Genomic DNA, 576,716 nt, shown 5'->3' on the forward strand with positions numbered 1-576,716 from the left:
GGATTATCTCCTGCTGGGTCACCAGGGTTTTAAACCTAGCTCAACCAGAAACCAGGCTACCTTTAATGGTCCCACAAAACCCCTGTTCTGAAGGAATCTAACACTCTCCTCTGGCCTCTCTAGGTATCAGACACATACACTACATAGACCTTCATGTAGGCAAAATACTCATACACATCAAATAAGATAAAAAGGATAAAAAAAACAACAATGGGCTCTAACCAGATGTAACTTCCAGAGAATGCTCCAATGAGCTACTTCCTTCAACAAGGCCCTGTCACTTAAAGTTTCCGATTTTCTCAAAACAGCAACAAACTGGGTGCCACACATTCAATGCATGAGCCTATGGAGAACTGCTCACAGTCCAACCATAACGAATGTCTTTCACAAAGATGAAGCTATCATAGCCTCGTCTCCACCTGAAGCCCCAACTCCTAATACCAACGTGAATCATAACAAGAATAACCATTCAAAGTTCAATACTCAGCCTTCAGCCATGCTCTAGTTCACTGCATATATGCCAAACACCCCAGCAAAAGCAGTTTATAAAAGAAATAGTTTATTTGGCCTCATTATTCCAGAAGGTGAGTCCACCATGGCAGAGAAGCTTGGTAGCTTCTAGATGTCTAGAGCAGACAGCTAAAAGCTCACAACTTTATAGAAAGCACAAAGCAGAGAGAGTAACTTGGAAGGGGCAACATGATTTTTCAGAGCCCTTCCCCTCTACCTACTTTCTATAGCAAGGACATACCTCCTAAACCTCCAAAACAGCACTACCAACTTGGGACCAAGTACTAAAATAACAGTAAGAGACATTTTTATTTAAGCCACTATACTAATTGAGTCATGTGTTTTATCTGTGTCTGTGTACATGTGTGTGTGTGTATACATGTGTGTGTATGTGTGTGTGCATGTATATGTGCATATTCCTGTGCATACAATGCATGCATGCATGTGAAGAACCAACCACCATGTGAGTATTGATCCTCAGCTTCTATCGTGTTTGAGATGTGTAGCATGTAGTTTTTGCTACCTTGATTTATGCTCTGGGCAGACTGCACAACCAGCTCCTACCCAGAGAATACTGGACCCACAGATGAAAACCACAGACACATACATTGCTCAATTTCAACCTGCCTTATTGGCTCGATTTCTGAGCTCCTCTAAGCCTCCTCAGCTATCTGTGCCTTTCTTTCCCCCTCAGCTCAGCCCCCTAAATCTGCCCTCAGCTTAGTTATGTTTCCAATATCCCACCTGCTGCCCCAGGCGCAGTCAGGGAAATGGCCAATGACCACTACGCTTTAGAACTCACATAGTCACCTTTTCTCCCTCCAAAGTATGGTGAAATCTCCCTTCCTCTCCTGCATCTTTTAGCCTGCCTATGGGAACCAACAAGTCCCGCCTTTTTCCTTCTACCCAGCATTTGGCCCTGGAATCTTTGCTGATTGATCAATAACCATTTGGGGAACAGTACCTTAGCATCACCACCACCACCACCCCAGAGATAAGATTGCTTTGTTTTTCACTGCTGTGCATGCCACCAAACTAGCCCATGAACCAACTAGGTATCTCTTGTCTTCACCTCTTTTCTCACCATAGGAGCATTAAAATTACAGACACATGCTACCAAGCTCAGTCTTTGGAATTTGAATTTAGGTATTTTACCCAGTGAGCCATCTTCCCAAGCCTCATCTACCTTCTCTATGATATCCTCTAGCATAGTCTTCACAGAGTTCTTGTCCTCTTAGTCCAGCAGCTAAGTTGCCTGTTGTATACTTCCATGTCTTCTACTAGGTAAAGATAAAGTGTACCTCTCCTTAAAGGAAGCCGTTTTGGTTTTTGGGTTTGGTGGTGGTGGTGGTGGTGGTTCTTTGTTTGTTTGGTTTTAGATGGCTTGGTTTGGTTTAGGTCTTTTTTGATACTACTGGGTTGGAAGTCAGAGCCTTGAACATATTAGACAAGTTCCCTCCCTTCCTTTGAGCTACACTCCCAAGCCACAAGGTACAATACTGGAAGCAAAGAAAGGTCCTTGGCAGCCACCACTCCTACAAGTAACCTGATCGTTGACTTCCCAGTCTCCAGAACTATGAGGAAACCATTTACTTTACTTATAAATTACCCGATCTATGGTACTTTGTTATATCTATACAAATGGGCTAAGATAACCTGCAATGCTTAGAAGTACCTTCGTCTTTCATGGATCCATCTTCCCCCATACAAAAATAACTCTAAAGAGACTGTTCCCTTCCTTTGCTACTTCAGAGTCCAGGATGATGTCTAGCACATAGTAGGCTCATTAAATAGTAGATCTGAATGAATACTGAGTTCAACAAGTATGTCAGATGATTAACTAAGTGACCCAAATCTTATGCACTAGTCTTTAAACAATTCCTTATGAAGCCATAAAGTTTTTCTTTTTACATAAAAACACTTCAATGCAGACTTTATTTAGCTATAGTGTTCCTGTAACTTCAAATCTTCTTGTTCCTTCATAGGTTTTAATACTCGTTCTTAATGCAACATGTTCACCAGATTTCCCTTCTCTCTCCCCCGTGATGCTTTGAAGTAAAGCGTGATTGAATAACTGCAGTTTGAGCTTTGACAAAGTTTGCAGTAAATGGATTACAGATAATTTCCTTTAAATGTGCTCTTCAATGCTGGAGATACACAAACTCTTCAGAAGAAGTTTACCAAAGGACAGGAGATTCAACTGTCTAGTTCACATAAAATACCAGCACATTTTGTTGAATCTAATATACCACTGATCTTTAAATGCATCATTATATACTATAGAAAGAAAGAAAGAAAGAAAGAGAGAGAGAGAGAGAGAGAGAGAGAGAGAGAGAGAGAAAGAAAGAAAGAAAGAAAGAAAGAAAGAAAGAAAGAAAGAAAGAAAGAGGAGAAAGAAAGAAAGAAAGAAGAGAAAGGAGGGAGGGAGGGAAGGAGGGATAGAGGAGAGGAGAAGAGAGGAGAGGAGAGGAGAGGAGAGGAGAGGAGAGGAGAGGAGAGGAGAGGAGAGGAGAGGAGAGAGAAAGAGCAAGGAAGAAAGGGGAGTAGGAGAAGGAGAGAGAAGGGGGAGAAGGAGAAAGAGAGGGGAGGGAGAGGAAAAGAGAGGGAGAGAGGGAAGGGAGAGAGAGAAAAGGCATACTAGGTAAATTCTGATACATAATTTTCATATCACTTAGAGTCACTCACAAGTTTGTTGTTGTTTGTTTTCTGGTATATGTTTGTTTGTGACAGGGTCTCTCTGTGTAGCACTGGCTGGCCTGGAACTCACTCTGTGGACTGGGCTTGACCTCATGGAGATCCATTTGCCTCTGCCTCTGCAGTGCTGGGATTAAAGGTGGTACACTTGGTTTTTCTTTTTGAGACTGTCTCACTATGTAGCCCAAGCTGGGCTGGGACAAAAAAGGAGGAGGAGGAGGAGGAGAAGGAGGAAGAGAAGAAGGAAAAGGAGGAGGGGGAAATAAATCACTTGTCAACACTATGTTAGATATTTTCCATTTACCAACTGCTTGAGATAATGCTGAGAACTGAAGAACAATCTAATGGGTCCCTCACTAGAGAAACTAATCAATCACAAGAGTGCCTGCAAATGTGCACTAGGCAGTGCACCACTACTTCTGCTTTATGCAGTGCTAGTAGGGACCAGATCAAATGTTCTATGTGTCCTAGGAAAGCATTCTCCCAACCGAGCTTCATCCCCAGCCCTGAGGAAGACGTATTAACCTAACCACTTAATATGGTTTAGACTCTTACAGATGTAACCTAACAAAATTGACTTTTTAAAGGCATATTTTTACACCTCAGTTGTGCCCAGGGATCTGGGAATGTCAAGTTTTAGATGTCATTGCACTTGACCCTTTTGGAGATCACTTAAAACAACATGTAAAGCAGTCAGGCTATGGAAGCCAGAGGTAACGCAGACACCAGAAAGAGAAATAATGCCACGTGAACCTTAGCATGACATGGATGACTGTTTGCACGTAAGGATGGGCTTTCCAGTGACTGCACCATGCACAGATTAAGGAAGAGCTGTGTCTCAATCAATGCAGATGGAAATATAAAATGGTCTGAGAAATACACTACTCCAGAACGCCCCAGGTTAGTGTTTGAGAAAATAAGAGTTTGATCTCTCTCACCTTCTACTCTTCTTCTAAGCCACAAAACCTCCATCTTCCCTGTAGAAGAAAGGAAAGGAGTGCAGTTATCTCTGAGGACACACACAAATACACACAGAGGCTCACAAAGACACACACACAATCATCCATCACACACACATCACACACCAGACAGAAATACACACATGCACACTCACAACACACACAGGTACACCACACACACTCACACATATCACACACATATACACAGACACACAGGTGCACACACAATGACATGTACACCACATCACACAGATAGTATAGACAGATACACATAATCATATATCACACACATACAGCACACACCACACAGAAAGACAGACAGACACACACACACAAGCATACCACAGACACATATACACACATCACACGCAAACATGTACACAGGCACACGTGCATACACAAAGACACACACTCACCATACCACACAGATAGAGTAGACAGGTACACAGAGACACACACACAGCACATACTCAGACACACACACAGCACACCAAACACACACACACAATCTGAACTAAGTCTCTCATGCTTTATTTATTAGATTAGACCTTTTTTCTCTACTCACACCTTTTCAAATATAATTTTTTTCTTGCTTCTTTTTATTTTTACATGGAGTTTTTCGGTTGAGGGAGAAGGGGGTATGTGCACATGCCATGGTATGGAGGTCAGTTCTCTCCTTCTGCTGTGTGGGTTCTAGAGCTGGAACTCAGGCTTGCAGGCTTGGTGGCAAGCTCCTTTATCCACTGAGCCATCTCGCTGATTAGGTAAAGGTGGAAGAGGAAAAGGTCTCCACAGAGAGCAGTGTTGTGGATGTTTCTTTGGATTTTCACTTCTGAGGGCTTCTGTATTATGATTATGGTTTTTGATTGTTTGTTTTTGTTTTAAGTTGCTTTTTTTTCTTGTTAACCTGCTATTTGATACCAGTGTCTCAGTCAGAAGCCTTGAAACTGATGAAGAACAGATACTAATTTCTCTCCCCTGTAATTATGAAAGACAGGTATGCTCAAACTGTAGATGAATATGAATTAAAGATTTCTTACCAAGCATAGAGAAACACACCTTTAATCTCAGCACTTAGGGCAGAAGCAGGCAGATCTCTGTAAGTATAAAGCCAGCCTGTTTTACAGAGAGAGTTCCAAGACAACCAGAGCTACATAGAGACCCTGTCTCAAAAACAAAACAAATAGCTGGACAGTGGTGGCACCCACCTTTCATCCCAAAGGCCAGCTGGTGAGTGAATTCCAGGACAGCCAGAGCTACACAGAGAAACCCTGTCTTGAAAAAAAAAAAAAAAACACCAAAAAACAAAACCATAAAATTTCTTACCATATTTTTAAAAGTAATATATTTTATATTTGTCACTAATATTGACTTTAAATATACAATTAAATTATGTGTAGATACTGGGGGTTTTCCTTTAAACCTATAGAACTTTTGAATCACTAATAAGGGTACTTTCCACTGAGGGAAAACTATTTTCTTTTAGTCTAAAGCATAGACTACACCCCAGGCCTGAAGGGAGCCCTAACTTCTTATACATAAGTTAATAGAGGCCAATCAGTGGATCAGTTGACTAGGAGACCACTGTTCAGAAAGGCAAATCCATCTACTGCTGTGCTGAAGAGGTGGGAGGAATAATTATTCCTCTGATAACATATGTGCTTTTCCTTTCCAGGAAGTGCAAACCTGGAACAGGGCTTTGCCACAAAGTTCTGTAATGTCTTCCTAACTTAATTCTTTTACTATGGAGTGTAAGAACCCTAGGAGGTGATGGACTTCTCAACAATTTATGGCGCCCAATGGGCAGATCCCTAAAACTTCCAGTAACACAAGCTGACAAAACACAGCTTTTTGTAAGAGGAAAGTAGAAAATTTTCCCACTGTTGTCTTATCTTTGAATCTGTATAACTTCTATTTGGAATTAACTGGGAAATTTCCCTACGTTCTCTACTTTACTTGGCCTTGTTCAACACCACAGTCTATAGTCAGACAAGACAACTTGGCAGTTAAGCAAGAGCGCTTGCTGCTCTTGTGGACCCAAATTCCTTCCCCAGCACCTGTGTCGGACCACTCACAACTCCTAGGGATCTGACATCTTCTGACCTCCTCAGACACCAGCACACACACAACATTCACTCATACAGACACACAAACATGCACACACACACACAGATAATAAAAATAAAATATTTTGCCGGGCAGTGGTGGCACATGCCTTTAATCCCAGCACTCGGGAGGCAGAGGCTGGTGAATTTCTGAGTTCGAGGCCAGCCTGGTCTACAGAGTGAGTTCCAGGACAGCCAGGGCTACATAGAGAAACCCTGTCTCGAAAAACCAAAAAACAAAACAAAACAAAACAAAAAAATATTTTAAAATGACAACAGAGACAATAAGCAGGAAACAAGGATGTGGAAAATTAAATTGGTTATAGTGAAAGCTACATCAGTTTATAATGGCACCTAGGAATTTGACTGATGAGAGATCTTACCATATCCAGCGTAGCCTGGAAATCTCTCTTTCCACCAGAATAAACAAGTACCTGGCCTACTGCTCAGAAACCAGGACAAAGTTTCTATCTAGATGCTACACACATCATAGTGAAGGAGAACAACTAACCCCCTCCCCCGTGGGGGACAAGGAGGTTAACTAGGCCCACTATGAATTATTAGATTTCCATGCCAGTATGAACATGTCAGGCATTTTCCCCCAGGTGTGGCAGAAACCATGAACAAAGCAGAAAACACTGTGGGTAGCAGAGGCTCGGAGGCTGTGTCTGTAACCCAACACAGTCGATGCTGAGTGATCCAGGAGCCAGAGAGCATGGCCAGAGATAACAGAGCAATGTTCATTATTTGTGGCTGTAAGGACGGCACCAGACCCACCTGCTCCACGATCGTGGAGAGTTTGCTGGGAAGCCCCTCTATAGCAATCTAGAAAAATACTTTCTGGAGAGGATACTTTCCTGAGCATGCTTAGTTCAAGAAGGAAAAGTGGCAGACACAATTTGGAGCAGGGTCAACCCAAGGTCAAAAGGCTGAAAGAGCAACCACAAACTCTTCTTTCTGGCCATCCATGCTCATTTTAATATTATAATGAGCCACCTTTACTTTAGGGGCCTAAAAGAATGAGTTAGGTGGCTCAGAAGATCCTGGTTGGTTCTCCAAAAACGTTAGCTGCAACAGGGAGAGAGAATGACACCAGACATAAGTTGTCTTAGGTATCTGCTGTTAACAGACACCATGGCCAAGGCAGCTCTTATAAGGACAACATTTAATTGGGGCTGGCTTACAGGTTCAGAGGTTCAGTCCATTATCTTCAAAGGTGGGAGCATAGCAGCCGCCAGGCAGGCATGCTGCAGGAGGAGCTGAGAGTTCTACATTCATCTGAAGACTGGCTTCTAGGCAGCTATGACCAGGGTCTTAAAATCCACTCCCTCAGTGACACACTACCTCCAATAAGGCCATACCTCTAAATAGTGCCACTCTCTGGACCAAGCACATTCAAATGGCCATGTAAGTTAATACAGGAGTTTGTCCCAAAGTTGCCTGTCCTTCTTGGTGGCTGAAGGAGTTGTAGGATACTCAGAGGTCTCCTGTTTGAAAGTGGAAATATCCAAGGAGAAGCTCTCCCTGATCTGCAGCAGTGTAGAGCCCAAGGGAACTCCCCACCCCACCCCACCCCTGCACCCTGAAGGTTCCAACAGCAAGTCAATGTAGTTGAAAGAGAAGTAAAGGGCACAGGTCCACGATTTGCACTGGATGAGGAAGTTAGAAGCCGGTGTTCCCCTTTCGTGGGAAGTAAGCATGACTGAGTAGGGGCAGTGTTAGAGGAGATGTCAGACTCAGAGTCAGGAAGTCTTCTAGGACAATGTTTGCTTTGGGTTCACTGGCATCTTCCTTCTTGCCATACGCATCAATTTCCCTAGTTGGTGAGATAGCTAAATAGTGGAAAATAAATTCACATTGTCGTAATATCTTCTGGAAGTTTCAGTCTTGAAGGTGAAGAGGAAAAGCCCTGTCCTTGGAACTCTCGGTTTAAAGTCCAAAGTGGCACCAGGCATGGTGGCACATGCCTTCACTCTCAGTACTGGGAAAGTAGAGGCAGGTGGATCTCTGTGAGTTCAAGCTAGCCTGGTTTACACGGTGGGTTTGAGGTCATTAAGGCTACATGGTGAGACTCTGTCTGAAAACACAAAACAAAAGATCTAGAGTGGCGTAGCTCAGAATATGGTTTGCTGAGAGTCAGCCCTCACCAGGCACTTAGCTGCATGCATTGAGACAGGCGGGCCTAACATTCTTGAGTCACTGCGCTAGGACTATGATACTCGAGCTCTCCACAGAGCCTGCTTGCGCATGGGCTGTTCAATTAGCAGCAGAGAAAAGAAAGGGCCCCCGATAAGCAGAAGCGACATAGCAGTGCAGACATGTGCAGGATAAGGGTGACATGGGACACTCTGAAAGGTCAGCAGATAAAACACAAGACGGGCCTGACAAAGGAGGAGAGTAGGCGCACTGCGGAGACCCTTCCCCTAGGCACACACGGCTAAAGGTTTCGCTCAGTCCCCAACAGAGACGAACAATAAGTTCAGAGCGGAACCATACTGGAAGGGATTCGGACTCCTTCTGTATAAAGTAGCGTTCACATTCAGCTCAGCAAAAATCCGATCTAGGTCTCTTTCCACGCCTGCGTTTTGTCATTCTTAATTAACACCGTTTTTATCGCTATGCAGTTCCAAGCTAATGAAAGCCTGAAGGTGTTCTTAAAGCTGTGTTCAGAGAAGAGCCAGCTCTAACCATGAGAGTCCAGGGCCCAGTGCTTGCCTGTGTAAGCAGGGTAAACAGTGTCCTTCGCGCCACAGACCACTCTCTTAATAAGCCCTGGGTCACAATGACTTAGAAATACTTTCCAGTTCGTGCTCTAGAAGGAAAAGAAGGTGGGTTAAATCAAAGGCTTTTCAGGCTACCAACTGCTAAGGAGCAATCTGTCATTTTCTGGAGGGAGGGGGCGGGGAGGGAGGATATAGTCTGGGGACAATTATTTTGGTGGTCTCTCTTTGTATTCCTGTTTCTGCTTTACATAACACTTCTCACACACCCCAGTGGCCTTTAGAGAACATACCAACTTCTCTGACAGGACCCTTCTCTCCAGTCCCCTATTCTCATGCAAATTCGCCCTATAAGTCCACTGCTTTCTCATTCCGTTCCCATTTTGAAACATAAAAAGAAGAAAGCCCCCAGAAGCCCCTTGGTTGCACCAGAAGGGGTGCAGGCTAGATAACCTTTGTCCCTTTTCCATCACTTAACTCCTGATCCGAGCCCACCGTGCTCCCACTGCTGTGGCTGTGGCTTTGTCAGTGTCCTTTTGGAGACCCACAACAATTCACATTCACAAAAAGTAAGATTAAAAGTGTGTGGCTGTTGGCCTGAACTCCCGAGTCCCACTTCTGTTCCTACTAATGATTTCTTCTCAAGGGCAGATTTTTATCTTAGGAAGGAGAACAAGGCTTCCCCAGCTGGGAGAGCAGAGGAGAAATCACCCCCAGATCTCTACTGAAACCTAAGAAATTGAGGAATTTACTAAATGAAACGCAAGGCAGAAGACAGCAAGAGAGAGCTGGGGTGTAGGGAACTTGCCTGCCTACCATGCACAAAGCCAGGGGTACAAGCACACAATCACAGACCTGAACCTCCTGTGGGTGAGGGGAGGAAGGACTAAAGAAACATTTATCATTATACATATATTGTACTCTATGGGAAATATACACATATATCTAGACCCTGTGCTCATGAAACTTGGAGCCGCATAAAGAAGATAAACCAAGAGGGGCATTCTTGTTTGTTTGTTTGTTTGCTTGCTTGCTTGCTTTGTTTTATTTTGAAGTATGAGTGCTTAAAGGCCTTCAGATGTGGAAAAGAATGTAAACTTTCTGCCCTGTGTGGTACCATATGCCTGGAATCCCATCACTCACGAAGGGGACTAAAGAGACAAGGACACCCTGAACTATGAGGACCTGTCTCAAGCTAAATGAATAAAAAAGCAAATGATGATCAAATGATTTTTTTGTTTTGTTTTGTTTTTTTTGTTTTTCAAGACAGGGTTTCTCTGTGTAGCCCTGGCTGTCCTGGCACTCACTCTGTAGACCAGGCTGGCCTCGAACTCAGAAATCTGCCTGCCTCTGCCTCCCAAGGGCTGAGATTAAAGGCATTCGCCACCACCGCCAGGCTTAATCAAACAACTTTTAATGCCATTTGATCAGTTATATGGAGGCTCAAGTGACCTATATTTAATACAAAGTGATTCAATAACCATCAAAATCAAAAGACATTTTAAAAACCATTTGTTATGGAGGCTACGGTGTCACGATGAGCAAAAGAGCAGGGTGGTTCATGAGCACCATTCCTGTGTCCATTCTTAACCCTGTGTGTGCCTTGTATGACCCAATTGCACAACAGATGCAGAAAATGAACAAATTCCAGAATCAAAGCACAGACAGGAGCAGCACATGGCAAGACCTCGGCAGGGGGAGCGCGGGCAAACCTCTGTTGCACAAGTAAAGAGGGTTTGGACAGACTGAGTGATTTACCCAAAAAAGAGCAGTACAAGAATTTCTGCCGGGCGTGGTGGCACACGCCTTTAATCCCAGCACTTGGGAGGCAGACGCAAGTGGATTTCTGAGTTCGAGGCCAGCCTGGTCTACAGAGTGAGTTCCAGGACAGCCAGGGCTACACAGAGAAACCCTGTCTCGAAAAACCAAAAAATAAAAAAAAAATAAAAAAAAATTTTTTCTAAATATCCAGGTTTTTATGTCTGAATATTTATTACTGTATATACTACCTCCTATTTTTTACATCAAGTTGTATCAATTAAAAAAATTTCAATATTCAAGAGGTCACAAATTAAAATAATAAAAGGCATTTGATTTACATAATATGAGTGAAAGTTTTTAAAAAGTGTGACTCAGCAGGAAGCTGGAATTTGGGCTTTTTTTTAAGATTTATTTATATGTAAGTACACTGTAGCTGTCTTCAGACACACCAGAAGAGGGCATCAGATCTCATTACGGATGGATGTGGTTGCTGAGATTTGAACTCATGACCTTTGGAAGAGCAGTCAGTGCCCTTAACCGCTGAGCCATCTCTCCAGCCCTTGGGCTTTATCATTCTTTTCCTTTAGATTTATTTTATTTCATATATATATGAGCACTTGACCCTCATGTATGAATATGTGCACCATGTGCGTGACGAGTGCAGGTGAGGCCAGAAGAGGGCATCAGATGTTTTGGACCTGGAATCACAGAGCCTTGTAATATACCACAGGGATGCTGGGAATGGAATAGGCTCTTATGTAAGAGGAGAAAGTGCTCTTAACCACTGGGCCACCTGTTATTCACCATCTTAATGGGAGAAGAAAGGGCAGGAGAGCAGCTCTGGGAACACAGATGGTCTCTTAGAAGGTGTGGGGTAAAGGCACGCAGAAAACATAGACGATGCCTTGGAAAGAGAAATGGACCCTGGGAAACGCACAGGAGCTAGGAGAGCTTGTGTAAGACTCTGCGGAGCCTTACCTTACCGGGGACCCCCTGACTGAACCACGTGGAGCCGGAATCGATGCAAAAGCAAGAGGAATTTTATTTAATCCATCATGCTGGGGTCACCCTGCATGTAGGGAGAGAGTGACCGCGCAGCCCATCCAGCGAGCCTTTATACTGATTGGTCTATAGGGAATGAAGTGGGTGGCCAATGGTCTCTCGGAACTTGTGGTCGGTCCCTCCACCCTGTGGTCTGAGGGATGTAATTAGCCCCTCCCTTCCGGAGGCGAGGGGTGCTTATGTTCTTTATGACCTTGCACTTCCAGGAGGGGAACGAGTCCGGTGGAATTTTCTAATGCTGAGCTGACTTCTTCACTTGCTGGCGGTAGATATCCTTTGAGAAGGCAGAACTAAAGCGGCTTCCAGGGACAGGATCCATGACAAGTGAGCGCTGGGTGAGACAGGGAAAGTATTCCAGCAACTCAAAGGCTTCAACTTCAGTTGCTTTTTGTTTGTTTGTTTGGTTGGTTGGTTGGTTGTTTGGTTGGTTGGTTGGTTTTTCTTGTTTTTCTATGCCAATGTAACATATTTTGGGGTAGTGTATCCTGATTCTTGTCAATGTTTAAGAACACAAACACAAATGACAGTGACATAACTGAAGACATGTTATGTTATAAAGATGTTCTGAGGTTTCAGAGGTTCTCTCTGGTAAGACTAGAAAGCAGGAAACCAAGCACAGGAGGGTTCCGCAGCCCAGGCTGGGAGAACTCAAGCACAGGCCCTACAGTCTAGTCTTGCTGAAAAAAAAAGGAAGAAGTATTTTTTTTTTCAATACGTTAAAATTTTCATGTGGTCTTTGCAGAAATTTCTCAGCTCCCTGCTTGTTCCAGACGGAAGCTGAGTGGAGGTCTGTCATTATTCATAGCTTTTCAGGAAGTGTAGTGGCACACACTCAAGAAGCAGCAGCAAAAAGATTGATTCCAAAGCCAGCCTGGGCTACGTAGTTAGACTGTGTCTCAGTAAAACAAAACAAGGCAAGACATAGCTCAGTTAGCAGGGTGATTGCCTGGCCTGCATCACATAGCACCAGTTCTAATGGACACACCTATGACCACAGACAGGGGGATGAGAGGTTCAAGGTCAGCCTTAGCTACACAGTCAGTTTAAGACCAGCTCAGGATATAGGAGAGCCTGTCAGTCACCAGAATGGAAGAAGGAGAGGATAGGGGACAGTGACTAGGGAAGGGAGGAGAAAAAGAACAGATTAGAGGAAGGGAAGAGAAAAGGGAGGGAATGGGATAGAAAAGGAAGAAGGAAGAACAACAAAGACTTCCCTGTTAGATGATAAAAATCCCATACTACAAAACTGGATTGCTCCAGTTTTCCTGGTCTAGTGGGAGCAAAGTGCCCCACAAGAAGCCCAATTTAAACTGGGCAGTGGTAGCGCACGCCTTTAATCCCAGTACTTGGGAGGCAGAGGCAGGCGGATCTCTGAGTTCGAGGCCATCCTGGTCTACAGAGTGAGTTCCAGGAAAAACCCTGCCTCAAAAAACCAAAACCAAAAAAAAAAAAAAAAAAAAAAAAAAACCAGAGGGAGGAAGGGTGTAGGGTTAAGTTCACTGACCATCTTCTTTTAGTGCTCGCTTGCTCTGGTGTCTGGGGAAGGTAGGACTTGCAGCTCGGAGGCTGGCTGTCTTCTGTCAGCAGCAGGAAGTGTGATGTGTACTGTCCTCCTGTGTCACTGTGGCACAGTCCCCCCCACCCCACCCTTTGTTCGCAGTAGCAGCAATCTTGTCCCCCCCACACATAAGCTGTGAAGAAAGCTCAGCAAACTACGGTAGGGCAAAGGGCTCAAAAGGACACTGGTTACTGTCGGCAGTCATCTCAAGTGAGTTTGAGAACATGCCTGGCATCCAAAGCTCTCAGAAACACTTGGGGTGTCTCTGGGTGGCAGAGAGTTATTGATGGTTGTTGTTGTTGTTGTTGTTGTGGGTGTGAATTTTTTTCTTTTCTTTCTTTGAGACAGTTTCTCTACTTAGCCCTGGCTGTCCGGAACTCACCTCACAGACCAGGCTGGCCTCACACTCACAAGAGATCCACCTGCCTTAGCCTTCCAAGTACTGAGATTAAAGACAGGCATCCCTATACCTGGCTTGTGTATGTGTGTGATTTTCATTTCCACTCAAGGACTCAAAAATCTAAAACACCCACACAAAAGGCCAGGACCGGCCCTATGATTCAGGAAGATTCAACGCATCCATCTGGTAGATCCTCCCTGTCTAAGAGCTACTGGATTTGGCTAGAAACAAGTGATCTGTCACCTCCTGTGGTGATTTGAATGAGAAATGCCCCCATCCGCTCACGAGTTTGAGCACTTGCCCCCCAAGTTGGTGGTACTACCTGGAATGGTTATGGAGCTTTCAAGAGATGGAACCTTATTGAAGGCAGTAAGCCACCTGGAGGATTCATAGCCTTGACATATCCTGTTGGATCTCTCTGTTTCTTGTGTGTGGCTAGAAATGTGACCATCCGGTTAGCTGTCTTGACACTGTATTTTTCTGGCCTGTTTTCATGCCTTCTCAGCCGTGTTAGACTCTCTCCCTCTGGAAACCTAAGCCAAAATAACCCCCTTTCTCCCCTACATTGTTTTTAGACATTTTTTTTTATTGTTGCTGTTTCATTTGTTACTTCTTGGTTTATCATTTTATGTCTGTGGGTGTTTTGCCTGAATATCTGACTGTGAGCCATGTGCCTACTGTGTCCTGGGAGGCTGGAAGACAGTGCTGGAAGCCCTGGACTGCTCTGTGGTTACAGATGGTTATGAGCCACCGTGAGGATACTAAGGCTCCACTCCCAGGCCGCTGGAAGAGCAGCCAGTGTTCTTAACCTCTGAGAAGCCAAGATCCATCGTTCCAGCCCCTTAGGCATTTTTTTTTTCAATCTCAGCAACAGAAAAGTAACTGAGATACCTATCTTCATTCTAATTGTGTAAAGTTATTAAATTAATGAATCACTCAGATAAGAAGTCAAGACATAGGAATGATAACAGCTCACAAATGTGCCTTTGGGGAGTGGGGATGCTTGGGATGGAAGTCAAGGCCTCACACATCCTGGGCACATGCATGCTTTAATACTGACCTACAAACCTACCTCTTTTCTTTGTTTTTGTCTGTGTTTTTTAATAGCATGAGACTATGCCTAGCTAAATAAGAGGGTGGTCATAGCTGCCATCATAAATCGCACTGACTTTTCCCAGGTGGTTTGAACCAGCATAGAGTCCAGCCAGCCAACACACCAAGGATGGCTCTCTATTCTACCCTGCATAAAAAGAGCCCAAGGTACCTTTGCAAGAACAGCTTGTTTGTACAGTGCCAGAGTCAAGGGGGAGGGTGTGTGGGGGGGGGGGACCATAGGCTTGAAAGATGCAAACGCAGCCTGTGTTTGGATTCCACCATTTAAAAATATGCCTTCCCAGCCCGCTAGCCACCCTACTTGGAAGGAAACCCTTAATTTATTTCTAAGAAGCGCCAGCATTCATTAGAGTCACAGTCTCCTCCAACCTCATGCTTCGAAAATGGCCTCTGGGCACTTGCCTAAAATAACTTTCTAGAGCCTGTGCTCCAATAAAGAGTCCTTTGCTGAAACTTAGGTCAGCTGCTCATTTATTACCCCCCTCTTAATCAATTAAGAAACATATCATAAAAGCACATTCCTTGTAAGAGGACAAACATAGGAGTTATTCTCCTTGCTGGGCTCATAGCTTGATTTTTCTAGAATGAAAAGAAAGCACACATGAGCACTGAGTTGGGGGCTGTGGGGAGGATGTGTTTGCATCCTGGGGTTGCTCAATGAAATGGTATTATTTTATCAGTCCCTGACAGACCTATGGGAAGCAGCTAATAACTTCCCATTGCCAGAGTCAGCTCTGAATGGGGCAGGGTGTTCACTGCACTAGAAAAAGACTGGAAAATCAAGTTTCTTCTTCTTCTTCTTCTTTTTTAAACTACATGTTTTCTGGTTAAAGCAAATGTTGGTTTTTAGTATTGAGCTCAATGAAAAGGTGCTGGTGGTTTACTGCTAAATCCCTTCTTGAGAAAGAAAATATTTACATAAAAGATCAAAGCCTGGGAGCCTATTCTTCTTAGCATATGGAGATTTTGAACCCAGTCAGTTACCAAATACAGGCTTCGAGACACATGATGTCATAGTCTAGGAGACACATTCTCCCTCCCCACACTGCACACATGCGTATACTTAGAAAGCATAGAAACATGTCTTAACAAATGCATTTTGCATGTGTGTGAAGTCTGATTTCCCAGCAGGCCATTCTGGAAGGGTGGGTTGTCACTCTCTGGGCATCAGGACCCTGGTTCTACCATCTCCTACCTGTGACCCAGCCCACCTCTGTACCGCCTTCGCACAGTCCTGTCGCTAGGAGCTGCGCCTGGTGGGCACTGGTGGTCTTTGTGTTGTCTGCCCTCCTACCAACCTTCTGAGAGTCCTGCAGACCTCCCTGCCAAGTTCTACTGGAGGTGGTGCTGCAGGGGAGTGGCAAGCGGTAGCATTAGCCATCTGGGCTCCGCCCCTGAGAGGGCTGCTCCCTGGCCCTTTCATAAACTGCCCACCACTTCTGTCCTCATCTCTGTCTCTGAACTGGGAATAGAGGCCCACAATGCCTGTGTAAAGCCTTCCCAGTCCCTTAGCTTTGCTGTAGACTCCAACGAGGTTCACCCCCAGCCCCCTTGTCCAGGTGCACACCTGCCCTGGCCCATGTTGCCCGTGCCTTTAACCTGCAGGCAACCTACACCTATTGCGGCCCAAGAGCTGGGGCAGGTGGGGCAAGGACTGGCTAGTGGGGGGTAAGAGGCCCCCATCCCAGGATCCATAGCACAAAGCCACCGGCTCCATAATACTCCTCCGGTTTCATCGCTTCTCAGCCTTGCTTCTCCCTGGGCACCATGAGGAACAGGAAGTGCTGGGGTCCTGATGGGACGCACACCCGCAGGGGGCAGTGACTGAGGCCGCGTCTTACCTCACAGGGCTGGTTTTCAGGGATTCTTTAGGGAAGCAGTTTAAAATCTTGCCACAGTTGAGAAATTGGCAAAAAAAAAAACCCCAAAAAACAAAAAACAAAACTTCCATTCTGTACATGGTATGTTTCTCTCTCTCTCCCTCCCTCCCTCCCTCCTCCCCCCCTCTTCTCATTTTTAAAAAGAAAACCCAGAAACATGGATCAGAGTGTAAATGAGGGTATACCAGAGGGTGGCCAGTTTTGCTTTAAGATCTTATGAAGGAAAGTTTGTGACCCTACATATATATATATATGCACACACACACACACACACACACACACACACACACACACACATATATATCCCGAGCCAGCAACGGGACTTTGTTTATATTGCAAATAAATATTATTTTTTCTTTAAAAAGAAACATGTCTTAAAGTCACAGAGTGACCCGTGCTTTGGAGGGTTGTGGGGTGGCAACTCCAGAAGTGAAGGAGGCCTTTGGGTGGCAGATAAAAAGATGTAACAGCACAGAACTTTAATCTATTTGATTTCTTAGTCTCTAAAAGCAATGAACATTGGGCTAGGGGATATTGACTATAGTTTGAAATCTTTTCTTATTTTTTGTAAGAAAAAAAAAAGCAAGTCTTGGACTGGAGAGTTAATGGCTCAGTAGTTAAAGGCTAGGTTCACAACCAAAAATATAAGAAAAACGGGTGTTCTGAAGTGTTAAATCTCCAACCCTTCTAAAACAGCAATGTTTTGATACGCTACCCTTAAAATGACTGTGCCTCTCAAATAAGGACAATATCAATGAAGACATCATTCTGAAAGGTATGTACCTGACTCCTACTACAGCTGGGGTGGGGGTCACCAGAGCTTCTAGGCACAGAAGGTGTGTCAGTCTAGTCAGGCTTCCATAATATCATAGGCAGGGCATCCTACATCCTGTTAGCATTTTGTCTAAGCTCTGCCCCACAGTTATCTGGCAACAGCCTGACCCACTATAAAAGGGGCTGCTTGCCCCCTCTGCTCTCTTGCTCTTGCCTTCTTGCTCCTGCTCTGTCCTCTCGTCCCTTCCCCCCTCTCCTCATTCCTCTCCCCCTCTCTCCTCATTCCCCTCCCACTCTCTCCTCATCCCTCTCCCCCTCTCTCCTCATTCCCCTCCCCCTCTCTCCTCATCCCCCTCCCCCTCTCTCCTCATTCCCCTCCCCCTCTCTCCTCATTTCCCCTCCCCCGGCCTGCAGAGATACTCCCCTTCCCCCACACCTGACTCCACCTCCACCAAAACATACTCTCTCTCTTTATCCTTTTATAAACACAGCACATCCAATAGAAACTAATTACGCTGGAGACCGGGAATTCTGAGATCCGGCATTAGGTGAGAGCACACTTCCTGGTCGGTCCCTGGGATGTGTCTCTTTGCCGTGTCCTTATGTAATGGTAAAGAATGATGCTGCTCTCTGGGGCATAACTTATAAGGCACAACACCATTTGTGAGGGTTCCACCCAATGATGTAACCACCTCCTGAAGGCCTACCCTCTAACGCTATCACCTTGGGGGTTAAGATTTCAACTTGGGAGTTTGAGCGGAGCATACACTGCACTAGAAAAAAAGTATAAAGAGTGTGCAGGATGCCGGGCAGTGGTGGCACACACCTTTAATCCCAGCACTTGGGAGGCAGAGGCAGGCGAATTTCTGAATTCGAGGCCAGCCTGGTCTACAGAGTGAGTTCCAGGACAGCCAGGGCTACACAGTGAAACTCTGTCTCGAAAAACAAAAACCAAAAACAAACAAACAATGAAAGATTTGCTTATTTATTATGTACAGTGTTCTGTCTGCATATGTGCCTACATGCCAGAAGAGGGCGCCAGACCTCATTATAAATGGTCATAAGCTATCATGTAATTGCTGGGAATTGAACTTAGGACCTAGAGAAGAACAGTCAGTGTTCTCAACCTCTGAGCCATCTTTCCAGCCCACGTTTTGCTTTTTGTGTTTGTCAGTCTTCAAACAATGACAAAAATCTTTAGGAAATAAAATGCATACTGAGAGATTTCAGTCCATGTTCTCTTGGGCCCATTATTTCTAATCCTGTGTCTAGGCAAAAGTCAGGACAACCAGTGTAAAGATGCTCACCTTGTGGAAGCAAAGAGGGAGAGATTGATCCCTTGACGTCAACTTTCAGTACCAGGCCCCGCCCCCATGGCGTAGTTCCTTCTACTGGGCCCCACTTCCTAAAGGTTCCACACCCCAGTGGTAGCACAGGCCCTTGAGCTAGCTTCTAGGATATGAGGCTTTAAAAAAACATTTAAGATCCAAACCATGAGTGCCTGTCACATACCCTAAAAGGAACAATTGCACAGTTTCATTCTATTTTACATATGACCAGGATTTGACCTTAATGCTACCTACCCTTTATGAGTTCTGCTGTGGCCTGAATATTCATGTTCCTCTCAAATTCTTATGTTAAAATCTTAAACCCCAAAGCAACAGTATTAGAATCTTAGGGCTTTGGGAAATGATGTCAAAAGAATCTAGGAAGAAACTTTTTTGGGGGTGGGGTGGTGTTCGAGACAGGGTTTCTCTGTATAGCCCTGGCTGTCCTGGAACTCACTCTGTAGACCAGGCTGGCCTCGAACTCAGAAATCTGCCTGCCTCTGCCTCCCGAGTGCTGGGATTAAAGGCATGCGCCACCCTTTTTTAAATGAAGAGGAGATAACGATTATACTCTCTAGAAAGTAAAGATCGGTGGTTTGAAGTGTGTGCTGCTCCTGCAGAGGACTCGGGTTCACCTTGGACCATGCATGTCAGCTCCAGCGGACCACACGCCTCTGTTCTCCACAGACATCCATAATCACGTGTAGACTGTCCCACGCCACACACGAAAGCATAGATAAGGCCTTAGGCTCAATCCCAGTACAAAGACCATAAAATGAGGCCGGGAGTGTCTTACACACCTTTGATCACAGTACTCAGCAGAAAGGCAGGAGGATCTCTGTGAGTTTGAGGCCAGGCTGGTCTGCAGAGCTGGTTCCAGGACAGCCAGGGCTACACAAACAAGCTATGTCTCAAAACCAAAAGAGAAAAAAAATTTGAAGAATACTAAACCATCCTGATTTCTTGATTTTGACTTTTATTCCTCCCTGCCCCCCCCTCCCTGCCACTCCCCCCCTCCCCCCCAACACCCTCCCGGGTCTTTGAGCTGTAGTCTAAATCTGACATTTTACCTCTCTGGTCTCCTCCTGCTTTCCCCATTCTAGTATTGCATTCTACCACTGAGCTAGATCCATCAGCTCTTGTTAATGCCTTTATGATTAAATCATTTTCTTGTATTAAAATCAGATAAAGATATAAAACAAGTTCACTTTGTTCTACTTTTACATTAATTTTTTTATTATACTGTTACATCTGGATTTTGTTTTATATTGTCTAGAATTTTTCTGAAATTATTAACTGGTTTTAATAGCAGTATTAAATAAGTTTAGACTTAAATCATTTAGATGTCTTTCATCATCACTTATTAAATATTGTTATATAATTGGGTCTATCCTTCTTGTTCTATTAACCCATTAAAGTCAGTTTGTCTTTTTAATGACTGTTTTGATTAACATTATATAAGTTGTTGATGCTAGTGTAATACAAACACACTGAGTTTTAGGACACCCAGGGCTTCCCAGAGAACCTTAAAGCAGAAAAAATAAACAGGTAGGTAAATAGATAGATAGATAGATAGATAGATAGATAGATAGATAGATAGATAGACTATTCAAACAAACAACCAATTCTCTGGCTTCTTTTAACTGTCAAAGCTGGATGTGGTGACTCATATCTAATCCTAACACTCAGGAAAGTGAGATAGGGAGATGGATGAGTGTTCCAAGATAGCCTGGGCTACAGTGTGAGTGAGATAGGGAGATGGATGAGTGTTCCAAGATAGCCTGGGCTACAGTGTGAGACAATGAGACCCCGTTTGGAAGAAAGAGATGTTTGAAGGGAGGGAAGAAAGAAGGGATGAAGAGAGAATTGAATGGATATTATTACACCAAAATCTCCAAGATGCTCAGTCCAGTGAGCACAGGGATACACCTGCCTTATTTACTGTGGGCATTTCTGTTGGCCAGTCCATTAGAGTTTGTAGAGCTCCCAGTTTGATTAAACTGGGACAATTCCCAAACTATGGATAGCTTGGTTCTCAGAACTGCAGTAACTTCCCTTCTAGATCCTTGCCCTCCTCACCCTAGAAGGGAAGTATTTCAGTGTTCACTGAAGTCATGAAAAGGCTTCTTGAAGCCACACATGAGGATGTGTGCCTCTAACCTCAGCACTCAGAGGGAGACTGGGGCACTACCACAAGTTCAAAGCCAGCCTGTGCTACACAGCAAAATTGTGTTGCAAAACAAAACAAAACAAAAACCAGTTTCATGAAGGAGAGAGTATGGCATAGAAGACTCTAACTGAGCAGAAAGCCTACTAGGAAGAAAAGTGGCTTGAGTAACCCAGGCAACAAAGCCAGCCAACTGAAAGGAGAAAATGTGGATTATAGCTTAGTCCAGATGCATCCACTACGCACAAGCACAGAGACCAAGGCAGACTTCACACCAGGGAGACATTGTTGGATCATATGTGGAAAAGTGTGGAGACTGAGAACAGCTTCAGACCAAGAAGACATTGTTCACTTATAGTGCACAGGATGCCTGGCCTTCTCGTCAGCTTTTCTCTCTGGTGAGTACTTAGACAGAAATCACCCCGTGCTAGCTACCTGCTAGAACTTTCCACCTACTCTGTGCCAGACTGAAAGAATTCTAACTAAAGCCAAACTAGGAGAATAAAAAAAAAAAAAGACATATTTTACCTCCCCCACATCTATTTCCTGTCTCAGAGACTGTAAGCGTGTGCCTACTAAAATACTAAATCAAAAGCTGCAAGGCAGCCAGAAACTCTCCGCCAGAAGACTTGGGACAAAAAGGGAGGCTTGCGAACTAGGGTTCATGACATCTTCACGAGCATACATTCCCCATGTAAGTTCTACAGGAAGTCTGCCCTTTGCTTCACTGTGATGATACCATTAACCTGACAGGACTAGTAACTCCCATCATGCATTTCATGCCACCACACATCCAAAGCCTTACGTGAGGAAGAAAGGGGCCCTATTCCAGAAAACTACTCCATTCCTGTAATCCTTTACCTCTTCAAACTTATAAGCAATCCATTCAAGAGAGCTATGCAAAACTCTAGAAGCCTATATTGCCCCCCAAACGGGTTGCTTTCTGTAAGAAAACTTGCTTCCACTTCCTGACTGTTCCCTCCAAATCCTTCCTCCAACAGTAACAAGAACAGAGCAGCAAGAGCTCATGGTGGACTCTGCCTCCGGGGAACTCCCCTGACTTCCGCTCCAGCAGCAAGACCTTCGTTCACGGAGGATTCTCCTTGTACTCACAAGACAAAACTAAGGACGCTGGAACGCGAAGCAGAAGCTAAACCAGTAGCCAAGTGTCTCGTGCCCCAGTTTCTTGGCGTCAGAGCATACTGCTGATACGAGAAACCGGGTTTCTTTCAGAATGAAGGAGACTTTCACAGGGAGGTAGGGTTCTGGGAACTACATGGCCATCAAAGCCACGGCCAGCCTATTGTTTTTGAGGTCTTGTCCTGTGAATTTGAAGGAGGAAATTCATGGGCCACATCAGATGAATTTTAGAGAGAAGTTTATTATAGATGCATAGATGGGAGAATTTTAAAACAATTTCCTTTTTGTTTATTTATTTTTATTTTATGAGAATTGCTGTTTTGCCTGCATGGAAGTCTGTTCGAGAGCGTCGGATCCCCTGGAACTGGAGTTAGACAGTGTGAGCTGTCATGTGGATGCTGGGAGTTGAATCCTCTTCCTCTAGAAGAGGAGCCAGTACCCGTGACCACAGAACCACCTCTCCAGCCCAGGTGGAAACTTAAACGTGGGAAGTGGGGGTGGGGGACTGTGGTGGTTCCTGAATACTAGGAGGAGTCTTGGGGAATAGAGTACAGCCCTGAGCTTTGACACCTCCGAGTTATTTGGGCTTTACTGGATAGAGGAACCCAGGGATGAAATGCTCAGTCCCGTTCACACTTCAGAAAATTAGGGACCTTGCAGTTTCAATCTTTAATATGGTCTCTAGGAAATGGATATTCCTTCAAGGGAAAAGAGATAAGAAAAGGCCAGGTACACACACACACCCTGCCCCCTGCCCTCCCTGCCCCCTGTCCCCTGAGTCCTACCCTTCTGGTATTTCCAGTTTCTGACGGGGCAGAATCAGAGATAGTTTGGGTTAAACATGTCTGGCATCTCTAGCCTCTGGCAAGGAGGAGGCTCTTTCTAGTCTTCTTGGTGACCACTGTTCACTCTCTACCAAACCTAAGTATAAAAAGACACAGTGTTCTTTCTTGGTGTCATATGTATCCCTGTGTCATGTAAGACTTATGCTAAATTTTAATACTTTTGTTAGTCTGTCTTTTGTTATACGGGTCTCAGCTATGAACCTTGCAATGGGTTAGGGACAGATATTAGTTTGGTTTCTGGCCTCCAATTGCTTTTCTTCCCCTACAAGGGTGAGTCAGAAGGAGAAGTAATCGAGGTAGCTGTCCAATACATGGACAGCAATATATGATAGCAATGCAATATATGATGAAGGCTCTGTCATCCCTGGTACTTATAGTTCAGTTGGGAATTACAGATGTTGCTTCAAAGTATTTAGAATAGAAGATAGGAAGGCTTCATGCTTAGATAGTACAAGAGGAACCTTTGGTGAACTGATTTAAAACATGGGTAGGAAGCTGAGCCCACAGCTCTGTGCCTAGCTGTGGATACAAAGCGAAGCACATAGTGAGTACAGCCAAAAGCCATTAATACTCTGGTCTGATAGAAATCACCAAAAAAATTAATAAATCTTCTTTTGTTTGAAGTTCAGAAAAGAGAGGAGGGAGAAAAATTAAGGTCTGCAAAATCACAGTCAGGCAAAGAAATGGAAGATTGGAAAAAAAAAATGCCCAAAAAGTTCACAAGAAAAACTTTAACTAAAAGTGGTTCTATGTAGGATCTGGGGATGGGAAGAGATTAGGGAAACATTTTTTAACGTTAATATAGTGAAAGGGCAAGAATGCACAGAATCAATTGGTGAGAGTAATAAATACCGTGAGGGGAAAACAGGTTGAAAAGAAGGCAGGGGTTTTCCTTAGAAGATCTAATATTCTCTGCTTGCAGTAAATACATAAATTTTTTTAAATAGAAGCAAAAGAAGAGGAGGGCTTGGCTGCAAGCTTACAGGGTGATTTATAGACCATGGGATAGAAAAGAGCCAGTTCTCAGAACAGACCAGAGAGTAGCTGTAGGGAATGAAGGCCGTGCTTCCTCTGAGGTCTGTCTCACTTCCCCACCAATAATGGGTGTGATTAATATCCTTCATTTCTGTCACAGTGATGGGAAAAGCAGTAGTACCTCATTCTAATGTGAGTTTTTTGATTATTAATGAAGTCAAATATGTTTTTATGTTTATCAATATTTCCATTCAGCCTGCTCTGAAGAATGAGATGAAAGACTGTGGGGGAGGGGGTGGAAAACAAATAAAGGCTGTTGACTTATTCCATTTCTGCAAGAAAAGAAAAAAGAAAAAGGAAAAATGAAGAGTGGTTTATATTGAACACATATTTCAAATAAATTCTGAAGTTCATCAGGTTTCTATTAAGGAAGAGCAATGTGTACACAGACCAAGACTATTTCTGATGATGAAACTCCAACCAAGCAAATAAGTGCTTCATAGCTGATGTGATAAAGATCTATCATTTGGCCCCAAACCAAACCGAGGAAACGGGTAGGGAAGGAACCCCAAAAGAAATGTCCTGAGCATGGCCATCTTTCCTTGACTCTTTCTGCTGGGTTCTTATGGAATTCTATTTCCTGCAGGAAAAGAATGTGTCTATGTTTATTTAACTCTAATCAGAAAGTACCTCCCTCATGTTTGAGACAGAGTCTCACCATGTTCCTCAGACTGGCTTCAGTTTCTTTTTTTTTTTTTAATTTTTATTGGGTATTTATTTCATTTACATTTCCAATGCTATCCCAAAAGTCCCCCATACCCTCCCACAGCCACTCCCCCACCCACCCACTCCCACTTCTCGGCCCTGGCGTTCCCCTGTACTGAGGGGAAAAAAAGTCTGCACGACCAATGGACCTCTCTTTCCACTGATGGCCAACCAGGCCATCTTCTGATACATATGCAGCTAGAGACACGAGCTGGGGGTTGGGGGGGTACTGGTTAGTTCATATTGTTGTTCCACCTATAGGGTTGCAGATCCCCCCAGCTCCCTGGGTACTTCCTCCAGCTCCTCTAGCTTCAGTTTCTAAACTCAAAGGAGACTTCTGCAACCTAAATGGTTGATTTATCACATTTATCTCCTAAATGGTTGTGACTACAAGTTTGTGCCACCATGCCTGCCCTCCCAAATTTTAATCCAGCAAAATTGAAAAAAGGAAAAAGAAACACCTGGCAAATGTTATCCAAATTTTTCAGGGAGATGAAGGGGAGGGAGGTCTGCTTTTCCACTGAGAGATTGGTCAGTATAAAAGAGACAAGTGCCTTTTCAAGGTTAGCACCTCAGTGAGCACAAGAAAGAATAAATCAAGCCAGGCATGATGGCTCACACCTTTAATCCCAATACTCAGGAGACAGGGCCAGGGGGACCTCTGCTCCAGGCCATCCTGGTCTACAAGTGAGTTCCAGGACAGCCAGGGCTAAAAGTGAGACCCTGTCTCAAAAACAAACAAATACACAAAGAGTAAATCAAGTTCTGCTGACTGAATCTTCAAGGGGGGGGGGTCCTCAAATTTGGCTGTATGTTTCTGGGGATGGAACCCAGGGCTTTAGGCATAAACAAACCATAGCCTAATCTCAACAGAGCTCTGCTAGGGCTCCCAGCACCTAGAAGGAAGAGTATAATTCCTACTGGGCCAAAAGACCTATCTTGAGTAGTCAAGTACCATTAATATTTCCAAATACCTGACAATATCTAATTGTCTCTTTAATTATAATCAGAGAGAAATAATCTCTAAGTCACGGGCTTGAGCATTCTACCTCCTGCTGAAGAGTCTAGTTTACAAACACTTCATCTGACTTCTCTATGTCCTAAAGCCTTCCCTTTTCCCCAGCTTCAGTTTCTAAACCCTCCCGTAGAGAAATACAGACAATGTAAGTGTCACTTTGATGACTAATCTTAGCTGTCAACTTGGCACACCTGGAAAGAAGGAATCTCAATTAAGGGACTACCTCTCTCAGATGGGTCTACAGACATGTCTGTGGGGCATTTTCTTGATTGTTGATTGATAAAGAAGAGCCTAGCCCACTGTGAATGGTGCCATCCCTGGACAGGAGGTCCTGGGTTATATAAGGAATCTAGCTAAGCAGGAGTTAAGCCAGTAAGCAATGTTCCCGAGATCTCTGCTTCAGTTCCTACATTCAGCTGCCTGCCTGCCTGCCTGCCTCCTTGCCTGCCTGCCTGCCTCCCTGCCTCCCTGCCTCCCTGCCTCCCTGCCTGCCTGCCTGCCTCCCTGCCTGCCTGCCTGCCTCCCTGCCTGCCTGCCTGCCTGCCTGCCTCCCTGCCTCCCTGCCTCCCTGCCTCCCTGCCTCCCTGCCTCCCTGCCTCCCTGCCTCCCTGCCTCCCTGCCTCCCTGCCTCCCTGCCTGCCTGCCTGCCTGCCTGCCTGCCTGCCTGCCTTCTATCCTGCCTCCCTCCCTCCCTGCCTGCCTCCCTGCCTGCCTGCCTCCCTGCCTGCCTGCCTGCCTGCCTGCCTGCCTGCCTGCCTGCCTTGGCTTCCCTAGAATACCAGCTATTCCCAGTAAGATGCAGTAAACTCTTTGCTCCCCAGTTTGCTTTTGATCAGTTTTTTTTTTTTTTTTTTTTTTTTTTTATCACAGCAACAGAGAGGCAAACCAGGAAAGTCACAAAAGACTTCTGCCACCAAGCCCTCACAGGCCACTTAATAGGACCCTTAGAGATATGGAGATATGTAGTAAGTCTCATCAACAGTAAAAAGGATTTAGAAGAAACAATAATTTCCTGACCACAGAAAAGAGAAGCAGCATTATCCTATTTTTTTTTTTTTCTTATGCCATCCATACAGCAGTAACAGAAACCAAATGGAATCCCCATGTGTGCTTCCTGCCCCGAGCCTGGGAGGCACCGAGCCTGGGAGGCTGTGCCAGGACCACATCACCACTCCGTTTCTGATTTAGAAACCCTGGATGTATAAGCTTAAGAGATTGAGAATCCATCAATGTGTAATGAACTCTCTCCTACTTATTCTCAGACCAGGGACGCTTCTGTCATCTGTGTCACATTTAAAGGGGAAATGACTGTTAAAGAGAAGATAAGCACAAGAAAACCATTTTTCACAAATAAAAATCCTCCTGCTCTAAAAACTTGAAACAGGTGGAAATTCTGCTGGCCAGAAAGATCTGAATGATTCTCTCTGCACAGCAGACCAGCCACACCAGCACTGTTTGCTAAAGGATGCCTCCATCATTGCAGTGCCTGCCAGAACTCTCTGGATTCCCTAGAAGCAGCCTCTCACGTGTTCCTGGGGAATGCAGGGAACGATGGGAATTGCTTCCCTGTGCAGGTCATCCTCCATTTTGCACTATAGAAGCTAGGTGGTTCTTTCTTCCCGCCCCATGCTCCCAGAAATAAGACTCAGACTCAAAATATAATTACAAATACCTTGGCCATATAACTAGACTCTTCTCTGACTAGATCATAACTTAAAATAACCCATTTATTCTAATCTACATTTTGCCCCATGGCTGGTTACCAGTGAGCTCAAGTACCATGTGTCTATTTCATCAAATCTTCCTGAGTAAATCTCCCATGCCTGGGCACTACCCCAGAATCCTTTCTGCCTCCCGGATGTCCTATCTCCCACTTCTTGCCTAAGCTATAGGCCATCAAATTTATTATTGACAGGTGCCACATCCACACAGACACAAGTTATTCTTCTCACTCTGACCACACTTTGGCCTGTGGTTGTACAGGAGTCACATACTTGTGTGCCCTGAGCACAGTACTCTTTGAGGTAGAAGCCAGGTCTCTGACCTTCTGTCCCCCTTGTGCTAGCTGCTTTCATGTCAGTGTGAAGGGAGTCCCTGACAGAAATAACTCTTGGTTCTAAGAGATGACTCTTAGACTCTTGGTTCTAAGAGATGACAGTGTGAAAGGCAGAGTGAAGTGGCCCTCCCTGTCTGCGGTGACAGGCATGCATGGTCAGCATGGGATGCCAGCTGTCACATGGTCCTTGCCCAGGAAGCAAGAAGAGCAGGCAAACAACTATGGTGGGGAGGGACAATCCTCCAAGGTCTGTCCCTAATGATCCACGTCCCCAAACCAGTTCCTGCTTCCTGAAGGCTCCGAGGCCTTCAAAAATAGCTCCATAAGACGGGAAGTGAGACCTGTGCGGGTGAGCCTGTGGGGTGTTTCAGATTCAGAGTCTAGCTCCTGCCTCCCCAGCACCCTGATTCTACTCTGTCCTGAAATGACAGAAAAGCTTGTTTTGTTTTTCTGTCTGACTAGGGGAAGTTTCCTACCCAAAAGAAATGCAACTATTTTTGAAATCTCATTAATGAATAAGCATGGAGAGCCCAGAGAAGTCTGAAAACCGGACACCACCCCTCAACTCCAGAGACGCTTTGTCTACTCTTCCAGCAGTTCACCAGGCCAATACATCATTTTCTATCCCTCTAAAATTGCCTTCAGCCCCCATTTCCCTCTTATCTCTGAAGCAAGTGTTTAAACCTCAACCATATGTCCTTTCTTTAAACTTTATATTTTGAATGGCTCTCATACCCATGTGCACATTAAATAAACTCAGATGCCTTTTCCTCCTGGTAATCTATGGCCAATTTATTTCAGCAGAATTGAACAGACTGTGGGGGAATAGTTCCTGCACCTTCAAGTTCCTTAAAGAAAAGGGCAGTGCTTAGAGGAAATTCCCTCCTTGCTTCCAGGACACGTAGGAGCACCTGGAAGGTAATCTCCCTTCAGAGACTGCTCTCTGGGTGACAGATAAGACAGTTGAGTACACGAGTGAACCTGTAGTAAAATAAAACCTTCTTTTCCCTCTTCCCACCCCCATACTTCTGTTTGGGGGTCCTACAAAATAAATTAACAAAAGATTAGCAAAAGGGGAAAGTAGATTTTATGACATACATAGATATGCATAGGAGTTCATAAATAAATACAAATAAGGAGCAGAATTAGAGATATATACCATGCAACATTGTGTTTGTTTTGTTTTTTGAGACAGGGTTTCTCTGGGTGGCTCTGGCTGTCATGGAACATACCCTACAGAGGAGAGTGACGTCAAATTCAGAGTTGTGCCTGTTTCTGCTTCCCAACTCCTTCCTAACTGCTGGGATTAAAGGTATGTACTGCCAGTGCCTAGCTATATCTTTTTTAAAAAATATTTATTTGTTTTATTTATGAGTACACTGTGGCTGTCTTCAGACACACCAGAAGAGGATATTGGATCCCATTATAGATGACTGTGATCTACCATGTGGTTGCTAGGAATTGAACTCAGGACCTCTGGAAGCGTAGTCACTGCTCTTAGCTGCTGAGCCATCTCTCCAGGCCCCTGGCTATATCTTAGTAGGGAAAGATACACACTTATGTGTGGAGAGCTTTGGGGGCCACTTCTAGGAATTTGGCAGGAATTTGACTTTGGGATAGGACAAGGAAGTAGGCTCAAGATGATTATAGCTGAGGAATGTGTTCTTTGTATCTAGTCGGGTCTTATTAAGACCCTATACAGTAATCATGGGACCTTTGTCTATGCTTTGTTTGTTCTTTACTGTTTATGCCTTGGTTGTTCCTTGACTAGTTTATGCCTTAGGACTGACCATATTCTTGTATGTACCTAGAATGATATAAAAGCAGACTGGAAAAAATAAACTTGCTTCTGCTTCAACCCTGGCTGGAGTTCTGCTATAGTGTTGTCTGGTTGTCTTTTCTTTCTTTAATCCTCACTCCCTCCCTTGAGAACCTGTTCACTTACTGAGCTGGCTTCATCATTTATGAATGTGACCTTTTTTGTTTTGTTTTGTTTTTGTTTTTTGTTTTTTTGTTTTTCGAGACAGGTTTTCTCTGTGTAGCCCTGACTGTCCTGGAACTCACTTTGTAGACCAGGTTGGCCTTGAACTCAGAAATCCACCTGCCTCTGCCTCCCAAGTGCTGGGATTAAAGGCGTGTGCCACCACTGCCCGGCATGAATGTGACTTTAAAAAAGAAAAAAGAATGTACAGAACCAGAAGCCATGGGTAGACCTCCTCCCTTTTTTGGCCATTACTAGATATGCAGCTGCCAAAATCAACCTCAAACCCTTTGCGACTTCTGACCGGGCAAATGGCACTTCAAATGCACATTCTCACACTCGGAGGGATCATGCCTTCTCCTCTTTTCAAGAGCTGAGACTGAAGTATAACAACCCATTTATGCCTACTCAAAAGGATCGTGAAGTTCAGGTTGGCAAGGACACTACAAAGGCCAGCAGACTGGGAAAACGGTCTAGGTGTACAAGCAGAAATTCCCCATCTACATTAAAGGACAGCAGTGGGAAGAGGCTGTCCAGTGGGCGCCATCTCAGCAAGGTGGCTATCATCAGGCTAAAGCTGAACAAAGACCCCAAAAAATCCTGGAAAGGAAAGCCAAGTCTTGACAAGCAGGAAAGGAGAAAAGCAAATACAAGAGACAAGGCTGGAAAGACACAGACAGGTTAAGTCCTTCATGGGCTCAACTTTGGGCTCATAAGTAATCTTCAATTGTGGAGAGGCAAGGACTCTCACTACATCCTCTTTATCAAAGACCAGTCTCATTTATGCACCCCACCCCAGTTGACCTAATACTTTCCAAAGATCTTGGAAAAGTATAACGTAAAAACAAAATTCTAGGCCTTTAGGCCCAGGTTTGAGAATGTGACCTTTGTGACTCAATGCTCCAAGGCATGCTAATGATAAAACAGATAGTGACATTCCTCCACCCACCCACCTCCTCAGTTCAGGGAGTGTTCATTCAAAAAAAGTCACCCTGACCCACCCTGACTGTTGCTGGAACCCGCTATGCAAAGGTTTCCACTTCCTCGTGACTCTTAACTGGTATTTTTGGTATTTTCCAACAATGCCCTCCCCACCTCCTTGAGTTGTGGTTTCTTCCTTTAAATATCCCCTTACCCAGCTACTCAGGGTGCTACCCCTGCGTGGTGTATGACTGTGGGCCCGAGAGCACTCTTGAAATAAAAGTCCTCTTGCAGTTTGCAGCAAGACCGTTTCTCGTGAGTTATTTGAGGTGTCGCCTCTCCTGAGTCAGAACGTGGGGGAGTCCTCACGTTGTGGGTTTTTCAATCTCATCTCAAATCACCCTCACATCAGAGGTTAGGTTGCAGCGTATGAATTTCAGCTATCATAGACATTCAGAATGAAGTAAGTCTTATGTCAAGAGTGTGGGAAATCTGTGCGGGTACTGGGTATTGACCTTTCCCCATCACCCCTCAGGAGAGCTGGCCCCGAAGTCATGAGAATGGGAGAACCAGCCCTGACCCTCACCAGCTGTAGCACTCTGGAGAGCTGACCCTGATGGTGAAGTTATAGGTGAGCCGGTCCCAAGGATATAGGAACAGGAGAGCTGGCCTGCAGCACTTGGGAGAGTGAGCCTTGACTGGGCAGCACAGAGAAGCTGGCTTTGGAGGCCTGGGTGTTGGTGAGCTGGCCTGAGGGCATGAGAGCAGAGGAGCTGATCCTGTCTTCTTCTGACAGCAATATTGGGTTCTTTGGAACAACTCTCATCTGTGTTGTCTAGAAATCAGAAGTTCAGCTCACAGGTCAGCAGGCAGCAGCAGCTTAATCCACTCAAAAACACCTCACAGATACAACAGCAGTCCCATTTGGTAGGGTCAGATTAGCAACAACGGTGGTGACACAACCTAGCAGAGATAGCCAGGTCTCAGCTTTGACACAAGTCAGCAGGAGGAACCAGCAGGAGCACCAGGAGTCTCAGCTGTGCTTCTCTCAGAGACGTGAAGATCAGCACAGATGTGAGACCCACAAGCGTTGCTCAGCTAGCTGTACCGGCACGCCAAGCTCTGTCGCCGTCACTCTGTGGAGTCCTTTTTATACCCTCCAAACGTCACATGTCCCCCACGGGCCTTGCCTCAGCACATGCATCCAATCAGCCCAAGTCCTCGGAGTCTCAACAAATGCAGCTCAACTACGCAAAGTAAGGAGGACCAATGCACGTGTGTTGATAGAGAAGAATCCTTCATCACATGTCCTTTCACACTTTTGCTTTAGCAGAACATCCTCTCGCCTGTGTTTGCTTCAGTGAAACATTCCATCTGCCTTAGTCTTTCACCTGTGTCCACTTCCGGAAAACACTCCTTATGTGTTTGCCCCAGCAAAACATCATCCAATACAACTGACTTTCCAAAGAGCCCTTAAGTTTCCACTTCAGGGTTGGCCTAGCTGGAGCAGTTCTGCAGAGCTGCCCTGGAGGTGCAGATAAGGGAAAGCCAGTGGGCTGACCGCTACTCCCCAGGCCCAGATCCAGAGCTCTGAATTGGCCCATCCCAAAATCTCCATCATCTGTGAATAGTTGGGATGCATAAAAGGGCCAGTCCTGCTGATCGAAAGCTGTAGGATTTACATGTCACAGGGCAACCACAGGATAACTGGGAGGAAGCCTGGTGAAGATTTAATTTTGATATTGTCACAGAAGCCAGGCTGGGTTTTGTTGGGAGCCATTAAGACAACACAATTGTCCTGATCTCTGAATTGGGCCTCTCCCCCCGAGAAGAAAAGGGGGTCAAAAGCGGGCCACCGACACACAGATTCCGAGAACAACCACAGAATGTTCCAGCCCTAAGTCATCACTGATGTCCTGACCACACCCTGATACCACCAAGTTCCTGCTTCCCCGTGTAGCTGCCAAAAGAAAAAATTTCTATTGCCCCCCCCACACTGATAAGTACTTCCCCTTTTGCTTGTGCATTTAAACCTTGGGCCTGGCTAATACATTGGGACCTTGATGGTACTCAGACTGTTTCCATGTCGTTATTCGCACAAGGTTCTCGTCTCTCTCTACCCCCCATTTGGTTCTTAGGAGGAGGTCCCCTCGAGACCCTCGAATAACTAGACCTGCTGGACGAGTCAGGGTTTCTTTGGGAAGGCTTCACTTTTACAAAGGTAAGCCCAGAAAAGCTCCTTCTGAAGCTGTGGATCCCCAAATTGCTTCTGTTCCAATTAACCTTCGGGCTACTAAGGCATATTCTGCATACCTTCAATGAATGAATGAATGAATGAATGAATGAATGAATGAAGAGAATGCCCGTAATCCTGTACCCCACACTAGAGGAAATCAATGGGAGCACCTTGGGGTGACAACCTTAGGGTTTCATTTCCTGCTAAGTACTATTAATTGTTTCCACATAAATATGGAGGCATCAGAGCAATGGAATGGAATATATTGGATGAAGTATCTGAACTAAGAAACTTGAGCTGTAAGAGGAAGAAAAAGAACCAGTGTGTGCTTTGAGCGCCAGCAAAGTAGTGGTACTAGAGAGAAAGAGGGAAACGGCTGCAATATAGCTCAGAGAGTCTAGTGCTTGCCTAGCATGCATGAAGCCTGGGTTCAAACCTACTGCCTGGTGATGTGCACCTATGATCTCAGCAATTGGACTATAGAGAAAGAAATCCAAGGTATTCCTCAACTACACAATAAGTTCAAGACTCTGCTGGGCTACAGCCCCATCTCAGAGAAGGGGGAAATCGGGAAAGAGAAGTGAGCAAGAAAAGGAGTTTCAAGGGAGATTCACTGCAAAGATTAAATGATCTTTATTTTATTGTACCAGAGTGGAAAATTATCTTTATCTCTTTCATCTTTGGCCCATGGCTAACACTTCATAACAAAAGACAAATTAACAAGAGAAAACCACATAGTCCTTATTTATTACATAATTTTATGTGAGTGGCTCAGGAGATAAAGATCCAAAGAAACTGTAAACCAAGTGGTTTTGTTAGTTTCTGTTTGGGAAGCTAGGGATTGATTGACCCAGAGCCTTGCATATCCTGCCAAGTGCCCCACTCCTGAACTATATAGCTCTGATCCTGAAGAGTTTTTATGGCAGGTTTGATTTTTAAAAAAGTGGATAATCCTAGAGAAACATGATAGAGCCAAAGTGCGTACTTCAACAGTAAAAAATCAGGGGATTCAGTAATGCCTGTGCCTTCAGTCTTCTCCATGTCGCTGTGTCTTCAGAGATGGGAATATTTCTTCCCTACGACCATAGGGAAGGAACACTGTGCCTCACACAAGCACGTGCACATGTGCAAAAATTTAAATAGATCTAAAAACAAAAGAAATATCCAGTAGGTCAAACAGCAGACTTTAGGTTTTACACATGTGGGTATCACTGCCTGTCAGGTTGGGGCCACCATTATGGTTTAGATATAAAATGGTCCCCAAACACATGTTTGACATGGAAACAGTCTGAGTAGCATCAAGGTCCCAAGGTACCTGATGCAATGGTGTTCAGAGGCAGGCTTCTTACAAGTGATTGGACCACAACAACCACATTAAAGGATGCACAGCCTAACCGGCTATTACAGGTGTTGGAGACTTAGCCAAGAGGCCTACTTAGCGGAAGTAGGTTGGTCTCGGGAGGCCTGTTTTGTTCCTGGCCTCTTCCTCTCTGGCTCTCCTTTGGCGCTCTGCCCAGCATGAGTAAAGTTTTCTGTTGCTATATCTTTCCAACATGATGTCTCACCTCAACAGACCCAGAGACAGCTGAAGCCACTGACTAAAACCTCTCAACTGTAAGCCAAATAAACCTTTTCTCTTGTGAGTTGAGCCTTCCCAGGGGTTTGTTTTGGGCTAATCCAGCCTCCAAAACAGTAGCCAGCTCTATGACTACAGGTATTAGGACTACAGTTTGTGTGCTTCAAGAGAGGAAACAAAATACATCGCAGAGGAGAGTAAAGGAGAGAAGCCGCAACAGGAAGACACTCTCATGATTTCCCAGCGACACTTTGGTTATTTATATGCATACATGTGATTAAAGATTTGAGCTGAGGCCTCGTATAGCTAGCTGTCTGTGCACGTGTGTCCATGTATGTGTTTATGGAAGCATGTGTATGCAAAGTATGGGTAACTGAGAGATCCCAAAAAGGAGCCCAGTCACAAAACTGTGGTCTCCCAAGTGAGACAGATTGAAACAATCTATAAAAAGAATAAGAAACAGAAAGGAAGTAGAGTCAGGAGAGGGAAAAGGCCAGCATCTCATGGAAGAGTCATAAGCATCAGAAACTGCAAACAGATGTGCACCATCTTTTCTAACGCTTACCACACTGCTGTGATGTTTAATAAGGACCAGTTCTGTAATATGCTTTGAAACTGTGTTTATCAACAGGGAATGGGGTTTAGATGGTCACCATTCACATCTGAAAAGATTATTTTGAGAAAATAACTTCCTGAAGAACATAGTTTGGTTTATTGACATAATTTGTAATTTTTTTATGCTTTATTACTAAAGTTTGTTCTTCGACAAACTCATAGATGTCTGTAATACAGTCTGGTTCCTCACCACCCACTGCCTCTTAATTCCCCTCTTCCACTGCCGGCCTCCCCTTACAAAGCTCTTCCACAGATTCCTAATTTTGTATTGTGTCCCAATGAGTTTAACCTGGCCATGTGACCATGGGTTCAGAACTCTCCACTGGAGCCTGGAATCTGTTACTTGTCAATAGATCAGCAGTAAGTGGTAGGGTCCATGAGCCTCTCCTCTACCCATGACTATGAGGTCATGGTTGCCATGGTTACAGCATGCTCAACCCCATTTTCCAGCCCTTGCATTCTTTCCTCCCCTCTTCTGCAGTGTTTTCTGAGCCTTGGACAAGGTGACATAATGTGTCCTTGGGGACTGAGCTCTCAACTGTCAGCTATCCTCAGAAGCTTGTGTGACCATGTATCTCAGCATGCAACTTTGTTCACAGCAAAGAAAATAACTTCTCAAAAAACACAATCACTTTCTAGTTTATTGACAATGGTCCATTACGTTTTAATTATCCTACACTGTTACAAAAAAAAAAAAAAACAGTGCCTCACACTCTAGAAAGAAGTCAAATCCTGGGGAAAGAATGAATGGCGTGTCATTTCTTTCTTTTTTTTTTTTTTAATTTTAAAAAATTTTTTAATTAGGTATTTTCTTCATTTACATTTCAAATGCTATCCCAAAAGCCCCCCACACCCACCCACTCCCACTTCTTGGCCCTGGCGTTACCCTGTACTGAGGCATATAAAGTTTGTAGGACCAAGGGGCCTCTCTTCCCAATGTTAGCCGACTAGGCCATCTTCTGATACATATGCAGCTAGAGACATGAGCTCCGGGGGAAGGTATTGGTTAGTTCATATTGTTGTTCCACCTATAGGGTTGCAGACCCCTTCAGCTCCTTGGGTACTTTCTCTAGCTCCTCCATTGGGGGCCCTGTGATCCATCCAACAGCTGACTGTGAACATCCACTTCTGTATTTGCCAGGCACCGGCATAGCCTCACAAGAGACAGGTATATCAAGGTCCTTCCAGCAAAATCTTGCTGGCGTATGCAATGGTGTCAGCGTTTGGAGGCTGATTATGGGATGGATCACTGGGTGTGGCAGTCTCTAGATGGTCCATCCTTTCGTCTCAGCTCCAAACTTTTATCTCTGTAACTCCTTCCATGGGTGTTTTGTTCCCCATTCTAAGAAGGGGCAAAATGTCCACACTTTAGTCTTCGTTCTTCTTGAATTTCATGTGTTTTGCAAATTGTATCTTGTATCTTGGGTATTCTAAGTTTCTGGGCTAATATCCACTTATCGGTGACTACATATCATGTGAGTTCTTTTGTGATTGGGTTACCTTACTCAGGATGATGCCCTCTAGGTCCATCCATTTGCCTGTATCATTTCTTGTTAATAGAAATGTTAATTTACTTTCTGATAAAAAAATTACTGAAATATTTTTATTTTGATTGACTTTCCCAGTGGAAAAATGAAGAAATGAAAGAAACTGCTTTAAATCTTACAGACCAGTGGTTCTCAATGTTCCTAATGCTAAGACCCTTGAACACTTCATGTTGTGGTGACCCCCAACCATAAAATTACTTCACTGCTACTTCATAACTGTGATTTTGTTACTGTTATGAATCAAAATATAAAGATCTGATATGCAGGATATTTAATATGCAACCCCCAAAGGTGTCTTGACCCACAGGTTCAAAATCACTGCTTTGGGTTTTTTTTCTGGGGGGGGGGGGGTTGGGGGCGGTTCGAGACAGGGTTTCTCTGTATAGCCCTGGCTGTCCTGGAACTCACTTTGTAGACAAGGCTGGCCTCGAACTCAGAAATCCGCCTGCCTCTGCCTCCCGAGTGCTGGGATTAAAGGCGTGTGCCACCACACCCAGCTCACTGCTTTGGTTTTATGAGACAGAGTTTCTCTATGTAGTCCTAGTTGCTCTGGAACTCACCCTATTAAACCAAACTGGCCTCAAAGTTCAAGACCCACTTGCCTTCTGAGTGCTGGGATTAAAGGCATGCCCCACTCTAGGCATAATTTTTTGCACCCTACTTTTAATAAGGGTTCAACCTCTCTTCTAGCCTACCACCCAGCAGAAGTAGTGAAATAAAAATGTTATTAGGATATGGGGGAAATGGACCTGTTCAGCAAAAGTTTTTTAGGAGCTAGTTTGATCTTCTTTGGCAGCAGTTCAGTCCTGTAGCAAACATCAAATATGATTGAGCAACTGCAGACCAGTCCTCTAGGCAGGCAGACACCAGGCATGAACCAGCAGCTACTGACCAGTCCTCTAGGCAGGCAGACACCAAGCATGAACCAGCAGCTACTGACCAGTCCTCTAGGCAGGCAGACACCAGGCATGAACCAGCAGCTACTGACCAGTCCTCTAGGCAGGCAGACACCAGGCATGAACCAGCAGCTACTGACCAGTCCTCTAGGCAGGCAGACACCAGGCATGAACCAGCAGCTGTAGACTAGTTCTCTAGTCAGGCAGACACCAGGCATGAACCAGCAGCTGCTGACCAGTCCTCTAGGCAGGCAGACACCAGACATGAACCAGCAGCTGTAGACTAGTCCTCTAGTCAGGCAGACACCAGGCATGAACCAGCAGCTGCTGACCAGTCCTCTAGGCAGGCAGACACCAGATATGAACCAGCAGCTACTGACCAGTCCTCTAGGCAGTCAGACACCAGGCATGAACCAGCAGCTGTAGACTAGTCCTCTAGTCAGACAGACACCGGTATGAACCAGCAGCTATAGTCCAGTCCTCTAGGCAGGCAGACACCAGGCATGAACCAGCAGCTGTTGTCCAGTCCTTTCAGCAAGCAGACACCAGGCAATGTACTTCAATCCCAAAGAAACTGCCAGGTCCACCAACTGGTCTAAGGCAAGGCCACAAAGGTGGCAAACTTCAACAGGAACCTCACAAGCAGTTCTTGGGAGAGTTTCTCTCAATGACTATGTTACCACAAGTTGAACTCAACAATGCTATATAAGGTGAATCAATACACGCATGTTGTCAGCAAACAACAGGGAGGCAGCACAAACCAAACCAACACTCAGTGTTCCTCTCCCATTGTCTGTAGGGTCATATTCATCTCAGGTCCTTTCACATGTTTGCTATATTAAAACATCCTTTCACCTGTGTCTGCTTCAGGAAAACATTCTTTCATGTGTTTGCCTTAGCAAGACATTATTTTATCTGTTTGCCCTAGCAATACATCATTTCATGTAACTAACTTTCCAAATAAACTAGAAATGTCCACTTCCCCCGACCACTGTTTTAGAATGAAATGTCCCAAAAATATGGAAAAGATATATACATCTTAGCTATTCCCCTAGAATCTGTTTTCTTGAAGGTTTGGGTATTTTGCAAAGCTCCTGGGTTTGTATAATAGCTCAGTTTTCTTCAAAGGCTTTTACACTTCTGATCCTGTTGATCCTCAAGGCAACTTAGTGCCATGTTTGAGAATTAAGTGTGAAGAAACGTGAGCTACAGAGAAGTTTCCTGGCCTGTTTGTGTCATAGTGACAGTCACGTCATGATAAGTCGGTTATTCCTGGTTATGTTCCTCTAGTCATTAATGTCTCCCCAAAATATGACAAGAAATGGTGTCCACATGCCCCATTCTGAGTATGGAGACCCCTATTGCATTATGTTACAGTGAGGACATAGGGTTAAAGATGGCAGTAGTGTATGTTATAGTGAGGTCATAGGTCTTAAGATGGCGGTAATGTGTGTTACAGTTAGGTCATAGGGCTAATGGTGGTAGTGTGTTATAGTGAGGTCATAGGGCTAAAGATGGAGGTAGTGTGCTTGCCTAACACGTACAAGAACCTGGGTAATTAGCTAGGACTTGAACTTGATAGCAATGCTTGGGCTTCTGAGCAGTGTGAACCTGCCGTTCCACTGACTCACTGATAGGCAAACTCTTACTCTCTCTGAATTCAGATTCCTTGATTATTCATTAAAGAGAGCTTTACTAAACCCTCTCCACTCCATATAGTGAATATAGGAATTGAAGAAAAACATTACGGTTTGTGAGTGTGTACGTGTGAATATGTTTATGAATGTGTGTGTGTGTGTTGAGTGTGCTTATGAGTGTGTGAGTCTGTGTGTGTTTATAAGTATGTACATGCATATGAAAATGTGTGTTTGTATTTGTGTATGAGTGTTACTGTGTGAGTGTGAGTTTGTGTGTCTGTGTATGAGTTTGTGTGAGAGTGTATGTGTTTGGGGTCCTGATGCAGGACCTCATTCCAGCCTCTTTCCTTCGTATAAAACTGGTGTGAATCATCTTAGTTTCTTTTACTTTACACTTAAGGAATGTCCTCATCATGTTACAGAGAGAGTTATAAAATCAGAGCCTCACATTAAATTTTACTGGATAATAAATCCATTAAAAATGATATGACTCAGAGCTGTCTCCCCATTAATCCCAGCACTGGGGAGGCAGGAGCAGGCTAGAGTTTGTGAGTTCAAGGACAGCCTGGTCTACATAGTGAGTTTGAAACCAGCCGGAGATCTTAAGGAGAAGAAAAAAAAAAAAAGGCGGGGGGAAAGAAAACCTTAAATTCTTCTATAAAACTCAGTTTTTTATTATGAAGCACACAAAAGTTACACTGTAATTCAACAGGTTGTTTACCCACTTTTGTTGCTTTGTTCCAGGGAGGACAAAATTGCTCCAAAGTGTTAGCACCTGGTATTTCTTTTTGAAGGTTTATTTTATGTTTATGAGTGTTTGTGTACATGCCTCATATGCATGAGGTGCTCTTGAAGGCTAGAAGAGGAACCAGAGCCCCTTGAGCTGCAGTTATGCAAATTCTTCCTGCTCCTGGTCTTAGGAGGGAAGGCAGCTCTGGTCTATCTGGTGATTTTTTTTTTTAACTCTTTTTTTTTTTTTAAAGATTTATTTATTTATTGTATATAAGTACACTGTAGCTGTTTTCAGACACCAGAAGAGGACATCAGATCTTGTTACAGATGGTTGTGAGCCACCGTGTGGTTGCTGGGATTTGAACTCAGGACCTTTGGAAGAGCAGTCGGCGCTCCTAACCGCTGAGCCATCTCACCAGCCCTATCTGGTGATTTTTATTAATGCACAACAATTATTTTACTTCAGTGACATAATCTGAGGTGATAGTTCATCAATAGATTAAGAAAACACTGCAATCTAACACATTCCAGTAAATAATCAGGACAAGATTAATGGTGATGTCCAATGAAAGCCATCTGTGAAACCAGCTTGCTCGCTGTCTTCATTTCAGAGTCCAATAAATTGTGACTGCCTTAAAGCATGTGTGTGAGTCAGACTGAGCCAGTACCATTCTCGGGGCAGAACATTTGCCTCTCTCAGAGCGCTAATACCCACATGGTGTGGTTGGGAGAGGGAGAGCATGGTCACCTGGAAGGCTATTTAGCTGACTTCATGGCTATCGGTAGTCTGTATTTCTTATCCTCTTGCCTCAGATGCACTGTGGCATGTTTTCTTCGTCAGTCTATATCACAGAGGGACGGAACTCAGATAATTTGATGGTTGGAAGATCATATTTTATCCTCTTCCGCAGTGTGATGAGGGCAAACACCATAAAAATTATGTAATTGTCTAAAAGGAAATGGAGTTTCTCCCTTGTTGACTTTTAACATAGTAATTGGAATAAAATTCAGGTTGGAAGAAAAGGAAAAGTATAAGTCCCCCCCTCCCCCAACCCCTCCCCATACTGGAGAATGGAACCTGGGCCTCATGGACACTAGGCAAGCCCAGTGCTGCCCTGGCCCCGCCCCCAGCCCCCGGCCCCGGCCCCAGCCAACACTCTGTCTTTTTAGGACCCTCCTCAAAGTGAATGTGTGTACTTAGAAGTCTAAACCATACTTAACATGTCTCTCTTTGGAGATGTTAAGAGGTTTATTTATTTATTTATTTATTTTGAACAGGCCTCTTTGAATTTTCAAAATGTTCTTTATGATCACTTACAATCAACCATCTCATAATGAAAAATGTCTATCATTTAACTACTCAATTAGTTATTTCCAGGTTCATATTTTGGTGGGACTTTTAAACATAGGATAGTAAATGAAATTGAGATTACTATCACTTTATCTTGTGGTTCGTCACATTTTCTCTGCTCTAAGTAAGGCCATAAAAGGTTTTCCTAAGGTGGCACACTTCCTATAGTTGCGCTAGTGTAACTAGTGTACCTCCCTCATCTCTACAATCAAGAGGCAAAATCTTGACAAACAGTGCCTTGGACAAGCTCCCAGAAGCAGCGGCCAGGAATCAGGCTCATGGTGCCTTAGGAAAGGGTAGGTTGGGGTCCCCTCATCAACCACACCCTGATGAAGGAAGAAGAAAATCTGAATTGAAACTGGAGAATCTTGGCGCTGGTGAGACTCTGGGTCAGCAGGGTGCTCAGCATGGAGAAAGTCCCAGGTTTAATGCCCAAAACCAAAAGCAGCCCCTCCAAAATAGAGCCAGTTTATAGTTTTTAATCCCCCCAAAATATAAATAAAAATGGGGCTTTATTTACATTCATTTGTTTGTCTTTGTTGTTTTGATTTTTTGGGAGACAGGGTCTTACAGTATAGACTAGGTTGGTGTGAAACCCACAGAGATCTGCCTGCATTTGGCATTTGCTTTCCACATGCTAGGATTATACGGATATGCAACCATGGCAGGCTAATTGTGATGTGGTGATAATGTGAATTTGAATAGAAATACTGGGGGCTGGAGAGATGGCTTAGCGGTTAAGAGCGCCGACTGCTCTTCCAAAGGCCCTGAGTTCAAATCCCAGCAACCACATGGTGGCTCGCAACCATCCATAACAAAAAATCTGATGCCCTCTTCTGGAGTGTCTGAATAGAAATACTGACTGAGGTATAAAGGTTCAGCTCTGTGATAGAACAATTCCTTACCATGCACAAGGCTCAAGGTTCAGCTCTCATTTTATAGAGATAGAGATAGATAGAGAGAGATAGAGATAGAGATAGAATTATAGGTGCTTATAGAGTACCTGATGTTGGTGCTGGGACTTGAACTCAGGTCTTCTGAAAGAACAGTATGCACTCTTAACCACTGAGCCATCTCTCTGGCCCCTTCTTTTGCTTCCTTCTATTTGATCTTTTTAATTTGCACAGATCTGTAACCAGAAATCCAGATTTCCATTGCCCACATGGTGGCTTGTACTTTAATTTTTTTTCAAGATCTTGTTTTAATGATGGTTCTTAAATGCTTAAACCTCCCTTCTAGCCCATTACCCACCAGGGGTAGTGGAAAAGAAAGATACGGGGGAAGTGAACCTGTTTAGAAATGGTTCTTTGGAACAAACCCCATCTGTGTTGTCAGACATAGGTCAGCAGCAGCAGCTTGATCCTCTACAGGACATTTTACAGATACACTAGCAGTCCAGTTCAGTAATATCTGGATAGCAAACACAAATCAGCAGTGGTGGCACCACCTAGAAGGGACAACCAGGCTTCAGCCTCCAGCACAAGGCAGCAGGAGGGATCAACAGAGATAGCAGGAGAAGTTCTCAGCTGTGAGTCTCTCAGCAAAGTGAAGCTCGGCAAAGACACAAGACTAACAAGAAATGCACAGCTTGCTCTATAAGCAAGCCTAGTTAAGCCTCTGTCAAGTCCTATTGATACCCTCCAAACATGTGTTCTCCACAGGTCTTGCCTCAGCACATGTGTCTGTCTCAGCTGGCATTACTCTGCCAAGCAGTCCGAGTCCTTGAAAGCAGCAAGAAACTATAGCACACCACTAGAAGTTTCTTGGTGCATTTCTCTCTATGGAGTTCCAACAATATGCAGGTCAGCTATGCAATGTAAGGTAGACAAATAAATGCATGTCAGTGAAGAATCCTGCATCATGTCCTTTCACATGCATGCTTTAGAAGAACATCCGTTCACTTGTCTGCCTCAGTTGGTCTTCATCCTTTCACGAGTGTGTCTTAGCTTTTCACCTGTGTCTACTTCAGTTAAATGTTCATTCACGTTTGCCCCTGTAAAACACCATCCAACCGGCTTTCCAAAGCACCCTTAAGTTTCCACTTCAATGGCTCACAATCATCTGTGAACGAAGTTCCAGAGAATATGATGCCCTTTTCCAGCCTGAGCCAGTGCACAGATTTACATGTAGGTCAAACTCCACAGACATTAAAAATATAAATAATAACCTTTTCTCTAAAACTTAGTGTAGGGTTATATGTTGCAGCAACAGAATGTTTTGTGTTATGTCCCAATTGTCTATATAATAACTCTTGAGTCTCAGACCCTGGAACAAATGGCTAAGGTGTCTATTTACTCTATCAAAGTGGACTTGGCTGACAGGTTTTCCCATTTAACATATCAAAGTGGACTTAAACCTTGATCAACACGTTCTCCCGGCATTTCTCAGTCCCCGTGTGTCTTAGTCAGGGTTTTTACTGACACAATGACCAAGGCAAGTCTTATAAAAACAACATTTAATTGGGGCTGGCTTACAGGTTCAGAGGTTCAGTCCATTATCATCAAGGTGGGAGCATGGCAGTATCCAGGCAGGCATGGCACAGGCAGAGCTGAGAGTTCTACATCTTCATCCAAAGGCTGCTAGTGGAAGACTGACTTCCAGGTAACTAGGGTGAGAGTCTTAAGCCCACACCCACAGTGACACACCCATTCCAACCAGGTCACACCTATTCCAACAAGGCCACACCTTCAGATGGTGCCACTCCCTGGTCTAAGAATATACAAACCATCACACCATGTATTACAGTATATGGCTGGCATTCCTGCTTCCAACTCCACCACCACCCTCTACCAGGAACACTCCAGTCCAGAGGCTGGGCTGCCCTTCCGCATGAGGCTCTTCCCTGTATAGTCCAGTCATTTTGGTTACCTACCCTTTTACCTGTGCCCTCTTGGCTGCACCTGGTTTTTCTCTCCTTTCTCCCTTCCCCTCTCCCATTTCCTCACGAGGCCCAGTTCAGCGTCTTGTCCACTCTGGACTCTCCCAGATGACCCTGCCTCAGGCTATGTTCTCCCTTTTATCTACAATAAACTGTGTCCACTATACATAGGATCAGTCATGTCCTTCCTTTTTGTTCCTTTTTTTCATCCAATAACCAATCCCTCTGAACATATTTGCTCTCAGCACATTCAAGGAAAGAACACAGGAGACCTCACACAATAAAACCTCACAGTAACAAACCCTTGTGAACTGATATAATGTAATTGATAATTGCTCCATGGAATAGAATCATTCGAAATGCTCTCATCTTTGCAGTCAGGTATAGACACAACTGTTAGCATTCTAAGCTCCGCCCCACAGTTACCTGGCAACAGCCAGGTATCCTCTGCCACACAATTGCCTGGCAACAGCCAGGTAAGCCTGACTCACTATAAAAGGGGCTGCTAGCCCCCTCATCTCTCTCTTGTTCTCTTGCTTTCTCTTGTTCTTGCTTTCCCTTCCCCCTCTCTCCCCACTCCCTCCCCCCTCCCTGCATGTGCTTATGGCCAGACTCTACTCTTCTTCTCTTCTCTTCTCTTCTCTTCTCTTCTCTTCTCTTCTCTTCTCTTCTCTTCTCTTCTCTTCTCTCTTCTTTCTCCTCCTCCTTCTTCTTCTTCTTCTTCTTCTCTCTCTCTCTCTCTCTCTCTCTCTGCCTCTACTACCTTCTTAACTCCCCTCCCCATGCCCTTAATAAACTCTATTCTATATTATACCCTTATGTGGCTGGTCCCTCAGGAAGAAGGAATGCCTCAGCATGGGCCCACTTCCCACACCCTACTTCCGGCATACCTCACCACACCTCCATAGGACATATCCCCCCTCTCTTTATCTTTTTATAACACGAAATTGGTGCCAAAACCCAGGACTTATAAAGTGAGGGCTAGCCTCGCCACGAGCCTTAAGTAGTGTCCCGTATCCCAACAACATTCACGCTAGCCCTCACTTTATAAGTCCCGGTCAGAGAGAGAGCAAATGAGGGAGGGAGAAGGGGGAAGCCTATGCTATGGGTCACTAGCAAGAAAGTTCCAGTTTAGTGGCCAAGTAGAGATAATGTTTTCTGCTTAACTGTGAATTAGACCAAGACATCCCAGTAAATAGGGACAAGGCAGTGAAGACTGGCCCATGGGTAAGAGAATGGGGTTATTAACTGCCCCTACCAGCATCCTGAGGGCATCATAAACAACTAAAGAGATTCTAGCACAGGCTAGACCACCAGGTCATCACGTGATGGACTGGGGCTACACCTGGGGATTCCTCAGCAACGAGAAAGAAACTATCTCAAAGGAGAGAGGAAAGTCTCACCCAAGGGAAAGAGTCCTAGAACAAGGAGCAGTGAAAAGACAGAAATGTCTCCATCCTCAAGGGCAGCACAGCAGCAGCTCTGAGCTCTGCCTGGGGACTGGTGAGATGGCTCAGCAGGTAAGAGCACCCGACTGCTCTTCCGAAGGTCCTGAGTTCAAATCCCAGCAACCACATGGTGGCTCACAACCATCTGTAACAAAATCTGACTCCCTCTTCTGGTGTGTCTGAAGACAACTACAGTGTACTTACATATAATAAATAAATAAATCTTTAAAAAAAAAAAAAAAGAGCTCTGCCTGCAACCATATACACATTTCCTCTGACCTGTAGAGGGGAGGGGGCTTACCAGTTCTCCAAAGTTTAGGCTAGTGAGCATTGGACCTCCTTGTGATAGCAGGGGTCATGCAAACCTGCATAGTTTCTAAATCCCAGATTTTGGCACCAGTGTTGTGTTGGGATCCTGGCTTGAGTCCAAACAGACCACACCAGGCCAATGGTAGTGGTTTAGTGTGTGTGTGGTGGGGGTGGGGGTGGTGAGGGGAGGGGGTTGACAGAGACAAAAGGGAAAAGAGAGAAAGAAGAAAAAATGGGGCAAAGGTCAGGAAGGGTCTGACTTAACTGCTCACAGCTAAGGGAGGGAAGTGGACTCTGGGAATGTATGCAACTGCCATGGCAACAGATGTGTGGGCCCCTGTCACTATGGGTGACATCACTGAGTTAGAGCTGATCTGCCAAGCTAGTTCCTGATACCAACAACACCAATCACCAATCACTGCTTCCAAATGCTTGGGACCACAAGCACTTCATCTTTTAGAACTTTTCAAATTTTGGAATTATTCACATTCACACACATTTTTAACCTGTTGAATAAATATCCTTAATCCATAAATTCAAAATCCAAAACCTTACAAAACTCTCTAATCTGGCCAGGCATGGTGGTGCATGCCTTTAGTCCCAGAACACAGGGAGTCAGGGGCTGGTGGATCTCTGTAAATTTGAGGCCAGCCAAGTCTACAGAGTAAGTTCTAGGATAGCTTGGGCTAAATAGAGAGGGGAGGGGGGAGGGAAGGAGAGGAAAGAAGAGATTGCATTGTTCTGACACCTGAGGGAGCAGGAAGCAGGCCAGCTGTTCCAGCTGTGGGGAAGTAGGATTAGACGCATCCTGACCCCAGCAAAGAGTGCAAGGGTTCAGTGGTTTGCTTCTTTATCTGTCTATTTAAGACAGTAAGGACAGATTTTATTTAAGGGGGATTTACTACAATAGTTTTTATAAGGGAGGAACCCCTGAGCTCAATTCCTCAGACAATCTTTGTGGGAGAGGTTGGCATGTGGTAATGTGCTTTCGCGTGCGTGCGTGCGTGTGTGTGTGTGTGTGTGTGTGTGTGTGTGTCTGTGTGTGTCTGTGTCTGTGTGTTTGTGTGTACATGTACGCCTGCACAGAAGCTGTTGATGTAAGGTGTCTTGATCTGTTGCTTTGCACCTTACTTTTTTAGACAAGGTCCCTCTTTGAGCTCAGCGATTCAGCTAGACTGGCTGACTGGTAAACTACAAGAATAGTCCTGTGTCTGCCTCCCTGGCATTAAGAACCTGTGCCACTGTAGTGTGTGTGCAAGAGTGTGTGTGTGTGTGTGTGTGTGTGTGTGTGTGTGTGTGTGTGTATGTGTGTGTGTGTGTGTGTTTGTTGTTTTTCACACTGGTGCTGTGGGCCAGAATTCAGGCCTCGTGCTTCCTTGGCAATCACTCTTTCCAGTCCTAAATGTATCTTTGGGTTTTTATATTTAAATGAGGTAAATGTTGCTTATGTAAATAGCAGTTGTTCAACCAGTGATTTGTCAGGAGCCTGGACCGAGAGATCAGGACTGCATCTTTGCATGCCAGGTGTGTGACCTTGAGCAAGTTACTTAACCTTCCCGGCCCTCAAATTCTTCTCTACTAAAGGGGATGGTAAAAACATAACGAGTCTCTGCTCTTCCAATCTGTGCAGCAACTGCTCCTTTGAGGATTCGCTCTGTCCTTAAACTACGTATCAGCTCAGTAAATGCTGATTTTTATTGGTATCATTTTAGTAGCCATACAGGGCATAACTTACATCTCTGCAAAAGAGATCTGCGGTGCCGTGGTAAATGCAGCCATTGCCATGTGTTCCCACAAAATGCTTTCTGTTTTGCTATCACATAGATGTTAGAGCAGATGAGTTAACAATGCCCTGGCACCTGGCAAGGCCCAGGAAATACCCTTTACATGGATGGCCATAGGCACACCTAGAAGACTAACAACAAACTAACTCTGACTTTCTTTCCGGCCGCAAAAGTGTTCTTTTTGCCCTTCCCTCTCCTCAGGCATTTCTGGGACCATCCTGCAGCCCTCACTAACTAGTAGCCCCTGTTGTGAAACTGATCATATCACACGTAATGGCAGAGCTGACCCCAGAGATTACGGGATAATGTGGGTGATGGGCACAGTTTAGCCAAAGTCTATCTAAATATCAATTACTACCTGCAGCTCTACCCTGCACAGAGCTTTGTCCAAAGCCAGACTCCACCACTTCCCTTTGCCAGAAACAGTATGGACCGAACCTATAATCTTCCTTCATCTTCTTCACTCCTTGTTTTTTATTTCCATTCTTCTCTTTCTATCTGAAATAATCACACCTCCAATGCTGGCTGGTGACTCAAAGGACATTAACTATCTGGGGAGATCACTTATCTCCTGTCAACACCATTGGCTTCCACCTTCCCCTACCCAGGGGGGGAAAAAAAAAAAGAAAGGGGTAGGAGGTGTATTGCAGGCATGAAATCTCACTGGTTGGGAGGTAGAGGTAGGAGGATTAGGAGTTCAAGGCCAGCCTGGGCATAGCAAATATAAGGTCAATTTGACCTTCACGAGCCCTCCTTTGGGTACCAAAAGGAAACAAACCAAAAAAGCTGGCAAGATGGCTCAATGGGTAAAGGCTTCAATGGCCGAGGACCTAAAACTTGATCCCTGGTGGGACCCACATGGTAGAAACCACTTCCTACCATTGTCCTCTGATCTGCACACACACACACACACACACACACACACACACACACACACACACACACAAATTAAACATTTAAAAAGCTGGAATCACACAGAAGTATGGGAAAAATTTTAAGCCAATGTACCTATGGTTCAGATATACATAAAACTCACTGAAGTTTTTTTTATAGAGGATGTCAGTGGGTTTGTTTGTTTGTTTGTTTGTTTGGAGACAAGGTCTTGCTAAGCAGGCCTGGCCATCCAGGAACTCACTATGTAGCTTAGGCTGACCTTGACCTTGCTGCGCTCTGCTTCAGCTTTCCAAGTGCTGGGTTTACCACCAGAACTTTTTTCAAGACTATTTCCCACTTTCCATGTGAGAAGAGTTTTGCTAACTATGAGGCCCCATAAGTTCAGAGACAAAAATGGGCCAGAGGGACCCGCTCCTAGATTGCTTTGACTTTCCCAGATTTCACTCTCTGGTAAGAGGGCTCTGTCCACTGTTCTCCTCCGCTAAAGCAGCTAAGTCCTGACCATTCTGCTGCCTTGTGTCAAAAATAAGATAAAGTAACAGACCGGGATGTAGCTCAGCTGGTAGAACTCGTACCTAGAATGCAGCAAATACTAGATCCCAGCATCCTGTAACAAGCTGTAGTGCCACGTGCTTGCTAACCCAGCTCTTGGGAGGTAGAGGAAACAGAGTCGGGAGTTCAAGGCTATCCTCTGACTTACCTCAAAATAAGGAGCTTGGTTTCCTAGTGCTCAGAAAACAGAAATAGACTGAGCTCTGTAGTACAAAGCCAGCCTGATCTACATTTCCAAGGCTACACAAGGAGAGCCTGTCTCAAAGATAAATTGGTAGGCATAAAAATAAAATACATTAACAACAAAAATAGTGCTGTAGTAGGTTATTGAATTGTAGTTATGCAGTCTCATGAAAGTATTCCTAAGAACTCTTTAGATGCTGGAACTATCTTGAGGAATTCTGGTTTCTGGACCAGCCCCAAATTCCTAAGGTAAACTGATCTCTGGACCAGCCCTAAATTCCTTTTTTTTTTTTCTTTTTTATAAAAAATTTTTATTAGATATTTTCTTCATTAACATTTCAAATGCTATCCCATAAGTCCACTATACACTCCCCCCACCCTGCTCCCCAGCCCTAAATTCCTATACGACTTGACCCAGAGCTAAAGGTTAACAGCTGGACCATTTAACTGTTATCTCTGCTCTTCCATAAACAATGCTTGCTTTCCATATAGATCTCACTGAACTGGAGCAGGGCACACAACAATAAGCCTTGAGTGTTGACCAGAGCAAAGGGAGTCTACCAGCTTTCTCTACTGCAGGATAAAGGATGCAACCCCACCCCACTCTCTCCAGCTAGCTCTTCCTGCCCACCCCCAACACAACCCTCCCTCCAGTCTTTTTTAATAGCCTCCTAAGCCCTGCTGCTGCTTTCTGTATGCCTGTGTTTGTGGAATCAGTAATGAAGCAAGAGCAGCCCACCAATGACCACCATCCCCTAGACCGACTTTCTCTCCCTCAGAAGCCATCTGCTGCCATTCAGCCTTAGCTGGAAGAGGGGTGCTGAGAGCCTCTCTCCACTCCATGCTGTGACTTTTGACTTTCCTGACCTTAGAAAGGTCTTATAACCTTGACTTTCATGAGTTCCTGTGTGTAAAAATGTTAAAAAAACAAAAACACTCTTGGCCAAAGTAACCTGTTTTGTATATTCAGAAAATAATTTTAGGGTCTGCAGAGATGGCTCCTTGGTTAAAGCACTTGTCACTCTTGCAGAGAGCCCAAGTTCAGTTCCCAGTATATACAGCATGCCTCACAAACATGTATAATTCCAAGGGATCTGACACCCTCTTCTGACCAATGATGGCTCTTTCCAGAGTACCTAAAATCAGTTCTGGGCATGAAGGTCTAGAGGCTTACATGTAACTCCAGCTCTGGGGGATCCAAAGATCCTTCTTACCTCTGCCAGCACCAGCACACATGTAGCAGACATTCACACACTCAAAAGTAAATCTTTTATCCAGGAGTAGTAGTGCATGCCTTTGATCCCAGAACTTGGGAGGAAGAGGTGGGTGGATCTCTGAGGCCAGCCTGGTCTAGAGTGAATTCCAGGACAACCAGTGTTACACAAAGAAACCTCAACTACATATAAAGATTTGCAGATCTCTAAATATTATTTCAAACATTATTTTGAGGAGGGGGAGCTAAAGAGATGATTTAGTGGTTAAGAGCACTGACTGCTGTTCCAGAGGACCTGGGTTGAATTTCTGCTCTCCACATGACAGATCACATTCAATCCTAGCCTACTTAAGCAGTGAGAGGCACTGTCTCACAGAAAGTAACAGCTGGCCTGAGGAACAAAATCTGAGCTTATCTTTTGGTCTACACATGAACACACACACTCATAAACAGCACCACCATCTATCCCTCTACCCTTGTTCCTACCTTAGATTATGAGCAAACCATGAATTAAAAAACAAAAAGAACTGACTTCTGGATATATACGGCTGAGCAAGTCTAGTGACTCCTAAAATCATGTAAAAACAACTACAACGTGATAGAGGGGTGTGTGTGTGTGTGTGTGTGTGTGTGTGTGTGTTAGGGGAACAAAAAGCCAGAGGACAATCTGAAGGATTCTCTCCTTCTACCCTGAGGTCCAGGGATGAAGCATAGATTATCAGACACAACCACAGACACTTTTACCAGCAGAGCCATCTCACCAGTCCATGATAGGGATTGTCAATCCAATAAAAAGAACATTTTATTAACATAAATTGGCAAAATATATAGGCATTAATATTACGAGTCGGTTTCAAAATGACACTCTAGAGCAGCAGATAACAGAATCCCCAAACATCTGGAGCCTATTTTGAAAACCCAAGGCTACACTTTGTAATGAGTTTTCCCTTTTCATCTCTGGGAAACTAGAGGACAGGAACAAGAGCTGATGGCATAGAAATCACCAGATCTGGGCCTCAGTCCTGGCCTTTCTGGCTGCACAACCCTGAGCTAGTCTCTTCCCTCCAGGTCTGGCTCTACACTGTGTGTAAAGAGCTTTTTTTTTTTTTCACATTTCTGCCAACAGGAGTGAGAGTGATTCTGGCTCTGATACTAAAAATCTCAGACAAAATCAAGTGAAACGCTAAACCCAGACTTTACTGAGCCAAATAGAAGCAACCCAGTCCACTCCAATGGTTTAAAAGAATAAACAAACCCAGAAGGACGTGGAAAATCAAGACAAAACGAGGTGCCAAGGTTTGGACAGCAGACAGTTGAGTGATAAATGATTTAGCATCCTGAGAAACTAAATCCTAATCTGACAGTAAAGAAAGTCAAGAACTGACTAGGCTCTGAGCAGCAGACAGTCAGAAGTCAAGAACGGATGCATCAGCACTTCTGGAAGTGGTGTTGATATGGGGTCAGCAGGGCATGGGGTAAGAGAGCAAAAACAAAGGAACTCTTTGGAAGTCTGGAATCAAGTCCTCAACTCCTTGGACAACAGCCAACAGAGAAGCTACTGCTTCATCCCAACATGGCAGTCTTCAAGGACAATGCAAAAGATCTCAGAACGTCAGCACCCAGGAGTCATGGGAAGCAAGAGAAGACTTCAGGGTGTGAAATTGCTGCCCTTCTGTATCCTCTCAGCATATAGGACATAAACAAGACTACCTACCTTAAACAAAAAACTTTCTGTCTTTATTTTCCCACAGAATCTGACAAAGAACCTAGTTGGAACATCATTACTGAACAATCAGCCTACTGTGAGATCAGCTAATAAGTGCCACACAGCCCACAATCATGATTCTGCAGTAGTTGACAACCAAAGATCAGTAGTTATCCAGGGAGACACTCTATCATGAGAAATAGATACTACAAAGTCAGAGGGAAGAGTCCACAAGTCACCCTTAATTTTACCCCAGCAAATTCAAGGCTCCAAAGATTATCTCAGGTTAAAGGATTTGTTAAAAGGACTCATAAGGACTTAGTGGAAGCCTGGCTGTGGTGGTGTAGGCCTTGAATCCCAGCACTCTGGAGGCAGAGGCAGACAGATCTCTGAAGTCAAGGCCAGTATGGTCTACAGACTGAGTTCCAGGACAGCCAGGACTATGTAGAGAAACTCTATCTCAAAAAATAAATAAATAAATAATCAAACCAAAGACAAGACAAAACAAAAACAAACAAACAAAAACTTACTAGAAGCCACTCACAGCTATAGTTTATTTGCTACGGCTAAGGATACAGGTTAACACCCATCAAGGAAACTCCAACAAGGAAGGACACATGGGCAAAAGCCAGAAGAGTTTCAAGGAGGAGTTTCCAGTTGTCGGCCCCCTATGGCATCATGGGTACCATTCATTCTTCCCAGTAATGATGTCTGTAACTCTATGGACAATGTGTTATCCAAAGAGGAAACTCCTCAAACTTTGATGTACATGATTTTATTGGGGTGACTGGCTTCCCAAATGGCTCATCTCAGTCACCAGTCCTTCAGGAACACAAATTGATCCAACACAACCCAAGGCCCTCACATTAAATCCCATTTTGGTATAGTCCAAAGATTTCAGGCAAGCAAAACTCTGTACCTGACAGAATATTCCAAGGTCCTAAGTCAAAGGTTAGAACGTGCCACGGGCAAAGTCCATCAGAATTCTGGTACTCAGGTGGGCAAGGAGTCAGCAAGTGACAAACAGACTCAAACAAAAGAGAGTGCTGAATCTGAGTGTAATTTTTCAAAGCGAGCATCAGGCTTATATAGTCATTACAGAAGAAAACAAGGAAGTTAGGTAATACATCAGCCAAGATACATTAAGGTCATGCATTATGACTCTTTAAACAAAACAAAAAAAAATACATACATGAAAACTGGCAGGAACCAGGCAGTGTTTACAACTGAGATAAAATCAGCCCTATCTAAAATCAGATTATTATTAGAAGCCAAGGACAAGGGGTTCAAGCCCTAGCCATAGTTCCAATTCTAGTCTATTGTATAACCCACCTTCTTCTTAGGCCATTGTAAATTCCTGTATATGGGAGTGACTCAGCTGTTATTCTAAGTATTTACTCTAGTTCCTTCTTAAACCACAACCCACATTCTTTCTTCTATTATGTAATGTAGTCTGCCAACATGACAGTGATGAGTATTCTAAGATTATTTAGTTGAACTTGTCCTGAGATTTCTTTCTTTTTTGGGGGGGGGGGGGGGGTATTTGAGACAGGGTTTCTCTGTATAGCCCTGGCTGTCCTAGAACTCACTTTGTAGACCAGGCTGGCCTCAAACTCAGAAATCCGCCTGCTTCTGCCTCTCTGCCTCTCTGCCTCTCTGCCTCTCTGCCTCTCTGCCTCTCTGCCTCTCTGCCTCTCTGCCTCTCTGCCTCTCTGCCTCTCTGCCTCGTGCTGGGATTAAAGGCATGCCACCATGCCCGGCTGCCCTGAGATTTCTAACTCTTTTTTTTTGTTTGTTTGTTTTTCGAGACAGGTTTTCTCTGTATAGCCTTGGCTGTCCTGGAACTCACTTTGTAGACCAGGCTGGCCTGGAACTCAAAAATCCACCTGCCTCTGCCTCCTGAGTGCTGGGATTAAAGGCGTGCGCCACCACGCCCAGCTGAGATTTCTAACTCTTTCCAGTAAACAGCAACGCCTGTTTTCTTTCACTATCTCTCTATCAACACTGGAGGCATTTCGTCTGAATAAGTAACATTCTTACGAAATTCAAAGCCCAAGGTCAGCTCAACCATTGACTAGGAGGTTGGGACAAGGGTGGAGGCCAGGAAGCAATGTTCAATCTAACTTGACTATTCCTCAAATCATTCCTTGGGGGCACTTATAATAAAACAATACTGAAAGAAAGTGTGCGAAACCCTCTACAGACTATATCAAGGACAAATCTGGACCACATCCCTGTTACGGAACCTCCTGGAGACCAGTTTCCATGAACCTTTTGGTTTGGTTTGTTTTTTTTGTTTTTTTTTTCTTTGTTTTTTTGTTTTTCGGTGTAGTCCTGGCTGTCCTGGAACTCACTCTGTAGACCAGGCTGGCCTCAAACTCAGAAATCCGCCTGCTTCTGCCTCCCAAGTGCTGAGATTAAAGGCATGTGCAACCACGCCCAGCTGGCAGATGGATTTCTGAGTTCGACTCAGGACTGAGGCCAAGCTTTTGGACTTGTCATACAGAATACACTGGAGTGGGTGTGGCAAGAACTCTTTTGGACAAGTTCAGTTCTTTACTATACTTGTTTTTGTTTTCTTTTTGTTTCTTTTTTTTTAATTTATTTATCATATTTAAGTACACTGTAGCTGTCTTCAGACATTCCAGAAAAGGTCGTCAGATCTCATTACGGATGGTTGTGAGCCATCATGTAGTTGCTGGGATTTGAATTCAGGACCTTTGTAAGAGCAGTCAGTACTCTTACCCGCTGAGCCATCTCGCCAGCCCCTTGTTTTCTTTTTATATTTATTATTTTTTGCTAGTTTCCTATGTAGATATAATTGTAGCTGGCTTAGTTACTTTGTATTTTCTTCTTTCTCCCACCCTTTAACCCCACCCCCCCCCCACTCCTTATCACTTAGATGGGAGAGAAAGAAGGATAGAGTAGAAAGGGAGAAATCTCTGAATCTAATTTCTTTCCTCTTGTTTCTTCTTTGCTTGTAGCTGGTCTTTGCTACTTTCTGGGTTCTTCTTTTTCCCGTCCTTTATATCCTCACCACCAACCATTTCAACCTCTAACACTAAATAAAAGAGAAACAAGGATAGAGGGGAGAGAGAAATTAGAAAAATCCCTGTATCTAATTCTTTACTTTTGTTTTTTCCTTGACTATGGCTTCTAACAAACCTCAACCAACATGCCCCTCCCTTCCCTACCCCCACACCCAGCTCCACGAGAAGACACAAACACACACACACACACACACACACACTCAAGGATCAACAACCCCCCTCCCTATAAAACCACACCTCTGCTAGAGCATGCAGCAAATCATAGTCAGCTGCAGCAAGCAGTCTAAAGTAGCCCTGTGTTTTTACACTTGGGATTAAAACAAAGGCACATTTGTATAATATTTCTATGTTTTTAAAGAAATTGAAATTCTGGAATTTTCACTACATAGAATACATTCTGGATATTTTCATCCCTTCTTATACTCTCTCATCCCCTCCCACTCCTGCTGAACCCCGTTTTGCCTTCCCAACAATTTCCCTCCTACACTTATATTGTTTTGTTTTGTTTTGTTTTGTTTTGTTTTGTTTTGTTTTGTTTTTCCAGACAGGGTTTCTCAGTATAGCTCTGGCTGTCCTGGAACTCACTTTGTAGACCAGGCTGGCCTCGAACTCAGAAATCTGCCTGCCCCTGCCTCCCAAGGGCTGAGATTAAAGGCATGTGCCACCACCACCGCCCGGCTCATGTCTTTTTTTGTTGACTTTGCTTTGTATTTTTTTTATGACCCATTAATTAGGATTGCTTGCATTAATGTGGGGGCTGGTATAGACTAATGTGTGGGAAACTTACCAGTGGCTCAAAAAAGGACCCCCCCCCAGCTGCTATTAATTGCCTATAGCTCCTCAGAGATGGATGGGGCCTGATAAGCCCCTTCTCAGCTATATGAGAATGTTAACAAGCCCTGTCACGCCAAGTCTTGCGCAGGTAACCACAGATGCTGTGCGTACCTAAGTGTAACAGCCCTGTCCTGTTTAGAAGACATTTCATGGCACTCTTCCTCACCCCCTGGCTCCTACATCCTGTCTGTCTCTGTTCTGATTTGTGCCCGGAGCCATGGAGGGAGTGATACAGATGTCCTATTTAGAGCAGTGCACTCAGTAGTCATTCATTCTCTGTACTTTAACCTCTACTGCAAAGAGAAGTTTCTCTGACCAAAGATGACAGCAGCTTTGTACTTCTGGAGTACAAGAAGCCGGGCGGTGGTGGCACATGCCTTTAATTCCAGCACTTGGGAGGCAGAGGCAGGCTGATTTCTGAGTTAGAGGCCAGCCTGGTCTACAGAGTGAGTTCCAGGACAGCAAGGGCTACACAGAGAAACCCTGTCTCAAAAAAAACAAAAGCAAAACAAAACAAAACAAAACAAAACAAAAAACTGAACAAACAAAAAATAAAAACCTTGAGTACAAGAGCAGTGGAGAAGGCCATTGGACACCGTGTCAGCTCTTGGTTTTAATTAGAGAGCTGCTCCAATTGTTTCTTCATAATTGTGGTTTTAAGGATATTTTCTAGACTTTAGGGATAGAGACAATTTTTTTTTTTTTTTTTTTTCGAGACAGGGTTTCTCTGTGTCGCTCTGGCTGTCCTGGAACTCACTCTGTAGACCAGGCTGGCCTCGAACTCAGAAATCCGCCTGCCTCTGCCTCCCGAGTGCTGGGATTAAAGGCGTGCGCCACCACGCCCGGCTGATAGAGACAATTTTAACTGGTCTCCTGTAGTGGACTGGGGAAGATGACATAAACCAACCATTCCAGCCCTCATGAGGCCAAACCAGGAGCCCTGTAGGGCAGCCTGGACGACACAGAAGATGGCATAGCTTCAGAAATAAAAAATGCAAATTTTAGGAGACCAGAGCAATGGCTCAGTGGTTAAGAACACTGGTTACTTTTCCAGAGGACTTTGATTCAATTCGCAGCACCCATGTGGCAACTCACATGGCTGAACTCCAGCTGCAGGGGTTCTGACATCCTTACACACATACATAAAGGCAAAAACACTAATTCGCATACAATAAAATTAAATAAATCTTTAAAAAAAAAAAAACAAATCCAACATCTTCCAATAGTAAGCTAGTCATCTCTCAAAATTAAGAATTTTCCGATCTATAGATTTCAGGAGTCTGGGTCAACAAGGTGACTCATCCAGTAGAGGCCATTGGTAGAAGTCACTGATTCAAGTGCCAGAAGATCCTGGATCCCACAAAGTAACAAGAGGGAATTGAGTCTCTAGGTTTCTCCTCTGTCCTGTACATACAAGATATAGTATGTGTGCACATGCATTCACAAACACACACAAAAATAAATAAATATGTATATACTTGTGTATATATAGATCAAGCTGGCTTCAAATTTACAGTGATCATATACCTCTACCTTCAATGCTTGGATTACACGTGTAGACCACCATGTCCAGCACACCAGGTATTATATATTGTTTCAATTTGGTGACCGATATGAGTGTGGACAGCCTCACTGGTTTCTATTTGCATGATCAATCAATATTAGCTGAAGGATAGACTGATGCAGCTTCTGTCTTTACAGTACTGAGTGTAGAAAAAGTATTATTCAGACCTGGTATCCATCCTGATAATGTATTCAGGTGAGGAAGACATAAGCACATCATGGGGAATGAGGTCTTTCCTGGTGTCCACCTAAATGTGAGCTTTGATGTATGCCCACGTTCTCCAACCTACATCTATTGCATTAAGATTTCAACAACTTTTTTAGTCTTTGATATTACTAGTATATATGAGCCCTGATAGTTTTTGAAGATTGGGATGTTGGCAAATCAATAGTTAATTACACAAACAATAAATCATCAATATCCAAAGATGAGACAACATCCATCTTCTGACACTGGATTACAAAAGAAAAAACAAACAAACATACAAAAAAAAAACTAACATCCCACTCATGAGAACAGGAGGATCCCAAACTCAATGTCAGCCTGGGTAACATAGCAAGGCCCACCTCAGGGAGGAATCCAAAAGGTGTCTTCTATGCAGGACAGGACTACTGCACTCATGAACCCATGGCAGCTGCACAAGTTCTGCATAAGATCCAGCCAGTCAAAGTCCTAGCACGGGAAGTCCTAACATGAAAGGGTTAGAGATTCATAAGTCTCTATCCCCTCTAGCTGATAGCTTGGTAGGAAGAGTTAGTTTTCTTAGAGGGTTGTAGCTGTCCAGCAGCCATGGATAAATTGGATCACCTGAAAAGGGGGTTGGAAATGAGAAGGGACAGGTGAAAGAGAAAGATGAAGCCAAGACAAAAAATTCTGGTCAAAGCTCAAAGTTTAATATTTAGCACTGTATTTATATAGGGAGAGTCCACAGACCCATCCTTTGTTTCAGCTGGATTATGTTGCAAAGCAAGCTCAGCAGGCAGTCTACTCTTGTAGGAAATTGCAGGTGCTGCAAGGCAGAAAACTCCACCTAGGTCATTAAGGTCCAACTGTGGCAAAAGCTTAAGGTCTATTTAGCATTAGACTTGGTATGTTATTTGAAAGAGAGAGACAGAGAGACAGAGAGAACCTGAAGTTTCAAGGGCATGGGGAGGGGCAGGGGTTGGGACTGGAAGAAGTGAGAGGAGAAGCAGGAAGTCAATGCAAAGAAAAGGGTAGTGGTAGCCCACGCCTTTGATCCCAGCACTTGGGAGGCAGAGGCAGGCAGATTTCTGAGTTTGAGGCCAGCCTGGTCTACAAAGTGAGTTTCAGGACAGTCAGGGGTACACAGAGAAACCCTGTCTCGAAAAACCAAACCAGGGGGCCAGGCGGGTGGAAAAAAAAAAAAGAAAAGAAAAAGAAAAACCAAACCAAAACAAAAAAAAACCCCAAAAACAGAAATTACATTGTATAGAATTCTCAAAGACGTAATTGAAATATTATATTAAAAAGCATCATCCATAGCTGGACGTGGTGGTGCATGCCTTTATTCTGAGAACTCAGGAGGCAGAGGCAGTTGGATCTCTGAGTTCAAGGTCAGCCTGGTCTGCAGAGCAAATTCTAGGCATGCACAGAGAAACCCTGTCTCCACAAACAAAAACTTCTACAATAAATACCAATATAAATAATAAGTTACCTTTTTAAAAAATTTTGGAGTGTTTGTTTGTTTACGGGTATTTTGCCTGTATGTATGTCTGTCTACCTCGTGCCTGCTTTGTGTCTTTAGAGGCCAGAAGGTGTTGGATACCCTGGAAATGGAGTTACAGGTGGTTATGAGGCACCATATAGGTGCTGGGAACTGAACCTGGGTCTTCTGTAAGCACAATTAATGTTCTTAACTACTGAGCTACCTCTCCATCCCTAAATCTTAGTTTATAATGATCTAATGTGGTTATTAGAGACCATGTTAAGATTTCTGATTATGGCCGGGCGTGGTGGTGCACGCCTTCAATCCCAGCACTCAGGAGGCAGAGGCAGGCGGATTTCTGAGTTCAAGGCCAACCTGGTCTACAAAGTGAGTTCCAGGTCAGCCAGGGCTACACAGAGAAACCCTGTCTCGAAAAAAAAAAAAAAAAAAAAAAAGATTTCTGATTATGGCTATCATGGTACAGGGTCAGAAAAAAAGCACAGGACTTTTCATGATTGGCTTTGCATATGCTGTATAACTTAAATCAAAATCTCTTTGTGAAGCTAAGAATTTTCAATTAGGGTATTACCAAGTTTTTTAAAAACCAGACCTGTTGACTGCTTAAATACAAGAGTTAAGAAAAGAACTTTATGTAAATTGATGGTAGACAAAGACTTTTTTTTTTCTTTTTCTACAAAGCCAAAGAGGACCAAGATGGCATACATGTTCTTTCCCCTCTAAGTCTTCTCTTGGAGCTCCAGCTGGGCACTCACCTAATCTATAAAAGCCCACTGTGATTTTTTACCTCTGATTTCCTGTTACACTTACAGTTCCTAACACATTGCTTAGCCCTTAATCATGGAGTCTTTGATCCTTCCCCAATTATTGCCTTGGCTCCCCAGCCGGGTTGTCAGTTCTTGGAGAACAGAGCTGGTCCCTCCACCATGCTCTCCAGTGCTGACTGTTTGGTGTCATGATAACTAAGGCAGCTCAGGACACTCAGTAAATATCTACTAGGAACGTTTGTGGATCTTCTGTCTCCCAACTCAGTAATCTTTCTGGCAGATCATTCTAGTAACTGATGCATATTTTGGGTCCCCAAAGATAAATCTCTAGGAATACTGAAACTTACAAATATGTTAAAGATAGCCACTTTAATTCAGACAGTCTCTAAATAAGCAAGCACTTGAGGGTTTCCCCTTCCATCAGCTAGAAACCTAAGCTCCCCAAAGCCCCATTTTCCCTATTTTTTGCCAAATGACAGCTGCAGTGACTTCCAGAGTTCAGGCCAGGACACAAATCATACACAGTCCCATGGAAAGCCACAGTCTGTGTATTTGGTGAGCTCATTACACAATGAAACTTGAGGTCAGAGATTAAATTCTGATTCACAGCAAACAAAAATCATCTTGACAACATGCAACCAATAGTCTGTTTAATACAGCACTTTCAGATGGCAAGTTTTGCTTCTGTTGCAAACATTTTCATATTTTTAACACTTGACTCCAAAACTAACAGAAATAAAAATCCTTAGGCTGCACAGAAGCAGTAAGTGTTCTTTTCTTGCTCTGCTGACAATGAAAGAACCTAGTGGGGAAACCCCCACTCAACTCCCGATTCGGCGTGCACCCAAGAATCACAAACAGAACAGAACGCCTTGATGTAAAAACATGAGGTAGTTTAATGGCGGAGCTCTGGGTCAAAACGTATCTCATGCAAGAGACAGTGGATTCGATCACGAGGCTTGGAAGATAGGGGTTTTTATAGAAAAGGTGCTGGGGCTGGGGGAGGAATTGGCGCAGTTTCACATGATTGGTCCATTTAAACATCAGCAGACTGTACATGCAGATAACATTTAACTTAGGTCAGAAGGGCGGGAGATAGGGAGGTGCCGGTCCAGTCTGGTCATATCATTCTCTTTATCTTTATGGCCAAGCAGCCTCAGGAATGTCTTAACAATGGGCCTGCCCGGGGAATGTCCTGGCCTGTTCTATGTTCTCAGCCCCAGGTTTCAAAGCTCACAAATAACTCTTTGGGCTATTTGACATAAATTACATGAATCACAGGTCTTGTTTTATTTTCTTTCAACATGAACTTAAAACGGACAAACATGAAACTGGTTCACTCACTTTTAGTATTGGCAATTTTTCCAGTGTAATTTTTTTATTTTAAATTTATTAGTTGTGTGTGAGTATGAGTCTGAGTGAGTGTGTGTGTGTGTGTGTGTGTGTGTGTGTGTGTGCCTGAGCACATGTGTGAGCTCATCACAGCCTGTGTGTGGAAGTCAGAGGACAACTTTGTGAAATTAGTTACCTTCTGCCACCTTTACGTGGGTCCCAGGAATTGAACTCACATTACCACATTTACTCGGCAAATACCTTTCTTTACCCATTAAGTCATCTCACTGGCCCACCAATAATTTTTATTAAAAAATTAATCTTTTTAAGTTACTTGATTAACTATGCTATTTATGCTATGTGTTTTGCCTGCGTGTCTGTGTGAAGGAGTCAAATCCCTTGAAACAGGAGTTACAGACAGTTGTAAGCTGCCATGTGGGTGCTGGGAATTGAACTCTGATCCTCTGGGAGAGTTTTCAGTGTTCTTAACACCTGAGCCAGAAAACAATTTTTTTTTGTTTTGTTTTGTTTTTGTTTTTCGAGACAGGGTTTCTCTGTGTAGCCCTGGCTGACCTGGAACTCACTTTGTAGACCAGGGTGTCTTGGAACTCAGAAATCCACCTGCCTCTGCCTCCGGAGTACTGGGATTAAAGGCGTATGCCACCACGGCTGGCTAAAACAATTCATCTTTAATTTCTTTCTTTTCCCCTTTCATTTCTTCTTTCTTTCCATAAATAATTAAGGCTTGTGATACATACATTTAAAAACCTCGAGAAATCGAAGAGTGAAAAAACAAGTTATCCTAGGCTTTTAAGAAATTTTATGCTGGGCAGTGGTGATGCACGCTTTTAATCCCAGCACTTGGGAGGCAGAGGCAGGCAGATTTCTGAGTTCAAGGCCAGCCTGGTCTACAGAATGAGTTCCAGGACAGCCAGAGAGAAACCCTATCTTGAAAAATAAAAAGAACGAAAGTTTATTATTTGAGAATTTCATACATGTATGCAATGTGTTATAATCATATCTGCCTATTTTCCTCCTTCGACTCCCCTCCCAACTCCCCTGAACACATCTCGCTACTGCCTTTATGTCTTCTTCTCCTCCTCCTCCTTCCCCTCTCTCTCTCTCTCTCTCTCTCTCTCTCTACCTCATCACAGCCAATTATGACTGCAGTGCTGCACCTTTGCACACGGGGTAGGGCTGGCCATTAGAGCATGGGCCACCTAGCAGTGGCCACACCCCCAATGAACATTACTCTCCCTTCCCCAGACACCTTCAACTGCAATATCTCTTCAGCTAGGAGCAGGGCCTCTTAGTCTCCTCCCCTGTTGAGGCTGGCACTGTTGACTGGCTTGATCTTTCACAGTTAACCACTGCTGTTGTGAGTTCACCAGTGGAAAAGTCCTGCTGTGTCTCTAAAACTACATTTTACATCACTCTTCCTCACCCTGTGGCTGTTACATTCTTTCTGCTCTTTCCTCCTCCATGATCCCTGAGCCTTAGGGGAGAAGGGTATAGGCATACTGTGTCTGTGTCTGTGTCTGTGTCTGTGTCTGTGTCTGTGTCTGTGTCTGTGTCTGTGTGTGTGTGTGTGTGTGTGTGTGTGTGTGTATCTGCATTTGTGTTTGTGCACATGCGAGTTCAAGTGGATTCCCTGGGGGTGGAATTATAGGAGTTTGTGAGCTGCCCAACTGTCCTCCTGACAGAGCAGGTGTAGGCCTAGCCACTGAGACATTCCTTCAAATCATTTAAAAGAAACACTTTTAGCATCAAACTAAACAGCATAATTGGAAGGAATTGCAGAGGAAAAAAAAAAATAGCTCACAGGAACTGACTGAAAATTAAGGAACATTGTCAACACTGATTGAGAAAAAAAACCTGTGAAACAGGAAAGCATGCAATTCAAAGATAGCTGAAAGGTAACATACAGTTTGAAAGTGTTGCCAGAAAAAAAAAAAAAAAAAAAAAAACTAGCCAGACAGTGGTGGCACACACCTTTAATCCCAGCAGTTGGGAGGCAGATTTCTGAGTTCGAGGCCAGCCTGGTCTACAGAGTGAGTTCCAGGACAGCCAGGGCTACACAGAGAAACCCTGTCTCAAAGAGAGAGAGAGAGAGAGAGAGAGAGAGAGAGAGAGAGAGAGAGAGAGAGAGAGAGAGAGAAGAGAAGAGAAGAGAAGAGAAGAGAAGAGAAGAGAAGAGAAGAGAAGAGAAGAGAAGAGAAGAGAAGAGAAGAGAAGAGTTGCCGATGACTCAGTCTCATATACCCTTGGCTAGTTCAGTCCATCATGCCCAGCCTATGTGATGCTGGCTCAGACTCCTGCATACTAAGCAATCCATGGAGATATGTCCTCAGACCCATTTGTATTTGATTACTGTTCTAGATTGCTTTTTGCTGTGGTTGTTGTTGCTGCTGCTGGGATTAAAATCTATGACCAAAAGCAACTTGAGGAGGTAAGGCATACAGGTTATGGTCCATCATCCAAGAAGTTAGAGCCCAGGATCTCTGGACAAGATGTGGGGACTAATAATGCTTTCAATGAGTGTAACCTGAGCCAGGCATATCCAGACTTCTGGTGTCAGCACTTTCCTGCCACATTGGAGAGACTTCCTGTTCTCTTCAATCATCTGGTAGCATCCTCTATCCAAACCCATCAAATTCCATCCAGGAGTTTGAGAGAAAGTCTTAGGGAAGAGAGAGAAATCTCTTTGAGATGATCAAACATTGGTGAAGTATGAATTCAGAACACACCTAAGTTCTGATGATCCCAACTGTAATGTTTTTAGATTTTCTTTGTTTGTTTGATTGATTGGTTGATTGATTGATTGCTGGGAACTCCCAGAGGCATGTGTTATGCTACTGAGCCCCATCTTTTTGTTTTGTGTTTTTGTGACTATTTAAATTCTTTATTGTACTATCCATTCAAAGTTTTCCACCTCATCCAACATGCCAATTTAGAATCAGGAAGAACTTTGATGAGATTTCACTGCTACTATCCACTCTATTCCTTTATATGTGGAGGAGGGCAGCAGGGGATACTTAAAAAGCATTCTGTCACCAACATAAAACCCCAAAAATTTAACTTATTTTGAGACTAGGTCTGGCTAAGTTAACTAGGCTGGCCTTGAACTTGATATTTTTTTGCCCCATCTTTCCAAAGAGCTAGGATTGCAGGTCTGTGGCACCAGGCAAAACAACCATCTACTCAAATTCAAAGCAAATGTTAAGTATGACATCATTCTTTCATTGGAGTAATCAATAAAAAGATACATAGATGCATAAGTCCTTTAATTGTTACTATTATACAAAAGCGGAATGGCAGAAATCTAAATATTCAGAGATATGGGGAGATTGGTTTGTTTGTTTGAGACATGGTTTCATTCTTCAACCTTGACTGGCCTCAAACTTGGGGTCTTTTTGCCCCACCTCAGGAGTACAGGCCCAACATACTAGGGCTACCACACCATACACAGCAGTTTCCAGTTTTCTGAAATCCATAGCAATAGGTTCAGTTTAGCATCATAAGACTGCAGCCAGGGCCACAAAAGCATCCTTAGGAGTGTCACCGCCAACCCTCCATAACAAAAGATGGCTAGAGTTTCACCCACTGGCCTGGGAAAATCCCATTCTACAGGAAGTCTGTTCATTGTTATGCGTATATCAATGAAGGTTGATCAGTCGCAGAAAGGGAGTGGAAAGAGGGTGAGCTAATGAAAGGGGACACTCAAGCAAGGTCATTCATCCAGTTTCCTTTTTTTTTTTTTTTTTTTTTTGAACCTAAGACCCATCAATGGTCAGACAAGGTGTTTCTGGAAACTGCTGTTCAGTGAGCTCTTCTGCAGGAAGAGAAGGGTAGCCAGACAAGGTAGCCCAGACCTGTACTCCTAGCATTTAAGCATTTAGGAGGCTGAAGTGAGGCAAGACAACCTGGTGTTCAAGCCTAACCTAGGCTTCATAGTGAGACTCTCTCTCTCTCTCTCTCTCTCTCTCTCTCTCTCTCTCTCTCTCACACACACACACACACACACACACACACACACACACCACACAAAAAGGGGGAATCTGAGAGAAATATATTTCTACACTTTATGGTTGCTTTGAGGAAGAAGCCATGAAAAGAGGAAATGAGCAGTTCAAGAGTCTTGGTTCAGAACCCTTTCCTTCATCTAAACTATTCAACATGCCAAAAGCCCTGTTTGTGAAGGGGTGGGGGTGGGGGCTAATGTTCTGATCCCTAACAATAAATCCAAATGAAAAAAATTAAAAAGGAAGGACATGACTACTCCTAGGTATGGTGGAAGACATTTATTGTAGATAAAAGGGAGAGCTTAGCTAGAGACAGGGGCATCTGGGAGAGTCCAAACGAACATGATCCATGTGAGGAGGGGTTGGGAGAGGGGAGATCCAGGAGAGTAAAAGGTAGGCAAAGGGCCAGGTAGCCAAAATGGCTGGATTATACAGGGAAGGACAACTGGGGGAGGAGCAGCCCAGGCTTTGGGCTGAAGAAATTTAGGACAGGGAGCTGGGTATACAATCATACCCTATAACAGGTAGGGACGGAGGATGCTGGGAGGACTTGGAGACCAGGTCCAGTTAAATAGACCCCTCAGTTAAGCATTTGTCACCAGCTTGAGACCTAACATGTCAGTATGGCATACTAACCTTACAGGATTCACACTGAAAAAGATAAGTTCACTGCTATTCCTTTATTTAGAGGAACTTGCTTTGCAATGACTGCTTTCAGTAGTACATGATTATCTCATGGTAAATGATTGGATGAAAAGGTTTAATGTTTAAGTTCTGAGGGTCAAAGACTGTGTAAATGCAAGTTGTAAATGTCTAAGGAAGTAGTTTAAGGTATATAAAAATGAACAATATTTCAGCTGGGTGGTGGTGGTGCACGCCTTTAATCCCAGCACTTGGGAGGCAGAGACAGGTGGATTTCTGAGTTCGAGGGCAGCCTGGTCTACAAAGTGAGTTCCAGGACAGCCAGGGCTATACAGAGAAACCCTGTCTCGGAAAAAAAGAAAAAAGAAAAAAGAAAAGAACAATATTTCAAAAAAATTTCCCTCTCTATGCTATTGTTATGTTAAATTTTCAAAAGCTCGGAGTTTTAATGCTTCTCAACCAAGTTCTGATAAGATATTAATCTGGGCCACTACTGCTATTATTATCATAGCCATTAAACTCAAAATTGTTAATTTCCATTGGTTGTTGTCTTAGTTAGGGTTCTACTGCTGTGAAGAGACCATGACCAATGCAACTCTAACAAAGGAAAACATTTCACTGGAGCTGGCTTACAGTTACAGAGGTTTAATTCATTATCATCATGGTGGGAAACATGGCAGAGTGCAGGCAGCCATGGTGCTGGAGAGGAGCTGAGTATTACAAGTCTTGATCCAAAGGTATCAAGGAGGAACTGGAATTCCACGGTGGGCAGAACTTAAGCATAGGATACTGCAAAGCCACCCCCACAGTGACACACTTCCTCCAACAAGGCCACATCAACTCAAACAAGGCCACACCTCCTATAGGCCACGCTTCCAAACACATGAGGCTATGGGGGCCAAACTTATTCAAACTATCACAGTTGTCTTTTAAGTATAGACTTAAAAATATCTTTATTTAAACCTTATATCCAACCCTCTGGATATATAGGGAAAATGTTCATGCTTTTAACCCAGAGTCATTTTTGGATCCCCAAGCTTTTTCTATAGAAAAAAGCATGAGACTCCAGTCTTTTCTACAATATGGATTTCAGTATAGATTACAGACAGTGGTAATGCTAATATATCTAAAACTTTTGTCTCTTTTTATAAACTTAAATTTTTCAAAGTAAGTTTCAGGGAATCAATTTTGATTCACTTCTCACAGGCCAAATGGACTCCGGATAAGTCCTTCTGTCAATCACTAGCCTGAGCTCCATGTCTATTACTATTTCTAAGGATGGGATCTCTCTCTCTCTCCCCTGGTCATGGGACTCTCCCACCTAACTACCAGAACTATGGGCATGGAAGTTTCAAGTGTACACTCAAGATAAAGATTTTCCCCAGACTCCTGAACTTCACCTTTTGTCCCTAGTCTATATTTGTCCCAACAGGTTTTCAATCAACTGCAGACTGCTCCAAACCCCAGCCCTAAATGCTTCTGAAGGAATTCCCCAGTCAGCCTGAGCCTCTGCATTCTGGCACAACCTGTGCAGGGAGAGAAGAAGATGTTACTCAGCTTGCGCTCCTCTCTCCCTCTCCATCCTTTGACCATCATTTCAGCCTTCCTGCCCCCTACACAACAGTGTCCCAGTTTCAGCAGGAAGTAGTTATATCACCCCTTATCTACAAAATGGCTGAAATAGTAGGTTTCAAAGAAACCATGTCACTCAGTCCCTGTGGCTCCTCCTAGCACTTCTCACCCTGTCCCTGCCCTAAACCTTTCACTTCCAGGGCCTGAGCTTCCCCCACATACACCCCCAAGCCTTATTCCTATTTAGCTCAGTTGTTTTGGACACACCATCTCTTGGCTTCTTGGCTCTCAACTGGCTCTGCTTCTAGGCTGCTCTTAGTTTATATGCTCCAATCTCTTCTCTCTTGATCTCCCCTCCTGGTTTTCTTGTTGCATGGCCTGGCTCAGTTTACTAGCCATATTCAGTCTGGATTCTTCCAGATGCTTCTGGGTGTTTAGTCCCTCAAATCTACTATAAACCTTATCTTCAACCATCCCCAGGAGCAGCCATGTCCTCCTTTGTTTCATTCAGTGACTCTCCTCTTACCTCCCCTTCAGACCTCCTCCCCTCCTTGTACTGTCATGTCATGGTTTGGTTTGGTTTTCTTTTTAAAGATTGCACACGAGAGAAAAATATGTATCACTTGTCTTCCAGTTTGGCAGAACAATTCCCAGTTCCATCCATTCTCCTAGAGGGATATGGCTTTCATTCTTCTTTAGGGTAGAATAACCCACAGTGTATACATTCTGAACTTTCTTTTACCGTTCATCTGTTGACTGATCCATAAGCTGGTTCTGTATCTTGGCTGTTGAGAACACTGTTGTAATAAAACATAGATGTACATGTAACTCTGTGGTACATTGGCCTGAATCCTTTAGGAAAGTGTCAGAAGAGCTAGAGCTATGTGGTAGATCTATTTTTAGTTTATTAAAGGTTCTTCCTGTTGATTTCCATAGTGACTGGACTAACACACGCTCCCACTAACAGTTGAATGAATGCATCTTTGTTTCCATTTCTTATTTTTTTTCTTAACAGCATTTCTTTTTCAGGGGAGAAGATTGTTAATTATTGTAGGGTGTTGGGTTGGTTGGTTGGTTGGTTTTTGGTTTTTGGTTGTTTGTTTGTTTGTTAGCAGGGGGTTGTTTTTCAAGACAGGGTTTCTCTGTGTAGTACTGGATGTCCTAGAACTCACTATGTAGACCAGTCAAACTCAGAGATCCACCTCTACCTCCTGAGTGGGAGATTAAAGTCTTGCATTCGCTCCCTCTAGTCTTAATTGTTGCAGTTTGTGTGCTTTGGAGTTTTTCTACTTTGTTTTGTGTTGTGGTAATTATTCATCTCAGATAGGGGGTTTCTACCCTGACTTTGATCATTTGGTTCCCAAATAAAAGACACACAACTATTATATTTATGAGAGCTGGGCAGATATCTACCCTCTAAACTATTAGAATCTACTACCCCAACAGTAACCCCAAATTATAATTTGCCATGTTCCATCTGGGCTGCTCTTGACTCCAATTGGCCAACCCCTCATGGCCATGTTTTCATAACTCTTCTATTCCATGGTGTCTCTCCTCTCTTCACCTTCTGTCCTCCTCCTCTTCATGGTCTCCTCCCTCCAACCCCAAGCCTGGGGAAACCCCACCTACCTCTCTCCTGCCCAGTTATAGGTTGAAGGCATCTTTATTCACAAATCAGGGATTTCTTGGAAGGCAAGGTTACATAGCATCATTTGGGTCTAGTGTGGATTCTCTGGTCCCAGAGGGGCAACCAAGCACTGGGGGCCAGTATTTAGCATTGCAATATAGCAAAAGCACCAGTTTTGTTGTATTTTTTGTTTTTGAGACATAGTTTCACTAAGTAGCTATGTAGCCTAGACTGACTTCAAATTCAAGATCTTCCCATGTTAGCCTCTAGAGTACTAGAAATACATGCATATACATATACATATGTGTATGTATGTGTGTACTCTTTTTTTTTAAAGATTTATTTATTTATTTATTACATGTAAGTACACTGTAGCTGTCTTCAGACCTTCCAGAAGAGGGAGTCAGATTTCATTACGGATGGTTGTGAGCCACCATATGGTTGCTGGGATTTGAACTTCGAAAGAGCAGTCAGGTGCTCTTACCCACTGAGCCATCTCACCAGCCCATGTGTGTACTCTTAACCACTGAGCGCTCTCTCTCTCTCTCTCTCTCTCTCTCTCTCTCTCTCTCCAATGCCAGCTGACACTATTTCTGAGGCTTATAATTTTATTAGAGAGGAGATACTCTAGTCTGGCCTCTTTGGGCACCTGAACACTTATGGCATGCATACACAGAGAGACAAACAGACAGACACATATACACGAAGAAAGATAGAGACAGACACACTGTCAAACAGACACACACATACACATATGCACACACGCACACACACCAGTGAATAAAAATCATTTTAAGAAAGAGAAAAAGCAAATGACTTAGATGGTCACTAGCTGAACTAGTGCTGGCACCACCCAGTCTGCCCTCCTGACCCTGTGATAATGTTCCTCTTCTTGTGAAAAAAGAAAAATTAAATTTTGTTTGAAACTTGTTCTTTCATGAGCATCTTTTTGTGTTTAAGTGGTTACCTTTCAGGTAAAAGAGAATGGTTATTTACTAAATAAAATATATTAAGGATATCTCCTACTTCAATGTCAATAAAAATAATGATAATAACAAGCATCCACCCCCACTTTGGTTTCTTGAGACGAGGTCATCATATATCCCAGGCTGGCCTTGAACTTATCACCTCCAGTCTCTGCACTTCAGCCTCCTGAGTGCTGGGATGACAGGCTACACCACTGTGCCCAATTAATAACTGCTTGTGAATTTCACAGAAAGCCCACATAAAAAGAAAGGCCCTAATTGTGTTCCAAATTTCCCCCTGCACTGGGTTAAAACACTAAGCTCTTTCTTGTGCACACCAGTTGTTCAAGGGCCAAAGGGATGGCTCAAGTACGTTGGTACATCAGGAATAAATGGTACCCTTCTGACCTGCAAGAGTTAATAGAAAGTCCTTCGCCCATATTTATTACTAGAGAAGATCTTTGAAGTATCACTCAGCCCAGGAAAGAAAAGACCCATTTGTTCCCAAGGTTTTTCACTTTAAAAGTCCAGCAGAGCCCACCCACTCACCCCCTTTTCTGTCTCCAACCTCTACTGCTGCCTACTCTTCAGAAAAAAACCCACATTTTGTAAACCAAAATTTTTAAAACTCCAAGACTGGTTTCTCTCGTGAGGCAAAGGAAAAGCGTCCATGATTAATGAATGCTTCAGCTAAAAGCATAGACTGCAGAAAGGAGGGATTATTTATAGTCCTTCTCTTTGGGAGTTAATAGAGTAGATGTTAGCCTAAAAGGCTAGAAATTCTACAGTGGGGTTTTTTCTCCCCCAACTGATAAAAGTGACCCTGGAAGGCAGGATAAATGCTGTCTACAGCAAGCCATAAGCACTAACAATTTCGCTGTAAGTGCTCAGTCAACGGGAGATGAACATGTTAAATGTTATTTAAAAATGGATGACATATTAGCTGGGAAGTCACAGTGAAATTGTAGCCAAGTGACAACACTGTTGGCAATGTCCTGCTTTAAGATGGGCCAATGGCTGGGGGATTTACAGGCCATTGTGTTATAGAGTCAAATCACATTCAGTATCTCAAATGCAACACGGATTGAGTTTTCTTTTCTTTTTTTTTTTTTTCTATTTTGCATATTTTTATTATTTTTTAATCTTTTTTTTTACAGACCAGTCGTTATCCCCCTCTCGGACTGCCCTCTGACTGTTTCTCATCCTATACCTCCTCTCCTGTCTCCAAGTAGATGTCCCTACTACTCCTTGGGGCTCCAAGTCTCTCAAGGGTTAGGTGCATCTTCTCTCACTGAGTCCAGACTAGGCAGTCCTCTGCTATATGTGTGTTGGGGCCATGCTGTCTGGTTGGTGGCTCAGTATCTGAGAGATCTCAGGGTTCCAGTTAGTTGAGCCTGCTGGTCTTCCCATGGCGTCTTCTTCCAGCTTTTCTCTCCTGTTGTCACCATCATTGCTCAGTGCTCAGAGAAGGCTCCTGACCCTTGAACCTAATGCCAACATTATGCCACACACGGTCTCCCCCACCCCACAGTCATCATCTTCTAACCTGAGACCTAACCTCCAAGGAAGCCTTTCCTACCACAGTCCATGTCTTCATCCACCCATCTCCAGTTAGCATCTCATTGGGAATCCAATGTTCTTGGGAAGCTGAAGCCAAATTCTTGGCCTTCCAAGGCCTTGTGGGCTCACAGACTACCAGGTTAGCTTCTCTGCCCTCTACCTTAGCCAAATCTTCCCACTGCCACCGGGTCAAAAGTGCCTACACATCACCACCTCCTCCCACCAAGACTACTGCCCACGTGGTCCCTATTAGAAATTTTCTCTGGAAATCAAGTTCCCCACATTAATGACAGCTTCAAACCCACCATCACCCTCCCGAGTGGTTCATAGCAACCTCTAGCTCAAAATAAAGAAACAAAAGGAGCCAGGATCAATGGGTTCGATGTAAATGCTTTAATAGCATGTTTGATTAGCTCCCCCAGCTAGTAGGACATTGGAGCTGGGTAAGGCTGAAAGTGCGGTGAACCTCCAGACTCGAGACCCAGGCATCATCAGTTGTCATCAGGTTCTGGTGGCTCAAACACTGATGTGCCACCTTGTTTGAAGAGTTGGTGGAGCTGTTCGTTGTTCTGTACCACACGGCACACATGCTCTGGAGCTATGCGCTTCCTGCCAGTGGTGTGGGCCACCTCACCAGCCAGTTCAAGGATGTTAGATGTTAAGTACTCGAGCACACCCGCGAGGAATACAGGAGCAGAAGAGCTCAGGCGTCTAGAATAGTTTCCCTCTCGTAGGAAACGATCCACACGGCTAACAGGAAATTGAAGCTCAGCTCTCTGGGAGCGGGTCACTTTCCGTCTTCTTCGCCTTTGCCTTTTCCTGGCCATGATGCTTGTGTGGTGGTTTTTGCTCAGCTGACCCTCTGTGGTTGGTACCAGGCTCTCCAAATAACCAGCCTTCTCACCCACCTATGAAGTTATCCTTGAGAGGACTTTGTTACAACATACTTTATGATATCACTGGTAGCCAGTGCAGAAATGCCCATATTAGGAAACAGTTCACCTTACTGAATATGTCCTTTTAATCTTTTCTCATTTTCATGTGTGTGAGTGAATGTTTGCATGTGTTCCTGTGTGGCCACAAACATAAAGGCCTGAAGTTGATATCTAGACTCACCCTTGATCAGTCTTCTATCTTATTTACTAAGATGAGATCTCTCAATCCAAGCCAGAGCTCAACAATATAGTCTTACTAGCCACCTTGCTCTGGAGATTCTGTCTTAGCCTCCCACAACTGGAATTGTAGGCAGGCCACCAAGCACACCTGGTTATATCCTCCTCTTATGGGAACTCTTTCTCTTTGATTTTTACAATCTGACAAGATATATGTGTTCATGGTTTCTTCTTGATATGATGAAATTTTTCTAGATTTTAGAATCTAATAGGATAGGTAACATCATGGCACAACACTGTATTAAAACTTGAATTTGTTCTATGAATTAGACTGTACTTAGAAAGAAGGAAGGAAGGAAGGAAGGAAGGAAGGAAGGGAGGGAGGGAGGGAGGGAGGGAGGGAGGGAGGGAGGGAGGGAGGAAGGGAGGGAAGGAGGGAAGGAGGGAAGGAGGGAGGGAAGAAAGAAAATATGAACTTTCCAGTTAAAATGTACCAGGCTCCCATGATTCCTAAGTCAAAGTCACAAAAGATGACAGTTTCACACTTGCAAGCAGTACCATGCTATAAGGAAGTCTAAACTCTTTCCACACAGAAAAGAGGTCCAAAAACATGTCAGTAAATCAGTCTTCAATGATTTAAAGCGCCCACATATTTGAGCCCCCTCAGCTGGTCTACACTAGAGTAAGTGAACCTTTCCTTTTTAGCTCTGGGCAAAAATACAGATTTATAAACCCTCCTCACCCCCAAAAAAGCATTATTATTTTAATTCACTGGGATTTTAGGTTAGCAAAAGGAACACAGACTCAGAACAAATGCACATATAAACTGACTTTACCTGAATAAAAACTGTTTTGCTTCTCAGTTGAACCCTAAATGTAAGCAGAATTTTTTTAACAAAAAACAAAAAAACATGCATACATACATCTTCCAGGTGGGGCGTGGTGGCACACACCTTTAATCCCAGCACTTGGGAGGCAGAGGCAGGCAGATTTCTGAGTTCTAGGCCAGCCTGGTCTACAGAGTGAGTTCCAGGACAGCCAGGGCTACACAGAGAAACCCTGTCTCGAAAAACAAACAAACAAACAAAACAAAACAAAAAACATACATCTTCCAGGAGTGATGTTCTGCTCCAACACAGTTATATACAGTTGTAGGGTTAGTTGTGGGGCAGAGCCTAGGAAAGCCTGAATCACTGATGCCCGGCTGAATGCAGAACGGTGGGTAAACAGCTTGCCTTCTGCCTGGCCAACCTCTTTCTCGACCTCCTCTGAAAGGCCATTTTTGGCATCTGGCAGTCATTTCTTAGTGATGCTCACATAAGGTTCTTCATTCTGGTCGGACTGACAGTAGATGCAAAAGACTTCACAACACAGTCTGCAGTCCAATTCCCAACAATGGTTCAGTAGTAGCTGTGAATGGAAGTCCAAGGATCTAGCTGTTGTTCAGTCCCACATGGCAAGCAGGCAAAAGAGCGAGAGCCACGATTGACTTTTCAATCTCTAGTTACATTTTCCCTCAAAGCTGTTATACTCCCCCATCCCACCTCCCACCCCCAATAGTTCATTCTTCTTAGGTTAATTCTGTTTGAAAGGCCTGCCCTGATAGTTATCCAGGATGGGCAGATGAACCCACAACTTGATTTCACTTTTGAAAATTGTGTTTTGTTTTGTTTCTAACATAAGGCCGTGCTAATGAACCATTTTTGTATGCTTGTTCCTTTTTGGATGTGTGTGTGTGTGTGTGTGTGTGTGTGTGTGTGTGTGTGTGAATCTGGGGTCTCACACAAGCTAGGCAAGTGCTCTACCACTGAGCTACATCCAGGCCTCTTTTTGTTCACTTTTTGAAAACCAAAAAAAAAAAAAAAAAAAAAAAAATATCCTATATTGCATTCTTGGGGATGTGGGGAAGGGAAAGGGCCAGTTATATAATGGCACACACACATGTTATCCCAGTACTTAGGAAGGAGGCTGAGGTTGGAAAATCACAAGTCTGAGGCCAACCTGGGATACCTAGTAAGACCCTGTCTCAAGTAAAAAAGAACTGGATTCCGGGAAGTTTCTGAGAATAAATAAATAGCAATTTGAAGACAGAATGCCTGAAGTATAATGCTATGACAAACATATTGACCCTATATAACAAAGGATTTCCATGCACTAATATGTTGTCCATAAAGCAATGATTTGGTTACTGGTTACCTTCCACATGCATCTACATGCCTGGAAATGACTGCTGCTAAGCCATTCATGAATGACATCAGTCAAAGTGATTAATTGCAGCACCATCCTCATGATACCTACAGAAGAGACCACCCCCACAAGGATGGGAGACAGCAGGAGCAGGCAGACAGGAGAAAGTGCTCTAAACCAGGCATCCTGACCGTGTTCAGACTGTGGTGTCAACATGGTTACTGTCATGAATATGGGCTGAGAGCATAGCTCAGAGGCACATGCACAGGAGAGCCAGCACTGAGAAAGGAGAAGGAAAATCCTGGAGCACATGAGGCATGCATTGATGTAGTCCTAGGGCTTGGGATATAATTCAGCGGGAGAGATTCTTAACTAACAAGAATAGGGCCCTGGGTACAGTTCACAGTATTATAAAAGAAAAGCAAACAAAAACAAAATAATTTTTCAGAACCAAATAAACTATAATACTAAACTAGTCAATTCCAAAATGAAACACATGCTATTCAACCTGGAGAATTCAGTGTCCTTACATGAAGGAATTATTTATGACAGTTTACCTGAGTGGTCATAAGTAGTTATCAGGGCTTACACTGTGGCATATGTGTGTGGACAAGCATGCTGTCCAGTTTAGACAGCATGCTCTTCGCTTCATTACATGGGTCTCAGGGATCAAACTCAGGTCATTCATCCTGGTGGAACGCTTCTTTATCACCTGAGCAATCCCACAAGCCTTCTGTCGGTTCCTTTTGAGAACTGTAGATTATTTTCCCAGGAACTTTTATTGTCTTCCTTCTGTGTTCAGCTGTCTCTGTGTCTAAGCTTACTCTTTTTGTAAGGACATTCACTGTATTAGGTAGTCTTGCCTCACTGAAATCAGCATAGCTGACAAAAACAACCTAGAGAGAGGGATTTATCAGGATTTCAGAGGTTTCACTCACTTAGCTCCAGGTTTCTGGGTCCATTGAGGGAAACCATCATGGCACTGGAGCGTGCGGAAGAGGGGGAGGCTGTTCACCTTGAGGCAAACAAAAAGATGAGAATGGTAAGAGCAGACCAGGGGCAATATACCCACAAGTACCCAGCAGTGGTGATACACGCCTTTAATAACAGCGCTCGGGAAATAGAGGCAGGCAGATCTGAGTTCGAGGCCAGCCTGGTGTACATGAGTTCTAGGACAGCCAGGACTACACAGAGAAACCCTGTCTCGACACACAGATATATATCCTCAAGTATCCACCCCCAGTGATACTTCCTGTTCCTCTAGCTGAGCCCCCACCCCACCCCCCGTATTAAGCTTTTCAGAGCCTCCCAAAATAGACAGTGCCACCAGCTTGTGGGGACCAATACCTCAATAGCACTAGCCATAATGAATCAGAATCCACCTCCTTGCTTTCCTTTTAACTTAATATAAAAACATTTTCTCTGCCTCTCACTCAGTCCCAGCACTGCAACTTTTATAATTAGCATCCCTAAGGGTTAGAGAGTAGCTCAGCTGTTAAGAGCATTTCTTGCTCTTCCAGGGGACCCTGGTTTGATTCTGGCAACCACATGGCAGCCCACAACTGTCTGTAACCTGAATCCCAAAGTATCAGGTACCTCTTCTGGTATCTATGGGCAGTGTGTGTGTGTGTGTGTGTGTGTGTGTGTGTGTGTGTGTGTGTGTGTTTTACACTCATACACATAAAATAATCAATTGCCAATAATAATTAATTAAAACCTAGTATCTCCTTCCAAATATGACCACATTATGAGATACTGAGAGTTGGAACTTGAACCACTTGTGGAAGGGAGCCAGTGATAGAGGGTGCAGAAGCCTGGACTGCATCATCTGGAATATGCTTGGCCTGGAACTAACCATAGCAGAGAGGAGCACTCTTTACACTCCAGGATGGCAGATAAATGTAGAACCACATAGAATCAAACCAACAAAGACAATGAGTCGAATGACTTACCTTTTGAACAGGAGTCTAACATTCAGAAGCAATGTTAGAGGGACTAAGGAATTATATACTAATTAGTTATATCCTTCCATTGCTGTCACAAGGTATCTGAAAGAGACTATTAAAGAAAGATTGATTTGGACTTGTGATTTCAGGGGGGTTGGTCCTTGGCTGGCTGGCCCCATTCCAGCAGTTTGCAGTGAGAACACAGTGAAGCATGCTGCTTCCCTCCTAGCAGCCAGAAAGCAGAAAGACAGGAAGAGGCCGGGCGGGAATAAGGTACACTCTCCAAAGCCCTTTCTCAGTCACCTGCACCTTCCATCCAGGCCTTACATTTAGTTTCCAACACTTCTCAACTGTGCTATCTACCAGCGGTAAACAGTGACTATCTACAGCTGAGGGCCACTCAACAAAGGGACATCATTGGGGGCTGGAGAAATGGCTCCCCGGTTACAGTGCCTGCTACACAAGCCTGGGGGCCAGAGTCTGAATCCCCAGAACCCACATTAGGGCCAGATGGGCCTGGTGGCCTTCCTGTAGAGACAGAGATCCCCAGAGCAAGTTGACTAGCAAGACGAGCTGTATCTTCTAGCTCTTGAGTTTGACTGAGAGAACCCGCCTAAATTAATAAGGTGAATGGGGGACTGAAGATGGTTACCGGTTGTCACCCCCAGGTGCCCATATACATGCATACACACCACACACAGGAAGTGACAAAGACTTGGAGATGAGGACATGCTTCATATCTGTCCCAGTTTAGGTTTTATTGCTGTGAAGAGACACCATGACCAAGGCAACCCCCCTTTTCTTTTTTTAAAAGATTTTATTTATTATTATAAATAAACACACCAGAAGAAGGTATCAGATTTTATTACGGATGGTGGTAAGCCAACACGTAATTGCTGGGATTTGAACTCAGGACCTTCAGGAGAGCAATTGGTGCTCTTAACCTCTGAGCCTTCTCTCTAGCCCCCAAGGCAACTCTTATAAAGCAAACCATTTCACTGGGACTGCCTCAGTTTCAGAGGCTTAGCCCATCATCATTATGGTGAAAAGCAGGGCAATGTGCAGGCAGACGTGGAGCTGGGGGAGCTACACCTTGAAAAACAAGCAACAAGGAGATTACAATTTCAAGCTGGGTGGAGCTTGAGCATAGGAGACCTCAAAGCCCACCCCCACAGAGAAACACTGCCTCCAGCAAGGCCACACCCACTCCAACAAGGCCACACTTCCTAACAGTGCCATCACCTATGGGCCAAGCACTCAAACACCTAAACCTAGGGACCAAACCTATTCAAACCACCATAATATCCAAGCCATAACATGTATTCTCTGCATTCTAAATACAACTCATATAAAAACTTATTTGAGGGCTGGTGAGATGGCTCAGCGGTTAAGAGCGCTGTCTGCTCTTCCAAAGGTCCTGAGTTCAAATCCCAGCAACCACATGGTGGCTCACAACCATCTGTAATGAGATCTGACTCCTCCTTCTGGAGTGTCTGAAGACAGCTACGTGTACTTACATATAATAAATAAATAAATATCTTTAAAAAAAAAAACGTATTTGAAGCCAGGCATGGTGGCGCACGCCTCTAATCCCAGCGCTTGGGAGGCAGAGGCAGGCGAATTTCTGAGTTTGAGGCCAGCCTGGTCTACAGAGTGAGTTCTAGGACAGTCAGGGCTACACAGAAAAATCCTATCTCAAAAGACCAAAAAGAAAAAGAAAGAAAGAAAGAAAGAAAGAAAGAAAGAAAGAAAGAAAGAAAGAAAGAAAGAGAGAAAGGAAAAAAGAAAGAAAGAAAGAAAGAAAGAAAGAAAGAAAGAAAGAAAGAAAGAAAGAAAGAAAGAAAGAAAGAAAACTTATTTGAGCCTTTATTTTTGATCTTATGTGTTTTGCTTGCATATGTGTATATGCACATGTGTACATTGTTCATGGAAGCCAAAACAGGACATTAGAACCCCTGAAACTGAAGTTACAGGAGGTTGTTAGCCTCCATGTGGATGCTGGGATGGAACCCAGGACCACTGCTGTGCTCTTAAGCACTGAGCCATCTCTCCAGCCCCACAGTGATTTTTTTTTTAATCCCTCCAGAAATCAACAGTCTTTGTTTAGGACATGTGATGGTTTGAATATTCTCAGCCCAGGAAGTGGCACTATTAGAAGGTATGGTCCTGTTGGAGTAGGTGTGTCACTGTGGTTGTGAGCTCTAAGACCCTCATCCTACCTGCCTGGAAGCCAGTATTCTGCTAGCAGCCTTCAGATGAAGATGTAGAACTCTCAGCTCCTCCTGCACCATGCCTGCCTGGATGCTGCCATGCTCCCTACTTGATGATAATGGACTGAACCTCTGAACCTGTAAGCCAGCCCCAATTAAATGTTGTTCTTTATAAGACTTGCCTTGGTCATGGTGTTTATTCACAGCAGTAAAACCCTAACTAAGATAGGACACTAAGAAGAATATGAGTAAAATCTCTCATGGAGGTGGTAAAAAAAGATGGCTTAATGGTTAAAGGGACATACTCTTGCAAAAGACATGATTCAGATCCCAGCATCCACATGGCAGCTCACAGCCATCAGTGACTACAGTCACTGATGGGATCCAACACCCTCTTTTGGTCTCCACAAGCAGCAGGCACACACATGATGCACTTACAGATATGTAGGCAAAATAATCATAGAATAAAAATAAATCTCTTTGAAGAATTTTATATGGAGCTTCTCAAACCCCCTGTGCCATGGGGCGCCAGAACACTTAGCTTCCTATGATGAAATGTGGGCAGAACCGAGCTCATTTCCTGGGTGTCAACACTAGAAAGCATTCTAGCTGACCTCTGAAATGTCATAGTAAGATTTCAGTTTTTATACCGTTCAACAAATGTAAAGTTTTAACGTCAGTATGAAAGTTACAGCCTAAATTCCTTGTATCTTAGTAACAACTATGACATGGTAAATAAGGTTTAAATTAAAAAAAAAAAAAAGAAAGAAAGAAAAGGTATCTACACATATGGTATGAAAGTCTCCTATCAATTTCCATCAGCAGACGAAGAGTAACATACCAAGCATGTGCAAGCATGTAACATTAGAGCTATCCAGCTCAAAAAGTACTAAACTTCGTCTCAAGCTAATGACCATGGTATTCCTCAGAGAGCTGTGAATATGTAGAGTTTGAAGGTTTTATGTCTAACTATTCTGAAAGCTATTTGAGGGCAAAGAAAGGTCACCCAGATTTTTAAAAAATATTTTTTTATAGAAAAACAGCTGAACTGGCGTGCTCTAACACACACTAACTACGAAATCCACCCTGTTGAAACTGCAGCCAGTTCTTCAGATGAGAGCAAGCTGAGTTTGGAGTTGGAATGCTTCCTTCATGCTGTCAAATGCTGTATGCTAAAGCTGCTGCAATTCCTAAAAACACTGCTTTTCATAAAAATTTATGAAAACTTTCTTTAAAGCTCGTTGTTTATTTACTTTTTGCCAAGATTTAGATTATAGTAGGTACAAGAGAAAAATACGAATTGAGAACCTTAGAACCAGGCTGAGGAATGGCTCAGTGGGTAAAGTATGTGCTGCACAAACAGAAGGTGCAGAGTTTGAATCCCCTGAACTCATGGAAAAGTTGGGTAGGCATGGAGGCCTCCCTGTAATCCCAACACTCAGTAGGCAGAGACTGGAATCTCTAGCGCAAGCTAGCTAGTTTGAATAGGTTTAGCAAGAGACTCGGTCGGCCTCAATATATAAAGTAGAAAGGCATGGAAGAACATACCAGACATCAACTTTAGGCATCTGTATGAAAGTACACACACGTGCACACACACTCGAGATTGTATGGCCTTCTGGGAAAATCAGAATAGTCTCTTTAAATTATTTAGCATTAAAAGTCAAGGTAGGAACAGAACACTAACATAATTTAGGAATGGCTGCGCACGCAGCTCAGTTGTTGAGTTGGCCTGGAATGTGTGCTAGCTCTGGGTTTCCTGTAAAGCTCTGAAAAACAAACAAGCACTGGTAGAAGGAGTTGGAGAACTTGAGAAATTAACAAGCTCTTCCCTCAGCAGGTGGGCGAGGAAGGGAGATGATTCAGAACAGCCTCACTCTCAAGCAAGGGCTGGGGGGCGGGGCGCTGGGGGGGTGGAGCTGACTCAGAGGAAAGAATGGGAAAAACACACAGCCCCGAGGAAAGATGCATTTCCAGATGCGTCAGGACGTCATGCTAAATCACTCAAGTTTTATTCTGGAGGTGACATCCAAGCTGAGAGATAGGATTTGTATTTTGAAAAGATAACTCTTTCAATGAGATGAAGAACGGATTATAAAAAGAAACCTGAGCCTGGAAGGCCCTCACACATCGGATAACAAAGCAGTCACTGCTCTTGCTTATGTTTCCCAGTTAAAGCTTTCAAAAGTATTAGGGAGTGGAGTTGCGTTGTTCTTAGGGGTATGTGTGAGTGCACATCAATACAGATGCACTTGTGTGTATGCAGTTGTGTATGTGTTGGTGGAGGCCAGGCAGCAATATCAGACGTTTTCCTCCACGGATCTCCACCTTAATTTTTGAGACAGGGTCTCTGACTAAACCTAGAGCTCCCTGATTTGGCAAGACTATCTGGCCAATGATTCTAAACATCTTTTTGTTTCCACTTCATCCAAGCCCCAGACCACAACACGGAGGTTACAGATGTGACACCCAAGTTTTCATCTGTTGGCTTATTTTGGCTTTGTATGTAGGTGCTGAGACCAAACTCAGGTCTTCATGTTCCCATGACAGACAATTTACCATAAAGGAGTTAGTTGTCCATTCCATCCTTCTTTTTGTTTCAAGACAGGGTTTCTCTGTGTGTAGCCCTGGCTGTCCTGGAACTTACTCGGTAGACCAGATTGCCCTCGAACTCACAGAAATCCACTGCCTCTGCCTCTCAAGTGCTAAGGTTCAAAGGGTGACCACCACTGCCTGGCTATGGAATTATGACTCTTAACCCTCTAATACAAAGCCCAGACATCGGATATTGACAAGGACAGCTCCTGCTTGAGCCTGACCCCTGGTGATCACGTCACCGTCACCATCTTGTGTGAACAGAATATTCCTCTTGCTTTCCCTCTCATGCACAAAAACTTACTTCTATCCCCATCATGGAAGAACTTTTCTCCAGTGGAGAAATTGGATGTGTCTGTCTATGAAACAGAATATAAATGGGACAAAGAGGATTTGGGCTTGTAGCCGAAGAGCCAATGGGAAAGCATGGAGCTTTAGAAAAATCTAACTGCTCAGTGAAATATAAAATATAAAAATATACAAATGAGGTAGGAAAGGGACCTCAGGGTCAGACAGACACAGAACTAGCAGAAGAAAGGAGTGAAAAGCACCCTAAGTCCTCTCATACCACCTGCTGTGATCAACAATGACACCCAGATATGAAAGGTCCCATTCCAATAGGTTATTCGTACATAATCCAAAATTCATCTGTTTGCCAGTGCCGCTTTCTTTGATCATCTCGTGTCAACCTATCCTTTAAGATTAAAAATCTCAGTATGACTACTCTAACCCAGGCACTTGGGAGGCTGAGATGGGAAATCAAGAGTTTGAGCCCCTCTCCCTCTCCCTCGAGTTCCAGGTTTAATATATGCATGTTGTGATTTTTCAAAGACACTTTGAACCCGGGCATAACGGCAACTTGTTTGCACATTATAGCGAGTGTCTCAGGGAAGGCATCAGCATTGAAGGGCCAAGAGTAAACAGAGTTTATAACACATACACACACACACACACACACACACACACACACACACACACACACGCACGCACGCACACTCACACTCACAGACAGGTGGTAAATGTGCTCCTGGACTTGATGTCTTAAATTCTGGGCATATGGATTATATTAATTTAACAGTTCAAGGACTTGCTGTTTTCTGAAGCTACCGTGCTTTGAACTCCATAATGGTATCCACGAAGTATAAAATATAACTAACTCACTTGTGATTTTTAAGATTTATTTTCTTTTTATTTTGTGGGTATGAGTGTTTTGCCTGAATATATGTATTCACACCCCATGTTCACGTCCATGAAGGCCAGAGGAGGACATCAAATCCACTGGAACTGGAGTTATAGGTGGTTGTGGGCCACCATATGGATGCTGGGAACCAAACTCAGGGCCTCTGCAAGGGAATCAGGTGCTCTAACCACTAAGCCATCTTTTCAGCACCCTCATGGACTTGCATTTTGAGAAGCTTTCCTCATATCCAGTGAGGGCACAATCAATCTGGGTGTAAAGGTTTGGAAAGAATGATGGCCTCTGGGGTCGTAAAGGACTTCTGCTGGTCATTTCTTTGCTAGGCCACAAAAGAGTGAACATAAAAGCATGGCTGTGATTTCTGGGCCCCTCACAAGTAGGCCCTGCTCTGAAACCATCTGCTTCTCTTCTACTTCGTTTTATAGGTAGAAGCTTTCAAGATGGCCAAAGACACCTTTCTCTAGCATTGGAAAAAAAGGCCAGGGATTATTTGTGTGGAATGTTGACCACTCCCATCAGTCCATGACATTTCTAACATCTGATGTCACTCTCAGCAGCTCTGGAAAACTCAAGAGAATCTTGGGATGTGAATGTCTACACACTAAGGAGGGGACAGGAACTCTACATGAGAAACCATTCTCACCAGGCTACTTCTCTAACTCCTGGGCCTTGGGAACTACATAGGGATGGGATGCTGGCTAATTTTAAGTCAACTTGACAGAGACTAGAATCATCTCAGAGGATGGAACCCCAATTGAGAAAATGCCTCCATAAGATTGGTTATAGGCAAGCTTTTAGATCATTTTCTTAATTAATGATTCATGTTAAAAGGCCCAGCCCACCACTTGTTATGTTAGATTCTATAAAATGTTGGGTTGCACAAGACAGTAAGTAGCGCCCCTCCATGGCCTCCTCATTAGTTCTAGCCTCTAGGTTCCTGTGCTGTTTGAATTCCCATCCTATGGACTATTGTCTTAGTCAGGGTTTCTATTCCCGCACAAACATCATGACCCAGAAGCAAGTTGGGGAGGAAAGGGTTTATTCAGCTTACACTTCCATACTGCTGTTCATCACCAAGGAAGTCAGGACTGGAACTTAAGCAGGTCAGGAAGCAGGAGCTGATGCAGAGGCCATGGAGGGATGTTCTTTACTGGCTTGCTTCCCCTGGCTTGCTCAGCCTGCTCTCTTATAGAACCAAGACTACCAGCCCAGGGATGAGGAAGCTGAATAAGGAAGAAGAGGCAGAGGGGCTCTATCGGATGTTTTTTCTTGTACTGGGGTAGACTATGTGTGCACACTAAGCATGCTCTTTACCACAGAGCTACACTCTCTACCCCAAAGCTTTTGATTTTTTTTATTGATGTTTGTTTGTTTGAGAAATGGTCTTACTACGTAGTCCTAGCTGGCTTGTGCAGTGGGTAGTTTTGGCTGGCTGCTTTGTGTTTCTGACTGGTCTGACACTCGAGCTGGCCCAGGAGCTATCTCAGATCCTTGAATAGAAAACACACACACACACACACACACACACACACACACTCCCGCCAGTTAATCTTGAAATGCCTTGGCTAACTCAACGACGGGGCAGTCCTAGTCCTTCCCCAGGCAAGTTGGGGAGGTGGCCTGAGGCCACTTACCCAAAAACTCACATTGCTGGTTGGCTCTTCTCCTACTGCTACTGGGTTTCATTCTTCTCCTCCATCCTCTCATTCTCTCTCTGTGACAAACCTGGGCAACTCTCAGTGTCCCATCCTGTGCTCAGCCATTGGCTACTGGCATCCTTACTGATAGATCAAAATCCAACTGGGGGCAAGACTTCAGCATCAATAAACACAGATTTCCCATCAAAGCATCAGATCCACCTCTGCAGGCTTGAAAAATCACTATATGGGCTAGGTTGACTTTGAACTCATAGAGATCTGCCTCTACTGAAATTAAAGGTTTGCATCATCAACCTGGGCCAAAGCACACCACACATAGTTCAAGAGGTAAAAACTCTTCATGGGAAAGGGCTGAGGTAAGTGATGTCCAGGGAAGAAAGCCCTTGAGACTGAAAAGAGAAATTGGAGATTTAGCAGAGTGCTTGTCTAGCAGGCATGAAGCTCTGGGTTCGATTTCCAGCACCACATAAGTTGGGCCCAAGAACACACTTCTGTAATACCAGAACAGAGAAGGTACATGCAAGAGGATTAGCAATTCAAAGTCACCCTCGGTCTTATAACAAGTTCAAGGCCAACAGGAGCTACAGGAGACCCTGTCTCAAGGAGGGTAGGGAAGGACCTCACAACAGAACTTGAAGTTTATGCACTATACAGATCAAGGCAGACTTTTAGCACTAAGAGCAGTAGATGTAGAGTGTAGAGAGAATCTCTTAAAGGCATCACCTGTCAACAAAAAAGACGAAGCTCATGGCCAATGAAGTAAGGCAGGAGATAGGAGGTGGGATATCCAGCAGGGACAGAGAGAATTCTGGGAAATAGAGAGAGGTGAGAGAGAGATTTGCCCTGGAGCACTGAGGAGACAGACATAAACCAGCTGGTACTAGTAACTGAACTCAGAAGATAATAAAGGGGAGATCCACCCCAGGAACTGAGGAGACAAGGGGAGGAAACCGGCCATGTAGCTGAATCCAGGTTAGAATGAAAGGGATAAGTCAAGAGCAAGTCCGAGAACAAGGCAAAGTTTATGGCCAAGGCATTTATTAATCAATAATCATTCTCAGGTCATCATTTGGGAGCGAGGGCTGGGAGGGAACACTGGTCTTATCTTTACAGTGAGGACTAGTCAAGGGTTCCAAACAAGAGGATAAGATGTGATGTTCATATTTGTGCCTCTGTGATGCAGTTCTGAATCCTCCCTTTTTAATAGGGGGTCTTCGCTCGTGCCTGAAGATGTTTCTTGTCCCAGGTTTCAGCACCATCTGTGAGTGCCAGCAAAGAAGACACCACAACAGGATCCTTCTGCAACATGTTTATTGGGAGAGCATTTACTGCGTAGGCAAGAAGACCCCCCGAGCCCAGGACTGGTGCTGCTTATATAGGCCTAGGAAAGGAGTGTCTCACACCTGGATTGGTTATGCATTCTACCTCATTTGCATGTTCCTCATCTGATTGGTGATTCTCTCTCAGTACCTCACTGAGCCTCATTATCATACCTCATTTGCATGTTCCTCATCTGATTGGTGATTCTCTCTCAGTACTTTACTGAGCCTCATTATCATGCCCGGGGCCAGGCAGTGACTTGGTGAAAAACTTTACTGCATATGTACACATTGGTTGTTTACCCAGACGTATGTGTGGTGGCCAGTGGTAGCCAGCACCACCTTGTAATGGCATATGTGGCTTCCCACACCTCTGAAAGATCATTCTGGCTGCATTGTAGAGAACAGACTGGAAGGAAGTAAGACCAAAAGCAGACAAGCCAATTCGGAAATTGTTGCAATAATCTAGAAAAGAAATGCTGTGAGAAGGCTGTTGCCATGGGTATGCGGTGCAGAGGGCTTTCAGGAAGAATCAGGATTGCCAGGTGTGGTGGCACTTAACTGTCGTTCCATCATTCAGAAATGCAAGTTCAGCCTGAGCGGCACACACACACACACACACACACACACACACTTTAAACAACATAGAGCTGAGAGTGTCGTTCACTAGTAAGAGTTCACCTAGCAGCCGGGCGTGGTGGTGCACACCTTGAATCCCAGCACTTGGGAGGCAGAGGCAGGCAGATATCTAAATTCGAGGCTAGCCTGGTCTACAAAGTGAGTTCCAGGACAGCCAGGGCTATACAGAGAAACCCTGTCTCGAAAAAAAAAAACAAAAAACAAACAAAAAAAGAGTTCACCTAGCATGTGTGAGGCTCTGGGTATGGTTCCCAGCATGGGGGGGGGGAGGAGGGGAGGGAGGGAGGAGAGAGAGAGAGGGAGGGAGGAGAGAGAGGGAGGGAGGGAAGGAAAGAGGGAGAGAGAAAGAGAACAAATTTCAGGATTGAACGAGGGTGAGAGAGAGGGTGGTGATGGTGACAGTACTGAGAGAGAAATAAAAAAAGAAAGAGCAGTTTTAAGGAGAAGTATGATTGGCTGTGGAACAGCCAAGTGAAGCCAGAAGGAATTTGAAAAACTGGGCCTAAAGACAGCTCTTCCCTGGAGAGAAAAGACGTGAGAGTACAGAGAAGAGCCTGGAACTGTGGATTATGCAGGGTGAGTGTGAAGAGCAAGCATAGAAGCAGCGATATTTGGGTGTCTCGCTTCCATCTCTCCAGCTACGAGAGGCCTAATTTGTAGCATTTGCTGGTGTCTGTAGTATAAACACCCGCACCAGTTTCAAGCTACCAACTTGTCATCACTGAATGTGGAGTTGCGAAGAGACATACCCATTTGGTTCTCATGAGCTTCTGTGAGCTGGCTCCAGTACACCACCAAATACAAGAAAGCTTCAAACACAATTCTACCCTCAGTCCTTAAAGGATAGACAGAACAAAAGAAGTGAAAGAAGACTCCGACGTAGGAACGGCAGACAGAAAGGATATGAGAGGTTCAGTAGGTGGCTCAGTGTGTAAAAAGGTTGGTGTGAAATCAAGAGGACCTGAGTTCAAATCTCCAGCAGCCAGGTAAAATCTATGCATGTCATAACCCCAGCACTGGGTTAAAGATACACAGACAGCTGAAACATTGAGCTTCAAGTTCAGCAGGAAAATCTATCTTTAAGAGAGAGAGAGAGAGAGAACAACAGAGAAAGACAACCAACATCTTCTAGTCTCTCTAGGCATATGCACAGGCCCATACACACACTACACAAAACACTACACACACACACATGCGCGTGCACACACACACACACACACACACACAGGTGCACAGGTGGAGGGGAGGAAGAATATAATTCTTCTCTTTCCTTCACAGATAAAATGTTTTTTAAGGTGTATTGGATTTAGTATCTAAGAGGCCATTCACATCCTTGACCATTTCAATGAGATGGCAAGGATACACGACACAGGATATTGGAGTAGATTTAAATGTGAAATCATATGTTGAAAACTCCGGGTGTAGAATAGGAGACCTGACTCCTATTTCCCAACAGGAAATCAATTGTATGAATCGCCTTTATTTGGTATTTTATTTATATACTTATTCACTTATTGTGTGCACCATGGTACATGTGTGGAGGTTAGAGGACAACTTGCAGAAGTCCCTTCTCTTCTTCCACATATGGGTCCCAGGGACTGAACTCTGGTCATCAAGTTTGGCAGGAAACACCTTCACCCACTCACTGACCCAAATCATGCCAATTTACGGAACTGGCATACCAACCACTCTTCTTTTATCCTCTCCCCCACATACACATAAACGCATGGCTTCTGTTCTTCTGGGCTACCGCTTCCCCAGGAGCCAAGGAGAAGAGCATGAATTGAGAGATGGATTATGCTTTGTCAACTCAGTTAACTACAGGTCCCAGAATGCCTGTCCCTCTAGGTTTCACGTTAGAATTTATCTTTTAAAAAAAGTGATATCCATGGTGGCTCACAACCATCTGTAATGAGATCTGACATCCTCTACTTGATGTGTCTAAAGACAGCTGCAGTGTACTTATATATAATAAATAAATAAATCTTTAAAAAAAGTGATATCAACTGGAATCTGAAAGGTGGACACAAATCAGCAGTAATGACCATTAGTGGTCTAAAGTCAGAGGACACTCTCAGATGCTTGGGAGCCCAGCCAATCAGCATTGCCTTTCACTTTACGCTGCATCCAGAGCCTCTTCCCAGCTACAGATAACAGATACAGGCAAGCCACCAGGAGCCACAGAGAAGCACCACAGAGGCAACAGCATTGGAAAGAACTTTCAGTGGTGTCTTCCTTTGGAATTCCACTGCAGGCCTGAGTGGTACAAGTGCATCAAGAATTTCTCTGCAGCGACACCTAGTCTACCCATCCCAGAGCCTCGTGAGACTGGATGGTCTACAGAGTTCTAGGATGGCCAGAGCTACCCAATGAAACTCTGTCTCAGAACAAAACAAAACAAAACAAAACAAAACAAAACAAAACAAAACAAAACAAAACAAAACAAAACAAAAGAGCCCAGCACTTTGGAGACTCAGCTAGGCTGATCTCTGGAAATTCCAGACCATCCTGGTCTACACAGTGAGTTCCAGGACAGCCAGAGCTACATAGTAAGACCCTGTCTCAAAACACAAAAACCAAACAATTTTTTAAAAATAAAAGTAAATAATAATAAATAAGTAAAATTAGCCAAGGCCAAAGGCCAGAAAGTGAAAGTCTTACTGTAATCTGAAAATGAATGTTTGCATTCTACAACTCAGAAACGGGTAGAGAATGTCATGGACAGTGGTGTGGAGAAGAGTGAACACATCTCATGGACTTTTGGACTGAGCTACAGTGATTTCCAAGTAAAACACTGAAAGCAAGAAGAGCGTGTTGATGAATGCTGAAATGTCAGCTATTTGGGAGAGTAAGGCAGAGCCCACCTGGGTTATATAAAAGAGTTTAAACCCAGTTACTTCTCTGTTGCTGTGAAAAAGACCATGACCAAAAGCGACGTGAGAAGTCAGGGTTTTTCATCTTACAGCCTATAGTCCATCATGAAGTGAAGTCAGGGCTTGCTTCTGTTGCTTTCCTCTACACCTGTCCAGGGTCAGGACTTACTGCAGTGGGCTGGGTTCTTCCACATCCATCATCTGTCAAGAAAAGATGCTACAGGCTGGCCTACAGGCCAATCTGATGGAAAGAGGTTTTCAACTGAGGTTCTCTCTTCTCAGATGACCCTAGCTTGTGTCAAACTGATAAAAACAAAAACAAAACAAGCAAACAAACAAAAACCTAACTAAGCAACTTAGGTTGGCCCTGTATTGAAATAAAAATTAAAAATGTAAGCTACTGTTTGCTTAGTATCCACAAGGCCCTGGTGTCACTTCCCAGTCACTAACGGAGCACACATATGCACACATGCACATGCTCGCACATGCACTCATGCACACATGCACGTGCACAGGCACATACTTGAAGGCACCCTTTGGCTAGTCTAGGTGAACTGATAAAGGACTAGGAGAAAGACTGAAGAAGGAACCATAATTATCAAGCAGAACTTAGAGGAACCTGTTAGACAAGAGGAGTCAGTTCAAGAGATCTATCGTAGGACACAGTGAGAATAGCTAATAACAGTGTACCATTGAAAGTCACTGACCTTGATTTTAAGCATTCTCAGAAGTCTGGTATCAAGGCACAGAGGTCTATGCCTGTAATCTAAGCACTTGGAAAGTAGAGGCAGGAGAACCATGGTAAAGTCAACACTGTGAGGTCCAGCCCTACTAGAGTTATATAACAAGACTCTGTCTCAAAAAAGGAAAAGAAAAAAAACAGAGTATCTAAGATAATGCATGCGAAGTTATCTCAATGTACTATCTCCACAATCTATAATCATTTCAAAACCTGGGAAGATGAGATGGCTCAGCAGGTGAGAGCTTGCCTCTAAGCCCCAGAACCCCAGTTCCACCCACAGGACACACAGAGAAGAAGAGAACGACCCTTTCGGGTTGTCCTCTGACCTCCATAAGTGCACCATGGCACACAAAGTAAATGAAATAAAATACTGGAAAAGAAATCTTAAATATCTTACCTTATAGTCTATACTACTTTTACTCAGGTTTCCTCCTCCTCCTCTGCTTTAGACAATTAGATAAAAAATTCCAAATAAAAAACTGGCAAAGCAGAGCGTGGCTTTTAGTCACAGCAGAGTGTGGGGCATCTCGGAGTTCTTAGGCCAACCTGGCCCACATATCTAGTTCCAGGATAGCCAGGGTTGCACAATGAGATCTTGTTTGTTCCCATCACCTATGTTAGACAACTCACAACCACTAGTAGCTCCAGTTACAGAGGATCTGACACCCAGTTCCAGTTTTCCTTGGCATCTGCATGCATGTGGTACACATAAAACTCATGAAGACATATGCACATACACATAATAAAATCATTGTTTTTCAAAGAAAAAATGCTTGATAGTCTTTTTTCTTGCTATTTCAGAAACAAAAAACTTTGAAAACCCTACTTACAATGCATTTATGTTTCATTAGTTATGACATGTAATCTAAAGATGATTTAAATACATCATTGTATAGGGAGAGCGTGAACACCTGCAGATTTTGGTATCTATCTATTTGGATCCTGGAACCAACATAATGAACATCAAGTGGCAACTGCATATAATTTTTACTTGTCAAATTATAAAAAGAATATATGAAACAAAATTCAGGATTTGCTTATGATAGACACAAACCTCTGACACACGCACCTGCAGATGCAGCCAGCAGAATTTTCTCAGAAACAGTGGCCTGGGGGTGGGGAGAGTCCAGAGTTAGGCTCGAATGTCCTGCAGATGAGACTCTGGAAACCTTTAAACCCAGAGCCTAGAAATTTCTCAGTTAAACAAAAGGACTTCTAGGAAACAAAGGACTTGGTCCCAAAGAGAACTGACTTCCACATAACTGTGAATACATCTAAGGAATGGGTCTAGCTCAAAAACAATCGTGGGTGTGTGGCTGGAGAGCTGGCTTAGCAGTTAAGAACATTTGCTGTCCTTCCAAAGGACCTGAGTTTAATTTCCAGCACCCATGTCAGGTCATAATCCCTTGTAAATCCAGCTGCAGGGGATCTGACACCACTGCTGGTTTCCACAGGAACCCACACTTGTGCCATACATCCCCACATGCAAATAGACATGAAAATAACCTTTGTTTTCATCTTTAAAAAAAGAAAGAAAAGAAGAGAAGAGAAGAGAAGGGAAGGGAAGGGAAGGGAAGGGAAGGGAAGGGAAGGGAAGGGAAGGGAAGGGAAGGGAAGGAAAGGAAAGGAAAGGAAAGGAAAGGAAAGGAAAGGAAAAGAAAGGAAAAGAAAGGAAAAGAAAAGAAAAGAAAAGAAAAGAGAAGAAAAGAGAAGAAAAGAAAAGTTGTCTGTCTAGTTAAGTAGATCCTAACTCTCAGACATAGGAACTATTCCCCATTTTGTAGCTGCCGAGGATAAAAATTACTGAGACTGTCCACATAGCTCTCTAGGCCCGCTCTGGATCTCTTATTGAAGGCAAGCTGAAGAATATGCTCAGCCACAGCCACAGCTCTTTTTAATGAAGAGGGCAAGAGCCCAAAGAGTAATGAAATAAGAAGGCACTTCCGGTAGGCATCACATCAGGCTCTGACTGACTATCATGGAGAAATAAAATCTCAGCAAGGTCCAGGCTACTGAGACACATGTCAGCCAAGTCGGATTCCAGGATTGCATAGAGCCAGCATGAACCTGGCTTCTTTTCTTCCATGGTTGAATTTTTGTTTGGTTTCAGTTTGTTTGTTTGTTTGTTTGTTTGTTTGTTTGTTGGGGTGATGGGTGGTGAGACAGAGAAGGAAAGGAGATGGGGGGTTACTATTTAGTCTAGATTGGGCATGAACTCACTATGTAGTGCAGGTGGGCCTCAAAGCCATCCTCCTTGGTGGCCTCAGGCATGTTGAGATGATGGTTTTGAGTCACCACACCCAGCTTCTTCCTCTTTTTTTTTTTTCCTTTTATGCCCCCTCCCACCTTTTCATCTCTTTCTTTAATTGGGTGGCAGCGTTCACTGTATGTTGGGTGGGTAACAGCAGACTACATGCATTTCCAATGCAGTTTTTTATTGTTTTATTTTTTTAATTTAGAGCAAATAAACTGACTTTGAGGGGGGATTTTTTCTGAGACCTCCAGCCTACTTCCCTTTTTGATAATACTTTCCTGTTTGTTTGTTTGTTTGTTTTGAGACAGGGTATCCTCTCTATGTAGCCATGGCCATCCTGAAACTCTCTCTGTAGACCAGGCTAGCCTTGAACCCACAGAGATCTGCCTGCCTCTGCCTCCTGGATGCTGCTGTTAAAGACACATGTCACTATATCTTGCTACTTTCTTTTTGTTTGTTGTTATTTTTCAAGACAGGGTCTCTCTGTGTAGACCAGGTTGTCCTTGAACTCAGAGGTCAGCCTGCCTCTGCCTCTTGAGTGCTAGGATTAAAGGTATGAGCCACCACTACCCAGCAATAAACTATTTCAGTGACCCTGATGCAGACTCTTGCTCCAGGACACAAAGGCAGGGATCTACAGCCTTAACTCAGATCCGAGGCTTAGCACTCTTAAGCACAATTTCCCTAGCACTCTGGCTTTCTCACTTCCTCTGACCTCTATGACTAACTTAGTAGGAATCACTCTTTCTCCATCTCCCCTCCTTACAGCTGCCAGGATTTTCAGCCTACCTGTACTGCTGGTTTTTCTCTCCAATCCTAATAAAATTGTCCTCAAGCTTAAAAGGAGCGGGGCGTGGTGGCGCATGGCTTTACTCCCAGCACTCGGGAGGCAGAGGCAGGCAGATTTCTGAGTTCGAGGCCAGCCTGGTCTACAAAGTGTGTTTCAGGACAGCCAGGGCTATACAGAGAAACCCTGTCTTGAAAAAACAAAAAAAAAACAAAAAAAAAACAAAAAAAAAAAAACAAAAAAGAATAAAAGGTAAAAAGGAGCTGGGGACTGGAGAGATGGCCCAGCTTGCTGCTCTTGCAGAAGAATCTGAGGTTGGTTTCCAGCACCAACATGGCAGCTGTCACTCCAATTCCAGGGAATCTGACACCTTCATCTGATGTCCTAGTACGACATGCAATGCACATATTAAATATTAAAGAAGAGATAGAAGGCCCAGCCCCAGGGTCGGTAAGATGGCACCCCTGGTAAAGGCTCCGTGAAAGCCTTGTGACCAGAGTTCAATCCCTGGACTTCACAGTAAGTTGGAAGGACAGAATAGACATGAAAAGTTGGCCTCTAACCCTCATGCTTGTACCCTGGTGAATGCATACCCAGTAAATATATACATTTTTTTTTTAATGAATAGGAACCAAACTGGGTCTGCAAGATGGTTCAGTTAGTAAAAAGCATTACTGCCAAGTTTGGCCACCTGAGTTTAATTCCCCAGCCCACATGGTGAAAGGACAGAAATGACTCTGAAAGAGTAAACTCAGTGCTCCAAGGTATGCTAATCATAAAACAGATAGCGACATTCCTCCACCCACCCGCTTCCTGGGTTCAAGGAGTGTTCATTCAAAGAAAGTCACCCTGACCCACCCTGACCATTGCTGGAACCAGCTATGCAAAGGTGCTATTGTTAGGGGCTCATAGAAACTGTCTTGAGAAATAACCCTCACAATTACCAGGTATTCCTTGTGACACCTGTCACTTTGTACTTCCTTGTGACTCTTAACTGGTATTTTTAGTATTTTCCAACAACGCCCTCCCCACTTCCTTGAGTTGTGGTTTCTTCCTTTAAATACCCCCTTATCCAGCTACTCGGGGCGCCACGGTCCTCTACCCCTGCGTGGTGTATGACCGTGGGCCCTAGAGCGCTCTTGAATAAAAATCCTCTTGCAGTTTGCAGCAAGACCGTTTCTTGTGGGTGATTTTGGGGTGTCGCCTCTCCTGAGTCAGAACGTGGGGGAGTCCTCACATTGTGGGTCTTTCAACTCCAGAAATTACTCCTCTTACTTTCATATGCAAGCCATGATGCACATGTGGGTACACACACACACACACATACAAAATAATTATAATAGTAATAGTAATAATAATTCCTGAAAATGATAATTTCATATAATATACATTTTTTCTATTATAGAAAGACCAAACTGGACTAATGTGAGGTTAATGATATAATTATTTTCCCACATATTCCTTTTTGCTTTTTTGTTTTGTTTTGAGGGGATCTCTAAAAATACACGATGACTACACTATATAGAGGAAATGAGCTTGACCTTCTGATCTTCTCCATCTTTCAGAATGCTGGCATAATAGGCAACTCTGTAATTCCAATTTTAAAACCAGAAACCATCAGTTGGGAAGCCCAAGGCAGTAATATGGTTTAGAACCAGAAGTTTGAGCCCAGGAATTCAAATGTCAAGTTAGGCAACATAGCCAGACTCTGACTCAAAACAAAAGGACAAGAGAGATGACTCAGCAGTTTTGAAAAGGACCCAGGTTTGGTTCCCAGGACTACATGATGTCCCACAACTCTCCTCAATGAGCTCCCACACTAACTCTGGGTGACAGGCACACGTGTAGTGCACACACATACTTGCAGGCAAAACACTCCTATATCTAAAATGAATAAATCTTAAAAGAAAGGCACTCACAAGAACTGTGAGAATGTGGCTCAGTACTAGAGTACTTACCTGGCATGCCCTGGTAGAAGTCTCAAGCAAACAATAATAGTAGGAGTAATAGGATAGTTGTAGTTCTGATTTCTTTTTTTTTTTTTAAAGATTTATTTATTTATTATATGTAAGTACACTGTAGCTGTCTTCAGACACTCCAGAAGAGGGAGTGTCAGATCTTGTTACAGATGGTTGTGAGCCACCATGTGGTTGCTGGGATTTGAACTCCGGACCTTCGGAAGAGCAGTCGGGTGCTCTTACCCACTGAGCCATCTCACCAGCCCCCGTAGTTCTGATTTCTAAGACATGAAGAAAAACAATACACAAATAAAGCTATTTGAAAATTATAAGATTATTATCAAAAAATATGAACCTGATGTTTTGTGATTATAATCAGGATAGTATAAGCTTAAAGGCAGCCTGGCTTACATACACACTGAGTTCAAGGTCAGCCTAGGCAATTAACTGAGACTGTCACCAAAGTAAACACTACAGCTCAGTGACAAGCCAGTTGCCTAGCATGCATAAGAACCTAGGTGCAACCTCTAGTACAAAGGCTTTAGAAAAATCTACATGCAAGTGGTTATACACACACTCACACACCACACACACACACACACACACACACACACACACCTGATTTTTTGCTTTCTAATTCTTTTTAATGAGTTGCTCCCTTTCCCTTCTTTAGCTGGCCATGGCAATGCCTGTTCAGTTTTGCAGGCCAGCAGTTAACTGAGTTTCCTACTTACACTGGCCACTTGCCAGCTAAGACCCCTGAGACATGGTGTCAAAGACAGTGTTCCTGCAGTTGCCCATGGCACCACCACCACCACCCCTTCTTGGAAAGAACAAAGCACTTTCAATAGATGTAGGGGAAACATGGGAAGAGGTGGACTATGATGATCAACTTCTGATACAATCTATACAGCTACTTTTAAGAAGTCAGGTAAGCCTTAACTGTAATGAAAATATTGGAATGTTGATTTCTTTTAAAAACACAGAAATATTGTAAGAAAGTGTTTCTGTTTTAATGCCAGGTGTGGGAGAAGGGGCTGCTTCAGATTGTCCACAGTAGCTGACTACTGCTCTAGCAGAGGCATGGTTTTGCCAGCTGCAGATAGTTTTTGTGATTGCATGACTTCTGGGAACTTTTCAGAGGATATATAAATCCTAAAGCCTCAAGAGACAGGGTGGGTGATTATTACTTGTTTCCGGGAGTTGGCTGAGATTTGTTAGTAGCCATGGTCAAATTAGTTTTGTGGATTTTCCTAATTCCTTCTCTCCTTCCTTCTCTCCTATCTAGTGTTAGGGAGTAAAATGGAGGTTGAAAGGTTACATAAAGGAAGGGAAAAAGAACCCACAAAGTAGTAATGGCTAGCTACATTTAACTTTAATTGTTGTTTTTTCTTTTCTTTTTATTTTTATTTATCTAATATATTTTATTTATGCATTAGTGGCTTTTGTTGTTGTTGTTGTGTTTTGTTTTGTTTTGGAGGGGGCGAGCTGAGACAGGGTTTCTCCCTGTAACAAGCTCTTGTTGCTCTGGACTTGCTTTGTAGACCAGGCTGACCGCAAATTCAAGTTGTCTGCCTGCCTCTGCCTCCTGAGTGCCGTGATTAAAGATGTGTGCCACCATGCTCAGCTATGCATGAGTGTTCTGTCTGCATAAATATCCATGTACCACTACCACGGCAGTTGTCACTGATGTTGTTACTCAGTAATTTTTTTCTGGAGCCATTTTATATTTGTATAAACAACAGTAATAGAAAAGGAAGACTTGGAGCTAAAGAGATGGCTCATCAATTACGCCATCTTAACTGGCTGCTCTTCCAGAGAACCTGGATTCAATTCTCAGCACCCACATGGTGGCTCACAACCATCTGTAGCTCTAGTTCAGGTGATCCCAAACCCTCCTCTGAGCCTACCATCTGTACTGCACACATATGTACATAGATATACACTCAGGCACACATACAAAATTTAAAAAAAAAAAAAAAAAAAAAAAAAAAAGAAGCCGGGTGGTGCCTTTAATCCCAGCACTTGGGAGGCAGAGGCAGGCAGATTTCTGAGTTCGAGGCCAGCCTGGTCTACAGAGTGAGTTCCAGGACAGCCAGGGCTGCACAGAGAAACCCTGTCTCGAAAACAAAACAAAAACAAAAAAAGTTTAAAAAAAAAAAAAAGACTTTACGTATTTTGAGGCATGTTTCTCAATTTCATTTAGGAAAAAAAAAAAAAAAGCAAACTGCTTCCTTCACCTAGTTTTAACTATTTTTCTTAAAATAGGCCCAATTTGGGTCCTGAATTACAAATGTATTGAAGACACCATAAATTTTTCCTCATACTGAAAATACTGGTATCTGCTATTGTAAAAGAAGTTAAAAATCTAGTGCAGGCCAGGCATAATGGTGCATATGCTATTTGAGCACTGGGGAGGCAGAGGCAATCAGATCTCTGAGAGTTTGAGCCAGCCTGGCCTACAAAGCAAGCTCCAGGACAGCCCTGGACCAAGCTCCAGACAGAGAAATCCTGTATCCAAAAAAAAAAAAAGCAAAAGCTGGGGATGTAGCTCAGTTGGTAGGATGCTTGGCTAGTACTCAAAAGGCCCTGGGTTTGATACCCAGGACTACACACACACACACACACACACACACACACACACACACATACACACACACAGAGTAAGCTTCCAGTACTTCTAAATTTGCATTCTATCTATTATCAAATGTTACCTATGAGATTTTCTTAAAACAAACAAGATTTACTGTTTTATTTAGTTTTTGGTCTGCATGTATGTATGTATGTGTGCATGTGTATATATGCACGTATGTATGTGTGTATGTATGCATACATGTATGCATGTATGTGTGTATGTATGCATGTATGTATGTATGCATGTATGTGTGTGTATGCATGCATGCATGCATGTATGTATGTATGTATGTATGTATACCACCTACATGCTTGCTGCTCAGGGAAGTAAAAGAAAGATCATGGGATCTTCCGGAACTGGATTGCAAATGGCTGTAAGCTGCCACATGGATGCTAGAAATTGAACCGGAATCTCCTACAAAGGCAAAAAATACTCACTCGTAACTCCCAAGCCGTCTCTCCAGCCCTACCTGTGAGATTCTATCGTTCATGTTTGGTACTATTAACTTAGTAGTATTTGCTCAGAAGGAAATAAACAAACCACATAAAATGAGAAACTGATGTAGAAAAAGCAAGTTTACCAATGTTCTGCTCAAAAGAATAGGAAATAAATTTGAATGAAAAATTAAAAAGAACTTAAAGTTGTGCCACTTTCTTATTGAGTTGAATATCATTTCTCATTAGTAATGTTGATATTTTTATAATACTTATTTCTATCAAAAGCTATCAAATATTTTCATAATGGGAATATACCAAGGTTCCTAACCAATGTATTTTATTTGTGAAAAATAGGTTCAGTTCATAAGCCTCCAGGTAAAATATAAACACTTCTCCCTTTGTATATCCTAGGCTGGCCTCAAATTCACTATCACATTTGCCTCCCCTTTGGGGTGGGAAGCTGGGGATTGCAGACATACACCACCATGCATTTGTGTAGTGCTGGGACAGCCCCCAGAGTCCCTGTATGCCAGACAAGCACTCCACCAAGTGAGCTCCACCTCCAGCCCCTGAAGTACGAACTTTTTAGATGGCATGCTTTGTTTTTCACTCCTCTTAATAGACTGGGCACACTTACTCACCTCAGACCAAACTGGCTTGTTTGTTCCTTTCTTTCCTGCAGCTATTGTTTAGATTTTTGTTTATCTAGTCAGATACTAACTTCTAAGCCTTTGGATAGTATATCTGTCAGATATATTACTTCTTCCAGGAGTTTCCCCAGAGAGCTATAAATCTGCAATGAGAAGGAAGTAGAAATATAGGTAAGTGAGAAAAAAAATGTTAAGGAAAGAGTCCCTGTGAAAGAGAGTACACAATGGAATATTTCATATTCTAAGTTATTCCAAATATCATGTGCCCTCTAAGTGGTCCTTCCTTAAGGCTTTGCCCACACCGATGACCTTAATTAAACTTGGTCCAGATTTATGAAGAATATCAAATTAAGAAACTTTAATTTAGAAAACAATCCAACCTCCCTGGATGGTTTCCCAGAGCGCACCCAGCATTACTTAAGACACGTTACTGGTGCAGCTAGTTGGAGAGAGCGCAGTCACAGCGCCAGTCAGGTCTCCAGGAGTTCTGTGACTGATGCCTAATGGAACCAATTTTCACTCTGGCAGAACAAATTCAAGTTCAATACTAACTTGAATTCGTTGCCTTCGGATGCTAGGAATCAGATCTTTGGAGAGGAAATTGTATCAACGCCTGTGCCTATTAAGTGATATTCCATTTATTTCATCTAAATAGCTAGCAGGAACAATTGACGGGAGCGAAATCTAAAACAGAAAACAAATCTTTTTTAATTATGGCATCTGCTCTATTCTTTTTTGAGCCTTCTTTCTTGCATCTCCTTCAGGGTCTCCATTTTCTACAAACTCCCCACCTCAACTGTGGACCACTGATCTTTCTTAAACAAGAGCAAATGCTCTGCTCCATGGCTCACCTACACTAACAAGCATATTACAGTCACAGGCCATTGACTGCCACTCACATTTTTATTACCCCGAGTTTGATGAACATTGATACACTTGCATGTCTCCCTCTGCACCGGAAAGAAAAGTAATAATTTAGATAGAATTCTAAAAGTTAGCATGTTTTGTCAATAGCTCCATTGTTCCTCAGGTTCGTTCATCACAGCTTGCCTGCTGTTGAAATCCTTCCTTCCTGACATTATTAAAGTCAGTCATTATTAAAGTCATTTCAAAAAGAGATACATGGGCCACTTCTAAGATATTGTCAAGCTGGAATCACATTTTCGGTACTTTATAGTGTATTGTATTTTCAGGCGTCTGAAGCAAATATAATATTCTTGCATATTTCCTCTGATAGAATCTCTAGTAGACAAAGAAGAGATAGGAAAAGTGATGCTTATCACATGATTTTGGCACCGTTCCTTCGATAAACTAAGATGCCCTGAGAAAACCAACATTGGTTTTCCTATTATGGGACAAATTAAAGGACCTAAGCTGGAGTTCTTCTATGTCTCATATTTGTGAGAGAGAAAAAAAAAATCTTTGAAGAGAAAGCACTTAATTGCATCTATATTAATCAAGTTTCACTAAAATGTTACTTGGTGATATAATTTTATAAATAATCACATTGTTCTAAAGACCACTTAATGGATTCTTGAATTTTGTCTATCACCAACCCTACCCCCACAAGCAAAAATTAAATTTAATTAAAACTTTATAAAAGACACCAAAACTGCACAGTTACTAATTTTCCAAACCTTTTTTTTTCTATAGGCATTACTTAAGTAATTTAAACCAGATAGTTTTAAGTTGATGGTGGGATACAGCAAAATGAATAAGCCTATCCTTATGGAATACACATACTGATTAGTCATTTTTAATTACTATGATGTAACTTTATCAAAATATGATTACAAGTGGGAAGCCGTCCTTCTGAACATTTGGAACGACTGTGACATATCTTTCGATATCTTTTTGATTCAAAAACATGACTTTGAACAGTTCAGTAATGTTGTTTCCCTTTTAGTTGCAAAGATATAAATTCAGAGCAAAGTAGGCTATTTTATTTGTTAACAGGTGATCTTTAATAAAGTGCATACAAGCAAAAACAAGGTAGGTCTCCAACTTGAGTGAAAACAAACACAGGCCTAGAAGACAAATCAGTACTGGTCTGTGCCGGCTCGCTCACGTGTGAGAAAGCAAACACGTGGGAGAGAAGGTGGGGTCACAAACGCTGAAGTTATCTCATTTAATTTTTTTTTTTATTTCTTGTCCCAGAAATAGACCCCAGGGCTATAAAGTTCTATACACATTGTCTGTTGATGAAGTTTTGACCCCAATTTTGCTCTACATCAAAATTAGTTGAGCTTCTCACAGAGACTGAGAAAGACTTCATTCAATCCAGCAACCTTTCAAAATGAATTAATGAGCAGTACCTCTCAATTGTACAAACATTTTACAAGACTTTCTGCTCCTCCAACACCTTGGAGTTTTAAAGTGTTCTATGTTTCAAAAACCAAAAAGAAGTAAAAAAGCTGCCTCCATCCGTCCTGCCTCCTACCCCCACCCCCAACACTATTTCAACGAGTAAGTTATCTTAGTTTTACTTTTTAAATAAAGGCTTTCTTTTGTCTGCCTTCCCTTTCTATCGCCACTAGCACATATTTGGGTGGTGGGAGAGAGTTCTTAAATAGGACCCTTACGCGAGGAACATAGGAATAAGGGAACCACTATTCTGGAACTTGCCCACTTGACCCTCAGCGTTCCCCATCCGACCCCTTCCTGCTCTCTTCCTTCCTCTGGCTGTTCTTCCAGGAGCCTGAGCACCTCAGGTCCGCACGCAGTAAACTGAGTTTTGTTAGAGGCTTCGGTAGGTTTCCCCATGGAAAGCTTTGAGTGTTTCTTCTGGTTCGCTTGTGTGTAGAAGCTCGGTCGGGGCAACCCAATCCCCTATCCTTTCGGTAGATCCACCGACCGAGCAGGCGCTCTCTCAAGGAATGCCGACACTCAAATGATGCACGCTGGCGTTCATTCACAGCGAAAAAACAGTGGATGGGGCTTGCCTGAAGCACGTGGCCTCCGGTGATTCGTAGTAGAGAGGAGGCACGCGGGTGAGAAGCCAGGGAAGAAGTTGGCAGGCAGGGATACAGCATGTGCCTGAATCCCCGCCGGGCTCCCTGCTTGCCCAAGTCTCCCCCTGCAATCCAAAGCGCAGATCAATTTCCCTCTTTACCAGTAGGACAGCTTTTTCGTTGAAAAGTGGGGGGAGGAGGGGCACGACAAGGAAAAAAGAAAAGGAAGTGTGCTCGCATGTTAACTTGGTTTTCCCCCCTCCATGTGCTTCCAAATTAAAAAGTGGCCTCTTAGGCGACAAGCCTGCGGTTTTCACAGTGTAAAACGGATTAGTGGGCAAGCTCCTGCCCTTCTCGACTTTCGCTTGCGGTTTGCAACCCCCATGGCGGGTCTGACCCGGAGGCACCTGCCCAAGCGAGCTTTGCCCGCAGCTGCCTAGCGTGTGGACTCCGCTTCTCAGGCGCTAACACCTACCCCAGGGACCATCGGCCATCCACCCGCGGGGCGGTTCCCAGGCCCAGTGCCCAGGGGGAGGGGAGTTCCCACGGTGTGAATTATCCGCACACTCAATGCCAGCAGCCGGCCTTCAAGCCCTGTGCGTTCCAGTCCCGGCTCTCCTCCGCCGCTCCCGGGTCATGGGTGTGCCATAGTCCAGGGACAGTCTGCAGCCCCATGCTCCCAGGCGCCAACCGAGAGGGAATAGACTGAGACCTCGCGGAACTCTACTTGCTCATTCATAGGGTTTCCTCCAAGAAGCTGAAGTTCGTGGAGGACACTTTCAAGAGTTTTCATGTTTATCAGTCGGTTCAAGAAAGAAAGAAGAAAAAAGAAGTATAGGATAACACCGAGCAGAGGTCGCTGAAGATGCGAGACGTAGATCCCACACAGGCTGGACGCGTGGTCCAGTCCTATAGTACGTGCACCTGTCCACGAATTTGCTGGGAGTGAGAAGATTCCGAGATTGGCCAATCTCATCCCATGCTCACAGTCACTTACGTATAATAAAGAAAAGTAAAAGTTTGCTTTCCAGTTATAGAAAGGCCTTGAAGCAAGATTTAGGCATCCTCTTACACTGCTGGGAAATATCAGTGTGACTTGTCGATCCATAGTGGGACATCCAAAGAAGAGGTTCTGCAGATGGTGAGGCCAAGGGTCCAGAAAATAACATCAGTGAGGGACAGACTCCGGGATTCTGGTCCGTCAGGCCCGTTTCGCTTGGGGGACCCTTGCGCACGAGGGTGAGGCGAGAACTACCAACCTCCACCCACATTCACTAGCGTGATAGATTATCAGGCAGTTCCACCTTAAGAGTCCCGGAGCGCCCGGCTGCGGAGATCCCTGGCACCTGCAGGGGGCGCTGGTGCCTCGCGGTTCCTCCCGCGCCAGGGCACAGCAGGCTCTGCAGCTTCCAGGCCTTAGTCCCCGGAGGGGGTGGGGACCCTAGGGAAGGAAGGGCGCGGGTGCGGCCGCTAGGTAAGGAACCCGAGCCCTCCAGGATTGAAAAACAGCCTCAACGAGGCGCTAGCACCATGGAGCTTTCCGTCATTCGGGCCAGAGAGGAAGTGCAAGCAGGCGCCCTTCCCTGCCCCCACCGCCTGCCTTCCTGCGTCCCTCCACCTCCGCTCTCCGACCCCGGCCGTGCTTCCCAGACCCTTTGTTCTCCAGGTTGGGAGCAGCTGGATGGGTTCCCCGGGGAGGAGGTGTCCCCGCTGCACGTGGAGGGGAAAGGATTGTCCCCAGGCTTCCGACCCTCAGTTCTCGCCTTTAGAGTCCCCTGAGCCCCACCGCCCTCTACTTGGGCAGCTCCGTGCGGGCTTTCCCGCCTCTCTTTCCACGTCGCGGCCTCCCGGGTCTCCAGGAAGAGGAAGGGTAAAGACTGACGCCAGGGGCTAGAGAGACCACGTCTACTTCCAGGCGCTGAGAAACTCCTGGGACTCGTTTGGGCCTGAACCCACACGCCCGCCGCAGGTCGCAGAGGACATCCTCGGACCTTGGGCGCATGGTCCCGGCACAGCCTCTCTTCGTGAGGACCCCAGAGCCCTAGAAGGGAGAATGGGACATTGTATGTCGCGCCCAGGAGTCTGATTGCAAACGAACGCCCTCTCCACCCCACCCTAGGCGGCACCACCCGCGTCGCCCCTCTGCTGCGCGTGACCCCAAGGGCTTGGGCGATTGTGTCTCCCTGAGTACAGTTACAATTGTGTTCGGCTTAATTTCTTACTTGTTTGAAGGCGTCGCGGAGTAAAGCGAGGGGAGCAGGATGTGGGGTGGGGGAGGGGAGCTAGAGCGCGAAACTGCGGGGGAGGGGAGGGCAATTGCACAGTGAAGGGTCCCGTGTCCGAGGTGACCAGGCAGCACTGCTTATCCAGGCCCAGAATCTGGGCCCAGGAGCCGTAGCCCGGCGGAGCTCTCCCCAGCCTCCGCCCTGTGCACCAATCTCCGCAGACTGCAGTCCTCATTCCTCGCACTCCAGCACGTTTGCTCTCGGCCGGGTTGGGGGAGGGTTCCGTACCAGCAGGGTGTCACCAAGTAGGTGCAGCGGCTGGAGTAGCTGCTCGGCCTGTGGATGTAGGCTCCAGGCTTACGGGAGCCCCCCTCCCGCCTCTTGGCTTGACCCAGGTCCTCACTGGCTGGTCTAAAGGCGCGCTAGCTCTTCTCTCCGCAGCGGGTTCCGGGGGACACACCCCGTCCCCACCCCTGAGAGCTGGCGGCCAGCTCGGTATGCCAGGCGGCCAGACGGGCGCCCTGCCAAATTCCGCGTTCCTCTCCAGGAGACGGGGAATTGCGTCCCAGGCTCGGGAAAGCCGGTAGTTCGGGCTTGGGACTGGCTTGCAAAGCCTCCCCCCCGCACCCCCAAGGCGCCAGGGACGCCTCTGCAGGTTGGATTCCTGCTCCGTATCACTTCAATTTTAATTAATCTTTTAAAACACCGCTGTCACGTCGCTTGCAGAAAATTAATCAAACTTGAATCCTTGTTGCATAGCAAGAATTTCGATCCAAGTCTTTTAAAAAGGACTTGACTTTGCAAAGTCACGTCTTTTACAGTTCCTTCATTCCCCCTTTAGCAAGGGAAATACTGCAAAAGTCAGGACATGTTTGCTTCTTTCTGCCTTTAAAATGAAACTCTGCTTATTTCTGATCTTTATTTTCCTGTCTTTGAACAAAAAAAAAAAAGTTAAGCGATAAATTGCCTACCCCTGTTAATTCAAAATATAATTAGTTTGAATGATCTTTGTTTAAGAGCCCAGATAAACTAAGATAATCTTAATTTTAGTGTGACACGACCCCTATTTTTCCTTGTGAATAATGAGAATAAAGAAGTCATTAATTAATACCAAGGTATCTTCATAAAAGATGGTATCTAGTGGTGCTGGGACACTGAAACACTGGTTGTATTAGTAATTGATACTGTATAATTGAACATGAAGATAGTCATCTGTTTTTAACCTCAAAGCTCGGAGTTTATTTCGTGATTACTGAGCTTCTAATAATTAATTTTAGTCCCTTCTTGATGCAAAAATAATTCTTAAGAGTCCCAGTTTCCCATGCAACAGAGGCTGCTTGTTAAAGCCCACCCCTCAGAATGGCTGCGAAGCTATGCCATGCAGCAACTCTTCCTGTTCCATTATTAGAGGTGAATTTGCACCTCTGCCTTCATGTCTAATCACATTTCCCTTTGCTGTGACTTGCTAAAATACAAGAACATACGTATCTTTGTATTGCTGCTTTGTCTCCTTGCTGTAGTCAATTGACGCAGCTTAATACATGATTCCTAAGACTTTCGATATTTTACGTTTCTAAGATTTGAAGACGAATTCCATTAAAGAATCAAAATTTTTGTAGAGTGGTTGCCACACACCAGACTCTGATCAAACCCACAACCTGCATTAGCTTACACCTTTCTGTTATTAAAACTGCAAAACACATTCCCCCTTTCTAACATGAACTGAAAAACAGCTACTGCAGTTTTCTGGACTAAATTTAGTGTTAGTACAACTTTTGGCCTTAATATAAAATCCTCTCCACAGTAATAAGGTCTTCCAAATAACAATGGATATTTAGACTCTAACTGTAAAGTGTCTAGTTATTTCTCACCATGAATTTGCTAATGGCCCTGCCTTTTGACCAATCTAAAAGGCCATATGATGTTTTTCTCATATGTACAAAGTTAGGAAAACCTTGTGATATCTCTCTCCAAACACGTGTCACCCCAAGTAAGTATGAAGTATTTTATACCACATCAATATTCTTAGAATCTACTCTGCTCCATCCATCTGAGCATCCTGCTTAATTATCAGCACTAGTCCTGAAACTGTTGGAAAGTACTTCAGCTTCACTCTTTAATTCTCCTTTACTACAATTAAAACTTTCGGTCAGTCTATGCTGGTGTAATACTCTTTTCTTGGATCTTATATTTTCCCACTATAATTTAGGCTGAAATGGGATTAAAACAGGATCTAGAGTTCTAATCTCGGTTGGTGTTTTGGGGTATTCACAGTAATGAGTCCTATTCCCTGCGGTCATGAAGCTCCCAAATGTCAATCAAGCAAACTGATTCAGAAATGCCATTGTTCGGCTCCCACGTCACTCGCCTTCCTCTCATTTTATTGAACAATACCGGAGTTCTCTGATCAGTCATTCGGAATATGAGGCATTATCTGGGGAAAATTCACAAAGTGTCTTGATCTTTCTTTGGGAGATACTGTTAAGGGGCTTCCGCAAGGCAGAGAGCTTGTTTATATTTCTATCTTTGGACAGCACTGTGGATAGGACAAAAAAAAAAAAAAAAAAAAAAAAGAGGCAAGGAATACCTCCTGAAAGAAAATCATGCCGTAAATCCGTCAAAAATTAATTCGTCCAGTCGAATGTTACATTTCTATTTTCGTGTGGTAAGAGTACTTATTTGTCATCTAAGAAAGTATTACGGGGCGGGGTTCAGTTGACATGCCCCCACATCCAACCGGGTTTCACCCATCTAATAATACTGATGTGTTTACACTAGTTAACTAAGAATTTATTGGGGAACTGGGAAGAGCTAAGCTTCACTAGGAAGCTTTCTCCCCTGCCCACTCAGGGAGCCTCTACCCAGAACTCACTCGCTTTTCCCAGTCACAATTCTGGGTCATTCGTGCTTGTGTCCCTGCCCTGAGACAATTCCCAAAGCTGAAGGCGTCTATAGTGTTACCAGCTCCAAACAGCCCAAATTAATAATCAACTTAATTCATGGAGGACTTGAGCCTTTATCCTCAGTTCCCTGAAGGCAGCGGGTATGGAGCCCGGCTCCTACGAGCATTTCCTTACAGGGAGGCAGGCGTGCAGGGACAGATGTCAGGGGAAAAGCGATCGATGGAGACTTTCACCTACAGGGTTATGGGTAAGGAAGCAGGAATCAACCCTCTAACTATGGGTTCTCAGATCGGGATTCATGCAAACGCGACAGCCTCGCAGGCTCGGGCTACTTGCAACACCCTTTTGCCACACGCACACGGCCCGCGCGTCTTCCGCGCACGAGCAGAGGTGACAAGTGAAGGCCGCAGAGGTGGGGACAGAAGGTGGAGTCACTCTCGGGAGGGTCGTGATCGATCAATTTAAAGTAAAAGATTTAAAAAAAAAAAAAATCCAGGCTCCCCTTCGGAGGAGAGAGGGAAAGCTTCCCGCGGCCTGCTTGTCCTCGCTACCCGGGGCTTCTGAGCAGCGGCATGGAGGTCTCGGAGCCTGTTAACCCTACCCGGGACCCCAGGCTGCAGCCCGCTCCGCAGGGAGGCTGAGCATCTCCGGGAGGATCCGGTTTCCCCGGCGCTGATGCCCGCGCCGCACGCGCTTTTCCCTTTCTCAGCAAGCGGGAAAGGCCTGATCTCTCAGGGAGCTGAAAGCCGGCGGCCTGGAGGCACCAGAGGCTTGCAGGAAACCCGAGCTCCCTGCGACCAGCTCTGCGAGAAGGGGCGGGGGAGAGCCCAGCAAGCCGCCCCGGAGGCTGGCTGTGCGAATTCCAGAGGAAAAGCCCCTCTGGAAGAAGCCAGACTTCTGCCCCTCCCCCGTCCTTCCTTCTAGTTGTCTCCGCTCCACCCTGCCCTGCTCTCACCTGCGACCTGGCTGAGGGCTTAGCCCCTCACCCCACCCAACCCTATCCTTCAGTTCCATCTCCTCCTTGACCTTTCTGAGGCCTGGGCCAGGGTAGCCAGGGTGTTGCAGAGGAAATGAAATTGTTCTGGAGATTACAGTGGGGCTTTTGGCTAGGCTCCCTACCCACCCACCCCTCTTTCTCCTGCTTCCACGTTAAGTACCAACTTGTATCTCCTTTCACAAGAATAGACACATTTTCTCGCTGATTTGCAGTTTTGCTAAGTTCGACACACAGACCAGTGAACCTTAAGCGCCCTTGTGCGGACACACATTGTAGAGGTTTGTCAAGAACTCTGGGCAGCGATTATAATGACAGGTGAATCCAGCAGCCCCAGGGGGAACATGACCAAAGTCTAAGACTTACAATAGGTTAGGGACCCAAAGACTCCTCAGACACTTCAAGCAACAGGTACCTATACCAAGCAGGCTTTGGAGAGTCCAGTCCAGAGCCTTGGCCCTGGACTCAGTAGGTGTACCACAGTGACCAGAGACTAAAGGCCCCCACCACGTGTCTTCCCCTGGGAGATGCCTTCTCTCCAGATTACTCCAGAGTCACATAACACCATAAATCTCAGAATTCTCCTGTCTGCTTAGGCACAGGCAGGCCCTGGTTTTGTACATATTCTTACATGATTCAAAATAGAGAGGAAGATGGTGAAGAAGAGAGGCTGAAGCAAGCAGAAAAGGACCAGCGTAGAAAAATAAAAGATGGGATTCACAACAGGGCACAAGCTCTTTCTTACCCAAATGTCCCCCAATTCAGTCTTCCCCACGTTCAGGAAGAGATACCCGGCCTCAGTAACGACCTCCTCGAGGTCACTTCCCTGAGTGACATTTCACACCCGAACCTGGTTGAACACAACCTTAAGAGAGGAAGGAGCCATGTAGCTTAAGAGAGATAAACAGCTTTATAGGGCATAATAGCCTCCCTGTAGCTGCTCTGCTCTTCACAGAAAGCCTGGGAGATTCAAGCTGCAGGAACCTAAGTGCTCTGTTACACAACCAGTCTCAGCTTTAACCCACCATGTTCAGCCCGAATTAGATGAAAGAACTGAGGAAGCTTAGGGTTTCTTCCTTCTCCTGCCTGGTCTGCTCCATCATGAGGAGATGCGCTCACAGAAACACAGCCGGTCCTTAGGGCCATGCTTGCAAGTGAGAGCTAGTCATCACTGTGATGAATACAAGACTAGACCACTTATGATGTAGAATTTGTGTGTGTAGAGGGGAGCAGGGTGTCAGAGAGGTTTGCTTCTGCCCAATGCAGAAATTCAGCTTTATTCGGACCTTCTAATAGATGTCTGTGTCTGGGTTATCAAGGAATGCTAGTGTGTTTGTTTGTGTGTGTGTGTGTGTGTGTGTGTGTGTGTGTGTGTGGCATTTCCAATGCCCAGTTATCACATAAAGAACTACGTAAAGAGAAAGCGTCTTATAGGGAAGGAGACGCTGGAGCATCCCCAGCGCACCATCTGAGGAACTCTTCCTCATTAAAGAAATCCTTTGTATAGTGCTGTGTTTTTTTCCTAGATTTGTAGCCCGGCCACACTGAAGGAGGAGGCAGCTGCTATCGATGCTGCTGCTGCTACTGCTGCTGCTGCTGCTGCTACCTGCAGGCATCCAGCAATGTGTCCTTAGCAGCAGACTTGCTGTCCCCAGTGTGTAAGGCCCAGGCTTTGCCCATTAGTCTGTGACTGAAAACAATCCCCCTGCTCCAAGCAGCCTCCACAATGACTACCCCAAATCCCTAAGCAGATTCCTGGACTTGGAGAGAGAACAGCTCAGGGCATGAGGATCTAAATGCAAGAGTCCTACTCAATTTGAAAACCAGTAATAAAATCGTGTGTGGTAGCAGGTATCTGTGCCTATGTGTATGACAATTTCATACTTTTCTTCCTAGAATGACACTGAAAATATTTTTCTCCTACATAGCAGGAAATGCGGTTTTCACATCTTGGTATGGTAGGCCAACCTTCTGTAAACCGTATTGTGTATTTTCCCCCCTTCGATTTTAATGAAAGAAGAATTGTACAAGCCACTGCTTTGTCCCAGAGCTGAAACAAAGACTAACTCACAGGGAAAGCTCTCCAAAATGCCCTCTTCTCTGATTTGGGAGGAAAGCTCAGGGAGTCACCAGCCCATAATTGTGGCTGCTATTTAATCCTCCTTGGTACACAGCTCATCTTTCCACTATGCAGAAGTACCATCGAGATATGACTAACCTTTAGGGTTATATCCCAAACTGGGAGTCTGGGGCTTACATTTGGATTGTCTGGGCCTCTTCTAACCTGAACAAAAAGGATTTGAAGAAAATCACATTTTTCCCTCGCAACAAAGCATTCCTAATCACTTCAGCTTGTTGGTGAATTTTTATTCCCGTGTCCACTTGGGGTATTGAAATCGATCGCTGCAATATTTAATATATTACACTCCTAGGGTCATTGCTCTCCTAAGACGGAATTCTCTCCCTCTTGCCCTCACCTCAGCCTGGCTCCTACCCTCCCACTCCCATCTGTCCGAGGCCCTCTGTTTATCTGTCCACATAACGTCTTTAATTCGAAGCCCACCCAGACAACTTCAGCATGTTTATTCTGTTTTCTTCTAGTATGGACAATTCTGAAAGCTCTGGGCAACAGCACACTTAAGGGAAAATGAGGAGCTTAGTAGATTGGAGAAAATTAACCTGCCACAAACAACCTCATTAAAGAACTGCCTACCAAGAGTTAAGAATTAATAGCAAAATGGATGGGAAAAAAAACCCCTTGAGTGAAGAGACCTTCAACCCCCTTTCCTGAAAGGTGCATAATTTACAGACCAAACCTAACATTGAGTTTTATTTCCCGTTCCTAGTGACCTGTCCCATAACCCTGTAATCCACTGTGGGGGTGTTTTCCCTTTGGTGCCTTTGGGCTTTTTTTTTTTTTTTTTTTTTTTTTTTTTAATGAAACCATAGGTTCTCAGATCCAAATGCTTTCTAATATGTACATGTATATATGATATATGTATATATAATTCCATTCACATACAAATATATGTATTTGGTCAAAAATGCACTTACATTGTTTGGGGCCCTTTAATTTAGAAAGGCAGTTTAAGAGACTCCTGGGTTCCCTTTGGGAATTGCTAGATGATTTGAAGAGTGCCCTTAAAAGAATTGTGTTTGGATAGGAGAGGGGGTCGGGGAGTCATGCAGAAAGAAGCATGAAAATCCAGATCTAGGGCATGGTGTAGATTTAGTGTTCTGATGGGGCTCTGGTTTATTTTGTATATGAAGTTCAAATTTAAGTAAAGCCCATGTCTATGGGCTGTAAGTTGCTCTTCTAATGTTTTATTGGGCAGTGTATTCTATATTGGCATTTTATATGCATAATCTCATTTCAGTGCAGAGCTGCATACTAAATCCTGGAGCAAGCAGATGAGAATGCTGTATGGATATTACACTCAATTTCATTGGCTTCAATGAGACTTTGCACATTGCGATTTCCATTGTAATGGCTTATCTTTGGCTAGAATTTTACACATTGACATGCTATTCCTTTGGCCAGGATCCTGAATGAAGAAACCATGTCAACGGCTCAGTCAGCTATAATGATTCCTTCCATTCACATTATAGAAGGTAACTGGACTCAATGGTCCTAACAGTATTTATTAAAAGGTTCCTCATTTTCTTTTCCTTAACAAAAAAATTTTTGCACTTTTCTTCCCATTGAAGACCACATTTAAGACCAGTCTTGAAGTATACACTAAAGTTCAGCTCAGAGAGTTGTGGGAAGTTCACAATCAGGGTGCTTCCAACTCATCTGGAAATCCTTCTGTTGTGTCAGATCTCAACCAGGTCAGACCAACAAGAGATTAATGCAAGTGACAAGATTTTAGAATCCCGGTTACCCACCTGCAAAATAAGTAATATTTTCTCCCCATGTAAGTTTCACAAAATGAGTTATGCTTCCGTTGTATTTTACTATAATCTCATATTACAACTACAAACACAGGTTGAAATGTTTAAGATAATATGAAATGCTGATAGTTTAGGTAAAGTGGACATTTCATAGATAATTTTTATCAAGAAGATGGTAAGAGTATATGACTAATTTCCTAGCTTACTTTTTAAAATTCACAATCCATTAAAAATGTAAAAGGATTTTTAAAGGATTTAAATGTTCTTATTATTTTCTTAAACGCATGTGAACAGCAGAACCACTGGACAGTTCTAACGTTAACCAAACTCTTCCATTAAAAAAAACAAAAAACAAAAAAACCTTCCTTATTTAAAAAAAAGTGTATTAGTCTTCTTTTTAAAATCAGATAAGAAACACTTGAGCCATAAAGATGTACACTCTTAATTCTCAATCACATACTTTAAGCTTGTTTAAGAAGTCTTTTATTATTAACAGAAAAAAATAAAATTGGCTTTCTGAAGGCCAATTTGCCACATGATGTGTAACACTTGGAACAAAATTAAAAGCACCTCTGTACATTTGCATCTGGCAATGCACTCTGTGTCGGACCCATAGCCGTGTGCATGGGTGTGTATGGAATGGAGCTCTTTGGGTGTGGTGTACATGCTATTTGCCACACTCAAAGCAGAGCATCTCAGCATTTGAGGGCCAAGAGGTTGGGATGCTCTGACCCTTCATCCCAGCAAGAAAGTGCAGTAGTGACCACAGCTTCCATACTGCCTCTCTCAACTCTGCTGTAAGTCTAGCTCTTCCTTTCTTTCCACTCCAGGAGAAAGGCTTCCACCTGAGTGTGAGGGTTAGGTAGGGGGAAGAATGGGGGGAGCTAAGAGGGTGGAAAAAGAAAAAAGGGAAGACAGACAGGAAAAGGGTGAATAAGCCTGTCTATGGCAATTTCTACTATAACATACAGTTTTTAATTCAAATAGGTGTAGTGATGAAAAAATCTGAAAGCTTAGCCTTCCTTGGGACTGCATCTTTGGACCCAACGCAGAGGAAGCAAACTACCCTTTGACATTTTCCCTGCTGATGATCAGGGGATCAGGGTATTCATCTGCAAGGAGGGAAAACAGGGAACTTGAGGAGGATGAGTGTGAGTCATGCTTTTCTTCCTGGCAGATCCAGGAGTCCAGGCCCTTCCAGGGTGTTTCAGAGATTGAGGAGTTTGCCCTTTCAGCCCCTGAGCAAGCTGTAGCCTATGCATTTGTGTGACATCCAACTTTCACAGGAGAGGGGCAAGGTGGCTGCTAAGTTTGGCACAGTCCCTCTGTGCCTCACCACAGACCATCACTTACCACAGCATTGTGTTTTTTCCTGGAGCTAACCCAAAGGAGGCAAGCACTAAGGATGGAAATTCTCTTCCAGCCTTCCAGTGTCTCTGAATGCTTCTTCAGTAACTTTCCAAGAGAGTTCTGTTGAAATGGTTGGTTTGTCATCTTAGTCAAGAGGATGGTAGCCACACAAATGGCGTTTCCCTCTCTCTTCCTCCCCAGCTTCCGGCCTGGGAAGGCTTTGACAGATCTGTGAGCTCCTTGCTAAGCTGCTACTATTTTAGGGTCTAAGTCTACTGACTAAGTCTTTATCCAATAGGGTTAAACACAGACATATTGATAGCCCTGATTAGAAGAGTGGCTCCTTCTGGAGAACCTCAAAGCTTTTCTTGACTCCCAGTTCCTCCCGGGACAGAACAAGAGTCTTTTGTCTTCTTCCAGACACCTAACCTGAAGGAAGACTCAGACATGAGCTTCAAAACTGGGATATTCTAATGCACTATAAACCTAGTTTCTTTGGTGGTTTTTCTTAGGGACTTCTTTCAGACTACCTGTTTGTACACACACACACACACACACAGAGAGAGAGAGAGAGAGAGAGAGAGAGAGTCTTAATGGGCTGCAAGCTCTTCTAATTCTTGTTCAGAAGCCAATCATGTCTCTGGTCAAACTCACTGTCCTTTGCAACAGAGGACAACTGCTGTCCATCTCCCCTAGTTAGACACCAGTCTATGTGGCTAAGATCCAGGCCATAAAAACCAACCAACCATCATCCAACAAAGTATTGCTTGGCATGTATTGTAACTCTAATATCACACAGATCTAGAAATCCTGGGAGCCAAGTGTTGGCTGCTCCCTCACGAGTGAAATATTAAGTTGGGCAAAGGTTTGTGGAGCATCCACTAGCCCACTTCTAAGTGCTACTGTTAGGTCTTAGAAAAATAAGGTGAGGAGATCAGCATGAAGGGTGGTGACAGGGTTTGGCTCCACTAATTTGGGGGTCGTGTTTTTCAAAGCAACCAAGTGATCTTTAGGTAAAGCCAAATACACAGGAGGAAAGCATCCTGTTTTGAGAGAGGCAGGAAGTGTAGATGCACAGCTATAACCTGTGAGTGTGTTAATTACTCAGGAAAAGGGCTTGGGAGCCCAAGGCTTGAATTTGGTGAATTCATGCAATTTGGAGCATTCCGACTTAGTATTGATCCCTAAACTCAATTTTGAAAGCAGCCTCCACCGCAGATGTGTGGGTTGTGTTATCCCAGTATTTGTGCGCATCGATTGACTAAAATAAAATGCATCATACTCTCCGCAAAGAAGGAAGAATCAGGGACAGTCACAAGAGGAATAGCAGAAAGTGCATAGTTAATATGGGTTGTACGCCAATCCGCGAAACAAGTGCTCTAAACCCAGGGGGATTTCATGGACTAGCTAATTTGGTGAGAGCGAGAGTGCGGAAGGAAGCAGGGCCATCTAAGAAGGGAAAGGAAGATAGCTAAACACAGGGTTTCTCCCTCACTGGAATTAACATTTCCCTGTGATTTGCATCAGCTAATGTCCAAACCCTCACAGTCCACCCAAGCCAGGTTTTCTGACACCAGTGGAGGCTCAAGAAGAAATCTGCTTTTTTCTAGCTGCAGTGTCAGAGGGAAAGGTTGCAAGGCAGGCGTCAGGCTGCTTTTCCCTTGGACCCACCAGGTCCTAAGACCCTGGAAAGGCCGCGGGACCCAGCCCTGGAGGAGGCACTGTCTGCCTGCCCCTCAGCCCTCTCAGGGCCAGGAGGACCCGTGGAATTCTGTCCTCAAAAGTTCTAGAAATGAATCCAGCGCCTGCCTGGTTTTGGCCATTCAGGTCCTTGGTCCTAACTGGCTGGACGGGGACTGGGAGGTGACCGAAAAATGAGATAGGAACATTTCATCTTAGATTAAAGAAATTATTTTTCCATGTTAAACAAATAGAACCAAACTTCTCCCTCATTTCTCTCATTTTCTGAATCCCTTGCAGGTTTCTAATGAAGAGACTGTGTGTGTCACCGCTCATAAGAGAGAAAAAGAGGGAGGGAAGGAGAGAGCTCTTTAAACAAAAGACAAGGAGGCCCAAGTAGGGGCCTGGAGCCGTCCCCGGAGCCTGCTCAGCCTGAAGACCCTCCAGTTCCCCGGCTGGGCAGGCATTTCGGAGAGGGTCTGCCACCGAGGCGGAACGGGCCGGCGCTCGCGCTTCCCGCGGCTGGAGAAGAACTAGAGACAAAGCCGGGATCCAAGGCCTTCCAGCGAGGCTCCAATCAGCGCCCGCCCGGAGCTCGCTCGCCGCCGGGCGAGGCGCGACCCCCTGCGGGCTGTGACTAGGGAGGGGAGCCCAGGCCCGGACTCGGCCTTCCAGCCGCCCTGGCTAGCCCTGGCTAGCCACGTTCCCCCGGTCGCACTCAGCCAGCTGCTCTCGGGTGCTCGCGAGTTCAAAACACACTCTCTCATTAATTAAAAGCTGGGTAGTCTTGTCACTTTCTTTCCTAGCCAAGGAAGCGCCTCGAGAAGTCCCCGCAGTCCTCTTGGCCCTCGCGTGAGGCTTTGGAGGTCGAGCGGCCATTTACTGCCCTCTGATTGCGCCGAGGCCCAGGTTAGCTCATAAAGGCTTTCACACTCAACAATGGGGCTTTTCTCAACAATTAACAAGAAACAACATAATAAAGCCATTTACAAAGACCTTGCTATTTACTATAAATTAGGCACTCTTTAAGAGACCAGTGCGTAATTTCACACACTTTACAACTGGGGCTGCATTTTAAACACCAGGGAAAACAAGCTTGTTGCACTTTCCTGTGACCTATGCGCGGAGCACCTCTGTTTCCCTCTTCCCCAGGAGCAGCTTTGTTTGCATTGCTGCACTCCAACCTCCCAGCCCAGGGTGGTTTTCCAGGTCACTGTCTCACGTTTCCCGTTTCCAGGTCATCATTCCACTTGCAGATGCACTGAGAGAAGTTCCAAGGGATGGGAACCACGGAGCCAAAGCGGGCAGGCTTGGCCCCAGGTTACTCCCACGTTAGGAGCTGCCCCAGGCCTGGCTAGCGTGCTCCCTCCCCACACGCTGGGCCTTTGCTCCTGAGCCTCTTCCCAAGAGGAGATCGCAGCCATGTTGGCCCAGTCCCTTTGCCACTTGCCTCTCACAAGCGCATTTTGGAGGCCTCAAAATCCGCAAAGCGATGCAAAGATCTGGGTCCCTTTTGCCTGGAGAGGAGGAATGAGAGCAGGCAAGAAGGTGAGAAATATAGGACTGCAAGTGCAGGGATGGCGATGACTTCAGGACACACAAAAGAAGTGCAAACTGGGGGGTAAGCAGGCCAGTTTCTGATGGGCTGGGGACAAGGCCCTAGGTGGCCGACGCGCCTAGCTGTCCTCTGCTCACGGCCTTATGGCCGCTTGGACTGGAAGCTGCGCAGGACGAGCTGGGGTGCAGGCTCTTCTGCCTGGAGGAGCGAAATCGTCACACGATCAGAGGAGAGCAAGATCTAGGCGGGAAAAAAGTCACAAAGAAATATGTTTGCCACCATGCAAAATGGCGGCACTTAAACATCTTTTTTGGTGATGATGGTGGCCCTGGTCGAAGAACCCAGGGATGCTCTGGGTCAGTAAAGTGCCCAGAGCTCGGTAGCTGCGGAAAGCAACCCTGGAAACCCCGTCAGCCCTTTGCCTGCAGCCTTTGGCCGGCTCCAGAGTCCCTGGTCTCTCCTTTCAGGCACATAGGCCTGAAGCCCGCGCCAGCAGCCCCTGGCCACTGACCCCTGTTTACAAACACAGCCTGGGGGCGGGGTGGGGCCGGCCTGAGCGCGGGCTTGAGGGCTGGAAGGGAGGCTGTGTGCTGCGGAGGACGCCACCAGCAGAGAGGAACCAGGAGTTGGTGCGGGAGAGCGGACCCGGCAGCTGGAAAGGACTGAAGGCCTTGTTTTTGAAACTGTCAATTCCCTCAACCCCTATTGTGAGGGCTTCATGCAAAACATCTCAGGCCTTTTAAAGTAGGAGCTTGTGAGGCCTCCACTGTTTGAAAAGGAGCTAGAGTAGCAGGGGCCTAGGGCATGGGCAAAGACTGATAGCTGGCTCCCCCCTTCCTCTTTTCCATTTTTTAATGCAAAAGAGGGCCTGCTAAACAGGTAAAATGCAGCCCTTCTCCACCTCCTGGATACGCCTTACATACCCAACCCCTAGGCTGGTTTGCAGAATGCCCCTTGGCCTAGGGAGCAGACCATAGCCCAAAGCAGAGGGAAGGTAGTTTTTCCTCACAGGGAAAAGGAGACTCCTGGGGATAACAGGGGTGACAGGGTGGATTCCTGAAAGTAGGTGCTCTGTTTTCTCCTTGCCAATTTACTGAGTTTAGCTGGTGGGGAGCCTTGAATTTTTGTTTTCTCCTTCCTATTTTGGTCCTGGGAAATCCCATTCTCCACATGTACTTTTCAACAGGAAGATGTTTTCAAGGTGAAGCAAAAGTCACATCTCTTTCTTTCATAGGTGCTGTTTTATTGTTTTGTTTTGTTTTTTTTTTAAGGAAAATTTCACCGTGGAGTATTTTTGTTTCCTTTGAAAGAAAAACAATGTTTTCGAGGAATTACTTTACCTACATCTTTTCCTGTGTGCAAACAAAACTCCCATTCGCATATCAGTAGAAATTTCCAGCCTAATACTTGTTAGTTAAGAACTTTGAGGAATTTCTAGACCATGGAAAGTCATCCAGATACAAATAAGATAAAACCCCACACATCAGCCCATCTAGTTTGTGTTATTGCTGTTTAGTGGGGGCTCCTTGTTGTTGGTTTTCAAATAAACAACCATTACTGAGATTACTCCACTGTGATCAAGCAAGGCAAGAGCAAGGAACACCCATTCTAAAAAGTAAACAGTTAGGGGGTGGGGGAAAACTGTGCTTTTCTATAAGGCAGATAACCTGACTGAGAAGGAAAGTACACACATCTCTTTAAAAAATAATTAAATCTTCACTTCACAGGCTTATCAGGAAATTTCCAGGAATAAGTTTGCTTCACCAAAAACTCAGAGAAAAGGATTTCTCTTACAGTTTCCCCATGTCTGTTAAGCTAATGTAGCCACAGAAATCAGTGGCCCTAGAGCCTTACAGGACTTAAAGGAACAAACCTATTCCCTGAAAACACTCAGATGTACAAATTCAACCTGTCAATGGAGGGAACTTTTGTTTTTCTCTCAGTAAGGCTTAACTTTTGAACAAATGTGACATTTATAGCAGCTGAGAAAGACCTAGAAATTGTCTTTAATCACAAAACAACCCAAATAAAATAAACTGTTCTGGGACTAATTCCCACAGCAGGATGGGAAACCAGTTGAGGGCTACTAGGAATTGAAAGACTACCTTCTATTTGCCCACTAAGACCTACTATGTGGTACACTTTACTGACAGAAACCCCCAACTCAGGGTTTACTGTGGCTCATGTCTTACAGGAACACCGTGGGATAAAATTTATGTTGACTACTCAACATCTTCCCTCTTGATCACTCTGGTATGCCACAGCCCCCATTCTGCTCATTATCAGCTCCTAGAAGCTGAATCTACTGATTCTCTGAGGACTGGGGACCAAGTGTCCAAGCTGCAGCCTCATATTTTGCCCAAAATTCTATGGAATATTTGTCTTAATTTTGTGTTTATCCCATCTTACAATCTTCCACACTCAAGATCTGTAGACTTAAAATAGATTCTCAGTTTATAATTTGGTAACAGTCTGTAGCCACCATGGAAAGTCCTCGTCCAAATGCAGCAGTTTCTGCACTTGAACTTTCTTGTCTTGTCACTAATTAAAGAATGGAAATTACAGACTTCCCCTGTGTGGGTGTCATACTTTTTACAGACTGCTTTGCTTTTGTTTTTTGTTTTGTTTTTCTTTATAAAGACAACTCACTGTCCCTAAATTCTTCATTGCCTTCCAAAGAGGAATGGATTCGAGCTCAGAAGCCAGTTTGGATTTCTGGCACTTTTAACTGAGACTATGGACTAGCGTTTGGAAATATATACAAACATGAATTCAAGAATAACATCCCCCAATGTTGCTTTGACCATATCTGTGATTCAAAAAAAAAAAAAAAAAATTCCAGTGAGCCTACATCTGGCAACATTCAAGAAGAAAAGGAAGGAAGGCAGTTCAAAGCATCTGTTCACTCTATCCAAATGTATTTGGATGCAGGTATTCTCAGCCTCTGTCCTTTACAACAGGAGGAAAACCACAGATAATACACAGCAATTAGGTCTGAGACCATCCAGAACTATCTGAAACATTTATAGTCAAGGGGAAAATTTCAAAGGGGGGTAGGAATTAAAAGGTTAAGGAAAATAAATAGCTGAATTTCCATGAGAAATAATGCTTTAAATTCACACAGTAAACATCTTAGTGGTGTTTTGTTTTGCTTTGTGATTTATGGTCTGTAGATGCAACTTCTTAGACTAAAGATAACCAGGATCTAAGATACATAATTTGGTGACCCAAAAATTACTAGATACAACTTTCGTTAAAATAACAACTGATTTATGCTTCACTTTCTTAGATATGAAACTTTTTAATAGTTGGCCTATAACAAGTTTGAAAAGTTTTTCTGTTATTTGAGAGGAAGTTTGCCAGTGTTGTGCCCAGAACCTGATTGGTCTCATCACAAAGTATTACCACAAAACACTGCACCCAATAAATGCATTTCTTTCAGGCAAAAACATTACAAGTGAAAATGTCAACAAAGCCATTCATTCTTGTTAACCCTTCTTCAATCTGGAATAAGTAGAAATGTATGGAACCAGGAATTTTAAACAGTGTTTTTAATTGAAAATAAAGCTAAAGCATGCTTTTCAACAGTGCAAATTTCCATAATTTTGATTTACTGCTCTCATCTTTACAACACAGTCCACCAGCATGGCCTCACCAAGGGCTAGACCACTTGCCTGTGGAACTACTTTGATTTTAAGTGCAAATATAGATAGTCACCTCTGATTGTCACTTGCAGTAGAAACTCTCCTGTTCTATACACAGGATGGCCTGAAACAGAAGTTTAGAGAGATGCAGAAAAAAAAAAGCATAAGGTAATAAAATCCAAGTGCCTGAGTTCTAATACCAAAAAGCCCTGAAATCAGTTATTTTTCACTTGGGGTGTTATGACTCTTTTTCTTGGTTGTATTTACTGCTTGGACACTAGGATGAGTTAGACCATTAAACATCCTGCTATTAAGAGAAATGTTTTAATTGTTTTGAAAGCTTGAAGAGTTATCTTCAGATCAGAAGACAAGCAGGAGCACAGCAAGAGTCATCCTATTTTAAATGTTTGGGTGAGAGCGCAGAAGGGGCTTTTCCAGTTGCAAGGAGTGACTGTAAAGGTTAAAAAAAAAAAAGTATTTTTTTACTTCTCACACAATGGGCAGCTTTTAAATCAGCATCCAATCAGGACTCAGACCCCCAATCTTTCCATTAAAAAACAAAACAAAACAAAACAAAAAAACAGTTAAGTGCAACTACTATTGGAAAGGGAATCTGGGTTTAGAAAAAAAATAAAAAAGACACCCCACAAATAAGAGCTCCAGAAAATTACATTTGGGCTCACAGAAACTTCTTGCTACCTCATTGTGTAACCATGTAACCTAACAAACTTTCACTGAATACCAGTTACACTTTCAGGTCTGAAATCTAGTGCATAAACTTAATGGCTCATTGTGATATTTATTATTCAACCTTTTGACATTTATTTGTAGCAGTTGAATTGAGGTACCGGTGCATTATTACCATTGAAACAGTAAAGTGTTCCAGCTCTACCATAATAACTGAGTGTTACTTGAGTCTTTAGCCTGAAGTAGTCTGTGGTATGTAAACCAACCCTTCTCCCACCCCTCCCCCACCATAAAAAAAAAAAAAAAACAACCCGCAATGGGAAAAAAAAGTAATCCGATTTTTGTCTTCAAAATGCGATAAACCAGGACTCCAAAAGGGGTGTAACACCATTAATGGACTTGGTACAAGCCATCCTGTGCAGTTTACAACAAAAGGAAGGTAATATGGTTCGAGAAAATATCTTCCAAAACATTTTTTTATGAATTAAATTTCCTGAATTTGTGACTAGGTGGAAGAGGTATTGCAGAACCGCCCAGCTGCCATTTCCATATAGGATGGGCCTTGTGAGGAGGTTGGGAATCCTTAGTGGTGTTTAAGGAATACGCTGGCCACAAATCCCCATCCTTCCCAATAATGAGTGAAGGTGGACAAGGAAAATTTGCCATGAAATTAAATGGCCTTTTCACTGCTGATGCTACATTGCTGGCTACCTTTTTGCGTCTGTTTAAAACTGTAAAGTCATCCAGTGTTCCTTCATGTGTCTCAGTTTTACCTGTAGGACGAGGGCTTCTAGCTGATTTCAAATTTGGTTTGACTGGAGGTGTCTGAAGGACTGGTCGTTTGCCCAGTACTAGTGTCCGGTAATTTTTTCTCACCCTGGCACCAAATTTATATTCCCCATCCTCAGGTTTTGGAGATCCTAAAGTGCATGAGAGGCCCTGACTCTGAGCCAGTGGATTTAAGGAAGGCGTTTCTTTCTCAGGGCATGCAAAACCTTCCTTGGCTGTGGGTACCAAGGCGTCCTCCTCCTTCTTCTCAGTCATATTGTAAAACTCACCCTCGGCATCATTGCACTCCCACTTTAGCTTATTTGTAATAAGCTCAGGTTCATATTCTTCATTAGCACTACTGTCTTCTACTTTGATTTTAATATTGTGCAGAAATGGCAATGTCTTGTCACCTGTACCAGTGCAGAGACTCTCAGCTTTAGTTGCTGCTGCTGCTGCTGCTGCTGCTGTTGCTGTATCCACTCTGGGATCACTTTGAAGAGAGGGTAAATCCGTAGCAAATTCAGGACAATGAGGGATTTTGGAATCTTTTCCTGAATTTGCTGTTGTTCCACACGAATCATTATTTAAGAACCTAGCAGCTATTGTGCTGTTTTCTGCACAGTGTGTAGTAGGAGTTGCTTGTAGGCATTTCCTAGCCTCTCGGAGTATTCTTTGTTGTGGAAATACATTGTTTGTCTTTGGGCTAGGTGAAGAGGCCCCCTCTGCATGGCAGTTAATTGTCAGGTCAGTTCTCTTTACAGTACTGGATATTTCAGAGTGTGGGAATGTAATCTCAGATACCCTATCGTTTCTTATCTCTGGGAAACAACTCCCCAAGCTGGCCGGGCAGTACACCGGAGTCCCTTTGGGAGCCCAGCTCTGCAGACTCCACTCCTCTGGTGACTCGGCTTTGACACTACTCTTGAGGTCGGGAAGTCGGCCGGCATCCTCGAAAGCAGCGGGTTTGGTTGCAGCGGCGGCGGAGGCCAGATGGTACAAGAAGTTGGCCTGCGCCTGCACGCTGGGAGGCTTGCAGAAGCTGGTGCGCCTGAAACGGATGCTCTGCACTGACACTTGGCTGGACCCGGAGCTGGAGTCTGACTCGGTGGAAGAATCCTCCTCCTCCGAGCTGATTTCACTGGAATCCGAGGCCCCGCTGCCCCCCTCTTCCTCCTCCTCCTCTTCCTCCTCCTCCTCTCCTTCCTCCTCCTCTTCCTCTGAGGACACCGAGTTGCTGGAGCTGGACAAACTGGAGCCAAAATCCGAGTCATTGGCTGCATGGTCGGAGTAGGAGCTGGACTCGGAGTCGCTGCTACAACTCTCGGGAAAGCTTCCTAGATGGGGTTGCGGCCGGTGGTGATGAGAGGGGTGGTGACTCGGCGTTGGCTGCTGGGCTCGGTGGTGATGGTGATGATGATGGTGGTGATGGTGATGGTGGTGGTGGGGAGGCGGGCAGAAGCTGTTGACCAGATGAAACCTCTCCAAGCAAGTGGCCCCGGCCGCCGCCGCCGCAGCAGCAGCCGCCGCTGCTGCCGCCGCCGCCGCCTTGGCTTTGTAGGATCTGGGCAGCAGCAGCAGGCGCCGGGCTCCGGCGTGAGGCGGGAGCAGGCAGTTCTTGGCGCCCCCGCGCTTGCGCTTGCAGCGGTAAGTCAGGCTCACTGGGCCTCCCGCGCCGGTCGCCGCCTTGGGCTGAGGCCCGGCAGTCTGGTAGTAGGCGGCGGCGGCGGCGGCAGCAGCAGCGGCGGCGGCGGCGGCGGCGGCTGCAGCCGGGTGCTTGCTGCACAGCAGGCTCCGAAAATAAGCGGGGTCCGAGTGGAAGGCGACGTAGTTTCCCTGGAGCTGGGCAGTTTCATAGTTTAAAGAGGATTTGCAAGGCGAGCGAACGATCTCCGGGTAGTGGGAGCCCGGGTATTTGCTAAAAATCTGAGGTAGATGGGCGGCGGGGCGCGCGGCGGCGGCGCCCGGACGCTGGGACTGCGCGCTGATTGGCAGGGGCCGCGCGGCTCCGCTCAGGCCCCGCCAAAGTTGGTGCTTGTCCTTCCAAAAAGCCGGGCGGGGGCTGGCGGCGGCGGCGCGCTCTGGCGGCGGCGCCTTTGTGGCCAGGGCCCGACCGACTCTCCTTCGCTTGGTCTTGAGCACACGCTCGGTTTTGCAGGATGTGTAGAGCGCTTCTACGTCTTCCCGGGAGATGAGCGTGCATTTGGCCGCGTGGAAGGCGATACTGTTGATTGCTTTGAGTTTCCGCAACTCCTCCAGATCGCAGTGGTGCTTTTTCACTTTCAGATGATCCATGCGCTTGTGCACGGTCGTCCTCGGGATGTTTTTCAGCAGATCTGTGAAGACTTGGGAGAGAGCAAACATTTGCTTCCCTTTAATGATGAGGTAGCCGAGCCTCACGCCATCCACCTCTTCGAAACCTGACTTCAGGTCTCCCATCTCGGGCACTAAATGATCCCCACCATTTGCAGTAAATATATACGTGACGCATACATACACATGTATGTATGTTAATCCTCCGCCAGATGCTGCGTGTGTCTCAAGGCATCCTGCTAATAAAATAACAAAGACTGTTATTCCCGGCGAAGGGAGTGCCAAACTCTAGGCGAATTACTGGGGGGTTGGGGGGGGGGAAGAAAAACCCCAAGAAATTACACTGACTTGATTCTCGCTTTTTTTTTTTTTTTTTTTTTTTTTGGTTTTCGTTTTTTTAAAAAAGAGGGAAAAGACCATCCGGTTTCAGCTCTGCCAGTGTGTTGGTCTGAGTCCTCGATGCGGATCAGTACCTGGGCCCCGCTACTCCTTCCTTCTCCATTGGAGCACTATGATAATGGAATGTGAAGGGAGAAAGAGAAAAGAAATGCAGCTGCTATTCCCGCCGCTGCTTTAGCTACAAATAAAATGACAGAGTGAAGTGAGCTCGTCCGGAGACACCTTCATCAATTAATTCCCCTAAAGCCAACGCTGATTGGACACTCCTGACAGGTGATGCAATAAAAATTGATATTCCACCCCTTCCCCCCAAAATCTCCTACTAATTAGCATACCCTTATACTGCCACCTCCCCTCCCAAAGTAAATAATACAGCCGGTATATAAATCTTTCCATTAAACTATCGGAGCTCAGAAACAGCCTGACTCACAGACTTCATCAGAAGCAGTGTATGTACGAGAGAGAGAGAGAGAGAGAGAGAGAGAGAGAGAGAGAGAGAGAGAGAGAGAGAGAGAGAGAACCGTATATTCCCCTTTAAAGAAATACTGCCTATTTTTGCTTTATTTGCATTTTACCGATACAGCTATTATCGTTTCAAAGGAAAGCATTTAAAAAACATTATCAAGCTCAAATAGATATACCCCACCCTTCTTTTCTTTGGAAAATGAAGCTTAAGGGAAAACGTGCAGAATAGCCTGGTATTTCCCTTCTGGGAGTGGAGGAGACTGGCTGGGAGCTCTAAAGTTAAACCCTGAGGTGACCCAGCCCAGTACAGACTTACGTTGGCAATTTCTCTCGAGTCCCCCCACCCCCCATGCCTTTTACAACCAGAAACAAAGTTATTTGACCAAGAAAGCAGTTCGAGGCTCCACCTCAGGAACATGTAACAATTCAATTGGATTTCGCTTCTTTGCTGAGGAGTGGGGCAGGGGGAAGGTAGTTTCTCGTCAGGCCCATAACAAAGCACAGATAAGCCAGAGATGAGTACACTTTTCACCATTAACTAGCCTGGAGTAGAGGTGAGGTCATTCTAGAGTGCCCAGCACCGGCCTGAGCTGGAAGCTTGTCCACAGGTCCGAATTCCAGGGAGCAGATACTTCCTTCTGCAGCAAAGGGAAGGAAAGGGACGGCTCCCCAAGGTGATCCCAGAAGTTTTACATAAAAACAATGAAAAGAAAGTGCTGCTCTATGGCGCAGCGGACCATTTCAGTGGTTGGTGATGGTTTGACTGGAGGGTTAGAGGACTCTTCCACGGCTCCCATGTTTCCCCTGTGAAAGCCAGACATTTGTCTTAAGAAAAATCACTTTGGATGAAGATCAGTCTGCTTTAACCTCTTCTTAGTCACTAGCATGGTTTGCTGTCGTTTTCAAGGATATCCAAAATATTGCCAAGTGAGAGGAAGGGTCTTTCCACTTGCATTTGTAGGATCTCAGATGGGTGGTTGGCTGCTTTGCAAAATTCAGCAAAATCTTCTGCATTTGTAACTCCAGCATAAATGCAGCCCAGGCACCTACATGTTTCCTCCTTCTCCCAAAATAGACACATCTGTGAGGTTAAAGAGTGAACGGATATTTCTGAACCTGTAAGAAAAAAAAAGCACAATAATTTCTTTCTTCATATTCAAAAGTTCCAGTTTCCCCTGCTGTGATCTGGCCAGCAGGAGCAGGTATGACTAAAAAAAAGAAAAGGAAAAGAAAAAAAGAAAAAAAGTCTTAAGAAAAACAAACAAATAAACAAACAGAAATCAGACATACAAAAAGGTAGTTAGCTTGACAAGATGAAGTCTCTCGGCCATGGCTCCCCACCCCCACCCTCATCTTCCTTGTAATTTTCCCAGGAATTTTGAAGAGATTGGGAATTTTAAGAAGTACATCCGGAAATTAAGGAAGTCTATTTAAGAGGGTCTGTAACTCAGGAGGTTGGGATTTGAAAAGTCAGCCCTGGACTACTGTAGCTCTCAGCACAGATGTAATCGCCGCTCTTCAACTTAATCAATGTGTGTACAAACCGCGATGTCTAGTTCTTGCCTTTGAAATCTAAGGCTAGCATTTCCATCCAAGAAATCAGAGCTACAGTAAATTACATTTTTGTCCCTTGAATGAGGGAAGGACCATTGAATGGATCTCGTGATATTTCAGGCTTTAAACGTAACCGAGAGGCAGCAATGAACAATGCCTCGTCACAGCTAATACCATCCACCGACTTGGCTTTCTTTGCATCTGGTTCTACCACACTGAGTTTTTCTCTTTCACTTTCACAGGAGGCCAAATGCACAAGCTTTAAGCAGAAATCTAAGTTTCCAGGCAAAGCAAATGCTGGTGTTTGTTGTTTTAAAGTCGAATGGCCAGAGCCTTTCTATTGCCAACAACAGTGTTTTAAAATTCCTCCTGATGGACTTATATAGTGCCAGCCCTCTCCATCCCACCACCCCCGCCCATTCCCCTCCTCCAGCTATAAGACTGAGATTAAAGAGCCAAACAGCTAAGAAATAGTAAACTAAAAAAAAAAAAAAAAAAAAAAAGAAAGAAAGAAAGAAAGAAAAAAAGTATGTGTGGGGGCTCTAAGACGACATTTAAAAAGGTTGGCTACAGCATCTTTTTTGAGGGGGAGGGGAGAGGTACTTTGAGTTGTTCCTGATTCTTGTTTAGATCCACCCCCCTCTCTTAGTTCCCCTGCACATGGGAGCATGCTTTAGTAAACATTTCAAATTTATCTTTCTATCTTTTCTCTCTACCTTTTAAAACTGAGAATATAGGTGCTTTTGGAAACGAGTACAATATTGAGCATTATTTGTAAACTGAAGGTCTAATCTGAGGGATCAGTTAGAAATAAGGCAAGAAACAAGGGGCTTGGGGACCTATCTCTGTGCGACTTAGAAAGTGTCTGTATGCACAAAGAGATGACCCTTTACATTTATACATCTTAAACACGCATATTACACATCTGTCTTTTTGTCTAATACATTCTTTTGTTCCTGTAACTTCTCTATCCTAGTGTGTGTTAAGGCTCCAGCACCGGGTGTACACACACACACACACACACACACACATACACACTCACACACACACACTCACAGAATGTGACAGACAGCTTTCTTATGGACATCAGCACACGTTGCATATCCGGGGTCTTCTCCAGGCACATTGGGGGTCGATCCGATAAAAAGACCCAGCAGAGGCCCCTGAGCGCTTGCACATGAAAGGCAGGGGACTTTAAGATGGATTTGCATGCACACCGGGGATTTCGATCAATAGCTACCAACATTTATGGCTTAGATTATTAATGCGAAAGCTGGCCAAAAGAATAGGGATGAAAAATTAAAGGTATCTGTTATCAATTATGCTTAAAGTTATGCAATAATTTACTTAGTTTGCCTGGATGTGCAGATCCAGATGTATGAAGTACTATTCTTCAAAAGCCAGGGGGTTTCTTTGATAAATTTGTTGACCATGTCAGCTGCCTCTGCAATCAAAGATGAACCCAATTCAGATGATGGACTGTATTCAAATTCTTTTTAAAAGAGGATATATCAACTTCTATGTTTCTCAAACATATATACATATGTAGGGGGATATGCTCAAATGAACATGTACATATATGTGTGTGTGTGTAAGGCTAGGGGATAATTGTGAATTTATCACAATGTGCATGTGATGTCCATTGAGTGTGTTAATGAGATGTGGCCATTTACTCAGGTTGGAATACAAATTCTACAGTATCTTGAAAAGTATTCTTGCTTTGAAAACAAGGCTGCTTGCTAAAGGAAAATCCTCTGTAGCAAATACAGTTTCAAGTGTATTCTTAATGTTCACTTATTTCTACATTTATTGTTAAAAAAAAAAGCAGCACTTTCAGTTTTTAAAGTGATAGACTGTGATGATCTGAACATATTTGTCTTTACTTATCCCATATGAGTGTGCTAAATCCACCTTCCGATGCTCTATTTTGATTTATTTTCACTGTATTTTATGTTTAAATACCATAGCAATTCAGTCTGACCTCTTTCCTCTGGAGCGAAGTAATGCACAAGGCATTCACAGTCTTTTAAAGGGTTAGCTGGGAAATGCAACAGCAAGTTTACTAATGGGGAAAGTTCTTTTGAAAATCTAAAGGAAAACCTAAGAGTACTTTTGCATTTCTACACTACAACTGTTATATAATTAAAGTATTGAAGGGCATTAAAATAATCCTTTTTCATCCAGGCTCTCCCCCATACATACATAATTTAAATGAGGATCACACACACCACGACCACCACCGGCTAACTCTTCACCATATACATTTGTTTTAGTGATTGCTGGGTACATTTTGTTCAAAGTGAATTCAGACAGAAAAGAGGGAGGAATATCACAAAGGGCCCAACAATGTAGGCACAGTGGTTAGAAGAATAAGAGACATCTCTTAAACTGTTAACTAAAGTCTAATAATAATGATAATAATAATATAAGTTTAAAATAATAGTCTCATATGGCTGAATAGGTTGAAGAGTTAGGACAAAACAGACTAAACAGCTCTTTAGCTAAACTTTTCTGACATACTGTCTTCTCTCCTTTTTTGGAGGTGAAAATGGTAAGAGGAGAAGAATAATTAGCTAAAATGAGGAATAAACTATAACTTAGCATATTTTCTTTAAACTCCTTTTTCTTCTTTTTTAAAAAATCTCATTCAAATATATCAGGGCAAGTCTTCCAATAGGTCCATCCTTCTGTTCTTAGACGTTTAAAAAAAATCCTGTCTTTAACAGAACTTTGGGACACAGAGTATATGCCATGTTGTCTATTGACCCATAATCAGAATGCAGTGACCTTCTACCCTTTTTTTGCCCCCTGACCCATCTAGAATTCAATGCAGCCTTTATAAATTTGCAAATCCTTGGAGGTAAAGGGGTTTTGTGAGGCTTTGTTCTGAAGAAGCCCTAAGAGTGTGCTTTCTAAATGAGACAAAGGTAAAGCTGGGGACCTTAGTGGATGAGATTTTATGCAGGTGAGCACTAGGCAACTCTTCAGATATGAATACTGAATATTGCAAGCTAAACATTTGTAAGCACAGGAGAGAAGGTTACAGATTGCATTAAATTGGAGTGTGGTACAAATCACTTCCATGATGTAAGAAATGGCCAGGCCACAGTCTTCCTGCTTTTCTCATCTCAAGGGCTGTGGGGACCCTAGTGACCAAGGAAAGAATGGGGGGGGTACACAAGAGGAGGGAAGAAAGGTGGGGGAGGAGTAAGACTTGATTTGAATCTGCAGCCACATTCCCTTATCTTTCCTGCTATCAGCCAGTTTAAAGGACACCATAATTATGGTAGTGATAAAACAATGCCTGCTTATGTGTGCTGAATAAATAAAGAATGCTTCAGCTTAAGAATCTTTTAATTCCAATTAAATGCTATCAGAGAAAAGCCACTTTTCCTACTGCAACTGCCTTTCCCCCCAATTATCTTATTTTGTTGCAATATTTTCCTATGAGACACATGGACCTTTCACAAGTGATCCTGAACACAGGGGACAAACTCACAGAATGCAGAGTTCATCTTCTCCTATCAAATAATACACAGATCACAGGAACCAACATTTAGTGGGATTACCCAAGTTTTTTGTTTATTTTACACGGAGGCCAAATTTGGAGAAACAAGTGATTATACTGAGTGTTGAGGCCTAGCTAGGGTCTGCTGAAGATACAGTAAAATCCTGAGCACCCAGAGTAAGAGGGAGATGACACAGAAGCAGTGGGATGGTCCCTGGAAAGGGACTCCTCTGGTTCCGTTCCCTTGGCTTCAGCCCAAATCCTCCTCCTTGGAACCCTGGAGCCAATCACTGTCTTCCACTTTCAGCTACTGGGAACACCCAAAAAAAGAGGGAGACTAAAAAAAAAAAAAAATCACAAGTTTGATTTTTATGGATGTGTATCATTTCATATTCATGACATCAGCAAATCACATCATGATCAGATTTAAACGTGGTCAGGAACGCTCATCCCCATCAGCATGATCACGAAACACCAGTAAGAAAATTTGGCTTTTAATTTTGTGATTATAGAGTAAAAATAAAGTCTGCTAACTTAGGAAACCTTAGTTTTCAAATCCAGACAACAATTCCATACTAGTAATTTCCACATAAATGCTTTGGCTAAAGTTGTTCTACAACATTTCGATTCAAACTTCTGTCTCCTTTTCTCTGTGGTTGTGTTTTGTTTGTTTTTAAAAACACGTGGCAAAGGACATATTATGGAAAATGCACTCATTCCGTCAAATGCCTATACAAATCTGCCCTTTACTTGGACTAAGTAATGATTTGCTGAGCAGAAGCCGAACAACAATATAATATACTTTCCTTGAAGAAAGATTTTGTTTTTATTTCAAAGCAAACTATTTGGTGAGGTGGTACAAAAATCAAATGTTAAAACAACAACAACAACAACAAAAAAAAAAAAAACCAAAAAAACCCCCTTCAGGGTATTTCTAAGTTTTCTGGAGAGTTGCAGGCCCCTTCCCTTTTGAAAGTTTAGAGATCCAATACCCTCAATTCTACTGGCAGAATTAGGTGGACTTAGAAGGTCCTAAACGTGACCGATTCACTAAGGCGGGGGCTACAGCATGCAGCAACGTGCTCCGCAACCTAATCCTACGCTAAAAGAGGGCAGAGAGCGAAAAAAGAATGGAATATAAGCTCTCCCGACGTTCCTAGTTACTTTCAAGGTGGATTGTGTATTTTAAGGCTGATGGGAGCGTCTGGTTTTTGGAGGAAAAAGAAGAGAAGGTAAGTGTTTGTCCTTGTATCCACCAGTTCCTAGAGAAACAATGAAAGAACAAAGGGAACCACTTCCCCCATCTGAACATTTTGTTTCTCTCTGGATTTCAAGGGAAAAGCTTGCAATGGGATTCACTTTACTGTTTCTTAACTGGTAGATTGCTGGGGTTGTTGAACTAAGAATGAGAGCAAAGTTGAGATGCAATGTAAATAGGCTAAATAATAAAGGCTGTGGTGACGAATCTGCAGTGCGCCTGGCTCGGCAACTTGCAGAAGTTGGAAAAAGCATGAAGACCCAGCCCAGGAAATAACCTTTGCATACAAGGTCTCGAACTCATTTTTAAACCAACCTTTCTTGTTGTTTAAAGAAGTCTCTGCGCACAGACCGTGTAGTAGGTACTGTTCCATGGGAAGAGAGTGGTGTTCGATTTAGGTCTAAAGTTGATCTCTATCGCTATCCTAAAATGAGTATTTTAAAAGAGGATTTGATTATTATGCTACTGCTTGCTAATAGAAGAAATGGCAGCGGTGGCCGAGGAAGGAGAGGGATGGTATTTAAATATATTTGCTTTGGGGGTACTCTGTTTATTGGCAAGTCTGCTTTTGTGGATTTGTGTGACTAAGTGACTGAGCGCTCTCTTCATTCTATATAAATGGATCCGCGTTGGGGGGGGGGGCAGCAAAGACGTCGAGCACGTGAAACTTTTTTTTAACCATCCCCCAAGAGGCGACCAAGCCCCCCACCCCACCTCGAAATGCGTATATTACCTGCCCTGTTACAGTGACACATGTTTATGTTTATAGTCCTGGTTTGTAGTAGTGTCAAGAGCCGCGGCGAGGGGGAGGGGGACGAGAGGGAGGAGTAAATGCAACCACCCCCACTTGTTGTTAAAGCAAATTTACTGCGTTCTTGCCAGCCCCATGCGGGGGGCTGGGATGAGTTGAGGGGAAGGGGAGAGTTGGGCTGCCTGTTGGCGGCGGAGGGGGTGGGGTAGGCTGAGCAGAGTCGCAACTCAGCTCGTCTCCAGCAGCCCAGTCAATAGGGGAGCACGCTGGCGCGGTGGAAAACAAAAAGGTTCCTCCCGCTCGCTGCGTTCCCGTGGTGGTGGTGGTGGTGGGGGGCCTGCGCGCCGGACTCCAGGGCCCTGACCTCTGACCTCGGCTCCTCTCGGCTCTCCCGGTGCGGCGCGGCCACTTTTTACCCAGGATGCCCCGCGCGGGCCGCGCTCTTGTGGAGCCGGAGCCCTTCCTGCTCCTCCAAGCCCGGCTCGCGGCCCCTCCCCCTGCGCCGCCAGCCCCTCCCCCTGCGCCGAGCCCCGCGGGAGGATTCTCCGCCGGGGAACCCCCGCCCCGCCCCGCCCCGCCCCGCCCCCACGCGGGCCCGGGCTGCGGAGACTGCGGCCGGCCAGGCCGGCCGGGCGGGGTGCTGGGCGCTGCGGGGCCGCGGGGGCGGGGAGGGCCCGGGGCGGCGGGAGGCCGGGCCCGCGGCCCAGCCTAGGCCTGGACCTGTTGACTGCCATTGGCCCGCTCGTCCCGCGCCCTCTCCTTGGCCGCGCCGCCCCAACCCTTCCGCAGAATCCGGGGGAGGAAACGGGGTGGCTCCTCTCCCCGCCTCCCTTCAACTTTTTTTTCCCTCTGGGGGTGGGGGGACGAGGGTGAGGCCGACCTGCAAACTCCTCGGCAGCCCCAGCCTTCCTCGGAAAGTATCGTCACGCGCGGGCCCGCCGCCCCCTTCAGCCCTCGCTATTTAAGTCCTTCGCCTCTGGCGGCCCGACTCGCGGCCGCCGGCCCGAGGGCCTGCGCCGCCGCCCGGCCGCCCGCTCGCCTCCCCTTCCAGTCGGGCTGCTTTGTGCCCTGGAAGCTCCCCGTCCTGCTACTTTCTCCCCAGCCCCAGGAGGCTTAAGATAAAAACCCTGCTTTCTGCGTCGGCCTGGGCACATCTTCTCCACCGAAGGCATTCGTTGGAGAGTTTAAAACAACTGAATTGAGAGGAGGAAATAGGAGTTGGTTGTTCGCTGGTTAGGACGAGCGACGCGCTTCGGATTTTATTTCTAACACGGCACAGTGTAGTTATAGTTAAACAAAGGTGGTGCTGTATTTCCTTCTAGATTTGGATTTCTGGGGGAAGTCTTTTTTTCCCCCCGGAAGGAGACAGCAACTCAGCCTAACGCTGGCAAAGAGACGTGAAGACCACTTCTGGAGACCAAGGGAGAGATAGGAAAAAATACGTTTATAACATAGGAGGGAGGCAACTGTTAAAGCTGGGATCACCAAATGAAGCGCCACATGTAGCAGGCGGGAAAGGGCCGGGCCAAGGAGGTGGCGGCGGTCGGGAGGCCGGAGCTGGGCGGCAAGCGAGAAATCCCTGGGGCCGAGGCTCCTGGGTGCTCCCATTGTTCCGCGCCGTAGCCGAAGCGTGTGGCGTGTTTTTGCCTGGGGAGGTGTGTGTGTGTGTGGATCTGCGACTCCTCCACTTCCGCCTGCGGCCCACGGAGCTCCTAAAGACTCGCCCTGCCGGGTTTATGACGCTCCGTGGGCCTGCAAGGAGGGGGTTCCCTGCCGCTGACCTCGTAGAAAGGCGTCTTCACAACGTACTGCTGAATGGAGCCTGCTGCTCACGTTAGAAGGGAAAGCCACATTGATACGTTTTAAAAATCACCACTAGATAAACGACAAATGTTCCTCCCCCGCTCCGTACCGGAATTAGAGCAGATTATATATTTAAAACATCTATAATGTATAGATTCGCAAATGAATGTTAGGGTTCGAAGGAGTTCGGAAAATCACGTTTTTCTGTCCGTATTTGTTACTACTCAGCTCTTTGTTGTGTACAAGAAGTCTGATTTTAAAAGGAAGGGTCCTAACAAAAAGGGGCCTGGTAAGGTGACACGCATTTCCAGAATAACAGGGAATTTCAAAAGGGAAAAACATCCATTATTACTGTAAACCACGGTTTGGAAGTAAAATAAATTTGCAACCCATCCTAAGAAACTGTTTTTCTTTGTGAAGCATGTGAGAAAAGTATTTTTGGCAAACGTCAGTTTTTTAAAAATAAAGATTTCCAACAAGTGATTCTGGTCATGTAGACAAGACCAAAGACATCGTGCATGAGGCTCGTGAAGCAATAATTCCAGCCTGTGGCCCAAAGCACACTAGGAAAAAGTAATTTGGATTTAGGATTTATAATAGACTTTGCGGGAAATTCCTCTAAAACACTAATTATGAATCTGTGTATTATGCAGCACTGTTTCCCAAGGTGGATTTTAAAAAAACAATTAGAATTGATCTCTGATGGAATATTATATTTACACGTCATCATGAAGACATCATTTGGCAAGAGTTTTGAATTAGAAAAAGAAGTTAACAGCTGATGGGTAAACAGCATGTTGAAAAGACCCCGTAAGAGTCAGTTAAGGGTAGTGGACGGTGTGATTTTGCTTTTGAAAAGTAGTTTGCGTCTGAACACTTTGATTTTACAGGTCTTCTCTCTAAAGCTGCAGTTCCTCATGGAAAACACTCATTTTAAGGCTCGGGGAGAAATTTTATGTCAGAGAAGTCATTTAAAGTATAATTATGAGAAGTATAACTATTTAAAGTATAACTATGGAAGAGGAGAAGATTGAGGTAGAAGATGAAGTAGTTTCAGTCTGTTGAGTGTTTCACACTTCACCCCTCTTCAGTTTACATTTTTTATTGATAAGCCTTTGACTATTTAGAATAGCTTTGCAGGTTTATCTGTTTGGGAGTTGATAGCAGAAGATGAATCTTCTTTATGTCTGTCTTTTACACGCTTAGGTGTTTTTGTCTCCTTTAAAGGGAAAAAATTAACTCAGAATATACGTGTGAGAAAACCAGCAAATGGTCAGGAAAGAAGAGTGGGGTGGGGACAGAGAGGGACAAGCAGCATTCCTGGCCAGTCTTTGTAAAACCTTTCTTTAATATTATGTCATATTTCCCTTCTCTGCTTAGGCCAAAGATGACTGCTTTTTTAATTGTGCTAAAGTGCCACCACATAAAAATTCCCTACATTCTGGCTCTCAATTGCACAGTAAAGTAAGACTGACAAAAAGATCTGAGGCTTGTGGGTTTAATTCACCAGGAATGTTAGGCTTCCTAAGAGTCCACTATGGGGTCATGTTGGTCCTTGGCACTACTACTGTACAATGCCAAATATACACATTATTGATTTTAAAAATCTTAGGTGGCTAGACAAACAGTTTATTAATTGAAGGAATAAAAATGAATTTGTCAAACTCATTCTTTCTGGGACACAATGCACTTAATTATATTCTTGGGCTTGTTTCTGGATTTGGGAAGGAGTGGCCCCTTTCATAGAGGAAAACATTTAAATCTTAAAAAGTGACCTTCTTTGGTCCAAATACTATTTAGCAATTAAGCTTAATTTGTTCTTTTCTTCTCTTTCTTTTCTTTTCTCTTTTTTTTCAGTTGCAGATATGTCTCATTTCTTTAAGGACTCTTCCATTTCCAAAACTGATTTTCCTCTTATCATGTTGAAAATCGTCACTTACATAATCTTATTGTGTCCTAAAAACTGACAGCAGAATGTCACTTTAATCACTTTAATTATAACAGAGATGCAAATGTTCAATGTCAGTAAAAAATGGAAAATGGACTCTACATTATATTGATGACTCCCTTTAAAGCCAGTTTTAAGTGTTGTTGCATCACAGGAAAAAACACAGCTCTGCATGTCTAAGGGTTATGTAACATCCACAAGCTCTAAAGGCATCCTAGACAGAAATTCTCCCTATTGGAAATTATTTGGCGCTTTATCTCCCAAAATGTAAAAATGTAAGGGTATTACATTTTTTGTTAATATTTATTTTATAGTAAAAGAAACAGCTCTGAAGCCAAACTCAAAGTTAAGTAATGCAAACTCTTAGAGAAGAAGCTTTGGTTTTGGTCTTTGAAAATATTTTAGATTTAGATAACTAGATTTAAATTTGAGAATCATCTCTCTTTCCAAAAGTTACATGCATCTAAAAATAATATTAATTATAATTGATTCTAAGAGGCTTTTGCAAATACAGTTGTAGACTTTTACATGAAAAGGTGGATATTCAAATGTACATAGTTCTAAGTCATTTGGTAAAAACAGACTCTAACAGGCTAAGAAAGAGAAAAAGTGCATCTTTTCCTTCATATTCTGAATCTAGATTAAAAAACAAGAAGGACAGGAAAACAGAAGGGGGCATTTGGTAAGAGGAAGATGACCAAGGGAGGGGGCGGGGCAGAGGGGACTAGAGAAGGGTGATGGGGAGTAAGTATGGTGAAGCCAGTACATGCAATAGATGCATGAATAGACCATAATGGAACTCATTAGCTTGTGCAATATATACTAAGAAACATTTTAAAATGCTTATCTTTCATGTCTAGTGTATTGATTTTGACTATCAGAAATCTTTGAAGATACTGACTTGGAAAAATTTTGTTAATCATTAGAAATTTACCTTTGATTGTATATGCAAAGTAAAGACTTGCTTTACTCTGAAGAAAAAATTTCAGACTTCACTCATCTTTTTCAATGTTGAATGTTAAACAAGTGTTTCTGTCGTCTTACTATTTCCAGGGTACTTGCTAGGCACTTGGTGAGGACTAAGATGAGAAAAAAAAATTATCAAGGAAGACTACCATGGCTCATTAAGTGGAACCTTGCAAAACCCATTAACAGAATTACAACTGAAAACATAATTGAAAAGAATACCCTTTAATAAAATTTGAATATATTATAATATGGGTGCCATGTCTAGGATATGCATCTATAGACACAGAAGCTACTGACTGTAAGTAACAAAACCAGTTTCAAAACTTATTTTAGTTAAAATAGTATACACGTGTATATATACATACATACAAATATATACATATATACACATGTATATATGTGATAAAACTTTTCACAAGAAAGGTAAAAGTATAGGTATCAAATGAATGAAGCAACTTTTTACTCAAACTTCATCTGAAAGTGTATGTGGATCATAAGAAATTGTATTACTACTACTACTACTACTACTACTACTACTATGACTATTGTTATTTTTAGTTGTCCAGCTAATTTATTTGTAAGGGCAATATAGTAAAGTCAGGAAGCTAGCTAAGGAAAGTATATAGTGTTACTACTATAGAAATATTCCCAATGATATAGAAACATATCTTAGTTTTTATGCCTTATAAAACAATCTTAGAATAATAGTTATAATAGAAGGTGATAAAACCGTAGTTTAAAAAGGACACAAATATGAATAAGGATAACCAAGGCACCAAACACAACTTTAAATATTTCTTTCATAGAATCTACTTAGGTAAATGATTATTAAAAAGAAAATTTAAAAAGTTTGTGTCCAGGTTCAAGACTAAAGAAAATTGTAAGAAGATATATTACCATGGAGTGAAAATACATTTTCCCATTATAGTAGGGTTAGAGGTTACATCATAAAATACTTTACTTGAGTTTTTTGTGGTTTGGCTCAGATGATTAGTTTAGAGAAAATAGATGAGCCAGTACCATGTTAGACACTATTATGTGAGGGATATTCCACACAATAGGCTTTTCATTCTTTCCTACAGGTATAAGATATATGTGCATATTTGGGGAATAAGGAACTGGATTTAAATGATAACATTAATATTGAAGTTCTTTTCTAGAAAGATACACTATCAGTCACATGGCAATTTAATTTTTGCATCACTATTTTTTAAAAATGTACTTGAACTTTAGCAATTATAAGTTTTACCCATTCTGAGACCTGATGATTAACATATGTGGCTAAATGTTTTTATTATATGTGTGTGCAGTAGGATACACTACATATCTTGTAAAGGACCAACACAGTTTTCTTTTTGTTATATTCCAGGAGTTTTTGGTACACAATGAATGTTCAGTAAATATTTGCTGAGTGAATAATTCACTGCATATTTGAGCTGCTTTATTCTGTCTACGATTCTTCCTTTGCACTCGATGTATTATAGAAATATATCAAATATTGTACACACAGCAACACATTTAGTGTCTGATGCTTGAGTAAAAATGAAATGCCCTGTTTTTTCCCAGTGTTTTCCCTGATTTTCATGTCTCTCTAGTATAGAATGTTAAAAACCAGTTTTAAAATAATTGGACTTCCAGTGTGTCAACCTGTATGCATGTATGCTTTCACAAAATTTCTGCTTCAGATACTATTATTTATATATAAGCGTGGCATAAACTGTGCATCTTTCCTGTTTTTTTCTAAACACATTTTCCCTTTTTTTTTTTTGTAAATGTCAAAACTTCATATAAATGACAGTTTTGTTTTTGTCTTGAAAAGAGCAAGTGTTTACCTACATTTATTAGGTGTTACAGAATGAGGTAAGATTCTTACCCTTTTTTTTCATACAAATTAGTTCCATCTCAAGAACTAAGCTCCAATGTATTAAAAATAAAATGAAATGTATTTTTAAATTATTTAGTGCATAGGCTTGACTTCAGTGTTTGGGAAGTTCCACATTGATTTGCACCAAAATTAGTCTATATTATGAGGCAAAACAGGATTTAGACAATGAACTGACTTCCTTTGTATAAGGGTAAAGGTAAAATATTTGGTACAGTTAAAACAGTAAACTTCTGTTTGAAAGTTGCCCTAGCTTTGTACAAGTCATAGTTATGTTAAGAGCATCATTAGAGGTCCAGAAATTTATTACCATATCCTCCTAAAAATGTCATTTTACTAATCTGTAGTCACCATTTCTAAATGTATTAATATTAAAACAGAATCCTTAGTTTTGTGTCCCTTTGGACATATTGTCTTCCTATCACAAGCTTTGGTAAATCCCCCATTAGTTTGGATTTCACATAGCTTTTGAATATATCTGACCACAGATGCTTACATTGTGCTGTATCGATCACTATTCTTACAACTTTAGCAATTATTTTGAAATAGGAAAAGAACAGCCACATTACCCTTTTTGAACATTTTAAAACTTAATATATTTTCTGTGGAGTGCTTAGAACTTGGGGTGTTTTAGCATCATGTAAGTGTATTTTCCAGACCATATTATATTGTTAGTTTCTAATAAGCCCTTTGTACTTGTAATTAACCAAAAACCATGAAGTTGCCTTGGAACTGTTTGTCATTTAAATAGCCTATTCATAATTCCCATTTCATGCTAAAGTTTAATGAACGAACACTTTTTGCTTAAAATCAATATTGGGTGTACATGGAGAAAGGATTAGGGAAACATTTTTTTGGTAGCTTAAAAACTACTCAATATCTAGCTAATTAATCTGCTAACATTGGTCTAATCTAATCTATATTTTATTTGTGTATTGGGAGGAAGCTCTCATATTTCTCCAATTTAAATGACATCACATTTGAAAAGGTAAATTTGGAGAATCGAGCTAAGATTAGAGGAATCCTCAATCTAAACTGGGCACCACACTCTCAATGCTGTTAACCTTTGGTGACAGGCTAGAACGTGGGTTCCTTCCTCCTTTAGCTGCATTTTTCCAGATCAGACTATTACGTTGCTAACGCGACCAACCACTTGTATACCTACCAAGCTATAATGCAGTCTTGGGGCTCCCGCTCAGAATATAGCCCAAACACAGGCTTTTTGCCTGTCTGTGATGCACTTTCATTTGCCACGGGGGCCAAGAAGGTGCGTAAGTGGGCGGTAGATCTGGTAACACTTCCACTGGGTGAACTTTGGGAAGAATCCAGGACGTGAATTTAATGGGTGGCGAAGCTGCGACAGTACTGTGAAGTTAGCGCGGCCAACTGCAGGAAGCCATGCTTCATTACACCCTTCATGGAAGCTGGCACCCTCTCCCAACCATTGTTACCCGCGGGCCAGTTCTCGAGGCACAGGCCTTCAGGTAGGTTCCCGGCGCCACGAGACGCCCCCGGGGGCGCCTCTCAGCGACCCCGGCCCCCACCGCACCCCGCCCCGCCGCGGCCTCTTCCTCATGCGCGCCCGGGGCCCGCGAGGCGACGGCCGCCCAACGTCCCGGCCCTCGTGCGCCCCAGAGCCCTCCGGTAGACTCACTCCGGCCGCGCTGAGCAGCCGACTCCGCTCGTCCCCCACCTCCGCACACCTCGGCGCCGCCGAGCGGTGCGGGGGAGGGGAAAGCCTGGAGGTAGGCAGGGGCCAGGGGACGCGGCGGCGCGCACGCAGGCCTCGCCTCTCTGGGCCGCCTCCCTCACGCCGGCCGCAGGGCGGGCCGACGCGTACGCCGGGTGACGCTCGGAGGAGGAAGCGCAGCCCCTTCCCCTCCCTCGCCGCCCCGGGCCCAGCGGGAGCCCCCCAGTGCGCCTGTGCGGAGGCCTGCTTGATTATGTGTGCCCTCCTCGGGCGGCGGCGTTAGCGGCCGGGTGGAGGTGGGGAGGGAGGACGCCGCGGAGGAGGAGGAGGAGGAGGAGACGGTGGCGGGGAGGTGGGGGGAGTCAGCAAGGACATGGCTCCTGACTCCTGTGCGGAACGTGAGTGACTGAGCGGCAAAGCCCGAGTGAGCGAGCGGCCGAGCGGGCGGGAGGGAGGGCGGGCGGGCTGGCGGAGACCGGGCCGGGGTCGGTCGGTCGATCGGGCTGGCGGGAGGGCGGGCGCGAAGGGCTGCGTGTGGGGAGCTCTCGGTGGCTTGCTTGTGTTTGTTAATGGTCCCCCCCAACTCCCTCTTAGATGGTCTCTAGCGACCGGCCCGTGTCACTGGAGGACGAGGTCTCCCATAGTATGAAGGAAATGATTGGAGGCTGTTGCGTTTGCTCAGACGAGAGAGGCTGGGCCGAGAACCCGCTGGTTTATTGCGACGGGCACGGCTGCAGCGTCGCGGTGCATCAAGGTAAACACCCAACCGCCCGCCGGGCCGAACCGGCCCGCTCCCAACCGTCACGGCTCCCCTCCCCCGCCCGGCGGCAACTGCCACCGCCGCCCCTCCCCCGGCCCGCCCGCCGCCGCCGCCGCTCCGCCCCCGCCGCCGCCTCGCCCCGCCCCCCGCCCCGCCCGGCGCGCAGCCCGCGGGAGCCCGGCGTGGTCGCCGCGGGCTCGGGCTGTGCCCCGGCCTGTGGGAGAAAGTGCGTGTGGCCCGGGCTATCACGTGACTCCGCGCTCACTCAAGTGTCATTAGGTGGCCGCCGGCGTCGGGCCGCGTCCTGCGCAGGGTAGGGTGGGAGCGCGAGACCCGCGCTGGAGTCACGGTGACGGCGCGTGGTGGCTTTGGGAACCGGAGGCCTCCTCCCCCTCCCCTGCCTGCTCCCGGTCTGCCGCAGCGTTGTCAGGAGACTTCCTGTGGCCTGGGACAACCTGCCTCTGAGTAGAGGGAGAGAGAGAGAAGGTGGGCCCTGCCCGCTGCACCCAGAGCTCTCTGGCATGGACCCTGCTGTTGGGGGCCACTGGGTGCTTCTGCGAAGACACTGGAAGGTGTCCCTGAGGGAGTGTCTGGGCTGAGCCGACCTGGTCATGGACCCCAAGAAGTAGTGCTGGTGGTGCCCCAAGAGCCTTTGGAGGTTGAGTCTATTTTTAGATGTTCTCATGGGGTGAATGTTTTGGGTACCCCCTTAATCGCCCCTTCCCTCCCACTCCCCCACGGGGAACTCTTTAGCATGTTTTTCTGCTTATTGAAGACTGTCCCTTTCAAGTCGTTAGGGGATTGGGGGTTCAGGACGAAAGACTAGATAATGTTTTTTTGGGTGACTCACTGTGTAGTCTTAAACAGATCCACCCTTCCTATTCCTGAAGTTAAAACTGAGTGTTGGAAGGTTTTAATTTTTACTTTTTATTTTTTAAATGAGACAGGGTTTTCTCTGTAGCCTTCACTGTCCTGGAACTTGGCTCTATAGCCCATAAATGGCCTCAAAATTAAAGATCCTCCTGCCTCTGCCTCTGGAGTGTGTCCTACCTGGGAAGTTTTTGTTTTTTACATAGGAGCTTGCTGTGTAGCCCAGGCAGGGTGCAGACAAGCAACAATTCTGCCCCTCAAGTATGGGAAATGAAGGTGTGAGCCTAAAGGTTTTGCTTTTTTTGGGGGGGGGTAATGTAATGGGAGGGTCTTCCCAAAGGGGAGAGAGGTAAATGAAAACATTTTTGCTTTAATTTTAGTTTTCATTTTCTTGAGTCAGGGTATCATCAGCTCTTGCTGATCTCTCAATTATGTGTATCAGGCTGGACCTAGATTCAGAGATCTGACTGCTTCTACCTCCAGGGTGATAGGATAAGAGGCATGTACTCTCTATCATGTCTGGAATTTTTGAGAGAGTTTCACTTAGCCCTGGCTGACCTTGAACTCCCAGTACTAGAACTTGAGGCATGCACAGTATTCCTGGGTTATACTGTGCTGAGGATGATAAGCAAGCACTCTGCCATCTAACTGAGTCAAATCCTGTCCTCCAAAATTCATGCTTTAAAGAATTCAGTGGTCCAGTTGGGTGGGGGACATTTAGATAAGTGATGATAATATTGAGACTGTAACTTAATGGGAACATTTGGCTATTCCTGGTATCTTTCAAAGGAGAAAGTTACATATTATTCTTGATACTGATTCCTAGTCTTGGCTAAATGCAAAAAGGAGGGAAAAATGTATGTCAATACATTTACATAGTTTCTTTTAGTTTGAATTGTGTGTGTGTGTTATAGTTTTTAGTTGGGATACCAAATAATGGTTATTATGACATTCTCATACATATATCCAGTTATACTTTGTTTAAATATATTTTCCCAGTACCTTTTCCCTTCTGCTTTTCTGTCTCGGGACAAGGCCTACCTAGCTCATGAATTGGATGGTAATTCATTTTTGTTATGTAATGTTTTCTTGTCACTACAGAAAATGTACATCTAAATACTAACTTTTGCCTTGTAGAGGTGCTTCCAAATAAAAGTGTGTTTGGACTCTGTGATGTTTCTTTTCCTTTTCTTCTTCTCCTTTTCCTTTTGGATACAGGGTCTCATCTAGCCCAAAGTGAAAGTTGGGCATATTGATGAGGCAGGCCTTGAACTCCAGATCTTTCTGCCTCTACCTCCCAAGAGGATTGCAGATGTGTGTTACTACCCCTCCTCCCAAGTCAATGACACTGTTTTTTGACTGGTAGGACAAACTTATACAGACTTATACAGGTTTATTCAGTAGACAGATTTATACAGGTTTAAAAGAGATTAGGCATGGTGGCTTAGGCCTGTAATTACAACTCTTGGGCCAGGCAGGAGTATTCTTTTGAGTTTGAGGCTAGCCTGGACTACAATTCAAGTCCATTAAGTATATAGTTCAAATGAAACAGGTTGGTAGCACACACAAAGCCCTGCGTTTATACTTTATCCTGCAGTAAACCTAGCATGATGGCACATGCCTGTAATCACAGTATTGTGTAGGGTAAAAACCTCAAGTCTCTTCCAGGGGTTGAATAGCAAGTTTGAGGGCAACCTGTGCTATGTGACACTCTTGACTCATGGGCAATGGTGGCGCACGCCTTTAATCCCAGTACTTGGGAGGCAGAGGCAGGCGGATTTCTGAGTTCGAGGCCAGCCTGGTCTACAGAGTGAGTTCCAGGAAAGCCAGGGCTATACAGAGAAACCCTGTCTTGAAACAAAACAAAACAAACAACCCCCCTCCAAAAAAACAAAAAAAAAAACAAAAAAAAAAAAACCCCAAAGTTTTGCTTTGGGTATTTAAGAGTTCTATTGATTTTATGACATGAAAGTTGAATGTGCTTATAAATTCTCAAAAAAATGAAAATCTTAGCAAATTAAACATGAACATTAAAACCAACTTTTGAAGCTAGTGAGGTGGCTAAGTGGATAGATGCCTGACCACTTGGATTGCCAAGACTCATGGTGGAAAGAGGGAACTGTGGAAAGTTGTCCTCTGACCTCTGCTGCTCACTCACCTGGCACATAGTCACCCCACAGTATACACAGGAGGCATGGTACAGGCTGGTGAGGCAGGGTTTCTCTGTGCAGCTCTGGCTGTCCTGGCCGCCTGCTTCTGCCTTGAGAGTGCTGGGATTAAAGGTTATTGTCACCACTGCCCAGCTAAAACTTTTTTTTTTTGAAGTTGCTGAACAAAAATCAGACCTTCCTTTTCTTCATGTCTTATGCTGAGATCAAACTCAGGACTTTGTGCATGTTAGACAAGTATTTAATTTACCATTAAGCTGCTGCAGTAGCCCCATCCCTCAGATTTTATAGAGGGGATCTCACTGTAACCCAGCCTGGCCTCCTGGCCTGTTTCAACTTCTTTTTTTTTTTTTTTTTTTTTGGTTTTTAGAGACAGAGTTTTTCTGTATAGCCCTGACTGTCCTGGAACTCACTTAGTAGACCAGGCTGGCCTCGGAACTCAGAAATCCGTCTGCCTCTGCCCCGCAAGTGCTGGGATTAAAGGTGTGTGCCACCACACTGGCCTGTTTCAATTTCCTAAGTGCTGGATTACATTGTGTGCTACCATACCCAGCTTAAAAAGACAAAACAAGGAGGCTGGGCCAGTGAGATAGTTAAGTTGCTATTGCCAAGCTTAATAGCTTGAGATCAGGTGTTGGAACTACATAGCGAAGGGAAGAGATTCCTGAGTTGCTTTCCACATGTGTATGTGGTAGAAATTCATACACAATAATGTAATACAATAATTTTGTTAAAAATGAGACTGTGGGCTGGAGAGATGGCTTGGTGGTTAAGAGCACTGACTACTCTTCCAGAGGTCCTGAATTCAAATCCCAGCAACCACATGGTGGCTCACAGCCATCTGTAATGAGATCTTATGCCCTCTTCTGGTGTGTCTGAAAACAGCTACAGTGTACTTATATATAATAAATAAATCTTTAAAAAACAATGAGGCTGTGAATTAGGTATATGAGACTGAGAATAGTTGTTGCGTATGCACATTTTATAGTTCCTTTTTAGTAGCTGTATTAAGATAGAATTACATACTGTGTAGTTCACCTGTTTGGAGTATATAACCGAGTGGTTTCTGGTATTGTCAGAGTTGTGCAAACACTATCACAGTCTGTTTTAGATCCTTTTCATCACCCTAATAAAAACCTTGGGTCCATTATAGGTCAATTCCTGTTTCTCCCTGGTTCTTGCGTATCTAGGTAACCACAACTTTGTCTGTTAATTTGCCTTTTTGGATATTTCTTTTTTTTTTTTTTTTTTTTTTTTGGTGGGGATTAGATTGGATCCAAACAGCTTGTTCAAGCATTCGGTGATCTGTCATAAACTGTCACTTTATTATCTTGATACAGTATCAAGTAGCCTGGGCTGGCTTTGAATTGCTATGTGGTAGCATTGACCTTCAACTTGTGATCCTTCTGCCTCCATTTCCTGAGTGCTGGCATTACAGGTTTGCTCCAACAAGTCTGGGTTTATGAGGTGTTGGAGATGACCCAAGGCTTCATGCATGCTATGTATGCTATATTCTATCTGTTAAGCTATACCCTAGCAACCCATAAAATATTTGACTTCAGCATATTTTGTTTTGTCTGTTGATCATCTTATTTTTGTTTTTGTTTTCATTTGTGTTTGTAGTCTCAGCACTTTAAGAGGCTAAGGCAGGATATAGTCAGTGGTATCCTATTTCAAAGCAACAGAAACAATTGGTACTTAGCCTATAGGGAAAGGAATGAATTAATGGTTTTCTGATTTATTCTGTATATAACTTGTGTAAAGTTTTACATAATCACCTATAAAAAATAACCCAATGTGAAGAAAAAAGCCCACTGTAACATTTATAGCGCTTTGACTTATTTGAAGACAGAGTTTGTATGCAGTTCATAGTGACTTAAAACTCATGGGCATTTTGCTTTAGTGTGTAGCGCTTTATGGCTATGTGCTACCACACTAAACACTTTTGGATTTTAGTGGAAATATCCCAAAAGGTTGAATTTTATTTTTATTTGTTTGATTTTGAGACAGGGTTTTTTTGTATCCTTGGCTGTCCTGGAACTCACTCTGTAAATATGGCTGGCATCAAACTCCAAGACATCCACCTGCCTCTGCCTTCCAAGTGCTGGGAAAGTTGAATTTTAAAATTTTATATTATAATTTTACTTTTTATTAAATAACCACTAAACACTATATAAATAATTTCTTTTTATTTTTCCTTTTTTGTTTTTGTTTGTTTGTTTGTTTGTTTTTGGTTTTTTTGAGACAGGGTTTCTCTGTGCAGTCCTGGCCGTCCTGGAACTCACTCTGTAGACCAGGCTGGCCTCGAACTCAGAAATCCGCTTGCCTCTGCCTCCCAAATGCTGGGATCAAAGGCGTGCGCCACCACTGCTCGCTATAAAATAATTATTTTTTTTTTGTTTTTTTGTTTTTTTTTTTTTTTTTTTGAGACAGGGTTTCTCTGTATAGCCCTGGCTGTCCTGAAACTCACTTTGTAGACTAGGCTGGCCTTGAACTCAGAAATCCGCCTACCTCTGACTCCCGAGTGCTGGATTAAAGGCATGTGCCACCATGCCCGGCTCTAAAATAATTTCTTAAGGCAAATTGTTGAAAAGTGTGAAGGGGGCTGGAGAGATGGTTCAGTGGTTAAGAGTGACTGCTCTTCCAAGGGTCCTGAGTTCAATTCCCAGCAGTCAGATGGTGTCTCACAACCATCTGTAATGGGATCTGATTGCCCTCTTCTGATGTGTCTGAAGAAAGCTACAGTATACTCATATAAATAAAAGAAAAGTGTGAGGGGTAGTTGATAGGTTTATAAAGATTGTTTTGCTGTAGTTTTCAAATATAAATATTTTCAAATTTAAACTTTTTTTTTCTTTTTTTTTTTTTCTTTTTGTTTCCTAACAGCTTGCTATGGCATTGTTCAAGTACCTACTGGACCGTGGTTTTGTAGGAAATGTGAATCTCAGGAGAGAGCAGCCAGAGTGGTAAGGACTGTTTATCAAAAAATACTAAAATACTTAAGTAGTTTAGGATGCCAAGTATTAAATACTGACTTCAAGTTTTAAACTGATTTTGTAAAATTTGGAAAACAAGTGTGTGTGTTTGTGTATGTGTGTATGTATGTGTGTGTGTATGTGTGTGTGGGAGGGGTTCTTGGAAAACTAGACATAGGAAATTGTATTCAATTTTTGTTTATTTAATTTTGGAGCTAAGGGTTGAGCTTAGGCCCTTGTGCATACTAGGCAAATACTATTCCACTGAATGATGTCCTCAGCAATGTACCCAGGATCTCTTTACTGGAGCTGGGTTGCTGGTATTTCTGCTAGGTTTAATAAGTGTGTGTGTGTGTGTGTGTGTGTGTGTGTGTAAAACCTTAGGGGTATAGATACTATCATTTTTATTATTTTGTGCTTTGGTTTGAGTATTCTTCTTTTTCAAATGTCTTAACGTTTTTGACAAAGCAACAGGAAACTTTTAACTCAACTGGTCACCTTAATTAGCACTTTGGTGACTTTTTGTGAAATGAAGGAGGCTCATTTTTGGTTCCAAGAGGTTCATCCCCTTACAAATTAAGCTTAGTGGAAATACCAGTAAAAAGATGCAGTTTCTATTAGTTATACAAAAGAATAGCCAATCTTGATATGATGGTTTCTTTCAGTGTTGACTAGAGTTTGACCTGAAAGCAGAAAATATACATTTATCTTCCTAGGCAAATATCAAAAGTAGAAGTTTTATTTTTGCCGTCAGTGATTCTGGGTGTATAGACATATGGCTTATATAGTGACTCTTAGTCAATTGTGTGTGAGAATCCACTGTAGCAGAATTATAGTTCATTATTGCAGTGTTAACTAACCAATGGAGGATGAAGTCAATCATGCAGGTCTCAAGACTTGAGGATTGTGGTTTAGTTGGTATAATGCTTGCTTACTGTGCGTGCAGGTCATAGGTTCCACCCCAATAGTGCTTTAAAATGGGTCAGAAGTTCAAAGTCTTTCTTGGCTACATAGTGAATTCTAGTTTATACTTAACCTGGGCTTCAAGAGAGACTCTCTGGGGAAGAAAAGTTGTTTTTAAGACTTGAAATATGGAAAGCCTACTTTTTGACTTTGTTCTCATTGGTAGGATATTATTTTTATTTTTATTTAGGATATTATTTTTTATTTTTCTAAGCAAATGAAACTATGCTTGAATTACCAGTAGACACTGTAGTGGAGTGAGAAGGCCAAGGTAGGACAGGTGCAGTGTGTTAAAGATGAGAAGAGCTACGGCAGACAGTACAGCAAGGCAGGAATGCAGTAAGGGAATCCCTGGGGCATGTGGTGGGCATCTCCAATGCCACTTGTTTGGTTCCATTCTTTTATTTTATGAGAATGATCAAATGTTAAGGTAAATATAGTAGTTATATTGGGAACATGTCTTATTTTAATTTATTTAAATTGGTGGGATGTGGGAATCCATTTAAAAAAAAGCATAGTCTCCTCTAAATTCCTGTAGTGACAGTGATGAGACTGAAGCTGGATTCTAAGCTTGTATAATGGAAGTAGAGCATTTTATTGTAGGATACAGAATCAAGACCTTGAATTTGGTCAGGAACTTGAACTGGTCCTGCTATTTCTCTGTAGTGCCTGCTTCAAAATTTTCTCTGCTACAGAGTGGTTTGTAGTTAACTTCTCCAAGTGTTTAACTGTGTACCAGATACTATACTAAATGTTTTACACCAGTTACTCTATTTGTCAAATTCCCGAGGTAGTTTTCATTTTGTAGATTTGGAAACTATAGCTTTAAGGGAAAAACGTTTTTAGAATTGCAATCTGGACAGCCATTAAGCTGCTTTTCCCCTTCTTACATCTCCTCCTGTGGAGAGAGATGACTGACTGTATCTCAGCTCCTCTTTTCATTTTTCTGGCCTCCGAGTCTCTGTTTTTGAGATAGGTCCTACTGTGGAGTCCTTGCTTCAAACTCTTGGCTCAAACTGTTGAGATTGGTGAGGGCTACGATACCTAGGGTAGCATGTGGCTTTAAAACAACAACAACAAAAATCTTATGGATATTCTATAAAACAGGCGTGTGTGTAAGAGAGAGCGGGTAGGAAGGGAGGTGTGAATAAATATGTGTGTGTGTAAAAGAGTGTGGTTTTGAGGACAGCTATTGGATGTCAGTCTTCTTTAAGGCAGGTTCTTGGCAGAGCATGGTGGCACATGACTTTAATCCCAGCACTCAGGAGCAGCTGGATGGACCTCTGTGAGGCCAGCCTGGTAATATAGCATATTATAGGATTGTCAGGACTGCATAGACCCTGTCTCAAAATCCTAAAAATAAAAGAAAAAAGAGAAGGAGACTTAGAGTCTGTTGATTCTGCATAAGCAAGCTAGCTGGCCTGTGAGTGGATTCCCAGCTCTAGCTCTCTATCTCTGTAGAGGGTTGCTAGGCATACAGGTGCTTGCACTACTGAGTCTGCCTTTTATGTAGGTTCTGGGCATCTGAACGTAGGTGATCAGGGTTGATGTGTGGTACTGCTGGCAAGTTCTTTTTTTTTTTTTTTTTTTTTTTTTTTGGTTTTTCGAGACAGGGTTTCTCTGTGGAGCCCTGGCTGTCCTGGAACTCACTTTGTAGACCAGGCTGGCCTCGAACTCAGAAATCCACCTGCCTCTGCCTCCCGAGTGTTGGGATTAAAGGCGTGTGCCACCATGCCCAGCTTTTTTTTTTTTTTTTTTTTTTTTGGCAAGTTCTTTTATATACTTGAGTTGTCTTTCCAGCCTGTACCTCCTGACCCAAGAGCCTGAAATCTCATTCTGAATTTTATACCCTTGTGGCTAATATTGACTCAAATTCGTTTAACTTAGATGAGGTGCCCTTTAAGGTCAGGTTGCTCAGATGTAGTTAGGGCACTCTGGATTAGAGATGCTTCACTTGTCAGAAAAGGAAGAGTTGAGGTGGCTGTAAGTATATTGATAGTTACCGAATAATAATGATCCAGAAAGAAAGCAACATGTTCAGAAAATTGTTTTTGTTAGTATGTACAATGCATTTTAAAGATGGCATTAGAAATGAAAAGATAAATGATAGTATCATTTGTAGGACTTTAAAAGAAGGGCACAGGGATCCACAGAGAGCATCTTAAAAGAAAGAATAATAGGTGACTCAGTGATTTCAACAATTACTCTGGAATGGTTTTGCCATCAATAATAAGGCAGGGACTGTAGCTCTGTGTTGTAGAATGTGCTTCACTAGTGTAAGGCCTATGTTTAATTCCAGAAAACCCCACAAAGTTAGTACTTTAGATAAATAGAATAGAATAGTAGAAGAAGAGTAAGTAGAAGAGAGCAAATGAAAACTAAATTCAGGGCCTGTCAGATGGCTCAGTGGGTAAGCAGGCTTGTTACCAGACCTGGTAACCTAAGTTATCCAACCGGGGAAGGCACACGTTGGGAGGAGGGGACAGGATGTTCTCTGACGTTCCTGCTCACACCAACTCATGCCTACAAACACACAGAGAAAAAACAGTAAGAAATAAGAAGAAATGTAAAATAGGAAGGAAAAAAGACCTGGTATTTTTATCATGGTGAAAATTGATTTGATTTTGTAGAATGTTCCCGAGTTCTAGAGGTAGGGGGAGGATTTTGAATTGGAAGGTGGCTTGGGCAGATGCAGATGTTTCAAAAAGAAAAAAGGAAAAACAGACATGGTGGCTTATGCCTGTAATCCCCACACTGGGGATGGGGAATTGCTACGAGTTTGAGACAGCCTGGTCTCTGTAGAGTGAGACTCCATTACAAGACACCAAAAATCAAACAAAACCCACCAAGCAACAACAACAAAAACCCTAAAAGACCCAAATCAGACAATAGAATCCAAACAAAACTCCCTCTCCATGTAACTGAGAATGACCTTAAGTTTCTTTAATATTTCTTAAGAAATATTAAAGTTTTATAAAATATATGTGTCATCTTCGCAGAGGCCTAGGGATGGAGTTACAGGTATTCGAGCTACATGACGTGGGTGCTGGGAAGTGAACATATAAGAACACGTATGTGTTATTAACCAGCACTGTTCCTGTTGGTGACTCAAGCACCTCCCCAGCTACCTAAAGAGACAAGGCCTCACATAGCCTAGGTTGACTGAAAACTCATTGTACAGCTGAGGAGGAGGCCCTCATTCTACCTCCAAAGTGTTGGTATGACAGGCCTGTACCTGTTAATGTACATTAGTTAATAGATTTATTTTATATTTTCTTCTTATTCTTTTTGTTTTTCGAGACAGGGTTTCTCTGTGTAGCCCTGGCTGTCCTGGAACTCACTCTGTAGACTAGGCTGGCCTTGAACTCAGAAATCCACCTGCCTCTGCCTCCCGAGTGCTGGGATTAAAGGCGTGCGCCACCATGCCTGGCTTATATTTTCATTTTTATTATATGTTTATGACCTCTGTGGATTTTAACATTGAGTAGCTGGTACCAACAGACGCTAGTGGTGCTGGATTCTCTGGGGCTAAGTTACAACAGGTAATAAGCCTGCTGTGGATGCTGAGAACCAGACTCTGGTCCTTCATAGGAGCATGACAGCCTTTAAGCCGTCTCTTAAGACCTTAACATAGGTTATTAATAGGCAAGCTTCTTTTCTTTTTCTTTTTCTTTCTTTCTTTCTTTTTTTTTTTTTGTTTTTTTTTCAAGACAGAGTTTCTCTATAGCCCTGGCTGACCTGGAACTCACTCTGTAGACTAGGCTGGCCTTGAACTCAGAAATCCGCCTTCAGTGCTGGGATTAAAGGTGTGTGCCACCATGCCTGGCTGCCAGTTTATTTTCTACACTGAATTATTGAGACCCTGTTTTAGGCATCCTCCAAAGTGGGGGTAGGGGTGGGGAATCAAAAGTGTAAGAATTTTCTTTCTTTTTTCTTCCTTGAGACAAGGTTTCCTTTCTGTAGCCCTGGCTGTCCTAGAACGAACCAGCTCTGCAGACCAGGCTGGCCTCAGACTCACAGAGATCCTCCTGCTTTTGCCTCCCAAGAGCTGGAATTAAAGGCATGTACCTCCACTGCCTGCTTACGTTGTATTAACTTACTCTCTTTTAGCTTATCTATGTTCAGTATTTGCATTATCATATATATGTATATGTATGTGTGTGTATGTGTATACATATGTATATTTATACACACATACATACACACACATATATATACACATACATATATATATACATATATATATGTACATATATATGTACACACACATATACATTGATGGGTATATGTATAATTTGTATTATTTTACAGGAATAGTATATGCCTGTGTATTTGATTTAAAGAAAAATGCTGGTGATTAAACTGAAGGCCACTGACATAGTAAGCAAACCCTTTCCCAGTGAGCTCTAGGTGCAGCGTTGCCCATGTGAGGCTTGACCTCCTGAGTACCTGTGATGCACAGGGATGCTGTAGTCTTTTTTACTCTTTTCTTCCTGCTGTGCTGGGGACTGAACCCAGGTCCTCACTGTCTGACCTTTTAGCTGTACTCCTAGCTTGCTTTCCTTTAATTTGAAGTTAATTTAATTAAGTTTAATTTGGTGTGTGTGTGTGTGTTTAGGTTATTGTAATAAGGCTCTATTAGTGTGTTTGTATTTAAGCATTTCATTATTTTGTTTTGTGTATTAGTTTGGATTCTAGGATAGTAGCTGTTTAGCTGGAGGTAAGGTTTCACTTGAGTTTGTCTTCAGTGGCAGCCTGTTTTTTTCAAGGTTTGGCCTTCCTTTTTCAGTTGAGGGGAGCATGATTTCAGAGGTGATCGATGGCTGATATCTGTAATCTCAGCCCTCTGGAGGCTGAGGCAGGTGTGTTGAGGTCTAGTGGCACTGCATAGGGAGTTCCTTGGGTTACAGAGTGAGACCCTGAATTCAAAAAGGAAAAGAAAAGTTCTATCTTTTCCCCCCCCCAATTTTTTATTAAGCATTTACTTCATTTACATTTCAAGTGCTATCCTGAAAGTCCCCTATACCCACCCACCCCCAACCCCCTACCCACCCACTCCCCCTTTTTGGCCCTGGCGTTCCCCTGTACTGGGGCATATAAAGTTTGCGTGTCCAATGGGCCTCTCTTTCCAGTGATGGCCGACTAGGCCATCTTTTGATACATATGCAGCTAGAGTCAAGAGCTCCGGGGTACTGGTTAGTTCATAATGTTGTTCCGCCTATAGGGTTGCAGATCCCTTTAGCTCCTTGGCTACTTTCTCTAGCTCCTCCATTGGGAGCCCTGTGATCCATCCATTAGCTGACTGTGAGCATCCACTTCTGTGTTTGCTAGGCCCCGGCATAGTCTCACAAGAGACAGCTACATCTGGGTCCTTTCGATAAAATCTTACTAGTGTATGCAATGGTGTCAGCGTTTGGATGCTGATTATGGGGTGGATCCCTGGATATGGAAGTCTCTACATGGACCATCCTTTCATCTCAGCTCCAAACTTTGTCTCTAAGTTTTATCTTTTTTATGTTTTCAAATATTGTTACCTCATTACATTTTTTTTTTCTGTAACTGATTTAGGTGTATGAGACTTTAATTTTTCATGTCTTTTATTTTTTAACACTTTTTCATTCATACTTTTGAGAAGATGGATTTTTGTAGTTTTCAGTATGTAATTTCTTTTATAGTATCTTCTTATTGTTGTAGGAATAGTAAAAGTTTCTCAGGTTATTTATTTATTTATTTATTTTAAAAATTTATTTATTTATTATATGTAGTACACTGTAGCTGTCTTTACACACTCCAGAAGAGGGTGTCAGATCTCATTATAGATGGTTGTGAGCCACCATGTGGTTGCTGGGATTTGAATTCAGGACCTTCGGAAGAGCAGTCGGGTACTCTTCTCTGCTGAGCCATCTCACCGGCCCCCTCTCAGGTTATTTTTAACTTTTATTTTTTTTGTTTTGTTTTGTGAGACAGGGTCTCACTGTATCCTTGGCTGGTCTAGCACTTGTATTAACTGTGAACTTACAGCCTTGGCCTCCTGAGTGCGGTGATTAAAGCATGCATCACCACATCTGATTTTTTTTCTTTTTTCTTTAAAAAGACTTATTTTGTGTGTGAAAAATCTGAGTGCATTTATATCTGTGTACCATGTATGTAAAGTGCCCATGGAGGCCAGAAGATAGCATTGTGTCCTCTGGAACTGTAGTTTCAGACTGTTGTGAACTGTCATGTGGGTGTGCCCCCCACCCCTCTCCATGTTGGCTACAGGAGACCGAGTCTCAGAAAACAAAGTTGTTTTGGGGTTGGAGAGGTGATTTAGTGGTTAAGAGTGTATTTTGTTTTTGTAGAGGTCTTGGGCTTTGTTCCCAGCATCCACAATAACCCGTGATTCCAGTTTGAGGATATCTGACCCTCTCATAGCCTCCATAGGCATTGGTAGGCACACAGGTGGCTTGTGAAGGAGTGGTGGCTCATGTCAGTAATAAGTTCAGGACACCCCAAGTTGCTAAAGTAATCCTCTCTGAAACAAACCGAAAATAACAAAGTTTTAAGGAAAAAGGAACCACTGGTAAGGTACTAATGTGGGACGTGTCCCAAGTAAGGTATATCCTTTTAAGTGCTGCTCGCTTTCCTCCACATACTGTGCTAGCCTTTAATATGCTGCCTATTAGTAAGCCTCCAGATTGGACTCTTCAAGTTGAGCCCATTTGATGAGTTGAATAAAACCAGGGTTCTGTTAGTAGAAAGGAGGCAATGGATTTGGGGTTGCAATAAGGCTGTCACATTTTGCCTGAAGGGATTTATTGTTTTGGGTCAGTGTTTTTTTTTTTTTTGTTTTTTTTTTTGTTTTTTTTGTTTTTAAGAGTTTTAGTGTTTGTGTGTGTTTGCATTAGTTCATATGATATACCACGTGTGTGCAGGTCAGAAGAAAGCAGATCTTCCCCTGAAACTGGAGTTACAGGCTGTTATGAGCTGCCACGTGGGTGCTGGGAAGTGAACCTAGGTCCTCTGCAAGAGCAGTCAGTGCTCTTAACTGCTTGGCCATCTCTCCAGCTCCTTTTAGGCCAGCTTTTTTACAATTTAATAAAAAATTATTTTCGAGCTGGAGAGATGGCTCAGTGGTTAAGAGCACTGACTGCTCTTCCAGAGGTCCTGAGTTCAATTCCCAGCAACCGCATGGTGGCTCACAGCCATCTGTGATGAGATCTGATGCTCTCTTCTGGTGTGTCTGAAGTCAGCTATAGTGTATTTACATAAAATAAATAAATCTTAAAAAAATTTTTTTCCAACTCCTTTTTTTTTTAAAGATTTATTTTATATATGTGAGTACACTATTGCTGATTTCAGACACACCAGAAGAGGGCGTCGGATCCCATTACAGATGGTTGTGAGCCATCATGTGGTTACTGGGAAATTGAACTCAGGACCTCTGGAAGAGCAGCCAGTGTTCCTAACCACTTGTTGAGCCATCTCTCTAGCCCTCAACTCCATGCTTACAAAGCCCTTTTTATGCTGGTCCCTGCTGGTCCCTGCATTCAAACTCAGGTCATCAGGATTGCTAGCAAGCACCATTGTTCTCAGAGCCATTTCTATAACCCTAAATTTAAAAAAAATAAGAGATTCCCTTTAAAAACCCAAGGCTAAATCTTTTTATATCTTTTAGTTGCTTCCTCTTATGATTCCGTACAGTTTGCCTAGGTGTGGTGGCCCACATTTCAATCCTAGCAGAGGAAGCAGAGACAGGAGGAACTTGATGAGCTCCAGGACAGCCAGGACACATATAGAGACCATTTCTCAAAGACAAAACAAAAATTCTACAGGGTCATTCTACATGGTAGTCTATGGATTGAGTTTTGTTTTTAACGTTTTCTTTTTTCTCTCCTTTCTATTGTTCTGGTCTGCCCTTTGTATGTGTGTGTTACTGGAGAGTGAACCCCAGGACCTTATGCATATTAAACCCATGCTTTGCCACTGAATGTGTTCTTTTTCATTTATTTCTCTTCCCTCTCTGTCCCATTCCTCTTTTCTTCCTCTCTTCCTTTTCTCTTTCTCCTTTCTCTTGCTCTCACCTTCTTCCTTCCCTTTGACCCTGCCACTTTTTGTCTCATCCTGTAGCCCATGTTCACTTGGAACTCACCATATCACTTAGACTGGCCTTGTATTTGGAGGCCATCTTGCCTCCATTCTCTCTCAAGTGCTGTTATTATAGTCATGCACCACTTCCCCTGAGTGTTAGAGAGAGGCTGAGCTCAGGGTCTCCCTCCTTTTAGGAATGTTCTCTACCACTGGGTCACATATCCAGACAGGACTTCAATATTTTTTTCTTACCCAGGTTCCTTTTGATACTTTACTTTTTTTTTAGTGATTATTTGAGACAGGATGTTTTTATATAGGTAGCCCTGGCTGTCATGGACCTCCTGTACACCAGGCTGGCCTCCATCTACCTGGCTCTGCCTCCCAGATGGTTTCAAGCGTACCACTGCTCTCCTGGCTGGGATTAAAGGTGTTGACCAGTGCTTGCCTGCCTGGCACACACTCAAGTTGATGACTCTCATTAGGAAATCTGAATTGAGGTCAGAGAAAATGTTTTTGGATCATTTCTTTAGTAATTTGCTCATTTTTATAGTCATTGTTTGATTTTTTTTTTTTTTTTTTGTATGCTTTTGCGTTTGGGCCTTGGGCTTCCCTATATTTATTTAGTGTTTTGTATTTTGCTTTCATTTTTTTTTCTTTTGTTATTTCCAAGTGATAACTTACTTTAATTCTTCCATTTGTAGTTGAAATTCTGTTGAGGTTTTGATTTGTTTTGGTTTTCTGAAATAACTGTTTTTGTTCCTAGGAATCTTTCCTTTTGTAGTGTCTATTTTGTAGTTTTACAGAAATTATTTATAATTTTGACTCAAAGCCAGCATTTCAAATTCAAGATTTATTTCTCAGTGAGTCTGTTGAAGCCAGGTGCTGCTGAAATTGGGCTGTGCAGGATTAGACATTGCATTTAGCTCTTCATTTTTAATGTGCTCTCACTATCCCTTAATATGTTTTCACTATCCCGTCTCAGCTGGCTTTAGTGTTCTAGATTTATCTTCCTTTTCTTTTTTAAAAGACAGGTTCTTGCAGTATATAGTACTTGCTGGCTTTAAGTTGTTATATAGATAAGGCTGGTCTTGAACTGTGTCTGTTTTGCCAGCTGGTATTATAGGTGTATGCCACCATGCCTGGTACCTGCCTACATTTCTTTTGGTTTACTATCTCCAGACAATTCATCATTGCAATTTCTCAGGACAGGAGAGAGATAGTTACCTGGTATCATGTCGTGGAGAGATGGATTGATTTGGTTGCTTTTAGAAAACACTATCCTATATTCATGGCCTATTGCTGTACACATGAATCACTCCATCTTGTTGTGTTGGTTGGCATCTAGATTATCTCCTATTTTCCAAACTATGCAATACATGGTGAATTAGTTTAGGACTTAGGTACCCTTTGTGCAGTCTGTGGTTTTTCTTGTTTTGGTGATAGTCAAGCCCAGTGCCTGCTGCATGCTAAAGCATGCTCTGAGCTACAGAGACACAGCAATCTCCTTTGCAGTCCTTTACTACCTGGCTGTCTTTCCCTTGTAATGTCCATTAAGTTTTATAGTTGCGGCTTCATGCCCTTTTTAATCTCACTATCATTCAGGCTTTTCTTGTAATCTCTCCCTTTAGAATTTAGTAACTGATGGTGTCTATCTTCTGTTTGTCCTTTTCTACTTGATTTTTTTCTGTTCCACTAATAAATGATTTGGAATCTTTCCTCTGGTTTTACTTTCTTTCACATGTTCACCATTGATCTTTCCCTCTTCATTGGTAAACTTCATAGAAGAATAAACAGTAGTTGATATGAATACTTTGCCATATTCTCTTAGCTTAGTGGTTGAGAAATAACTACTTGTCATTACAAATGATAGCATTTGAAATCTGCTTTTGCTGTTCACACTTTTTATCGTGGGCACTCTCCACTAACCCTATTGTCTGTCCTTTGGTGACTATTACATAAAATTCCCTGAATAATAAATTTTTGGTTGCTTAGCAGCAGGAAAACAAAACAAACAACAACAACAACAAAAAACGGATCACCAATGGGGATTTGGGAAATTTTCCTCCTTTTAGATACATGAATCACTTCGTTTTTTCTTTTGTCCTAGCTACTATGTAGCCCAGAGTAAAATCTGGTCTTTAGTTACATCAGCCAAATAAATCTTACTGTTAGTATATTTGTTTTCTCTTCCTCCTTCCATTGGGGTTAGGACTTCACCTCTTATCTCTTTCTCTGCATGTTGATTTCATTCTCTTATACTACAGACTCTCTACTACATGAGGCTGGAACCATGACTGCTGGCAGCTCTTGGCTTTCATCTTCCCAGCCCCTTCTACCAGGAAAAGGGGCTCTTTTGAAGAATCCTGAGAAGGACTCTGATTGACCTGTCTTGGATCATGTACCCATCATCCCTCTGGCTGGAGTGGGGAGGGCTCTATGAATTGCAACCCTCACTAGAACTACATAGTTGGAGTCAGGGGTAAGAGCAGTTCCCTGATGCAGGTGGGTGGGCCCTGTTTGAAGAAAGTGAAAACTGAACAGATAAAAAGTAGACTTCTATCATTCTGGCTTTTAATACATTATATATAGATCCGTCACTGTGTACTGGCTTACGTACTTATCTGAAAACATTAAGCCTAAACATAGAGTATAATAGACATGTTCATTTACCCTTCAAACTATTCTATCTGGCTTGAATCTTGCACAGGTAATTTTGCTGTTATTTCAGTGACTAGATCTAATTTTTTTCTCCCTCTTTTGATTCTATTTTTGACATTTAAACCATTGTGCCAAGCTAGGTGTGGTGCTGTACATTAATAATCCTAGCATTTGGGAGGTGGAAGCAGGAAGATTAGAAGATTAAGCCCAGCCTCCATGATACATGAGACCTGATCTCAAAAATATCCCCCAAAACCAAACCAACCAACAAAACCCCACATAACAAAAATGTAGTCTTAAAGATCATTCAAGTTTCTTCATGATTTCCTCAGGTTGCTGTTTTGTTTTTACCTCAGGTGTTTCAATTGCCCCTTTGGATTCCTTTTGGGATTATTTTCTTACTACAAAGGTTAAGCCACAAGATTGCTTTTCTTATTGTTTGCTTATCTCATTCACAGGGAATTTAAGATTGTTAGTTTTTCTACTTCTGCTGTCACTGTTGTGAGGATCTAAGCCTTGATGCTTTTTCTTGGTCTAGCTTATTGCAATAGCTTTATTTAGTTACATAGTTTACATTTTGTATGTTGGAATGTGTATCTGACTGTGAATGCAGGTGTCCATGGAGTTCAGCTCGTGGAACTGGAGGCACAGGCAGTATGACCTATTTGATATGGGTGCTGGGAAGGGAATATGGATCTGCAGGGGCAGCATGTGCTAGTAACTGAAGAGCCATCTCACTTAGTTACCCCCGTCTAAAGTTTTATATCTTTGTAGTGTGACATTGTCTAAAAAAATTAAACAGACAAAAATGGGTCTTTAAGGTCTAGGGATATGGTTCAGTGGTAGTGTTTCCTTATCATTACATGTGTGAATTCCTGGATTCAGTTCTCAGTACCCTAACTAAACCTTAGAATTGTGGATATACTTCTTTCTTCTCTATCCAGCTTATTTCTCAATATTCTGCTCCTAAGAAAAGCACAGTTTTGGCTGTTGATTCCTCTCCTGACCCCGTGTGTAGACTAAGCTAGCCTCCAACTTGCATCAGTACTTACTGTGACCCAGCTCCGCACTGTTCATTATATGTGTACATGCCATACACTTTGCCACTCTTGACGTTATTGCTCTCATCCTAGCATCTTCTTTGCCCCTCAATCTTATCTCCTAGGAAGAAACAGGATTGCTATTCCTGTCCCTAAAATACCACTTGTTTCCCATTGTTAAGTATTAGTGTAGGGCAAAAATATTTTTTCTACTTTTGTGCATTTTCACTAAAAGTAAAGGAGAGCCAGGGACACAGCTCAGCCATAGACTGCTTGCTTGTGTAGGTAGTATGAGGCCCTGGTATTGACTCCAGCACCCCTTCTTCCCCCAAAGAAAAGAAAAAAGGAAGCTAATGGTACTTTTTTTTTTTTTTTTTCCCTGAGATGGGGCCTCTCTATGTGCCCCTCTCTGTCAGGCCTGGATCTTCTTGTGCACATCATCTGCCTCTGTCTCCTGAGTGCTGGGATTACTGTAAAATGCCATCTCAGGGAAAATTACCCTTTAGAAGGTACTCACAAAGATGGTGTCTAGGGGCTGGAGATTGCTTAGCAGTTAAGAGCACTTGTTCTTACACGGAACCTGGTTTCAATTCCCTGACATTCTTTTCTGACCTCTGTGGGTACCAGGGATACAAGTGTGTAGCTGGACTTTGATACACAAGGGTGAGTTCTTCTTTTTTCCACTCTTTATTCCCCTGGTTTCACCCCTTATCACTAGATAAGAGAGAAAAAAGGATAGAGGGGGGAGAGAGAGAGAGATAGATATCGATCTATAATTAATTGTTTTTCTTGTTTCTTCTTTGAGCACGGCTACAAACTTCAACCTACCCTCCTGAAATGACCACCAACTACCAAATCTGCCTCTCAGGGCCTTAGCATCTGAAAAATTTCCAGATTTTCAAATACCACACAGTTCAGTTTCAGAAACTATTTGCAGCTGGTAAAAGCAGGCCTCTGCTAGAGCGCTAGGTAAATCATAGTCAGCTTCTGTGAAGCAGCCTTATAACTCCACACCTGGGATTAAGATGAAAACATTCTTATCATATTTCTCTGTGTGTGTTTTTTAAAGAAACCAAAGTTCCAGAATTCTCATTACACAAGTGCTACACATATGAGCACGTAGGTAAAATACCTGAAAAATAAATTTAAAAAAAGTTTCTGTTTTCTTTTAGTTATTTCCTAAAGCCTCAGGTTAGAGTTTTAGTTCCATATTGAACCCAAGTCCTTGTGCACAATAAGCAGTGTGTACTGAGCTACCCTACCTAGTTCCTTATAGTAAAAATTTAAAAGAGCTCTTATTTCATTAATAGTATAGGGTTATTACTTTTGGGATATCATGGGAAGGTAACCTGTATTTCAACCTATTGGAGTCAGTGAAATAGATATATTATTGTCAGGTTTCTTAGTGTTGCCTAAGCCTCATTTCCTTACCTGCAAAATAGTACAGCACTCATCTAGGTGCTATGTCAGTGAGTGCGTTGTTTCAGTCTTTTTTACATTTTATTTTGATTTAATAAAAGTTTTTATTATTAATTTATTTTGTGTGTATGTATGTTTTGCCTGCATGTATGTCTTTGCACCACCTGTAATGCCTGGTGTCTGAAGAAGTGGTGAACATCCGTGTGGGTGCTGGGAATTCAACCCTAGTCCTTGGCAAGAGTAACAAGTGTTCTGAATCTCTAAGCCAGCTCTTCACTCCCATATTTTAACAGGACTGGACTGACCATGAGATACACAGGCACTGTTTGTTTGTTTGTTTGTTTATTTATTTATTTACGCATACACATTGGGCGTCTTTTAAAATAGTTACATTATTGCTTTGTGTGTTTACAAGTGTTTTGCCTGCATGTATGTCTGCATTCTGTATGTGTCTGGTGCCCATAGAAGTCAGAGGAGAGTATTATATTTTGGGTGTTAGCAATGGAGCTCATATCCTGTACAAAAACAAGAGTAACAAGTGCTCCTAACTGCCAAACCAGCTCTTCTATTGAGCATCTTAAGCCTTGTTTTATGCCTTCCCTTCCCTTCCTCCCCCTCTCTCCCTCTTTCTGAGAATTAGTATCCCTGGCTGTGTAGCCCAGGCTCATGGATTTCTCAAATGCTGAAATGCTGGGGTATAGATATGTGCCATCACTCTCACTTTTCCTGTAGTGCCTCTTTTTTTTCTTTTTGAGACAGGGTTTCTCTGTGTAGTCCTGGCTGTCCTGGAACTCACTCTGTAGACCATGCTGGCCTTGAACTCAGAAATCCGCCTGCCTCTGCCTCCCAAGTGCTGGAACTAAAGGCGTGCGCCACCACACCCGGCTTTTTTTTTTTTTTTTTTCTTTTTAATTGAAGAGGAAATGTGAGAGAAATAAATAGTAATTTGTTCAGGTTCACGTGGAAAATGAAAGTTGGGTATTTTAAAAGTTTGGTGATCTTAAATATGCTGTTATATTCTTTAGGTTCTCTCTCTTTCCCCCTCCCTCCCTCCTTCCCTCCCTCCCTCCTTCTTTCTCATTTTCTGTGTGTGTGTGTGTGTGTGTGTGTGTGTGTGCACTGAGATTTAAACCAGTGGTCTCACACATATAAACATATGCTCTATCACCTACCTCTTTCTAGCCCATGCCCAGGAAAGTTAATAATACATATGCATATATGTTACCTGCCTTCAACTTGACAATGTTTTAGAATAAAGATAGAGTGGCATAGCATCTGTGTAGGAAGGTTGTAGGTGTGTCATTTATTAGAATACTGCTCTTTCATGGCTGGATCTTCTAATTTTTGTCATTGTTTAAGTTCCAAAATCCATATTTTGCTCCCTTTATCTTGAAAGCTAGGATGAGAAAATTTATAAACATGAATTTTTTTCTTCTGGTAACTTTTTTGGGGGTGTGAATGGTGCTTCCCCACCCTCTTTCCCCCCTTCTTACAAATATATTCTTGCTCTGTCTTTCCTCCTCTTTTTTTTTTTTTTTTTAAGATTTATTTATTTTATACGCATGAGTATCCTGACTTCATGAACATCAGAAGAGGGCATTAGATTCCATTATAGATGGTTTGTGAGCCATCATGTGGTTGCTGGAACTGAACTCACTCTGTCTGAAGCCCATTTGCTTGTCCTTGGCCAATGTCAGACTCCTGCCAAGTGGTACCTCACCAGACCTCTCACTTTAAATCCCAGTGTTACTCTTTTATCACCCCTTCAGGCAGGTCTGGAACAGGCCTCAGAACGAGGCGAAGATATACAAGGATATGCTTTGAAGCAAGGATGGAGAGGGAATGCAGTTAGATACCATACTCCCATTCCTTTTAAGCAACTGCCTGTGCTCAGTATGGACCTACTGCTCCATTCACCGTGGCTACATTAGATGGCCTGTCTCCCGAGGCTGTTCCACCCGCAGATTGGAAACAATTAGCTTATGCATGTTTGGGGGGAATTAGCTCAGTCGGTAGGCATGAGACTCTTAATCTCAGGGTCGTGGGTTCGAGCCCCACGTTAGGCACTACCTGACCAAGCCCGCTCAGTCAGTCAAGGGGTCCTCCAGCACAGGAGTGAGGATTGAGAAGAAAGAAACAATTAGACAATGCTTCAGGGTGACCCCAGTCAATTCTGAGACTGAAGGCAAATTTAATTTTCCAATCCACTTTTTATACCATTTTAATTACATGCAAGTATTTTGGGCAAGCGGTATAATAGTGAATTAATGAACTAACAAAGCAGCAAGCGAAATCCCATGACAGTCATTTAAAAGGGCTTGTCATAATGACCTAAATACTTGAGCCCACTTCCTTGTCCAAGCCCAAAATCTTGCCTGAAGCCTACTTCTTTTGTTTCACCCTAAGACTAAAATTCCTGCCTTACCCTACTTCCCTATTACAGCCTGAAGTTAGATTCTTGCCAAAACTTCCTTCCTTATTATGCCCTAAGGTCAGACTCCTGCCTGAGCTTACTTCCTTGTCATGGCCAAGGTCAGATTCCTGCCAAGCGGTACCTCAGAAGGCTTTCCACATCACTCTGTAGATGAGGCTGGCCTCGAACTCAGAAATCCACCTGCCTCTGCCTCCCAAGTGCTGGGATCAAAGGCTTGTGCCACCACTGTCCGGCTTGAGCTAGCTCTTGACAGGTCTTCTAGACTGGCTCTGAAGTCATGAGCCTTTTATTTAGCATTCAGAATGTTGGGAATATGGAGCTGAGACACTTACTTTGACTTTTTTTTTTAATTTGGATAAATATTTAAAACTTTTTTTGAATGCTGGAGGATTTTTTTTTTTAAAGATTTATTTATTATTATATGTAAGTACACTATAGCTGTCTTCAGACACACCAGAAGAGGGAGTCAGATCTTGTTAGGGATGGTTGTGAGCCACCATGTGGTTGCTGGGATTTGAACTCTGGGCCTTCAGAAGAGCAGTCGGGTGCTCTTACCCACTGAGCCATCTCACCAGCCCGATTTTTTTTAATATTATTAAAAAGTTCATTCATTCATACATTTATTTGGTAGTGCCTAGGGATTGAATCCCAAGGTCTCAGGGAAGTGTTTAGCCAATGAGTTAAATCCTTGTTTGAAGATAACCCCAAAGGTTTCTCTGTGTAGCTCTGGCTGTTCTGGGATTCACTCTGTGGCCTGAGGATTTGCCTGCCTCTGCCTCATGAGTGCTGGGATTAAAGCCTAACCCCTGATCCAATCTTCATTATCATCATAATCATTATTTCTATTATTAGCTATTTTTTGAGACAGAGTCTTATTTTGAAGTCTTCATTGTTTAGAACTCCTTCAGTTGACTTCATTAGGTTAACCCTGAATTTGTGGCAGTATTCTTGACTGCCATCTGAGTGATGATAACAGGTGTGTGTTGCAATGCCTGCCTGGTTTAATATTTGTTTGAACCTTTTTGGCTTTCAAGATACGGTTTCTTTGTGAAGTCTTTACAATCCTGAAACTTGTTCTTTATATCAGAATAGTCTTGAACTTAGAGCTTTGCTGGCCTCTGCTTCACCAGTGCTGGGATTATAGCTGTGCACCACCACTGATAGAGGTCAGTGGAGGCTTGCTGCTTACTGGCTTGTTCCTCATGGTTGCTTTCTGATAGAGCTCAGGAACACCGGCCCAGGGTGGTACTAACCATGGTGGTCCTCACCTTCCTCTCTCAATTACTAATTAAGAAAATGTTCTTTGTGTATGGCGAGCTCAATATGAAAAGCCTGTACATTCTAGGCATATGCCCTAACACTGAGCAGCTGTCCATCTCCAGCCCTCACTTTCTGAGCCTCCAAGGTGCTAGGATGTCTGCCTCCAGCGATCTGGGATTACAGTATGCCCCAGCATGCCTAGTCAAGATAAAGCTCGTCAAATACATTTTCCATTCAACTATGGTGTAAGTGTAGTGAGAAGTTGGGAATTTTGGTTTCTTTAAAATATACAGAAATCTTAGATGAAAGTGGTTTTGTTTTAATCCCAGGTGTGGGGTGTGGGGCGCATTGCACCGACCACAGCCTACTACTCTAGCAGAGGCATGTTTTTGCCAGCATCAGACAGTTGTGACAGCAATTGTGTGACTTGTATATGTGTGTGTGTTGTTTACAGAGGTTGGTTATGATATGTTAGTAGCCATGGTCAAAGAAGAAATGGAAAGAAATTAGACTCAGGGATTTTTCTAATTCCTTTCTCCCCTTTCTTCTTGTTTCTCTCCTGTCTAGTGTAAGGGGGTGAAATTGGAGAAGGGAGCAATAAAGGTTGGGAAAAAGAAGAACCCACAAAGTAGCAAAGACCAGTGACATATAAGTGCCTTGAAAGTAGTGTATATTTTGATTATGATTTATAAAGTTTTTAAAATCATGTTCTATATTCCTGTCATTTTGTTTTTGTCTTTTGTTTTTGTTTGTTTGTTTGTTTGTTTGTTTCTCTTTTTAAAGACAGGTTTCTCTGGTAGCCCGGCTGTTCTGGAACTCTGGGAACTTGTTCTTGAACTTGTTCTTGAACTCAAACAATCCTGCCCCTGCTTCCTGAGTCCTGACATGAAAGGCCTGTGCCGCTACTGCCTGGTTTTACCTTTTCTGATTCTGGAAGTTGATGTTTATTAGGGTACATTTCTGTGTATATTTATAATATTTTTCTTAAGATTTATTTTTAGTTTTTACTATGTGGATGTATGGGTGTTGGCCATGTGCATGCAGGTATTTGGAGACTAGAGGACACTGGATGCTCTGGAGCTAGAGTTACGGGTGCTGCGCTATACTCTGCTGTTCTGATGCTGTTCCAGGCGCTCTGGAAGATAAAGTGATCTCTCCGTGCAGTCCTGGCGGGGCTGGAACCTTCTATAGAAACCACACTGGCCTCAAACTTGGAGTGGCTGTCCTGATTCTGCCTGCCTGGTGCTAGCATTATAGATGGGAGCTCACATGCCTCTGGGGTATACCTGAGGTGATTTGTTTTTCCAGACAGGGTCTCCATATGTCCACATGTGATTTATGGTTATAACTTTAATCAGCTTTTCAGTATTACTTCCTTTGTGGCTCTAATTATACATTTGGCCTTTTGACATCATTGTAAAGCTAACTGAAATTTACTTTTTTAAAGTTCATTCTACTTTGTTTTACTTTGTTCCATGAGGATAGGGGAGATGGGTCAGCAGCTAAGTGCTTGTTATGTAAGCATAAGGGTCTGAGTTTTGGATTCACAGAACTCAGGAGAAAGCCAGGAATGCTGATCCCAGCACTGAACGGAACCATTAGGTTTTCTAGTCAGATAGTCTAACTACTTGGTGAGCTCAAGATACAGCAAGAGACCCTAGCTAGAAAAATAAGATGGGGGGCGGGCCATAGAAGAAAACATCTGATGCCAGTCTCTGGCTTTCATGCTGACATGGATGGGATGCTCAGTTCTCCACCCCTACTTGCAAACACATGCATACACCACACTACATATAATAAACAAACGTTACTACTAGGCTTTAGATGCTGTGAATCAGTTTTTTCTGTTAAGCCTTGTAATATTCATGTTTATAATTTCAAATTTTTGTTTATTTTTTAAGTATGTGTATTTTATGTATGTATGTATGTATGTATGTATGTATGTATGTATGTATGTGTACTGTTGCTCTCTTCAGACATACCAGAAGAGAGCATCAGTTCCTGTTACAGGTGGTTGTAAACCACCGTGTGGTTGTTGGGAATTGAACTCAGGACCTTTGGAAGAGCAGTTGGTGTTCTTAACTGCCTGAACCATCTTTCTAGCCCCTTGTTTACTTACTTTAAAACAAGGTCTCAAGTAGTCTAGGCTGGCCTTGAATTCCAGATATTCCTGTCCCTTCATCTCAAGTGCATATAGGCATCGTCTTAGAGTTTTACTGCTGTGAACAGACATCCTGACCAAGACAACTCTTATAAGGACAACATTTAATAGGGGCTAGCTTACAGGTTCGGACGTTCGGTCCATTCTCATGGGAGCATGGCAGCATCCAAGCAGGCATGGTGCAGGAATTGCTGAGAGGTTGCTAGTAGAAGACTGACTTCCAGGTAGTTAGGATAGGATCTTAAAGCCCACACCTATAGAGACACTGCAACAAAGCCATGCCTCTAAATAGTGCCACTCTCTGGACCAAGTGTATTCAAACCATGACAGCCATATAGCACTGTGGTTGAAAATTTTAAAACTTTAATTACTTGTTTGCTTCCTCTTGTTTTCTGCTTATATAAAATTTAGTTATTATAACTGTTTTAATGAGCTTATCTAATAGTTACCTGCATTTTAATACTGGTTTGATTAATTTTTATTTCATTACAGGTAGAATTTCCTGCCTTTGTATTATTAGTCTTAAAAAAATTTCCCTGGAGGGAGGGGTGGTGGTGGTGGTGGTGGTGGTGGTGGTGGGTGTATGTGTGTGTCTGGCGCTCTGTACATGGGGATGTACACGCCACAGTGAGTATTTGGAGGAAAGAGGACAACTGTTTAACTTTTGGGTCAACTCTGTCCTTCCACATGGGTCCCGAGTATTCAACTCAGGTTATTAGTATTGCCTACGAGCCATCTTTCCAGCCTACTGGTGTTTGTTTTCTTACCCTCGGATGGGATGCTCTGGCTTTTGGGAGTATGTATCAGTCACTTTGTGTTACGTTGCACCTTGTTCCCTCTGATTCTTCTGGCCTTGGGCAGCCCTCATATGTAAGTGCTGATTTGGTGTTCAACTAAAAGTTCTGGAATGAGCCTTTGTAGATTTCTTCATTTCTCTCTCTCTCTCCAGCTCTCTACTCAGTGCTGGTCTCCCTTGTGAGCTCTAGCCACCTTGGCTTCCTTGGACTCCCAGCTCCATTTCCTCAACTTGGGGAGACCACAGGCCCTGTCTGGGTTCCTCCTCCTTGTTCCTCGGCCTGAAAACTCTCCCAAGGCAGTAAGCTGGGCACTTTTGTGGCTGTGTCATGTTTCTTGTCTCTCAGGTATCATTGTGTTGTTTCTTGTCTAGTACCTTCAGTACTGTTGTTTTATTCATTTTGTTAGGTTTTTATTATTTCACATAAGAAAGCCGAATGAAGCGCCTTTTATTCACTGCATCTTGATTGGAAGTCATGTCATTGTGATACTTTGGGTGTCATCGTGAGCAGTTGAGCATTTTGAGCATGTTGTGGTTTGTGTGTTGACCTCAGTTCTAAGTCCACTCAGAGCTTTAGCTTCTTTAATTTCTCTATCTAGTTTAATTTGTATAAGGTTTTTATGTGTTGGAGATAGTGGTCTTTGTTAGAGAAATGTTTTAATACTTTCTCAAATCTGTGTAGTTTCACCAATTTATTTTCATAATTGTACCCTTAAGCAGAAATATTTAAATCCGATGAAGTCTAATTTGTCAGTGTTTTCTTTTATAGTTGTTGCTTACTGTGAGCTAAGACACTTTGCCTAACCCTGAAGTCATGAAGGTAATTTCCTTTAAATTTTTTATTTTTGCTAATTTATATTTAGGTCTGTGATACATTTCACATTATATTTTTTGTAGGTTTCAATTTTTGTGGATGGCTATGCAGTTACTTTGAATGAAACCTTTCTTCACTGCATTGCTTTTTGTACATCATGTTGTATAATTGGGGCCCTCTTTCAGAACTTCACCTTCAATTGGTCTGTTCACCTAGCCTTAGTTTTATCATGCTGTTCCAAATTTTGTAACTTTAGTAAATTTTAAAGTTAAAATTTCAAGTCTTTTAATCTTTTTCTCTTCAAGAGTGTATATAGTCTAAATTCACATTCTGTATACATACTAGGTTTTCTATTTCCTCCAAAAGGTCAATGAGATGATATTTGCTTTGGTCTGTAGATCAGTGTTAGAATTGACATATTAACAGTTTGAATCCTTGTATTTGTGTGTGTGTATGTGTGTGTGTATGTGTGTGTGTATGTATGTATGTATGTATGTATGTATGTATGTGTGTGTATGGTGGTCAGAGGACAATTTGTGGGAGTCTGTTTTGTTTCTCTTCACTCTGGAGGTCTTGGGGATCAAGCTCAGGCCTTTAGTTTTGTCAGCAAGCACCTTTACCTGCTGAGTCTTTTTACCAGCCTTGGCCCTATTTTAAAAAATATTTTTATGATCACATTGTAGCTGTCTTCAGACACACCAGTAGAGGGCATCAGATCTAATTACAGATAGTTGTGAGTCACCATGTGGTTGCTAGGAATTGAACTCAGGACCTCTGAAAGAGCTTTTAACTGCTTGAGCCATCTCTCTAGCTCCCTCCTCCCCTTTTATTTTTATTTTTTAAATAACTCATGCTGGCCTTGAACTTATATTCCTTCAGTACTAGGATTATTGGCTACAGTTTTTGCGGTTCTTGACTGTTGAGATATATATACATACTGATGTGTATATATACCGTTATGCTTGGCTAAAAGTGGAATTTTAATTTTTCTTAGAATTGAATTTTTTTTTTGAGAGATAATCTTTCTTTTTATCCCTTGCAGGACTGCAACTCATTATGTAGAACAGGTTAGCCTCAAACTTGAAGGCCTCTGTCTCCAGAGTCCAAAGATTAAAGGCACATGACACCAAGCCCAGCATGCTGTTGGCTTTTTATTAATGTCATTTTCAAATATAGATTTTATTATTTGAAATGTGTCAACAGATCAGGACCTACTGCCAATTAGAAGTGTTTTGCAATTCACTAGTCACTAGAAGGGAGAGGTAGGCCATGTCACAAAATGTTCTCTTTAGTGGTGCTGGCTGGGGTTGGCCATGTGGCAGAGGGATAAAAGGGGAACGTAAAGGAATGATGGGAGAAATGGGAGAATAAAGGTGAACAATTTAGGGTTGCTTTGTTGTACTTCCTTTTAGGGCTCTTTAGTTGGTCTATACTTGTTTCTGGGATGCCTCAGGTAGGGGAATACAACGTAAAGTTAGTAAAGTTAACGTAGGCTAAGAAAGTTAAGGCTATGGGGCTCTTGGTTTGCACATGAAAATTGTTTGTTGTCTCTTAAGAATTAGCTAGCTCTGGGAAAGAAAGTATTTTCAGAGTCAGAGGATTAAAAATGCAGGTTCTGGTGCAGAGCATATGCCTTGGATTTGACCTCTAGGGAGGACTGAAAACAAAAGCAAACCCAGCATGAAAACATAGCTAGGTGTAGTAGTTTCTATTTTGAAAGTCAGCACTTGGGAGGCTAGGCCTCTGAGGCATGCAGTGAGTGAGTAGTATACTTGAGAGTCTGCATCTCCAATGGCTGTTGAGTTTTGTTAAATACTGTTTTGGTATTGAGATGCTATATTTAAAATATTTGGTAAATTTCAAGGTTTTTTTTTTAATGTTATATTAATCTTGTATTTATGGGGTACATGTTTGTAATGTATTAATCTCTATTGTTGGATTCAGATTATTAATGTCAAATCTTTTTGAATTTAGGTACAACAGGAATTTTATAATTTTTTTGTAGTTATTGATATTATTGTTTTTTGTTTTATTAAAGTTTGAATTTTGTCCTTTTGGGACAGAGTGTCATTTAGCTCATGCTGACCTGGAAGTACTTTTTTTTTTTTCTTTTTTTTTCTTAAGATTTGCTTTAATTGCCGGGCATAGTGGCACATGCTTTTAATCCCAGCACTTGGAAGGCAGGTGGATTTCTGAGTTCGGGGCCAGCCTGGTCTACAAAGTGAGTTCCAGCACAGCCAGGGCTACACAGAGAAACCCTGTCTGGTGGGGGGTAGGGGGGCGGAAAGATTTGCTTTAATTTATGCGTATGTGTGTTTTATTTGCCTCTATGTCTGTGCACCACTTGCGTGCAGAGGTTCAGATGGTTGTTAGTCACCAAGTCCAGGGAACCTAACTCTGGTCCTCTGGAAGAAGCGCTGTGTGCTCTTCTTAACTGCTGGGCCGACTCTTCAAGCCTTTCCCTCTTTCCCTCTCAGTTTACAGGGGTTGATCACCACCAGAATTACTAATTATTTTGTCGCTTTTTACTTTTATTTTTAGGTTAGGAGGGCAGAGACAGACTTGGGAGGGGAACTGAGATTAATTAAGATGATTTGTTTAAGCATGGGCATGGAATTGTTTACCAGATGTCTCCCATCTCTTGCTGGTATTTTGATAATAAAGTTAGCTTTAAAGAACTCTATAGATTTTGTTTCATTTTAAGAAGTTATGTTTTTTAAGCATAAGGTGTTACATTTTTAACTTCTGGTTTCTCTGGTAATAATTTTTTTTATTTCCAATATTGATAAGTTATGTCTCCCATATGTCCTTGTACTATTATTGTTGTCTCAAACAAGATTTTACTATGAAGGCCAAGCTGGCCTTGAACTTGTGATTTTCCATATCTTTCCCAAGTGGTGGAATTACAGTTTTGTATATCATGTTCATTTTATCTCTTAAAAATCCAGGCTTACAATTTTTAGCTCCATTATTAACAAATGATCAACTTGGTTTTTAATCTTCTCCAATTCTTTTCTCTTTCCCCCACTTTGTTACTTTTCTTTTAGTGTCCCCCACCCCAACTTAAAAAAGATCTTTTTTTTTTGTCTCTCTGCTTATTTTTGTGTGTGTGGAGGTCAGAGAACAACGTATGGGGAGTTGGTTCTCCACCATGTGGGTTCTGAAAGTGAAACTTGAGTAGGCTTGGGGCCAAGCACCTCTCCTCTTGTTAGTCCTAGGCTGTTCTTTCAGTCTTCTGTTCTTTAGGCTGGACCTTACATCATTAACTTTATATTGCTTTTCCAATGTGGTAACAGAACGTATTCAGTGGTTTAAATTATTTTCATTTACTGTGTCTTGAGCAGGAGGTGATGGTATATATCTGTATGTAATGCTAACATTCTGAATGAAGAGACAGGAAAATTACTCTCAGCTTCCAGCCCAGATAGCCCCTTCTAGGCTAACCAGAGCTACATCACGAGACCCTACCTCAAATCAATTTTGTTTTAAAATTATATCTTAAATGGACTTATTTAAGGTCTTTAGTGAATGTGTCATGTATACTTAAGAAGTACATGTATTATACAGTGGCTGGGATTATCTGTCTCTTCGTTGTATGTGTGTTCATGTACATATGGAAACCAGAGATCCACATTCTCTGTGTCTGCCTCCTTGTTTTTGGATATGGAGTGTCTTGCTAATCCTTTTTTGCCAGCCTACTTGGTTGGCTAGTACAGCTCCAGGGATCTCAACCTTGTCAGTGTGGGAATTACAGGTGTGAGCCATTGTTTACATGTAGTTTAGACTTAGAAGTAATTTAAATATATTTTAGGATTACTTTTCTTTTTAGAGTTACTTTAATAATATACAATTAATGTACTATACAGTTCAAACATTTGAAGTGTGTAAATTTTTAGTTTTACAAAAAATTTCTTTTGTATTATGTGTGTGCATGAGCTGGCAAGGCTTGATGTCAGGCATCTTAAGCACACTTCCTCTTCCTCTCGCTGCCCCTCTCCCTGTCCCTGTCTCTCTGAGAAGGTCTCACTATGTAGCTCTGTCTGTTCTGGAACTCAGTATGTAGACCAAGCTTGGAATGGAGAGATCTGGCTGCCGCTGCCTCCTGCGTGTCGGGACTAAAGGTGTGCTGCACACCCATCATGTTTCACAGGGATACTGGGGATCTGAACTCAGATCCTTCCACTTGCAATGCAACCATTTTACTGACGAATCTTCTAGACTCTTTGTTTTGTTTTTGCTTTTTTCTTTTTCAAAACAGGGTTTCTCTGTGTAGCCCTGGATGTCCTGGAACTCACTTTGTAGACCAGGCTGGCCTCGAACTCAGAAATCCGCCTGCCTCTGCCTCCCGAGTGCTGGGATTAAAGGCGTGCGCCACCACACCAGGCTGGGAGTCAGTTCTCTTAGCAACGTGGGGCTAATGGTTGGCTTGATTTTTTTTCAGGTTGTGAAGTTTGGTGACAGGTACCTTTACTCATGAGCTGTCTTGAATGGCTCACTTTGTTTATTGTTGTCATCACCGTCATTATTACTTACTATTTGTGTGTTGGACACATATGGTGGGGATGCCACAGCAAGCATGTAGAAGCCAGAGGACAATTTATGGAGTTCTATCTTTTCATATTTACATGGTTTCCAGAGATAGGATCTCAGCTCACCAGCCTTGCTGAACCATCTTGCCAGTCTTTCCCTTTTACTTTTACAAAGTATGTTTGCTGCTGTTGAATTCTGCTTACTATTTTAATGTTAACTATTTGTTTGTGAGATAAAAATTGAATAATCCATTTCACCCAGACCTGCAGTTACCTAGTGTTTGAGAATCTTCACCTCACAGATCCTGCCATAGCTGTGCTAGAGTCTTCTGGATGCTTAACCATCACAATTGGTTATTTGCAGATATAGAGTACATATATAAATATATAATTTTGTATTGACAGTGAGTGCTTTATTTTATCACATTTATTATTTGGGTTTTGGTCAGGTCTGTGTCTGTATCTGTCTCTGCTCCCCCAACCCCCTCTTTCTGTTTTACTGTTTTTTTTTTTTTTTTTTTTTTGGTTTTTCGAGACAGGGTTTCTCTGTGTAGCCCTGGCTGTCCTGGAACTCACTTTGTAGACCAGGCTGGCCTCAAACTCAGAAATCCGCCTGCCTCTGCCTCCCCAGTGCTGGGATTAAAGGCGTGCGCCACTACGCCCGGCTTGTTTTACTGTTTTTGAGAGAGGGTTTTCTTGCGTAGCCCTTGCTGCCCTGGAGTGTGCTTTGTAGAGTAGACTGGTCTTGAATTTTGTGCAGTCCTCTTGTTTTTCTTTATAGTGTGGAAAGTACAGGTATGTACCACTGTGTCCTCGAGCCTCCTTTCTGTTTGGTTTTGAGTTCTCTGAACATTTCTTTTTCTGCATAGTGTAGTTGTCTCTCTCCCTTCCTTCCATCTCTTCTAGTTATTCTGCAGTGCTGGTTTTTACAGTGCTAAACAATTAACTCAGAACCTTCCACATGTTAGGGAGCTCTCCACAATCCAATTATATCATGTCTAGCTTTGTTTTATTTTTGAGACAGGATCTCCATATAGTACAGGCTAGCCTGAACTTGCAACAGTCCTCCTGATTTTGTGTCCTCTGTGCTACTGGACCAGGCTTGATTTGTAATGGTTTTTGCTTTTTTCTTCAACCTTGTAAATGCCTCTAAGCTACATCTCTACATCTTTAGTTCTATTCTGTTAATAACTTTTCCTTTGTTGATATTTCCCATTTTATTTATTCCAGGTACATATTCTATTTCATGTGTATTTTATTTATTTAATTTGTTTAGTTTCACTGTGTATCTCTGGCTATCCTGGAACTCAACATGTAGACCAGGTTGGTCTCAAATCTGCTACCTCCAAAGTCTGGGTAAATTTGGAGTTGACTTTGATTTCCTTTTGTTTTGACAATGATTAGCCTTTTTGTCTAGTTCTTTACAGGTCAAGTAATGTAGATCATCTCACAAACTCTTTTATTTGTTGAAAAGGACGTGTTCTATTGTATTCCTCTGAAGGAGCAAATTTTTGGGGAGGTGGGAATGTAGTTTAGTAGTCATTATCTAGTCATTACCTCAGAAGCCAAGCCTGATGAGTGTATGGAACACGCTTATCATGCTAGCACTAGAAAGTAGACAGGAGGACCAGACTTTCAAGATATGCCAAATAGGCATTTGCACAAGACCCTGTCTCAAAAAATAAAAACATTCTCTGTGTATAGAAGTTGAGGCACATGCATGCCAACGGTGAATGTTAGTTCCGTGGGTCCTCAGTATTCAGCTTGACATCCACTTTACCCACTGAGATGTCTCCTAGCCCTGAAATGGACATTTTTTAAAAAAAATCAGAGTTGGTTGATTCTTTGGATTCAAACCATCTTGTATGTATTCTGAATACTTCTTTTAAACTTCTCAGCTTGAGCTGGGCCAGTGGATTGCGTTGTATATGTATGATAGAAGGTTAACAAAAGATTTGGGTTGATTATTTAAAAGTAGGGTTCTTCCTCCTCAGTTTACCCCATTTGGGATTCAGATCTTATGTTACAGATACGGAAGATCTTCTGAACCCTCAGTTGTGGTTCTTTGGTATTATGACTACAGGAGTCTCTAAGGGTTGGCTTTGTCCTGTCTTCAGGGTAACATTAAAAAAAAAAAATCTAAACTCTGATGGTGGTTCTTCTCAAGTTTTCACTTAGTATAGATTCTAGATGCTTTTTATTTTTATCTGCCATGCATCTCATTCAGTTAGCAATTACTTGTGTTCTTCAGAGGTTATAGTTTTTATCTGTATTATTACAGGTTGGTCCTCTCATAAACCACTCTTAGAAGTTTAAATTCATCTACTATTGATTTTAAAGTATGTATGATATAGTTCAGCTGATTGTAATTACATTTCTTCTTAAATTTTGAGATAGGACTTTATGTAACATAGCCAGGCTGACCTCAGATTTATTATGTAGCTGAGGATAATCTTGAATTCCTCTTGCCTCTACCTTTCAAGTGTTGGTATTACAGTTGAGGTCCACCAAAACTGGTCCAGAACCTTTAAAGACCTTTTCCCCTTCTGGCCCACTGTGTAGCAGTGGCTGGCTGGCCTGGAACTTGCTATGTTGATCAAGCTGGGGTTGAATTCAGGACATTCATTTCTCTCCGCCTCCCACGTATACATTACCGTGCTCAGCAAGCTGAGTCTTTATTCAAAGAAAAAAATGGATTTTTTTTTGTTTTGTTTTGTTTTGTTTTTTGAGACAGGGTTTCTCTGTGTAGCCGTGTTTGTCCTGGAACTCACTTTGTAGACCAGGCTGGCCTCGAACTCAGAAATCTGCTTGCCTTTGCCTCCTGAGTGCTGAGATTAGAGGCGTGTGACATCACGCCCAGCTAAAAATGGATTTTTAAGATTTACTTTTATTTATGTATAGCTGTGTATATGCCATTTTTGTGTGTGTATGAGTGTGCATGTATATGTGTGTGTCCACGTGTGCATGTGCCTGTAGAGACCAGAAGAAAATGTCACATCCCCTAGAGCCAGGAGTTACGAGACACTGGTGAGCCACCTGATGTGGGTGATTGGAACCTAACTTGGATTCTCTGGAAGAGCAGTGTTCTGTACTGCTGAGCCATCTCTCCCACCCTTGATTCTTGGTGGTAGTAGAAACCAAGACTACTTTTCTACAGTAATTCAAGCCTGTATTAGAGATGATAGTGATCTTCATAAATGTCAAAACCTTGTATCTGGCCTGTGTTAAAAGGGCTTTTAGATGGTTTCTCATAGTACCTCATACTAGCCTTGAGCATGGCAATCCTTTCAGCCTCCTGAGTGACGAGATGCTGGTACATACTACCATACCCCTTTTTCCGCTCTCTCCAAGTATGTCTTGCATGTTTTCTGGAATGGTCTCAAACTCTTAGACCATTGATATTTGTGCTACAACATCCCAAGAATTTTTTTACTCTGCTACCACATTTGACTTTGGTTTTACTAATAGGAAAATTTGGTACTTTGCTTGTTTGTGTGGACCAAATGGCTTCAATTCATGGAGGTACTACTGGCTAAATTTCCCAAGTATTGGGATGGCAGGCATGGGCCACTATGTCTGATTTTAATGTAAACTTTTTTTTTCTAACAGTTTTTAATGCATAAGTAAATTATTTAGTATTAAAAGAAAAATAAGATATTTTAAACAATGAAGAGATGGCTTAGTAGTTCTTAAAAGCACATGTTGTTTTTCCAGAGGACCTGGGTTAGGTTTTCAGCAGTCACATGATAGATCACAGCCATCCGTAGAGTACCAGAGAGGGGATCTGCTGCCCTCTTCTGGCTTCGATGGATACCTTTAAACATGTGGTATGCATGCATGCCTACCTGTACATACATGGAAAACATTCAAACAAAATAAAAAGGAATCTTTTAAAAACAAATAATTTGGGGTTAACAGTTATTTTGTGAACAGTGTTCTGGAATTCTCTTGGTGGCAATGAATAGAAATGGTATTCTATTCTTGTTAGTTTCAAAGTTATAGGAAAGATGTGGTTTTGGTGATCTGAAAAACTTCATTGCCTTTTCCTTTTCCTTTTTTTTTTTTTTTTTTTTACTTTACTTTTAATTTTCTTTAAATAGAGATGTGAGCTGTGTCCCCATAAAGATGGAGCTTTAAAAAGAACAGATAATGGGGGTAAGTACAGTCTTTGAAAAAATACTGAAAACTGGAATGGAATAGCATTTCAAACTATTTGGTAGTTAATATTATTTTATTAAACATTGTTTGCTGAATTGTTAATAATGTAATTAATTAATTAATTGGAGACAAGGTTTCATTATGTGATCCAGGCTAACCTGAACTCACCATCTTCTTGCTTCATTGTTTCATGTTCAGGGATTGTAGATGTGCACATGTATGTGTAGTTTAAATAATTTTCTGAATTCACAGTTTGTCTTTATTGTGTGCAAACTGAAGTATTGGCTATTTTATGTTTTGAGACAGGGTGTCACTATATAGTCCTGGAACTCACTATATAAACCAGGCTAGCCTCCAAACTCAGAGAGATCTTTCTCTTCTTCCTGAGTGAGTGCTGGAATTAAGGTGTGAGCCACCATACCTGCTTTGATTTTGTTGTTGCTTTTTTGAGATAGGGCCCCACTAGGTGCTAGGGTTACAGGACCAACCTTACCTGGCAACGGATCCTTACTACTATGTTCCTCCTAAGTGCTAGCTTACAGTACCAACTATACTTGGCAGGGTCTGTTCTTTCCTGAGGATTCTGAGCATTTCCTCTTCTGAAAATCCTGAATCTGAAATATTAACACCTAACACCTTTGGAACACTAGTTTCAGATTTTGAGTTTTTGGATTAGTGATGCTTAGATGGTAAAGTCACTGTAAATGTTCAGAAAAACATCTTCTTGTTCCAATCATTTTAGATGAGGATTGCCCCATTTTTAGTTTTCATCTTCACTTTGAGTTATCTTTCCTTGATAAATGTATCTATTTCTCTCTCCCCTGCCTTTCTTCTGTCTGTTTTTGTTTTGGTCCTTTCCTCTCTAGTCCTTTCTTTCTTTTCTTGTGTATAGCTCAGGGCTTAGCATTTTCTATGTAGCGCAGCCTGGCCTAAATGGGTGTCAGTTTCCTATCACTGCCTAATGAGTTGTAGGATTACAGCACTGTTAATCCATGGCTGGACTCAGGTGCTTACCTTTACTTACCCTTTGTATGTCAGTATCATTCCTACCATATAGGCATGAGCTTGTTAAACTATACAACTTAAGTGCCTGATAAGGTAGCAAGAAAGAGAGATTCCCTCCCTCCCTCCCTCCTGTTAAGATGGTCATAAAGTATTTCTTATTTTGTTGGGAATCACACTGGTTTATTTTTGAAAGTAAAATTAGCCTCTTTTCCTAAAATAATGAGATTCATTTTGTTAACATTTTGTTGAAGATACTGATTTCTGCAGGATAAATGAATAAAGAAATTGGCACCCGTTCATAAGGGATTAAAACAGCGACTTCCCTTTTTATATTGTTTTTAGCTTTTGGCATTAGTGTTATGTTGGCATTTTAACAAATTGGGAAATACTCTTTTTTCTGGCGGTATTTCGGTAAAACTGGAATTTCATAATCTTTAAATACTTGGTAGGAATAACAAATACATCCTGAATTTCTTTTCTTTTTTCTTTTTTTAAAGATTTATTTATTTACTTATTATATGTGAGTACACTGTAGCTGTTTTCAGACACCCCAGAAGTGGGTGTCAGATCTTATTACAGATGGTTGTGAGCCACCATGTGCTTGCTGGGATTTGAACTCAGGACCTTTGGGAGAGCAATTGATGCTCTTAACCACTGAGCCATCTCTCCAGCCCCCATCTTGAATTTCTTAAGGTTATCAATTTGAATAATTGATTTTAGTGATTAAATAATTTAAACATTTCTATTGTTTGTTAGTTTGTTTCATTTGTAACCTTTGGCCATTTATTGATTTCCCTAGCTTTAAAACTATTGGTAAAAGTTGATTATTTAACTGTTTACATGTGGTCATAAACTGCTTAAATTCTGAGAAATGTGTCATTGGTGCTTTTCTTATTGAGTAAACATCATAGAGCGAGTGTATTTACACAAATCTAGACACATGCTCTACTGCATACATAAATTATATGATGTAGCTTATTGCCTCTAGGTTACAAATACACATCATATTGCTATACTACTGGATAATGTAAATACAACATAGTGGTAAGTTGTTAAAAATCTAAGGCAAGAAAAGATATAACAACTGTCAGTACAGGGTACTTGGTGAAGTTTGGCAGACTTGAAGTTGTCTTTGGTGAGTAACTGAAGTCAGTGGTGGGAGTGTGAAGATCTAAGACAGGAAGAAGGTAGTCTGGTTCTGGTTTTTCATGACAGGGCTGGTTTCTCTGTGCAGCCCTGGCTGTCCTGGAACTCCTTCTGTAGGCCAGCTGGCCCTGAGCTCAGAGATCTGCCTGCCTGCCTTTGCCTCCCAAGTGATGGCTTTAAAGGTACTTGCCACTACCACCACCAGGGTAAAAGGTCTTTTTTGTGTCTTACTATATATCCCTGGTTGACCTGGAATTCTGTATATACCAGGTTTACCTAAAACTGAGAGATCCTCCTGCCTCATTCTAAGTGCTAGCATTGAAGTTCTGTGGCACCTCCTATCCTATCCTCTTCTCTTTCTCTTTCTTAAACCTTTTAGGTTTTTTGTTAAAAACTTAGAAACAACACAAGATTAGCTTTGTTCTCCATAAGTTCAGGGGTGTCATTGTCAGTATATCTTCCCTTCATGTACCATCTCGTTGAAAGGTCTTCAGGGCAGACATATTCATGGACTGAGAATGTAGCTTTTTAATGAGCACTTGCCTAGCATGAGTGAGGAACCGAATTCAATCTTTAGTACTGCAACAAACAAAAGAAAACAAAACAAAACAGAACAAACCCTAAAACACAAGAAACCGCTGCTACCAGTGAAAGAAACATGGAGCTGTTAGGACTTGTAGTAACAGTGCCTTTTAGAATACCTTCTTAAGTACTTGGTTGAATGTATAGGTAACATATTTGGTTTTTAAAAGCAAATAGAAGGCATAAAAATAAAAAAAAAACAAAACAAAACCATAGAACACACATTAGCCAGTAGCATAATTTTTTTTATTATTAGTAAATATTGCTATATACACACATTGTTGCATGTGGGTAGTATATTGAATGCTAGCATAGTAAGTTTGTTTAGACCAGCATTACTATAAACATGTTAATAATGTAGTGCACAGGGACTTGTAATGGCTAGAAAAATTTGTCTTTCTAATAATCTTATGGGAACATGGTTGTATATATGGAGTGTCTGTCATTTATCAAAATGTCAGACTGTTATCTCTGACTGTATTGTCAACTGAAAATACAGTTAGTAGTCTTTCTTCCTCCTCCTCCTCCTCAAATTAAAAAAAAATTTTTCCTCTTTCTCTCTCTCTCTCTCTCTCTCTCTTCTTTCTTTCTTTCTTTCTTTCTTTCTTTCTTTCTTTCTTTCTTTCTTTCTTTCTCTCTCTCTCTCTCTCTCTCTCTCTCTCTCTCTTCTCTCTCTCTCTCTCTCTCTCTCTCTCTCTTTCTTTCTTTCTTTCTTTCTTTCTTTCTTTCTTTCTTTCTTTCTTTCTTTCTTTCTTTCTTTCTTTCTTTCTTTCCTTCCTTTCTGGTGGAGACAGGGTTTCTCTGTATAGTCCTGGCTGTCCTGGAACTCACTCTGTAGACCAGGCTGGCCTCGAACTCAGAAATCCGCCTTCCTCTGTCTCCCAAGTGCTGCCATTAAAGGCGTGTGCCACCACTGCCTGGCAAGATTTTGTTTGATTCTTTTTAATAATTTCTATTTCTTCATCAGCATGAAATTCTTTGTGCATGTGTAAGACAGTTCAGTTGAGGTCTTTATTTAAAAAATCTACTGTTAAACTTTTGTATGAAGAGTTTCTGTTAATATCTCCTGTGAATGAGTCATACTTAAATGTTTTTGAGTGTGTGTGTGCGCGCACACATGAGTGTGTATGTGTGTGTATGTATGAATGTAAAGCCTAGAGGTTGATGTTGAGCACTCGTCTTCCTCTACCTTATTTTTAATACAGGGTATCTCATGGAACCTGGGATTCCTTGATTTGCTAGACTGACTGGGTGGCAACTCTGTCTCTCCTGTCTGCTTTCTAACAGAATACAGCCATGTGTTACCACACCTTATGATTATGTGGACACTGGGGATCTCAATTCAAGTCCTTATGTCTACACAGCAAGCACTTTACCTACTGCCGACTGAATTATCTCCCAGTGTCTGCAAGTTTTCCTTATAAACTTTTTAACCTATTTTAGAATGTATGTATTGGGGCTGTAGTTCAGTAGTAGGGTGCTATGCTTTGAGAGCTATCCTAAGTATTGTAAAATCAAAAACTGGATATAATTGTTATAATGGGTTAATTCTAGAGTAAAGTTCTGCTTTTTAAAGTTTAGGTTTTGCTGCTTCCTGTGTTTCCTTTTCCTTCTTCTTTTTCCTCTTCTCTTCTCTTCTCTTCTCTTCTCTTCTCTTCTCTTCTCTTCTCTTCTCTTCTCTTCTCTTCTCTTCTCTTCTCTTCTTCTCTTTCCCTCTCTCTCTCTTTTCTTTCCCTTTCTCTCTCTCTCTCTGTCTCTCTCTGTCTCTCTCTCTCTCTCTCTCTCTCTCTCTTTCTTTCTTTCTTTCTTTCTTTCTTTCTTTCTTTCTTTCTTTCTTTCTTTCTTTCTTTCTTTCTTTCTTTCTTTCTTTCTTTCTTTCTGTTTTTTGAGACAGGGTTTCTCTGTATAGCCCTGGCTGTGCTGGAACTCACTCTGTAGACCAGACTGGCCTCGAACTCAGAAATCTGCCTGCCTCTGCCTCCAAGTGCTGGAATTAAAGGCATGCGCCACCACGCCCGGCCAGTGTTTTCTTTTCCTTTTTTAATTGACTTTTAAATTGTATATTTTTGTTACACTTGATGAAAACTCTTCAGTGAGTGTTTTGATGATTTATTTTCTTGAGCATCTAGTATAAAATAGTGAGATAAGTGGGGGGCAAGTATAGAAGAAACACCATCTATATGTGTTTGTATTTTCTGTGTTTTCTCCAGTTTATCTCCCACTTTTCCTTATTTCTCACTTCTTGTTTGTACCATACACAGATTCTATCCAGGGGTCAATTGAGGGTCTTCTTAGGTCTTAAGATGAGTTGTGCTTTAGGCAGGTCTGTGGCTCTCCACATCCTCCAGCACATCCAGGTGTTTTCAAATGCACCAGGTTGCCAGAGAGCTCTCTAGTTTTTCCTCCCAGGCTTTTGGTACTTAGTCATGTGTTTCATCTATACTCTTTCCCTCCAGGCATCTGTGAGTTGAATTTAAGGGCACTTTCTCTTTTGAATGAACTCAGAGAGTGCAAGACAGGCACATCTCAGTCCTTGGTTAGCTTTCAGACCGTTGAAGAATTGACAGACATAATTCTTTGTTCATAAACCTTGGTTTTGGTTATTTTGCCATCAGAGACTAGAGTCTCTCTACACTGGAAGCTCAGTTGTATTTAGGAACCCCTGACCTAAAGCTTTCATATGTTAAGAGAAAGATTCCAAAGAGCTCCCATTCCCCCCCCCCCCCCTTTTTCTTAGTTTAGTAGGTGCTTGGTTGTGGTAAACCTTTCACTGTTTTCCAGAGTTTAATAAGAGAATTTAATAATTTCTTTCTGGTGTGATACTTACCCTTGCACCTTCTTCCTTTACCATTTTTGGTTGGTATAAATCTGGATATTTTGCATCCTATGTGTATGTGTACATATGCTTATATTTATATATGTATAGTCTCATGGCCTAGGCTCTCTACCTCAGCCTCTTTAGTGATGGATTACCACTGTGATGCCTCACCATGCCTTACCTTTTTAAATATTTTTAAGCCTTGTCTGGGATATGGTCAAGGTTTTTGGAAACAGATCTTACATTTGATAGGTTAATTTGTATCAGTGTACTTAATCCTTACCATTGAGACAATAATTCCTAGTTTTACTTTCTTCCCCTTTCCCTCCCTCCCTCCCTCCCTTCCCTGCTTCCTGTAGACTTGCTCTCACCTTCATCTCTCAATAGTGGACCAGTTCACCTGGCAGTGCTTTATAATCTTTATTATTTGAAAGATTTATTTATTTTTATTTTATGTGTATTGTCCTTTATGTGTATGTTGTGCCTGCAAGTGTGTGCATACACATAACCACATACATACCTGGTCAGAGGAAGGTGTTGAAGTCATGGAGTTAAGAACAGTTGTGAGCTGTCATGTGGTTACTAGGCACTAAAACCAGGGTTGTCTGCAAGAGCAAGAAGTGCTCTCAACCACTGAACCATTGCTCCAGGCTTTGTGCTTTGTGCTCTGTTTTAGAGCTGTCTCATAGTTTCAGGCTGACTGGCCTGAAACTCAGTTTGTAGACCAGACTGGTCTTCAGATCACAGAGAGCCATCTGCCTGCCTCTCTCCCATGTGCTGGGATTAAAGGCATGCACCAACACACCCAGCCTATGTTTTTTATATATGCTTTTTATACTTATGTTTATGGCCAGTATCATTAAAAGTAGCAGCTATACATACCTCTTCCTCTCCTGTCCCCAATTCAAGCTTTATTTTGTAATAATTTTTCCTTTTGAGGGATATGATCCTTCCTTTGGTGTTTGAAAGTACCTTTGTTTGTTTGTTTGTTTGTTTGCTTGTGATTTGCATCATCTTTTGCACAGAGCCATCCTGCTTTAATTTACATTTATTTGATTATAATAAACATACTTATTTTGTGATAGCTCAATTGTAGGTTTATTCTGATTTTCTTAATTTTGTGGGATTTCATTTGTGCTTTTTATTGTAGAAATTGTAGTTAACAGATTATGGACATCATTTGTGCCTAAGTTGTGAAAATGGCTTTCCGTATAAGATGTATTTGATGAGGAAAATGCTTCTTGTTGAGGATTGCTTTGCTTGTTGAGTTGATGATTAAAGCCTATGGGTACTCTTGTGTGACATATTAGTGTTTAGTCTTAGCTTGTGGTCTGTCAATGATTCTACTTGCCTTTTCCCATGCTGTCCCCCACCTTCCTGGAACTTCTTTCCAGTTTACCAGGAGCTCTTTTGTGCTGCATGAGCTTTTTAGCCACCGCAGCCACACTTTTGTTGCTTGTGATTCATTCACTGACTCATTCAATGTATGTGACCACACTATCTTGTCGCTGTCCTCAGACACACCAGAAGAGGGCATCAGCTCCCATTGCAGATGGTTGTGAGCCACCATGTGGTTGCTGGGAATTAGACTCAGGACCTCTGGGAGAGCAGTCAGTGCTTTTAACCACTGAGCCATCTCTCTCTCTCTCCAGCCTTCAGTCACACTTTTTATAATTAAAAGGAACTTTAACATCAACTGGTAATCAGATAAAGATTTAAGATAGAAAAATGACAACCACTATATGAACATTCAAAATATTGACAATATAAAAACTAATCACATTTAAGATTAGTAAGATTAAGCATATTAGCATCCTTTTTTCTCCTTTTTGTTCTTGATGGTGAGACTAGATGCAGCCCTACCCTTGTGTCTACTAGGCAGTGTTCTGCAGCTGGACTGCTTCTCAAGCCTTTGAAACTTGAAGTACTGTAACTTACTGCAAACTGAGAATGGAGCCTAGCACTTCAACCAGTAACCAGGGGCACTGCTACCTACTGAATTTAATATATATATTTATCTCCTTCACACTATTTGTGTATTTATTTAATTTCGGCTCTTTAAAACAGTCTTAACTTTATAGTGTGGTCTGATCTTCAATTCACTATGTAGTGTTTGCTGACCTGGAAATGGAGAACCTCCTTTTGGTCTAGTCTCGGAGTATTTAGAGTCCTTGGAACTATCATCCTGTTTTCTTCAAATTAAAGTAAGTTTCAGGGCTGGTGAGATGGCTCAGTGGGTTAGAGCACCCGACTGCTCTTCCGAAGGTCCAGAGTTCAAATCCCAGCAACCACATGGTGGCTCACAACCATCCGTAACAAGATCTGTCCCCCTCTTCTGGAGTGTCTGAACACAGCTACAATGTACTTACATATAATAAATAAATAAATAAATCTTTAAAAAAAAAATAAAGTAAGTTTCAGAAGTAGTGTTAGTATGAATTTAGTCTGCTCTTAAGTATCAGTGTCACACTTGAGTTCCTAAGTGCTCTCTGTCTGCTTATGTTGAGTACATAATAGATGCAGCCATGACTAGGAACCCTGGGCACCAGTAGTGAGTGGATGGCAATTAGGACTTAAATAATGCAGCAGCCAGAGTTTTATTACGGTTTTGTTATGGATTTGCTTAAATAGCCATTTTAAGAGATCTTAAGACAGGTAGTAATTTTATTTTTGATAAAACTTGAAGAATGACATTGTGTATTTATTTATTTTTAGGTTGGGCTCATGTGGTTTGTGCCCTCTATATTCCAGAGGTACAATTTGCCAATGTTTCTACAATGGAGCCAATCGTTTTACAGTCTGTCCCACATGATCGTTATAATAAGGTACAGTGGATATCATCTTAATGTTTGCATTTTTTGGTTCTGAAACTAGGAGATAGAAAGGAAGTGGGCTTTTTTGGGGGGGTGTTTTTGTTTTATTTCTTAAAAATGTTAAAACCTTTCTCTAACTTCATAGACATTTTGAGAAAAATAGTTACCATCTTGAGCCTACAATATTAAAATAAGCTCACAAGAGTGTAAATACCAAAAACAAAACCTGTCTCTTTTATTTGAATTTAGGTATAAATGTTTTCAGAACATTTTAATTACTCAGTACACATTTGTCTTTGAAGATTTACTGACCTCTTGCCTTTTAAAGTACTAAGATTTTATTAGATTTGAATTAGTCATTATTTCCTGTCAGTAATCCCAAGGCAGGAGGCTGAGGTGACAGGAGTTCAGGGCCTACCTAGATAACATATGAACATACTGAGACCCTATGCCCGAGTGGAGACCCTATGCAGGCACACGCTTGAGAGCTCGCTCCCTCTGTCCCTCCCTCCCTCTCCTTCCTCTCCCTCTCCCTCCCTCCCTCTCTTTTCCTTACCCTCTTTTTCCTTCCTTCCTTCCTTCCTTCCTTCCTTCCTTCCTTCCTTCCTTCCTTCCTTCCCTCCCTCCCTCCCTCCCTCCCTCCCTCCCTTTACCTGTGTGTTAAAATAGAAACACTTAAGCATTTGCTTACTCCCACTGTTGTTGCTGCTGCTACTGTGTTGCAAGGCTTCCCTGTTGTCCGGTGTCTTTAGGCACTGAGACCACAGAAAGGAAGCTTCTGTGGAAGAATGCCATTATAGTTAGCTTTGACATCTTTAGATATGTTAATAATATTTTTAAAACATGGAAAATGAGGAGACATTTCCCTATTTAAATCTTTGACTTTTGTGGTTTTTTTAATATCTCATATACATACTTATGAAACATTTAGATCATATTACTTATTGTTTTCTCTGCTTTTGAAACTGAATAAATTTTTGTGTCAATAAATGATATTTTTACCATTTCCTGGATCCCTAATGTATGTATCATAGAGTATTGCTAGGTTCAGTTACCTGTGGAGCGCCTATTGTGGAAGGGGCCCATGTGAAAGGATATGTGTATTTTGGAAGTTTGATTATTGTGTAAAGTTTTTCTTTAGAATGTGAGCAGTTGGGCGTGGTGGCGCACGCCTTTAATCCCAGTACATGGGAGGCAGAGGCAGGCGGATTTCTGAGTTCAAAGCCAGCCTGGTCTACAAAGTGAGTCCCAGGACAGCCAGGACTACACAGAGAAACCCTGTCTTACCAAAAAAAAAAAAAAAAAAAAAAGTGAGCAGTTCTTAAGTAGTTACCGTGGAAAGTGTGAATTTATTATCATTAAGAGTGCTGGTTTTGTTTTTTTTTTTAAAGTGCATTGGTGTTTGACCTGTATGTATCTCTGAGTAAGGGTGTCAGATCTTGGAGTTACAAACAGTTGTGATCTGCCATGTGTGTGCTGGGCATCGAACCTGTACCATCTTAACCACTGGGCTCTCTCTCCACTCCCAGTGCTGTTGTTTGTAAGTTCTTTTCTCAGTTTTTTTTTTTTTTCTTTCTTCAAGTTAATTAATTGACCTTGCTTTTATTATAACATTATTTCTTCAAAGTGTTTCCTGTTTTGCTTTTGCTTTTTGACACCCCCCACCCCCCAGGGGGGGTATTTCTGTTTTGGCTTGTTTTATTTTGTGGAGACAGGCTCTCTTGTATCCCAGCAGGCTTCAGCCTTGCCAAGCAGCAGGGGGTGACCTTGAAATTTGATCTTCTTGCTTCAACCTCCAGAGGGTTGGGGTTACAGGTGTGTGCCAGATGCTATTCACAGAATAACTTTCTTTATGGAAGTGTATATATTCTTTAGTAATTTTAAGTAATTTTTAATTTTTTTCTTTGGGTATGGTATATGTATGTGCAGTTGTGTGTCAAGGAAGCCAGAAGAAGGCATTGGCTGTCCTCTTTTGGTTTCCATGTTGTTCTTTGAGACAGGATCACTCACAGAATGGGAAGCTTGTGGGTTTTTTGTTTGTGTGTTTTTGTTTTAATCTTTTGGCTAGGCTGGTATCTAGCAAGCCCCAGCAATCCTCCTATCTGTTTCCATTCATCATCCACAGTGTTGGGTGAAAGGTCTGTGCAGGACCATGCGTTGTTTGTTATATGGGTGCTGGGAAATGAGCTCAGGTCCTTATGGTCATATAGCAAACACTCTTAAACCTTTATCTTACGGCACTTTTAAAATTCATTGAAAAACCAATTTTCGCCGGGCGTGGTGGCACACGCCTTTAATCCCAGCACTTGGGAGGCAGAGGCAAGTGGATTTCTGAGTTCCAGGCCAGCCTGGTCTACAAAACGAGTTCCAGGACAGCCAGGGCTACACAGAGAAACTATGTCTCAAAAAAGAAAAAAACAAAACAAAACAAACCCAAAACAACAAAAACCCCCCCCCACCAAACCAAACCAATTTTCTTTATAAATTTTGAAATAACATCAAGTTTATTTACAGGCTCTGGGAGAAGTACAGAGTTCTTCCTCTTAGGCCAAACTGTATATCCCTATAAGAAGGACGGTTTTTTGGCTTAGAATAAATAGCTCTGGGGTAGAGTCTCCTAGTATATGCCAGGTCCTCAGTTCGGTGCCTCCAGCACTACAAAATAAATTACATAAATAAAGGTAACAGAAAAGGAAGGGTGGTACTCATACATTTGTAATATAACTATCAAAGTCAGCAAGTTAGTGGTACATTGTTAGTTAGCACGTGTCTGCCAGCCTCTTCATGTCTTCTCATTTCTCCCAGAAATATGTTTCATGCAAAAATATTAGGAGTTTCATTTGTCTCTCTTATGTTTATCTCAAATAGTAACTTAATCTTTCATTTACTTTTGTCAACTCGATGCTTAGTCTTTAATTATTTTGTAGAATAGCATTCTATTTGGATTTGATGTTTGCTCCAGTTTGGTGGATGGCATTTTTGTAAGGAATGTCACAGAAGTGCTACTGTGTTTCTCTCATTACATCTTGTCAGGTGGCACACTGATTCCAATTCTGATTCCTTACAATCATAGTTAAAGTGATGCCTGTCAAGTTTCTCTTCTACTTGGATGGTTTTATCCTTTGCATTCAATACCGTGTTGTGGGGCAGTGATGTGTGTGAGCACTTTGTTCTCTGCGCTGTCCTTTGCTCATCTTGGCATCCATAACTTTCTTAATTTACTGCTGTGATTTATGGCTAATTTTAAAATTTATTTTATATTTTTCAGTTTGCATTCTATTATAATAAAAAGCCCAATTATAGTGTGGACTTAATGTCATGCTATCTTATTTTGTTTTATTAAATAGAGTCACATGTACACCAGGCTAGTTTCACATGTATGCCAGCTAGCCAAGGATGAACCGGAACTTCAATGGAAACAGATTTATTTTGATTTATTTACTCTTACTTATGTGTATATATGCCTGCTTGTTTGTGTGCCATGTATGTTTTGGATTTTCTGGAACTGCAGTTACAGGTGGTTTTGAGCTGGTTGATGTGGGAGCTGGGAACTGAACCTGGGTCATCTGTAAGAGCAGTACACATCTTAACTGTTAGCCACCTCTTCTGCCCCATGACCTTGAACTTCTTCTGATCCTTCTGCATCTTTCCTGAATGCTGGGATTATAGGCATTAATCACCACGCCTTGTTTTGGCTCTGGGGATGTTCTTGTGATGTAAAGCAAGCACTCTGACACATGAGTCACACTCCCATTTGTTTCTATTTTATTTTAATAGAATCATCATTTATTTTAATGTTCATACTGTGTTGCTGTGTGGCTGATGGCACCTCGTTAGTCTGCCTGTTTATCATCTCTCATTGCTATCATTCTCCAAGCCTTCTTTTACTCTTCACACAGAATGTATTTGTGACTCATTGGTGGTCTAGACAGCAATAGCATGATTTTCTCCAAAGAGCTAGATTTATTTCCTTCCTTCCTTCCTTCAAGATTTATTTATTTTTATGCATAACTCATGTACAGATGGTTGTGAGCCTTCATGTGGTTGTTGGGAATTGTATTTAGGACCTTTGCTCGTGCCAGTCAACCCCATTCGCTCCGGTCAGCCTGCTCACTCAGTCCCTAAGATTGGTTTATTTATTATACATAAGTACCCTGTAGCTGTCTTCAGACACAACAGAAGAGGGCATCAGATCTCATTACGGGTGGTTGTGAGCTACCATGTGGTAGCTGGGACTTGAACTCAGAACCTTTGGAAGAGCAGTCAGTGCTCTTAACTGCTGAGCCATCTCTCCAGCCCTAGAATTTCTTTTATACGACAGTAATATTTAGAAAATGATGTCTGCACTAAGTATACTTATTGTCCTTAGCATTGTTGGTATCTGGGTCTCTCATTTGCTATAGATAGAAAACAAATGTTTGCTTATTAACAGAGCAGTACAAATTTACATATTAATATCTGTATCATTTACATATGTTGAAAATTATTAGTGATTTAAATCTGATGCAGTATTTGGATAGATATACTTCTGTACACATACATGTACTGATGTGTTCTGTATCTGTGTCTGTATACTGAGAATTCATCAATTCAGTGACTTTATCAATTGTAAATTCATCTTCTGTATGTGAGATCTTTGTTGCTTATTTCATTGTAACTTCCCTCAGGTCCCACTTGCTTCTTGTCCTCCATGGCAGTCCCTTCTCCCCCTCTTCAGGATGTGGCAGCCTCACTCTGCCACAGCTGATTTCCCTTCTGTGGTTTGCCTTTGTTCTCACCTTTATCCCCCCATTCTTAGGGGAACAATACCTAGGCACATTGTGACACTTGTGTTGGACTGTCCCTGACTCCCTAGTATGGAGACTTTCCTTGCTTGGTCCTTCATGGTTTTAAGAATAAAATATTTGAAGAGGCAGGTTGAAAGGGTGGAAGGAAAAATGAATTACTGAGTTTTAAATTTTCAATCTCCTCTAAATTAATTTTACAATGTGACAAAATATGTGTTCTTTTTCTCTCTGAGTTGATTAGTAAGTTATTTTTCTTTGGAGACAGTTTGTATGTGTAGCCCAGGCTAGCTCCAAACACAGATCCACCTGCCTCTGCCCCACAAGTGCTAGGACTAAGGGCATGTGCTTACCACTGCTTTCCTTTATTTTTTTATATATTTTTAGTTTGAGAATTTCATATTTATCTATGTATTTTGGTTATGTATACCCCCATATTCTTTCTCTAGCTCACAACACCCATCCCCTCTCCCCCCATATCTCACTCCTAGCTTCTTGTCATCTTTTTTATAAAGAAAAGAAACTCAAGTTCAAAATTAATACTACTCAGATGCAAATGAGTGTGATGCCATTTCTTGGAGCGTGGTCAAGCTACTGGGAACCACATTCACAAAGAAGACCCTCCTGCCCCTAGCAGCCACCAATGCCGATAGCTGCTCAGCTAAGGGCTGTATGCATGGAATGGTGACAAGTTTGTCTTAGACAGCCTTTAGGTAGGCTTCACAGCTGCCGTGAGTTTGTGAGTGCAACAGCCCTTCATGTCCCGAAGACACTGCTTTGCAGCAGTGCTCACAGACTTCTGAGTCTCACAATCTTATCAGCCCCCGTTGTGTCCTACTCCCTGAACCTCAGGGATGGACGGGGTATGTTGTACATGTCCAATTTGGGCTGAATATTTCACAGACACATATCCTTTGAGAAATTGTTATTATTAGCCACCATCCACTCAGGAAGAAGCATCTCTGATGGGGGCTAAAAGCCAGTCTAGTCTATGGATGCAGAAATAGCTTCTTAGAAGGCAGTTCCATAATATTTCAATTTAGCAAAGTAAAATGGTGATAAACTAGGGCCTATATATTTTTCCTGATTCTTGGCCAGATTTGCTGTACTGGGCATGAGTTTCCTCTTACTGGAACAGACCTTAAATTCAGTTAGAAAGCAATTGGTTGCTCCCATACTACTGACTATTCATAACACTATTACACTAGTTTGGCTTGCCAGTCTGATTGTTAGAGCTCATTGGGTTCACAGCTAGGTAAGACTGCATGGCTTTTCTCCCCTAGAAGCCTATATGGCACCCTTTGGAACTGTGAAAACAAACCAGTTGGGAGAAAGTGTTCTATGTTTTTTCCATGTCCTGTGACCAAATTATGTTGGAGAAGAGTTTGAGCCAGACTAGCTGAGTTGAACCAGCCAGCCAGAGTTCAGAAAGAATTAGAAAGGGTGAGCTTATGTGGTAATAAAGCCTCCAAGACAGCAATTACATTTGGTGAATAAAAGTTACTTTTAGAATTGCTTATATTGTTTTGGGGATTTCTACAACTTCCCTGACCAACAGTTGAAAGAGATATTATGAAGGGGGAAATGAGGATAAGGAGAATTTACATTTAAATGGGGAAGGGAACAGAGAGGGTAGGATAGAGAAAGAAAGGTATAGAAAGGAATAATTAAGGAAACTTGAAAAGTTGTGCAGAAACCTAGTTTATAAGCTTACTGAAAAAAATATAAAGAGCTTATTTATTTTTGGTGGTATAAAGGTTGTTTTTTTTTTTGTCAGTGGGTATTGACATTCTCAAGGCGGTTAGCTCACTTCTAGCTGCCTCTTGGACGGATGTGGGCCTTCACTTGAGGAACTTGAGCACCCTTTTGTCTTTGGAGTTCCTAAGTAGCTCTGTGACAAGCTGCTCCTTGGACACAAACCCACACAGCTCCTGTCCTGTCTTGTCCTGTCCTGTCCTGTCCTGTCCTGTCCTGTCCTGTCCTGTATGAATGTGGCGTGTTGGGTGAGGTCCTGGTAGTGCCAGATGATGGCTGTTGCTCTCAGGTTTTTGGTTTTGTTATTTTCCTCCTCAACTCATAAAAATCTGTTTGCCTCTGCCACCCAAGTCTGGGATAAAGGTGTGAGGTACCATTGGAGGCTGGCTGCAGATCTAATTTTGATCAGGCTGCAGCTACTTTTTATAATTTTCCAGCTGTGAAGTTTATAAGAGTTCACCCCCCCCCCCCCACTCCCCATTATGTGTCAGATTTCATTTCATTTCATTTATTTATTTATTTATTTACTTATTTTTGACTTTTTTTTTTTTTTTTTTTTTTTGAGACAGGGTTTCCCTGTGTAGCCCTGGCTGTCCTGAAACTCACTCTGTAGATCAGGCTGGCCTCGATAATTTAAAAATTTTAAAGCATTTACCTGCTTGTTGTTATAAATTCTAGGTAGAGTACCACAGGGATATGTAAAGAGCCTTGTACATCTAGCTCCATAATAATTAGGAAACAAGAAATCACATCTGAGGAGTAACAGCTTACTGGATTGGTGTTTGTTCTAGTATTGATGATGACCCTAGTCATGCGTGTTATTTATAAAATAGTATATGTGATATTTCCTTCAAATTGGATTTTGATTCTAATTGCTGGAACTTCCTAATTTTTTTTACTTTTTTACTGGGATTTTCTTCATAGAAAGTAAGTGTGTGTGTGTGTGTGTGTGTGTGTGCAGAGACCATGGAGGAAGGAGTGCTGCTTACTGCTTGCTTGCTCAGCCTGCTTTCTTATAGACCTTGAGGTGTCCCCACCCACAATGGGCTGGGCCCTCCCCCATCAATCACTAATAAAGAATATGCTTTACCGGGGCTGGAGAGATGGCTCAGTGGTTAAGAGCACCGGCTGCTCTTCCGAAGGTCATGAGTTCAAATCCCAGCAACCACACGGTGGCTCACAACCATCCGTAATGAGATCTGACGCCCTCTTCTGGTGCATCTGAAGACAGCTACAGTGTACTTAGATATAATAATAAATAAATCTTAAAAAAAAAAAAAGAATATGTTTTACAGTCAGATCATATGAAGACATTTTTCTCAATTAGGTTCCCTCCTTTGATATGACTCTAGTCTGTGGCAAGATGACATAAAAACAGTCAGCACCTACATATATAAAGTTATGTCTATAGCAGTGTGCTTTTTTTGCCTTTCCCAAATTACATGCTCTTTCTATAAGCAAAATACATTTATTTTATGTCAGCATACCCCAGATCTTAATCCTCACTACTAACTAAGCTCCACTCAGTATAATAAGTTCAGAAAGTCCTAAATCTTCTTTTTGTAAATCACGGAAGTTAGATCTGAATAGGGCACTGTTTCCCTCAACTTTTTGAGTCTATAAAACAGAAAGCAACAGGTGTAGTATTGGAGATTCTCATTCCAAAATAGATAAATTGGAAGAAGAAAGAAAGTATGAGGACCCAAGTTTGAATCTGCAGCAAGCACATAAAATGTTGGGGTATGAGGGCATGCTTTTGTAATTGTAGTGCTGGGACTCCAGAGACAGGAAGCTGGGTCTCTGGGTGTAAGGCACTCTGAGTTCTTGCTTATATAACGGACACACGATCTAGACATTTCACTTACAAGCTGTAAGCCTAGATCGGGCAGGTTTTTATATTCTAGCCAATTGTCCCTTGTCACTTGTTGTTTCTCCTGGTCATGTGCTCATGGTCCCTCTCCTCATGGAGGCTTTCTCCTCTCTTTGTCCTTTTTTTTTCTCCTTGTCTCTACCTGCAACCCACAGCTAGGTGACTAAAAACCTGCCTTCCTCTATCTACTGCCCAATCACAGGCTTTACCCCTTTATTGATTATTTAACTAGGGAGCAAGTTAATACATCATTTGGTGTATGTGAGTATCTCTTAGGGGAGGCAACCAGATCTTGGGGGCCAGTATTTAGCGTTTGAATACATAGCAGCACCAGACCAGCCCCTTGCATCTGGGGCTCGCTAGGCAGCCAGGCAGGCCAAATTGGTGAGCTTCAGGTGAGAAACCTTCTCTCCTGAACAAGAGGGAGGGCAGGGCCCAGTGCCAGCGGGTCTCACATGCGTGCACACATGCTCTTACAAAGACACATCGCGTCTGCTTAGTTACAAGTAAAGCAGGGCTCTGCTTACCTTCATTGTCTGGCAGGGTTGTGTCTCTTCTAATGATTACTTGTGTTGAGGACTATACTGTATCTTTTTGTTGTTTGTTTTGGGTCTCTCAGATGTAGTGTCAGGTGTCCTGGAACTCAGTATGTAGACCAGGCTGTCTGCCTTTTTAAGGAGAAATCTCTCTTCAGTGAAAATCCACATGCTGTTAGCCATGTATCCAGTATCATAAGTTTTTAAATAGGGTTTTGTTTTGTTTTCAGATAAAGTTCTACTATATAGACCAAGCTAGCCTTAAACTCAGAATCCTCCTGCCTCTGCCTCCCAAGTGCTGGGATCCAAGACTTGCATTACCATGTTCAGTATTATACTATGTCTTTTAAAACTGTATTAGGGAAGTGAGTGCTCACTTTTTTTTCCACTATGATTTTTCTTTGTTCTATTCTTTTTACTCTAGCCTTAGTTGTTCTTTGGTAGTTTGAGCCTGAAGATTTCCCTGTCTCCTCCCCCCCCCCCCCCGGGGGGGGGGATTTTATGAAAAGGTTAGGAGAAGGAGAGAACGTCATATTATTTCTATCATTAGATCTTTGGCTCAGGAATTTTCTTTTTTTTTTTTTTCTTTTCTTTTTCCCCCTTATTTCTTTTGGGTGTGTGTGTCCCCGTCCCTTCCCTAGGGGTATTTTTTCCTTTCTTCCTTACCTGCCTTATTTGCTGCCTCTGCCCCCTCATCGTCTGTGAAGCTCAAGCTATCCTAGACCTCTCCATCTGCTTCTGCCCCTGTCTCTTAAATGATGGAATTATAGGTATATAGCACCATGCTGCGCCCCCCCCCCCGCCCCCAACAAAACAAAACAAAACCAAAACCAGAAAACATCTTTCTCCGGGGATGCCTGTTACATATATCCTGAGTGTAGTAGGTCACTTCCTGTCCCCAAAGGGCCTAGAACATTTAAAACGTGTCTGCTCAAATTCTGGGATTTCATACCTTTCCTTCAGTGATGCCTGAACCTCCTCCTTCAGACCTGCACGAGCAGTGGAGATTGTTGGTCTCCCTTATTTCAGTCTTCCTTGTGAGGTGCTTTAGAAAATGGCTTGTGAGTAGATGTGATTGCTCTGTATCATTCAGTCTACACAAAATGCTAATACAAAATTTAAAAACATTTATTTAAGATAAGGTGGTCCTGGTGCATACCTTTAACCCCCTAGCAGATCCCCCTTAGTTTGAAGCCCGCCTGGTTTTTTAATTCCAGGGCAGCCAAGGCTACACAAAGAAACCCTGACTCATAAACAAACAAACAAACAAGCAAACAAACCAGCAAACAAAAAATGAAACCCCCCTCCCCCAGATGTATTTATTTAGGTGTGCTGGTGTTTTGCCTGCATATTAAGTGCATGCAGTTCCTGTGGAGACGAGAAGGGAGCACTGGATTACTTGGAACTGGATTTACAGAAGGTTATGCGTTGCTATGTGGGTGCTAGGGATGGAAACAGCCAGTGCTCTTTACCACTGAGCCATCTGCCTTCCCCAATTTTTCTCTCTTCTTAAAAAATTTGAGCCAGGTTTTTTTGTTGTTATTGTTTGAGGTCAGATTGATTGTAACTGAAGATGACCCTGATGAGACTGAGGGTGTTTGGGATGGTATGGATGTAGACTCAAGAACGGCCTTGAACTCATTTTCCTGCTTCTACCTTCATTTGTGTTCCATCATGCCTAATTTTGTTGTTTTTGTGAGGCAAAGTCTAATGTAGGTCAGCTGGTCTTGAACTTCTCATTTTTAGGTGTGGACTACCACTACAACTTGCTACTGTAATTTTTTTTAAAGTTATATTTTATATATAAGTGTGAATACATGTGTATCATATGTGTGCCTAGTGTCTACTGAGGCCAGAAGGAGGGTTTTGGCTCTCCTGACACTGGGATTAATTGAACAGAGTGAACTGGGAATTGGTTGTGAGTCTTCTGAAAGAGTAGCCAGTATTCCTAACTGCTGACCCATCTCTTCATCCTCTTACTAGTATAACATTTAAATGCCCTCACTTTAAAAAAAAAAGATTTTATATATATAAATATATATAATATATTTAAATACACTGTAGCTATCTTCAGACACCCAGAAGAGGGCATCAGATCTCATTACGGATGGTTGTGAGCCACCATGTGGTTGCTGGAATTTGAACTCAGGACCTTTGGAAGAGCAGTCAGTGCTCTTAGCCACTGAGCCATCTCTCCAGCCTCAAATACTTGCACTGCTATGCAGTCATAATTATACCTTTTAAGAAGTTATCTCTACATATCTATATATAGAGCCTAGTTGCCAACCTAGGTGTGATTTCTCAAGGTGCCTTCTGTTGTTTCAGACAGGGTCTCTTACTAACCTGGAGCTTGCTGAGCAGGCTAGGCAGGCAAGCTACCTGGTCACCAAGCCCCAGGGGTCTTCCTGTCCCTTCTTCCCTAGAGCTGGGATCATATGTGCATGACACAGTGTTGTTATTATAAATGTGCCCTTTGAAGAAGAACTGATAAGCTGTTTATTATTTTGAGACAGGGTCTCATTATCTAACTCAGGCTAGCCTGGAGCTTGCTCTGTAACCTAGGCTGGCTTTGAAGTTGTGACTCTTTTCATCTCTAGCCTTTTGAGTGCTGGGATTGTGGGTATGTGTCATTCATTACTCTTGGACTCTGGTTGCTAAAACACTTATGTGCATCACAGTAATTGGACATTGGTCTTTGTATAATCAACTTCTGGTTGGCTGTTTATTTTATTCACCTATATACCACTGATATAAAGTAGTAGTATTTCTGCAATTTGTTTCTGTCACATGGCCATCCATGATTTTGAGCTGGGAAAGCCTAGTTTTACATGGGAAATGAAAAAAATGGCAGTTAAAATTGCTGCAGTTTAAAGAAGATTTTTTTTTAAAGATTTATTTATTTATTTATTATATGTAAGTACACTGTAGCTGTCTTCAGACACTCCAGAAGAGGGAATCAGATCTCGTTAGGGATGGTTGTGAGCCACCATGTGGTTGCTGGGATTTGAACTCCAGACCTTCGGAAGAGCATTCGGGTGCTCTTACCCACTGAGCCATCTCACCAGCCGCTTAAAGAAGAGTTTATCATTTGTTAAGTTAACCTATGTCCTACTATATCATGTTATTGGGCCTTAATTGTTAATGTGGAGAGTTGAGGTAACTTTAAGTTCACTCACATGTTTTTTCCATAGGATATGGAATATATCCTATCTCGGTGCCAGTGAAGAGGGCCCTGGCAGGGTTCATGAGTTCAGTGAAAGGCTAATGAAAACAGTGCCTTTGTGAACCCACCCTCTTAAGTAAAGAAGATTGGATAACAAGTTTGGTGTCAGTTTCTGTAGATCACTGTAAAATGCAGATTCATAATTAAGTATGTCTGTGATTTTTGTGTCATTTTTGTTCTTGTTTCTTTCTCCCAAGACTTGCTATATATGTGATGAACAAGGACGAGAAAGCAAAGCAGCCACTGGTGCTTGCATGACATGTAATAAACATGGATGTCGACAGGCTTTCCATGTAACATGGTATGTTTCCCTCATTGTAAAGAAATAAAATCGGCAAACACATTACATAACATGAAATTAAATATCTATCTACAGTTTTTCTGTTCAGTGCTGAGGATCAACTCAGTACCTGTGGATGTTGTAAAAGTGTTGACCCAGCTACATCCCAGTGCTCTTTTATTGTTTTTGACCAAAAAAGCATATGTTGATCTTGTTTATTGTGCTGTGATTTTGAAGCATGTAAGAATTGCCAAGAATTTTTCCTTTTAAGTTGATGAAGTTTTACCCAGCCCTGGTGGTAAAATCATGTAATACCTGCTACTCAGGAGTTATAGGCAGGGAAATTGCCACTTCAAGGCCTGTATGGGCTACAGAGTGAGTTCAAAGCCACTTTGGACAAGCTCATGAGAGGAGATGTGTGTTTTTAAAATGCTACAGTAAGAGCTGGTGAGATGGCCTCAGCAAGGAAAGGTACTTGCTTGCCAAGCTCAGTGACCAGAGTTTAATCCTTGGACCCCACATCACATGGTGGACAGAAGAGCCAGCTGTCCTAAGTGGTTCTCTGACATGACAAATGCAGTTCAGGGGTGTACCCCTCAAAAATACACACTGAATGCATGAGTAGACAGTAACAAATAAAAGGGGGTAGTAATATAACGTAGTAATGTGCTTGCCTAGCATATGAGAAACCCTAACCCATCCCACAGAAGGAAAGAGCATTGTTGCATCTGTGTAATTGCCACTATATTTGCTGTTTCAGACCTTTAGTGAGGTATGGTCTTTATTTGCACCAATATTGACTTTAAAAGTGAAAATTACTAATTGTGAAGAGAAAATGGATTTAGCTGTGTCCTTTTTCTGTTTTCATGTCGCTATTTGTTTTTTCTAATAATTTGTAAAATTATAATTATCTTAATAAACACTATGGTTTTGTTTTCATAGGCTTTCATTGTTATTCAGGCCTGTTTCAAATTCCTGGGCTCAACTAGTCCTCCTGAGCACTTGGGATTACAGGCGAGAGTTGTATTATATGCAACTTTTAAAGCAACTTAATTGGTATTTGGTGACATAAAAACTTGATACCTCTTTATTCATGATAGAGGTGAAGAATTTATTGTAAATATAACCATAATTTTAAAGGATGTCTGAACTGTTGTTGGGCACAACTGCAGTAGAGCTGTTCTGTCTCCTTCCTTTTGTGAGGGGGCAGAGGCATAAGTAGGGCCTTGCACTAATGAAGTAAGCAGGTGGTTCCCAGCAGAGCTAGGCCTCTGCCCCTAGCTTACCTCATTTCCCTTTATGCTGTCTTTCAGGTGCCAAAAAGGTAATTTTCTCTGCTTAACTATGTCATGGCTTGAGGTGTATTGACAACCTTGGTGTTCATTTTGCAGTGCTCAGTTTGCCGGGCTGCTTTGTGAAGAAGAAGGGAATGGCGCAGACAATGTTCAATACTGTGGCTACTGTAAATACCACTTTAGTAAGCTGGTAAGAACGGGTTTCATTTCAATATTAAATAGCACTTGATTTTGAAAAGATGGTGACACCATCACAAAAAGGGCATAAAGTAAGAAGAACATAGTCACAGGTTTTCCCTGATTTCCAGTGAAGGTTGAATTCTGTTAGCTCGCTGGGTGGTGGTGGCGAGCACTTTTAACCCCAGTGCTTGGGAGGTAAAGGCAGGCGGATCTGTGTGAGTTTGAGACCAGTGTGGTTTTCGGACAGAGTTCCAGGTCAGCCAGTGCAGACATTTAGCCTGTTCCTTATTGACAGTGGAAAGAACTAGTCATTTTATATTCTGATTTACTACAATATTATAGATCAGAGTATGTACTAGTAATTGAGAGCAAATACCAATTAGTGAAAGCATTGATTTTAGAGAAGTGTTTATTTTAATGTATAGTTACTTTGACGTCCTGTTCATAATTGTTTGGGATTTCAGCACTGTCCTTATCTTCCTGTTGCCTGACTCTCACCAATTTTATTTGTTATAGACTTAATTTTTCTCTCTTCATTTATGAGGATACAGTAAAGTAGAAATAAGGCTGTTTTGTGAGTTGGCTAGAGACTTTGATATAAGATGTTTAGACCCATGTTTAAAAGGTTTTGAGATTTAGTCAGACTTCAAGGTTACAAAAGTCAGACTTACATGGATGGTGGAAGCTTTTTGAAGCCTTTGTTGCCTTTTGTTTTTAAAATTTTTGAAATTTTATGTGTATTAGTGTTTTGCCCATCTGTGTGTGTGCACCACATGTGTGTATGTGTGCCACATGTGTGCCATGAGGTCAGACAGAGAGGCTGTCAGTTCCCTGGAATTGAGGCCTGTGAGCCCCTGTGGGTGTTGGGCACTGATTAGACTCTCTGAGAGAGAGAGAGAGAGAGAGCAACACATGCTCTCAACACATGCTGAGCCGTCTCTCTAGCTCAGAATTAGAAACTTTGGACTTTATTTATGTCCATTTTCTTTTGAAAAATACATATATATATATATATTTTTTAGTTCTCCAAGAATCTACTTTTTAGTTCTTCAATATGTAGATTCATATACCTAGTGATCCTAGCACATTGTTGTAGTGTTTTTCATTAAATGATGCATGACTATACCTAAAAGTGTGTATCTTTATCAGTGGTTGCTAATGACTGATTTACCTTAATGGGTGATAAAAACGAACTGTTTACAAGAAGTTATTGAAAATTTTGAAGCTGGGTCTGGTGGCATGTTTGTGACCCCACCTATCCAGCCAGCACTTGGGAAGAGGGAGAACAGTGAGTGGTTTAAGGAGGTGAGAGTCATTTTCCTGCTACATTTTGTTGAGGGCCGGCCTGGCTGCACGATACCTTAAGTAAATACAATCATGTTGGCGTTTCTACAACTAGATTTTCTCATTACTAATTATTGATGTAATCCTATTTGCTAGTTGTAAAAGCTCAATCTGGTTAGTAAATATAACTCGCACAACACTTGCACTTGTTTAACAGTCACTTTAAAACCAGTTTAAAACTAATTAGTTCTGGGGCCCCCTTCTTATGGTATCATACAGTCCTATATTTTAAAAAGAAATACATATAATGTTTTTAGTAATACTTTGAAAAATGCATGGGTCTAACACTGATATGTATCTTAATTTGTTAATAAATGGCGGGTAGAGATGAGCTTTTAGAGAACTCTCTTTCTCAGTATTGAAAGTGTTTCTTGCTCTACTACTGGCATAAAGTAACTGTCAGTGTTGACTTCTGTCCTTCTAGGCTTGCCATCTGTTTTCTCCTGTGAAATCCCAAGTGTTGGGATTTCAGGTGTGTGCCACTATCCCTAGAGGCATTCTTCTTTAACATGGCGTCTTTCATTAAAAACTTTTCTTTTCTTTATTTGTTTTTAAAGTGAACTTTGAGAATGTAGAAGTTATTTGAAGATAGGTATGTTTTGATACTTTTGGAGAGGAGGACAGTGTCTATGTAGCCTTGGATGTCTTCTCTCTCTATAGTCCATGCTAACTGTGAGTTCAGAGATCTGCCTGCCTCTGCTTCCCTAGTGCTGGGATTAAACATATATGCTACTATGCCTGGCTTATTTTCACACATATTAATAAAAATGCAAAAATATGGCATTGATGTTAAATTTAGGATAAATTTTTTCTTTGTAATTCAGTGGATTGTGTTTAAACTCTATTATATAAATTGAAATACTGATTTTTTTTTAAAGAAAGAAATTTTAGACATTTAAAAATATTTTATAGTGAAAGTAGTTTAAGCCTAATAAAAAGTGGATTTTTTATATACATATACACATATGTATATATTTTCTTTTTTAGAAAAAGAGCAAACGGGGATCTAATAGGTCATATGAGCAAAGTTTAAGTGACTCTTCCTCTCACTCTCAGGATAAGCATCATGAGAAAGAGAAAAAAGTAAGTGGATCCATCACTTAATAAACTTTAACAATCTTTTTAGGTAAAACTGTTTCTATACAGCTAAATGTAAACATTGACATCCAGACAATGTTTGGCTTAATAGAATATCAAATCAAAGACTAGGCTTAAAATAATGCCATATTTGTAAATAGAGTTTTGACTATTGGAACTCAAAATGTAACTACAGGTTGATTGACAGCATGTCTGATTTCTTGCATGTGTGACAGGCCATGGTACAGAATGTCGTGGTGGCCTGAGTAGTGACAGTGTGCTGCTATGTGTCACTAACCGACTAGTTTACATGTCAGAGTTCTCTCAGCAGCTTTCCTCCTTTATAATAGAACAACTTGGAATTCTAAATATTCTTGCCTGGTTTTTATTTTTCAGCGATGCTAATTTTTTTCTAGTGGCCAAATATATCATTTGTTTGCGAATGTATTGCCTTCTTAATTAAAATACTAAATCTTGCCTAAATACTAATCTTCTGATTTACCTGTTTTCTGCTTACATTTTTACTTTCTTTAAAGGCTGTGGTTAATTTTTTATTAATTAAAAGTGAATATCATAGAATTACTCATTGATTTGTGATTAAGAATATATTGGAGGTACAGCAAAGGGATAAGTTCTATGAATTATCTATCTTCATGGAAATAAGGTAAAAGAGGGCATCTTAAATGGAGAAAGAATGTTCTTATACAGTTGATGTGGGCTTGTTTTGAAACTATGTCTGCAGGTTGCATTTAATGTGTGAGAATAAGGTCATTATATCTGCAAAGTGCTTAGGGTTTGGGAAATGCTAATATACAGTTATTTTAGCACATTGTGGTTTCAGTTTATATTTGTACCCTTTTCAAGTATAATACTAAATTTTCAAATAGTTGGTTTTGAGAGTGTTTCTTACTGTGACCAAAATAAGTGCAACTTTATATTTAAGTGTAGAATAGTTGAGAGTTACATATGTAAACATTGGAGGTCTCTGGTAGCTAGCAATTGCATGTTTATCTTATGAAGTAGCTTTGTGATACAGTAACAGAAGGGTTATGTTCCTTGCTTGGATTCTTGATTAGAATGACAGGAGTTGGTTTAATATTAAGGGTTTTAATAAGTGATTCCATGTGAAAGTACGAACGGACACATTTCTGTAGGTAGGCCTTATTACAGTGTGAAGTTTTAGCATTTGGTCTTTAGTTGTGGTATTTCATGAGCATGGCTTTGTTTTAGAAACAAGCATTGCATGGTCATATTTATTTGTCTGTCATGTTATGAAAGGACAGTTACTAATGTACACTGTTGAATAAGTACACTTGTCGCTTACTTCTCACAAATGAATGATATTTTCTAGCTTACCGAACCTTTGTAAAGTGTTGTGTTTTTTTTTTAAAGATTTATTTATTTATTTTTTATGTATGTGAGTACACTGTAGCTGTACAGATGGTTGTGAACTTTCATGTGGTTGTTGGGAATTGAATTTTTAGGACCTCTGTTCATTCGAGTCAACTCCAGTTGGCCCTGCTTGCTCCAGTCAACCTCAAAGATTTATTTATTATTATACATAGTACACAGAAGAGGGCGTCAGATCTCATTACCGGTGGTTGTGAGCCACCATGTGGTTGCTGGGATTTGAACTCAGGACCTTCGGGAGAATAGTCAGTGTTTCTTACTGGCTGAGCCATCTCTCCAGCCCAAGTGTTGTGGAATTTAAAGTATTGTATTCAGTTTGTTTAGCTCCAGATTTTAGACTTGAAAACAATAACTGAATTTTATTTTTAGCATATATTAAATGTAGAACATTTTTTGTTATCAAGACTAAAACAGACTATTTTGTTTTTCTCCTTCTGGTGCTAGTATTGGCACCCAAGGCCTCAGGCATGCAAAACAAGTACTCTGCCACTGAGCTACATCACCAACCCATATTTCTATATCTTACTAATAATTGAGGTTTATTATATGCATTCATGAGTGTATTAGTCAGGGTTCTCTAGAGTCACAGAACTTATGGATAGTCTCTAGATAGTAAAGGAATTTATTGATGACTTACAGTCGGCAGCCCAATTCCCAACAATTGTTCAGTCGCAGCTGTGAATGGAAGTCCAAGGATCTAGCAGTTACTCAGTCTCACGCAGCAAGCAGGCGAGGGAGCAAGAGCTAGAGCTAGACTCCCTTCTTCCAATGTCCTTATATTGTCTCCAGCAGAAGGTGTAGCCCAGATTAAAGGTGTGTTCCTTAAACTCCGAGATTCAATCTTCTGGAATCCATAGCCACTAAGGCTCAAGATCTCCATACCAAGATCCAGATAAGGATCTCCAAACCTCCAGATAAGGGTCACTGGTGAGCCTTCCAATTCCGGATTGTAGTTCATTCCAAATATTGTCAAGTTGACAACCAGGAATAGCCACTACAATGAGTTAAAGCTACTGGAAGTTTTATCATTAGACTAATTAGCTTGCTGTAGAGTAGGACTTTTAAAGCATGTTATGATGATAAGCAATACCATAGTTGAATTGATGGAAGAGTTGCAGACAGAACTTTTGTTTTCTCCATCATTACATTTTTTATTTTAAGAGCTATTCTCTTTGTTGTAAGGACTTGTAAGCTGCCCCTCTATTCATCATTCATTAGACAAAGTGGTTCTTTCTATGTTGCTCATCATATACTTTAAACTCTTTAAACCCTTGTGTTTAACTTGTCATTTTGCCTCATCCTCTTTAGTAGTTGTAATTACAGGTCTGCATCATACTTTACATGGCTATATTCTCATGGATTTTAATGTTTAGGCTTGGCATGGTGATACACTTGTGTAATTTCAGTACCAAGAGAGTAAATTAGGAGGTTCAGTAGTCCCAGGCCCGCCTGGGCTACTAACAGCAACTACAGGATAAATGTTGGCCACGCCTGTTGAACATTTACAGACCTTGTATTAAGTGTTAGAGGTAACGTTGAATCAGTGTGTGGGAGAATATCTGTAGATTATGGGCAAGCACCACAGCATTCTATGTAAGAGATGTGAGTATGAGTGTGAGTGTCCTGGAAACAGCCCATGACCACCCCAGGAATGCTAATCAGAGGTGCATTTCACTGAAATGCGACATTCATAATCTCTGAATACTTTGCTTATTTTACTTATTGTCCTCTCTCTCTCTTTTTTTTGAGAAGATCTCTGTAGACCAGGCTAGTCTTCATTTCTGACCTTCTACCTCCCAAATTCTGAAAATGTAGGGCCGGGCAGTGGTGGCGCATGCCTTTAATCCCAGCACTTGGGAGGCAGAGGCAGGTGGATTTCTGAGTTCGAGGCCAGCCTGGTCTACAGAGTGAGTTCCAGGACAGCCAGGGCTACACAGAGAAACCCTGTCTCAAAAAACCAAAAAAAAAAAAAAAAAAGAAAAAGAAAAAGAAAATGTAGGCTTGTGAGACTATGTCTGGCAGACATTTGTAAATTTTTGGTAATATCATTCTTTATATTTTATTTAATTTTTGTTTCTTGAGATGAATTTTTCTGTGTTTTGGAAAAATATACTGTCCTGGAATTTACTCTGTAGACCAGTTTGGCCTCAAACTCAAAGATCCACCTGTCTCTGCCTTCCAAGTCCTGGGGCTTAAGGTGTCCACCACTACTGACTGACAGTAATACTGTTTTAAATGCTATTAAATGAACCACTGTTGTTTATCTCCATCATAGCTCTAGTTCCAAAGAATACCCTCTTCTTGCCTTGGAAGACATCAGGCACACATGTTGTGCGCGCGCGCACACACACACACACACACACACACACAGAGGCAAAATACCCATACATATGAAAATAAATAAAATTAAATTAAAAGAAAAAAAACTGTAAAAACTAAGTCCAGCTTTTTTTCTCTCAGACCCTTCTCCTAGAATAAGTGCCTAGGCCATAAGCTTTGGCCGTCTCTGACTTGCTCTTAACTTACACTGTTATTCTAACTTACTGTGTTTAGCTGCACTGCTACTTTCCTCTGCTTGTCTTTTTTCCTCCATCTCCTCGTAGTTTCTTGGGTGAGTTTCCTTTTATTCTCTTCTGAGCTCAGTTACCTGCTGCTTTACCGTGGGCTCCTCAGCATTCCAGCTGGAATCTCCTGGGCTTTTCCAGAACTCACTCTACCCCTGCTTCATGTCTTATCTATTTCCTGCCTTAGCTCATCGCCCATTCTTTCTTTCTATCTATCTATCTATCTATCTATCTATCTATCTATCTATCTATCTATCTATCTATCTATCTATCTATCTATCCATCCATCCATCCATCCATCCATCCATCCATCCATCCATCCATCCATCCATCCATCCATCCATCCATCCATCCATCCATCCATCTATCTTAAACAGGTGCTACTTGTAAGAGAGTCTCTCTCTAAGAAACATTAAAAAATACACAGGTTTTGCTTTTCAGGGAACTTCCTGCGTGACCAAAGCTTTATTACAATGGTTTAAGAAATACAGGTGATTGAGGCACGTGCCTTTAATCATAGTACTAGGGAGGCAAAACAAACAGAGCACCCTGGTCTGTATAGTGAGTTTTAGGTCAGCCAGAAATACACATTGAGACAATTGATTAGAGATGGCTCACTGGGATACAGTGAGGGCCTAAGTTCAGTTCAACACCCAGCACTGAGGTGAAAGCCAGGTGTAGTCGTGCTTGCCTGTAAATGTATGGTGGAGGAGGGAGAAACAGGTGGATCTTTGGGGGATCTCATTGGCCATCTAGTTTGGCTGAACTTAACACGAATCACCTGTCAATTAAAAAAAAAAAAAACCACCTGTGCACTGAGGCAGGAACTAGTTGATGGGATATGGGTAGGACGAGACAGTATTCTGGAATATAGTGAGAGGCGGAGAAGATAGCAGCGAGATGCTGAGGAAGGAGCAGGCCGGGGCTGAAGGAGAGGTGAATAACCAGCAGGTAGATGAACTCAGGTTAGAGTAGATTCGTCCTGGTTTTGGAGGCATGAAGCTGAGGAGAGCTAACTAGTCATGTGGAAGACATAAAATAGTTTGAATGGGTTAAGTAAATTAGGAGCTGTTGGAGAATGGGCCAAAGCTTATGGTCTTAGTTAGGGTTTTATAGCTGTGAAAAGACACCAAGGCAACTTTTATTAAGGACAACATTTTATTGGGGCTGGCTTCCAGGTTCAGAGGTTCAGTCCATTATCATCAGGGAAGGGAGCAGAGAAGGCCTACAATATATAGACTCTTTCTCCACATAATTTCTGGGTATCTGTATCTGGTCCCATCTGCTTGCTACCAGAGGAAGCTTTTCTGATGATGACTGGATAAAGCAACTGGTCTAGGAGTACATCTAGTTTCTGGTTCTAAGTTACCCAAGCAGTATTGAGATCAAGTTCTTTCTTGTGGAGTGGGGCCGTAAGTAAAATCAGAGATTGTTTGGCTCTTCAAGTTCTGTACCACCGTTGCTCTAGCATGGTTTGCCGACAGGTCAAAGGTTTTACGGCTGGGTTGGTGTTCACATTTTTCTTTGAGTAGCTTTCAGGGTAACTTCCTACATCAAAGAGACTAGAACATAGGGTGAAGGTTTTATGTAGGCATCAATGCTGAATGAGTTGTGTGGGTGTTGTCCTTAGCAGCGGGGGGGGGGGCACTCTCTCTTTGGAGAACAACACTTTGTCTTAGCAACAGCCTTAGTTGTTTGGGGGTTTCCATGCGACCCCCTTGGCCAACATTTCAGTTGAGTTCAGGAAGCCTTTCCTGGCGACAGGAGTTAGCCAGTTGAGACTCCTTCTCTAGGCATCCTCTTGAGGATCACCTTCATACATTCCAGGAAGTTTTCACTGCACGAGGTTTCCACAGGTGACCCCCCCAGGTCCACCCATCTTTCTGCATTCTATTTTTCTACCTCATCTCCCCTTCCCCATCTGAAACCCCCAGTCCTGTCCCCACCCACCCCCAGTATGCACATATTAGTTGATTCTGTTTCTTTCTCCAAGGGAGATCCTTGCATCCTTCTCATAGACCCTTTACCTCACCTTTCTATGGGAATTCATGTAGGTATTACTCTCCAAAGAAGGGAAAAAGAAATGGAAATTGATATGTTTTCAAGGGCACATAAATAATCAATCAATCAATCAATCCATCCAGGCCTTTGATATTGATACTTGGGAGACAAAGGTAGGGGTAGATAGGTTCCTTGGGAGTTCCAGTCAAGCCTAATTTATAAAGCAAATCCACGTCAGCCCTGACTACACAGAGAAACCAAGCCCTGTCTCAATCAATGGAAAGGAATTGAAATAAAGTTGAATTCAGAAAAGGATTTAAATTTATATAAAGAGAAAGTACTGTGGGATAGAGCCAGGTGGGAGAGCCACCTGCGAAGATAAGAGGAGACAAAAATATGCGACATGAACATAGGTAATCAGCCATGTGATAGAATGTATGTAGGTTAAAATAAATGGGTTATCTTAAATTATGATTTAATAAGAAAAGAGCTTAGCTATATGGCCAAGGTATTTGAGTTTGAGTCTCATTTCTGGGAGTATGGGGCTGGGAAGAAGAACTGAAGCACAATTTGAATACCTCTCTGGGTCTGTGGTTTGTAGCTTAACGGTTAATATTCACTTATAAGCTAATATATACTATATTTATCTTTCTGGGTCTGGGTTACCTCACTTAGGATGATTTTTTTTTTTTCCTAGTTCCATCCATTTGCCTGCAAATTTCATGTCTTTTTTTTTTTTTTTCTTTAAACAGTTGTGTAAATGTACCAGGTTTTCTACATCTATTCTTTGGTTGAGGGATATCTCTGTTGTCCTTCATTTCCAGTTTCTGGCTTTTATGAATAAAGCCGCAGTGAACATGGCTGAGCAGATGTCCTTGAGGTAGGATGTCTTGGCTATATGTGTCCTTGTAGAGTGTCTTGGGTATGTGCTTAAGAGTGCTATACCTGGATCTTGAGGTAGATGAGTTTCTTACTTCTGACGAGCTGCCATATTTCCACAGTGTCTGCACATGTTTGCACTAATATGCATAACTAATGATTTTTCTATAATGGTAGATTTAAAGTGGCAGCAATACTACAGAGAATACTAAACCATTAACTGTATTTGGCTATGTGAGCATTTTAGCTGATAACTTAAAAAAAAAACTTTAGTATTTGTTGTGTGTGCTACTGGGTTACATGAGGTCATTTTCATCCTGTATCCACTTTGAACCTCTGTACTTCCTTTCTACTCGCTCCTGCTAAGTCCTCTTGTTTTAATTTTCATATAGATTTTTATAAAAATGTATGTTTATAAAATCTAGGAACCACAAATGAGAGAGAACATAACATTTGACTTTGAGATTGATTAAGTTTGTTTAATATGATTCCCTATAATGTAGCCATTTTCTTGCCAACAGCATAACTGCTTTTCTTTATGACTGGGAAAAATTCTATGTATAGATAGATATTTCCTCAATTTCTCTGTTAATGGAAACTTAGGTTGATTCCATAACTTAGCTGTTATGAGTACTGTTGGAATAAATAATTGATGCACAAGTATTTCTGATATGTTAATATGAATTCCTTTGGGAAAATACCCAGGAGTGGCATAGCTGGGTTGTATGGTAGTTTGGGGTGGGGGTGGGAGTGGGGGTGTTGAATTTTCTTTTTCTTTTCTATTTCTCTCTCTCTCTCTCTCTCCCTCTTTCTCTCTCCCCCTTCCTCTCTTTCTCCCTCTCCCCCTGTCTCTCCCCCTCCCTCCCCCTCGATTTATATATTTACTTTATGTATGTGAGTACACTGTCACTGTCTTCAGACACTCCAGAAGAGGGCATCAGATCTTGTTACAGATGGTTGTGAGCCACCATGTGGTTGCTGGGAACTGAACTCAGGACCTCTGGAAGAGCAGTCAGTGCTCTTAACCACTGAGCCATCTCTCCAGCCCAGGGGTGGTGGTGGTGGTGGTGGTGGCGTCGTTGTCGTCGTCAGTGTCAGTGGTGTGATGTGTGTGTGTTGAATTTTGCAGAACCTCCATACTGATATATGTAGTGTTTGAACTAGTTTATATTTACATTAGTAGTCTATAAAGGTTTACTTTGCTCATTTTCCTGCCAGCATTTGTAGTACTTTTAATTTCCTTTTTATTTCACAAATATAGGTGTTTTGCCTGTTTGTTTTCTAAATGACTGCCATTCTGACTTGGGTGAGATAGTTTATCAATTTAATTTTAATTATTTAAGTTAGTTATTTGTATTCCTCTATTGGCTAGTTAGGTTGAACACTTTTTGGCCGCTTGTACTTTATCATTTGAGTATTGGATTTTGCATTAGCCCCCTGTATTGATTGGGTTGTTTGAATTCTTGTTATTTAGCTTTTTGAAAAAAGTTTATTTTATCTATATGAGTATATATCCCCCCCGTCCCCCGTGTTTGCCTTGTGTCCTCAGAAGTCAGATAACAGCTTCAGATCCCCTGAAACTGGAGTTAGAATTGCCAAGTGGGTAATGGGAATCAAACCTGAGTCCTCTGCAAGAACAAGTGTTCTTAAACTTAAGAGCCTTCTTTCCAGCCCACTGGTTTTTGAGTTCTGTGTAGTAATCCTGTCAGATGTATACCTAGTAATGATCATCTTTCATTATGTAGACTGTCCTTTCACTTGAATAACTACAGAATCTTTTAATTTCATGAGTTCCCACTTGTCAGTTGTTGGTCTAGTTCCTTGAGCTTATAGCATTTTATGTGGAAAGTTCTTATCCATTCCTATATCTTGAAATGTGCCCTTGCTCCCTACTTCTCTTTTGAGGCAGGGTTTCTCTATGTAGCTTTGGCTACCCTGGAACTCCATGAAGACTAGGATGCCTGTCTAGACTTGTCCCTGACTCAGCCCTTTCCCAGGGCTGGGGTTCACCATGCTCACCTGGTTTCGCTTTCTAACAGTTTCAGAGTTTTAGATCCTAGCTTAAGGCATTCCATACATTTGTAGATGAATTTTATATAGGGAAAGGAGAGGTAACAATCTAGTTTTGTCTGCATATGGGTATCCAGTTTTTCTGGCACATTTGTTGAAGATGATAAAATCTATTGTCCATTGTATGTTTTTGCCCTCTTGGACAAATATTAGGTTCTTAATAGCGTTCTCACGCCCGGCCAGGAAAGACGCAACAAACCAAAATCTTCTGCGGCAAAACTTTATTGCTTACATCTTTGGGAGCCAGGAGGGCAAGCGCCCAGCGCCCAGCCCCAAAAACGAAAGCCCCTTCAATAATGAAACCGAAACCCCTTCCCTATTTAGGAGAGTTATATTTCGCCTAGGACGCATCACTCCCTGATTGGCTGCAGCCCATGGCCGAGCTGACGTTCACGGGAAAGGTAGAGTACAAGTAGTCATAAAATACCCTTGGCTCATGCGCAGATTATTTGTTTACCACTTAGAACACAGGATGTCAGCGCCATCTTGTGACGGCGAATGTGGGGGCGGCTCCCAACATTAGGTGAGTTTGTATTTGGGTTCTCTATTCCTGCGTTGCTTGGCACGTGTGCACTGTTAATCCTTAGCTTTCCCTGCCTTGACTCTTAAGTTTCTACCCAACATGCCCCCTTCTCATTTTGATGAGTTAATTTGTCTCCTACCCCTTCTCCCTGTGTGTGTGTGTGTGTGTGTGTGTGTGTGTATGTATGTGTGTGTGTGTGTGTGTGTGTGAGAGAGAGAGAGAGAGAGAGAGAGAGAGCGCGCGAGCTCACGTATGCATGTGCAGGCCAGAGATCAACCTTGAGTGTTGCTTCTGAGGCATCTCTGATTTGTTCATGTGGCACCTGTGTGAAATGGGACTCAGGTTTTCATGCTTGTGTGGCAAGCATTTTACCAACTGGTCTACCTTCTCAGTTTTTGTAAACAGTAAGGGAGTCAACCTGCTTGTTAATTTCCTTTTGTTGCTTTCCACATTGCCGACAATTTATCAAATCTAAGACTTTTTCAGCTGGTGCCTTTGGGCTCATAAATAGAATCATACCATCAGTAAGTAAATATACTTTGACTTTCCCTTTGGATTTGTATTCTCTCCTATCTTGTTTTTCTTCTTCCTCCTCCTCCCCCACCCTCCTTTTCTTTTTGCTCAAGCTGTATTGAATCAGAGAAAGCTGTGCACACCTTTGTCTTGTCCCTGATTTTAGTGGAAATGCTTTGAGTTTTTCTCCACACTGCAACCCCGCTCTGCAGCCGACCCACTAACTGTGTCCGCTGCTGCTGCTGCTGCGCAGAATGCCCCTACCTTTTATCGTCTATTTTTAATGATGTCTTAAATGCTTTAACCTCCATTCTAGCCCACCACCCACCAGAGGTAATAGAAAAGAAAGGATACAGGGGAAGGGGACCTGCTTAGAAATGGTTCTTTGGAGCAGATCACATCTGTGTTGTCAGGAAATCAACAGTTCAGTTCACAGGTCAGCAGCAGCAGCTCGATCCACTTCATGGATACACCAGCAGTCTAGTTCCATAGTGTAGGGATAGCAAACTCGAAATCAGCAGTGTGGCACTACCTAAAAGAGACAGCCAGTACTAAGCGGAATCCGCATGGGTCAGCAGGAGGGACCAGGGGCCCTCAGGACCAACAGGAATGCCAAGAAAAGTTTTCCTCTGTGCCTTTCTCAGCGAAGTGAAGATCAGCTAAGATGTGAGACCCATGAGCATTGCACAGCTAGCTTTATAAAATCTCCGACTCCGTCATTGTCCATCAAGTCTTATTTATAATTTATACCCTCCAAACATCACATGTTCTCTGCTGGTCTGGCCTCAGCATGTGCATCTGTCTCAGCTGACATCACTCTGCCAATTAGCCTGAGCCCTTGGAAGCAGCAAGAAGCTGAGACATACCACCAGAAGCTTTTTGATACCATTTCTCTCTCTCGAGTTCCGACAAATGCAGCTCACCTACACAATGTAAGGTGGACCAATACATTCGCGTTGTTGGCAAAGAATGTGCCATCACATGTCCTTTCACATGCTTGCTTTAGCAAAACATCCTCTCTCCTGTGTCTGCTTCAGCTAAACACTCTTCACATGTTTTCCTCAGCAAAAAACCATCCAAATGACTTTCCAAAGAACCTTTTTTTCCCCCCGAGACAGGGTTTCTCTGTGTAGCCCTGGCTGTCCTGGAACTCACTTTGTAGACCAGGCTGACCTCGAACTCAGAAATCTGCCTGCCTCTGCCTCCCGAGTGCTGGGATCAAAGGCGTGCGCCACCACTTCAATTTATTGTGTGCGTGTGTGGGTATATGTGCTCCACAGTCATGTGTAGAGTTCTGGAGGACAGCTTCCTGGAGTTGGTTCTCTGCCTTCTGCATTGTGTGGTCTTAGGATTGAATTTAGCTAGTCAGGCTTGATGGGATGAGCCCTTACCTGCTGAGCCATTATATCAGCCCCGTGAACAGTCTTGCTAAACTAGTTCATAAAGATTTTTACTGATGTCTTGTGAATATCCTGTAGATTTTGCTCACTCTAATCACAAAGCAGCTTGTATTTTGAGGTTTTATTGTTGTAAGATTATCAATCCCTTTTTCTATCGTTTGCCTTTTATAGCTTGATGTATTAAAATTTATTAAAATTGTAATAAAAATTATGGTCTTGCACTTACTTGCCTATAGGTCAGCAGTTGGAGTTTAGCAGCTATTTCTAATTCAGCATCTTTCACCCAATTTCTTTCAAAATGTTGACTTACAGATGGAATTTGGAGGAGTGAAGATGAAGTTAGGGAGAAGTAAAGTGGCAGAGTTATGTCAAGGCTTGAGTAAAGGTAGGGCATCTTTAACATGCCTTAGTGTGGTTTTTCAAGCTGGTATTAGCAGGAATTTCTGCTTAATGGACCATTCTCTTAGGCTTCCCTGAGTATCCTATTGTCAGTGACACCTAGTCTTTTCTAGCACCAACAATTGAAGAGATAAGCAACAGTTGCCAACTTTTTTCTTTCTAAATACTACTGTATTTTTGTGGGGTGGTTGTGATAAAATATATGTGATATAATATTTTCATTTGATTCTCACTTATGCTGTCATTCATACTGTTAATAGTCTCATTTTTGCAGTATATATCTGTTGATACCATAGGTCAGTGTTGGCCAGTGAGTCAGAGGCATTACCTCGGGGCAAAAGTCTTTGGAGATTGTGATGGTTAATTTTAACAGCCAGCTTAACACAATCTTGAATCACTCAGGAAGGGGAGTCTTACTGAAGGGTTGTGATGAGGTAGTGTGTTTGTGTAGGGAGTTGTCTTGGTTGCATTGATTGAACAGGAAGATAACTGCCCATCGCCAGGGGCACAGTTACATAGGCATTGGGTCCTGCATTCATAGGAGTGGAGAAAGTGACCTAGTGCTTATTTTCATGTATGCATTTATTGCTGTTCCTTCTGACTGTGAATGTAATATGGCCATCTCTCAAACTTCTGTCTCTGAAATTATGATTGACAAAGGTAGTTTTTAAGGTTTATTCTTTCTATATTCTTTTCTTGGCATTTTGCTCTGCAGTCCTCCTTTTCTTCAGTAATGAAGGTAGCAATCTACAGGGATAAGTAGGAAGTGGATTAAGGAATGCAAAGAGAAATTAAATGTCTTTTGGATTTAGTGCTAAAGAAGCTGTTTCGAAGTTTCAAAATAGAGATTAGAGTAGAAGCTCATTAAAGGTTATAGACTAATAAAGACCAGGATATAGTTTTGAGTAACTTGATTCTTTTACGATTCTTAAATATGGGACTGGAGAGTTAGTGCAACAGTTGAGAGTACTGGCTACTTTTTCATAGGACCCAAGTTCAATTTCCAGCACCTATATGGTAACTCCAGTTCTAGGGCCTCCAACTTGTTGTTCTTTCCTCCCTAGGCAGTGTGCATGTGGCATATAGACATATATACAGGCAGAACACTAATGCACGCAAAAAATAAAATAAGTATATATTAAAAAGATTTGACGATTAAAAGAAATTAATCTTAAAAATCTTAGATATGAAAAAAAGGTGTGTGTGTGTGTGTGTGTGTGTGTGTGTGTGTATGTATGTATGTATGAATGAATGAAGAAAATACTGTTGCTCTAATTTGGTTCAGAAAGAAGAAAAGAAGCATGAGGATGAGTTAAGAAGAATTTGGTCCAGAAAGAAGAACAGAAGCATGAGGGTAAGCCTGAGGTAACCTTCTGGAAGGTGACGCTATGTCGAGGGGCTGTAAGGATAAAGAAGCAGGCAGTCTTCACGACTGTTCACGATCAGAAAGTTGAAAGTTAGGAAAGCAAAGCCAGAGTCATAGGAAACATTGGAGCTAAAGATCCTAGAAGATTTATGACCTTTATTGTTCCTGATGTTGTTGTGTGTCATTTTTTTATAATGTCATGGCCATCAGACGGTATTAGCTTGACAGATACGGTGTTAGGCCTTCACTGTTACAACCCTTTCACTCTCCTGAATCAGAGCTGGTCAGTGTAGGCATACATTTTTCTTAGCCTGCTTTAATAAGTGTTCACCTCTCCTCTAGCCTTCCACCTACCAGAGGTAGTAGTGGAAAAGTAAAGTTATTAGGCCATGGGGGAGTAGACCTGTTTAGAAATAGTTCTTTGGAGCGATACCAATGTTTGTTGTTCAGTCAGTCCAGTCCATTAGCAAACACCAAAAATGAATCTGCAGCTGTAGACAAGTCCACTTGGCAGGCACTACACGAACTGTTCAATCGAAACTTCGAGGTGAAGTGGAAACTTAAGGGTTCTTTGGAGAGTCAGTTGTGTTGGATGTTTTTTTGCTGGGGCAAATGTGTAAAAGAGTGGTTTCCTGGAGTGGACACACGTGAAAGACTAAGGCAGACTTGTGAAGGAAAGTTTAGCTGAAGCAGACACAGGAGAGATGTTGTTCTGCTAAAGCAAGCACGTGAAAGGACATGTGATGACACATTCTTTGCCACCAAGACACATGTATTGGTCCACCTTACATTGCATAGTTGAGCTGCAATTGTTGGGACTCCATAGAGAGAAATGCACCAGAAAAACTTCTGGTGCTGTGCTGCAGTTTCTTGCTGCTTCAAAAGACTCAGGCTGATTGGCAGAGTGATGCCAGCTGAGACTTATATACTAAGTTAAGACTCCTGGAGGATACATGCTATTTGGAGAATATAAATAGAACTCAATGGACAGTGATGAAGGCTGAGCTTGGCTTGCTTATAGAGCTAACTGTGCAATGCTTTGGTCTTGTTTTTGCTGTTGATCCTTGCTTTTCTGAGAGACACACAGCCGAGAACTTTCCTGGCATTCCTGTCTGCCCTGGTCCCTTTCTGCTGACTCGAGCTGAGGCTGAGGCCTCATTGTTCCCACTAGGTAGTGCCACCGCTGCTGATTCAGTGTTTGTTATCCCAACTCTACAGCACGGGACTGCTGTTGTATCCATGAGGTGTTTGCTAGTGATCTGAGCTGCCACTGCTGCCCTGTGAACTGAACTGCTGATTTCCAGACAACACAGATGGGAGTTGCTCCCAAAAACCTTTCTAAACAGTACCCTCCACCCCCCATCCTTTCTTTTCCACTACCTCCTTGATGGGTCATTGGCTGTAAGGGAGATGAAAGTGTTTAAAAACCACCATTAAAAGTAGGAGTTGGGGACTGGAGAGATGGCTCAAGGGTTAAGAGCACCAACTATTCTTCCAAAAGGTCCTGAGTTCAAATCCCAGCAACCACATGGTAGCTCACAACCATCTGTAATGAGATCTGATTCCCTCTTCTGGGGTGTCTGAAGACAGCGACAGTGTACTTACATATAATAATAAATAAAGCAATCTTTTTTTTTTTTAAAGATTTATTTATTTATTTATTTATTTATTTATTTATTATATGTAAGTACACTGTCGCTGTCTTCAGACACTCCAGAAGAGGGCGTCAGATCTTGTTACAGATGGTTGTGAGCCACCATGTGGTTGCTGGGATTTGAACTCCGGACCTTCGGAAGAGCAGTCGGGTGCTCTTACCCACTGAGCCATCTCACCAGCCCCTAAATAAAGCAATCTTAAAAAAAAAATTGGATTTGAAAAAATTAAAGTTAAAATGAGGTTCACCAACTGGCCCTGGTCTGTGGAAGAGGTAAGAAGCTGTAGGAAACTAATGACAAATTCTTTGGCGAGTTTCTCTCAATAACGTTGTCAATGAAGCTCAGCAAAGAAATGTAAGGTGAGCCAATAATATATGTGTGCCATCAGCAGATAGGTGGAGCAAAGGTAACTGATAATTGAACTTGCACTATCTGTGGGGTCATTTATATTTCCTCACGTGTGTCTGCTCCAGCCAAACATCCTTTTTCCTATGTACCCCAGCAAAACACCATTTGACAGAATTGACTTTCCAGAGAGAGCAGAAGTTTCCTTTTTGGGTCAGTTTTATTTTAGCAAAGCAGTAGCTAGTATATTGATATTTTCTATATCATTCTCCAAGTCTTAGTTCCCATGAAACAGTGTAGAGGATCAGCGCCATCTATTCCTGGGATCTGCTGCAGTAAAGCAAAGCATCCTGGGCCTAAGGCGTCTCAAATCAAAGCATGGATGCCGTTTCTTCCTATATACTAGTCTGCGGTTTGAGGCTATTGACTTTACGTATAACTGTGAAGATTGTCTAGGGAAAAAAGTTGCTCTACAGCTGGGCGGTGGTGGCGTACGCCTTTAATCCCAGCACTCGGGAGGCAGAGGCAGGTGGATTTCTGAGTTCGAGGCCAGCCTGGTCTACAAAGTGAGTTCCAGGACAGCCAGGGCTATACAGAGAAACCCTGTCTCGAAAAATCAAAACAAAACAAAACAAACAAACAAACAAAAAGTTGCTTTACTTGAAAGAGTAAGCCTAGTGAAATGACCACATCTGACTTGGAACCAAGGAAAAGAGTTTATTTAATACCTACTAGCTATTCAGAAATAAGAGATTTAGGTAGAGTTGTTTCTATACGTTATAATGAGCAAATTCAAGTGGCTTTATATTGTGTTTACTTTCTATTCACAGCCAGATACAAAAGTGGACTTTTTGATTGACAATTTTGTTCCAAATATGTATGTCCACTATGATCATGAGGGAGCCTGACAGGGTTAGATGAAAGATTAGATCCCCTAGAACCAGAGTCGGTAGACTGCTGTGAACTACCATGTAAGTGCTAGAAATTGAACTCAGATTCTCTTTAAATAATAGGAACACTGAAATCAGAGTGGCTGAAAGAGCTGGGAATATCTTTTTCTTATTTTTGTGTGTCCATTATTTGTGTATATATGCATCTGTGTATGTAGGCCAAAGGTAGGTACTGGAAGTCTTTCTTATGTCCTCTGAGGCAAGGGCTTTTCAATCGAAACCCAGAGCTTACCAGCTGATAGAGCTAATTTGGCTAGTCAGTTTGATCTGTTGCACATTTAAAGGGAAAAAACATAAAAAAGCTAAAGAAGTTATGTATATGGGTTTTTTGCCTGCTTGTCTGTCCATTTACCTACCATATGGGTGCAAAGTCTAGAAGAGGGTATTGGGTCTCCTTGTACCAGAGTTAAAGATGGCTGTGAGCTGTTATGTGGGCACTAGGAATATAACTTGGCTCCTTGTGAAGATTAACCTGTCCTCAATTCCACCTGTACACATTAAAACAAAAGAAAAGAAAAGAAAAGAAGACAGTAATAATTAAAGGTCCTTGTAAGTTATAAACAACCTTAATTTTTAAAGAATTGTTTATTAAAAAAAGTATTATAGGCACTGAGAGTTTGAAGTGATACTGTCTTAACCTTGTGATTACAGGAACAAACTCCATGTTCATTTTCCTGTTTTTTTTCTGATCTTTCTTTTTGCATATTTTAAAAAAGTTTATGCACATATGTGCTCTTGAGTGCAGAGATAAAAGGATAATTTTTGGGAGTTAATTTTCCTTCCACGATGTGGTTCTGTAGCATCAGCCTGACAGTAAACATCCTTACTCACCAAGTCACCTGACAAGTTCTTCATAACGTTTTAAAACAAAAGTCAACCCATTTCCTTACTTACATACTTAAGATGATATTCCTTTCAGTGATCCTTAATAATTATATAAAAATTTTCCCCCAAACGTCTCTGCTGGATATAAAAGGTTGTTTTCTTTTGAACCCATTACATGTATGTATTCCTATTTTATATATTTTACATTTTACTAAACTGTTTTTAAGATTGTTTGTACTTCTTTGGATAAAATTACAAGGTGAAAGGTTTGTGAATACTTGCCCAATCAGTGCTCTTTTTACATTTTTTGTGGCTTAGTATGTGTGAAGCCTTGGATTGATATCTAGCTCTACATAAAATGTACACGGTGGTCAACATCTGTAATGCTAACATTGGGGAGGTGGAGATAGGAGGATTAAAAGTTCATGGTTCCTTTCTACTCTGTAGTGAGTTTGAAACCAGTCTGACATATATGAGACTGTCTCAAAAGTTAATTATGTTAAAAATTGAAAAGAGGCCAAGGCCATGGTGGCCCATGCCTTTAATCCCAAGTGGGAGGCAGAGGCAAGCAGATCTATTGAGCTTAAGGGCAGTGTAGTCTACAGAGTGAGTTCCAGGTCAGTCAAGGCTACACAGAGAAACTATGTATCAAAACAACAACAACAACCCCCCCCCCCAAAAAACCAAAAACAACAACAAAAAAAAGGGAAACAAAAAAGATACTGAACTATCCTGTTTTCTTAGATTTTGACTTTTATCCCCCACCCCACCCCACCTCACCCTCCCAGGTCTTTGAATTGTAGTCTAAAACTGACATTTTACCCCTCTGGTCTCCTCCTGCTTTCCCCATTCTAGTATTACATTCTACCACTGAGCTAGATCCATCAGCTCTTGTTAATGCCCTTATGATTAAATCATTTTCTTGTATTAAAATCAGGTAGAGTTAAAACAAACTCACTTTTACATTAAAATTTTTATTATACTGTTACCTCTGGGTGTCGTGTCGTCCCCCCCCAGGATTTGTCTGTGTAGCCCTGGCTGTCCTGGAACTCACTCTGTAGACCAGGCTGGCCTCGAACTCAGAAATCCGTCTGCCTCTGCCTCCCGAGTGCTGGGATTAAAGGTGTGTGCCCTCATGCCCAGCTCCAGAATACATTTCTTGATGTGTTTCACAGTGCCCCAGTTCCAATTTACTTCTTGATTTGCTTTGTATTACCTGGTGTATCTTTCTTCACAATACCTTCTCTTTTCCTCCCCTTTCCTCCTGCTCCTTCCTGCTCCTGCTCCTCCTTGTCTGTCTCTGTCTCGTCTCTGTCTCTCTCTCTGACTCTGTCTCTCTCTCTCTCACACACACACACGTTTTCTGTCAGGCCTTCTTAAGTATTAATGTTTGTTTCATCATAGTCAGGCTCATTTACTATTATGTCAGCTCTTGTATCTGGTATAAATGATATCAGGTATGGGGAGAATATAGTAAATATGGAAATGGCTTATTTATTTACTATGCCCCCTCCAAAAAAAAAAAAAAAAACCCAAAACAAGCTAAATTACAACTCTTTATGTAGAAAATATGGTAGTGTAGATCTAGGCCAGAATCATTTGTACATCATGTTAGATAATATAATCAAAGATATTTTACTATTTACACATAAAAATTCCCTATTACTGTTACTTTTGATTTGTGCTCTTTGGCTTTTGACTTTGTTGTGTACTGTTTTTGATAAAGTATTCCAAACTTTCAGTGTCTTGTAACAAATGAGGCTCAGCAGGACAGTTCATTATTTCTGTCATGTCAGCTGGGTTTATTCTTGAGGCCATAGGAACTCCAGGCTGATTTGGTGGTGGTTACTGGTCTTCTTCATAATGTTGTGACTGGGTATTGCTACACATAGGCAGAGAGGTCCTCGGTTCCTTCACATAGGGCCGTACTGTTCATTTGACTTCACGTGTGCTCTCTGCAAGACCGTCAAGCATTCCTTTTCCTTTAAAGCTTTTCATTGATTCTTTGTAAATTTCACATTATGCACCCCAATACCTGACCCCACATATCTGCCCTCTACCCTTGCAACCTACCTCCCAAAAGAACAATAAAAACCAGACATCTCTCCATGGAAACTTCAGTGTGTCACACAGTATATTCTTTTGCCCCAGTAGCTTTACTTGCAGATGTTTTCCCTACTTGACTACAGGTATCTTGGAGAGCCTCTCCCATCAAACATTCTCTCTCTTTTTTTTTTAAAGATTTATTTATTATATATAAGTACACTGCAGCTGTCTTCAGACACCCCAGAAGAGGGAGTCAGATCTCATTATGGATGGTTGTGAGCCACCGTGTGGTTGCTGGGAATTGAACTCAGGACCTTTGGAAGAGCAGTCAGTGCTCCTAACCTCTGAGCCATCTGTCCAGCCGCCATCAAACATTCTTAACCCAAGCAGTGAGCCGTGGTTTGGGTCAAGGCCTCTCCCTCTGTTACCCCATCACTACTGCATTCCCCACATAGCCCAGGCATTTCAGGCTCCCCTTCTTCTCTCACTTCTTTCTTCCCTAAATTCACCTTGTCTCTCTTGCCACTCTCCGTTGTCTCTCTCTCAACAGTGACTTCTCTGTCCTCCTTCCTGGGGACCAATGAAGTCATTCACCTGAGAGCAGTTTCCCAATAAATCTTCCTTGACACATACTCCAGTCTAGTTTGAATTGGTTCACTTCGCTGGAGGAGAAATAACATCACAGCTAACCGAAAATTTATACCCAATACTGAGAACATTTTCATGGAAAAATCTTTGACTTTCAATAAAGTTGGTATCTTAATATGTAATGTACTGTTTAACCGAATCCCTAGTTTTATAGACGCAGGTTAGTTCTGTGATTCATAGTAGGATTCCAAGAACCTTGCCTGCTGCTGCTTCCTTTTTTCTTTCATTTTCTGTTTTTGTTTTGCTTTTGGTTGGTTGTTGTAACTAGAAACTAGAATCAATTTTGTTTTTGTTTTTGTTTTGTTCTTTGAGACAGGGTTTCTCTGTGTAGCCCTGGCTGGCCTGGAACTCACTCTGTAGATCAGGATGGCCTCACTCAGAAATCTGCCTGCCTCTGCCTCCCGAGTGCTGGGATTAAAGGCGTGCGCCACCATGCCTGCCAGGGGTTTTTTGTTTTTTATTTTTATTTTTTAATGTAAACCAGAGAAACGACCTTTTGCTTGAGTTTCTGTGTCTTAATGTCTAATACCTGGACCGTAAGCTTCAGAGAGAGGTAGCTGCATGTGGTGTGTATGCCCCAGTCTCAGTGCTGAGGTGAGTGAGGCAGGACTAGCTGCCTTTGCAGGGCTTATTCAGGAGCAACCCCCCTAAAAGTTGTGTGTAATGATAGAGTGTGAGAATATATATAAAGTACCCTGTACATCCCAGATGCAATTTGTAAAAGCAGACGTTTAACAAGAAAAGAGTTGGATTTTGCTATTTATATATATACCAAATAATTACAGGCTTTAGTTATTTATTGTTATTACTTAGGGTGAGCAAAGGGCCATATACGTTTTTTTTTTTTTTAAATCTATGACAACTGTTACAAGGGGGTGACTTTTTTACAGAGGCTTTAAAAGAAAATTACATATGTATGAATTATTTAATTTAAAACATTTACTTCTGTTTATTTTTAGAAATATAAAGAAAAGGACAAACACAAACAAAAACACAAGAAGCAACCAGAACCGTCACCTGCCTTGGTTCCTTCTTTGACTGTTACTACAGAAAAAGTAAGATTGAAGCATCATTGTTTTTGTTTTTTATACGTAATGAAATGCTTCTAAGGAGAATTTTCCTTCCCAGTGCTGTGGTCACAGTTTCACCCACCTTGCAAGCGCTGTGTCATGCACTGAGAACTGTTACTTTCCTGTCCTTTACACTGCTTTCTGTTTAGTCTGTACTTGTCTCTAAGGACTGTGTAAGGCTCACATGTGAATTAAGAAGCTCAACTTAGATTTTAGCTACCTGTAATATTGAGATCTGTCTCCACCACTTAGTAATTCTGCATTTATATGTCATTACCTGAAAAGAGGGGAAATAATAATTGAAACTGATTACCGTAAAGTATTTAGAACAACACACATGGTTTATAGTATTACTTAGGATATTAGGTATTATTTAAATTATCGTACTATTAATAAGAAAACAAACAGAAGAGAGGTTGGGCCATTTGGAAGTACAGTGGAGATGAGGCCAGTGTAAGGGCCTCACTATGCAGGGATAGACAGCCAGTGTAGACCTTGTCTCATAGTTGGGGAAAGTGAGCAATTAGGAAGGACTGAGAGTAAACAGGGTGCAACTTTAGTTTTATAAGGTGTTTTGGCTGCTTTGCCATAGAGAGATTGGGAACGGGAGAGTAAGAGACAGAGGAGAATAGAGGAATGGAAGCTAGGGATACTCTAAGTAGGTTGTTAATAACCCAGTGAAGGTGGCACTAAAACCTGAGACACAGAGAGCTGGGTACATTTTGAAGACATTCAAACATGCACACCTTGTGACTTTCCTAAAGGTCACTTAGAGGTATCAGAAGGATGGCTCACTTTCCTAGGGTTTGCCTTAGATAAATAGGAGGAAACAATTTGTTCTGAATATACAGGAGATTTTGGATATATTGCTAATTTACTGTTGACTATCAGGATGTGTTATTACAATTCAGCAGTTTAGAATAAAATAAAAATTCATCACGCCCCTGCTATGCATGCCAGAAAGTCTAGAGGTGCTCTGCCAGTTCATTTATCACAAGTGAAGTTGTTGGGTAGCCTGGATTTTTACTGGAAAGAGTTTTATAAATTTTTAAGTTCTTTAAAGAATCAGTTCCATTGGGCTGACGAGATGACTCCGCAGATAAGAGCACTAACTGCTCTTCCAAAGGTCCTGAGTTCAATTCCCAGCAACCACATGGTCGCTCACAACCATCTGTAGTGGGACCTGATGCCCTCTTCTGGTGTGTCTGAAGACAGCTACAGTGTACTTATGTAAAATAAATAAATCTTTAAAACAGAACAAAACAAAACAACAACAACAACAAAAAACCAGTTCCATGTGGTTGTAGAACTGAATTTCTGTGTGGGCTGTTCCATGTAGCCCACTCTTTTCTCCTATGCTCTCTCCACCTCAGAACCAGTAACAACATCTCTATTCTTTGGTTCTTCGAGACAGGGTTTCTCTGTGTAACATCTCTATTCTCTTACATCTGAAATCTTTATAACTTTACCTCTGTGATGTATCTGCTGCTTCTAATTAGTGTGTAGTCTTTCTGTTCATTTTCAAACAGATTTTCTTCTTTTCTTGATAGAACAGGATATTGCCAAGGAAGATAAAAGAAGAAAACCTCTTTGCTCTTGGTCTTTGGAGATTTAGTTCCTCTTAGTTTTTTTCTAATAAATTCCTAGATGCTTGTAAGCATCCTGACAACTCCTAAAAAGTAATTGTATTAGATTGTTTACTTTTTGTAATTAATAGAAGACATAGTTCCTTCTGGCCATCATTGTAAATAACTTAGGTTTTAAGTTTGTAGCCCCAGCCAAACTTTGAAAAGTGTGTTTGTACATGTTGGGATCTCCACACTCCAAAAGATTTTCTGTAGTTCGTAGGATTTTCCTGTTTCTTGTTGACATATTTATAGGGAGGATAAAGAACACTTCCCTCTCTACACTCCCTCCCTCCCTGATCCTTCTTCATTTCCTTTTTTATCACTAGAGTTGGAATACTAGTCCTCATTCATGCTAGGCTAGTGCTTTCCCACTGAACTACACCCCAGCCCTGTAGACTTTTTGAATGTAGAGCAAAGCTATTTTTGTAAAATGAATCTCTTACATGTAATTTTTATATTTTAAATTTTAAAAATTAAAATTTTAAGAGATGTTAAACTTTGTTACAATGAAGTCAAAGTATAAACTTTATCTACACTGTTTCTTATTAAAAGTCACTCTTTATGTTCTTTTCTTTGTATCATCCACCAAGAGAATTATATTTGCAAGTGAAGGCTTTCTTTTTAAACAATCTTACCTTGGAGGAAATATAAATGCTAAACATAATGACTTTCCAGTATATCAGACACATTAGGCTTTGTTATTCTTTGTTTAGTTATGATCATTACATAATAAATTATACATATAATTAAAAAGATAATGATGATGATGAGGGGGTAACAGGATCTCCATGTAACGGCTACTGCCTGCCTGGCTTGAACTCACAGAATGCCACCAGCCTCTGCCTTCTGAATGCTGGGAGTAAAAGCATGTACATCTACACAGCCTAAGTTACGTTTTTGATCAATTTTTGTATGCATACATTAATAAAACTGTCACTACAGCTCTAGGCAAATTTTCTCTGTAATGTCTTTTGTCTTCGATAGGGTTTCTTTTGCTGCAACAAAACACCATGACCAAAAGGCAAGTTTGGGTTGAAAGGGTTTATTTAGCTTACACTTCCACATCACTGTTCATCACCAACGGAAGTCAGGACAGGAACTCAAACTGGGCAGGAGCTGATGCAGAAGCCATGGAGGGGTGCTGCTAACTGGCTTCTTTCTCATGGCCTCCTCAGCCTTCCTTCTCTCATGGAGGCATTTCCTCAACTTAGACTCCTCCTTTGATGACTCTAGCTTATGTCAATGTGGCACATAAAAGGAGCCAGCACATCATTTCATCTCATCTCCAGTGTCTTTCCATTCCCCTCCCTGCTCAGGGAAAGACAGGGAAATCCCTGCTTTTTGTAACCTTACATTAGCTTGAGTCCTTTAAAAAGTTCAAAAGAGAAACACACAGTATGACGTGTGAGGGAAAATCACTGTTCTCCAGTAGTGAAACTGGGCACAGTAACCAGTACAGGGGCAGGCTTCATGGTCAGCAGGAGTTGACTAACATTTAATGGATAATGGATTCCACTTTTTTTTTTGTGTGTAGGAGGGGTGAGCTTTATTGGGTTACAGTTTGGTGATTTTGGTTTTGGGGGATTCTATTGGTTGTATTGGGTTTTTGTTTTTAGAGAAAGAACATAGGAAATCTGGGATGGACAGGGAGGGGATAAGATCTGGAAGGGGAAAAATATGATCAAAATATATTTAAATTTAAAAATTGTCTTAAACAATAAAAATACATTATTTGATTTGCTAAGTATCTGTCTGTTAGTCTGTCTTTCCTCTGTCATCCATCCATCCATCCATCCATCCATCCATCCATCCATTCAGTTTTTCAAGATAGGGTTTCTCTGTGTAACAGTCATGGGTGTCTTGGAACTCACTTTGTAGGCCAGGCTGGCCTTGAACTCACAGATATTCCCCTGCCTCTGCCTCCTGAGTGCTAGTATTAAGTGCATGCACTACCAAACCCAACTTATTATTTTATTTTGTGTGTATAATTGTCTTGTCTATTTGCATGTCTGTATACTCTGGAATTGGAGTCAGATACCCTGGAACTGGAGTTACAGAAGGATGTGAATTGCCAGGTGCATTTTGGGAATTGAAACCTGGTCATTTGCAAGAACAGCCCTGATTTGCTAATATTTTGATGAGGATTTACCATCAGAATTCATGAGAAATTGGCTGTAGATACCAAGATTTGTTGTATTAGGATTATGTTAGACTAATAGAATTACTATTTCCTCAGATTTTATCTTCCGGAATAGAGAGTAGAGAACTGACATAATTTCTGATAAGTTGATAGAATTTACCAGTGAACTCATTTGGGCCTTACATTTTTTGATTTAGAAAATAACTGATGATAGAGGCAGTTAAAAAATATTACCTATTTCTTGAATGAATTTTTACAGATTGTGTAGTTTTCTTTTGAGTTTTTTGTTTGTTTTTAAATTTATTTATTTCATGTATGGGAGTACACTGTCACTGTCTTCAGACATACCAGAAGTGGGCATTGGATCCCATTACAGATGGGTTTGAGCCACCATGTGGTTGCTGGGAATTGAACTCAGGATCTCTGGAAGAGCAGTCAGTGCTCTTAACCCCTGTGCCAGCTCTCCAGCCTCTGTGTGTGTATGTGTGTGTGTGTGTGTATGTATGTATGTATGTATATATATGTGTGTGTAATATGTATTCTTTTGTTTTAGGATGAAATGTTTTATGGATATCTGTTAAATCCATTTGGTTCATAACTTCTGTTAGTTTCACTGTGTCTCTGTTTAGTTTGTGTTTCCATGATCTGTCCATTGCTGAGAGTGGGGTGTTGAAGTCTCCCACTATTATTGTGTGAGGTGCAGTGTGTGCTTTGTGCTTTAGTAGAGTTTCTTTTGTGAATGTGCGTGCCCTTGCATTTGGAGCATACATAGGTGTTCAGAATTGAGAGTTGTTCTTGGTAGATTTTTCCTTTGATGAGTATGAAGTGTCGTTCCTTATCATTTTTGATAACGTTTGGTTGAAAGTCAATTTTATTCTATATAAGAATGGCTACTCCAGTTTGTTTCTGGGACCATTTGCTTGGAAAATTGCTTTCCAGTCCTGTACTCTGAGGTAGTGTCTGTCTTTGCCCCTGAGGTGGGGTTCCTGTATGCAGCAAAATGTTGGGTCTTGTTTATATATCCAGTGTGTTAGTCTATGTCTTTTTATTGGGGAATTGAGTCCATTGATGTTAAGAGATATTAAGGAATAGTGATTGTTGCTTCCTGTTAGTTTTGATGTTATTTTTATGTTTGTGTGGCTATCTTCTTTTGTGTTTGTTGAAAGAAGATTAATTTCTTTTTCTAGGGTGTAGTTTTCCTCTTTGTGTTAGAGTATTCTATCTATTATACTGTATAAGGCTGAATTTGTGGTAAGATACCTTATAGATTTGGTTTTGTCATGGAATATCTTGGTTTCTCCATCTATGGTAATTGAGAGTTTTGCTGGGTATAGTAGCCTGGCTGGCATTTGTGTTCTCTTAGATTCTGTAAGACATCTGCCCAGGATCTTCTGGCTTTCATAGTCTCTGGTGAGAAGTCTGGTGTAATTCTGATAGGTCTGCCTTTATATGTTACTTGACCTTTTTCCCTTACTGCTTTTAATATTCTTTCTTTGTTTTGTGCATTTGGTGTCTTGACTATTATGTGACAGGCGGAATTTCTTTTCTGGTCAAATCTATTTGGAATTCTGTACACTTGTATGTTTATGGGCATCTCTTTCTTTAGGTTAGGGAAGTTTTCTATAATTATGTTGAAGATATTTACTGGCCCTTAAATTTGGAGTCTTCATTCTCTTCTATAACTATTATCCTTAGGTTTGGTCTTCTCATTGTGTCTTGGAGTTCCTGCATGTTTTGGGTTAGGAGCTTTTTGCATTTTGCATTTTCTTTGACTGTTGTGTCAATGTTTTCTATGATATCTTCTGCATCTGAGATTCAATCTCTTGTATTCTATTGGTGATGTGTGTGTCTGTGACTTCTGATCTCTTTCCTAGGTTTTCTATTTTTCAGGGTTGTGTCCTTTTGTGATTTCTTTACTGCTTCTATTTCCAGTTTTAGATCCTGCATGGTTTTGTTCAATTCCTTCACCTGCTTGGTTGTGTTTTTATGTAATATATTAAGGGGTTCTTTGTTTTCTATGTAAGGGCTTCTAGCTGTTTACCTGTGTTCTCTTGTATTTCTTTAAGGGAGCTATGTATGTCCTTTGTAAAGTCCCCTATCATCATCATATCAGACACATACACATACTTTTTAATTATTGGTCTGTTAATTTTTATATTCTTGCTGTGTCTCTTTGATTCTCTTTTAATTTCTTCAAAGTTTTTTTTTTCTACCTTTTAGTATATTTTACTTTTGCTGCAGTAGATACTGTGGCCCCGTAACAGGAACCAAGGTAAATAAATAGATAGACCTTAAGTAATATAGTGGCGTAAGGAATGGGCAGAGAAAGCTTTCTATATCTGTATAATTGTCTTAGTCCGTAAGTCTTTCTGTGACCTGAATTCTAAATTTCACAATCCCTTTCTCAGCTTTAACCATCCCTTTTCCTCTCTAGAGAGGAGACAATGGCTGTACTGATCTGAGTTGCTCTCCACTCGTGCTCCTGCCTGGCCCTCGGGCTGCAAAGTCTCCATGCCAACTTGGGGGCTCTGCCTCCCCCCCCCCTTCCCCTTCTGAAAGTTCAGCATATCTGGGTATAGCAGGGTATAGCTAGCTGGCTATCTTCTAAGATAGAACTTGTTAAGAACAGAATGCTTTGGACTGGGTCTGACAACATGAGTTGATTTCCATGGTGGATGGAAAGAACCACAGCTTTGAGAACAATTTCTTGTGACCTCTACACATGTATATCCAACTTAGCAAACCCCACCCCACCATAAATCAAGAACATTAAACAAACAAAAAACTAGAAGAGAATTTCTAAGTATTCTCCAGTGGTTCCTTTCTGAGAAGCACTGAGAGGTCTTCTCCCTAAATCCCCTCTGAGAACCTGCTAGAATTTCTTCAGGTGAAATTCATAAATGTAATTGTCTTCTTCTGGCATGTGTGCCTTTGCCTGGTCTATGCCTTTAGAATAGCTACCTTGTAACAATTCCCCAGTTTTAGTTTAGCTGCTTGACCTTGTCCAGTGTTCTGTCGAGGTAAGTTGTTCTTCTCTGATTGGCTTCTCTGGTTTGTGACTTCACTTTTCTGACAACAGAAGAGTTGATAATCTTTCAGTTTGTTAAGCTTTTCACTTGTTTTAGAATAAACTAAAGACTTGATTTCACCCAGGATTTCTCACTGAACCTGGAACTCACTGATACAGCAAATCTTATTGGCAGTGAGCTCAGGGGACCGTGTGTCTTTGTATTCCCAATGCTAGTATCATGTAGTCATATAGTCCGTTCCACTAAGGACTTCATGCTTGTACGGCTGTGAAGTCTAAACTGGACAGTCTGGAAAAGAGGAGCATCTGGGAGGCTTGGGGTAATGGGAGGGGCAGGTAAAATGTAATTTCAGAAAGTCAACCTCTGGTATGCAACTCTGGGCTGAACATAGGTGGACATAAAGGTATACACACAGACCATCAAACAGGCTGCAGAGAAGTAGGCAGAACGACCTACAGGCCAGCAACAGACATGCTGGTGAAGGGCATATTTTTAGAAAAACAAAAACAAAACCACAATAATGGCATGTGGCCAGGAGTAGTTATATAACGTGTGCATCCATTTCTGTCTGTGGCTTTTATATTATTTTTTTCACCATAAGAGTGTGTGTGTGTGTGCTGTATTGCATTATATTACATTGCATACTGTATGTAGAGGTCAGAGTGGGGCTGATTACATAGCTCTGGCTATTGTGGAACTAAGTATGTAGACCCAGTCTTTCTCCACTCTTGTTTCTGACTCAAGATAGTTTCTGTACCTGGCTCTCCTGGTTATCGAGGGAAAAATCTATAAGTTTTTGACCAATATTTGGCACCTCCTCAGAATGGCTGCGTTTCTTTTGTCTCCTTGCCACTGTTGATGACAGAGCCTTCTTTGTGCAACAGTAGGGTACCAGCATGGTTTTTATTTTATTTTTAATTTTTTTTTTTTTTCGAGACAGGGTTTCTCTAAAGCCCTGGCTGTCCTGGAACTCATGCCGGTCTTGAACATCTAGAGATCTGCCTGCCTCTGCCTCTAGAGTCCTGGGATTAAAGATGCCCTGCATAAAATATATTCTTAATTATTAAATTGCTTGTAAATCACAATAGGTCAATATTTGCATGCATAAAGGGACTCTCATTACAGCCAAATAGGTTTTTTTTTTTCCCCTAGAGGAAAGGATACAAAGACTGTATCATGTAGATGGGGAGATGGCTCAGTAGTTAAGAGCATTGTTTGTTCTTGTAGAGGACACAGATTTGGTTGCTAGTGTTCACATGGTGGGTAACAGCCATTTGTAATTCCAGTTCCAAAAGATCTGACACCCTCTTTTGTCCTTTGTAGGAACTGCACACTTGTGGTACATAGACAAGACACCCATATACATAGAATAAAAACAAGTGAAGCTTTAAAAAAAAAAAAAACACATCAGTATATGAAAAAAGGACACGGGGAGGGGTTGTTTTGGCGCCGTGGTTCAGTGAGTTAGAGCACTGTTGCTCTTGTTGAGGACCTGGGTTCAATCCTCAGCACTCACATGATGGCTCTCAACCACACATAACTAGAGTAATTCCAGGGGTGTCTGACCCCTTTCAAACATGCACGTGCTGTACCACCTTTATACGTGCAGGTGAGACACTGATAAATACTTTAAAAAAAAAAAGAAGACCATATTGCCTTTTTTCAGGTATGTGCTAGCCAGCTTTCTATATCACTTGATGGCATACCTAAGGGGACCATTATAAGGAAGAGAAATTTCTACACATAGTTCCAGAGGCTTCTGTCTGTAGTTACTTGGCCTCCTTTTTGCCTGCATGAGGTGAAGGCTGTCTGTTCATCTCAAGGTGAATAGGGGCTGTGGGCTGAGTGTCTCTGCTGCCTAACTTTTGTCCCCTGGGCCCTACCTGTGTCCTGTAGGTTCCATTACCTTGAGCAACTCCAGCACATGCCTTAGCCAGCCTTTAACATATGGGCCCTTGGGAGACACTCTAAATCCAAACTCCACCAAGTACTGAATAAGTATCCTTCCTTCTTGTGTTGGAAATTGCATGAAAAGGCTATAATTTTATAGTGTAAGATCATCCTCGGAGGGAGGGAGGTTCTCTACTATGGTGAGAGGAATTTTCAGGCCCATTTAGTTCTGTCCCACTTTCCCTCCACCTTTAAACTTTTCTTCTTTGACTTAAATGTTCACCTGAAATTTCTGCAGTAGCTTACCGCCTCAGCAGCCCATTATTAATCAAGCACTTTTGAAATACCTTTAAAATATGGCGTTTAAGTCAAGATCACTTTGAATGAAATCTGTGTAATCTTTGGGGGTAAGGGCAGTTCATTTTATAGAATACTTTAGAAGTAAGGTCATCAGTTAATTGTTTTTCTCCGTAAGTCAGATACTTTTGGAAAACTTAGAAGGTACAGAAAAAGGAATTAAAGTAAAATTTCAGTTACCTTACGTAGGCTTTAATAAGGGTTCTTAAAGGCCTCAGCTTCCCTTATAGCCCACCACCCACCAGAGGTAGTGAAAAAAGAAAGGTTAATAGGGCAAAGGGAGATGTCTAGAAAGGGACCTGTTTAGAAATCGTTCTTTGGGGCCATTCCAATTTTGTTTATCAGCAGTCCAGTCTTCTATCTAGCAAACACCAACACAAATCAGCAGCTGTAGTCCAGTCCGCTTGGCAATCACCACTCACAATTCAGCAAAGGCAGTTCAATGGAAAACAAACTACGAGGCTCCACCAATTGGCTGAAGTCCATGGAAGCAGCAAGAAGCTCCCAGACTATCACCAGAAGGTTTTTATCTACCTACCTACCTACCTACCTACCTACCTACCTACCTACCTCTATCTATCTATCTATCTATCTATCTATCTATCTATCTATCTATCTATCTATCTTATCTATCTATCTTATCTACCTACCTACCTACCTACCTACCTATCTATCTATCTTGGTTTCTTGAGACAGGGTTTCTCTGTAACCCAGGGTTTCTTTGTGTAGTCCTGGCTGTCCTGGAACTCACTCTGTAGACCAGGTTGGTCTTGAACTTAGAAATCCGTCTGCCCCTGCCTCTCAAGTACTGGGATTAAAGGTGTGCGCCACCACACCTGGCTCACCAGAAGTTCTTTGGCGAGGTACTCTCTATGAAGTCATGGCAAGCAAAGATCAGCAATGCAATGCAGGGCAAACTAATGCCAGAGCAGCGATCAGCACACCAGTGAGGCAGAGCCTCTACACTGTCTGTGAGCTCATACTTATATTCTTTTTAAATATCACACATCCTCTCTTGTGTCTGCTTCAGCAAAACATCATATGATATAACCGAGTTTTCAAAGAAGCTGGAATTTTCCACTATAGACTTATTCAGTGTGATTTTTCTTTGTTTTTCTTTTCTCTTCTTTTCTTTTCTCTTCTTTTCTTTTCTTTTCTTTTCTTTTCTTTTCTTTTCTTTTCTTTTCTTTTCCTTTCCTTTCCTTTCCTTTCCTTTCCTTTCCTTTCCTTTCCTTCTTTCTTTCTTTTTTTTTTTTTTGTCTGAATTTTAATTATTTACTCATTGCTCTCTAACTACCCATTCGTTGTTCATGGACAGACTTAGACTTTAGAATAAAAACAAGGACATTGTGTAAATAAATGAGGAAGTTGATTAGCACTCTTTAAAACTGTCTTGTAGATCTGAATACTGCATTTCCATTTACAGTGTTCCAGTTTCTGCTTCATCCTTTATTTGATGCTTGAGCAAAGCACAGGAGTCAAAACACCATTGTGGTTTTTTTAGATGACTTTTAAGCTTCACTAGGCCATACGTGAGGAGTGCTGAACCTCAGTTTTGGGGAAAAAGTATCTGAAAGAAAGGTGGTGGAGTAGTTTCCAAATTGACACCCCAGCCTGGAAAAGGTTCATGTGTCTAAGCCATGAAGTTTCATCAGCTTAAAGTTACTAGTTTGTTAAAAGGTATTGTTTATTTTTTTTTCCTGCCAGACTTTGAAGCCTTTCTTTTTTGATCTTGTTTGTGGATTATAGTCGAACAAGGCACTGACTGTTTTTTTATGAGACGATGCTAGACTTACTGTTGAGATGTGTTATTGGCAGAGAGATTATAAGATGGTAGCAGAATTGTAGAATAAAAAGTAAATTTTATGTATGTGAGTTCACTGTTGCTGTCAGACTCACCAGAAGAGGGTATCGGGTCCATTACACATGGTGTGAGCCACCATGTGGTTGCTGGGAATTATACTCAGGACCTGAAAGGTCAGGGCTAACCGCTCAGCCATCTCTTCAGCCCCCAAATTATTAGATTTTTAAAATATTTTTCCTAGTCCTTTTGAACATTGAATTTGCAAAAATCACTATAATCATTTTGAAAATTGATATTATTTTTCAATTTCAAATTTATTGTTATACAAAGTGTTACATGTGTATCTTTAATATTTTTCATTTTCACATTAAATTTGATATTAGATACGTTAACAAAGATTTATTCAAAATTTTAATGGTACTTCAAGCAAGTCAAGTGAATTTAGACTTCTCAGATACTTGCTTATTTGTCGTCTCCCCCGGCCCCCCCGCGCCCCCCCCCCCCCCCCCCCCGGTTTTTGCGAGTGTAATTTTGAAATAAAATTCTTGCTCCCAAAGGATGCTATGAATCATGTTAATTAGCATTGTCTGGTTTAAAATGCATCCACCCTCCATTTGTCAGTGTGTGGACATACTTGTATTTAAGATGGTCACTAAAGCCAGAAAGTTGTTTGAGCAGTTATCTGCTTATTTCTAGTCCTAAATACATCATGTACGCTTCCTTCAGTTTTAGAGAGAGACATGTTTCAAAGGCTGAATCTCTCCTCTTTAAAGCTGCGTTCCCCCACATTCACCTTAGCATCACTCCTATATCTCAGAAGGGAACCTTAGATTCTAGTCTTGAGTATGATCCTCTACTGGATTGATAATGCTCTTTCATTCTCATCAATTGTTGACTTGTGTTTTAAGCACTACAGCTTGTAGTTTCATGGTTGAGAAGTAGAATGCCTCTGTGCTTGCTTTGGCAACACATATACTAAAATTGGAATGATGTAGAGAAGAGTAGCATGGCCTGTGCAAGGATGGCATGTAGGCTTGTGAAGGGTTCCATAGTTTTAGACCCAAACAAACCTATCACTTTGTTGAAAGAAATAATTAAAAATAAAAGTATATTCTTGATGAAAATAATGTTTGAGAAATGAGTATCTTTGGTATTTCTGTGCATTATTTAAAGTTTATTACTAAGGCCAGTTGTTATATGCTGCAGTCCGATCTTCAGACAGTCTTTTTTTTTTTTTCCCAAGACAGGGTTTCTCTGTGTAGCCCGGGCTGTCCTGGAACTCACTTTGTAGATTAGGCTGGCCTCGAACTCAGAAATCCGCCTGCCTCTGCCTCCCAAGTGCTGGGATTAAAGGCGTGCGCCACCACGCCCGGCTTCAGACAGTCATCTTATCAATTATTGTTTAAAAAAAATAGGTGGTAGGGTGCTATTGTATGTAAGAAGTCAGGAGTATAAAGTGCTTGCTTCCACATGGAAGGCCCTGGGGTTGATCCTGGAGATTGCAAAACAACCCCCAAAAGGGTTGAAGTTGACTTCATGGTTTTTATGTTTTGTTGCATAATTTTCTTTGTTAGACTGCCTGACTTCTTTATAATGAAAATATTCATGTTTGTAAATGCAGTGCTTATTCATCCTGTTTTCTTTAGCCAAATATAATTAGTTCTTTTTTCCTTTTACTTTCTGGTTTTTTTGTTTGTTTGTTTTTAAATCAAAATGTTAGACTTATACAAGCACTAGCAACAACTCCATATCTGGATCATTGAAGCGCTTGGAAGATACTGCAGCAAGATTTACAAATGCAAATTTCCAGGAAGTCTCTGCCCATACCTCTAGTGGAAAAGATGTTTCAGAGGCTAGAGGGTCAGAGGGCAAAGGGAAGAAATCTTCAGCTCACAGCTCAGGTCAAAGGGGAAGGAAGCCTGGTGCAGGAAGAAATCCAGGAACAGCTGTGTCAGCATCTAGCCCCTTTCCACAAGGTATTATAATGTTTTCATTAATGCTGTGTCATACTAATAATTAATGACTATTCTAGATTACGTTAGTCGATAGTGTAGGGTCATTTCCAAAAATAGTTTTATGTTTTAAAATGTTTCTGGAACTTTTGCTCTCTTTATATTTAATGACTTATGTTTTTAAACTATAATTTTAATGATGAAATGGCTATAGAATAGAGATGCAGATTGTGGAGAAAAACATGTACAATAGGAATTTTTAAGAATAGGAATTTTCTTTCTGTGTTGTTTTTATTTACTCTTCCTAATAAAAGTTTATTTTAGTAGGTGAATAGATCTTAAATAGTGATACAGTATAAGCAATGCATTTATTACAAAGCTTGAAGTTAAAAGTAGACTTTTACTCAGCTGCAGTATCAACAGCTGCCTGTATAAACAGTGGACAGTATCTTAGGGCGTTTCCCAAATACTGTTAGGTGTTAGACTGAAATTCAGTATTAACTGTGCTTGTGTCATTTTATGGAAAATAGGAGTACTGCTAAATTTCAGAATATATACACTTATGTGATTGTTTTATGTAATTTTAAATATGAACATATATCTTAAAAATCAGAAATTTTAAAATTGGGGGGGAAGTAAAATAAATAGCTTTTTTACTTGTGTCCATTGTTCCCCTAGAAGTGAATACAAAAGACTGCCGTTTCCCTTTGCTGAAGCATTTGTTACACTTAAATCCAGAGCCTTGCAAGAATATGTAAACAGCAGATTGCTAATCTGTTGACCTTTCATTAAGATTTATTTATATATTTCATACTAGTAGTGATTTAGAGCCACAGATTTATAACTCTTTGGTATATGTGAATGCTTATAGTCTTAGAACAAAAAGTTATGTAAGCACAGGTAAAACAGCCAGAGTCACTATTATATTTAAGTAAAAATATTTTTATACCACTCTGAAAATTAGTCAAATCTTAATTAACCTTACATTGAAACTTCATTCACATCTTGAATGAATATTGTATTAGTAGAATTCAAACAATAAGACTGTTAAAACAGTTTATTTAATTTGAGATGTAGCCTAGGGTGGCCTTTAATACCCTATGTGAATTCTGATCTTTGTTTCTCAGCCTTCCAAGTGCAGGGATTATAGTATGGCTTGCTAGGCCTTATTTTCTTAAGTTTTTATTTTTATAAAGTGCTAATCCATTTTGAAAAGTTAGCTTCTATCCTTTTTGGAATATTTAAAAATGTTTTTAACCTCTTAGGACATAGCAGAAAAATGTGTTATAGTTAAATTTATCAAAATATTAAGATAGGGTGTTTCAGATTGTCATGCTTTTAATTAGCTGTACCCTGTGAATTTTAGAAAATTTAAATATACCAAGTTCTTAAAAGCATTTGGTTTTTGAATACTGCTTTTCTGTGTGTGCGTGTGTTGGTGTTTGTGGGTGAGACTAGTGTCTTCTGTGCACTATGCAGGCACTCTGTCACTTAGACCTACCGAAGTTTAGTTAACGAGACAGACGGTAGAGCTGGGTCTGTTTAGCGGCTTATTTCATTTGGCAAACACTAAGAGAGTTTTTTGAAATGAGAGTGATGGATCAAATTGTCTCCTCCCAGGGCAATTTTCTACCAGACAGACAAGGACTTTGAGGTTCTTAAACTGCATAATATTAGGGGGTTGCCAAATGATTTTTGACTAAGAGTGAGGCTAGAACAAGCAGTTGGAAAAGAGGCATAAAGGAGCTACCTCTTCCTTGATCTTTCATTTTTTGCTTTTAGAATTTTTACTTTATGTGTGTGAGTGTTTTTGTGTATACCATGTGCATCACTGAAGAGGTCCGAAGAGGACATTAGAATCCCTGGAACTAGAGTTACAGATGTTCTGAGCCAGATGTGGATGCTGGGGACTGAACTTGGGTCCTCTACAAGAGGAACAAGTGCTCTTTAACCATTGAGCCATCTGTCCACATGATCCTTCATTTTTAAAATCAATAAGATGATATTCATGGCTGGTTTTCCCATTATGAAGCTTCATGGAAATTGGACAAGGAGAATATAAGGTGTAACTTAGGACATGAAGTCATATTTTTTTGATGAGTGGATAGATTTGGCTGAATAATCATGGATAAGGCCTGTTGTTATAACTTATAACCTGAGAAATGTCTTGCAGTTTTACTATAATTTGGAACATTTACAGTTGTATCTGCATGCTGGAAAAAGACAGTCCCCTGGAGAGGGAGGGGGCACACTGTGGTTTTGTCAGGCTCTGTTTGTTCAGTCTTTCCTGTATAATGCTTCTAATGGTTTGGAGGGAGTAGAGAAACTCTGGTAAGTGTTAACTCAGGAGTAGGCTACAATGTAAGAGCTATGTATGATACTACCTTTGACAAATTATTTAAAAGATAATTTTAGAGGTGAAGTTGATTTCAGTAGTAACTGATCTCATATTTGTTAGATGGTAATGACCTAAGTTTTGTAATTCACTTTAAGAAATTTGTCCTTTTTGATCATTGTAATTTGTCTATTGCTTAGAGGAACATTTTATCCAATTTATCTTCTTCCTCCACCTTTGTTTTTGTTTTTTTGTTTTGTTTTGTTTTTTTTGCTTGTGTATATTTTGCTACAGGCAGTTTTTCAGGAACTCCAGGCAGTGTAAAGTCATCTTCTGGAAGTTCAGTGCAGTCTCCCCAGGACTTCTTAAGCTTTACAGACTCAGATCTGCGAAGTGACAGTTACACTCACACCCAGCAGCCATCATCAACCAAAGATGTACATAAAGGAGAGTCTGGAAGCCAGGAAGCGGCAGTAAACAGTTTTAGCTCTTTAGTTGGTCACCCTGTGACCTCGACTGTTATTTCACAGCCTAAAAGCTTTGACAATTCACCTGGAGAGTTGGGTAGTTCGAGCCTCCCTACAGCAGGATATAAGCGGGCTCAGACTTCTGGTATAGAAGAAGAAGCTGTAAAGGAAAAGAAACGAAAAGGAAATAAGCAAAGCAAACATGGCCCCGGCCGACCCAAAGGAAACAAAAATCAAGAAAATGTTTCTCACCTCTCAGTTTCTTCTGCTTCACCAACATCGTCCGTAGCATCAGCTGCAGGAAGTGTAACAAGCTCTAGTCTTCAGAAATCTCCTACGCTGCTCAGGAATGGAAGTTTGCAGAGTCTTAGTGTTGGCTCGTCTCCAGTTGGCTCAGGTAAGGGTCTGTGCCATGTTTGCCCCTCAATCACTCCGCAGCCCTTTCTTTCACGACTCCAAAGAGTTGTGAACAGTTGTTCTGAGTGAGCTCTGAAGTGCCGCTACATTTAATTAAGATTGACATTTGTTCATTTTTATTTTTTTAAGTTTATTTTATTATTATTTGTTTTTAAAGGCAAGGGCTTATTAAGTAGCCCAAGCTGGCCAGGATCATTCTGTAACCAAGGCTGGCCTCAGAGTCTTGATCCTTCTGGATCAGCCTCCCAAGTGCTGGGATTGCAGTTGTCTGTTACCATGCTGGCCATTTTTAGGGAGGAGATCGCATATACTGTAGCACATGTATATACTATGTAGGCCTTGGATTATCAGGTGGCAACAGCCTTCACCCTCTTAGCGTTCTCATAGACCCTAGATTTTCCATTTCCTAGTGAGAAAGAAAGTACCCTACAATCCTAGAAAACTATTTGGTGGTGTAATTTTTAGCATCAATCTCATTTTACTTAGTTAACTTTATATAAACAGCTTTATTAGTCATCCATTACTTATCTCTCAGTTGTGTTTTTGTTCCCCCTGCATATTAGGTATAACACCAAACCAGGATCTGGGCGTGATGGCACACGCCTTTAATCCCAGCACTTGGGAGGCAGAGGCAGGTGGATTTCTGAGTTCGAGGCCAAGCCTGGTCTACAGAGTGAGTTCCAGGACAGCCAGGGCTACACAGAGAAACCCTGTCTCGAAAAAAACCAAAAAAACAAACAAAAAAACCAGGATTCATATTTTAAATGTGAACATGTCTGTATTCGTTTTTTTGGTATCTTTGTATTTAAAGTTATTTTGCTAAACTTAATTTTTCACTTTTTATTTTCTTGGTAATTGTACATAAGTAAAATGAATTTTTGGAGCCTTTTTTTCCATAAGTGATAAATTTAGGATTTTGTGTCAAGTTATATCTGAAATGATTTAAAATTTGTTTTCTTTTAACCATTATTATTATTTTTTTAATCTGAAATGAGAGTTGGCTTCATAGATTTGAAAGTGGTCCCAAGGCTTGCTTTTATTTTTAATTTTGAAATCTTGTACCAATTTTGCCTAGAACTGACTCTCTCCAGTACCTTGAGGTCTGAAATTGGCCGTGAATCAGTTGTCTGTGTATCTTGGTGCTGAGATTAGAGGTGTACTTCACCATACTCACTTTATCATCATTTTTATGACAGTATGAATGAGTATGTAGAATCTATGTCACTGGTATGTTTCTGTGTAATCTGTAATTTGTGTTACAAATCTTTTTAATTCTTAAAAAAACTAGGAAGTATGTATTTTATGTATGAGTACACTGTAGCTGTACAGATGGTTGTGAGCTATCATGTGGTTGCTGGGAATTAAACTCAGGACCTCTGCTCGCTCCAGCTCAAAGATTTATTTATTGTTATATGTAAGTACACTGTAGCTATCTTCAGACACACCAGAAGAGGGTGTCAGATCTCAGTACTTATGGTTGTGAGCCACCATGTGGTTGCTGAGGTTTGAACTCGGGACCATCGGAAGAGCTCTTAACCACTGAGCCATCTCTCCAGCCCCAGGAAGTATGTATTTTATTCTTCTTAAATATTTATGTTAATGTGTATGATTGCTTGCGTGCCTGTGTACCATGTTAGTGCCCAATGCCCTCAGAGTCCAAAAGTGTGCATAGGCTGGCCTGGAACTGGAGTTAGAGATGATTGTGAGCTGCTTTGGCTTCTGCAGGTTCTCACTAAGTAGCTCTGGTCAGCTTAGAACTTGCTATGTAGACCATGCCAGCTTCAGAACGAGGATATTTGATTGCCTCTGCCCTGTGAGTGCTGTGATTAAAGATGTGCACCACTACAGCACACCACAAGTTTTTCTTTTCATTTTTTTAAAATTTATTTTTTATTTTCATTTATGTGTATCTGTGTGATGCTACATAAATGTGTGTGGGTACTAATGGGTGTCAGAGACGGCAGTGGATCTCCTTGAGAAGAGGTTAACATCTCCATTTGATAAAGTTGTGTGTGTGTTGGGGGGTTGGTGGCGGGTGGCATTGAACCCAGGTCCTCTTGAAAAGCAACAAATGCACTTTACTACCACACCATCTCTCTACCACCAACCCTTAACAGTTTCAAGTTTCATTTGTCTGGTTTTATTTTTCTTGAATATGAGATAAACAGCTTTTAATAAATCTTGACTGTAAACTTCATCCCTTTTGTGTCCCTTTGGATTTCTGAAGGTTGAAATAAGATTCAGCTAAGATACATTATTATGGATAATATCAATTTTATTTATCCTGAGAGAAGGAAGAAATGATGTGTAAATAAAGATGTGAAAAATGTTCATTATAATTTCATATTGTATATTTTGCAAATACAAAATAAATCAAAACTTTGAATGATTTATTAGCTTCAGTAAGCAGAAATAACTGATCATTTCAAGAAAGAAGCATATGTGTGTGTGTATAAATATATATGTGTGTGTGTCTATATATATCTGCTATGTTAGGTTTCATTAAGTACATTGTTATTTTTATCTCCTTTTATAGTAGTTTTATAAAGGACTATTGATTTCCCCTTCCACAGGTGATAAAACTGAGGTTTGAGCGTAGCCCAAGGTCATACAACCTGGAGTTTTTTTGTTTGTTTCTAATAAATGACATCGATGCCTGTCATAGTTTGCACACAGCCCCCACTTTAGTGGGATCTACAGAGCAGTTATATTACATTGCTGCACTAACGTCCTTACTTAGTCTTGGTGATTTGGACATGTTGTGTTGGGTATTCTTTGTGTTCAGTACTTGTCTTTTATAGGATGTTTACCACAATCCCTAGCCCCTTCTCATTAGTTTCTAGTAGCACTCTCCCCATAATAAATATGTCTCCAGACATTGTTAAATGTCCCCAGGAGGCCCAAATTGCCTCTGGTTAGAACTGTTTCAGGAGGTGGGAAGAATAAATTACAGAGGGAACAAAGTTCATTAAAAAGATTTAAATATATTGCACATTTGAATAAATGTTTTTATTTATGTTTCCTTTGAGACCATAAGGGCCTAGCAATCAGCCTTAGCCTTTTGCCAGAAAAAGCAAATTTAAATAAATTTACTTACAAAAAATTGGGGTCATATAATTTTTTTTAGCAAAAATTATAATAACTCAGTGAGTACCTTGCTCAGAACACACAGCTAAATTTGTTTCTGTGATCTTCACTGAGTCCTGTAATTTTGTAACTTAGAATTTGAAATTCAAAGTTATATTTGAGTGCTTCTTTAAAATACGTATCTTTGATTAATGGAATTAAAAAAATAACTAATTTACAGATTTTAAGAGATTTTTAAAAACTAACCTATTGTAGATTTAGAGAGATTTTAAACATGGAAAGTAATATCTCTTTCAGAGAGCAGAGTGTAGTACATTAGTTGCAGTAAAAACCTTAATTCATATTTCTTTTACCTTGTCATTGTGAAAATATAACCCTCTAGAGGGAATTCCCATTAGAAGATATTACAGATTTATTAAATCAGCAAATTACCTGAAATTTTAATATGCAAATACTTTAAAGTTATATTTAAGTTACTAAAATTATAAAATAAAACAATTTTACCTGAGCCTGGCAGTGATGTTGCACACCTTTAATCCCAGCACTTGGGAGGCATAGGCGGGTGGAATTCTGAGTTCGAGGCCAGCCTGGTCTACAGAGTGAGTTCCAGGACAGCCAAGGCTACACAGAGAAACCCTGTCTCGAAAAACCCAACCGTCCAACCAACCAACCAAAACAAAACAAAACAAAAACAAACAAAAAACCCTCCAAAACCCAATTTTACACATTTCTAATGGGAGTTTCATAACTAGAAGAGGATATTTTCTCGTGTTAAAGTTGGGGGTTTTACACATTTCTAATGGGAGTTTCATAACTAGAAGAGGATATTTTCTCGCGTTAAAGTTGGGGGTTTAGAGTCTACTGCAGAAGGTTGGTACATCAGGCCCGTGTGCCAGGCCCTGTAGTAAGCACTTATGCAGTAAGTGTTATTACTTACTATCTAGGATAAGAAAAAGACACACAAATATTATAGCTCTAAGTGCTGAAGCTACTTTCCTGATTTGAGAACAATTTTGTTATAAAATTTAACAGATAATATAACTGTCAGTCACCTGTAACCAATGGAGTGCATGAGCAAATTTAAACAAATAATATAACATTGTTCTGAATTTTTTTTTTAAAAAGGTAATCTTTTTCCTTTGAGATAAACTTTAAATTTAGAAGTCATTTATTATCTATAAGTCTTCCCTCTGCTCCCCAATGAAGTAGGAAGAAGCCAGGTATGGTGGCATATTCCCTTAGTCCCAGGATGAGGCGGGCAGAGAATCTCCTGTATGTTCAAGGCCAGCCTGATCTATGTAGGAAGTTCTAGGTCATCTAAGGGCCATACAGTTGAGACCCTGCCTTTTAAGTGCTGTAATCCCTTCCCTTCTCTCCCCTTTCCTCCCTTCTCTCCCTCTTTTTAAATAACATGTTGAGAAGTTAGTAATGGTGACATTATTTTTGGAGGCACTGGTTAGATGTGGACAAGTATGTCACAGTAGTTAAGTGAGGTGAAGTGCTCTTGCTCATGCTTGTTACTTTCTCTCCTGACAGCACAGTACTTTGAACAAGATGTGAAACATTGCCTTTTTAAAGTGGAGTTAACACAGTCGTAAGCATGGAGTATACAGTATCCTGTGTATACACTCAGTATCACAGTACAAGTCATTGTATTTGTAAAGTTTATGTTAAGTTGGAAAAGGCTAGGGAGCCATACTTTGAAGAAGAAAAAGTAGTTTGACAATATTTGCAGAAAAGGAAAAAAAATTTATTTACGGGATGAAACTAATTGAGTCACAGTTGGAGCTGGTCATGATTTTGTAGATGGGTTTAGATGAGTTTATTGAGGGGGAAGGGGAGGTCCAGGGTGAAGAAACAGGACATTTTGGACTATTTCTGGTCTTTGATTATCTCTCAGTTTTTTTTAACGGAAGACAAAAACAAGTTGCCTCATTTAGCCTATAGTAACAGTATGTCTTTTGTACTAGAAGGTTTCTTAAGAATACCACAGGTACTTTTGTTTAATCCAGGCAGGACAATTGCTGTTGCCATTGTTATTAGAGTGAAGTCTATTTGATTTTGTTTGTGCTAGCCAAAGCTCTCCGGGAACTAGAGATCGAGATCCTCCTGTCTCAGCTGCCCAAGTAATAGTAATAGTAAGATTTCTTATAGATTAAATTTAGGTTAAGAGCACTTACTACCTGTGTGCCCCTCCCCCCAATTTTTTATTTTATGTGTGTCAGTATGCAGTTATGTGTTTGCATATTTGTGTGTGTGTGTGTGTGTGTGTGTATGTATATATATATATATATATATATATATATATATATGTGGGAGAGTGTGTGTGTCCACTTGGACCACGTGTGAGTGTGTGACTTGTACCACGTGCATGCTTGTGCTCATGGAAGGCAGAAGAGGGCATTGAATCTCCTGGAACTTCAGTTAGACAGTTGTGAACTGCTATTGTAGTGCCTGCAACTGAACGGAAGTCCTCTCTACAAGAGTGGCAAGTGCTTTTATCCACTGAGCCATCTCCCCAGCTCTGGGACCTGATCTTTTGAAACATCGAACAATTGAATATTGTATTTTTCTTCTGTTTCTCTGTCATATACAAAGTCATGATTTATGGTGCTTGTCTATCTTGATAGTAAGATTCTGATTTGATATTTCTTGTACATAAACTTTCAGGTTATGAGCACACTAGCTGTGTGCCCTCCACAGTGGGTCAAGTACTTAACCTCGCTAGCATGAGGTGGAGTTCAGATCCCTAGAATTCTAAGTAAAGCGGCATGTGATAATATGCATCTGCAATTCCAGTTCACCATTAGCAAGGTGGGACGAAAACCAGGGTCCACAGGAGTTCTTCCTCCAGGTAGCCTTATGTACCCATCAATGAACATCGAGATTCCCTGACTCAAGCAAGGTGGAAGGTTATCCTCTGACATTCACCCAGGTGTCCTGATATCCAAACACGCACACACAAGCAAACGAAAAAGGAGACAGGTGAGGTCACTTGGTAGGCGAAGACACCTGACTTGCAGACCTGTTTACCTGAGTTTGATCCTGGTGAAGGTGGGTTAAGAAAACGGCACAAAATTGTCCTTCTACCTCTATATAAGCATGGCATGGGGCGCCCGCACCTAGCAATAACAAGAGGTTGATGGTTTAGCATTGTTTATTGCAGCATAAATAATGTATCCTTTTCCAAATACACAGTTCCCTGTTTTTAAAAATAGAAGCCTCAAAATCATTAATATAATGCTGATAAAAATACTGTTTGTAAAATATAATATACTTGGAAGTTGGTCTCAGTGCTGCAGTTCTGTGGTGGTGTTGGTGTGGTGGGGATAAATGGTGCAGTTCTGTGGTGGTGTTGGTGTGGTGGGGATAAATGGTGCAGTTCTGTGGTGGTGTTGGTGTGGTGGAGATAAATGGTGCAGTTCTGTGGTGGTGTTGGTGTGGTGGGGATAAATGGTGCAGAGGTGGATTATGGAGAGATACTTTGTAGTTAGTCAGAGAGGCAAGGTCTTGAAGAGACAACTCAGGATTGCACCCCCACCCTCACCCTCATTGTAGTTTCTGTCAAGTAAAGTGAAAGATTGTTAGTGATCAGCTTTCTAAATAGTCTTGTCAGAAAGCAATTTAAGGGAAGAAAGGAGCTTATTTCAGCTTAAACTTTGAGGTTCTAGTCTGGCATTGTGGAGGAAGTTAAGCCAGGAAGTTCTGATAAGCTAGTCAGAGCAGCGAGAATTGAATGCATGCTTGCTGTATGTGTTTAGCTTGGTTTCTCCAACTCATACATAGTTCAGAACCCCTTGTCTAGGGAGTGGTGTATGCAGAGTGAGCTGTGTGTTTTGCTTATCATTTAAGACAATCTCACAGCCAGGCCCACAGGCTAACCAGTATAGACAATCTGTTGTTGAGACTCTTTTTTTCCCAAGTGATTATAGTTTATGTCTGGTGGTTATCACAAACACATTTATTCTCAGGCACTTGCTAATGGACTTGATATATAAGTCCATATATATTTCTCTTACTCTTTATGCATATACATGTGTATTCTTGAACTACCTGATTGATATTTGTGATAATTGTGTATGATTTTTACCCCTTATATACCAAATACTAGAGTATAATTTTCATTTTCCCAGGTCTGCTTTGTCTTGTTAAGTGGACTTTGCCATGAATTCTCCCCATTTTTCTGTTCTGTTTCTTTCTTTGTCTGTCCTTAACTAAGTAGCAATTTCTTTGCTAATTTCCCTTTCTTCCTATCCACAGAAATTTCCATGCAGTATCGACATGATGGAGCTTGTCCAACAACTAGTAAGTTGTCCAACTGGGTTAGTAACCTGGGCTTTCTGGTCTTAGTTCAGTACCTTTTCAGATGTATTAATGTGTATACCTTTGAAAGTCTAAGTTTTATTTTCCAAAATGCATTAGATTTTTATTATGAAGATTTTTTTTTTCTCTTACAAAGATGCCTTTATAGTCTGCATTTTCTTCTGTTTCGGATCTGTGTTACAGTCAAATATTGCAAATTTTAGCTATTACTGACTTTTTTTTTTTAAAAACTATGGTACTTATGTTTTAGAATTGTGACCCCTGCCCTTGGTGGCATGCTGTTTTCAGTATTTGGGTTCCATTTAGCCTTAATGTAAATATAATTTTTCGGTATTTATAAATTAGCTTTATGTGAAAATAAAAGTTGATAGGATTAGAAGGCATAATGAGATTTTATTTTATAACATTTGATTGTGCTTTAAGATTGTAGAGATATTATGTAGATGACGAGAGATGCTATGTTGATAGAATTTTTAAAGCAATTTTCAAAAATATATTAAACTAAAGAAAGTGTTACCATTGTGACAGTGCACCTAACATATTATATCAGTTACTAGGCCATGTGTTAGTAAATGAATGGCTAAAGCTTTTAGTTTTAATAATTCAAGCAGTAGATCTGGTAGACATACTGAAATTTTGTTAAGCTGATTCAGTCTGTGCCTATGTTTTTCTTTTGTGTGTTTGAGAATGATCTTAACCTGACGTCCTTTTTTCCTTACTCAAAAGCCTTCTCAGAGTTGCTGAATGCAATACACAATGGTAAGTTTTATTAGATCTTCTCTGGTGTTCACTTATCACAAACGTTGCCTTTTATCAAAAAACTCAGTTGAACTTAGCATGATCTATTGATTAGATGACATCTAGTACCTCAGTGAGCCAAGTAATTGTTCTGTACATCAGTTAAAAACTCAGTAGCCTGCCTTCCGAGATGTGGTCAGTCAGTGAAGTTTATCAGTCTGAATTTATTGTCTCTGTGGTTCGGAAAGTTCTATGTTCGCAAATAGTTTACTTTTTTCAAGATCTTTCTTACTAATGTATTAGTAATTATAGGAATTACAGTAAAAACAACAGGAACTTGCTTTTAACCACAATGTAGAATGTGAATTTTGATTTTTCAGAAAGTTTTATTTTAATATTTTATTCAGGTAGTGAATAAGTATTTCAAACTGTATTTATTTGGGGAGACCAGTAAGTGTGCATGTGTATATATATTGAAGAGTGCATTCTCTCTCTCTCTCTCACAAGTTCCCTGGATTAAGACAGTTATCCAGTTTGGTAGTGAGTGCTTTTACCTGCTGAGCCATCTTGCTGACCTTGAAAATATTTCTTCCCAGTACTAATAACACTATTAATGTAGGTTTTATTTAGCAGGTGAAGTTGTGTTTCCTTCATACTGAGAACAGGCGTGAATGAACCTTTTTTTTTTTTTTTTTTTTAGCTGTAAATGCAAATGAAAGATGGATTTCCAGTAAATGATTATTTAGTCTATGATGAGTTTTCCTTTTTTCCAAGTGTAGATTTTTTTTCTTTGTTAAAATTGTATTTTAAGCCCTACTGATAAAAAAATATGCCTATCAATAGAGTAACTGTTTTGATTTGTTGTGTATTGGTTAATCATAAAATCAGGTTAACCATACTGTTTTAGACATTTACCATTTTGTTTCCTTTTTACTTTAAAACAAAAAGTGTGTGTATGTGTGTGTGCATGTGTGCACCTACTCTTGTGCCTGTGTATACATACACGTGTACGAGATAGGAGGGCACTATAGTGGAGATGAGAGGACATCATAGGTTTAGAGTTATCAGGTCTGTGCTGTAACTGCTCCTATCCACTTTGTCATTTTGCTGCTTCCTAAATGGGGCGCTTGTCTGTCTGTCTGTCTGTCTGTCTGTCTATCTCTATGGTGTGAATGTGTGCACACATATATTGCAGGTGTGGGTTTTTTTTTTTTTTTATTTGATGGAGAGTTCCCTCCTCCTTTTTTTCACAGGATAAGTATCAAATAGTTCTGTTGCCCTCTATCATGCCAGGAAGTCAGGGTTTGTATTCACTTGCATTCTAGTCTGTTAAGATGAGTAGTAATGTTTTTTCTCACTGTTAATAGAGCCAGTTCCTAGAATCTTTTCTCTTTAGCATTGGAATACTGTTGCTTTTAAGCAATGCCATGTCTCTTCTTTCCAGCTCTGCAGGATAGAATTGGGAAGCACACACATCCGCCTTTGTCACGTTGCTTGATTTACAGAGAGGCTTCTCGATGTCCACCATTATGTTGTTAGCTGTTTTCCATAGATGGCACCATATATCAGGTTTAGAAAATTCGTTTACTGACTTGATCTCCTTGTTTTAGGTCACTCAGAATTCCTGTTTTTTTTTTTTTTTTTTTTTTTTTGTATTAGTTTTTGTTCATTGTATATTTAGTGACAGTTTTATTTCAGTCACTTAAATACTTGGCCTATAACTATGGAAATGCTATTCATAGTAAGTAGTTTCATCTAAACATTCCATTACTCGTCTTTCTATACAACCCTTTTTGGATTCTCCTTCCCCCTCCTCCTCTTTCCCTTTCCTCTGCTCATTGTTGACAGGGTCTCATGTAGTCTGTGTAGTTAAGGGTGCCATAATCATTAGCCCTGCTTCTACTCTCCAAATACTGGAGTTACAGTTGGGGGCTATGTGTCTGGCTGTGTTTTCATTATCACTGTTTCCTTCTTTATGATGCCTTCTACAAGAAGGAAGGGTCAGATGTCGTAAGGTATACAATACCCTTAAATCATTTATTCTTAGCTTACGTTCTTCTAGATTAGTAGGGTGTGAAGATATGTTGTGATTTAGAGAGTGGTCCCAGTACTTAAAATCCTTAGTTTTCACATAGACACCACTTACCAGTACAAGAATCTGTAAAATACAGAACCTTCTTCCTCCAGACTCTCCTCTGTTTGATGCATGCATGCTCAATGTAGGAGATTATCATCAGGTTTGTTTTTTTGAAAATGCGTACTATAAATGTATCCCGCTTTGGTGGAATGCAATCTAAACATGAGATAAATATGTTTATTAATGCAATTTTGAAGAAATAGCATTAAGATTTTGTGATCTGCAATGGGAAAGAGTTCGGAGTAAAGGAAAATTACCTTTGATGGATGAGCTGTGCTGAGCATAGCATTTGACCTGTCTACTTATAGCAGTTAGCGATTTGGTAGAGCTAATCAGTCCGTCATTTCCAGTCTCAGATACACATTTAGCACAAGTAGTCAGCTACGCAGGCTGTGTTAGTATGTTGTCATCCCCACTAAGGTGTGGCTATGCAGACTGCATTTGTTACTTGTTTGCTGCTTTGATAAAACACCATAGCAAAGAGCATCTTGGGGAGGAAATGGTTTATTTCAGCTTATATCTCTCAGATGCCAAGGTATTATCCAGGAAAATCAGTGCAGTCATTCAAGGACCTAATGCAAAAACAAACTCAGAGCCCTTCTTCCTGGCTTGCTTTTCCTGGCTTGCTCAGCCGGTCTTTCATAGCACCTAGGAGTACTCCCCCAGGGTTGTCCCACCCTGCTGTAAGCTGGTCCTTCCCACATTAATCCTCAATCAAGAGCATGCTCCATAGGCTTGCCCAAGGTCCATTGTGGTGGGGGCATCTTCTCAATTGAGGCTTTTTCCCTTTCCAGATGACTATCTTTAGTCAAGCTCACATAAAACTAGCCAGGAGTCAGACTGCAAGGTGCTAGTGATAACTAATACTTGATTCAGAACATAACGAAAATAATAGCATTGGCTTTTAAATCAATAAATCCAAAGTAGTTGATTTTGGGGGGGGGGTATGAAAAACATAGTACACTAGTTATGTAGGAAAGTTCTTTTGATCATTGCACATAAGAATTGAACAAACTTAATGCCAAGACAGAAACCAAATAGAATTTTGTTAATAATATAGCCAGATATTATGGGGACCCGAAGAGGAATGTGAAAGTCAGCCTCCTATCTGCATCCTCCAAAAAACAAAAACCAACAAACTTATAGTTGTTGGTGAATTAATTGAGTAGCAATTTCTGGGGGTGGGTGGAAAGGAAGGCATTAATTCGCTAGCATTTAGCACATAGAGCAATTGCACTTGTGTAGAAAGAGCACTGTAGCTAGTTCATACAGAGGTGATGAGAAACTCTTGTTCGTAAGAGGACGAAGAGATCAGATTAATTTTTATTTTACTTGCTTTGGACATTATTTAAAGACAAGAATTATCTGTTTCTCAGGCTGGTCTTGGCTTTCTAGACTCTGGTTATCTTTCTTTGTTAGCCTCTCCAGTGCTGAGACTACAGATTTTTATGCCACTGTGCTCTGTGGTATCAAGTTTATCTTAAAATTCTGAAGTCTTCATACTGAGAGGGAAACTTGTAGAAAAAGGGTCTCAGATTCAAGAGAAGGCTTTTTGACGGAGCAAGCATCTAGAGCTGATGGGAAGACTGGCAAGTGGAAATACTACAGCATAAAACATGAAATAGCTGTGAGAACATCCTGTGCAATGTGACAGTTTAGTTTTCAAAATACCCTCTTTAGGTGTGGGTTTTTATTATTATTATTATTATTATTATTATTATTAAGAATTATTGTTTGGTGAATTTTATTGTGAAATGTTCATATATCCATGTTCTTGCTGATCCTGCCCAATTCTCTGGCCTTGTTCTTTGCTGTCTGTCCTCCTCTCGCTCCCAAAGTCGTCTTCTGCTTTCATGCCATGCACATTTTATTATCCTCACCTGTCCCCTGCTCTCTAGTTATTATTTTCACACTTATCTATCTGTGTCTGTTGTGTATGTGCCCACATAGGAGGCACATAAGTATTGAGAATGGGTCCCTCATACTCCATAGGTTCTAGAAATGGAAGTTAGGTTTTCAGGATTGGAAGCAAGTACCTTTACCTGATGAGCCAGTCTTTTAGTTACTCTTCTATTACTGTGAAGAGACACCATGACCAGGGCAACTTATAAAAGAAAGCATTTAATTGGGGGGGGGGCTGCTTACAGTTTCAAAGGCAGGGTCTATGACCCTCATGGCAGGAGGAGGCATTAGTCACGTGGGTTTAGTGAATTCCTGATGTAGTTAAGTTGACAACCCAGAATAGCCACCACAATGGGCTCATTATTTCCTGCTTCACCCATCCCATTTTCAGAGTCAGGATGTTTGTTTTTTGATAAGAAATATAACAGAGACAATTTTTTTCATTGCACAATAGCAAATCTTATAAGCTTTTGTCTAATGTAAATGTTTTCCCTTTATGATGATTAATTTGCAGAATAAGCCATGAGATAATATAGAGACCCATTTCTTGCTATCCTTCATCAAGATTTACCCTAATTCTTTTTTTTTTTTTTTTTTTTTGGTTTTTGAGACAGGGTTTCTCTGTGTAGCCCTGGCTGTCCTGGAACTCACTCTGTAGACCAGGCTGGCCTCCAACTCAGAAATCCGCCTGCCTCTGCCTCCCAAGTGCTGGGATTAAAGGCGTGCGCCACTACGCCCGCTACCCTAATTCTTAAAATGTTTGGTTTTGCTATGAGTCATTTCACAGAGTTGTCTTTGACTTTATTCTATGTCTCTGTAGTTTGAATGCTTGTTCTTTTTCCTGAGCTCCTCCTCCCAGTTCTGATTCTACCCCTAGCTTCTTTATGGAACTGTTGTCATTACAGATTTAGTACACATTTAACAGCTTAATGAACATACATTAACTTTTGTCTCTTTTCTTCTCTACTTTATTCATATGAAATAAGTTTAATTGGTAGCTTTTGCTGTTTTGTATTTAGACTTTCACATGGCTGAAGTCTAGTATATTTAGTAGTGAGTATATCAGGTGACTCTAGAAAGAATGCCACATCCAGGCTTACCCTGGCTCCGGTTTGCAGTTATTGCAGTTACTGAAGTACATTTGTATTTACTGGCTTTCACCTCGAGCCCCAGTGGGGCTCACAGAGGCTTTTTAATGGTTTTGGATCTTTCTTTGTTTTATAGCAAGGAAAAGTAAATTGAGTTCTCAGACTTATCTGACCTTTCCTTTCTGAAGAACCTGTTTTAGCTAGGATTAGTCACTACTGCTGTGATGAAACACCATGACCAACAAGAAGTTGGAGAGGAAATGGTTTACACTTCCACATTGTAGTCCACCATCAAAGGAGGCCAGTCAGGACAGGAATTCAAACAGGGCAGGAGCTGATGCAGAGGCCATGGTGGGCTGCTGCATGGTGGCTTGCTCCACGTGCCTTTCTCAGTCTGCTTTCTTTTAGAACATAGGACCACCAGCCCAGAGATGGCACCTTCTTTCGGATGAAGTGGAAATGTGAAATGTTCTTTGGAAAGTCAGTTGTGTTGGATGGTGTTTTGCTGGGGTAAACTCATGAAGGAATGTTTTCCTGAAGTGGACACAGGTGGAAGATTTAGGCAGACTTGTGAATGAACATTTCATTGAAGTGGACACAGGAGAGAGGATGTTCTGCTAAAGCAAGCACATGAAAGGACACATGATGAGAGATTCTTTGCTGAAGCATACAATACAAAACAATACAATACAAGCATGTATTGGTCCACCTTACATTGTGTATTTGGGCTCCATTTTTCAGGACTCCATAGAGAAAAAAACACCCAAAAACTTGTGGTAGTGTGCTGTATTGATTGATAGTATTATATCAGCTGAGACAGATAACACCTGTAGAGGACTTGTGATATTTGGAGGCAGTATAAAAAAGACTTTGTGGACAGTAAAAAAAAAGGGGGGGGGCGCTGAGCTTGGCTTTTCTTATAGAGCTAGCTATACAACACTTACTGGTCTCATGTCTTCGCTGATCCTTGCTTCCCTGAGAGAGCTACAGCCAAGAACTTGTCCTGGTGCTCCTCTTGGTCCCTGCTGTTGACTTGTGCTAAGACTGAGGCCTGGCTGTCTCTGCTAGGTAGTGGTGGAACTGCTGCTGATTCCTGTTTGCTATTCTGACTCTACCTAACTGGACTGCTGGTGTATCTGTGAAGTGTTTGCAAGTGGATTCAGTGAGCTGAACTGTTTCCAGACAACACAGATGGGACTTGCTCCAAAAAACCTTTTAAAACAGGTCTACTTCCCCCATATCCTTTCTTTTCTACTACCTCCGGTGGGTGGGTGATGGGCTAAAAGAGAGATTAAAGTGTCTAAGATCCATCATTAACTTATGGAGGCATTTTTTCTCCCTTAAAGCTTCCTTGTTTCAGATGACTCTAGCTGTGTTGAGTATATAAAACTATACAGATGAAGATATAAAACTGGGCAGCACTTCCTCATTCTCTCTTTGGCCACATTTCCCATGAACTCCTCATCTACCAGCCTTTTGTTGTTACAGGTTCATGTAATTATGTCTAGTCCTATTTCAGGCTCAACTACCCAATATGTTTACTTCAGCCAATCAAAGTATTTAAATGACCAGAATATAAGAAACTGGCTTACAGGGGATATTTTGAAATTCTGCCCTTTACAATAATTTAATGCCCACCAAACCTCTCCCCCCACTTTAATGGAACGTGTTGCTATTTCCCTTTCAAAAAAAAAAAGTGTTTTCTCAACCCCAGAGTTAACTTTGTCATTTTTTTTTTTCATTTTCCTCCTGTTTTTGCAGAACAGATAATTCAACCATGAGCTTTGTGTATGCCTGGTAGGCAGTTGGTCTTATATCTTGGTATAGTACCATCTTTTTGTGTCTGTCTCTCTATTTTATTTATCAAAGTTTAAAAATTCTTAATTTTCTATTCCTGGTACTACTACCACAATTTATAGGGCAGTATACCTGATATAATGAAAAGAAAAAGATAAAGAAAGCTACAACAGATAAAAGAAAAGACCTCAGGAACATATATCTAATTGACACTAAGTTGCATTAATCAATAGCTGCATGTTTTTGTAAACTGAATCTATGTTGGTCTTGAACAGGAAGGGTTTTCTGTTTAAGCTGCAGTGACTTTTCTGACTATGGATTATCATTCCTTCAGATTTTTACAGTTCCTCTAATGCATTTGGGACAACTGTCTCAACATAACCTCCAGCTTTCCTGACAAGTCTTTGCTCTGTCTCTGTCTCTGTCTCTCTCTCTGTCTTTCTCTCTCACTAAGAAGTGTAGTCTGTTTCTATTTTACTTTAAAACCTTCTGCTACCATAGCTTCCACTTCCACCACCAGATCCATAACCACCACCATAGGGACTGCTCGAGCTTCTTCCATCCACACTGCCTCCCTTCATGGGTCTATAATTTGATGGTTGCTGTCCACTGTAATTTCTGAAGTCATTATAGTTTCCACCTCCAGCATAGTCACCTCCACCAAAATTTCCTCCTTCATTGTAACCGTCATATCCTCCTCCTCTACCACCATATCCACCACCCTAGTTTCCATATCCCAGTTCACAACCCCCATAACCTCTACTACTGTAACCAGGACCATCACTAGTTGCCACCGTTGCCTCCTAGTGCATTATATCCACCATCACCACCTTCATAACTACCTCCGCTGCCACTACCTCCACCACCATAGCCACCTCTTCCACCAAAGTTTCCTCCACAACCAAAAGTTCCTCCAGGACCCATAAAGCTGCCAGCTCCACCTCCACGACCTCTCTGTGACCCAGCAGACTGCAGCTCTTGTTTAGAAAGGGCCTTTTTCACTTCACAGTTGTGTGCATTAATAGTGTGGCATTTCTGAACAATTTTATCAAAAGTTACAAAAGCAAATCTTCTTTTTCCCACTCTGCTTGTCTTTCATAATGTCTATGGTTTCAATCTTGCCACACTTTTCAAAGTAGTCTCTCAGGTTATATTCTTCCGTATCCTCTTTAATACCACCAACAAAAATTTTCTTCACCGTTAAATGGGCCCCAGGCTTTACAGAATCCTCTCTAGAAACAGCTCTCGTTGGTTCCACCACACGCCCATCAAGCGTGTGTGGCCGAGCACACAGTGCAGCATCCACCTCTTCAACACAAGAGTAGGTCACGAAACCACACAGTCTGTAAGTGTGCCCCATTTCTCAGAATGTTCTCTTAAGCTACCATCTGTGGTTTCAAAGCTCAGACCAGCAATGGACAGTTTCCTCAGCTGCTGTGCTTTCTTTGGATTAGGGCCCTCCATTTTAAGACTGGACTCTCCTCTTCCAACTGAGTTCAATATGAGATCTCACTTCATTTTTTTTTTTAAAGTTTCTCTTCTCTTTTCCATTTTCTTTCTCCTTCCTTGCCCCTCCACTCCCCTCCTCCCCCCTTTTCTTCTTTCTTCTCTTGCTCCCACTCTTTTTCTTTTCCTAACCACTGTTTCTCCTCCCATTCTCCCACCCTCACCCCAAATCCACTCCTCCATTTCTTTTTAGAAAATGGGAGCCCTCCCATGTATATTAGCCAGCCCTGGCATATCAGGTTGCAGTGAGAATAGGCCCCTCCTCCATCATTGAGGCTAGAAGAGACAGCCCAGTAGGAGGAAAGGGAAAGGGTATTAAAGCAGGCAACATAGTCAGAGACAACCCCTGACTGTGGGTCTCTTGATCTGTTTCCATCAGTTGCTGGGCAAAGCCTCTGATGACAGCTGTGCTAGGCTCACATATGCAAGTGTAGCAGATGTCTTAGTTAGGTTTCTATGATGTGAAGACACACCATGACCAAGGCAATTCTTACAAGGCAACATTTAATTAGGGCTAGCTTACATGTTCTGAGGTCCACTGTCATCATAGCACTAAGTATGGCAGTGTCCCAGCAGGCATGGTACTATAGAAGGAGCTGAGAATTCTATATTTTGTTCCAAAGGCAAACAGAAGACTGTCTTCCTGGCAACTAGAAGGACTCCCCACCCCCACCCCAATATGTCCTCTAACAACTGGATGGACCCCCACCCCAATATGTCCTCCTAATAGTGCCATTTCTTGGGCCAAGCATATTCAAATCACCACAGCAGAATAACTAATTTTTCACTCTTGTTAAAGTGCCTTTTCCTTGTTTATCCTAGTTATTATGGAATGCATTTTTATGTGTTTGTGAACTTGTCTTTGTAATTGAACTATATATTCCTGGTGAACACAGTTTTATCTTGTTTTTCTTGTTTCCAGTTTTATTTCTGCTCTAACTCATCGAGTTTTTCTTAGTCATTACTAAGTGTTAACTAGATGAAGGGACAGGGAAATGAATGGGTGGATAAAAGATTGTGAGTCAGTATGCCACTGCCACCCACGTATCTTTCTGCGTTATCATTTCTGTTCTCTTCCTGATCTTGAGAGTCCTTTCCTAGAGCTTGTGTGTTATAGGATTCAGTTTCATTGAACTCAATGAATGTTAGATTGATTTAGATCAAAAGTTGTAAAACTTGTACAAGATGGAAAGAGACCGATGTTGAGTAGAGAGTAGTGGTGGGGCATAGCGGGGAGGACGGCCTCCATCAAGAGCACTTGCTGCTGAGTTCTTGTTTTATGTGCTCCTCTTCCATGGACAGATGTGCAACATGTGGATTTCTGCTGCCTGGAGAAGTTAAAAGAGGACATCAGAGTATCTGGGACTGGAGTTCTAGGTAGTTGTGAGCCATTAAGTTTGCATTGGGACTTGAACCCAGGTCAGCTACAGGAATAGCAAGTACTCTTCTACGTCATCTCTCCAGTCCCACCCCCCCCCCCTTTTTTTTTTCTTTTTAAATAAAAAGAGTAGATACAGAAGATTGAGAAGATCTTACCCAAGTGTTTGTCAGGTTGGTGAGTGAAAATTAGACATCTCCCTTTAATTTTTATTACTGTGAAAGGAATATTTTGCAGTCAGTATTTTATAACAAAAACCCGAGTTTCATAAATGTCTCCCAAGCAGGATTATTAGATTGCGCTTGGTCTGGGCAGTCTATGTAGACATCCTAATGCACTGTCCAAACAGCCAACCTTCTAAGTCTGGCGGTTGGTGATCAGTGCTGCGGAGTGCTGGATGGTAGTTTTGGCTTTCATACTGTGCCGATAATACTACTTACTTAACCTAGAAATTTTAAATTAGCACTTAAAATGCTAAAATTCCTGTAGCTACCATTTGGTGATCCTCAATATGAGTTGACATTTCTAAAACCTTTAAGTGGGCATTGTCAGTTTTTGTATAATAATATGGAGACACTTGAGTAACTTTGATTGTCATCATTTATCTGAGAACATCCGACTCAATTTTTATCTCAGCCAGAAGTTTGTTCTTAGAAAAAAAAAAAAAAAAACATGTACTGTTTGGATTTCAGTATGTACCTCCTAACTTTTGTCTTTTAGTTCTGAGCATTGGATATTATGTGTGTGGTGTGTTTTCATCATCCACACTTAAGCTATTAGGGCTAAGGCAGTTGGTGAAGTATATATGCTGGGCTTCAGTCAGATCCCTGGTACTTGAGTAAAACACGAAACATAATTGCAGGCACTTGGAATCTCAGTGCTGGGGAAGCCTAGACAGGATTCTAGAATTGCTGGCAGTTAGTAATGTTGATTCAGTGAGCCCTATACTCAGTGAAAGAGTGTTTCAAAAAAAAAGGCGGAGCACTATACAGTATTGACTTCTGGCCTGTACACACTTGCCAGAAGCATGCATACTCAATAAACACATAAGCAAGCCAAGTATTCAAAGGTCAACGTTTTATATTTCTAATATACTTGAAAAAAGTAGTCCAAGCATTTCATTAACTCTAAATCTCAACCTTCCTTTAAAGCTTTGCACAGTGCTTCTTTATTTTCACCTTATCCCACATCTTCCCCCAGTTTTGGAGGGATAGTTTCACTCCACAGCTTAGACTCATCTTGAATTTGCAATCCTTCTACCTCTACCTCCTGGTTCTGGGACTGTAGTCATAGATCACTGTACCTAGCTCTACTAGATTATCAATGCTTACTGTGATAATAGGAAGGCAAAATTCTTTTTGCTGTATGTATGTGTCTGTGTATATATGTATATATAATTGTAGAAAGCTAACATTTGTTGAATAAACTGGAATAATCCACATTCAGTATTGTCTTTTTAGGCTGGAGCCATGTGTCTGAAGTTAAGAGCACTTAACTTCTGCCCCTGCAGAAGACGTGTGTTCAGTTCCTAGCACTCACATGGCATCTTACAACCATCTGTAATGTGGGTTCCAAGGAATCTGGCACCTTCTTTAACCTTCTTTGGCTCCTGCACATATATGGCACACAAGCATGCACTGCAGCACACATGTATACCTGCCTTTTTCTCAGTCGTCTTTTGTTACAAATATTCATTTTGCTAAAAGTGCTGGTTCTGTTCTGTCTAGCATGACCAGACTCGTATGTCGTGTGTGTGTGTCTGTGTGTGTGTGTCTGTGTCTCTCTGTCTGTCTGTCTCTGTCTGTCTGTCTCTGTATATGAATATTTGTGCCTAATGTTGTGTATCTTCCTCAGTCTGTTTACACTGTTTTTGGAGACAGGACCCAGGGCCCTGAGGTTTGGCTAGACTGGTCAGCAAGCCTTTGTCTGCTCATGTCTCCACTTCCCTACTGCTGGAATTCCACGGTGCCTGGCCTTTACGTGGGCTCTGGGATTGGACTCGTTTTTGTGTTTGTATGTCAACCACTTTACTTATGGACTCATCTTCTAAGCCTCTAAGTTTGTTAGGTGTTAGTTATTGTTCTATGATTTGTTGTTTTACTTCATTGACTTTGTACTCTGGCGTTAAATGATCATTGGTAGATGTGTTTGAGACTTTCTTGTGAAGTTGCTTGAATAAGATTGATCCTTTTGTTTTTGCCCTGTTATTTTGTATGTCTGTCTTTTAAATAATACTCCATCAGGTTCTTTCTGTGGTCCTCTTCCCTGGATCATTCTGAGCAATCCCTAGGTGTTGTAATTTTTGTTCTTTGGTTTTGACCATTGTCCTCACATGTGGGAAACCCTGTATTAATGTTAGGGGCAAGATGGGTACCATGAGTGAGCCACACAGTATGAGATAATGGAAACTCTGATGGGTTAAAGTGAGTACATCCTGTCTACAGCTAGCCAGATTGTTAGGATTTCACACTATACCAGCTACTTTTGATATGTTGGTTTTTTTGTTTGCTTTTGTTTTGCTTTGCTGCTGTTGGTTTGTCTCCTTCCTTCCTTCCTTCCTTCCTTCCTTCCTTCCTTCCTTCCTTCCTTCCTTTTTTCCCCCCCCCACACCAAGACAGTTTCTGTGTGTGGTTCTGGCGGTCCTGGACCTCACTATGTAGAACAGGCTGACTTTGAACTCAGAGAATCACCTGTCTCTGCCTCCCACAGACTGGGATTAAACATGTATACCACCACTGCACCCAGCTTAAGTGTTCCATTTTCAAATAGAACCTAAAAATTTAGTTTTCTGTACAAGAATTGTGCTTTTTAAATATTCACAACTTAAAACTGTTATCCCTAGCCCAGGACAGCAGAAAGTCAGTTTTAGAGGTCACAAGATTACTTACTGCTTTTGTGCATATGCCTCTGAGATTTGTGCATGCTGGTTTTTAAATGATTTACTTAAATGTGCCTCTTTGTTTCTTTGTGCATGTAAATGTCACCAGCATAGATGTGAAGGTCAGAATACAACTATGTGTGGCATCAGTTTTCTCATTTTTCTTTGATGGATTTTAGGGATTAATTTCCAATTGTTAGGCTTGTGCAACAATGCTTTAGCTGATAGCTCTCCTGCTGGTGAGGATGATGGTCTTGGGGCTCCAAGCTCACCTGTCATGTCTAGATTATGCAGGCATGTTAATGCCTACAGGAATCTCCAAGACCCTGATAATCATCTTGTAATTCACATTTGTAATAGAAAATGGTCTTTACTAATTCTGATTAAGCTTGTTTCTTAATTTCCATTTTTCCATACATGTACACACACACACCCCTTTAGATCCAACCTTCCCATAAGAGGAAATGTGCAGTATTTCTGAGTTTAGCTTATTTCATTTAGTATTATGATACCTAGTTATGTCAGTTTTTCTACATTCTTCACCCCCCCCCCCCTTTAATGGCTGCAATTTTGTTGTTGTTGTTGTTGTTGCTGGGCAGCAGTGGTGCAAGCCTTTAATTCCAGCACCCTGGAGGGAAGGCAGGTGAATCTCTGAGTTTGAAGCCATTCTGTCTATAGAGTGACACATAGTGTCCAGGACATACAGTGAATTCCAAGGCTCTCTCCGAACCCCATTCCCAAAATCAATTCTGTGTGTGTGTGTGTGTGTGTGTGTGTTAGAGAGACAGACAGACAGAGACACAGACAGACAGACATGCGTGGGCCAGAGCTGATAGTATGTTCCTCTGTCACTTTGCACTCACTATCTTTTTCCATGTTAATTTTTGCTGAACCTTCAGCTCCCAGTTGTGCTATTCCCAGTGCCTGGGGATTTTGAGGATCAAGTTAGGGTAGTGATTTTAGCAGGCATTTCACTGACCGAGCCACCTCAGCCAGCTCTGTGATACTTTAAACTACAGCCTTCCTTCCTACGGCCTAATTAACACTAGTTAATATTAGTTACTTTTAATATTTATTAATATTCTCTCTTTGTCCTATTTAAATCAGGTTTTCGTGATTTCCTCTCTCCTTTTCCTCCACTTTCTCCTCTCTTCCTTTCGTGGTTCCTATTTAGGTTTGGATGCTTACTGACACACTGGAGAAGGAAATTTGTCCAGGAGACTGTCACATGGATCAGAAGAGTTTTGCAACAACTTTGGCCTCTTATTATGTGTCAGGAGCATTACCCACTTTTTACAAACTGGGACATTGACAAAAGTGACTTCTGCATTGGCATGTGTTTCTGTGGGGTAGAATCCTTCCTGGCTAGGGTCAGCCTCTTTTTCTCTGTGCACGTGAGTGTGTGTGTGTGTGCGCGCGTACGCATACACACACACACACACACATGTGACAGCTAGTATGCAGGGGGTGCTCTTGGTATATGCCATATGCATCTGGGGTCCCCTGTGCACACAGAGGCTGGAGGAGACCATCAGGTGCCCTGCTCTCTCACTCTTAGCACTCCTCTCCTGACCCTAGAGAGTTTTGTTTCCCGTGAGCCTTCAGTTCCCCTCCCCAGCTCTCACCCCTGAGAGAGAGTGCTGGAGTTACAGATACATGGCTTAGATTGTTCTTTCTAAATGAGGTACTAGTGATTTGCACTCAGCTTCTCATTGTTACACCATACGGCTTTGACACATCTGTCGATCCTTTCCCCAGAATACAGCGGTGCCCCGTAGCTGCTAGTGTATGCTGAGGTTGTCTTTTCTCCTGCTTCACTTTCTAGCTCTTCTCGATGGAATATCATCTACATCCTCATTTCCTTTTTCCTCGTGGTTTTACCTGACAGAACAATGAAAAAAAAAGTCTTTATCAAGTTATCATTATTTTCTTGTCCCCCCTGTTTTCAGAGTTGAAAAGTGGCTGCTACCTTGTCTTCCATGCCCTGTTCACTCAGAAACTTGTGGCAGTCCTGTGCCTGGTTCTTGATAGAAGCGACTTCTGTTCTTGCGGCTGTGATGCATGAAGGCCTTTTATTATCCTGTCCTAGAACATTTTCTACATTGCAGTCTTTCTAGAACAAGTTCTCTTTCCATTTTATAGCTTCTCGGTCATGATTTCTAGGGTTCTAAGCATTCTGAAAGTTTTACCAAGTGGTTTTAGAAACATAGCCTTCAGCTGCTTCATGATGGAAGCCTTTTGTTGCTCTTAGAAATGCTCACAGTGCTAACTGCTTATTTCACAAAAATTCTTCCTGAGTCAAAAGTGACATAGGTTCTTTTAGAGAAATATTTTATGGAAAGTTAAGTGTTAGATTTTTCTAACATAGTTTTAAACACTTAAAATTTATTAGTAGGGAAGGGATCAAGGAGAAATCTTGTCTGACCAATTTGACTGCTAAATTGTAAGATACTTAAATAAAATTTCTTTGGTTGCAGGTATTTATAACAGCAATGATGTAGCCGTATCCTTTCCAAACGTGGTGTCTGGCTCAGGATCTAGTACTCCTGTCTCTAGCTCTCATATACCTCAGCAGTCATCTGGTCATTTGCAACAGGTGGGAGCTCTCTCCCCCTCAGCTGCGTCATCTGTAACCCCTGCTGCTGCTACAACTCAGGTATGTTATAGCTCAGAGGCAGCCTTAGCTATGCGAGAGATTCTCTCCAGCAACAACAACCAAAAAAGGACAGAAAATGTAGGAAAAAGTTGGAGTCAGTTTAGGGCTTTTGTGGTTTTTTTTTTTTTTTTTTTTTTTTTTAATAAAGACCATATAAAACTGCACAAATAGTATTTGGAAACCTTTTGTTTAAATCATTTTAATTTACATAGGAGAGGATGTAGAAGAATACCTGACTCTAGGCTGGAAGAATGGCTCAGTGCTTTAGAGCATGCACTGTTGTTATGGAGAACCTGAGTCAGGTGGCAGCACCCACATCTGCCGGCTCATTTGCACCTGTAACTCCAGCTCCAACGGTGATTTGATTCTTCTGGCCTCTATGGGCATCATCAGCACTCAGTGTGCACACACCTGCCCATAATACACATAATCAAATAATAATAAAATGAATCCCCAAATGTAAAATGACTCTTCAAATATATTTTTTTAAAAAATGAATGATGTCTTCATACACTGCAAGTTTTTCTTTCTGCCTTCCTCTCCTCCTCTCCTCTCCTCCCCTCCCCTCCCCTCCCCTCCCTCTTCTCTTCTCTTTTCTTTCTTCCAGGAGATAAGTGTTCACAAATAAACATTTGATGACTTTTCTCTCCTTTCTGCCCCAATCTGATATACAGCCTCATTTATAGGATTTTTTATTTTATTTTTCAGTTCTTAAATCCAGTGATTTAATATACCAACCAGCCAGTGCTGTACCACTGATCTGTGTCTTACTCAACCCTTGAGGGTTTATTATTATTATTATTATTATTATTTTAAGGTGGGGTCTCAGCTGAGTTGCCCAGGGTTCTTTGAACTCATTCTTAGGGCTAAGTGGGCCTTGCACTAGTGGCCTGCTTTTTAGACTTCTGAGTAACTGACATTGGTCAGCTCTGCTAGGCCTCGCAATAGGAATGTTGCAAAGACAAGAGACAAATAGGAAAAACCATACTCTTGTATCTTATTTTTATCTTATTTTATGTATATGCGTACACTGTAGCTGTCTTCAGACACATCAGAAGAGGGTATTGGATCTCATTACGGATGGTTGTGAGCCACAATGTGGTTACTAGGATTTGAACTCAGGACCTCTGGATGGCTCAATGTTCTTAACCATTGAGCCATCCTTTCATCCCTCTTGTATCTTATTAATAAGACAAGTAATTAAATGTTTTGGAAAGCCATATAAACAGACAACTCCAATGGCAATAGAGTCCTAAATTACTTACTTACACACACATATACACACACACACACACACACACACACACACACACACTTACTTTGAATTATTTGTGTGAGTGGATGTGTGTATTTGTCTTTAATGTATGTGGTGACAAACCAGTGTGCATGTTTAGGTTAAGAGACAACTTGTGGAGTTGGCTTTTTCATTCTACCTTAAAGATTTTGTGGAGATCAAACTTAAGTTGTTAAGGACAGAAATGCCTGTCAGAGCACTAAAGTACTTTTACCCACTGAGCTATCCTGTGCATCCACCCCCTCGTCTCCTAGTATTTTAAAGCAATAGCCCTGCCCTCAAACTGATTGTCTGTCCATTGGCCAAGTTTCAAGGTTTTGTACGTTTGTGTTAGCACACCCAGCCCACTTAACTCTGTAATTATCTTATTTTCATATTTTCAAAGGCATAATAAGAGATACTTGAAAATTTTAGAAAACTTGCTGTATTTTTTAAATCACTAGTTTGTCTAGCATGCATTTATAAATTGCTGTATGGGTAGAGCCATTGCCTAGCCTGTGTGAAGGCCTAAGTTTGGCCCCCCACACCAGGGGTTTTGTTGTTGTTGGTTTTTTTTGTTTGTTTTTCTTTTTTTTTTTTTCTTTTTCCTTTTCTTTTTCTTTTTAGAAAAGACTAAAGCAGTACAAATTTCAGCACAGTTTCTGGTATATAGGACTTTAGAATATATATGTATTTTCTTGGAATATACTCTTAGAGTAGTATGATGTGTTTATGAATGATGCTGTCCCAGGTATTAGAGTAAGCAGCAGCTGAGTACAGAAAGTCAGTATTGTGCCCGCTGTGCCGTCTTTGCACATGGAAACTGACTGATGGTGAATGGGGCTATCAGTGACTTTACAAGGGTTTTCTTCAGGTTATCTCAGTAGACAAGCAGGATGAGAGAAGCCATGGGGTTGGGTCAGAGAGTGTGAGTCATGTGTGAGTGTGAGTACTGTCTATCCTTGGACCAAGTCTCACTTGAACATTTTCAGGGTGCACTTTCTTTTCTGGTTTTATAAAACTGTTTTAATTATTGTTCTTAGTTCCAGGCTGAATTAAGTAGAGCCTCATTTCTTATTCATCATGTTGGTGTGTTTGGAGCTTATATCAGGGAGAGTGGTGCATGGGAGAAGTGGTAGTGAAGGAAAATGCAGAACAAGAAGGAGAAATTCACAAGTTACAAGTAACCCAGGATTCAGGCCAATTACAGTCTTTATTTTGTTTATCCCTTTTCCATGCTTGAAGAACATGGATCTCATGAACAACATACATACAACCACACAAACACAGTTTGATTCACATGTTACATGCTGCGACATCTGGATCTGTGTTTTTGCCTAGTAGTAAACACATTCTGCCTTGAAGCTGAAGCCTATTTAGTCTGGCTTATCTAGTGCTGCTGTAGCAACCATCAGTTTCCAGGCAACTAAGGTACATTGACCTCTCAGTTGAGCTGAGGCAGATCTACTTCAATTTAGATGCCCGAGACAATATTAATGGTGTTGAATGTGAAATGTTATAAGCAGTCTGTAAGGGAAAAAGATACAAAAATATTTTGATGGAATTGTAAGAACTCAGAAAAATGGTCATTCTGTCCCCTTCTGTCTACTTGGTGGCAGCACTATTTCAGCTTAACCTTTATGTAATTCTTATCTACTTCATGCACAGTCCGTTGGGGGTAGGTAGTTAATTACACATGATTTAAAACAAAACACTGTTAAAAGGTAGATTTAAAATATGATTCTAGATGTCATGTCACAATTATTAAGAACTGTGCAAGAGGGCTGGAGAGATGGCTCAGTGGCTAAGAGCACTGACTACTCTTCCAAAGGCCCCTGAGCTCAATTCCCAGCAACCACATGGTGGCTCACAACCATCTGTAGTGGGATCAGTTGACCTTTTCTGGTGTGTCTGAAAACAGCTAAGCTACAGTATACTCATATATATAAAATGAATCTTTAAAGAAAAAACAGATTGTGCAAGAACATGAAGAACCTTAGCATGTGCAAGGGACACATGGTTCACTTACTAGCAGTACCGGAAAGAAAATGAGATAAAGCACCACCACCCCCTTACCCAGGCCCCAGGCGTTCTCTCTCTCTCTCTCTCTCTCTCTCTCCCTCTCCCTCCCCCTCTTCCCTTCTCCCCTCTCCAGATAGATACTTTAAAATGTGCTTATATAATTAAATGAAACCAGAATTTTAGTGGCTAGGTTGGAGCTACAACAGAAATTTAGGGTTCTTTCTTACTCTTTCTGATCCTCAGTGTAAGTGAAGTCAATAGACTTTATTTTGATGCCTTAGAAATTATCACCCAGGGAAGTGATGAAGAAGGTAAAAGTCTGGTTACTAGACATTAAAGGTGCAATGATAGGTGGTTTGGGCTTGTGATGGTTTGTATATTCTTGGGCCAGGGAGTGGCACCATTTGGAGGTGTGGCCTTGTTGGAATAGGTGTGTCACTGTGGGTATGGGCTTAAGACTCTCACCCCAGTTGCCTGGAAGTCAGTCTTCCACTAGCAGCCTTTGGATGAAGATGTAGAACTCTCAGCTCTGCCTGCACCATGCCTGAATGGATACTGCCATGCTCCTACCTTGATGATAATGGACTTAACCTCTGAACCTGTAAGCCAGCCCCAATTAAATGTTGTTTTTATAAGACTTGCCTTGGTCATGGTGTCTGTTCACAGCAGTAAAACCCTAACTAAGACAGAAGTTGGTACCAGAAGTGGGGTATCGCTGTGATAGGCCTGACCATGATTTTTTTTTTTTTTTTTTTTGAAAGAATGTGGATTTTTGGTCTTTGGATTTGGGACCCAGTGGAATGCTTTAAATGGGGCTTAATGGGTCATCCTAGTAGGAATATGGAAGACTTTGTTGCTGGGAGTAATTTGAACTGTGTTGACCTAGCCCAAGAGATTTCAAAGGAGAAGAATTTCAGTATGTGGCATAAAGACTGTTTTTGTGGTATTTTGGTGAAGAATGTGGCTACTTTTTGCCCTTGTCTAAAAAGTCTTCCTGAGGCTAAGGTGAAGAGACTTGGATTCATTGCATCAATTGCATTGACAAAGGAAGTTTCAAAAAAGCCCAGCAGAGACTTTGTTCTCTGGTTAAGTCTCACAAAGAGACGTTTGAACAAGCATTGCAATCTTAGAAAGGCCAAATATAAAATATATGGTTTGAGTATTAAAGGCATACCAGGAAGTGAAATGGAGCAAAATCCCGTGTTCTAGGAAATAACAGATTAAGGGAGTGGGACCTTGGGGCAAGATCCTATCCAGCTGAATTTAGATCCAGGAATGGTGATACACACCTTTAATCCCATGAGACAGGCATGCTGATCTCTGCATTCAAGGTCAATCTACAGAGCAAGAACCAGGATAGCCAAGCTTAAGCAGTGAAGGACTTAGAAAACATAAAGCTAGTGATAATGTAATAGTACAAGGGGATCGTGCTCTAGTTCCTGCAAGCAGCAGAACTCGGCAGCTTCAGCCATATGACCCTGGCTCTAGAGTTAAGAATGGAAGGAACTACTGGGACAATTGATGCTGGTTAGTTGGAGCTAAGAAATTAGCAGTGATTAAGAAGAGATCAGCATCACTGAGATGAAATCTGGGAAGTGTTTTCTGCGAGCACATAGAAGCTGTGTTCCAGAGATAGCCAAGGTTGGACCTCCCACTGCAGCTGTACTTGGTAATGGGAAAGAGTCACCCAGGTGGTACTGGTTTTGAAAGCATGAAAGGGTTATGAAGAGCAGCTGAGTCTTGACATTGTGAGAGGCTGTGGAAGGACATTGGTGAAGGTGCAGCCTCAGTTGTAGTTGATGGCCCAGGACTGAGGGGGTCATGCAAAGAATCTGAGGCTTGGCACTGTGAAGAGAGCCTATGAGAGGTTATTGGTGAAGCCTAGTTGGAGTGGAACACCCCAGTGTATTGGAGATGTCAGTACCATGGAGTGATCACCAAGAACAGCAGCTGTAGTGGAGTGGATCAACCTGAGCATAGAATGCTACAGAGGACAGAGATGGAGAAGGGATGCCAGCCCTTAGGAGGAGTCCAAAAGATCAAGTGGAATCCCAGACACTGAAACAAGAAGCTGTAACATTGAAATTGCCTTGGAGACTTAAAGATGTTAAATATGGCAGAGCCATGGGATACATGCTGAGGAAAGCTGCTAACAGGGAGTGGAATCAGCCCAGAAGAAAGCAGTTTGTTGCAGTCAACAAAGATGAAAAAGGAGCGGAGATCTGAAGACTGCTTTGACATCAGCCATGGAGAGTTTGGCGTTTGCCCAGCTGATTTCCTGCCTTGCTTTGGGGATTACAGTTAATTAAGTTGGATGAATCTCAGAAGAGACCTTGAACTTTGGACTTTTAACATTGTTGAGACTGCTATAGACCATGAGGACTTTGAAAGTTGGACTAAATACATTTTGCATTATGCTATGTTTAAGTATCCCCCCCCCCCCCCCCCCAAGACTCATGTGTTTGAACAAGTCTTTGGGGACCAGGGAGTGGAATGTGATGGTTTGTATATTCTTGGGCCAGGGAGTGGCACCATTTGGAGGTGTGGCCTTGTTGGAATAGGTGTGTCACTGTGGGTATGGGCTTAAGATCCTCATCCTAGCTGCCTGGAAGTCAGTCTTCCACTAGCCGCCTTTGGGTGAAGATGTAGAACTCTCAGCTCTGCCTGCACCATGCCTGCCTGGATACTGCCATGCTCCTACCTTGATGATAATGGACTTAACCTCTGAACCTGTAAGCCAGCCCCAATTAAATGTTGTTTTTATAGACTTGCCTTGGTCATGGTGTCTGTTCACAGCAGTAAAACCCTAAGACAGGGCTTTTAGTTAGAAGCGGACACTTGTAACATTATGAGCAAGAAGGAAAAATTGTAAAAACTCCTTCATTACCTTCATCGTATTTGATACATTATACTTATTTTTAAAAATAATTTAATAATAATTTTAAAAATAATTTAATAATTTTAAAAATTTGATCATATGTAAAGGACATAAATAAGTTATTTTAGGAATACCATTAACTTTTCAGATTGCCCTTCAAATTTTCTCCCTAAAAGATATGTGGTAACGTGGATTAGACAGTAATTAAGAAACCTATTTAGAATTGGTTATTCTGTCCAATCCTCTGTCTACTCTCTGTCCGAGAGTGTTCAGTAATGGGTTAACTGCAGTTTAATCCTCCTACTGTTTTTTTTTTTTTTTTTTTGAGACTCAGTTGTGACACATTTCAGCATTAGCCTAAACAGTGGTTTGTAATACATTAAGCTTAGGGAACAGTTTGGGGCATTGAGTAATGGAGAGTGATGCTGTTGAAGCTGACAGCCTCATGGGATCAGAGAGTCGTTCGTTCACACTTTGTTTCATCTTACACTCTGGGCATTAAAGCATCACAGTGGTAGCTGACTCAGAAGTGGAGTTTGTGAAGAATATAAAGATAAAACTTGATTCAGTCTCTTCTAGTGTTCATTCAGATTTCCTTCAAAAAACCTCTGGTCAAACATGTATTCTTAATTTTAATATATTATGAAGCATTTTAATTCTTACATTGTATTGATAATCTTGTGTGTTTTTGCTGTTGTGTTTTGTTTCTTTGTTTGTTTTTTGAGAGAGTCCTGCCATAGAGTCCTGAAGTTTAGAACTCTCTGTAGTCCAGGGTGGTCTGCAGTGTTTGAGTATTATCCCTATCTTGCTAGTGCTGAGATTATAGATGCGACTGTATTGCTGTATTGTAATAGAATCTGTGGGTGAAGTTTTACTTACAGCAGAGCATTTAGGCTATCCAGTGTTTTTTTGGAAATTTGCCCCAGTTAGTATCAGTATGTAATTGACAATGTATCTTATCCAAGTTCATGGGAAACCAGAAATCACAGGCGTGGCAGCAAATTGTTGTCCCGCCTCAGTCTTCTGGTTAGCCTAAGACATAGCTTTTACTCCTGTGTATAGCAAAAGGACTTTACAGGAAGCCTAGGATCTGTTTAGTCAGCATTTGCCAGAGCTCATTACAAACATGCCTGTGCTCATGGCCTGAGCCTCAAAATAGAAAAGACAGGCTTTTAATATGGCGATTAAACCACAAGTAGAATTTTGATCTTTAAGATTTTTTAAAAAATGGTAGCCTAGTCTGCTTAGGAAATACTGAGTTTTATTTATTTATCTTGAATTTGAATACTGCCTGAGGTACTTGCTTGTGTATTTTATGGCTGTTTGATATATTAAGTTCATGAAGCATATTGTTTTTTAAATCTTAGGCAGTTGTTTAAAAGTAATTTAAGATTTACTTCAATAATTGATCAGTTTATTTTTAGTTTGTTAGTCCTTGGAACCAATTATAAAATAATTACCCTTCATCTTTAGCTTTTTTCCCTTGAATATTAGGCTTTCTCACATTTATATTGATAGACCAACTGTAAGAGCAGGCACAGTGTGACGGATGTGTTGTGATCCAGTGCCCATGGGTCATGCTGCTTTCTTTTGCTGTTGACAATAAGGATAATTTTGGATAATAACAGGCTGGCCTTGGACGCTCCGCTCCGCTGCTCCTGATTCCGGTTCTTTACCTTAAAATGACACATCTTAGCTGACTTCGACATGGGACACTTTGCACATGGGACATCAATGCACATAGCAAAAGTGCCTTCCTATCCAGCAAACTTAGTAATTACACTTTCTCTTTTGAAAATTTATTTTCCTGTGTGAGGTGAGATCTTCCTGTGTAGCCTCAAACTTGTAATTCTCCTGCCTCAGTTTCCTAAATACATAAAATTTTTTAAAAATCAGACTTTCCTACTTTAGAATATGCCATTAGGCATGTCAGTCATTGTACTGCACTGCCTTTTGTTTTGATGTTTATATAGTGGGCTTACTAGCTGAAGGTGAAAGAAAATGCCACCGTCTAAATTTGAAGCTATCAAGAAGAAATATGAAACCTTTGGCACAGCAGCAGGGGCCCCTCCTTTCAAAAATTTTTTCTAATAAGAGTTGGATCTTCCTGGGCAGTGGCTGGACACATCTGTAATCCTTGCACTTAGGAGGCAGAAGCAGCCTTACTGGTCTACAGAGTGAGTTTCAGGACAGCCAAAGAGAAACCCTATCTTAAATAACAAAAACAATAAAAGAGTTGGATTTCTTAAGAAACTTGGAAGTGAAAAGGTATTCCGGCTTGTAAATTATAGAACAGGAATGTAACTCAGGCCGTCAGGCTTGGTGGCCTCACCCTTACCCACTGAGCTCTCTCACAGTCTGAGTGTCATATGTTTTAGTTTATTGTGTTTTCAGTGTCCATGTTATTAAATTCATAGTTTAGTATCCAGTGTTGATCTTTAGGTTGAATTTCACTTATCTTTCACCGTGGACTAAGTGATGAGTGTGTGTGTGTGTGTGTGTGTGTGTTGCACATGTCGGTATCAAAAGGATCACCTGTAAAAGTCAGTTTTCTCTACTGAGTGGATCCCAGGATTAGAACTCAAGTCATGAAGTTTGGTTGCAAGGGTCATTATCCATCCAGGTATTTTGTCTGCTCAATTATTAAACAAGACTTCATAGCATAAACTTACTGACTCTACCGTATATCCTTAAGAAGAGAAAAAATAGTGAAGTTGTTTAAATTGATTTACATATTAAATATGAACTAAAAATACTTTGGAACAATGGAGAAAGTCAGGGTTCTGGATCTTGGAAACCGCTAATACGGATTATAAACTTACAGTCTTAGTGTGTACTGAATAAATTATCTAAATGCCATACTATACTCTTGCTCGAGATAGGAGAAATAATTTATGCCCTAGACTTGTGCTTTGTCATAACTGACATCATCAATCTCCTCGGAGCTGTTACCCATGTCACCAGGTCCTGTGTTTCTTCTGCTGACATATTGCTTCTTTGTATTAAAAATACTGCCATCCTTGGAAGTTGTTTTCAAGAGTGTTATTCTAACATAATTATGCTTTGATTTTAATTATGTGAAAGTTAATTTATGATTCTGTTTATTCTGAAAATAGTTTCAGAGTAGTAAAAGGTTTCTTTTAGCTACAGTATTTTGTGTACAGGAGACTTGTTTCCAAAATGGCACATCTTAAGGTTATGATATTCCTGGAAAGTGGGAACGTATACATATCAAAGAAGACATTTTTATTACCTTGGATTACACAACCCTTTGGCCAGCCTTCTTAACTTCATCTGTTTAAGGGTTCAGTTTTGCTTGTTTGGCACAGGTCCCAGTCAGAGGCCTTCAGACCTGTGGTTAGCAACATGAATGAATGGCAGTCAGAGGAGGAGCTCTTCAGTTAGTAGAACTGGCTTCCTGCCATATGGGGTCAGGGCAAAGCTGTGATTGGTTGGGCTTTGCATTGTATGGAAAATATATTTGTGATGCCTGTTTTCTTTCTTTTAAGATGCAAACAAAACAAAATGGCACAAGCAACAGGCTTCTAAGTCTATCAGAATAGGAAGTAACTAAACAGTGTGCAGGTTTTTCTGATGACCGTGTTAATCATTGGCAAACATGGCTTTGAACAGTCAAAATACTCGAAGTAGAAGTTAAACCCTTGACATTCTCAGCCTACTTGTGATGTTAAAGAGACACAGCATTTCTTAAACTTACCTGTGGTCTACCAGCCTGATTTTCTAAATGGTTTAGTGAGATTAAAGAACTAGTTCTAAGTTCACATGGTTTCTGTACTAGGTTTAGTGTAAGTAGATTCACAGAATGAACCACTCCTTAAAAACACTGTAGTTTTCAAAATTTGATGTTAGATGTTTCAAACAAAGCATTTACTTTGCAGGTCAGCATTTGTGCTTGACTTCTGAGATGAGGGAGAACGCAGCTGAGACCTTAGGAGGAAAACCATTAAGGCATTTGCAGTCTAATCACTAACTTTGTGCTTGTTTTCATTTAGGCAAATACCGTTTCTGGATCTTCTCTCAGTCAGGCACCAGCCCATATGTATGGCAGTAGATTAAATCAGAATCCATCCATGGCAGTTCTCATAGCTCAGTCTGAAAGCAGCCAAACAGGTAAAGACCCTCCCTGGTGTAAATTCTCTGTACTAGGTCATTTTTATAAAGTGAAAGGCAGGCCAGGCAGGCAGGGAGGGAGGCAGGCAGGCCGGCTGGCCAACCATCTAGGGATGTGATTTTGGTTTTATTTTTATGTTTTTTTTTTTTTTTAAATGAAAGAATTCCATTTGAAGTATGTAAATGTTACGGTGTAATTTAATCTGAGCCATCAGCAGGCAGGAGTGGCACAGAGTCTTTTCTGACAGATTTGTTCAGTCCTCAGCCCTATGCAATGAAAGCAACATAGCATTGGGTTTTACCATGAATGGTCCAAACCTTTATTTGCATAATTCATGAAATTGAATCACCCAAACTTGGTTTAAAAACATCCTTGGTAGAAGATTTGTGCAGTGTTAGTAACCCTGTGTTTTATGGACCAGTTCACACGTGTTGCATTTGCCTCTGGGGCTGTTCTAATGATATGTTCCTTTGTGTCTGTCTCGTGCCATCCTTACAGATTTGTTGACATGTCCACACAGTCGTGGCTGGTCCTTAACTTTCAAGGGTCGGTGGTTACCAGGCTTAGAGTAAGGGGAGTCAAACCCTGAGACAGGCCAGATAGACTGGAAAGGGCTGTGCAGGTGGGATGCAAGCTGCTTAAGACATGAAGATAGATCTCTTAGTATTTCAGCAGTATATTTATCAAGATGGACATTTCTCATTTAATGCAGATATTTAGATTTTTAATTGTTTTCACCAATTTGGAATTATTTTACATAATTATTGGTGTGATGAGTTTCTTAACAACTTTAGTCTTGGTGTACCAATGTATTTTGTGACTTTTGTTGGGATGCTAAGTGTTAAAAAATATAAAGCATAAGGATTCACTGTGATAAGCGTACAGATTAGTTGTCTACAGCTGCAATTCATTACTTTAACCATAGAAATTAAAAGTGGCTGAGGGGAGAGCACTGCAAATTCAAACCATGTTTCTGTGCTCTAAACTTGAAAGGAATAAAGGAACAGAACATGGTCCATGGCCGTCCACACCCACAGAGACATGCACGGACTGTGTTGTACATGCCACAGTTGAACAGCTGTCAACTAGCAGCGTGACAGGGCTTCCTCAGAACTGGAAATGTTCTATACAGGCTTGGTTTTAGGAAGACTCAGCAGTAGCTTAAAACTTGGTATTTCTAGGAAGAGAGTCCTGTTATCAACTCTGGAATCTTTATGCCGCAGATCAAGATCTTGGAGACAATGCCCGTAGCCTGGGTGGCCGAGGAAGCTCGCCCCGAGGAAGCCTCTCTCCGAGGTAAGGATTGTTATTATTGGGAACCATTGGAAAGGAACACCTTGAGATTTGGAGACTTGGTTACCTTGAGTAGGAAAGTGCATATTTGTTGAGCTTTTATAGCATTTATAACATTCTGTAGATAAGCCTGTCTAGACGAGAAAATTGATTCTAAATTAATTGAAATGTTAATTTTAAACACATTGTTAGATTTCTAAGCTAAAAGGAATACATTTTCATGTTTCTAATCAGTTTGAACTAGTTATCATTTATATATTTAGCTTGTGGGATGATTAATGCATTGACTTGGTGATTATTTTTGCTTATAAAATACTGATGCCTTAAGATATAAACCAAGACTGTCACTCTTGAGGTTCAGCTGTGGCTAGGTCTCTCTCTCATTGCTGCTTCACAAATGAAGCCTCCCTAAAATCCCTCCAGTTCCTTTTAGGTTTTGTTGGAAGCAGAGTATATCAACTGTATTGTGTGTGTTTTTAGGTCTTATATCATATGCCAGGAGCATCCACTACTGTGTAAGTTATCAGAGTGGGTTATGGGTCTGTTGTCAGTGAGGGGAACAGTGCTGTAGAACACATGTCAGTTCAGAATAAGGCACAGAATTTAGTGATGGCTGTCTTTTTATTCCATTTCCAACTTTGGCATCCTTCTCTAGTTAGTTTTCTCCAGGTGTCATCTTCTGACAAAAAGAACAGTGGAGTTGCTCACTTGGTTAAGGGGCACATTTCATTTCATATCATTTCATTTCATTTTTTTAAAGGCTGAGTTTCTCTGTGTAGTGCTGGCTGTCCTGATGTTTGCTCTGTAGATGAAGCTGTCCTCAAACTCAAAAGATTTCCCCCTCTCTAGTGCTGGGATTAAAAAGTGAGGCAACCCAAACACAAAAGAACACACATCAAATGCACTCACTGATAAGTGGATATTAACCCAGAAACTTAGACTACCCAAGATATGTGAAACTCAAGAAGAAGGAAGACCAAAGTGTGGATACTTCGCTCCTTAGAATGGGGAAAAAAAATAACCCATGGAAGAGTTACAAAGACAAAGTTCGGAGCTAAGACGGAGGGAAGGTCCATCCAGAGAATGCCCCACCCTGGGATTCATCCCATATACAACTACCAAACCCAGACACTATTGCATATGCCCAAAAGATTTTGCTGACAGGACCCTGACATAGCTCTCTCTTGTGAGACTATGCCAATGCCTGGCAAATACAAAAGTGGATGCTCACAGTCATTTATTGGATGGAACACAGGGCCCCCAATGAAGGAGCTAGAGAAAATACCCAAGGAGCTAAAGGGATCTGCAACCCTATAGGAGGAACAATGATATGAACTAACCAGTACCCCCACAGAACTGTGTCTGTAGTTGCATATGTAGCAGAGGATGGCCTAGTCAGTCATCAGTGGGAGGAGAGGCCCTTGGTCCTGTGAAGGTTCTATGCCCTAGTATAGGGGAATGCCAGGGCCAGGAAGCAGGAGTGGGTGAATTGGGGAGCAGGGCAGGGGGAAGGAGAGTATAGGGGGCTTTGGGGATAGCATTTGAAATATAAATGAAGAAAATATCTAATTTAAAAAATTAGATTTAAAAAAAGTGTGAACCACCACTACCCAGTGAGCACATTTTTTTTTTTATTGGATGTTTTATTTATTTATATTTCAAGTAACCCCTTTCCCAGTTTCCTCTCTGCAGCCCCCTTATTCCATCCTCCCTTACCCTGCTTCTATGAGGGATCCTCCACCCACCCACCTACTCACTCCTGCCTCACCACCCTAGCATTCATTCCCCTACATTGGGGCATCAAGCCTTCACAGGACCAAGAGCATCCCACCCATTGATGTCACATAAGGCCCCTTCAGCTCCTTCAGTCCTTCCCTTACCTCCTCCATTGGGGTCCCTGTCCTCAGTCCCGTGGTTGGCTGCGAGCATCTGTATCTGTATTGGTCAGGATCTGGCAGAGCCTCTCAGGAGACAGCTGTATCAGGCTCCTGTCAGCAAGCACCTTTTGGCTTCCTCAATAGTGTCTGGGTTTGGTGTCTGTGTATAAGATGGATCTCCAGGTGGGGCAGTCTCTAAATGGCCTTTCTCCTTCACTCTCTGCTCCACTCTTTGTCCCTGTATTTCCTTTAGACAGGAACAATTCTGGATTACAATTTTGGAAATGTGTGGGTCTCCCCATCCCTCAACGGGGGTGGGGGGGTGGGGTGGTGGTGGTGGTGGTGGTGGTTAACCTTTGGATATTGTCTCTACAGGTTCTCCCTCCTTTGTGTGGGGTATTTCAGCTAATGTCATCCCGTGGGGTCCTGGGAAGTGCTTGCTTTCCTGGCATCTGGGACTTTCTGGTTGCTACCCCCAGTTCCCCATCCCCCATTGCTGTTCAACTGTGTTCAATTTCCTGACTCTCTGTACATCTCCTCCGTCTCTTCCCATACCTGATCCTACCCCTCTTTTACCCCTCCCCTTCTTCTCTTCCTCCCAAGTCCCTTCCACCCTCTACTTCCCTTGATTGTATAATTCCCCCTTCTAAGTAGGACTGAAGTATCCCCTTTGGTCTTTTTTCCTCTTGAGCTTCATGTGATCTGTGAGTTGTATCTTGGGTATTCCACTCTCTTTGCCCATCAGTGTGTACATACCATGTGTGTTCCTTTTTGACTGAGTTACTTCACTCAAGATATTTTCTAGATCTATCCATTTGCCTGGGAATTTCATGAAGTCATTGATTTTAATAGCTGAGCAGTATGCTATTGTGGAAATGTACCACATTTTCTGTATCAATTCCTTTGTTGAAGGACTTCTGGGTTGTTTCCTGCTTCTGGATATTATAAATAAGGCTGCTCCGAACATAGTGATCATTTCATTAGATGCTGAAAAACCATTTGACAAAATTCAACACCCCTTCATGTTAAAAGTCTTGGAAAAATCAGGCCCATACCTAAACAGTAGCCAACATCAAACTAAATGGAGAGAAACTTGAAGAAATCACACCAAAATCAGGGACTAGACAAGGCTTTCCCTACCTTATTCAGTATAGTACTTGGAGTTCTAGTTAGAACAATTAGACAACAAAAGATCAGCCGTATACAAATTGGAGAAGAAGAAGTCAAAATATCACTATTTGCAGATTATATGATAGTATACTTAAGTGACCCCAAAAATTCCAAGTGGACCAAGGACCTCCATATAAAACCAGATACACTAAATCTAATAGAATAGAAAGTGAGGAAGAGCCTCGAGTACATGGGCACAGGGGAAAATTTCCTGAACAGAACACCAATGGCTTATGCTCTAAGATCAAGAATCAACAAATGGGACCTCATATGCTTTTGTAAGGCAAAGGACACTGTCAATAAGACAAAACAGCAACCAACAGATTGGGAAAGGATGTTCACCAAGCCTACATCCAATAGAGAGCTAATATCCAGTATATACAAAGAACTCAAGAAGTCAGACTCCAGAGAAACAAATAACCCTATTAAAAATGGGGTACAGAGCTAAACAAAGAATCCTCAACTGAGGAACACCGAATGGCTGAGAAGCACCTAAAAAAAAGTCTTCAAAATCCTTAGTCATCAGGGAAATGCAAATCAAAACAACCCTGAGATTCCACCTCACACCAGTTACAATGGCTAAGATCGAATACTCAGGTGACAGCAGATGCTGGCAAGGATGTGGGGAAAGAGGAACACTCCTCCATTGCTGGTGGGATTGCAAGCTTGTACTCTGGAAATGAGTCTGGTGGGTCCTCAGGGAGCACATTTCTTTACCACTGTAGATACTGTCCAGTAACCTCATCCATTTCCCTAGAGTGTCTAAACATAGACCTTTCCTCATATAATTCCTACAGTATAATTATGTGAAAGTAATGTGGTTTTTTTTTTCTTATTAAAATCTGGAGAAAATATTTCTCAGTTGGAACCAAGGAGTCTGAAATACAGAATGAGAAAATTATACCACTGCTCTCTTATTTTTATATTGTATTTCTATACTGTTTATAGTTTCCTTTTCAAATGAGGAAGTTAGTAGACTCCTGCTCATGTTTAGTAGAGGAAGGGTTTCCATGTCCCCCTTTTAAAGTTACATCATCACACAAGTTATCCAAAATGGATTCAGAAGCCCTTGGTGCAATTTTGCTTAGTAAAACTTTTTATTTTAAGCAGACCATAATACAATGCTACTAAATTATTTTTAGTGTGCATTGAAGCATTACATTACTCTTTAAAAATCAGCCCAAAGTGGAATGGCCCAACTAACCCTGACATCATGTATTTGGAATGTGGTGGCTAGCTTACGATGCTTGCATGTAGAATGCCTTACTGCTTGAAGTCTTTAAGAAATGGATACATAACAAGCTTTTTGCCAGGACCAGACCTCTAGTTCATTGCTAGAAGACTGTTGTTTTCCAACTTGAGCTCTATGTACAAGACTTGGTCTTTCTTAATTGACTAAGCAAACTTTGAGAATTTCCTGGTCCTTGTGTGGCACCTCCTCCTCCTCCTCCTCCTCCTCCTCATTTGTAAGTGGAGGTCATTGTATAAAATAGTTAGGGTACTAATGCATTTCACTGTTGCATTGAGGGAGAAAGGAGACCAGAGACCAGAGACATTGGAAAAGTAAAACTGAACATAAGAATAGAACACGTTCATTTTCATCTGTTTTAGAAGGGTTAAGATTTGTTTGAAGAACTAATCTATGACATTTAAACATGCTTGTATCACCTACATTCTATACAGATAAATCACATTGAAATGATAGAAGTAAAATGTATTTTCATTTTTCGTTAAAAATCATTAATGTTTTTGTTTTTCGAGACAGGGTTTCTCTGTGTATCCTTGCCTGTCCTGGAACTCACTTTGTAGACCAGGCTGGCCTCGAACTCATCAATCCGCCTGCCTCTGCCTTCCGAGTGCTGGGATTAAAGGCATGCGCCACCACGCCCAGCCTAATTTTTCTTTTTATTGGACTTTAAGATTCAAATGTCCTCCACAGTGTTACATTTGTAGTGTTAGTCTGATAACATGTACATTAAGACAGTTAGAGAATTTTATTTTAATGTGTATATGTACTTTCCCTGCATGTACATCATGTATGTGCATCATCTGAAGACGTAGTGCCTGAGGAAGCCAGAAGAGGGCATTACATCCCCAGGAATTAGCGCTACAGACAGAGTTGTGAGCTGTCATGTGGGTTTTGGGCACTAGACCTGGGCCTTGTGCAAGAGCAGCGAGTACTCTCAACCCCTGGGTCAGCTTTTCAGCCCCTCTCTCCTTTCCAGGCTCTGTCTATTTTATAGCTCTTCTAATGTCTGGTTTCTCTATGTCTTATAAAGAAAGCCATTCTGTTTGTTCACAGCCTACTTCAAAGAACACTGGTCATTTATTTTCTAGTGTTTTTTAATTATTTACTATGTTCAACTATTTTACTTTATAATTTAATGAGGAAGAATGACAATGACTCAATTATGATCTTATTGAGACCTCTGCCATAGGCCATTTGGTGCTAGAAAATGTATACTGCAGAATGGTCTCTCAGCACAGCGTAGGAGATTGTTGTGCAGGTTCTTAGACACATTCCTTTCCTTTTAATTTGAGATTAAATGTTTTTGACAGATCCCCTGTGAGCAACTTACAGCTTCGCTATGATCAACCGAGCAATAGCAGTTTGGAAACTGTGCCTCCAGTAGCAGCAAGTATTGAACAGCTCTTGGAGAGGCAGTGGAGTGAAGGACAGCAGTTTTTACTAGAGCAGGGGACTCCTGGTGACAGTAAGTATTCATTTTCTTGTGTCTAAAATATGGATACTTGGAAGTGGGCAGTGGTGGCGCACGCCTTTAGTCCCAGCACTCAGGAGGCAGAGGCCGGTGGATCTCTGAGTTCAAGATCAGACTGATCTACAAATCAAGTTCCAGGACAGCTGGTTCTGCACAGAGAAACTGGGCCCCCCAAAATACAAACAAATACATAAATACAGAAAAACTGTTTACCCAAATAATGACATTATGTCAGGCACTATATGTAATTTGAGAAGGTATGTCACATGGTTTGTCAGAGCTAACTTTATATTTTTAACTCCAAATTAGTCTTTATTCATCTTTAAGAATATCTCCGGCAAGTTTTTGTTTAAGTTCTTTAGTGTCTTGTGAACTTGATAGAAAGGCTGTCCCTTTTTCCTAGGGTTGAAGATAAATGACATGAAAATTGAAAAAGCTTGCCTTCTGTGCTTTGTGTTATCTGTCACTGGTTGAAATAAACAGCTGCTGCTGTCCCTCTGTCCTACTAGACTTTGCTCTTGACACCTTGTGAGAACATACAGTCTCTCCTCTCAGCTCAGGATTTAAACAAAGATTCCTGTACCCAGAGATCATCATCATCATCTTCTTTTCCTTCTTCTTCCTCCTCCTCTTTTTTTTTTAAATGTATCTAGACAGCTATAGTTAGGTTTCAGATTTTAGAATTTGAAGGAATAGTAATTAGGCAGACAAGTGATACCTGTTTCTAATTCTGCCACTTAACAGGTAGAAGCAGGTGGCACACATCTTTAATCCCAGCACTTGGGAGGCAGAGGCAGGCTGATCTTTGTGAGTTTGAGGCCAGCCTGGTCTACATAGAGAATCCCAGAAGAGCCAGGGCTACTTATTTAGACCCTGTTCTTGCAAAAGGAATAGTAATTAGTAAATTTTATATTTAATCAGAATGTTAATCATACTTATGAAGTTATACGTTATATCTTGTATGTACATATTTAGTATTAATACCAATGGTGCGGGATGTGGAAAGCAAAAACAAAAACACAGTTGGAGCAGCTGAGGGGGAAGAGTAGGTGGGTTTATCATTTTGGTTTGTAACTTTCAGTGCTTTATTTTTATTTTATTTTAAAAACTAGACTTAAAAAAAATTACTAGTGAGTGAAGTGCCTTGAATTAATGTTTTATGGACAGTGCCCCTACTGAAAACTGTTGAAATGTGAGGAAATGGATGTGAGCATAACCTTTTAAACAGGATAGGTAGAGGACAGGCTAGCTGTCTTATTGTCTCATCTGGGCACCATAAGGGGGATAAAATTTAAGTCTGGTAATGCTAGAGGGTCTTTGGACGGCCCTGAGATCATGTTAAGCAAATACATCTTTTTAATACCTGGAATTTTTCAAATGTCCATCACCATGGCCTAACAGCAATGTTCTTGATTGGCAGTTGAAAGTCCAAGCCTTGGAAGAATTAACACAGTATCTTAGGTGATCAGGCAGGGCCATAAGCTTGTTAACAGATGAGGAGGCCTCTCTTCCTCAAGCAAGAAATAGCAGGGGTGCAGATACAGCGCTCCCTGCTGGGGAGCCTTGGAAGAGACAGGCTGAACAGCTTTCTGCCAGTTGTGTGGCAGCAGGCTTGGTGGTAATGGTGGCTGTGGCTGTGGCTGCGGCGGTGGCTGCTGCTGCTGTTTTGGGTCCTGAAGAGTCTGCCCAGGCCCTTGTGCATGCCAAATGCATGCTTGCTTTTCCATAGACAGCATCTCCCAGCTCCTGCATATTTAAACAGTAACTAAGAAAACGTGTCCTTATTGGAGGTAAAACATATTGGTGTTAATTTTCCTATTGTAACTTTTAGTTTTGTCATTATTTTTTCTTATATAAAATCATGACAAGTACTTTGAAATTTTAACTAAGTTTTATTTTGAGGAAAATAAAATGCCATCATTTTTCTTTGAGGATAGAAACTACTTGAACATGACTGAGGTAGGTTATTGTTTGACACACACACACACCCCCACATACGTGCACTGGCGAGCACTTGCTCGGATCAAAGCTTCCATGTGGTACAGCTGGATATAGTGTTCCTTAACATGATGCTTGTATCAACATTCAGATCTAGGAATAAACCCTAGTCATGTTAGTATTAGCCTACAAAATTCCTACATAGTTAAGTCTGAGGCAATTGATGCTATGACCATAAAATAGTCATGGGAATGGAGATGTCTTTGCTTTAAAAAAAAAAAGTCACAGAAATATTTTCCAGTTCTAGGAATGTTAAAGTCATTACATCAACTTCAAGTTGAAAATCGAAGATTAGAAGAACAGATCAAAAATTTGACTGCCAAGAAAGAACGTCTTCAGTTGTTGAATGCACAGCTTTCAGTGCCTTTCCCAGCCATAACGACAAACCCCAGTCCGTCCCATCAGATGCACACATACACAGCACAGACTGGTGAGTACCACAGCACTGTTTCTAAGGGAAGTGGGATGGACTCTAATGGTTACCAGTTACATGATGAAGATGGTAAGTTAGTTGTGAGGGACAGAGACAGACAGCCCTAGTAATTCCCTTGAATTTGTTTTCACTTCAGAGGATAGTTTAGTGGTAAAATTTATTTAAATGTAAGATTTCATTTTTGAAATAAAGCTACAACATTCAACACAAAGACACCTTCTCCCTCTTCCCCCACCCCCCAGTTAAATAAGTGTTAGGGATAACAGGATTGTGGGCTTCAGCATCTACTTTTAATTAGCCTTTAATACACATACTATAATTAATAGGGCCTGTGTTTGTTCTCTTCCCCTGTTTCTAGCTCCTCCTCCTGATTCCCTGAACAGCAGTAAGAGCCCACATATAGGAAACAGCTTTTTACCTGACAATTCTCTTCCTGTATTAAATCAGGTAAACTTTTTTGAGAGTGGTTAAATGTTCATTTGTGTGTTTTACTTGCAAACATTGCACCTTACATTGAATGATTTAAAATAATGCTAAACAGTCTTGCTGTGCTCTTTGCAACTTCAGTTTCATTCTTATTACACTAGGACTTGACCTCCAGTGGACAAAGCACCAGCAGTTCTTCTGCTCTTTCTACTCCCCCTCCTGCTGGCCAGAGTCCTGCTCAGCAGAGCTCTGGAGTCAGTGGGGTTCAGCAGGTGAATGGCGTGACAGTGGGGGCACTAGCTAGTGGGATGCAGACCGTCACATCCACCATCCCAGCTGTGTCCGCAGTGGGTGGAATAATTGGAGCTCTGCCAGGTAACCAACTGGCAATTAACGGCATTGTGGGAGCTTTAAATGGTGTGATTCAGACTCCAGTCACAATCTCCCAGAACCCTGCCCCTCTCACCCACACCAGTGTACCACCTAATGCAGCGCATCCAATGCCGGCCGCCGCACTGACCAACAGGTAAGAGGCTTGCTTCAGTACGTTGTTGTGGTTGCCGTTGTTATTATTATTTGGTTTTCTTCATGCAACATGTTATTAGTGTTGTCTTTGTTTTGGGTTAGGATTTTTTAATGTATTTTGTAGATGTTCTCTAAAAAAATTAAGTGCTAGCTACTCATGGATTGCTTGTTTTTTAAATTGATGTAATTCAATTAAAAATAGATTTCAGTATCATATTAAATATATTTTGTTGAAAATGTCGGTCCTGATCTGGGATATCAAACTTAAAATGTTACTTTTCCTTATTACATACATGTATACTAAATTTTGAAAAGGCATTTTTGTGGCGGTCACATGATACTGGCTCCTCACATTTGAACAGCACAATTTTGATATTTCTCTATCAGAGATTTTGATGCAGTAAGGAACAGATGAATACTGTTATTACAAACACATACGTTTGTATCTTTTTAAACTAAATTCCTGACTAAGTTTCTGTTACTTGATGGTCGAGTTTACGTATATAAGGAGAAAGAATAATTTGTACATAATGAAGCCCTGTAGTTCAAATGAATTTGTTAACACCCCAATGAAGAAGCTGCCTTTGACATCCCCCTGAGGAGGTTACAGTAGAAAGTAAGGCTGTGATGGTTTTTCAGTGCCTCGGGACTAGGGCTGCTGTCGGACCAGCAGAGACAGATGTTTATCCAGCAGCAGCAGTTCCAGCAGCTGTTAAACTCCCAGCAGCTCACACCCGTAAGTCCTTTGTTTGACAAGGTTTTACTTTTGTCAGTGTCTGGTGTTGTGGCTATCCCGGGCTCCTCCTTTGTGAATGTGGGTCTTAGAAGTTGCTGTTTCTTAGCCATCTCGGAACCATGTGCTGTCTACAATGGCCTAGATTCTCCTGCATCATTCATTAGTCAAGACAGTGCGTATAGGCCAATCTGATTGAAGTATTTTCTCAATTGAGGGTCCCTCTTCAGATAACCTGCTTGTGTGTTAACAAAGCCAAGCAGCACAGCATCCAACTGCTGCTGTTTCTGTTGTGTGTTCTTCACGGACAGCCTCATTTGAAGACACTTCTGTATTTGCCTCTACTGTGTTTTAAAAATGGGCAACTCAGCTGGATGACAGCAGCAGCACACACCTTTCATCCCAGCACTTTGGTTGCAGAAGGCAGATGGATCTTTGAATTCCAGGACAGCCAAGGCTACACAGAGAAACCCTGTCCTGAAAAACAAAAATCAACCAAATCAATTAAAAATGGTCAATTCCCAAGTGGTGCTGGGTTACTACCTATGCAGTTGCTTTCCTGGATGCTGGTCTTTATCCTGTTTGTTTTTAAACAGACTTCACCATAGTCTTGGCTAGCATGACACTATGGAGACCAAACTGTTGAGAGAGAGAGAGAGAGAGAGAGAGAGAGAGAGAGAGAGAGAGAGAGAGATCGATCTGCATCTGCTTGCCAGTCAATCAAATGCTGGGATTCAAGGCCTGTGCCACCACACTCAGCTCTTGTTCTCTTAGCAGTGACTGTGCTTTAAATAACACTGTAGGAGAGAGATGGAGAAGGCAGGCTTTGCTGACTCTGGCTGAAGCTCATCTTTCATCCCACTTTTTCTGAAGGAACAGCATCAGGCCTTCCTATACCAGCTGATGCAGCAGCAGCACCACCCGCCTGAGCTCCAGCAGCTGCAGCTCCCGGGACCCACGCAGATCCCCATCAACAATCTCCTTGCAGGTGCTCAGGCGCCTCCACTCCACACAGCTACCACCAACCCCTTCCTCACCATCCACGGGGACAGCACGAGCCAGAAGGTCACAGTAAGTATGTTTTGTGCTGCATCTTGGAAGCAGGGTGAGCCAAGTTGGATGGTCTTGTCTTTTTCCATGTTATTCCCCCGACCTTTTCTTCTTAGGGCCAGTTGTTTTAGCAGCTGGATATTGCAAACTGAGTGTCTAAGCTAACTTAATTTACGCCTCTCTTAAGTATATCATATAAGGTTATAAGGCCGTTTGTAATACAGCATTTTCTAAAATGTTAGCAAGATATATGAAATTAGCCCATTCAAACAGATTGGTTTTTTTTTTTCTGCTTTTAAAATGGAGTCACATTTTTGATATGGTAAAATACACAAAATTAGGGCAGAATTCCTAACATTATTCCAGATTCCTTGAGAAAATCAGTTGCTGTGCTGCAGAGATGTCCACACCAACAGCATCCAAAGCCCCGCTGCTCTCAGCACCTGTCACTCCAGCTCCAGGATGCCCGGCTCACTTTGTTTTTCTGTAGGCACCTGCACACATACACACAATAGAAATGTTCCCAAAACTTAATTACAGTCACAATTTTAATAAAATGTAAAATTTAAATTTTTTGACCTTATAATTTGTAAGTCATAGTATCTCATCCTTGAGGGGCAAAGGTCAACACGTGAGCAACCTGCACAGGGGCTCCTGTTTTAGGAAGTCCTGCAGTGCAGACAAGGAGACCTGGTGCCAGGAGGGGAAAGAATCCAAGGGCCAGAGGGACGCCTGCAAATCTGAGTACTGGTATTACCATATTCATTGCTTTGAGATTTTTCTCTCGTTTTAACCTTCAGAAACATTAGTTTTCATTTAGTAATGAACACTGGTTCCGAATGTGGGCTAACTGCCGAGTGCTTTCTGTTTGTCCTCTCCTGTGTGCCTGCTTCCTAAGTGTGGGAGCTGTTACCGTGCATCTTGCCCGCTTTCCCTACGAAGGAGTCTATGCTTATATAGACATTTGACACACTTTATTGTGCTTTCTGCTCATGGATATTTTCCACATTAAAAATAGATTAATTTTTAGTGGAAGATCCACAATAAAGAATGAGAGTAACCAGCTTCTTGGGGGGGGGGGGGCAACAGCACATAAGCTCAGCTGCTCGGTGGCTAAAGCTGGAGGGTCATGAGTTTGTGGACAGATATATATATATGCCCCATATCTATCCGCCCCTCCCTTCCCCGCCTCCCCCCTCTCCTTCTCAGGCCCCCCTCCCCAAGACAAGGACTCTGTATAGTCCTGGCTGTACAGGAACTCAGTATGTAGACAAGGCTGGCCTTGAGCTCATAGGACCTGTTTATCTCTGATCCGTTCTTTTGGGATTAAAAACAGGCACTTACCACACCTTGCTGAGACCTAATCTCAAGACAAACATCAAAACCAACTGTAAGCTGGTTGGGAGGGAAGTTAAGGAGTCCCTGCCAGGTACAATGTCATATGTGATTTCAGTTCTTGTAGGTGGGAACCCACTTACAATAGGCAAGAGCTAAGAGAGGTCAAGAACATATACGACTATGGGGTCAACTATGGCTTTTTCCTAGTTCATTAAAACTCAGTATTTGCCCTCCTTTGCTCCTCCTATGGAAAGGTGGATCAGGAAAGGTGATGCTACATCCTTAGAATTGTGTCCAAGGATGGGCTCGCCACCTTGGTGCCTTTCCATGTGCGCAGTGTGGTGATATAAATAAATCCATGGTCACTCTGGGGAAGACTAGCTGACTTGAGGAGAAATCACTTGTACCACATTGAACCAGCGACAGTCTCAGAGGGTACTGTCTCATCTTGGCCAACATTGGTTGAACTAATTAATGCTTCTTATTTCTGTTTTGAACTGCAGAGACTTAGTGATAAAACTGGGCCTGTAGCTCAAGAGAAAAGTTGACACTTGAAAATGGCCAGAACTCGCCTTTCCTGCTGTTCTGTGCTTCACTGGCTGCTGCAGTGTCTGCCACAGCTATGAAGAATGGAGGCGGGAACACACAGGGGAGGATGCCACACACTCCCTTGTAAGGCTCTGATTTTCTTGTTGCTTTGTTGCACTGAAATGGAATTCCTATATACCCATCCCCTACCAAAGTGTTTGAACTTCGGAAGAAAAATTAATAACTTTTTGTCAATGAAATAATTCATATGCAATGAGTTTATCAATCCAAGAAAAATGTAATGTGCTTGCTGCACAGCTAGTTTTGTTATAAATTGGAAACATAAAACTAAAGACTATTCTATTTGGAAACCACTTGGTTATATCATAAAAGTTGGAATATAACTATCTTATTGGGATAGAGTGTGCTTGTTCCACGGGGCAGATCTTAAGTTTTGAGAACTGTCTAATATCTTCTCTTGGAGTTGTATTCATTAAATATTGTTATTATACAGATCCTCAACTGGGGCTTTGCAAATGTTTTAAAGAATTCCTTTCTAATGAGATTTGTCCATTTGGAGATCAAATTAGGATGGAGACAACTGCTTCTGCTAACAGTAGTTTTCTTTTGCAAAAGAAAAAAATTTTGTGTGTGTGTTAAAACCTACTCTTGAGTTAAGGGAGCTGTAAGGCTGCTGGGAGAACTAGATCAATTGGATGAGAACAGTTTCTTTCAGAAAGATACACCAATGTGGAAACTGCTGCAAGGTTCTAGCATCAAATTGCCTGTTGGGACCTCCCTGGATAGAAAGGGCTCTGTACTGCCGGGCAGGCCACTTGTGCCAGCAGCTTCCCCGTGCTTCTGTCTCTGTTGAACCTTTCTGTGCCACCAGAGAGAGCTCAGGCAAACTGACTGTCCACAAGGAAACAAGTAGACCTGGGAAGAGTCTACATGCTTGCTTATCTCATCAGCCTCAAACCACCCACTGGAACAGGCACACCACCACAGTTCCTAAAACCTGTCCCACAGCCTTCCGACTTAGCCATGCCCCGAGTAGCCATGCTCTTGATTGTGACAATATGGCAGCCTAGTAGGTTAGACAGTTGGGGATATAATCATTGGTCTGTTTCTGAAACACATGAATTACTGGTGGGAAAGGCCCAACTGCAGTTCGACCTCCACTGTGTGCTTAGCTGGAAGACCATGTGCACGGCTTAGCAGTCTGTCTTCTGTGACACTGCACACCTCTTACCTCACTTCTGTAAATAAGGTTGTGAATCTGTTTTGTAATGTGAAAAATTCATAAGATAACATTGATATTTTGATTTGTAATATTTCTAATTGGTAGATTTAATTGAAAAGTAAAATTAATTTATTTTTATATGTTCAGGGGAATTTTAAAGAAAGTCAAACCTTTTGTAGATAATTTAAAAGAATCAGTGTGGTTTATTTTATATATGTAACCCACTGGTTGTTATTCTGTAACAATTTGTATAAATGGTAAATTTTTGAATGTGCTGTTATTTTACTTAGATGTAAAATTCCACATGTATTAAAATGTACAAAGTTTTTGTTAATAAAATTTAATGATGTTTATAGCTCTGTGCCCTGCCTTCTTTGTTGGAAACGCGGCTGTCCTGAGCTCTTGTGCGCAGTTCCGTGGGGAGCTTGTCTTGTAGCTGTCCGATTTCTCAGGGGTGGGCTGTGCAGGAGAGCATGGAGCCACCCAGCTGTGTCCAGAGATGGCAGTGATTACTGAGCAGCGTGGGTGGTGTCCACAGTAAGAAGGGAACTGGCTCTATAGGAGGATTTGTTCATAGCACACTTGATTAAAAACTAAATTCTATTGTTCACATATTTAGAGTAAATGAGAGGCATTCTCTAAAACACAAATACTTATGTGTTCAGTGATCCTTGGATCACAGATTCACCATAGTTTTTACCCCAGAGTACAGAGATGCATGGTATTTCTTCTTGGTAATTAAGAGTTGAGTGAACATGGAAAAAAACCTAACCCTTGGCTCCTAACTGTATTTTGTTTTGATAGGGGCCATGTATCCTGGATAGCCTTGGACTCGACGTAGGTAGCTAAGGCTGCCCTTGAACTTCCTGTTAAAGCTTGGGCAGTAGGATGTCAGGTTTGTGCTGTCACCTAGGGCTCCCTGCAATGAGTCTCTGGTTGAGCTTCATCTCCAGCCCTAAGTCCCCAGCTTTATTACAGATTGAATTAGGTTTGTAGGAAGAGACAAAGAAATGAACTTTAGAAAGTTTTTTCTGTTGGCCAGATGTGTTGATGACACCTGCATCCCAAACAGCAAAGGGGCTGGTCTCCGGCCCACAGTTCCAGTACTTCTTATGCTGAGATCTGTTTCATCAAGTTGTTGCTCCAACAAAACAAAGGAAGGGACAACCCTCAGCTCTGTGGACAGGTTCGGGACTAGGAGCAGAGGGCTTAGGATGAGCGCCCCTTTGCTGTTGCTGTGTGGTTCATAGTTCTGATCAAACCCACAGGAGAGTGCTACAGTTGGGTATGGTGGCTTATACCTGTAATCTCTGCACTTGGGAGGTAGAGCAAGGAGGTTCAGGAATTCAAGGTTATTCAAATTCAAGGTCAACCTGTAAACCAGTCTCAGAAATCAGTATCAGAAAACGAACCAGCCACCCCTGTTAACCCTCTTTCTGTCCAAATTAAAGCAAGCCTTTAAAAGGAAACATTTCTGTAACACTGGAACTAGGATCCTGGGCCTTGGAGGGGTTAGCTACTACTTTACCACTGAGCTATGTCCAGCCTTTCTCAATGTTAGCAGCAAAGTGAAGGACACCTAGCGCCCTATCACCAAAGAGGAAGCCCTCTTTTTTATTCTCCCCAGTCTTTATGCTATACACACACACACATATCCCATGTAAAACATTTTCCATTACATTCCTATAGTTAAAATATTATACATACACAGAGTTTTGACCTACTTTTGTTACTTTATTAAAGTGGCACATATGAAAGAGTTTAGATTTTAGGAGCTGAACTTTATATAGTTCCTTAAGTTCCTGGTGAACCTTTGCAGCTTCCACCATGTCGACCTGTCTGGCAAAGCAAGGGGTTGTTGGGGAGCCGGAGGGTGGGACCTGTACAACACTGGAGTCTGATAGGAGAGCAGAAAAGAGCTTTGAACATGTGTGCAGCTAAGCTGCTGTCAGCAGCTGCACAGGGCAAGAGGCAAAGCATGGGCCCCAGGGCTGGCTGATGGGGACAGCAGTGAGGGAAAGAGAGGCAGAGCCAGACATGCTGTTTTCTAGATCGAGGGCCCCAGGAGATTTGTTATCCAGTTACTTCTCACCAGCCTTCTTCGTGCTGCAAACTTGGAATAGCATGAAGTGGCCTGAAGGGGGTTTTCTGGGCTGGGCCACACAACCTGACTCATCTGATTTCCTCAAAACTGCTCTGTAAGACATGGTGACTCCTGGCAAGCATGTATTGCTTTTCTTTCCTTGGTTGCTGCCACAAGAGCAAGCTTCCTCTAGACTTGACATAGCCAGACTCTGTTTTCCCTGTTTCACAGATTAGTGAGGCAATGGTTTAGTCACACAAGGCCATGTAAGCATTGCACAGTAATTATCTGAGGCAGGTAATACCTGTTGACTTTTTTTTGTAGTGCTGTCTGGGATAGTTTCCTGGATAGAGCCAGTGTGGAACTTGAGATTTGTTGGGGTTGAGACCCTTTCCACTACAGCAAACCAGCTACCCTGTTCTTCAGGGCCCCTCACCTGCCCATGCCCTTCCCAGGCCCCAGGATAGGTGAAAACCTGGGTGTGGTGCTGAATAGCTGTCATCCCAGAACTCAAACCATAGGAGGATCTGGTCATCTTTAGCTACAGAGTGAGCTCCAGACCAGCCATGCTGTGGCCTCAGTGAGCTGTCTCCCATAAGTCTCTAGCATTTAAATACTTGGCCTTTAAACAGTCTTGGCTGTTTGGGGAAGACTAGGAGGTGGAAGCCCTATGTGTTGCTTGGCTCACTGCACCAGTATCACATAGCATGATCACAGAACAGAAGTAAGATGTCATAGTACAGAGGGACAAGAGGTAGCAAAGATAGGACCCATGTTAGGACTGGGGATTGGGGCTGATGTGAAGAATTCAGGGGAACACGTGGACATGTTCTGGCATAGAAAAGCAAGTTCGGGTCCCTTAGGGATACTGACCCCCAGTGGCTCTGCTCAGTACCAATCAGTGGCAACTTTGAATACACCGCTTGTTCTCTCTCCCCCTCTTCTCCTGCTCCCCCTCCCCCTTGTATTAGTTGCTTGTCTGTTGCTGTTACAAAACACCATGACCAAAGCAACTTATAAAAGGGTTTATCTGGGGCCTATGGTTCCAGAGTATGAGTCCCTGGTGGCTAGATGGAGGTGGCAGTAGCAGTTCATGGGATGAGTGGCCTACAGGAGCCACAAGCAGCAAAGCTGACTTTGAAATGGCTTTTGGAACAAAGCCAGGTATTCAAATGCTAGCAACTTACGGGAGACATCTCATGAAGACCACCACAGCATGGCTGGCCTGGAACTCACTCTGTATCTAAAGGTGACCTGATTCTCCCACGGTTTGAGTTCTGGGAGGACAGCCATGCAGCACCACACCCAGGTTTATAGGGTGCTGGGGATAGACTCTCAGGGCTTCATGAATGCTGGGAAGTACTCTACTAGTTGAGAGAGTTCCGTCCCAGAATGTGGGGCATTTACTTCTATTCCCATGAAAGAATGTGATCAAAAGAGGACTCATACTGATTTTCAGGATCAGAAAATGCTATGGGTGCAGTACTTGGGTGGACAGTGATGCGAGCAAGTTGGATGTGAGGAGAGGTTCAGGAAACGGATAACGAGCTGAAAAGTAAGTAGTAAGTGGGAGGCCATGTCTGACACCCTTAACGACAGTCCACAGGTACTTACGGGACAGGGCCTCTCTAGAAAACCACTCTTTAACAACATGCATAGTGGCTAAAAGCAGAAGCAGCTCTGCTGGAAGTTGGAGGCTGAAGCCAGAGTGCATCTTTGCCAGGCCTGTTCTTCAATGAGAGGAAGAAGACCATTGGCTTCCTAGGGACTTTGTGTGTGGTTATGCCCATGATAATAGGTCAAATTGCCACCACCTTCAGGAGGCCAGCTGGGTCTGCTTGACAGACTTGGACTCACATCTTGGAAAGGAGGGGTTGGGGAGGGAGTCATGGAACAGTTATGTGAGTAGCCAGGCAACCCCCACTATCCAGCTGTATGCAATTCTGTTCTAATTGCATGTGCTTTAGGGTCTCTGGAAGGTGTTAGACTCTGTAGGTAGGAAGGATTAGGGAAGCTGGCTCCCTCAATGAAGCCTTGGGAAGACACCATCCCTTCCGGCTGCAGACCTTCCAGTGTGGCTGCTTTAAGGTCACCTCTGCTCCAACCCATAAGCCCTCATCCACTGTAAGTAACCCTATATAAACTATATAAGGTTAGCCTGCATGGACTTTGGAGTTGTTGGTTTGTCTTTGAGACCTTAGGCGAAGGGGCAGACATTGAGTTTTGGCAACAGCTCATCACACTGAGAGGCCTTACCTGCTAACAGTAACATACTGGGTACTGAGGTGTCATTGTGTAGAACTGGGCATGACCACAAACAGCACACTGTAGCCAGTGGAGCACATCTCTTGCTTGGCAGCAGTTTGAAGTTTCCTTCTAAAGTTTCAAACAAGGGGCTGGACTGAAGTTCAATTTCCATCACCTACATACATGGTGACTTACAGCCATCCATACAACAGATCTATGGGATCCAATGTCGTCTTCTGGTACACAGACATACACAAAAGCAAAGCATTCTCTCCAAAACACAACAAAACTGAAGAACAAGCCCAAAGCGTTTTCAAGTTTCAAACAAAAGCAAGAAATTCTTTAAAAATTTTAGATCCATGTATTCATGTGCATGTGTCTATGTGGGCTCGGATGTGTGTGCTGTACCACAATATGAATGCAGAGGTCAGAGGACAGCTCCTGTGAACATGTGCTTGCTGGAGAGTGAGTGCAGACTGGCAGGCTTAGCAGTCAGCGGTTTTATCCACTGAACCACCTTCCAGGCTTAAATTTCTCATTTGACAATCAAACTTATTTGCTTTATCTCAAATTCCACCTGGTGCACCTGTTTTTCCCTCCTTCGCTGGCCAACAGAGGACCTCATATTTTTGGCACCACACTCTCCCCTGGAAACACAAGGAAGGCCTGTAAATGGCACCTTACAGCATCTATAATTGATTCATTCTTTCTTTCTTTTTTTCTTTCTTTCTCCCCCCCCTCTCTTTTTCTTTCTTTCTTTCTTCCTTTCTTTTTTTTACTAAGGCACATGATGTTTAGAAATACTGAGGTACAAAATATAAGTTTCTGCATGAGATTTCTCGAGTACTTGTTTGGAAAATGATGGTCATTGATCGTCACCTTCCAGAAGATTCAGCTTTTAGCCTGCTTTTTCTTTTGGACCAGTTCAACCAGCAGCTTGTATCTAGCAATGCAGTCTTCCTGTGGGAAATAAAGAAAGAGGTGGTGACAGTTCTTTCTTGGGTCAGTGCTCCTGGTGCTGTCAGCTCGCTGTGACCTCTCTGCGAGTTACTGCCCAGTCCTAATGAAGAAGCCTGTGTTCATTTCCTTTACAATCTTCTGGGAAAGCCTAGTTGGTCCCAGGCAGACCTGGTCAGAGAAGATCTGCTGCAGGAATAGCTGAGGGTTGCCTATGGAGTGCAGTGTGGCGTCCCCACTCAGCTTGCTAACCCTTCTACCATGGGAACTCCCTCTCATCACATCCCAGTCCAGAGAATCCAAGAAACCTGGGGCTACAATGCTCTCATGCTTTGCTCGTGCTTCTCCCTGGTGGCTGCTGGGACCTTCCTATGCAGCACAGAACTAGCATGGACGGTACCTCATGGAGTGGGAAAGGTGGAGAAGATGGAAGGAAGTGGCCGCTATTTTCAGGTGGGCATGATATATATTTTAGAATCTATTCTCTTCCTGTCTAGATGATACCAACCCTATGGTACTGTAAGCATGTTAGTTCAGGGTCCAGGGCAAATGACTGCTGTGCTAAACAGTGTCCTTAATCAGGTACCCGGGACAGGATGGGTGCATCAGTGTAGGATGAGCATCTTGTGGTGAGTGCCTCCCTACATTCCACCATCACCCACCCATGCCTTCAAAGTATTAGCACAGAAACAGCCATGGCCACTCAGCATTCAGCCCTCAACAGGACAGTGTGGGTAGTGCTGAAGGCTGAGCAGGCAGGAGGCAGTGTCTCCTGACAGAACCTGAGCTCCCTCCAAGGCAGCTGACACCAGATGGTCAGTGGGCATCCCTCCCGCGCCTGTGGGGTTAGGTTGCAGTCAAAGCTAAGGGATACTTGTGGGCCATGGAAGCCCTGCTCCTCTCTGGGGCAAACAAGAAGGTTCTGCTCCTCTCTGCTGCTTTAATTTTGAGCAAAATTCAATTTATTACACATGTAAATGGCTGAGTCTGACAGAAGTTAGAGAAACTCAGTGAAATAATTACTTTCGGCAAACCAGCTGTAGAGATTGGAAGAATTTGTGCTTAAAGAGATTAATTGCTAATGGCTTATTTTTCTCTCCAGAAACTCAGTTTCATCAACGTAAAGTAGGTAGACCTGTGCACTCAGGGATATGCATGGCCACAAGCTAGGCTTTCCAACATAGAATTTCAATTAAGGAATTCAATGTGCCCAGAGGCTGCTTTTGATTTCTGTGTGCTCCGGGTGCCTCACACTTGGAACACAGCCTTCAGGGAGCACTGGGGAGGACGGCTGGCCTGGAAACCTTACCCAGGAGCTCCAAGCCTCCCAGTACAAATCACAGTGGTGGGGAGGGCACATTGGGCTCTCAGCAGGTCACCTCTGCTGTGTTTGAGAATGGTGTCTTAGCAGCCGCTCATCTCTGGGTGGCCAAGTGCCACCAAAACCAAAGCATTGCCACACCGAGTTACGCTGACAGTGTAGGGGTTGGCCCTGCTCACCCTTTGGGTCACACTTGTCACAGAGCCAGGGGACCCTACCCCACCTTCTGTGGAGCAGGGACACTTCTTGGCAGCTCTGTTTCACTCATAAAGTACTTCCTGAGTAGGACAAACTTTCCAGTAGGCTGGCAGGCTGCAGTGGGAAGTTTTTGTTTCTTTAAAAATATGTACACATGTTTAAATACATACACACATTATATATCACATATATCTATAATAAAATATATTACATGTATGTATGTTTGTTTGTGTGTATACATGAATGCATGTTTACACGTGTGGCCAGACACATCCTGGGACAATTTGAGGGAGTTGGTTCTTTCTTTCCACCATGTGAATTGCAGAGATTGAGCCGTCAAGCAAGTTTGAAGGCCAGCACCCTTGCCCACTGACTGAGTTCTGTTTCATAGCTCTCATTTTCTTCGAGAAGAGCGAGCTATTCTGCATAATGGCTATTCTTAGCATCCTGACCTCATCTCTACCTTGGCAAGTGTGCAGATTCACGAGCTGAGGAGAGACGAAGACAACTGTGAAACACAAGGTCCTGTAGCCAGTGGGGCATGGAAGAAAGGGCTGTAAGCCGGGGAAGGAAGCATGGGTCCACCCACTCCCCTGCAGTGTTACATACCTTACTCTTAGACGGGACACATTTGGCTATTTTGTCCCAGCGGTCAGAAGCTCCTTTAGGGTATTGCTGTAATGCCAATTCCAGAAGTTTCTGCTGACTCTGAGTCCACGCCTCCTCTGCAGCACGAGTTCTTTCTTTTCGTTGTTTCTCTTCGTCACTGGAATCGTTTTGTTCTGATATATCAAAGTCTTTTTGCCTCTTTCCTCTCAGCTTCTCCTCTGGCTCCACTCTGGTTACAGCCTCAGCCGCCCTGGCTGACTTCCGCCTCCGAGGTCGGGCTTCTGTGGTCGCTGACTCCTGCTCACCCTCAGCAGCCTCGTGCTCCTCATCCTCCATGGCCCCTGCTGAGTCCTCCCGCTGCGTGATGATGTCATCTGGCAAGGCTGTGGCTATCTTGATTGGCCTGGAATTCTGACCATTTGACTTAAGTTCAGAGAGCCTGGTCATTCCTAGGAAAGGACACAGTACACGAGAAAGGGCATGGTGAACCTGGACAGTGTGCTGGGCATCTGACATGCACTGTCTACTTTACCTTCTTCACTAGGAACACCCCAGTCTTACCCACAAGGGAAGGCATTCTCTGAACGCGCTAGACATGGGGGTTGGAGCTTTGTCCTTGCCACTGCTCTGAGGAATACTGGGTATACATGGCCAGACTTCGATCAAAGAGCAGGGGTCCTTTAGGAAGGAAACCTAACACTTACTGGACAAGCCAAGGAATTCTCTATAATCTAGGATTCATTAGTTCTATTAGCATAATGAAAATACACTAGGCAAGCTTAGCACTGCACCTCCTCTGCAGGCAGGCACAGACACAGAGTTCTAGTAGAACTATTTTATTTACAGAGTGTGCATGGGCCACAGTATGTTCATGTCACAGTATATGTATGGAGTATATGTATGGAGTATGATAAAGATGTACTGAGCTTTATCACATGGGTGCCAAGGATTGAACTCAGGTCTTCATGTTTGTGTTGCAAAAACGTTATAATTAAGCCATTTACCCAGCCTCAAACTTGAATTAAAAATAGCTAAATATGGCTACTGGTTACCAAATTAGATGCGTGTTTAGCCTCTTTGGAGAACACTTTGTTAAATGTAGGTATGCCTTAAAATATTCTTTAATTCATGAACTACTGCCATGTACCAGTTAGTACATTTAATCATGAGACATTCTAAAGAGAAATTTCAATAAAAAGATACAGGTGATTTGTTTGTTTGTTTATGAGACAGGATCTCTCTGTATAGCCCTGGCTGTCCTGGAATTCACTCTGTAGACCAGGTTGGCCTCAGATTCAGAGATCAGCCTGTCTGTACTGGATTTAAAGGCTAATGTCACTATGTAAGGCTAATGTGTGTGTTTTTGTTTTTGTTTTTCTAAATAAATTTTATTGCTTGTCAAGAAATGTTGATTTTCTTAGTCTCTAAAATACAAATCCCTCAGAAATTCCTACCCAAAATTCCACCTCGCCTGGGGAAGAGGAAGGTTTCTAGCATGCAAGGTTTCACAGCACCTTGAGCTTACATCCAAAGGGACAAAGAATTGTAGTCCCAGAAACCCAAGAACGGTTCTTGGTAGACTCAAGAAGACAGTATGTATGTAGCCGGTTACCACCATCTGGCTGCAAACTGACAGACATACAGTTGATACTTTCTTTACCTAGCATATCACAGTAAGACACTGACACTGGCAGGGTGTGACAGGAGAGCTCTTCTCATAGCCAGAATCTCACTGGTAGCTGAATGGGATGTGTGCACTCAGGCTCGTTCTTCCTTCACATGTCTGCTGTCACTGCAGACTGAGTAACTTTCTGAGCTGACCTTATGTTCAGGAAACAAAATGCTAGGCTAGTAAACCAGCTCAGGTGCTTGCCACCAAAGCTGACACTCTGAGTTTGACTCCAGGACCCAGATTATGGAAGAAGAGAATAGGCACCCCCGACACACACCCTAAGGTTGCCCACTGGCTTCTAAATGCACAAAGCAACACAGAGACATACAGACACATGAATTTAAAAACACAGAAGGTGCCTAGCATCCTGTAAGATGAAGGCTGCTCCTGGTGCTTCTGCTCCACAGTGAGCATGCTGCCTCTTGTACTCACAAGGCCTTATGCCAACAGGGAGAATCAGGGTACTCTAGACAGTTCTAGACTGGCAGAAACTGCAGTTTCTGTGCAGGGATGCCAAACTGCTTTCTAAAAATAGTAAGTGAAATAATAAATAATAATAATAATAATAATAATAATAATAATAATAATAAAATTTGTCTAATGAAAATTTCATTAATAATATTGAAAAACAGAGAAAAATGCATAACACTGGATAAAATATCAAATTTACAAGTTAGCTCCAAAATCAATGATGACGTCAAATGTTTAACAGCCATCCTGCGGAGTAGGACAGTAAACAGGATACAGTGATGTGGCTGAAAGTAAGTCATTCTTAAACCAGTCAGTCCTTCTTCCAACATCACTGAGGATAATCTTAGGGTTTGCACAGTGTTCTAGTGCTGACTCAAGCTCCCAACTCCCAATTCAGTATTTAATTGTTTTATTAATTAAAAATTTTAATTTAAGCCGGGCATGGTGACACATGCCTTTAATCCCAGTACTCGGGAGGCAGAGGCAGGTGGATTTCTGAGATCGAGGCCAGCCTGGTCTAAAAAGTGAGTTCCAGGACAGCCAGGGCTACACAGAGAAACCCTGTCTTGAAAAACAAAAAAACAAAAAAAATTTTTTTTTAAATTTATAGCCAGGCAGTGGCAGTGCACACCTTTAATCCCAGCACTTGGGAGGCAGAGGCAGGCGGATTTCTGAGTTCGAGGCCCGCCTGGTCTATAGAGTGAGTTCCAGGACAACCAGGGCTACACAGAGAAACCCTGTCTCAGAAAAACAAAAACAAACACAAACAACAACAACAACAAAACCAGTCTTTCCAAAAACTAGAAGAATACCATGCTGAACCTGTCTGAAGATCCTGGGACCCCGAGGTATGCTAACACTCTACATCTCTAAACTTAATCAACTTTGCGGGGCCAGACTGATTAAGTATCTATGATTAATCTTTCAGAGAAAGGATCAGTAGAGGTTTTTGGGAAAACTACCATCCCTACCACTTAAAGAAGTTATTACAAAAAGGGATCAAGCTTGAAGAAACATTGTCAGATTAGTGATAAAGCAGAAACTCACTTGGGGAGCAAGTAATTGACTCTTTGATTTGCTTGGATTCGTGGAATAAAATCAATTAAGGTGGCAACTCACCGGGGGAGCTGGTGACTGAGTCCTTCAGTTCCTTGGCTTTGGTTGTCACCTATTTAAAAACATAAAGAGCAAGACAGCTTACTTTCCACATGCCCTGTAAACTGGTTGTTCCCATATAAGGCTCATACAGGAGCAGGGTAATGGAAGCCACAAACACAGAAGACCCTCAACCTCTGTAAATGTATAAAGTGGAAGAAGTCCTCGGCACGTGTGCATTGAAAGGGCAAGACAGTATCAGGGACCAACTTCTCAGACTCTTGGGAGTGGCAAAGCTTTCCTCCTGAGTGCAAAAGTTGGCAGTACATATAAGTGCAAACAATTGACCAGAGTGTACCAAACTGTCACCTGCACATTCTTCCTGCAGGATGGCTGCAGTCTGAGAATGCCCACATACAGAGACTCCTACTGAGACACCTAAGCCCCTCACCCCCACTTGTCCTGAGAGTCCCCATAATACATGGGCTGTTGTGGTAAGTGGTGTGCTCCTTCAGAGCAAGTGCAGTGCTCCAGAGCCCAGCTTTTCTCTAGGTGCCTCTCTCCTTTCTTACCCCCCAAGCTACTCCCAGCCTCACTAACAGCAGCTCAGGAAGGACAAGCTACCTAATAAGGAAGTGAGGCCCAAGAGACTCAATGTCTTGCTCTAAAATGCCCATCAACAGTAGAATTAGAACCTGAATAATTTCACTAATTTTAGTGGAAGTTAATTATATTAGATTCCTTTAAAAAATAGTTTTAAAAGATCTGCGCACCATTTTCAGTAAGAATTTCCAGAAACTGAATGTATAGCTTCACTGGAAGACATTATACCAGTGAGCATTGTGGGGGCAGGAGCATAACACTCATGCTAATCATGTGACAACATTCTCCACATACCTGAAAGAAGCCCAAGATCACACAAGAGTGCAGCACAGGAGCATGTTTGGGGGTGAAGGCGTATGGACCCAAGAAACAATACATTTCCCTTTGAGTGGCTGGATATAAAATTAACTCAAACAAATCAGTAAGTAGCCTTCCTCTACTCAAAGGAAAAACAGGCTGAGAAATATATTAGGGAAATGACACCCTTCACAATAGTCACAAATAATATATCTTGGTGTGACTCTAACCAAGCAAGTGAAAGGTCAGTATGACAAGAACTTCAAGTCTCTGAAGAAAGAAATTGAAGAAGATCTCAGAAGATGGAAAGATCTCCATGCTTGTGGATTGGCAGGATCTATATGTAAAAATGGCCATCCTGCTGAAAGCAATCTACAGATTCAATGCAATCCCCATCAAAATTCCAACTCAATTCTCCATAGAGTTAGAAAGAGCAATTTCCAAGTTCTCCTGCTATATTGTTGACCTTTGGACCCTGCATACAGAACAAGCTTATAACCTTCTTAAAAGAGAGAATAAATAGGAGCAGTACAGCTTTTGGTCCTGCACCAACATGAGACCCTAAAGACAGGACCTGAAGAATATAAGTTAGTTACCCAAGACTTCTGAGAGTAGCTCCAAGATTAGAACTTGTACAAGAAAAAAGGGGAAATGAGGGAAGTAAGGGCTTTTTCCAGCCCCACACCCACCTTACAGCTTTCTCCTCTCACCTGGAGTCACCCCACCTCCCACCCACAGGAGCATTCTTGAATAAGGAATTCTCAGAACATACTGACTGATAGTCAACTGACACTCTGAAAAAGTCCCAGGTAGAGTTCAAATGCTTATCTTGCTTGCTAACCCATAGATTTAAAGGTCAATATACTTAGCCAATAAGTTTGAAATGTAACCTGGCTGATGTAACCTGTGTCCCTAAAAAGTATAAAAATTGCTTGTAATAGCCACTCATGGTTGCATTCTTGTCACTAGAGGGACTGATTTGCATTGATCTGTGTCTCGGTGGGTCAACTGGGGGCATCGTGAGGTAAGCACCACTGAAGGAGTGACCTCACTGTGCTGCATGTCCTTCACCTCTAGCTTCACCTTCTTCCTGTCCATTGGATACACCCATAACCCTAACACTTGGCTCTAGCAGGCTACACATAAAGGCACCTTCTTCTTCTTTTTGTTTTTGGTTTTTTTGTTTGTTTGTTTTTGTTTTTGGGTTTTTTTTTTTTTTTTTTTTTTGGAGACAGGGTTTCTCTGTGTAGCTCTGGCTGTCCTGGAACTCACTTTGTAGACCAGGCTGGCCTCGAACTCAGAAATCGCCTGCCTCTGCCTCCCGAGTGCTATAAAAGCATCTTCTTAAGGCTCCTCTTTTTCACCTCCTATGGCTTTCCACAGAGGATCTTTGTTTCCCCTTCCCTGGTCTTGTATACTTCTCCATCTCTTGTCCTGACCTCACTTCTGTACTTTTGTGCCTGCTTATCTATATGCTATTCCCTGCCTTCCAATGGAGAGTCTTCCCATCTATTCCCCTTAGATGCTGTTTGCTGTTAGCATATATTAATTATATATAACAAGTACAGTAATTATTAACCTGTAACCCTGGTCTTGCCCATTTTATAGAAATTCAGATCTGAAAGGGCTTCAGTAATAAGCTGTGTACCAGACAATGAAGGCACATGTGTATACACACACACACACACACACACACACACACAATGTGTGAGGTGAGGAACATAGGCAAGAAGGATCTAAGGCTTTTGCTCGCAATCATCATAACATACCATATTTGGAAATGAAATCTCTTATTTTATAGACAGACAGGTCAGGTGTTCTTTCATTACCACTAAACCTCATTTTGTTTGAGTCTGCTAGGTCCACAGCCTAAACAAACTTCAGAGAAAACATACACTGTCCCTCTTATAATAACTTCTCTGCATTCTGGACAGGTCTCCCTAGTGTGCCCAGGCTAGTCTCACATTCATACCATAGATCTTTGCATGGTATGGTTCTGTGCATCTGTAGTTTCAACTACTAGATAGTCAGTTCTATCCATATGTATCTGAAAAAGGTATTTTATTCCTTTGCATACATTTACTCACAGTAGATTCCTTTTTTTTTCTTTTTTTAATTATTTCTGTAAGGTCAGCAATTTAAATTCTCTCACTCTTGTCCCCCTTAGTTAATTCTACTAAATGCATGCCAATTTTCTTGGTACTTTTATAGAATTAACTTTTGATTTTAATGGCATTGCTGATGCATTATTTTCATTTTTTTTTTTAATCTTTGGACTTGAATTCTCCTCCCATGCCCACTCTGTATGACATGGGTATATAGTTCATTTTCTAGCCAGCTAGGCTAACTTTAACTCATGGTAATTCTCCTGTCCTAGCCAGCCAGCTTTCCCCCAGCATCAGGTGACCCTGAGCTCCTCGTTCTCCCTGAGTGTGCACTCACTGATGGCTGAGCTTTTCCTCGTTCTCCCTGAGCGCGCACTCACTGATGGCTGAGCTTTTCCTCGTTCTCCCTGAGTGCACACTCACTGATGGCTGAGCTTTTCCTCGTTCTCCCTGAGTGTGCACTCACTGATGGCTGAGCTTTTCCTCGTTCTCCCTGAGCGCGCACTCACTGATGGCTGAGCTTTTCCTCGTTCTCCCTGAGTGCACACTCACTGATGGCTGAGCTTTTCCTCGTTCTCCCTGAGTGTGCACTCACTGATGGCTGAGCTTTTCCTCGTTCTCCCTGAGTGCACACTCACTGATGGCTGAGCTTTTCCTCGTTCTCCCTGAGTGTGCACTCACTGATGGCTGAGCTTTTCCTCGTTCTCCCTGAGTGCACACTCACTGATGGCTGAGCTTTTCCTCATTCTCCCTGAGTGTGCACTCACTGATGGCTGAGTTGTTCCTTTATGATAAACCTCAGCTGTACTGTTTAGTTCTGGTAAGCTCTATTTTCTTACTCATTTCTAAGGAATTTCTGGTTCCACTTGTGTTTTCTTCTTTGGTCCACGGTCTCCTGGAGAAGGGGGTTTTTCCACAAGTTTCCTTAATTTCCCCATTTTGTGTGTGTATTACTGATTCGACCTTTACTCTGTGGGGACTGCCGAACACACTCAATAGACGCCGTGTGCTCAGGAGGCTGTGTACCGTGTTGTCGGATAGATGGTTTCAGATGTCTGGTTTACTGTATTACCTAGATCTCCCTAACTACGTGCCTTGTTATTAGCAGGTATCAGGACTGTTGACATGAGAGGCTAGTATATTAAATGTTAGTGTATTTCCCTTCTTCTCCTTTTCTGTTTTTGGTTTTTCAAGACAGGGTTTTATGAAATTAAAAACCTTTTGTACAGCAGTGGAAACAACAAGCCTGAAAGGACAGCAAGAAGGAGGAGGAGGAGGAAGAGGAAGAATGTTTGGTAACTACATAGCTAACCAAGGACTCACAGCTAGTATAGACAAAGTAACAAAGGTCAGAGCTGGGGGCTGGATTGATGGCTCAGTAATTAAGATCATGTATTGTTCTTCCAGAGGATGTTACTGACTTTGATTCCCAGCACACTCGTCTCAGGTGGTTTACAACATGGAACTCTAGCTCCAGAAAGATTCTACACTTCTGGTTTGTGTGTGCACCTGTTCTTATGAACTCATACCCTGAAGTGAGTCTGCGCGCGCGCACACACACACACACACACACACACACACACACACACAGAGAGAGAGAGAGAGAGAGAGAGACAGAGAGAGAGAGAGAGAGAGAGAGATACACTGCCCAAGTTATAAGCTATACATACTATGTATTCTAAAACCACTCCTTCCCTAGGTTCTGGTCCTTGGCAGAAATCTTCTGTTTCAACTTGCACATCCTTCTCTTGCCAGCTATACACTGATGAGACTGCTGTTCCTTGACCTGATCTATTACTGCTTGGAGCTCATGTTTTCTTCTTTGACTCATCCATTCTTTGACTCCTTTTATTTTTATTTATTTATTTATTTATTTTTGCTGAAGGATAAGCTCAGGTATTTCTTCTCACACATAAATTCTTCTAAATTCAGAACTGAAAAGGAACTGTTTCCTCGCCTCCCAGAGTCCTGTAGCTTAGTCTGCGTGCTTATAAGTTTCTCCATAATCTTCTTCATATATGCATTTGGTTTTAGAAAACTTACTAAGTGGCCCCAGGTGTCCCTGCATTCCGGAAAACTTTACTGTCATTTACTGAACAAACTCCTACAAGATGTCCTCAACCTCCAAACATGTCAGCTATGCATATTCACACATGCACAAAAACTAAATAAATGTAATGAAAATCTCAAAACAGTACAAAAAAAATTCCACTGATTCCTGGAATTGTCACAAATTACAACCAAAAATTAAATTGAAGAAAATTCCCCTAGTATTTGCAATTTCAATGACTACTAGTAAATAGCTCCAAACCCACATTTCTTTATTAAAAGAGAAATAAAAATCCTCTGCATTAATTACTATTTAATTTTCATCAGAATTCTAATCAGGAAAAAAGAAAGATTAAGTAATTGGCCTGTAATCCCATCACTGATTTGGAAAGCTGAAACAGAACGACTACCACAAGGTTTGTGTTGGTAATGTTTAAAATAAAAACAAACAAACAAACAAACAAACAGAAAACATCAAATAACAACAAAGGGAAAAACCTTTAATGTAAGTGTGAATGGTATTATCACTGAAATTTGTAAATCAAATGAGCTAGTGGCACATCTAGCAAGGACATGGTATAGCAAACAGGTGTCCCAAAGTGAAGTTCTGTTGAAGGTTGTGACATGGAGAAGGGAGGAGCCGGGAGCAGAAGGGACCAGGCTGGACCACAGGAAACAGAGAAAGCAGGAAGTTGGCAGTGAAGAAACCAAAAGGTTAGTCCTCATCATTTCCAGAACTTTAGGTAGGACTACTCTGATGCTAAAAACGATAACAATGTATCTTCAAAATAACATAAAAACTATATTCCTAATCTACCGAGAATCACAAGGCCTCCTGATCTTGAGAAGACACCATAACAACACTCACTGTATAAATCCTCGCACTGTGTATCTTCTGCGGCCATGGCAGTTACAGCTAATGACAAGGGGATCTCACTCCCTGCACTCGAGCAGACCTTATACTCGTCTTATATTACACTTCGGCATTAATTATAGAAGTTAAAGCTAACCACCTGGCTTTTGTTTTGCTGTCTACCTGGGCCTTTTCTAAACAAGCAGAAAATCTCCTCTCAGGCTGTTATCATAAACAGAATGTGGGAGATTAGTGGCCCACAGAGCACCAGGGTCAGCTTACAACATTTTAGGAACAAGAAACCTGACTCTCCCTGACCTTAACTTAGAAGCCTGCAGTTAATAGTCACATTAAGGGTGGTTTTACACGTCAGACAGACAGTTTTTGTTTCCTTTGTTGTTTCTACAATTGGAGTCCTTTGTGGTTTCTAAAATTATATGCCAAAAGGCATGTAATTAACATTTAAAATATTTAAGCCTCAATAAAGTTGACCTTACAGTTTACCTGAGTTAACAAATACTTTATGTCAAAAAATTTTAATGCTAAAATATTGCTTGTACTTACCCAAGGTTTTAACAATTTAACTCTAATTATGACAATTAATACACTGATTCTTTTTTAAACTGAGGAATAAAATGCATCTTTTACTAGAATCTAGTAACCTAAATAAAGAGCCATTGACTCCAGCATGGCCACCCTCTCACCTTTCCCCATGAAGGGTCAATTGTTTCTGAAGGGAAGCAGCAAGCCTGAAGCTACACATTTGGCAGGCAAAAAAGGTCAAAAAGCAGCTGTGCAGCCTGGGGCTGATGCCAAAAGATCAGGTCAGTGTGCAGGGTAAAGGAGAGGATGATGACACCAAAGCAACCTGGCTTCTCTCCACAATGAAGCACTTAAGAACAACAAATCTAATTAACACTGCAAGCCAAAAGGAAGTGTAGGTGACCTCTTAGAGAGTGATTAACTTTCACTTAACATCCCACTACAGGGACGGGGACGGTACCAGCTGAACCCACTGCAGCTGCCTTAGTGCAGCTCACAAGTCATTCTTGGGGTTACTGAAACAAGTTAGCTAGGGGCTTTTCAGAGGTGGCTCAGCAATTAAGAGCACTGGCTGCTCTTCAGAGAACTGGGATTTAGTTCCCAGTCGCCACATGGTAACTCACAATTGTTTGTAACTCTAGTTCCAAGGGAGGGACCTGCCCTCCTCTGATGGATTCCTTGGGTATCAGGCATGATAAATGTGGCGTATAGACATATACAAGCAGGTAAAACTCGCATACACACAAAGGCTACAGAAGTTTAGGTGTGGTAACTATTTGCATGGTTCTTTTAATCTTGTTAAAAGAGAAGCTATCATGTAGTGTGTGCAAACATATATACTCAGCGTCACTGAGCCACTTCATATGAAAAAGTATGGCACACATAAAATCAGCCTCCCCAGGAGAAGGCTGGGGAAAAGTAATAAAACACACAAGTTACGTGTATCTTGTTATAAGTTGTAAGTAAAACACACAAAAGAAGCCTCTGCAGCAAGACCACCCCTGTAAATTCAGTAAAGGTAGTAACTCCGCGGGCCTGTGCCGGTGAGACCTGGTGAAGCTCCACCATCCTTTTCAGCCTTCGCTTGCTACCTCTTAAAAAGACAGCAAATTAACATAGTATTGTTTTTCTTTAAACAATCAAGTTAAACGTTTTGGGTTCTTTAAAACAATATTATTAGAATGTTTAAAAATAATTTTAGCAATTAAAAATACAATGTTTAAAATATCAATAACCCTGGAATATCTTTAATGTGGTTATAAAGTTATTCCATTCCTTACAAAATACCTTAAAACAAGAAAATGAAATGCATAGCTCAGCAGTGCAATTAGTAGAAAAGCAATTCTCCATGATAAAGATAACTGGTCATTCCACAATAGCGCAGAAATGATGTTACTAGGTATAATTTGTGTAAGATGATCACACTTAAATATACATATGTAAATATATATGTAATTTAAAATTTTCAAAGCAAGTCTCAATCAAAGGAACTGAGGAAAAGAGAAAAAAGTTGACAGTATTTTTTAAATATATATTTGCTTCTAAATTGAAAACATACAGGTTTACTATGAAAAGCAAGCTCTAGCAATCATAACACACTCTCATTATTTTGGTAGCTGTGTTTTAGTAGCGTGCTCATTAAAATGTTTGCACAGTGTAAAAAAAGACCTAAAGGCATGCTAACTAAATTAAAGAGGAAATTTAAATTTTTGCTCTTAGTAACTCTTTTAAAAAGTTTTATACCAACAAGATGTATGTAAAGAAGATATGCCCCAGTACAGGGGAATGGCAGGGCCAAAAAGGGGGAGTGGGTGGGTAGGGGAGTGGGGGGGTGGGTATGGGGGACTTTTGGGATAGCATTGGAAATGTAAATGAGGAAAATACCTAATAAAAAATTTTAAAAAATAAAGGTTCTTTACTATGATTTATACAAATATCAGTTTGATAACTGAGTCAAGTTTCTGACTTCTAATTAGATGTTGGGAGACAATCTGGCATACATCAAGTGCTCTACTGTAGTCTCCCTGAATGAAACCATCTAAAGTGCTATGTCACAAGGTTCTTGGTCTATACTTTGTCTTCTAGGTGTTAGGTATGGCCATTTACACATATATTCCAAAATGAATGGTCAGCAGCATCCTGGAAAGAAGGCAAAGCCTGCCTGCACCACAGCTCCGAGTGCTCACGTCAGTAACCTAACCCCTGTGTAAACACGCCAGCCATCTCCACTTGAGTGTTAAGGCTGAATACAACCTCTCTAATGCTACTCAGTTTGAAAACTGTCTTTCCCACGATTAAAGGGTCAATATAAACACAAAATCTAACACTGTTTTCTAGGCTTAGGTTTCAGTAGCTTCAGTCTCTGAACACTACAATTCTTTCACACAGCTGTTACACTGTGCAGAAGGGAATGGATTCACATCTGCTTTTTGTTTATTTCATTAATGGTTCATGCCCAGGTCTTCTCTCCGCAGATAACCCAGGACCCATCTAAGTCTGCCTCCTGCATAGTTTGCTTGTTCCTGTTTGTCACTCCCCAGACAATGCAAATTTCAGTGAACTCACATCTGTCACAGATCGACCCAATTCATGGGCAATCTTGTCCCATCGACCTGGAGTCCCTCCTGGGAACTTAACCATACTTCTTGTCAGTTGACTGAGGTCCTCTTCTGTCCATTCAGGTGCCTGCAAAACATTAAACAAAATTTTAAGAAATTGGAAAATGTCTACTATAACATCAATATGCCTGTGAAACAAATTATTGGCAGAACTCTTTCTGCAATGACCAACAGTTACTATCCATGTATCTAGGCTTAGTGAAAGCTGGGGCAGCATCCTTAACTGCAGAATAGAGTCCCAGCAGTATCTGTAAAATTTTTGCATGCATATAAAAAACCAGAAGTACTGCATAATGCAAAACTTTGTTGTTTTTTGTTTGTTTGTTTGTTTTTTGCTTTTTAGAGACAGGGTTTCTCTGTATAGCCCTGGCTGTCCTAGAACTCACTCTGTAGACCAGGCTGGCCTCAGAAATCCACCTGCCTCTGCCTCCCAAGTGCTGGGATTAAAAGCGTGTGCCACCATGCCCAGCCTTGAAGATACTTTTAAAAAGACCAATTTTGTATTAAAATAAAAAACATTATCAAAGTCCATAAAAATTACTGGTATAAAATATAGTGCTGCTCATGTAACTCTCATAGTATGACTAGTAAGACTTTTGAAGTAAAAATACTTATAAAATGGTTTTAAGAAATATACGTGAAAATCTAAGCAAGAAAAAGCATTGATTGAGAATCAGAACTATGCAAGATTACATGTCTTGCTCATTCTATTAACAATAATGACATAAAATTTTCTAAGTGGTTAATTTGCCAAATGCTAGCATTCTGTAAAACTTGAAAACAAGATTAAGAACTCTTTCACCAAGATGTGAGCCATTTAGTCTTTGCAAAGCTTTAGATGTTGATATAGTGAAAATACCTTAAACATTACAAAACTGCAACATATTGCTGAATAATGGTCAAAACCTAAAACTGAGGAAAGAAACATAAATCACTGTTGAATATGAAAAAACATATGACAACTACATTCTAGCGTAAGCACCACCCACTGGAGGCAGTAGCTACTCTGGCATCAAACAATGAAAGATGAAGGAAGCCCACCTCAATTTCCCTGTAATGAGAAAGAAAGAGAAAGAGAGAAGGGATAGGGGAAGGGGAAGGGGAAAGAATAGGTAGTGGGAGGAAATCTTAAAAACAAGTACCTTTTCTAATCACCATTTCCGATAATGAACAGGCATACACCAGGCACTTTGCATTAGAGAGCCATCAGCATAGAACAACAGTCAGAGGTGAGTGACCCCAGGGACTATCTCCACAGCCTCAGCAAAGCCTCTCCCTGACACTAATCCTTCCTGTCATTCTCCCACTGCGCTCTAACCACACTGACATCCGCCTGCCTCACTGCAAGCCTAACGGGCCCTTCCTGACTTTTTACTGTCTCCCTCAATCAATGGCTCAAACATGCTCTTTTCACTGTGTCCAAATGGCAGCTTCACTCATAATCAAAGTGCACTGCCCCTGTTAAAGGGCTTTCCGAAAGGCTCTCCTATTTGCATTCATTTGCAAAGCAAACTACTTTTATTCACTTTGTTCTGCTATCAAGAATGTTCCCTGAAGCAGATAAATTGGCATAAATACAACCTGCCACTTAAGAGTCAGTAAATAATAGCCAATAGTAAGGAGGATTTTATCAATCATTCTAGTTTGTATCCACTAAGGGCTGAAAGCCTCAAACATATTCATCAGTACAGCCCTTACAATACATGCATAAACTCACTTAGATAAAAAGGTAATCTACACTGGATCTGGCTAGAATTTCTTTGATATTTAATGAAGATCAGAAATTTAATTCTCTATATCACTTGAGTCAAAAATTACATGGAGGGATTTTCCTTCCTTTCTGCCTCATTTAACAACAACCAAAAAATGTGTTATTTAGATATCATTTAGAGAAACAAATTAGAGTTTTCAAAGAAATACTACTCTTATTGATAAACCCCTAAACTCTAATGCAAAAGGAAATACAAAAAAGGTAAAACTTGAGGACAATTTAAATATAAGCTAGAAGTGCAAAATGAAGCCACGAAGAACATTAAGATCCTCACTGAAATGGAACTCAGCGCCAAAGCATACCAGTGCACTGTGCTGTAGAGCACAGCAAATCCCTGCTGTGCACTCAAAAAACATGTCTGCATTAGCTTAAATAGACATCTGTGCAAAAGTTCTATTTTTAGTAAGTTGATTTTCCAAATATCCTACATATATTAACAGTGGACAGTAAAACCTACTGGATTTTAATTTCTAGTTAATGAGTCTAAAAACATAGCACTCCAGTTTTCCTGGGAAGGTAATGTTTTATTTAAATCAAATGCCTACATTGGAAACCTGAAAAAGAAAAACCACTGACTGCCTCGGCAAACCTCCTCTTGGTTTTAGTTATTTCGTGGCCATGCTTTTTACTATTCCTGTTAAAAGATGGGTAATACTAAGAACTCCTGGGCTGAAATCGGAGTGTGGCCTTTGAGCATTCATTATCCCCTCTCCTACAAGCTGCAAGGCACTTTGGTGACTGTAATTCCTCAGCAGTAGTTAGTGGTGTCTTTAAAGGAACAGAGCCCGCTGTGATCCAGCTACTCCAGCAGCCATGAGGGTGGCCATGGTGTGAATGTATTCTCCCTGTTGTAACACAGAGCCAGCTGTAGCTGTGAAAGTCAAATGGATGCATAAGCACACTGCCTGGCCACTTAAAACCATGTGTGTCAATATTACTGAAACCCCTGGCCAAAAATCCATCCTATAGTAAAGTCATGGAAGCTACCACATGGTGTGGAGACAGCTGTTAGGACTACACCAGCATTTCAATTTTGCATCAGAAAAGCCCTGCTCTGGGAATAAATCTCCATACTGAATACAAAATAAAAAGTAAGTTTTCAAATTATTCAGTATTTTATGTAATGATCCCCAAATAAGAATGCATAGGGAAATTTAAATTGTATTATCAAAAAAAAAATGCTCCTTTGGGATGGATTTTTGTCATAAAACCTGCTATGTTCAAAGACTTGGTGCCTCTGAAAAATCTTTAATATTCTTGGATTCCAAGGGCTTGGAGTGCCAAGGGAAAGCCTGCTGCTATGTTTATAGAACCTATATGCAGAGTTTCCTCTTCCAGATTTAGACCATAAAATGTGAAATACAAAGAATTATGCTATTTATTTGGCTGAAAATGTATGGTTATATTGAAAGAAAGATACACTTACTCCTTGCGGCACTCTCTTATTTTTGGTAGAAGGCCCTTTTCTATTTGATAGTTACATTTTTTATACTGAACCATTTTTAGTTGAATTAGTTCATCTCAGGGGCTTAGGAATTTTACTCAAGAAAATATTTTATACTTTGTCCACTAGTTAAAATATCAGTTGTACAGCTGTAACATGGACAGTATCCCTATAACTATTTTGTACAGTTTTAGAATGCATTTGGCTTCCAGCTATATAATTTCCTTTCCAACTTAAAAGTAACCGTGACAAACTTCTGTGTAAACCAACGGTATGCTATGAACAACAAAATTAAAACCAAACCACCTCAGCCGGGCGGTGGTGGCCCATGCCTTTAATCCCAGCACTTCGGAGGCAGAGGCAGGTAGATTTTTGAGTTCGAGGCCAGCCTGGTCTACAGAGTGAGTTCTAGGAGCCAGGGCTACACAGAGAAACCCTGTCTCGAACACACTCCCCACACGCCCCCCCCCCCCAAAAAAAACCAAACCACCTCATGTCGTCACTGTGAGGCCCCTCTTTATGTCTTACAGATAGCCATCTGTCACCGTCCACATGGGCTCATCATGAAGCTGCTCACTGAGCCTATTCCAACCTCTGCTTCCATGAATTAGACACATCAACACAAAGGCAGACCAGACATAGGAAAAAACCTCCACTCTTGGTGTTGCTTTCAGCGATAAGCAAAAGTGTTCCACTACTGAGATAAACCCATCAAGACTGTACCTCTGTGTGGCTCTTGCCAAAACCTGACAAGTTATCTTGGAGTGACTCTATCGCTCTGCCTGGGCCACGTCCCTGTTCCCTTCTGGACGGTTTGACTTACTGTGGAGCTCTGACTCCTCTTGCAGATCTGTTGGAATCTCGCTGCTGTGACTCTTTCTCAGGTGACTATTGTTGCCATTCCTATTTCATTGCTAAACCACTGAAAAGACCAGGAGTCAAAATGCTTGATGCAACCTCCATGTTCCCTATTGTGTCCACAGACATCTGGCATTGTTGAGCTTTGGAAAGATTTCCTCAAACATCAACAGAAAAAGTTCTGACTCTAAGCAGAGGCAGGTAAATCTCTCTGAGTTCAAGGCCAGTCTGGTCTACATAGTGAGTTCCAGGACAGCCCAAGATATATCATATCAAAAACAAAACAAAACATTAACAAAAAAAAAATCTATCTCTTCCCCCTTTCCCTTTTCGTTATATTTTGGAAAGCAACTGTCCCTAGAAAGAACCCTGCTCCTTTTAGCTCCTTCCTAGATAACCAAGGGGTAGATGGGAACAAATCTTTACTTAGAAAATTCAGGATTCCTTCTTGATCGGCATAGCATCCTTCTTTCCCTGATGGCAGCCACAGACCAGCCAGGTTAGTACACCTTTGGGGTGACAGCACAGCAAAAGGTATAAGAAAATCAACCTAGTCCTGGTTCAGCTAATTCAAATTTCTTGTAAGAAGGAGTCACAAAGTCCCAGTTCATGGTCATGTGCTGAATATAGTTCTTCTCAATACAGTTGTAAGTAGGGCATCTAACTAAAGTCTTTAATCGTACAAAAAAATTCTCTTCTTGTACCTTTTTAGGGTCTGGTATTAAAAGTGCATAAAGAGTTTTCCTGGGCTGATCGGATGGCCCAGTAGTAAAGGCACTTGATTTGCAAATCTGGCCACCTGAGTTCCATCCCTGATCCCCAGGCAAAATAAAGTATAAAAGAAAAGAACTTCACAAAGCTTCCCCATGATGTCCACACATACATGCCAACTATCCACACACAACTTAAACTAAAATTTTAACGTATCTTATACTTTATGTGAGATATTTTGCCTGCACATATATATCTACATTATGTGCATGCTGTGTGCCCATGGAAGTCAGAATTCTTACTACTAATAAAATAAATAAACAATTTTAAAATAGCGAAAGGTGAATTTCCCTACCATGCCTAAGGGGCACTATCTAGCAACAGGCATCCTGGGCCTCTGGCAATTACAATCCTGCTGCTCCCTCTCCTGCCATTTTTTTTCTGAGCCGTGGATATAGGGGCTGCACTGCAGATGTATCAGCTAGGGTGGGGCACCCCACCTAACTCTTTCCATTTTGACCAGTTATAGATCTCTCTAATAGTCTCTGCCTGTTGTTAAGAAGTGAGTCTTATATTTATGGGCATAATGATGAGTGCTGAGAATACAACAACAATATGGTTCCCCATATAAGACCAAGACAATGAATGACACCATTTGCTGACATGCCAACACAGGCAGGAGAATGCCAAATGGCCCCTCACCTAGAGGAAGAGCTAGAAATGGTCAGTAACTTTTAAGAAATGGAGAATTAACTTGCTCCAGGGATGAGTTCCTGCATATCAAGTCCAATATCAAGTCATCAGCCCTGGCTATACATATGTATAAGCAACATTAGGTAGCCTCAGTAGGTTGTACACACACACACACACACACACACACACACACACACAGAGTATAGCAAGAATTAAAAGAGACAATGAATTGGGGAGGGAGAGGGTGAGTGATTTAATGACTACTAACAGATTTAAAAGGAAGACCATGTAAATGATAATCACAGTGACTTTGACTTTGGGGTCTAGGGAAGAATTAGTGAGACAGAAAGAGGCTCCAGTAGTGTGGGTGACATGTCACAAGGCTTTGCAGGCTTTCTCTTTGTTTACTTTGTTTTTTTGAGACTGGGTTTGTATAACCCTGGCTGTACTGGTACTTGCTCTGTACACCAGGCTGCCTCAAACTCACAGAGATCTGCTTCTGTCTGCCTCCTAAGTGCTGGGATTACGTGTGTGCACCATCACCACCTGGCTTAGGCTGGCAGGCGGGCTAGTTTTCTTTCTTCCTTCCCTTCTCTGGAGACAGGGTTATAGGCGTATTAACTGATACTATGCAGACTCTTTTTCTGGGGGGTGGGGGGTGGGGAGGGGGTTTTGAGACAGGGTTTCTCTGTGTAGCTCCGGCTGTCCTGGAACTCACTCTGTAGACCAGGCTGGCCTCGAACTCAGAAATCCACCTGCCTCTGCCTCCCAAGTGCAGGGATTTAAGGCATGCGCCACCACTGCTTGGCACTATGCAGACTCTTAAATGCTTCACGTGCATTCTCTATTCAGTCCTCAATATAACCTCAGAAAGGTGGCTATCCCATTGTGCAGGAACACTGAGAGGTCATACAACTTGTTTAAGATCTAAAAATTTGATCACAACATTTTCCACTACTAAATATCCACAAATGTTCCCCAATTTCCTAAAGGAAAACAAAACAAAACTAAACAAAAGACATCCAAGTTCTTCTCTCAGGCATCTAAAGACCGGGCACCTGGAAGCCAGTCTACCTCTCCAGTTTTATCTTAATCTCTTCCTCAGATATCTACAGCTAGCTAAAACTACCAAGTCCAACACTCTCTCACACCTCTGCCCTTTGAAAGACTTCCTTCTTGTTCAGAATGTACTGTTCTAAACTACCTACCCAGGAGCTCCTCCTCTCCAAGAACTGTTGTCTCTCAGAAGCCTTCCTAACTGCCCAGGGCACTTAAATTCATCCTGCTAGGTTCCTTCCATAGCATTTGATAGTTTTATTAAACTGACTACATTATGTGATGGCCTCCTCTGTAACTGTTTCTGAGTATAATTACAGCCCCACTGGTTCTGACAGACATGTCCTCAATGGCAACAAATTATAAAGTCAATGAGTAATTGTTAAATAAGTGTTGGGGAAATAAAACAGAGGAATTCATACAAAATCAGACTATGACTAGGTAGGAAAGTAAGTTCAAGATACATTGGGGGCTGGGTGTGGTGGCGCACGCCTTTAATCCCGGCACTCGGGAGGCAGAGGCAGGCGGATTTCTGAGTTTGAGGCCAACCTGGTCTACAGAGTGAATTCCAGGACAGCCAGCTCTAGTTAGTGAGAATGACAGTGACAGCCACATCCACAGTGAAGGGAGCACAGAGCTCTTGCCTGTGCAGCCAGAGATCTACCAGAGATGTTCAGTCTCAAGGGACATTTTAATTTATAGACTTACAGCTTTTAAAATTAGATGTGATCTCAAGAGAACAACTACTTTGTCTTCAGGCACACAATTTTCTGTATTATCCTACTGGGAAAAAAGCTGAAACCAAAAGAAATCGAAGAGATTTAAAAAAATATTAGGGCATATGATTGATAAATGCTATAGGGAAAATTAAAAAGCAGTTGTTTTTTTATCTATTTTACTTTACAGTGGCACATGTAAGTATTTTTCAAAGGTCATAATGTTCAATATAATGGCATTTGATTCTTGGGCCACTAAGAAGTTTAGAAATTTTAGAAATGATATATGCTGAAAATAGATTAATTTCAATTAGAACCATTCTAGTCCTATGCCCTATTTTCCAGCAAGAAGGAAGAGAAACTGAACGAAAGTTGACAAAACCTTAAATTCACTGTGCTATGAATAATGGTACTAGGAGAGTCCTGGGGCTCCCAACTTCAGCTTAGTGATCCATCAGCAGCAGATCATGAGGTGACAATCGAAGTGTGAATGTTGAAAAGAAAATCTGCACTAAGACAAATCGTTGAACATGACTATCTTTTCAATGTTTATATAAAATTATGTAGCATTACAATTTACATGATTTTTTGTTTTGTTTTGTTTTTCAAGACAGGGTTTCTCGTATAGCCCTGGCTGTCCTGGAACTCACTCTGTAGACCAGGCTGGCCTCAAACTCAGAAATCCGCCTGCCTCTGCCTCCCAAGTGCTAGGATTAAAGGCATGTGCCACCACCACCTGGCAACAGCATATATTCTAAAAGCAAACATTTTTAGTATATGGAAAGAATTAATTGGATTCTACCACATATTGTAAAAAGAATGCCAATTTCTGAAGCTCCTACATTCTATACTGACACAATTTAGTTGGGAATGGCAGGCTAGAGGGCAGACATTAAAAAAAAAAAAAAAAAGCAAAGTAATTCAAAGCCCATATATTTCAGTTTTTCAGTTCAAAAATCAGGAGTTGTATGTAATTCTTACAGTCTTACTAGATTTTCCTGAATCTCTTGATGTAATTACTGACTCTCAATATGCACACAGTTGCTTGCATATAGAAACTGCTGAGTTTTTTCTTAATAATTCATAATTAACCTATGCAACTGCTACAGGCAATCAGAAATAGAAACTATCCATTATGTATCATCCATATGTGGTCTCATATAGTCTTCTCAGGTCCATTAGCACAAGGAATGAAAAAATTGACTAATTATTAACAGGAAATGTGTTAGAAGCCTCAAGAAAAACCATTATGTTAACAGTAAAGCTTCAAAGAAAAAAATTCCTCTCACTTCGCAACAAGCCAAGACAATTATAAAAGTGTCCTAATTGTTCTTTATTCCATTACCTTCTGGAAGCAACCTTAGGGATAGCAAAAATAAATAAATCTGGCAGGTGAATGTGCCTCACTCTACAGAATTCAGAAAACTAAAGGTTGTACCTCATACCATTAAAACATATTCAGGGTTTCAACTGACAACTGCTCTGAGTACTGAAAGTACTGATTTGGTAACTACACATTTATTAGAGGTAATGGCTATTATGGGGATACCGGTACAAATTAAGACTGACAAAACTTGGAATATGTTGTTACCATATCACCCAATCACATATTTTCACATAATGGGTAGAAACTTTTAACTTTTTACACAATAAGTGTAACTTTTAACATTTTAAAAGATACAATCAAAATATAATTCAAAACATTATATAGCCAACTATAAGGTTAAGTGCTATAAGAATCCATACAAAAAAGACCCTTTTTGAATGAGTTTGTAAGAAAATACCTTTATGACAAGGGACTCTGAAGTAAAAGACCTAATGCCCTTTAGGAAGAGGTATGGAGCTATGAAGCCCGGCTGCGAGGGAGGGATAGGACAAAGCATCTCAGGCGGTCAGGAATTCAAGGCCAGCAACATGGCAAGAACCTGTCTCAAGAAGCGAAAGACCAAAGCCAGCAGAGGAGGTACATGCCCTTCATCACAGTTTTTAGAATCTGTGTGCAAAACCAACGAGGGCTACATACACTTAAGGTATTCCAGGCAAGCTGACAGTAAGATTCTATATTGCAAGCATAAGGCAATGAAGCACTGACCTAAGATGGCAGTTCTGATGGATTTAAAAATGAGAGGTGAAAATAAAGAAATTTATAAAAAAATTACAGGAAAAAGTAAATAATAACTAAACAAATATACAAATAAATGTCTATCACTAGCACAGTCTATTCCTAGCACAGTAAGATATAAATACAGGTATTTAAAAATTAAGAGATTAAATTTAGTTTTAGATAATTTGAATTTAAGGTTATAGTGAAGGTCTAAACTGTAAAGTCTTCTTTATTAGTCTTAGTGCTGTGTTAGTCAACTGTCATTCTCCATGATCCATCTGTTTTCTGCACTGGCCAGATAGTAAAGTTAAAGGGAGATGTGGTGGGAACCACCACCCCTGCATCTTTCAAGTTCTCGATAGTGGCAGTAATGTTTTTGATTTACGATTTTCTTTGGCAGAGGCAACTCAAAAGGCTACCATTTAGCCTTTTCAACCATAATAGCCCTCACTCTACAGTTCAGAAAACCAATGTGAGAATTCTGCCAATTTCTGTGTATATTTATCCCAATTATACATTCTGGAACTGGGGAAATGACCACAGGATGTGTTCAGGGACCTATTGGACCTACTGTGAGTTGGACATCAGTCAAAACTCCATTAATCACCTGTCCTCCATAAGCCCCTACTTTAACTGGAGGGTCACAATGTTTCCTTCCCCAGTGTACAGTAACCCTTGTAAAAGGCCGTAGGTCCCTCTGGGGAAGAACTGGAGAAAGGCTAACAGCAAAACCTTTAGGTGTCTTATCAAGAGCCTTCCTCAGGAGAACCTGGTCATCCCTTCATTCAAGGGGTTCTGGGTCTGCAAACTGGCTCAAGTCTGGAAATTGATTCACTGGCCGAGACTGCCTTTTGCCATGATCCATTGTACCCTTTCTTTCATTTGAGAATTTTTCTGCTTATACAGATCAAACAGATATGCAGTAGGCTTCCTATCTACTCCATGCCTGGAAACACCATGATTAGCCAGGACCAAAACAAAGGTCTGAACGAGCCATGCCACTATTTCACCTCTCCTATGCTGACCATTACTGGGTATGTTATTATATAAACATTGTTTTGTCTATGCTGTCTATTATAATAACTAGGATCACCTTGTCTCTGGCGATTCAATGCTGCCACCTGGCCCTTGTTACCTCGGGGTCCAATTAAAACCATTGAATTTAATTCATCTAACTGAGCAGTAGCATCTCCAATCCTAAGGTCTGGCACAAGGAAAACGGCAAGAACAAAACTCTTCAAATGTGCTGGTGCCTCTCTCATCAGATTGCATCTTATAGGATGGTAATGGGCATATATATCCTCTGGACCTTCCCATTGTGGAGGACTAGGCTTTACACAATGTATCCACTCTAGAACTGCAATTTAACTAAGCCTTAAAATCCCTTGTGAACACTAAGCCAAGGGATATCAGGCATCTCCAACTCCTTTTCGGTAGGCCATCTTTTGGTAAACACTTCAGTCAACCATTTAAACAAACTTCTGACACCTTTTTAAACTGTTCAAGTTTCCATATTAAACCTAGAATCTCCACTCAGAGAGCTCATGTCAATAAACTCAGCCTGATCTAGGTTCCTTTTACCACCATCCCACACCCTTAAAATCCATTCCCACACATTCCCCAGACTTGAATGAATTAGCAAATTCACTAAGCTCCTTAGTAGTGTTGTCAGTCTCCTCATGGACTACACTTTCTACCTCCCCTCTAGGAGCCTGCTTTGCCTTGCGTCTGGTTTTAGGTCTAGAAGAAACAATTGGTGGGCCTTGAGAAGTATCAATATTGTCTTGTCTGGCATTTTCCTCAGTGACAGTCACTGCTGGTTTATCAGACTCTGAGGGATTAACTTTCTCAGGTGAAAAAGGCATTATTTCAAGGGGTGGGATTGAGGGTACTACTTCCTCTGGTGGGGTAAACCCTTGAGAATCTGAGGATTCAAAATTCTCAGCTTCAACAGGGTCCTCCTACACATCCCCATCCCAAGTTATAGGATCCCAATCTTTGCCAATCAATGCCCTTAATTTAACTATCGACACTCTCTGAGGCTGAGACTCGAATTTTCACTGTAATTCAGCCAACCTTATAATGAGAGCTTCAGTTTGATTTTCTGCAATTTGAGCTCAATGGAGGCTGGAGAGAAGATTCTCTTCAAGGACACACTTAGCAACTTTTAGATTGTTTATTTGTATCTGGATCCATTCAATTTTATCATACAACTCCTTCTTTTCCTTCATCATTTTTTTCCCGAGACAATAAGAGCAACCAGCCAGCAAAATCATTTTCATATATAGGCATATATGAAAGTAAAAAAGAAGATGAGCAGAGGGTGCATATATATATATAAAAGTTGCTAAGTGTGTCCTTGAAGAGAATCTTCTCTCCAGCCTCCATTGAGCTGTAACAACCCCGCAGGACAATAGATGACAAGTGTTGGTTAAGAGACACATGGAACGGACTCCTCATGCACACACAGCATCTGAAACGTGGAACAGAACAGCTGCTGTGGAAAACAGACTGAAGAGTCTCTCCATCCTAAACATTGAATTATCCCATGAACCAGCAACTATATTTAGTTGTATACAATGAAAAGAAAAATGGAATCTACACACTCAAAGCATGTGTATGCACACACACACACACACACACACACACACACACACACACACACACATATGCATACATATACATATGTATGTATATATTTAATATTTACTAGTTAGGTATGATTTCAGACAAATCTGAATTTCATTTCTCCATCAAGTATGGATTGTTTTTCTTGTGTACTCTTAACAATATATTTGTACTGTAGAAGGTGGGTGGGGCACTGAGTTTAGAGTCCAGGGCTGTTTGTGTCCCAGCTCCAACAATTTACCAATCATAACTTTAGGCAAGTATAGATTTCCATTTTATATTAATCATGGATTTTTTGTTCTTTCCACTTGACTCTATAGTTTTCTCTATTGCTCCTAATTATCTGGTCTACACTTCAAATTTTATCTAAAATTCTGAAGATTTTGTACTATATTAAAGAACAAAACAAAAATCCACCATCTTCTCAACTTAGCATTTTGTTTTTACCTACTGACTTTTCAGCTTCATCTCACTCTGTAACCTGGCATACTGCAGAAGTAGTTATGGCCTGTTGTCTCATCTTAAACATTCTGTGACGAGTCTTGGCTTAATGTACCTTTTTTCCTAGATTCATTCTTTTTAGCATAAATACATCCAGGCCATAAAAAGTGATTTTTCACAGCTTCCTGATAAAGGGAGCTTCTATCTGTAATTTTGCTTAATGTACAGATTAATGATACAGAATAAAATTGATCTTGTTTGTAAGATAAATTAGTAAGTTAGCATTCACATGCATACTTGGATCTCCTGAACATTTTATTTAAATATTCACTAGTTACTATTTCCAGAACTAGAGAGATGGCTCAATGGTTAAGAACACTGTCTGTTCTTCCACAGGCCTTGGGTTTGAGTCAAAGAATCCACATGGTAGCTCACAACTATCTGAAGCTTCAATTTTATGGGTTCTGGTGCCTTCTTCTGTCCTCGGCAGGCACCAGGAACACACATGGTGCATGAACATGCAGGTAAACAAGAGAAAAAGAAAGAAAGTTGAAAAAAAAAAAAGGAATATTCTAACTATACTGATATCACTTAGATTCATAAGAAAACTGTTCTTTTGTTGCAGCAACTTGAATCTAATTGAAATTCAAAATAAGTCAACTGCTACTATCTTTACTAGTTGAAAATATGAAGAGAAACACCTAGGAACTTGAAATGGGGCCAGTAAGATTTTCTTATGAAAGACAAAACTATACAATGGGTACTAAGTCTCTGGGTGAAGCAAATCAGTGGAATCAATCTAATTCAATAATTCAATTTATCTTATAGATACCACAATGGATATAAAGAATAAAAGAACATGATCTCAGTCAGTGGGTTATTTTTGGTGACAGAGGAGTATAAATGGATAGGATATAATAATCTAAGAATTATACCTCAGCCTTAAGAAAGTGTACTCTCATTAATAAATGCCCCAGAAATATAAAACATAAAAATGAAACCTTATACTACAGAATGCAGAAAAGTATTTTACATAATCATAAAAAAGAGAAACAAATGCAAATGTGGAAGGTTTTGGTGGGAAGGAACTGGACTTACTGAGTGAGTAGTCTGCACTGTCTAACAGCACTGTCCAGGCCTTGAAAGTCAAAAAGAAAAAAGAATTCTGCCTCTCCACAGGTTTATCTTTCCCTTTTCATTTATAAATCCAACATTCATTTTCTAACATTATATATATTTTAAAATATTATGAAAATTATACTTCTAGAAAACAATATAGTATAATAATATAGTATAATTTGTTTTCTAAGATTTTCCTAATTGCTAAAATAAAACATAATTTATTGATCCTGCCCATCCATGAGCATGGGAGAGCTTTCCATCTTCTGAGATCTTAATTTCTTTCTTCAGAGACTTGAAGTTCTTATCATGCAGATCTTTCACTTCCTTAGTTAGAGTCGTGCCAAGGTATTTTATATTATTTGTGACTATTGTAAAGGGTGTTGTTTCCCTAATTTCTTTCTCAGCCTGTTTATCCTTTGTGTAGAGAAAGGCCATTGACTTTTTAATAGTTAATGAGTTAATTTTATATCTAGCTACTTCACTGAAGCTGTTTATCAGGTTTAGGAGTTCTTTGGTGGAATTTTTAGGATCACTTATACGTACTATCATATCATTTGCAAAAAGTGATATTTTGACTTCTTTTTTTTCGATTTGTATCCCCTTGATCTCCTTTTGTTGTTGAATTGCTCTGGCTAGGACTTCAAGTACTATGTTGAATAGGTAGGGAGAAAGTGGGCAGCCTTGTCTAGTCCCTGAGTTTAGTGGGATTGCTTCCAGCTTCTCACCATTTACTTTGATGTTGGCTACTGGTTTGCTGTAGATGCTTTTATCATGTTTAGGTATGGGCCTCAAATTCCTGATCTTTCCAAGACTTTTATCATGAATGGGTGTTGGATTTTGTCAAATGCTTTCTCCTTGTATTAAGGTCAAATCTAAGTGGATCAAGGAACTCCACATAAAACCAGAGACAGTGAAACTTATAGAGGACAAAGTGGGGAAAAGCCTCCAAGATATGGGCACAGGGAAAAATTTCCTGAATAGAACAGCAATGGCTTGTGCTGTAAGATCGAGAATCGACAAATGGGATCTCAAAATTGCAAAAGACAACGTCAATAAGACAAAAAGGCCACCAACAGATTGGGGAAGGATCTTTTCCTATCCTAAATCAGATAGGGGACTAATATTCAATATATATAAGGAACTCAAGAAGGTGGCCTCCAGAAAATCAAATAACCCCATTAAAAAATGGGGCTCAGAGCTAAACAAAGAATGCTCACCTGAGGAATACCAAATGGCTGAGAAGCACCTGAAAAAATGTTCAGCATCCTTAATCATCAGGGAAATGCAAATCAAAACAACCCTGAGATTCCACCTCACACCAGTCAGAATGGCTAAGATCAAAAATTCAGGTGACAGCAGATGCTGGCGAGGATGTGGAGAAAGAGGAACACTCCTCCATTGTTGGTGGGATTGCAAGCTTGTACAACCACTCTGGAAATCAGTCTGGCGGTTCCTCAGAAAATTGGATATAGTACTACCGGAGGATCCCGCAATACCTCTCCTGGGCATATATCCAGAAGATGTTCCAACTGGTAAGAAGGACACATGCTCCATTATGTTCATAGCAGCCTTATTTATAATAGCCAGAAGCTGGAAAGAACCCAGATACCCCTCAACAGAGGAATGGATACAGAAAATGTGGTACATTTACACAATGGAGTACTACTCAGCTATTCATTAAAAACAATGAATTTATGAAATTCTTAGGCAAATGGATGTATCTGGAGGATATCATCCTGAGTGAGGTAACCCAATCACAAAAGAACTCACATGATACGTACTCACTGATAAGTGGATATTAGCCCAGAAACTTAGAATACTCAAGATACAATATACAATTTGCAAAACACATGAAACTCAAGAAGAACGAAGACCAAAGTGTCAACACTTTGCCCCTTCTTAGAATTGGGAACAAAACACCCATGGAAGGAGTTACACAGAGAAAGTGTGCAGCTGAGACAAAAGAATGGACCATCTAGAGACTACCATATCCGGGGATCCATTTCATAATGCTGACACCATTGCATACACCAGCGAGATTTTGCTGAAAGGACCCTGATATAGCTGTCTCTTGTAAGGCTATGCCAGGGCCTGGCAAACACAGAAGTGGATGCTCACAGTCAGCTATTGGATGGATCACAGGTCCCCCAATGGAGGAGCTAGAGAAAGTACCCAAGGAGCTAAAAGGGTCTGCAACCCTATAGGTGGAACAACAATATGAACTAACCAGTAGCCCTGGAGCTCGTGTCTCTAGCTGCATATGTATCAGAAGATGGCCTAGTCGGCCATCATTGGGAAGAGAGGCCTCTTGGTCTTGCAAACTTTATATGCCTCAGTACGGGGGAACGCCAGGGCCAAGAAGTGGGAGTGGTAGGTAGGGTAGTAGGGGAGGAAGGTCTGGGGGACTTTTGGAATTACATTTAAAATGTAAATGAAGAAAATATCTAATTAAAAAAAAGAAATAAAAAAAAGAAAATATCTAACAAAAAAATAAATAAATAAATGTATGATGCACCAAAAAACCCAACCAACCAACCAACCAACCAAAACCAAAAACCTCCCAAAACAAACAAACAAAAACCATAATTTATTTTAGTACCTGGTTTGTTTAATATTATAATCCCACAAAAATAATAGTGTTTATTTGGAGATAGAGAGGAAAAATAAGAAAATAGTATTCACTTAATTAATAACTAACTAGGAATAACTGTCAAGGACAGTAGTTTTCAATCTATGGGTCTCAACCCCTTGGGGTTGCATATTAGATATATTACAGTTCACAACAGCTGCAAAATTAGTTATGAAATATCAACATAATAGTTCTATGACTGGGGGGGTCATCACAATGTGAGGAACTATATTAAAGGCTTGAAGCATTAGGACGGTTGAGAGCCACTGGTTTAGAGCAAGTATTAGGTATTATAAAGCAGGTTGTGTTCTGAGATTTCAAAGCACACAGATGCAGTAAGGTGGAAGGTAGCAGAAAGCAGGTAGTAAGGTCACAGTCATCAATTATAAGACGTGCAGAACTAACAAAATACTCACCTTAAAGACTTCACTATCAATATTATCCTGGCATTCTTAGAATTAAGTGTAAACTACTTCCATTAAAGAAAGCTTCTAAGAGAAAATTCAGTTTATATTTAAAACTTACAGTCAATAATCACAAGAAAAATGGTATAAAGATAATCTTTGTGTTGTAATTGGATAGTTTTTTCCCCTAAATTTTATTTAAATACATTTTATACATCAAACATATTAATAATATAGTAATTTGAGAATCAAATAATACATAAAAATTTGATCAACTTTTATATTCATATCCTATCATACCCTAAAATATAATTGATGAATATTTAATACTATCTACAACTGAGGATTCTATAATCCTAAATACCAGTTGAATACAAAATTGTGTCAAAACATGCAAAATATTCTTTGGGAATCAAGCATAGTAAAAGACCATAAAATATTAAAAATGAATCATTAAGAAATATATTCAAAACCCCTCATATATCACCTGACATAGAGAGGGAATATTTAAAATGCATATATATATATATATACACACACACACACACACACACATATATGTGTGTGTGTGTTGTCTAACAATCAATTTACTTGAAAAAGATTATCAGTGTTTCTAATTATTTTATCAGTAAGTATATTTTAAAACTTTCAAAATAGCAGTAACTCTTTGAAGTTAAACATTAAGAAAATGCTGCCGGGCATGGTGGTGCACGCCTTTAAGGCCAGTACTCGGGAGGCAGGGCAGGCGGATTTCTGAGTTCAAGGTCAGCCTGGTCTACAGAGTGAGTTCCAGGATAGCCAGGGCTACACAGAGAAACCCTGTCTCAAAAAACCAAAAAAAAAAAAAAAAAAAAAAAAAAAAAAAAAATCTAAAAAAGAAAATGCTAATTTCAAGCACAGTGAAAAAATTACCACTGACAGAATGGCCTCCTCAAGACTGCTCCAGACACAGATGTCAACCACAACAGAAGCAGGCCAAGCAGCTGGAACACAAGCGGTCAGGTCTGCCAACTGGACAGCTAATGTCCCCATCCTCGGAATCCACCACCCCCTCTTCCTCCTCTGCAGCCCCCACCTCCTCCTCTTCCTCCTTTAAAACCACCACCTCCTCTTCCTCCTCCTAGACCTCCCCTGCTGCCACCACTGCCACCTCTGGGAGGTCCTTTCTCACCAGTATGACGAGGCAGAAACCTCTGCAGTGGCAGCAGCTTATATGGGTTATATAAAACTTCTGTAGCTTTTTAAAGGAAGATACCTTCATGTTTTTTGACAATTTAACTGAAAAATAAAAATCTCTAAGTTGTCCAAACATCCCATCCACTTTCCTGATTTGTTCTTTGTTTTCTAAATAAACAGGAGCATTGAAGTAAGGTACCGTGTTTCCCTCTGTGGTACATTTACAAATGATGTCATCTTCACAGAGATGCATGAACTCTCCAAACAAGACGACATGTTCTGGAGGCCCTTGATCTTGAAATTTATTAAAGCCACCACGACCACCCCCTCATCCAAGACATAAGATATGTGTGTGTGTGTGTGTGTGTGTGTGTATATATATATATGTATATACATATATATATATATGTGTGTGTGTGTATGTATGTATATGTGTGTATATATATATATATAAATGATATATTTCATTGTTATGTCTACCTTTTCATTTCTGGTTTTATTAATTTGGATAGTATCTGTGTGCCCTCTAGTTAGTCTGGCTAAGGGTTTATCTATCTTGTTGATTTTTTTTCAAAGAACCTGCTCGTGGTTTTGTTGATTCTCTGTATAGTTCTTTTTGTTTCTATTTGGTTGATTTCAGCCATATGGGTATATTTGCCTCTTTTTGTTCTAGAGCTTTCTGGTGTACTGTCAAGCTGCTAGTGTATGCTCTTTCCAGTTTCTTTTTGGAGGCACTTAGAGCTATGAGTTTTCCTCTTACCACTGCATTCATTGTGTCCCATAAATTTGGGTATGTTATGGCTTCATTTTCATTAAACTCTAAAACGTCTTTTAATTTCTTTATTTCTTCCTTGACCAAGTTATCATTGAGTAGAGCAGTAATCAGCTTCCATGTGTATATGTGCTTTCTGTTGTTTTTGTTGCTATTTAAGCCTTAGTCCATGGTGATCTTATAGGGTGTATGGGATTTTTTTCAATCTTCTTGTATCTGTTGAGGCCTGTTCTGTAACCAATTATATGGCCAATTTTGGAGAAGGTACCTACCATGAGGTGCTGAGAGGAAGGTATATTATTTTGTTTTAGGATGAAATATTCTATAGATATCTGTTAAATCCATTTGGTCCATAACTTCTGTTAGTTTCAATGTGTCTTTGTTTAGTTTGTGTTTCCAGGATCTGTCCACTGATGAGAGTGGGGTGTTGAAGTCTCCCACTATTATTGTGTGGGTGCTTTGAGCGTTAGTAAAATTTCTTTTATGAATGTGGGTGGTTTTGCATTTGGAGCATAGATGTTCAGAACTGAGAGTTCATCTTGGTAGGTTTTTCCTTTGACCACTATGAATTGTCCTTCCTTATTCTTTTTGATAACTTTTGCTTGAAAGTCAATTTTATTTGATATTAGAATGGCTACTCCAGCTTGTTTCTTGGGACCATTTGCTTGGAAAATTGTTTTCCAACCTTTTACTCTGAGGCAGCGTCTGTCTTTGAAACTGAGGTGTGTTTGTGTATGCAGCAAAATGCTGGGTCCTGTTTAACTATTCAGTCTGTTAGTCTATGTCTTATTTATTGGAGAATTGAGTCCATTGATGTTAAGAGATATTGGATGTGTGGAAAGATACTGTGTAAATTTGGTTTGGTCATGGAATATCTTGGTTTTTCTGTCTACAGTAATTGAGAGTTTTGCTGGGTATAGCAGCCTTGGCTGGTATTTGTGTTCTCTTAGGGTCTGTATGACATCTACCCAGGATCTTCTACCTTTCATAGGCTCTGGTGAGTTTGGTGTAATTCTGATAGGTCTGCCATTATATGTTACTTGCCCTCGTCCTCTTACTGCTTTTAATATTTTTTCTTTGTTTTGTGCATCTGGTGTTTTGATTATTATGTGACAGGTGGAATTTCTTTTCTGGTCCAGTCTATTTGTAGTTCTGTAGGATTCTTTTATGTTCATGGGCATCTCTTTTTTTTTAGGTTAGGGAAGTTTTCTTCTATATTTTTATTGAAGATATTTACTGGCCCTTTAAGTTGGGAATCTTCACTCTCTCTTAAACCTATTATCCTTAGGTTTGGTCTTCTCATTGTGTCCTGGATTTCCTGGATGTTTTGAGTTAGGATCTTTTTGCTTTTGGCATTTTCTTTGACTGCTGTGTCAATGTTTTCTATGGTATCTTCTGCCCCTGAGATTCTTCTATCTCTTGTATTCTGCTGGTGATGCTTGCTTGCATCTATGATTCCTTATTTCTTTCCTCGGTTTTCTATCTCCAGGGTTGTCTCCCTTTGTGACATCTTTATTATTTCTATTTCCATTTTTATATCTGTCTTAGTCAGGGTTTCTATTCCTGCACAAACATCATGACCAAGAAGCAAGTTGGGGAGGAAAGGGTTTATTCGGCTTACACTTCCATGCTGCTGTTCATCACCAAAGAAGTCAGGACTGGAACTCAAGCAGTTCAGGAAGCAGGAGCTGATGCAGAGGCCATGGAGGGATGTTCTTTATTGGCTTGCCTCCCCTGGCTTGCTCAGCCTGCTCTCTTATAGAATCCAAGACTACCAGGCCACAGATGGTCCCACCCACAAGGGGCCTCTCCCCCTTGATCACTAATTGAGAAAATGCCTTACAGTTGGATCTCATGGAGGCATTTCCTCAACTGAAGCTCCTTTCTCTGTGATAACTCCAGCTGTGTCAAGTTGACACAAAACTAGCCAGTACAATATCCTAGATGGTTTTGTACAATTCCTTCACCTGTTTGGTTGTGTTTTCCTGTAATTTTTAAAGGGATTTTTATGTTTCATCTTTAAGGGATTCTAGCTGTTTACCTGTGTTCACCTGTATTTCTTTAAGGGAGTTATTTATGTACTTTTTTTGGTTTATTGAAACATGAGAAGTAATTTTTAGATCCAAATCTTGCTTTTCTGGTGTAATGGTGTATCCAGAGCTTGCTATGGTGGGAGAATTGGGTTCTGATGATGCCAAGTAACCTTGGTTTCTGTTGTTTATGTTCTTATGCTTGCTCCCAGCTATCTGACTATCCCCAGTGGTACCTGTGCTCACTAAATCTGATTGAGGCTGTCCTTCCTGTGATCCTTGTTGTGTCAGAACTCCTCAAGAGTTCAGGTGTCTCTGTGATCCTGTGACTCTGTGATCCTGAGATCCTGGGTATGTCAGAGCTCCTGGGAGTCAAGCTGTCTCTGGGACCCTGAGATCCTGGTGTGACTAAGCTCCTGGAGTCAGAGCCCAAGGTCTGCTCAGGGCATCTCTGATCCTATGATCCTGGTAGTGGTAGAGCACCTGGGAGTAGAGCTTCCTCTGGGTGTTGTGGAACTGGCTGTAGAGTTCATACACAAGGTCTGCTCAGGGTACTGGCCCAGTCTGGAAGAAACCTGTGTCACTGGTTGGTTGGAGTTCCTGAGTGACCAGGTCCCGCTTTACTTCTTGTGTTGGGACAGATGTTAAATCCTCCTCATCTCTGATCCTATGATCCTGGGAGTGTTAGCGTGCCTAGGAGTGGAACTTCCTCTGGGTGTTGTGAGACCGGCTGCGGAGTTCACGCCCAAGGTCTGCTCAGGGAACCAGCCCAGACTGGAAGGCGTGTGGGGTAGTTTATGCATTCGATTATTAAACTGAAGGTGGCATTAGGCAGTAGTAGGCAGTGGAATAAAAGTGATAAAACATTCCATCAATCTTTGGAAAGTTAAAACAAAGTGTTATGCTTATTGCACTTTTACATACCCATCATTATTCTCATAGTATTCTTCTATTACAATATGCACAAATATTCTTTGTCAAACTGGGATATAAGTATTGTATACAGGGCTGGAGAGATAGCCCAGTGCTTAAGAGCACTGACTGCTCTCAGAAAGGCTTTGAATTCAATTCCCAGCAACATGGTGGCTCAGTTATCAGTAATGGGATCTGATGTGCTCTTCTGGTGTGTCTGAAGACTGCAACAGTGTACTCACATATATAAAACAAATAAATGTTTTTTAAAAAAAGTATTGTAGCTCGCCATCTTCCTTCTGAACCCAGCGGAGGCCGCTAAGGACTCCAGAGTACTCTCCATGCCACAGGAACTTGGGATCAACTCAGAATCACAGGTGAGTGGATCGCAACATCACCTCCAAAGAATCGAGGATGGTCTTGTGCCAGCAGGAACAGAGACAGAGGAACCCTGCCCGACCAGAGGCTGGAATCTGTTCAGGTTGGGGGCCAACCTCACCATCTTCTGCGTGAACCCTGCCAAGGGCTTCTAGGGCCCCAGAGGACTCTCCACGCTACAGGACCCCTAGTGCACCTTGTGATCACCTGAGAGCACGTGGACGACAGAAGCAACAGAGCTTCTTGGACAGGGTTCTGTCGGGCCTTCATCCTCACCCAGGAGGCAGAGCTGAGACCCAGACCCCTGTGCACCTTCCTTGCCAGAGGAAAGTCAGTCTACAGGGAGGGCTCTGACCCCAGGACTCAGGAGGTGGATCAGAGCTCCAGACTGCAAGAGGAGAGCTTGCCTGTAAAGAGTGCTCTGACCACTGGAACTCAGGTGAGAGTTGGACTCCCAGGAGTGCTGACAGAAGCTAAGAGAATCACAGGAAAATCAAGCTCCAGCCAGAGACAACTTGAACATTAACACCAGAGATTTCTAGATGGTGAAAGGCAAACGTAAGAATCATACTAACAGAAACCAAGAACACTGGGCATCATCAGAACCCAGTATGCCCACCACAGCGAGTCCTGGATACCCCAACACACTCGAAAAGCAAGACACAGATTTAAAATCATATCTCATGATGGTGGTAGAAGATTTTAAGAAAGGCATTAATAACTCACTTAAAGAAATACAGGATAACACTGCTAAACAGGTAGAAGCCCTTAAAGAAGAAACACAAAAATCCCTCAAGAATTACAGGAGAACATTGCAAAACAGGTAGAAGTCCTTAAAGAAGAAACACAAAAATCCCTTGAAGAATTACAAGAAAACACAAACAAACAGGGGATGGGATTGAACAAAACCATCTAAGATCTAAAAATGGAAGTAGAAACAATGAAGAAAACGCAAAAGGAGACAACTCTGGAGATAGAAATCCTAGGAAAGAAATCAGGAACCATAGATTCGAGCATCAGCAAGAGAATACAAGAGATTGAAGAGAGAATCTCAGGTGCAGAGGATTCCATAGGGAACATGGACACAACAATCAAAGAAAATGCAAAATGCGAAAAGATCCTAACTCAAAACATCCAGGAAATCCAGAACACAACGAGAAGACCAAATCTACAGATAATAGGAGTAGATGAAAATAAAGATTTTCAATTTAAAGGGCCAGCAAATATCCTCATAAAATTATAGAAGAAAACTTCCTATGCCTAAAGAAAGAGATGCCCATGAACATACAAGAAGCCTACAGAACTCTAAATAGACTGGACCAGAAAAGAAATTCCTCCCAACACATAATAATCAGAACAACAAATGCACTAAGTAAAGACAGAATATTAAAAGCAGTAAGGGAAAAAAGTCAAGTAACATATAAAGGCAGGTCTATTAGAATTACTTCAGACTTCTTACCAGAGGCTATGAAAGCCAGAAGATCCTGGACAGATGTTATACAGACACTAAGAGAACACAAATGCTAGCCCAGGCTACTATACCCCGCAAAACTCTCAATTACCATACATGGAGAAACCAAAGTATTCCATGACAAAACCAAATTCACACCATATCTTTCCATGAATCTAGCCCTTCAAAGGATAATAAAGGGAAAACGCCAACACAAAGACGGAAACTATACCCTAAAAAAAGCAAGAAAGTAATCCTTCAATAAAACTGAAGGAAGACAGCCACAAGAACAGAATCCCAACTTTAACAACAAAAATGACAGGAAGCAACAATTACTTTTCCTTGATTTCTCTTAACATCAATGGAATCAATTCCCCAATAAAAAGACATAGACTAATAGACTGGTTACACAAACAGGACCCAACATTTTGCTGCTTACAGGAAACCCACCTCAGGGTCAAAGACAGACACTACCTCATAGTAAAAGGCTGGAAAACAATATTCCAAGCAAATGGTCAGAAGAAACAAGCTGGAGTAGCCATTCTAATATCGAATAAAATCGATTTCCAACCCAAAGTTATAAAAAAAGACAAGGAGGGGCACTTCATACTCATCAAAGGTAAAATCTACCAAGGTGAACTCTCAATTCTAAATATCTATGCTCCAAATACAAGGGCAGCCACATTCATTAAAGAAACTTTAGTACAGCTCAAAGTACACATTGCACCTCACACAATAATAGTGGGAGACTTCAACAACCGACTCTCTCCAATGGACAGATCCTGGAAACAGAAAATAAACAAAGACACATGGACACTAACATAATTTATGAAACAATGGATTTAACAGATATCCACAGAACACTTCATCCTAAAACAAAAGGATATACCTTCTTCTCAGCACCTCATGGTACCTCCTCCAAAACTGACCATATAATCGGCCACAAAACAGGCCTCAACAAATATGACAATATTGAAATTATCCCATGCATCCTATCAGATCACCACAGACTAAGGCTGATCTTCAATAACAACATAAATAATAGAAAGCCAACATTCACGTGGAAACTGAACAATACTCTACTCAATGATACCTTGGTCAAGGAAGAAAGAAATTAAAGACTTTTTAGAGTTTAATGAAAATGAAGCCACAACATACCCAAACTTATGAGACACAATGAAGGCAGTCCTAAGACGAAAACTCATAGACCTGAGTGTCTCCAAAAAGAAACTAGAGAGAGCATACACTAGCAGTCTGATAGCACACCTAGAAGCTCTAGAAGGAAAGGAAGCAAATTCACCTAAGAAGAGTGGATGGCACGAAATAATCAAACTCAGGGCTGAAATCAACCAAGTGGAAAGAAAAAGAACTATTCAAAGAATCAACCAAACAAGGAGCTGGTTCTTTGAGAAAATCAACAAGATGGATAAGCCCAGAAAATCTAGAGGGCACAGGGACAGTATCCTAATTAACAAAATCAGAAATGAAAAAGGAGACATAACAACAGATCCTGAGGAAATCCCAAACATCATCAGACCCTACTACAAAAGACTATACTCAACAAAACTGGAAAACCAGGATGAAATGGACAACTTCCTAGACAGATATCAGGTACCAAAGTTAAATCAGGATCAGATTAACAATCTTAATAGTCTCATTTCTCCTAAGGAAATAGAAGCAGTCATTAATAGTCTCCCAAACAACAACAACAACAACAAAAAACCCAGGACCAGATGGGTTTAGTGCAGAGTTCTACCAGACCTTCAAAGAAGACCTAATTCCAACTCTCCTCAAACTATTCCACAAAATAAAAACAGAAGGTTCTCTACTCAATTCATTCTATGAAGCCACAATTACTCTGATACCTAAACCACACAAAGATCCAATGAAGAAAGAGAACTTCAAACCAATTTTCCTTATGAATATCGATACAAAAATTAATCCAAGAACACATCAAAACGATCATCCATCATGACCAAGTAGGCTTCATCCCAGGGATGCAGGGATGGTTTAATATAGGGAAACCCATCAACGTAATCCACTATATAAACAAACTCAAAGACAAAAACCACATGATCATCTCGTTAGATGCTGAGAAAGCATTTGACAAAATTCAACACCCATTCATGATAAAAGTCATGGAAAGATCAGGAATTCAAGGCCCATACCTAAACATAATAGAAGCAATCTACAGCAAACCGGTAGCCAACATCAAAGTAAATGGAGAGAAACTCGGAGCAATCCCCCTAAAATCAGGGACTAGACAAGGCTGCCCACTTTCTCCCTACCTAATCAATATAGTACTTGAAGTCCTAGCCAGAGCAATTCAACAAGAAAAGGAGATCAAGGGGATTCAAATTGGAAAGGAAGAAGTCAAAATATCACTATTTGCAGATGATATGATAGTATATATAAGTGACCCTAAACATTCCACCAGAGAACTCCTAAACCTGATAAACAGCTTCAGTTCAGTAGCTGGATATAAAAGTAACTCAAACAAATCAGTGGCCTTTCTCTACACAAAGGATAAACAGGATAAGAAAGAAATTAAGGAAACAACACCCTTCACAATTGTCACAAAAAATATAAAGTAACTTGGTGTGACTCTAACTAAGGAAGTGAAAGATCTGTATGACAAGAACTTCAAGTTTCTGAAGAAAGAAATTGAAGAAAATCTCAGAAGATGGAAAGATCTCCCATGCTCATGGATTGGCAGGATTAATTTACTCAAAATGGCTATCCTGCCGAAAGCAATCTACAGATTCAACGCAATCCCCATCAAAATTCCAACTCAATTCTTCACTGAGTTAAAAGGGCAATTTGCAAACTCATCTGGAATAACAAAAAACCTAGGATATCAAAAACTATTCTCAACAATAAAAGAACCTCTGGGGGAATCACCATGCCTGACCTCAAGCTGTACAACAGAGCAATTGTGATAAAAACTTCATGGTACTGGTACAGAGACAGACAGATCAATCAATGGAATAGAATTGAAGACCCAGAAATGAACCCACACATCTATGGTTACTTGATCTTTGACAAGGGAGCTAAAACCATCCAGTGGAAAACAGACAGAATTTTCAACAAATGGTGCTGGCACAACTGGTGGTTATCATGTAGAAGAATGCAAATTGATCCATTCTTATCTCCTTGTACAAAGCTCAAGTCTAAGTGGATCAAATAACTCCACATAAAACCAGAAACACTGAAATTTATAGAGGAGAAAGTGGGAGAAAGCCTCCAAGATATGGGCATAGGGGAAAAATTCCGAAACAGAACAGCAATGGCCTGTGCTGTAAGATCAAGAATCGACAAATGGGACCTCATAAAATTGCAAAGCTTCTGTAGGGCAAAAGATACTGTCAATAAGACAAAAAGGTTACCAACAGATTTGAAAGAATTTTTACCAACCCTAAATCTGATAGGGGACTAATATCCAATATATACAAAGAGCTCAAGAAGCTGAATTCCAGAAATTCAAATAATCCCATTTAAAAAATGGGGTACAGAGCTAAACAAAGAATTCTCAACTGAGTAATACTGAAGGGCTGAGAAGCACTTGAAAAAACATTCAACATCCTTAATCATCAGGGAAATGCAAATCAAAACAACCCTGAGATTCCACCTCACACCAGTCAGAATGGCTAGGATCAAAAATTCTGGTGACAGCTGATGTTGGTGAGGATGTGGAGAAAGAGGAACACTCCTCCATTGCTGGTGGGATTGCAAGCTTGTACAATCACTCTAGAAATCAGTCTGGCGGGTCCTCAGAAAACTGGACATAGTACTACCGGCAGATCCAGCAATACCTCTCCTGGGCATATACACAGAAGATGTTCCAACTAGTAATATAGACACATGCTCCATTATGTTCATAGCAGCCCTATTTATAATAGCCAGAAGCTGGGAATAACCCAGATATCCCTCAATAGTGGAATGGATACAGAAAGTGTGGTACATTTACACAATGGAGTACTACTCAGCTATTAAAAACAATGAATTTATGAAATTCTTAGGCAAATGGATGTATCTGGAGGATATCATCCTGAGTGAGGTAACCCAATCACAAAAGAAGTCACTTGATATGCACTCACTGACAAGTATATATTAGCCCAGAAACTTAGAATAACCAAGATACAATTTCCAAAACATAAGAAAATCAAGAAGAAGGAAGACCAACACATGGATACTTCATTCCTCCCGAGAGTAGGGAATAAAATACCCATGGAAGGAGTTACAGAGACAAAGTTTGGAGGTAAGACGAAAGGATGGACCATCCAAAGACTGCCCTACCCAGGGGTCTATCCCATAATCAGCTACCAAACGCAGACACTATTGCATATGCCAGCAAGATTTTGCTGAAAGAACTCTGATATAGCTGTCCCCTGTGAGGCTATGCCAGTGCCTGGCAAATACAGAAGTGGATGCTCACAGTCAGCTATTGGATGGAACACAGGGCCCCCATTGGAGGAGCTAGAGAAAGTACCCAAGGAGGTGAAGGGGTCTGCAAACCTATAGGTGGAACAACAATATGATCTAATCAGTACCCCCTGGAGCGCGTGTCTCTAGCTGCCTATGTAGCAGAAGATGGCCTAGTTGGCCATCATTGGGAAGAGAGGCCCCTTGGTCTTGCAAACTTTATATGCCCCAGTACAGGGGAACTCCAGTGCCAAGAAGTGGGACTGGGTGGGTAGGGGAGCAGGGTGGGGGGAGGGTATAGGGGACTTTTGAGATAGCATTTGAAATATAATTGAAGAAAATATCTAATAAAAAAATTTAAAGTAATATATATATATATATACATATACACATATATAAATGTATAATTTATTCTACGCTTCTGTTTTATCCTAGTCTATAAAATTCTCAAGGAAGCCTATAGCCATTATCATTTTTACCCAAAGAAACAACTACTATACCACTATATACCTATACAACTATAAACTACTAGAACAAGATGAGTTAGTTAATATAGCACAGTATGAAAATCTGCTGTACTCTACATTTTTCCACTTACAATCAAATGTGCTCCAGTACAGAAGAATCCCCTGCCATTTGTTGTAAAACATCCATTCGATTTCATTCGTATGTGAAGAAAGAAGTGTGAGAAAAAACATACTGAATATAAATTCAGTAACTGAGACAAAGCAAGGCAAAGTTCTTAAAATTGAAAAGGTTTAAGGTCCGTGGACTCTTGGGACTTGAGAAGTGAATAACTGCTTCTGGCCAGAGACACAGTGTGAGCAAACCTGAGGCTCCACGGTTACCTGCCATTAGAGAGGGGAACAGCACATAGCAAAAGAAAGGGGTGCTGCCCAGACTGAGGCTGGACTATGTATAGGCTCTGGGCAAAGAAGAGCTTGAAATGAATATATGTTGGGGAAAACTGAGATGACAGATGCACTTTATATTCTGTTATTATACAAGTTACATCTCTAATAAAGCTGTGAAGGTACAGGGACTAAATCTTCATAGGGAGTGATTGTAAAAGACTCAATAGGATTATAGTGAGGCAAGAACACAAAGTACATAATAATAAACATTAAAATCTTTCCTGTTGTTTTATTTTTCTAGCCAGGGTTTCTCCATGTTACCCTGACTGTCCTGGCACTTGCTTTATAGAGCAGGCTAGCCTCAAACTCAAATCTGCCCGCCTGTCTCTGGGAGCTGGGATTAAAGGTAGGTGCAACCACCACCAGAACCAGATTACATCCCAATCCTCACAGAACTGATCTTTTCTTTCCTGATGACACAGAGAACTCCAGAGTGTATTTTAATAGTGTCATGTAATTAGTGTAGTGAATATTCTTGTACCTATTCTTTTCTTTTTAATTGTTTAAAATTTTTATTTATTATATGTAAGTACACTGTAGCTGTCTTCAGACACTCCAGAAGAGGGCATCGGACCTCCTTACAGATGGTTGTGAGCTACTATGTGGTGGCTGGGATTCGAACTCAGGAACTTCAGAAGATCAGTCAATGCTCTTAACTGTTGAGCCATCTCTCCAGCCCCTCTTGTACCTATTCTATAATAAAGTTTCCCCCTTTTCTATATGCTTTACTTACATAACAGGTATCTTTAATTTAAAACCCAAATCCATGAAATACATAATTTTTTTAATAGTCAAAATTCAAATTCTTATCTTTTGGGAAAAGAAAGGTAATTTGGAACTGATATTGGCACAGACAAATTATTATGAAAAGAAAAAAAGTTTTATAACATGTATTTGATAAAAACAATTTTCTTAAAGGATAAACTAATAAGTGATAAGTAGCAAGAGGATATTGTCAAGGATCAATACAAAGAGTAACCACTATGATAAATCTCGCAACGTGTCTCTGGACAGTTCAGCTTTCACCAGCTAATTTATATTAAAAAGCCTTAAGCAAAGCAAAATAAAACAACAACAAAATTCTAAGATCTTGACACAAAAACATCTCATTACTACTCCAGTGTTCTCAGGGTTTTTATCTTTGTGTATGTGTGTGTAGGCACATATATGTGCATGTCATCCATGGGTCTCATTCCTCAGTACCCATCTACTATGTTTTGAGGCAGGGATCTGCACTTTGCCATCTGGACTGCAAGTGTGTGCGACCACCTGGGTCCTGGGAATCAACCTCAGGTCCTCATGCTTTCATGTCAAGTGCTTACTAGCTTGTTTCTCTTTTAAGCCTGGGAAAATGATACTGAGTTTAACAGGATTAAAATCACTGTTCTAGTCACATGACACTAATCCAAAACAGAAAGGTAAAAAAGACTGTCAATTATAGTATAAAGATAACAAAAAGAAACAATAAATAGACTGGCATGAATAACAACAGGAAGTAACAACAGGAAAATAATCTATATAGTCACTTGACGTAATTAAGTTTACAGATGGCTAGAGAGACTAGGAAATGACTAAATTAGAGTTATGGTGGACATCTTTATATTTCCCTGAAGTTTACAAAAATTTGTTTCAATTGAGGTAAAGAAACCAATTATTCTCAAAGAGTGGTAGTGTGCTGGAGCCTAAATATATTAACTATTTTCAGAAACTTTTTGATTCTGTTAAATATATTCCAAGTTAAACATAAAATTATATAAATTTAACACTAAGTTATACTAAAAGAATATATAACTGTCAAACATCTCATGTGTAAAATGCTTGAGACCAAATGTTTAGAGTTTAGAGGGCTCTAAACTCTTTTGGAATATTTTCACAGAAGTCTCCCAGAGCTGAGCAATCCTTCACCAGAGACTCTTAAGCATGATGCTCAAAGCATTTAAGACTTTAAGCTTTTCAGATTTCCAGTTAGGGTACACTCCTGTTTCACTACAGATCATTATTCCAATGCCTCTGACGTTTCCAGTTACTGTATCTGTAGGATGGAAATAAGCAGTGACTAAGCACTTCCCTAGCACTTTATTAAGCTGACAGTGGGAGACAGAAACCACAGAGCAAAGCAAGGTTCCTTCCCTCCAAGGAAACATCTGAAAAAAAAAACAAAACAAACAAAAACCCATGCCAGTCCACACCACCTCTATTCTAACATTTTGTACAGAAAGTTGGCTTAAGTATGTAACTGTAAGATTACTGAAAAGCTGCTTTCTGGAAAAAAAATTAATCTTAATAATAATGCTAACAACAAAGTAATGTATGATAGCACAGTAATAAGATACTAGTTTAAGAATTACATCCATTCTAGAATAGTCCATAATACAAACAAATGACCACTCTTAATAAAGAAGACTCATTTATCCTCACCTGACTGATACAATTAAGTCTAACACTGGTTTAATGTCCTCCTGAAGAGAGGCAGGTTAGATGAGAGCACCATGAGAGCCACTTGTCACTACTGAGTTCAGGACCTTGTGCACTCTCATTTCTAGCCCCTGAAAACAAGCTGGGATTCTCCCAAAGCCCTACACTTTTGTACATGGGTAAAAGACAGACTCAGTAAAACAGGCATGTTTCCAAGAGTTACAGCTTTCACAGGGTCACACTGTAGGAAGTAAAGAGATTAGGACATTAGCCTCTTGTGATTTAGAATCAGTGAGAAAATTTCTGCTTTTTGAGGTAATACACCAAAAGGCTATTAGAAACAATTTCGGTGAATAGAGAAAAGAGGGAGGGAAGGGTTAAGTATGTTAGAGAATGTGTGTATGCATGTGTTGTGTATGTGTGCAGAAGAACACCCTTTGGGAAGGACATATCCATATGCATATACTTGAAACTGCCTTAAACTTTAGAATTACAGAGTATAATAACTTAGGAGAGATTATAATTTTGGCTATTTACAGTTAAATTATTTGTGTTCTGAAAATAGTGTCATGTTTTGCATCATGTATGAAGCAAGGTTAAAAACTATCAAATGAACAGAAGAAAAAATACACATTAGAGGTAAATCAGAAGGTTATGAAAAAGTGACTTTTATGAGATAAAAAACACTATTAGTTGGGATACTTTCTGCTCAAGAATGTACCCAAGTAACTTTCAAATCAAAGAGGCCTTTAAATTTGGAAAGCAAATAAAATAAATGTATTCATTTAAATGACTGAAAAAGCATTTATTTCTAAACATCTTTTTTTTTCTTTTCCTAGAGCAAGATAATCAATCAAATAGTGCAGAGAAACATGCAATAATAACTATAAGACATTGTTTCTTGAAGATGAAATGCCAGCTGCACAGAGGACGTTGAGATTCCGGGACTTTGTTTTCTTGGAGGTCTTCCACCACAATACCAAGCAGGTCCATCTAACTTAGTTTATGAAACCTGACAAGGGTATGGCCCATGGCAATGAGGATTCAGGATAGTCATTTTATTTCTTAGTTTATGCACTTCAGCCGCAGGGAGAGAGATAACGAGAACAGGAATGAAATCCAGGTCTCCAGAATAAAACACTACAGAATATTACCACTAGGTCACCAGGGAAAAAAAGGAAGGAAATGTTTGATTTTAAAGGGATTTGTATAATACTTATGGTGAAAATATTCTTTTGCTTTTCATTGACAGTAAAACCTTACTTTCATTAAGTACCAATTTGAATAATTATTTTCACAAAATTTTGATATCGGCTGACTGGATTAAAACACTACCTACATCATTTTAGAAAGTAAATAAAAATATAATTACCAGCTTTTAAAATATCAGGCAACTGCAAGGAGGTCCATAACTTTAATGGACCAGCGGGAGGTAGAGGCAGAATGATCTTTGTGAGTTTGAGGCCAGCCTGATCTACAGAGTGAGTTCCAGGACAGACAGGGCTGCACAGAGAAATTTTGTCTCAGGAAAAAAAAAATATGTGTGCATATACATATATGAGTCCACAAACAAAGTGGCCATAGTGGCAGAGATAGGGGCTATACATGAATTTTCATGTATGGGTTTGTATACAAATACACACACACACACACACACACACACACACACACACACACACACACATATACATATATATGGAAATTATAAAAGAAAAATGTTTTACATTTTATTCAATTCATCTAACATTGCTAACACGTGGGAATTTGTCTTCTTTTTCTTATAAAAATTCTGTAGGTGCTGTTGCTAATGAAAAATCATGGCAAATTCTAGAGAAATTACCTAAGTGGAGCTTTTTTAAAAAAAACATTTATTTATTTATTTATTTATTTATTTAATGTATGCACACTGTTGCTGTCCTCAGACACACCAGAAGAGGGCGTCAGATCCCATTACAGATGGCTGTGAGCCCCCATGTGGTTGCTGGGAATTGAACTCAGGACTTCTGGAAGAGCAGTCAGAGCTTTAAACAATGAGCCATCTTTCCAGCCCCTAAGTCGAGCTTTTGAAGCACTGAAGATGGTGAAATAATTTGTATGGATAAGCTATAGCATTACAACTCCTTTCTCAGACAACTTTGAAAGACACTGGGGAAGGGAAACCTTCACAACGGGCAGAACTCTGGGCAGTACACATAGTCATATGTTTTATTGGAAGGAGAAATGATCCTTCCAAAGTGCTCACTGATTCACGGGCTCTAGTTTATGGACCGGCTGCATGGCCAGGGACTTGAAAAATTGGTGGAAAAGACATCAGGGAAGATGCAAATGGGTAAAAGATAAGAAGATACTTATGTCTCATGTAAATGCTCATCAAAAGATAGGAGTTGAGTAATCAAGTAGATAGGAAGAACCATTCTGTGGACAGTCAGCCTCCTTCCCCAGCCATTCCTGTCATTTCCCAATGGGCCATGAACAAAGTGCTCACAGTGGCAGAGACTGGGGTTCTGTATGAACTTCCACTCACCAAGGCTGGCCTGGCCACTGCTGCTGTTGAGTGCCAGATCCCCTAAAAGAGACCAATACTGAGACCCAGATATGGCTCAGTTCCTCGGAGTAATCAACCAGCGACCTGATCATAGGTTGACTACATTGGTCCACATCCTTCATTGAAAGGACAACACCTTGTCCTTACTTGAGTAGATACTTATTCTGGCTTATGGATTTGCCTTTCTTGCATGTAATGGTTCCACCAAACATTGCCTGTGGACTTAAAGAATACAACAGCCACTGTCACAATATTTCACATGGTACTGCACCATACCAAGGAACTTCACTTCACAGTAAGAGAAGTGTACAGTGGACCATGTTCCTCACCATCCTGAAGTATCTGGGTGAGTAGGATAATGGAATGATCCTTTGAAGACACAGTTACAGTTCTAATTAGGTGGCTATAGCCTAAAGGACTGGGCAGTGTTCTCCAGAAGGCAGCACAAGCTTTGACTCAGCATTAAATATACAGTACAGTTTCTCCCATAGACAGGATTCGTGAGTCCAGGAATCAAAGGGTAGAAAATGGAATGGTTCACTTACTATCACCCTTAGTGACCTACTTGGAAATTTTTTGCTCCCTGTTCCAGTGACCTTTAGTCTGCTAGCCTAGAAGTTTGGTTCCAGTTAGGAGAGCATTCCTGACAAGAGACACAAAACATTCCATTGAATTTGAAGCTCAGGCTTCCCTTTGGCCACTTGTAGGCTTCTCATGCTCCTAAGTCTCAGAGAAAGAAAGGACTGTATTAGGAGGAGTGACTGATTCAGATTACCAAGGGGAAAAGGGATTGCTTTTCCACAATGGAGGTAAGAAATTATCTTTGGAGTGTAGGATATCCTTTAGGGCCTTTCTTGGTGCTACCATGTCCTGTGATTAAAGTCAATGGGAAATGACAACAACCAAATCCAGGTGAGATTACAAAGGGCACAGAGCCTTCGGGAATGAAGGACAACAGCCAAGCTGAGAGACTTGCTGAGTGTAGAGGAAATACAGAGAAGGTAGTATAAAATACAGTATAGGAAGAGGAAAGGAACTGTAAATGTCAACTAAGGACAAGGGACCAGGTCCAGAAATGAGGGTTATAATTGGCATGAGTGTTTATATTTTGTTAAGTTATGATACTCAAAATGATGTCCCTCAAGAAATACTGCTACCTCTTCTGAAAAAAAATATACATATGAATGATGTGTTTGTAGTTGTATGTGGGATAGTTAAATCATGTTAGGAATAATTATGACCTGGTTATTGCTTTCATTTGAAAATAAAGGACTACATAAAGAACTCTGATTGTGTCAAGTTGATAAGGAATAGCCATTTGAAATGGCTAATTTTGGTTGTCAACCTGACTATATCTGGAATCAACTAAAACCCAAGAAGGTAGGCACACCCTGTGAGGGATTTTTCCTGATAGATCATTTGAGGTGGAATGATCTACCCTAAATCTGGGCCTCACTTTCTGATGGGACATAGAAGAAAGAAAGCTTTCGTGTTTTGTTGGCTTGCCCTCACTTTCTCTGGCAAGTTCATCTGTCCCATTGCTGAGGCATTCTTTCACTGGTATTAGAGCCTACTTCTTTAGATTCCAACACTGACCGAAAACCAGTTGAGATATCTAGCTGTGTGCAGTGAAGAACTATTGGATTCTTGGTCTTGCTGTCAAGAGACTACCATTGTTGGACTAACCAGATTGAAGCCTGTAAACCACTCTAACATATCCCATACACACACACACGTATGTATGTATGTGTGTGTAATATGTGTATATTATACACATGATGTATATACTCCATCATTGGATTAAGTTTTGATAAAGTTTATACACACACACACATATATATATTCCACCAGTGTTTTTCTCTAGAGAACACTGATCAATATAGATAGATTAAAGTCAATTTGCTTATACTGTGCATCATGCAAAATTCTTCATAATTCAATGCTTTCTTTCATAAACAAGTAAAAATGTGTATGATTCCATTAAACAGATCTCACTGGCCTTTAAACACTCTTTGTAAAATGGAGAAAAAAGGTACTTTACAAAGAATTAAGCAAGCTACTACATGTATAGCAAATCACAGTATCTGCTAGGGATGGTTAGAACCTTCTTACACTTCTTCCATCTGTCATGTCACCTGCTTTATGAAATAAATCCACTGTCCTCAGAATCATATATCAAGGAAATGACTGATAACTGATAGGCTTTTCAGAAGTGACTAGTTTATGAGGGTTGTAAAACTTTATCAAAAGTTAATCCATTGATGGATTTAAATTTTGGATATACTGTTGGGAAGGTCTAGTTGGAAGAAACATGTCTCTGAAGAGGGAGAGTGCCTCAAAGGACTTATCTCATAGTCTGCCATTTTTGTTTTTGCATCTTCACTGCCATATATAAACAGCTTTCTCAGTCACACCCTTTTTCCATGATATTTCTCGTGTACCACGAGCCTAATATCAAGTTGGCTCAGTGGGTAAGAGTATTTGTTACTCTTGTAGAGGACCTAGATTTGATTCTTAGCACCCACAAAGCATTTCACAACTGTCTATGGTTCTAGCTCCAGGGGATCTCCTACCCTTTTCTGACCTCTGCAGGTAGTATATATATGTGGTACATATACATGCACGCAGAGAAAATAACACATATAAATACACATATATAACATAACTAAATCTTTTTTTTTTTTACAGATGGCTGTGAGCCACCATGTGGTTGCTAGAAATTGAACTCAGGACCTCTGGAAGAGCAGCAAGTGTTCTTCTGAGCCATCTCTCCAGCCCTTGTTTTTCTGTTTTTGTTTTTTTAATGTGTATGAGTGTTTTACCTACATGTATGCATGCTTGCTAAGTGCGCATCTGGAAACCGAGGAGGCCTCCGAGAGTCTATCAGGTCCCCTGGACTAGAGTTATAGAGGGTGTGAATTGAACCTGAGAGCTCTGGAAGAGCAACCAGTGCTCCCGAGTCAGCTCTCCAGCCCCCAAATTTGCAGTTTTGATACTTTGAATCTCTTTTTTTAAAAAAAATTTTATTAGGTATTTTCCTCATTTACATTTCCAATGCTATCCCAAAAGTCCCCCATACCCTCTGCCCCACTCCCCTACCCACCCACTCCCACTTCTTGGCCCTGGCGTTCCCCTGTACTGAGGCATATAAAGTTTGCAAGACCAATGGGCCTCTCTTTCCACTGATGGCCAGCTAAGCCATCTTCTGATACATATGCAGCTAGAGACACGAGCTCTGGGGGGGTACTGGTTAGTTCAGATTGTCGTTCCACCTATAGGGTTACAGATTCCTTTAGCTCCTTGGATACATTCTCTAGCTCCTCCATTGGGGGGCCCTGTGATCCATCCAATAGCTGACTGTGAGCATCCATTTCTGGGTTTGCTAGGCCCCAGCATAGTCTCATAAGAGATAGCTATATCAGGGTCCTTAAAGCAAAATCTTGCTAGTGTATGCAATGGTGTCTGCGTTTGGAGGCTGATTATGAGATGAATCCCCGGATATGGTAGTCTCTAGATGGTCCATCCTTTTGTCTCAGCTGCAAACTTTGTCTTTGTAACTCCTTCCATGGGTGTTTTGTTCCCAATTCTAAGAAGGGGCAAAGTGTCCACACTTTGGTCTTTGTTTGTCTTGAGTTTCAAGTGCTTTGTATCTTGTATCTTGGGTATTCTAAGTTTCTAGGCTAATATCCACTTATCAGTGAGTACATGTCATGTGAGTTTTTTTGTGATTGGGTTACCTCACTCAGAATGATGCCCTCCAGGTCCATCCATTTGCCTAGGAACTTCATAAATTCATTCTTTTTAATAGCTGAATAGTACTCCATTGTGTAAATGTACCACATTTTTTGTATCCATTCCTCTGTTGAGGGACATCTGGGTTCTTTCCAGCTTCTGGCTATTATAAATAAGGCTGCTATGAACATAGTGGAGCATGTGTCTTTCTTACCAGTTGGAACATCTTCTGGATATATGCCCAGGAGAGGTATTGCTGGATCCTCCGGTAGTACTATGTCCAATTTTCTGAGGAACCGCCAGACTGATTTCCAGAGTGGTTGTAAAAGCTTGCAAACCCACCAGCAATGGAAGAGTGTTCCTCTTTGTCAACATCCTCACCAGCATCTGCTGTCACCTGAATTTTTGATCTTAGCCATTCTGACTGGTATGAGATGGAATCTCAGGGCTGTTTTGATTTGCATTTCCCTAATGATTAAGTATGCTGAACATTTTTTCAGGTGCTTCTCAGCCATTCGGTGTTCCTCAGGTGAGCATTCTTTGTTTAGCTCTGAACCCCATTTTTTAATGGGGTTATCTGATTTTCTGGAGTCCACCTTCTTCAGTTCTTTATATATATATATTGGATATTAGTGCCCTATTTGATTTAGGACAGGTAAAGATCCTTTCCCAATCTGTTGGTGGCCTTTTTATCTTATTGACAGTGTCCTTTGCCTTACAGAAGCTTTGCAATTTTATAAGGTCCCATTTGTCAATTCTCGATCTTACAGCGCAAGCCATTGCTGTTCTATTCAGGAACTTTTTCCCTGTACCCATATCTTGGAGGCTTTTCCCCACTTTGTCCTCTATAAGTTTCGCTGTCTCTGATTTTATGTGGAGTTCCTTAATCCACTTAGATTTGACCTTAGTACAAGTAGATAGGAATTGATCAATTCGCATTCTTCTACAAGATAACCGCCAGTTGTGCCAGCACCATTTGTTGAAACTGCTGTCTTTTTCTACTGGATGGTTTTAGCTCCTTTGTCAAAGATCAAGTGACCATAGGTGTGTGGGTTCATTTCTGGGTCTTCAATTCTATTATTCCACTGGTTTACTTGTCTGTTGCTATACCAGTACCATGCAGTTTTTATCACAATTGCTCTGTAGTACAGCTTTAGGTCAGGTGTGGAGATTCCACTAGAGGTTCTTTTATCCTTGAGAAGAGTTTTTGCTATCCTAGGCTTTTTGTCATTCTAGATGAATGTGCAGATTGCTCTTTCTAATTCGTTGAAGAATTGAGTTGGAATTTTGATGGGGATTGAATTGAATCTGTAGATTGCTTTTGGCAAGATAGCCATTTTTACTACATTGATCCTGCCAATCTATGAGCATGTGAGATCTTTCCATCTTCTGATACCTTCTTTAATTTCTTTCTTCAGAGACTTGAAGTTCTTTTCATACAGATCTTTCGCTTCCTTATTTAGAGTCAGGCCAAGTTATTTTATATTATTTGTGACTATTGAGAAGGGTATTGTTTCCCTAATTTCTTTCTCATCCTGTTTATTCTTTGTGTAGAGAAAGGCCACTAATTTGTTTGAGTTACTTTTATATCCAGCTACTGCACTGAAGCTGCTTATCAGGTTTAGGAGTTCTCTGGTGGAATGTTTAGGGTTACTTATATATACTATAATATCATCTGCAAATAGTGATATTTTGACTTCTTCCTTTCCAATTTGAATCCCCTTGATCTCCTTTTGTTGTTGAATTGCTCTGGCTAGTACTTCAAGTACAATGTTGAATAGGTAGGGAGAATGTGGGCAGCCTTGTCTAGTCCCTGATTTTAGTGGGATTGCTTCCAGCTTCTCACCATTTACTTTGATGTTGGCTACTGGTTTGCTGTAGATTGCTTTTATCATGTTTAGGGATGGGCCTTGAATTCTTGATCTTTCCAAGACTTTTATCATGAATGGGTGTTGGATTTTGTCAAATGCTTTCTCAGCATCCAAGGAGATGATCATGAGGTTTTTGTCTTTGAGTTTGTTTATATGATGGATTACGTTGATGGATTTCCGTATATTAAACCACGCCTGCATCCCTGGAATAAAACCTACTTGGTCAGGATGGATGATTGTTTTAATGTGTTCTTGGATTCGGTTAGCGAGAATTTTATTGAGTATTTTTGCATCAATATTTATAAGGGAAATTGGTCTGAAGTTCTCTGTTGGATCTTTCTGTGGCTTAGGTATTAGAGTAATTGTGGCTTCATAGAAAGAATTGGGTAGAATACCTTCTGCTTCTATTTTGTGGAATAGTTTGTGCAGAACTGGAATTAGATCTTCTTTGAAGATCTGATAGAACTCTGCACTAATCCCATCTGGTCCTGGGCTTTGTTTTGGTTTGGAGACTATAAATGACTGCTTCTATCTCTTTAGGGGATATGGGACTGTTTAGATCATTAATCTGATCCTGATTTAACTTTGGTACCTGGTATCTGTCTAAAAATTTGTCCATTTCATCCAGGTTTTTCAGTTTTGTCGAGTATATAGCCTTTTGTAGAAGGATCTGATGGTGTTTTGGATTTCTTCAGGATCTGTTATTATGTCTCTCTTTTCATTTCTGATTTTGTTATTAGGGTTCTGTCCCTGTGCCCTCTAGTGAGTCTGGCTAAGGGTTTATCTTGTTGATTTCTCAAACTAGCTCCTCGTTTAGTTGATTCTTTGAATAGTTCTTCTTGTTTCCACTTGGTTGATTTTTCCCCTGAGTTTGATTATTTCCTGCTGTCTACTCCTCTTGGGTGAATTTGCTTCCTTTTGTTCTAGAGCTTTTAGGTGTATTGTCAAGCTGCTAGTGTGTGCTCTCTCTAGTTTCTTTTTGGAGGCACTCAGAGCTATGAGTTTCCCTTTTCGAAATGCTTTCATTGTGTCCCATAAGTTTGGGTATGTTGTGTCTTCATTTTCATTAAACTCTAAAAAGTCTTTAATTTCTTTCTTTATTCCTTCCTTGACCAAGGTATCATTGATAAGAGTGTTGTTCAGTTTCCACATGAATGTTGGCTTTCTATTATTTATGCTGTTATTGAAGATCAGCCTTAGTCCATGGTGATCTGATAGGATGCATGGGACAATTTCAATATTTTTGTATCTGTTGATGCCTGTTTTGTGACCAATTATATGGTTAATTTTGGAGAAGGTACCATGAGGTGCTGAGAAGAAGGTATAACCTTCTGTTTTAGGATAAAATGTTCTGTAGATATCTGTTAAGTCCATTTGTTTCAAAACTTCTGTTATTTTACCCGTGTCCCTGTTTAGGTTCTGTTTCCACAATCTGTCCATTGATGAAAGTGGGGTGTACAATGTGTGCTTTGAGCTTTACTAAAGTGTCTCTAATGAATGTGGCTGCCCTTGCATTTGGAGCATAGATATTCAGAATTGAGAGTTCCTCTTGGAGAATTTTACCTTTGATGAGTATGAAGTATCCCTCCTTGTCTTATTTTGATAACTTTAGGTTGGAAGTCGATTTTATTTGATATTAGAATGGGTACTCCAGCTTGTTTCTTCAGACCATTTGCTTGGAAAATTGTTTTCCAGCCTTTCACTCTGAGGTAGTGTGTTTCCCTGAGATGGGTTTCCTGTAAGCAGCAAAATGTTGGGTTCTGTTTGTGTAGCCAGTCTGTTAGTCTATGTTTTTTTTATTGGGGAATTGAGTCCATTGATATTAAGAGATATTAAGGAAAAGTAATTGTTGCTTCCTATTATTTTTGTTGTTAGAGTTGGCATTCTGTTCTTGTGGCTGGTTTTTTTTTTTTTTTTTGGTTTGTTGAAGAATTACTTTCTTTTTTTTTTTTAGGTTGTGGTTTCCATCCTTGTATTGGTTTTTTCTGTAATTATCCTTTGAAGGGCTGGATTCATGAAAAGATAATGTGTGAATTTGGTTTTGTCGTGGAATACTTTGGTTTCTCCATCTATGGTAATTGAGAGTTTGGCTGGGTATAGTAGCCTGGGCTGGCATTTGTGTTCTCTTAGTGTCTGTATAACATCTGTCCAGGATCTTCTGGCTTTCATAGTCTCTGGTGAAAAGTCTGGTGTAATTCTGATAGGCCTGCCTTTATGTGTTACTTAACCTTTTTCCCTTACTGCTTTTAATATTCTATCTTCATTTAGTGTATTTGTTGTTCTGATTATTATGTGTTGGGAGGAATTTCTTTTCTCGTCCAGTCTATTGGAGTTCTGTAGGCTTCTTGAATGTTCATGGGCATCTCTTTCTTTAAGTTTGGGAAATTTTCTTCTATTATTTCGTTGAAGATATTTGCTGGCCCTTTAAGTTGAAAATCTTCATTCTCATCTACTCCTATTATCCGTAGGTTTGGTCTTTTCATTGTGTCCTGGATTTCCTGGATGTTTTGAGTTAGGATCTCTATTTTCTTTGATTGTTGTGCTTAAGTTCTCTATGGAATCTTCAGCACCTTAGATTCTCTCTTCCATCTCTTGTATTCTGCTGCTGATGCTTGCATCTATTGTTCCAGATTTCTTTCCTAGGGTTTCTATCTCTAGTGTTGCCTCATTGTGGGTTTTCTTTATTGTGTCTACTTCACTTTTTACATCTAGTTTGGTTTTGTTCATTTCCATCACCTGTTTGGATGTGTTTTCCTGTTTTTCTTTAAGGACTTCTACCTGTTTGGTTGTGTTTTTGTGTTTTTCTTTAAGGACTTGTAACTCTTTAGCAGTGTTCTCCTGTATTTCTTTAAGTGAGTTATTAATGTCCATCATAAGATATGCTTTTAAATCTGGGTCTAGCTTTTCGGGTGTGTTGGGGTTCCCAGGACTGGGTGAGGTTGGAGTGCTGCGTTCTGATGATGCTGAGTGGTCTTTGCTTCTGTTAGTAAGATTCTTAAGTTTGCCTCTCACCATCTGGTAATCTCTGGAGTCAGTTGTTATAGTTGTCTCTGTTTAGAGCTTGTTCCTCTTGTGATTCTGTTAGTCTCTATCAGCAGACCTGGGAGACTAGCTCTTTCCTGAATTTCAGTGGTCAGAGCACTGTCTGCAGGCAAGCTCTCCTCTTGCAGGGAAGGTGCCCAGATATCTGTTGTTCGAACCTGCCTCCTGGTAGAAGTTGTGTTCCACTCACCAGAGGTCCTAAGATCCCATGGAGAGTGCTCTGGGGACCTTGGGGGTGTCTGCCGACTCCGCGCCCAAGGTGATCCGGTGCTGGGGCCGACCGGAAGGGACTTGTGACCCTGGTCAGTCTGGGTTTTCTGCTTCCCTAATTAATGCTGTCTTCAGGTCCTGTGCTATTGGATTGAAACAGAAGTTGTGTTCCACTCACCAGAGGTCCTAAGATCCTGTGGAGAGTGCTCTGGGGACCTTGGGGGTGCCCGCCTACTCGGCGTCCAAGGTAACCAACCCGGTGCTGGGTCTGACCGGAAGGGACCAAGTAAATCTTTACAACCAAAAAAGGAAATTAATGTGAAGGAAAGCAAAACCATTATTAAATGTATAGAACAGGTAGCCAATACATAATTCAAATAATAAAAAGTATACAATGTATAGAAAGTAAAACCAGTGCTCACAGGAGATTTATGGCATTAATCCCTAGAACAGATACAAGTCCTTTAAAAAAAAAGATTTATTTATTTGTTTTATATGAGTACACTGTCAATTTCTTCAAGCAACCCAGAAGAGGGCATCAGAGCCTCTTTTCAGATGGTTGTGAACCATCATGTGGTTGCTGGCAATTGAACTCAGGATCTCTGGAAGAGCAGTCGGTGCTCTTAACCACTGTGCAATCTCTCTAGCCCAACACTCAGGTTTTACTATATGGCTAATATGAACTAGTGACAAGAGAAAGAAAGTTACTTCATACTGACTGAGGGAGTAATCTCTCAAGAGGACAATATGATTTTAATTATACATGCTACAAATACAGGTGCCCTCAGTTTCATAAAACATATACTGATGTAAAGTCACAGAACAACAGAACACCCTACTCTCAATAATTACACTACTCAATAACTAATACTAGTCAACAAAAGTAAGCAAAGAAATATGTGAATTAAATGATATAGATCAAATGGAATTGAGATATCTGTAGAACATTCCATTCAAATACTAAAGAACATCTTTTTTTTCTTTTTTTTTAAAGTACCGCATGGGACAAGCTCTAAAATAGATCATGTACTAGGACACAAGGTATTCCCAACAATTATAGAAAAGCTGAAATAATTCCTTATATTCTATCAGATCATAAAAGAATAATACCACAAGTCAATAGCAAACATATTATAGAACATACAAAAACTCAGGTTATGGATCCACTCACTCAATGGTGCATTGTTTAAAAAAAAAATCAAAGAAAACACTTTGCCCTTTCTTAGAATTGGGAACAAAACACCCATGGAAGGAATTATAGAGACAAAGTTTGGAGCTGAGAGGAAAGGATGGACCATCTAGAGACTGCCATATCCGGGGATCCATCCCATAATCAGCTTCCAAACGCTGACATCATTGCATACGCTAGCAGGATTTTGCTGAAAGGACCCTGATATAGCTGTCTCTTGTGAGACTATACTGGGGCCTAGCAAACCCAGAAATGGATGCTCACAGTCAGCTATTGGATGGATCACAGGGCCCTCAATGGAGGAGCTAGAGAAAGTAACCAAGGAGGTAAAGGGATCTGCAACCCTATAGGTGGAACAACAATATGAACTAACCAGTACCCCCTGGAGCTCATGTCTCTAGCTGCATATGTATCAGAAGATGGCCTTGTCGGCCATCAGTGGAAAGAGAGACCCATTGGTCTTGCAAACTTTATATGCCTCAGTACAGGGGAACACCAGGGCCAAGAAGTGGGAGTGGGTGGGGGAGGGTGTGGGAGACATTTGGGATAGCATTGGAAAAGTAAATGAAATAAATACCTAATTTAAAAAAAAAGAATAACTTATAGCCTTTATTATAATGAATACTTCATTTCTTCTATTTCATACTTCTTCAGGACTTGATTTTTATCAAATATCTTTTCTGCATCTATCCAGATAGTTATGTGGTTTTTATCCTTCAGTTCATCTGTATAACTTGTAACATTTGTTGATTTAAAACCATCCTTGTATCTCTGGAATAAACACAGCTTGATCATGGTGAATAATTTTTTGATGTGTTCTTGAAATCAGTTTGTAAGTACTTAGCAAGACTTAGAATTTACTGTAAGTTGAATTTTTGCAATTATACTGATCAGAGAAAACTGGTTTACAATTTTCTTTTTGTTGTATCTTTATCTAGTATTGGTATCTGTGATGGTTTGTATATACTTGGTCCAGGGAGTGGCACTATTAGGAGGTGTGGTCTTGTTGGAGTAGGTGTGTCACTGTGGGTGTAGGCTTTAAGACTCTCATACTAGCTGCCTGGAATCCAATCTTCCACTAGCAGCCTTCAGATGGAGATGTAGAATTCTCAGTTCTGCCTAGATGCTACCATACACCCTGATGATAATGGCCTGAACCACTGAACCTGTAAGCTAGCCCCAATTAAATGTTGTCCTTAATAAGCCTTGCATTGGTCATGGTGTCTGTTCACAGCAGTAAAACCTTAAGACAGAAGTTGGTACCAGACCCTGTACCAACTATTGCTGTGATAAGCCTAATCAAGCTTTTGTTTGGAAGAATGTGGATTTTGGGTCTTTGGATTTGGAATGTGGTGGAATGCTTTAAGTGAGGCTTAATGGGCTATCCTAGTAGGAATAAGAAAGATTTTGCTTCTGAGGGTGATTTGAACTGAGAAAACCTAGTTTTAGAGGTTTCAGAGGAGAAGAATTTCAGTATGTGGCCGAGTGACTGTTCTTGTAATATTTTGGTGAACAATGTGGCTGCTGTTTGCCATTGTCCAAAGACTACCTGAGGTTAAGGAGTAGAGACTCCTATTAATTGCATCGACAAAGGAAGTCTCTAAACACCCATCATAGACTTTGTTCTCTGGTTAAGTCTCATGAAGAACATTTTAAACAAGCATAGAAAGCTGAGAATGGAAAAATATAAAATATATGGTTTGTGTATTAAAGGGGCACTAGCAGGAGAAATGAAGCTACATCCTGTGCTCCAGGATGTTAAACTGAATTAAGGGAGTAGTGACTTTGGGGCAAGATCCCATCCAGCTAAGTTTAGGTCCAGGCATGGTAAACAAGCCTTTAATCTCAGGAGGCAAAACCAAGCAGATCTCTTGAATTCAAGGCCAGCCTAGAACAGAACAAGTTCTAGGTGAAGAAAAACTTAAATCCAGGCTTGGTGGACTACCCCTTTAATCCCAGTGCTTATGAGGCAGGCCACACAGATCTCTGAGTTCAAAATCAGTCTACAGAGTCAAGCTTAGACAATGAAGGAGTTGGAAAACAGAAAGCTGGTGATAATGTAATAGAACAAGGGGGCCATGTGCCAAGCAGCAGAACTCAGTAGCTTTAGCCAAATGGCTCTGGCTTTGTAGTCAAGAAGACTATTGGGCCAATTGAAGCTCGTTAGCTGGAGTTAAGACATTAGTAGTGATTAAGAAGAGATCAGTATCACTGAGGTGAAATCTTCTGGGAAGTGTTTTCTGAGAGCACAAAGAAGCTGTGTTCCAGAGATAGTCAAGGTTGTACCTCAAGGTGCAGCTCTACTTGGTAATGTGAAAGAGATACCCAGTGGTTTTGAAGGTATGAAGAAGTCATGGATAACAGCTGAGGCATGGAACTGTGAGAGACCAGGGAAGGCTATTGGTAAATGTGCAGTTTCAGTTGCAGTTGACAGTCCAGGCATGAGGGGTCATGACAGAAGTTGAGGTTTGGCACCATGAAGAGAGCCTGTGAGAGGCGACTGGTGAAGCCTAGTTGCAGCAGAAGATCCTGGTATATTGGAGGTGCCAGTAACATGGGATGATCACCAAGAACAGCATCAGCAGTGGATTGGATCAACCTGAACTTTGAGTGTACAGAGGGCAAAGCTGGAGAAGTGACACTAGCCCTTTGATGGAGCTCAGAAGATCATGTGTGGATCCCAGACATTGAAACAAGAAGTCGTAACATTGAAGTTCCCCTGGAGATCCCCAAGATGTTCGAGATGCCAGAGTCATGGGCTATCTGCTGAGGAAAGCTGCCAACAGGGAGTGGAACTAGCCCAGGAGAAAGAACTTTGTTGCAGTTAACAAAGATAAAAAGGAGTTGAAATCTGAAGACATCAGACATGGAGATGCAGAGTTTGGAGTTTGGATCAATCTCAGAAGAGACTTTGAAGTTTGGATTTTTTAACATTGTTGAGACTGCTATAGATTATGGGGACTTTTAAAGTTGGACTAAACATTCTGCATTATGCTGTTTAGGTATGGCTCCTATAGACACGTGTTTGAACAAGCCTATGGGGGCCAGGGAGTGGAGTAAGATGGTTTGGTTTGTGTATGTTCGGCCCATGGAGTGGCACTATTAAGAGGTGTGGCCTTGTTGGAGTAGGTGTGTCACTATGGCTTTAAGACCCTCACCCTAGCTTCCTGGAATCCAGTCTTCTACTAGCAGCATTCAGATGAAGATGTAGAACTCTCAGCTCTGCCTAGATGCTACCATGCTCCCACCTTGATAATGGACTGAACCAATGTCTGAACCTGTAAGCCAGCCCCAATTAAATGCTATCCTTTGTAAGACTTGACTTGGTTATGCTGTCTGTTCACAGCAGTAAAACCCTAACTAAAACAGTATCCCCTCTTAGAAGATTTTATAATGTTCCTTTGTTTTGTTTTGTTTTGATTAGAATAATTTGAGAAGTGTTGGTATTCTTTGAAGGTCTAGTATAATTCACCAGTAAATCTATCTTTTGGGAAGTTTTAGTTGGAAGATATTTAATCACAGCTGTCTGTCATCTTAATGTTTATTAAAGATGTTTATCTCACCTTGGTCATATCTATCCAGAAAAATCCATCTCTTAAGATTTTCCAATATAGTGGAATATATGTTTTTTAAGGTTTTTTTTAGTGGTTTTATGAATTTCATTGATGTCTGTTGTAATGGTTTTCTTTTCATCTCCAAGTTTACAAATATGGTCCTTTGGTTCAAGGTTTACCAATTTGTGTTGTCAAAAGTCCAAATGTGTTTCATTGATACTTTTCTTTGTTTGTTTGTTTTGTTTAGTTTTTAAATTAATTTCTATACTCAATGATGTCTTTTCATCTGCTGATTGGGGTTGGGTTGTTTCTGCTTGGCCGTATGGTATATCATTAAGATATTTATTTGATACTATGAACTAACCAGTACTTCCAGAGTTCCCAGGGATTAAACTACCAACCAAAGAGTACACATGGTAGGACTCATGGCTCCAGCTGCATATGTAGCAGAGGATGGCCTAGTTGGTCATTAATGGAAGGATAGGCCCTTGGTCCTGGGAAGGCTCTATGCCCCAGTATAGATGCCAGGGCCAGGAATGGGAATGGGTGGGAGGCAATAGGGGAGGGAGTTTTTGTAGGGGAAACTAGAAAAGGGGATAACATTTGAAATGTAAATAAAGAAAATATCTAATTAAAAAAAGATATTTATTTGAGATTCCTTTGATTTCTTTATGTTGGCATTTTTAGCTATAAGTTATGGAGAGAATTCTATTCACCATAATGTCAAAAACATTAAGGAGAATAACAAAAAACAAAACCTTGGAATAAACCTAACCAAGGATGTGAAAGATCTCTACAATGGGAACCTTAAAGTATTAAAGAAAGAAATCAGAGAAGACATTAGAAGATGTAAAGACTGTATATACTCATAAATGGAGTAAAAACGCCCATCCCATCTACATCAATATACAGCTGTATACAATCTCAATAAAAATTCCAATGATGTACTTCATAGGCAAAAAAAAAAAAAAATCGTAAAATTCATATAGAAGTGTAAGACCCCAGACAGGTAATTAGAGTTATCACTATATATATATTTTTTTTTCTGTTTTTTTTTTCTTGTTTTTTCGAGACAGGGTTTCTCTGTATAGCCCTGGCTGTCCTGGAACTCACTCTGTAGACCAGGCTGGCCTCGAACTCAGAAATCCGCCTGCCTCTGCCTCCTGAGTGCTGGGATTAAAGGCGTGTGCCACCATGCCCAGCGAGTTATCACTATATATGATTTCATGTTATACTACTACGGAGCCACAACAATAAAAACAGCATGGTACTGGCATAAAACAGACATGCAGATCAATAGAGTAGAACAGAACAGAACAGGACACCGAGATACAAGGTCACCCAGCTGCAGCCACTCAATATTTGACAAGACGAAAAATATGTACCCGGAGAAAACCAGCAACTTTGGCAAATAGGCACAAGTAGAGAATATTGGCTCTCTTCACATAGAAGAATAAAAATGTATCCTCATCTCTAATACCCATAAAAATCAACTCCAAATGGATCAAGGATCTCAAGATAAGGAATGAAATTTTGAAATGTCTAGAGAAAAAAAGCAGGGAGTATGCTTCAAGAAATGTGCATAGATAAGGTCAACTGTCCAGGAACTAAGTCCAGTATTTGACAACTGGGATCTCATAAGATTAAAGGGCTGTCAGTAAAGGAAACTGTCAGTCCAGTGAGGAATGGGTCTGATGTAGTCTGACAGGATTAGTATTCAGTATATACAAAGAACTTAAGAAATTAAACAAGAAACTCAAGAAAACCATCCAATTAAAAACACAGCTTATGGAACTAAAAGAGATCCTTCAAAAGAAGAAATACAAACAGCTAATAAACATTTAAACAGTGCTATCTGTGCATTAGCCATCACAAGATTTCAAATTTATGAAGTCTACATCATGTTGACTAAGAGAAATATCCATCAAAAGGATATTATGGTTCTAAACATATATAACCCAAACACAGAAGCCACTCAACTGCATAAAACCAATGCTAGTAGATGTAAAGTCATAGATGGACGATAGCAGATTACATGTACTTTGAGAGTTCACATTACTGTAGTCAGAATGGCTACCGAGGAAACAACAAATGCTGATGACGATGGAGAAAATGGACACTCTTACCCACTGTTGGCGTAGTGTCAATATGATCAAGACACTCCTGGAGGGACCAGGAGGAATGCCAGGAGAAGTTCTTGGCTGTGCTTCTCTCAGGGAAGTGAAGATTAGTGAAGCCGTGAGACTCACAAGCATTGCACAGCTAGCTGTACCAGCAAGCCAGCTCAGCCTCCACCACTGATTGTTGAGTCCTATTTATACTCTCCAAACCTGAGGTGTATTCCACGGGTCTTGCCTCCGCACATGCATTTGTCTCAGCACATGCATTTGTCTCAGCTGACATCACTCTGCCAATCAGCCAGAATCCTTGGAAGCAGCATGAAACTGCAGCACAACACCAGAAGTTTTTGGTGTTTCTCTCTATGGAGTCCTGACAAATGCAGTTCAACTATGCAATGCACAAATGCATGCATGTTTTTAGCAAAGAATCTATCACGTGTTCTTTCAGGTGTGTGCTTTAGCAGAACATCCTTTCTCCTGTGTCTGCTTTAGCTAAATGTTCCTTCACGTGTTTGCCCCAGCAAAATCCCATCCAATTGACTTTCTCAAGAACCCTTAAGTTTTTACTTCACTATGCCTTACCATTCTTCGATGGCCATTGTTTGTTGGGACTTCATAGAGAGAAATGCATCAAAAACCTTCTGGTGGTATTGGCAGAGAACCTTGCAGTTTCTGCTGGATTGATTTACAGTTGCTGATTTGTGAAGGATGTTTTCGAATGGATCAAGCTGCTAATGCTAACTCATGGGAACTGAACTGCTACAGCCTGATTGTGGTATCCATTCTCCAACAGGGATGCCTTGTCTGGCCTCAATGAGAGAGGATGCACCTATTCTGGCAGAGACTTGATGGGCCAGAGTGAGGGGATACCTGAGGGGGCCCCATTCTCTTAGAGAAGGAGAGGAAGGATGGGGAAGGGTGTCTGTGGAGGGGGTGGGGGCTGAAGGCAGGGGAAGCATTTGATGTAAATAATTAATTAATTAATTAATTAAACAAAAAAGAATAGGGAAAGTAAAAGACCCCAGCTGACAAATTGGATCCAACCAGGCAAAGCTGGTGTCCTGTAACAACTGCAAGGAGAAAAGCACCAGCATTGTGGACCCCACATTCATGAACCTTTCAGACTCTGTCAGCTCTTAAAGAAGTAGATTTTATATAGATTATTGAATGCCAATAATATACAAGGAAATAGCTGAATGAATTTTCAAAAGTAATACAAAAGATGAGTGAGAAACTCTATAAAGAGATAGAGATTTTGAGAAAGAATAAAAAAATCTTGGAAGTAAAAAGCTCAGCAGATGAGATTAAAACATATATAGTTCAAAGTCTCACTCATGGCCTGGATGAAACAGAAAACAAGAGTCAGGATCTGAAGTCATGGTTGATTAGTTACAAGCCTCAGGCAGTGATAAGAATCGAAAAAGAACAGAACATAGCAGAGACTCCATTAAAAGACCAAGTAGAAGAGGAAGAATACATGCAATCATAAAAGCATGGAAAAGAAAGAAAGAAGAACGAAGGAGAGGTGAGTCAAATACTATCAACTCAATAAGCCGTAAACAAGAATTCTAAATATAAACAGTCTTAGTTCTCCAAGTGAAAGATTCAGGCTGACTTTATTTTTAAAAGGGTCCAAGAGGGAGCTGGAGAGATGGCTCAGTGGTTAAGAGCGCCGACTGCTCTTCCAAAGGTCCTGAGTTCAAATCCCAGCAACCACATGATGGCTCGAAACCATCCGTAACAAAAAAATCTGATGCCCTCTTCTGGAGTGTCTGAAAACAGCTACAGTGTACTTACATATAATAAATAAATAAATTAATAAAAAAAAAAAGGGTCCAAGAATGTGCTGCCTTCAGGATGCTTGCCTCATCAGTAAAAGCTAGAAGTGAAATGATGGTAAGTAATACTCTAGGCAAGCACAACCCTCAAGCCAGAAGCTCTAGTTACACTAATATTTAGCAGGACAGACATTAGGCCAAAATTAGAATAGACAAAAGAAGGCACCACATATTCATTAAGGTAATGTTCATCAAGCAGATATAATGACCACAGACTTGTAAACAGTGAACTTGTAACTCCCAATTTAATAAACTCTACAAGACATACAAGGGAAACTGACCAAAGCAACAAAGTGTTAGACTTTACTCTCACCAGTGACCATTCAAACCCAAAAACAGAACAAAAGAAACAAACAAAATCCAACAACCTAGAGATATCTGCTATGTTACACTACAGAGGAAAGTACACTTGATAGACACCTGCAAAATATACTCAGTTCCAAGTTCATACACTCTTCAGCACATGGTACTTTTTCTAAAACAATACATAAAGCAAATCTTAATAATTTTTAAAAACTAAAATAATTATTATATCTTATCTGATCATAATGGATTAGGCTAAATACCAATAGCAAAAGGACTACAGAGATTATGTGAACACATGGAGCCTGAACAATATGCTTTGGATGAAAGTGAGCTACTATAGCAAACAGGGGAATTTTATAATTCCTATAATTAAATAAAAAATAAATCAATGTACAAGAACCTGTCAAACACAGCAAATGTATTAAAACAGAATGCTCTCAAACAAATAATCTAGTGATGTGTCTTAAACAGAATAAACTAATACCAGTAAAAGAAAGGAAAAAAAAGATCAGAGCTGAACTCAATGAAATAGATATTAAAATTATAGAAAGGACCAATCAAACAAAAGTTTGGTTCATGGAAAAGATAAAGGCAACAAACTCAGCCAAACTAACCAAAGGAAAAAAGAGAAGGCTCAAATCAGTAAAGTCAGGGAGAAATATATTATAACAGGTATCACCGAAATCCAGAGGATCATTAAGAAATAGTCTACAAAGTTATATTCCAATAAAATGAAGCTCTAGAAGAACTAAGACAAAAATCCGGACACATATGACCTTTTAAATTTAAAGCAAGAAGATGAAAGCCACTTAAACAGACCAGTAGTATGCAATGAAAGAGAACAGTGAGGAGGTCTCCTCAGAGAATCAATAAAGCTGGATGGAGTCACTGTGAGGTTTGCAGATCTTTCAAGACAAACTAATGCCAGTGCTCCTGCAATACTTTCACTGAACAGAAAAGATTCAAACATTCTACAACGATAAATCCCTCACAGGACAAAGGACGATTTGTGGGAACCAGTCATCAGGCTTGGTGGTCCTTTATCCTCTGCATTCTCTTGTTGGCCAGTGTTCTAGTCCTTTATCCTAGCAATGGTGAACAGTTTCACTCTATAACAGCCCGCTGAACTGAGTAACAATACTGAATGTACTTTGTGTTTCTTATGAGACAGTTAAAACCAGTTTAAACATTTACTTACAACTAGAGAAATGGTGCTAGCCTGCAATCCCAGATGTGGGAGACAGAGGCAAGAGGCTAAGATTTTGAGCTAACTTGGGCTATTTAGCTGGACCGACTTTTACAATGATAACAAACACACAAGTCAACCTTCAAACACCCAACAGCTGTGCTTGCCTGGACTCTGGATTTGATCTCCATGCAGCTCCTTAAATCAATTTTTAAAAGTTTAATTACCTGTCTTTTCTGTGTTCTTTTCCTGTTTTCCAGCCAGTCATCCATTTGCTCCTCAATTTCTTCAATAGAAGTTCCATGATCATAAGACTGAATATACGTATTTTCTAAAGGCATATACACAGGAAATTCTGGTTTTGGTTTTTTAACTTTAACTTTCTTCTGTTCTAAAAAGAATATTTAAAAATCAGTTATTAAGATTTGTTCAGAATAACAAAATTAAAATATTCTAACATTGTATTCGTAGACTCCATCTTTGAAGATCACATAAACAGTGTTATTTTATTAAGACAGAATTTCTCTGCTCTAAGTAGTTATATACAATATTGCTCACTGACCACTGCATTATTTAAAACAAACTCAGACACTGCCAGTGTGATTATGACATACTCACACTATTAGTTTGCATATACCTTAGTTTTCAAAGTACCTTTCATTAAAACGTTTCATTTGACAAAATGGAGAGAGCTTTAACTTAGTGTATTAACTTTTTTTTTTTTTTTTTTTTTTTGAGACAGGGTTTCTCTGTGTAGCCTTGGCTATCCTGGAACTCACTTTGTAGACCAGGCTGTCCTCGAACTCAGAAATCCGCCTGCCTCTGCCTCCCATGTGCTGGGATTGAAGGTGTGTGCCACCACCGCCCGGCGTGTATTAACTTTTTTAAGGATTAATTTTTATCTATGCGTATACATATGTTTCTATGTGAATGTGTGCCATGTATATGCCAGTGCAAACCAGAAGAGGGCATCAGATACCCCAAAGCTGGTGTTATAGGCCAGCAGTAAGACTTGCCCAACTTGGGTGCTGGAAATTAAAGATTGAATCCTCCAAAAAAGCAGGAAAGAGTCTTATCCACTGAGCCACCTTTACAACCCTTAGTTTTGAATCATACCCTTAATTACACATTAGCTATAAAGTTTTGAAAAAGTAAGTTAATTATTTGAGTGTCCATTTTTTCATTTGCAAAGACAAAGTATTTCTCAATAGATTGCATACCTTTATATTTTCAATATTTTAAAAAGAAAATCTAATCTGGGAGTATCGGTCAAACATTGCACAAAAATATTTCCAAGGGTATTCACAGTGGCACATATTTTTAATCACATTATTCAGAAGTCAGAGGCAGGTAGATCTCTGTGAGTTCAAGGGCAGCAAGGTCTACACAGTGAGTTCAATTAGAGCTATACAGAGACTTGTCTGAGAAATAGAAAAAGAAAGAAGAAAAAAGATAAAAGAAAAAAAAAGGAAAAGGAAAAGGAAAGGAAAAGCAAAAGGAAAAGGAAAAGGAAAAGGAAAAGGAAAAGGAAAGGAAAAAAGATAGTCTCAATAATGCAAATAGTATGGTGGCTGCAGAAATGAACAGGCAGCAGCCCAGATCCTCAGCTTGTACTGGAGCACCCTTGACACTGCTGTGATGATGGCACTCCCTTGCCAGTCTTCAAAGAACGCCTGGCATCCACTTCCTCTTGGCACTGAACTTCCTTCTCCTCAGTGACACCTCTGAGAAGCTGCTCCTTTTCCTGAACAAACGCCCCTAGTCTAACCCCTAAATTCTTACCATCCGACATCTGTGTGTACATGTGGCTATCATAAAGTCAATGTGATAGAATCATCAAATACCTACAAAAATCCAAAATCTTTCCATTCAGAGGGAAAATGATCTAACAATGGATGCCAGACTGAATACTCATTTGAAAGAAAACCAGACACAATCTTCTAAATGTATACAAAAATAAATTTCATCTGAAAAAAAGAATAGATTTTTGAAAATGAAATTCCAAAAATCTTACAAAAATTAACTTAAAATTGCATGTGCGATTAAAGGAAAAGAAAATCCTAATTTATATCATAATCCCAAATTCCAAAATTAATTAATTAAAAGACAGGATAACACCAAGAAACAACAAATTTGGAAAGAGTTTCCGCAACTCACAGGAAATTGATAAAGAGATTATAGAAAGAAATTGGTTAAATAAATAAGAGGCTAGGCAAGTCAACAGAAAAAGTAAGTAAAGATCAAGAGTAGGCATCCAAATGAATAACTCACAAGGCCAAGAAACAAGAAAAGAAGCCTATGCTCTCAGGCTTAAGGAATTAAAATTCAAGTAATTCCAAGACCTATTATGTGGGTATGAATTTTAAAAGATCTAATAACATATATTCCTGGCAAAGGAAAGGTTCTTTTTAAACTGGGGTGTGTATATGTGTTTTAAAGTGTGAATATTATATTAAAACCTTATGGGAGAGTAGTCTAAGATCTATTAAAATTAAAGAGTTTTCTGAACATCACAGAATTTGAATATTACTTTGGGCATGCATATAGATATGTGTGTGCTTATGTGTAAGACTATTTACTGTTTTTATGGAGATAGTAGTCAGCAGTAAATACCTCATAAGAGAGGTAACTATATAATTATTGATGATTCATCAACATAGAGAAATGCAAAGTCATTGATGAAGCACAGCTACAGTGATAATTTCTGAATTTTTCAATGAGTTTAAATAGCAAAAGCACATGATTTCATATTTTCAAGAAAAATTATGCTTCTATATATCCTTATGTTTATGCAGAACTACACACATATTTAATTATTTTATTAAATTAGACATTATATAATCTTGGATATTGTATAATACAGACATATTCCATGCTATATAATCCATATTATATAATATTGAAATACTATATGAAGGTATTTAGGGAATGAGATAAAGGAGAGAAGCAGTGCAGTAAAAACCAATAATGAAAAAGAGAAACAATACCACAGCAAAAAACAAGTAAGATATATATGAACAAGAAATATGTGTGTGTGTGTGTGTGTACTTACATATTCTATGGCAAAACTATAAACAAGAACAAAGTGTAAAAGACTGTTCAACACAGGTCTACTTGTAAATTTAGGTTTCTAAAGCCAATAAATAGCAATTTCGTAAATATAAATTCTGTGCTTTTAAAAATAATTTACAAGTTTGCACCATCCAACATTTTGCACTTGGCAAAATCTTAATTTAAAAGTAAGTATTTCCAAAACTAAATGTCTAGAAAATATGCATAAGTTTCCCAAAGATTCGTATTGGCCTAGTACTTTCAGTATTCCTCCAATAACCATAATTCAATAAAACCTACAAAATTAGTATAGATACATGTACAAGAAGTTTGAATGTAATAACGTCAATTATACTTCACTCAAAAAAATCAAATCTAAGATTTCTCTTTTTAGCAGCATGGTGAGGCGTCTTAAGAAAAATTCAGAGTTAAATAAAAATATACAGTGTCTTGATGCTGCTTGCGAGGAGCTTACTGGATTCTTTTCATTACATTTTGATTGCCGGGCTAGAGAGATGTCTCAGCAGTTAAGAACAACTCTTCTAAAGGTCTTGAGTTTGTTTCCCAGAACCCATGTGGTTGTTCAAACTGCTTGCAATTCTAGCTTTAGGGGCAATCTGACACTTTTGGTCTCTGTGGGTACCTGTACTCACATGTACACACCTACTCACAGACAGAATATACATACATACTATTAAAAATAATAAAATATTTTAAAAGTATCATAAAATCTGAAAGCTACTGAAAGAGAAACGTGGACACCAATGAAGCCACAAAACCTACAATCTGTCCTGCCTGCCAAATATGCTAGGGTAATGGTGGCACCGAACTTGTGAGAGGAGCCAAACAATGTTTAACAATGTTGATTTGACTTAAGGTCCACTCTATGAGAAGAAACCCATCCCTGACACCACTTAGGTAACCAAGAACCAGAGACTGGGTTGTCTAGAGATCCAACGTAAAATCAAACACAACTGGTCATAAAAGAAGAAGAAAAACAAACAAACTACTAAGATGACTCCTAATGATATTCTACTGTGGTCATAGATCTGCCTTATCCCAGCAGCAGATAGGACAGGTGCAGAGACTCACAGCCAGACATTATGTGGAGATAGTCTAAATGAGAGGTCTCCATCAAATCCCTCCCAGCAGAGTTCAGGGAATCCCATGGAAGAGAAGGTGGAAAATGTTTAAGAGCCAGAGTGGATGGAGGGCACTGAAGAACAAGGCCCTCTCAATCAACTAAGCAAGGCACATAGGAGCTCACAGAGACTAAACAGCAAGCCCAGGGCCTACATGGTCTGCACCAGGTCCTCTCTGCATATATCATAGCTATTAGCTTTGTATTTCTATGGGACTCCTGACTGTGCCTGCTGTAGGGACTCTTCCTCCTGTTGGGTTGCCAGTTCAACTTCAATATGAAAGATTTTACTTCCTCCTATTATTTTAATTTTGTCATGTTTGGTTGTTACTCTTAGATATGTTCTTTTCTAATGAGAGATAGAAAAAAAGTAGATCTGGAGGGAGGGGATGTGGGAAGAAAATGAGAAGAGTGGAAGCAGGGGAAACTATAATCAAGATATAGCATATGAGAAAAGAATCTATTTTCAACTTAAAATACATTTATTCTTTAATGATAATTAAGCTTCAAAAAAGAAAGTTAAGTTAAACTTAACTAATAAACCAAGCAGACAAAAAACTCAAAGAAAATAAAACAAATAATAAACAAACCAAAACAGCCAAGTTTACACTTAGGATTCATTAAATATGTAGTGAATGAAGAGAAATAGTGGTTTTTCAAAAGAAAAATTTATTTAGTAAAATTATCAAAAGAATTATTAATACATTAACATCTTAAGAGAGTCCTTCAATTTAGTGTACCATCTAAACAAAAAGGAGTTTGGAGCTCAAGAGAAATAAAAAGAAAAAAATGTATTTTGTGACAGAAGATGTAGGTAAGTGACAAAGCAGTTGCCTAAAATATACGAGGCCTTGGGTTCAACACAAAACTAACAAAATTTCCAACAAAAGAAGTTTATTTACTACAGAGTGGGATTTAAAAAGAAAAATCTTATGAATTAGTTCTGTGATCAATTATTTTCTGAAGGTGTTTTTACTGCATATTTATTAATAATGATTTGAGCTCTCTGACTATAAATCATACTTTACCAGCATACAGGAGATCACAGCACTCTAAACAAATGTTTTTCTAGCAGACCCAGAGATTTTCTGATGATCAGACAACCACAACTCTGTTTCACGAAAGCAAGACACACTAAACCAAGCCAAACCAAACCAAACTATAGCCACATTCACTTCCCCCACATCCAAAAGGTAGATAGGAAGACACTGTCAAACAGTAACAGAGCACCATCCTTCCCCAGGGCGGCACAGGAAAAGGCAGAGAGGTAGATTTGGGTCCCAGGTCATCCGTCTGGTTCATGAAAATCTGTACTTCCTGCCCAGGTGGCTAGTATTGAGGCGTCTACCTTCCCTGAAAGGCCAGCTTAAGAGGAAACTAAGCCGAGAATCAGAGGTTTGAGTAGTAGTAGGTAGTGTCATCCTCATATAATACTAGTGGGTACCAGTGAGGAACTGCTGGCATTCTTACCCCACATGATAAGCAGAAACACCAGCTCCCACTTGCACATCACACACATCCTCTTCCTCAGCTACAAAATATCTTAACTTTACATTAAAAGGCAAATGTACTAAAAGAGCTAATATATTTTTGAAAAAAAAAGTGCCAAGAATCACTTGACACAATTGAAAAACTTCTATGGCCACACAATGAAGACATAATCATGGCAAAGGGAAAAATATACAGACAAGAGAAAAAAAGAATACTAGTTAGAAGGAATAACTCTGCATACACACAGGTAATTGATATAAGACAAAGGTTCAAATCCAATTCAACAGAAGAGGAATTTTCTTATAAAACAAAACAAAAATGAAAACAGTCCTGGAAGTCAGGCATATAGTGGTTCCCAACACTGAGAAGGCAGTGAAGACAAACCTGTGAATTAGAGCCAGTCTGGTCCCCACAGTGAGTTCCAGGCCAGTGAGAGTGACATAGCAAGGCCTCCATCCCACAAAGAAACAAAACCATAGAACCTGAATGCTAATGGGCCTCACAGCTATGTACTTGGACTATACTCTCTGCCCAGAGAGAAGCAAGAGAATGAGTGAGCAGACCATGCTATGTGTTACTAACATGCTATTTCAAATAAACAAGTATGATGAGGGTAATTTCTTTTTCTTTTCTTAATTATATGTAAGTACACTGTAGCTGTCTTCAGACACCCAGAAGAGGGCATCAGATCTTATTATGGATGGTTGTGAGCCACCATGTAGTTGCTGGGATTTGAACTCAGGACCTTCAGAAGAACAGTCAGTGCTCTTAACCGCTGAGCCATCTCTCTAGCCCGAGGGTAATTTCTTAAAAACAAGTATCTTTCTGGGAGTAGAGCAATTGCTTAGTGGTTAAAAACACCTGTTGCTCTCACAGAGAAGCTAGATTTGATTTCTAGCACCCATGCAGGAAAACACAACAGTATATAATTTCAGTTCTAAAAGTTCTGATGCCCACTTCTGACCCCCATAAGGCACTGCATGTACATGGTGCACATACATACATGTAGGCAGGCAAAAACACCCACTCATATAAAATAACAATAAATCCTAATAAAATAAGTCTGGATGTGGGGAGCTAGAGATGGGTCAGATGTGAAAAGCACCGGCGGCTTCCAGAGGATCTGGGTTCCAGGTCAGAATCCCCATCGTTGCCCACAGCCATTGTAACTCATAGACATGAAATACAGTCATAGGAATATGACCTATCAATAATAACTAAAGAAGTGAGGTCATGAATTTGAGAAGGAGTGAAGGAGATGCAGGAGTTGGAGGGGAACAAGGAGAGAAAGAAATGATGTTAATACATTACTCATGTGAAATTCTCAAAAAATTAAATAAAAAATTTACTCGTTTTAGACTTCTTCCTCTGCAATTAAATTTAACAAGAGCATCAGAGCTTCCCTCTAAGTTAATTCTGGTTCAGCTGCGCATACAATCTACGCAGTAAGGTGGACAGACAGGCTTGAGGGCAGGTAAGCACTTAGGCCTTAAAAAACTGGCAGCATAAAATAACTGTTGCTAATATATACCTGTTGCACTTAATCAAGTAGATCAAAATATTTTCATGAAAACAGAATTCAAATGGTGGTCTTTAAAATTAAGAAAATGGAAGATAAAATATAAAACACGCATTGGGGGACCTGAGCCATTTTATATGAATTTTAAGCTATACAATGCAAAAACTATAATTATAACAAATTAAAAAATTCTTTGCATGTAACCATTAGAGTTTACATTTAAAAACACATGACTCTGACTCTGCTAACAGTGAAAGCAACTGCTCTTTACTGCTCCCAACAATGATTCTATCACCTTTTCTAAAACACCATTGATATTAAAACATCAGATGGGTTCATCATGCTGGCCTCTTGTGAGCGAGTATGGGCTAGTGACGGACTGCCATGTGTTTTACAAGGCTGTTTATCACATGTCTTACTAAAAAAAAAAAAAAAAAAAAAAAAAAAAAAAAAAAAGACAACTTCCAGATGTCTGTCTATTTAAAATTTTCTATTTCTTTACATGATTTTTTAAAAAGTAATAAAATAAGAAAAAGTAATTTTTAAGTCTGAAAATTTTAAACATGTTCCAAAAAATAGTTACAAATATGCAACGTAAATTTTACACTGTGATAAACATCTCCCCATTTTTTCATTCGGGCAGTATATATTCTTAATCTGCTATTATTAGATAATTCTAGTACATACTCCAAAATTTTATCAGTAAGTTGATTCTTATAAAAATTAGATTAAACTGACAAGCTATGAAAGCAGTGAAATGTAGTGAACTCCTGTTCCCTTCATAGGTAAATTTGGGGTTACTTTTAAGATTTTCCGTATTTTCTTAAAGGTTCATTTTCCTTCTGATTCACTTAGAAGGCTTAAAAACGTTAATGTACAAACTTAACTTAAAAGTAACCATTTTATGAAAATTACACCTAGAGTTTCATTTGCATACACTGACTGCCCAACGTATACATTCAGCAAACCTTCACACACATTCCTCTGTCACCGTGATTCTTCCCTTCTTATAGGCCTGTACTTAAATAATTAGACAGATGTAAGTATCATTTTGTAGTTGTTAGAAGTGTCGTAATTGAATTACATGCCCCCGGAGGTGGGGTACTGTATAGGCAGACACGCACTGGCGTTCACTGATATTTGTAGATTACATACAGTCCTTATCATTTTCTTACTGAGCATTTACCATGTGCTAGGACATTGTTCACTGCTGCAGATACAACGTGAGAAACGAACAGTTCCTATTCTAAAGTGGCCCAGACACTCAGAGAATTGTGACAGACAGAAAAGCTGCCCCTGAAAATGAGTGTATCTTAATGACACATCAGTGCACGAAATAAAGTCCTAACATTCATAGAGTTTATATTTACTGGGAGAAACTAGACATAAAATTAATACATTTTTGCTAAGCAGTAGTAAATGTTGTGAATAAAATAACCAGTATGTGCATACAGTGTACAACTGGGAAAGATGTACATGAAACAAAGTCAATGAAAGGATCGTGTTCCATAGAACATTCCTGTATTTTCTTTTTTGTTTTGTAAAATGTTAAGACTTGTTTACTTTTATTTTATGTGTATAGGTGCTTTGCTTGCAATGAGTAGCTGTGCACCACTGTGTACACGGTGCTAACGGAAGACAGAGCAGGGCAGCAGATCCTGTGGAGTAGGACATATGAGCTTGGAACAGACAGCTGGGAGCTGCCATGTGGGTGCTGGGAACTGAACTCAGGTCCTCTGTAAGATCAGCTATGCTCTCACCCCCGAGCCATCTCTTCTTCAGCTCTGTTTTTATTTCTTTAAGATCTTGCTGGGTAGCTCTTGCTGGCCTGGTAGTCAACATGTAACCCATGGCCATCAAGGACCATATCTTCCGTCTCAGCTTTTGGGGCACTGGGGTTAAAGGAGTCCCCATTCCTGACTTCTTTTCAATAGACTGATAATTTATTCAGGGCTGTTTATATTTCATCACAATGTTACAAAAGAAACAAAGGCATCCAAAACAAAACCTAGGCTTTTTTTCCAGGTTTGTCCACTGCTATAGTACTATTAACACATAATAGTTGATTATTATTGGCACTAAATATTACTTATAATTTTAGTCCTGAAAGAGAATTGGTCTTTGGGGATTCTGAATGGCCCCGCATTTGAAGGTTTGTGACTCCAGGTTGGCTCATCTCTCTTGACACTTGACTTTGTATGGCTCAGTAATAGTATTTCCTATGTATAATAAAGGACAAGTGAGTCCGTTGGAAAATGGCAAAGAAAACACAGAAAATTCAACTTGTGTTAAAGGAAAATTAGAATTTAATTTTATACGACATTGATAATAAAGTAAAGCAACTCTTAGAACTCACTTTGAAGGGTTTCAATTTCAATTCTAGCCAGTGCGTCTTCTTTTTCCTTCAATTTTGTCTCCTTATATTTTGCATAAAACTGCCCAGCATCCTTAAAAAGAAGTTACAAGTAAATTAACATAGGATAAGTTTGCTTTGACAATATGTTCCCTGTAACCTCCTTTTACAACAATGCACTTATTTTCCACTTAGTCTTTCCTCTGTGTTCCAATGACAAAATGAACAAAGGACCCTGAACAAAACTTCTCTGTAACGTTTCTCTCCTGGAGAACTAAGTCCAAAATGTGCTTGGGTGTACGTTTAAGTAAACTTTTCACATATGGAAAGGAGGGTTTCCTGTCTGATCCACTTTCACTGTGTGATGTCTCCCATCATCAATCATAATATTGTACAGGCAGCAGAAAAGCATACTGACTGAACCAAGTATCTAGTGTAGGAATTATGTTACTGTGCCTTACAAAGCACAGTTTTGTGTTATTTCCTCAGTTTCAGATCTCAGCACTACTGAGAATAGCTCTGCATGAAAGCTGTCACTCTGCCTTCTTATCACTCTCAGGAAAAACTGTAACATAGTTGTCATAGGAAACTGAACACACATGCTACATAGACACTCATGTGTAAACATGCAGAGGCTAAAGTCTCAGTGACACACAGGCAAGTCTTCAGCAAGGTACCAAAAGAGTAGGCAGCACAAACTGACCACCCTAGCAACGACTCCTTAATGTAAGTCTCAATACATTCCAGAAATACTAGGCCACACTGTGTTTCCACACCTCTGTCCTTCCTTTGCCCTTAGGTTGGACTATTTTGGTTTTGGTCCCTGCCATTATTTTGACAAACTGCTTATCATATTGGAGAGCCTGTTCAAATACCATTGCCTTCATCTTCTCCAGAAGAGCAAGACTCTGTACTTAAACACTCATATGTTTGTACCATATTATAATATCAGCTAGAAGATGGGGCACTTGAGACAGAACAAAGATTTGACAGAACAAGCACTCCATAAGTGTTACTGAACTGAACCAAACTGGAATACATGTGAAATCTTACAAAGTAGGAAATGAAAAGGCATGATCTGACTGATGAAGGTTAAGGAAAGAAGTAGGTATCAAAGATACATTTAATGTAACACTTTTGTATGCTAGGATTCCTAGAGAAGATTAATCCCAGATCTAGGAAACAAAGGCACACCACTACTGAGGTCAGCTGTCACACATGAATATTCCCACCTCATTTCATTCATGACTGTGAGCAGACAATGGCATCTCATGAGTCTGTCTCTCAGATTATAGAACTCTTCTACCAGATAACAAATTAGGGGAATTATAGAGAGAGTCTTCCTAAAACATTTGATAAATACATAATGAGGATTTTAAAAATTCTTTCAGTTGACTTTCATGTTTCTAATTTCTAGTACAAGCATTCCTTTCAGCCATAGATCAGCTACACAGCTACAGTCAGTCAGAAGAGCACAGATAGTATTTCACCCAACTTACCCAGTTTACTCATCCTCCCATACCAACACATAAATTATACCTACATTTCCTCAGGGTTCTGGGCTAAGGCTTTATGGCCCCTTAACAGTTGCCATCCCCCTTCCCACAAAATTCTCAACCCTAGAGGAGTACTACTTTATAGTAAGTCATATCAGTCATTTATACCTTGGTGTGAATGAATGAATGAGCTTATTAGCTTCTTTCCACAGAGTAGGTTTTAATAGTAGGGAAGAAGAAAAGGCCAGGAAGGCATTGGTTCCTTGAGGGGAGTAGGAAATGTGGCACCATGCAAAAAAAAGAAGGGCACAGATTAGTTATTTATGAGATGAAAGAATATAGATTGAAATATATCATCAGAGTATATAGTACAATGAGATATAGTGTTTAAGAGGAGAGATTTGATTTTTGAGACAAGATCTTACTAGATAGCCCAGCAAGCCTTGAACTCATGATTCTCCTACCGTAGCTTCAAAGTGCTGGAATTACAGGCATAAATCAAAAGAAGAGATTACATTTTGGAGTCTTGCTTCCTATTTTACTGGATAGGAGATATTCAGCAAATGGTTTCTGAGTCAGTTTTCTCATCCATAAACGAGGTTAAAGTGTCTAACTCAAAATCTGTTATGAAGAGTAAACATTTTACTACTTAGGGGGCATGTTTGCTGCCCTCTGCACAGTCCAGTCTTCCATGTATTATGGTTTCCTAATCATCTGACATCACTGTATTGTCTACTACAAAGCAAGGCTGAGTTGCTATGCTCCAAACCTCACCAAAGTACCTCCTGTCAAATTCTGCACCTTCTTGCTTCTCTTACTTCTTATTTTTACCCTCTTAGTTGCAATGAAAAACCTGTTAACAGGTGGCAACAGCCTCTTCTTAGAGGTCCTGTCAACCTTAAATATTTCTCCACTAAGGTTTCCTCTTCTTGCTATAGCACATAATTTTACCAAGACTCTGCTGTGAAATAGTCATATAGCCACAGATATACACACCTAAGAGTTGTACAGTATCAAACACCTAAACCACGTCTAGCTAACTCAGGGTTATTTTGCAAATCTCCTATTTTATTATCTGTTTGTTCAGGGCAAAGAATCTTATCTTTCATATGCTCAAGCTGTAAGCATGTATTCAAACATTCCTGATTTTTTCAACTTACTCATACTTTCAAATTACAGTTATAATTTGCCTTTTTTCAAGAAACACCATTTCCCTAACAAACCTACCATTTCAAATAATTCTACTGTAACTAGATAACTCTGCTTTGTCAGTTATCCTTGTGCATAGTACAGTGTAACATGCTTAAAGGTACACTATAATCAGGCACATTCTAAAAGGAGAATGGTCACATGATATAGAAGCTTGAAATTCTGTCTTCTATAGGACAAGAGATGAAAAGCTTAGAGATAACCTACCAGAAGCATTTTTAAGGCTCATCAAAGGAATAATAGTATGAATATTTTATAAAGTTCCAGAAATGAAAGTTTCAATTTTGAATACATCTTAAAAAGCGTTTTCTAATAGTAAAAATTAGCTAAAAATAAACTGACTCTGCATGTAGTATCTAAGAAGAGAACAAGCAGTATTCTTTAAAATATATTTTAAAGAGATTCAAGCATTCAAGAGTTTGAAAAGACACTGTATTTAACATCTCCCCCCACCCAACTCCTGTTTTTCTTCAGGTGGTAATTCAGGATAACAGAACTGTTTAGTGAAAAAAAAAAAAAAAAAAACAACCAATACTGTTGACTACAAGATAAACTCCAGTTTATTAACACTGGAGGTTAAGGATATTCTATAGATATAAACACCATATCTATTCTCTTAGCCTTTGTACACTACCCATGAGAAGATAGATTAATAAACGTTTCATGAAAGAACAGCACTAAGTCTTTACTGCTCTAAACTGACTAGCTTGGACTCTTTAGTACCGAATCAAAACTATGACATTTACATTCCTCCAGAGTTTGCCTTCTCAAGGAGCTTGTAGTTTTCATGGCTAAAACTTACAACAAAAGCTTTTCCTCTAGAAACAATTTTTCCAAATTAAAATTTCTTTAGGAAATCTGCCTGTACAGATAGCAAACAAAGGACTGGCTTTAATTAAGATTGTGGTAAATCTAGAGGATTTATGTTATCAGTGTTTGTATATAATTCTGAAACATGTGCTACTGAACAAGAATCCACTGAGCAATTGTATGTATTTAGATTTACCTGATAAACCACCATTAAATACAAGTGTTGTGATTTTTTTAAAAGACATGTGAGGATTATTTATGACAAAATAACAGTTGTAGGGCTGGAGAGATGGATCAGCAGTTAAGAGCACTGACTGTTCTCCCAGAGGTCCTGAGCTCAATTCCCAGCAACCACATGGTGGCTCACAACCATCTGTAATGGGATCAGATGCCCTCTCCTGGTGTGTCTGAAGACAACTAGAGTGTGCTCATATAAATAAAATAAATACAACTTTAAAAAGAGGAATATTTCTCCTCTTCACTTGGATGGGCTGCAGGTAGAGGTATGCTGTTCAGAAATCAGTGGTAGAAAAGATCTTGGAAATCTTTGGCTCTTTGTACTTGCCATTAACAAACACGGAAGCCCAAGTTTCAGGAGATCACAGAGAGATGATATGAAGGCATAACTGTTCTGAGCCTGAGTGGCATGAGAACTGATTAAGTCTCGCTCAGTGGTAGACAAGTGTCTAATTTACAAAAACTGGTCTACTGAATTTTAGGATGATTGGGGCCTTACCAAATTTTATTAGTCTATTGTGACAGCAAGTTTAGTATCTCACATGTATAAAAATGCTTGAGACCAGAGTTGTTTCAGAGTTCTTATTTTTCCATTTGCTACTACACATCCATTTATTTTGTCCAGTTCTGAGCTATGTGCACATACATAATGGAACCCAAATCTAAAGATAAAATTCTCTTATGTTTCACATATACTTTATACCCATAACCAGAAGGTAATTTTACAGACTATTCCTAATTTACATGACACAAAGTCAGCAGACAGTGAATCGTATGAATTATGCCATCATGTCAGCACTCAAAAAGTTTTACATTTTGGAGCATTTTGGATTTCAGATTTTGGATGAGGAATGCTCAAACCTGAAACGCAATGGTGCCAATGAGTTGAACACAGCATATTCAATGGGAACTTTTAGTTAGCCTAGTAGAGACTTCACTATAAAGAGAAAAATGTAGTGAGATGCAATACTTCTGAGGTAAGCAGGTTGTAGTATAGACACTCCACACATCAACCTTTATTTGAACATTACTGATACAGTAATATTAAAGTAACATTCTGACTTGGCATTGTTCGTTATGTTTTAGTTTACTTTTACTTCTTTCTAAATACCTCAAAATAAGAACCAATCTGAAAAAGCCTAGTCTGGGGGTATAAACAAAGATGGTGGCACCTGCTGCAATGCTCTGTGGAGTCTGAGACGCATGGAGGTTCTGAAGGGTGAAGTAACAGTAGAAAACCGAGTCTGCAGAGCTCACAGTAGTAGCTCTGGAACACCCTACAATGGAGAAAAGGCAAGTCTTTGAGTAGATGCTATTAAAAAGTGGACTCATGAAACTGGAAAGAAAGCTGAAAAAAGCCAACCATGGCAGAGAACAATGGATGAGTCCTTACTGTTCACTGCCTCATCTAGGCTAACAGGCTGCAAGCACAAAGGTCATTCCTGATGAGCCTTAGGGGTGTGAGCACCAATGACAAGGAGATGTGTGATGGCCGGCAGCTCCTACACACACAGGTCAGTACTAACAAGGGCTTGTACTAGGCCCACTAGCACAGCCCACAGCATGGAGCCACTGCTGCAGCCTGTGCTGCTTGCCCTGGCTACAGCCTACAAGCTCAATAGTTGTGCCTGATGAGCAGTGGGTCGGCAGATATTGAAGGTTAACAGGTGTGATGCCCTGCCTAGCTGCAACTTCACCCTGACTCCAGGTAATAACAGGGTATCTGAGACAAATCTCCATACCAGTTTTTATGGTACTTCAGAAATCAGAAACTTTGAACCAGATCACCACACTGTGGTTTGAATATGCTTGGCCCATGGAAATGGCACTATAAAGAGAGGTGTGGCCTTACTGGAGGAAGTGTGTCACTGTGTGGGTGGGCTTTTCTCAGGCTCTACCCAGTATGAAAGAGAGCTTCCTGCCTGCAGAAGAGTCTCCTGCTGCTGCCTTTGGATCAAGATGTAGAATTCTCAGCTCCTCCAGCACCATGTCTGCCTGGATGCTGCCATGCTTTCTACTATGATGATAATGGACTGAACCTCTGAAACTGTATGTCACATCCATTAAATGTTGTTCATTTATAAGAATTACCAGCCGGGCGTGGTGCCACACGCCTTTAATCCCAGCACTAGGGAGGCAGAGGCAGGCTGATTTCAGAGTTTGAGGTTTGAGGCCAGCCTGGTCTACAAAGTGAGTTCCAGGACAGCCAGGGCTATACAGAGAAACCCTGTCTCGAAAAAACAAAAACAAAAACAAACAAACAAAAAAAGAATTACCTTGGTAATGTTATTCCTTCACAGAAATGAAAACCTATGACAGACTCATTACAACAAATATTTCCATGTAAAGCTGTCTGGGCAAAAACATATATTAAGTGACACACTGCAGTCTCCAGTGACACTTTGATGAATGTATATGTGATAGAGAGATGGGAAGGATGACAGAACAGAGCAGTGAGTCCACTGTGAGATGTGTAAATACAGAGACACTATGGTGATAACAGGTACAAGAGAAGGCTGGGTGGCTGGTGGCTGGGGATGAAACATGTCCTTGTGGAGTAGGGCCTAGAGGGTAGTATGCAGCAGCCTGGAGCTTGAGCAGACTCTGGCCCCAAATACACTGCCCAGCATCTTGACTGTAGTGGTCCTGAGCAATGATAGGATATCTGAGATGAAGAATGGTTCATTCTCTGGATTGAAAGCCATTTACTGACTGTGTTGCCCCTAGGGGCTATCTTGGTGTTTATGGTCCACTGCTCCAGGCTGTGTTGAAGCTCAAGATTCATGTGGATGTCTGTGGTCTGGACTGCCACTGGAGGTCATGAAGATATCCAAGGCCCTTGCTACCACTGGAGGCTAGGTGGACTTCTGTAGTCTGTGCTATTTATTACAGAAGCCTATATTAGTGTCCATGGGCTGTGATGCTGTTGAGGCTAATGGGTGGATCTGTGGTCTTACTGCAGTCAGGGTCTCTGTTGATGTTCATGGCCCATGCTACCACTATAGGCTATGGGGATGTCCATGGTCTGTGCTGCCACCTGAAGCCATGTTGATGTTTTCAGGCCAGGCTGCTACATTGGACCATATTGGTGGCTATGACCTGTGTTGCTCCAGAGACCATGTTGATGTCCTTGCCCTGTGCTGCCTCCAAGGACTATGAGGGTGTCTGTGGCCTCTTTTGTGGTCTATAATGTCACCAGATGTGACATTATATGTTGATGTGATTTTGGAGACCCTATAGATGTCCCTGTGGTCCATGCTGTCACCAAAAACCATGGGACACCCACAATCCTGGTGACTATAAAGGGCAAGGAAGGTACTTCTGCAGTAGTACCTATGACTGCAGGTTCTCAGTCGAAAGAGAGGAATAGAGAAGACTTCTGTGGTAATCCCTAACCACAACCAAATCCCCAAACAAAGAACAACAAGAACAACCATAAAATCAGCCTAGACAGGAAACCATTGAAGATAACTGTTAAAATTGTGATAAGGATGCAGAAGTGTACCTCTCCACAATTGAGGGCGTCTGACAGAAGTAGTGAAGGCCTTAGTTTTCTTTAAGGGGCTGGCTGCTGGAAGTTGTGGGGAGGACCTAAGGGTGGGGGGAGTACTGGGAAGTGACTGTCGTTGGGGTACATGATTTGAAATTGTCAAATAATCAATAAAAACATTATAGTGGGGAACAAAGCAATCTGATAATGTTTTAGAAAAGATAGACACTGATCTAAAGTGGTAGGAACAGGGAGATCTTGGAGTAAGCTATGTGGATGAGCCCTGCAGAGAGCCAGCCACACAAAAGGTAAAGGATGTTGCATGTAAGTTTGATTGTCTGACAGCACCAATCCTTTGATTGAAGCTTACAAATAACCTTTGGTAGGAAAGTACTGTAAGCACATTTCTGAAAGCCTGCCAAAAAATTCATAGGTTCTAGCATTTTGTTGTTCCATTCACTTAATGAGACACTCTTAGACTTATCTATAACATAAAGAAAAACTTTAAAATTGTGCACTTTGTGTAAGAGGTAAAATCCCTTCAAAAAGCTAGAAACGACAGAGTCCTTTGAGATAGTAATACTGATAAGAATGAAAAACCTAAAAGCTGTTTTTGTGTTTGGTATGAAACAGATGGGAATATAGGAGCCATCTGCTTAACCTAACCCAATATACAAATTACCCTCAATGTTTAGGACATTGAAAAGCAGCCTGACCACTCAGAGAAGGTCACAACAAATAGCTTACTTACTAGAAACCTGGTATTGTATTTCTTATATACTAGTATTTATTTGGTTCTGTTTCAACTTTCAATTACAATGTAAACTAGTTGTAGCCTCTGGGCAAATTATTTCACCAATCTGAGTCATAAGTATTTTCAAGTATAAAATATAGCATCAGTGAGACTATGTATCTAATTAACATTTTTGTTGCTATTTATGTTTTCTACATCTAGTAGCAAAACTACAAAATTCTACTTTGTAGTCTGTCTCTGTATCTCCAAGAATTTGCATGTTATTATGCTGTCCTCTCCCAGCCTCCCCCCCCCCCCAGCAAATAGAAATAAGGGATTTTTGGCTTTTGCTGTGAGATTTTTCCCGTTTACCTACATCTTTATCTAGCAATGGAGCTTCAGTCTTAAAAACATCAGACTAACTTTCATTTGCTTATGTAAGCCCAATATCAAGAATGCTTACCTGCAATTTTCTCCCTTTTTAATTTTTTTTTTAATTTTAATTTTTTACGTGTTCACTTTACATCCTACTCACCGGCCCCCTCCTGCTCACCACCTCCCACAATTCCTTCCCCCATCTCCCTTACCTGCAATTTTAAAAATATATTTTATAGTTATGAAATAAGCAGTCACAGCCCTTGGAAATTCTGTAACTCTGACTAGAAGGGCAGCCCCCTCAGTTTTCAACAAACTTTAAGAGGCTTCCTGCCTTCCCCAGTCAGCTCTAAGTGCTTTGTCTGCAAGGACTCTAACAAGAGCCTCAGCAGGCAGCAAGCTACTAGAATGGTTCTGAGAGGAGGCAGCCTCCACACTCTCCAGTCATGGCCCAGGGAAGAAGCATTGCTTCCACAGACAGATAATTCTATAAAGCACCCAAGTAGTCCACGTTCTTAGGCAAGTTTTAAAGGAGCAGAGTAATTCAGTGAAGATTCTCATCTCTACTCAGCTACTGCTTATATGCAGCCCATAAATGCTCACGGGGGAGAAGGATTTACACATTGGAGCCTTCTTAACTGAACATTTAATCATGTTTACGTCAGATGGGACTAGACTTTAACATGAACAATTTAAACTTCAGGAGATATACATCTAAATAAATTGTGTCTATTTCTAAGAAATGTTACATATCAGGTAGTGAGCTGATAAAATGAGTTCCCAGAAAACCAAACTCTCCAGTAAGTTGTGGGACTTAAGATCTCTCTTACTTCAGGAAAAATGTGGAAAATATGACTATATTCTCCACTTCCTATGTAAATCGATAACCACTTCCTAAAATACAGAGTCCTAACAGTTAAATTATTGTAGATTTAAATATAGCCAACCCCAACACACATAGTGGTTAAAATAAACTAGGTTATAAAGTTAAAGTTGCAAATAGACATAGCACTGATTATATATTACCGACTTCAGCTATTTTCTTGAATACAAAATATGATCAGTTAGAAAACACCCCATGGCCAGGGGCACAGCTCAGTGGTAAAATGTATGTTCTGTTAGCATGTAAGACCCTCGTTTCAAGCCACAGAAACATACATGAACGAGAGCATGAGTGTGCATACATGCACACATGTGTGCCTGTGTGTGTGTGTGTGTGTGTGTGTTTGACCCTTAAGATTTTTTTTTTTGGAATTTATATGCTAACTACAATGAGCATAAAACCCCAGCTAGTCAGACTATTAAAGAGCACATACTCTGTCCAAAACTATCATGAAAACAAGAAGCATACTGGCCAGGTGCGGAAGTTGACCTGTGCTGCCTGTTTACTATTACAGTGAAATTATAGGATCAAAAGCACAAAAGGGCCCTTTTGCTATAATCCAAGTACCTTTCATTCCTATCCCATGTCCTGTGCTGATCATTTTTCTAGGACTTTTACTTCCCTAAACTCGCTCTGTCAAGTTCTCCAGTTTAGTTTGCTCAGTGTTGTGCGCTACAGCTCCTCCTTTCAATTAACTTTACCCTGCTTAAGTCTTCCTTTCAGATTTGCCATGTAATATTTATCTGTTAAAAATAACTTGCTAAATGCATATGCCTAAATCTAGAGATTTAGAATATAGTCTTTGAGAATTATGTGAAATCCTCTTTTTTAAAAAATTGGTTGAAGCTTTTTTCCTCAGCCTTAACACAATATGATTTTGTAGGAAAAGCTATATCTATGAAATTGTCTTTGTACAACTGAGTACAAAGTGGTCACTTCTACGTAAAAGGTTCATTCATTTTCCATGACTTCGTTCAGGTGGTCCCTGTTGAGTTTTCCTTATCATACTAAATACATACAACTTAAACTTTGAGCAGCTGCAGACACCACTGGATACTACAGACTTGAAGCTTAAGTAACCTATTGATTTACCTGTTCTCATGTGCTATAACTGGTAAATCCTAGAAGACATGTGCATTTCCAGTGCCCCTGTTATGCCTCATTTTTATATGTTTTTAACATATTTTTGTTGAATTGGATGACTTAATTTTCAGAAAATGACCAAAAGAAAATCTAGCCATCAAAATTTTACGTCACCATTCTCATCTGAATTTTTTGGGTGAGAGACAGAAAAGAATTTAGACAAATTAAGCAGTCAATAAGAACTTTCTTAGGAATCTCTGATGCTAAACAATAAAAGAGAGTTCAAGAGCAAAAGCTGAGCAAAATGTCAGTGTTCCAAATTCTGCTGGAAACATACATACACATAAAGTATAGTAACAGTTAGAATCTACAAGATGACTGGGAAGGAAGTTATGGAGAGAAGCTGTTATGACAACATGTGGTATGAATTCTACTTCTGTGACACTCGCTTGCTGGAAGCCTCTAAATCTCCCATGTTCACAGACTTTGCAGCTCAACTGTAATTAACATTTCAGGAAAATTCACGTGTTTCACACCAGAAAAAAAGTTCTCGCCAATGATAACTACTTAACTAACTTACTCATAGGGGTTTTGTATAATCTTAGTTCTTTGTGAGTTATACTTGGTATTATGATCCAAAAATATTGTGTAAGAAAGATGAAATGTGAATAGGCTATCAGCACTGTTTCTATGAAAACACTTTTAATGCTTTGGAATGCTTAATATGAGAGCGGCTGCATCTAGACATGAAAAACTAGAGGGAAATCATAAAAATCTGTAAGAACTGTACACTTATACTCATTCACATGGATTCAGCTTTTTGCTTCTCTTTAAAGAAATCAAGATGAAAACCCTCCACCAAAGAAAGAATGACTATGTAAGAAAGGAGGACAATGATCACTGAGGAGTCAGTGCCCATGTAAATGGTAAATCATGAATCTATATTACTGAGTACTGAAGAAGTATAGAGAACTTGCCTAAAAACTGAGGCTGTGTGTGTGTGTCTGTCTGTCTGTCTGTCTGTGTGTATACCTTATTTAAGAACATCTCTAAAGGTATCCCAGTGACATCAGTTAGCATGTATAATCAACAGTATTACGTTTTATGGATGATGAACAAATTTAAAAGTCACAACAGATAGGAAACAAGAAGTCAGACCATGATATAATTCTAAAAGCAACTATTTAGCACTTTACTGATACCTTCCATGAACTAATATTTTCTTCTTTTCAGAGAAACTGAGCATGTGTGTGCATGCACATGCTTGTACCATGATGCATGTGTGGATGGCCACAGGACAGCTACATGGAGTTGGTTCTCTCCCTTCACCTTTACATGACTCCATGAAAGAAACAGGCCTATTCAGTTTTCTACCAGATGAGCATCTCCAAGACTCTAATGTTTTTAGTATGAAGCACTTTTACTATTACAATAATTATATTGTTAGTGATGGCCAGAAAAACTAATTGTAAGTTCCTCAAAAATTTTAAAATATTAAGCATTAGGGAAAAAGGAAAATCACCTCATTTCTTTCTTAGATTGCTTATCAGTAATCAGTGATCAGAGCCAAATGCCAAACTTAAGCTTTTATAGGTTTGGTTGTAAAAGCTGAGAGGCAAATGGATCCACATTCAAAGTTAAAACTTTAAAACTCAAACTGATCAAAAGTTAAGCAGTGCAGAGTTTCTAGAGAGCCCAAAAGGTTGTTTGTAAAACTTTATAATAAAGCAAAGCAAGTGTTAATGTGTTACATGGAAACCAGAAGCATATACTTTAGAGTAAATTGTAAATCCAAATCACCATATTCAACGTCTAGTTTGGCAAACTATGCTACCTGTAATTAGATATGTTAATAATTCATTCAACTAAGTACAATTTGTTTTAAGTATCACAGATTAACATTACAAATGACGTCATTAAGATGGATGTGTCATATGGTACTCATAACCAAACTTCTCTATACTCTAGATTGACTCCTGCAAAGGTTCTAAAGTTGAAAAAAAAATTTAAACATTTTTCTGTCACATGTTCTCATAAATATACAGTTTGGTAAATATAGTTTTCCCCTCTCTTATTAACAGTTACTGACATAGTATAAAACATTTGAACACTTTCCCAAATTTCAAGCTGGGTATGGTAACTAAAATTAGCAAAAGAATAATTTCATAAAATATGTCTGGTGTTCTAAATACAAAGAGAAAAGTAAAACTTCCACATATATCCTACTTTCTTATTGTCTAATCAGGACTAACCTGAAACAAAAATTCTGATAACTGGGTAGAAAAAAAGAACGTTCCCACTCTCCTTAAAGTTGCAAATAAAATGTAATATATATTTTTGTGTAAATGTTCATGTCAAGATTTTTCTTTTTAGTGTATTTAAGGGCTAATAAAATAGTGAACAAGTTAATTAAACCATGTTCCTTTTTACTAGTTAGGCCTATAAGTGTAATAGCAGACTAAACTCTTATTGCTTTTATAAAGTATCCTATTTCCAGGGTCAAGACTTCAATAAACAAAATAAGAGATAATTATAGAAACAGGTGCCTAAGTAGTCTCAGAGCAATTTTAAGTTAGGGCTAACTTATTTGACTGATATTATGAAGCATATACTATTGACATCCAATCAACAGACATGGTAATAAATTTTTGGACGAATAACTAGAAATGAAAACATCTAACATTCTATGAAAGAAGGACATTTTACCTGGATTAGATGAGGCAATGCTTTTAGTGTAAGGCAAAACCAAATCCCCAGTTTGCATGGAAGCAAATCATGCCATTGTGGTTTTATAAGCAATCTAAAAGTGGGAAAAAACTCAAGTAACAAATCAAAAACATAAACAAAGTTGAGGAACAAAATATTTTAGCCAATTAAGAAATGTTTCATACATGTCAATTTAATTTGAAAGTGAAGCTTTCAATGACACATTTATGACAGTCATAAGTTAGTCTGCTATGGTTTGGTGCACTATGAAATGCAAGAGTTGAAAACATGATATAGATAAAAAGCATAAGAATCAAACCTATACAATTTTGAGGAAAGAGGTTTCTAATTACAAAGATTAAAATGAGCCAATTGCAGAGGAGGAGCTGGAGGTGAACCTGCTCAAAATGCATTATTGGCATATATAAAATTATCAGTTAAGAAATACTTAAAAAAAAAAAGCCAAAGCCCCTCCCCTTTTAACCTGGGCTTTCATCACGTCTACAAAATGAATTCTTAAACCTTATGATTGCTTCAGGTATAAAATAGTAGCCACCATCAAAGTGTTCCCAAGTGCTGACAGGTAATAACCAAGGTGGCATAAAAGCAAATGACATCTGCAGTGTGCTGAAGCAGTGCTCACTAACTCCACCCAGCGAGGACGGAACAAAGGCTCTGCGTGGGTGTCATTTACTTCCTCTCTGCTTACTGCCAATTCTGTACAGAGACACATTATTTCTACTAGCATTTTTGTCTCTAAAGTTTCAGTACAAAAACTTTGAACTACAAGACTTTGAGAGATTGCTATTTAGATAGATAAGAATTCTTTATCTGGAAATTATGGCGCATCTGTGTCTGTGAGCTTAGCACAGATGTGCCAGCATATCTGAAGTGGGCACAAATGGAATAGAGCCATACCACACACTATTTGTGCATGCCTACCTTTCGTTCTTTTCAGAAGCACCAAGTTTTGCTGCGTCCACACTCTTGCTTCCTGTCTTCTTCTTCCTTTCTCTCTTTTTTCTACCAAGCAGTTCATCCTTACCATGAAAAGAATGACAGTAACTGACTATCTTTAACATGTACACCTCACATGCCATAAAGAGAAAACACTGGAAGACCATTTATGCAAATGTATGTAGGGTCCAACATGATCAAGTAAAATCATCAATCTTTCATAATAAGTGTTGCCATGGTATCTGGCCTCATAGACACATGAGATTCAGCATTGTCAGTCATGTGCATCTCCATAGCAACCAAAGTTTTCTAAGAAAAGAAAGCACTCAGCTTACTTTTTATTATTCATGCACCTTTAATGGTGCTACTTTAAAAAAGAGTAAGTAAATGATAATTCATGAATGTTTATAAACATTTCATTATTTATAGCATATAAATAAAAATTCTTAGCATATTAGACTGAGAAAGTGAAAAATCCTTTAACAAAATGATCTCTGAAGTTATATCTTCATTTTAATTTCACTTTATGCTTTTAAAGTAATGACATTATATAAGAAACCTGTGACAAAAATTTCTCAATTACATAAAAAATTCTACTTAGTAGGATATAGCTCGATTTGACAAAGTTTTATTACAAATTCAAATGCAGGTTGTTTTTTTTTTTTTAAAGAAAGATTTTTTTATTTGTTTTCCTTGCCATAAAAATAAATCAAACAGTAACTAGTGACAGTACGACTCTTAAAATACAGAGAACATGTAGAAAAACAGAAATTTCCATCGCGTGAAAAGTAAATGTCTGGGATTCTGTATGAAATAAAGGAGGCTAGGCCATTTGATGGATCTCCAGTACTCACCAGTTGCTTTTCCAGGTAGATGGACCAAACCACAGCATAGTGACCCACTGTGAGAATAATGAACAAGAGCAAAGCCAGCTCAGCATTGCTCATTTTTCTCACTCGCCTGTAGTAGAATACAGGCTGTCGCCAATCTGGAAGTCCATTGATCAGAACATCATCATACCTGTCAGGGTAGCAAATATAACAGTTTTTCATGGAAATTTAAGATAATGCAAAACCTTCCATGGGTATTTTGTTCCCCATTCTAAGAAGGATTGAAGTATCCACACTTTGGTTTTCCTTCTTCTGGAGTTTCATGTGTTTTGCAAATTACATTTTGGGTATTCTAAGTTTCTGGGCTAAAGTTCGGAGCTGAAACGGAAAGAAGGACCATCCAGAGACTGCCCCACCCGGGGATTCATCCCATAAACAACCACTAAACCCAGACACTATTGCATATGCCAGAAAGATTTTGCTGACAGGACCCTGCTATAGCTGTCTCTTGTAAGGCTCTGCCAGTGCCTGGCAAATACAGAAGTAGATGCTCACAGTCATCTATAGGATGGAACACAGGGCCCCCAATGGAGAAGCTAGAGAAAGTACCCAAGGAGCTGAACAACAATATGAAATAACCAGTACTCCCAGAGCTCATGTCTCTAGCTGCATATGTAGCAGAGGATGGCCTAGTCGGCCATCACTGGGAGGAGAGGCTCTTGGTCTTGTGAAGATTATATGCCCCAGTACACGGGAACACCAGGGCCAAGAAGTGGCAGTGAGTAAACTGAGGAGCAGGGCAGGGGGAGGGTATAAGGGACTTGATCCTAGGAAAGGGGATAGCATTTGAAATGTAATCAAGAAAATATCTAATAGAAAAAAGATAATGCAAAAGCAAAGCAAAGCTAAAACTTCATTTACATCTATATTTAAAATGAAAAAGAATAAAATGTATCTCATAGACTTAACAACTGTGTAGTTTATCAGCATTGCAATTCCTAGTAAGTCAAAAATGATTATGTAGCTTCAGTAACAAAGTCGTCAGGAAGGCCCGAAGTAGTAATACACTCACTGCACCTAGATGTTTACAGCATCCAGTCAGATGCCTCCGAGATTGACATGATATAGCTATCTACACTGTCTGTAGAAAATTCTCTAGCACAGAATCAGCAACAAAAGGTAGGCTCTAACGGAGGAAAAAATAAATCAAGCCAGAGCAATCTGGATTACATGTTATATGAATGAATTATACACTAACTGAATCAAACTCAGGACATATTTTTCTGATCCACACTTGTATTTGCCCTCTTGATAGTTGAATGTTGGAATATCTATTCACATTATTTATTAAAGATTCTTTTTCTTTAAATAATCTATTTTTATTTTATGTGTATTGGTGATTTGACTGCATGTATGTCTGTGTGAGGGTGTCAGATCGCCTAGAACTGTAGTTACAGGCAGTCATGAGCTACCAAGTGGATGCTGGGAATTGAACCCAGGTCCTCTAGAAGAGGAGTCAGTGCTCTTATCCGCTGAGCCATTTCTCCAACTCCCTATTAAGGTTTCTTAATGACATAAATAAAATGGTGCCTTAAGATTTTGCAGAGCTCATGTTCCTTTAAGAACAAATAGATCTCAAATTAGAGAAGGACATGAAAACAACAAATGCATGTCAGAGTTCACAATAAAACTGCTTATTTGTAAACACTTAAGTAGCAATTTCCTCATTTGTGGCTTTTGCTGGAAGGGAGGAACTTCAAAACATAACAGCTTTCCTTATAATAGATTTCAATCATCATTCTTGATACTATCAAGCTAAAAGAATTGTTTTAAAATAAAAATTCAACTGAATTTATCTGTCAGTTATTGAACAAATATTTTTAAGGTTAAAAATAAGAAGTAACATTTATAATTGTGAGACTCAAAATGGTCACACGCACTGTATGTTCAATACACACAACCTGTTAATCTTAATTGAACACAACTCATTAAATATTCTAATCACACTATTTCCAGAATTAAACCTCCACTGAAAGGCCTAATTTGGTGCAACACATTGACCAAAATATTTTAATTAAAAATATTCTGAGTTAGTTGCAGGCCTAATTACAGGACTAGAAATAGGACCTATATTGTCAGGCAGGTCAGGAGAGCTCAGTAGTAGGTTTTTCTCAAGTAAATTGACCGATCTAGGAATAATAGCCCAGCTGCTAAACTGCCAGTCTTGACATGTAAATCAATTTAAATGCAACAACCGCAGTAGCTACTTTGATAGTTATTAAATTGATACCTTGGAGATATGCTAAAAATATAAAGCACAGGGTTTATTATAGAAAATTTCTGCTTTTTTTAAAGTAAAAAACCCCCACTGATTATTAATATAAAATATAATTTATTAGCTAATCTTTAAAAACTTGACTTTTAAATCTACTTTAATTATTAATACTACTATATCTGAGTATCCAAGTAGTAAAAGGTTATTTACAAAAGTCAAATTACAATATGGTTTTGTGGTGGCAGGGCTAGGCAAAATTGTATATTAAGTTTTTTTTTTTTTCAGAGAATTTCTTAAACATTAACTTCAAGGTATAACATTATGACTTCCTAGAAAATGTATTTCTGTCTTCAGAATTTTATGTTTAAATCTATCTTTTACAAACTGGCTAATTTAGACCCAGGTAAAAAAGATCCCAGCACTCAAGTGAGGTCCAGTGAACATTAGGTCTCACATTTATTCTAAATTTTATTCTACATCAAATTTCTTGAGGAAAAATAAAAGTGAATGAACAAACATTAGTTTCAGAAATGTCCACTGAAATAACTTCTAAAACGTATGTTTATCAATAAAAATTATTTGAGGATATGGAGTTGACTCCTTATTAGCATTTATACAAATACTAAACCTATATTGGATCTAAACACTACAGGAAGAAAATACTATTACACTAAAAACTAAGACTCTTCTATCAAATATTTCATCACTACCACTGGGAAAAGCTATTATTTTTATATCAACATATGAACTGTATTTAGTATACAACCAAATACAAACGAATGAGCCGCGTGAAATGCATATATTTACTTTACTGTGCTTGCACTCTGAAGAACAGTGTTCAGGGATTAAGCATACAGTCAATGCTCTATTGATTTTCCCACAATGAACATTATGGCTCACAAAACTGGCCGTTTGAAGGGGAGATAGCTTCCATTATAGGTCACTTTTTAAAACATATGTTGTTAAAAGATAAATTACTACCTTTCTGATGGGACACTGAAAAGACAAATATACTTCTTAAAATATCCACAGATACTCACAAGTTATTTAACAAAAACAAAAAATGTGTCTATCTCTTTACTATGTGTTTCTGTATTTAAATACATACACTTAAATGCTCGGTAGCTGAGATGGATACACACTATCCTTAAGCCTGCATTAAAGCCGGATTAAGAATGTATGAATGTTTATATGATACAAGTTAGTCAGAAGCAAAATCTCTATCATAAAAAATCACTAACACACCCAAATAAAAACTGACATGGAATTATAAAGGCATCTTCTTGGAATTTAAAGCACTAATTGATCAGTTCCACAAATCCGACATGAGGCCTAATGCACATTTGCTTCATTTCATTTTCTTAGATACACATGATAAACATAAAATAACAGTGGCTCAGACATTAGTGAGTTCCACACTAGAATTGAAATTCATCACACACCTGCCTGCTAGAAATACTGGAGAACCAACTTAAAATAATCTTAAACTACCAGCAGAGAACATTTACATTAGAGTAGCAATTAGCAATAGAAACAGTAAAATAGAAACAAAGTAAAAATGAAAATCTTAACAAGTAAAACATGAATAAATTATTCTAGCATGTGTTAAAATTACTATGCTACAGAATTTGTTAAAATGTTTCTATTCTGCAGAATTTAAAATTTTAGTTTAAAAATAACATAGTTTTCATTTAGGTCAGACTTTAAACCTTCTAGTAAAAATCATTAATAAAGAGGTTATATAAGCAAGAAACAACACTAAATTAGCTGATCTCTGTGTGTGTGGCAAATCTACCATAATACATAGCATTTTATATAATGTATATGTGCCTTACAACTTCATTCAAAGAAAGTCCTAAGTTAGATTTCTTATTCTCAGATTTGAACAGATCTCTAATGAACTTTAAAGTAATTTGTAATTTATAAAAGTTTTTATAAATTAAAGTTAACATCACATCTTAAAAAGTATTTGTTTTTTTGTTTTGTTTTAAAATAGATATCTTTTCACACAATTAAGATACACATATAACTATGATCTCCCAAAAGTTATAATGCCTTCCGTCAAATAGCATATTACATTATCAATTTAAAAAGTATTTGTATGAGACATGATTTTCTTTGGTAAACTAAAAAATGTCTAAGGCTTTAAAAATGTAGTAATATAACAGACAAAGGAAAATTTAAGTTACAGAATTGAATTAATAGAAATACTAGTTTGTCAGGTGTGTGGGCACACAGCTTTAATCCCAGTACTTGGTAGGCAGAGAGTTTAAGGCCAGTCTGAGCTACATAAAAAGACTCTGTCTCAAAACCCCCTCTTCCCCCAAAAAGGACCTCCCCACCAAAAAAAAGAAAAAGAGGAAAAATACTTGTTAAAATTTATAATAGTTTTAAAGCACAACTACACAGGCTAATATTATCTAAGTATAATCTAATACACAGGTAGTAAGTAGTTTTCAAATCGTTATGTAAAATCTTAGGAACCTTGTATAGAAATTCGTTTTGGATCACAGGCTGCTAATCCTTCAAATGAGTACAATTGCTATGGAATTTAGGTAAGAATTCTGTGCTAGGATTCCTTTCATTCACCAGGAAAATCTGTTATTTTCAAGTTATAATCTATGCCTTTGAGGAGTGGGGCAGTTAAAGTTTCCAAATGTTCTAGGAATTTGTTCTATCTAAGAAATGAAACTTAGGTCTATAAAAAGAATTTTATGCTAATGTTTACAGCATCTTCTATGCAAAGTGTTAAAAGCCAGAGGTCCATCAAATGATGAATGGATAAACAAAAATATCCTCACAATGGAATAGTATTTAGTAATAACAATAAAGCATTAGGATGTAGTGTAGTATGAATAAACTTAAAAACATGTAATGCTAAATGAAAGGAATCAGATGCAAAGGTCTAGACACTGCGTGATTCTGTCACTATGAAATGAACAGAACAAACTGATAAACACACTGAACAGATCTCTGATTACCTAGGAATGGAACTCAGAGCAGGAATTGCCTATAAATGGGCTTGGGATACATTCTTTTTGAGGATGAAAATGTTTAAAGACTGGGTTGTGGGGAGAATATACTGAGGTCCATACAGTTATTACACGTCTCTGGATTACACACTTACAGTGGCGGTTTTCATAAGATGCAATTTACATCTAATTTATACCATTACAAAACAAAATAAAACATATCATTTTCTGAAGAAAATAAGCTATTCCATTTGTTAACGTATTTACTGCATTGTTATTCCCTTTCTCACAAAAATATAAGCAATTTATCTAATTTCAATAAAAAATATAATTACATCTCTGGAGAAAAACACAGAAAACACTTCCAAGATAACTTACCAAACTACATGCCTAGGTTATAAACTTAAAGCACTTGCTCAAATAATATTTATAAAGAATGGTATGGGAAAAATTTATTTATCGAGGGCAGTATGAGATGGTGTTAGAAGATATAGCTGACTACTCTTTCCCTTTTAAGGAACTAAGAATCTTAAACTGAAAATATCTGCAGACATGTCTTTCTCCTGTGTCTAAATATTCACAGGTCATCTGGCCTCAGGCACAAGCTTTAGAAAAGTTATTCTCAACTTGATTAGTTAAGTCTTTTGCCTCAAGGAAAACCAGTTACAAAAGAGTTCCTTGTGCCTCAAGGGGTATAAATACTACAGATGTTTGTGTAAGTGTCAGGTCAGGTTTTTGTTTTTTTTTTCTTTTTTCCTCTGCTAACACGAAAGTAAATGCAGAGGGAACTATTCCTAAAGAGATTATGTCAGAGGAGTCTATATTAACACAGAAACAATGAATAGGTAAGAAGTGATTTGCTGTGAAAAGACAGAAATGATTTTTTTAGTTAGAAGAAGTTATCACAAAATTTACTGACTTCTAAGATAACAACCAGCAAAAAAGATAAAATTTGATGGCAAAGATGTTGGAAGAATAAAGCAAGCTATCTTTACAACACATTCTTGATGTGTGAGACAAAACTAGCTGTTCCCTAAAAGGAATCTACTAGAATAAATGTACAGAGCTTCTTTCAACAAGATAGATAACCTAAACTAGAGGAAATGCCTGGACCAATTTCAGTCCTTGTTAAAAAGCAAAGAGCTTCAAGATAGTATTTGAATCCCGTATTACAACCTGACCAACTAGGATATTCAAAATTCAAATTAAACAGAACCAGGAAAGGCAGCTAATATTTTAGTACACAGAATTATTCCAGACAATATATTTGAAGAAAAACTCCGAATCTCTCACTGTGTAGTTCTGAGTTTGTCTATAAGATTGGCTACCCACAACAAACCAGATATTTAGGCTTGCTTAAATCTCAAATGTGCATTTATTTAAGACAACACAGTCAAATTTCCAATGTTGTCCACTATTGTCTCATAAAATCAACCTGTTGAACTCCAACCTGCATTATTGCTGCTTGTTCTTTAAAGACTAACAAATTCAAAATGAAACATACAAACACAAACAAACAAAAGTTTATTTTGCCTGCAATGATTTTGTGTGTATATGAGAAACTTTTGTTTTAATTAACCATATGTGTCTCAAAAGATAATTTAAAGTGTTTCTTTCTATGATTTTAAAATCTCCAAAGACTTTGCAACAGGATAGACATTCCACACATTCTACGGCACAGGAAAGACCTCTGTAAGTCACAGGCACTATAAACCACCTTGCGAGTACATTTATTACTGGTCTTCTGAAAAGGGCAGAGACATGTCTGAGTGAGGGACTGCCTCTTGTCTAAGGTTACCAGATACAATCACTGTAGTAGACATAGGAAAGAAGTCTAAACAAACAAGAAAAAAGGGGCAATTATCTTTTACTTCTGTCTTCTAACAGTTTATCACCTGGATTATCTGGAGGTGAAGAAACATCAGGAAAGTACACATAAGGAATTACTAAAATGATAACCTCAAACACTTAAGAAGGGGGGTCTGGGAATACTGGGTCCACCAAATACATGGGGCTATTTATCATATACTGTCAAGAGTGGGTATTTGGTTAAAATCAAAAACTGGCTGTTTCCCAGGGCATAACCCATGGTAAAAGTCTTTTCTACTGAAGCCATACTTGCTAAATTTATAACTCATGATCCTAATCTGTAAGTACTAAATCACTCTAGGGAATATGTTCAAAAGAAATGAGTTCTGCTCTACAAAAGCATGCAAAACAATGCATTTCTTGGAAGAAACAAACAAACAAACAAACAAACAAACAAAGTCTAACTTAAACAGGACTTAATTCTTTCCTTTTAAAGGCATGAAACTTTGCCCATTCAAATTCAAAAGCACAAATGCACTCACCTCTGCCTTCTTTCATCATCCTTTAAAACTTCATAAATGGCCACCAACTAAAATAAAAGCATTACTTTAAAATAAAAATACTTATAACTGTAAGGAATCACATAGGAGGATGAAAGCTCTATAAAGCACATGCAGAAAACCCCATGTGCCCATCTATGCAATAAATAGTAAAATTCCAACTATAAGTAACATTTTGTGTTTTTTGGAAGCATATTAGATGTTTAAAGACTGTTTGATATCAAATAAATTTTTGTGAAAGGTGTAAAAGTAATAGTAAATCTTAAAATATTTTAAGAATAATAGCATAATTTAGACAAGAAAATTATGAGAGCATGACTTTCCAAAAACTAAGAAACTCTAAATGACACATGTTGGTAAAACAGTATTCCATTTAAAAAAAATCTAAATGTTAATATATTTAAGCTACTTCATGTTCAAACGAAAATATTCTACATGTAAGTTAATATTTCTAACATAAGCATATTAGTTAATACAACTGTCACTATATATTTATATATAAATAAAACTGCATTTCACTTACTTGTCTAAATTGAGTTTCTGCATTTTCATCTTTATTCTTGTCTGGATGTAAGGTTAGTGAAAGCTTACGATATGCTTTTCTGATGTCTGCAGATGAAGCATCCTGGGTTGGGAGGGGGAGGGGAAAATACAAAGCAAACTTTGTCAAAAAGAGAAATTCCCAGAACCTTGTTAAGATCTGAGAAGACAGCCAACCAAGTGCAGGACCCCAGGCAATGTAATTTGAGCAATCAGCCTAACAACCAGGCTATGCAGCCAGTCTAACCCACATGACTGAACAATTATTCAATCTAATTTGGCTCTCCTCTTAACTTTTCATTACCATACAGTCATTCAAAGAGGTCCGTATTTGGCAAAACTTTTCCAACACTTTCCTCCCTAAAATTAGTCAATAAATCTTTTCCAGTAATTAAGATATAAGAAAAGACAAATTAAAAATTAATATATCTGTGTGCCATCAAAGAACTTTATTATTTACTAGAGAATCTTAAAACCAGTTTCTGAGGCACAAGCTTGTATGTACAGTTTCTTTATTGTTATTTAGATTGAAGGTATCACCCAGGAACAACTTATGGAATCCCAATTTTACATGTCAAAAATGTTGATTTGAAGGGAGGTAAATTTGCATTTATTTAAAAACAGATGTAATTACAAACAGTTATGTACTTTAAAGAACATTTCCACCATCCCAGTCTCCCCAGTCGGGTTTGTAAAAACACAACAACAACAAAAAAAAAACACCACCAACAAAAACCTTTCCTGTTACACATGCTCTACTAATACAGTGTAAAATACACACAAGGTCCCTCCCAGTGGCCAGTGCTTCCGATTAGGTAGACGTTACTATAATAGTAATCTTGTCTGTGTGGATACAATAAGGAAAATCATTTACGTGGCTAGAATAAATACATACCAAAGTTCAAAACTTCATTTTCACTGTATTTAAAAAGAGATTCCCGAGGCAAGTGACAGGAAAGTAGCTTATTAAATTTGTTTGATAGCCATTTGTCCAATTAAGTACTAAACTATTTTACTAAATGGCTTCAACCAACACAAAAATCTATATACCAGGGGCCAAATGGTTGTTAAAGATTTGGAGAAAAGAGACACCCCTTCTCCCCCTACAATTAGCCTGTCAAAGCAGTTCTTTATTTTCCAAAGGGTAGCAGTGGGGCATGTCTTCTTGCTTCAGGCTAGCATGGCCCTAGGTCAGAATACTTCTCTGACTTAAGACACGCCCATGCGCTATAAAGCTAACAGTAAAACCTGTAGATAATAGTTTGTATTATTTCATTTTAAATTTGTTTAAGGAAAGGCTGTACTTCCTACAACAGATGGCAGGTAAAACTTGAAGGAAAGAGGTGGGGCTATTTAATGGAAATGTTTGGTGAATCCTTTTGTCATGCAAAGGGTCATGTGTCAAATGAATAAACACTCTAATTAGAAATTTAAAAATCACATATATCATATAACATATATGACTTAAAAATAAAAGTGACTACTGGTCATCCAAGTTATGTCCTTGCTTCTAGTTTTATCTCCTCAAATTTCAGCCAGTGTGCACCCGAAATATAAGCACAGTCAGATACTTCTGTATCAACACCTCCTAGAGTTGTAATTACTTTCTGTTTTCCCAGTGTTTTAATTTTGTCTCCCAACCATGCTGTTGTAGCCTGCTGGTCACCCACATAATTACACTTGAGGGTGCAGTTCACCATCCTTGTGTTCTTTCTTACTTGGCCACAAAACCAGACCATCATCTCCTAAGGAGCTGGCCTCTAATAGTACACAAAAATACAAATTTTCCTCTAGAGAATTTGCCTAACAAGGGTATTTTACCAATAAGATCTACTGTAGGTAACATGCCTTTTCCTGTCTAAAAAGACATCCTCGGGGCATGTAAGTCATTTAAGCCATCTTAATTTTAGCCACATACAAACCTATTGTGTAAGTACAGTTATTAAGCCCATTTTGCAATCAAGGCAGTGAAAAGCTAAGTAACATAGTCAAGTTACTTAGCTTCAACGCAAAAATATTACTTTAGTGTCAAAGCTATGTTGGCTGATTTAAGATTTAAGCTTAAACTTGTAAAAGGAGGAAGCTTTGGGGAGGCAGTGAAAATAACCATTACCATCTTTTTGTTTGGTTGGTTTTTTGAGACAGGGTTTCTCTGTGTAGTCCTGGATGTCCTGGAACTCACTTTGTAGAACAGGCTGGCCTCAAACTCAGAAATCCGCCTGCCTCTGCCTCTGCCTCTCGAGTGCTGGGATTAAAGGCTCGTGCCACCAACCCCGGCTCCATTACCATCTTATTAATTTGATAAACACTGGCTCCATTACCATTTTATTAATTTGATAAACACTGGGAGCATATATCCACAAAATCATAAAGTACATCCCATGAAATTCTGCTTCTTCTTCCTCCTATGGCTGCTGGTGTTTGAGGTGAGACCTCATACATAGTGAGACTCACTATGTTGCCCAGGTTGTCTTCAAACTCCTGGGCTCAAGTGATCACCCTGCCTTGGTCTCCTGAATAGCTGGGAATACAGGTACATATCAACCCAGCATCAACCTAAACTCTAAGTTTTAAAGGTTAAGTGTCTGATGTGTGCTGGCTTCTCTTAACATACTATATCATACCTCTACTATAGACTGAATTCAGAACATTCCTCTATTAACTTCAGGAGAACAGACCATCTAAAATCTGGCTTACTGAGAAAACATTTTGATTAGTGATTAGTGAGTTGGCCTTTGTTGATATCAAGAGGTGTACTACATTAACTTGTCATTACTCTATTCTAAATGTGATCTAGTTCACTAGCAGGCAAATAGAATTATGTTAACACTTGGGTAACCTCTGTAATGAAGAGACATATTGCCACTCTTAACACTTTTTGATGAAATATATACTCATCAAAATGGAATACTGTGATCAAACCTCAGCAAAAAGGTAGGAGAGAACTCCAAGGGCTGCCCTGCCACAGAAACAGTGAAGAACCTGGCAAAACTGTCAAAATCAACTTTATCTGAACTCTAGAAACCAATCAAAGTTTCAGGCAGGCACTGAAGAAGGCATGAAGCTGACTCTCAGTAAAGGTTCTGAAGGCACCAATCTCCAATCCTGATGTGAGTTCCCAGTACAAGAAAAAGCACAGCTGACCTTGTTCTCAACAAATTATGGTTGTTCTGACTTGTCTGTCTACTCTGATATTTTTAAAGACTTTCCCTTTTAAAAAAAAAATCAAATTTAGAACTCTGAAAGTGTACAGACAACATTTGTCAAGCACATTTAAAGGTGGCCAGTGAAGTATTCTGTGGTTAAAAGCACATACAACGAAATCTGATCAACCTAAGTGGATCTGAAAGACCCACAACTGAGGACTCCCCCACGTTCTGATTCAGGGGAGGTGACACCCCAAATCACTCATGAGAAATGGTCTTGATGCAAATTGCAAGAGGACTTTTATTTCAAGAACACTCTTGGGCCCACAGTCATACACCATGCAGGGGTAGAGAACTATGGCTTAGCTGGGTACTGGGGTATTTAAAGGAAGAAACCACAACTCTAGGGGGTAGGGAGGGTGTTGTTGGAAAATACCAGTTAAGAGTCACTAGGAAGTGGAAAGTCAAGACAGTTTTCTATGAGCCTCTAACAATAGCACCTTTGCATATTGGGTTCCAGCAATGGTCAGGGTGGGTCAGGGTGACTTTCTTTGAATGAACACTCCTTGAACCCAGGAGGCAGGTGAGTGGAGGAATGTTGCTATCTGTTTTATGATTAGCATGCCTTGGAGCATTGAGTCACAAAGGTCACATTTTCAAGCCTGGGCCTAAAGGCCTAGAATTTTGTTTTTACACTTTCTCAGATCCCTGGAATCCACATGATAGAACTAACTCCTTTTTTTTTTTTTTAATTTTATTTATTTATTTATTTTTTGGTTTTTCGAGACAGGGTTTCCTCTGTATAGCCCTGGCTGTCCTGGAACTCACTCTGTAGATCAGGCTGGCTTTGAACTCAGAAATCCGCCTGCCTCTGCCTCTGCCTCCCAACTGCTAGGATTAAAGGTGTGCGCCACCACCGCCTGGCAAGAACTAACTCTGAAAGAAACTAAAACTAACTCTGAAAGAAACTAAAACTTGAGACTTGTGATTCATGTAACTTATGTCAAATAGCCCAAAGAGTTGTTTGTGAGCTTTGAAACCTGGGGCTGAGAACATAGCAGAACAGGCCAGGACATGCCCGGGCAGGCCCGTCATTAAGACATTCCTGAGGCTGCTTGGCCATAAAGATAAAGAGAATGACATGTCCGGACTGTCCCGGCGCCTCCCTATCTCCTGCCCTTCTGACCTAAGTTAAATGTTATCTGCATGTACAGTCTGCTGATGTTTAAATGGACCAATCATGTGAAACCGCGCCAATTCCTCGCCCAGCCCCAGACCCTTTTCTATAAAAACCCCTAGCTTTCAAGCCTCGTGGTCAAATCCACTGTCTCCTGCGTGAGATACGTTTTGACCCATAGCTCCGCCATTAAACTACCTCGTATATTTACATCAAGACGGTCTGTTCGTGATTTTTGGGTGCATGCCGAATCGGGAATAGTGGGTGTTTTCCCACTAGGTTCTTTCAACTCCTTTAAAATTTCCCCTGCAGCATCCATAGGGTGCTGCAATGTGACTATATGCTTGTGTGCATGCACACACACAAGAAACACATATAGCAAGGAACCAAAGGCTGGACAGCCTAGAGACCCAAGATAAAGCCAAACACACCTGACCAAAAAAACCCAAAAACGAAAAAACCCATATATATGAATGATCCCTAATCCATTATCATTATGATGGGAAAAATGACAGTGTGCAGGCATACATGGTGCTGGAGAAGGACCTGAGAGCTCTACATCTTGAACCACAGGCAACAGGAGACTGCTCCAGTAGGCCTAGCTTGAGCATATGAGACCTCAATGTCCACCTCCACAGTAACACACTTCTTCCAACAAGGCCCTACCTACTCCAACAAGACCACACCTCCTAATAGTGCCACTTTCTGTGGGCTAAGCATCTAAACACATTTTAGTCTACTGGGGCCATTCCTAACCAAATCACTACAGGCAACCACTTCAGGCATAATCCAGCAACTGATAGGACAACAGGATATGCAGATGCAGAGACCTACAGCCAAACAATAGGCAAAGCCAGGAGAATGACCACAGAGGAGGGCAAGGAAGGATTACAGGAGCCAGAAAAGTAAAGACACCTTGAAAACAAGGCCCACAGGATTAACTAAATGGGGCTCATAGGGGCTCATAGACTGAAGCAACAATCATGGACCCTGTGTGTGACTGAGCTAAGTCCTCTGAATATATGCTATGTTTTGTAACTTGGTGTTCTTGTGGGACTCCTAACAGTAGGAGTTGGAGTTGGGGGTAGTGAGTCTGACTCTTTTGTCTGCTCTTGGAACCTTTTTCCTCCTACTGGGTCACATGAGGATTTGCACCTAGTTTTATTGTAAATTGTTATGCTATGTTCCATTGATATCTCTGGGAAGCCTACTCTTTTTTTGAAGGGAAACAATGGGTGAAGAAGTGGATGGGGTGGTGCTGGGAGGGAGGGGAAACTGCAGTTGAGATGTAATGTATGACAGGAAAAAAAAGAAAGAAGGGAAGGAAGGAAGGGAGGGAGGGAGGGAGGGAGGGAGGGGAAGGGGAAGGGGAAGGGGAAGGGGAAGGGGAAGAGGAAGAGGAAAGGGAAAGGGAGAGGGAGAGGGAAAGGGAAAGGAAAAGAAAAGCCCTTTAAAGGGTAAGTAAATCAGTCAACAGGTAACATTTGGGAAGAAAGACTTCGGGAAAGTGTCTTTGAAATGTTCCCTCATATTCCTTGGAAACTAAAAGACTGTACATGTCTGGAGACGAGCACACACTCATAAAGACCAGAAAAGACACTGAAGTTCTCACAACCAGTCCATCTTCAAACTCTGTGTAAGCAGTGAGCACAGGCTAAGAAAGAGTTAACACTGGACATAGTACTACCAGTAGATCCAGCAATACCTCTCCTCGGCATATACCCAGATGTTCCAACTGGTAATAAGGACACATGCTTCACTATGTTCATAGAAGCCCTGTGGGGAGCCGCCCTCACATTCGCCGTTACAAGATGGCGCTGACATCCTGTGTTCTAAGTGGTAAACAAATAATCTGCACATGTGCCAAGGGTAGTTCTCCACCCCATGTGCTCTGCCTTCCCCGTGACGACAACTCGGCCGATGGGCTGCAGCCAATCAGGGAGTGACACGTCCTAGGCGGAGGATAATTCTCCTTGGAGGGGACGGGGTTTCGCCATTCTCTCTCTTGCGCTCTGGCTCCTAAAGATGTAAGCAATAGAGCTCTTGCTCTTGCACTCTTGCTCTCTTGCGCTCTGGCTCCTAAAGATGTAAGCAATAGAGCTCTTGCTCTCTTGCGCTCTGGCTCCTAAAGATGTAAGCAATAGAGCTCTTCCTCTTGCACTCTTGCTCTCTTGCGCTCTGGCTCCTAAAGATGTAAGCAATAGAGCTCTTGCTCTCTTGCTCTCTGGCTCCTGAAGATGTAAGCAATAAAGCTTTTGCCGCAGAAGATTCCGGTTTGTTGCGTTCTTCCTGGCCGGTAGCGAACACGTGTAAGAAAGCCCTATTTATAATAACCAGAAGCTGGAAAGAACCCAGATGTCCCTCAACAGAGGAATGGATAGAGAAAATGTGGTACATTTATACAATGGCGTACTACTCAGTTATTAAAAACAATGAAATTATGAAATTCTTGGGCAAATGGATGTATCTGGAGGATATCACCCTGAATGAGGTAACCCAATCACAAAAGTCACTTGATATGCACTCACTGATAAGTGGATATTAGCCCAGAAACCTAGAATACCCAAGATACAACTTCTTAAACACAAGAAAATCAAGAAGGAAGACCAAGGCATGGATACTTCATTCCTCCCGAGAATAGGGAATAAAATATCCATGGAAGGAGTTACAGAGACAAAGTTTGGAGGTAAGATGAAAGGATGGACCATCCAAAGCCTGTCCTACCCGGGGGTCCATCCCATAATCAGCCACCAAACGCAGACACTATTGCATATGCCAGCAAGATTTTGCTGAAAGGACCCTGATATAGCTGTCTCCTGTGAGGCTTTGCCAGTGTCTGGCAAATACATAAGTGGATGCTCACAGTCATCTATAGGATGGAACACAGGCCCCCCCATTGGAGGAGCTAGAGAAAGTACCCAAGAGCTGAAGGGGTCTGCAACCCTATAGGTGGAATAACAATATGAACTAATCAGTACCCCCAGAACTCGTGTCTCTAGCTGCATATGTAGCAGAAGATGGCCTAATTGGCCATTATTGGGAAATAGAGGCCCCTTGGTCTTGCAAACTTTATATGCCCCAGTACAGGGGAAAGCCAGGTCCAAGAAGTGGGAGTGGGTGGGTAGGGGAGCAGGGCAAGGGGGGAGGGGGTACAGGAGACTTTTGAGATAGCATTTGAAATGTAAATGAACAAAATATCCAATAAAAAAAGGAAAGAAAAAAAAAGGAAAAGAAAGAAAGTTATTAGTACCCAGCTCAGCACTGAAAGCATTCTCCAAAAGTTAACTGGGTGTGGTGGTTTGAATAAAAATAGCCCCTAGAGCCGGGCGTGGTGGAACAGGCCTTTATTCCCAGCCAGCACTCGGGAGGCAGAGGCAGGCGGATCTCTGAGTTTGAGGCCAGCCTACAGAGTGAGTTCCAGGACAGCCAGGGCTACACAGAGAAACTCTGTCTCCTAAAACCAAAACCAACCAAACAAACAAAAGAATGGCCCCTAGACACTCATATATTTGCATGCTGAATCCCCACTTGAATTTGTTTGAAGGATTAGGAGATCTGGCCCAGTTGGAGTAGTTGTGTCATTGTTGAAAGAGGTTTGTTGCTTGGGGTGAGCTTTGGGGTTTCAAAAGTCCACAGTCTTGGTCTGTCCCCATCACACAATACAACCCCTCTCTCTATGGATCATAATGTAATTCTCTTTCACAAGTTTCCTGCCATGATGATAATGGACTTAACTCTGAGTCTGTAAGTAAGCCCTAATTTAATGCTTCCTTAAGAGTTGCCTTGGTCATACATAGCATCGCTTCACAGAAAAATAGAAGTGACTAAGACACAGGCCAAGACTGTCTTGTCTGCAGCTCACTTCTCTCTGTCTCCTTTTCCTCCTCCCCTCTTCCATATGGCTTAGAAATCTCTCTCAAGTCATTAGCTAATAACTAATCTACATAGAGTCCAATGGCCACACACAGTCAAGAATGGACATTTTATAAACTTAGTTTAGAATTGTCACTAGACAAATGGCACAAACTCTGAGGAGGAAAATATAATTACCATGTTATATATTTAAAATGTTTAGATTTATAGATACATTAAAAACTGATAAATCGCCTGGCAGTGGTGGCGCATACCTTTAATCCCATCACTTGGGAGGCAGAGGCAGGTGGATTTCTGAGTTCGAGGCCAGCCTGGTCTACAGAGTTGAGTTCCAGGACAGCCAGGGCTATACAGAGAAACCCTGTCTTGAAAAACCAAATAAAAAGAAAAAAGAAAAACCTGATGAATCATGCAAAGAAAGAGGAAAATTGTTAGATACGCAGAGAAAAAAGGAAATTAGTAGCAGTTTTTGAATAAAGTCTAAACATTGGATCTATTAGACAAAGGCTTCAACTCTTAATATGGTTAAAGAACATGTACAAACTACTAAAGACAAACATGGGAATGTTTTCTCTTCAAAACAGAATATCAGCAAAAAGATGGAGACCTTTAAAAGGTCCTAAGCAGAACTACTTCTAGACTTCAAAAATACAGTAACTTAACCAAGTTAAGCTCAACAGCAGATCTGCATGGGCAGCAGACAGACTCAGTGAGTGTAAGAAGCCAACTGAGATTATCTGACCTGGAGACAAGACAGAGGAAGAAAGAGAAAACAGATCCCAGAGACATTCAGGACAGAGACATTGTATGCAGAGTACCAACATGCATACAATGAGTTCAGGGAGAAAAAAAAGATGCACTTCAAAAAAAGTATTTTTAGGAGAGTGAAAATGGAAACTTTTTGGAAGGCATGAATCTGCATTTTTAAGACTGAAGAAGCTATATAGGATACAATACAGAAATACTATCAACAAAGTATAAAAAAGTCAAGGGCGGGTGTTGCAGCACACACTTTTCCTCCTCGCACTGGGGAAACAGAAGCAGGACAATCTCTGAGTTGAAGATCATGACAAAAGAAGAAGAAGAAACAAGTGAGATACAAAACACACCCACACACCTACGCAAGCAAGACAGACAAATATATAAAGGAATAATAGACAAGATGGATTAAGATCAATTTTAAAAAAGAATTTGAGCATTAGAAGACCATTTTCAGTGAGATTAGAAAACTGTATTCTAGAATAAAACAGAAAAGTTTTTTAGAGAAACTTTTTTCCATTATGTTTAGAATGCTTAAGACTGACACAAAATACAAAGAAAGTCCACAAAATACAAAGATTTTTTTTTTGTATTTTGTATTGATGACTTAAAGAAAGTCTTCATTAAAAATTGATTATAGTCTGAGTATTATGGCACAAGCCTTTAATCCCAGCACTGGGGAGGCAGAGGCAGGAGAAACTGAGTAGGCCAGCCTGGTCTACAGTCAGGGCTACACAAAGAATCTTGTCTCAAAAAAAAAAAAAAAAAAAAAAGAAAAAGAAAAAAAAAAGAAAAGAAAAGAAAAAAAAGCTGATTATTTTTCTCTTTTAGTCAGTATGTATAGGGGGTGGGGGAGGTATTTTGTTTTGTAGCTTAAGCTGGCACTGAACTTGATAAATAGCTGAGCATAATACATGTGTGCTGGTAGGAATTACAGGAATGTGTCAGCATGCAACTGTACGCAGTGCTAGGGCTCAAACCCAGGTCTCCATGCAGGCCAGGAAATGTCAACTCCAATTCCAACCTGATTTTGTTTGTTTTGAGACAGGTCCATGTATTGAAGGCTGGCTGTGAACTTTCTATGTAGCAAGTTGACTAGTCTTAAACACCTGGTCTTCCTGCCTCCCCCTTCCCTATGCTGGGATTACAGATGTGCATCACCATATACAGGTATAATTATTTTTCTAACTTCAGACTACTGGGTATTTAGCAAAGATAAAACTAAATAGTTATTTTTTTCCTAAGACACAAAGGAAAACACATTATGACAAAACTTATAATGCAATAAGAGTAGTGTTTACAAGAAAGTTTAACATTAGAAATGCATTTTTAAAGGAAGAAAGGCAATATAATAATATCAAATCTCAGGAGGACTTACAAAAATTAGTGCCAGCATCAAGGACTTGAAAGATACAGGAATGGTGGTTCCCGTGTCTCCCTTTAACTCTCCTACCTTGCTGGTGCAGAAGACACGCAGCTGGCGGAGAATGACAACTGACCATCAGTAGCTTCCACTGCAGGTGCTATGTGTGCTGTCAGTGCTTGAGCAGACTTGACACCCCCATGTACACGGTATGGAGCTACTGAGAGAGCAGATTCCCTTTGCTCAGTACCTGCCCATTCTCAAAGTGTAAGTCAGAAAGGGGGGCTTATCTCCACATCAACTTTTATATTTTGTAATTTTTTTTAATATTCTCTTCAAGGATTTTTCAGAATGAATTTCTCAACTATTCCTAATACAAATTATAAATCTTTGGAAGATGGCAGATAATTCTTTTAAGGTCATTTCGGAAAGCATAAATGACAAATCTTGGAAGTGCCTTGTCTTAGTTTCTTTTCTATTGCTGTGACAGACACTATGACTAAAACATAAGTAATCACTCTTACAACAAAAAAGAGAGCAGGGGAAAAAAATGGAGTATGTACAATTTGAGGAGAAATTAAAAAAACAAAAAACACCAGGAAAGTTAATATTGGAGCCAAGGCTCATACTGAAAAAAGAAAGGAAAAGTCTGATAGGAAATGGAATAAAGGGTATGGTCCCCTCAGGGCAAGTTTTCAACCAGGTAACCCAGCAATTTATGAAAGGAAATGGTCTAATGAATATACTCTTCCTAAAAATCAAAAACAAATCAAACTTATACAAATGTGATTCAAGGATGTGGACAGGCTCCATTTCAAGCAGGCAGTAGAACTTGGCCGTGCTGGTCATTTTGTCCTAGCTTTAGAGTCATGAAGGATACATGAGTAAAGGGGTTGTAGAATCTTCTACAATTGAGAATAGCTGCTGAGGCTGGGGCATAGGGCATGAAGGCCCTTTAGCTGTTAAAGTAAAGCCTGGAATGCAAGCTAAACCCCAGGATACTGAAGGTCCCAGGGCTGAGAGATGTCTTCCAGGGCTGCTGCATACAAGGAGAAGAACAGACCCAAGAAAGAGAATTGTGTCACAGACAACAAAGCTTGAACTACAGAGCCATTTAAGCTCTTTGACATAAGACAGTTACAGGATTTGAAGTATGCTTTACAGAGTTTTGAATTTGCTTTGGCCTTTCCTTTTGGACTGAAATTTAAGATCTATGTCATTATATGTTAGAAGTATATGATTTGCTTTTTGATTTTACTGGGGGTTACAATTAAGAAATTGCCCTGAGTCTCTTTTAAACTATATTTAGTCTGTGAAAGACTAATGGGGACTTTTAAAGTTGGACTAAATGTAGTTTTCATTATGATATGGTCATAAGGCTATGGGGACCAGGGAGTGAAATGTGGTGGTGCGAATAAGAACGGCCCCATAGGCTCATATATTTGAATGCTTGGTCCCTAGCTGGTGGAACTGTTTGGGAAGGATAAAGAGGAATGACCTTGTTGGAAGAAGTGAGTCACTGGAGACAGGCTTGGAAGTTTCAAAAGCCCATGCTATTTCCACTATTTTCTCTTTGCCTCATTCTTATGGATCAAGGTATAAGCTCCCAGCTAGTGCTCCAGTGACATGCCCATTTGCCTACTGCCATACTCCCCACTGTGATGGTCTTAAATTCTACTCTGAAACTTCTTACACGCGTTCTCGCGACCGGCCAGGAAGAACGCAACAAACCGGAATCTTCTGCAGCAAAGCTTTATTGCTTACATCTTCAGGAGCCAGAGAGCAAGAGAGCAAGAGCTCTATTGCTTACATCTTTAGGAGCCAGAGCGCAAGAGCGCTAGAGTGCAAGAGCAAAAGCAAAAGCAAGAGCTCTATTGCTTACATCTTTAGGAGCCAGAGCGCAAGAGCGCTAGAGTGCAAGAGCCAGAGCAAGAGAGAGAATGGTGAAACCCCGTCCCTTTTAAGGAGAATCATCCTCTGCCTAGGACGTGTCACTCCGATTGGCTGCAGCCCATCGGCCGAGTTGTCGTCACGGGGAAGGCAGAGCACATGGGGTGGAGAACTACCCTTGGCACATGCGCAGATTATTTGTTTACCACTTAGAACACAGGATGTCAGCGCCATCTTGTAACGGCGAATGTGAGGGCGGCTCCCCACAGAAACTGTAAGCCCCCAACAAACTCAGTCATGATGTCTTATCATAGCCATAGCATAGTAACTAAGACAGACCCTGACTTAGTTAGCCTTTCTCTTCTAAGTACTGAAGTAGAAACTTAAGGATTCTTTGGAAAGTCAGTTGTGCTGGATGGTGTTTTGCTGGGACAAAGACATGAAGGAGTCTTTTTCTGAAGTGGACACAGGTAAAAGGATGTTTTGCTAAAGCAAGCAAGTGAAAGGATAGATATATGATGAAGGATTCTTTGCTAATGACACACATATATTTGTTCACCTTACATTTTACTTGAGCTAATGTCAGGACTCCATAGAGAGAAATGTGCCAAAAAACTGATGGGTGTGCTTCAGTTTCTTGTCACTTCTGCAGGCTTGGGCTGATTGGCAGAGTGATGTCAGATGAGACAAAGTCATATGCTGAGGCAACGAGTCATGGAGGACACGTGATATTTAGAGGGAGTATAAAAAACCTCAATGGACAGTGACAGAGCCTGGTTTGCTTTTAGAACTAGCTGTACAACTCTTTTTGATCTTGTGTCTTTGTTGATCTTCACTTGGTTGAGAGAGGCACAGCTAAGAACTGTTCCCCGACATGCCTACTGGTCCTAATCCCTCATGCCTGGCTGTTCGGCTAGCTTGGGCTACTTGCTGTTATCTCAACACTACTGAACTAGACTGCTTGTATATTCATGAAAAGTTCGAGAGTGGATCGAGCTGTAGCTGCTAACCTGTGATCCGAACTGCCGAATTCCAGACAACACAGATTAGAGGTGCTCCAAAGAATCATTTCTAAACAGATCCACTTCCCCTGTTTCTTTCCCACTACTTCTGGTGGGTGGTAGGCTAGAAGGAAGGTTAAAGCATTTGAGAACTAACATTAAAAGTAGAGTTTAAAAAAAAAATTAAAGCTACAAAGTGCAACCACTCTATTTAGTAACATAGGCCAAAACCTAACAGCAAAATTCAACTCATTTATATCCTTCAGGTGTTTATGGAATTCTCTAGAAATCCAAATTATTCTAAGATTGTAGCCCAAATTACCTATTCTTGCCCTTCTATGGAAGTATAATCTGTTTCAAATACCATAGCTTTAAAAATAGATAAAGTCCATGTTCATTTCATCTCCCTTCTACTCCAGCATTTTTCAAAGGAATCTTCTACAATGTGGAAAATATTTGCATTTAAAATATCTAATATTCTTTTTTAAAAACCAATTTCAATTATTTATTAAAAAGTTCAATCATTACCCAGGCACTTAGAACTTGTTTATACATTTTTTTCTTTTTTATTGGATATTTTCTTTATTTACATTTCAAATGTTATTCCCTTTCCTGGTCGCCCCCCCTCCTCCTGGAAACTCCCCATCCCATCCTCCTTTCCCCTGCTTCTATGAGGGTGTTCCTCCACCCACCACCCACTTCCACCTCCCTGCCCTCAATTCCCCTACACTGGGGCATCTATCGAGCCTTCATAGGACCAAGGACCTCTCCTCCCATTGATGCCTGACAAGGCCATCCTCTGCTACATATGCAGCAGGAGCCATGTGTACTATTTTGTTGATGGCTTAGTCCCTGGGAGCTCTGGGGGTTCTGGCTGGTTGATACTGTTCTTCCTATGGGGTTGGCAAACCTCTTCAAATCCTTTAGTCCCTTCTCTAACTCCTCTATTAGTCCAATAGTTGGCTGCTAACATCTGTCTCTGTATTTGTAAGGCTCTGGCAGGGCTCTCAAATGTCTAATATTCTAATAGGAAAGACACTGAGTAAGTCTAGGGTTATCTTAGAGAAGACAGAATTGCACTATTGCAGAAATGGCAACGAGCCTGTCTTGGAAGTTTCTAAGGAGAAAAACTATATGAGATTTAGAGTCTGAAAAATCATAGTGTGAACTTTTCATACATAAGTATGTTTTCAGATGTACTAGTGATGTTGAAACAAAAGAAAAAAAGAAAAAAGTCTTGTAGCTTTTTGGTTTCAAACTTGCACATGTTGATACTAGTAACAACAACACAAGAGGAAAACAAAGCTGTCTTAAAAGGCAGAGACAGGCTGATCTTTGTGAGTTCCAGGTCAGCCTGGTCCACAGAGCAAGTTCTAGGACAGCCAGGGCTACACAGACAAACCCTAAAGTAGAAATGTATGGTTTCTTTGGAAACTCTGCTATGTGTTTTGCTGGGATAGACAGGTGAAAGAACATTTTTATGAAGGGGACACAGGTAAAAGGATGTTTTGGCATATCAAACACATGAAAGGACATATGATCTTTAGAAAGAATATAAATATGATCCCACAGACAGTGGGAGCTCCAGTATTGGTCTCATGTCTTTGCTGATCTTCATTGAGAGAGGCACAACAGAGAACTTCTCCTGGCATCCCTATAGGTCCAAATCTCTCCTGCTGACTCATGCCAAGGATGAGGGCTTAGCTGTCTCTGATAGGCTGTGCCGCTGCTGCTATCCCGACACTACTGAACTGGACTGTTGGTGTATTTATGAAGTGTTTCTAAGTGGATCAAGCTGTTGCTGCTGCTGACTCATGGACTAAACTACTAATTTTCTGACAATACAGATGGGATTTACTCCAAAGAACCATTTCTAAACAGGTCCACATCCACTTCCTCCATATCTTTTCTTTTCCACTACCTTTAGTGAGTGGTAGACTAGAAAAGAGGTTAAAGTGTTTAAGAACCACCATTAAAAGTAGGGTTTAAATAATTAAAGCTTATACAAATTATATATATACATACATACATATATATATACATATATATATATATATATATATATATAATATGTATTATACACACACACTCAGGATATAGCCCATTAAATCTGAAAATGATTTAATTAACAATTCAGTTAAAAGCAGAGAGCTTCAACAATCTACTGGTTCTAACACATATGTGAGATTAAAAGGAAGAAAAGGAACCATCAATCTTAACATGGTTAACTGTCACTGCCTTTTCTGTAGTCTCCTTTGACCTTGTTTTAAGCCAATAAAAATATACATCCAAAATTTAAAACTTTTAACAACTGTAGGTGTAACCAACAAAAATGAGCTTGCCTTCCCCCACTGCATGCCAGTGTGTGATCTCCAGAACCAATATGGTAGAAAGAGAACTGACTTCTGTAAACTGTCTTTTGAATTCCACTTGTACGCAAGCACACGTGCACACACAACACAAATGTAATAGAATAAATTTACCCTACTGTAATTGGAAGGTGATATCTTGCTGGAGCGAATATAATTTCTCTAGGCTACTCTTTGGTAGGTAAGTGTGCTTACTTACTAACATCCTTTACTACAGTCCCGTTAAGAGGGTTAGAAAATGGAGCTGACATTAGTGGCACACATTTTAAAGAATGGACACTTTTAACTTGTCCTAAGTTTCCCATGAGTATTATCTGTTTTGTTGTTGTTGTTTGTTTGTTTTTAGGTTTTTTGAGACAGGGTTTCTCTGTGTAGCCCTGGCTGTCCTGGAACTCAGAAATCCGCCTGCCTCTGCCTCCTGAGTGCTGGGACTAAAGGCGTGCGCCACCACGCCCTGCTTGAGTATTATCTTTGTACTACAGATCATCAACAGAGCCTGGAGTTCAAATTTTTCCAATTCAGTTCCATCAATACTAACTTAAAAATCACTGTGACACTGCATCTACTGCTTCAGATTTAACACTTTGTACTTTGTCATTTACTTTGTTCCTAGGACTATACTTTGTCCAATGGCTTCTCTTATCCTTCAAAGGAAGCAAATATGCAGAATTCAAATGCATGTCATTGACAGATAACTTGAATACTAATGATTGCAAGTTGGTTGGAAAATGACTGTGTACTTTTATTATAACTTACTAGTATTTTATTATTACCTATTCATTTGAAGCATGATGTTAGAGATCTCAGAAATAAACTATTCTTCAGAAGTCCATATCCTTCCATCCCAACCCATAGAAGACCTACTGCTAAGTTTGCCAACAAAGCAAACTCTTGGTTATAACTGATTAGTGATAATCATCACTAAGAAAGCAACTTACTTGATCCATTAAGCTCTCAGTGAAGGCTTTATAACAATGGCACTGCCAGGTCCTTTCTGAATATCTCAGGCTTACTTACTATACATGGATAGCTCTGTGAGATTACGTGGTTTTGCAGAAACTTATGACAATATACTAAAATGCATTTCTTTAGTAAAACTAAATTAGTTTTTTAAAGATTCAATGATATATTATTATATTGATAAAAAGTTTTTTCAAAAACTTGAGTATAATATACATGTATATATTTGTATACATAAATGTGTAACAATTATTTGTATACAAGAAGTCAAAGCGCATTGCACAACAGTACCTATGATCAAGTTAGGATTAAAATCAGACCCCATTAATCCTCTACTCTACAAGCCCTACAAATCATGACTACTTTAAATGCAAAAGACACCATCAAGCAACCTGTATATTTTCCTTAAACAAAGATATGTGTATAGAAACATACACAAATACAAATTTATATATGCCTATATACACATATAATGTAACATTAAATACCAGAATATCTAAATTTAAGTCTCTCTGTACAAACTCAAAGTCTCTGAGGAAACACTTAGGATCATGATTTATACACAAGATACCAAATTCTTAGGTTTATTTTCTGATCAATTTAAATTTTACTATGTGTATAAACTCTTATTATTCCAAGCCATATAATTTTATGGGTTGTTACCAAGTACTAAAGTAATTTTTACTGGATTACTTAAAAACTAACTTTGTCATATATGATTTTTAGTGTAAAAGGGTTTAAGCCTTAGCTTTTCATTACAAAACATCACATCTATCAGATTAAATTTTAATAATATTTAAATGCTGTATTTATGCCATTTTGTAAGAAAATAATTTATTAAAATATATTTTAATAATATTTAAATGTAGTATTTATGCCACCTTAAGAAAATAACTTTCAGAATACTAATAAAGTTTATTTAATTTTTTAACTTATATATTATTCATCTTTAATTATTATATACTTTTGAAAATAAAAGCATTCTAATAAACATCACAACTGTATGAGTTTTAAAAGAAAAAATTAAATTAAATATAATTTAATAAGTATGATTATTTATAACATGATTAAAAATAAATAATATAAATTAAATATGTAATAAAATAAATGTAATTAGATACATTTTTATTAGATATTTTCTTTATTTACATTTCAAATGTTATCCCCTTTCCTAGTTTGCCTTCCGAAAATCCCTTACCCCCTAGCCCCTCCTCCTGCTCCCCAACACTCCCACTCCCATTCCTGGTCCTGGCATTCCCCTACACTGAGGCATAGAACCTTCACAGGACCTAGGGCCTTTCCTCCCATTGATGACTGACTAGGCCATCCTCTGCTACATATACAGCAAGAGCCACAAGTTCCACCATGTAGGTTTTTTTTTTTTTTTTTTTTTTTTTTTTTTTTTTTGATTGGTGGTTTAGTTCCAAGGAGCTCTGGGGGTACTGGTTAGTTCATATTGATGTTCCTCCTACGGGGCTTCAAACCCCTTCAGCTCCTTGGGTACTTCTAAAATTTTTAAATTCAAGAATATATGACATTTCAAAATGAGCAAACTGATTTTATATTCAAAGCTACATATTAAATCTAAATAATTCACATATTAAATTTATAAATCTTTATAATATTAAAAACAAAGGGATATGAAAATGATAAAAAAAACCATGAAAACCTATAGTGTTTAAAATATTTAATTAAAAAAAAATCTATGCTAAGTTCTTAAACCACAAACTAAATGCTTCTACTATTTCAATACTGTGTTAAAGCTAGTGTATCAGTGCTGAGATGAGAAAATGATTGAGGCTGATCGGCTGGAGAGAGGGCTCAGTGGTTAAGAGCATCGGCTGCTCTTCCAGAGTGCATGGATTTGAACATACACCCACATGGTGGCTCACAACAGTCTATAATTCCAGTCCCAGGGGATCCAACAACCTCTTCTAGGCATAAGGCATATGCACATAGCACATAGACATACATGTAGTCAAAACAGTCTTTAATGATATACACATTTAAAAAAAGGAAAATTAATTTTAAAAGAAGACACAGGTTGAAATAACCTAATTCGAATTAGTGGATTCGAATATGTACGTGTGTTTTCATAACACAAGAGTTAATACACATGTACCACTGTATCTATTGAAATTTATAGTCTGCAGAACATCTTGAGTTTCATGAATTTACATTCTTTAAGCTCAGTTAGTCTAGTAATAAGCAGCCTAAGTCAGCACAGACATGAAGATAGTACACAAATATTAAAGAGTAATAGTATATAGTTGACATTTTTAGAACATATGAGTAGGAGAGCTGTTAATTTTCTCTATAGTCCCTAATATTTACATTGCTATTATTTCTTACTGGCAAATAAATAATTATTTCATTACCTTTAATGTCTCAAAATACATACTACAGGTATTATATATTAGAATTATATTCATATAATATATGATCATTTCTTCATTCTTTGTACTCACTTGCCTCCATGACATGACATTCCTAGACTTTATTAATACAACCCTGGTTATTTCCCACTGGGATGAGCTCTGATTAATTGTGCACTGCCACAGTTTACATCTAGATCCACATAAGTTTAACCCATGGCTACTTCACTTACAAGGCACCAACAGAAAACTTACATTTCAAGTAAATTAAAATCACACTTTTCTATGAAAATTGCATCTGTATTTATTACAGTTACACACCCCTGCATAGTTATTGATCTTCAAAAAATTAGAAGGACACAACAAAGTCATAGGGTTTATTCATCAATGTACCTTGCTTTTTAGTTTAAAAGTCAAAGCATTACTGGAGAACCAATCACATTTTTTAATCTACTCAGTCACAAAACTTTTAGTGAAAAAGAATGAACTAAGAAATAGTTCTAGGGGCTGGTGAGATGGCTCAATGGTAAGAGCACCCGACTGCTCTCCCGAAGGTCCAGAGTTCAAATCCCAGCAACCACATGGTGGCTCACAACCATCTGTAACGAGATCTGACTCCCTCTTCTGGAGTGTCTGAAGACAGCTACAATGTACTTACATATAATAAATAAATAAATCTTTAAAAAAAAAAAAAAAGAAAGAAAGAGTTCTACAATCAACCTCATATCCCTGCCCAACCCCCTCCAGGACCCCCCCCCCCCAAGACATTAAGCTTTGGAAAAATACTCGTTCTTTTGGTAATTTCATGGTAGAAGATAAAACAAAACAAATTGTTTTAACAATATGTAATTTACTTTTAAAATGAAATAAGAATTCTTTAATGATGAGGAAAGAAAAAATTGTATAAAAAGTTCATGATTTTTGCATAAAATAGTATTTTATTTTGAAAAGTAAAACAAATAGATAGCAAAACCATTTTTCCAACCGCAGTGTCATAGTGTTTTAAATATTACTGAAAACTATTCAGTAATAGAAAGCCATAGGAGGAACAACAATATGAACTAACCAGTACCCACCAGAGCTCCCTGGGACTAAACCACCAACCAAAGAAAACCCATGGTGGAACTCATGTATATGTATATGTATATGTATATGTATATGTATATGTATATGTATATGTATATGAAGCAGAGGATGGCCTAGTCAGTCATCAATGGGAGGGGAGGCCCTTGGTCCAATGAAGGCTCTATGCCCCAGTACAGGGGAATGCCAGGACCAGGAAGTGGGAGTGGGTGCATTGGGGAGCAGGGGTAGGGGGTTGTGGGGAGGGGATTTTCGGAGGGCAAACTAGGAAAGGGGATAACATTTGAAATGTAAATAAAGAAAATATTTAATTAAAAACAAAACAAAACAAGCCAAACTTCAACCCGGATTGGAGAAGCTATTCAAAGGTGTAGATGAGTAGTGGGACAAAGTGAGACACATTTTAGGGACCCTAAGTGAAACCTGTTTCTGTGATTCTGCTCTAACAGCAAAAGCTGTTTCCAAATTTTTTTCTTTATGTTTTGTTCTGAGACAAAATCCTAAGTAGTCCCCACTAGCTTCCAACTTCCTCTGCAGTCCAAGCTGAGTGCTGGGATTTCAGGTAGGCAACATGCTTACACAGGGCTTTGTTATGCTAGGCAAGGACTCTACCAACTAAACTATGATCCTAGCCTCTCTTTTCTTTTCTAGTCAATTGTTTTGATAAAATGGAAATTTACTAAACATGTAACTGATACAGAATTTTTTTTACTTATATGTTCCTCTCTCTCTCTCTCTCTCTCTCTCTCTCTCTCTCTCTCTCTCTCTCTCTCTCTCTCTCAGTTTAATACCAAACTTATAGGAACTGCACAGAAGACAGACAACATTGAAAACATGTGCTTGCATGCAGGACAACTCAGTTAGAAAAGTATAGTAAACAGACGGACTCCACTGGATAAGAAAAATGCTACAGACACCATTTAGTTACTGTCAATAAGAAATTTACTTATTTTTTTTAAAATCCAAATGCTGAAATTGTCCAGAAAAAAAATTTTTTTAAAAGATTTATTTATTTATTATATGTAAGTACACTGTAGCTGTCTTCAGACACACCAGAATAGGGCATCAGATCTCATTACAGATGGTTGTGAGCCACCATGTGGTTGCTGGGATTTGAACTCAAGACCTTTGGAAGAGCAGTCAGTGCTCTTAACTGCTGAGACATCCATCTCTCCAGCCAGTCCAGAAAATTTTAACAGGTTTATTTATAATTGTTATAAAGTTGAACTGTTTAAATGTGTTCACTGAAACATTTTGCTTGCCTTAATGCTTTACATCTTTCATTAATATTAAAAATTCACACACAAGCCGGGCGTGGTGGCGCACACCTTTAATTCCTGCACTTGGGAGGCAGAGGCAGGCAGATTTCTGAGTTCGAGGCCAGCCTGGTCTACAAAGTCAGTTCCAGGACAGCCAGGGCTACACAGAGAAACCCTGTCTCGAAAAACCATTAAAAAAAAAAAAACCAAAAATCGCACACAAATGAACGTGGAGAAACTGCCAATACCTGCTTCTGTCCCCTATGTTTCCACTCACAATCATATACTTAGGTACCTTTGACCCCATGGAAAAAATATCTAACATTCAGAACTACTGATAACAGAAAGAAGAGGAAAATAATTTTTTTTTTTTTTTGAGAATGAAATGTTTCCTCTCATAGTGGACTCTTAAGCACGTTCTCTGCGTATGCGGCGTGCCAGCTGGATATCTTTTGGCATAATTGTTACACGTTTGGCATGGATAACACACAGGTTGGAATCTTCAAAAAGGCCAACCAGATAGGCCTCACTTACTTCCTGCAAAGCATCAATAGCTGCACCCTGGAAGTACAGATCTGTTTTGAAGTCCTGAGCAATTTCTTGCATCAGAGGCTGGAAGAGGAGCTTGCAAATCATAAGTTCAGTGAATAGCGCCTGATTTCACGGAGTGCCACAGTACCAGGTCTGTAACGATGAGGTTAGGTTTTTTCACCCCTCCAGTAGAAGGCGCGCACTCTTGCTAGTGGCTTTTGTTGCCAGTTGTTTCCTGGGTGCTTTACAATCCGTGGATTTTCGGGCAGTCTGCTTGGTACAAGCCATGGTACTGACACCTCCTTACTTACCTACCCCCTTTCTCCTTTGGCTGGAGCTCAGCAAGCAAGAGGCGGCGCTGGCATTAAAGAGTGGCAGCAGTGCTGTGAAGGCTGCGAACACAATTGCTTATGTTCATCTCTTTAAAAACCTGTTAACAGCCGGGCGTGGTGGCGCACGCCTTTGATCCCAGAACTCAGGAAGCAGAGGCAGGCGGATTTCTGAGTTCGAGGCCAGCCTGGTCTACAAAGTGAGTTCCAGGACAGCCAGAACTACACCGAGAAACCCTGTCTCGAAAAAACCAACCAAACAAACAAAACAAAAAACAAAAAAACAAAACAAAACAAAACAAAACAAAAAAAACCCCAACCAAACAAACAAAAAAACCCTGCTAACTTGACTATATTTCAGGAATTTTTAAAAACTATCATTTTCAAAACAGCAAAAAATAAAAAATAAATCACAGACTCGAATTAACTAGACCCAAGACTAACTCAATTAACTTCTATATACTTAAGAGTAGCCATTCAAAATAGAAGAGTCACATTTTATATTTTCACCCATAGAACACAAACTTATCTACCATCAAACCCAAAAATCCATTGAGAGTTAGAACTAAGAGCCCAATCAGCTCTCCACCCTATGTAATGACTTGAGCTCCCTGCCTGCACTCAGTCCTTCCTCGTCCTCTAAGACTTAGCCTTCTGTGTTCTCTTTCTTCCATGTTACACCGCACTCACGCGCACATGTGTTTACATATGTGAATACATAGATTCCACAGAGAGAACATAGGTTTTCTTTCTGAGATTTGTTGCTTTGCTGAATATGCATTTTAAGTCCATCCATTTTCCTGAAAAATTTGTGATTTCAGTTTTCTTCAGAGATGAATATGAACACACACACACACCCCTACCTCAATTATGGTACATATATATCATATACCAAATATTATCCATCATCTGTTGATGGACAACTAGATTGACTCCAGTTCTGCTGCTATAGTAAATAAAGTAGCAATAAACAAAAGGATGCAAATAAGGATACAGAGATCTTGGGTATATTCCCAGGAGTGAAATAGCTGGATCCTATAGGAATTCTATTTTTAATTTTTTGAGAAATATGCTGATTTCCACAGTGCATCCATACTATCAGAAAATAAGTTTTTTGTTTTTGTTTTTCTCCCACATCCTCTCCAACATTGGCTGTCAGATTTATTACAATAGCCTTTCTGACTAGGGTGAGGTGGTATCTCAAGTAGTTTTAACTTACATTCCCCTGATGACTAAGAATACTGAATACTTTTAAAAACAGTTATTGGCCATTTGTGTTCCTTTTTTCTTGTTTTGTAAATGTTTATTCAGTTCATTTTCCACTGTTGATAGGCAGTTTTATTTCACTGCCACTTAGTTTCTGCAATTCTTTGTAAATCCTGGGTATTAGTCCCTTGTGTGAAGTGTAGATGGGAAAGATTTCTTCCAATTCAGTTTGTTTCCATTGCTGTTATCTGGGAGGAAGAATCTCAAGATTTTTGAGAAGATACCTCCATAAGACTGACCTATAGTCAAGTCTGATGGACATTTTCTTGAATAATGATTGATGTGGGAGATGCTACCCCTGGGCAAGTGGTCCTGAATAGTCTAAGAAAGCCTGCTAAGCAAGCAATGAGGACCAAGCCATAAGCAGCACTCCCTTCATGGCTTCTGCTTCAGTTCTGAGTCCAGTTCCTGCCCCAACTTCCATCAATGATGAACAGTGATGTGGAAGTGTAGGCTATATATATCCTTTCCTCCCCAAGCTGTTTTGGTCATGGTATTTTATCACAACAACAGAATCCCTAACTAAGACAAGTATCCTTTATGGTTTTTTTTTTCTAGAAGCTGTAGATTTTAAATTAAGAGTTTTGATCCATTTTAAATTGATTTTTGCAAAAAGTAAAAGAATATAATTTCATTCTTCTACAGGTAAAAATCCACCATTTGTTGAAAAGGCTTTTTTCCAATGTATGTTTTTACCTTTGTCAAAAATTCAGTGGACACAGTTTTATCATTTCTGGGTCCCTATTCTATTTCACTGATCTTGTCTACTTCTACTCCATCTCCAGGCATCTTTACAGCTAGAGCCATTTATATTATATACTATACATATAAAATATATGTATTAAATTTTTTTTGAGGTAAGGTATTGTAATGCCTATACCCATTACGTCTTTGGTTATTCGTGGTCTTTTGTGGTTCCAAATGAATTACTGTATTGTTTTATCTAAGTTGTAAAAACTGTCACTGGAATTTAGATGGGCATTGCACTAATTAATTGGCAGTATAGCCATTTTCAGTATTAATTCTGCCAATCCAAGAACATGGAATGTCTTTCCATCATCTAGTATCTTATCTGATTTCCTTTTTTAGTGTCTTTAATTTTTCATTGTAGAGGCCTTTCACTTCTTTGGTTAGATATATTACTAAATATCTAATCTTGGGAAGTTATTTTAAATGAAATTTTTTTTCTAATTTCTTCTTCTGAAAGTATGCTGTTGGTATAATTGAAAGCCAGGTTTATTTTAAACATTGATTTTGTATCCTACATTTTTACTGTTCAGTATTTCTTTTAAACATCATTTTCCTGAGAAGTGTAAAACTTGGATAGTTCTTTTCTACTGAGTTACTTTTTATCTGGACACCAATATCATTTTCAGTAAACTGAAAAGGAATGCTCTAAATTTAACAGAAATTTTTAGTCAATAAGAACGCTTCTTTAAGGATGTACCTAACCAAGCTTTAAATACTGGAGGTGAAAGTATATAATATAATTATACAGGCAAAAAAAAAAGCAGAAATGTAACCCAGTGACATAAATGACAACAAAACAACTTTTCCTCCAGCAAATAAGAATTCTAAACTCTATGTGGCTGTTGAAAACAACCACTTTATGCCTTGCTTTTACCCTTTAGAAGCTTCACAGGTACAATGAGCCTGGGAAGAACCCATCCCTTTCACGGAGAAGTCCTGCCATAGAAATGCACATTGTCAGTTTCCTTTAGGCCAGTGTGATTCTTCAAGTTACAATTTAACTTGCAACTTAGCCATAATTAATTTATATGACTTTGTTTTTATTAGTAACCATACTTCTATTTGTTGACTCCCATTTAGAAAACGTTATAGCAGCTGTTGGTGTTTCCCTATCCTGAGAAAATGAGCATACCTTTTAAAGTTCACTTCATTAGATGATTAAAAGCTGATTCAACGCAATTATCTTAAGCTCAATGGTGTCAAAAATAAAAATTTGAGATGTTTCTAAAGTGTTTTCTTAATAAAGTCTGAAAGACTAGACAAGAAATGTAAATCAGTCGATTGCATTTTGAGTAACCTGTTACTCTTACAGAAACTAACAACCAAATAATTTAATTTCTATGGCTCTGTACACAACCTGAAAGTAATTTGTAGGATATTTAATTGCAAAAGAGAAAATCAATTGTTCTGACATTATTTATGAAATGTAATTATTGAAAGTTACTGTTGTTTCAGTGAGCCTTTAGTCTAAAATATTTTATAAGAAAATAAAATATGTAAAAAATCACAGCAAACCAATTATCATGCATTTACTATGAATTCCCAGTGACATATTATCATTCACCATAAAAACACCCGAACTACTGAAAGTCAATTCTAAACCATGTACTATCTGAGGCTTTCCTTAATATTTTATAAAGCCAAATAGGATGTATTCACTTAGATGTACAGTGATACACCAAAAGAAAGGTCCTGTTTCATCTTTAAAAAAAAATAAACACTAAAATTATTGTGAAAATGATGACCACCTTTCAGTATGTAGTGAGAATTTACTTAAAAAAAACTCAATTATTTTTATATTAACAAGCTTTTTCTCGTTGATAAAGAATTCAATACTATGCATATTTATTATTTTAAACCAGACTCTAGTCTGAACAGAGACACATATATATGCATATATTATATATCCACAAACCATATATGATAACTCATAAAATGAGCTCGTATATGAAGTTAGTAGATTATATTATTAAAGTTAAAATGTTCAAACTGGATAGAGCTTCATAAACCAAATCATCTATAATCTTAATTTCTATCAAATGATCAGATGGTTTTAATTATAGAACAATGTAAATATGTATATATGAGTGTATGTATGTATGTGGCCAATACTCTACCAAAATTGAAATGCAAAGACCTGTTAACTGAAATGTGAAAAGATAATAGCAATACCAATTAAAAACATTAATTTCATTTTAAACATTTGATTTTTTAAACACTTGATTCTTATTAAAATCTTTTACTAACTTATTAGATATGCACGGTCATTTTAATACTAGGTATAAGCATACTACTAGCACTTTTATATACTTTTTCCAATAAATATCAATGGCAATAATATAGACATCTAAGACACTTAAGTAGCCATTTTTCAAATTACTAGTGGGTTTGTTGAATTAATTTCACATGACATTAATTCATTCTTAAATATGATTTTTTAAAAGTCTACTTTGGATTGTATATTAGTAAAATAATGTAAAGCACACATGTGAAAGGCGAGCACACTTTCTCTTAGGAAGTACTGAAGCTCCATCTAGAGGCTCTCCTCCTGCCACAGTCATTTGCAATATAAGTAGTATCACCTAGAAATGTGAAGAACATCGAAATGTCAGGGATTTCCTTTGTACAGATCCTTTTGTTATTCATAATGAGTTCTTGCCCTAACCTTCTCAGGGTGGCTCTAGCTCCATCACTGCCATCAAGTGGTAAAAAACTAAAACTGAACCTAAAGACAGAAGGAAGAAAGCAGACAGAAGAGAACTGTGCCCTCTTACCACTCATCACTCTCAGTAGTGCATGAGTTCACCCTTTTCTCCTATGTCATTTTCTATATCAACTTTGGGGGAAACACAGTCATGTTGTTATCTCAAAAAGAATAGCATTTTTTCTTTTTTCTTTGCTTTTTTCCTTTTTTTGTTTTATTGTTGTTTTTTCAATACAGGGTTCCTCTGTGTATTTCTGCTGCCCTAGAACTCACTCTGTAGACCTAGCTGCCCTCAGACTCAGAGATCTGCCTGCCTCTGCCTCTGTTTCTGTCTCCTGAGCACTGAGAATAAAGGCATATGCCCAGTTTGCACCTGGCTTTTATATCTAAAGCTTTGGTTAAAGATTTTTAAGTTTGCAAATGCAAAATAAAAACTACTTTGAGGGGCTGGTGAGATGGCTCAGCAGGTAAGAGCACTGACTGCTCTTCCAAAGGTCCTGAGTTCAAATCCCAGCAACCACATAGTGGCTCACAACCATCCGTAATAAGATATGACACCCTCTTCTGGTCTGTCTGAAGACAGCTACAGTGCACTTACATATAATAATAAATAAAATTTTAAAAAAACTACTTTGAATAAAATCTACTTATAGAATTTCATGTTTTTTACTTAACTGACAGGGATAATAGGAAGAAAATAAAGAATTGTTTAAGATTAATAGGTTTATACAATGGCAGTTAGTAAGAGAATAAATATTCTTCTATCACCTATATAAAACCTAGGGTTTAATAAAGTAGATACTGCCCAGTTTTATAAATTGTACCCTTGAACTGTACTTTCAACAATGGTTCCCCAAAATGTTATCAACAGTCTGAATGAGAAAAACAAAATTAGTAATTTCTTGAGAAGACAACAACAAAAAGCAGCAGGAAATTCAAATAAAATTAAAATCCCCTTTATGATACATATTTTCTTAATTAAATAATGGGAGCTAGGGCTTTACTGAACCCAGAAAAAAAAAAAGCTAAATGAAATAATGACAGTTTAGGGTGTACTGCTATGAAGTACAAACTATGACATAATTATAAAACTTTATCCAAGACTCTATATAAAATACTTGTATGAAGGTAAAGTTAACTCAGTCTTAAAATGTTTAGTATGCCCCAAATTGCTAACATATATTTAAAGGTTATTCTTTTTAATTTATATATTTATAAAAACTTTACAATGTTCTAATTTTATTCTTTTAGTGAGATTTTAATTTTTCCTGAGAAGCCTGATTTTAAATTTCAGAGATATTGAAAACTCTGTAATTTGATTATAGGTATAGATTTACTTATTGAACTAACAACTTAAGAGCAGCCAACATCCCTACTATAGGCCAAGGTCTATCCCACATGGTTCATATGTAGAATTTCAAATAAACCTCTCAACCTTCTTCAAAACAAGCACAACTATCATTCTATTGATTCAAAATCAAAACAAACAGGCCAACCCGAGGCATACAGGGTTAGTAATGACTCACAGTCACAGAGTAAGTACTCTGATAGGCAGCCTAGGCCACCTGCACTAGTAAGGACTTTTACACAAGACCAGTTTTCTCCATCTATGCACTACTGACATTTTGGATAGATAAGTCTGTATAAAAGTTGTTCTGTGTACTGTAGGATGTTTAGCAGCATTCTTAATCTCTACCAACAGATGCCAAGAGTGAGGGCTCAATGCCAGCTCTCCTTCTTTCCACTGGGATAACAAAAATGTCTCCATATCAGTGTCTCCATTGTTAAATGTCCCAGGTAGGGAAAATAAGATTAATAGAGATTTAATTTATAACATTGAATATCCACTGCTGAACAATGAAATTTTAAATTAGTCGCTGCTACTGTGTTTGTATTTTTATTAGGATTACATTCATCATTTTTGGAATCTAAGTTCTTTGTGTTTAGTGGGAGGTCTCTTCCTCCAGCCTGCACTTAGACCAACTTATAGATGTACAATGCTGTTGCTGATGTACAATTTAAAATTTTGACGTATGTAGCTTTAATCTTTTGTAACAAAAACTAATAACACTGGTTTAAGTGCTGACCTGACATGCTATTTTGTAAGGTTTGGATGTAAATAATAGAGGTCAGCTGTTTATACATGTGTGAGACATAGCTTCTTCCACTGCCAGTTATTTTTACCTTGAGGTAGTTCCTATGTGCTTTTATGCTAGAGTTGTCCTCCACTTCTCTCTCAACCCTTGTTTTAAATAAACTGTCCTTTAGACCAACAAAAAAAAATTAGTTGCTGTAACACAGAACATTGTAAATACACAAATGGTTTAGAATGGTAATAGTCTACAACTTATAATCTGAAACCACCAAATGAGGAGCAAACTCAATAGTGTAAGAATTATCTAGGCAAATATGAAAACACTCAGAGGTAGCTGTTTCTAGCATATATAGAACCGAGGAACAAAATAGAGAAATAGAGGACTGTCACCTTTTAATTTGCATTTTGTTTTACATTAACTTCTTTTTCTGAGATATTGTCTCATACAGAACCTTTCATGGACTTAACTTGAGGTCCTTTTGCCCTACACACTGAGACTATCAACGTGTTCCTTCATATCACGTTTATTTTTCTAATATTTTTTCAATTGATAAAATTATATGTGTATGTTATATGTGTACATATACAACGTAGGTGGGATTTTGTTGTTGTAGTATGTTTGTTTGTTTGAGACAGGGTTTCTCTGTGTAGTCCTGGCTGTCCTGGAACTCATTCTGTAGACCAGGCTGGCCTCTGCCTGACAAGTGCTAAGGCATGTGCTACCACACCCAAATTCAATGCAATTTCAAATACGTGTACACTATAAGATGACTAGATTAATTAACCTAAATACATATCATTTTACTATCCTTTGTGGGGTGAACACTTAACATGAACTATCCCGTATTTAATTCTTTAATACATTATTTTTGCTTATTAAAATAATAAGAAAACTGTTCTTAACATAGTCATCTCCACTGCATGTACTTATTACTTAATGAGTTGTTTCTCACCTACTTTTCCATTATAGTCATCTCACATGCTAACAGAGCATATAACAAACTCATGATTAAAATAACTGAGTCTGATGAAACAAAAATTAGTTTAACCATATATTGGAAAGCTGGCAACTTGAGCAACAATTAAAACAACACTGAAAAGTACTGACTATGCTACCTTAATGTCTACCTATAAAGGCAGGTAGACATTCTTCTTGTCAGATTATTCTTATGTCTTTTAAAAGTAATTTTCATGTATTTTGTCAGTTGTGACTATAGAAAAATTTCTTTTCATACTATTTTGAATAGTTACTTTATGATTATATATCCTTTAAGGCAAGGAGAATAATGATAGCCTCTTTCTTTATGGAACTTTGTTATTAATATTCTCTTCTTTCTTTCCTTGTTTTTACTGTTGTGAACTAAGTTATATATATGATATATCATATTTTCTGCTTTTGGTCAAAATTTTTCCATTCAAGTGATGTTTATATCCCACTAAAATTAACTTAATAAAATTTATTTAAAACATCATCTTTTATCAATACACTCATTTTATATGCTATTAACCTGGGAACTAAAGATGTTTTATACAATTAAGATATTTTCTTTCACTACTTCTTTACTTGAGCCCTTATCTTTTTGTTGTTTTCTTTCAGTTATGTATAGTTTTTCATATTTTGCTTTCTATTAGTTATTCAAGTAACAATGAAGAAATAGGTAACCCTTCTTCACAGTCCTACCACCAAACAGTCATCAGTTGGTGCATACGATCTATGCTTTAAACACACTCACTTCTATGTATGTATACATGCAGAAATGCTCTACTTTGTATTACAGCAAAATTAAGCTGTGCTTTCCTTGTATAAAGGATTCATAATGCCCGTTTTATCTTCACCCATTTGTTTATTGGGTCTATTCTAATATTCATCTTTTCATGTAAACTGTTACTTAACAGCAATTTTTAAAGATTTGGCTATTACTAGAAACACAGTTGAAAATGCTTCTTGTGTAAATAACATGCTAATTTAACATAAAATTAGAAAGAAATAAAACTACAACTACAGTAAGATTTTGAAATTTAAATACTTCTGACATGTAAAAGTATTCTTTAGAATGACTAATGACTAAGGATCTTTTCCTTTCTAATGCATTTATATATAAAGCTTAGCTACTTCACAAAGACATTGCTTTTATTTGTTTATTCACATGTGTGCACGTGTGTGTGTGTGTGTGTGTGTGCGCGCGTGTGCAAGTGATTTACTTCAGATCATACATGTGGAGGCCAGAGGATGACTTGTGAGACTTACATCTTTCTGGCCCCTGTCCCATTTTTTGTGCATTTAAAATAGGGATTGTTCATTTCAAAAATATGTATGGGTCAGCAAAATGGTTTGCTAGCCACCAAGCTTGACCCTTTAACCTTTCAACCCTTGGGCTCATGTTGGGGAAGGAGAGCAGGATCTCTAGCAGGTTATCTTCTGACTGCCACATGCTCATCATAGTATGTGGCCTGCTCCCTTAAGTAATAAAATGCAATAATAAAAGATTTAGTGTTCGTACAGAATTCCTATAGTCCAGTTTCAAAGTACCCCCATCTGTCCCAAAGTTCTGTATCTCTCTATGTATAAATTTGTATTCTCTGGACAGACAATGGAGAGGATGAGGTTTTTCAGATCTACTTAAGTATTAGATTTAAAAACAAAGAACATGTCTCACTTTTTAGGCTGTATTTTGATGATGAAACTTTTATTAACATTTATCGGCACGCTTAGCTCACTTGGGAAAGGCATAACAGGCATAACTGAATTCCTTTTTTTTTCTTTCCCTTCTTTCTTTTCACAAACTTTTTCTTGCAATACTGAGTATAGTACATGCGGGCAACACCAAGAGCAAACCTTTAAAACTATTCAGATGTCTCTCCTAAACACGGAGCGCACCTCAGCCTTGGTAACAACCCATTTAGCACGTATCTTCTAAACTTGGAATTCTAAGTGAGATTTCATCCTCTAATAATTTTGGTCTCATTCTTTACTCATTTTTCTCTCAGTCTACAGCCAATGCATTAGCAAACTCTACTGGCTCATCAGTCAGCTACGCATGAACTCAGGAGGATGGGTGAGATTCCTCTGTTGGTGAACTGCTTGTCAAAAGCATGTCTGGGTAGAATGAGAGTTCCTCTATTCAAAAAAAAAAAAAAAAAAAAAAAAAAGGCAAAGAGCTATAAAGGACCAGACATTGACTTCTGGCCTTAACATGTACATTCACATACAACATGCATCCATGAGCACCCCCCACAAATATGTACATACATGTATGTATGAATACATGTACACACACACACTCACATACAGAGAGAGGAGGGAGAGGGAGGGGAGGAGGGTCAAGCTGCCACTTCTTGCCTGGATCATAGCAAATCTTAATACTATTATTTTCCAACTATAACCATAGCTTGGCATCTTCTCTAGTGGTTTATTTCTGGCACAGCACTGGCACACACTAAAATAAAAAATAGACCCAGTCAAAGTCTTTAATTAATATCTTATAAGGCAGCTATGCCCACCAGTATACCACCAATGCAGATTAATTGGTATCTTGAGAATTACAATTAATATCGTAAACTTATCACAACTTATATTTCCTTATAATAGCCTAGGTAATCACTTAGAAAATAACTTTAAAAGAAACAAGGCAGGAAAGAAAAAGGGAATCAAAACAGTATATTATAAAATATAACCAATTGAAGGGCAGGGGTATAGCTCAGAGGCAAAGTACTATCTCAGAATGAGAATTGCTAGCGAGACCAAAAATTAAATAGACACAAAAACTGGCAGTACTGGAGGATATAAGAAACAAAACCCACAATATTTAAAGAAAACAGTACCCATAAGGCAGCCGGAACTACAGAAAAAGATTCTGTCAGAAAGATAAGAGTTTCAAGGTTTTTTTTTTGTTGTTGTTGTTGTTGTTGTTGTTGTTGTCTTTGAATATATCAATATATTCTAGGTACTGACACTCTGTCTGGTACTGATGGGTGTCTTCTGCATTTACTTTCATGAGGTCCCATTTGTCAATTGCTGGTCTTAACTCCTGTGCAGTCCCACCTAGAAAGTCCTTCCTTGTGCCTATAAATTATTCTCTACTTCCTCTTTTAACAATCCAGAGCATCAACTCTCATGTTTAGCTACATAATTTATTTGAAGGTAAATTTTGTGTAGGGTAAGAGGTAAAGATTGAGTTTCATTCTTCCACATACAGCTACTCAATTTGTCCAGCACCATGTATTGAAGATGCTGTCTCTTCCCAGAGTGTATTTTGGGCCTCTCTGACGAACATCAGGTAGTTATAGGAGCCTGGGTTTGTATCTGGGTCCTCAATTCTATTCCATTAACATGTGTGGAACATGGAACTAAACAGAAAGCTCTCAAAAGAGTACAAATGACAGAAATATTTTTTTTAAATGTTCAACATCTTAGACACTGGGGAAATGGAAATTCAAACTATTTTGAGATTTTTTTATCTTACTCTAGTATCATAATGACTAAGGTAAAAACAAATAATAACAAAATTCCAAATGACAATAAATGCTGGGGGCGATATAAGGAAAGGGGAACACTTAATTTATTTACTGTTGGTGGGAATGCAAACTGGTATAGCCACTGTGGAAATCAGTGTAAAGATTCCTCAAAATGCTAGAAATAAATCTACCATATGATCCAGCTACACTCCTCCTGGACATACAACCAAAAGACCCTACACCACACTATATAGGATCATAGGTGCTCATTCAGGCTCATTGCTCTGTTTACAACAGCCAGGAAATGGAAACAACAAAGATGATGGATGTACTGGCTGGTTTTGTGTGTCAACTTGACATAAGGTGGAGTTATCACAGAGAAAGGAGCCTTAGTTGAGGAAATGCCTCCATTGAGATCCAGCTGTAAGGCATTTTCTCAATTAGTGATCAAGGATGGAAGAACCCATTGTTGGTACCATCCCTCTGTTGGTAGTCCTGGGCTCTACAAGAGAGCAAGCTGAGAAAGCCAAGGGAAGAAATCTAGTTAGCAGCATCCTCCCATGGCTTTTGGATCAGCTCCTGCCTCCAAGTTCCTGCCCTGTATGAGTTCCTTTCCTGTCCTTTGGTGATGAACAACAATGGGGAAGTGTAAGCTGAATAAACCCTTTCCCAGCTTGCTACTGCTTCTTTCTTTCTTTCTTTCTTTCTTTCTTTCTTTCTTTCTTTCTTTCTTTCTTTCTTTCTTTCTTTCTTTCTTCTTTCTCCTCCTCCTCCTCCTTCTCCTTCTTCTTTCTTTCTTCCTCCTTCCTCCTCCTCCTTCTTCTTCTTTTTTTTTTTTTTTTTGGTTTTTTCGAGACAGGGTTTCTCTGTGTAGTCCTGGCTATCCTAGAACTCACTTTGTAGACCAGGCTGGCCTCGAACTCAGATATCCACCTGTTTCTGCCTCCGAAGTGCTGGCATTAAGGCGTGCACCACCACTGCCCGGCCCCAGCTTGCTTCTTTATGCAGCAATAGAAACCCTGACTAAGACAATGGATAATAAAAATATGGTATATTTACACAATGGAATATTATTTTACTATAAAGAAAAGTGAATTTTTCAAATAAATGGATGGAGATAGAAATAATCATTCTGAGTGAAATAACTCAGAACCAGAAGGACAAATGCCACAATTCTTTCATATTCAGAGGCTAGCTTTGAGTTTTTAAGAGACAGGTATTTGAGCTGGAATGACCATAAGGAAACTATAAGGGGCCATGGGGTCAGGGGACTGGCAAGGAAGGGGGCATAGAACACATAGAAAGGGAAATGGAGACTAATGAGAGTAAGAATGACTGAGTGAGCAGGGCATGGGGTAGAGAGAGGAGTGTGAGGAGGGATAACTAATACTATAGACCTTTGTAAAGGCCATATGGAAACCTACTACTGTAGAAGCTTCCTAAAATATATACATATGATTATATAAAAAGATTTCAAACCCAACTATTCTATAATACAAGAACAATATTCCAACTAGACATGATACATTACCAAATACAAATCCCAAAATCAGGAAATAGACTACCTCTTTTTGAGCTGTTGGCTCAAAACATAGGTTGCATAAACCCCCCAAACATTACAGGCTATTATTTATTACTTTCCAATAAGACTTCACAATAAGACTCGATGATGAAGATACTCTATACGTGAGTCACAGAACTCTGGGAAGTCATGCTAGAACCTATCTGGAAGCTGCAATTCTACTGGCCATCTTTCATAGTGCTGGAACTTGCACTATGGAACTTCTGGATGCCTCAGGGCCGGGCAGAAGCAAAGTAACCAGTAGTTCTTCCCAACTCTGAGTCCTCTGAGCTACACTGACTGGCTGACAAGACATGCCCACAAGTGTGATACAAATGTTACAGGAGCAACCACCACTTTAAGGCTTCCTCCACTCTTATGTCTGACACCATTACCAGGGCCAAGAATATGTGGCTGGGTAGATCATAGGTCCTAGGGGAGAACCTACTACTATTATTCTACTAAATGGATATTGTATTAAACTGTCCCTTAAGTACTTATCTTTATAACCATAAATCAGTACATCTCTCAATCTTCATCAGAGAGGCTTACTTTTGTAGTTGATGGCAATGAACACAGAAATCAACAATTGGTCAAACTGTCGAGAATAACAGATTCCAGAATGTTCAGCTCTAAACAGGACATCTGCATCAAAAACCTGTTCTTCCAAAGGCTCAGGAAGCACAGTAGAGAGGAGGCAGAAAGACTATATGAACCAGCAGTAGTGATGCCTATCATCAAACAGTGTTTTCTGGTCATAACAGGGCAACTGCACATATGTAGTCACATTAGTTTTTACTGTATGCACAAGACCTGTGCTAGATCAAGTTAAAACAAACCAGTATATTTGAGGGAGGGGCCATGAAGTCCTCCTATTAAGAACTGATGCCTGCTGGGAAAGGAAAGCCAGTTTTCATAAGGGATACTTCCCTGAGAGCATCCCTGCACTCCAGTAGATGGCCCCATACTCATTCACATACTGGCAGCACAGTGGACTCAGTAGAATTGAGACAATGCAAAATCAGTCACTAGAAAGCGCAAATCAAAATGATATGTAGTGCTTCATGTCTAAGATGACTACAGTTTTTTTAATTCAAAATAGACTTTTTTTCATACAATAAACTCTGTTTATCGGTTTCCTCTCCTCCAACTCCTCCCAGATCCTCCCCATACTTCCCCACCAACCAAAACCCACACACTTTCTCTCTCAGTAGAGTACAGACACGCATCTAAAAAAAATAGTAAGATAAAATAAAAACAAACAAACCAGAATAGGAGAAAATAAATAGGAGTTCAGAGGTTAGGTGCATCGGGGGAGCCAAGAAAAAACACAAGAAACACATATGGTCAATGAAACACACACATTTCACACAAAAAGGACACACACCCCATCAGAAATATATGTAAAAGATTTGAAGAAGAAAAAATATTCCACACAAAGCATTGTGAAACAACAAACAAAACCCTCAAAAAATAGCATTATGGCTTTTTCTGTTGGCTTTAATGCTGGGATGGGGTCTGCCCTGAAGTATGGTTCAAAAACCCTGTGAGACTCCTCCCTTGTTGAAAACCAATTTTTCCTTCCTTTGTGAGAGGAATCAACTACAGATAGCTTCTGGGTTAAGGATGAAGGCTTGTGTCCACTTCCCCTGTCAGGCTCTGTGCATGCTGTCACAGTCTATAAACTGGATAGAATCTCTGATGATGGCTGAACAAAATACTAATCTATGAGTACAGTAGAATGTCGTTAGGAGTCTTTGTACTGCTATGTTCCTTTAGCAGAACAGTACTATTTGGTTTCCCCTGGGTCCATAACCTATCTAGTCCCAGGTTAATTGGCCACTAGAGCAGGGTGGGAATGGGTTCCATCTTATGTAATACACTTTAGTTTCAAGCAGAGAGTGGTCCCACAACTTCTGTGCCATTATTGCATCAGTGTATCCTGTAGGCAGATCATCATCATTGTAGATCACAGTGTTTGTATCTGGGTTGGTTTTAACTTTCTCCTCTGGTAATGTGCAGAGTAATTTTCAATACTGTGAACATTAGTCAGTTCTAGGTAGGGACCAGCCCAACTTCTCCATATTCAGTAAGTTATGTAGGTGTATCTTCAACAAGAGGACATTGCCATCAATGTTTGAAAACAACCAATAGCCTTGGCAATAACTTGGGTTATTTGGGGGTTTCAATGATGCCTCTGTATCCAACAACTCAATTAGATATAACCAATTTTCAACACTGAAAGTTTCATTTTGTAGACAGAGATGCCTAGTTGGGGCTTTGCCTCCTTTGTTATTTGGTAATTCCAATTTAGATTTCTTTCATACATGTATATATTTAAAGCCCCTTCTATTGTAGTAGGTTTCTATATAACCCCTAAATGGCCCTTAGTTCTAACTATCCCTTCCCATATTTCATCCTTTACCCTACCTCTTCCCTCACCCTCCCCATTTGGTTCTCCTGTTACAGTTACCCATGCCCCTGTCCACAGAAAACTATTATTCTATTTCTCCCTCCTAGAGAGATTCTTCCCTCCCCAGTAGTCCCTTAGTCTATACTTAACCTCTGTGGTTATACAGATTACAGCCTGTTATCTAAAACCTAACAGCTAACATTCACACATAAGCAAATATATACTTTTTCTGTAGTAGGCTGGCCTGATGTTGCTTGTATTCTATGCTAATACTGGTTCCACAAGAGGTGGTTGTCCCCAACGAGCAGACCATTATGTACTCAAGTGATGTCATCGTGAAACTTCTCCCCAATTTAACTGGTCAATAAAAGGTTAGAGACTGTGATTGGGCAGTGGAGAAAATGGTGAGACTGGAGGCCCGAGAGGGAATTACAGGTAGAGAGAGAGGGACAAGAAGAAGACAGTGGAGGAGGAAGCCAGCATGGACTAGAACCACATGGCCAGGAGAAAAAGAAAGTAACAAGGGTCCTCACAGCTGGGGAATAAGTTAGGATAGTCTTAGATCTGCCCAATCTAGGCATATGGCTTATAATTAAAATATCTGGATTGTGTGTCTTTTACACTGGCTTATTAGGACTGGAAAATCCACCAACAAATTGTCGCCCAACGTGGGGCTTAGAACTAAACTAACCTGAGATAAAAGTTCACCCCACCCCGACCCTCAAATATAAACAACCAGAGCTGTGTTCTAAAGCTGCAGCAAGGTCAAAAGCAAATGCTGAGTGGGTCTCAGGGTGTACAGAGAGCTATACACCCCTGCACATACCCCAAACAAAAGGCAGCATACCAGCACCGAGCTGGGATGTTAGGGGGCACCAATGTCACAACACAGTTGGAGTTCCCTTCGCCCCAGAAAAGGACCACAGACGCTGGGGTCATGGCTACTTGATACACAGCTGAAGATCAGCAGCTGAAAAATGGCTGCTAACTTTTCAAAGCCTTCTCACAGGCACATGTTTAAACAGGACAGCCAGACCTGCTCTCCAGACAGCTTGTACTGCAGGTTGCATTCTAGACAAAAACAAAAAACAAAAACAAAAAAACCCAGAAACCCCAAATAAAAAACAGCAATAGCTCAGAAGCACAGACACCTCAGTTTTTCTAGTCAGCCCCTACCTATGAATAGAAGAATCAGAAAGGACTGGAATGTCCTGAATCAAACACCAGAGGGAGACAAAGGTACAAGAAGCTCTGGATCAGGTAATAAGAACTATAAATTGATAATTCTGGGGAAAAAAAAGACATCTAAAGGTGACAAATAAAAAATACTGTGGTGGTTTGAATATTTGGCCCAGAGAGTGGCACTATTAGAATGTGTGATCTTGTTGGAGGAGGTGTAGCCTTGTGGGAAGAAATGTTTCACTGTAGGGGTAGACTTTAAGACCCTTCTCCTAGCTGCCTGGGAGACAGTCTGTTCCTGGCTTCCTTTGATGAAGATGTAGAATACTCAGCTCCTCCACTGCCATGCCTGCCTGGATGCTGCCATGCTTCCTGCCTTGATAAGAACGGACTGAACCTCAGAACCTGTAAGGCAACCCCAATTCAATGTTGTCCTTACAAGAGTTGTCTTGGTCATGGTGTCTCTTCACAGCAATGAAACCCTAACTAAGACAAATACATTCTAGATTTTATGTGATGCTATTTTGAACAGTTTGAAAGGGATAGATTTAAAGGCAACTGACAACTTGCCAGTTATCATTATTACAATCTTAAGTTTCAGTTTTATCCTAATAACCATCTTCATTTTCTATGTCTTCACAAAAAAACAAGTCCCTAAAAGAAATTCACTAGCTTTAGAAAAGGGATGTAAAGATTTTATGAAAGTGGTAAGGCAATAGAGAGAATTCAGAAAATTATAAACCCGAGTATGAAGACAGGAAGAGAAATGGGCTGAAAATTGGCAACAGGAGCTAGAAAAAGACTATAGTACAAAAAATTCAGAATTTCATAGATCAAACTTAGTAACAGAGAGATAGCAATAATATTTGGAAGCAAAGCCCAGAGGATAACTTAATAAAGTTAATAAATCAAAATAAATAAGATGTTACAATATCAGAATTACAACATAAAGAAAAATAAAAATTATGGAAGCAGGGCTTAGAATAGAAGATACAGGAATTTATAGAAAAGAATGAAGAACAGAGAGAGAAATTTAAGACTTGACAATACAGCCTAGAGGAAACACTGGAACAAAAGGTACTGGAATTTATCGCTCATGCGATAAGCAACAGAGCGAGGAAAATGAATGTTAGAGACAGGAGCTGGAAAAGATGCTAGAACAAAAGATGCAGAATTTTACAGATCAGACTGAACAGTAGAGAGAAAATAATGATATTTGGAAGCAAGGCCTGGAGGATATTTTATTAAAATTAATTGATCAAAATAAACATTAGAATATCAGAATTGCAATACAAAGTAAAATAAAATATGGAAGCAGAGCTCTGAAGAGAGGATACAAGAACTTATGGAACAAAAAGAACAAACAGCAAAAGGAAAAATGTAAGACATGGGAGCAGGCTTTGAAGAAGAGGTTACTATAATGAAGAAAATGCCAGGATGACAGAGAAACAAGCACTGGAGAGATAGGAAATATTGGCACAGCCCTTAAGAGAGAAACAATATATTAATCAAGGAAAATACTCAGGTAGAGACAGAAGATAAAATTAGAAAAAACCAACCAAAGATTATTAAAAAGCAAATTTTAGTTTATCCGGATAATATACAACAGAGACTAACAGACAATAATATTCCATTTAAATGGCAATCCATAGATATTTTACAGCTAAAAAAATTAAGGAAAATTTCACTAATTTTGGAATACATTTACCATTTGTAAAACAAGTCCTGACTTCTTAGGCTATCAAAAATAAAAATAACCCCCAAGGATGGGAAAGATATGAGAAAAGCAATATTAGAACCTGGATCATATTTACAGTAGTTCTCATGGTAGAGAAAAGAGGCTAAGGAGATAGATAGATAGCACAACAAAATAAAGTCAGAGGTATCAATTTTCTAAACATCAACTGCTTAGTGATTTTGGTCGTTTTGCTGAGATAGAGATGCAAATCAAATATGATGAAGAAACCTTGACATTATGCTGCTTGGCAGACTTAAATGCCTGGGACAAGGTAGAAGAAACAGGGAAAGGACTTAAACCATTTTCTCAGGTCATGCAAGGTCTAAAAAAAACATTCACTGACATTTTGCAAAGATTGACTTCAGCTGTAGGAAGAAATATATTGGATCCATTAATAAGAAAGGCACTAATTGAGTCTTCAGCTTTTGAAAATGTGAATGCAGAATGCAAGGAAGTAATCAGACCACTAAGGGTAAGGTCAACATGAATAGATGAATAGATTAGAAATACAGTTGATGTTAGGCCTTGTTTCCTATGACCTTAATAGGAAAAGCCACCACTAAAGGCCTTGAAACAATCCAAAATCTCAAATGTCTTAATTATGGTGAACAAGGTCATTTAAAAACAAATAAATAAATAAAATAAAATATTGCAAAGAAAACCAAATTGATTCCAAAAGGGAGCCTATGCCTCCTGGAATATGTAAGAGATGTGGCAAAAGCTGACATTGGATCAATGAATATAAATCAACAACAGACAAATGGAGTAACTCCTTATCAAAAACTCCCAGGGAGCCCTCTTGTAAACCCCAATGCCAAACAGGGAAAATTCTTTTCCACAAGACAATTAAATACAACTGCTCACTCTAAGACCAAATAGCAAAGTCAAGACAAATTCTATAGATGAACCAAGAGACCTAAAAGGGGCCCCCAAAAGTGAATATTTTGGCAAACTTCTATAGAGTATCAAAGGCCAAAGCTAAAGCTATTTATAAATTATACTGAAATTCAACGAATGGTCAACACTGTAGCAGATGTCAACATTATCTCTCCAAAATCTTGGCCTTCAGATTGGCCACTTCAAGAGGTGGACATTCAATTTCAAGAAGTTGGAACTTTAGCCCAATAAAGCAAAGCACCAGATGGCTTAAATATACAGACCTAAAGGTCAAATAAGAAAATTTAGGCCATACATGGCTGAAATAGCCATAAACTTGTGGGAAAGAGATCTGTTACAATAGAAAACAAATTAATGTCCCTTCAACTTCAGAGATAGGCCACAAAACCAGTCAGGCTCCTAAAAAAAAAAAGTTATCAAAGACAGTTACAAACTATCCAGGGTGTCCATAAACAAGATACAGCAGAGACTGACATTTCAGAGCCACAGCTGATGTGAAACACCAACAACATTACTACTAAGATGGTTAACTGGCCAACTCATTTGGATTGAATAAAAATCTATGACAGACAGAAAAAAATAATAATACAGGCACTAGAATAGCTAGTCCAAAAGCAGCTGGAGGCTCAGCATATAGAAGAGTCCAACTGAAATGGATCCAACTAAAATTATGGTACCTTTTAATAATGTGGAGATTGCCTCATTATGGACTCAAGATGTACATTGGCAAAGAGCTTGCAATAATTTTTGGGAAAGATTAACAACAAATACCCTAAAAGCAAACAACTTCAGTTTATAAAAAGAACTAATTAGATTATACCTCGTATAATAAAAAGGATTCCAATTTCTGGAGTTCAATGTAAATTGGTGCAGATAAATCAGAAAACACAGGATATAAATCAAAAGATATAGATAGTTGAGAGTTCTTATAAATGGATTCAAAAATAAAAAATATATGCAATCCTTATACTAGATTTTTTTGTTTGTTTGTTTGTTTTCGAGACAGGGTTCCTCTGTATAGCCCTGGCTGTCCTGGAACTCACTCTGTAGACCAGCCTGGCCTCGAACTCAGAAATCCGCCTGCCTCTGCCTTCCGAGTGCTGGGATTAAAGGTGTGCGCCACCACACCTGGCTTTTATATTAGATTTTTAAGAGTCTCCTTGTATAATAACTGACTCTCAATATGTAAAAAGAATTGTTTTACATATAAAGACTACTAAACTTATTCATGATTATTCTAAATTGATTTCGCTGTTTATTTTGCTACAACAAATAATCAGAAATAGGAATCATCCATTATAGATAAAACAAACATCAAATCCCATATAAGTCTGCTAGGTCCCCTGGCACAAAATAATAATAATGAAATTGATCAACTGTTGATAGAATATATACTACAAAGAAACAACAAAGATTTTTAAAAAGAATTCTCTATCTCTTAGCATTAAGCCAAGAAAATTCTGCAGAAATGTCCTACTTATTCTTTATATAACCAAACTCTATGGAAATAACCTTGAAGATACCCAAAGAAATAAAATTTGGCAAATGGGTATGTTCTATTTTACAGAGCTTGGTAAACTAAATTACATGCATCATACAATAGGCATATATTCAGGAGTTCAATGGACAAATGAAGCTGTTTTAGCTTCTGAAAAGGGTGATTCTATAATTACACATTTGTTGGAAGTTATGGGCATTATGGAAATATCCATACAAATTAAAAGTTACAATGCTCCAGCATAGTCTCTAATAAGATAAAGCATTTTTTAATATACTAGGGTATAAAACATGTTATAGATTTACCACATAATCCTACAGGACAAGCAACTGTGGAGAGATATAACAATATGATATGCTTATCAAACAATAGGGTGCAAGAGAACCTCAGAGATAGATTACATAATGCTTTATTGACCTTAAGTATTTAAACACTAATGAACCAAAACCTATGGCTAATAAAAGACATTGAATTATGGAAAAAATGCTTAACTATCCTATCCTGTCCTAACCTCAGAATGGAAAACAGGAAATGTCTTCCTTACTGACACGGGGGGAGAGGTTATGCCTTTATTTCCACAAGAAAAGAAAAGTTATGGATTCCTTCCAACATGATAAAAATCAGACATGACAGAGGGAGAACTCCTGAAAATCTTGGCTACAGACAAGAATGAGAATGACAAGATCAATAAGATAGGTAATGTATACAATGATCTCTGTATATAGGGACAGCTCTGGCACCAGCTGAGATTTAAATGTCCATATACAGTCAATAAAACTTACTGGCTACAAAATTCTCTTGACTTATTATTACATAGCATCCTTTTAGATGGCATGAGTAGAAATTTGTATTGCAGTTTGATTACATGATCAAACTAACCTATAAAGAAAGACATGTCTTTTTTCATTGATATTCCTTAATTGATCTATGCACCCTGCACATTCCATACAAATGTCTTTACAGAGCTATGTATTGCTTGTAAGGCTTGAATATTGCAGAATGGAAGACCAGGAAAAACAGCCCTGACAGGATTCACACTCTGGGATGCTGAGATTCTGTGATCTTCCATTCCAGCTCCCTGCTTGATTTTACTTCAACTATATCAAAGTTGTTGATGTAGTTTTCAAAAGCTGTTTTCTCTAAAGACTTGCTTCCAGGACATCTTCAGAAGAGTTAACTCACCCATTCAGCCTCTCTCTCTCTCTCTCTCTCTCTCTCTCTCTCTCTCTCTCTCTCTCTCTCTCTCTCTCATTCCCCCTCTCCCCCTCTCTCCCCCTCTCTCCCTCTCTCCCTCTTTCTCTTCTTCCTCCTCCTCCTCTCTTTCTTTTTTTAACTTTCTTTTAACAAAACCATTTTCCTATTTCCTTCTGGGCCCACAAAAGGGAATTCTTCACCCCGTTCTAGCAGGAACCAATCATAAGTCTCTTAAGTTGAGATAGATGGCTTTGGTCATTTTATGAGTCATAGATAAGTTGTCACTTTAGGGGATGATTTACAAATAATTATAGTCTTGGACAGGGAGGAAATGAAATGGGAAACTTAAGACTTCCTTTCCTCTTTTTCTATCCTTCTTTCTTAGGTAAGGAAAAAGGGGTTAAGAAGAAAAGGAAGGGGATATAGAAATATAAGAAATTAAAGAAATAGGGGTAGATTATTGAATCTACTCTTAAACAAAAACATTTTATGGCCATAATCTTACATTGATAGAAATCTTTATATTTTGATGCAGAATTGAAATTATTTCCTTACTTTGAGAGAAAATTTTGTATATTGATACAAAATTTAAGATTAATTTTGTTACAACATTATACAGGTTATGATTCAACTCTTAGATGGGCATTGTGTCTATGCATTTGCTGCCAATATTTTCTACCCATCTTCTGTTTCATTTTTCTTCCACAGAATTATAACTATAAAATTAAGTATATTTCATTTATTCATTGTGTTTTTTCCCCTCTATAATGTAAGTACTGCAGTGCAGAATTCTGGTTTGTACAAATCTGTCTCTTCAAAACAGTAACAAGTATATATCAAGAAAGAAAAATTAATAAATGGTAAATTATTCTAAATATCAATATATGCCTATTGAGCAATTAATAAAACTCTCTTGCCACTTATTAAAATGTCTTCAAAGTTAGATAAAGTTCTATTTTTAGTCCAAAGTCAATTAGACCCATCTAGGCTGAAACTGAAACCCTTCATTACTAACTCTCCTACCCACTCCATTAGTATGTTTTATTTAGCACTGAAAATCATTCCTACTGTTCCTATATACTTTAAGTTATGTCAAATTTCCCTATTCATTGTAACAGATGAAAAGAATAATAGGCTGAAAGATTGCATAATGAGTGGACACTAAAGTAAAGGTAATTTAATTTACTAATGTAATTTTCTCTCTAGAAACTTGTAGGCTTTTTTCGTTTTCTTTATGTGTATGTGTACTTATGTGGGCTCATATGTGTAGAGACAAATGTGTATATTCATGGGTTTTTGCAGAGCATAGACAGCACTGATTGTCTTCCTCTATTACTGTGTGGATAGGTGGATGTTAAGTTGGAAACTTCCTAACTCCCTTTGAAGGTTGTTTGGAACGCTGATGAGGTGCGAATAGCGAACTGTGAACAGCCATGTGTGGTGCTGTGAACAGCCATGTGTGGTGCTGTGAACAGCCATGTGTGGTGCTGTGAACAGTCATGTGTGGTGCTGTGAACAGCCATGTGTGGTGCTGTGAACAGCCATGTGTGGTGCTGTGAACAGCCATGTGTGGTGCTGTGAACAGCCATGTGTGGTGCTGTATCTTGCCCTAAGAGAAAAGCTTGTGCTTCCCTGTCCTTCCTAACCCCACTGTGTACTAATGGTTGATAAAACTTGGCTCTTCAGAATCTTCATGTATGTGGAGAGCTGACTCTCGAGTTTTACACTGCTCATTTCTAGACTTTGACATGAGAAAGGAACACTCTTCTATCCCAGTCTCCGTACTTTAGGATCTCTGTGTTACAGGGACTATCTATCTAACCAAGACCTTTAGAGAAGTCAAACAGATTTAGGAAAGGACCAATTAGTACGCCTAGTTATGAAGAAGATAAGTGAAAGAAAACTAAATAAAGACAACCAGAGCTACCTGAAGAAATGGCTGATTAGGGGAAATGAAAGGTACACCTAGAACACTGCAGTGCAAACCCCGCCCCTCCCCCCCATTCTTAAACTATGGTCAGATTCTGTTAAGGCAGGAAGAGAAGGACATAGCAGGCAACAAAAATGAACAACAATAAAGCCAGATCCGATTTTTAAAAATTCTAAGCAAGAAATGTATAGGATATTTATTTTAAAAAGGTGAAACTAAAGATACAGAAATTAAACCAATGTTACTTGGGATTAGATGTTGAAGTAGGAATTGACTGCAAATGGAATGAAAGGCTTTAAAATAATGAGAATACCCTAAAATTGTCCTGTAATGAAGAATAAGGATTCTTACCTCTTTTTTTTTTTTTTTGTGACTCCTTTTTGGCCAAGAAAAATTTGTTTATATATGTATGGTGTTTTGTCTACATGTTTGTCTGTATTCCACATGTATGCAGTGCCTGTGGAGGCCAGGAGAAGGTGGCAGATTTCTGGACTTAAAGTTATGAGCAATTACCCTCATGTGAGCATGCTAGGATTCAAACCAGGGTCCTCAGAAAGAGCACTTGACCCCTGACCCATCTCTCCAGCTCCCATTATAAAGTTCTTTTTGTTCAAGAACATTTTATATGACCATGGGTAGATAGGTGAAAAATTAGAAATACAAACCAAAAATTTACTGATAATAAGTTATAAATTTACTTTAAAACAATTCTTTGTTATGCCTCTAATTCTACTAGTTACTAAAGATTCAAATTTTCTACATAATAATGAAATGGATGTGCTTGCTCATCTCTACATAATTAAATCTTAACTGGATATTTTCTACTGCAGGATACAGACTTTGATTTTATAACTGATGATGCTGAGAATACCATTCCATATACACATGGAGTTAAGAAAATACCAGAAGTATGCTTACGGTCATTTCAGAAACCACAGAAATTACCTCAACTCCAAGCCAAAATTCATTCAGTCCTTTTTCTTAATATAATTCACCAATAAATCAGTCATTAAAAAAAAATCAGTCTCAGTACATTCTAAGAAGTCACTAATGAAATACGTATGGAGGAATGACAGTTGGAAATACTAAAAATCATTGTTTTCTTTAATTAGTCCACTCCATTTCTGTAAGAGTAAAGTTTGTATGCACAGTAAAAACACTGCAATCTATAACACATCAACAAGCTGAACTCTTAGCTGGCACTGTGTGGAATGACCACATGCCTTGTGCAAAGTGCACATGTTGAACATTCAAAACCAAGGCTGCTCAATCTTATCAGAAAGGAACTGTATAACACCTTGCAGTCAGTCACATTTGAGATTGAATTAAATATTGGTCAGTGTACTTGTAGAAACACTTCCTATTGTCAATTTTTTCATGCCTCCTACATTTAGGTACATTACCTACTTGGAATTTTCACTTTTCCTGAGTAGTGCTTCTATTAAGGTAGTTTCTGAAGATGCTGTACACTGGAGCCAACTGCAGCTCCCAGCCAGCTATGAAACTGCATGGTAAACAACAGACACACCACACTCAGGATGCTGCAAAGTTATGTCTGGGAGAATAGCTGTACTAAATGCATTCTGGACTTAAAAGGGTTTATGAGAAGTAATCTCCTGGTAAATCAAGGAGTAGCTGTAACTGTAAACCTAGACTAAGAACTTAGCACCTTGATAGTCTTTGTTTCTCTTTAGTAATACTGTACTGTTATGAATCATTACATAAATATCTGATATGAAGTATATCTGATCTGTAACTCTTGTGAACAGGTCATTCAACCCCCAAAGGGGTTGCAACACAAAGGGGTTGCTGTGGAAAAGCAATCCAATTTTCCCTTGTTAATCTAGATCAATCACCCTTCCTAACACTGTTAATTCTTTCTTAGCCTGTTGGTTTAAGGGTATCAAAGGCCACAGTGGCCAGGGGAAAGTCTGAGTTTACACTTCAGTGGAATATTTGTTGCGGCTCCTGGCATGAGTGCTCTCCCCTCTGAAACCAAAACTTCTAGGCCAACAGAACTTAATAGAACAGGAAGCAAAAATTTCCCAGTGGGTTTCTAGGGGTGACAATGAATGGGACTGTTACCTTTGCCACCACCTGATTCCTGAACTCATGGGTCATGGCTATGGGAGAAACCATACCATATATTGGATGGTGACTCAAAGCATATACAATCTTCTGGAGAGCCCTCCAGGCTGCAACCACATAACTAGTGTGCAACCTTAATTTTTTCAAATCCTATTTTTAATGATGGTTTTTAAATTTACACTTTAACCTTTCTTGTAACCCACCAGAGGTAATGGAAAAGAAAACATACTAGGGAAGCAGACCCATTTAGAAAGGTTCTTCAGAGCAACTTCCGTCTGTGTTGTCTGGACATCAGCAGTTCAGTTCACAGCTCAAGCCACTCACAAACACCTCAGAGATACACCAGTACAGTTCCGTAGTCAGGTTAGCAACAGTGGTGATACAACCTAGCAGAGACAGCCAGGCTTGAGCCTTGGCTTGACACAGCAGGAGGGACCAACAGGAACTCCAGGACAAGTTCTCAGCTGTGCCTCTATCAAAGAAGCAAAGATCAGTAAAGACTTGAGACCCACAAGCATCGCAAAGCTAGCTGTACCAGCAAGCCAAGCTCTGTCTCCACCACTCTGTGAAGTCCTATTTATACCCTCCAAACATCATGTGTCCTCCATGTGCCTTGGCTTAGCATGGGTCTTGCCTCAGCATGTGCATCCAATCAGCCCAAGCTCTTGAAAGCAGCAACAAACTACAGCACACCACCACAAGTTTTTGGTGCATTTCTCTCTATGGAGTCCTGACAAATGTAGCTCAATTATGCAAAGTAAGGCACACCAATACATGTCTGTCATTAGTAAAAAATCCTTCATCACATGTTCTTTCATGTGCTTACATTGGCAGAACATCCTCTCTCCTGTGTCTGCTTCGTGAAACTTTCCTTCACAAGTCTGCTTTAGCCTTTTACCTGTGTCCACTTTAACTAAACGTTGCTTCACGTGTTTACCCCAGTAAAACACCATCCGACTTCCAAAGATCCTTTAAGTTTCCACTTCACTAGTGCTGTAACTGTGTCTTCAAAAGGCCATCCCATCTGTCCATCAGGCCAGCTACTTCAGGAGGGTAGGGAACACAGTTAAGACCAGTGTATTCAGTGATCATGGGTCCCCTGTTACACTTTGCTGGCTATGAAGTGAGTTTCTTAGTCAGAAGCAATTCAGTGTACAATACCCTGGCAGTGGATATGTCATTCTGTATGTCCATGATGGTGGTTTTGTCAGAAGCATTCAAACAGGAAAGGCAAATTGATAACCAGAATAAGTATCTACTTCAGTAAGAACAAAGCATTGTCCTTCCCATAATGGAGGTGCTCCAATGTCACCCTGCCACCAGGTCACTGAGTGATTACTTCAAGGAATGGTGCCATATCTGGGGCTCAGTGTTGGTCTCTGTTGTTGGCAGATCTGGCACTCAGCAGCAGAACTATAATCAGGTCAGCCTCGGTGAGTGGAAGTCCATGTTTTCAAGCCCACGTATAACCCTCATCTCTGCTGCCATGGCCACTTTGCTCATGGACTCACTGGACAATGACATGATGGTTTGGGAAAGAGGCTGACTATTCACAGAATAGGCATCCTATCTAGTTGACTACTGAATTCCTCTGATGAAGTCACTTTTTAATGAGCATTTACAAGAGATATAAATACCTTCACATCTTTTGCCCATTTGCAAAGCTCTATACACATACTTCTTCCATAATGTTTTTCTCACCAATTTTCCAATTATGCTCTTTCCAAGTCCCTGGACATGCAGCCAGTTCATAGGCTAGAGCCCATGAATTGGTGAACACTTAAATATCTGACCATTTCTCCTTCCAAATAAAATATATGACCATGTGTACTGCCTGAAGTTCTGCCCATTGTGAAGATTTCCTTTTACATATATCTTTTAGGGTTGTTTCAGGAAGGGGCTGTAACACTGAAGCTATCTACTTCTGGGTTGTGACTGCAGAACCATCAATAACCTACACTGATTCTCTTCCTCAGTGACTCAATCACAGGGCATACCCCATGAGGCTGTAAGTGCATACATCGCAGCAGACAGCATTGTAAGGGGAAGAGAAACCATAGGCATTTGGGCAATTCTTCATGTAATTTGCTTATGCCTTCAGGACCTTCTCGAGCCTGATCACATAAATACCATTTCCATTTGATAATAGATTGCTGCTATGCACCACATCCTACTTTATGGTGTCAAATAACACCCAGATCATGATGGTCAGCTTAGGTTACATGGTAACTTGGTAGCCCACTGTCAAACATTCAGTTTTCATTAAGTCTCAATAGAGTTGCCTCACAAAGGGAGAATATTTGTCTGCTCATGATGGTAAAGCCTTGCTTTAAAATCTTAAAGGTCTCTTCTGTGATTTATCTATAGGAACCTGCCAAAGACTCCAAACAGCATCCCTATCTGGTGCTGACACTTCAAGTACTATTGGGACTCCTGGAGCATGGTCCAAGTGATAGGCTGCCTACACAACAGCCTAGACCTGTTGAAGAGCCCTCTTCTGTTCCAGGCCCCACTCAAAGGTAGCAAGTTTTGGAGTAACTAAATATATGGGCTTGAGTAATACCCAAGTGATAATCTGAGGAATCAAAGTTCTCAGCTTCAATAGGGTTCTCCCACATATCTCCAACCCATGTTATAGGATTCTGTGTTTGTTTTTTTTACCAGTCAATGTCTGTACTTTAATTGCCTGCTGACACGCTCCAAGGCTGAAACCAGAACTCTTGCTGTAATTCAGCCAATCTTATAATGAGGGCTTCAGTTTGATTTTCCACAACTTGAGCTCTGTGGCTGCTGGAGAGAAGATTCTCTCCCAGGGCACACTTAGAAAACTTTAAACTGTTTAAATGCATCTGGAACTGGTCAGCTTTATCTCAGTAATGTCAATGCTGTCTGTCACCATATTCTGAGATGGTAGAACTGTTTAATTTTATCACAGAGTGCATTCTTTTCCTTGGTCAATTTAACCAGAGATGTTAAGAGCAACCAACCAAATAATCATTTTTTCTTATTTTTCCACAAATTATCAAAAGAAAAATTATATATATGCAATATAATAAATAATAAAAAATAATAAATAGTAAATAATAATTAATAACAACAATAATAAAATTATATACCATATATACATATACACATATAATTTTTCTTTTTACACACACACTCTCACACACACACATGCACGCGCGCACGCGTGCGGTGATTTGAATATGCTTGACCCAGGGAATTTCCCCTGTTGGAGGAATTATGTCACTGTGGGGGTGGGCTTTGAGACCCTCCTCCTAGCTGTCTGGAAGACAGTAGTCTTCCCCTAGCAACTTTCAGATCAAGATGTAGAACTCTCAGTTTCTCTAGCACCATGTCTGCCTAAATGCTGCCGTGCTTCTTGCCATGATAATGGATGGAAAAGCCAGCCCCAATTAAATGCTGTCCTTTATAAAAGTTACTTTATAAGTACCTTAGTCCTGTTGTCTCTTCACTGTAATGGAAACCCTAACTAACACAACTGGCTTTCAGTACTCTCCAATGTTCTAGGAAAAGCTTTAGTAACTGGAGAGACTTCAGTAACTGTAGGTGTTAGCAAATCAGAAAGCCTGTTCCAGACACCTAAAAAATATCATCTTTATAACTCTATGCTATAGAACCTCTCTGGTATAAAAACCTGTATTAGTCAGGGTTTTGTAGAGGAACAGATCTGATTGAAAAGCAAACAAACTAGATGGATGGATGGATAGACAGCTAGATAGATAGACAGCTAGCTAGCTACACACATTCATACATATACTTATTAGGATAGCTTACAGATGCTGTAGTCTACCTAGTCCAACAATGGCTGTCTACTAACAGAAAGTTCAAGAATACAGGAGTTGTTCAATCCATGAAGCTGGATATTTCAATTTGTCTTCAATGTATGTCACAATCCCAAAGAAGTAGGCTCTAACACCAGTGAAGGATTAAACTTTCCAATGACAGTGAGAACAGCCGACAAAGAGAAAGCAAGCTTCCTTCTTTCATGTCCTTATATAGGCTGCCACCAGAAGGTGTGGCCCAGATTAAAGGTAGATCATCCCACTCAAAGATCTGGATGAAAGATATATCTTCTCACCCCCAAACATCCAGATTATAAGTGGGTCTTCCCACCTTGAATGACTTTATCAAGAAAAACACCTCACAGGTGTACCCAGCTGCTTGGGTTTTAGTTAATTAGTCAAGCTGACAAACAAGAATAGCCATCACAAATCATATATACATTGTAAAACGCCACAATCAAACAAATTAGCATATCTATCATCTCTCAGAGCTGCTTTTTTCTAATAAAAAATAGTACTAAACTAAGCAGGATGGCTATTTTAGTTTATAATAATATATTTGCCTCAGAAGTATAAGTGATATCTGTCTAATTATGTGTGACATATCACCTTTGAATTAGAACACCTTAGATCTGAGTCATCAATAGTTCAAATAGGAGTAAAAGTATCTGGATGCCTTTTCCTTACAACAATTAACTGTATATCTTGACAACGAATTCATCCTGACAAGGGAGACACTCCCTAGGAATGGGTCTGATCCAGAGCCTTGCACATGTTCTGTAAACAATATTCCTTAGTCCTGTGGAGCTAAACTAATTTTTAAGAAATCATACTTTATCCTTTTCTTTACTATATATTTACCAAGACTAAATTGCTTAGAAGGTTTTAAGGCCTATAAGAAAGAAAAGAAAAGAAAAGAAAAGAAAAGAAAAGAAAAGAAAAAGAAAAACCACAAATATCTGAAAAAGAATTAAAAATCTTCAAAATAAATATTACCCTAAAAACTGACACAAGAAAAAAAAACACACACAATTTTTAGGTACCTTCTTATACTAGATATTGTGTCCCTACTTATTCATTTATTTATTTATTTTAAGTTTTTTGTTTTGTTTTGTTTTGTTTTTTCAGTTTTTTGAGACAGGATTTCTCTGTAAAGCCCTAGCTGTCCTGGAACTTGCTCTGCAGACCAGGCTGGCCTCGAACTCACAGAGCTTAGCCCACCTCTGCCTCCCAAGTGAAGAGAGAGGAAAGACCAGAAGGAGAATAAGCAGACAAACATACCTCAAAACTAACACTTATATAAATTCCCAGCAACACTATAGATATGAATATACACAAAGATTTGGGCCAGGCGGTGGTGGCACACACCTTTAATCCCAGCACTTGGGAGGCAGAGGCAGGCGAATTTCTGAGTTCAAAGCCAGCCTGGTCTACAGAGTGAGTTCCAGGACAGCCAGGGCTATACAGAGAAACCCTGTCTCAAAAAAAAAACCCAAAAAACAAAACAAAACAAAACAAAAGATTGGTAGTCAAAAATTAGTCTGGAAGTATATGTTTCAATATGATAACTTATAGTAGGGTAGGGTACTCACAATTAAAGACTGGTTAAATAGTTCTCTTATCTATAATGTCATGTTTTAATTTCTGAATCTTTTTTTTAAATGTGACTTTCAAAGAAATATTGAAAGGTTGAACTAATTTTTGAGATATGATTTGGTAAAAGGGAGCAGAGTGAGAAGAAAATACCGAGTAGTTGAACCAAGTATGCATTCCATATGCTCATACCAACTAGTAAGAGTAAGGGAGACCCTGTTAAAAAAAGAGAGAGAGGGCTGGAGAAATAGCTCAGTGGTTAAGAGCACTGACTGCTTCTCTAGAGCTCCTGAGTTCAGTTCCCAGCAACCACATGGTGGCTCACAACCATCTGTAATGGGATCTGATGCCCTCTTCTGGTGTGTCTGAAGACAGCTATGTACTCGTATACATAAGATAAATAAATCTTGAAAAAAAAAAAAAAGGAATTTGTTAAAAAGGGGGGGGGGGAGTCATGTGACTAAGGAGAGCTCAGGGAGGTGTGTAGCAACAGCTGGAGTAAAACAGCATGAAGTGGTCTGAAAAGGCAGTAAGAAAAGGCCTGACAACTGGTAAACTGACCCATTCCTCATTGGTGGTTCAACTGTATAAATAAGAGTGGCAGCTTAGTGGGAAAGTACTTAGCAACTCTGTTGACACAGACAACAGAAAGGACCACTACAGTGGCAAATTGAACTGTGCAAGGCCAATTAACCCTTTCACCTTAAGTGTTTTATTCTACTCTTACTGTGCCTGTTAGATCCACATTGGTATGTGTTAAGACCAAATGCAATTATAAATCAGTTATAGGTATTGATGAATTCTGCAAATTTCATGAAGCACATCTGTCTTTTAGTGACCTAAATGCCTCCTTTGCTACTCTCATCTGGTTTTAATTAGGAAACATTTTCAAAAGAAGTGGTTATTCAGAAACCCAAATATACATGTTCTTTACTATGAAATGATAACTACTCAAGTTTTTTGTCATGAAGGTTTGCTTTTAGTTTAATTTGTTTGGTTGGTTTTGTTAGAGTCACCTCAATTTTTCTTCTAGGAAAATCAGATAGAGTAACTTCCCTTGGGCAGACTGTTCTCGAGAGACTGTAGAGCGTGCTGAAGGGGTTTATAAGTCACAGACCACAAGCTGATGCATGAGCGGCTCTATCTGTGACTACACTGATGGCTTAAAAAAACAAAAACAAAAAAACCCTTTGCATCTTGAAAAGCTTTGTATTTTTTAAGACAGTAACAGGCGTACTGCTGTTTCATCTTCCTGCTTCCCAAACAGGCATATGGCTTCTTTTAACTATGTGTATTTGAGAGCAAGAATCCTATTTCCACACACTCTAAAAACTAAAAAACCCACACCGCAACACGGTGTTCAAATATTTGGTAAAGAACATCTTGTGAAATACTTACTGGCTTATGTGAAAAGCTTTATTTCTATAAAGTATGTGAGACTGCAAAAGATGTGATTTGTTCAATGATAAACTAAGGCCATCCACATAAATGTTGTGTCTTTTTATTGCATTTTTGTTTTGTTGTTAAGACAAGGTCTTATGTAGCTCAATCAGGCCTCAAAATGCTTTATAGTCAAAGCTGTCTTCAAACTTCTGATCCTGAGGTCTCAGCCTCCCAAATGCCAAGATTACAGGAGCACCACACCACACTTAGCTCTCTATTTTCCTGTTACTCACACCCTCAAAGGCTCAACATTATCCTACATGCAAAAACAGCATGTCAAGTTTTCTCCAAACACACCAGTTATCACTGAATCTTAATAATACTTTAAAAATTACTAATTAAAGCCAGGCATGGTGATAGATGCCTTTCAGCACTTGGGAGGCAAAGACAAACAGATCTCTTTGGGTTCAAGGCCAGCTTAGTCTACACAGTGGGTTTCAGGTCAGCCAGGGGTAACATAGTGAGATTACATCTCAAGCAAATGAACAAACAAACAAAACTGTCTGGTCAAAATGCTAACAGATAGCTCGAGGACAAGTCTGAAGGAATCCAGACCCAATAAAGATTAACAGCCACTTAAAATGATTGCCCTTGCCTTTCAGGAGCAAGGGATGTTCTCAGCTCTGGCTTCTCTCAACTCTTCTTCCTAAGCCACAAAATGCAAAAGAGCTGAAGAATTCTGTCTTCTTGGGACAAAGGCTATATTTATTGATTTCTATGATCATGTTAAGATCGGTGAAGGAAGAGACGAGCTTCCCTCAGTCTTTTCACAAATTTAGGTTACCCACGGGCTCTCCTATTTCTCTTCTCTTCCATAACTCCAGTACAACCGCAGTAAAGGGTCTCATCAAACGAAGCAGCATCAGTGAAGAGCCATAGGGGCTGATGGTAAGTGTAAGTAGCAGAAACCCCTCACCCTGCTCGAGAGCGAGCCAGAGCACACGGATGCTTTCTCAGACATTATTCATCACACAGCTGTCCCCTACTTCCTGAAATAATCTCACGAGCTAGAAGCAGACAAACTAGAATACTAGGACTTAGTATTCAAATACCAGACAAACTTCAGGAATTTATCTTAGCTACCATCAGACTTCAAGAGAAATGAAAACAATATGATACACTATGCCACGTAAACACACTATTTAGCTAAAAGCTGCAATCTAGGTAAGTTTAAGTTACAACATGCAGATTTGGTAAAGATTCCTCTCAGAAATCCACTTCCTTCTTTTCTAGATAGCCACATAAACCAAACCTTGAATCAAAATACATTTTGTAAAGGTGAAGCAAGTACCCAAAGCACTAATTCTTAGACCCAAACAACAACTCACGTGGCCCAATGTCCAGACCTCGTGCATGTGTTCTCAATAACTGCTAAGTCAGTTTAGGATGTGAGTTTAGACCTGATCCCAAGCATGTGACCAAAATACAGTCATCCAGAAGCGGAAAGTCAAGTATTAAGGTTTTTTTTTTTTTATTTCCCTCTACTAAACAAAGCAAAAACAAACAAACAAAAACAAAACAAGACAAAACCTTAATATAGCTAATATAGTATCTGAGTCAGGAAGGCAATATTCCTGAAAAACTATGCCACCTATGCTAAACATTCTACTTGAGATCAGAATTTAAAATTTTTTCAAATAATCTAAAACAGAAACCACCCTAGATCTCCCCTAAGAAGAAGGAGGATTTTAAGAACTGGCTTAGAAGGCAGATGGAAATGCTTGTGGGGATGTAATTAATTTTTAGGGTCTTGTTGCTTTCATTAGTCCTCATAGCATCTATACATTTTGGAGGACTCTACCCCCACCCACTCTTTCCTGCAATTTCTGCAGTTTGGAGACTACAATCTTGCAACATATGAACCCATACATAGGGATATAGGAGAAATATCTGGCATGTGGAGAAAGCCTATCTAAAGAAGGAATGATGAAATGCAACTTAAAGGCAGAATTCCAGTAAAAGAGATAGCTTAGTTTGCTTTTTTCCCCTTTGTCCACAATAGCTTTACTGATGAAGCAACTCTGCAAGTCAGACTATCGTTCAATAGATAAAAGGACCATTAATCTCTTTTCCTTCTCTCAGCAAAGCTTGTTACAGGTCTTCAACCTCTTTGCTGTTTTTTCTAACAATCAAAGTCGTCTGTCCTAACTTTCACTGCTTTCTTACCAGAAACTCTGTGGAAAGTTTAGTTTCCTATTTCTCTTTCTCACAACTAGAAGCTAAGTCTTCACACTCTCTAGTCTAACATTATATTAAGAAGTCCTTTCTGTATTTTTTCTGTATTCTATAACTTTCATGATGTGTGCTAGATATTGAGAAAATAGCAGAGAACAAAAAACAGAAACTGATCAGATAATATACAATCCTCCCCCCCTCACCCCACCCACACACACTGTGTCTGCCTCTATCCACTGAGAAATCAATCTACCCCCTGAGAAATTCTGGACTCTTTTAAGGGAAAAAATTCTTTTGAGACAACGTCTCACTACGTAGCTCTGACTGGCCAGGAAGGAACTCATTATGTTAACAAAACTAGCCTTAAACTCACAAAGATCCACCTGCCTCTGCCTTGTGAGTGTTGAGCCCAAGATTATAGGTATGTGACACCATGTCCAACAACTCTTTAGAAATTTAACAAGCATGTTTAGTAGTTATATTTTTGTATCAAAGCAAATTATTTTTCAATTAAAAATAGAAAAGAGCTCTTCCAAAATGTGAGGACTAGGGCAGCAGAGATCCAGGTGCCTCGGAATGTGGTAAAAGGCATAGCAATTCTGTGCTGTGTTTGATGAACACGCACAGTGTGAATTCCATCATAAAGGAAACTCATTTGTTTCTTGTTTCCCCCTCTGTGTTCACTTGTCCTCTTTCTTTCCTTTCTTTCTAGTCTTGCTATGCTGCCATGCTGTCCTCACTTTCTGAGCTCAAGTGATCCTCCTGTCTCAGTTTTCCAATTAAGGTGTGTGCTACCATGCCTGGGTCATCAGACATTTTTACAAACTCAGAAATTTTTACAATGAAAAGCTCTTCAATATTCCTAAAAAGTATGAAAGTCAAAGAGAGAGAGAGAGAGAGAGAGAGAGAGAGATCATACTAGAGCAGAAGATACGGAAGAGATAAGACAACTAAACTAACTGTGTGACTTGGAATCAGATAAAGGAAGTCAGCAGGAGCATTAATAAAAATTCGAGCAGCTGTATAGACGAGGCAGAGGCTGGAGATGACTCTGGTTGGAGTGCACCCATGTTGGCATGCTCCCAACCACCTGTGACTCCAAGTCCAGGGGCTATATGAAGTCTCTGACCTCCACAGGCACAGCCACTAACATGCAATGTACCCCTCCCCTAATTAAATTTTAGTTAGGAAAAAAGATTTACAGGTAGGCTAACAAACTGTGTTAGTGTTGACTTCCTGGTGTTTAAAAGTATACTAAGGTTAAAAAGACAGTAGGAAAATCTGAGTGAAAAGTATAGAAGAGTTATATTATCATTTTTATCTTTTAGTGTGTGTATGTATCTAAGTACAGGAGCACGTGCACCAGAGTAGACAGCGGAGTGTAATACAGGTGTCCCTTGTTATTACTGTGCCAGTAAGCTTCATACCAGGAAGCTTATGGGAGGCTCTCCTGTCCCCATCTCCTGTCCCCATGGGAGGACTCTCCTGTCCCCATCTCCTGTCCCCATGGGAGGACTCTCCTGTCCCCATCTCCTGTCCCCATGGGAGGACTCTCCTGTCCCCGTCTCCTGTCCCCATGGGAGGACTCTCCTGTCCCCATCTCCCATCTCAATTTAAGAACACTGAGATTACAGGCAGTGTGCTTATTTTATGTGGATTTAAACTCATGTTCTTACACTTGTGTGTCAAGCACTTTACCCAATGAGCCATTAACTTCCTCACTCAAGAAATGTTATTATTTTTGTTGCATTTTTAGAGGCTGAAAAATTATTTCAGAATGGAAAAGTCTAAGTAAAAATTTGTTAGATTGTATTTTAGAAACTAGTTGGTATGTGTATTTGTTTCAAACAGGGTCTCCGTACATAGCTCTAGCTGATGGCCAGTTTGCAGGGATCCTCTTTTCCCAGGCCGAGTGCAAGGATTGCAAGCATGAACCCCCTCACACAGCTTCAAACTAACAGCTGAATTCAGTGATCATGGAACTCCTTCCCTTTCCCTTTCATACTAAATATGCTCCTCTTGAAAACCGTTCCAGAATCTCTAGATCATTCGTAGCTACCTTCTTAAAATTCAGTTTGTTAGTGTCCCTCTTAAAATATGCCACCAAGATTGTTTATAACCTGCTAACACAGAATCCATTACATTTCTTTTTTTAAATGATCATCTTATTATATGTTTATTAATGTAAATTACAGACAGATTTTTTAAAAAGCAAAGCCAAATAGTTGGCCCAATTCTATATGTAATCAAATAAAATGAGCATTTATTTCCATTAAGGTCAAACAAGATCTTCTCATTTTATACTTAAGCAATTGATTTCTTAAGCAAATTACAATTACAGAATTACAATTTCCAATAAGTATTAATTATCTTCTTAATTTCTGGTGTGGAAACTAGACAGCATATTCTAAACCAAAATTCTATGTTCTATTTACTTACAATATATTAACTACATACCCCCTTGAGTAAATTACAAATAAGAATCTGTGGGGGCTGGAGAGAGCAGCACCTGCTGCAGAGAACCCAGGCTCAGGTCCCAGCATCCACATGATAGCTCACAACTGTCTATAACTCCAGTTCCTGGGTATTTGATGCCCTTTTCTGACCCCTGTGGGAGCTAGACACACATATGGTGGACATACATACATGCAGGTAAACACTCATATATTCAGAATTTTTAAAAACCTGTAAAACAATTGCCCTTGGGACTGGTGTATATAGCTCAGTCACAGAACATAATGTCAGTATATCTGAAGCCCTGGGTTCCATTCCCAGCATCCCTACCCACCCACCCCCTTCCCCCCACAAAAAAATTTGCCACAGAGTTGAGAGTGGCCATACCTGAATAAAATAGGTAATAGAGAAAATCTTATATGTACTGAACTGCCCTGCTGGAATTAAGTTTAGAGTGACCTTTTAAGAATAAGTAAGATTTGTTTTTGTTTGTTTTTATAATACAGGACCTCAAGCACATTAGGAGATGCTCTATCTCTCAGCTACATCTCCGGCCTACTTTTTAATTCTTGAGTAGGTCTCAATAAGTTGCCCAGGCTGGTCCTAAATTCACTCTGTGGTCTAGGTAGGCCTTTAATTTGCTGCAGCTTCCCAAGTAGCTGGGATTACAGGCTTCTGCCATCAAGTCTGGGTACCATTTTTTAATGATTTGAATATACCTTTATTGACAGGTAATAATTATAGTTACTTATGGGACTCAGCAGGGTACTTTAATACATATGTATCTAATGTGTGGTGATATGGATCAAGGTAACTGGCATATCTATCATCTCATTCACATGCTATTTTCTTGTGCTAGAAACATTCAAATTCTTTCCTACTAGCTACTTTGAAGCCAAATGTTGTCAGTCATCCTTAATACTACGTGAGAACATGAGAAATTATTCCATCTATCCAACTGTATTTTATACCTGTTATCTATTGCTTTTCCATCTCTTTTCTCCTATATTGTTCCCAAGCTATGGAAACAACCATTCTATTCTTACTTATTTTGAGATTAGCTTTTTCTTTCCAAATACATTTATGTGTTTCTGTGACTAATATACGTAACATAATGTCCTACTGTTCTATCTAGGTTGTTGCAAATGACAGAATTTCTTTTTCTGCGGCTGAAAACATTTCATTCTACATTTGCTCCATCCACGCAGCACATATAAACTGATTCCATATCTTGGGTATTGTGAATATTGTTCTCACGTAGTATTAAGGATGACTGACAACAATTGGCTTCAAAGTAGCGAGTAGGAAAGAATTTGAATGTTTCTAGCACAAGAAAATAGCATGTGAATGAGATGATAGATATGCCAGTTACCTTGATCCAGTAGAAATGCAGCTCTCCTTTGGACATAATAATGTATTGGCCTTGTGGCTATATATTCAAATGCTGGGGATGCCAGATGACACTGCAGTTCTGTGCCTGAGTAATTTGAAATGTAGTTAAGAATATAGTGTAATGGTTGTGATCTTCATATTTGGCTTTTGGAATTTATAGTTTATTATTATATTATTAGTATGTAGTACATTAGAAAACATAAAGCAAGTCATGATGGTACATATCTGTAATCCCAGAAATAAGGAAGTAGAAGAGGAAAGTCCTGAGCTCCAAACCAGCCTAGACCTCATAGCAGGACTGTAGAAAGGACAGAAAGGAGAAAGAGAATTTACAAAAGTTATAAAGGATAATTGAATACAAGTCCTAATATTTTCTTCTTTAATTCAGGAATTATTTTTTTGCACTCCTGGTCACTATGAGTAACCACTCCCCCACTTCAGAGTCTCATGTTCTAAACTAGGTCTGAAATAGAGTATGCCGCAATTTATCCATTCATGCAATAACCAATCGAAATATAATGCAAGCCACATGTGAAACTTCATACATTGCAAAGTTTCTTCATATAACCCTGCACAGAAGACCAAGGAGCCTATAGGCTCAGTGTTTGGATGTACAGTGGTCTCAACATAAGCTCAGGAGGGAGCCCTAAGCTGCCTACATATGAACTACTACTTCCTGAAGTGTCTTAGGAAGAGTAAAAGAAACTATAAAGCACAAAGAGGCAAACAAACTCTCATTCACGATGAGCCTGAAAATTAAATTTCTACCAACTAAAAACCCTACCTACTGAAGTACTACATTTTAATTACCTACGGGAAATTAATTACTTCACAGTCTAAACATGTATATTCAGATCTACAAAGTCTGTAACCCTCTATAGCACACACGGGCAGTCCGTTTGAAGCAGTTGCACACATACACATCTGAACTGGAGCTCTGCTTCAAAAGCTTCCAACAGCTTCTGGGATCACTTCTGCTTAGGTTCATTTCATGGCCTATAGTATCAAAAATAACAAGCTCAAAATCATCTTATTTTTCCAACTTCCAGAAATTTCCTGTTGCTGACTTTGATGAGCCCCAGGAATTACAGTAACCCCAAACTATGCTTAGTACAGTACTTAAGGTCTTCTCTCAAGGAGATTAGAGATGACTAAAACAACTGACTTCCAACAACTGCCCAGATTCTTTTTTTTCTTTAATGACTCTACTGTGTAGAAAGATCAACAAAGTTTTTTTCCTGGGTATTTTATAACATATCACAGAAAAACTGATATTCATGATACTCCAAAAGAAGGTGGTGAATTAAGTGTTAAATGAGAGTAAGAATTATGCTGTGAAGCTTATGTAAGGACAAACCTCCTCAAGCATTATTATGCAAACTCTCTCCAGATCCTTGTAGATGTAAGCAAGCAGACTGGACAGCCATCCATCTTTGCTACAGAAGATTCCTCTAGAGATTACAGATATCAAGGAGGGCTTTTCCAACCTCAGAATTCTAGTGCCAGTTCTTTAGTTTTTGTTTTGTTCTTGGTTCTCCCTCAAATTAGAGTATTTTTAACATAATCTTTTGAGAATTTACTATTTGAAGATTTCATTCATACATACAATATATTTCCCAACTTTATATACATGTGTGTATATGTGTTTATATATATACATATATATGTGTGTGTGTGTATATATATATATATATATATATATATATATATATATATATATATACACACACACACACATACATATGTATGTACATATACATATTTCCTACTGAGTCCAATTTGTGCTGCCCATATTATCCAGGGTGTGGGGTCCTCTTCTTGAACATCTTTAACATCTCAGACTCCTGTATGAGTTCTTTCTTATATGAGGTATTTTAAACAAAGGTAGCTACATAGATATAAAAAGTGTCAAATTCAGATGTGCTTCTTTTCCTTAATTGGGCAGTAGTGGTTAATCCCAGCACTAGGAAGGCAGAGCCAGGCAAATCTCTGTAAACTCAAGGTCAGCCTGGTCTACAAAATGAATCCAGGATATACCAAGCTATCCTGTCTCAAAAAACAAAGACATACATCTTTTCATTGGCTGCTTATGAAATTATAAAATTCAAGGGAAATGATGAGTAATTAATTATGCAGAGCAGAGAAAAGCAGTACTAATTGGCAACCACTACAACAGAATGGTTACAGATCCGCTCACTGGTATTACAAAGAGCTGAAAGACTAGCACAAATATTAACTGCATCTAGACATTTCCTTTGAAAGACATTTAATTAAAGGGATTTTAATAAAAATAGGTAACACTATGGAATATAGCATATATCTAATAACTACTAATACATGAGATTGATTGAGTGACAGAATAAAAAGGGAAAGGCAAAGTTAAAACTGCAAAGTATGAACACCAGTACTGCTTGGTACACATGCTGGGGAGAGCTGCTCGGTGAGTAAATCATGAGCCACCCAAGCACGAGAACTGGAGTTTACAAAATCCCTAATACCCATGTAAATGCCAGGGCAGAGGTGGCTGCCTGCTTGTAATCCCAGCACTTGGGAAGGAGACACAGGGATCCTCACAGCAAGATGGCTAGCTAGATTGATCAAATCTGCAAATTCTGGGTTCAAATGAAGGTCTCTGCTTCTATGGCTCAGCCAGACAGTGACTGAAGAAGACAGCCTACGTCAACTTCTGTCCTTGATACATACATGCACACATACCCACATATAACTCTCTCTCTCTCTCTCTTTCTCTCTCTCTCTCAAAGAACACAAAAACAAAACATCATAAAAAAAATAATAGGAAAGTCAGCAAAAGCAAATGACCAATTTAAATCAAACAGAACTACCATGATCAAAGGTGTGTTCCTAGAAGCTCAGATAACCATTGTACCAGGAGAACAACATGAACCACATCAACCAATGTTTTAGAGAACAAAGTATGTACAAAATGTATAAACAACTGACTAGGAAGATGCTATCAGGCATCAATGAAACAATGCTAAGACACACAAACAAAACACCTTTCAAACTAAGGCTGGTGGTGTGGCTCAGCAGGTGACAGGCGCTTGCTGTCAAGCCTGACAAAGTGCTCAATACCTAGGGCTCACATAAAGAAGAAGAGAACTCATTTCTTAAAGTGGTCCTCTCATTTCCAAGCACATACTTATGAGACAGAAAGACAGACATACAGACACTCACAATGTAAAAAGGAAAGAAAATTAAAAACTATGTCCTTAATAGAAACAAATTAGTAATAAGTAACATATTCAAAATATTTAACTACATCTGTGCACACAGAAATTGTAATTCTCAAAGGCTGTGCTAGCTAGCATATGCTCTCCAATATTCACAGTTGAACACGTGAAGAATGCTAGAACTGAGAAACTAAACTTTTAGTTTTAATTTATATTTAAATTAACAACATTCTATTCAAACTTCAAACATGATTAGAGCAATTTGAGTTTGTGATTTTTGATATCCGCTGAACATCTTAAAATCACAATACAGATTAAGTATTTTCAACACAATTTAGTATGAAAAACAAGGTGTGCTGGAAATATAAATGTAAAATATACATTAGATTTTAAAAGCCTTAGTACAAAATGCTAGACTATGAAATATCTCGTAAATAAAGCTCTGTGTGTGTGTGCTGCTACAGTTAGCACCCAGAGCTTTAAGTATGGTAGAAAAAGTACTAGTGAGCTGCATCCTCAACCCATCAATCCATTTTACAAAGCAGACATGGTGGCCCATACCTGTAATGTCAGGATTTGGAATCACCAGTTCAAAGCTGGAATGCCTTGCATGGCAAGATCAAAGCCAGTCTGAGCTTCACAGGAAAACTATTTCAAAAAGTTTTGATAAGCCTAATTTGAAGGACACTTTTATGTTTAATCTATTTACTGTCAGGACCACACATATATCAAGGTGCTGCCCAGCAGGCTATATTTGTAAGGCACGGTGAAACAAAGGCACAGGACTGCCTGGGGCAGGTATTACTATCTCAGTGTACTCACACCCAGTGGGTTCACTGGGGAGCTCAGTTCAAGGTTCCTGCAGAACACTACAAGAAATCTCTGACTCTTATTTTCACCTAGCTCCACTCTATTCTTACTTATGCCTACAGTTGTGAAAATACAACCCCTTAACATTTTAATGGTAATATCCAAAAAAGACCACAAGATGGAGATATTACTCCATTACTTTTAATATTTATATGTATACATTTTTCCATAATTTTTCATAAAGGTTTGTTAATCTAATTCATTCTTTCACCTTATAAGGCTTTGCACATGCTAGGCAAGTGCTCTACCACTTACCAGTTAGCTATATTCTTTTTTGAGATGAAGTTTTGCTATTCAGCTTAGGATGGCCTTGACCTTGCCATGTAAGGCAGGCTGGTTTTGAACTAGCGATCCTCCTGAGGGCTGGATCACAGATGTGGGCACCATGCCCACCTTGAAAAGATTATTGACAGGGGTTGAGGAAACAGCCTGCTGATAGAGTGCTTGTTTTACATTCAGATCTCTCCATCAATATGAACACAGAGCTCCAAATGACTATTAACTATTGCCAAACATCAAATCAACTTAAAGATGTGTTTACAATGAAAATAATGTGAAGAATGTGCTATACAGCCTTTGAAGATAATTCAAGCTATAACTTTTCGTAATTGTTTTTTTAAATGTCAATACTGTTGAAAACTGAAGCTTTTCACAATAACCACTTTCAAAAATCAACCTAAATTAATGTAAAATATATCTAACAGTGAGATACTAAAAGTCACATTAATGCCATAGAACTACTATGAAAATCACAGCATGGTACTCAGTTGTACTTCATCAAATATTTACATTAGTATGCTTTACTTAAACCAGGAGGCCTATTTCCTACTGTAGATAAAAGACCCATACAAAAATATCATAAGATACAACTAACTACAAAAGAAAAAAATTTCACAATTTCCAGTTTTAGTGTAAATAAAAGAGCCATACAAAAATAGCATACAATACAATTAACTACTTAAAAATTTACAACTTCTGGCTTTTCTACATTTCTCTTATTGTCCTTTAATGCCATAAATCAACTCAAGTCATTAACTGTTAATGCAAAATACTATTTAAAAGCCAGTATGTGTGTGTGTGTGTGTGAGAGAGAGAGAGAGAGAGAGAGAGAGAGAGAGAAAGAGAGAGAGAGAGAGAGAATAAATATATATATGTTAAGAAAGGGTACTGCTTTTTAGCCTGGCTAACTTGGAACTCACTATGTAGACAGACTAGGCTGGCCTTAAATTTGAAAGAATTCTCCAACTTCGGCTTCCCAAGTGCTAGAATTACCTGTATGTGTCACTACACCCCAAATAAATGCTAATATTTTATTTATTTGATATATATTTATTCCTGGAACTCACTCTATAGACCAGGCTTGCTGCAAATTCACATATATCTGCTTGCCTCTGCTTCTCAAGTGCTAATCTTTTAAATAAATGTTTGGTCAATGAAAATTACTGCTGATAAAATTTGCAACTTCTAGATTTCTTGGTAATACACAAATGCAACTGCTCATGGAATGCCCTCCTGAACCTTTTCTCAGTGATGGTATGAATCAAATTCTAAAGGACTGGCTAGAGGTTTCTTTCTTAGCTGGCACAGTTTTGAATCTTCAGCCTTCCCCATGGTCCAGTAAATGGCAATGGTGAGTTCTTTCTTCTGGTCTTAATTAATGTTCACAATACACAACACAGTATGATACCACATAGCTTTTTAAATTTCTTGTGCCTTTTAAAATCAGGAGTTGTATGTATCCCTCAATTTGTTTATCTAAAGACGTTATTACCTTTTAGAATGTTTTGTTATCAGTGGCATCACTGATAACACATCATGTCACACATCACATCATGTCCTTTATTTTACTCTTAATCTTAGATTCAGTTTAATATTAAACAACTCAAATTCTATTAGCTGATTAGACAGAGCTTAATGGCTACTATGTTATTTGCAACAAAATAGGCATCCATTTAATAATGAAGCATACTGTTTTATGCACATTTTCTAGGCAAAAGTGCAGAATGTGGCTTGGCCTTGCTTTCTTAAAATACCTGAATACAGGTTGGGGATTTAGCTCAGTGGTAGAACACTTGCCTAGCAAGCGCAAGGCCCTGGGTTCGGTCCTCAGCTCTGGGGGGAGGGAGGGAGGGGGTGGGGACAAGGTTGAAAAAAAAAAAGATTTCAGCTACTAAATGGCAGTAAACAGGAATACTTATTGAAAAAGTAAATGGATCCTAACTTAATTTAATATTCAATAAGATAAAGAATGGAATACAGATTCTAGATTAAATTTCTAATTTAAGTCCCAATATTCAGACGCCCCATTCACATCAATAAGGGAAATACCATAAAAATCCAAATATTCAGTACTTAAGATATTATGTTATTCAAAACACAGTGAAATATTTTACATTCATTTGTATAGGACCCATATTTCACAATTAAATGCTTCATCACGGTAAAGACTACTTTCTGCAAATACATATGATTACAGCTTTACTGTAACAGTGTCCAAGGTCCTACTTCTCACAACCAGAAGTCTCTCTTTACTCTAACTCCATTCCTCTACCTAGTGACACTATTCAAATAAGGCAATAGAACAGGTTTAATTATAATCAAGTTTGCGGGCATACTGCCTGTCTCAGGAAAACATTTATAAAGTATTATAGTAATATTTCACATAATGATTCATTCACTGATAGGAAGCCTAACAAATCTGGGACCATTTAATATTGATAACAGGCATCTTATAAAAGTACTTGCTGCCGGGCAGTGGTGGTGCACGCCTGTAATCCCAGCACTTGGGAGGCAGAGGCAGGCGGATTTCTGAGTTCGAAGCCAGCCTGGTCTACAGAGTGAGCTCCAGGACAGCCAGGACTCTACAGAGAAACCCTGTCTTGAACCCGCCCCCCCCCACCCAAAAAGCACTTGTTACTTTTAACTGCCACAAATGCTCTACCTGCACTAACCATTAAGCCAAATATCTACTATTACTTCCATCCTATAATCTATTCACTCTGAACTCTGAGGAAAGTGGGAATTTGAAATCTACCACATTAGTCATTGGGTAAGGTATTAAGCTATTCAATAAGATGTTAAAATAGAACTCTATGATTAACTCTACCCATAGAAGCCAATTTTACTTCCCCAATTCAATGTAAAATATTGTCTATGGAAGCAAAAGGTAAGATATCTGAGTGTCCTACTGATAAGCACTGAAAAAGATTCAGAACACCAGAAAAGACAGCTAAAAGGTTTCAGTTCTATCATCTCCAGGTTATATGAGAGAAAATTCTATAACAGACTTGCCTTTCCCTATAAAATGTGCTTAGGCAATCCTCACTAAACTATACTAAGCCTTTTGTACACAAGAAAAAGAAATAAATTCTAACAATCAAATCTGATTCAAAGCTGTATGTCATTAATAAGCATTTATCCATCTCTAAATCTATACATGATATGCCAACATGAGAAATAAGATTGGAGGATAATCTATTGTTCTAGAATTTGCATTTCTCTCTCCCTCCAAGTTGAGAAATAATTTCAAATTCATAATAAAAAGTAAAAGGCACACAACAAATTTACAAGAGAATGGATGCTTAAGGATTGAACCACATAACTTGGGCCCATGGGGTCTCACAGAGACTGAACCACCAACCAAAGAAGAGGCATGGGCTGGACCTAGGCCCCCTACATATATGTAGCAGATGTGCAGCTTGGTCTTCATGTGGGTCCCCTAACAATTGTAATGGGGGGTGTATCTGACTCTGGTGCCTACCTTTGTGTCCCTTTCCCATAACTGGGCTGCCTTGTCTGGCCTCCATGTGAGAGCATGTGCTTAGTCTACTGAGATTTGATATGCCAGGGTGGGTTGGTACCCATAACGAGCCTTTCCTTCTCTGAGGAGAAGGGAAGGGAAGAATGGGGGAGGGTGGGAGGAGGAGACTGGGAGGAGAGGAGGGAGGGGGGTTGTGATCAGGATGTAAAGTGGATAAATAAATTAATGAAAAAAAAGATTAAACTACACACTAGCTTCACAAGCGCAATGACTCTCACAATACAAATAATTAGATATAACTGAGAACAAAAGTGCAGATTCATCAGTCTTCATTATTTAAGTGTTAGGGTTTAAGAAGGCCAATTAATCACTCTTCCTTACCATCTGAAAAACAAGGACACAGCTAGGCAAAGAGAGAATATATAACAGCTATTGGTGAATATTCACAAATTTTTAAAATAAAATGAAGTATTTATTCTTGACTAGAATACTCTACAAAATATTGTATAAGAGAAATTATGGTCCCACAAGATAATTACAAAAACAAAAAATAAAATAAAACAAAGAGAAAAGCTAGAATTAGCACTGATTTCATGATAAATAGAGGAAGTCCAAGGAGCTGTTAGATGAAATACAAATATACATAGGGCTCTAGAATTAAAGTTCGATTTAAGATTTTAAACAGCATATCTCCCATCCTACATGGTGTTGTTCATCTTTCTGCTTGATTCTCCTCTGAAAAGTTGTAATAGTCACTTTGGAGTGCCTTATGAACAATTAAAACACATCCAAAAATTAGGCCAAACCACTGATATGCTCTCTAGAGTTAACCTCTACCAAAGACTTCTGAAGTCTCTTCCTAAATTTCTAGAACAACTTGAAACAATGCTCTACAGGCGCCTTAAAAAACATTATATAAATGTGACCTATTGTTAAGTAAAAATTACCAAGAAAATACTTGTTTAGGGAATTGCAATTTAATTTTTGTTATAACACTTACATGGTTTCATCAATGTTATTTCATTCAGTAAAGTGTCTGACAGGTGTCCACAAAATTCACCTCTTCTTATGGTTTTGGTTGTGAGCTCAGCCTTTAATAGCTGAGCCATCTCTCCACCCCAAAACTCATCTGTTCTAAAGAACAAAGTAACTTTTAAAATTGCCCCAAATCATAAAGCTAAAAAAATAAAGTAGGCATATCATTGCAAGTACGAAGCTTAGGGAAGGACAAGAAGACAAAAAAGATGCAATCAGAATCATCTAATTTCCGTCATCCAACTCTTCCTTGTCCCCTCTCCTGAACCCACTGTTAAGTCCAGCCAATTCTCAGAACCTTCATATTTGATTCTTTATCTTACTCAGCTGATCACTTCTTCCTCTCTGAGATATTTCCACTACTTGGCTTGAAAGACATCCCATGTCTTGGTTTGTCTCTTCCTATATCTCTCACTGGTTCTTCATCTCCCTTGTCACCATCTTTTTGGCTTAGTTCTCAGACTTCTTCCCTTGTCTTTTAGATTCATTCTTTTGGGTAAACTCTTTCAGTTACGTGTTTTCAAGTCACCTTCTAAGTACCAAGAACTAGTTGTTGTTTTGGTTTTTGCTTTGTTTTGTTTTGTTTTTGAGACAGGGTTTCTCTGTGTAGTCCTGGCTGGCCTGGAACTCACTCTGTAGACCAGGCTGGCCTCGAACTCAGAAATCCACCTGCCTCTGCCTCCCAAGTGCTGGGATTAAAGGCGTGCCCACCACCACGCCCAGCTCAGAACTAGTTTATTATCTACAGCCCACTTTTTCTCTCTGAACTCCAGACCTGAATAACCAAAAGCTACATGCCAGCCTCCACTGTGCTTAACAGAAATAGCAATTTGATGTGACCAAACTCTTGGTTTTCCCTCAATCAGAGTCCCTGTCCAGGCTTCCACAACTCAGTAAGTTCAACTGCCTTCTTAACCTTTAGAATTTTCTTCAACTGCTCTTCTGTTAGAATCCAGTTACACCACTTGTCCTGTTTGCTTTCCTATGACCGAGAGCAACTTAGGGAGGGAAGGGCTTATTTTCCCTTACAGTTTACACTCCATCATGAAGAAAACTTAAGGCAGGAACTGAAGCAGAGCAGAGACAATGCTCACTGGCTTCCTTCCTATGGCGCACTCAGTCTGCTTTCCTAGACAACCAAGGAGTTCTTATACATTTCCAGGAGTGGCACTACCCACATTAGGCTAGCCGTCTCATATCATTCATCAAGAAAAAGTCCCAAACACTTGCATACAGGCCACACTTATGGAGGTGTTTTCTCAAACCTGGAAAAAAAAAAATCAACTAACTAGCACACCATCTGAATAAAATCTTGTTAATTTTATGATCAAATTAAATACAGAATCTGATCGCTTCATACCAATATGACTGCTACCACCCAGGCCTATGCTACATTCTACACGACCATTATTTCTCTAAGAAACTAATGCCTTATAAACTATCCTTAGCCCAAAGACATGACCATTTTGAAATTTACTTCAAATCTGGTTGACACTCACTCCACAGCTTAATTATGAGTAAAAATCAATGTCCTTATAATGGCCTGCAAGCCTCTGCATGATCTGTCCTTACCACTAGAACTTGGATCTTACTATTCTCCAGCACTCTGCTCTGGCAATACTGGCTGCTAGTCCCTCACTCAACATACTCCTGTATCAAGACCTGTGCACTCACTCTCTTCCTTGAACGTTTGTCCACCATGTTGAATGCTACTCCATCACACTATAATCTGAATGTCTGAGTCCTTCTAAAATGAGTATGTTGAAGTCCAATTCCTAAAGTAATAAGGACTAAGAGATAGTACATCTGAGAATTGATAGGTTATAAGGCTGGAGTCCTTATGAATAGAGTCAATGCCTTATAACTTCTCATTTCCTTCAGAAGCCTCTGTGCATCTGCTATTTATATATACCTATTTACATTCACTATTTTGTGTTCCCATTGCAACTAAAGTATTAACCTATATGAGGCTAAGGGTTTTGTGCTTAAGATCCAGTGAATACCAAATAAGTCTTCACTGAATAACAACACTGGATAGTTTTGCTACTTCATCTGTTCCAACATCTGCTAGTCAACAGGAGATTGCTTGGCTTTTGAATATCACACATTAAACCTTAAACAGATTGAGTTTATCTCTATTACATATTTGGTCCCTTGAAAGTCTTCCAAGAAAGCTAAGATTCAAAGTAAAGAACATTCCAATCTATTTTCCATTGTCAATAGAATTAAGTTCCTTCTGGCTTTCTTTTCAATTTCAACACAGCTAAACACAGAAATACAGATTAAAATAATTTTCTGAATTCTTTTCAAATTTTCCAATTTGACCAAATCTTCTCAATTATCTATATGTATTTCCCCATCGTTCCTAAAAAGGTTAAGGTCTCTAGTTGTTCATACTAATTCACTGCAAACTAAATAGTATGAAATTACAAACCATGATAGTACAGAGGAGGCCAGGTAACTAATCTTTTTAAATTATGTGCATACTGTATGGGTTTTATATTCAAGTACAGTACCGTCAGAGGCCACATCAGGTGTCAGAACCCCTAAAATTGGAATTATAGGCAATTTGTGAGCTAAAATACACAGGTACTAGGAAATGAAATCCATTCCTCTGCAAGAACAGCAAGTTCTTTCTTTCTTTTTATTGTTCTTGATTACTTAAATTTCTTTTTTTATTAGATATTTTCTTTATTTACATTCAATGTTATACCCTTTCCTAGTTTCCCCTCTGAAAATCCCCTATCCCCTCCCCCTGCTTCCCAACCCACCCACTCCCATTCCCAGTCCTGGCATTCCCCTATACTGGGGCATAGAACCTTCACAGGACCTAGAGCATCTCCTCCCATTGATGACCAAGTAGGCCATCCTCTGCTACATATGCAGCTAGAGCCACAAGTTCCACCATGTGTTTTCTTTGATCAGCAAGTTCTCTTTAACTACTGAACCATCTCTCCACACAGATATAATATAAATCTGAGCCCAACTAAGTCTACTGCTAAGTCTCTATATTCTCTTTAAAAGCTTAATTTCTACAAACTATTCAAAAGCATCATCAAGATTTGTTTTGCTAAGTTATTGTTCTACTTTGTTTTCTGTTGCTATGACAAAACACTGACAAGATAAATTTAAGGGAGAAAGTGGGTTTTTTGGCTTACATTTCCAAGTTACAGTCCATCTTTGAGGGAAGTCAAAGCAGGAACTGAAGCAGAGACCTTGTAGGTATGCTACTCACTGTTTTGCTCCCCGTGGCTTGCTCATCTAGCTTTTCATATAACTCAGGATCATCTGCCAAGTGGTGATACCACACATAGTGGGCTGGGCCCTCCCACAACAATCATGTCAAGAAAATGCTCCCACAGACTTGCCTACAAACCAACATGATTCAGGCAAGCTCTCAATTGAAATCCCTTCTTCAAAGATGACTTGTGTCCCCTCTAGCATTTGTCAAGGTGACAAAATATGAGCCAGTACAGTTATCTATAAAACTCTCACTAGCTACAGAATTTAATCAATCTTTTTAAAGATTTATTTATTTATTATATGTAAGTACACTATAGCTGTCTTCAGACACACCAGAAGAGAGCATCCGATCTCATTACGGATGTTTGTAAGCCACTATGTGGAAGGGCAGTCAATACTCTTAACCGCTGAGCTGCCTCTCCAGCCCCTGAATTTGATCAATCTTAATGAATACAAAACAACTATTTAGTTGACCTAGCAAGATGGCTCTACTAAATTTAATTCCTAGGACCCTCATGGAAAGAAAACACCAACTTCCAAGAGCTGTCCTCTGACCTCCATGTTTGCCATGGCACGCATAAAAAAATAGACAAACAAAAAATAAATGCAATAAAGAACATTCCTGGTGTTGCAAAGATGGCTTGGTGGTTAAGATCACTGGCTGTTTTTTCAAAGGCCCCAGATTTGATTCTCAACAGTCACAATGCAGCTCACAAATGTCTGTAATTCTGGTCTCAGGCCATATTCTGGCCTCAGTGGGTACTAGGCACAAAGGTGGTACACAGACATGCCTGCAAGAAAGCATTCATAAACTTTAAAAACAAAACAAAACAAACCTAGAGCAGCATTGTGGTGTGGTACTAAGAAGAAACATTTAAGACCCTGACAGAGGTAGACAAACACACACACACACTAACATGGAAGGGATTAGGCCAGGTATACTGGCACATGTCTTCAATTCTAGTAGTCCTTGAGGTAGGTGGATGGATAGCTAGCCTGGTCAACCTACTAAATTCCAGGCTAGTCAGTACAGCACAATGAGAAATCTTGGGGCTGGAAGGAAGTGGTAATTAACCTAAATAAAATAAAATAAAAACCAAAAAAAAAAAAAAAAAAAAAAACTGTAGAGGAATTACTTCCTATTCTACCTACCCTAGTTTTTTTTGGGGGGGGGAGGGGTGTTTTGTTTTGTTTTTAGTAGTTGTTGTTTTTGGTTTTGTTTTTTTACGTTAAAAAGTAAAATGCCTCTCCTGAGTGGGAAAAGCCTACAATCTCAGCATCCAGGAGCCTGAGGCTGGGGAATGACGGTTTAAGGGGATAGGCTGAGCTACATGAAGAACCTGTCTCAAGAACCTAAGCCCAAATAAATAGTCTTCAAACTTACATTTTCACTAATTATTGTTAAATACACTGCATTATCATTTACTCTGGAAATGAGGCCTATTTTTTCTCTATGAGCAGGAAGTGGCACAAGGTAACACAATGACCACAAAACCATTGTGTATAATATTTTTAACTCTTAAGAAATGAGAACTGTTAAGTTTAATACCATGGTAATTTTATACTCAATGATTTTATATGCAATCATGGAATTAAAATGCAATTATTAAAAATTAAATTTCTGTTTAACAGTTCAATTCATTTCCTTTGAAAGTTTCCTATTTCATAACTTATAGGAAGAGGTACATTTCTTAGCTAATTCTGTTAAGTGTGCCTTTTTGCTGCTGCTGTTGTTTTTGCTTCACAACTTACATCTTGTGTGAAGGACTCAATCATAGCTTGTGGAAGTCTCTCTCATTCCATGATCATGAAGTTATTATTAGTTATTAACATGTCTTCTTTTTTCTGTTCATTGTTTGAGGTAGTCTGAATAAATACCCTCACTCAATCACTTTCAAGTAGAAATAAAAGGGAACAAGAGATTTTACAAGTTAAAGACCCAAGTTAAAACCTGAAATGAAATCAATGGAGAGGCAAGGACGTATACACAAGACTATCCTGACCTCCTCTTTCAACAGCACTCCAAACACCTCAAACCCTGAAAGTGTCACAACTTCTCTAATGAGTTCTAGGACCAAGCGGGAGGAGGCTTCAAATTTTTCCAGATTTCTAACTGCTACACAAACACTAATAGCAGGCTTTAACGATTACAAAATACAGTGCAAGAAAACTGCTAACAGACGCTGGGCAAAATGTATTTCAGTCTTCCCAGAAAGGACGAGGGAGAGGGAGGCAGTTGGAGTAAACATATGTTTAAGTGGGAAGATGACAATTTGGGGTGATACATGGTTACTGTGTCACACTTGAGTGTTAAAAATCGGTCTGCCTACATCTCTCTTCCTTCTTCCTTCAGCACAGCTCGCGGGGTGGGGGAAGGATGGTCTCCAGAAAGCCAAAGAAAAGGTAGTTGCACCGTCCAGCCTAACACTCAGATCAGAAGTTCCGAAGTTGGGCCGACAGTGAGGAACTGGGAAGAGATGGCGGTCAAGTGGACCGGGCTGGGTGAGGAGGTCCGGCCCGCCGCGCTTACCTGCTGCACCCCGAGGAACTCGTAGAAGTTCAACTGCACCTCTTCCACCAAGTCGAACAACTCCAGGTCTCCGCTCTCCCAGGCGCGCACTGGCCGCACGGCTGCCAGCAGGAACAGCAGCAGCAGCCACAGCGGCCGCACCGAGGATGACTCCAACCCGGAGCGCCGGCGCTGGGGAAGTCGCGCGGATCCGAAGCCGGGAACCCACATCGCGCTGGGCTCAAAGAGGTCGGTCGGCAGGCAGCCACGCCGTGCGCCGGCAGAGAGCGGAGACGTGGCGGGTGGCGCGGGCGGTGCGGACGGCGCCTGTCAGTCAGGAGCGCGGGCAGCCGCCCGGAAGCGACCAACCAGGCTGCCGGCTCGAGGGAAGCACTAACTGCCGCGGAGCCGGCGGCTGGGGAGCGGAGACCGGCCGCAGCCCGCTCTCCCTCTCTAGACCCTCGCCCCGGCCTAGGAACAGCTGGAGAGCCAGCGCTGGCACCCAAGCGGCCGTGTGGGAGAGGTTTCCCCAGGCCTCAGCCTATCCCAGGCCTCGCTTCCGGTGACATCACGTCTCCTAGCAACTGTGGGGCGGGGGCGGGGCCGGAAGTAGGAACGCCAGGCGCTCTGGATTCTGGCCTCAGAGAACAGCTTTCCGTGGCTGGCTTGTAGAGCAGCTGCACGTGTGTCAGCGCTGGCTAAAAGAGGTGAATAATCAACAATCGCGGACCTCCTGGGCCAAGAACGCCTATCTGTAGGTTTTCTTCCCCATGCCTTCTACCTTGCCTTCCTAAGTATTGATATTAAAAGCATATTGGAGGGTCGATGTATTTTATTGCTTAGGGGCTTCTGTTCATGTGCATTTTGTTATTTGATCAGTAAAGGTAGGATGAATTGAACAATGCCTAAAACACACAGATCCACCCCATTGTGGTTTTGGAAGGTGGGGGCACAAAAAGGAATTTAACCAAGAAAAAAATTATACTTCTAAATATGAATTAAGATTTGCGGATATAGTCCATGCAAATAAGCAGCCTCTAATTTCCAGGAGATCTGAAGCCCCCTTCTGGCCTTTGTAGGATCCTGCACACACCTAATACACATAAATTCAAGAAAGCAAACACACATACATATAAATAAAATTTAAAATATTCTTTTAAGTCTGAAGTTTATTTCCTTAAAGTAAAACTAATCTTGGACCTAGTATTGACTTTTGATTAAGACCACTTCTTCCTCTTGCAGAGGACCTGAGTTCTGTTCCCGGTACCCATATTGGAGTGGTTCACAACTGCCTGTAATTCTAGCTGCAGTGATCCAGTACTCACCTCAAGCTTCCACAGGCACCTGTGCATGTGCACATACACATAGGCAGGCACATACATGTACATACAAGACCCATCATCTTTACCAAGTCCCTACATTAAAGCAAATGTTTGTTTATTCAATGAGTGAAACTGTCAGAAAATATGGCAACAACAAATTTTGTTTACCCAATGTCCATCCTTTCCATATTTGATCATATTATTGAATACTGTGTTATTTGAAAGTGGTGTGATCTTGCCACAACTGCAAACGTGTTAGTATGAGCTCTTAGCAGACAGTCCTGTATTTCTGTCTTGAACTCTGTGTTGTCCAAGAACTCTAAGGACTTACTCCATTTTCAGGGGACTTATCACTTTCTAAGGCCAGGCTGATACAGAAGTCGAGTTGCCTCTACTTTATTCTCTGAGACAATTTTCTTACTACAATTCAAATTTGTCATTTCCACATTAACTGTTGTGCTGCAGGAGGTAACACAATTGAATAAATCCTTTGTCAATGTCTGGGCTAAGGGCAGTTATCAGCTGTTTTCTTCCCTGGTGGCATTTACTGATCCTAGGTATGGAGTGATTCGCTTTGGTCTGCTCAGAGGGACTTTACACAGATAAAAAGAAAGCAACGAAATCTTTACTTTGAATTGTATGATGGACTAAGGTACAAAGAAGCCCCAAACATACAGTCAGCCGTCCCACAAGACGCCCGCTGAATATCGCTTGAGGTTGAGGAACTGTGCTCACTGGTCATAAGATTTGTGATAGCTATGCCCAGTTGTCAACTCCACTATAACTGGAGTAAACTACAATCCAGAAATGGAGGGCACAGCAGACACAAGCTTTTGATCTAGCGCTTCAGGCTGGAAGACACACATTTTTAATACAGATCTCGAGGCACCCTTTAATCTGCGCCATACTTTCTGCTGGAGGATTACATAAGAACAAAGGAAAAAGGAAAGGTTCACTCCTCTTTGCCTGCTTGCATTCACTTTGCCAGCACATCTGTTGGAATCTACTTCTTCAGGATTCCAGCTTATACAGAAGACCAGCTGAACTACTTAACATTGTGGGACTGAGCAACTACTGCAGATTATAAGTCACTCCAGTGTATTCTCTTTAGATAGATAGATAGATAGATAGATAGATAGATAGATAGATTCTCTTTAGATAGATAGATAGATAGATAGACAGACAGACAGATAGACAGATAGATAGACTTAGAGAGAGAGAGAATTTAGTCTATACGTTTTGTGATTCTAGAGAGCTCTGACTAATACACGGCTGTAAGTCTATATAAGGCTACCTAAAGGGAACGCCTACTTTAAATACATGGGCGTTATTCTTCACACTCAAGACCATGGCAGTTACTTCTGAAGTTACACAAAGAAGATCTCTAGGGCCAAGAGGATGAATGCTTTTCTGGTTCTTGCTCAAAATTTCAGACGAATCATGAAGAGAAAAAAAGAAAAACAGAAGTTGATTGAATCTTAATAACTCTGCATCCCAGTCACAATCCTACTCTTCTGTGATTATGTAGAAGATATCAGAAACTTACCCAACTTGTCTAATTTCTGTTTTAGTGGAAAATAAGCTATGGAATATAGTCTATGGAAATTTTGTGTAAAACTCTGGGATATGTGGTTGTTTTTAAGTGTAAGACATAACAAGAATAGGAAGTTTTGGCCAATGATAAAGAAGAAGAAAGATTAGAGAATCCCATAGATAAACCAGATGTTAAAGCTCAGATAAGATATTTGAAATGACTTATTACAAAATAAAGCAAAAGGTCATAAGATGGAGGAGGGGAAGGTGGGTAAAATATATAACAAGGTACAGAATTTTAACAGAATCAGTGGGAAAAATCTTGAAAAATACAATATATGAAATCAAGAACACAGTAAAAGAGTTAAACTGAAGACTAGACATAGTAGAACAGAAATTAGCGGATTTGGGGAAAGATCAAGACGATAAAAATACCCAAAGTGAAAGAAAAAGAATGGAGGAAGAACAGAATTTAAAAGGCAAGTTTGTAAAGAATAAACCTAGCATATGTATAACAAACCTCAAAACAATGAAGAAAGATACTCTGGAGCAGAAGTGACATTTGAAGGAATAGTCCGTTTTACAGAAGTGATGACAGACATAAAGCCACAGAAGCAAAACGACACTCAAAATGAATCACAGATCTAAATGGAAATGTTGAAATTTTAAATTCTTGGAAGCAAAATTCCAAGTGACCTATTGGCTATTAGTAACCTTTAGCCAATGATTCCTTAGATATGGCACCAATTGCATACATGCTAACAGAAAAGATAAATTACACAGAAATAATTACTTTTATGTTACAATAATATCACAAAAATTTAATAGCTGGAATAAATCCTAACTAAACTCTAAATATTTGTCCTTATACCAAGAGATAACTGTAGCTCTCACTCCTCATCAAAGAAACTTCTTTTTGCAACAGACAGAGACCATTACAGAAAACTACAACCACCAAAATGGGAGCTCAGTCCCAACTGACACATCTGTAAAACAACTGCTGTACTTAAGGCTCAAGGATCATCAGGGAAAGAGGAGGGAGATTGTAAGAGAAGCATTTGTGTCTGAACTGTATCATCCTGTGTCATCCTCAATGAGGATGATGACACCAATAGACAAGCTAGCATGGAAGGAGGGGAGCTCATAAGGCCTCAACCTCAGACAGACTACAAGGCTACAGGCAACTAAGGATCTGAGAGCAAGGGAAACAGCAATGGCCCACAATTAATGAATGGATTTTTCTTAAATGTGGTGTATCTAAATGTTATCCCCAATGGCACTATTTTTCAGCAATAATAAGAAGTAAAGTGTGTGTCATAACACAGATGAACTCGGAAAATATGCCCAGTGGAAAAAAGCTAGTCACAAAAGATTGTATATTCTATAATTCTTTTTATGCAAAATGCCCAGAATAGATGAAAGTATATTAGTGGTTTCTTAGGGTTGATCTTAGGGGATGTTAGAATTTCACTACAAAAGAGTGCTAGCTTTCTTTAATAGAGCAAAATTATATTGTGGTGACAGTTTGAACTCTTTGTCAACATAGGAAAACTGTTGCCTTGTCCTCTTTAAATGGATTAATCATATAGAAGTCAATCACATCTGAATTGCATCAATTATGTGCTCAAACTTTCTAAAAAGAGACTGAAAGGGGCTTGGAGAGATGGCTCAGGGGGAAGAACATGCACTGCTCTTGAGGGGACCTGAGATTGTTTCCCAGCACCCATGTTGGGCAGCTCATTGTAACATGGAATGGCATGAATTATTTTAAACCTCAAATCCCACCCCTGAGTGGTACTCCTCCTCCAACAAGCCCACTCCTCTTAGTCTTTCCCAAACAGTTTAACCAGTTGGGAGCCAAATATTCAAACAAACAAGCCGAAGGGAGTGGGGCATCCTCATCCAAGCCACCACATTCAAAAGCATCTACAACTCTGGCTTTCATGTGGACTTACACTCTCTTGTACATACTCCCCACACCCTAACACACACACATAATTAAAATTAAAGGAAGGGGAAGAACACATATACGGCAAACTCAACAGCCTTAAGACATGCGATTATTAAAAACAAACAAACCAAAAAAAAAAAAAAAAAACCATCAATTATATTGGCGTTAAAGGGCAAATAGCTTGTCGGGCATGGTGAAGGCAATCATTTCAAAGAGCAATTGTAGCCTTCAACATCTTACAGAAGAGCTAATTCAAGGAGTTACGTGCATCCAACATAAGGACTTAACATAAATAGCTGTGGCATACGCTGAAGTAAAAACTTCAATGAGGACACCTAACTGTTTTCAGCATTTATGTAAATGAGCCAGGAACAAAGCAGCTCCTATTTGACTAAAGAATTTTCTTTTGTAACTCAAAACTTGAAGGTTCAGCTATTGATAGGACTTACATGTGATTATGGAGGTGTATGACTGAGATACATTAAAATATAAGTCAGCAATGAAGAAAAGAGGGGGAACTTGGGCGTTAGGTGGTCATCTACACAGAGGCTGCTGAGAGGAGTTGAGGTGAGCAGGAGCTCTGACCTGAGCATTGCTTTCTATGGGGAGATGAGAAAGGGTTCTTCATGAGTTCTTTACCTTGTGGCTGTAACAAAGCCCAGGAAAGGCATCCTAGGGGAGGAAGGGCTTATTCTGGCTCTTCATTCAAGAGTGGTCCACCACGGTGGAGAAGTCAAGCTCGAGACTGCTAGAATTGCATGTACAGGTCAAGAAATTAGGAAAGACGGATGCTGGGACTTTTTGCTTTTTATTTTGTTTGGGACCCCACTCAGCACATGGAACATTGCCGCCCACATTTAGGATGAAGATTTTTACAACTCTTAACCCAGTCTAGAAATTCCCTGGATTTAGAGGTATCCAGGTTTGTCTCTTAATTGATTCCAGATTCCGTCCAGGTGACAATAAGTGTTAACTATTACAGATGCTGTTTAATAAGCAGGCAAAGTACTCAAAAAGAAAGACATAAGCTCTCTGATAACATAGCCCTCACTTTGAGGTAAAATCAAATTTAACTCTACCATATAGAATTAATATGGTATATATCATATAGGTATATTACCAGTTAATTAAAACCATATATACATATACATACATATATATATATATGTATATATGTAATATATATAGTGTGTATGTATATATATATATACATATATATATATATATATATATATATATATATATATATATATATATCTTGAAAGAACAACTATTGGCCTACTCAATGCATGATTTAGAAATCCTGGTTCTCATTAAACCCTGAAATGTTCTCATTAGCCTCTATGAAACTGTTTCTCAAATACATGGATGTGTAATTCTAAGATATCATTGTTCTTTAATGGAGCATTATCGTCACTCAATAATTTATCTGTCCAAATACCATTCACACATTTATATTGAGGTGACAAAGGTTAGAAAACTATTGCTTTGGAGACACAGTTCCTTAGGAAATAATCCCTTTTGTACTGCGGTATTGAACTTTAATTGTTTTGACGGTCCTTATAAACAAATACAGATGTTCCTTGTGTTATAAATAATAAATATGTTTCTAATGCGCTGACACTATCGTTTTCTCTTCAGTGAATAGGATACAACCGACTTAGTCTCACCATGAGTAGCAATGTGGATTCTAGACTAGGATTGATTTAATTTGAATCCTGTCTCTACCTCTTTCTAGGTGGATTATTTCTGTACCTCAGTTTCCACATCTCTAAATTTTGGTAGCTACCAGGTTACCAAATTGTAACGCTGTTTGGCAATGGAGAAAAACAGGGCCTGGTTATGGTAACTGCTACTTTAACATCACTATAATTTTTGACACGTCTCTGCCCATATGGCTTTAAGGTTTCTGCAGGAAATCTTATCCCTTGGCACATGTTTAGATGTACTCTGTAAAGGCATTGATTATCAAACTTGGGCTGTGGTTGTCTAGAAATTCATTGAACCCATCCAACCCTTTGTGCAGGATAGTAAGAGACAAAACACCCTTTAGAAAATAATACCAGGGTATGAGAGCCGGTTTAATATTTTGTTGCAATTCTGTAAAAAATGGTGTTAATTATTTTCATGCTAAGTATATGCTGAATTAAGAGCATATGAACAATTGAACAAAATGAAGGGAAAATGTGCACATTCAATGATGAGGTTACAGAAGAGTCAATGGTCACTGTCATCTTATGCTAAAGTAGCTCCAACGTTTCAGATGGCTATACTTTCTGCTTCTTGTGGACTTTATAATATACTGTAGCTTACTATGGTATACTAGGTTAAACTCGTGTTCTTCACATCGCTTCAGGACTGTCAGTTTTTCAAGGCTTGTAGCTACTTACTCAATCACTTTTTGATGATTTGAACCTTAGTTTTCCACCTTTGAACAACTCAGATGTTTTCCCTTGCCAGGTCCTAAGTTTAGCCTGTCCACAGCGATTGAGTATGCAGTACTCACGTACAAAGGCTCCATTTAATCTTCAAAAGAAATTTTAGCAGATCTCTTCATGGTTCATTCTCTCAGACCACGCAGCTTGCTTTGGCATTCTGCTGTCAGCCTCTAATATTGCTTGTGATGCCAAATCGGAGCAAAAAGAACTGAATAACATTGCTGTTTTGTGGAGAGCCATGCCGCGAGCAATCGCGTGCGTGCTGTGAGCAATCGCCATTATAAGATGGCGCTGGCTTCCACTGCGCCTAACTAGTAAACAAGCTTTATGCGCAAGTGCAAGAGTGAACTCACGCCTAGTCACTGCCCATCTCATGGCGTAGTAATGGGGTGATGGGTGAGCAACGAATCTGGAGCTGTCATACCACATCAGGTGCTGAAACGTCAGGCTGCGGGCTATATAAGCAGCGTCATTTTCCCGGTTCGGGGTCTTCCCTCCTGATAAGTAAGCAATAAAAACTTTGCCGCAGAAGATTCCGGTTGTCCTGAGTGTGTTCTTGCCGGCGGGGACAAAAGCTCGGGCAATACTGTTTATCTCAATCAACAGGCCCCAGCTAACACCTTAGGATACATATAGAGATTCCATGTCTCATAAATACCTAGAGTTACATTTACTCAAAGGATGCAGCATTCTTTACCATACTAAATTAGCAACATTCCTAACATGGAAGCAACAACAACAAAAATAGATCAAGGAAAGTCAAGCTCAAGTAAACTTGGGGAAATTTTAGTTTGCTGCCCTGAATATGGTTATTCTATCTCACTCATTGCCAAGCCAAAGAACACATGTCATCTTTCCACCTTCAGTCTCTTAGGCTTTATTATGTTTGCTTACCACAGAGAGGATTTTAGTCCCAAGACTTGAAAGTCTTAATTCAAAATAATAGTAGTAGTATTAATAGTAATTTCACCACCAGGAACAAACATTTCTGTAGGCAAATTTTTGTTTGTTTTGGGGGGGGAGCGGGGGAAGGGGATTGTTTGTTTTGTTTTGTTTTTTACCATTCTAAATGCTAAATTCAATTTAGGTCTTCAGTTTGGTTGTAGATACTTTAAGCATTGAGCCATTTATCTGGCCCAGAAGATAATTCAAACCTTTACATTTAGGGGGGGAAAATCATCTTTATGATGCAGAAAATTTCACAAGTTGTGATGAACCACATGCCTTATATTTACTATAGTTTTAAAATGCTTAAAAGGAAAATATCCACAGGGAATGGTGGCACAAACCCATAGCCCCCAGCCCTTGGGAAGCAGAGACAGCAAGATTATGAGGTCAAAGATAGTCTGGCTATAAAGGAATATCCTGTATCAAAACTCAAAAAGCAAAACCAGGGAACCCCCCCCCCGTCTTCTTTCCTTTGTCTTTCATAAACTTGCACATGATGAAGAAAATAGACTTTTTGAACTTTTAAGTCTTCATTCTAGTCCTCATCTACAGCAGGGTTTAGTAAAGGATGTCTTGTGATCACTGATTTTCTGAGCATGTCTTTCAGCTCAGTCTGTTTTAAGTTAATATAATCAGTTCATGCACTCAGTCTTTACCTCCATCTCAAGTAGGACTCACTGACTCTTAACTCTTATTTTGATTTATGCTTTGCCATTAGCTAATTTTGTAACTGTGAGATGAAAATAACTGATAAGCATAGCAAGTGATATATTATCTCTTTTGAGACCTTGATACCACTATGCCAGAGTCATGAAGGATAATAAGTAAAATTCTCATTACAGTCAATTATGAGTAGAATGCAATGATGAGAATCTCTTTCACAAGGATAGAGAGATAGCTTGATGGGTAAAGTGCATGCACATAAAAGTCAGTGTGGTGGTTTGCACCTGTAACCCTAGGGAAGTAAGCAGAAATGGGGTCCCTGGAGCTACCAGCCACCTAGTGCAGTGAAACTCGTGAGCACCAGGTTTGGGGAGAGACTATGACTCAAAAAGGTGGAGAGCTAGAGAGGAAAACACCCAACATTGACTTCTGGCCTCTGCATGCATGTGCAGTACATACACACACAAATTACTTCAATGAAAAAATTGGTTCAAAATATGTAAATGCTACTATCTATCTGCTAACATTTCAGGAAGCTGTATTATTTTTGACTTGTAAGTTCTCTCTCTCTCTCTCTGTATGTATGTATGTATGTGTGTGTGTATATATATATATGTATACATATATATATATATATATATATATATATATATATATATATATACATATATATATCCCAGAGTTTTACAATTAAGGTGGTATAGGAGAATACTATAATTTGCTCTTCTTGCATTATTCTCTTCTCTGTGTCCTGCACCTAAGAACCTGCTAAGACCAATTGCCCTGAAATGATTATGACATGATTCCAAATCACAGCTGGCAGAGGCTGAAAATCAATGCTGCCCTGGAGTAGCAAGAGATGGGGCTTGGTTTTTCCCTTGACCGTTTGTCCCAGCCTGGTCATTATCTCCAGTATTAATCTCAGCGCCAGAGCTATCATCAGTGGCTGCAGAGCAGAGGCAGGTACCACTGTGTGTTTATCAAAAAGAACACTTTCTATGCAGATGAAACTATATTAAAATAAACATACAGTGAAGAGATGTTAAAAGATAATTAGTAGTACACTAGGGAATGTTCTATCACCTGCCTTCTGCTAAAGTAGTGATACAGAGAGAGTTGAATATAAAGACTTATTTTACTGTTGTTAATCTGTTTTTTTTTCTAATTTATATTCTTTGACAATTTCATACATGTATACACTGAATTTTGATCATTTTCTTCCCTCTCTTCTCCGCTTTCTCCTGGTGGACCTTTCTTCCCAGCTAACTCCTTTCTACTTTGATGTCTTTCTTTTGGGGGTGGGGTGGGGATGTTCACTGGGTTTAATTATGAATGCTTGCAGGAACATGAATCTGAAGTTACCTACTGGAGTAGTTTATCAATGGCTACACTGAGAAGAAGAGGAAGAAGAAGAAGAAGAAGAAGAAGAAGGAGGAGGAGGAGGAGGAGGAGGAGGAGGAGGAGGAGAGGAGAAGGAGAAAGAAGGAGAAGGAGAAGGAGAAGGAGAAGGAGAAGGAGAAGGAGAAGGAGAAGGAGAAGGAGAAGGAGAAGAAGAAGAAGAAGAAGAAGAAGAAGAAGAAGAAGAAGAAGAAGAAGAAGAAGAAGAAGAAGAAGAAGGAAGAAGAAGAAGAAGAAGAAGAAGAAGAAGAAGAAGAAGAAGAAGAAGAAGAAGAAGAAGAAGAAAAGAAGAGAGGTGATACCCCCTTCCGTAGCATTTCTTAACTTTCCATAGTCCCTCAGCTAGGGGGTGGGGCCTCATGAGTCCTGCCCTCATGCATGAAGTAGTGATGGGCTCAACCTTCTGCAGGTTCTCACAGCTGTGAGTGCAGGGGCCAGTGTCACTTCCCAGACATGCTGTTTCTCTACTGCATTCTCCAGCTTATGGTTCCTAAGTTCTTTCTACCTCCTCTTCTACCTCTTTCTGCCTACCTCTGTTACCTGAACCTTCAGAGGGGTCAATGATTGGCCTTTTAAAAATTATTTTAGGTATGAGGTAAGTGCCTTTAGCCCCAGAGGAAGAGGCAGGCAAATCAAAGCCTGGTCTACATCAAGAGTTTCAGAAGCCAGCCAGGGTTTCTCTCTCTCTCTCTCTCTCTCTCTCTCTCTCTCTCTCTCTCTCTCTCTCTCTCTCTCTCTCTCTGTGTGTGTGTGTGTGTGTGTATGGGGGGGTGGGGGTGGGGGTGGGGGTGGGGGGGTGTCTTGGCAAGATGACTTAATGGGTAAAAGTGCTTGCTGCGAAACCCGACAACCTGAGCTTGATTCTCAGAACTCATTGTAGAAGGAGAGAGAGAACTAAGTCTCACAACTGGGTACACACACACCACAATCAACCACTGATACTGTTTTAGTACAAATGGACAGAATTTCATGTGTTTTTGCATGACTGCTTCTCAGCCAAGATCCTCAAAGCTATACTTTTCACTCTGATATTATCCAGTCCACACCAGCCACACTTTTCAGTCTGATATTCTCCAGTCCACACCAGCTCCAAGCTTGTCTTCTACAGGTATGCTCTGACAACTTTTTACCCTAATACAACTTTTCTGCTTGGTAATGACAACTGTCAGTTAAAACTGTCAGTAAAATGTCTGTAAAACACTATCTACTGCTTTTCTGAAAACATTTAATACATCACAGGGTCTCTTAAGGGTAAGCTCACGATAAAAGATAGCCACTCATGGAAATGGAAAATAAGACACCTTTCCAATATGACCCAGGTCTTTTTATCTTTCTAGAAATGACTCAAGTCTGTGGGAAAAAAAATCTCTGCATGTGAACCTTTGAAACATGTTTAAATCTTCCAAATGATCTAAAATTTGCATGTTAGAACTATTTTTAAAGGCTGTGTGCTGTCCTCTGACCTCCATTGTCTGGCCCAAGGCTCTGTCTGCCTTCCTGAGGTCTGTGGGGCCCTAAGAACATTCAGGTTCATCTGGGACACAGCCAGCAGAAGCGAGCAGCATGCTGTTCCCTGAGCTCCATTGTCAGGTCCAGGGCTCTGACTACCTCCCTGAGGAGTCCTGCCAACATTAGGAACATCCAGCAAACACAAGAAACACCCAGATGGGTAAAAGCCAGCTGAAGAACACAATCAGCAAGAACCAGGGAAACATAGCACCACCAGAGCCCAGCTATTCTGCTACAGCAAGCCCTAGATATCCTAACACAAGGATAACTAAAGCACAAGAAAATGATCTTAAATCCAATCTTACAAAGATGGATTTGAATCTTATGAAGAGGAAATAAATAAATCTCTTAAATACAAGAAAATACAATCAAAGATGTGAAGGAAATGAATAAAACTGTTCAAGACCTGAAAATGGAAATAGAGGCAATAAAGAAAACACAAACTAAGGGAATCCTGAAGATGGTAAACCTAGGGAAGAGAACAGGAACTACAGATGCAAGCATCACCAACAGAATACAAGGGATTGAAGGCAAACTCAGGCATAGAAAATACAATAGAAGAAATCCATACGTCAATGAAAGAAAAATTTAAATCTGAAAAAGTCCTTGACACAAACCATCTGAGGCATCTGGGAGACTATGAAAAGAATGAACCTAAGAATAACAGGAATAGAGGAAGAAGAAGATTCCCAGATACAAGGCCAAGAAAGTATTTTCAACAAAATCATAGAAGAAAATTTCCTCAACCTAAAGAAAGATATTCCTATAAATGTACAGGAAGCTTACAGAACACCGAATAGATTGGACCAGAAAAGAAAATCCTCCACCACATCATAATCAAAACATTAAATATACAGAACAAAGAAATAATATTAAAAGCTGTAAGGGGAAAAGGCCATGTAACATATAAAGGCAGACCTATCAGAATTATACCCGACTTTTCAATAGAGACTCTAAACGCCAGAACAGCTGGGGCAGATGTATTGTAGACTCTAAGAGACCACAGATGTCAGCTGAGACTACTATACTCAACAAAACTTTCAATCACCATAAATGGAGAAAACAAGATGTTCCATGACAAAATCAAATTAAAACAATATCTATCTACAAATCCAGACTATAGAAGGCACTAGAAGGAAAACTCCAACCCAAAGAGGCACACCCAAGAAAACACAGGAAATAAATACCCTCACACCAGCCATCCAAAACAAGGGAAACACACACACACTCTACCACTACTACTACTACTACTATGACTACAACTACCACTACCACCAACATCAAAATAACAGGAATTAGCAATCATAGGTCATTAAAACCTCTCAATATCAATAGACTCAATTTCCCAATAAAAAGACACAGGCTAATGATTCCTCAGTAACAAAGATAGATATTATCTCAGAGTAACAGCTGGAAAAAGGGTTTCCAAGCAAACTGACCCAAGAAGCAAGCTGGAGTAGTCATTCTAATATCTAATAAAATAAACTGTCAACCAAAATTAATTAAAAGAGATAGGAAGGACACCTCATACTCGTCAAAAGAAAAATCCACCAAGAGGACATTTCAATTCTGAACATCTGTGCCTCAAATGCAAAGGCACCCACATTTGTAAAAGAAACATTAGTAAAGCTTAAATCACACATCAAACCCCACACATTAATAGTGGAAGGTTTCAACACACAACTCTCATCAATGAACAGATCATCAAGACAGAAACTAAACAGAAATAACGAAACTAAGAGAGATTATGAATCAAATGGACCTAACGGACAGAATCCAAACAGAATCCAAAAGCACATAAAAAAAAAAAATCATTCATCAGGATAAAGTAGGCTTCATCCCAGGAATGCAGGGATGGTTTAAGATATGAAAATTTGTCAATATAATCCACCATATAAACAAACTGAGAGAAAAAAAGCACAAGATCATCTCATTACATGTTGAAAATGTCCTTGACAAAAATCCAACACCCCTTCATGATAAAAGTCTTGGAGAAATTGGGGGTACAAGGTGCATGCAGAAACACAATAAAGGCAATATACAGCAAGTCTATAGTCAACATCGAATTACATGGAGAGAAACATAAAGTAATCCCACTAAAAATCAGGGACAAAACAAGGCTACCCACTCTTTCCATATCTATTCACTTTGTACTCTAAGTTCTAGCTAGAGCAATAAGACAACTAAAGGACATCAGGGAGATACAAATTGGAAGGAAGAAATCAAAGACTTGCTATTCACAGATGGTATGATAGTACACATAAGTGACCCCCAAAGTAAGTGACCCCCAAATTCTACCAGAGAACTCCTACACCTGATAAACACCCTCATCAAAGTGGCTGGGTACAAAAGTAAATCAAAAGAATCAGTAGCCCTCCTTTATACAAATGATAAATGGGCTGAGAAAGAACTTAGGGACAACCCTTTACAAAAGCCACAAATAATATAAAATATCTTGGTGTAAGTGAAAGCCCTATATGATATGAGCTTCGAGTCTCTGAAGAAAGAAACTGAGGACATTATCAGAAATATCTCCCATGCACATGGATCTGCAGGATTAACATACTGAAAATGGCTATCTTACCAAAAGCTATCTACAGATTCAATGCAATTCCCATAAAAATTTCAATACAATTCTTTTCTTTTTTCTTTTTTATTAAGCTAATAAAATTTATTTTAAAATACACAACTCAGTATTGACATTTTAAGTCATCAAAATAATTTATAATAGTTAAATGCCTCTTAAATATACATGATAGCTTCTGAAGCTAAAAGTAATGTGCACTCAATCAGTGTTTAAAATCTATTTGGAACATTAAACATGATGGAAGTAGAGAAAATCTCTTATGAAGTCCTCTAAGAAAGGAAATTGTGACAGGTTCCTGATTAGACAGAAACCATTGCATCTCCAAAGGAGAATACACAGCATAACTGTGGTTTCATAGAATGAGTTGGGTAGTGTTCTTTCTGTTTCTATTTTGTGGGATAGTTTGAAGAGTATTGGTATTAGGTCATCTTTGAAGATCTGATAGAATTCTGCACTAAACCCATCGGTCCTGGGCTTTTTGTGGTTGGGAGACTTTTGTTTGTTTGGTTGGTTGGTTGGTTTTTTGTTGTTGTTTTTTTGGTTTTTTGAGACAGGGTTTCTCTGTATAGCCCTGGCTGTCCTGGAACTCACTTTGTAGACCCGGCTGGCCTCGAACTCAGAAATCCGCCTGCCTCTGCCTCCCGAGTGCTGGGATTAAAAGCGTGCACCACCACACCTGGCTGGGAGACTTTTAATGATTGCTTCTACTTCTTTAGGGGTCACAGGACTGTTTAGTTGATTTATCTGATCCTGATTTAACTTAGGCATTTGGTATCTGTCTAGAAAATTGTCCATTTAATCCAGATTTTCCAGTTTTGTTGACCATAGGCTTTTGTAGTAGGAGCTGATGATGTTTTGAATTTCCTCAGTTTTTGTTGTTATGTTTCCCATTTCATTTCTGGTTTTGTTAATTTGGATATTGTCTCTGTGCCCTCTGGTTAGTCTGGCTAAGGGTTCATCTATTTTCTCAAAGAACCAGCTTCTGGTTTTGTTGATTCTTTGTATAGTTCTTTTTGTTTCTACTTAGTTGATTTCATTCCTGAGTTTGATTATTTCCTGCTGTCTACTCCTCTTGGCTTTATTTGCTTCTCTTTGTTCACAATCTTTCAGATGTTCTGTTAAGCTGCTAGTGTAAGCTCTCTCCAGTTTCTTTTTAGAGGCACTCAGAGCTGAGTTTTACTCTTAGCAAAGCATTCATTGTGTCCCATAAGATTGAGTATGTTGTGCCTTCATTTTCACTAAATTCTAAAAAGTCTTTAATTTCTTTCTCTATTTCTTCCTTGACCAAGTTATCATTGAGTAGGGTGTTGTTCAGCTTCCCCATGTATTTGGGATTTCTGTTGTTTTTGTTGGTATTGAAGACCAGCCTTAGTCCATGGTGATCTGATAGGACACATGAGATTATTTTAATCTTCTTGTATCTGTTGAGGCCTGTTTTGTGACTGGTTATATAGTCAATTTTGGAGAAGGTACCATGAGATGCTGAGAAGAAGATATATCCTTTTGTTTTAGAATGAAATGTTCTATAGATATCTGTTAAGTCCATTTGGCTCATAACTTCTGTTAGTTTCACTGTGTCTCTGTATAGTTTGTATTTCCATGATCTGTCCATTGCTGAGAGTGGGGTGTTGAATTCTCCCATTATTATTGTGTGAGGTGCAATGTGTGCTTTGAGCTTTAGTAAAGTTTCTTTTATGAATGTGGGTGCCCTTGCATTTGGAGCATAGATGTTCAGAAGTGAGAGTTCATCTTGGTAGATTTTTCCTTTGATGAGTATGAAGTGTCCCTCCTTGTCTTTTTTGATAACTTTTGGTTGAAAGTTGGTTTTATTTCACATTAGAATGGCTACTCCAACTTGTTTCTTGGGACCATATGCTTGGAGAATTGTTTTCCAGCCCTTTACTCTGAGGTAGTGTTTGTCTTTGACACTGAGGTGCCTTTCCTGTATGCAGCAAAATGCTGGGTCCTATTTACATATCCAATCTGTTTTTCTATGTCTTTGTAGTGGGGAATTGAGTCCACTGATGTTAAGAGATAATAAGAAATAGTGATTGTTGCTTCCTGTTATTTTTGATGTTATTTTTATGTTTGTGTGGTTATCTTCTTTTGGGTTTATTGAAAGAAGATTAATTTCTTGCTTTTTCTAGGGTATAGTTTTCCTCCTTGTGTTGGCATTTTCCATCTGTTATCCTTTGTAGGGCTGGATTTTGGGAAAGAGATTTTTTTTTGTTTTTGTTTTGTTTTGTTTTGTTTTTGTTTTGTTTTGTTTTTTTTTAAATTTTTTGTCATGGAATATCTTGGTTTCTCCATCTATGGTAATTGAGAGTTTTGCTGGGTATAGTAGCCTGGGCTGGCATTTGGATTCTCTTAGAGTCTGTATAACATCTGCCTAGGATCTTCTAGCTTTCATAGTCTCTGGTGAGAAGTCTGGTATAATTCTGATAGGGATAATTATTCTGATAATTCTACCTTTATATGTTACTTGACCTTTTTCACTTACTGCTTTTAATATTCTTTCTTTGTTTTGTGCATTTGGTGTTTTGATTATTATGTGACAGGAGGAATTTCTTTTCTGATTCAATCTATTTGGAGTTCTGCAGGCCTCTTGCATGTTTATGGGAATCTCTTTCTTTCGGTTAGGGAAATTTTCTTCTATAATTTTGTTGAAGATACTTACTGACCCTTTATTGTACAAAGAATCTACACTCTTTTTTAAACCTATTATCCTTAGGTTTGGTCTTCTCATTGTGTCCTGAACTTCCTGGATGTTTTGAGTTAGGATCTTTTTGCTTTTTGCATTTTCTTTGACTGTTGTGTCAATGTTTATGATATCTTCTGCACCTGAGATTCTCTCTTCTATCTCTTGTACTCTGTTGTTGATGCTTGCATCTATGAATCCTGATCTCTTTCCTAGGTTTTCTATCTTCAGGGATGTCTCCCTTTGTGATTTCTTTATTATTTCTATTTCCATTTTTAGATCCTGGATGGTTTTGTTCAATTCCTTCACCTGTTTGATTGTGTTTTCCTATAATTTTTAAAGGGATTTTTGTGTTTCCTCTTTAAGGGCTTCTAGTTGTTTACCTGTGTTTTCCTGTATTTTTTAAGGGAGTTATTTATGTCCTTCTTAAAGTCCCCTATCATCATCATGAGATGTAATTTTAAATCAGAGTCTTGCTTTTTTAGTGTGTTGGAGTATCCAGGGCTCCCTGTGGTGGGCAAATTGGTTTCTGATGATGCCAAGTAGCCTTGGTTTCTGTTGCTTATGTTCTTGCCCTTGCCTCTTGACATTCTGGTTATCCCTGGTGTTACCTAGTCTTGCTGTCTCTGACTGTGGTTTGTCCTTCCTGCAAGCCTGTGTGTCAGTACTCCTGGGAGACCAGTTCTCTCTGGGAGGAAAGGAAGATTACTGTCTTGCTTTTTCTAGGGTGTAGTTTTCCTCCTTGTGTTGGCATTTTCCATCTGTTATCCTCTGTAGGGCTGGATTAGGGAAAAAGAGATTGTTTAATTTATTTTTTTATTTTTTTGTCATGGAATATCCTGGTTTCTCCATCTATGTTAATTGAGAGTTTTGCTGGGTATAGTACCCTGGGCTACTATGGAGAACTGTGGCACAAGGTCAGATCTGGGGTACAGATGCAAACCAGAAGGATCCTGTCCCTGGCTGTTCTTTGTTTCCTGTGTCTTGATGGCTCTGGGTGGGCCCCTTTTGGGCCAGGAATTTGAGCAGAAGTGGTGGTCTTACCGGTGCTCACAAGTGTGTTGGTACTCTTGGGACACCAGTTCTCTCCTGATTGATTCAGAAAATGTTCATTTATACAACAAAATGCTAGTCAGCTATTTAAAATGAGGACATCATGAATTTTGCAAATGGATGGAACTAGAAAAATACCATCCTGAGTGAGGTAAACCAGACCCAGAAAAACACACATGATATGTACTTACTTATAAGTGGACATTAGCCATAAAATACAGGATAACAGACCTACAGAATGTAAGTAACAGGAACAGCCCAAGGAAGGGTGCCTGAATCGCACTCAGAAGGGGATATAAAATAAGCATGGGAGGTGGATGGAGGAAGGAAACTGGGGGAAAGAGGGAGCTGGGGATCAGGTGTGGAAAGGGAGGGGAGGCCTAGGAGAAAGAATGGAAATTAGTGGGTGGGCATCTCTGGATGAACTGGAGATGTGGGATGGGGGAAGTTCCTGGGAGTTTTGGGGAGTTACCCTAGCTGAGACTTCTAGAAGCTGGGAATATGGAGACTGGAGTGGCCTCCTCCTATAGCCAAGCAGGACTTCCAGTGTAAGAAGAGGAATACCATCCCACCCACAAAACCTTTGACCCCAAATTTTCCTGCCTGTAAGATGTGTAGGAACAAAGATACAGCAGAGATTGAGGGAATGGCCAACCAATGACTGTCCCTACTTTAGACCCATCCCATGGGAATGATTCAATCCCTGATGCCATTGATGATACTCTGCTCTGCTTGCAGACAGGGGTCTAGCATAATTGTCTTCTGAGAAGCTTCATCCAGGAGCTTATGGAAACAGATGCAGAGATCCACAGTCAAACATTAGGCAGAGCTCAGGAAAATTTGTACAAGAGTGAGGGAAGGATTGTAGGAGACAGAAAGATCAAGAACACCTCAAGAAGACCTACAGAGTCAACTAACTTGGGCTCATGGGGGCTCACAGAGACTAAACCACCAATGAAAGAGCATGCATGGGCTAGACCTAGACCCCCTATACATTTCTAGCAGATATGCAGCTTGGTCTTCCGGTCCCCTAACAATTGGAGGAGGAACTGTCTTTGACTCTGTTATATGCCTTTGGATCCTCTTCCTCTAGCTGGGCTGCCTTGTTTGGTCTCAGTTGGAAAGGACATGCTTAGTTTTGCTGTGACTTAATGGTACTCAAGAAAGGGGGATATCAGGACAGGGGCAAATCAGGGCAGGACTGGGAGGAGAGGAAAGAGGGAGGTTGCAATTGGGATGCAAAGTGAGTAAAGAAAAAAAAAAGGAAAGTTATGTTTAACACTTCACTTTTCAATTAGTTTTCAAGAATAACTATATAAGATCAAGAAGGATGGGGAAATGCTAAGCTAAATTTTAACAAAAACTCTTACAGGATTTCCAACTCTAGCTGATAAAAAGAGCCTGTGACTTAATGGCAGCCTCAACCATACATGTGTCTATGTATCTATGTCTCTGAGGAAAAAAAAAAAAAACGTTGTCTTATCTCTGACAGCCATTAAAATTATGTTTCCCTACTGGGTGTGGTGGCATGTGCCTCAAATCCCAGCAGGCAGGAACAGGCTGAGGCAGAAAACTATGACTTCAAGCACATTACTACCTTATCTAAGCATCTGTGTAGGGGAAGTGTCATGCACCTATAATCCTAGCTCCCACTTGTTGAAGTTATAAGCATATTTTCTTATTATATTTGACTAAAAAGTCATATGGAAAATATGCTGGAGAGATAGCTTAGCAGTTAAGAGCACTTGTGGCTCTTGCAGAAGACACATGCTCAACTCCCAGAACCCACATGGTGGCTCACAACCATCCAGTGTAGGCTTAGATTTTTTCAAAACCTACTTTAATAAGGATTCTTAAGCACTTCAACCTCCCTTCTAGCCCACCGATCAAAGGCAGGGGAGGAAGATGGTTAATAGGACAAGGTGGATATGGACCTGTTTAGAAGTAGTTCTTTGGGGGCAAATTCAATCTCCGTTGTCAGCAGTCCAGTCTATTTGAATTGGCAGCAGTGACTCTATCCAAAAGAAACTGCAAGGTGTCTGAAGGGGCAAGAAGCAGCCAGAACACCACCAAAAGTTCTTTGGTGCACTTCTCTTTACAAAGTTACAACAAGCAAAGATCAGAGAAGAAAGCAAGGTGAACCCATGCCAGAGTGTCCACCGTCTGTTGGGCTATGCTTACACTCTTTCCAAACATCATGAGTCCTCTTAAGTGTCTGATCCGGGCTGGTGAGATGGCTCAGTGGGTAAGAGCACCCGACTGCTCTTCCGAAGGTCCAGAGTTCAAATCCCAGCAACCACATGGTGGCTCATAACCATCCGTAACAAGATCTGGCGCCCTCTTCTGGAGTGTCTGAAGACAGCTACAGTGTACTTACATATAATAATAAATAAATCTTTAAGTGTCTGATCCAGCAAAACGCCACATGCCCTTTCACTGGACAGCTTCCAGAAAAACACCACATCTGTTCTCAGCAAAGCATCTCCTCGTAAGACAATTTGCAGTAAAACATCACATGGCACAACTGAGTCTCCAGGGAAACCAGAAATTCCTACTTCAATCCAGTTCCGGAGGATATATTCTTCTTCGGACACTTTTAGGCACAGGCACACACATGATGCATATACATTAATGAATGCAAACCACCCATAAATATGATTTAAAAACGGCATTGCTTCTCCTCACACTGAGAATGAATGGTTGGCTTCTGCCTAGCTGCCACCTCATCTCTTGCAATGGTCTTTTCCTTCATAGCACACAAAACACATCCTCTACCTAATGCCCTTCATCCAGATTTGTCCTTTTATTCAGACCCATACTCAAATCCTACCACTTCAGACAGGCTTCGCCTAACCACTTAAATTAAAAGCTGCCCTGACTGCTTGGTTAATTTTCTGAGGCTGAGACAAAAGCAATGTGAAGAAGGAAGTTTCATTTTGGTTTATAGTGTAGAGGCTCAGCCTGTTATGATGGGGAAGGCAGGGATCTGGGGCAGCTGGTCACATCTGCAGTCAGCAAGCAGAATGCAGGGAGTGTATGCAAATGTATGCAGATAGCTCAGCTCAGCTTCTCTACTTCACACAGCCCAGGATCTCCTGCCTGGGGGATGGTTCCACCCACAGTTAAGTTGTGTTTTCTCACAATAATTAAAATGATCAAGATAACTTTTCATAGGCATGCGTGCACAGAGACCATCAAAGGTGACTCTAGATCCTGCCTTGCTGACAGTTATCATCAGTCACCACGATTACTAAACTCTCTACAAAGCACTTGCTACGTTTGGCTGTTTTTGGTGTTCACTCAACATTTGTGTGTTGCTTGACTCATGGAATATATGTACTATGATAGTGGTCATGTGGCCTGTGGCTTCATTCCTCCCAATAGGGTGTAGCCCATATTAAGCGTTTAATAGATAATTTTTAAAAAAAATCTTGTTTAGTCTCTGAATGTGATAGTCTACCATATTATGGGCCAATCCATGAGTTTAGATGATTAAGTTAACTGGTAAATGGTCCATGGAGAATATGAGACTACCAACATCTCAGAATATGTTACTATTGTCTTGCTGTCACAAGCATGAACTTTGTTCTGAAGAAAGTGAAATGCTGAGCCACACGTGGCATTGATACAAATCCCTGGCTGCACTTTTGGTTCTATAACAAGTGTAAGGTAACACAGGCTCATTTGGACCAGTAAAGTTTCTCACTCACCTAGCATTTCTCATTAACATTTTGAACAAATACAGCTGAAAGGACTGAGGGATGGCTCAGTGAGTAAAATGTTTGTTGTAATAGGAATGATGACCTGAATTTGGCTCTTCAGTCCCCACATAAAAAGCTTGGTGTTGTGGCACTTGCTTGTAATACCAGCACTGAGAGACAATGAGTGTGAAATCCTGTGTCAGAAAAGTTAGAGAGTGATAGAGGAAAAGAATCAGTATTGATGTATGACATACAGTCTCAGGTGCATGCTCACTTGCACCCATACACAAGGAGGTAAGTAATGTATTGATCTTCTCAGCTCCACCAGGACATTCTACAGATAATTTATGTTTTTCTCAAATTTGTCTGTAAGTTCAAAGGCCTCAACACACTGAGCAGAGATCTTTCTCTATGTAAATAAATGCCTAGTGTGAATTTGTGTAGCATTTGGAAGCTCAAACAATTCTTTGTTTCTGGTTGTCACGAGAGCATTTGAGGCCATTTACATCAAATGCTTTTTGATTTTCTAGTAATGCTACCTTTCAGTAAATCTATCCTTTTCACATAAGATTATAAATGTGAAGTTTTGCACAGCTATAACTCCAGCACGCAAGCGACCGAGGCAGGATTGTGAGTTCCAGGCTAGCCTAGGTCACATAGTGAGACCTGTCTTCCCCCAAAATTCATGCAAGTGTTTATTTTTTGTTTCATGGTGTGATGGTTTGTCTATGCTTGGCCCAGAGAGTGGCACTATTAGGAGGCAAGGTCTTGTCGGAGTAGGTGTGATCTTGTTGGAGTAGGTATGTCACTGTGGACATGGGCTTTAATACCCTAGTCCTAGCTGCCTGGGAGGCAGTATTCTGCTAGCAGCCTTCAGATGAAGATGTAGAACTCTCAGATCCTCTTGTATTATGCCTACCTAGATGCTGCCATGTTCCTACCTTGATGATAATGGACTGAACCTCTGAACCTGTAAGCCATCCCCAATTAAATGTTGTCCTTCTAAGACTTGCTTTGGTCATGGTGTCTGTTCACAGCAGTAAAACCCTAAATAAGACACATGGTGATATTTCAAGCTGTATTCTCTTGACATACAAATATTTTGTTTAAAGCACCTAGGAATATTTTAATTTCTGAAAAAAATTTGTTCCCTTTTTTTTTTTTTTAAAGAAAAAAACAGCTCTATGTTACAGTTATTTAATTTGGGAAATAAAAATTTAAGACACATAGTTAAATATACTCAAATGATCTTGTAGGAAGCAATGATGTCTTCATAATGTTCTTGTGAGTTATCTTTAAATGTCAACTGTGGGCCAGAGAGATGACTCATCAGGTAAAGGTTCCTGCCCTGCCACCAAATCTGATGACTAAGTTCGATTCTTGGGACCCACGAAGTAACAGGGGAGAATGACTCTTGCTGGTTGTCTTCCAGCCTCCACAGGCAACATAGCCCATGTGTGTGCACACAGATAAACACACACACACACACACACACACACACACACACACACACACACACACACACACTCACCACAAAACCATAAACGCATAAATGAAACATCAGCTTTCAACACACTGCAAGTCAGCCAGTAAAAGATTTCATGATCCTGAACAATTAAAAAGCAAATATTGACTAAGTGTTTCCACAGGTAAGGCATTGCATTGCAATACTCTCTGGACATGAATGGGGAGCTAAGCTCTTAGACTTGGAAAGTTCATAGTTTAGAGGAGATAACATGGGCACACATAAAAAGATACAAAATAGTGAAAGCCGCGGAAGACAGGCACCAAAAGGGAGGTGAGCTAGATGTCTTCCTGCTGTGAGCAACCACTAGCCTACTTTCAGGCTGTAGGTCTGCCCTTTCTGGCATTTTTGTGTAAATAAGACTGTCAATGTATGGTCTTTTATGAGTGATCTGTCAATACTGTTCACCTTTTTTATGTCCAAATAATAATCCACCGTGTGGCATGTCACTTCACCAGCTTGTTTTTGTTTCTGGTGTGTGAGTGTGTGTGTGTGTGTGTGTGTGTGTGTGTGGTATGTGTAGGTGAATGTGTCCATGTAGTGTGCATGCAGGTACATGTGTTCATGCACACATGCATACTAAGGCCAATATTAGGTGTCTTTCTCATTCCACTCCAGTTTATCCCCATAAGTCAGGGTATTTCATTGCATGGAGCTCACTGTCAGCTAGACTGGCTGACCAGAAATTCCTAGCAATCCTCCTGTCTCCACTCCCAAACCTTCCCCCATGCACTGGAGTGTAGCCATGCCTGGATTTTTGACACTGGTGCTGGGATTTGTCCTCAGGTCTTCACACTTATGCAGCAAGCCTCCCCCACCCTTTTTTAAAAAAAAAACTTTTTATTGTTTCTTAGTGAACTTAACATCATGTACCCAACCCACCCTCGAAACCTCCCCCAACAGAGAAAAAAAAAAAAAAAAACTCACTGTGGAAGCTGCAGTGTGTCCCAGTGTGTCCCACAGTATTCCCTTTTGTCCACACTTCTTTGCTTCACTGGTTCGAGACTTCTGGCTTCTGCTACTCTATTGATACTAGAACCTCAGTTGGACTCCTCTCAAATATCCTGTTGCTGTTCAGTGTCATGGAGATCCTATAAGTTTGGATCAGTAGGGCTGGCCCCTTTATGCACTCCAGCAGTTCATCCATGGGGTAGATATTGGGGTAGATGAACTCAAAGCCCTTGGTCTGGGCCTGAGAGGCATCTGAGCTGCTACAGCCTCCAGCTGTTATGCTCTCACACCCCCAGGCCCACTCACCAGCTCCTGCTGCCAGGGCCAGCTCTACCCTGCAACCCAGGGGAGGTGCGGGCTTCAGCAAGCACTCTTACCTACTGAGCCATCTCCCAGACCTAGTCACTAAGTCTTGACCATTTAGGTTATTTTTCTTTAAGAGACATTATAATTTCCAAAAAAAATATGAACATCATCTTAAGATAGTATTTCTTTATAAAGTTACCCTCCCCCTTCCTTTTGGACAGATCTAATTGTGAAGAGTCGGCCTGCTTGATAGCTGGTCCTCTTGCCTCAAACTCCATAGCTCTAGATTACAGATGTGCTTAGGAGTGCCCAGCTAAGAAACTTTTTGAGACAAGATTTCTCTGTGTAGCCCTGGCTGTCCTAGAACTCTCTATGTAGACTAGGCTGGCCTCCAGCTCAGAGGTCTGCCTGACTCTACTTCCCTAATGTTGAAATTAAAGGTGTGTGCCACCATGCCCAGCTCCAGCTAAGAATTCTTCATTAACAATTTTTTTAAACACTATGTATCTACAGTCAAGTGTTATATGGTCAATTGTTAATCCCCCTGATATGTCTCTGCTATGGATTTCTGTGCCTCCAGACTCTCTAGTCAGGATGTGTCCAGGTGCAAAAGGATCATGAGTACTAGGGCAGCCTGGTTTTTATAGCAGGATCCTGTCTCAAAAAAAAAAAAAAAAGTTCACTGAATCTACTTAACTTTCTGGACATCATAGATCTGCAAGTGAGGTGACCTATAGTGCTGCAGTTCCTTACCATTGAGATCATGTGGATGGGTAAGAGTGGCATGTCACTGCTGAGAGAGGGCACATATTATATATTACAGGTGGGGAAAAGAACAAAATTTACAATTGAAGCTATAATATCTGATGTATATGCTGTTATAGTCTTATAAACTATACAATTTGAAGGCAGAACACTTGCAAGATAGGAGACATCTGTATTGTTGTTTCCTTTTCTCTCTCCTCCTGTCTTAAAAATCTCATTATATGTATTCTATACGCATGATGGTATCCCATAGGTCTTTTTTCTTTGCTCTCTCTTTTTTCATGGTTCTTAGTGTAGAACATCTGAAACCTTCAAAACCCATTTTTTATCCCAAGATGGTTCTGAACCCCTGAAATGAATTTTCATTCAAGCTTTTAGATTTTATATCCTTCCTTCCTGTCTTTCTTTCTTTCTTTCTTTCTTTCTTTCTTTCTTTCTTTCTTTCTTTCTTTCTTTTTTTCTTTCTTTCTTCCTTCCTTCCTTCCTTCCTTTCTTTCTTTCTTTCTTTCTTTCTTTCTTTCTTTCTTTCTTTCTTTCTTTCTTTCTTTCTTTCCTGTTTCTACCTTTATTGATATTATTTGTCTGTTGATAAATCATTCTCCTACTTTCTTTATTTTTTTATTTTTTGGTGGGAGATCTTGGCATTCTCTGGATTTTTGGAATATTTAAAGGATGTTCAAGGTCTCCAATCTGGGGACTGGCATCATGCCTGGCTCAGTGGGTCAGAGTACTTGATATACAAGTATGAGGACCTGATTTCAGGTCCCAACATCTAGGTTAAAAAAATTGATGACTTGGCCTCCCCATCCCCCCTCAAAAAGTCTGATATGGCCATGGGTGTCTCCATGCATCTGTAATCTCAGGACTGTGAGGAGTGGACCCATGGATACCAGCAGGCATGCCAGCTGCCAGCCTTGTTCCAGGTTCAGGGAGAGTTTCTGCCTCAAGAAAATAGAGCTAAGAGAAGTAGGTCCTGTCTTAAAATTAGAATTAATATAGTGCAGGACACCTGATTCCTCCCATGTCCTTAAGGAACATACACCCACAAACACACCTGTGTATTTAGGACACCCACACACCACACACACACACATACACACCCACTCATGTTTAAGCTAGGTGTATGGGCTCACACCTGTAATCTCTACAGCTGAGAGACTGAGACAGAAGAGTGCCTGCCATGAGTAAGACTATGTCTCAACAACGGTTAGAAAAACGTCTTTGTTTGGGTCACCCTCTGAGGGTTTGAATTTCCTCATAGGTTGTATTATCTACATGTTTATCTGTATACCACATGTATGCTTGGTGCCCAGAAAGGCCAGTAAGAGCAGATACCCAGGAGTTGGAGTTATAGATGGTTGTGAGCTGCCATGTGGGTGCTGGAATCAAACCCAGGTCCTCTGGAAAAGCAGCCAGTGCTCACAATGGCTGAGCCCTCTCTTCAGTCTAAACTGCTCACTTTTGGTCTTTTATATGGACCCCACTTTCTTGCTTTGTATGTCCCGTAAGTTTTGGTTGAAAATAGGTCGTTATATATCTTGCAATGTGGTAAACTTAGGAATCAAATTTCCCTTCTATTTTACTTCTCAATTTTTGCTGTTTCTATTTGTTGTTAGAATCAATACTTGCTGAGTTTGTCTGAGGTTCCTGAATTAATTCTCTAAAGTCTGCAGTATGTTTGCACAGCAGCATTTCCTTTTGATTATCTTAATTCATAGCTAATGGTTGTACAGTGATTTCCTTATGTGCTTAGATCCAGAGTGGGCCAGCCTTTGCTAAGTGGCTTTGTACAGATGCTGAGACCTGTCCTCAGTGTTCAGACAGCCAGCATACAGCTCGGCCTTCACCTTCCGAACCTCCTGGTTAGCCAAACATAAGAATCTGGGGTTTACCCAACTTTAGCATGTGTGTGTCTTCTAGTTTCCAAGAATATGTCAGTACTTTTTGAATTCTGTTAGGACTTTTTGTTTTGAAATTTATTGTTTGGTTTGTGCTTGCTCCCAGCTGTTATCATTGCTCCAAGCAGCTATGACATTCAATAATTGTCACTGATTATTTTCTATAAATACCTTTAAGGGGATATGCTATTCATTCATACTAGATAAGCTCTGAATCAAGTCGAATCAACACAAGTCTTATGAGTGGGATTTTTCAGGGACCAGCTAAACAGATCATATAATGACTGTTAACTGGAAGTGGGGCTTTGGGGTGATGGCAGCAGACTCTCTCCACAGTCTATATGTGCTTGTGGATGCTAGGCCTTGACTTTCACTATAATTACAGTTAAAAAGGCATCAACTCCAGTTTTGTTTTTTTGTTTTTTTTTTTTTTTGGTGCACACATATGTACGTATGTGTGCGTGCGTGCATGTGCGCATTTTGTGTGTGAGTTCACCTCTGTGAATAGAATCCAGAAGTCAATATTGCATGTCCTCAGGAGTCTTTGAAATACAGTCTAGTGAGGACTTGGATTGTGAACTCTCCTTCCACTGAGCCTGACAAGTTCCATTGAATCCTGGAACCCATACAACAGGACAGAAGCCAATCCTGCAAGTTGTCCCAGAACCTTCCTGGTCTGTCTGCACACCTACTTACACATGCACACAACAGAGATAAATCAATGTCATTTGAAAAGCAAAAAGGCAAATAAAAAGAAAACATTATTATGAAAGCTAGGAGTGCTAAATAAATACTAAGAACAGCTATGTTTAGTGGCTCATAACTATAATCGCATTCCTGGGAGTCTGAGACAGGAGGGTCGCTGTGAATTTGAGGCAGCCCGAGTGACAGTATGAGATGCTGTCTGAAACAAAACAAAACAAAAAACAAACAATTATTAAACCTAAATAAATGAATGAAAAGAGTAGTGGTGTTACTGGAAACATGAACCTGGAAATGCAGATGACACAATCATATACTAGCAAAGTACAAGTTACAGTTGTCAAAATGTTACAATGTTGCAGGCAAAGGAGGAGGGACAGCCTTAAACCTGAATGATCTTTAAATAGAGTTGAGGACTTTGAATTGAGGGCTTTTCCCGGCTTAGATAGTTTTCTACTAAATTCTAATAGCCAAGGAATCCTGAATGTCAGTGTACTCTTATATTTGTAAGAGATCAGAAAGGAGAGCACTGTGGCATTAGACTTCTCATCATAGGGACAGATGCTGCTGAGAGACACTTTAAAACAATAAAGATTCTTTCTGTTTTACAGCTTCAGTGGGTTCAGTAGTCACTTGACCAGCTCTATTGTTTACAGCAGAGAATAAACATGTGACAGAGTATACCCACCCTTCTCATGGAGGCAGGAGAAAGATATAAAGATGGAAGGGCTGGAACAAGATATGCCCTTCAGAGTTAGCTTCCTGGCACCTACTTTCACCAAACCAACGCCATCTCTTGGTATCTGTTGGCTGCTGTAAAGTCCATCAAATTATGAACCTATCTAATTATCTTTTTAAAAAGATTTATTTATATATTTTATGGATATGAGTGCTCTGTCTGCATGTACACCTGCATGCCAGAAGAGGCCATCAGATCCCACTGTAGGTGGTTGTGAGCCACCATGTGGTTGCTGGGAATTGAACTCAGGACCTCTGGAAGTGCAGTCAGTGCTCCTAACCACTTAGTCACCCACTCAGCCCCTATCTATTTATATTGATTACCTGAACTTACATTTAAGAAGTCAATTAGTGAGTTCTACCATATTAGGGAGAAATTTTATATAATTATTCCAGCCCCTAACACCAGCAGGTTTCCTCTGCTAGCCCACAGGCCACTCCTGCCAGGGAACCAAGTAGGCTAGCTGCAAAGCAGAACTTCACTTCTTCCTCTGTTCCTCCAGATTCAATCCCCCAGTCTCACTCCCAGCTCTGCACAGAATATCTGTTTCAGTCTTCCCTGCACCTTGTTCCTATCTCCTGTGGATCCCACAGATCTTCTCCTTCTAAACTCCCTGCCCCCACTCATTGCTCTACCCCAGAACCTCAACGCCAGGAGTCACTGCTTGCTAGCCCAAAGGCCACTAGTGCCAGAGAAACAGGTTAACTGCAGATCTTCACCCCTCCTGTGCCTCCAGAGCCCATCTCCCAGTCTTATCTCCAGCTCCGTGGCAGAACACTTGCTATGGTTTCTCTTTTATCTCTGATCCCATCCCAACAGATCACAAAGAACTTCTTCAACATCCTTCCCCTAACTCATCCATTATCCCAGCCTTAAGACCAGCAGGCATTCCCTGAGACCACACTAGCTGAACTGGCCAGACAAACTGGTCCACAGAAGATTTCCTACCAGGCAATACACAGCCAACACACTTTCCTAAAATTCAAAAATGAAACAGAAACCAACCAACAAAACACATATCCAACAAAGACAAAATCAGATTACAACTTTAATTTTTCAAAGCTACTTTTAATGATGGTTCTTAAATGCTTTAACTGCCCTTCTAGCCCACCACCCACCAGAGTGGAAAAGAAAGGATATTAGGGAAGTGGACCTGTTTAGAATGGTTCTTTGGAACAAATCTCATCAGGGTTGTCAGGAAATCAGCACTTCAGTTCACAGGTCAGCAGCATCTTCCACTTGCAAACACTTCACGGATAGACCAGCAGTACAGTTTGGTAGTGTTGGGATAGCAGTAGCCATAAGTGGCATGACCTAGCAGGAACAGGCAGGCCTCAGCTATCTCCACACGAGTCAGCAGGAGGAACCAGGAGGGATAAGGAAGGATGCAAGAAGTTTGTTGCTGTGTCTCTCTTAGCAAAGCAAAGACCATCAAAGATGCCAGAGGAAGAAGCTGGACAGCTAGCTCTACTTGCAAGCCAAGTCTCACCAAACCAAGCCTCAAGATCCTCTCCCAGTCCACGAAGTTCTACTTATAGCCCTCCAAACATCATGTGTCCTCCATGGGTCTTGCCTCATCACATGTCTTGACTCAGCATTCGAGTCTGTGTCAGCTGACATCACTTTGTCAATCTGCCCAAGTCCATGGAAGTAGCAAGAAGCTGCAGCACACCACCAGAAGTTTTTGGTGTATTTCTCTCTGTGGAGTCCCAACAAAAGGAGCTAAGCTACACAACGTAAGGTGGACCAATACATGCATGTCGTTAACGAAGAATCCTCCCTTATGTGCTCCGTCATGTGCTTGCTTTAACAGAACATCCTTTCACCTGTGTCCACTTCTTCACAAGTCTGCTTTATCAAAACAGCCTTTCACTTGTGTATGCTTCAGGAAACCATTCTTTCGTGTGTTTGTCCCAGCAAAACACCTTTTAACACAACTGACTTCCCAAAGAACCTTGAGTTTCCACTTCACCAAATATCAGCACTTAGACTTATAATCATTCCAATCCAGATGCCTAGACACCAGTGTAAAAACACAATTAATAATAGCCAGGGTAACATGTCACCACTAGAGCCCAACAGCCTACTACAGCAGGCCACAGATGCTGGGTCAGACTACTACGTCCAGCAAAACTTTCAATCACTGTAAGTGGAGAACATAAAATATAATAATCCTCCAAGCTAAAGCCAAATTTAAATGAAAAGAAAACTTTAGGGTTCTTTGGGAAATCATTTGGGTGGTGTTTTGCTTGGGCAAACCTGTGACGGAATGGTCAGCTGAAGTGGACACAGGTGAAAGGCTACGACAGACTTGTGAAGGAGTGTTTAACACACACAGGAGAGCGAAAGTCTTGCTAAAGCAAGCACGTGAAAGGACATGTGATGAAGGATTCTTTATTAACACACACTGGTCTGCCTTACATTGCATAGTTGAGCTGCAGTTGTCAGGATGCCATAGAGAGAAATGCACAAAAAAAAAAATCTTCTGGTGGTGTGCTGCAGTTGGTTGCCACTTCTGAAGACTCGGGCTGATTGGATGCATGTGCTGAGTGAGGCAAGTCACATGAAGGACCCATGATGTTTGAAGAGTACAAACAGGACTCCACAGAGGGATGGAGACAGAGCTTGGCTTGCTGGTACAGCTAGCTGAGCAACAATTGTGGGTCTCAAGTCTTTGCTGATCTTTGCTTCCCTGAGAGAGGCACAGCTGAGAACTTCTCCTGGTGTCACTCCTAGTCTCTCTTGCTGACTCATGCCGAGGCTGAAGCCTGGCTGTCTCTGCTAGGTAATGCCACCACTGCTGATTAGTGTTTGCTATCCTGACTCTACCAAACTGGAGTGCTGGTGTATCTGTGAAGTGTTTGTGAGTGGATCGAGCTGCAGCTACCTGCTCGCCTGTGAACTGAACTGCTGATTTCCAGACAACACAGACAGGAATTGCTAAAGAACCTTTCTAAACAGGTCCACGCAACCTCCATCCTTTCTTTTCCACTACCTCTGGTGGGTGGTGGGTTACAAGGAAGGTATTTAAGAACCACCATTAAAATTATACTTTGAAAAAAACTAAGGTTACATTTAAGCAATATTTATGTACGAATTCAGCCCTACAGAAGGTGCTAGAAGGAAACTCTTCACCTGGAAAGGTCAACAATACCTAAGAAAACACAGGAAATAATCTCAGATTAGCACACACACCACCACCATCACTAACAATAACAGTAAGAACACGTGTATCTCAATAGACACAGAAAAAGTGTTCAGTATACTGACCCGTGTATTCCTAAGGAGTTCACGTCAGCTTTCACATAGGAGTCAAACAGACAAGCAATTCTTCTCACAGAGAGGAAGAAACAAAGCCTTGGGAAGGAGTTTTCCTTCACATCTTATTATTCCATATTACAAGTGGGAGGCAAGCATGCTTAAACAATGAAAAGCACAATTATGCTGTGTCTTGTTAAATCTCTGGCAGTTCCCAACTCAGATAGTCCATTTATGTTTCTGATGCTGCAACAGGTGGAGATGTAACGATTTAAAGGAAGGGTCCAGATTTCTAAACAAATCCTAATCTCCCTTTGGTGTTCCTGAGACCAGATCTTTTTTTTTTTTTTTTTTCACCCTTTGCCAGTATGTTACCCAGCTCTTGATTTATGTTTGTCCTCAGTCATTGCCATCAATTACATTTTATATCCACTGTAGTTGCTGTTTGCATTATGGTACCCTGGAGAACTGCAGTCTGCCCTTAAAGGTGGATGGATATTCATGGGAAATGCAGCTGGTTTGTTCTTTCACATTGCATCTTAAAACTCAGTATCAAATCCATGCTTTTGATTTTGGTATGACTTCTAAACCCCTTCAGTGAAGCAGCTTCCTCAGTAGGGCTCTTGGAATTGTGGAAATACTTAACAAACTTTGTGTGATTTTAAGACAGCCTTCCCAGACAATACTTTTTCTAAACCAGACACCATGTCACAGTGCCATAGTCTTCCAGATGACCAGCAATGCGGCACCTGGAAATGCCTAATGAATCCTTCCTGTGTTTTTAATTCTTATTTGCAGGCCAAAACCACCAAATACACAGAAACCCCTCCCATGTAATCTACCATATTTGGTATAAAAAAATTGAAATTGTAAATGATTGAAAATTGTTAATTAACCTAAAGAGACAGGCAGTGGGCTGAGAAGGTCAAAGGTGAGGCCTACAGTCTGGATCCCTAGCATCCGTTATAAAAGCCGGAGGGAGACCTGACAGTCAACCCCTGGAGCAAACTGGCTGCCAGAGTGGCCAAAGAGTGAGCTCCTGGGCCATTGAGAGGCCTTGCCTTACCCACAAGGGACGCAAACTAGGAAGACAGCTGATGTCCACTTCAGGTTTCTACATGTATGCACATACATGTGCACTCTTGCACATACTCATACACACACACCCCCAAACACCTTTTGTACACACATACATATATGCAAGCATAGCACACACATACACATGCAGAAAAGGTCAGGCGGTAAATATAATAAAAATGTCTACTTTTGCAAATAACAATAATGCCTACAAGTGAATGTTTGAGATGAAAGAAACTGAGTTTGTTTTTAACATTAACCCATTATAAAAAGTTATGATGCTTGTGAATTGTTTCATCAGTATGGGCTTTTTTTGAAAACCACAAAGAGGTAACATGGAGCAGTAGGTCTGTTTTCTGTTCAACAAGTACATTTCAGCAGAAGCAGAAAGTGTTATGTGCGGAATGATCTCTAACTCATTAATCATTGAAAAGGAAATATGTGTAAAATCAAGATAAATAACATAATAAAAAGTGACATTACACATCTATTAAGCTGTAATTACTGGACTGAGGTGTAACTCAGTGGTAGAGGAATTATGTAGTGCATATGAGGTCCAGGGTTCAACACTTACACTGAAATAAAAATGACTATTACTGTAACCAATGAAAAGAATCACAAGAGAAAAACTTTCCTCTTTTTTTTTCTTGTTTTCAATTTTTTCCATTTATTTATTTACTCATTTATTTTTTTTACATCTTGGCACAAGTTTCCCCCCCCCCAATTCTCCCCCTTCCCTTTTCCTGTGAGAAGGGGGGGCCCCCTACCTGCTGTGGGTACCAACCCACTCTGGCACATCAAGTCACTGCAGGACTAGGTACATCTTATCTTACTGAAGTCAGACAAGACAGCCCAGTTAGGGGAACAGGTTCCACTGGCTGGCAACAGAGTGAGGGACAGCTCCAGCTCCAGTTTTGGGGGGAGCAACATGAAGACCAAATTGCACTTCTGCTTCAAATATGTGGCAGGGGGGCAGTGTTCAGTCCATGGTGTTCTTTGGTCGGTAGTTCAGTCTCTGGGAGCTTTCAAGAGCTCAGACTGGTTGACTCTGTTAGTCTTTTTGTGGAGTCCCTATTCCCTCTGGGTCCCTCAATCCTTCCCCCAGCTCTTCCATAAGACTCCCTGAGCTCCGTCTAATGTTTGGCTGGGGGTCTCTGCATGTTTCCATCAGTTGCTAGTTGGAGCCTCTCAGAGGAAAGTTATGCTAGGCTCCTGTCTGCAAGCACAACAGAGGAACATCAATAGTATCAGGGATTGCTTCTTGCCCATGAGATGGGTCTCAAGCTGGGACACTCATTGGTGGGCCATTCCCTCTGTCTCTACTCCATCTTTGTCCCTGCACTTCTTATAGGTTGAACAAATTTTGGGTTGAAGAATTTGTGGGAGGGTTGGTGTCCTTATTTCTCCACTGAGGGCTCTGCCTGGCTACAGAAGGTGGCCCTTTCAGTCTCATATACCCCACTGTGAGGAGTCTCAGCTACAGTCACCCTCTTAAACTCCCTGGAGCCTGCCCTATGGAGAAAAACTGTCTTAACATAAGAAAATTTGAAATAAATTACATTTTATGATAAAGCATAATTACCAGGGATCAAATTCAGGTCACTGGGCTTGGGGGCAAACATTTTTACATACTGAGCCCTCTCATTAGCCCCAAAATAAAGCCATTAATTATTTAATTCCCAGTAAATGGTTGATTTGTATACTATTTTATACTTCTATGTACCAGAGGTTTCATACAAATTTTTCAAGTTAAAAAATTGGGTCATAAGAGGAAAGGTTAAGAAGCCCTGGTCTAGTTCATAGGAAGCCTGGGTCAGATGCAACTTATTTTTTGAGGTGGGTAAGCCTGTGAGGTGCTCTGAAGATGGAGTTGGGGGTGGGTTTGAACCCAGGGCCACTTTGACGTGAGGCAAACATTCTGTCCGAGAGCTTTATATCCCTGCTGTTTTTATTGGTTATACTGACATGAGCCAACTGAAATCCACCTCTCGGTGGCATTCCAGGTAGATGTGGCATATAGCCTCTAGAATGGCTTTCTGGGATGCTTGCCTCCAGGCATCCCTGACCTGGTGGGACAAATGCTTTGTGCCAAGTGGCTTGCTTTTTAAAGAAAAAGTGAATATAATCCAGCGTGCATCCTTGAGGGGTTGTGGGATAGTATTGTTTGGATTCAGGTTTTAGTTTTAGTGATCAACAGTGAAAAACATATCCTTGGGGCTGGGAAGATGGTCCAGTGTGTAAATGTGCTTGCTAGGCAAGTGTGAGGATCTGAGTTCAAATCCCCAATGCCTGACCACAGAAAGCTACAACGGCTCAACATATCCTATAATCCCAGCACCAGGAAACACAGACTGGCAAATCCGGGAGCCCCCTGACTAGTCAGCTTAACCAAAACAGCAAAGTTCAGGTTCAGTGAGAGACCTTATCTCAAGAGATTAAGACAGAGAACAATATTTTTACATTGGTATTAAATTTCTGCACGTTAAAAACAACACCTGTAGTGGAATTCAAAGGCATGATGCGAATATTAAAAATGACAGGTTAGCAGCCTTTTAGACATTAAACACTCTAAGATTTTCTCTCTTCACAAGTAAGACAAGCCTCAGCTGCTTTCACATCAGGAGATTCAACAGGTCTACTGAATATAGCCATTCAAATTAAAGAACTAAGTTTTTGAATGAGAGATTTATAGTTTGTATATTAACCATGCTTTGAAGTTAAACTTGCGTATACATTTCATCCACCAATGAACATTAAGTACTTACTATATGTCAGGTACCATTTTCAGAAGATGTGCTCAAGCTGTGAGCAAGAAACACAACATGCCCTAAATCATCAGCAAGGTCCCTGATAAGAGTTCTAACAGCAGCAAAGTATCTCACTGCTGAGGTCTGACACATACACAAAAGATTTCCACCTCAATAGCTAGCTATTGGTGGCCGTGCAGGGCACTGTGTTTGGGGAGTGGGTGGCTCAGGGTGGGGTGTTCAAAAAGGATTGACAGAAAATCAAGGCACCAGTTCTGTTTCTGTTAGATGTTGCAATGGAATAGTTTTCTTCCAGACTTTGTACAAGCTTGGTCCCCTAAATGCACCAAGGATTACAAGGAGTCAAACATTCTGACCATAAAATTTAATTATCCAAAGCTTTAACCATATTTAAATTTGTACAAAGTCCAGGCAAAGGAGAAAATTAACAAAAATATTTTCCTTCCTTCCTTCCTTCCTTCCTTCCTTCCTTCCTTCCTTCCTTCCTTCCTTCCTTCCTTCCTTTCTTATTGTTGTTTTGTTTTGGGTTCTTTTGAGACAGAGTTTCTCCGTGTGTAGCCCTGGCTATTCTGAACTCTGTAGATCAAGCTAGCCTTGAACTCAGTGATCTGCCTGCCTCTGCCCACCGAGTGCTGGGATTAAAGCAGTGTACCACCACCACCTGGCTAACACAGACAAATGTTTATTGACACATATAAATAATGAGGTCTCCCAGGCACCTCAGACCAAGGCTACTGGCTTTCAGTCTTTACTCTTTCCTACTCTAATTATCACTAGCAATACTTTCCAGTTGCAGGGATTGTTTTGTGATAATTTCTTTATTTTTAAAAAGCTGTAAAACTCAATCAAAGCTACATTTTGGAAGCATATCCAACTTGCAAATGATGGCCAGTGACTTTTAATTTTAGAGTGGAGAAAGGCTGTCATAGCCATTTGAGATTGACAGAAGTAGCCTGGTTATTTAGTATTCATGGATATTGGAAGATTAACATAGTAAAACATCCTCTTGAAAAAGTGAGGCTTATTGTATTTTCCTTTTAATTACTAAAACAGTTGGATTTTTGGCATAATAATAATTTTGCATGTGTATATTTTGGTCCACACATCAAATATAATCATATATTTCTGGTTGATGGATTTTCTGAATTGTTCCCAGTTATGTGCCAGGTGCTATTTTGAACTGACACAAAGAGACATGGTACCTCTCTATGTTAATCATTTAATCAAATAAGGGAGAGAGATTCTAATTAATTATCAAACTGATAAACAATGTGACCATTATAAGAAGGACAGTCATAAAATCACTGTCAGTTATGGTGGATATATATATATATGCTAAACTCAGGAGGTTGAGGCAGGAGGATTGCAAGTTCTAGACCAGTGTGGGCCACTTAGTAAGACTGCCTCAAAAGTCTGAGGATTAGGGATGCTGGTCAGTAGTAGAGTAGTGCCTAGCAGATTCAGGGGCTTGAGTTTGACTCTCAGCACCAAAACAAGGCATCAAACAAACAAAGACATTCATATCTGATCTGAGTTCTTGGAGGAGGCAGGCCCTGGGGTGGGATCTGCAGATGCTATCCCTAACAGATGCTGCAGATAACACATTTACAGCAAGAAAAGGCCAGGTTGGAGAGAGTAGAGAGATTGCATGGGATTAGTTTGATAGGAGAAGGTAAGTGCAGGTTTTAAGGTCCCTGAAGGCACAGTGACACTTGTCTTTCTCCTCTTAGGAGAGCATACTAGAGCTTTCCTGTTTGCAAGGTGGGGAACAGATACAAGAGGTTGCATGACCAGTTTAAGGGTCCTGTCAGAACGCCGGGTGGTGTGGCGCACGCCTTTAATCCCAGCACTTGGGAGGCAGAGGCAGGCAGATTTCTGAATTCGAGGCCAGCCTGGTCTACAGAGTGAGTTCCAGGACAACCAAGGCTACACAGAGAGAAACCCTGTCTCGATAAACCAAAAAAAGAAAAAAGAAAAAAGAAATAATAAAGAAAGGGTCGTGTCAGTTTTCTGACAAAAGGTGACAGGGGCCAGGCTTATTATGTTGGAGTTGGAATGGGCAAAACTGTGTGATAGACAGAAATTAAGGACTGCTAATTGGTTTGGTGGTCAGAGTTGTCAATAATGCAATGTAACTGATTACATCATTAAAGTCAACAATGAGGTTATGGTGTTTAATGGTGTTTAACCAGTATAAATAAATCTTCAATAGCAGATGCAGTAAGTATACTAAGAAACATTATTTCAGAAAAGATGACCTTGGCCCTAGAGTTTTAAATTCACATCTCTTAACATGAGACAAAATTTATCTTTAACACTTTGACCATCCTTTAAAAAAAAAAAATTAAAGTTTTCCACTGGGTGTAGTGGCACACGCCTTTAATCCCAGCACTCAGCACTTGGGAGGCAGAGGCAGGCAAATCTCTGAGTTGGAAGTCAGCCTGGTCTACAAAGTGACCTTCAGGCCAGCAAGGTCTATACACAGAGAAATACTGTTTTGAAAAACAAACAAACAAACAAAGAAAACCAAAGCAAAGCAAAACAAAAATGTAAAGATCTAATGACATCTATTTACTTGTTAGTTTTGGGGCATGTGCATGCATGTGGGTGTGCATGTGTGTGGGAGCGTGCATGCACTAGAACACATGCTGAGGACAGAGGACAGCTTGCTGCAGTCTGCTGCTTCCTTCCTCTTTGAGGGGCCCAGTGACTTGAACTCAATTTGTCTGGCTTAGCCAAGTGCCTGCTTCTGACCTGTCTCGTTGACCCTCACTGTCTTTGGTCTTCTTCCATAAATGCTTCCATTGAAAATAAAATAGATATTATAACACTCATACTATGAACTTTAGGGCTATACTTTTCCTGTTTAGCCTCACGTAAATTTTTGTCCTTTTAAGGTAAAAATTCCTGTTTTTGTCAACTCTCTCTACTATAGTCTAAATTTCATTACTTGCAAAATTTATTAGCATTGACTTAAATTTATAGCAATACATAAAACTTTATAAGCTTCATGACTGAGCCTTTGTGCATGTGTGTGTGTAGGGTGTGTGTGTGTGTGTGTGTGTGTGTGTGTGTGTGTGTGTGTGTGCAGTATAGTCATCTGGCAAGGGACTGGAGGACAGAGGTTGACATTAGGTGTCGTCTTTAATCACTTTCCACCTTCTGTGTTGTTTTTAAAGCAAAATCCAAAACATTTGATTTTACCAATAAAGAATCAGGAGCCAGATGCTGGGGTGAAAGCTTGCCAGCTCAGAGAGGCAGACAAAGCACCCAGCTGACCTTCCTCCTCAACTAACACCCCCGAAAAGCCTTCTCTCCTTCTCCACATGCTCTTAAAATTTTTTGCAAATGATGTCCCACCTTTCTACTTCCCCTGTGTCTCCCTATCCACCCTCCTGGCTTCCTCCCACATTCTATGTTTCTTTTTCTATGCGTACTCCCTGGCAACTGGTTGCTTGCTCTGCCTCTTGACCTATGGTCAACTTTATTTAATCTTGTTTATGATAAACAGATTGCTCTTAGATTAAAGGTATGTACTAGGGCTGAATCATACCACAACTAGAAACAGGTTCTTCCAGTACATAATCTCATAATGTGATCAAATATTCTCCAACATGCTTGGATTAAAGGTGTGTGCCAGTGCTGAGCCATACCACAAGCTTTCCCAGTATACAGTCTCGGGGTTCACAGTGTGATATCCTGCAACACTTCTGTTTTGAGACGATCATTCACCGTGCCTGGAGCTGATTATTCTGGTGAGGGCAGCTGGAGTGGCCTGTGTGTATTTTCACACCCAGCTTTTACATGGGTGCTGGAGATCTGACCAGTAGTCCTTATGCTTGTGCAGCAAGAATTTAATCCTCAGAGCCATCTCCTTGCACCCAGCCCTTGCTTTTCTAAATCTAAAGAAATTCAAAATGTGTATGCAGCCCCCCCCCCCACCTGCCCCCATCATTAATGGACATTGACATAATGTAACCTGCGATCCTTTCCTGTTTGGGACTGAGTTGACTTTAATGGAAGTGACAAGTGCATTAGGGAGAGAAAACTAATTTAACATGAAGGTCCTTACTGCAACAAAGGGGCCCTGTTTGCCTTGGTGTTCTATTGCTGTGAAGAGACACCACGACCATGGCAACTCTTATAAAAGAAAGCATTTAACTGGAGCTGGCAGTTAAACTGGAGAGTTTCAGAGGTTTGTCCCATCATCATCATGACTAGGAGGATGGCAGCACACATGCAGACATGGTGCTGGAGACATTGAGAGTTCTACATCCAGATCCAAAGACAGCAACAAGACAGAAACCCACTGGACTTAGTTTGTACTTCTGAAATCCCAAAGCCCAATCCCAGTGACACACTTCCTCCAACAAGGCCACATTCCCTAAACCCTGTCAATTACCTTCACTTTCTAATGAGCAAGTATTCAGTTGAGCCTATGGTAGCCATTCTTCTTCAAACCACCACACGGATTCTCTTCTCTTTTCATTGCCATTGAGATCTGACATAGCAGGGTGGGCTTCATGTACCATTCATTTTCTCTCCTCCCCTTCCTCAATCCTGAGAGAACCTGACTGTGTGAAGGCAGAGCAGAGCCCTCCACCCACGGTGTAGGTGGGAATCATAGTGAGGGGGGAGTGGTCCTGGTGGTATTTCCTGCTTTCCTAGTGTATAAACAGATTTAACAAATGGTTCCTCACCCCACACCCCCACCAGCCTAAAATCACCAAAATCAAGACTGAAGCTTTGGGTGGTAGGGAGGGGATAAGAAAGGTTATAAAATCCAGTGTGGCCTCTGAGCACTGAGAGGAGACTGGATACAAACAGCAAAACTCTTTGAGGATTTTAGTTGACCTTTGGGTATTGACTTCCGATTATGTAATAACACCAATTTCTTCCTGGTAAGCAATATTGTTTTACTTGTTTACTCCTTTCCAGATGTTCCAAGCGTATGAAAGGTTTGCAGAATATTAACACTGTAAATTATTTTTAATTTTCAAATTCATGGCTTTGAAACTGGAAATACCATTTTATGACCCCTAGGCTGACAGATCTTTCCATCTGAATTGTTCTCAATGCTTTGTATTGTCATTATCTGTAACCAGAGCCACTCAGTATCTCTAGGATATTGTGACACATGGCTTTTTCTTTATTTAAGCATGATATATATTCCAGTTTATAATTAGTTACTCAAAGCCTTACACCTTAGGTACTATGATAAAAACAGTAAGGAAAATCATAGCTTTTTGGTGGAAACCAGCTATGCAAGTGAGCCAGGCACCTTACACATCTGTACAGTGGTTGGGAAACAGCTCAGGCTGTTGGCTATGTGTGAGACATCAAGGTCTTTGTCATCTGATTCTGCTGTCTTGGCTTTCGTGGATTATATCTGGAAAATGCCAGCCAATAAAGACCCTTTCTACTGGAATAGCTGGGTTGTCCATCACTAGGAAGGTATGTTTATATGTTTATAAAGTACAAGGGCAAAGAAAGCAATTGTATAAAGTTCTATCATGAGCATGGGGGAATCACAGAGGGGAGAATGAAAGTCTACTTGGAGCCCATTCTCGAGGGCAGCTGAACACTGGGAATTCCACTGGGACAAGATGGTCCTTTACATCTTTACTAGGGGTTCAGGACTCCAGAGAGACTGGACTGCTCTGGTATGTCTGGGTCTTTCCAACTCTTCCTATTGCCTTAGTTCCTGATGCTATAACATATTACTACAAGCTAGTAATTTATAATACTAGAAATGTGTTGCTTATAGTTCTAAGGGATAGAAGATCCACGAATAAGTGATCTGGCAATCTCAACATTTGTTCAGTATGGGGTACGTTGTATGGTTTCATATGGTGGCAGGGCAAACAAGGCTCAGAGAGTTTCCATAAACTTGTTAATTCTATGCTTGAAGTCTTGACCTAATTACCCCCCCCCAAAAAAAACATGATTTAATTCCATCACCTTAGGTTTCCGACACATGACTTATGGACACACACATTTGAATAAAGATGCCTATCATCTGAGATAAGCCTCCTTGCTCTCATTCCTTTCTATTTGAATAGGACTTTATTAACACAGAAAATGCACAAAATAGCACAGAAGACTTGCAGATCTCACAGTGGTAGGACTAAAATGGACCTAAGAGATCAAATATTCTTAACTTTAGACATCACACTTTAAGGTGGGCATGGTAGTGCATGCCCATAATTCTGCACTCAGGAAGGTTGCAAGTTCGAGACCAGCCTGAATTACATATGGAGACTATCTCAAACTACTAACAATTTTAAAAAATCACTTTAAAAGAAAATATAAGTGAGAACAAAATACACAATAAAATCAGGATTACTGTGCCTGAAGGAGCAGTGGGTACTCAGGAGCCCAGTTGCTCAAGATGGTCTTCCTTTTGTCCTGTGGGCACTCCTTGGGAAACACCTTGAAAACTACAATTTTTTTTAACCCTAGTTTTTTTGTTTGTTTTGTTTTGTTTGTTTTGCTTTGTTTCATTTTGTATTCTATGAATAAGGAAGCCAGCACTCAAGATGTTAACTATCTTGCCCAAATCTCCAAAACTACCAAAACTACTTGTTGCCAGGTGGCAGGGAACAGAATTGACTCATCCATCTACCACTATAGTTATTAAATCTTTGATGAGTAAAAGTTGTGAACATTTGAGGTGTCCATGGCATGTTGCTCTATGTCCATGGTATGTTTGCTCTATGTCCATGGCATGTTGATATATGTCCATGGCATGTTGATATATGTCCATGGCATGCTGATATATGTCCATGGCATGTTGATATAGGTCCACATTGTGGAATGACTAAATCAAGCTACTTCTCATTTGCAGGACTTCACAAAGCTATTGTTTTTATGATTAGGACACCACACAAAGAGTCTCTCTCTCTTTCTCTCTCTCTCTCTCTCTCTCCAATTTCATATCTGCAGAACACTGTCATTAACAATAGTCATCACTATATTGTACAGTGAATCTACTGACTTTATTCCTCCTGTCCCATTGAAATTTTCTGTCCTCCAACTAAAATTCCATTAAGTCCCAATTTCGGGCTTATAATTGGGGATTTTCAAAGAGTTCACATATAATTAGGGTGCTATGACACTTGTTCCACTGGAGGCGACTTACTTTATTCACACTCCTGGCTTATCCATGATGTCGCTTTCCTCTCTTTAAGGCTAAGATATTCCATCGTACACTCCATGCTCCCTGAACTCACAGTAGGAGTTCAGCACAAGCATGGGTGAAAATATAGAATTATCCTATATTTTACCTCCAGAACAGAACTGTAAATCACACACACAAAAAAAATAAGAAAATGGTTACATAAATTTCTTCATTATGAAAGTGATCAAATTTCACATTTGATAAAAGGATGCCAATGTTATGTTCAAAGTCCATAGGAAATTGACCTTGATACGCTAAGTTCTATCATTTAATGTAATTTCCACCCTGATCTGTCTACAAATATTTATTGCATAACCTGGAAATCTATTCTCTTTTAAAAAATATGTGATATCAAAGGTTATTGGCTCACGCAAATTGTGGATCACATCTGATTAAATCTTGATGCAAAGAGAATTTTACTGTCACATCCTATAAGAAGCTATTGAATTGTGATCTGTACATCTGTGGCTATTCTGCCTCAAAATAGGATTTTAAAAGTCATTTGTATATGATCAGTTGGAGTGTGAGTTCTCTGGTGGGAGAGACTTTGCCTCAGTGATCTTTTGATCAATTGATACCCAGAATCTCTTACCAATTAATTATTTCTTAATTATTTTGCATATTTATTATTTAAATATCAGTTGGTGCTTGCTCAGGGTTTAGCGATGGAATGAGTGACTAAGACAGTAAACTCCAGATATTTTGAGAGTACCTATACACAGCTCCCGCTCTTAGGGAACCTGATGTCGTTAGGGAGGAAAAGAGTGAAAAATAGACATCGAGGAGCAGAGAACTTGGAAGGCCACCATCTCTTCGGCCAAATTAAAAACAAAATGAAAAAGGATTCCAGAAGTCAGGAGTGGAGGTGCACACATATGATTCCAGCACATGGGGGTCAGGAGTGGTGGTGAACACACATGATTCCAGCACACAGGGGAATCATGAATTTGACAAGTCTGGATTACATAGCAAGGCCCGGGTCACAAAAAGGAGATGCTTCAGTGAGTATGGAAATGGCCCAAACTCCGTAGGGCAATTACCCTTGCAATGCACCTGCGTGCTGGTAATCAGCGTTTTGTGGCATTAGCTCTCTGGTTGGGACTTTCTGAGGTTGTAGTGAAAAACCTGCACTTGATGACACTGTGCTGAGGAGTGAGCACACTGGCAAAAGACCTTAAAGGTCATCCAGTTAGGGTGACATAAAAGCTAAGCGGAGGAGATGGAATGAGAGCAGCTTTGTTACTCACTCTCCACATTGAATCATTTTTATCATGAGTGATGGTTTGTCATTAGAGTCCCGATGTTTCACTTCTAGAAACATGGTTTTTAATGTCAGTTCAACTCTTTATTTTTCAGAATAAAGATACCTCTTATAATTCACCTGTGTTTGAGACCTGAACACTTTATAGACTGAAGTTTTGTTTTGCAGATTGCTGTTTCCTTTCATGTCTCCACACCCTCTTTCATCCTCTTCCCCTCCTCTTTCCCCTCTCCCTTTCTCCTCCCCTCTCCTTCCTTTTGTAATTTTTCTTTTTCTGGAGACAGTCTCACTAAATAGACGAGCCTCTCCTCAAATTCTCAATCCTAGCTCAGCTTCGCTACGGCTGAGATGCCCCACTCGTGCGCCACAACGCCCCATTTCTTTTTCTTCTGTTTTTTCAAGACCGGGTTTCTCCGGGTTGCTCTGGCTGTGCTGGAACTCACTCTGTAGCTCAGGTTGACCTCAAAGTCAGAGGTCTGCCTGCCTCTGCTGACTGCGTTCTGAGTTTAAAGGTGTGAGCCACCACGGGCTACACCCAGTTCCTAGTCCTTCACTTTTAAGTTTCCCTGTTTCATCAAAGACTCTATTTGGTTTGCTGAGGAGAGGAAATCCAAATGCTTTTCTTTTCTGTTACTTTCTCTCATCACTAAGGAATGTTGTTCAAAGCTTTAACATTCCATATTTCTTGTAAAGCTGCGTCTTTGACTCTACCCCTGCTCTTCTGGTGTCCAAACATCGCCCCGTGCCCTGGCTTTGATTCTGATTATATTTGTGAACCACGAACCATTATCTCTGATTTTCTTCCTCTCTCCTTCCTCTCCCTTCCTTCTCTCTATGTTGTTTCTCCAAGCTGGAAAGCTGCTTATCTCTGCAAGGAATCTGTCTTTATTGCTCATTTCTTCCGTTTATTTTCCGACTTATTATCTAACGCTCAAGAACAAACCGGCTCTAATGGACTGCAGTGCTCTCTGCCTCCTTGTAGGTGGTCGCTGAGAGGATGCGAGATCAGATTTTTCATGCAATTATCAAATGAATGGACAAAAGATACAAGACATCTGGACATTTCGGCAAGCATTTGGTGGCATATGCATTAGAGACACGAAAACGAATGCCTTTGGTCACTGATACCATGAAACAGATTTCAGATATGGCCATAAACAGCGCCTAACATGATGCAGTGTGCGGGCTGAGTCGATCTTGGTTTAGATTAGCAGACCCCATCGGGTTCAAGGTCAAACCCAGTTTTGTTTAACATCTTCATAAATAATCTAGATGATAGATTTTTAAAAAGCCCTTTAGTTACATATTTAAGTGACTTCAAGCTGAGAGATGTAAAACACAATATGAAGCAGAGGACTAAAAGAGGTGAATAGGAAAAGCAGTCAGAGCAGGGTTTTTTCCTCCCTTGTCATTAATCAATAGATGTATGAGAGGCTAGTAAGAGAACAGTTTCAAGTCCCATTATTGAGAGAGGGAAATGCAAGTAAAGAGAGAACACTGTTGACAGAGGCCATGAAAGCAACGTGTAACATGGTACAGACACTAAAAGGGTAACTGGTGTAGAGTGTCTCTCTCTCTCTCTCTCTCTCTCTCTCTCTCTCTCTCCTTCCTTCTTCCATATACTATATACACATATGAATGTGTATAACTGATTTAACAAAATCCTAGAACCTTTTTGTCTTATAAAACTGAAGCTCTCTACCTATTGAAAGCTTCCTTTTCCTGGCTACCCACAGCTCCTAGCAGTCACCATTCAAATTTTTGAGAGTTTCACTCTCCAGACAGCTAACAAGTAGAATAACCTTTTACTGATCATTTTGTGACTTACCTGGCTTTCTAATGTGTTCCGAAGTTTCATCTGTGTACTAACCTCTGGCAGGATTCCCTGGGCTGTGGAGAAATAATCTCCCACTGTATTCCATATTTTTTACCCATTCATCTCCTGATAGATATTTAGGTGGCTCCTCCCCCCAGCTAATGTGAATAATGCTTCAATGAACAAGGCTAGGTACACAAATATCTCTGAGATCTTGTTTTTAACTCTTTTAGATGTATGCCCAGAAACGGAATGGCTTAATTATGTGGTAATTCTCCTTTGAATTTCTTGAGGGATCTCTGGAATGGCTGAGGCTACTTGACCTGTGTACCAACAGTACGTCCGAGATCCAAATTCTCCATGTCTTCACCAGCATCTGGTTTCTACTGACTTGTTTTTCTTTCTTTACCTTAAGAAAAAAAGAAAGAAAAGAAAGAAACAGAAGAAAACCACAATGACCATCCTAATGAGTGTAAGGTTTGATTTGTATTCTCTAGTTATTAGTATCTAAGTCTATTTTGTGATGTTGTAACAATAGATGATTGATAAAGAACACAAGCCTATTTCTTTCAGTTGTGTGAGCTGGTAGTCCATCATCCAAGAAATAATCTCTGGAAGGTTGGCTGTTTGCTGTGGCTTCATTCTCTACTTCCAAACAGCAACTTGAATGCTGAGTACCTGGTGTTGAGGATCACTGTGTCTTCGGTTGGCAGGGTGGGTGGCCCAAAGGGACAAGCCCTTCCATCAGGCCCCATTGTGTGTGTGACCATGTGCCTATGCACATGTGCACTTGTGTGCAGAAGTCAGCAGTCAACCACAGGTGTTATTCCTTAGAGCTTAAGTCACTCTGCTTTTGCTTTGTCAGTTTTTATTTTATTTTTGAGACAGGGCCTCTCTCTCCTTGGGGTCCAGGGACTCCCATGTACATGAGCTACATCACCTCTTTCAAGCTCTTTTAAAAGGACAGCTTAGTTTAATTCACACAGGGCATCCTCATGGCTCTGTCACCTTGTAAAGGGCTTGCTTGGTACTGTCACATTGGCAATGCCTAATTTTAGTGCACATGAACACAGAACAGGAAGCAAGCCAAGAAGCAAGTAGAGACGCTCCTGGGTGAGGAGGTCAGTCAGGAAAGACAAGAGGAAAAAGTGTATAAGGGGGCAAGAACCACCTACCTTCATGGTTAGGTCAAATGCTATCGCTAGGAGACGTTAGGGAGGTGACAGAAATAATCTCAGGCCTGTGGTGGTGCACCCCTTTAATCCCAGCACTCTCAGGAGGCAGAGGCAAGTAGGTCTCTGAGTTCGAGGCTATCCTGGTCTACAGCACAAGTTTCACCACAGCAAGGGCTACATAGAGAAACCCTATCTTAAAAAACAAACAAACCAAAAAAAAAAAAAACCCAACAAACAAAAATTTCAGCTTTGGTGAAAGGAAGCAATCTGTAAGAGATGTCAGCAGAGAACTGAGAGTATGAGCTGTGGATGAGAAACTGAGCGTGAACCTATGAGTTTAACTGTGAAATTAAGTACTGGAAATAGGGTATCTGCTGGCAGTCGTGGAGTCCAAAAGGATTTGAAGTAAGTCTCCAGTGTGCACACCATGCTTCCTTTGTGGAGAGGAAGAGCAAAGATGCAGGAAGGAGAGGGGTAACTGTGCTAGAATAATTTGTGAGACGTACACTCCTGGATAGTCACGCTGCTGTCCTCACATCCAACATCCTTGTCCACTTAGGCTTAGCTGCAAAGTTAGGGAATCATTACCCAGTCAGATTTTTTTGTTGTGTCTTCTTCCTGAAGTAGTTTTGTCAGAAAAGAGGTGTAGTCACAGGCTTCCCTTGAGCTCTTTGTGTGTGAGACGCCACTATTCTGCCCATGCACTGCTGTGTCTAAGACTCCCGCCTCTCTTTAAATGTGTGCGTTGTCTTTTCCAACTCCCAGAGTTGCAGATGAACAGGCTGATACTGGTTTAATTCTATTTCCTTTAAGGTAACTAGTTCATTCTGACTGAAAAATTTTAAGATTCCATGCTTGTGATATAGGAATTTCAAAAGGCCATGCATCTTTTGTCATCTTTCTAGCCTATATAACTTTCTGAACTACCATCTCCTAAAGACTCAAGGCTTTCTTCATTCTTTTCCTTCCTGGGCTTCCAACGTGTAATATATCCCTTTCTCCATGGCTCACAAATTTGCTTCATGGGGTGGTATACGTTCTTCATTCAATCTGAAGCTAATCGGGCTCAGGAGTGGGGATCCTTTGCCTTGTTTTCTCTCAATTCATCTGCTGAATTTGAAGATGCACAAATCAAGTCTTTCTTTCTGAAAATCACAGTCTTAACCTATGTCATTACCAAAATTATTCTTCTCCCCTCCCCCCCAAATTAGACATGACACCTTGGATGTGTAGAACAAGTGTTCTACCTCTGAGTTACATCGCAGCCCCCACCCCTCCTTTCTTTCTTTCTTTTTTCTTTTCTTTCTTTCTTTCTTTCTCTCTTTCTTTCTTTCTTTCTTTTTTTTTTTTTTTTAATTTTCTTGTTCTGCTTTAAACAGGGCCTTGCTATTTAGCTCAGGCTTATCTCAAACTCACTATGTAGCTCAGGCTGTTCTTGATCTTGCAGCAAATCCTCCTTCATCAACTTATTGAGTGCTGGAATTACAGACATGCCCCACTCTAAAATTTTCTTTTAGTCCTTCAGCGCAGTCTGCTTCTTGCTGCCAACTGCACTGGTTTTTAGGGGAGCATGCTTCCTTCAAATGAAGGTGTCTTTCTATGCTGAGGCTTTTTGGCTGACTCATATCCTTCAGTATAAAAACCCCAGAATAGATACAGAAGTGAGATTTCCAGGTTAGTGCTAAGGGCAGAGGAACCTTCTGAGGAAAATTGGTGTCCTTCACTCTAGAAGCACAGCTGGCCCAAGCATCATCTTCTTTCACTGTTGCTGGGTCTCACTTCAGACGCTGATGTCATAGACCTGAACGTCAGTCACAGACAGACAGAGGTATTTGGATGCTCCCCCGTGCTTCAGCCAGAGGGACAATCATGGAGTGGACCTGAAATAAAGAGGAAACAGAGTATGAAATTTGAACTCAAAATATCCTTCAATTTGACATGATTTTAAATCTTTAATTTTTTTATCACTGCCCCAGTACACAAACACAGAATGTCACCATTATCTTTACTGCATTGTGACGTGAAGTTATATGGTATTTTATGGTTATATGATATCCTTAGTGCTGGGATTATAGGCACTGAGCATCAAACCCAGCTCTAGAGAAACAAACTGAGCTGCATAACTAGTTGAAGAACCACAATAAAAGAAAATTACTGCTTTAAATAAATTGAATCTTAGATATATTTTTGTTTAGCAAAATATAAAAATATTTACATAAGAAGACCTATGCCACCAAACACCGAATATATTTCAGTGCTGTGTTAGTGATTAAAGCATGTTTATTAACCCAGGGTAGCATTTGCAGTTTAAAGTTACCACATGAAAGAACATGGCATTGGCTTCTCAATAATTTTTACCTAAATTTATCTAAGTTCATCAATGAGCTAATGTGGAAAGTAGAAAATTAACAGAATGACAAACTCTAATCCAGAGGACGTGAGGGAAAGTGGCGGAGACGCTGAGTTACCCATCCTAAACTCTGTTAATTGTAAGAGGTTTAATCATTCTGGTTCAGTTAATATCTCTAAATAAATTATAAGTTAACAAATGTTTGTCAGGGCAAACCTTGATCCAGGCTTGACTCCATGTGAGGCAAACAGTGGGCAGTAGCCAAGGACATTGTATGCTCTCCAGCTGAAATCTGAGCCAGCTCCTGGGAGACCAGAGAAGCCTAAACAAACATCTGGGCCGACGATTTCTAGTTTTCAGAACAGTCCTCTCTGGGTCTCTTTAGAGAAACAAAAAACACCACATGCTTCTGCGCAGAAAACACAGAAGAGGCAGAAACCTCAGGCTGCTGCTCCTGTTTGATCTGGATAAGTAATGATACTTTCTTTCAAATAAATAAACAATTGTTGACCTTTACAATCTTGCATTTGCATGATGTCACTTCTCTTGTGTATTTTCCCCAGTCTACATTTTGCTGTATTTATAAAGGCACTTACTTTGTATGGGTTAGTGGTAAATCTGAATAGGCAAAGCCGTGCTATAGTAGTAGCTGATGTGATAAATGGATGCACCATCTACTGACAACCCCACAGTGACAGTAAAGCAGGGGCAGACGCAGTTTGCTCAGCCCGGTGCCCCTTTGAAAACTGAATACATGCAGCGATGAGTGGAGTGCAGTCTACTAGTTATCCTGAGACAAAACTATCTTAAACTCTCCGTCACAGCCAGCCTGCATGAGTGGCTGCCTGGCTAGATTTTCCAGAAGAAAGATGCCCTTAGTGGCATTACTGAAACATGCATCAGTTCTCAAGTCCAGTCAAGATGCTGATGTTTAAGGGCCACTTCGTTCACTTGGGGTAATTGGGTGGCACAGGAACCTATCAACCAAAAGATTTTCTGCACACATGGCCGTGTGTGTTTGTGTGTGAGTGTGAATGTGTGTGTAAACTGGTAACGGTACCCAGGGCCTTGCAAGTCCTAAGTGACCTCAGTGGTTATTAAGTCAGAGTCTCACTAAGTTGTTCAAGTTAGCATTGAACTCTCTTTGCACCCAAACAGGCTTTGAACTTTTGGTTCTTCTGCCTCAACAGGTTTGTGCAGTTAGGGCTGTCTTGTCTTCATCTGCCCTGTATAATGGAAAGCCAAACTGCATAAAAGTAATTTTGATAGCAGTACTACAGAGTGCTAACAAAGTAGAACATGAACACGGATATTGTATCCCCTTAACTCACTGGGCCCCTTGTAAATACACTGAAGTCTGTATAAAAGAAAATAAAAAGCAAGTATCTTTAAATGAATTTTTTTAAATGAAAGCAACCACTAAAATATCACAGGTACATAACTCGTGAAATAAAGTTAGCAATTTTGAAAACTATTGGCTTTTCAAGCTCACATAAAAGTGATATATTATTTTCAGATTAATTTCCTAAATATTTACGTAATGGGACAATGTTTTAATTATAGGTCATTTAAAAAGAAGCAGAGTCTCCTCACCTTTGCAATGGACCTCACTACTGCAGCTGCATTAAGTCCAGTGCATGCATCCTTCATGCTCAAACATGACTGACATCTGAAGCCCCATCACAGGGACTAAGTCAGGGGGCATCTTCACACCACACACCACACAAACTTCTGCCACTATTCTGGAAATCCTAGATGGTTTTCCTTAAAATAAGCTAAACTACCCTTAAACTAAAGCCTTATTATTTCTCAAAGTGCTTTTTTTTCAGTTCCTTAAAAAAAAAAAGTCTGTTTCAAGCTTTTTAAGTGTTGATCTAAGATGGGCCTGCCATACTAGCAAAATAGAACAAGCTAAAAATAAGTGCTTGTGTAGAGCATTTAACAAAGCATGATATAATACAGACGACAACAAAATCAATCTAAATACAAATCCTGGAAAAAGCTCTCAAATTTTTAAATTATTTTGTAAAGTTACAGAAATATCCATGTTACCTAAAACCACTGTTAAATTTAAAAAACAAAAAAGAAATTTTAGAGAATAGGACAAAATAGACTCTCTTTGTCAATCCCTAGTCAGTCTTCATTGTGTCTCTTTTTCTTCTCCCTTTAAGTTATTTCAGGGATTCTCATTATAACCTTAACACATTTATCTGGCCAGCCAAACTAGCCGGGTCCAAGTGAGAGGCTTTGCCTGTGATAGATACAAGGTGGGCAACTCTACAAGAATGACATGGAGGATAACCCCTGGCCCCTCCACGTACAGTTTTACACACACACACACACACGTAATATATATTACACACACAACAAACATATGCTCATGAGTGTATGCATGTATGGAGAAACTCTGCTAATTAAGGTTGAAGTCCACCATTGTCTGGATAATCATCTGAGCTTGGCACAAAATGGGGCACTCCCTTTACCCACAGGGCTGCTCCTTCTGTGGCCTTGCCTGGGGAATCTCAAACCCCCCCATACCTGTTACCCGCAAAATGTCATGTAGCCTTAGTGACACTCAGCTACATTAGTTCAGCTACCTCTCTCCAGATAACAGCCCGTTCACCAAGCCCCTGAGATTCCCGAAACGTCTCCCCATGCCCGTAAAGCCTCTCAGTAACTTAGCCTTCAACCCATGACCTATGCCCATTAACCCCAAAACCATACAGATAACCCTCAGTTACCCCAAATAAAGTCGATTTGTCTCCCCAAGCCTGATCCTGGAGACAAGTCTGATTTTTTTTCTGTTGTATTCAGAGGCCATCTGAAACCCTGTTTGTCAACTCTTCTCCCTTCATTCTCATGGGCTAGTTAGTGGCTAATGACCCTGGAGAGAAGGGAGACCCATATGTATGTATATATGTACTAATACAGCTCAAAGACATTCCACATATGTCTACAACCATGTAAATGCTAACTGCTGTCCAAGTCAGTCTATGGAATGTGGCTAACTCCTCAGGTGCTCTCTGCCATCCCTGTCTAGTGAGGACTAGTCCCCCAAAGATAGCTGATTATCTTACCTTTGTCAAATAGATACATCTTCTAAGAGTTTTACATTTATTTAAGCATTATAGAAACATTAAAACAGTATACATGTTTTACATCTGGCTATTATTATATGTGTGGCGTTAACCCATTGTTTAGATATATCAGTGGTTTATTTTTCACTGTTGCATAGCATTTTGTGACAGAACAAATGACAGTCTACATCATAAGCCTATGGAAGTTTGTGGTTTCTCACTGGTAGGATTAACATTGCTGTCTGCTCCTGAACATGTTGTCTTATGGACATATGTACTACAACTCCTTTGGGCATGTAACAAGGAGATCTATCTCTTTTTAAAATATTTTATCTTTTGAGAATTTCATCCATAAGTACTGTATTTACATCTTTTATACCCATCCCTCTTCCACTTCAATTCCTCCCAAGTTATCTCTACTCCCTGTCAAATGCATGACCTCTTCTTTTTTTAAAAAATTATTGATAAACACACATATCTGAAATGTATATGCATATATGAACACACAGACACATACACAGACACATAGATACATGGACATATATACTGACATATACACACATCTATGTATCTCTGTATCTATCTAGGTATCTATCTATGTATCTATGTATCTCTGTATCTATCTCTGTATCTATCTCTGTATCTATCTCTGTATCTATCTCTGTATCTATCTCTGTATCTATGTATCTATGTATCTATGTATGTATGTATGTATGTATGTATGTATGTATGTATGTATGTATCTATCTATCTATCTATCTATCTATCTATCCTGCAGTCTGTCCATTTAGTGTTGTTTGTATGTGTACACGTTAAGGGCTGACCACTTGGGACTGGATGACCTTTTTCTTTCTCACAGATAATAAAAAATTTTCCCTAAAGTCATGGAAAGACTTTCCTGCATTTTCTTGCAGAAGACTTTAAATTACTTTTTGCATATTGGTTTAAAATCTATCCTAAATTAATTTTTGTAATCTGTTGACATGCAGACAAAGCTTCTTTTCTCCTTTTTCCAAGTGTGTGTCCACTTGATCAAGCAGCATTTACTGAAGAGAACCACTCTCTTCCCTGCTGAGCTGTAGCATCATCCGTCATAGATGAGGTAACCATAGTAACACCTTCTTTTCCTGGGGATCTTTGCATTTCATTTAGCCAATCATTTGTACATAATTACTACACTTGTGTAATCTAAATTTGTAATTTTTGACATCTGGGAGTCAAAAATCTTCCAGCTTAATTCTCAAAACTGTCTTGTCCATTTGGATCTCCTGCATTTCTTTCTTACCTTAATTTGATTTATACAATGGTAGTGACAGAGTCTATGATCCAGAACATACAGTTGATCTATCGTCCCAGCCCACCCACGTACATTTTAGAATCACCTTGTTCATTTTGATAAGTAACTTGCTGGAACTATTTAGAGCCCAGGTTAGGCAGATTAACATTGTAACATTAGAGAAATCTATTTTTATACTATTGCTAATATTTCCACTCAGTCACTTCTTAGATTCCAGTATAAATGCCCTGTGATTCTTACATTATGTGTACTGTATTGTTTTAATTTTGTGTTATCGTGTATGGTGTTTCTGAAATCTTTATTTTCTGTGTTGTTGTAGGTAAGTGTAAAACAATTTTTTTTTTTGTATTTTCAACATTACCAAATTCCCTTACTTATTTTATTAATTTTATTGTGGATAAATTTGGAGTTGGCCTGAACATGTTCTAACCCAGAATATAGACGGAGTTAGAAGAAGGAAGACCAAAGTGTAGGTGATTCGGTCCTTCTTAGAAGGGGAACAAAATACTCACAGGAGAAAATATGGAGATAAAGTGTAGAGCAGAGACCGAAGGAAAGGCCATCCAGAGACTGTCCCACCTGGGTATTTATCCCATATTCAGTTACCAAACCCAGACACTATTGTGGATGCTAAGAAGTGCATGCTGAATGGAGCCTGATATGGCTGTCTCCTGAGAGGCCCTGCCAGAGCCTTATAAATACAGAGTCAGATGTTCACTGAGCGTGGTGTCTCCAATAGAGGAGTTAGAGAAAGGACTGAAGGAGTCGAAGGGTTTGCAACCCCACAGGAAGAACAACAATATCAGCAAACCAGACCCCCCAAGAGCTTCCAGGGATTAAGCAGCCATCAACAAAGGCTTACACATGGCTCCAGCTGAATATGTAGCAGAGGATGGCCTTCTCAGGCATCAATGGGAGGAGAGGTCCTTGGTCCTATGAAGGCTCGATAGATGCCCGAGTGTAGGGGAATCGAGGGCAGAGAGGTGGGAGAGGGTGGGTGGGTGGAGGAACACCCTCATAAAAGCAGGGGAAGGGAGGATGGGATAGGGGGTTTCCGGGAAGTAGAGAAACTGGGAAAAGGGATAACATTTCAAATGTAAGTAAAGAAAATATCTAATAAAAAATCAAAAATAAATGAAAAATAAAAGAAAGAAAGAAAAGTGTAAATCTAAGATGTAGCTTTTTAGTCAGTGTAACCTCTGCAGATTTCATCTCCTTGACTGGTACCTTACTATTCTTGGATCAAATAAGATGATGACGATGGAAGAAGATGGCTGACCCTTTTGACCTCACTGCCAACCAACGAGAGGAGCAATCTTAGGAATCAGAGCACCTCTGTGAGAGACAGCCAGTTCCCCCATCACCATGTGGAAACAGTTACCTGGCAATACTTCTTAACTCTGTGTCCACATGGAAAAGAGGCTCAAAGTATGGCCAGGGTTCTGTGAGTTTATTGAAGAGATTTTTGGGAAAGTGTTGCTGCAAAGTTTTGAGCTGCTCTCTACCTCTATGAACTGACTTCTGTGAGTCCTCCAACATCCTCCCTTCCATGCACTCTAAACAAACAGACAGACAGACATACAGACAGACATTTTGCCTTTAAAGGAAGGGGATACTTGGTTTGGAATAGCCTGAATTCCTAGAGGTTGCTGCGGTCAGTGGCTTCTGGAGTGTTCTTGGGGAAACAGTATATTTAAGGGACTATGTCAAAAGAAAAATCTTCGCTTCAATAATTTTATAGTGATAGATCTTAATGCTTAGGCCTCTTGGTATATTTTAAGTTAACTTTTATTAGGGGGAAAACCCCTCCAACTTCCTTCCTCTGCCCTCGGCTCTCCAGTTTCCCCAACATCATTTACTGAAGAGACTTTCCTTTCTCTACTTGGTGTTCTTGGTACTTTCATTGAAGATCAGTTGTCTGTCAATGTATGGGTTTATTTTAGATTCTCTAATTATACCTCATAGATTTTCATATTTATTTCCAGAGCTTTTCTGTGCCTTCATTTGTAAAGAACTCTCCTGAAACATGAACTGTTCCTGGGTGATCTCTGCCTTGAGATCTTTCATCATTACTTTCCCAGTACTTTTCTCTTCAGCCTTCCTCTCAACCCAGGTCCCACAGTGGAAACATTTTTATATGCAAACAAACATCATTTTCTGATATTAAACCAATGTAACATCTGGTACCTCGGTGTACAAATGTGGTGGGGGGTGAGCTTTAACCATTCCAATGGCAAAAGTGAGTTAGCCCATGCTGTGGTTTGCAACTGAAGTGTTGCCACATTTTCATCTTGTGAATACTTTGTCCCCAGATTATCATGCTAGTCAGCATGATCGTGCCCCAGCACTTGGGGTAAAGGGAGTGGATCTTCTGTGAGTTCAAATCCATGTTGGTTGCGGGTCAGTAGGCGTGGGAGAATAAAGGGAGTGGGAGCCCCCCCCCCCCCATCTTGCCAGAGTTCCGGTGTTCTGGGCGGGCAGCCGTGGGAGGACTGACAACAGTTTCCATGCGGCCCTGGGTGGGTGTCTGGCTGTGGGAAGCCACGGGACCCTGCCTGCCAGGGGGTGGATAAGGGGCAGTCCGAGGTCTCTGGACCTCATGGATAACGGGTTTTCAGTCATCCCAGACCCAGCTGTGGAAGAGCTGAGAACAAAATGGGAGCCCCGGGGGGCAGTCCTGTCATCCCCAGGGCTGAAGGGAGGAGAGGGCAGGAGGAGAGGGGGTCCTGGATGGTTCCTATGTGGGCAAGAGTCCTTGGTCCGGTCAGTGGCTGGAGCGCAGGCAGGCCTTCCCGTGGGAGGTTAGATGTGGCTCGTTAGGGGAAAGCCTATCCCATCATTCAAACACGGTGGACCTAGATGAACAGAGACAGTCTATGGTTTTAGAGCTTTATTGTGTTTTATTGTAGAATGGCTGAGAGAAAAAGAGAAGGTAGAAAGAGAGAGGCTGGCCATGGCCACATGGAGAGAAGGGGGAAGGGAGGGAGAGAAGGAGGGCTAGAGATGAGAGTAAGAAAGGTGAGGGCTTAAAGAGAGAGAGGAAGGGCCAAGCAGCCCCCTTTATAGTGGGCTGGGCTACCTTGCTGTTGCCAGGTAACTGTGGGGAGGAGTATACCTGGCTATAGTCTGGTAACTGTTGGGGTGGAGTCTAGCCAGAATGCCAGAAGCTTGGGATATTGTCTGCATGATTGATAGTCACAGAATTATGGAGTTGGGGGCTCTGTAGTGTCAGGCACCTGTCTCTGGGAACGTGGCTCACTGTTCCATCCCTTGTAGAGTTTCCTACTGGGTCTCTACTGGGTCTCTGGAGCAAGCGTCATTCAACCAAAACAGGCTGCATTTCACGGCCCCACAGTCGGTCTACATAGTAAGTTCCAGGTCAGGCAGTGCTCCATAGTGAGACCCTTTCTCAACAGATCTGGAACCTGGCTGGTGGAAACAGGTCACTAGAGGTGACCTTTTGAAGGTCATACCTACCCAGGTTCTGGTCTAGCCTGTTGCTTTCTGTTTCCTTCCATATCAGGCGTCTCTACGACCACAGATCAAGCTGACGTTGCCGTCATGCTTTCCCCACCATAATGAACTAAGAAGCCAAAAGAAATCCTTCCCCAGTTAAGCTATTTCTGTCAGATAGAAAAGGTAGTATTGCTACTTTATAATAGTAAAATAATAAATATTAGTATCCCGTGGCATGATACTATTCCATTACTTTTATTTGGGTTTAATTTTTTAATTTAATGTTTATTTATTTACTTAGAGAGAGCTAGCCTTGAACTCTCTATGTAGCTGAGGATGACTTTGAACTCATAATCTTGATGTCTCTACCTCTCAAGTACTGAAATTGAAGGCATGTGTCGCCATGCTAAGTATTTAGGTATTTTATGTGCAAGGAGAGAAAAAAACTAAAGGAAGCTTAAAAACTTAAACAGTACAAGCTTAGAGCCCATAGCAATAAGCCCACAGGGGCAAATCCTAACAACACCTATGTGGGATTTAACTCAGTTTGTAACAATAGCTAGACAAGGTGCCAGCACCCTCAGATGAGTCTTACATAACCATTCTGTCGCTTCTACAGGCTCAACCTCTGCAGAATTAAACACCTTCAAACACAAATGTGTTTAAAATTGCATTTGTACCAAACATGCAGAGTTTATACTTTGTCATCGTTTTCTAAACAATCCAGTTCTTTACACACCATTTGCATCTATAAGTAATCTAGAAATGAGGGCATATGTGAGGATGCAGGTAGGTGATATGCAAACATCTACACCATTTGGTATAAGGAACTTGGGCATCAACAGCCTCAGGTATCTGCAGGGGCCTACAAACCTCCTTTGGATCTGGAGGGATGATTAAATCTGATAAAAGATATTTATACAGTAGGGCATTGTAGTGACAATTTTGGAATTTTGGTTTCTTTTTAAAAACACAGAAATATTTTAAGAATATGTTTTCATTTTAATCCTAGGTGTGGGGCTGTGGGACTGCTTCTGACTATCTTCAGCAGCTATGATTTGCCTCAAGCTCTAGCAAAGGCATGGTTTTGCCAGTTGCAGATAGTATCTGTGATTGTGTGATATTTGGAATTCTGAGAACCTAGTGTTAGGGCCCCAGGAAGTGGAGGTTGGTGGTTGTTTAGGTGGGACTGGGGGAGGGGGTTGCATTTTGTTAGTAGCTGTGGTCAAAGAAGAAGCAAAGGGAATTAGATTCAGGGATTTTCCTAATTCCTCTCTCCCCTCTATCCTTGTTTCTCTCCTGTCTAGTGTTAGGAGGTAAAACTGAGGGAATAAAGGGTGGGAAAAAGAAAGAACTCACAACGTAGCAAAGACCAGCTACAGAGCACCCCACAATAGCTGATCAGAAATAACAGTGGCAGTCCCTGGGGTGTCAGGGTTTGGCTTAGAATTTTCCTTTCTCTAGTTTTCTGTGGATACAGGCTGCTTCCTAGATCCCCCACAAAGATGCTGAGCAGCCCAGTGGCTGGAAGAATGAGGTCTCATGAGACTGGGGAACAACTTCCCAAGGGCAATTCCTTCCGGTTGGTTATGAGGTATTTGTAGCCAGGGACTGGGTCACAGTAGAAAAGCTAAATTATCTATATCTGGTGCAAGCGAGCTCTGATGAACAGCTTCTGCCCCAGGACTTTCTTCCAAGATACTCAATGGGACCAACATGGGTATGCATCATATGATCATAGACAATGGTCCCCACACTGGAGAAGGAAGAGTTGGTGAGATTAGTTCTCAGGATTTCTGGTTAATACTCATTTTGAGAGTGGGTTTCAACTTTGATTCCCAGCTCTGCTTAGGGGCAAACACTGTTAGGCATCATGAGATACTTAGGGATAGTTTTACTGTAGCCCTCTGAATTTTTCAAGATCAAGGTGATCTCTTCCATGATAAGCTTGCTGAAGACAGTCAGGATTTTCAGTATGGTACTGAGAGTACTTGACAGATCGAAGATGCTTCTAAGTTATGTGCTGGTGAAAACTTCTCCACAGTTATGTTGCTGAAGTGTGGAAGTCAACCTCCCTATTTCCTGACTCGCCCCCACTTTTTATTAACCCATGACTATCTCCAGGTAGCCAAAGGATCTCCATCTATCTTTTGCTGTGAGGCACAGGGAAGATAACACATGAAGGACATTTTTGATGCCTCTGGCCTTTTATGATACATACTACACCATCCTCTCAGTTGCTCAGCCTATCAAGTGAGGGTGGCCTTAAAGTGTGTGCTGTCTAAATGCAACCAGGGCCTGGGCCAGAGCTTTCACTATCTGAGAGGTGTTTGCTAGACATTTATGATGTCATTCTTTTCTACCCTTTAATTAACAGCTTCCCAGAAAACCACATGCTTGGACAAATTATTTTGACAACATATTTAATTATTTCAATCCCACTATAATCTATCAATGACTTGAAACCACATGTGTATCAGGAAGTGTGTTTGTGTGTGTGTGTGTGTGTGTCTGTGTGTGACGTGCCTCAGCAAATATGCCAGGAAGGTGCTCTTCCATTGAGCTACATTACTTCCAAATGTGAATTTTTTTTTAAGATTTATTTTTGTTTATTTGTATTGTATCTCTTGTGGGTATATGCTACACGTATGTGGGTACCCTCAGAGGCCAGAGGAGGGTGGAAGAAACTCTGGACATTTCTCCAGTGCCCCAAGACATAAGTTTTAAGATTTAAGATTCATTTCCAGGAGAAATATAGCCAAAGGGTGAAATAAAATTAATACATATATATGCATATATATGCATGCTTTTGTATTTCCTATAAACTTATAATGCAGCCCATAGAAAATACTCTTACTGTATTTACAGATGGCTCATCTAATAGGAAGGCAGCATATGTGATTGGATCACGTGTTCATTCTTTTGAGTTTCCCCCTGCTTCAGCACAGATAATTGAACTATGTGCTGTAGCTGCTGTTTTTGAAATGCTGAAAAATCAAGCTTTGAATTTCTATACTGATATAGTCAATATATAGCTCATGGTTTACAATTACTTAAAACTGTTCCTTTTTTTAGGTACTGTTAATTCTCAAATTTTGCAATTATTCCAATACACCTCAATTTAAGAGAATGTACTGTTCCGTATTATATAGGACATTTAAGAGCTCATACTGTATTGCCTGCATCCCTTACTGAGGGCAATGCTACAACAGATTTGTGTACCAGGCAGATTATAGTGTGTACACAGGAACAATTAACCAAAAAAATCTCATTCTCTATATCATCAAAGTAGTAATAGCTTGAGACAACAATTTGTTATTTCTAGAGAATGTGCATATCAAATTGTAAAGACTTGTCCTGAATGTCCCCAATTTCTACCTGTACCACATAATGGTGTTAATCCTCAAGGAATTATACATAATCAATTATGGCAAATGGATGTTACTCATTTTTTTGATTTTGGAAAATTAAAATATGTATATGTGACTATTAACACATTTTCAGGCTTCTTACTTGCAACTGCCTTAACAGGAAAAGCAACTAAAAGTGTAATTAGTCATTGCCTACATTGTTTTTCTATGCTTGGTGTTCCAAATCAGATTTGTGTTTCCTCTTTAAGGTCTTCTACCTCTTTACCTGTGTTCACCTGTATTTCTTTAAGGGAGTTATTTATGTCCTTCTTAAAGTCCTCTATCATCATCATGAGATGTGATTTTAAATCAGAATCTTGCTTTTCTCTTGTGTTGGGGTAACTACAACTCACTGTAGTGGGAGAACTGGGTTCTGATGATGCCAAGTAGCCTTGATTTCTGTTGCTTATGTTCTTGTGTGTAACCTCCCCACAAGCCTGAAGCAGGCTGAGCCAGACCTTGACCTTGCTGCCACTAAGGAGATTACCTATGGTGGAGCCTTCCTCCCTAAGAGCACTCTATTGTTCAGCCACTGCCTCTGTTCCTCCTGCTGAGAGGCCCCTGAGCTATTCCAGAGACTACCCTATCCTGCATGTCATCACCTGCAGCTGATTCCAGGCTCCAAGGATGAATTGGTGAGAATGGGCCTCCCTGCCTCCTTTATAAGCGCATTTGCCATTAAACATTTGAGCTTTGATCAGGAAACTTGACTTAGCTCCATTTTTCTCACAACCGCCTAGTTTACCCTCTCTTTTCAGCCCCAGCTTTCCTCCCAGGTGTACCCCTTTCTTGTGAGCTGCAGGCCGGCTTTCAACAGTTTGGCGTCTGAATGTGGGACCTGAGGAATGGCAGAAAAACGCTGGAGGAACGCTGCTTGGTATGGAGCTCCATGGGAAGAAAAAGAAAAGAATCGTATCGGGCCATGGGCCACGGTGAAGCAACAGGTAAAGTGTGGCTGGAGGTGCGGAAAGATACGGCTAAGGTTAGAAATCAGTGCTTAGGCCAGCAGCGAGTTATCGGAACTAGGAACTGATCACGCGGTTGTCTGTAGTTTTCAAAAAAAAAAAAAAAATGCTTAAGGAGAGAGGAAAAGGGGTTTAAATTAAATAATCAGACGGATGTCCGCAGACGGGAGCTGCATCAGGTGGCAGAAACCGGGTTTGTAATAATAAAATAATATAGAGGAAAATGGATTTTGAAACTCTCCCAGAGGCAGAGAGAAATTTGGGGGGACGCCCTGCCTTTTTCTCTCTAGCCCCTAGAGCAGAAGTTCTCTGCCCTCTTTGTGTTGTCTAACGTCTAGTCTAATGTCTGGTGCACCAGTCCGTTCATGTGTCAATTCATGTGTGTTTATATCTAGTTGTCTGAAAGACTGAATGTTCTGTGTTTCATGTTGGAAAATAAAGATGGCTAAAACTTTATCTGCTGGTTCAGCAAGAGAGTGGCCACACGCTTTAGCCAGGATCAGGCACAGCAGGGGAGCCACTGCTGGAAAAGCTGCTCTCAAAGAAAGGGAGTCTGCAGCCTCTTGGTTTTGGGGTAAAAAAAGCTGATAGATGGTTTTTTCCTGGAGGATTCTCTGCAATTGTGATTATTGTGTTTAGCTAATGACAAGGTGCTTTTTCTTTCCTCATAATTATAGATAGAAAAATTGAAATTCTTTGATTGGTCTAAATTTATTAGACTCATGTAGTTGCTTCATTTGGCTTTTTACTGGTCTTAGAGGTGTAATATGCTCTGCGTGTCTTCATCACAAGAGTATTAGCTTATAAGTTATTGGGTATGATCAAAAAGGTGTAACACTGGTTACTAGAAAGTTAGCTTTAAATTGGTAACTCAGGTTTGGAGTCTTTCCAACATGTGGCATAAGGCAGGCCAAGAGGCTGGACCTCTAAGGATACTTCTAGTTGAGATAATATTTAATGTGATTCTTATCCTAGAAAGAAGAATTAAAGATAAGATTTAAAGCAATGTCTCTTTAATGAATCATTGAAACTTGCACTGTCATTCATTCATAGGTATAAATTGGCAGCCAAATTTTGCAACGTGATAGTGAAGTTTTAATGTTGATTCTAAGGTGATAAATTGTTTTGAAATTGGGTTTTGCTTTCCTAAGGTTGTAGTTATAGTCTAATATTGCAAAAGAAACTTACAATTCTGAAATCTGTCCTCAGGGCAAGAGGAACTAAGCTCAGTGCAGCCTCTTCTGGGTTTGTGTGACTTTCTTTTGTCTTGCAAACGGTGCCTAAGGAAACTCTTGAAACTTGCCTCTCCTTGCCTTCAGAAAAAGTTCCTTTTAGCTAAAAGAACACTGTTGCATGTCTATCCAGATGTTGTTCTAAATAAAGTTTAAATTCTAAGTTTATAAAAGGTCAATCAGGCTGTAGAATTTATCAGGACATTGTGATTTGACTTGCTTACTTCATGTAAAGTTATTATAGATTTAAGAGTTTGTTTTTTCCTTTGCATCCGGAAAATTGCTTCTAGTGAGTTTGTAATCACTGGAAAATTTTGCCTCTAGGTGTGGCTTATATAGCCTTACCTCATGTAAGAAAAAGTCTTAGAGTCTCTGCTTCAATACAAGAAGCTAAGAGTTTCAATCTTTCAGTGTATATTGTTTCCTAAGTGGAAAGTATTTTATTAGCTAATGCCTCTAAAGGGAAGTTTACTTTAAATCCTTGCTCTCACACAAGAAGCTTTTAAGTTCTGGGGAGTAGCTGTTGCTCCAGAAAAGATTCAGAGGCAATATCTTTTTAATACTTAGGGTTTTAGTTATACTATAATATTGTGGTAAAGAAAATCTAGAACAAAAAAATTGATTTGCTTCAAAATTTTATTTTCAAAAGCTTCCAGGAGATGTTAATTGGCTAAGACCTCACCTTAAGCTCACCACAAGAGAACTTAAGCTTTTGTTAGGTGCTATTAAGTGAGCCGCAAACTAACTGGCAAAGAACAAAAGGCTTTGCAGAAAATGAAGAAAGCTTTTATAATTGTTATCGATTATAATCAACTTTAATTAAATATTAGCTGTGCCCACAGCAATTCTTTGGCAAGAGAAAACATTATTGTAAAGTCATTTTTCTTCTCCCGGCCTAACGTTGGCCCACGTGGAGCTGGCTGGCTACTGGCTGCTGGCTGCTGTGGGGCAGGGCCTTGGGGTACACAGCTTTCCCTGAGCAGTGGTGGTATGAGAGGCTGCCAGAAAGCAGGCACATTTGTAGCGAACTCAGGGGAGGGCCGAGCTCGCCGTTGCCCCCATGAACCTCCGCCTGTCCCCACCGGGGGATAGCTGTATTTCCCCCCCCCCCCCCCCCCGCTAGGACTGGGGGTGCTCTGCCTCCCTTGCTCAGGCTTCCTGGCCTACAACAGATTGGGCCACCTCAGCCTCTTCAGCCTGGGAGAAGGGCCGGAGACAGGCAAGGCAGAGGTGGCATTCACCTCAAAGCACAGTTTTAACATCCTCTTAAGGCTGCTTTGGTGCTAATAAAGAATTGTGAGATATATTCATATATTTAAAAAACCTTTATCAAAAATTGTGTCTTAAGAACCTGACTAAGTGCCTGTTCCTTGTTCAAAACAGCAATTAATTTGATTGTTACAGAATATTAATATTTGGTCTATTGCATGCCTTCATTTTAAATAAAATTGACAATCATTATCCCAAAGATAAGTTAAAAAATTGTTCTTATGCATGCTTTTGTATCTTCTATAAATTCATGCATGCATGCATCCCAATTACTGTGTTTAAAAACAGCCCTTTTATGAGAAAAAAGTATATGTGAATTGGATCACACATTTATTCTTTTGAATTTTCTCCTGCTTCAGCACAGATAATTAAATTGTGTGCTGTAGATGGTGTTTTAAAATGTTGAATAATCAAGCTTTAATTGTATCTTTATTAATATATATCTCATAGCTTACAATTGCTTAAAATTGTTCATCCCTAGATGCTATTAATTCTCAAGCTTGCAATTGCTTATGCAACTCATAAGAAAAAAATACTGTTCCTTTAAGAAAACTGTTTTTGGACTGTTAAGAATTTGTCCTGGGTTACCTGGAAAAGACCCCAGGATTTGCTTTTGTGTTATGGAGGTTTACATAAAGCTTTAGCTGATAAGGATTACAGATAGCTCCTGAAAGGATACAAACTCGGGATCCTGATAATTATTTGAGTTTTAGACTTACTAATCAAGCTGTTTGTCCCCAGAAGATAGTTATTCGGAGAGACAACTTAAGGACTTTGAATGATTTTCAAAAATTGTTAGGTGATATTAATTGGCTTCGCCCCTATTTAAAGCTTACTACAGGGGAGTTGAAACCTTTATTTGATAGTCTTAAAGGGAGTTCTGATCCTACCTCCCCTAGATGTTTAACCTCAGAAGGGTTGCTGGCCTTACAACAAGTAGAAAAAGCTATTGAAAAGCAATTTGTCACTTATATAAATTACTCTTTGCCTTTACATCTGTTAATTTTTAATACGATTCATGTGCCTACAGGATTGTTATGGCAAAAGTCTCCTCTAATGTGGATATATTCGAGGATTTCTCCTAAACATAATATCTTGCCGTATTATGAAGCAGTAGCTCAGATGATTATCCTTGGAAGGAAGCAGGCACTAACTTATTTTGGCAAAGAGCCAGATATTATTGTTCAGCCTTACAGCGTAGGTCAAGACACTTGGCTGAAACAGCACAGTACAGATTGGTTGTTTGCTCAAATAGGGTTTAAAGTAACTATAGACAGCCACTACCCTCAAGATAGGTTGATAAAAATTTTAAAGATATAAAGAGGTGATATTTCCTAATATTACCTCTTTACAACCCTTACACAATGCTGTTCTGGTGTTTACTGATGGCTCCTCTAAAGGGCAAGCTGGATTTCTTATAAATAATCAACAGGTAATCATAATGAGTCCTGGTCTCTCAGCTCAATTAGCAGAATTAACAGCAGTACTGAATGTCTTTCAGTCTGTGAATGAGGCTTTTAATATTTTTACTGATAGTTTATATGTTGCACAATCGGTACCCTTATTGGAGACCTGTGGTACATTTAACTTTAATACATCAGCAGGATCCTTGTTTTCACAATAGCAAACATCATTCTTGCCCGAAAAGATCCGTTCTATATTGGTCACATACAATCTCATTCTGGTCTTCCTGGACCTTTAACTGAAGGCAATGATTGCATCGACAGAGCTCTAATAGGAGAACCCTTAATTTCAGATCCCGTTGCTTTAGCCAAACGTGATCATGAAAAATTTCATCTCTCTAGCCATACCTTAAAGGCTCCGACATAAGATCACTGAGGAGCAGGCAAGAATGATTGTAAAACAATGACCTACATTATCTCCAGTGCCACATTTAGGAGTTAATCCATGAGGTCTTATGCCTAATCATATTTGGCAAATGGATGTAACTCATTATGTGAAATTTGGAAAATTAAAATATATACATGTTTGTATTGACACTTGTTCAGGATTTCTTTTTGCTTCTCTGCCTCTAAAAATGTAATTGATCATTGCCTACAAGCCTTTAATGCTATAGAATTGCCTAAACTTATTAAGACAGATAATGGGCCATCCTATTCTAGCAAAAATTTTACTTCATTTCGTAAAGAATTTGGCATCAAACATAAAACTGGAATTCCTTATAACCCCATGGGACAAGGAATAGTTGAACGTGCTCATTGCACTTTAAAAACTTGGCTATATAATTTCGTCCTTTATATATTCAAAACAGTAATGGTTTAAGATAATATTTTTGTATTTTTGGAGAATGTGCATGTCAAATTGTAAAAAATTTGCTCTTGGTGTCCTCAGTTCCTACCTGTTTCCGTATAATGGTGTTAATTCTTGAGGACATATACTTAATCGATTGCTGCAGTTGAATGCTCTTATTTCTGATAAATAAATAAATAAATAAATAATGCACATGTGACTATTAATGACTTTTGAAGCTTTCTAGTTACAACCGCTCTTCAAGAGAAACAATTGAAAGTGTAATTGAAAGGAAATAAACCTTGAGACCTGTGATTCATGTAATTTATGTCAAATAGCCCAAAGAGTTGTTTGTGAGCTTTAAAACCTGGGGCTGAGAAAATAGCAGAACAGGCCGGGACATGCCCGGGCAGGCCCATCGTCACATGTCCTGACTGGCCTGGTACCTCCCTATCTCCCACCCTTCTGACAGTCTGTTGATGTTTAAATGGACCAATCATGTAAAACCGCGCCAATTCCTCCCCCAGCCCCACCCCTTTTCTATAAAAGTCCCTAGCTTCCAAGCCTCGGGGTCGAAACCACTGTCTCCTGCGTGAGATACGTTTCGAACCGGAGCTCCGCCATTATGGCTCCACCATGTGGTCGACACCTCTGTCTCCTGCGGGAGATATGTGTCGGCCCGGAGCTCCGTCATTAAACTACCTCATGCTTTTACATCAAGGTGGTCGTCTGTTCGTGATTCTTGGGTGCGCGCCGAACAGAAATTGAGTGGGGGTTTCCCCACTAGGTTCTTTCATAATTAGTCACTGCCCTTGTTATATTAATACTGACTATAACAGTCAAGCATTTGAAATGTTTTGTCAACAATTCATTAATTCCCAAAGACAGAGAATCGTGGAACTTTAAAAACTCTTCTTAAAAAACAAAGGAAGGGGGAAATTATATCCCCGTGCACATTATTTAATATATCCCTGTGCACATTATTTAAATCATACTTTTATTTTAAGAATTTTGAAATTTGGATGTCAAAGAACTTAATAAATGCCTCATAGTATCTTAAAACCAGACATAATCATGTCTAGGTGAGATGAAAAGGATCTACTTATTGGCATGAGGCTTGATCCTAAACAGCTACCTTATTGGGAAAGGGAAAAGCATAGGTTCTCTTTAGAGAACGCTGCAGAAGCATGATGGCTAACAGGTGAGTTCACTGAGTGCCCTGACTATAGTGACAAGAAAGCTGAATTGGGTATATGTTTTTGACCCACCTTTGTTTGCCATTTTCCCAGTTTGGACAAGCTAAGCTGCCTTGCTTCAAGCTTTTTAAACCTTATGGGACATAGAACAGTAGAGACCGTGTAATCTGACTTAGAAAGATTAGTCACAAGAAAGAGTTATAGTGATTCTTCTCCTTCCCTCATTGTGACCAGTTATTCTAACTCAATCTTGGACTGGTCTAGTAATAATTCTACTATTAGATTCCTAGGGAAGATAGCTAAAAACCTAATTACCTAGCAAAGTTAATTTGGAGCACAGCCTCCACTCCCAGAAAATTACAGCCTTTCTGTGATTCTCAAAGTCACCTCCCCCATACTGGGAGCTCTGAGTCTAAGCCTGATCATTGCTAATTTGCAATTGAATGGAGTACCTGGACTTCCCCAAAGAAGCTTTTGTACTGTTGCTTTTCACTGTCTCAACTTTGTTTTTCAAGAAGGTCAGTCAACGCCCTTCAGCCTGACTTCAGCAGGTGTGCAGCCTCGCCTCCAACAGCACAGGTGGCAGTTATTAATCTTCACCAAGAAGCATTCTAAGTACATATTGTGGCTTTGGCCTGAATTGGGAATAAGTTGTGCTACTGAGGGTCAGACAGTCAATGACGGGCACCCAGATCTTGGAACCATACCAATCTAAGACAGAGGTACATGCCACAAGGCCGTGGCTGTTAATAACACACCGCAGACTCATGTTTTGTGTGAAATATAACACAAACTAGCTGCACGTAGCCTCCATGATGGAATTTGGATGGTTCAGGAAGATCTAAGATTTCCTAAGACAGGCGCTGCTGCCAGCCACCACAACTCCCCGGCAGGACTATAGAGCATAAATAAATTTTATGCCTCAGTCCATTTTTTTTAATATTAATAACAGGGAGGAAATTGTAACCTCCCCCCAAGCCTGAAGTAGGCTGAGCCAGACCTTGATCTTGCTGCCACTATGGAGATTACCTAGGGTGGAGCCTTTCTCCCTAGATCACTCTATTGTTCAGCCACTGCCTCTGTTCCTCCTGCTGAGAGGCCCTTGAGCTATTCCGGAGACTACACCCTGTCCTGCATGTCATCACCTGCAGCTGATTCCAGGCTCCAAGGATGAATTGGTGGGAATCGGCCTCCCCCCCCCCCACCTCCTTTATAAGCGCATTTGCCATTAAACATTTGAGCTTTGATTAGGAAACTTGACTTAGCTCCATTTTTCTCTCAACCGCCTAGTTTACCCTCTCTTTTCAGCCCCAGCTTTCCTCCCAGGTGTACCCGTTTCTTGTGAGCCGCACCCCAGCTTTCAACACTTGTGTTTGCCTTTTGCCATCTGGTTATCTCTGGTGTTAGCTGGTTTTGCTGTTTCTGACTGTGGCTTGTCCCTTCTGCAAGCCTGTGTGTCAGTACTCCTGGGAGACCAGTTCTCTCTGGGAGGAATTTAGGTATGGAGAGATGTGATACATGGTCAGCTCTGGGGTACAGATAGAAATCAGAAAGGTCCTGTTCCTAGCTGATCCTTGGTTGCTGTGTCCTGATGACTCTGGGCTGGTCCCTCTTTGGCCAGGAATTTAAAGAGAAATGGTGGTCTTACCTGTGCTCACAGGTGTGTAGGCATTCGTGGAAGACCAGCTCTCTCCTGGTAGTATTTGTGTATGTAGCTCTGTGTCACAGGTTCAGCTCTGGGCACAGACAGAAACCTGAAGACTCCTGTCACAGGCAGCTCCTTGGTTCCTGTGTCCTGAGGGTTCCAGACGGGACATTCTGAGCATCAGTGGTCGTCCTACCTGTGCTCACAGGCCTGTCTGCACACATGGGAGGCTAGCTGCCTCCTGTTGCCACCTGGGTATGGAGTCCTGTGGCAGTCTGCACACATGGGAGGCTAGCTGCCTCCTGTTGCCACCTGGGTAGGGAGTCCTGTGGCAGAGGACCAGCTATAAGACCAGATGGAAACTGTCCAAGTCAGATTAAAACAGATAGTGGGACTGGCTATTACAGTCAAACATTGAGATGTTTTGGAGACAATTTGACATTACCCATATTACTGGGATTCCTTACAATCCCCAAGAACAAGGTATTGTGAAACAGGCTCTGTGGAACGTTAACAAAACAATATCTTTATAAAATAAAAAAGGAGGAGTTATATCCCCATTCACCACAATTTTATTTTATCATGTTCTTTTTATTTTATTGTATTTATTTTAAAAATTGGATGCCAATCTGCACACCTTTCCCACCAGAGGAGATGTGGCCTCCAGGGAGGGCTCTGACTGTTGGAGCAGGTGAGAGAGCCATCTTGTAACCCAGGTCCCTCAGAGACGTGTCTGCTCAGGAGAACATGTGGACTGCAGAAGCAGCATAGCTTCGGGGACAGGCCCTGTTTCAGGCCTTCATCTTCAGCCAAAAAGCAGATCTGAGCTCCGGACACCTGCGCACCTTACCTACCACAGGAGATGTGGCTTGCAGAGAGTACTCTGACCACTGAGACTCAGGACAGAGTTGGAATCCTAGGAGTGCTGACAGAGGCTAACAGAATCACAGGAGGAGCAAGCTCCAGCCAGAGACAGCTATAACAACTAACGACAAAGATTACCAGATGGCGAAAGGCAAACATAAGAATCTTACTAAGAGAAACCAAGACCATCATCAGAACCAGCACTCCCACCTCAGCGAGTCCTGGATAACCCAACACACCCGAAAAGCAAGATTCAGATTTAAAATCATATCTCATGATGCTGGTAGAGGATTTTAAAGGAAATTAATAACTCACTAAAAGAAATACAGGAGAACACGGCTAAACAGGTAAAAGGCCTTAAAGAGGAAGCACAAAAATCCCTTAAAGAATTACAGGAAAATACTGCTAAACAAGTAGAAGCCCCAAAAGAAAAAACACAAAAATCCCTTAAAGAATTACAGGAAAACACAACCAAACACGTGATGGAATTGAACAAAACCACCCAAGATCTAAAAAGGGAAGTAGACACAATAAAGAAAACCCAAAGGGAGACAACTCTGGAGATAGAAACCCTAGGAAAATAATCAGAAACTATAGATGTGAGCATCAGCAACAGAATACAAGAGATGGAAGAGAGAGAATCTCAGATGCAGAAGATTCCATAGAGAACATGGACACAACAATCAAAGAAAATGCAAAATGCAAAAAGATTTTAACTCAAAACATCCAGGAAATCCAGGACACAATGAGAAGACCAAACCTATGGATATTAGGAGTAGATGAGAATGAAGATTTTCAACTTAAAGGGCCAGCAAATATCTTCAACAAAATTATAGAAGAAAACTTCCCAAACCTAAAGAAAGAGATGCTCATGAACATACAAGAAGCCTACAGAACTCCAAATAGACTGGACCAGAAAAGAAATTCCTCCCGACACATAATAATCAGAACAACAAATGAACTAGATAAAGATAGAATACTAAAAGCAGTAAGGGAAAAAGGTCAAGTAACACATAAAGGCAGGCCTATCAGAATTACACCAGACTTTTCACCAGAGACTATGAAAGCCAGAAGATCCTGGACAGATGTTATACAGACACTAAGAGAACACAAATGCCAGTTTAGGCTACTATATCCAGCCAAACTTTCATTTACCATAGATGGAGAAACCAAAGTATAAGAGTTGCCTTGGTCATGGTGTCTCTTCACAGCAATGGAAACCCAAACTAAAACAGCTATCTTTCTCTTTCTTTGTTTACTTATTCTGATACCCTGGGTTGACTGGACCTGAATTATTTGTGGTGTTTAGTCTAAGCTACTCAAGATGTTTGTTTTCAAAGAGGATGAGAAATTGGCTGGAAATTAAATGCCTAACAAGCACTTTATGATGTGAAGAGGAAGTAATTAAAATTAATTTGCTAAATATATTAATATTGATTTTTACTAGAAGTAACAGAAGACCCAATAAATAAATTGAATTTCAAGGGTTATCTCACATATAAACAAGTCTAGAGAACAGCAGTCCAGGGCTAGAATGGGTGTTTAGTGAGATAAAAAGGCCTGGAGTCTTTCCATCCTTCAACGTCATTAATTACACAGGTGATTAGTATCTTCAAAGTCAAAGTAGCTAACTGTTCACCTCTCACAGTGAGTACCATATACATGCCAGACAGGAAGAAGGAACAGAGACAAAAGGCTCAGAGTAACATGCCAGCTGGATGCTCTCCACTGAAAATCCTTCTGAGAAGATCCTACCTCCCCATTCCACAAGCAATATTTCTTCACATGTCACCAGCAGGAACTGACCACATAGTCACCCATAACAGCCAAGGGCTCCAGGTTGGTAGATATTGTAGCTGGATGTGCTTCTCCTTAAACACACTCATGGCTGGGCTAATACTGAAGAAGGTACACATGGCATATAAGAGAGTCAGCCACAATAAAAAATAAAAAGCAATTGTATCTTGAGAATGACCTAAGCTGTATAAACCCATAAACACAGGGTGAGAAAAAGCCCCAGTGTGCTAAGCATAGTTGTTTATGAATGGTAGAATCATCCTCAATACTCATTTTCCTATGGCTTTTATTTTACTGAAAGAAATACCAGTCTGTTTATAGTAAAGAAGAAAACTATTGACAAATAAAATGTGTGCACTGCCTTTATTTGCTTACTGACGGTCTTCTCTTGTTGGTTCTTTACTGTGCCACCCAGAACATGATAAGCCACTGTCATAGTTAGCCTCACGTGCCAACTTAACATAAACTAAAAGTCACCTGAAAAGGGGAAACCTCAGCTATGAAATCTCTTCCATATGATTGGCCTGTGGATATGTCTGTGGGCATTTTCTTGCCTTAATAATCGATGTGGGAGGACCCATCCTACTGTGGGCAGCACTGTCCCAGACAGCTGGAGCAAGTCATAGGGAGCAGGCCAGTCTGGCAACTGTGTAGTGACAATTTTGGAATTTTGGTTTCTTTAAAAAATACAGAAATATCACAAGAATATGTTTTCATTTTAATCCCAGGTATGGAATATGGGGCTGCTTCAGGTTGTTCACAGCAGCTGACTATGATTTGCCTCATGCTCTGGCGGAGCCCTGATTTTGCCAGCTCCAGCTAGTTTCTGTGATGGTGTGACATCTGGAATTCTGGGGACTTTTCAGAGGGTATATAAATGCTAGGGCCCCTAGAGAGGTGATGGGTTCTTGGTTGATTATTGATTTTTGTTGGTCACAGTTTGTTAAATAGATGACATCTTGATGGTAAAGATCAAACCTGGCCCAAGTAACTCTAATAAGCAGGAAAAAGTCTAACAATAATGTCACCTCCGACTTTATTCAGGAATCTTTCCCTTTTCTCCTCTATCCTTTCTTCTTTCAAATCTAGTGGTAGGGATTTGAAAGGATGGGAGGAAAGGAGTGAAGGGTGGAAGAAGGAAGAACCCACAAAGTAGCCGAAGACAGCTACATGATTGTTCCTTCCATGGCCTCTGCTGGTTCCTGCCTCATCCTCTAGACTGAGTGTCACTCCATGACTGAGTATGACCTGTGAGAATATGGTCAGTGCTTTATTACAGAAACAAAGACATAAACTAGGACAGCAGCTATCATCTTTAACCACTTTTTATAGGCATCTGACTGTGTGTTCCTTCTTGTGTAATTTTCTTTCCAAAATGAAGTCCCTGTCTTTATGATAAAGATACTCCTTTGTGGCAAAGATACTCCTTGTCACTGAAGAAACATGGCCAAAGACATGGGATTGGAGACAGGAAAATTTCTATAGATTCTCTTCAGATCTGCATGGTATTGTTGCTTTTTCTTCTTAATTAATTAATCTGGGTCAGGGGAGATGGCAGTGGCCTTATCTGTAAAAGAATGTCCTAAACACTACAAAATTTCTTCCTTCTCCCTCTCTCCCTTATTCTTCGAGATATGGTTTTATGTAGCCCAAGCAAGCCTCCAACTTTACATGTAGTTGAAGATATCTTTAAATGTAGAATCTCACATCTCTACTGTTTGAGTATTGGAATTTCAGCTTGTGTCACCATGGCTGCTTAAGCAGTAGTGGGATTGGTGCACAAGGCTCTGTGCATGCTAGGCCAGCACTCTCACAGCCCAGGTGCACACAGAGCCCAGAACAACTATTTCTAAAAATCCTCTCTGCACTCGATAATCCACTTTCCCCCCCCTCACATCAATGTCCCACAGTTCAGTGCTCACCTGATGGCTTCCCAAGAGTCCATGGTGTGAAGAAACTCCTCCCTGCCTTGTTCCTATTTCTATATGTGGTTGTTTCTCTTCATCCTTCAGTCCCAGGAGTGAGGGTGATGCTTCATACATAGACCAAGATCCCATTTAGACCTCTTTTTGGTTCCTCTTACAAGTGTCATTACTTCTAAGTGATGTTTTTTTTTTCATTTTTTTTATTAGATATTTTCTTTATTTACATTTCCTAGTTTCCCCTCCCAAAACTCCCTATCCTATCCCCACCACCACCACCAACCCACCCACTCCCACTTTCTGGCCTTGGCATTCCCCTATACCAGGGCATAGATCCTTCACAGGACCAAGGGCCTCTCCTCCCATTGGTGTCCGACTAGGTCATCCTCTGCTACATATACACATACATGAGTTCCACCATGTGTTTTCTTTGGTTGGTGGTTTAGTCCCAGGGAACTCTGGTGGTAGCAGTTAGTTCATATTGTTGTTTCTCCTATGGGGCTGCAAACCCCTTCAGCCCTTTGGGTACTTTTTCTAGCTACTTCATTGGGGAGCCTGTGCTCCATCTAATGGATGGTTGTTAGCATTCACTTCTGTATTTGTTAGGCACTGGCAGAGCCTCTCAGGAGACGGCTATATCAGGCTCCTGTCAGCAAGCTCTTGTTGGCATTCATAATAATGTCTGGGTTTGGTGGTTGTATGTGGGTTGAATCCCCAGGTGGGGCAGTCTATGGATGGTCACTCCTTCAGTCTGTGCTTCATACTTTGTCTCTATAACTCTTTCCATGAGTATTTGGTTCCCCCTTCTAGGAAGGATCGAAGTATCCTTGCTTTGGTCTTCCTTCTTCTTGAGTTTCATGTGTTTTGTGAATTGTATCTTGAGAATTCTGAGCTTCTGGGCTAATATCTACTTATATCATGTGTGTTCTTTTGTGTACCTCACTCAGGATGATATCCTCAAGAATCATCCATTTGCCAAAGTATTTAATAAATTCATTGTTTTTAATAGCTGCATAGTACCCCATTGTGTAAATGTACAACATTTTCTGTTTCTATTCTTCTGTTGAGGGACACCTGTGTTCTTTCCAGGTTCTGGCTATTATAAATAATATTGCTATTAACATAGTGGGGCATGTGTCCTTATTACATGTTGGAGCATCTTCTTTGTACATGCCCAGGAGTGGTATTGCTGCATCCTCTGGTAGTACTATGTCCAATTTTCTGAAGATCCACCAAACTGATTTCCAGAGTGGTTGTACCAGCTTGCAATCTCACCAGCAGTGGAAGAGTGTTCCTCTTTCTCCACATCCTCACCAGCACCTGCTGTCACCTGAGTTTTTGATCATAGTTACTCTGACTGGTGTGAGGTGGAATCTCAGGGTTATTTTGATTTGTATTTCCCTGATTTTTAAGGGTGTTGAACATTTTTTTTAGGTGCTTCTGAGCCAGTCGGTATTCCTCAGTTGAGAATTCTTTGTCTAGCTCTGTTCCCCATTTTTAAAATAGGGTTATTTGGTTCTCTGGAGCCTAACTTCTTGAGTTCTTTGTATATATTGGATATTAGACCTCTATCAGATTTAGGTTTAGTAAAGATCTTTTCCCAATCTGTTGGTGGCCCTTTTGTCTTATTGACAGTGTCCTTTGCCTTACAGAAGCTTTGCAATTTTATGAGGTCCCATTTGTTAATTCTTGATCTTACAGCACAAGCTATTGGTGTCAAAATGAAAAAAATAACAAAGTTGCAAAGACTAGAAATTGAATTCAGAGATTCTGTGGCCAAACTGCTGAAAATTTTTGGATTAATTTCCAAGAATCCTTCCATTATGCTAAATCCTTAGTCCAAGTCTACAGACAGAATTAATAAATTAATGATCTGAAGGGTTTTTGTTGGAGTTGAAGAACAGCTTCCAAGTTACAGTAACATTGCACAGTCTTCACTGAATGCCTCGATTCAGAGCTGGTGCTTTTGTTTCTGAGGATGACAGCTACAGATTGATGCTAAATCTCAGTGAACCTCACCCCTGCACAGATTCCAATTCAGCTGCGCCAACATGCCCAGCATAATGAAGAAGAGATTGCCAAAGCCTACATCATTAGCATAAGGTGAGTTGCATAAAAGGGCCCTGCAGGTGAGCATTTAAATTTGGATTTGTGCATGTCATTTACTTTAGATAGGATTGACTTTCTAAGAAGTGTGAAAGAAAATCTGTAACCACATGTCTCTTGAATTATCCAGGCTTCATTGGAGAATAAGAATTTCTCGTGTGCTGCTTACTGGGCTACTTATGGGCTTGAGTGCTTGCTCAGAAGTGGACATGGAGGTCATGGGCTGATAGACTGATAGACATACAGAGGACAGTCATGGATGTGCTGAGCTCATTCAGCAGGGATGGAGCACGCACTTCCACTAACAGCACTAGAACAGCTACAAACCCACATGGGAAAGAATGAAGGCGAATTCCCGACTTACACCAGGCACAAATATTAACTCCAACTGGACCAAAGACCAAAGAAGAAACTCTTTTTCTTTTCTTCAGTGTGTGTGTGTGTGTATGTGTGTGTGTTTATGTGTTCAATTGGATATTTTCTTTATTTACATTTCAAATGTTATCCCCTTTCCTGGTTTCCCTCCCTTCAGGAAACATCCAATCACATCCTCTCTTCCCTGCTCTATGAGGGTGTTCCTCCACCCACCCACCTACTCCCACCTTCCTGCCCCAAGTTACCCTACACTGGGGCATCTATCGAGCCTTCATAGGACCAAGGACCCCTCCTCCCATTAATGCATGACAAGGCCATCCTCTGCTTCATATGCACCTGGAGCCATGTGTACTCCTTTGTTGATGGCTTAGTCCTTGGGAGCTCTTGGGGGACTGGTTGGTTGATATTGCTGTTCTTCCTGTGGGGTTGCAAACCCCTTCAACTCCTCCAGTCCTTTCTCTAACTCCTCTATTGGAGACACCATGCTCAGTCCAATGGTTGGCTGTGAACATCTGCCTCTGTATTTATAAGGCTCTGGCAGGGCCTCTCAGGAGACAGCCATATCAGGCTCCTTTCAGCGTGCACCTCTTGGCATCCACAATAGTGTCTGGGTTTGGTGTCTGTGTATGGGATGAATCCCCAGGTGGCACAGTCCTTGGGTGGCCTTTCCTTCAGTCTCTGCTCTACACTTTATCTTCATATTTGTTCCTGTGAGTATTTTGTTCCCCCTTCTAAGAAGGACCGAAGCACCCACACTTTGGTCTTCCTTCTTCTTGAGTTTCATGTGGTCTGTGAATTGTATCTTGGATATTCTGAGCCCCTGGGCTAATATCCACCTATCACTGTGTGCATACCATGTGTGTTCTTTTGTGATACACACATGACTTTCATCAATGGTTTCTATTTCCTCTTTTTCCATGCCCCCGAAATAGACTTTACTCACCCATTCTTCTGAAGAAAAAGGTATAAAATGTACCATGTGGAGACATAATTTTACTGTGCTCTGTGTAAAGACTATCCATGTATGATTCAAATGCTGATTTCTGTGCCCCCATGTCTGGCTGCTTTCTGGACTTTCATGCATGCTTATCCTACACATCTCCTACCTCAGTGTCATGTAAACATTGCTCCTCATTTACTTTCTGACCTGTCAATAACAGCTCATCAGCCTGTGACTGAGCAGGGGAGAGAATAGGCTTGGACGTCTGATTCCAAAAAGAGAATTTTGGTCATGAGGAGAAGGTTCGGGAGCCACCATGAGAACACACCTGGAGCAGAGAGAGCCAGATCAATGCTAAAATGCAAGTATCATGGGGGTTGGGGCTAGGAGGTAGCCAGATTATTTTAGAAGATTAGAATAGATTAATAACTGTTCAAATATTGTTCCATAAAGCTTATCAAGTAAATCTTATAGTCTCTGTCTCAATTTGGAGCTAGCCAGGGTTCAGAAAAATTATCGGTTTTAAAATTGCACAGACAACCATGTACATTTTAAAGTATACAATTAGGGAGCATTAAGCACCATAATGAGTTGTGTTCTTACCACTTCTTTTTGCAGAACAGATTCTTTATGCCAAGCAAACCTATTATATTGTAACTGCTGTCCTTCTTTGTGGCCTGTGACTTTACTCACTCTTGGGTCCTCATGGACGAACAATCGCACCATATTTGTCATTTGTATTTGCTTTATTTCAATTAGCCTAAGGTTTCACGGTGCATGTAACATGTCTGTATTTGTTCCCTTTTGAGACCAAACAGTATTTCACTGTGTGTATCTCCCACATGTTGTTCCTATGTTCACCTGGCAATAGCCATTTGGGTCGTCTCTACTTTGAGCTATTTAAATATAATGCTTATAAATGTTATATTGAAGAATTTGCTTGAGTCCCTGCTTTTAGACCTATGAATGCATACCTGGAGATGGAATGCCATGTAACTGTATCTGAATCTGAGGAGCACCCACTGTCTTCCATAGAGACAGTGCTGTTTTCTGTTCCCAATATCAATGAGCAAGAGTGCCAAATTCTCCATATCTTTGTCAATTCTCATTTCTAAAAAAAAATATATATATATATTTTCTTAATAATAGCCATCTTAACTGGTGACAAGTGGTACAAAGTGACTCTTAATAGATCTATTAATCAAGCCAACAATTCCAGTATATAATCCACAGCAAAACCATCCAATGCATTGCTGCTTCTGAGAGCCCTTCTCTCTGTGTTATTTTTCTCACTTATGCGACAAAACACCAGACAAAAGCTGCTTAAAGAAGTAAGCTCTTATTTTAGTTGATGGTTTGTTAGCCTGGTCCATCATGATGGGAAAAGCATGGCTGCAGAAGCATGAGGTGGCCGATCGAATTGCATGCACAAGCAGAAGCAGAGATACACTAATGTTAGCAATCAGATAATGTTCTCTTTACTGATAGGGGATATCAGCCTATGGAACACTGCTGCCTCTTTCAGAATATGCTTCCAACCATGGTTGGGTTAGATTTTTCAAAACCTATTTTAATAAGGGTTTTTAAATGCTTCAACCTCCCTTCTAGCCTACCATTTATCATAGGTAGTAGAAAAGAGAGGTTAATATGAAACAGGGATTAAGGACCTGTTTAGAAATTGTTCTTTGGGGTGATTCCAGTCTTTGTTGTCAGCAGTCCAGTCCTCTAGCAAACACCAACATGAATCAGCAGCAGCTATCCTGTTCACCCAGCAATAACCATTCACAAATCAGCAATGGCAGTTTGATCCAGAAGAAATCTCAAGGCTATGCCAATTAGTCTGAATCTGCGGAGGCAGCAAGAAACTACCAGAATATCATAAGAAGTTCTTTGGCAAGTTACTCTCCATGAAGTCACAACAAGCAGAGATCAGCAATGCAATGCAAGGCAAACCAATGCCAGAGTGTCATGAAAGAAGACTATCAAGGCAGAGCAAGGCAAACCAAGGCCAGTGCCTCCCCCCACTATCTGTGGGGTCATATTTATATTCTTTCTAATCATCACAGGTCCTCTTGAGTATCTGTTTCAGCAAAACATCCTGTCACCTATCTGCCCCAGAAAAACATCATAGGACATAACTGAGTTTCCAAGAAACCATAAATTTCCACTTCAGACCACTGTTAAGCCTATCTGTCTCTTGGTTGGTTCTAAATCCAGCCAAGCAAGTTAGCAACCAGAATTAACCATCAGAAGTCCACTCACTGTCAACTTTATACTCAAGCATATCATTAAATTTTAAAATTCAACCCGTTCTCTCTGAAGTCTTACCTTCAGCACACAATGGAAGTACATTTAGTACATCTCTGAAAGTCACCAAAGTCTTATCAGTTCCACAAGTGTTTAAAACTGCCCATGAAGTCTCTCTTGAGACTCAGGGAATCGCCTAACCGTGAGACTCTATAAAACAGAATATAACTTAGATGGTTTTTGTTTTGCACACAGCAAACATTCCCATTCCAAAATGAAGAAATAGAGACATGGCAAGGAAAGACTAAGCTAGTAATTACTACTAAGTAATCTAGTAGACAGACACCACCCTCGACGTTCAGTGTTCCACATCTAGGCCTCTTAGTGATATTCTGTGACCTTCAGCAGCCTGGAGCCCCTATTTCTCCAGCTCTGTCCCTGCAGCAGCACACATAGCCTCACTATACAGTGAATGCCTCCTGGCTCTGGATTCCAACCTCCTGGGTTCTCCATTGCACCTTGGGCTCTACCTCCTCTGCTTCATGTAGCAGCTTTGCAGGGCTTCCTTTCAGGAACCCAACCCTGACATTCATTGCTGGTCATGGCAGGTTTTCCAAAGCCTTGGTGTAAGCCTCCACCCTGTATTTTTGCATGCATGCCTGCTGAGCACCTTGTGGACATTGCTGCCAAATGTTGCTGCCGGTTTGAAACTATGCAGTGAGATTCCCTTCTAGACGGTTTCAGCCTTCGCCGCTGGACCTGGGAAAACTGACAGTGTTGGCTTACAGCAGAGCACTCCTAGCCCAGTCTTTCTCCTTTTTAATGAATCTGCATGCTTTGCAAGCTGAAACCTCTGATGGGTGGGGTCTTGACTTTAAGGCTAACTTTTGTCCCAGTGTGAAATGAAGTTTTTCCTTGATTATGCTCATCCCTTTAACAACTATAGGTGCTTTTCCTAAACTTTGTCATCTGTTTAAATGCACTCAGGCTCCTTCACTCACCAATCTTGATAGTTTCCACTCCTTTCTACTTTACTTGCTGCCCTTTCTCTATGCAAATTGGATAAGAGAAGTAAGCAGTAACCAGGACATAGTCTAAATGCTATGCTGTCTTGGAATTTCTTTCAATAAAAGAATTCACCTATTATCTCAGAATGTAGCCTTATCAGGTGATCAGGATACAAGAGGAAACCTGCAGCTTCTTTGTTAGATTGTAACACAGGTAGCCCTGGTTCATTTCTCAGGTGAATCCCTGCTTCCCTCAAAACCCTGTGAGCTAGACCCCCACTATGTAACCTTAATTTTTTTTTTCAAAGCCTACTTTTAAGGATGGTTTTTAAATGCTTTAACCTCCCTTCAAGCATACCACCCACCAGAAGTAGTGGAAAAGAAAGGACATGGGGGAAGTGGATCTGTTTAGAAATGGTTCTTTGAAGTAGATCCTGTCTGTGTTGTCAGGAAATTAGCAGTTCAGTTCACAGGTCAGCAGCAGCAGCTTGATCCACTCAAACACTTCACAATTATACCAGCGGTTCAGATATAGAGTTGGGATAGCAAACAGATAGCAGCAGCAATGGTACTAGCTAGCAGAGACTGCCTGGCATGAGTCTAATTGGCATGAGTCAGCAGGAGGGATAAGGATAAACAGGAATGCAAAGGAAATTTTTTATCTGTGCCTTTCTCAGCAAAGACTCAAGACAAACAAGCATTTCCCAGCTAGCTCTACAGGGAAGCCAAGTTCCTGTCACTGTCTGTTGTGTCCTATTTATATCCTCCAAAATCACGTGTCCTACACAGTCTTGCCTCTGCATGTGTTTTGCATCTATTTCAGCTGACATCACTCTGCCAGTTGGCTGAGTCTTCGAGTCAGTGGAAGCAGCACACCACCAGAAGTTTTTCGGTGTGTTTATCTCTATGGAGTTCAACAAATGCATCTCAACCATGTAACAATGCAAAGCAGACCAATACATGCACCTTGTTAGCAAAGAATCCTTCACTACACGTCCTTTCATGTGCTTGCACTAGCCTGTGTCTGCTTCAGCCAAACATTCCTTCATGAGTCTGCCTTAGCCTTTCACCTAAGTGCACTTCAGGAAAACATTCCTTCATGTGTTTGTCACAGTAAAACACCATCCAATACAACTGACATTCTAAAGAACCCTTAAGTTTCCACTTCACCACTGCCTACTTTCCTTTCAGCATTCTGGTGTTCTAAACCCCGATCAGCATAGCCCATATTCATCTATAATATTCATCTATGATTGCAGCATTCTGGGGCACCTCTGACCTACAGTCCTCAATTGTTCCATACCCCTTCGAACCACAGAGTCACGTTTATCACAGCAACTTCTTGCTTCCTTGATACTAATTTTCTATATTAGTGATTATTTTCTTTCTCATTGCTGTGACAATTTTTTTAAAGGAATGGGGGCGGGGTGTGAGTGAAAGACACCCAGAGGAGCCCCTCGCTCAGGCCCTGGGATAATAGCAGACCCCCAAGAACTCACGAGAGACCAAGCTTGATGCAAACCACGTGAGGCTTTATTCGGGGAAAGCCAGAGCTCTGGGGATGACTCATATCCCACGCAGGGGTAGAGGAGTCGACCTCAAGGGGAAAGAGGTCCCAGTTTTTATAGGTCCTCGGTGGGGGGAAGGAGAAGGAGGGAGTAGGGGATTTCCAGATCTAAACAATGTCTATTCTCAAGAAATGGGTATGGGAGGGGTGCAAGGAAAGAGTCTGGTGCAGGTGTAGCAACTCAGGATTGGCCCCGGTTGTGGTTGCTGGGAAGATTTTCAGACTCTTCCCCAGCAACCAATATCACAAACACCTGGCAGTGAGGTGCAGCAGTGGGCACACACCTGGGTTCAAGGAACGGTCAGAACGTTGGCAGACACACGGGTTCAAGGAGCGGCCAGAGCATTGTGCACCTCTATTTTTCTAAATCAGTGAAGCTATTTCTACTAACAATGACATCTATTTTGCCAATTTCAGGGCTTCTGTGACCTTTTACATTCTGTCAGGATCTTTCATGAGAATGCTTAGTGCATTGTATCAGTGGAGGTAAGAGACCAGACCAACTCCATCTTGGGTTCAGGCTCCATCTCAGAGAACCTGACCTAAGGTTGAACTCAAGTTAAAAATTGTTGTAATCCCCGAATTACTGATGCTAACTCTCTGCAGATAATTGTCCCATATCTTAAAAGTCTCACCAAAGAGACTTTAGTGTTTTGTAGAGTTTGCCTCTGTATTTTCCCCTACAGAAGCTCCACCGTTCTCCCTCCAGCCCGCAGCAAGCAAGATATGCAGATAGCTGGTTTCTGTGCTGCATCCTCCTGCAGCAAGCCCTGGGCCCCCTCTCCCTCCCTGTCCACTCCGAGGGAACCCAGCCTGGCGTTAGAATGGCACTACCCATAAAACTTCCCCTTACTGGAGACATCCGGAGGAGCCAAATGCTAGCAGGAGACATCCTCCACGTCTCTGCAAGAACCAGCACTCTTCCAGATAAACAGCTGAACTCTCCAGGTGCCTGTCCTTGAGACCTTAAAGAAATAACAAACTCTAAGGAGATTAGGGCCCAACATTTAAACCACGGAGAAAGGGTGATCAGAGGTCACAGACAGTTATGACTGACCATAAAATTAGTCCCTGATAACCCCACAGCAGACACCCATTAGCCCCCCTCCCAGCTTCAGTTCTGTCCCACCAAATGATTTCAGCCCTCCACTCCCCTATTCTGTGAACATTCAGGGGATTCCTAACTATACTGTATATAAACCTAGTGCTTTCCGGACACGGGCATCACTTGCCAACATTCACCCTGTGAGTGAGGCACATGTGATCTTGAGTTCGAACATGAAACAATAAAAGACTCTTTTGCAAGTTGCAGTAGACTTCACAATTCTTGGGCTCATCTGGGGTTCCCGTGGACTCAGGGCATAACACCACCAAGGCTGCACCTAGCACTGGTCTTCAGATCACTCCCTAACAACTGCCAATCAGGAGGAAAGCAGAAGTTACAGTTGTACCCAAAGATATTTACTTATGAAAGTTTATGGTTTGGCTCCCAGCACCAGCCAATCATTTAAAAGGACAACAAATTCCATAATAGCACTCCCCCTCCCCAATCAGATGTGTGCCAAGCTGGAACCCCCTTTCCTTGTTTGCTTGCTTCTATAAATGCTTGCTTGCAACTGGGCTTGGGACTTCACCCTTCCTTTGATGGTTTGGCCCAAGCTCGAGCATGAATAAAGACCCTAATGTGATTGCATCGGAATTGCATTGGTGGTCTTTTGGGGCTTGGGAAATGGGCACAACAGAGGTACAGTGGTGCTTGTGGGGAGGTTACTTGATGGGTCAGGAAGTGCTGAGATGAGATGCGTGCTTGTGCTACATTTACGTCTCCTCTTTCATTTGGTCCAGGACACCAGCCCATCAGAAGGTACTGCCTACATTCAGGGCAGGACTTCCTACCGCAAACTGCTTTGGAAACAAAGTCAGAGACATACTCATACTTTGTCTCCTGTGTGAGTCTAAATTCCATCGAGTTGACAAGATTAAATATCACATTGCCTCTGGGATTCTGTTTTTTTCTGTATTTTGCTTGGTGTGCCCTCTGCTCACCTAAATCCTATGTGATGATTTTCCCACTCCAAACTTACTCTCCCCCTCACACAATTATGGAAGATAACAAAACAGGTGAAAGGGCACAGAAAGTTCTTTTCCAAACCTAAAGAGAACAAAGAAGAAAGATTAAGGTTTTTAAAATCAATATTATTAGGGGGACAGATGACTGATAAAGGATATATAATAATCAATAACTTTAAAAAGATCTATTTACTTCACTTTTTGTGCATGAATGTTTTGGTCCTGGATGCCTGTATGTGAACCACATCTGTACTTGGGGCCTGCAGAGGTCAGAAGAGGGCTTTGGAGCCCAAGGAGCTGGAGTTCGAATGATTATGAACCCCTATGTGGGTAGCAGGACTTGGATACTTTAGCTGCTTAGTCATCGCTCTAGCCCCAGTATCCTTTTAATACGACAGAGTTAGAAAAACTAATAGAGGCGGCCTCAGCCTCAGGAGCAGTGGTCGCCATCTTGGTTCCGGGACTCAGCAGAACTTAGGAAATTAGTCTGAACAGGTTACAGGGTGCGCCAGAGAACCGGACAGCTTCTGGGACAGGCAGAAGCACAGAGCCGCTGAGGCAGCACCCTTGGCGGGCCGCAGACAGCCGGCCACTGTCCGGACCAGAGGACAGGTGTCCGCCTGGCTCGGGAGGCGGCCTCAGCCTCAGCAGCAGTGGTTGCCATCTTGGTTCCGGGACTCAGCAGAACTTAGGAAATTAGTCTGAACAGGTTAGAGGGTGCGCCAGAGAACCGGACAGCTTCTGGGACAGGCAGAAGCACAGAGCTGCTGAGTCAGCACCCTTGGCGGGCCGCAGACAGCCGGCCACCGTCCGGACCAGAGGACAGGTGTCCGCCTGGCTCGGGAGGCGGCCTCAGCCTCAGGAGCAGCGGTCGCCATCTTGGTTCCAGGACTCCCTGGAACTTAGGAATTTAGTCTGCACAGGTGAGAGTCTGCACCACAGAAGCTGACAGCTTCTGGGAACTGCCAAAGCAACACAGCTTCTGAGAAAGGCCCTGTTTTGGGCCTTCTTCTTCGACCAGGAGGAGGTCCAAAAACAAGATATCTGCGCACCTTCCCTGTAAGAGAGCTTGCCAGCAGAGAGTGCTCTGAGCACTGAAACTCAGAGGAGAGAATCTGTCTCCCAGGTCTGCTGATAGACGGTAACAGAATCACCAGAAGAACAATCTCTAAACAGAGTCAACTATAACTACTAACTCCAGAGATTACCAGATGGCGAAAGGTAAACGTAGGAATCCTACTAACAGGAACCAAGACCACTCACCATCATCAGAACCCAGCACTCCCACTTCGCCCAGTCCAGGGCACCCCAACACACCTGAAAACCTAGACCTAGATTTAAAAGCATATCTCATGATGATGGTAGAGGACATCAAGAAGGACTTTAATAAATCACTTAAAGAAATACAGGAGAACACTGCTAAAGAGTTACAAGTCCTTAAAGAAAAACAGGAAAACACAATCAAACAGGTAGAAGTCCTTACAGAAAAAGAGGAAAAAACATACAAACAGGTGATGGAAATGAACAAAACCATACTAGACCTAAAAAGGGAAGTAGACACAATAAAGAAAACTCAAAGTGAGGCAACACTGGAGATAGAAACCCTAGGAAAGAAATCTGGAACCATAGATTTGAGCATCAGCAACAGAATACAAGAGATGGAAGAGAGAATCTCAGGTGCAGAAGATTCCATAGAGAACATCGGCACAACAATCAAAGAAAATGGAAAATGCAAAAAGATCCTAACTCAAAACATCCAGGAAATCCAGGACACAATGAGAAGACCAAACCTACTGATAATAGGAGTGGATGAGAATGAAGATTTTCAACTTAAAGGACCAGCAAACATCTTCAACAAAATTATTGAAGAAAACTTCCCAAATATAAAGAAAGAGATACCTATGAACATACAAGAAGCCTACAGAACTCCAAATAGACTGGACCAGAAAAGAAATTCCTCCCGACACATAATAATCAGAACAACAAATGCACTAAATAAAGATAGAATACTAAAAGCGGTAAGGGAAAAAGGTCAAGTAACATACAAAGGCAAGCCTATCAGAATTACACCAGATTTTTCACCAGAGACTATGAAAGCCAGAAGAGCCTGGACAGATGTTATACAGACACTAAGAGAACACAAATTCCAGCCCAGGCTACTATACCCAGCCAAACTCTCAATTACCATAGATGGAGAAACCAAAGTATTCCACGACAAAACCAAATTCACACATTATCTCTCCACGAATCCAGCCCTTCAAAGGATAATAACAGAAAAAAACCAATACAAGAATGGGAACAACGCCCTAGAAAAAACAAGAAAGTAATTCCTCAACAAACCTAAAAGAAGACAGCCACAAGAACAGAATGCCAACTTTAACAACAAAAGTAACAGGAAGCAACAATTACTTTTCCTTAATATCTCTTAACATCAATGGTCTCAACTCCCCAATAAAAAGACATAGACTAACAAACTGGCTACACAAACAACACCCAACATTTTGCTGCTTACAGGAGACACATCTCAGAGAAAAAGATAGACACTACCTCAGAATAAAAGGCTGAAAAACAATTTTCCAAGCAAATGGTATGAAGAAACAAGCTGGAGTAGCCATCCTAATATCTGATAAGATTGACTTCGAACCCAAAGTCATCAAAAAAGACAAGGAGGGGCACTTCGTTCTCATCAAAGGTAAAATCCTCCAAGAGGAACTCTCAATTCTGAATATCTATGCTCCAAATACAAGAGCAGCCACATTCACTAAAGAAACTTTAGTAAAGCTCAAAGCACACATTGCGCCTCACACAATAATAGTGGGAGACTTCAACACACCACTTTCACCAATGGACAGATCATGGAAACAGAAACTAAACAGGGACACACTGAAACTAACAGAAGTGATGAAACAAATGGATCTGACAGATATCTACAGAACATTTTATCCTAAAACAAAAGGATATACCTTCTTCTCAGCACCTCATGGTACCTTCTCCAAAATTGACCACATAATAGGTCACAAATCAGGCCTCAACAGATTCAAAAATATTGAAATTGTCCCATGTATCCTATCAGATCACCATGCACTAAGGCTGATCTTCAATAACAAAATAAATAACAGAAAGCCAACATTCACATGGAAACTGAACAACACTCTTCTCAATGATACCTTGGTCAAGGAAGGAATAAAGAAAGAAATTAAAGACTTTTTAGAGTTTAATGAAAATGAAGCCACAACGTACCCAAACCTTTGGGACACAATGAAAGCATTTCTAAGAGGGAAACTCATAGCTATGAGTGCCTTCAAGAAAAAACGGGAGAGAGCACATACTAGCAGCTTGACAACACATCTAAAAGCTCTAGAAAAAAAGGAAGCAAATTCACCCAAGAGGAGTAGACGGCAGGAAATAATCAAACTCAGGGGTGAAATCAACCAAGTGGAAACAAGAAGAACTATTCAAAGAATTAACCAAACGAGGAGTTGGTTCTTTGAGAAAATCAACAAGATAGATAAACCCTTAGCTAGACTCACTAAAGGGCACAGGGACAAAATCCTAATTAACAAAATCAGAACTGAAAAGGGAGACATAACAACAGATCCTGAAGAAATCCAAAACACCATCAGATCCTTCTACAAAAGGCTATACTCAACAAAACTGGAAAACCTGGACGAAATGGACAAATTTCTGGACAGATACCAGGTACCAAAGTTGAATCAGGATCAAGTTGACCTTCTAAACAGTCCCATATCCCCTAAAGAAATAGAAGCAGTTATTAATAGTCTCCCAGCCAAAAAAAGCCCAGGACCAGACGGGTTTAGTGCAGAGTTCTATCAGACCTTCAAAGAAGATCTAACTCCAGTTCTGCACAAACTTTTTCACAAGATAGAAGTAGAAGGTATTCTACCCAACTCATTTTATGAAGCCACTATTACTCTGATACCTAAACCACAGAAAGATCCAACAAAGATAGAGAACTTCAGACCAATTTCTCTTATGAACATCGATGCAAAAATTCTTAATAAAATTCTCGCTAACCGAATCCAAGAACACATTAAAGCAATCATCCATCCTGACCAAGTAGGTTTTATTCCAGGGATGCAGGGATGGTTTAATATACGAAAATCCATCAATGTAATCCATTATATAAACAAACTCAAAGACAAAAACCACATGATCATCTCGTTAGATGCAGAAAAAGCATTTGACAAGATCCAACACCCATTCATGATAAAAGTTCTGGAAAGATCAGGAATTCAAGGCCAATACCTAAACATGATAAAAGCAATCTACAGCAAACCAGTAGCCAACATCAAAGTAAATGGAGAGAAGCTGGAAGCAATCCCACTAAAATCAGGGACTAGACAAGGCTGCCCACTTTCTCCCTACCTTTTCAACATAGTACTTGAAGTATTAGCCAGAGCAATTCGACAACAAAAGGAGATCAAGGGGATACAAATTGGAAAAGAGGAAGTCAAAATATCACTTTTTGCAGATGATATGATAGTATATATAAGTGACCCTAAAAATTCCAACAGAGAACTCCTAAACCTGATAAACAGCTTCGGTGAAGTAGCTGGATATAAAATTAACTCAAACAAGTCAATGGCCTTTCTCTACACAAAGAATAAACAGGCTGAGAAAGAAATTAGGGAAACAACACCCTTCTCAATAGCCACAAATAATATAAAATATCTCGGCGTGACTCTAACGAAGGAAGTGAAAGATCTGTATGATAAAAACTTCAAGTCCCTGAAGAAAGAAATTAAAGAAGATCTCAGAAGATGGAAAGATCTCCCATGCTCATGGATTGGCAGGACCAACATTGTAAAAATGGCTATCTTGCCAAAAGCAATCTACAGATTCAATGCAATCCCCATTAAAATTCCAGCTCAATTCTTCAACGAATTAGAAGGAGCAATTTGCAAATTCATCTGGAATAACAAAAAACCGAGGATAGCAAAAACTCTTCTCAAGGATAAAAGAACCTCTGGTGGAATCACCATGCCTGACCTAAAGCTTTACTACAGAGCAATTGTGATAAAAACTGCATGGTACTGGTATAGAGACAGACAAGTGGACCAATGGAATAGAATTGAAGACCCAGAAATGAACCCACACACCTATGGTCACTTGATCTTCGACAAGGGAGCTAAAACCATCCAGTGGAAGAAAGACAGCATTTTCAACAATTGGTGCTGGCACAACTGGTTGTTATCATGTAGAAGAATGCGAATCGATCCATACTTATCTCCTTGTACTAAGGTCAAATCTAAGTGGATCAAGGAACTTCACATAAAACCAGAGACACTGAAACTTATAGAGGAGAAAGTGGGGAAAAGCCTTGAAGATATGGGCACAGGGGAAAAATTCCTGAACAGAACAGCAATGGCTTGTGCTGTAAGATCGAGAATTGACAAATGGGACCTAATGAAACTCCAAAGTTTCTGCAAGGCAAAAGACACTGTCTATAAGACAAAAAGACCACCAACAGACTGGGAAAGGATCTTTAGCTATCCTAAATCAGATAGGGGACTAATATCCAACATATATAAAGAACTCAAGAAGGTGGACCTCAGAAAATCAAATAACCCCCTTAAAAAATGGGGCTCAGAACTGAACAAAGAATTCTCACCTGAGGAATACCGAATGGCAGAGAAGCACCTGAAAAAATGTTCAACATCCTTAATCATCAGGGAAATGCAAATCAAAACAACCCTGAGATTCCACCTCACACCAGTGAGAATGGCTAAGATCAAAAATTCAGGTGACAGCAGATGCTGGCGAGGATGTGGAGAAAAAGGAACACTCCTCCATTGTTGGTGGGATTGCAGGCTTGTACAACCACTCTGGAAATCAGTCTGGCGGTTCCTCAGAAAATTGGACATAGTACTACCGGAGGATCCAGCAATACCTCTCCTGGGCATATATCCAGAAGATGCCCCAACTGGTAAGAAGGACACATGCTCCACTATGTTCATAGCAGCCTTATTTATAATAGCCAGAAACTGGAAAGAACCCAGATGCCCCTCAACAGAGGAATGGATACAGAAAATGTGGTACATCTACACAATGGAGTACTACTCAGCTATTAAAAAGAATGAATTTATGAAATTCCTAGCCAAATGGATGGACCTGGAGAGCATCATCCTGAGTGAGGTAACACAATCACAAAGGAACTCACACAATATGTACTCACTGATAAGTGGATACTAGCCCAAAACCTAGGATACCCACGATATAAGATACAATTTCCTAAACACATGAAACTCAAGAAAAATGAAGACTGAAGTGTGGACACTATGCCCCTCCTTAGAAGTGGGAACAAAACACCCATGGAAGGAGTTACAGAAACAAAGTATGGAGCTGAGATGAAAGGATGGACCATGTAGAGACTGCCATATCCAGGGATCCACCCCATAATCAGCTTCCAAATGCTGACACCATTGCATACACTAGCAAGATTTTACTGAAAGGACCCAGATGTAGCTGTCTCTTGTGAGACTATGCCGGGGCCTAGCAAACACAGAAGTGGATGCTCACAGTCACCTAATGGATGGATCACAGGGCTCCCAATGGAGGAGCTAGAGAAAGTACCCAAGGAGCTAAAGGGATCTTCAACCCTATAGGTGGAACAACATTATGAACTAACCAGTACCCCTGAGCTCTTGACTCTAGCTGCATATGTATCAAAAGATGGCCTAGTCGGCCATCACTGGAAAGAGAGGCCCATTGGACACGCAGACTTTGTGTGCCCCGGTACAGGGGAACGCCAGGGCCAAAGGGGGGAGTGGGTGGGTAGGGGAGTGGGGGTGGGTGGGTAAGGGGGACTTTTGGTATAGCATTGGAAATGTAAATGAGCTAAATACCTAATAAAAAATGGAAAAAAAAAAAAAAAAAAAAAAAAAAAAAAAAAAAAAAAAAAGAAACTTTAGTAAAGCTCAAAGCACACATTGCACCTCACACAATAATAGTGGGAGACTTCAACACACCACTTTCACCAATGGACAGATCATGGAAACAGAAACTAAACAGGGACACACTGAAACTAACAGAAGTGATGAAACAAATGGATCTGACAGATATCTACAGAACATTTTATCCTAAAACAAAAGGATATACCTTCTTCTCAGCACCTCATGGTACCTTCTCCAAAATTGAGCACATAATAGGTCACAAAACAGGCCTCAACAGATTCAAAAATATTGAAATTGTCCCATGTATCCTATCAGATCACCATGCACTAAGGCTGATCTTCAATAACAAAAAAAATAACAGAAAGCCAACACTCACGTGGAAACTGAACAACACTCTTCTCAATGATACCTTGGTCAAGGAAGGAATAAAGAAAGAAATTAAAGACTTTTTAGAGTTTAATGAAAATGAAGCCACAACGTACCCAAACCTATGGGACACAATGAAAGCATTTCAAAGAGGGAAACTCATAGCTCTGAGTGCCTCCAAGAAGAAACGGGAGACAGCACATACTAGCAGCTTGACAACACATCTAAAAGCTCTAGAAAAAAAAGGAAGCAAATTCACCCAAGAGGAGTAGACGGCAGGAAATAATCAAACTCAGGGGTGAAATCAACCAAGTGGAAACAAGAAGAACTATTCAAAGAATTAACCAAACGAGGAGTTGGTTCTTTGAGAAAATCAACAAGATAGATAAACCCTTAGCTAGACTCACTAGAGGGCACAGAGACAAAATCCTAATTAACAAAATCAGAAATGAAAAGGGAGACATAACAACAGATCCTGAAGAAATCCAAAACACCATCAGATCCTTCTACAAAAGGCTATACTCAACAAAACTGGAAAACCTGGATGAAATGGACAAATTTCTGGACAGATACCAGGTACCAAAGTTGAATCAGGATCAAATTGACCTTCTAAACAGTCCCACATCCCCTAAAGAAATAGAAGCAGTTATAAATAGTCTCCTAGCCAAAAAAAGCCCAGGACCAGACGGGTTTAGTGCAGAGTTCTATCAGACCTTCAAAGAAGATCTAATTCCAGTTCTGCACAAACTTTTTCACAAGATAGAAGTAGAAGGTACTCTACCCAACTCATTTTATGAAGCCACTATTACTCTGATACCTAAACCACAGAAAGATCCAACAAAGATAGAGAACTTCAGACCAATTTCTCTTATGAATATTGATGCAAAAATCCTCAATAAAATTCTTGCTAACCGAATCCAAGAACACATTAAAGCAATTATCCATCCTGACCAAGTAGGTTTTATTCCAGGAATGCAGGGATGGTTTAATATACGAAAATCCATCAATGTAATCCATTATATAAACAAACTCAAAGACAAAAACCACATGATCATCTCGTTAGATGCAGAAAAAGCATTTGACAAGATCCAACACCCATTCATGATAAAAGTTTTGGAAAGATCAGGAATTCAAGGCCCATACCTAAACATGATAAAAGCAATCTACAGCAAACCAGTAGCCAACATCAAAGTAAATGGAGAGAAGCTGGAAGCAATCCCACTAAAATCAGGGACTAGACAAGGCTGCCCACTTTCTTCCTACCTTTTCAACATAGTACTTGAAGTATTAGCCAGAGCAATTCGACAACAAAAGGAGATCAAGGGGATACAAATTGGAAAGGAGGAAGTCAAAATATCATTTTTGCAGATGATATGATAGTATATATAAGTGACCCTAAAAATTCCACCAGAGAACTCCTAAACCTGATAAACAGCTTCGGTGAAGTAGCTGGATATAAAATTAACTCAAACAAGTCAATGGCCTTTCTCTACACAAAGAATAAACAGGCTGAGAAAGAAATTAGGGAAATAACACCCTTCTCAATAGTCACAAATAATATAAAATATCTCGGCGTGACTCTAACTAAGGAGGTGAGAGATCTGTATGATAAAAACTTCAAGTCTCTGAAGAAAGAAATTAAAGAAGATCTCAGAAGATGGAAAGATCTCCCATGCTCATGGATTGGCAGGATCAACATTGTAAAAATGGCTATCTTGCCAAAAGCAATCTACAGATTCAATGCAATCCCCATCAAAATTCCAACTCAATTCTTCAACGAATTAGAAGGAGCAATTTGCAAATTCATCTGGAATAACAAAAAACCTAGGATAGCAAAAACACTTCTCAAGGATAAAAGAACCTCTGGTGGAATCACCATGCCTGACCTAAAGCTTTACTACAGAGCAATTGTGATAAAAACTGCATGGTACTGTTATAGAGACAGACCAGTAGACCAATGGAATAGAATTGAAGACCCAGAAATGAACCCACACACCTATGGTCACTTGATCTTCGACAAGGGAGCTAAAACCATCCAGTGGAAGAAAGACAGCATTTTCAACAATTGGTGCTGGCACAACTGGTTGTTATCATGTAGAAGAATGCGAATCGATCCATACTTATCTCCTTGTACTAAGGTCAAATCTAAGTGGATCAAGGAACTTCACATAAAACCAGAGACACTGAAACTTATAGAGGAGAAAGTGGGGAAAAGCCTTGAAGATATGGACACAGGGGAAAAATTCCTGAACAGAACAGCAATGGCTTGTGCTGTAAGATCGAGAATTGACAAATGGGACCTAATGAAACTCCAAATTTTCTGCAAGGCAAAAGACACCATCAATAAGACAAAAAGACCACCAACAGATTGGGAAAGGATCTTTACCTATCCTAAATCAGATAGGGGACTAATATCCAACATATATAAAGAACTCAAGAAGGTGGACTTCAGAAAATCAAATAACCCCATTAAAAAATGGGGCTCAGAACTGAACAAAGAATTCTCACCTGAGCAATACCGAATGGCAGAGAAGCACCTGAAAAAATGTTCAACATCCTTAATCATCAGGGAAATGCAAATCAAAAGAACCCTGAGATTCCACCTCACACCAGTCAGAATGTCTAAGATCAAAAATTCAGGTGACAGCAGATGCTGGCGTGGATGTGAAGAAAGAGGAACACTCCTCCATTGTTGGTGGGATTGCAGGCTTGTACAACCACTCTGGAAATCAGTCTGGCGGTTCCTCAGAAAATTGGACATAGTACTACCGGAGGATCCAGCAATACCTCTCCTGGGCATATATCCAGAAGATGCCCCAACTGGTAAGAAGGACACATGCTCCACTATGTTCATAGCAGCCTTATTTATAATAGCCAGAAGCTGGAAAGAACCCAGATGCCCCTCAACAGAGGAATGGATACAGAAAAAGTGGTACATCTACACAATGGAGTACTACTCAGCTATTAAAAAGAATGAATTTATGAAATTCCTAGCCAAATGGATGGACCTGGAGGGCATCATCCTGAGTGAGGTAACACATTCACAAAGGAACTCACACAATATGTACTCACTGATAAGTGGATATTAGCCCAAAACCTAGGATACCCATGATATAAGATACAATTTCCTAAACACATGAAACTCAAGAAAAATGAAGACTGAAGTGTGGACACTATGCCCCTCCTTAGAAGTGGGAACAAAACACCCTTGGAAGGAGTTACAGAGACAAATTTTGGAGCTGAGATGAAAGGATGGACCATGTAGAGACTGCCATATCCAGGGATCCACCCCATAATCAGCATCCAAACGCTGACACCATTGCATACACTAGCAAGATTTTATCGAAAGGACCCAGATGTAGTTGTCTCTTGTGAGACCTGCCGGGGCCTAGCAAACACAGAAGTGGATGCTCACAGTCAGCTAATGGATGGATCACAGGGCTCCCAATGGAGGAGCTAGAGAAAGTAGCCAAGGAGCTAAAGGGATCTGCAACCCTATAGGTGGATCAACATTATGAACTAACCAGTACCCCGGAGCTCTTGACTCTAGCTGCATATGTATCAAAAGATGGCCTAGTCGGCCATCACTGGAAAGAGAGGCCCATTGGACACGCAAACTTTATATGCCCCAGTACAGGGGAACGCCAGGGCCAAAAAAGGGGGAGTGGGCGGGTAGGGGAGTGGGGGTGGGTGGGTATGGGGGACTTTTGGTATAGCATTGGAAATGTAAATGAGCTAAATACCTAATAAAAAATGGAAAAAAAATATAAAGTAATTAAAACTTGTAAAAAAAATTACTTATCAATGTACACATATGTTCTAACTAGTTCTATTATATTATTGTCTAGTGTAGACAATCAAACATGCATACAATTAAAAAAATCCCTTCCATTAAATAATCAACTGAAAGCAAAAAAAAAAAAAAGAAAAAAAGAAAAACTAATAGACTCTTCTATTTATAATAGTGGTATAAGCAAAGGAAAGCTAGTGTAGGAATAAATTCAATTTAAAAGTTAAAATACACTTTAAAATACTCCAGAGGAAAGAGTTCCCAGCAAATAATGTTCCTGTAAGTCTTCAACTTTCCCATCTGTGGTTAACCAACCTCAGATATGTCAATAAAAACAAAAAATAACAACTCAGAAAACAGTTATGTCCGCACTGTAAGAACAGGCTTTATCCTCAGTTGTTGCTGATACCTTGGGGAAGTTCTGGAAAGGTTCAAAGGTGGGACCAAGCCAGACAAATCAGGTCAGTACTGTACTTTCCTAGCTGTGGCTCTGAGTAGTATTAGAAGGTTTTGCTGGTTTGTTTTTGAGATGTGGTCTTGTTTGTTAGTGTCTAGCCTGGAACTCACTGTATAGACCAGGCTTACCTAGAACTCACAGAGATCAGCCTGCCTCTGTCTCTCAAGTATTGTGTTGAAGTTAAAGTTATGTGACATTTTGCTAGTTTTTTTCCCCTCTTATTTCTTTTTTCTCCTCACCTCTCTTCGCCTCTCTTTTCCTCTCTTCTCCTCTCCTCTCCTCTCTGCTTCTTTTCTTTTTCTTTTCTTTTCTTTTCTTTTCTTTTCTTTTCTTTTCTTTTCTTTTCTTTTCTTTTCTTTTCTTTTCTTTCCTTTCCTTTCCTTTCCTTTCCTTTCCTTTCCTTTCCTTTCCTTTTCTTTTCTTTTCTTTTCTTTTCTTTTTGAGTTGGAGGCTGAATCCACATTCTCACGTCCTTTAAACAAGCATTCTTCTACAAAACTACATCTCCAGCTTCTGTTAAATTTTAAGCTCCATATAAATAAGCAACGTCACTATTATTTAATACTTATAGTAGTGGCTGGCCCTAATGATGATAACTTTTTTCTGATTCAATGAATAACATAGTAACCTGTGTCAATGAATACAGTAACTTGAAGTAACTTTTTAATTGTACTTTTAAAAAGCTACTTGCCTTTTAGCCTAATTAATGGTATCAGAATTATAAATTACTACCTATGATTTTGACTGTGATCTCTTGAATTTTACAAGAGAAAGAGAAGTAGGGACTTGCCAGGAAGAAGTTCAGTGGGAGTTGGGAGAAGAGAGAATAATGAAGAGTGAATATGGTTAAAGTGTATTGTGCCTATGAAAGTGTGGAAGAAACAAAATTGGAGCTGGAAAACGTTCTCTTACTACAGATCATAATGAAATGCAGAAGGTCATCAGGGAGAATGTTGGAAAATCTAGAAGAAATAGAAAAAGTCTTATATATATATGGCCAGACAAACTTAAGTCAAAAATATATAAATAATTTATGTTGGCCCATAGGAATCAATTAGATTGAAGCAATAACAAAATGGTTCCCAAAAAAGGAAAGTCTGGGATCAGCTAGAAACTTTGTAAAATTCTACTAAATCTTTAAAGAAGAGCTAATATCAACAACCCTCAGACTGCTCCCTGAGATAGAAAGGGAAAAACGCTACTAGTCCCATTCTGCAAAGCCGGCATTATACTTAAACCAAATGTGGATAAAGACACAATAAAGAAAAACAAAACAAAACAACAACAACAAAAAAACCCTACAGACCAGTTCTCCTGGGAAGCAAAGATTCAAATGTCAATAACATTTCTAGGAGTTAAATTAAAGACACATTAAGACCATCATATACGAAGACCAAGTGGTGTCACCCCAAGAGAGGCAAGGCTGACTGAATAGACACAAGTCAACAGGTCTAATCCAGCACACAAAGAGGCTTTAGGAAAGTAAGTAGAGGATCATTTCAAACTTCTTTAATTGATGAAGAAAAGGCCTTCGATGAAATTTATTATCCTTCTATGATAAAAGCTCTGCAAAAACTAAAAACAGAAGGAACAGATCTCAATGTAATAAAGACTATATGTGACAAATCTATAACTAATATTATACTAAAAGGGGAAGAGTGTTAGTGTTTTCTCTAAAAGCTGATTGAGGCAAGGGTCCCGAGTCACTCCATGCTTACTCAGTACGGGGCTTGAAATCTTAGCCAAAGCTGTAAGGGATAAAAGAAATAAAAGGGATTTAACAGGGAAGGGAGAAGTCAAATTATTCCTATTTGTGATGACATGATCCTCTATTGAAGAGACTCCACAGGACCCACCAAACTGTTAGGTCTGAAAAACACTTGAAGCAAAGTAGTAGAATGCAGAGTCAACATTATGAAAATCAGGAAATTTCATGGGAAATTCCATCCACAATAGCTTAAAAACAAATAAACCAATAATCTATGAACAAATCTAATGGTGGTGAATGATCTCTATGATAAAAACATCAAGACATTGAAAAAGGAAACTAAAGAAGACACTAGAGAATGGGAAGACTTTCCATGTTTGTGGCTGCACAGAATGAAAATTCCTGTATTGCTAAAGTAATGATAATTTCAATAAAATCCCCACCAAAATCCCCTTGAAATTCTTTACAGAATTCAAAAAAGTCCTAAAAGTCATGCAAAATGCAAAAGGCCATGGGCAACTAAAGCACTTCTCAGCATAAAAAAAGGTGAGAGAGGCCAGACATGGTGGCATGCTGCTTTAATCCCAGCACCATAGGAGGCAGAGGCAGGAGACACTCTGTGAGTTCAAGGACAGTTTGGTCTATATAGTGAGATCCAGGACAACCAGGACTATATAGAGTCCCTGTCTCAGACAAAACAGAATAGAATGGTGCTGGAGGTGTCATATTATGTGATCTCAGATTACATTTCATAGCTATTATTATAAAAATTAAAGCTTAATACTTGCACCAACACACACACACACACACACACACACACACACACACACACACACACCCCAGAAGAGCACAGAGAACCTACAGATAAACCACACAGTTACACTGCTGTCTAAGTTTTTGACAGTGATGTCAAAACATACTGGAGAGAAGAGAGCCACTTTAACCAATGGTGCTGAGGAAAATACATGTTGAAGAATAAAACTGGATCCAAACCCCTGACCCCATATAAGCTCCAACACAAAATAGATAACAAGATGTGGACATAAGACCTGAAACAGTTCCATGCTTTCAGTATTTCAATATTTCCATGGTCGTGTTTCAGTTTGAATATTTTCTATTGGTTTATCTGAAATCCACTGATTCTTTTGTGACTGGTGTTGTTTTAATAAATGAGTTAGGTATCTCAACAAAATATAAGGAGAACAACTTCTGAGTTAAAGGACACCATAGATCAAATAGCCTTTACAGCCACTTATTGGAACATTCTAGCCAAACACTGCGGAGGACATGCTCTTCTCCAAAGTCTGTGGGACTCTCTCTAAAATTGACATCTGATCAGATGCAAACTGAGTCTTAAGAAACACAGGAAACAAATGATTGCTGATCCAACCACAATGGAATAAATAATCCTAGAAATCAGCAGCAGCAGAAATCACAGAACACACACAAACTCATTGATTGAACACCATTGAAGGGATGGCTGAAAAATTAAGAAGGAAAATAAACAATGCCTAGAAATTAATGAAAATTAAACATACCGTATAAAAAACTATGAGATACAGAAACCATATTAAGAGGGAAGTTCATAGTTCTAAAAGTCTACATAAAAATATATAAGCAAAAACAAAGTTAAGGTGACCTCAAATAAGCAACATAAGTTCATAACAGTACCTCAGAGCCTTGCCAAGTTCAAAGTCAGTAGGTTACGACAGAGATGAATGAAATGCAAGCAAAAAACGACAAAGCATTGGTGAAACAAAGAATTGATTCCTTGAAAAGATAAGCCGAAACTTTAGTCAAACCAACAAAAAAAGAGAAATAAAACACTGCAGAACTGTTTTGGTGTTTCCCTTTGTGAAGTCCCGACACATGAGCTCAACTATGCAAAGTAAGGCACACCAATACATGCATGTCGTTAGTGAAGAATCCTTCATCACATGTTCTTTCACGTGCTTGCTTTAGCAGAACATGCTCTCTCCTGTGTATGCTTCACCTAAATGTTCCTTCATGAGTCTGCCGTATCGAAAGGTCCTTTCACCTGTGTATGCTTCATCGAAACGTTCCTTCCTATGTTTACAGCAGTAAAACACCATCCATCACAATTGACTTTTCCTTATGTTTCCACTTCACGTGGGTTTTGGACTGGGCACCTTTTGGGTTTCTGGCACATGTGCTCTGTGCTCAACAATGTGGTTCTCAGTTCCTTGGTTTCTCTTCAGTCTAGTCAATGGCTCTGTAGGAGAGTGCATGATGGAAGCCCTTGCTGCAGGGTCCCACTGAACCTACTGGCGGTCATGGGGATGATATCAGCTCAGCACTCCATGGCCATAGTCCAGCTCCATTACTTTCTGACTACAGAGGTCGATAAGGCTTGGCCTTGCCAGGATACTGCTCCTGATACAAATTCCTAGTTGTTTGGTGGAGGTTGCAGTGTGTGGAAGAGAGGAAGGGAGGCATCTCCTGAGCTCAGTGGCAGCCTTAGAAGAAGGCTTACCTAGTCTTGCAGAAACCCATCTAATACATGCTCCCTGCTCACAGAGGTATATAATGCCCTGACCCTACAAGTTCAAGCCCTATAGCAACTCTTCTTTCCTCCTGTTCCACTGGGTACATTGGGGAGGGGAGAGTGTAAGCCAGGCTCTTCTGGTTTCTACCTTAGCAGAATGCCACCTCTCTTTCAAAATCTTCTGCTAGATGCCATTTTTATATATCTGACCCTGGATGATCCAGTCACTGTGGCTGCAGCACTGATATGTCTGAGGGACATTCCTGGCTCTCACTTGACTTGATAAACTCATTTCCCAGAATAGTTTGTTGCCCCTATCCTAAAAATACAGATTTTTTTGTTTTCTTTTCTTTTCTTTCTCCACTTCCAGTGGCTTTGCTATATCCCTCATTTGGAGCCTAAGAGAAGCTCACATGTGAGAAGATCCAAGCAGAGGCTCTCACCAGCATCCCCCCCCCCCCGACTGTTAACTTTGACACACAGGTAGATTCCATAAGAAAGCAACCCATGACAACCTCAAAAACCCTCTGTATCTAGCCCCTCCAGCTTTTGAAGACTGACAAATGAGACTACAGATGGCCTCAGAATTTACCCCATTCTTTCTCTTATGATGGAGGTACCTTTCTTCATGAGCTTAACCACTGATGAGTCATGATGATCACATGTCAGTCAGTGTGGACTTTCTTCCCAAAAGCCTGGGGCCCCTTAGAATTTCAGTCTGCTTGCTTTCTGTAAGCTTGGGCTTATCACAAATTGGGATCTTGGTGTTGACCTGGGTTTTCTTCACACTTGTTAAAAGGAAATGAAGAACTCTTTTCAGGTTGTTGATGTAACAACTGCTGTTAATGTCCATTAATATAGGATTGAATGAGTGTAGCAGGTTGAATCACCGATTATGGAAGTGGTATATCTCCGATCTGCTCCTTCTCGCCCCCCACCTCCCGAGGCAATTTGTATCTGTGGCCTCTCTCCTCTGGCCCAGAGCTGACTTTGGCTGATGGGAATCACTACCAGGGAAGGGAAGAATGTACCAATCTGTAGCTCTGATAGTGCCTGAGCTCAGCCAGGCTCCTTCTATCTTAAACTTTGTGAATAAACTTGTCATCTTTGGGTGGCAGGTTGCTTGCTTTTTCCAGCTCTGGAGTAGTGAACTGTCTGCTAGTTTCCCTAAGTCCTGTTTATGCGATTACAATGGTCTCTTTAGTAACTGTGCCAGTCTAACTTCTGCTGAGACCCAGCTTGAAACAGAGAAAGACTTTATTGCAAACACAAATATTTTCTTTTAGACTATAAAAAGTATTAAGAGAAATATGTGAGAAATATAATAAAGCTTAAGTTTGAACCTCATCATCCAAAGATTGTTAATGTTTTTGTACACACTTTCCAAAATCTTCCATGCATATTTACACATACCATTTTTATAAATTGAATTATACTATGTATGTTTATGATATTTTAATTTAATATGGTATGGGGTTTTACCATGTCAACAAATACAGACCAACACCATCTCACTTCATAATTAACAATATTTCATTGATTTGATCTGCTTTATTTATTTAATACTACAAATGGAAATTAACAAAGCATCTCATATCAAAAGTGAACATAGTATAGAGTTTATAATATTCAGTCTGGTAACACCAACACCATTTTGGTAACCATCCTTCTATATATGATTTTATAAAAATCTTAGCTTGTTTCTCTTTATTTCTTTTATATTTTTGGTTGTGAACCTAGCCTTTAATGACTAAGCCATCTTTCCTGTCCTCTCTTTATTTCTCTGCCACGCACACTCCAGTGAAGTCTGCTTGACAGGATGAGAAGCCTGGTAGCACTCACAAGGCATAGAGTTTCACAGAAACTCACCTCCTGGAGCTTTGGAGTTCTCATTAACCCATATACGCATACCCTATCACCACGTTAGTCTGGTGTATGGATCCACATGCTCTCTTTTAGTATTATTTTATTATAAGTGCCTTTTAAGATTGAATTCTCACATACCTCACGTAGATAAGTGAGTATCTCAAGGACGCTTCAGTCCAGGATGAGTATGAGTACCGGCCAGTCTACCCCCAGTTAGTGGGGCCGGAGCAAGCCTTGCTCAAAGAACGAGGTTTAAAGATTTCTGAAAGTACAGTGAGAGAGTTCTTAAAAGAAATAGACCGACTTGCTCCTTGGTTTGCCCCCACTGGGTCGCTGACGCTACCTAGTTGGGAAAAGTTAGGGAGAGATATAGTGAGAGAGGAGGTAGAAGAAAAGTGAAAACAGGAACAAGGCCATTATGGAAGCTGATTAAGGCCAGTCTATCCAGGACAAGAAATGTGAGCCAGCTGTTAAGGAAGGGCAGCGACTTTTGCAGGAGCATCAGGGAAGCATATCAGAAACAGAGAGAAATGAAAAAGAAGGCACACACAGAAAAAAATAAGTAAAATAAGAAATATAAAAAGAGAAAAAATGAAAATAAGCTATTTCAGAGCCTTCGCCAGTGTTCCAATGTTCTAGAAAGTCCTTGAGCTGACTATGGGCTTGGAATTCAATGTTGCCTATTCAGTGACATTCAGAATTGCCTCTGGTATTACACTATCACTTAGAATAAAAGCCAAGTCACTCCCATATACAGGAATTTACAATGGTTTAGGAAGTAGATCGGGCTGTGGTTTTAGAGTATTGCATTATTCATGAGATGGTTAGCTAAAGCGGAACTCCCTAATTAGAGCCATGACTTGAGGTAAAAGCCCTTGCCCAAGGAGTATAAAGATCTCACACCTGGCTTCTAAGACTATAGCTGACCTTAGATAGGGCTGACTTTGTCTCAGTTGTTTTATTGCCCAGTTCCTGCCAGTCTTTGTGTTTACATTCCTCTGTTTTGTATAAGAGTCATTAAGCATCCGGTAACCTCATTTGTACCTTGCCGATGTGTCACCTAACTTCCCTATTTTCTTCTGTATAAAAAGTTTGATGCTCAATTTGACAAATTACATTCAGATTCTACACAATCTCGCGTGTTGGTCTGTCTGTCACTCACTGACTCCTTGCCCATCTGCACCCAGAGACCCATCCACGCAGACAAAGGGACCCAGAGGGTCAGCGGCATTTCTCTTTTCTTTCTTTTTTTTTCTTTTTCTTTTTTATTTTATTTATTTATTTTTATTTTTCTTTATTTCTGGAAATTAAATCACTATTTTAAAAAAATATTTATTTATTTATTATATGTAAGTAGCTGTCTTCAGACACTCCAGAAGAGGGCATCAGATTTTGTTATGGATGGTTGTGAGCCACCATGTGGTTGCTGGGATTTGAACTCAGGACCTTTGGAAGAGCAGTAGGCACTCTTAACCGCTCAGCCATCTCACCAGCCCCCTTAAATCATTATTAAAGAGTTACAGTTCTTAAGTTGGGTGACAGGAGTAACAGCTCTCCAAAAACAGGACTAGCAGATGAACTCCAGAACATGGAACTAAATTTGAATTTCAGACAGACAAGAAATAATTTTTTTATACTTTAGTATTAGTATGTTCCTTCCAATACTTGGGGAACAGTTTATATGAACTTCAAGTGGGAGAATCTCAGAATTAAGTGTGGGGCTTCATGCATGCTAATCATTATGCTCTGTGTTCAGGCTCTATGACATCTTGTGACTGTTTTTTAAAGTATTTGCTGTTTTTTCTTTTTATTTGAACTTAACTGCTATATTTTTATTTTCCAAATATGGCAACCCTTCTTTGAAAAAGAGGACCTTCCTGCACTGCTCACACACATCTGTGTCAGCTGTAAACATTTCTGTGCTTTTAATCTTGCCCATCTGTTTTTAAAGTCTCACTTAAGGAGAATTCATGTAGTTAGCAAATCCTGTATATGCCAGTCTAACGACTCTTCTTCTTCTTCTTCTTCTTCTTCTTCTTCTTCTTCTTCTTCTTCTTCTTCTTCTTCTTCTTCTTCTTCTTCTTCTTCTTCCTCTTCCTCTTCCTCTTCCTCTTCCTCTTCCTCTTCCTCCTCCTCCTCCTCCTCCTCCTCCTCCTCCTCCTCCTCCTCCTCCTCCTCCTCCTCCTCCTCCTCCTCCTCCTCCTCCTCCTCCTCCTCCTCCTCTTCTTCTTCTTCTTCTTCTTCTTCTTCTTCTTCTTCTTCTTCTTTTTCTTCTTCTTCTTTTCTTCTTCCCTGGTGTTGGCAATGGAACCCAGGACCTAGCACAAGCCTAAGGGGTGCTTTGCTTTGGAGCAACACCCCCAACTTAGCTTGACATTTTCCTTACTTGTAAAATCATGAGTCAATTAGACATAGGGACACATATCATGAGTAATGCATCATGGGTCAATTTGTCATTGTGGGAACGTTTTAGAGAACACTCACATAAGCCTATGTGACACAAGTCAGTCACTCAATGTGGTGTTTTGTTACAGTCAAGAAATATGATAGATTTGGGGTGTAGGAGGCAGCTTTTGCTGGAGTAATTCACATACAAGCCTGTAACTTCATACATGCCTGTTTATAATCAGCAAATATTTAAACAACTAATAAATATTTAAACAACTAAATATTTAAATATTTAACTAAATATTTAAACAACTAATAAAGCCACTGATCTCTACCACATATGTGTGTACAGTTTTTGAGACAAGGTCCCATTAACAACCCAGTCTGGCCTAGAACTTTCTATGAAACCCAAGCTTGTCTCAAAGCTCAATCTTCCTACCTTAGCCTCCCAGGGGCTGGGACTATGCATGTGCACCACCATGTCTGGAGTGTGTCATACTTTTCTTAAGACTGCACTCTCCATTACCTCAGCATCACCACAGACACATGACACAATGCTAACCTTTCTCTATGATGCTAAAAGACTAAAACATCACTCAGCAGTAAGTTTGAAGCTCCATTACAGCCTCACAGGACCATCACCCATGTATGCGGCCATCATTGATCAGGATGTCACTCCGCTATGCATGGTCAGTGTTGACTAAATGAAAAGACTTCATTAAGTGCTAGGCTTTTGCCAGAAGGCTTTAAAAGACAGACTGTTATTGTGGATAGGCCTGATACTGTTTGTATGTTGATGCTAATTCCTCTCTTCTGGAAGGGGCTGCAGGCAAGAAGTGAGTCATACTCAGGTGACTTCTTGTGAACCAATCGCCTAATGAATAAAAGAGCCAATCACTGGGTAAGTAGGAGGGACTTCCTGGTTGAAGAGAGAAAGAGAGGAATCAGGAGAGAGTTAGGTCCTTTTGGATTGGGATAGCGTGAGGACAAGATGTAGCTACGAGTGTATCCCAGTTTCAATGGATCTGCCACCAGAGGATTTAGATGTACAGATTTACAACCTGTTTCGGGAAATATTAAAAAGATCAGCAAGTTCCCAGGCTAGTGCCCTGCTACTCTCAGCCCCGGTGGCCAGGTTGGCCTGTTCATATCTCATGGAGTCTCTCTGGCTTGGAGCTCCTGAAACATCTCCATCCAGTTCGCTAAGCTCCCACTGATGGGTCGCTACCATGTCATCCCTGTGCTTCAAATTCCCTTGGCCTTCATGCTGCACCTCAGGCAAACCTCAGGCCTTGCCTCTGTACCTTTCTCTCTTGAACCCAGACGAGCCTCCGAGTGAAGGAAAACACAACACAAACTTAGTTCAGAAACAATGGCAACTCAATCGTTGGGCACAGCAACTAAAATCCTAATCTTGTAAGCCTTATTAAATCTAAATTCTCCAGTGTCGAATCCTGATAGATCAGCCCTACAACCTGGAAGTCCCACCTACTCACCCAGTGATTGGCGCCTTTATTCATTAGGGAACTGATTTCAGGAGCTCCAAGCCAGAGAGTCTCCACGAAGTAAGAACAGGCTGACTGAGGGTAGCAGGGCACAAGCGCTAGAACTTGCCAATCTTTTTAATATTTCCTGCAACAGACTGTTGCAGCTGGAGTGGTGTGTGTGACACTCTGGAAGACTCACTTGGTGTAAAAAGGACCCCAGTGGATTGAGTAGGAGGCCAGCAGTCAACAGGCAACTTTTTTTTTTCCTGTGATGTTTGGAGTTTATTTTTTTTAATTAGGTATTTTCTTCATTTACATTTCCAGTGCTATCCCACAAGTCCCCCATACCCTCCCCCACCCACTCCCCTACCCACCCACTCCCACTTCTTGGCCCTGGTGTTCCCCTGTACTGAGGCATATAAAGTTTGCATGACCAATGGGCCTCTCTTTCCATTGATGGCTGACTAGGCCATCTTCTGATACATATGCAGCTAGAGACAAGAGCTCCGGGGGGTGGGGGTGGGGGGATACTGGTTAGTTCATATTGTTGTTCCACCTATAGGGTTGCAGATCCCTTTAGCTCCTTGGGCACTTTCTCTAGCTCCTCCATTGGGGGCCCTGTGATCCATCCAATAGCTAACTGTGAGCATCCACTTCTGTGTTTGCTAGGCCCCAGCATAGTCTCACAAGAGACAGTTATATCAGGGTCCTTTCAGCAAAATCTTGCTAGTGTATGTAATGGTGTCAGCATTTGGAGGCTGATTATGGGATGGATTCCCAGGTATGGCAGTCTCTAGATGGTCCATCCTTTTGTCTCAGCTCCAAACTTTGTCTCTGTAACTCCTTCCATGGATGTTTTGTTCCCAATTCTAAGGAGGGGCAAAGTGTCCACACTTTGGTCTTCGTTCTTCTTTAGTTTCATGAGTTTCACAAATTGTATCTTATATCTTGGGTATTCTAAGTATCTGGGCTAATATCCACTTATCACTGAGTACATATCATGTGAGTTCTTTTGTGATTGGATTACCTCACTCAGGATGATGCCCTCCAGGTCCATCCATTTGAACAGGCAACTTCTAAGAATAAGCTTTCACACCCAAGTCAGCTCAGATCCCCAGTGCTCAGTTAGCCCATTAGAAGAGCACAGAAAAACTTTGGCCTTTGGAACTGTGATGATTGGAAAGGGTACATGGTGTAGACAAGACTAGGAAGGAAGGAAACCCTGTGTTTCCTCTTTGTTGCTTTTCTTTTAAAGTCTCAAACTTAGTGAAATAATTAATAAATACATTCTTGTGCTGAGCCAGTGCTCAGCAAGAGTTCTCTTCTCCACGGGGAGGGTGAGCAGGCTGACAGCTAGACATCAATATTTACACTGTTTCCACATCTGCTGAGGAAACCCAGGCCGAAGCAGCCCAAGTGAGTTATTCTAGTTTTTATCTCTTGACTGCTGGGCTCTGAAAAATACACTTCCTCTTTGTAGAAGCAAAGAATTTGTTAAGAAGATATATATCCTTAGAGGGATACCTAGGAAAATACCCCCAATACTAGAAAGCATCACACCCCAGGAGCTGACTCTCCTCTAGCTACACCCATGCTGCTCAGGATGTCTGTAGTATGTGCTCATTGGCATGACTATTAGAGACCAACATCAGCATGACTTACCCAGCTTTCCGGTAAACACAAGCACTATCGGCTATGATCCATTGTGAAGGGAAGACATGTCTGTCCAGAGACCTGTCTGTGAACTTAGATTTTGGATAGAGAGAGGAAGGAGGAGTTGCCCCCTGAGAACATTTTGGAGGCGTGTCTTAACTACATTCCACAAATCATAGTAAAATTGCTCAGATTATTTTTATTGAAAAACAAGTTTTCTTTTTATGGCTAATACTATTGGCTATATTTTGCTCAGGATGCCAGATGGTTTAAAAGATTTCCTATGCTCTTGTGATAGGAATAGGTCAGACATCAGATAACACTTGTTGACAGTTCCAGGTTCCTGTGTCTCAGAGCTGGATCCATGATGCATGGATACTGATGGACATGCACACAGCTTATCTTAATAAAGGAAAAGACAGTCTGTGCACTCCTCAAGATGTCTGTGCCAAGTTATCTCTGGAATTCTCATTCCTTGTTGGCCTGTGGATGCATGCGCAGACATTGCCAGCAAGCAACTCAAAGCTGTAGGGACTGCCCTACCCAACCCAGGAGGGTTGTTCTCTATGCCCCAAAGGAAACAGTGGGGGTGTACAACAAGAACGAGCTGGGGACTTTAAGTATCCTAGTCTTACATGTGAGGATATTATCTGCTCTTGGGGAAATGAATGCAACTGCTATAAATCCCCTAAACCAGAAGGTCCAGGAGAGGATTGGCAGGTCAGAGGAAGATATGATAATGGTGGCTACTGAAGTTGAGGTACGGAGAGGAGGGCTTCACAGGGGAGCACGATGTTGGAGACAGAAGTGACTTTGGACCTGGTGAAATGGGCTCTGAAGTAGAAATTTTAAGGTTCTTTGGAAAGTCAGTTTTGTTGGATGGTGTTTTGCTGGAGCAAATGTGTGAAGGAGTGTTTTCCTGAAATGGACACAGGTGAAAGGCTAAGGCAGACTTGTGAAGGAATGTTTGGCTGAGGCAGACACAGGAAAAAGGATGTTCTGAACCAGCAACAGCATGAAAGGACATGTGATAAAGGCTTCTTTGCTAACAATATGCATGTATTGGTCCACCTGACATTGTACAGTTGAGCTAGCTGCGTTTGTCAGAACTCCATAGACAGAAACATACCAAGAAACTTCTGGTGCGGTGCTGCAGTTTCTTGCTACTTCTGTGGATTCAGGCTGAT

At 40.7% G+C, this 576,716-nt stretch overlaps 4 protein-coding genes, 4 long non-coding RNA genes, 2 other non-coding genes and 2 pseudogenes across 66 annotated transcripts; 4 read left to right on the plus strand and 8 right to left on the minus strand.

Moving 5' to 3' along the window:
* Positions 1-72,277: 72,277 nt before the first annotated feature.
* Positions 72,278-72,819, minus strand: H2al2a (H2A histone family member L2A). Its single transcript, NM_026627.2, has one exon. It carries the CDS (start codon positions 72,732-72,734, stop codon positions 72,399-72,401), a length of 336 nt encoding a protein of 111 aa, NP_080903.1. The 5' UTR covers positions 72,735-72,819; the 3' UTR covers positions 72,278-72,398.
* Positions 72,820-95,454: 22,635 nt separating this feature from the next.
* Gm33085 lies at positions 95,455-111,083 on the minus strand. Of its 2 annotated transcripts, none has more exons than XR_001783238.2 (3): positions 108,926-111,083; positions 99,099-99,791; positions 95,455-95,666 (listed from the first exon to the last, which is right to left on the minus strand). It is a non-coding gene; the product is annotated as a predicted gene, 33085 (long non-coding RNA). The 2 variants fall into 2 exon arrangements; XR_374024.3 differs by having other exon boundaries at positions 99,099-99,250; positions 108,926-111,075.
* Positions 101,048-113,602, minus strand: A930004D18Rik (RIKEN cDNA A930004D18 gene). Of its 2 annotated transcripts, none has more exons than NR_028376.1 (2): positions 113,428-113,602; positions 101,048-104,099 (listed from the first exon to the last, which is right to left on the minus strand). It is a non-coding gene; the product is annotated as an RIKEN cDNA A930004D18 gene (long non-coding RNA). The 2 variants fall into 2 exon arrangements; NR_028377.1 differs by lacking the exon at positions 101,048-104,099 and adding an exon at positions 112,541-112,958.
* On the plus strand, positions 103,110-106,438 carry Gm17762 (predicted gene, 17762). The gene has a single exon (NR_028378.1). It is a non-coding gene; the product is annotated as a predicted gene, 17762 (long non-coding RNA).
* A 6,345-nt stretch (positions 113,603-119,947) lies between the features above and the next one.
* Skida1 (SKI/DACH domain containing 1) lies at positions 119,948-124,310 on the minus strand. Its single transcript, NM_028317.3, has one exon. It carries the CDS (start codon positions 124,198-124,200, stop codon positions 121,471-121,473), a length of 2,730 nt encoding a protein of 909 aa, NP_082593.2. The 5' UTR covers positions 124,201-124,310; the 3' UTR covers positions 119,948-121,470.
* Positions 124,311-131,020: 6,710 nt separating this feature from the next.
* Positions 131,021-288,251, plus strand: Mllt10 (myeloid/lymphoid or mixed-lineage leukemia; translocated to, 10). 51 transcript variants are annotated; one of them, XM_030248136.1, is made up of 26 exons: positions 140,418-140,725; positions 140,896-141,055; positions 146,986-147,065; positions 158,372-158,586; positions 168,029-168,175; positions 168,645-168,695; positions 177,319-177,373; positions 185,643-185,752; positions 198,106-198,209; positions 199,580-199,673; positions 201,995-202,090; positions 215,129-215,197; positions 222,638-222,733; positions 235,317-235,572; positions 238,178-238,747; positions 246,115-246,159; positions 246,904-246,936; positions 262,079-262,257; positions 272,444-272,561; positions 273,786-273,858; positions 279,462-279,616; positions 281,862-282,050; positions 282,412-282,500; positions 282,641-283,005; positions 283,644-283,740; positions 284,611-285,876. In XM_030248136.1, the coding sequence occupies exons 6-26, from the start codon at positions 168,690-168,692 to the stop codon at positions 284,950-284,952; spliced, it is 3,141 nt and encodes a 1,046-aa protein (XP_030103996.1). In that variant the 5' UTR covers positions 140,418-140,725; positions 140,896-141,055; positions 146,986-147,065; positions 158,372-158,586; positions 168,029-168,175; positions 168,645-168,689; the 3' UTR covers positions 284,953-285,876. The 51 variants fall into 51 exon arrangements, 48 of the variants coding, with proteins under 48 accessions (XP_030104057.1, XP_030104060.1, XP_030104022.1 ...); XM_030248156.1 differs by having other exon boundaries at positions 140,418-140,597; positions 168,029-168,221; XM_030248194.1 differs by lacking the exon at positions 215,129-215,197 and adding an exon at positions 286,629-288,251 and having other exon boundaries at positions 140,420-140,725; positions 284,611-284,808.
* Positions 133,707-133,764, plus strand: Mir7655 (microRNA 7655). Its single transcript, NR_106115.1, has one exon. It is a non-coding gene; the product is annotated as a microRNA 7655 (primary transcript).
* Gm25147 lies at positions 234,548-234,652 on the plus strand. Its single transcript, XR_003954155.1, has one exon. It is a non-coding gene; the product is annotated as a U6 spliceosomal RNA (small nuclear RNA).
* On the minus strand, positions 251,644-255,342 carry Gm13351 (predicted gene 13351; annotated as a pseudogene). Its single transcript, NR_165806.1, has one exon. The product of NR_165806.1 is annotated as a predicted gene 13351 (transcript).
* Gm39761 lies at positions 264,725-272,447 on the minus strand. Its single transcript, XR_865986.3, has 2 exons — positions 271,684-272,447; positions 264,725-265,057 (listed from the first exon to the last, which is right to left on the minus strand). It is a non-coding gene; the product is annotated as a predicted gene, 39761 (long non-coding RNA).
* Dnajc1 (DnaJ heat shock protein family (Hsp40) member C1) lies at positions 281,495-469,960 on the minus strand. Of its 4 annotated transcripts, none has more exons than XR_865923.3 (13): positions 468,152-469,960; positions 392,760-392,861; positions 392,219-392,265; positions 384,645-384,810; positions 383,776-383,873; positions 382,834-382,927; positions 369,815-369,905; positions 360,484-360,647; positions 307,565-307,684; positions 298,574-298,622; positions 295,312-295,760; positions 292,236-293,186; positions 281,495-285,281 (listed from the first exon to the last, which is right to left on the minus strand). XR_865923.3 is itself a non-coding variant. In NM_001190817.1 (13 exons), the coding sequence occupies exons 1-12, from the start codon at positions 468,359-468,361 to the stop codon at positions 293,118-293,120; spliced, it is 1,659 nt and encodes a 552-aa protein (NP_001177746.1). In that variant the 5' UTR covers positions 468,362-468,691; the 3' UTR covers positions 282,194-285,281; positions 293,106-293,117. The 4 variants fall into 4 exon arrangements, 3 of the variants coding, with proteins under 3 accessions (NP_001177746.1, NP_031895.1, XP_011237249.1); NM_001190817.1 differs by having other exon boundaries at positions 282,194-285,281; positions 293,106-293,186; positions 468,152-468,691; NM_007869.3 differs by lacking the exon at positions 281,495-285,281 and having other exon boundaries at positions 289,610-293,186; positions 468,152-468,691.
* Positions 325,106-325,706, minus strand: Gm13350 (predicted gene 13350; annotated as a pseudogene).
* Positions 469,961-576,716: the final 106,756 nt, after the last annotated feature.

This window comes from Mus musculus, chromosome 2 (genome assembly GCF_000001635.26).
Source record: "Mus musculus strain C57BL/6J chromosome 2, GRCm38.p6 C57BL/6J".
NCBI lineage: Eukaryota > Metazoa > Chordata > Mammalia > Rodentia > Muridae > Mus > Mus musculus.

Coding starts and splice junctions, on each gene's coding strand:
- H2al2a (NM_026627.2), bottom strand. CDS start 72,734: ATGGCCAGGAAAAGGCAAAGGCGAAGAAGACGGAAAGTGACCCGCTCC.
- Skida1 (NM_028317.3), bottom strand. CDS start 124,200: ATGGGAGACCTGAAGTCAGGTTTCGAAGAGGTGGATGGCGTGAGGCTC.
- Mllt10 (XM_006497371.4), top strand. CDS start 140,896: ATGGTCTCTAGCGACCGGCCCGTGTCACTGGAGGACGAGGTCTCCCAT. Junction 238,748..246,114: donor CTCGTCTCCAGTTGGCTCAG/GTAAGGGTCTGT, acceptor TCCTATCCACAG/AAATTTCCATGCAGTATCGA. Junction 282,051..282,411: donor CACATACACAGCACAGACTG/GTGAGTACCACA, acceptor CCCTGTTTCTAG/CTCCTCCTCCTGATTCCCTG.
- Dnajc1 (NM_001190817.1), bottom strand. CDS start 468,361: ATGTGGGTTCCCGGCTTCGGATCCGCGCGACTTCCCCAGCGCCGGCGC. Junction 392,266..392,759: donor CAGAAACTCAATTTAGACAA/GTAAGTGAAATG, acceptor CTTTTATTTTAG/TTGGTGGCCATTTATGAAGT. Junction 369,906..382,833: donor CATTGCCTCATCTAATCCAG/GTAAAATGTCCT, acceptor CTTCTTTTTAAG/GATGCTGGGCAGTTTTATGC.